This window comes from Oncorhynchus kisutch, linkage group LG5, assembly GCF_002021735.2.
Source record: "Oncorhynchus kisutch isolate 150728-3 linkage group LG5, Okis_V2, whole genome shotgun sequence".
Taxonomy (NCBI): Eukaryota; Metazoa; Chordata; class Actinopteri; order Salmoniformes; family Salmonidae; genus Oncorhynchus; species Oncorhynchus kisutch.
The window spans coordinates 36,798,780-37,375,495 of NC_034178.2; the positions used below are offsets into that span (position 1 = coordinate 36,798,780).

General features: G+C 42.6%; 3 protein-coding genes and 1 long non-coding RNA gene across 5 annotated transcripts in view; 3 read left to right on the forward strand and 1 right to left on the reverse strand.

Annotated features, from left to right (window-relative positions):
- LOC109890190 (chemokine-like protein TAFA-4) overlaps window positions 1-37,759 on the forward strand; it is a 60,712-nt gene extending 22,953 nt beyond the window's left edge. The window contains exons 4-6 of the mRNA XM_020482165.2: window positions 11,398-11,553; window positions 33,689-33,813; window positions 36,537-37,759. Of these exons, the coding sequence (XP_020337754.1) occupies window positions 11,398-11,553; window positions 33,689-33,813; window positions 36,537-36,548 (293 nt within the window). The 3' untranslated portion in view covers window positions 36,549-37,759. The remainder of the gene's footprint in view (window positions 1-11,397; window positions 11,554-33,688; window positions 33,814-36,536) is intronic.
- Window positions 37,760-75,648: 37,889 nt separating this feature from the next.
- LOC109890191 (chemokine-like protein TAFA-1) lies at window positions 75,649-341,769 on the reverse strand. 2 transcript variants are annotated; one of them, XM_031825011.1, is made up of 6 exons: window positions 341,153-341,769; window positions 331,039-331,172; window positions 103,331-103,468; window positions 88,689-88,813; window positions 87,003-87,093; window positions 75,649-77,398 (listed from the first exon to the last, which is right to left on the reverse strand). In XM_031825011.1, the coding sequence occupies exons 2-5, from the start codon at window positions 331,160-331,162 to the stop codon at window positions 87,067-87,069; spliced, it is 414 nt and encodes a 137-aa protein (XP_031680871.1). In that variant the 5' UTR covers window positions 331,163-331,172; window positions 341,153-341,769; the 3' UTR covers window positions 75,649-77,398; window positions 87,003-87,066. The 2 variants fall into 2 exon arrangements, with proteins under 2 accessions (XP_031680871.1, XP_020337756.1); XM_020482167.2 differs by having other exon boundaries at window positions 103,331-103,471; window positions 341,153-341,768.
- Window positions 341,770-480,832: 139,063 nt separating this feature from the next.
- On the forward strand, window positions 480,833-482,920 carry LOC116374094 (uncharacterized). Its single transcript, XR_004209907.1, has 2 exons — window positions 480,833-480,944; window positions 482,525-482,920. It is a non-coding gene; the product is annotated as an uncharacterized LOC116374094 (long non-coding RNA).
- Window positions 482,921-502,059: 19,139 nt separating this feature from the next.
- Window positions 502,060-576,716, forward strand: part of LOC109891006 (succinate--CoA ligase [GDP-forming] subunit beta, mitochondrial) — a 151,476-nt gene continuing 76,819 nt past the window's right edge. Inside the window, exons 1-9 of the mRNA XM_020483239.2 lie at window positions 502,060-502,183; window positions 534,721-534,862; window positions 564,854-564,953; window positions 566,233-566,323; window positions 568,047-568,199; window positions 568,639-568,728; window positions 570,481-570,577; window positions 571,943-572,104; window positions 573,340-573,482. Coding sequence (XP_020338828.1) covers window positions 502,067-502,183; window positions 534,721-534,862; window positions 564,854-564,953; window positions 566,233-566,323; window positions 568,047-568,199; window positions 568,639-568,728; window positions 570,481-570,577; window positions 571,943-572,104; window positions 573,340-573,482 — 1,095 coding nt within the window. The 5' untranslated portion in view covers window positions 502,060-502,066. The remainder of the gene's footprint in view (window positions 502,184-534,720; window positions 534,863-564,853; window positions 564,954-566,232; window positions 566,324-568,046; window positions 568,200-568,638; window positions 568,729-570,480; window positions 570,578-571,942; window positions 572,105-573,339; window positions 573,483-576,716) is intronic.

Sequence of the window (576,716 nt, forward strand, 5' to 3'; positions counted from 1 at the left end):
TAACATTGGCTTGCTTTTTAGCTACTTCCAGACACAAATGTGAGAACACCCCACTCTGACCATTTTACGCTCCCTAGCTGAGCTGGTTAGGCTGTTTTCATGTTATCCACAGCATTAGTGACTGTAACTGTGCTGCTGGCTACATTTTAACACTGGTCATATTCAACGGATGTTGAGCATTCGTAAATTCATCAGTTATTCTGCGCTCTTGCACACTCAGACGAGAGTGCTCAGGAATCAGAGTAGATTGCCAGACTGAATTTACGAATGCACCCGAAATGGTTACTTGCATAGTGGAGTCTTTTGTAATGACATGTAGCTAACTAGCTAGGTAAACAATGAACCATAATCCCAACTCATAATGTTACTATCCTGCATGAATCTGCAGGTAGCTAACCAGCCAGGTTCAATTTTAGCTGGCTAACATTAGGCTGTAACTAGAAAAGCAAATGGCTCTGAGATACAAATAATAAGATCATACACGTAATGGTATCTAGCAAGCCAACAGCTAACGTTACCTAGCTGGATAACAGTGCACTTCAACCTGAAATGAAAATTACTTTCTGTCAAAATTAGAAATGTGTAAGTGTGTCTAGCTAGACTATCTTACCCGTGCTCTGAAATCAGAGTAAATAGCCAGAGCGAATTTACCAGTTATGTCTATCAACAGTTGATGCAGTGACATTCTATTGAAATGGTTACTTGCATAGTGGAGTCTTTTATTAATATTAACTTCTTGCGTCGAGCAATCCCGTATCCGGGAGCGTAATCATAGCCTCAAGCTCATTACCATAACGCAATGTTAACTATTCATGAAAATCTCAAATCAAATCAAATCAAATTTATTTATATAGCTCTTCGTACATCAGCTGATATCTCGAAGTGCTGTACAGAAACCCAGCCTAAAACCCCAAACAGCAAGCAATGCAGGTGTAGAAGCACGGTGGCTAGGAAAAACTCCCTAGAAAGGCCAAAACCTAGGAAGAAACCTAGAGAGGAACCAGGCTATGTGGGGTGGCCAGTCCTCTTCTGGCTGTGCCGGGTGGAGATTATAACAGAACATGGCCAAGATGTTCAAATGTTCATAAATGACCAGCATGTTCGAATAATAAGAAGGCAGAACAGTTGAAACTGGAGCAGCAGCACGGCCAGCTGGACTGGGGACAGCAAGGAGTCATCATGTCAGGTAATCCTGGGGCATGGTCCTAGGGCTCAGGTCCTCCAAGAGAGAGAAAGAAAGAGAGAAGGAGAGAATTAGAGAATGCACACTTAGATTCACACAGGACACCGAATAGGACAGGAGAAGTACTCCAGATATCACAAACTGACCCTAGCCCCCCGACACATAAACTACTGCAGCATAAATACTGGAGGCTGAGACAGGAGGGGTCAGGAGACACTGTGGACCCATCCAAATGAAATGAAATAAATATATTCACTCACAAGTTTAGCCTTTTGTTAACAACACTGTCACCTCAGATTTTCAAAATATGCTTTTCAACCATAGCTACACATGCATTTGTGTAAGAGTATTGATAGCTAGCATAGCATTAAGCCTAGCATTCAGTAGGCAACATTTTCACAAGAAAAGCATTCAAATAAAATAATTTACCTTTGAAGAACTTCGGATGTTTTCAATGAGGAGACTCTCAGTTAGATAGCAAATGTTAATTTTTCCCAAAAAGATTATTTGTGTAGGAGAAATCGCTCCGTTTTGTTCATCACGTTTGGCTAAGAAAAAACCCAGACAATTCAGTCATTACAACGGCAAACTTTTTTCCAAATTAACTCCATAATATCGACAGAAACATGGCAAACGTTATTTAGAATCAAACCTCAAGGTGTTTTTCACATATCTATTCGATGATAAATCATTCATGGCAGTTGGGTTTCTCCTCGGAAGCAAATGGAAAAATACACGCAGCTGGAGATTACGCAATAATTGCGACAGAGGACACCAAATGAGCACATGGTAGATGTAGTGTAAAATGGTCAATCTTCCAATGATATGCCTACAATTACGTCACAATGCTGCAGACACCTTGGGGAAACGACAGAAAGTGTAAGCTCATTCCTGGCGCATTCACAGCCATATAAGGAGACATTGGAACAAAGCGCCTTCAAAATCTGGCGCACTTCCTGTTTGAAATTTCATCTTGGTTTCACCTGTAGCATCAGTTCTGTGGCACTCACAGATAATATCTTTGCAGTTTTGGAAACGTCAGAGTGTTTTCTTTCCAAAGCTGTCAATTATATGCATAGTCGAGCATCTTTTCGTGACAAAATATCTTGTTTAAAACAGGAACGTTTTTTATCCAAAAATTAAAAGAGCGCCCCCTATATCGAAGAAGTTAAGACATATAGTTAGCTAGCTAAACAATGAACCATAACCCAACACATGACGTTACTACCCTGCATGAATCTGCAGATAGCTAACCAGGCAGGTTCAATGTTAGCTAGCTAACATTAGACTATAACTAGCAATGCAAATGGCTCTGATATAATGTTAGCTAGCAAGCCAGCCAGCTAACATTAGCTAGCTAACAGTACACTTCAACTTGAAATGAAATCACTTTCTGTCACAATTTGAAATGTGTAGCTATCTAAAAATCGCATTTTGATTAAACTGCACTCCTGTGTGACCCGCGACTGCTCTCAAACTGCTCTCCTGTGTGACTGCTCTCCTGTGTTTCCAGAAATGAGTCACACTTATCAAAGTGCAGCTGCCTCTGCTCTTAAACACTTGGATGCTGTTTATCATAGCTCCCTTCGTTTTATCAAGGGAGACAATTTTATTACTCATCACTGACTTCTTTACCAAAAGGTTGGCTGGACCTCTTTGAAGTCCCCTAGATCACATTATTACGCTCTTTTTGTTTACAAAGCCCTGCTCCACAAACCTCCGACTTACCTAACCATCACTGTTAAGATTTAAAATGACAAGTTATTAAACCCCTTCACAGGGTTGGACATTCCGGGAGACTCCTTTGGTGTCTAGTTAGGTAAATCAGCCTTTAATTTCCTTGCACCTTACGTGTGGAATGATCTACAATACACCTGGAAATAGGAGGAATTGATGCCTCTAGGGCAGTTGTTCCCAAACATTTATAGTCCTGTACCCTTTCAAACATTCAACCTCCAGCTGTGTACCCATTCTAGCACCAGGGTAAGCGTACTCTCAAATGTTGTTTTTTTGCCATCATTGTAAGCCTACTACACACACACACTATACAATACATTAATTAAACATAAGAAGGAGTGTGAGATTTTGTCACAACCCGGCTCGTGGGGGAAGTGACAAAGAGCTCTTATAGGACCAGGGCACAAATAACAATACAATAATAATCAATCAGTTAGCTCTTTATTTAGCCTTCTTACATATAAAACCTTATTTGTTCAACAAAGATTGTGAATAACTCACCACAGGTTCATGAGAAGGGTGTGCTTGAAGTGATGCACATACCTCTGCAATGTTGGGTTGTATTGGAGAGAGTCTCAGTCTTAAATCATTTTCCACACACAGTCTGTGCCTGTATTTAGTTTTCATGCTAGTGAGGGCCGAGAATCCACTTTCACATAGGTATGTGGTTAAAAAGGGCATCAGTGTCTTAAAGGCGCGATTTGCCAAGGCAAGAAACTCTGAGTGCAGCCCAATCCAGATATCTGTCAGTGGCTTCTGAAAAAATGTAACTTTCACATAAACGCTTGTTGCAATTTGGATGAGGCTCTCTTGTTCAGATATCTGTAAGTGGACTGGAGGCAGGGCATGAAAGGGATAACAAATCCAGTTGTTTGTGTCGTCCGTTTCGGGAAAGTACCTGCGTAATTGCTCACCCAGCTCACTCAGGTGTTTCGCTATATCACATTTGACATGGTCCGTAAGCTTGAGTTCATTTGCACATAAAATATCATGCAATGATGGAAAGACCTGTGTGTTGTCCTTATTAATGCAGACAGAAAAGAGCTCCAACTTCTTAAAAGTGGAACATGAATTGCATCATTCAAGTCATGAGTGAAGTTGTTTGGTTTATTGTTCCCTGGCCACTCTCTGAAAGTCAACCTCAGAGTTTCGTCAGCAACACATTACAACTGTGGTTAGGGATTCACCATTGCAGAATTTTCCAGCTGAAAAATTATCTCAAAATTCCGTAAACAAAGATTAGAGATCCACACCCAGATTTTGAGGCTGAAATGTACATTCCACAGTTGTAGATGTTAGGAATTTAGGAATATTTGCACACAAATCATTCTACATTTGTTTAAATTGCTGATTTATTTGTGAGCTATGTTGAATAAATATACAGCTGAATATATATACAGATCATGTTTTTTTCTTAAATAGATAGACATATTCACAGATCATGGTTTTATTAGTAGAACATTTGAACCTATTCACAGATAATGGTTGTCTTAGTGAAATCTTTTGATATATTCACAGATCACGGTTAACGTGGTAAACGTACACATGGATCGTGGGACATTATACTGATAAAACATTGAGACTATTCTCCCCTCAGACAGTCAGGGCCGAGTCGCCGTCTTTGTTCGCTCACAGTAATGGTCTCTATGCACCAACAACAGTATCTGCTTGTGTGGTACTTTGGCCTTCTGGGTGTTCAATGCACTGAAAATACACAGGTGCACGCAAACACACACACACAAACACAGACACACACAAACTTTTAGTCCTCTATGGCCCATCAAACAAACTCTTGCACTGCACATATAGGTCAGTGCAGGTCTCTCAGGCTGAAAACCAATTTGTGTTGTGTGTGCTGTTTTGGGGTCTTGATCAAGCTAAACATTAAGTTTAAGGACATAGAGAAGCCAAATCATCCACCCACCTGCCGGTGCTCTTAAATGTTTTTTTTTCCTGGGGGTTCACCTTATTAAAACAAAGAACTGAGAACACAGTGGACTTTGTCATCTTCGCTAATCACTTTAAACAGGACATGTAGGGCAGCTACACTGTTCCCTGACATCATTATGGTCCTCCCACTGGGTAAGAGCATCTCTCCTCTCCTCTCCTGAACCTTAGGTTAAGGCCCCACCTTATTAAAGTCCATTAGCCCATAACTGGAGATATACTGTACACCTTTCTGCAAGGTCACTTTCAGCAGACCAGACCCTCACTCCAATAATGTCTGATCCTCTAAGTAAAGATGCATCACAATCACTCTAAACAGATGCTGTTGGAACATACATATTGGTAATAACAGTGACTATCCCCTCGTATAAGCGGGACTAAAATATCACGTGTGTGAACGTAACCGCGTGTGACCATGTGCGTGTACGTGTGTGAGAGGGTGTGTTTTTTCCTCCTTGACAAACACTGATTTGCTGTCACAGTGAGTGGGTTTTATTGGGGATAGATTTGTGTATAAATGAGGTCTCTGCATAGGACCACTCAGCCGTACAAACAACCTGTGAAATTAGAATAAATCTGTGGATGGGGCCTGATCTGGGCCTGTGAAACACAGATAATGTCAGCCTGATTGATGGGCTGTGCAGTATAGGACCGTCACAACTGAGCTGGAGAGAGATTGGAGAGGAAGAGTGGTAATGCAGGATAAGAAGGTAGGGAGTGGGGGAGAGGAAGGTAGGGTGTGGTGGGAGTGGGAGTGGGGGAGAGGAAGGTAGGGTGTGGTGGGAGTGGAGGAGAGGAAGGTAGGGTGTGGTGGGAGTGGGGGAGAGGAAGGTAGGGTGTGGTGGGAGTGGGGGAGAGGAAGGTAGGGTGTGGTGGGAGTGGGGGAGAGGAAGGTAGGGTGTGGTGGGAGTGGGGGAGAGGAAGTGAGAGTAGGGTTGAGAATGGGGATCAATGGGTAGATGGAAAACAGGAGAGATGGTAGAGATGGTTAGAGGTGTGGAAGAGGAGGATGTGGATGTGACGGGGGAATGGGGAAGATAATAGCATTTACTCTAACAGGGTTAGTTCATATGGAAGACAAGGTAAACGTGTGAGGCAGTGGAGCCATGTTGTGATGTTCCTCCATTTTACAGGAGAAAATATATCTAGACCTGTTCTGTTTATCGAAAACAAGATTTGTTTTCGTAGTCATTCTGATTTTATGAATTAAAATCCTTATCATTTCAATTCTGTAATTTTCTTGGATGGAACTGCAGTCTGTGTCTGTCCCTGGAATTGACTGAACTCCCTTAGACAGATATAGCAAATGTCTGGCCTTCCATTGCAGACATGCTTGTCAGTTATTGACAGGGTAAGGACAGGCTTTTTGATAAATTGCACATGGTCTGGGCCACTTCTGTCTGTCAGAATACATCAGTTGACTGGCTGCTCAATCAGTTCAAGTTAGAGCTGCTTAGTTTGCCGCCCAGAAAACGCTTGCTTGGCTGCCACAGGAATAGAACCAAATAGCCATGCTTGAAATGTATTTTTCTTTCAGCCTGAGCTGAGGTTTATTACATTAAGACTGCCATAACACCACTTTGTGTAAAATGGCGCTGGAGAAGAAGGCAGACGTTCAATGTGTCCCCAGCCAATTGTGTTTTTTTGTTTGTTTATTTGCGTTGTTTGTAACTTATTTTTTGACTTATTTTGTACATAATGTTGCTGCTATCATCTCTTCTGTCTGAAAATAACTTCCAGACATCAGGACTGCGATTACTCACCACAGATTAGCAGAATCCTTTTTTTCCTTTCATGACTCTGACAAGTCCGACGAGAAGGATAAACTGCTTACTCGGGAATAGGCCCCGATCCCCGTGATCTTGTTGAAGAGGAGGTGGAAAAAGAGGGGCCGAAGGTTGGGCCGCCTTCTAAGAATTCATAGGCGATCTAATAAATCCCCACTTCCATCCGTTCTGCTAGCAAATGTGCAATCTTTGGAGAATAAAATCAACGAGTTACGCGGAAGATTAAACGACCAACAGGACATTAAAAACTGTAACATCTTATGCTTCACGGAATCATGGCTGAACGACGACAACATCAACATACAGTTGGCTGGTTATACGATGTACTGGCAGTATAGAACAGCGGCGTCTGGAAAGGCAAGGGGCGGTGGTCTATGTATATTTGTAAACAACAGCTGGTGGATGATATCTAAGGAAGTCTCGAGCTATTGCTCGCTTGAGGTAGAGTATAGAATGATAAGCTGTAGACCACACTAGCTACCGAGATAGTTTTCATCTGTATTCTTTGTAGCTGTTTACATACCACTACAGAGAGGCATTACTAAGACAGCATTGAATGAGCTGTATTCTGTCATAAGCAAATAAGAAAACACTCACCCAGAAGAAGCGCTCCTAGTAGCCGGGGACTTTAATGCAGGGAAACTTATATCTGTTTTACCAAATTTCTATCAGCATGTTAAATGTGCAACACGAGGAAAAAGACCTCTGGACCACCTATTCTCCACACACAGAGATGCGTACAAAGCTCTCCCTCGCCCTCCATTTGGAAAATCTGACCATAATTATATCCTCCTGATTCCTGCTTACAAGCAAAAGTTAATACAGGAAGCACAAGTGACTAGATCGATAAAAAAGTGGTCAGATGAAGCAGATGCTAAGCTACAGGACCTTTGCTAGCATAGACTGGAATATGTTCCGGGATTCCTCCGATGGCATTGCAGAGTACACCACAGTCATTGGCTTCATCAATAAGTGCATCAATGAAGTTGTCCCCACAGTGACCATATGTACATAGCCCAACCAGAAGCCATGGATTACAGGCAGCATCTGCACTGAGCTTTAAACCGGAAGCTTATAAGAAATCCCGCTATGCCCTCCGACCATCAAACAGGCAAAGAGTCAATACAGGACTAAGATCGAATCATACTACACTGGCTTTGATGCTAGTCAGATGTGGCAGGGCTTGCAAAACATTACAGACTACAAAAGGAAGCACAGCCAAGAGCTGCCCAGTAACACGAGCCTACCTGACAAACCAAACAACGTCTGTACTCACTTCGAGGCAAATAACACTGAAACATGCATGAGAGCACCAGCTGTTCTGGTGATCACGCTCTCCTCAGCCGATGTGAGCAAGACCTAATGGGCCACCCCCAGGTGGTAAGGGTAGGTAACAACACATCCGCACGCTGATCCTCAACACAGGGGCCCCTCAGGCGTAAGTGCTCAGTCCACTCCTGTACTCCCTGTTCATTTATGACTACACGGCCAGGCACGATTCTAACACCATCATTACGTTTGCCAATGACACAACAGTGGTAGCCCTAATCACCGACAACGATGAGACAGCCTATAGGGAGGAGGTCAGAGACCTGGCCGTGTGGTGCCAGGACAACAACCTCTTCCTCAACGTGATCAAGACACATGAGATGATTGTGGACTGTAGGAAAAAGAGGACCGAGCATACCCCCATTCTCATCTACGGGGTTGCTGTGGAGCAGGTTGAGAGCTTCAAGTTCCTTGGTGTCCACATCACCAACAAACTAACATGGTCCAAGCACACCAGTCGTGAAGAGGGCACGACAAAACCTATTCTCCCTCAGGGGACTGAAAAGATTTGGCATGGGTCCGCAGATCCTCAAAAGGTTCTACAGCCGCACCATCAAGAGCATCTTGATGAGGGTAGTGCGTAGTGCGTACGACCCAGTAGAGAGGGTAGTGCGTATGGCCCAGTACATCACTGGGGCCAAGTTTCCTGCCATCCAGGACCTCTATTCCAGGCGGTGTCAGAGGAAGGCCCTAAAAATGGTCAAAGTCTCCAGTCACCCTAGTCATAGACTGTTCTCTTTGCTGCCGCACGGCAAGAGGTACCGGAGCACCAAGTCTAGGTCCAAGAGCTTCTGCCCCCAAGTCATAAGACTCCTGAACATCTAGTCAACAGGCTACCCAGACTATTTGCATTGCCCCTTTCCCCCTTTACACCATTGCTACTCTCTGTTGGCATCTATGCATAGTCACTTTAATAACTCTACCTACATGTACATATTACTTCAACTAATCGGTGCCCCCGCATATTGACTCTATATCGGTACCTCCCTGTATATATAGTCTCGCTATTGTTATTTTACTGCTGCTCTTTAATAACTTTTTACTTTGATCTCTTACTCTTATCCATAATGTTTTTAAACGGCATTGTTGGTTAGGGGCCCGTAAGTAAGCATTTCACTGTAAGGTCTACACCTGTTGTATTCGGCGCATGTGACTAATACAATTTGATTTGATTTGAACAAGATGGTTGAAGCAGAGTGCTTCAATACTGCTGTGATACTCTGCTGTGATACTGCTGTGATATTGCTGTGATACTGCTGTGATATTGCTGTGATACTGCTGTGATACTGCTGTGATACTGCTGTGATACTGCTGTGATATTGCTGTGATACTGCTGTGATACTGCTGTGATATTGCTGTGATATTGCTGTGATACTGCTGTGATACTCTGCTGTGATACTGCTGTGATATTGCTGTGATACTGCTGTGATATTGCTGTGATACTGCTGTGATACTGCTGTGATACTGCTGTGATACTGCTGTGATATTGCTGTGATACTGCTGTGATATTGCTGTGATACTGCTGTGATACTGCTGTGATATTGCTGTGATACTGCTGTGATACTCTGCTGTGATACTGCTGTGATACTGCTGTGACTTCTCTGACTCAAGCCACTATCCCAGAATCATCCTTATAGATCAGGGACGGTCAAGACAAGAGGTTACTTTACAGTTACCGATCATCAAAAGATATGCATGCATTATGGAATGCTCTACTTTGTCTCTATACACTGGGTAACACTCAGAAATTCAGGTTGACTTGTCGGATGTAGACTCGTCCAGTATAGATTGGTGGATGAGGAAAACACTGTAGAGAGAAAAATGAATGGATTAAAGAAGAGAGACGGAGAGAGATGCTGCTCTGACCCTGTGACCTCATTATGCCACCAGGAGACAGCAGGCTCTTTGTTCTCCTTTCTGCCTATGACAGATCCCCCCGCCCCTGCCTCCCCAGCTCCCTGCATCACACACACACACATGCGCAGACACACACACACACACACATGCACATGTGCATGCACACATGCACACGCACACATGGTCTCCCTCTCTCTCTGTTTCATTTTGCTTGTGGTAGTCTCACACTAACAAGACGCTTGTTTTCTGGATGGGGGCACTAGCTAACCCAGTCTTACCCAGGCATTGGTATGCAGACTGTGGTACAGGATGCCACACTAACAAGAGGATGGTTTTTGAAGGGAATTTTGCTTTTGAGATAGATGGAAGAAATTGGATGGTGTGTGACCGCATTATTAAGTAGATAGTGCATACTGACAAAGATTCTCTCACTGTTGAATAGATCTCTCTGTCTCAGCAGCATTCCTTATTTCTTCAATATCTCCATGCTCCAAGTAGGGTTTCATTTTTTTCTCCCTGCCTCGGATATATGTGTGTGTGCATGTGTAGGGATAATCCACCAGTTCCCTGTGCCCCTGAGGAAATGAAAACAGAGGGATGAGGCCAAGGGGTCATTGAGAGGGTTCTCTGGAGAAGAGAACAAGCAAACTTTAAATCAGTGAGAGGGGCCTCGGCCTGTCGAAGCGCGCTCGCGCGCGTGTGTGTGTGTGTGTTAGGAAGGTTAGCTTACTAAGGTCATTCAACTCGGGGTTGAACTTTTAAACAAATCTGACTAACAGTAAATGTAACATACCGTAAGTGGGTTTCTTTTGAACATTTACAGACAGTTTGTTGTGCATGTTTAAACGTATTGAGTGTGGACTACTGTAAACCCACACAAGGCATCTGTGTCGAAATGAAAACTGCTGAAAGTTACATTCATCAATAAGAAATAGCCCCCAGGAAGTTAAATCTAGAGAGTTAAACAGAAGAGTAAAACTGTTAAGCTTCATTATGTGGAGAGTTTGGGGTATTGTGTTTTGGGTGGAACTCCAGCAGAGAGCAGGACAGAGCTCCAGATGCTTGTTAAATGCTGCCTCACACAATATGGACGCGGTTTCTCTACTGCTATCAGGTGGTTAATAATTTTTACTTAGAGAATTCCACTGAAAACCAACCTTTTGTTTGTTTATTTACTTAATTAAATAATGTTAGTGGGATTTTCTTTACAAGATAACCCTGCACACAATGAAAGGGCAGGTGTTTAATGTTAATGATGCTGTTGAGCTAAGAATGGACCAAAATATTGGCATAAATGCATAGTCTTATATTGAAAGTGAAACTGTCTGCATCTTTAGAATAATTCCTGGTGTTTATACAACTGTAAATAATTCAACAGTTTTTTCTATTGTATAAACTCTGAATACTCAAGGGTGGCTTTTTCCTTTCTTGTATTTCAATAAGATGCTTTTTAAATGTATATGTACTACTGCAACCACATTGAATACTCTCTCTGTCTCCCTCCCTCTCTCTGTCTCCCTCCCTCTCTCTGTCTCCCTCCCTCTCTCTGTCTCTCAGCCTCCTACCAGGTGAAGCAGGGGACCTGTGAGGTGGTGGCCATCCACCGCTGCTGTAATAAGAACAAGATTGAGGAGCGCTCTCAGACCGTCAAGTGCTCCTGTTTCCCAGGCCAGGTCGCTGGCACAACCAGAGCCAGGCCGTCCTGTGTGGAAGGTAAACGTACATTGTGTGTGTGTGACCTGAAGAAGATCCTTGCAGGATTGATATGTTGTTTGTTTATCAATACAGGTACGTGGTGGAGCCTATGAGTGTGCGGGCTCTATTTATTTCATACCGGCCCTACAACCCCCTAAAGGATATGTGTGGGATCACACTTGACTACTGTGTGTGTGTTTGTGTGTGTGTCCATGTGTGCATATGGCACAGGAGGTTGGTGGCACCTTAATTGAGGAAGACGGGCTTGTGGTAACGTCTGGAACAAATATAGTGTAATGATATCGAATACATATAACACATAGTTTCCATTTGCTCTGTTCCAGCCATTATTATGAGCCGTCCTCCCCTCAGCAGCCTCCATTGGTATGTACGTGTCATTTATTTTAATTTGCATATACATGGATGTTAGCAATGTATACCAACGTAGTCTTAGAAGCTGTTCTGACAGTGTAGATCCCATCAGAGCTGTGTTTGAAGGACTTGTTGAAATATTTACCACACAGCCAGACTAAGCCACTTCCTGCATGGACAGGAAGCTGGCACACACACTAATAGTCTCACAAAGTGCTTTAGTTCTCTACTTCATGATAAAGTGGGTGTGGATTTCTCTATGGTGCAGCCTGTCCCCCATCCTGTTTATAGTAGATCATGTAACATTAAAGGCTCGGGCCACAGCAGGCTAATGCAGGTAATGGAAGATCACTCTGCAGTGTCGCCTTCCTTCTCTTATCCTCTAGAGGAATACGAAAGGAGAGGGAAATATAGCACATCTGGCAGCCTCCGAAGGTTTGGCCCAAGGCCTGAAAAAAAAAACACAATTTAAAAGGGCTCATTTAATTTGGGAAAGCATTCCATTTCACATCAATTCAGGCCTTTCGACCATACAGTATGTCAGATGGTAATAGAAAAATAATTTTCTGCTCCCTCGCACCCTGTCATATCTCTAGACTCAATATTGTTGAATCAGGTTTCCACAAATAAAACCCTTAGGAAAATAGATTACATTTCATTATAGAAAAAGATTGCGGGACAAAAGTGTGTGTTTGTGTGTGTGTATGTGAGAGAGACAGAGAGAAAGAGAGAGAGAGAGAATGATGGAGAAATGGAGCAAGAGAGTGCAAGGCGAGGAGTTATGAAGGGAATGGTGTTGTCTTAGCGACGATAGAGAGAGAAAACCCAGGAGTCATTTTGATCGACCTTGCATTGCCTGTCTATGGAGTTGAGGGTTTCCGCTCTTGAGGGAGAGACAGAGCCTCTGAGTGTCAACTGACCCTCATCAGACAGGCCTCCCCTTCTCCCTATCCCCTGGCACATATACACACACACCCTAACTCTGTCGCACAGCCAATCCAGATGAATTACCCCCCCCCTCCAGTGGGAAACAGATAGTTGTCCCATATGTGAACGGAGAGGATGAATCAAACAGAACCGAGACAGACCTGCAGGGACTGGTGAAGTAACCTCAGGCTCTAGCTTTAATGTCTCTGTTTAGCTTCTTCCATGTTTTTTTTCTCTCCAGTTCTAAGAAAGAGGTTGTTCTGCGCTGGTCAGCTCAGTTCCAGTGCAGACTGAACTTCCAGTCACATAGCTGCTTCATGTCTCAGATACAGATGTGGAGACCTTGGATGGGGGCTTTTCCATTGTACTATATATGAATAACAAGCGTATAGTAATGATGGGAGATTTTTATAGTAAAGCATCTTGCAGTAAAGTGCTGTTGTTATTTGGAAATTCTGTATTTTTTTTCTGACAAACTACTGTAACATTGTCAATGTTCAACAATACGAAACTATTGCATAGGGAACACGCTATGTACGGTCATGTGAATGCATTTTCACAGACTTTCTGCTAAAGAGTGACTAAAATGTAAATGTATCCCTTTTCCCTCACCTTAAACATATGAGGTACAGTTCCTATGACTAACCAATAGAGGGCACTGTTCAACAGCCATTTGTCTTATAAGTGCCTGCTGGTACCCAAGGCTAGTTTTCTCATGTATCTTTTTTTTTTTACCCGATGGGAAACATAATAAATATAAATAATATACATATCTTTTTAAGTATCTTAGATATTGGTTTAGAGCCAAAAATGTCATAAATGAGAATTCTGGAGAAAGCTGCAAAACCCTGAAAAAATACAAATACAGTACATTCAATACACAGAAATGCCCTTACCCCTCACTACATCCCACATGTCTAACCCTCCTAATATAAGAAATGCCCTTACCCCTCACTACATCCCACATGTCTAACCCTCCTAATATAAGAAATGCCCTTACCCCTCACTACATCCCACATGTCTAACCCTCCTAATATAAGAAATGCCCTTACCCCTCACTACATCCCACATGTCTAACCCTCCTAATATAAGAAATGCCCTTACCCCTCACTACATCCCACATGTCTAACCCTCCTAATATAAGAAATGCCCTTACCCCTCACTACATCCCACATGTCTAACCCTCCTAATATAAGAAATGCCCTTACCCCTCACTACATCCCAAATGTCTAACCCTCCTAATATAAGAAATGCCCTTACCCCTCACTACATCCCACATGTCTAACCCTCCTAATATAAGAAATGCCCTTACCCCTCACTACATCCCACATGTCTAACCCTCCTAATATAAGAAATGCCCTTACCCCTCACTACATCCCACATGTCTAACCCTCCTAATATAAGAAATGCCCTTACCCCTCACTACATCCCACATGTCTAACCCTCCTAATATAAGAAATGCCCTTACCCCTCACTACATCCCACATGTCTAACCCTCCTAATATAAGAAATGCCCTTACCCCTCACTACATCCCACATGTCTAACCCTCCTAATATAAGAAATGCCCTTACCCCTCACTACATCCCACATGTCTAACCCTCCTAATATAAGAAATGCCCTTACCCCTCACTACATCCCACATGTCTAACCCTCCTAATACACAGAAATGCCCTTACCCCTCACTACATCCCACATGTCTAACCCTCCTAATATAAGAAATGCCCTTACCCCTCACTACATCCCACATGTCTAACCCTCCTAATATAAGAAATGCCCTTACCCCTCACTACATCCCACATGTCTAACCCTCCTAATATAAGAAATGCCCTTACCCCTCACTACATCCCACATGTCTAACCCTCCTAATATAAGAAATGCCCTTACCCCTCACTACATCCCACATGTCTAACCCTCCTAATATAAGAAATGCCCTTACCCCTCACTACATCCCACATGTCTAACCCTCCTAATATAAGAAATGCCCTTACCCCTCACTACATCCCACATGTCTAACCCTCCTAATATAAGAAATGCCCTTACCCCTCACTACATCCCACATGTCTAACCCTCCTAATATAAGAAATGCCCTTACCCCTCACTACATCCCACATGTCTAACCCTCCTAATATAAGAAATGCCCTTACCCCTCACTACATCCCACATGTCTAACCCTCCTACAATAAGAAATGCCCTTACCCCTCACTACATCCCACATGTCTAACCCTCCTAATATAAGAAATGCCCTTACCCCTCACTACATCCCACATGTCTAACCCTCCTAATATAAGAAAATGCCTTAGAGAGCTATTCCACTGCGGACATAGCTATTAAACATCATTAGAGCTGTGCGAGGCACTGTGTCCTCTCAGGCAATGGACAGAGAGAGGCTCTTTCCAGTATCCTCCATTTTGTTCTGGTTTAGTCCCTCTTGGGGTACCTCTCTATATGAGAGAGCTGCCTGGACTGAAGAGGAGCCCTGAGGACTCCACTGTGCTGTTGTGTTTAACGGTGACCCTCGGGAGAGGTCAGGGGTCTCAGAGATATCCCTTTGGAGAGAGCCTTCTGGGGGCCATCTGCCCACTGAATAATGCACTGTTGTGACAATTTATAAACTGAAAAATAGCCATATGCTTTAACAGTACAGTTCTTTTTTTTTTATCCCTCAATCTCATTCCCTCCCTAAATGTATGTAGGCCTATATGGTTAGATAGATAATGACTGTAAATGTGAAAAGCAGTAAAAATATATCTTGTTTACCACAGTCACACTGTCTCCACTGGGCCTAACAGCTCAGAGTTATAAAGTATCCCAGGCAGAATGATGTCCCTACTGTCACCAGCCAGATGGCCGTCCCCTCACCTTTTAATTTAATACCAGTGATGAGTGTGGTAAGGTTTAGATGAGGGACATTATCCATTATCTGTAAAATACTGTACATCAATTTCCAACAGCTCTTCATTGCAAAGACATTCTGAAAAAGCATATTATTGAGACAGGTGTGATGAGTCACAGCACCCAAAAATGGAGCACACCATTCATCACACCTCTCTCGATAAATATGCATTTTGAAAATGTGTGGCTGTACAGAATTTTGGTCAATTTTGATCAAAAGTGTAGTTACGGCGGTTTGCCTTTGTAGGGCAGAATGTTGTGCTCCATTACCGGGTATCATTAAGCCAGCTTGTTAAAGACCAACGGCTGACATTTTCCTGTCTCACTGTATCAGAATCTCACACTTTCTTCATCTCCTCTTTTCTTCTCTTCTTCGGTTCATCTTGAAGCACATTCCCTTCAGGCTTTATATGGGAATTACTGGAGACTGTCTTTAGCTGTGTGTTGGTTAATAAAGGCGGTGTTGGAGTTGGAAGCAGAGAGTGGAACGCCCACTTATGACTTCCTTCTTGCTGGGCAGCTCTTAGATCCAGTCTATGGGGTTGAATTCATAACGACCAATAAGCAGAGGTCAAGAAGATCACTTCCATTTATCAGGACACACCGTGGGGATGTCCACGTGGAGAAATTGGCGGTCGGTGCCAGCACTGGATTATACTGCATTATTATACAACATTAACCCGTGTCAAAGTCAGCTTTACCAGCGTGAGTCAATATGGGTGTAAATCAAGCCATTTCATTCTAACAGAACGGCGTGAATGGATTTAGATTGTTATCGCTGAGTTTGGCTTCCGATGGCGGAGAACTCGTCTTAAGGCGCTGTGTTTTTGAACCCTCCACCGGTGGGGGGTTAATTCACTTGTATTGGCTGTGTGACAGGGTTAGAGTTGTGTGTATGTGTTTGTGTGCGTGTGTGTGCACATATGTGTGTGTGTGTGATAATGTGAATGTAGATTTGAGCAAGTATCTACAGTACCCATCAAGTTTGGACACACCTACTCATTCCAGGGTTTTATTTTTTTTATTTTTTTACTATTTACTTTTCTCTACATTGTAGAATAATAGTGAAGACATCAAAACTATGAACTAACACATATGGAATCATGTAGTAACCAAAAAAGTGTTAAACAAATGTAAAACATATTTTCAATTTGAGGTTCAACAAAGCAGCCAGCCTTTGCGTTGATGACAGCTTTGCACACTCTTGGCATTCTCTCAACCAGCTTCATGAGGTAGTCACCTGGAATGCATTTCAAATAACAGCTGTGCCTTCTTAAAAGTTAATTTGTTGAATTTCTTTCCTTAATGCGTTTGAGACAATCAGTTGAGTTGTGACAAGGTAAGGTTGGTATACAGAAGATAGCCCTATTTGGTAAAAGACCAAGTCCATATTATGGCAAGAACAGCTCAAATAAGCAAAGAGAAACAACAGTCCATCATTACTTTAAGACATGAAGGTCAGTCAATGTGGAAAATGTTAAGAACTTTGCAAGTTTCTTCAAGTGCAGTCACAAAAACCATTAAGCGCTATGATGAACTGGCTCTCATGAGGACCGCCATAGGAAAGGAAGACTCAGAGTTACTTCTGCTGCAGAGGATAAGTTCATTAGAGTTACCAGCCTCAGAAATTTCAGCCCAAATAAATGCTTTACAGGGTTCAAGTAACGGACACATCTCAACATCAACTTTTCAGAGGAGACTGTGTGAATCAGGCCGTAATGGGTGAGATGCGGCAAAGAAACCACTACTAAAGGACACCAAGAAGAAGAAGAGTCACGAGCAATGGCCATTAGACCGGTGGAAATCTGCCCTTTGGTCTGGAGTCCAAATTTGAGATTTTTGCTTTCAACCGCCATGTCTTTGGGAGACGCAGAGTAGGTGAACAGATGATCTTCGCATGTGTGGTTCCCACCGTGAAGCATGGAGGAGGAGGTGTGGTGGTGTGGGGGTACTTTGCTGGTGACACTGTCAGTGATTTATTTAGAATTCAAGGCATACCTAACCTCCATGACTACCACAACATTCTGCAGTGAAATGCCATCCCCTCTGGTTTGCACTTAGTGGGATTGTCATTGTTTTTCAACAGGACAATGACCCAACACACCTCCAGGCTGTGTTAGGGCTATTTGACCAAGAAGGAGAGTGATAGAGTGCTGCATCAGATGACCTGGCCTCCACAATCACCCGACCTCAACCCAATTGAGATGGTCAGGAATGAGATGGGCCGCAGAGTGAAGGAAAAGCAGCCAACAAGTGCTCAGCATATGTGGGAACTCCTTCAAAACTGTTGGAAAAGCATTCCAGGGGAAGCTGGTGAAGAGAATGCCAAGAGTGTGCAAAGAAAGCTGTCATTAAGGCAAAGGGAGGCTACTTTGAAGGATATAAAATATATATATTTTGATTTTTTTTAACACTTTTTTGGTTACGACAGGATTCCATATGTGTTATTTCATAGTTTTGATGTATTCACTATTATTCTACAATGTAGAAATAGTAAAAATAAAGGAAAACCCTTGATTAATAGGTGTGTTCAAACTTTTGACTGATACTATACTTTCTATACCTGTGTGAGGAGTTATCTTTTTCTGTGTTGTGTTTGCTGTTTTTGTTGCTTAAACAGTATGTTAAGTTCATCTTGGTATCTGGCAAGTCTATTGTTCAGGTGTCTGTGTGTGTATGTGTCTGTGTGTGTGTGTGTGTGTGTATTTGTCTGCATGCTTGGTGCGTGTGGGGCACTTGAACACAGATAGGTTTTTACTTAATCATTTCTGAAAGAGATGGATGCCCCTTTTCTGCTATGACTGTACAGAGAGTCCAGTGAATGGAACGACTCGTACGCCACAGGGGCTTCTGCTGCTGAATCCTATTTTGGAAGTCAGCCAGTTGTCTCACCCTTTCTGTCCTCCCCTGTTGAGTGGAGCAAATTAAATCCATGCCCTCCGTGTGTGCGTGCATGTGTGCGTCCGTGTGTGTTTGAGCATGCAGGTTCTCCAGATAGCCTTTAAATGATGTGTAAGGACGTAGAACCATTAGTGTTAAACTTTTACGTCCAACATGTATAGTGCCTCCCACATGCATGCAATGCTGATATACAGTACACATGGGGACTGCTCATATACAGTACACATGGGGACTGCTCATATACAGTACACATGGGGACTGCTGATATACAGTACACATGGGGACTGCTCATATACAGTACACATGGGGACTGCTCATATACAGTACACATGGGGACTGCTCATATACAGCATAGTACACATGGGGACTGCTCACATATAGTACACATGGGGACTGCTCACATACAGTACACATGGGGACTGCTCTATACAGTACACATGGGGACTGCTCATATACAGTACACATGGGGACTGCTCATATACAGTACACATGGGGACTGCTCACATACAGTACACATGGGGACTGCTCATATACAGTACACATGGGGACTGCTCATATACAGTACACATGGGGACTGCTCACATATAGGACACATGGGGACTGCTCACATACAGTACACATGGGGACTGCTCATATACAGTACACATGGGGACTGCTCTATACAGTACACATGGGGACTGCTCATATACAGTACACATGGGGACTGCTCATATACAGTACACATGGGGACTGCTCATATACAGTACACATGGGGACTGCTCATATACAGTACACATGGGGACTGCTCATATACAGTACACATGGGGACTGCTCATATACAGTACACATGGGGACTGCTCATATACAGTACACATGGGGACTGCTCATATACAGTACACATGGGGACTGCTCATATACAGTACACATGGGGACTGCTCATATACAGTACACATGGGGACTGTTCATATACAGTACACATGGGGACTGCTCACATACAGTACACATGGGGACTGCTCATATACAGTACACATGGGGACTGCTCAAATACAGTACACATGGGGACTGCTCATATACAGTACACATGGGGACTGCTCATATACAGTACACATGGGGACTGCTCAAATACAGTACACATGGGGACTGCTCAAATACAGTACACATGGGGACTGCTCATATACAGTACACATGGGGACTGCTCATATACAGCACACATGGGGACTGTTCATATACAGTACACATGGGGACTGCTCACATACAGTACACATGGGGACTGCTCATATACAGCATAGTACACATGGGGACTGCTCATATACAGTACACATGGGGACTGCTCATATACAGCATAGTACACATGGGGACTGCTCACATATAGTACACATGGGGACTGCTCACATACAGTACACATGGGGACTGCTCTATACAGTACACATGGGGACTGCTCATATACAGTACACATGGGGACTGCTCATATACAGTACACATGGGGACTGCTCACATACAGTACACATGGGGACTGCTCATATACAGTACACATGGGGACTGCTCATATACAGTACACATGGGGACTGCTCACATATAGTACACATGGGGACTGCTCACATACAGTACACATGGGGACTGCTCATATACAGTACACATGGGGACTGCTCTATACAGTACACATGGGGACTGCTCATATACAGTACACATGGGGACTGCTCATATACAGTACACATGGGGACTGCTCATATACAGTACACATGGGGACTGCTCATATACAGTACACATGGGGACTGCTCATATACAGTACACATGGGGACTGCTCATATACAGTACACATGGGGACTGCTCATATACAGTACACATGGGGACTGCTCATATACAGTACACATGGGGACTGCTCATATACAGTACACATGGGGACTGCTCATATACAGTACACATGGGGACTGTTCATATACAGTACACATGGGGACTGCTCACATACAGTACACATGGGGACTGCTCATATACAGTACACATGGGGACTGCTCAAATACAGTACACATGGGGACTGCTCATATACAGTACACATGGGGACTGCTCAAATACAGTACACATGGGGACTGCTCAAATACAGTACACATGGGGACTGCTCATATACAGTACACATGGGGACTGCTCATATACAGTACACATGGGGACTGTTCATATACAGTACACATGGGGACTGCTCACATACAGTACACATGGGGACTGCTCATATACAGCATAGTACACATGGGGACTGCTCACATATAGTACACATGGGGACTGCTCACATACAGTACACATGGGACTGCTCTATACAGTACACATGGGGACTGCTCATATACAGTACACATGGGGACTGCTCATATACAGTACACATGGGGACTGCTCATGGGGACTGCTCATATACAGTACACATGGGGACTGCTCATATACAGTACACATGGCACATGGGGACTGCTCATATACAGTACACATGGGGACTGCTCATATACAGTACACATGGGGACTGCTCATATACAGTACACATGGGGACTGCTCTATACAGTACACATGGGGACTGCTCATATACAGTACACATGGGGACTGCTCATATACAGTACACATGGGGACTGCTCACATACAGTACACATGGGGACTGCTCATATACAGTACACATGGGGACTGCTCATATACAGTACACATGGGGACTGCTCAAATACAGTACACATGGGGACTGCTCAAATACAGTACACATGGGGACTGCTCATATACAGTACACATGGGGACTGCTCATATACAGCACACATGGGGACTGTTCATATACAGTACACATGGGGACTGCTCACATACAGTACACATGGGGACTGCTCATATACAGCATAGTACACATGGGGACTGCTCATATACAGTACACATGGGGACTGCTCATATACAGCATAGTACACATGGGGACTGCTCACATATAGTACACATGGGGACTGCTCACATACAGTACACATGGGGACTGCTCTATACAGTACACATGGGGACTGCTCATATACAGTACACATGGGGACTGCTCATATACAGTACACATGGGGACTGCTCACATACAGTACACATGGGGACTGCTCATATACAGTACACATGGGGACTGCTCATATACAGTACACATGGGGACTGCTCACATATAGTACACATGGGGACTGCTCACATACAGTACACATGGGGACTGCTCATATACAGTACACATGGGGACTGCTCATATACAGTACACATGGGGACTGCTCATATACAGTACACATGGGGACTGCTCATATACAGTACACATCGGGACTGCTCATATACAGTACACATCGGGACTGCTCATATACAGTACACATGGGGACTGCTCATATACAGTACACATGGGGACTGCTCATATACAGTACACATGGGGACTGCTCATATACAGTACACATGGGGACTGCTCATATACAGTACACATGGGGACTGCTCATATACAGTACACATGGGGACTGTTCATATACAGTACACATGGGGACTGCTCACATACAGTACACATTGGGACTGCTCATATACAGTACACATGGGGACTGCTCAAATACAGTACACATGGGGACTGCTCATATACAGTACACATGGGGACTGCTCAAATACAGTACACATGGGGACTGCTCAAATACAGTACACATGGGGACTGCTCATATACAGTACACATGGGGACTGCTCATATACAGTACACATGGGGACTGTTCATATACAGTACACATGGGGACTGCTCACATACAGTACACATGGGGACTGCTCATATACAGCATAGTACACATGGGGACTGCTCACATATAGTACACATGGGGACTGCTCACATACAGTACACATGGGACTGCTCTATACAGTACACATGGGGACTGCTCATATACAGTACACATGGGGACTGTTCATATACAGTACACATGGGGACTGCTCATGGGGACTGCTCATATACAGTACACATGGGGACTGCTCATATACAGTACACATGGGGACTGCTCATATACAGTACACATGGGGACTGCTCATATACAGTACACATGGGGACTGCTCATATACAGTACACATGGGGACTGCTCATATACAGTACACATGGGGACTGTTCATATACAGTACACATGGTTACTGCTCACATACAGTACACATGGGGACTGCTCATATACAGTACACATGGGGACTGCTCAAATACAGTACACATGGGGACTGCTCAAATACAGTACACATGGGGACTGCTCATATACAGTACACATGGGGACTGCTCATATACAGTACACATGGGGACTGTTCATATACAGTACACATGGGGACTGCTCACATACAGTACACATGGGGACTGCTCATATACAGCATAGTACACATGGGGACTGCTCACATATAGTACACATGGGGACTGCTCACATACAGTACACATGGGACTGCTCTATACAGTACACATGGGGACTGCTCATATACAGTACACATGGGGACTGCTCATATACAGTACACATGGGGACTGCTCATGGGACTGCTCATATACAGTACACATGGGGACTGCTCATATACAGTACACATGGCACATGGGGACTGCTCATATACAGTACACATGGGGACTGCTCATATACAGTACACATGGGGACTGCTCATATACAGTACACATGGGGACTGCTCATATACAGCATAGTACACATGGGTCTGCTCACATATAGTACACATGGGGACTGCTCACATACAGTACACATGGGGACTGCTAACATACAGTACACATGGGGACTGCTCATATACAGTACACATGGGGACTGTTCATATATAGTACACATGGGGACTGCTCATATACAGTACACATGGGGACTGCTCATATACAGTACACATGGGGACTGCTCATATACAGTACACATGGGGACTGCTCATATTCAGTATAATACACATGGGGACTGCTCATATACAGTACACATGGGGACTGCTCATATACAGTACACATGGGGACTGCTCATATACAGTACACATGGGGACTGCTCATATACAGTACACATGGGGACTGCTCATATACAGTACACATGGGGACTGCTCATATACAGTACACATGGGGACTGCTCATATACAGTACACATGGGACTGCTCTATACAGTACACATGGGGACTGCTCACATACAGTACACATGGGGACTGCTCATATACAGCATAGTACACATGGGGACTGCTCATATACAGTACACATGGGGACTGCTCATGGGGACTGCTCATATACAGTACACATGGCACATGGGGACTGCTCATATACAGTACACATGGGGACTGCTCATATACAGTACACATGGGGACTGCTCATATACAGTACACATGGGGACTGCTCATATACAGCATAGTACACATGGGTCTGCTCACATATAGTACACATGGGGACTGCTCACATACAGTACACATGGGGACTGCTAACATACAGTACACATGGGGACTGCTCATATACAGTACACATGGGGACTGTTCATATATAGTACACATGGGGACTGCTCATATACAGTACACATGGGGACTGCTCATATACAGTACACATGGGGACTGCTCATATACAGTACACATGGGGACTGCTCATATACAGTATAATACACATGGGGACTGCTCATATACAGTACACATGGGGACTGCTCACATACAGTACACATGGGGACTGCTCATATACAGTATAATACACATGGGGACTGCTCATATACAGTACACATGGGGACTGCTCACATACAGTACACATGGGGACTGCTCACATACAGTACACATGGGGACTGCTCATATACAGTACACATGGGGACTGCTAACATACAGTACACATGGGGACTGCTCATATACAGCATAGTACACATGGGGACTGCTCACATATAGTACACATGGGGACTGCTCACATACAGTACACATGGGACTGCTCTATACAGTACACATGGGGACTGCTCATATACAGTACACATGGGGACTGCTCATATACAGTACACATGGGGACTGCTCATGCGGACTGCTCATATACAGTACACATGGGACTGCTCATATACAGTACACATGGGGACTGCTCATATACAGTACACATGGGGACTGCTCATATACAGTACACATGGGGACTGCTCATATACAGTACACATGGGGACTGCTCATATACAGTACACATGGGGACTGTTCATATACAGTACACATGGGGACTGCTCACATACAGTACACATGGGGACTGCTCATATACAGTACACATGGGGACTGCTCAAATACAGTACACATGGGGACTGCTCATATACAGTTCACATGGGGACTGCTCAAATACAGTACACATGGGGACTGCTCAAATACAGTACACATGGGGACTGCTCATATACAGTACACATGGGGACTGCTCATATACAGTACACATGGGGACTGTTCATATACAGTACACATGGGGACTGCTCACATACAGTACACATGGGGACTGCTCATATACAGCATAGTACACATGGGGACTGCTCACATATAGTACACATGGGGACTGCTCACATACAGTACACATGGGACTGCTCTATACAGTACACATGGGGACTGCTCATATACAGTACACATGGGGACTGCTCATATACAGTACACATGGGGACTGCTCATGGGGACTGCTCATATACAGTACACATGGGGACTGCTCATATACAGTACACATGGGGACTGCTCATATACAGTACACATGGGGACTGCTCATATACAGTACACATGGGGACTGCTCATATACAGCATAGTACACATGGGTCTGCTCACATATAGTACACATGGGGACTGCTCACATACAGTACACATGGGGACTGCTAACATACAGTACACATGGGGACTGCTCATATACAGTACACATGGGGACTGTTCATATATAGTACACATGGGGACTGCTCATATACAGTACACATGGGGACTGCTCATATACAGTACACATGGAGACTGCTCATATACAGTACACATGGGGACTGCTCATATTCAGTATAATACACATGGGGACTGCTCATATACAGTACACATGGGGACTGCTCATATACAGTACACATGGGGACTGCTCATATACAGTAACACATGGGGACTGCTCATATACAGTACACATGGGGACTGCTCATATACAGTACACATGGGGACTGCTCATATACAGTACACATGGGGACTGCTCATATACAGTACACATGGGACTGCTCTATACAGTACACATGGGGACTGCTCACATACAGTACACACGGGGACTGCTCATATACAGCATAGTACACATGGGGACTGCTCATATACAGTACACATGGGGACTGCTCATGGGGACTGCTCATATACAGTACACATGGCACATGGGGACTGCTCATATACAGTACACATGGGGACTGCTCATATACAGTACACATGGGGACTGCTCATATACAGTACACATGGGGACTGCTCATATACAGCATAGTACACATGGGTCTGCTCACATATAGTACACATGGGGACTGCTCACATACAGTACACATGGGGACTGCTAACATACAGTACACATGGGGACTGCTCATATACAGTACACATGGGGACTGTTCATATATAGTACACATGGGGACTGCTCATATACAGTACACATGGGGACTGCTCATATACAGTACACATGGGGACTGCTCATATACAGTACACATGGGGACTGCTCATATACAGTATAATACACATGGGGACTGCTCATATACAGTACACATGGGGACTGCTCACATACAGTACACATGGGGACTGCTCATATACAGTATAATACACATGGGGACTGCTCATATACAGTACACATGGGGACTGCTCACATACAGTACACATGGGGACTGCTCACATACAGTACACATGGGGACTGCTCATATACAGTACACATGGGGACTGCTAACATACAGTACACATGGGGACTGCTCATATACAGCATAGTACACATGGGGACTGCTCACATATAGTACACATGGGGACTGCTCACATACAGTACACATGGGACTGCTCTATACAGTACACATGGGGACTGCTCATATACAGTACACATGGGGACTGCTCATATACAGTACACATGGGGACTGCTCATGCGGACTGCTCATATACAGTACACATGGGGACTGCTCATATACAGTACACATGGGGACTGCTCATATACAGTACACATGGGGACTGCTCATATACAGTACACATGGGGACTGCTCATATACAGTACACATGGGGACTGCTCATATACAGTACACATGGGGACTGTTCATATACAGTACACATGGGGACTGCTCACATACAGTACACATGGGGACTGCTCATATACAGTACACATGGGGACTGCTCAAATACAGTACACATGGGGACTGCTCATATACAGTACACATGGGGACTGCTCAAATACAGTACACATGGGGACTGCTCAAATACAGTACACATGGGGACTGCTCATATACAGTACACATGGGGACTGCTCATATACAGTACACATGGGGACTGTTCATATACAGTACACATGGGGACTGCTCACATACAGTACACATGGGGACTGCTCATATACAGCATAGTACACATGGGGACTGCTCACATATAGTACACATGGGGACTGCTCACATACAGTACACATGGGACTGCTCTATACAGTACACATGGGGACTGCTCATATACAGTACACATGGGGACTGCTCATATACAGTACACATGGGGACTGCTCATGGGGACTGCTCATATACAGTACACATGGGGACTGCTCATATACAGTACACATGGGGACTGCTCATATACAGTACACATGGGGACTGCTCATATACAGTACACATGGGGACTGCTCATATACAGCATAGTACACATGGGTCTGCTCACATATAGTACACATGGGGACTGCTCACATACAGTACACATGGGGACTGCTAACATACAGTACACATGGGGACTGCTCATATACAGTACACATGGGGACTGTTCATATATAGTACACATGGGGACTGCTCATATACAGTACACATGGGGACTGCTCATATACAGTACACATGGAGACTGCTCATATACAGTACACATGGGGACTGCTCATATTCAGTATAATACACATGGGGACTGCTCATATACAGTACACATGGGGACTGCTCATATACAGTACACATGGGGACTGCTCATATACAGTACACATGGGGACTGCTCATATACAGTACACATGGGGACTGCTCATATACAGTACACATGGGGACTGCTCATATACAGTACACATGGGGACTGCTCATATACAGTACACATGGGACTGCTCTATACAGTACACATGGGGACTGCTCACATACAGTACACATGGGGACTGCTCATATACAGCATAGTACACATGGGGACTGCTCATATACAGTACACATGGGGACTGCTCATGGGGACTGCTCATATACAGTACACATGGCACATGGGGACTGCTCATATACAGTACACATGGGGACTGCTCATATACAGTACACATGGGGACTGCTCATATACAGTACACATGGGGACTGCTCATATACAGCATAGTACACATGGGTCTGCTCACATATAGTACACATGGGGACTGCTCACATACAGTACACATGGGGACTGCTAACATACAGTACACATGGGGACTGCTCATATACAGTACACATGGGGACTGTTCATATATAGTACACATGGGGACTGCTCATATACAGTACACATGGGGACTGCTCATATACAGTACACATGGGGACTGCTCATATACAGTACACATGGGGACTGCTCATATACAGTATAATACACATGGGGACTGCTCATATACAGTACACATGGGGACTGCTCACATACAGTACACATGGGGACTGCTCATATACAGTATAATACACATGGGGACTGCTCATATACAGTACACATGGGGACTGCTCACATACAGTACACATGGGGACTGCTCACATACAGTACACATGGGGACTGCTCATATACAGTACACATGGGGCTGTTCATATATAATACACATGGGGACTGCTCATATACAGTACACATGGGGACTGCTCACATACCGTACACATGGGGACTGCTCACATACAGTACACATGGGGACTGCTCATATACAGTACACATGGGGACTGCTAACATACAGTACACATGGGGACTGCTCATATACAGTACACATGGGGCTGTTCATAAATAATACACATGGGGACTGCTCATATATAGTACACATGGGGACTGCTCATATACAGTACACATGGGGACTGCTCATATACAGTACACATGGGGACTGCTCATATACAGTACACATGGGGACTGCTGGTATAAATGAGCTGTCAGCTAAATGTGGTGCAACACATCACTTCTCATATTCTGAGATTTATGATTTGTTGTACATTGTTCCTACCAAATAAACATAATAGACAAATAAAACATGTGAACCCCCTGTCCTCCCACAAAAATACACACACACACACACACACGCACCCACACGCACGCGCACCCACCCACCCACCCACCCACCCACACACACACACACACACACACACACACACACACACACACACACACACACACACACACACACACACACACACACACACACACACACACACACACACACACACACACACACACACACACACACACACACACACACACACACACACACACACACACACACATCTACCCCCTGCTGCCACATACTCCCCAGAACCTATGATGATTTATACACATGCATAATATCACATAGTTGTATTCACAGTGAGTTCAACCCCAGCCTTTGTTAAGTACTATTTGATGAACACCCTAAAAGCCTCATGCTTGGTTGCGTTTTGTATTATGCCTTTGTAGTCCAATGGGAGCAAAATTAGTCATTGTAGCCCACAAAAAAATACATACAGTAATCTGACTTGTCTGCTGTTATGTTTACAAGATATGTAGGGAGAGGTTGCATAACTCGAATTGAAGTTGAATTCTTAATTATCTATTGCTATTTGTATTTTTACATTAATCAGGTCACGTAGCCTACATTAGCGTTGAATGTAACAGAATCATAATATATTATGTCATGTTTTGTTTGTGGTGAAAACTAATTATCACGCATTAGACCTGGAACACAGACGGAAACAGACCTGCTAGCAGCAGATGGGCCACTGTTTTTCATCCATTATTTCACCAATAAAGACCTTTTAGCAGCTAGCAGACAGGAATGAGACTATATGAGTGTGTGTGTGTGTGTGTGTGTGTACCTGCAGAGATCAATGTTGTGTGGGACACTCATTTTGTGGCTGTTAACATGTTGTTAGCACAGTATAACACAAACACATATAAGTTAGGATAGTTTACTCTACGTTGCCATGGGTGACCACAGTGCAGGACTTTCCGTAGGAGAACAGAAAAGAGCAGCTGCAGTTTCATCTTTGTCCACATGATGTCAGAAACATTTCAACACCAACGGTGGCAGGATTCATGGAAACAAAAAGGAACAAAGGAAAACTGTGGTACCATCCAGTTCTGGGTGCTAACGTACACACACACACACACACACACACACACACACACACACACACACACACACACACACACACACACACACACACACACACACACACACACACACACACACACACACACACACACACACACACACACACACACACACACTTAACCTGATGTTTAGACAGGCAGTGTATTCAAAGATGGATTGAATCTGCTGTGACCTGTGACGTGTCAGTGCTGTGGTGGATGGACATCATCTCTGTCTAATCCTCTAGCCAGCCTTTAGGCATGGCTCCCATACATACCTTGTTTAGAATCACCCCCTGAGACCAGCAACACAGACAGGGTTTGGGGAAGTCAACACTAATTTGCTCCCTATCATGGCATTAACAGAAGTCTCCATTAACAATATAATTTGATTTACTTAATAACAACTGCTCTCAACAGACATACTGAGACTTCTTGAAAAGGTCTAGACTCATTTCTGAGTGAAGCGTCAGCAGTCAGTTGTTTAAATGACACGTGGAGTATGGCTTCTGGATGGTAACTAGCTATAGTAGTCAGATGCTTAATGGCACATTTAGTATGGCTTCTAAATCAAATCAAATGTCTTTATAAAGCCCTTCTTACATCAGCTGATATCTCAAAGTGCTGTACAGAAACCCAGCCTAAAACCCCAAACAGCAAGCAATGCAGGTGTAGAAGCACAGTGGCTTGGAAAAACTCCCCAGACAGGACAAAACCTAGGAAGAAACCTAGAGAGGAACCAGGCTATGAGGGGTGGCCAGTCCTCTTCTGGCTGTGCCGGGTGGAGATTATAACAGAACATGGCCAAGATGTTCAAATGTTTATAAATTACTAGCATGGTCAAATAATAATAATCACAGTAGTTGTCGAGGGTGCAACAAGTCAGCACCTCAGGAGTAAATGTCAGTTGGCTTTTCATAGCCAATCATTGAGAGTATCTCTACCGCTCTTGCTGTCTCTAGAGAGTTGAAAACAGCAGGTCTGGGACAGGTAGCACATCCTGTGAACAGGTCAGGGTTACATAGCCGCAGGCAGAACAGTTAAAACTGGAGCAGCAGCATGGCCAGGTGGACTGGGGACAGCAAGGAGTCATCATGCCAAGTAGTCCTGAGGCATGGTCCTAGGGCTCAGATCCTCCGAGAGAGAGAAAGAAAAAAAGAGAGAAAGAGAGAATTAGAGAGAGCATACTTAAATTCACACAGGACACTGGATAAGGAGAAATACTCCAGATATAACAGAATAAACCTAGCCCCCTGACACATAAACTACTGCAGCATAAATACTGGAGGCTGAGACAGAAGGGGTCAGGAGACATTCTGGCCCCATTCGATGATACCCCCGGACAGGGCCAAACAGGCAGGATATAACTCCACCCACTTTGCCAAAGTACAGCCCCCACACCACTAGAGGGATATCTTCAACCACCAACTTACCATCTTGAGACAAGGCCGAGTGTAGCCCACAAAGATCTCCGCCACGGCACAACCCAGGGGGGGGGGGGGGGGGGGGCGCCAAACCACTCTAGATGGTAAATAGCTACAGTAGCGACACACTGCTCTGCTCTCTGTGAATTAATGGTGGTAATTCTGTCGATAGACTATCAGACTAATCACTGACTGCTGACGGAGAGAGATGGATCTCAGTTATACCCATCTGTCTCTGGGAGAAGAGATTCTGAGAAACGTGGTTCTTATTTCCAGACATAGATCTCAAACTAAGTTGCTTTTCTGGCATACATCACTGACATGATACATGGATGAGTAAGTGCAGTGCACCTTACATGGTAGCCTATGATGAACCGAAAGGTTATTTGACCCTGCTTGTCATCTACAGTATGAACATTAGAACATCTTGAATAACAATATAGCCTTAATGGCCATGTACTCTTATCATGTCTACTGGGCTCAACCAGAAGAAGACTGGCTCACCCCTCAAAGCCCGATTCCTCTCTAGGTTTCTTCCTAGGTTCCTGTCTTTCTAGGGAGTGTTTTCTATCCACTGTGCTTCTACTTCATCTGCATGGCTTGATCTTCTGGGTTTTAGGCTGTGTTTCTGTATGAGCACTTTGTGACAACTGCTGATGTAAAAACAGGCTATATAAATACTCGACTAGTCCATGTCGGCACCTCTCAGGAATTCCCTTTATTACCGTAGTTCGTCAGCGCTCCTCTAGGTATTCTGTTGTTGCTATCCATCCAACAGCCCTTGGCCATGCCATGACATCATAAGCTATTAGCCACTCCCGTCCATTCTGCAGAATGACAGGCAGGTCTGCGATGTCACAGACTCCCGGCCCACTCCGTAGAACGTGAGATTAAGTCTCTGAGAACTCCAACTCTAATGGCTCTTCTTCAGGCCATGCTCATTAGCTCTAAATAACATGGTGGTAGCGTAAAGCACCACGGCAGACACCATAATGGCAACATTAACGACCATTACACAGTCATTGGTTTTTAGAACCCTTTACTGCCACAGAGCTCGTGCATCATAACAGCATGTTCTCTGGAGTGCCCTGCCAGGCTAAGCGTAATTTATTAAGGGGACTCTTAGTCTTCGTAAATGGTGTCATCCTCTCTCCCTTGTTTATGCTCTCTCTGTTTCTCTTTTTCTCTCTCTCTGCGTCTCTCTCTTCCTCTCTTTCACCCTCAATGTCTCTCTCTCTCACTCACGCTCTCTCTTTTGTTCTCTCTCTTTCTTTCTGTGCATTCATTCACTCCCTCTCTCATTGGAAAGAAGCAGTCTTGGTGAACTCCTCCAGTCATCTCTATCTCTCTCAGTCGGGGGTTCTTACACGACGCTTGAGAGGATTTGCTCGTGTTCTTTTGCATAATTCCATTTAAAACCCATTTTGCTGCAGATTTCACCCCTTCTCTTCCATTTCTGAGGAACAATCGACTGTAAAACAGGACTCGATGGGAGACTCCCTCTAAACCACAATCATTTGCCTCTTTTAATTGATTGGCCTATCAAAGCTGGATACGTACTCGAGAGTACACACCATGACTTCCCCATCCCAGTAGTGAAGAAGGAAGAATAGATGGATAGAGACAGATCTTCCCGCCTGGTTTTGGCCGCCTAGCCGTGGATCACTGACTGTGATGGATCACTGACTGGCCTGGAAGGGTGGACAGTACAAGGCAGAGCAGTATGAGTGGACAATCAGAGTGAGAGGAAAAGGTTCTGTGTCAGTGCCTATTGGGCTGATATTTATTGTTAAAGGAGACGTTCATATTTTTTTTCTACCAAATCCAAATGTTGGTTGATTTCACTTGGTTTTGAGAAACGTACCCGAACCAGCGATAGACTTCCTCATGCTCGTTCTGCAGTACCAGGGTGTGGATAAAACATGAACAAGAGCAACAAAAACACCCAAATATGTCCTTTTGGAAATGGCAACGCTCTCAGTATAGTAATGCAGGTCTTTAGATGTTGTACACATGAAAATGTGTCATTCTGACCTTTATCCGTAATGGTATATTGTATCTTGTTCGATTCGAGCAGTTTCCCCTATATCCATCTGTGATACATCTCAGTGTATACAGTGATACATCTCAGTGCATCTCTCCTCTCTATAGAATCTATTCCCTCCATACTAACCATGGCAGTTTGCTTCTGCACATTGCTCTGCCCTGTACTGTCCACCCTCTCAGTATCAGGTCTCAGGTGCTCTCTCTCTACCCTCTTCTCCAGCCTCCATCGTGATTCAGAAGTGGTGGTGTCAGATGAACCCCTGCATGGAGGGAGAGGAATGTAAGGTGCTCCCTGACCTCACCGGCTGGTCCTGCAACACTGGAAACAAAGTCAAAACCACCAAGGTGAGAGGACAGGGCCCTTTTCCATCCTCTCTGTGTGTGTGTGTTTGTTTGTTTGTTTGTTTGTTTGTTTGTGTGTGTGTGTGTGTGTGTGTGTGTGTGTGTGTGTGTGTGTGTGTGTGTGTGTGTGTGTGTGTGTGTGTGTGTGTGTGTGTGTGTGTGTGTGTGTGTGTGTGTGTGTGTGTGTGTGTGTGTGTGTGTGTGTGTGTGAGAGAGAGAGTAGTGGGAGAGAGAGATGTTCCTTGGCTTGACACAATTTTTTCCTTTGGTGATACTGAAGAATACTTGAGCTTCTATGATTATTAATTAGCAATTAAATCAATACAGTCTTTGATAATGACAAAATATAAATCATGACAAAATAATATTCTTTCATGAATCAATATGCAATCTGAAAACATCAACAAAAGAAAATATCCTATCAGTATTTACAGCAGAATGTGTCCAATGAGGAACCCATGAAGTCCACACAATACTTAGGAAAAGCTTGAGGAACCCATGAAGTCCACACAGTACTTAGGAAAAGCTTGAGGAACCCAAGAGGTCCACACAGTACTTAGGAAAAGCTTGAGGAACCCATGAGGTCCACACAGTACTTAGGAAAAGATTGAGGAACCCAAGAGGTCCACACAGTACTTAGGAAAAGATTGAGGAACCCAAGAGGTCCACACAGTACTTAGGAAAAGCTTGAGGAACCCAAGAGGTCCACACAGTACTTAGGAAAAGCTTGAGGAACCCATGAGGTCCACACAGTACTTAGGAAAAGCTTGAGGAAACCAAGAGGTCCACACAGTACTTAGGAAAAGCTTGAGGAACCCAAGAGGTCCACACAGTACTTAGGAAAAGATTGAGGAACCCAAGAGGTCCACACAGTACTTAGGAAAAGATTGAGGAACCCAAGAGGTCCACACAGTACTTAGGAAAAGCTTGAGGAACCCAAGAGGTCCACACAGTACTTAGGAAAAGCTTGAGGAACCCATGAGGTCCACACAGTACTTAGGAAAAGCTTGAGGAACCCATGAGGTCCACACAGTACTTAGGAAAAGCTTGAGGAACCCATGAGGTCCACACAGTACTTAGGAAAAGCTTGAGGAACCCATGAGGTCCACACAGTACTTAGGAAAAGCTTGAGGAACCCATGAGGTCCACACAGTACTTAGGAAAAGCTTGAGGAACCCATGAGGTCCACACAGTACTTAGGAAAAGCTTGAGGAACCCATGAGGTCCACACAGTACTTAGGAAAAGCCTGCTATTTCCATCACATTCTCCAGCTTGAGTAACGTTTGATGTCAATTCAATTGACAACCTTTCTCCCATACAGCATCTTGTTTCAATTAAAGTCTTGTAAAACACACTTTTAAGATGAGGAAGCTTACACTTGTTTTCATATTTTAAAAGTTTAGATACAGTAGTGTATTAGGATAATCCTCTAAATACAGGATAGTTTGGTCAGAAAGAGCCAATAAAGCCCCAATGTATGTGACATAAATGGGAAGTCCATGGAAGAAAAGAGCCAATTGTCTGTGGAGCCCCAAGTGAGCAATGTTTGCAAAGATCTGGAAAGAGGGATGGAAAATGGATGTCATGGATAAAAACAAAGCTGCACATAATGTATGTACAGACTGTAACAGTAAACCAGACAATCAGTATGCTAATCATTGTTGTTTATATGAGATAAATATATTTTAATGAAAGCCCTTCACATCCGTTCTACAGTAATATTTTGATGTGTGGAAGTTATTCGCAGGACCAACTGATGGACGGGGCTGTGGACGGGGCTGTGGACGGGGCTGTGGGCGGGGCTGTGGCTGGGGCTGTGGGCGGGGCTGTGGGTGTGTGTATTATGGGATGGTGCAGTTGTGGTTTACTCACAGGTGAACTATAAAAAGAAAAACAGTTGTAAGGAGCACACAGGCACTGTAAGAGTAATTATTCAGAGAGACGGAATAACAGCAGAACATCTGTCACATTCATTAGAAAGCATTATGTCTAGGGGATCCATAGAGGCTTTCAATTTAAGTCCTAATTATATTGGTGAGGGGGATATACGGAAGGATGAATGGCCGCTAAGAGATTGCCGTTAGAATGAATAACCCTGGGTCTCTGAACAACTGAAAGACTGATATGTGAAGTCATCACCATCCTCTATCGCTTTTTCTCTCCCTCTTTGACTGTCTAGCTAATCAGCTGTTGAGGGAGGGTGAGGGAGCGAAGGGGGAACCGTGCCTCATCAACGGACATGAATTCTGCATTTGCTCAGTGTGGAACAGGAGCACAGCTATTAGGAGACGTGGTGGCAGATGTCTCAGGAGATTGCTGCAACGAAACCGACTCCACGGCAACTGTTCCTTCCAGCGACTCGTTCCCTCTCCCCATCTCCCTCTATCTGTGACCTTCTTTCTGTCCCTCTCTATCTATCTCCGTGTTCGATGTGAATGTGTCACGCAAACTCTCTTTCTTTGTCTGTCTGTCTGTCTCTCACTCCCACGTTGCAGGGGTATAGATGCCTGATGGCCCTGTAGAATGAAGGTTATCACTAACACAGTGGAAAACACAGGTTCATAGACGTCAGTTCCCTCTACCATCATTGGAGGGGGGCTGCGGGAGGTTTTATTTCGTAGATGTGCACGCTGTGTCATTTGCTAAGTCCCTCAAAGATAAGTGTATGTTTCTGTGTCACTGGTTCAACTCGCTGATCTTCTGTTCTTTGCTTTCTCTTTCGTAGGTCACACGATAGCAAGAGAATCACTGAGCAGCGACCATCACCAAGTCTCTCTACCGTTAACTCCATGTGTAAAGAAAGGACAGCGCTCATATCTGAGACACTTAGACTGCCGACTGACGGAAGACTGTAAGTCATCTCATAATACCAAGCTGTGACAAAAACTACAGAACATATAAAAAAAAACACTCTCTGATGGACCGAGACACCGAGATACAGTGTCAAATGTAATGCCCAAAACTGCTATGGACTATAGACTTCATAGAAACAAAGGGTGCATACTGTTATGGATGATAAAGACTCCGTCTGAATACTTTTGAGGAGCATCTGAAGACATTTGCCTGTTAATAAACAAATAGGGAGAACCAAAGAGGTGGTTTTGACCAGTGGCCGAGGAGGAAGTGTAATCGATAGCTGTTTTGACGAAGCATTTGTGGATGTGTTGGCACCAGAGCCGCATACAGTGTGTCAGTGTGTGTTTCTATGGCTCTTGGACTGGATCCTGAACTACTCTGATTATAGAATGGAGTGTCGCTGCTCTATCAGGAGGACTTTCTATTCATGAGGGGAGGAATACATCACTCGTGAATCGCAAATTATTGTCAAATTACTCATGGGTCAACTCATTACCATGGAGATGTTTCGATTAATTTAACAGTTCTAATTAGTGTTGCTAAGAAGGATCATAACAACATATAAAACATTTAATGTAAGATCTTTGCACTAGTAGAAGACCGTTTTAGGAATGTTTTGTTTTTCTAGTTATTTCTCGTCTTTTGCTGGTGATGTCACATTAAATGAAAGAGAGGAAGATATTTTTGAAGAGTTTTGCCTCTGATGCTGTAGAGATGACACAGCCCTTCTCTCTGGTATAGTTACAGGTTATTACAAGTTATTCCATGGCTCAGACTAAAGGTATAGTTCCCTTTGAACATATTTAACTATATACTCCGATTCATTGATAACAAGCAAGTAACCTGGACATCATGTGGTCGGTCACTGACTCTCTAGATCTACAGGTTACTTTCTAGTTTTCCATAAAATAAGGTAAATGTGTCATTTGTGGGAACTAATCCTTTAAAGAGTATTAAATACTGCTTGTCACTAACTGTGGACTGTCCAGAAAGCTGAAAGTCGATACCTGTGTGACATCTCTTATGTAAACTGTAAAATAGAGCGCCCATAAACCATTAAAACAAGGTTCTGCTTGTGTCGTGTTTCAGTTTGACAAGGAAATAACATGTTTTTACTCTCTAACTAATCCTTCTCTCCATCCATCTTTTTAAACAATATTTTTGGTAATGCTCTATTTTTACAGGCTACTGTTCGCATGCATTTTCATCTAAAATGTTTTCCCTCTCCATCGATCTTCTCATACCCCCCCATCTCTTTCTCTGCATCTCTCCCTCTCTCTCTTTTTGGTCAGACACGGGGCAAGGCCTGTGATGGCTGCCCTTCTCAGAGTGAGAGGAGAGGCCCTTCAGACTGGCTGCTTTGAGAGCTATGATAAATCTATTTGAGCTGTTGCTTTTCCAGTGCTGAGCCATGGGCCAGAGGGAGCTGGGGACAGCAGGGCTAGTGGCAGCTCCACTCTCTCATTACCCAGGCCTGGATCGCACAAGCCCTCTCCCGGGACCACTGACTTGTATTTTTAGGTTCTACTGTATAAGGGGCCTTATTGTCACAATGCCACACTCTGTCCCCCCTCTCTCAACTCCAATGGCACATTTAAATTCCACACGTGTGCCTGCAGACACACACACACACACACACACACACACACACACACACACACACACACACACACACACACACACACACACACACACACACACACACACACACACACACACACACACACAGAAAAACATATTGTATAGTAATATATAGTACTAAAACACAATTTGAAGAGAGTGTAGATTGTTTGTACTCTTAATGTATTGTGTTTGCAGTGCAAAATTAAGCCAGAGAATGCCTCTCTTTCTCTCCCTCCTCCCCCTCATTCTCTCTCTCTTCCTTTCCTCATCTTCGTGCTCTCTGGAGGGATGTTTACTGGGCTGTGGGCTGTAGAAGAGCCAGGTGTCTGGATCCATCCTACACAGCTCTCTGCAGCAAAATCAATATTTGAGGACAATTTGCGCGCCGCTGCAACCTGGTGGCCGGGGCCTGACACTGCAGCTCCAGTCAGACTTGGAGAGGGAGAGGTGAGACCTGTCTGACGACTGTCATAGGCAACCCATCACAGGTCACTATTATTTCACTGGGAAACTGCACAGCGCACCATATATACAATTACCACTGCTGTGGAGCAGAGACATGTCTGCAGCAAATAGAGGAACTGCTTTAGGCAATAGCCAACAGCTGAACACAACCCTGTGCAGGATGCATTGGCCCCATTCAATAACCAGGTGGGTTATTGAGAGTCACCTCTCTTTTACTGAATGATTTTAATACAGTGAGAAACCATGATAAGACATTAAATAGTAGAAAGAAAGAGTGTCTCTCCGTGGGCAGGTGTCTGAACTGAATGTCTGATTGCAGGATAAATGATTGTGATAAGTGATTGGTCCCTTTAATCTCTGTGGGTAGCCTATGAGGCAGGTGACCATGAGGATGGGACTCACAGTAGCAAACACAACATGAAGGAGTTCAACTAGCTACAGATCAACATGCTAATGAGAGAATCAGTGAGAGAGAGAGAAAGAGACAGACAGGAAAATTAGGACAGAGTGATGGAGGGAGAGAGTGGTAGAGAGGGGAGAGATATTGAAGTTAGTGAGAGGGACCGGAGGAGAATCATGAAGTGGGTGAGAAAGAGAGCAAGACTGTGAAGCGTATTTTAAGTATGCTGGGGTTTATGTTCCATGCTCAGTAGATCCCATGAGGCCACTTGCATTGGCAAACCGTGCACCTCCACTGGTCCATCATCACGCTCCACGGCAATCACAACCTGAGGGGGGAAATCAACCTAGGAAGCACAGCTACTTTGGCTTTTCATTCATCTATTGTCAAGTCCAGTTTGTATTAGCTACTCTCCTGCCAAATTCTGGAAATGTGGGGCTTTTTCTGTTCAGTGAGAATGGTAATCTTCTGATGAGCAAGTGATTCTGTCATAAGCACTGACATGTATGTGACTATTCAGCTCTGCTCTCTGTTATTGGAATATCATGGATGGAAACCGCTTGATATCTTTGAAACTACAAACCTATCTCGCATTTTACATGGTATAATGTAGGCCCCAGTATCACAAGGAACTTAACAGTGAGCATGATTACATTCATTGTATGGACAAACAGACTTTGCAGAGTGATGTCCATTTTATTTACACCCACATTCCCAGTACATTCTTCATCTAGAAGAATGAAGAATTCACGTAATGTAATTACATTTCCTTGAGGGATATATGATAGTAGGACATGATCCTATTGGCTAACCACCCTGTTAGCCTTCAGGTGATGCTATGATCATTAATTGCACAAGTCACGCTCTCTTAACCACCACAGAATATATGACAGAAGCACAACAACACAGGATATTTAAATTCAATCAAACGTTGCAAAATGCCAAACAATCAGGAGATTTTATGATGAATTTGCATGGCGGTGGTGGCCGGCGAGGGAATGCTATTAACGCTGGAGTGACTGAGGATTCATTAAGTTCATCTCCCCTCGCTGTCTGCTCCCAGAAACTCTCGCTGCTGCGTCATCAAACTCTGTTATCTCTCCAAACCAAAGCAATTAGCGACTGGAGGCTCCATTGACCTGGGCCATTGTTGGAGCAGGCTGCTACATTAGCATGGCCAGAGCCTGGGAGCCTTGGCGCTGCCAGAAGAGGTGCCAATGTGACCAGCACTGATAAAGCAGAGCCCTGCAGTGGGCGTTTGTGCAGGAGCTATATGAATACTAACTGGGTACTGCCAGCGTGTCCAATAGGATTTAAGCAGTCAGAGAGGAATTTGTTGTTACAGTGTTGTTTGTGTGTGCCAGGGAGGGATACAGAGAATAAAACTAATTTGTAATTCAGATGGGGTATGATCAGGGTGTGTGAAGTGTGCATGGTGTGTGTGTGTGTGTGTGTTTGCATATGTGTCTGCATTCGTGTTCCAGTGTTGCATGTGTACGCTTATGATAGTGACTGTGAAAATGGTACATCTGTAAAATCACATCAATCACAGCACAACCGAGGTCACCACTATTTTCACTCACGACTCTTTCAGGTCCGTGACAAGCGCAGCATGCTGAGTTTTACCAGAGTGACAGCTTCAGAACATCGTAATGAAAACAGACAATGCCTCTTCAAGCCGTAGCAGTATGGGTTATGACAGACACGGTGAATTTAGATTCAAAGATTATGATAAGATCATTCTGCAAAATATTACGTAAAGTATTACGTTCATTTAAATGAGCTGCAAAGCACAGATCTACGCCACACGATAATGAACACAACTTATGTTTGCGTGCCAGTATGTCTGTTTCCACTGTGTATCGTCAGTGAATACAAACGTACTGTACATGACTTGCAGTTCACCACCTGTGAATCTAGCAGGCCTCTAATTTGTGGAAAGAGGATTTCCTGTCATACTACATCATAGTCAAACAGTGTGTCACATGACCTGAGAAAACACAAAAACAGGACAACCCAGGGCAATAATACAGATAAATAGCTAAAGAAACAGGCAGGAAAATGACTGCAGTTTATGCAAAATAGAGGTTTGCAAAGCGTTTTGTTTTTACCGGTGACAACAACGCACAAGTAGCATGCATTATTCATAATTAATACCCAGTATGGCTGATTCCTCTTCCTTACTTACCAAATTAATGATTTTTTTGGCAACGTCTCCACTCTATTGCATGGGGTGCAGAAAAGGCTTGTATATTCAGGCAGTAGGTGAAATAGGCAGAGTGACTAGGTACATTAGGTATTGTACCAACAAGTCAAAACCATTATTTGTTATTTCTTGGGAAACTGTTGGAACATTTCTAGTCAGCAAAACTACAGTACGCATGGCTCATTCTGAGAGCATATTACTATTGTAGAATGCAGTGAACACACATTATTGTAACCCCTGTTGTCTTCTATTCTAATGTAATATAGTGTGGATTGGTATTCTGGTCAGTGTCAGTCACTTAAAACAAATCGAATGATATTTGTCACATGCTTCGTAAACAACAGGTGTAAACTGTAGCGATGTGCGCTGAGAGTCGGGAAGCAAGTTCAGGGAGTGAGTGTTTTAATAAATAAATATAATAATACATAATTATTTAATTATGAATTATTATTAAACATAATACACAACAAGAAACACGAACAACATACAGACAATACTGGAACAGAAACCATAACGCCTGGGGAAGGAACCAAAGGGACAGACATATATAGGGAAGGTAATCAGGGAGGTGATGGAGTCCAGGTGAGTCTGATGACGCGCAGGTCCGTGTAACGATGGTTAAAGGTGTGTGCCATAACGAGCATGTGACATAAACAGTGAAATGCTTACTTATGGGCCCTTCCCAAGAGATAGAAAAAATCGATTATACCAGGAATAAATACACAATGAGTAATGATAGCTTAGCTACAGACACTAGGTAGCAGTACCCAGTTGATGTGCATGAATACGAGTTAATTGAGGTAGATATGTACATATAGGTAGGGAAGAAGTGACTAGGCAACAGGATAGATAATAAACAGTAATAGCAGCGTGTGTGATGAGTCAAAAGAGTTAGTTAAATAGTTAACCAATAGCTACCTGGACTAACTATTTAGCAGTCATATGTCTTGGGTGTAGAAGCTGTTCAGGGTCCTGTTGGTTCCAGACTTGGTGCATCAGTACCGCTTTCCGTAGAGTAGCAGAGAGAACAGTCTATGACTTGGGTGGCTGGAATCTTTTAGGGCTTCCTCTGACACAATCTGGTATAGACGTCCTGGATGGCAGGGAGCCTGTGATGTACTTAGCTGTACGCTCGAACCTCGATGCTCTCGATGGTGCAGCTGTAGAACTTTATGAGTATCTGAGGGCCCATGCCAAATCCTTTCCCACTCCTGAGGTAGAAGACGTGTTGTCGTACCTACTGTACAACTGTGCTGTTGTGCGTGGAACATGATATATCATTAGGGACGTGGACACCAAGGAACTAGAAGTTGCTGACCTGCTCTACTACAGCCTCGTCGATGTGGATGAGGGTGTGCTCGGCCCTCCATTTCCTTTGTCTCGCTCACGGTGAGGGAGAGGTTGTTGTCCTGGCACAACCCTGCCAGGTCTCTGACCTAATCTCTGTAGGATGGCTCATCATCATCGGTGATCAAGCCAACCACCGCTGTTTTGCCAGCAAACTTAATGATGGTGTGGGAGTCACGCAGTCGTCGGTTAATAAGGAGTACAGGAGGGGATTAAGCACGCACCCTTGAGAGGCCCCCATGTTAAGGGTAAGCATGTGTTGTTGCCTAACTTTACCACCTGGGGGTGGCCCGTCAGGAAGTACAGGATCCAGTTGCAGAGGGAGGTGTTCAGTCCCAGAGTGTCAAGTGTCAGTTGTGCAGAGGTGAGGACGGAGTCAGGCTCAGGACACAGAACTGAGTAAAATAACGTACTTTACTCTGAAAAATAAACAGCCAATAAATCCACGCAGGGATAACAAACCCTAACACAAAAGACAAACACAAAACAGGAACAATCACGCGCAAAACATAATGGGAACCACAGGGTTAAATAGGGAAATAATAATAACGTAGTGGGAACCAGGTGTGTACAATCAAGACATAACCAATGGAAACAGAAACGTGGATCGTGGCAGCTAGAAAGCCGGTGACGACGACCGCCGAATGAACAAGGAGAGACACCAACTTCAGCGGAAGTCGTGACACAGAGTCCTGAGCTTATTGATGAGCACCACAGTGTTGAACGCTGAGCTGTAGTCAATGAACACTATTCTCACATACACTCTTAGAAAAAAGGTGCTGTCTAGAACCTTAAAGGGTTATTCGGCTGTCCTCATATGATAATCCTTTGAATAAACCTTGTTGGTTGCAGGAAGAACCCTTTTGGGTTCCATGTAGAACCATTTCTACAGAGGGTTCTCCATGGAACCTGAAAGAGTTCTCCCTGGAACAAAAAATTATTCTACCTGGAACTAAAAACGGTTCTCCTATGGGGACAGCCGAAGAGAACCCTTTTGGCACCTTTTTTTCTAAGAGTGTAGGTGTTCCTCTTGTCCAAGTGGGAGAGGGCAGTGTGGAGTGCAATGAAGATCTTGTCATCTGTGGATCTGTTGCGGGGGTATGCGAATTGGAGTGGGTCCAGGGTGTTTGGGATGATGGTGTTGAAGTGAGCCATGACCTTTCTTTCAAAGCATTTCATGGCTACAGATGTGAGTGCTACGGGGCGGTAGTCATTTAGACAGGGTGTTGTGGCAGGGCCAGTGAGCATGGCAGGCAGATGCAGCCCCCTTGCCCAGGCCCTGACCCCCCTGTCTGGCCCTCTCTCTGGCTCTATGGGCAGTGACTGGCACCCTGAACTTCCATCACCGCGTGCCTGCCCACCTCACTGCCTGACAGATGCCTTGTCAGGTGACCAGTCTGAAGAGGTGTATGTAGGGCAAAACAGGACAGGACATGACAAATAACTGTGTAATTAACAGGGGCAAGGTAGGGAGGATTGATTAGCAAGCAAATAAACATTTACAAATGGCCACACAATCCTTGTAATCAGGAGTGGTTCTACCAAAGAGACAGGCTGAACAATTGACTGGCTGTAAGAGGTTCTGGCTTTTGGGGGATTTTGGAGCATTGATTCTGGCCGGGAGAGGGGGTAGGAGCAAGGTTCTCTCTGTTAGTGTTATCAAATGCTTCCCACCCTCTTTATCTTTCATTTCTGCCTTTATGACTCTCTCCAGCCCTACGTTTTGCTTCACTCACTCCATATCTTTGGGTCCTTTTCTCTACCTCTCTGTCTTCCACTGCTCTTCCTGGTCTCATTTGGTCTGATTTTCTATCTGAAACTGTGTGGTTGCCACTATGCTCCAACTTGCCAGAATGGTAAATAGCAACAGCACACAGGAGAGAAAAACAAAGGAACAGATGGCGGTAGAGAGAGGGAGAGAGAGAGAGAGAGAGAGAGAGAGAGAGAGAGAGAGAGGGATGGAGAGATGAGGAGGGAGGGAGGGAGAGAGAGAGAGGGATGGAGAGATGAGGAGGGAGGGAGAGAGAGAGAGAGAGAGAGAGAGAGAGAGAGGATGGAGAGATGAGGAGGGAGGGAGAGGGAGAGAGAGGGAGGGAGAGAGAGAGAGGGATGGAGAGATGAGGAGGGAGGGAGAGAGAGAGAGAGAGAGGGATGGAGAGATGAGGAGGGAAGGAGAGAGAGAGAGAGGGGGATGGAGAGATGAGGAGGGAAGGAGAGAGAGAGAGAGGGGGATGGAGAGATGAGGAGGGAAGGAGAGAGAGAGAGAGAGAGAGAGAGAGAGAGAGAGAGAGAGAGAGAGAGAGAGAGAGAGAGAGAGAGATGGAGAGATGAGTAGGGAAGGAGAGAGAGAGAGCGAGAGAGAGAGAGAGAGAGAGAGAGAGAGAGAGAGAGAGAGAGAGAGAGAGAGAGAGAGATGAGGAGTGAGGGAGAGAGAGAGAGAGGGGGATGGAGAGATGAGGAGGGAAGGAGAGAGAGAGAGAGAGGGATGGAGAGATGAGGAGGGAAGGAGAGAGAGAGAGAGAGAGAGAGAGAGAGAGAGAGAGAGAGAGAGAGAGAGAGAGAGAGAGGGAAGGCTGGGGGAGACAGAACAGATACAAAGGGAGGGAGACAGACAGTTAAAGCAAACCAACTGGTCACACCACATCATTTCAACGCTGAGAATTGGGTCATATTTGGTAGATACTGTACATTGAGATTCCAACCTATTTTCACCCGCTCAAAACGACAGCCACGCGTTTGTTGAAGTTGGTGGAATGTTCTGCATGACAGTCTCTCCCCACCGGGCACAAACTGGTTAAATCAACGTTGTTTGAACATAATTTGTCAATGTATTGTGACGTGGAATCTATGTGGAAAACACATTGGATTTGAAAAGGTCATCAACATAAGCTGTTTAAATTTGAGGGTCACATTTAAACAACAGAATTATGTCTTCATGGTAACCAATGTTCAACATAGACAAACCTTGTAGAAAATATATACAATTTGTACCTTTGAAACAATGTCAGATATTCAACGTAATATCCACCATAAGCTGGGCAGCACGTCCTACTGGAGAGTTGATCTATCTACAGCTAGCCCTTCGCTCTCCCATTCAGGATTTTAACCTGCTTAGCTTTGATGTTTGTCACTGACACTACCAATGTGCTATCTTTAGAATGCTTATTTAGAAATCTCCAGTTTATAGATTCACTGTTGCTATCGAAGTCATTCCAAAGTGTAGGCTCAACAGAGCAAATTAAATGGAACCATACTTTGTCAATCATATGTCATATAGCATTTGGGAAGTCATCAACAGCTATTGTTTCAATTCAGCCCAGGATTCAATTAAAAATAACAATGAGTATAGGCCAACGGTTTCAAGCTTTGGTTGATTTCAAATGGAATCTACAAGTTAATAATACACATGTTGGATTCACATCTCCATCTCAATCAAAAATTGAAGTTAAAGACTAAGATCAAATCAAAACTGTATTTAAAGGGCATTAAAGTTTGATTTGATTTAGTCCTGACTCCAACGTGTCAATTATTCATTTGTAGACAAACTGGAACTAAAGTCAGACTCAGTTGACATTTGGTTGTGTTGACAACCAAACACAACTCAATATCACTTTTGCAAAACTGCATATAGTCTATTAACTTATCGGCAAGTTAACAAATAATACTGTATGCTGGATACACTTCTCCAACTAAACCCAAAATAAAAGTCAAAGAATAGGATGAGTCAGTGGCTCAGATGGAACTATCCAAGCCGTAGATACATCTCCTTTAAATGTTGATATTTGGTTGTGTTGTCAACCAGGCAACAATAAAAATATATATATACTTTTGTAAGACAGTAAATAGCCTAATAGTTAAGGCTTACAAACAAATGTAACAGTATTTATTCAACCTTAAAATGCATAACACATCCATGGCCATATTTTGAGTTTACTGTAACTATAAATGTCTTCTTATGTAATCATAGAACACGTGCATGTTTAGGGTCGCAGGTCTGTGGAGATTGTCACAATTGCTATAATAATCTGCACAGAATCTCAAACGACATTGATCACTAATCACCATTTACTTTAATAATCTCAATTGCAATCCAAGTCATTTGGTTCTGCTATTAGATGAAGCACAGTGTGAACACATTAAATTGATGTATAAATAAACAAAATGTAAGACATTGTATTCCCATTTGATCAATGGTGTGCTTTTAGATGGCTGAAAACGCAGTGAAAACACATTTAGGTTACAACTGAACCAAAGATCTGACATCTGATTTTCCATATAAATCTTATTGTGCTTTTAGATGATTGAAAGCACAGTGATAACACTTGGAAACTCAACACATTGGTCAACGTATTTACCAAATATTACCCAATTCTCCATGCTGAAATGGCGTGGTGTGGCCAAACTCCTCCACTCAGGAATCGATGCAGTCTCTTCTATCCAGATGTCACAACAAAGCAGCAACCACCTTGAGCATAACTATGGTCTGTTCTATGGACCACCGTATCCCCATTAGCGTAGGTTTCCTGATTATACAGATACACTTGGCATGATGTCCCTGGGAGTCATGTGAAAGCTTTCCCCTGTTTACTGATGCCCTATGCCCAAAAAGGCATTGATACAAACAGACAGCCACTCTGGGCTAAACTTGGCAAACCCTTTTTGCTCTGGTCCATGACTAATCATATGAATTACTCTATTCCAAAAAGTTAACCAATATGGTATCATTTTTATTTATGCGTGATGTTGAACTTTTTAGCTGACAATAACCACTTTTGGGGATTTAGTTAGAAAATCATCAAATTCAGTTGGAAAGACGAGGATTGGCACGGTAGTTCAAGAAGGACCACAGTAGTCACAGAGGCGTGTGCGTAATATGGTTGTATGTGCGTGGGTTACATCATCCACCTAGCCTCATGGCCATCCCTCCCCCGTGTTGACACAAAAACGATGTACAAAGACTCGGAGGAAATGAGCTCAATAACATTGAAATGACTAGCATTCCACTATAGCCACTGGCACAGCTAAATCATTAGATGTTTTCTCTGGGTTGGACCCAATTATTCTCAGCATCCACTTCCAAACCAAATTGCATTATTGCAATTATATCTCCTGTGTGACATAGAGGAGAAGGCTTGTGAAAGAGAGAGAGAGAGAGAGAGAGAGGAGAGAGGAGAGGGGGAGGACATTCTGTAGTAGCAACAAGAGGCAGTAAATGTCTTTATGTTGCCAGGGCCAGTCTTTAAAATGCTTTATTGATGATGTTTTTTTATTGTAATGGATGTTTGCATTTACTCCATAAACGCCTCACTCTCCTTTCTTCTCTCACTTCCTCTAATTGATTAAGGCATTCTAAGTCTGTCTTTATTATACTACATGTCTCTCCAAGGCATGGTCTCGTGCCGTCTCTCTAATTCTGTCCTACCTCGTTACATTTTCATCTTCACCTCATCTTCAGCTGACGCAGGATGTCATCACACCATCACTCTGAATGTGACAGGGCTGGTGATGGTGACTAGTGGAGATCATCGGTCTGGCCTGTGGATATGTGTTCAGCTAAAGAGGCCTACCTTCTACTCTAATTAGAGCTAGACATCATCACACAGCATCCTGTCAATACCACCAGCGTCCATGACCAACAATACTTGCTACACTTAGATCCTAGACCTGTGAGTCACCACGCTGTCACCGTGATGTCACATAATCACTCTAAGGTTTTGCGGGCCAATGCCTGTACCACGATAGTATAAGATCGACTGTATGATTCTGCCCAATCTTACTAAATTGTCCCATTAATAAATTCCAATCACAGTTGGTAATTCATGTAACCGAAACAAATAAGCAAAACTAAAGTTCCCTCTCTGTGTGAGTTGACTGACGTTGGCTTTAATTAAGGGCCGCATCTGTGTGTGTTACCTTGGCTCTGCCCTGTTCCTGACGTCTGGCAGTGGGGTGTGCAGCGAGACCTTGGACCCAGATGTAATTAGACTTGGTAATGACTGTGGCCTGTTTACAGCGTAAGCCTCTGCTAATGATAAATGCAGCTGACTTATGGATTCCGGACTGCACTTCAAACATGACTTATGAAGTTCGGACTGCACTTCAGTCTGTGTGGCTACGGTCCATATCAATTAGCCAACAAACAGTAATATATCATTCACTTACATCCTGGACTCCCTGCACACAAACATTTTCACCTAGAGGCGTTTTCATTTTTAGACATATTACTCCGCAATAATGTTTGGAATCACTGAACTGAAGACCTTGTGGAAAATAGTGTAAATTGAATGCAGCCTCTGTAGAATGCCCTTTCTTCAGCCTGGCCTCAAAGACTAGACATAATATAGTAAATGTGCATTTGTGACCCTCCAATCCAAAGGCTGTGTGTACGAATCTCATCACAAACAAATGAGCATCTTTGCAACTACTTACTACTTTTTTAGCTACTTTGCAACTAACCATAACCTTAACCCCCACCATAACCTTAACCCCCACCATAACTCTTAACCCTTACCTTATCCCCTGTTGGAATCGGTTCAACTTTGAACATTGAGATATTAACACCCCTAACCCCAGTGCTTTATTTGTAAATTGGGAGGTGCCAGAACCCAAAGTGAGTGTGAGAGCAGGGTGACCTGGGTGGCTCTGGGGGGCTTTGAAGTTCAATTCATAACATATCTTACAAAATGGATGACAGACATCCACAACTTAAAACATATCATACAAAATGTGACATAGCATAATAAATGGGTAGATTCAAATGTACGTTTACTGTGTAACGTCTACCCCTGAGTCTAGGTTGCTAGAGCGCTTCACTTTTTCATTTAATAGACTTAACTTTACCAGACCATAAAGTTGTATAAACTTTGGTTTAATGTATTTGTCTGAACTGTAATAAGCACTATATTTTCCTCATGGTTACATAGAAGTGTCCTCGTGACAATGCCCATAAAGAATGTGTATTTCCCTTGGCACTGTGCCTGGGAAGTGACATTCGTAAAAATGGTAGAGCAAGAAATAAGGAGAGAAAGAGACAGATGGATAAAGAGAAAGAGGGAAGAGAGCGAGTGAGGAAAGAGAGACAGACAATGTTTGTGAAAGAGAGAGAGAGAATGAGTAAGAGAGAGGGAGAGAAAGAGAACGAGAGAAAAATATGAAGTAAAAGAGGAAGATGGAGAGGGAGAGATGAAGAGAGGGAGAGATGAAGAGAGAGTAAGAGAGAGAGAGAGGGCATTCTCAGTCCAGCCTCAGCCAGACTTCTGGACACCTGCTCTGCTCTTCAGAATGCCAAGCTGCCTGGCGGGGGCATTCTGGACGGACACACTCAGCAGTCAGTGGACCTATACCAACACACTGTATGCTGAGTCACATGTTTCCCCTCCCTCCTTCCTGTCCTGCACCACACTCTGTCCCCTCATTACCGGCCAGAGTGGACAGAGTGCAGGACGTTAAGGGCAAGCTGCCTGATGATGTGACAGTAGAGGGGCAGCACTGGGCCTGCTGCTCCAGCTCCATCAGTACCTCGCCTTCTGTTCCTCTGCTGTATAACCTTTGACTGTCTTTAGGGCTTACATGGCAAGGGCGTCTGTGCTACGTCACATTACGGTCCCGTCGGACCTGGGGTTACCTTGGCCGTGTGTGAGACATACATGCACGTCCCTGGACAAAGACAAACCCCAAGGCCAAATGTGAAAATGTATGAGGAGCGTTAGATATTTTATGATCCATAGAGAATATTTTTTTACCCTCTGCTGATGGGCTACACCCCGGGTTGGCAACCCTGTTCCTGGAGTGCTGCAGGTACTGCACAATTTATTTCCAACTAGGCTTCACACCTGACCAACTGTCTGAGCTAATTGTTCAGTTCAGTTCACCTAAATTCAACACACCTGGGCCCGGTTTCCCCGAAAGCATCTTAAGGCTAAGTTCATTGTTAGTACCTTGGTAGGAGCATCGTTAAATCTACAAGCTGTTTCCCAAAACCATCGTTACCAAAGTAGCTCTTAAAAACGCTCGTTATTTAATGACTACCTCAGTCCAATCAAGATGTTCATCTGTCTTTCTGGGACTGCAGAGAGCTTCAGAATGAATGTGACCAGCTACAAATACAAAGTTGCCAATTTCTTTGCAATTGTTACTAACAAGCCAATGACATAAATCTGAGATGACTGTATTAAAATGTAAATACAGTATAGGCTACATAGACCTTTATATTTCAATGATATTGAAATCAATTTCATGTTCATTTAATTTAGTTTTATTTAGCTATTTGTACGCTACTGTCTGTAATTTTTGCCTCAATTTATTTCATTTTGTGTAATATGCAAAGTGATGTGCCATGTTGATTTAGTGCATTATTATAGGGTAAATATTAGAATAAGCCACCTCAATTTTTGTAGCCATAGGTGATAATATCTCGTCGTCAGTATTGTGGAATAATTCTAATGTTATCGCTGATCCGATACATAGAGCAGAGCTGCCTTTCTTTCGATCCTATCAGTATCTCTCCGGGACACCGGGCCCAGGTCTTCCAGGTCGATTAAATGAAAATGGTTACACCCTTAACTCAGTGATCCATTTAAAGAAGTTCTCAAATCTGACCCCAATATTCCAGCACAACAGAATGACAGCTCACTAATCGTTGCCTCCCAATAAATGTTCTTATCCACTGTCTCCAATGTAGTAATACAACAAAAAGCTGTCACTTTATTGCCATGGTTTGGGCACAATAACCCAAAGTCAGACAATTCACAGAGGAGAGAGAAAGAAAATTAAGCATCGGTCTCATTTCCCAAACGAGCTTTTTGCCAGACTCATTAAAAACAACTGTGCTACAGCTAATCAGCACGGAGAAACAGACAGTTGTTAAAGGGGCAGTCTGCAGTAGTTACATTCATTTTTAGACTTATAAATCTATCATATGTACCCATTGATTCTTGAGGAATATTACTTATAATTGCCTCATGAGCTTAGTTCGACTGTCACACACCATCAGAATGTAAAATATAAGCGTGTTTTGAAACAATTCAAATGTAAACAAACTGTAAAACCTCAAAACATGGCTCAAACTATCATTTTGATATCATTGATGGTCAGTCCTTGCATCAATAGCTCTGTCTATGAATTTGAGAGTGGTTACATTTTTCCAGCGCTATCCCTCAGCTTTTTTCTAACAGTGGTGGGGAAAACTTTTGTTACTACTTCAACTGCTGATTGTCACTTTAACCCTTGTGTTCTCTTAATAAGGGTCAAAAATGACCCGCCACTATGTTTATCAGCAGAGAAAACCCCCTAAATTAAATGTTCTCAACTTTAAATTTGATGACTTTTCCTAGAGTGACTCCAATATTAGAAAAAGTGAAACATCACTCTGTTCATATTTCCATGAAAGCTGTACACCACCAGGGTGCAAAGATTGTCTTAAGATCATTTTTGACCCGGCAGTTATAAAATAATTTACACACACACACACACACACACACACACACACACACACACACACACACACACACACACACACACACACACACACACACACACACACACACACACACACACACACACACACACAGAAATTGAGAAATGGAGAAATTGAGATTATGTGTGATACTGATTGAACTCAGCCAGCACCTCCTGAAGAGGAAGATCACCATGGTTGGCACAGTTAGAAGGAACAAGCCTGAGCTCCCCCCTGCACTCCTTGCAACAAGGGGCAGAGAGGCCTTCTCATCAAAGTTTGCCTTCACCCCCACCACCACTAGTCTCTTACCTCCCAAAGAGGAACAGGAATGTGATCCTCCTGAGCACACTGCACAAAACTGCTGAGATCAATGATAGTGAGGACAGGAAGCCAGTCATCATCCTGGTCTACAACCACAACAAAGGAGGCGTGGACAACCTGGACAAGATGATTGGAATTTACAGCTGCAGGAGGATGACTGCCGGCTGCCCCCTGGTCATCTTCCATAACATCATTGATGTGTCCTCATACAATGCCTTCGTGATATGGAACAAGATCAACCCTACCTGTATGCCTGATAAGCGTAACAAGAGGAGGGTGTTCCTGGAGCAGCTGGGAAAAGCACTTGTAACTCCACACATTCAAAGAAGGGAGCGCCATCCCCCACACAGCAGCCTCTGCAGCACTTGTGAAAGCTGTTCAGAGGGCTGAATCTTGTCCTGATCCACCTGAGGCTGCAGCTAGGGCAGGCAAGAGGAGGAGATGCCAATTCTTCCCCAAAAGAAGGACTGTAAAACAAATACTTTGTGCTGCACATGTGAGAAATACATCTGCAATGTCCATGCACACACACTTGCATACTGTCCCACATGTGAAAATTAGAGTTGATTGATTTATGTTCTTCATATTTTTGTTTTGTATCTATTATCTTATTTTCTTCGTATTTATTGCTGTTGTTTATACACCTTGTGAGTGGGGGCAATGGTTCTAAAAATGGGAGAAGACTAGTATTTTGTAGTTGAATTCCTCATTGTACAGTATATAAGAATATATCACTATGTTGCCAAAACAAGTTCAAGAATCTTATCGTTTCCCTTCCATAAAATGCATTCAAAACTACCTTCTGCATATTTCTGCTACTTTCTTAGGCTATACAAGTGCTCTTTCTAAAAAAATTATATTTACACCTATACAGTACCTTTAGCAAATATAATAATAATAAACCTCTACGTTAGTAAAGAAAACAATTATGACAGGTGTATTGTAATAAAAATGTTTAAAACATCAACGTTTGTGATGAATGACAGGTTGTTTCTTCATGCAAAATAGATTTGGGGTTCAAAATTAAATTAAGCTGCTTTATTATAGGGGTTTAGTGAATGCAGCCCAATTTTTACCCTTAGGACAAGGGGAGTATACAGAATGTTAAGACTACACAAGTGTTAAATGGGTGGTACTGTGACATGACATGACATGGTACTGAGTATGCATGGCAGGATTACAACAGTGGCCACATCCTGTCAGGAGGCTTGTGTGATGGGAGCAGGCTAGCAGGATTACTAGCTACTGTAGGTCACTATCGGGACTTCCACTGTGACTAACACAATTGGACTGTTTGTGTGCTTGTGTGTGTGTGCCACAGTGGAACTATGACTGCGATGATGGCTAGCCGCTACTACTTACAGACGGAGCAGGACGGAAGGACTGGGTTAAGGACGGAAGGACTGGGTTAAGGACGGAAGGACTGGGTTAAGGACGGAAGGACTGGGTTAAGGACGGAAGGACTGGGTTAAGGACGGAAGGACTGGGGAAACCAAATGCTATAAAAGCTTGCAGATAAAGAGGTTAGAGTGAGTCAGAGGAATCAATTAGCTTTTGGGGAAGGTCTTAAGATTCATTAGTGACAGCTTAATTACAGAGGAACAATGTGCCAATAATTACATTGCCAATAATGAATACACTTAATGTAACAAAGGGAGCATTGAGAACACAGTCATCGGCTAATAGGTTATTACTGAGTTGATATAATCAGCAATTTTGTAATGTAGCACAGTGCCAGAAAACGTAGCTCAGCGTGAATAACGACGGTATCATTTCCATGATTTTTGAATGACACATGAAAGTTATTTGACGGTTTCATTGGTTTGGCAAATAATTCCGTAAAGTCTAAGATGTTGGTGGAGGGGTGCTAAGCGACATATGGACTTAGTTATCTTTGTTTTCTTTATTATTTTGGTTAGGTCAGGGTGTGACATGGGGGATTTATGTGTTTGGTCTAGTCTAGGGTTTTTTATATGTTTATGGGGCTGTTTCCTTTCTAGGTAGTTTGTAGGTCTATGGTTGCCTGGTTCTCAATTAGAGGCAGCTGTCTATCGTTGTCTCTGATTGGGAACCATATTTAGGCAGCCATATTCTGTGGGTACTTTGTGGGTGGTTGTCGTCTTCTGTCTTTGTGTCTATGCACCAGACAGGACTGTTTTTGAGTTTCACATTTGTTGTTTTGTAATTTGAAGTGTTCAGTTTGGATTATTATTAAATAAGATGAACACTAACCACGCTGCGCTTTGGTCCTCTCCTTCAACGGAAGAAAACTGTTACAACAGTACAAAAATAAGGTGTTGAAGTGTCGCAGTACATATGTATATATACATATTTCTTTTTTTTACACTTATTTAACACCTTTTTTGGGGGTAGGCATAAACCTACTTTTATACTTCCATTCGTTTTTTAAATCCGGTACTGGTTACCTTAACACGAGTTCCGTGATAATTGTGGGGGTCATAGAGAAAATAACATTGTGTTCCTGAGACTCTCCCCTTTCCATAGAGGGGTCATAATAGATTTTGGGTCAAACTGTTCGGACGCTATAGCAGTTTTTGTGAGAAGACCGATTTTCGGGATGTCTCATGGTCTGACAAACACCGCTCTAGCTCCCCCACCTTTCACCGCAGATGCGGAAGTCCAACACTAGTGGATGCACTGGATTGACGCAGCCAATGCAAACAAACAAAAACTGTATCTCCAGTTAAATTCAGGATCGGACCCTTTTTTTTCAATTTTCGCATAAAATTACATTCCCAAATCTAGACTGACGTGTTTTGATGGGATTTTGTTACGTAAATTAATCGACTCTAAGGGTTTAAACAAGTGTCCTCTATCACTGTTGATTTTATGTATTTCAGAGAGATAAACAATAGGCTAACTGCTTTCCCCCCCAATTGATTTTAGTCTATTTGAGAGGAAGGCCGCTATCAAGGCACTGCAGCGCTCTCTCGAGTGTAATTTATTCCAAATAGGTAACTGTAATTAATGTTGGCTGTGAATGTTGCCTTTCTATCTGCAAATCTATTCATTTGTTCCAATGGGAAGAGGGCATTTTTTATTGATTGATGTGTGCTTGGCTGGAACCACATGCTGTATGAAACACAGAATCATGAACAAGGGACCAATACAAAGGCCTACTCATTAGGTGTTGTAACAGAAATAGCAGTCCATAGTTTACTATAACTGTACAAACCTCACATCCTGTTATTCACTTTTCAAGGTGTTAGGGGGGTAAAATACTTTTTTAAAAGAGCTGAACCCCCCCCCCCCCCCCCACACACACACACACACACACACACACACACACACACACACACACACACACACACACACACACACACACACACACACAGTTTACAGGTTGTGCGAAAAGAACAGATGCTCAAAAACAAGAGCCAAAACATTTCCTTCTGAAAACATCACCATGGACAGTACAAACCAGAATGTGCATACATTTTTCCTTGTCTATCACCTCATTCTGGGTGATAATTCTGTGAGCCATGCAGTAGATTGAGGCCAGGTCTGCCAAGGATATTTCCTCCCATTCACAGGACATATCTCTGTGTTTGTCCAGAGTAAATGTTAGAGCTATGGCCATGCTTGACTGATGCTGCCAATGTTCCTTCGACTAAAGTACATTTTCCCATGGTGAGCTTACCTGGGCTGTCGACAGGACAGTCACAACTCTATTACACCAAGACCCAGCACAACACAATCCTCACACAGCGCAACACTTCCGTTACACAGCGCAACACAATCCTCACACAGCACAATACTTATTTTCCACCATAATTTGCAAATAAATTCATTAAAAATCCTACAATGTGATTTTCTGGATTTTTTTCACTCATTTTGACTGTCATAGTTGAAGTGTACCTATGATGAAAGTTACAGACCTCTCTCATCTTTTTAAGTGGGAGAACTTACACAATTGGTGGCTGATTAAATACTTTTTTGCCCCACTGTATATATTCTCATCCCATTCCTTTACTAGATTGTGTGAATTAGGTTTTGTGGTGGAATTGTTAGATATTACCTGTTAGATACTGCTGCACTGTCGGATCTAGAAGCAAGAGCATTTCGCTACACTCACAATAACATCTGCTAACCATGCGCATGTGACCAATAACATTTGATTTGAATTGAAAGCATTATAAAGCATACAGTGTCTTCGGAAGGTATTCAGTCCCCTTGACTTTTTCCACATTTTGTTACGTTGCAGCCTTATTTTAAAATGGATTAAAAAATCAATAAAATCTTCCTCAGTCTACATATAGTACCCCATAATGACAAAGCAAAAACAGGTTTCTAGAAATGTTTGCTAATAATAATATAAAAAAACAGAAATTATTATTTCCTTATTTCCATAAGGATTCAGACCCTTTGCTATGAGACTTGAGCTCAGGTGCATCCTGTTTCCATTGATACTCCTTGAGATGTTTCTACAACTTGATTGGAGTCCACCTTTGGTGAATTCAATTGATTGGACAAGATTTGGAAAGGCACACACCTGTCTATATAAGTTCCCACAGTTGACAGTGCATGTTGTGATAAAAAACGTATCAAAACATATAGGCCTATGGGCTAGGCTACATGAGGTGTGCAACTATGATTTTAAAAATGATTGCCTTAAGCTGGGCATCATTCAAAAGTGATAATATAGAAATCACAAATGATAGGCTAATATTGTCACAAATCAGACTATTCTTGATTTAATCTGGTCTTTACATATACTAAATAATATGTGTGAAATTTGTTTAGATTTAGAATGGAACATTATCGTGCACCTGTCTCGAAACAGGGGCAGCGGGGGAAAAATACATGTCATCTCTGTACATAAATAGCGAATGGAGGATGCATTTCCTGTGGTTCATTTTTCATTTCAGCCAGGTAGGCTATACTCCTTTTAGTAAAGAGAAGCAATGTACTTAACATTTGCTTAATATTAGGAAAGTTGAGAAATAAATAATGTAGGGCCAAGCCTATAAAAGCTGATGGGATCCTCTTAGAGGCTATCACTCTGTTTTATCATGCAATTGCCTATAGAAATGTTGTGCAACATGAGCTCATGGGCTCTCATAAAGTGTTTGATTAGATTTTCGATTACATTTGCATTGATGTCAGAGTGATTAGAGGGACAATAGAGTGCTGAGTACCAGGCAGTTAGCAAGTTTGGTAGGCTACTAATGAACATCACCAGCATCGGAGCTTGGAGAAGCCTAATTACGTGACTAAATGGTCACGTAGAATTTGACTGGTTTCATGACTCGTGACTGCCAGTGTGGCGGTTTTATAGTCACCGCAACAGGCCTAAGTTTGAGTGTGTGTGCGGTGTCAGACCTGTTAGTATGTGTGCAGTGCAGCAGAGCCCCTCTCTGAGGGCGTTTATGGAATCTGTGTAGTCTATGTATATGTGCGAGAGCCCGCCGATATAGAGAAATCAATTTGAGGTCACCTCGGGAGGGATTTGTTAATAATGCCAAAGTCTCAGCTTCACCTCTTCCACCATGCCACTGATTTAACACCCCCATAGGGGAGAAGGAAGGACCAGGGGGATTCCACTGGACAGGTCCACCAGACAGATTGTGACAGGGAGGGCCTCTCCCATGAATGGATAAACCTGTTATGCTTAAGCTCTGTGCTTATTTCCAGTGTGAGGCCTGAGTTTGATGACCTTTGCAATTGTGGCTGGTTGTGTGCACCAGAGAGAGGTTAATGGTTAATGACCTCAACTGTGACTCCATGCGGGCAGGCCTGTCACACACTCTACAATCCTGGACTGCTGGGTTGAACTAATCAAATGCTGAGTGCAGAGATTTCTATTCACCTTTTCCATCAGACCTGTGGAATTTTAAATCTAACAACTGATCTTTGTGATATTTGTATTGAGAGGGAATTCACAGTGGGTTGTGTTGTTGCAACCCTTCAAATCAAATCACATTTTATTGGTCACATACACGTTTTTAGCAGATGTGGGTGTAGCGAAATGCTTGTGTTTCTAGCCCTGACAGTGCAGTAATATCTAACAAGTATTGGTGGACTATTTCAGTTTGTTAGTGATGTGTACGCCGAGGAACTTGAAGCTTTCCACCTTCTCCACTGCGGTCCCGTCGATGTGGATAGGGGGGTGCCCCCTCTGCTGTTTCCTTAAGTCCACGATCATGTCTTTTGTTTTGTTGACATTGAGTGAGAGGTTATTTTCCTGGCACCACACTCCCAAAGCCCTCACCTCCTTCCTGTAGGCTGTCTTGTTGTTGTTGGTAATCAAGCCTACTACTGTTGTGTCGTCTGCAAACTTGATGATTCAGTTGGAGGTGTGCGTGGTCACATAGTCATGGGTGAACAGGGAGTACAGGAGGGTGCTGAGCATGCACACATTGTTGAGGATCAGCGAAGTGGAGGTGTTGTTTCCTACCTTCACCACCTGGGGGCGGCCCGTCTGGAAGTCCAGGACCCAGTTGCACAGGGCGGGGTTCAGACCCAGGGCCTCAAGCTTAATGATGAGCTTGGAGGGTACTATGGTGCTGAATGCTGAGCTATAGTCAATAAACAGCATTCTTACATATGTATTCCTCTTGTCCAGATGAGATTGCGCAGTGCGATGGCAATTACATCGTCTGTGGATCTATTGGGGCGGTAAATAAATTGAAGTGGATCTAGGGTGACAGGTAAGGTAGAGGTTATATGATCCTTGACGAGTCTCTTAAAGCACTTGATGACAGAAATGAGTGCTACGGGGCGATAGTCATTTAGTTCAGTTACCTTTGCTTTCTTTGGTACGGGAACAATGGTGGCCATCTTGAAACATGTGGGGACAGCAGACTGGGATAGGGAGAGATTGAATATGTCCGTAAACACACCAGCCAGCTGGTCTGCGCATGCTCTGAGGACGCGACTAGGGATGCAGTCTGGGTCGGCGCTTAAACGTCTTACTCACTTTGGCCACGGAGAAGGAGAGCCCACAGTCCTTGGTAGCGGGCCATGTCGGTGGCACTGTGTTATCCTCAAAACGGGTGAAGAAGGGATTTTAGCTTGTCCAGAAGCAAGGCGTCAGTGTCCGCAACGTGTCTGGTTTTCCTTTTGTAGTCCCGTGATTGTCTGTAGACCCTGTCACATACGTCTCGTGTCTGAGTGTTGGAGGAAATTATAGTTGAAATGATTAATAATGTATACATTTGAATTAGAACCATTTATTCTAATACTATTATGTTATGGTATGAAATGTATGGGTTCTTGGTTAAGCTGTTACTGAAAATGTAAGTAATACGAATTAATTGTCTGTACCTTGCGGGAGAGGGATGATATATATTTTCGGACAGATAAGAATGGTCCTTGATATTCCATTAGTGGAGGAGAAGATATCTTTTAGACAGATAAGAAGTCAGTTAAGAACAAATTCTTATTTTCAATGACGGCCTAGGAACAGTGGGTTAACTGCCTTGTTCAGGGGCAGAACGACAGATTTGTACCTTGTCAGCTCAGGGATATGAACTTGCAACCTTGCGGTTACTAGTCCAATGCTCTAACCACCAGGCTACCCTGCCGCCCCATTAGCTCTGACAAATTGAAAACCCTAGTCATTGGCGACTCCATTACCTGCAGTATTAGACTTAAAACGAATCATCCAGCGATCATACACTGTTTACCAGGGGGCAGGGCTACCGACATTAAGGCTAATCTGAAGATGATGCTGGCTAAAGCTAAAACTGGCGAGTGTAGAGAGTATAGGGATATTGTTATCCACGTCGGCACCAACGATGTTAGGATGAAACAGTCAGAGGTCACCAAGGGCAACATAGTTTCAGCCTGTAAATCAGCTGGAAAGATGTGTCGGCATCGAGTAATTGTCTCTGGCCCCCTCCCAGTTAGGGGGAGTGATGAGCTCTACAGCAGTCTCACAACTCAATCGCTGATTGAAACCTGTTTTCTGCCCCTCCCAAAAGACAGTATTTGTAGATAATTAGCCCTCTTTCTGGGACTCACCCACAAACAGGACCAAGCCTGGCCTGTTGAGGAGTGACGGACTCCATCCTAGCTGGAGGGGTGCTCTCATCTTATCTACGAACATAGACAGGGCTCTAACTCTAGATAGGGTGCAGGCCAGGCAGCAGGCTGTTAGCCAGCCTGCCAGCTTAGTGGAGTCTGCCACTAGCCCAGCCTGTATAGTCAGCTCAGCTATCCCCATTGAGACCGTGTCTGTGCCTCAACCTAGGTTGGGCAAAACTTAACATGGCAGTGTTCGCCTTAGCAATCTCACTGGAATAAGACCTCCTCCATTCCTGCCTTTATTGAAAGAGATTGTGATACCTCACATCTCAAAATAGGGCTACTTAATGTTAGATCCCTCACTTCCAAGGCAGTTATAGTCAATGAACGAATCACTGATCATAATCTTCATGTGATTGGCCTGACTGAAACATGGCTTAAGCCTGATGAATTTACTGTGTTAAATGAGGCCTCACCTTCTGGTTACACTAGTGACCATATCCCCTGCGCATGCCGCAAAGGCAGAGGTGTTGCTAACATTTCTGATAGCAAATTTCAATGAAAAAAAACAACGTTTTCGTCTTTTGAGCTTCTAGTCATGAAATCTATGCAGCCTACTCAATCACTTTTTATTCTGTTTACAGGCCTCCTGGGCCATATACAGTGCCTTGCGAAAGTATTCGCCCCCCTTGAACTTTGCGACCTTTTGCCACATTTCAGGCTTCAAACATAAATATATAAAACTGTATTTTTTGTGAAGAATCAACAACAAGTGGGACACAATCATGAAGTGGAACGACATTTATTGGATATTTCAAACTTTTTTAACAAATCAAAAACAGAAAAATTGGGCGTGCAAAATTATTCAGCCCCCTTAAGTTAATTCTTTGTAGCGCCACCTTTTGCTGCGATTACAGCTGTAAGTCGCTTGGGGTATGTCTCTATCAGTTTTGCACACCGAGAGACTGACATTTTTTCCCATTCCTCCTTGCAAAACAGCTCGAGCTCAGTGAGGTTGGATTTGTGAACAGCAGTTTTCAGTTCTTTCCACAGATTCTCGATTGGATTCAGGTCTGGACTTTGACTTGGCCATTCTAACACCTGGATATGTTTATTTTTGAACCATTCCATTGTAGATTTTGCTTTATGTTTTGGATCATTGTCTTGTTGGAAGACAAATCTCCGTCCCAGTCTCAGGTCTTTTGCAGACTCCATCAGGTTTTCTTCCAGAATGGTCCTGTATTTGGCTCCATCCATCTTCCCATCAATTTTAACCATCTTCCCTGTCCCTGCTGAAGAAAAGCAGGCCCAAACCATGATGCTGCCACCACCATGTTTGACAGTGGGGATGGTGTGTTCAGGGTGATGAGCTGTGTTGCCAAAAAGTTCAATTTTGGTTTCATCTGACCAGAGCACCTTCTTCCACATGTTTGGTGTGTCTCCCAGGTGGCTTTTGGCAAACTTTAAACAACACTTTTTATGGATATCTTTAAGAAATGGCTTTCTTCTTGCCACTCTTCCATAAAGGCCAGATTTGTGCAATATACGACTGATTGTTGTCCTATGGACAGAGTCTCCCACCTCAGCTGTAGATCTCTGCAGTTCATCCAGAGTGATCATGGGCCTCTTGGCTGCATCTCTGATCAGTCTTCTCCTTGTATGAGCTGAAAGTTCAGAGGGACGGCCAGGTCTTGGTAGATTTGCAGTGGTCTGATACTTCTTCCATTTCAATATTATCGCTTGCACAGTGCTCCTTGGGATGTTTAAAGCTTGGGAAATCTTTTTGTATCCAAATCTGGCTTTAAACATCTTCACAACAGTATCTCGGACCTGCCTGGTGTGTTCCTTGTTCTTCATGATGCTCTCTGCGCTTTTAACGGACCTCTGAGACTATCACAGTGCAGGTGCATTTATACGGAGACTTGATTACACACAGGTGGATTGTATTTATCATCATTAGTCATTTAGGTCAACATTGGATCATTCATAGATCCTCACTGAACTTCTGGAGAGAGTTTGCTGCACTGAAAGTAAAGGGGCTGAATAATTTTGCACGCCCAATTTTTCAGTTTTTGATTTGTTAAAAAAGTTTGAAATATCCAATAAATGTCGTTCCACTTCATGATTGTGTCCCACTTGTTGTTGATTCTTCACAAAAAAATACAGTTTTATATCTTTATGTTTGAAGCCTGAAATGTGGCAAAAGGTCGCAAAGTTCAAGGGGGCCGAATACTTTTGCAAGGCACTGTAGTTTTGTCCCATGGAATAAATGTTGTGGATCTTAATGTTTTTCCTCATAATCCTGGACTATCGGACCACCATTTTATTACATTTGTAATCGCAACAAATAATCTGCTCAGACCCCAACCAAGGAGCATCAAAAGTCTTGCTATAAATTCTCAGACAACCCAAAGATTCCTTGATGCCCTTCCAGACTCCCTCTGCCTACCCAGGGACATCAGAGGACAAAAATCAGTTAACCATCTAACTGAAGAACTCAATTTATACCCTAGATGCAGTCGCACCCCTAAAAACTAAAAACATTTGTCATAAGAAACTAGCTCCCTGGTATACAGAAAATACCCGAGCTCTGAAGCAAGCTTCCAGAAAATTGGAACGGAAATGGCGCCACACCAAACTGGAAGTCTTCTGACTAGTTTGGAAAGACAGTACCGTGCAGTATCGAAGAGCCCTCACTGCTGCTCGATCATCCTATTTTTCCAACTTAATTGAGAAAAATAAGAACAATCCAAAATTAATTTTTGATACTGTCGCGAAGCTAACTAAAAAGCAACATTCCCCAAGAGAGGATGGCTTTCACTTCAGCAGTAATAAATTAATGAACTTCTTTGAGGAAAAGATCATGATCATTAGAAAGAAAGTTACGGACTCCTCTTTAAATCTGCGTATTCCTCCAAAGCGCAGTTGTCCTGAGTCTACACAACTCTGCCAGGACCTAGGATCAAGGGAGACACTCAAGTTTTTTAGTACTATAATCTCTTGACACAATGATGAAAATAATCATGGCCTCTAAACCTTCAAACTGCATACTGGACCCTATTCCAACTAAACTACTGAAAGAGCTGCTTCCTGCGCTTGGCCCTCTTATGTTGAACATAATAAACGGCTCTCTATCCACCGGATGTGTACCAAACGCACTAAAAGTGGCAGTAATAAAGCCTCTCTTGAAAAAGCCAAACCTTGACCCAGAAAAAATCTCCCAATTCTTCTCAAAAAATGTTGGAAAAGTTGTTGCCAAGCAACTCACTGCCTTCCTGAAGACAAACAATGTATACAAAATGCTTCAGTCTGGTTTTAGACCCCATCTGAGACTGCACTTGTGGAGGTGGTAAATTACCTTTTAATGGCATCAGACTGAGGCTCTGCTTCTGTCCTCGTGCTCCGAGACCTAGGTGCTGCTTTTGATACCATCGATCACCACATTCTTTTGGAGAGATTGGAAACCCAAATTGGTCTACATGGACAAGTTCTGGCTTGGTTTAGATATTATCTGTCGGAAAGATATCAGTTTGTATCTGTGGATGGTTTGTCCTCTGACAAATCATCTGTAAATGTCGGTGTTCCTCAAGGTTTTGTTTTCATTTATGAACATTTGAACATCTTGGCCATGTTCTGTTATAATCTTCACCTGGCACAGCCAGAAGAGGACTGGCCACCCCTCATAGCCTGGTTCCTCTCTAGGTTTCTTCCTAGGTTTTGGCCTTTCTAGGGAGTTTATCCTAGCCACCGTGCTTCTACATCTACATCTGCATTGCTTGTTGTTTGGAGTTTTAGGCTGGGTTTCTGTACAGCACTTTGATATATCAGCTGATCTAAGAAGGGCTATATAAATACATTTGATTTGATTTGATAGAACTTCGCAGCCTTATTCTCAAAATGTCTTTGTTAAAATCCCCAGCTCCAGTAAATGCGGCCTCAGGATTTGTGGTTTCTAGTTTGCATAAAGTCTAGTGAAGTTCTTTGAGGGCCGTCGTGGTATTGGCTTGAGGGGGATATACACGGCTGTGACTATAACCGAAGAGAATTCTCCTGTGGTATTCTAGGTTGGGTGAATAAAAGGACTTGAGTTCCTGTATGTATTCACAATCACACTATGATTTGTTCATCATGAAACATACACCCCCGCACTTCTTCTTCCCGGAGAGATATTTATTCCTGTCTGTGCGATGAACTGAGAACCCAACTGGCTGGATGGACTCAGACAGTATATCCATGTTTCCATGAAACAGAGTATGTTACAATCCCTGATGTCTCTCTGGAAAGAAATCCTCACCTGAGCTCGTCAACCTTATTATACAGAGACTGAAAATTAGCAAGTAATATACTCGGAAGTGGTCGGTGGTGTGCGCGCCTCCTGAGTCGGCCTAGACGTCCACTCTGAGTACCTCTCCTCTGCTGGCTGTGTTTTGGGTCGGCCTCTGGAATCAGCTCAATTGCCCTGGGGGGTGCAAACAAAGTATCCAATTAGGGAAAGTTGTATTCCTGGTCGTAAAGCTGGTAGTGCTGGTGAGTTTCCGCCGCTCTGATATCCAATAGTTCTTCCCGGCTGTACGTAATTACACAAAATAAATTCTGGGCTAATAATGTATTGTTGGGAACATGGTGTTGGAATGCAGTGCAGACTAGTAGTAGGAACCTGACTCAGATCACACAGTTGGGTCTCAGGTAGGTCTCATGTGTTAAATACACTGTCCTATACAGACTTTACTTTACTGACCTTTAGTCACGGAGGCAATCACACACTTAATCATTGTCTTACCATCTTATCAACCCCAGCTCAAAGTAGAAGGAGACTCACCTCTCTCTCTAAATTTTCTTACTATTCATGTTTTATTAATGTCATATGCTCTTTAGTTGGTCTTTCTTAACTGACAGGTCATCCCGTTCCTTTTCACAAATCAAATTAGCTCAGTCGGCCATTAATCTTGGGCTGGTGCAGCCTCTGCTAGGGAACAGACACCTTATTCATTTTCTTAATTAGATCTCTTATTAGGTGTCTGAATCGTCACCTCTAATTACACGTTCTTTGACTCTTACACTTTCACCTGGCTACGCAAATTATTTGTGCAAAGAGAAGTACTTAAATGGATTTATTTAATGTAAGTGAGTGTGATTAATGTATGAAAGTAAAAGGGGAGGATTCCCCCCCCCCTACTGCATACAAACCAAGATGGATCCCTTAGGCCTGCAGTAAGTCTAGAATGGACTTAAAGGCAGAGTGATGTTAGCAGATAGTAATTATGGCTGTGTTTTAATGCTATGGATGTGTTTTATTTCACATAGGAGGCTCATCTTATACTCTCTCAATTCTCATCCAAAAGGAAATTACTGTAAAAAAGAATCAACACAAAGTACCATGGTTTCGGCCTTGTGTTATTATTCAGTGGTACACACTCCGGATAAAGTGTTGGGCATGTCCAGTAGACTATACTGTTGCTGCCATTGTTTGTGTTTGGATGGCAAATGTGAAGGTGATGAAATGAAAAAGACAGAGTGTATGGCAGAACGCTCACACACCACAGACATATGCATTATAGGCTGATGAAACTGTTAAGAAATGAATTGTTCATAAAGAGTTTAAATGGTTTCATTCTGATCAATTTGAGACAAATGTGATGCCATTGGTAAATTATATGTCTGGTTGTAAGGGCCCTTACCTCCTACGGATATGTCTGGTCTTCCTCCTATGGATATGTCTGGTCTTCCTCCTACAGATATGTCTGGTCTTCCTCCTATGGATATGTCTGGTCTTCCTCCTACAGATATGTCTGGTCTTCCTCCTATGGATATGTCTGGTCTTCCTCCTACAGATATCTCTGGTCTTCCTTCTATGGATATGTCTGGTCTTCCTCCTATGGATATGTCTGATCTTCCTTCTATGGATATGTCTGGTCTTCCTTCTATGGATATGTCTGGTCTTCCTCCTACAGATATCTCTGGTCTTCCTTCTATGGATATGTCTGGTCTTCCTTCTATGGATATGTCTGGTCTTCCTCCTATGGATATGTCTGGTCTTCCTCCTATGGATATGTCTGGTCTTCCTCCTATGGATATGTCTGGTCTTCCTCCTACAGATATGTCTGGTCTTCCTTCTATGGGTAACCTTGGCAAAGAAAGCTAGGTCCAGTCACTGCATATTAGAGCTAGTAGAACATGAGAAGTCCAGTGGATTGTCAACTAGAAGTCAAACTAAAGCTTTGTTTATACCTGGTGTATCCGTCTACACTTATAAGATATCAACACACAATGCGTACATGACTAACTCCAGAGGTGGTATTCAGACCCCTTGACTTTTTTCACATTTGTTACCTTACAGCCTTATTCTAAAATTGATTAAAACTTTTTTTTTGAATTTTGTTATAATTTCAAAAAACTGTTTTTGCTTTGTTATTATGGGCTATTGTGTGTAGATTGATTCAGGGGGAGAAAAAAATTATGAATTAAATCCATTTTAGAGTAAGGCTGTAACGTAACAAAATGTAACAAAATGTAGAGGGGACTGAATACTTTCCGAATGCAATTCCTCAATTTCCTCAACTACCTCGTACCCCTGCACTTTGACTCAGTAGTGGTACTCCTTGTATATAGTCTCGTTATTGTTATTTTATTGTGTTAATATTTCCATTTTCCAAATTGTTGTTACTTTCTATCTCTGCATTGTTGGGAAAGGGCTCGTAAGTAAGGTATTCACGGTAAAGTCTACAGTCACCGCATGTGACAAAAACAATTCGATTTTATTTTATTTGATGAGGGTGAGTATTAAAACAGGCCAGCTAAAAGGATACTCTTTCTGGAGTTGTTGGCAGGGAGCTTGCATGTGTAATATATTACAAATATAATACTCTTTCTAAACCTAAGGTAACACACAGAGATACAATTCAATCATATAGTATATATCCCCCAGCTGTACTTACCTGCTTGCCCGTTGCATTGCGCCTGCAGTGTGACTTTGGATTCGGGACCTTTCCTCAAAATGTCTGATTGGATAATATAGCAGAGAATGTCTTTATGAATGTAACAAAAATAACCTTCATGAGCAAACCGCATTGTGCCTCAGTAAGCATAATAAAACCTGTGTTTCTACAGCCACCCTGTCTGTTTTATTGTCTGTCAGTACAGTGCAGTGTTCCTCGATGTGGCCTGACAAATAGAATCCATTGCTTTGATGGCTCAGGCAACAGCATCTCACATCCAATGTAAATCAATGGGCATCGCCTTGAGACACAGACACCATTCTATTTGGGATGATAGCTTGGGAAAAACAAGGTGAGGAAGGTAATACAAAAAAATAAATACTCTGCACAGTCATACCAGGGAACTGTCATGGGGATACATCTAAATTGATTTTTGCACCCTACCCATGTTGACATTACATTGGTTCTGCCACAGAGGCTATTTTCTACCTGCTATACAGAGCCTGCTGTTTTTTCCTTCAGAATTTCTATCGTTAGGTTAGGGTAATTTGCAAGGCAGATAGCTGGCTTGTACTAGACAGCGCATTATGGGGATTCATAGCAAAATGGATAAGAACTCCATAGTTCCTTTAACGAAACATGCCTGGATGGATGTACATTCTGAAAAGTGTTAATAGTACTTAGATTTCACCTACTTGGACAAATTGATTCTGAATCCAAAATGATGGCTGTCCATCAAAGGGGGCTCCACTCCCACCCTGCCTCAAAACTCTGTCCTTTACCTCTCCCAGCATGCCCTTGTGGTGCTCATTTGCACACTGCCCAGATCCAAACAGCCTATTGGCTGAGGATAGAATTGGAATTGGGCATAATTGTTTTATCCTCCCGCAAAATTAGCCTCACCATTACCATTAATCCAAACAAATCACACTGCTGAGCGCTACTCTGACCATTACTGCAACATAGCAATCTGGAATGAGCTATGCTGCAAGAACATTTACTGTACTGCCACAACTCTTTTATTGACACGCGTCCTGAGAGCATGTGCAGAACAGCTGGCTGGAGTGTTTATGGGCCAGCTGGCTGGAGTGTTTACGGACATATTCAATCTCTCCCTATCCCAGTCTGTTGTCCCCATTTGATTTAACTGAAGTAAATGACTATCACCTCGTAGCACTCACTTAGGTCGTCATGAAGGGCTTTGAGAGTCTAGTTAAGGATCATATCATCTCCACCTTACCCGACACACTAGACCCATTACAATTTGCATACCCCTCACAGATCCACGGGCGACGCAACCGCCACTGCATTAAACTCTTCCCTATCCCACCTGGACAGGAGGAATACCTATGTGAGAATGCTGTTCATTGACTACCGCTCAGCCTTCAACACCACAGTGCCCTCTAGGCTCATCACTAAGCTCAGGGCCCTGGGTCTGAACCCCTCCCTGTGCAACTGGGTTCTAGACTTCTTGAAGGGCCAACCCCAGGTGGTGAAGGTAGGCAACAACACCTTTTACCACGCTGATCCTCAACACGGGGGCCCCACAGGGGTGCATGCTCACCCCCCTCCTGTATTCTCTGTTCACCATGACTGCGCGGCCATGCATGTCTCCAACGCAATCTTGAGCAAGGCACTTAACTGCACTTAACTTAATTGCTCCAGGGTCACTGTTGATAATGGCTGATCCTGGCCGTAACCCCACTTTCCGAGGGTGTCTCAGGGGGAGTTGGAATATGCAAAAAATAAATGTCCAATTCACACAAATTGTGAAATAGGACAAACATTTTTTATTACGGTAGGCCTGATTTCCAACGACGAGGCAGCCTACAGGGAGGAGATGAGAAACCTGCCGGAGTGGTGTTAGGAAAATAACCTCTTCCTCAATGTCAACAAAATGAAGGAACTAATCGTGGAATACAGGAGACAGCAGAGAGTGCACACCCCCATTCACATCGACGGGTCGCAGTGGAAAGGGTCAAAATGAGGCTGAAGAAATTTGTCTTGGCCCCCAAGACCCTGACAAACTTCTACAGTTACACCATTGAGAGCATTCTGTTGGGCTGTATCACCGCCTGCTATGGCAACTGCACCACTCGCAGCCGCAGGGCTCTTCAGAGGGTGGTGCGGTCATCCCAACACATCATTGGAGGAATATTGCCTGTCCTCCATGACATCTACAGCACCCGGTGTCACAGGAAGACCAATAAGATAATCAAGGACCTCATCCACGCTAGCCATGGCCTGTTCACCCCGCTACCATCTAGAAGGCAGAGACAGTACAGGTGCATCAAAGCTGGGACTGGGAGACTGATAAACAGCTTCTATCTCCTGTTAAACAGTCATCACTAGTCGGCCTCCGCCCAGCACCCTGTCCTGAACTTGAGACACTGTCACCAGTTGGCTACAACCTGTGACTCTACCCTGCACCTTAAAGACTGCTGCCTCATGTACATGGTCATTGAACACTGGTCACATTAATAATGTTTACGTACTGTTTTACCTACTTTATATGTATCTACTGTATTCTAGTCATGGCTCATCCTATATAACTACTGCTGTACACCTTTTCTATTCATATACTGTCCATACTGTCCATACACACAATTCACATATACTTATACTTATATTTATATATATATATAAATATATATATATGTATATGTATATATGTATGTATGTATGTATGTATATGTATTTATATTCCAGACTCTGACAATGCTCGTTCTGATATTGCTCGTTCTGATGTCTTAATTTCTTATTATTTGTAAAAAAAAAAAAGTATATTAATTGGGGGGGTATGTGTGTATCGCTAGATATTACTGCATTGTTGGAGCTAGAAACATAAGTATTTCGCTGCACCTGCAATAACATCTGCAACACTCTGCACGTGGCCAATAAACTTTGATTTGCCGGGTAGCTTGGGGATGCTGCAGGGGGGTTAGTGTATTCTGTAACCTAATATTATAGGAATCAACTCACTCTATTGTGACTTACATTTGATGACAAGTGTAAACATAGAAGAGTAAATACCTACAATGTACTCCCTGAAGGCCATTACATTTATGCATGGTCTTTACTATGGAAATTGCACTCACTGTTTCAAAGCCGAGTGAGTCTTTCTTTTGGGATGAAATAGAATTTTGTGTACTTTGTGTCATATTTGCCTTGCAAAAGACATGACATTGAGTTCCTGACAACTATCTGAGCACAGGCAGTCTTTCAGATGAAATACCTTGAATAATGAATGAACAGAGAGTTTAATCCTAAGAAGTTTTATGAAACAAAAAAGCTTAAAATCAGCCTCAAATGGAATTGGGAGTCATTTGATCAAAGTGCTTCCAATAGAAACCATTTGTTAAATATTAAACAAAATCCTGAATATTGTTACTGATCATTTATCTAGATAATTCATTGAGAGCTTGTTGGCCGTGTAAGTCACTCAGATCAATACAAATATAAGTGCACACAGTCGTTGTTGTGATGGAAGAACTCTGAGAAGTTAATTAAGTGCCTATGCTTCATTAAGCCAATTGGAAATATATGACATTGGGTTGTAACCGAGGAGCAAATGGAATGGATGAACTCTCTGAGGATATAAATGAAAGCAATGTGGGAAATCTCAATGGGTCTAGGAACAACAGCTATAGGGTTGATTCAGAAACACATTGAGCTATGAAACACACCAGTGAAATGTACAACACTGGAGAACATTGTAGAACTACTTCTTTGAAAAGGGTGAAAAACAAGTGGAAGATTATGTGATCGTCACATACTAGACGGTTGAGCTGTCCATTACATCCAGTGCTTTTCTCTTGGTTTGATTGCAGGTTGAGCCACTCTGAGTCAGTCACAAGTTGTGGTACACTGTGATTATTAAGGCCACTGTGTGGAGGCCTATGTCCTATTCAGAAAAGTAAATCACTACGACGGAACCAGCTGCAAACATGTATGTTGAAATACACTGCAACTTGTGTACATGTAAGTCTCTCAGGCTCAATGCGCGATATTATCTCTCTCTCTCTCTCTCTCTCTCTCTCTCTCTCTCATTCTCTCTCTCTCTCTCTCTCTCACACACACACACACACACACACACACACACACACACACACACACACACACACACACACACACACACACACACACACACACACACACACACACACACACACACACACACACACACTCCCCCCCGCCCCAGTTTGGAACACAGCTCTGGGTCATTCACTCTCGAGTGGGAAACGATTGAGAGTCACTATGCTGACGTGTGGCTGATTCTGTGGAGACATTGTGATGAAAAATGGTCTCTGTTTAATGGGAAGTGTGAAGTTTGAAATCTCCCAGGAAGCCGAGAGTGCTGTGGCCCCAGCGCCCCTTGTGGAACAAGCCCTGTCATGTACTGCACATAACCATTCATGAGGAACATGATGGATCTCATTGTTGGGCCCGTCTCAGGGTAGTGGCTTTTGGGTTGACTTTGCTTTCTGGGGAGAAAATATGGTTGAGAATTGTCATCCCGGCTTATCATTATCATCGCAGCTGACAGTCATAGACTGGAAAGTCATTTGACTGTAAAGTGTGTTGGCGGTTCGTGGGCATTGTGCAGTGTCAAGGGAGGCAGACAGTGATGTATTGGGTGTCTATTAGAGTGTGCATTCACTTGTCACAAGGAATTGTGTTGGAACAGTGTGGCAATCTGTTTCCAATTGTATTGTGTCGAGTTGTGATTTTGCCAAAAACTTCAGAAACACAAATGTGTGTTACATGTGGAAAAATTAGTTTGGGCTACTTAAAAATATCACTGTCAAACAATCTGTTTATGTTATCTCATACCATATACAGTGAATGTAAAATGACACAGACTGACCAGCTGAATCCAGGTGAAAGCAATGATCCCTTATTGATGTCACTTGTTAAATCCCCTTCCATCAGTGTAGATGAAGGGGAGGAGACAAAAGGATTTTTAAGCCTTGAGATATTTGAGACATGTATTGTGTGTATGTGCCATTCAGAGGGTGAATGGGCAAGACAAAATATTGAAGTTTCCTTTGAATGAGGTATGATAGTGCGTCTTGAGTGCATCAAGAACTTCACAGCTGCTGGGTTTTTCACGCTCAACAGTTTCCCATGTGTATTAGCAATGGTCCCCCACCCAGTTGACACAACTGTGGAAGGCATTGGAGTCAACATGCGCCAGTATCCCTGTGGAACGCTTTTGACACCTGGTAGAGTCCATGCCTGACGAATTGAGGCTGTTCTGAGGGTAAAAGGGGGTGCAACTCAATATTAGGAAGGTCTTCCTAATGTTTTGTACACTCAGTGTATATTTCACCAACAGTATATAAGGGATAATTACGTTTTACAGCAAAACATCAACACACATACTACCAATCATAAACTATTGTTAGGCCTATTATATTTATACCTTCACAATTATTCAAACTATTGGAGACTTAAGATCTTTAATCTACACTACAGCAGCTCACTCCTGACACTCCCACTAGAATGATAATCCCATTCCACTTTGCTTGCACTGTGAAAAAGAACTCAAAAGTCTTTTCCTCAACAAATGGATCTGGGCTAATAACTAGGCATCAAAGTCAGAATCTGCAGCCACTGAACACCTGTCATTAAGAAGACAGTGAATTATTATTAATGATGTTTGGGAGACTTTAGACATCTGGCAGAGATCAGTGGAAAGGTGACATTTGGGATGAGTCATGGTCCCTATTTTTATTTTTTTATATTTTTTTACCTTCATTTAATTAGGCAAGTCAGTTAAGAACAAATTCTTATTTACAATGACGGCCTTACACCGGCCAAACCCGGACGATGCTGTGTCAATTTTGCCCTGCCACATTGGACTCCCAATCACTGCCGGTTTGTGATACAGCCTGAATTTTAACCAGGGTATAATGACGTCTCTAGCACTGAGATGCAGTGCCTTAGACCGCTGTGCCACTCGGGAGCCCTGAGTGAGACTACTTTACAGGTTTTGAAGACATTGAATTCAAGACTACCTTTCACAGATTGAACTCATTGAATTCACAAATTATAGTCTGATAGAAAGTGTATTCACCAGAGTCAACTGTAGTAGTTGTACCTATAGAAAGTTCATGGAAGTTGTGTTGGAAGTTCCAATCAATCCCATTGAACACTTGATCAGTGTAGTGTTCCATCAGTGCATTATACAACGGCTGATTGGTTAAAAGCACATTCCAGTGTCTTTTCCAGAAGTTACCACCAGCTAAATCTAGGATGTTAAAGTGCTTATTTACTCTGTTCCATATGACTGCGCAATCCACTGTCTCGTCAGCCCACGCAGGGAAGTTATAAACTTGATCTCCACGATAAAAAGCATCTAGACATTATCTCACATTTCTTTTAGACTAACAATTAGTTTTCAACAGCGGAGATTTGTATAAACCTTACTGTCTCTCTCCAACATTTGCAACATTCGATCTTCAACTCTCCCATAGTAATGAACGTGTAGGGGTCGGAAGTCGGGACGAGAGAGAGGCAGACAACGTTTCTCAGCCAGTTGAAATCATTAATCAGCTGGCATCATTTTTATGGATATATACACAGAAATGTCAATGGAGAAAAGGTAAAACGAAATGAAGTGCAGCTAGTTTGCAGTCTTTCCAGCTTCAGTTTGAAGTTATTGTGTTAGCTGTGTTATTAGCTCCTCTGAACAACAGTGTCCTAACGAGAGAGAACATGTTTTATGCCAGTCGAAATTGTGCCTCATTAGCTCATTGTTATGGATTTATACAAATAAATGTAACTTGAAAACAGCTTAAACAAATGCTGCTACTGTTGTTATTCTGTCTGCACTGTTTGACGTGACTGTAAGTTATCCTTAGTTGGCTAGCTAGCAGGCAAGGGATAAGAACGTTGCCAGCCAGTATGGCAATAGAACATTTAAAATGGAACGACTGGATATCGTCCATAGATACAGAACAAAAAGACTGAACGACTGGGTCGCGTCTCTGGCAACCGACTTCGTCTCGGGCCTAACAACACCCGTGCCAATATATCCTCCAAACACCAGCTTCTTGGGCGTTATCACTTGTGTTCCATCAGTGTAGTGTTCCATCAGTATTAGTGTTCCATCAGTGAGGTGTTCCATCAGTATTAGTGTTCCATCAGTGAGGTGTTCCATCAGTATTAGTGTTCAATTAGTGTATTGTTCCATCAGTATTAGTGTTCCATCAGTGAGGTGTTCCATCAGTATTAGTGTTCAATTAGTGTAGTGTTCCATCAGTATTAGTGTTGCATCAGTATTAGTGTTCCATCAGTATTAGTGTTCCATCAGTGTAGTGTTCCATCAGTATTAGTGTTCCATCAGTATTAGTGTTCCATCAGTATTAGTGTTCCATCAGTATTAGTGTTCCATCAGTGTAGTGTTCCATCAGTATTAGTGTTCCATCAGTGTAGTGTTCCATCAGCTGCCATGCTGTCGGCTGTAGAATAGCGGTACAGGTTGATGCAGACATGGTTGCTTCTCAGAGGGAGGCTGGGGGGCGTGATTGACGTGTCGCCTGTGACATTGTAATAATAATGTGGAGAGGGAGAGAACCGAGGTCTGTTATCTATGCAGGTTGCATTCAGCACTACTCCGCCTAAAATGGAGCAAGACCTCCCTCCACAGCATGACTCCATCATCTCTGCACAGGAGTGGAGTGCATAAACGAGAACAAAGAACAAACATATCTCTACTTCTCTTCTAGCACTTATCCAAGAGCACCCTTTAAACACAAGCCACTTTATAACCTGCATAAACAAGGAGAGAAAACCCCTATGATGTGTACATCCTCATGCATTTAAGGATAATCTTCACAGTATGTCACAGCATCATATCTCCCCTTTAGAAACATTAGATTCTCCCGCTCCTCTACCTCTCACTGCAATATACACACTCAGTCATGTTGTTCTGTACAGACACAATGACACCACAGGAAGCTCTGAATCCTATTAGATATGAAACAAACAAAGAGGGGAATGGGAACAGCTCATTGAGGAAGAGAAAACACACATTCCATCTCTCTCTCTGCATATCTTCCTGTGTGATTTTGGCAAGACCGCTGGGAGATTGATGTGTCTGTCAGTTTGATACCTTCTGTGACTGCAGTGAGGAACCAAACGGCACAAAAAAGCAGAATTTCCTAATGACTAATATACAAAAGTGTGTCTGTAGGGAGATGAGACAACTCTGCATCAACAGATATAGCTGGGCACGATATTGGAAATCTTTATTGTAATTGCATAAATTCATTGAATATGTTATTTTGATAAATTCTCTTTGGCACCAAGGGAGTTGTGTAAATGAACAATCACACACTAATTTGTGTGTGTGTGTGTGTGTGTGTGTGTGTGTGTGTGTGTGTGTGTGTGTGTGTGTGTGTGTGTTTTTTTGAGCATATCTGTGTGTATGCATATTTTAATACTTGTTAAAAGTGTTGTTGACTGAGTGTTGACTCAGACAAATGGTGTAATATGTATCTGTTCACAATATAGATGGCACTTAGAGGAAATTATGAATGTACGCACCACAAGAAAAAGCACCCACATTAAAACAGTAAACTTTTAGTAAAGGGAGACAGGAAACTCATTATAGAAAACCCCTTTAATTCTGATAAGACTGTATGTATATCTAGTGAAGGTACTGCATGTCTGTTCAATGTGTCCAATACTTTCTCAATGTATTTTTCTAAATATCCACTGGGAAGTCTTTCAGTGTGTCAGTGTGGAATCTACGCACAACAAGCAAAGTCAAGTCCACAACCATTCTCAATAGCAGACACAGGACATAAAATAAGTCTCAGATACTGGACCCAGTTGCACTGTTGTTATCGATAATTTATAACAAAAAAAGAGGACTTGGGTCACTGTTGATGCTTGTTTCTTTTGTGAGGCAGTTCTGTACAGTGGTTTAATAATCTTTACAGAAGCTGCAGGGATTCCTGTTTTCCAAGCACATCACTGAAGGGTGAATGAGACCAATACTTTCTCATTATGGTCCCGCAAAGTCTATTCCAGAGATCCTCAATGAAATCAAACACTGCAAACAGTCCTATACACAGAGAGCATATTCAACCACTACCTTTGACTAGGAATTCACTGTACTTCATAATCAGGGATAGAACTGAAGAATTCCATGGAAGGATCTCCTTGCAGGATATGTTTACTGTATAAGAGAGCCCTCAAACTGCCTTTTTTATCCTGTATTTACAGTATATATACACACAAGTATATTATGTACAAAGAAAAAGCTCCAATGAATTACATAGAATGTGCCAACAAAGAACAGTTCTGAATGACATGTCAATCATGGACAGTGACTATGGGCCCCTGGGTTGACCCCTGTGGCCTCTGAGTGTCTGTTTAATCAGCGCTGTGTTGTTGTTGTTCCTGTGGGTATTGCGTTGCGTAGGCAGAGTCGACAGCAGTCAGGGTCACTGCCCAGGCTCTGCACAGTCACAACAAAGCTGGCATGCTGAGATGTCGCTTCTAAGATGGACGCCGATGACAAGGATTATTGAAAAAGGTTCAATCGATCCCCACATAATGTCCCTCCAACGTGCCACTGATCCTGTAGGATCCCTTGCTCAGTGGCACTGAGGCTCAGTGAGGATAATACAGTTTACCTTTGGGAAGGCGTTAGTGTCTTCAAATAACGTTTTTACAACCTCTAAATAACCCCTGCTAAGCTGTTTTAGTTTCGAAAGGGAGAAAAAAGAGCATGTAGGAAATTGGCCGTGGTTGTTGTGGAGGAGAGTCCCGACGTGAGGCTCATTGATCAAAAAGGGATTAGTCTGGTCTAAAATCCTTGGCACCACCCGAGCGAAGCTGTTTTATCTAGGAGGATATCCTTTTTTTGCAGTCACAGGTAATCCAGTTGATGTAATAGTTTTAGTCCGTTCGGAGGGAGGGGATCCTGGCTCGGAGCCTGCAAGGGAGCTCTTTGTTAGGTCCTGGGGTGAATCTGAAACACACAGGGAAGAGGAGAAGAGAAACACACACACACTTAGACAGAACAAAGGCATACAAGTGCGTGAGGATTACACCCCGAGGAATTTCTCCATTCCACATGTCAAAACAAGAGGTCTTTTGAACTGAGAGGCTCATCTCTCTCACCTCCCCTCTGCTGTTATTGCTAAAAAACAGACAGCTTTTGTGAGAGTGAGCAACATCGAAACTGAGGTACATTCTCATCCATGAGATATCAGAGAGTGTCGTTGCAAAAAACTTGGTGTGTTTCCATGCTGTGTTTGTCTGCTCTGGGTAATATCACTGTGGCATATTTTCTGCTTTATTACTTCACACTTCTGTACCCATGATCAACATCATGGAGAAGCCTGTGCTTCCTCAAACAGAACCAGCCAATCATCTCTCAGTATTACAGCCTGTCTATCTGAGCGCAGTGAAGGGACTTTGGTTCTGCTAAAAGGGACGTAAGCCTGACTGTCTCCCTGTGGCTTAAATTCAACAACTCTTATTTAGTGTCAGTCGTGAATCTGGCTGGATTTCAATGGCACATTGTGCAGCCCTCAGGCAGCTATAGAAGGCTTTTCAGAGTGTTGAATGAGGTGCTCAGTATGTTCATGATGAACCAGACTGCTCCATCTTTACCTGCTGCATCCCCTTTGTCTCGTCTTGGTTACACACACGGTATGTTTTCCAATGTTGACAGTGTTTCTCAATATATAATTTAAAAGTTTTACATCTCCTCAAAAATGTGATATAAAAAAAAAAATGTTAACTAAAAATGCTAATTTACCGAAATCAACAACATTCACGGCAATCAATCTCAAACTTTGACTCTGATAAATCCTGTTTAGGAATCAGAAATTAGGACAGAGAATAGGGGACACACCCTGCACAATGTGGAGCTAATAAAAATGGTAAAAACCGAGTGGCTCTGGTCTCGCCCTCACACTGCTCACAATGACATTTCCATCCACAGGTCTCTGCTGGTGGTGGCAGCCAGGTGTGTGTGTGTGTGTGTGTGATTGAGACAGGGACAGGACCCTGGGGGACCCCTCGGGGCCCTGGGCACAGCTCATACTAATAGGTCTGTGTCGTAATTTGGAAATTGTGGGGGTGGATGGTAGAATGATGTGGAGGCTTATAGCTTTTCTCTCTGACAGGTCAGAATGTTCATGCAGTTTGTTAGTGGCCCTGTGTGCACCACCTCTGTCAACCCAACTCTCCTGTCAGAGAGTCCTATGTTAGCATCGTTTTTTATGGTTCACTATCATGGTATAACATTGTGATGACATTCAACATTTTCAAGATTAAGTGCCACCTTTTTTCAAAGCTGGAGTGATATAGATAGTTTTAGACAACATTCACAACCATAAACACCATATAGAAAAGTCTGACTTAGTGTAGCATGACGACTCAATCATTCCCATTCAAATGTAGTTTGACGCAATTTTCTCTTTACCAGGACACAGCCTTACAGTAGCAGGTACCACGTGTACTCTCCCCCTTCTCTTCTCTCTATACAGAACTAGCCCCTTTGGTCAGAGAGCTAATCCTCAGGGCGAAGCTGTCCAGCATTTGCATCTGTTTTATCTCTATCAACCAATGAATGGCCAAATGTCACAGTTTGTTCCAGCAGAAAGTGACCTCTAATATAACAAGCACAGTTGTCATTACGCCTGCTTCTCCCACAGAGAGACAGACTGAATCCCACAGAGGTTTGTTACATTATATGCACATGCTGTCATTTCAGCTGTCCTCTGTTCTGTCCCCAGCAGCAGGTAGGGATGGATTGGAAAAGGATTCCCAAACTTTTTTTCCTGTTGGAAACGAAGCCCTCTGCATTCTAATTTACAGGCCACATTAAAATGCAATTTGCATAGACATCAATAAGTAAAAAGAGCCAAGGACAATTGCCTTAGCGAAATCATGTAGACATTCTCTTTCCTTCTGTTTCTCGTTAAGTGCTGAACACATCCATTCCATTTGTTGAGGAACTTCTTTGAAAAGCAACGAAACCCCCCCAAGGAACAGAAAACTCCAGACGACAACAACATACATCAAGATCCATTTAATGTGACACTGACAATGGGTATAGAGAAAAAGAGTAGAAGCAAGCAGAACCACTTTACATGAACCTTCCATCATAAAGCCTACATAACACTGTTATGAGAATGATATGACCGAGGACATAAACAGTGAAGGCAGTTGATGTCAGCTTATGACACATTCCTTTATGACACTGCAGGCTCGGCCCTAAACTATGTCTCTCTGTCACCTGGGGCTGCATGGCAAATGGTGCAGCAAAACACAAATGGCAATGCTTTATGGACCAGTACGCCCTTCCCCCCCTCTGAGGGCCAAAATGTATCTCTCTCTCTCTAGAGCAGCGGTCACTAACATTTTCTGAGTCAAAATGCAAGCCGAGATCTAACGCTCAGAAAAAAAATAACATGACTTAAAAAAAAGGATGCCTATGCAACATTAACCAATTAAAAACAGTTCTGCAGCAATTTGGTTTGTGCAGTAGTCTGTAGGCCCAATACATTATCACTGCATACTGGCTAAGCTTGAATTGTCCTGACAATGTTGTTCTTCTAAGACAATTTAGAAATTATATTTCAACATTTAAGGTGTATAACCACACTGGTAATAGATCATTTGTTGTATTAGTTGTGACAAACAGCTGAGTGAGCATAATAATTCACTTTTTTCTTTTCACTGGACTGATGGCCTGCATCTGATAGTCAGTTTGAGGGGAGGGAGCAACGGTGAGGCTGCCTCTTACCCGATTCACCATCCCTCTTCTCTCCTTCCGCTGAGAAAAGGGGACACAGTCTTCCAGCTGCAGTATTTCTGCCTCGTGCATCAATTTATGTTGTTGAAAAACTCCTCGATATTAACAAAGACACGCCTCAAATAACAACAACGCAAGCTTATCGAAAACACTTTGCTGTACTCATTCATTGCAGCTGCAGTGCTGGTTGTAGTGTGAGTGGAATTTGGGAGAACGTGCATTTTATGAACTATTAAACTGTTGAACAAAGTGTTGGCAGTGCTGAATAACAACTTAAACATGAACTTACTCATAAACACAGCAGCTATTTGCTGTATTCGTTGAGTCTCCACTCATTGTTTGAAAACTTTTGAAATCTCACATTATGAACTTTGCTGTGCGTTCGATGCTTCCTATTACATTGTGCAGACACTGTGCAGACACAGTGTTACGAGCTATCTGATTGGTCAGTGGTAGGCCTATAGGTGCACTTGATTTGCTATCTGGGACTGCTGGGTAGGTGGAGTTCTACCTTCAGATACATGTAATGGTTAAAAATGGGAACACTTTGCGTCCCCGGTGCTAGGGGTGCTGAATCAAGTGCACCTAACACCAACAGCACGAAAAAATTAATAAAAAACAAGAACACAAGGCTTTATCGTTGTTGTTTTTTACGGAAATGTTTGATGTATTAGGTGTTGTTGTGGAATTTGTTAGATATTAGGTTTTGTTGTGGAATTGTTAGATATTGCCTCTTAGATACTGCTGCACTGTCGGATCTAGAAGCAAGAGCATTTCGCTACGCTTGCAATAACATCTGCTAACCATGTGTATTGGTATTGTTTGATTGGTCAATGGTGGTAGGTTTCACACCTTCAGATGTTATAAATAAAATGAAGGTCTGTTTTTCTCTCTCTCTTATACTGTATCCTGTCCATTGGCGAAAGTTTGTGTGATATATTCTAATTTCCGAAGCTTCTAGGCCCCTGGTGTAATACGCATCTCTTTGTACTATAACGCTAAATGGAGTCAGATATACTTTCTAATACACTTTGTTAATGTACAAATGACATAGTCTTATCACAGGTCGCGTGTGAGTTATACACAGTATAATATACACATATCAAATATTACCCCACTACAAAGCCAAAGTTTGTCTTCTACTTTGTCTACTTTTGAAGACAGTTAAAGCAGTAATCAGCAGTTGAAACAATTAGAAAGTGGAGGGATGGGGCTGGATAAATGTAACCACTCTCAAATTCATAGACGGAGGTATGTACGCAATGACTGACCATCCATGATATCACAATTCTAGTTCTAACCGTGTTTTGAGGCTACAGTACATGTTTACACTTACTTTGTTTAAAAACATTGGAGTAAAACAAGATAAAATGTTGGGTTCTGATGGGGTATGACAATTGAACTAAGCTCATAAGGCATTTAGAAGTTGCAGTATATTCTTCAACAATCAATGGGTGCATATCATTCATTTATAAGTCCAAACATGTATGTAGCAACTGTAGACTACCCCTTTAAGCTTACATCAGCTGTCATGTCATTATTATGAAAGCAAAATGCGGACGGATGGTTAATGTAAACTGTTACCCCAAAAAATATACACTACCGTTTGTGGGTACGATTACAGGCTCCAAATGGCCAGAAACAAAGAACTTTCTTCTGAAACTCGTCAGTCTATTGACTGTTCTGAGAAATGAAGGCTTCATTCAATAGTACCCGCAAAACACCAGTCTCAACACCAACAGTGAAGAGGCAACTCTGGAATGCTGGCCTTCTAGACAGAGTTCCTCTGTCCAGTGTCTGTGTTCTTTTGCCCATTTGAATCTTTTCTTGTTATTGGCCAGTCTGAGATATGGCTTTTTCTTTGCAACTCTGCCTAGAAGACCAGCATCCCGGAGTCACCTCTTCACTGTTGATGTTGAGACTGGTGTTTTGAAGGATAATATTTAACAAATCTGCCAGTTGAGGACTTGTGAGGTGTCTGTTTCTCAAACTAGACACTCTAATGTACTTGCCCTCTTGCTCAGTTGTGCACCGGGGCCTCCCACTCCTCTTTCTATTCTAGTTAGAGACAGTTTTCACTGTTCTGTGAAGGGAGTAGAACAGTACACAGCGTTGTACGAAATCTTCAGTTTCTTGTCAATTTCTTGCATGGAATAGCCTTCATTTCTCAGAACAAGCCTGTAATCAAACCCGCAAATGTTGAAGCTCCAGATACTCAACTAGTCTAAAGAAGGACAGTTTTATTGCTTCTTTAATCAGAACAACAGTTTTCAGCAGTGCTAAAATAATTGCAAGAGGGTTTTCTAATGATCAATTAGCCTTTTAAAATAACACAACGTGCCATTGGAACACAGGAGTGATGGTTGCTGATAATGGGCCTCTGTACGCCTATGTAGATATTCCATAAAAAAATCTGCCATTTCCAGCTACAATAGTAATTTACAACAACGTCTACACTGTATTTCTGATGGGCTTTTCTTTCAAAAACAAGGACATTTCTAAGTGACTCCAAACTTTTGAACGGTAGTGTATGTTGAAAACATGATTTTACTGTGTGGAGTGGTGACAGTTGTTCATTTGATCAATTGATTTATGATTTATCTCATTCAACACATTTGATGGTGATTGGTCTGTTGCACTTTGCTCTGAACAAGCCTCCCAGATGGGATATATCCTGTTGTGTTTTGTGACTGTCTTGAAAAGGTGCCTTCTGGTACTTCTAATAGACAACATGTGGCTCTTGAAACAGCAAAGCATATACTGAATTTACATACTGAGGCAACAGCTAGGAAACTACCAAAGTATTAGTGAAATGGCTGTTAATCAGTTTCTTCTTCTTCTCTCAGCCATGAATGATCCTGGGCTAACAGTCAATCTGTCTGGTGACATGTACTGTCTGTCTGGTAGGGATTCTTGATTATATTGAAGCCTTCACATAATTAGATCCTTATAACAAAAGGGGCAGGTAAGCAGAATGAAGACAAGATGTTACATTTCAGCTTTTTTTTGTTCTCTCCCTTTTCCATGTAATTGTATGGCGTGAGAAGAAATGGATTGATCTATTTAGCCAATGGAGCGGGTAATGTGGATCTATGCTGGGCGTGTGTTTGGAGGGGTCCCTCCCCAGTTCCCTTCACTGTGACTTCCTCAAACAAAAGGCCTGCCTTGTCTGCTGCTGATAGAGTACAGGCAAGTAGGGCTCCCCCCCTGAAAGACAGCAAGAAAAAATACAGAAAAAAAGGCTGTCAGGCACTCGCTTTGTCAGCTTCTTACGTTCAGGCCAATTTAAAAAACAAGTATTAAAGCTGATGTATTTATGTGTGTTTGTGTGTTTGTGTGTTTGTGTGTGTGTGTGTGGGGGGGGAGTGCCTGATTGCATTTCACTGAGGCTGTTCAGAGCCAAATGAAACCCTGCAGGTGAAATGAAAAGGGGGGAAGAAAGTCCTGTAGGATTTACTGGAGTATAACGAAACAAATACAGATGAGGTTATTTGCCCTCAATGCAGAAAGAATGAAAGATGTTAATTAAAACAGGAATACAGAGAGGGAAATAAAACCCTTTTAAATGGTCTGTTGTCTATGCTGTCCGCTGATAGTTGTCTAAATGCCCCATGTTAGAGGCAGATCAGGACATAAAGCAGCCTCTGAGAACAACCCACACAACAAGAGGGGCAGGAGACAGACATACCCAAGGGTTTCAGACACACACACACACACACACACACATCCGAGATGAGCAATTCATAATGGGATTGGCAGACTGGGACTATGCACAGTAATCTAATTTACACAGTACCCAGTAGCAAAGGACATGAAACAAAGGAGAGAATGGATGAGAGATAGGGACTGATCCTACTATTACACACTGATCTGACCAGAACAGCAAATGGCCAGGGCTGTGTGTGTGTGTGTGTGTGTGTGTGTGTGTGTGTGTGTGTGTGTGTGTGTGTGTGTGTGTGTGTGTGTGTGTGTGTGTGTGTGTGTGTGTGTGTGTGTGTGTGTGTGTGTGTGTGTGTGTGCGTGCGTGTGTTGACAGGCGGCATGCATGTTTGGACACACCTACTCAGTTAAGGGTTTTTCTTATATTTTTTATATTTTCTACATTGTAGAATAATAGTGAAAACATCACTATAACAAATATGGAATCCTGTAGGAACCAAAAAAGTGTTAAAATCAAAATCAATTTTATATTTGAGATTCTTCAAAGTAGCCACCCTTTCCTTGACAACAGCTTTGCACACTCTTGGGCTTCTCCCAATCAGCTTCACTAGGAATGTTGTTCCAGACATCTTGAAGGAGTTCCCACATATGCTGAGCACTTGTTGACTGCTTTTCCTTCATTCTGCCATCCAACTCATCCCAAACCTTCTCAACTGCGTTGAGGTTGAGTGATTGTGGAGGCCAGGTAATCTGATACAGCACTGTCCTTCTTGGTCAAATAGCCTTTACATAGCCTGGAGGTGTGTTGGGTCATTATCCTGTTGAAAAACAAATGATAGTCCCGCTAATCGCAAACCAGATGGGAGGACGAATTGCTGCAGAATACTGTGGTAGCCATGCTGGTCAAGTGTGCCTTGCATTCTAAGTAAATCACAGACAGAGTCACCAGCAAAGCACCCCCACACCATCACACCTCCTCCTCCATGCTTCACGGTGGGAACCACACATGCAGAGATCATCCGTTCACCTACTCTCCTTCTCACAAAGACACGGCAGTTGGAACCAAAGATCTCAGACCAAAGGACAGATTTCCACCAGTCTAATGTCCATTGCTCGTGTTTCTTGGCCCAAGCAAGTCTCTTCTTATTATTGGTGTCCTTTAGTAGTGGTTGCAGAAATTCAACCATGAAGGCCAGATTCACACAGTCTCCTCTGAACATTTGTTGAGATGTGTCTGTTTTTTTATTTCTATATTTGTATTTATCTAACTTTTATTTATACAGGTTTTTCTCATTGAGATAACAATACTTTTCCCAATAGCAGCAGGGGAACAGAGTTTCAGACAAAACAACTTACATATACTAACACAACATAAAAAAAACTATAGACACACATACAAGTACAACAATTACATATTACGTAAAAACAAAACACGAATGTCACGACTAGAAAACAGTTGTCCTAAAGACAATTACACTTGTGATATTTACATCGATCAAGTGTTAAAACTCCACCAATGTGACTAGATCATCAAATTTTAAAATGTTCAGGAGAGAATTCCAAAACCACGGAGCTGAGTACCTAAAACTATTTCTACCATGACCTGTTATATTTCTTGGTACTGTTAAAAGCAATTGAGAATGGGACTGTAATTTATATTTATTTATTGACCTGATTAAAAAAGAACAGAGATAAAGTGGCATTTTACCCAGTATGGCTTTTTAAATCAGTGTATACGAGTGTTTAAGCCTACGCAAGGTCAATGACGACCAGCCAATGACGCTGTAGAGATCACAATGATGTGATCAATGTTTTTGATTGGTAATGAACCTGAGGGCCGCATGATATACTGAATCAAGTGCTCTCAGGGGAGGGGTTGAGGCCTGCATAAATATACTACCGTTCAAAAGTTTGGGGTCACTTAGAAATGTCCTTGTTTTTGAAAGAAAAACAAATTTTTGGTCCATTATAATAACATCAAATCCATCAGAAATACAGTGTAGACTTTGTAAGTATAAGTGATTATTGTAGCTGATTTTTAATGAAATATCTACACACAGGTACAGAGGCCCATTATCAGCAACCATCACTCCTGTGTTCAAGTGGCACGTTGTGTTAGCTAATCCAAGTTTATCATTTTAAAAGGCTAATTGATCATTAGAAAACCCTTTTGTAATTATGTTGGCACAGCTGAAAATTTTGTTCTGATTAAAGAAGCAATAAAACTGGCCTTCTTTAGACTAGTTGAGTATCTGGAGCATCAGCATTTGGGTTTGATTACAGGTTCCAAATGGCCAGAAACAATTACCTTTCTTCTGAAACTCATCAGTCTATTCTTGTTCTGAGAAATGAAGGCTATTCCATGCAAGAAATTGCCAATAAACTGATGATCTCGTACAACGCTGTGTACTACTCGATTCACAGAACAGTGAAACTGGCTCTTACCAGAATAGAAAGAGGAGTGGGAGGCCCCGGTGCACTACTGAGCAAGAAGACAAGTACATTAGAGTGTCTAGTTTGAGAAACTGGCAGATTAATTAAATATTACCCGCAAAACACCAGTCTCAACGTCAACAGCAAAGAGGCGACTCCGGGATGCTGGCCTTCTAGGCAGAGTTCCTCTGTCCAGTATCTGTGTTCTTTTGCCCATCTTAATCTTTTCTTTTTATTGGCCAGTCTGGGATATGGCTTTTCTTTGCAACTCTGCCTAGACGGTCAACATCCCGGAGTCGCCAATGATTCTATGATTCCATGTTTGTTACTTCATAGTTTTGATGTCTTCACTATTCATTATTCTACAATGTAGAAAATAGTAAAAAATTAAGAAAAACCCTGGAATGAGGAGGTGTGTCCAAACTTTTGACTGGTACTGTACATGAGATAGTTTTGAAATTGTTGACGAACATAATTTATATTGCGCGTGTTGCATGTGCTGTGTTTGTTTTACTGTAATCTTCAGTGGAAGGGAGAGCGCGTAGTATTTGTGTCATTTTGCCTAATTATGCACATTCTGTAAACACACACAGTTGAATATTTTTCACTGAGTATTTGAATTAATGAGAAGCCATTGAACATAAGTCAGTCAGTCACACTCCTATAGTTGTTTAATGAAGTGCACATGAAGAAAAGCTGGAGAGAGACTAACCTTTACAGAAGCAAGAATGCAGCTCAGTTTCTGTTGAAGCATCCTCTGCATTTTGCTTCCAGAGCTAAAAAGGTGAGTATGGCGCAGTGTTCTGCAAAGAGAGGGTCAAGAGAAAATGTTGATGTGGATATTTAGGAGTATATCCTTTTGTAGAGCCTTTGCCTCTGACCCTAATGCACACACACAGGAGCCCTTCCTGTTCACTGACTTCAGATCACTTCTAGCACTGCACATAGTAATTGATTCATATGAGGTGTTTTTAGGACAGTGGTTCTCAAACCTTTCCTCGGGGATGGCCAGACATTTCAACATTTTGTTGTGGCCTTGAATTAGCTTGCCTGATTCATGTATTGAACGGGTGCCTGGATAGATCGTTTATTAGGTATCAGCTAACCATATCATATGTTTTAGCAATCTGCTGCCCGACGGCACAGTCGATGACGTGTCACGCAACCATTGGTTGATGCATGCAATGTCTGAGCAGAGCAAGGCGACCAAGGATTTGATGATTAGTTGACAATTTGAATCAGGTGTGCTAGCTCTGGAATAGATCAAACACATAGGACGGTAGGGGGTCCCCAAGGAGAGGTTTGTGAACCACTGTTTTAGGAAATATGCTTGGCAACGAGAGGGTTCGTCCAAGGTTACATCCAACTTATGAAACGCATTTCACGTTGTTGTCCAAAGAATGCATTCTGAGAGGCGTTCTTAAAGTTTGCTTACCTTGACAGGCTGGCAAAATCGTACCATCCGGTCAACTTCTTTTCGCTTTTAGGGCTTGGAATAGCATGCAAGTATAGACTGTGTATTGCATAAGCAAGCGGAACAACCTTGAGAAACCCTGTGTGGTCTAACCTTCCCTGGCTGTTCCTGTCACCATTATCACATTAGTCTCTATTTCTATTCAGTCATGGTCACGAATCACTAAGAGAAGCGGGAGGCTGCACCCATAGAATGAATACAAATCTGCCGATCAACCTGTCACAGAGTGTTAGATGAGCTCACTTTATTCCTTTTATTATTTTCATTTCTTACTGCCGATTCTTCATCTTGTTTTTTTACACACTGCCTGGCAGTGGAAAGGCACTTGCTCTTAAGTTTATCTTCTAAAAGAGTTTACCCCTTAGGCAAAAACACGCTGTTTTTCACTGCCTTGCTTACACTTTTCTGGCGCAGGTCATTGGATATTCTGCTAACAGTTTAAAAAGCCCACCTCACTAGAACAAACACATGCACAATACGTGTCAAGTGTACACTTTATTCCCACTGAACTCTGCTTGAGTTTTAAAAATGTAGGGTTCTTCATATGAAATAACAGGAGACGATTCAGGAGACGATTCAGGAGACGATTACCCAAATGACAGGAATGGGAAAGGAGATGAGCACCTACCACAGTATACCAGTGGATGTACCAAAGCGTTTATATCAGAACTGTCTTGTCTAGCTGTGGTCACTCGGGTTATATTTACAGCCTGATAGGTTGTTGTGGTTGTTGTTGTTGTTGTTTTCTAGTGAGGGCTTCTCACCACGACTCAATTAACCAACAGATTCACATAGCTTATCTGACACATCCATAGCCATTGTGAGAGAGTAGTCTGTGTGTGCTGTGTTGATGTGTATATGTGATGTGTGCGTGCTGTGTTCAGTGTGATGTGTGTGTTGTCTAGTGCCATAGCAGAGTCTCACCCTTGTGGTCTTGATCTTGTTCCCAGAGGAGCACATCCATCCAGAGTTATCAGGCAGAGTCTTACACTCCTCTCCCTCCAGACACGGCTCCATCTCACACCACCACTTCCCAATCACAATGGACGCTGCCAGGGGGAGAGAGAGAGACAGAGAGAGAGGGCTTAGTCCAACCTGTCATTACACACAATATTGGTACACAGGCGTGGGCAACAGACACAAACACATTGAGGATAATTCCAGCTTTTCAGTATGATGAAAAAGTCCTCAAGTGAACAGACTATGGTGATAAGACCCACACACGTTTCTAAATGAATCTTTTCTCATCCTTCCTTGCTCAGAGGAATTTGTACAGTTTGTGAAATGAATCTCGCAGTTGACAATAATGTCTTGCCCAAACAGTGATTAATCATTATTTTGTTTTGATATAGTAGCATTGCATGGAGAAGCAGTAATCTTATTTTTTATCAAAACTAATTGCCTCTCATTAACATCTACAAAATACGTCCTCTAGCTATTAGACAAAACAAATAAGGTTCTTTCCCGTCTTCTCATCGAGATGTTGGTGTGTTTGTGTGTGTGAACGTCTGCCTGTGCGTGTGCACCTATTGCATGTCTGCCACAGGAATTCACAGTGGTTTCTGTGACATTCAGACTAGAAAGTATGTGCTTTGTGTCACCCATGTTTTGTTATGCTTCTGTTTTCAGTGATAGAAATGTCTTGCATTCCCATTGAAGGCAATGAGCCAGTCTGGTGTTTGTCCTGCATGATCTTCTTTCCACCCAGAACTGTACTACTGTACTTATTATTATTTTCTTTTAAATGCACATGTTTAGCATTAGATTAAATGCACCTCTTTGCTTAGCTTACCTTCCTAAAGTTTTCCATTCCCCTTTAACTGGATAGGATTGGAAGTATGAATTTCTGAGTCAAGATAGTCATATTGGGGTTTTCCAACTCACATCCTGTTTCACCTTTCTGGTAATCTGAGTAACCAAGGTTACAGGGTAGCACGTCTTTGTAAGGACCTCCTTCAAAAATGCAGGGCACAGTAAAGCTCCTGTGCATTGTGGTACAAACTGTAGCAACATACGGAGCAAGAACAGGCTGAACTGTAGCCTACTTTTCAAACACTGGACACATACACACTCCGAGAAGAACTGACTCATACAGTCGCTGCATTGGCTTTATAGAAACCACAGAGACTCCTCAGTGAAGTATCAGCAATCCCAGGCTGACGCTTCCCCTCCCCCTAAAGATGGCCTAACTGTGTGCTGAAGCTACCAGAGCTAGCAGAGCCCAGAGCAAAGCGTTATCTTCCTCCGCACACCAACCAAACACACATTAACCATAGGCTCCCCCGTGGCTGTTCACCACATACAGCAATTACCACACACTCATCTGTCATATCTCTTTCTCTCTCTCTCTTTCTCTCTCTCTCCCCGTCTTTCTCACACACTGTGTAGCTTCACTAAATATGCATCCCATCTTAATCACACAGCAATCCCATGTGTGATGGCAGGAAACATTATCTCACCATGAGGTCTTGCTGAGATGCTGCAATGTTTGTTTCCATGCTATTCTAGTTAAGCCAGGGCTGAGCTGGACAAACACCATCAACTGTATAAAGTCTGGTGCTCCAGGCGACGCGTCTGATCATTTTGTGCTGCAATGAGCCTGTTTTCTACTTACCTCCTGATTTTTGTTATGAACAGCAGAACCTGGAAACATTGAGAAGGATTTATATTCAACACTTTCAATGCAGAATCCACTGAATTGAAAATGGTAAAGTAATACCTGCAAAGAAAAAAAAAGAGAGAGACAGTGACGGAGAAAAGAGAAGGAGAGAGAGGGAGAGCTGAGATTAAAATGCTGCTTCACCAGAGGGGTTGAAAGATGACCTGTAATTTGCATGAAAGATGAATGGTATTTACTATACTCCATGAAACATTGATTTCTCCTCACATTGTGTGCTGAGCGTCTACATCTGTGTTAGTCATTTCTATAGGGCCAGTCAATTGTATGTGCCTGTCGTACATGTCTCGGAGACACTAACTCTGCCCTTATTATAAACAGCATAATGGCTTTCTGTGCCAGATATATAAATAGCTCCAAGTCATTTCTACCACCGTTACAGTACCTTAGAGACAAGATGTCTATTGATAAGACAGTGGCAGATAGTGGCAGACTTCTCCATCTCATTCCTAAGGTCATCATCGTAAAAGCTAAACTGATACAATTTGAACCCAACTTAAATAGCAGGCCTTAACTTGGCAGCCCTTCTGTGTGATCCAGTATGTGTAGGGAGTCAGAGAGCCACAGGGGCTAAAGGAGAGGCTCCGGGTTAATATGGAGCTCCAGATCTATTGAATCCAGGCCTGGACATCTCTCTCAGTGACCATGGCAGCTGGAAAAGTTCCATTCTATGGGCTGGGATCCATTCCTCACCACCCAGACGTCCACTCCACCCCTACCTCCCCCTTTCAGCCTTTCCCACTACCAACACTAAAGTCACAACCACAGCGACTTCATGACCCCTCCTGTTTCCCCTCCTCTCCTGACGAGAACTATGGAGGGGATGTGGATTATTAAAGCAGGACGGTGGTCCCTGGGTAAATTACCTACAGTGCAAGGCCTGGTCATCACAAAAATGTCTGTCTGTCTGTCATACTTATTTTTCCTCTATGGCCTATTTATTGCCTTACCTCCCAAATCGTACTACTTTTGCACACAATGTACATTGTGTTTTCTATTGTGTTATTGACTGTACGTTTGTTTATCCCATTGGTAACTCTGTGTTGTTGTTTTTGTCGCACTGCTTTGCTTAATCTTGGCCAGGTCGCAGTTGTAAATGAGAACTTGTTCTCAACTGGCCTACCTGGTTAAATAAAGGTTAAATAAAATAAAATAAAATATCATTGGCACAATCATGATGTATCAAATTCTATATTAGAGGTCTTCATGGGACCAAAACGTTTTCTATGTCACGGGTCTGAGAGTCTGATATGATTGTCATGGGTCTCGGGTATGTGTAATTGTAACTGACTTGTAGTGTCAGTCAATTAACTGACTTAATTGACTGACACTACTCTGAGTAAGTGAGTGAGTGAGTGAGTGAGTGACACGGGGAGCAGGGAGAAGACGCAATAGTAGATAGCTGCCAAATCTAGGTTATTTATCATTCAATATGATTACATTGTACCTGTCTTGACTGCATCAAACCAGGAGGAGCTACTTAAGCTAGCTAGCTAGACTAATTCAGGCTGCACGCACTTTCTCGTCCTACACAGTTACAAACAACAACATCTCAATTCAGAATATTAAGTAGCAGCCTAACATTTTGCTCTTGGTTGTTGTAACGATACCTTAATAGAAATTGACTCAAGTAAAAGTGAAAGCCACCTAGTAAAATAATAATGTAATCCAGTAAAATACTACTTGAGTAAAAGTAGTAAGTATCAAAAGTAAATGTAATTGCTAAAATATACTTAAGTATCCAAAGTTACAGTAAAATAATTAATAATTATGAATAATGAATCATTTAAATTCCTTATATTAAGCAAATCAGACAGCACAATTGTATTTTTTATTTTATTTACAGATAGCCAGAGGCACACTACAACACTCAGAAATAATTTACAACCAAAATATTTGTGTTTACTGATTCTGCCAGATCAGTGGCATTAGGTAAAACCAGGGATGTTCTCTTGAGAAGTGTGTGAATTGGACCATTTTCATTCAAAATGTAACGAGTACTTTTGGCTGTCAGGGAAAATGTTCTTTAGAAATGTTCTTTAGAAATGTAGTGAATTAAAAGTAAAAGTTGTCAAAAATATCGATAGTAAAGTACAGATACCCCCAAAATGAATTAAGTAGTACTTTAAAGTATTTTTACTTAAGTACTTTACACCACTGCCTATCCATCTCCATTAACTTTTAATTCCATAATTTTAATTCCATGTTCCATTGATTATATATCTCCTAACTTTTGCCACACATGGAGGCTCAGTGACTTTGATGACGTATGATTGGCCAACAACAACAACAACCTACACGGGCCATGCGTCACTCTCATGAAAAGCAAGAGCAGCAGAATAAAGTATACAATTTCTCTCTTTCTACTGCTGCAGTCGCGTTTGGATCTGTATGGATCCTTCTGGACAAGTCAGTTAAAACTACACATACCTGAGACCTGTGACAATCATATAAGACTCAGAGCGTGACAATACTTAGAATTCTGGATTCGGACCCCCTTGGTACAAGTGGATCCGTGAAGACCTCTGTTCTACTTGACATCTCTTCTACATCTCTTAAAGCATAATCCAGCGTTACATTGAGGTTAAGTGACGTGCGGTGCAATAAATACATGAACAAAAAAACATTGAAATCATAGGACAAGACAGACATCACAACACAGAAGCACAGGGACATTATGACAAACACAAAGTCAATACAGAACAACATGGGCCAGCATGAGTCAACATGGGCCAGCATCCCTGTGGAACGCTTTCAAGACCTTGTAGAGACCAATTGTGTTAGTCCTTTCATCGAATTGAGGCTGTTCTGAGGGCAAAAGGGGGTGCAGGTCAATATTAGGAAGGTGTTCTTAATGTTTTGTAAACTCAGTTTAGAACGCATATGATGAGAGGTGTAAGGGGAAAACCTGACAGAATGACATAATGATAAAGCATGTCTAGATTCTCAAGGGCTCCCTTGCATGCTGACCTGTAGATGACGTCCCTATAGTCAAGCATCCACACAGGGGTAGTTACAGTGTGTGATAGATTGAACCTAACACATGTCTGACAGGTAACACAATGTTACACAATGTTTGAACACGTTGACAGATGAACGAACATAATTGAATGTTGTCCCAGTTGAGTTTTGAGGGCATGCCTGAAGTTTCAATGGATAGTTAAAGCTGCAATGTGTACATTTTTGGGTGACCTGACCAAATTCACATAGAAAGTTATAGATCTGTCATTCTCAATTAAAGCACGTCTAAGAAGCGGTAGATATGTTCTATCTGCGCTATTTCTATGCTTCGTGTTCTTAAGTTTTGTTTTTGAGTATTTTACTTTAGGTTTTGTACACCTAAAGTAAAATACTGGGTAACGGGGAACTCTCCCTGCCTCCCTCTGCCTCTCTCTAACGCCCCTCTGGCCCTCCAGTGCCCCTCTGTCTGGCACCATGTCCCTCCAGCCTCTAATAGTCAGAAGCACTCTTCTACTCTCCAATCAATATACAGTACCTCAACAATCGGTGTCTGTGTCTCTAACCCATCACTCATTCATTTCCAAATCAATCAGTCATGGGAGTCCTATCTCACCAGACCAGTAACAAACCCCCAAACTGGGTATAATGAGCTGATTGTTTTAATGAAGAGGCCTGATCAGTCCTTACACAGAGAGATGAGCCTGGCTGAAGTCCCAGGGAGACTAGCCATTTTGTAATGGCAGTAATAAGGCTGGGGAAGGTCAACAGAACTGGAATAATGAAGCCGGTGTGTGATTATGGAGGGGCCGAGACAGAGACCCTAGATCTGAGGTCAGTTTCACAAGCCATTATTTTGTATTAATCGCAGCTCTGCACAGTACCAGACTGGCTCTTGATTAGCTATACAGACACTATTGTTTGGCCACTCAATTATTACATGTCCAAGATTTTACACTCATAATGACTACCCAGGGACTACAGCCTGTATTTATGGAATTTGAAAAGTGTATATTTGCGTGTGTGAGTGTATGTGTGTGTGTGTAATGTACAGTGGGGAGAACAAGTATTTGATACACTGCCGATTTTGCAGGTTTTCCTACTTACAAAGCATGTAGAGGTATGTAGTTTTTATCATAGTTACACATCAACTGTGAGAGACGGAATCTAAAACAAAAATCCAGAAAATCACATTGTATGATTTTTAAGTAATTAATTAGCATTTTATTGCATGACATAAGTATTTGATCACCTAATAACAAGTAAGAATTCCGGCTCTCACAGACCTGTTCGTCTTTCTTTAAGAAGCCCTCCTGTTCTTCACTAATTCCCTGTATTAACTGCACCTGTTTGAACTCGTTACCTGTATAAAAGACAACTGTCCACACACTCAATCAAACAGACTCCAACCTCTCCACAATGGCCAAGACCAGAGAGCTGTGTAAGGACATCAGGGATAAAATTGTAGACCTGCACAAGGTTGGGATGGGCTACAGGACAATAGGCAAGCAGGTTGGTGAGAAGGCAACAACTGTTGGCGCAATTATTAGAAAATGGAAGAAGTTCAAGATGACGGTCAATCACCCTCGGTCTGGGACTCCATGCAAGATCTCACCTCGTGGGGCATCAATGATCATGAGGAAGGTGAGGGATCAGCCCAGAACCACACGGCAGGACCTGGTCAATGACCTGAAGAGACCTGGGACCACAGTCTCAAAGAAAACCATTAGTAACACACTACGCCGTCATAGATTAAAATCCTGCAGCGCGCGCAAGGTCCCCCTGCTCAAGCCAGCACATGTCCAGGCCCGTCTGAAGTTTGCCAATGACCATCTGGATGATCCAGAGGAGGAATGGGAGAAGGTCATGTGGTCTGATGAAACACTCACCGTGTTTGGAGGAAGAAGAAGGATGAGTATAACCCCAAGACACCATCCCAACCGTGAAGCATGGAGGTGGAAACATCATTCTTTGGGGATGCTTTTCTGCAAAGGGGACATGACGACTGCACCGTATTGAGGGGAGCATGGATGGGGCCATGTATCGTGAGATCTTGGCCAACAACCTCCTTCCCTCAGTAAGAGCATTGAAGATGGGTCTTCCAGCATTTTTAAAAATTTTTTTTTAACCTTTATTTTACTAGGCAAGTCAGTTAAGAACAAATTCTTATTTTCAATGACGGCCTAGGAACAGTGGGTTAACTGCCTGTTCAAGGGCAGAACGACAGATTTTGTACCTTGTCAGCTCGGGGATTTGAACTTGCAACCTTTCGGTTACTAGTCCAATGCTCTAACCACTAGGCTACACTGCCGCCCATGACAATGACCCGAAACACACAGCCAGGGCAACTAAGGAGTGGCTCTGTAAGAAGCATCTCAAGGTCCTGGAGTGGCCTAGCCAGTCTCCAGACCTGAACCCAATGGAAAATCTTTGGAGGGAACTGAAAGTCCGTATTGCCCAGCGACAGCCCCGAAACCTGAAGGATCTGGAGAAGGTCTGTATGGAGGAGTGGGCCAAAATCCCTGCTGCAGTGTGTGCAAACCTGGTCAAGAACTACAGGAAACTTATGATCTCTGTAATTGCAAACAAAGGTTTCTGTACCATTTATTAAATTCTGCTTATCTGATGTATCAAATAATTATGTCACGCAATAAAATGCAAATTAATTACTTAAAAATCATACAATGTGATATTCTGGATTTTTGTTTTAGAGTCTGTCTCTCACAGTTGAAGTGTACCTATGATAAACAATTACAGACCTCTGCATGCTTTGTAAGTAGGAAAACCTGCAAAATCGGCAGTGTATCAAATACTTGTTCTCCCCACTGTATGTGTATGTGCTTCTGAAAGTGTTTTTTTTTCTTCTTGAAGTGTGCCTGAGTGGTCGTTGTAGAACTGTATCACCTCTGGTGAGAGTTCTTGAAGTTCCCATGACTTGTCAATTGTAACCTGTACAAATTGCTCTTGCAAAAAGAATGTTGACAATGGATGGAACTTTAAAGTGTCCAGACGTGAAGTAGTATATGTGGAACTATGCAGAGCGTGGAACACAAAGAATAGCCCTGGCTGGCTGAATGACTGGCTGAGCACTTCCTGTCTTGTCAGTTGAATTGTCAAGTGTCCAATGATGTCCGCTTTTGTGGAAGAGTTTTGCGGAATGCAACAAAGTTGGAGGACATTAGCTACCTGGTTCCGTTCAATAATACATCAAAAATACATTTAAAAAACTCTGACTCATGCAGCCTTTAGTATTTGTATTTCTACTTTGCTCCTGTCGGCCAGGGTGCAGCGAGAGAGGAGGCACTGTTCTTCTACAGGAGCTACTGCCCTGTTCTGCTGACCTTGTATTGGCACCAGGTTGAGGCCTTGCAGGCTTACTCATCACAAGTGGGTCTATAACTGAGTAAAGCATGTTGGGAAAGACAGAGGTCTTCCAATAAGTGAATTTGATGTTCATTTTGTGTGACTTTGTTTAGATGTCATTGGATTTAGACTTTGCACTGTCAACCGTGAGGCAAGGTAATAGTGGAAAGCCAGGTCTGAAGCATTGTTTTAATGCATCCACACACACACAGCCAGCACAAGTGTGTGTGTGTATAAAGAATACATCTCCTCTGTATAGTCTGAGCAGTGTGTACAGTAGAAGAAAATTATTTTATTCTTGCCTTTCTTGATGATCCTGCTGCATCATATTATGAAATGCACTGAGTATACCAAACATTAAGAACAGCTTTGTAGTATTGAGTTGTACCCCCTTTTGCCCTCAGAACAGCCTCAATTCATCAGGGCATGGACTCTACAAGGTGTCGAAAGCGTTCCACAGGGATGCTGGCCCACTTTGACTCCAATGCTTTCCACAGTTGTGTCAAGATGGCTGGATGTCCTTTGGGTGGTGGAATATTCTTGATACACACGGGAAACTGTTGAGTATGAAAAACCCTGCAGCGTTGCAGTTCTTGACACAAACCATTCAAAGGCACTTAAATATTTAGTCTTGCCCATTCAACCTCTGAATGGCACCCATACACAGTCCATGTCTCAATCGTCTCACGGCTTCTATATCCTTCTTTAACATGTCTCCTCTCCTTCATCTACATGGATTGGAGAGGATTTAACAAGTGACATCAATAAGGTATCATAGCTTTCACATGGATTCACCTGGTCAGCCTATGTCATGGACAGAGCAGGTCTTCTTTAGGTTTTGTATACTCAGTGTATGTAGCATTTCACATCTTCAGATATAATGAAGTAAGTATTGTCTTTGAAACATTGATATCACTAATGATGGTAATGGCCTTGCGTAGGGAAAAGACTGTCTTTTGAAGGGCCTTTTCAAACTATGTAGTTTAGTCCGAGTGCTTTTGATATTCTGCAGCTATTTAGATGGTTCTTTTGATCAGCAGAGTGTGTGGAGGAATCAGGCATCTCTTTCCACCCTTGAAGTAGCTAGCGTCCATGTGTCGTTTTCCCCTGGACGTTGCTCAAATGTACCATGACAACCTGTCATGCTCAGTATTACCCGCCCGCAGCCAAACAGAAGGGTTTATTCTCCATCAGCGGCTAGCACCACACTTAATATGCCCAAGAGGGAAAATAAATGTGTGTCTGTGTGTGTACTGTACAGTATGTGTATGTATGAGAGAAAGTATGTGTGTATTACTTGTGACAAGAGATCATCACTGCTACCGTATAAATAGTATGTGCGCTGTCTGTGGCATGGTGCAAACAGCATTCTGGGCGTGTGTGTGTGTGTGTGTGTGTGTGTGTGTGTGTGTGTGTGTGTGTGTGTGTGTGTGTGTGTGTGTGTGTGTGTGTGTGTGTGTGTGTGTGTGTGTGTGTGTGTGTGTGTGTGTGTGTGTGTAAAAAGTATGTGCACAGTGTTTGTGCGCTTGCGCTTGCGTTTCTCATAGCAGGATTAAGGCAGTGGTGCAGTGACAGGCGCCTAATTTGAGCATATTGCATTGGCCTAGCATGGGCTGTGAGAAATAAGCCTGAGTGTTTGACTTGTTAAAAGGGATGTTCCTCACTAAAAGCCTTGTTGGCCCTGACATAACTGGGACGTAGTTCCACTTGTCAAAGCTAATAATCAATTCCCATGCAGGGATAAGCTTACAGCACTCCCCCATCGAGTATGTGAGGCACCAGCCTCCAACACAACCACCACATTCCCATGCATTAATAAATACCCCAATCATTTACCAATCCCGAAGGAAGAATCACACAAATACACATCTCGCATATCCACAAAGGAGTAAATATTACATATAAAAGAATGTAAGTGGAACTGTTTTATCATAATGCAGTCCCTTTTCTCTGTTCTGTTGAGGGGTTTGCCTGGTTTGATGCTAATGACAGTTAATACACCCAGGATGCTGTCTCAAAGGAGAGTAATCGATCTCTACGTCTTGCCACTCAGTACAGGAGTCCTGGTGCACGTGTTGGGAAGATAGGGTGCTGAGTGTGTGTGTCTGTGTCTATGGGACAAACACAGCAGGTATCCACTGGAGGGTAAGATGAGCCCGGCTGGGTAGCAGCATCGTTACTCATCGTAGATGCAGCATTAATAATAGGAGACCTGGGGATGAGTTCCATCTGGGCCAGCGCACCCCACCATGCCCCACCCCACCACTGAGGGGACAGTCACAGGACATTGACTACACAGGTCTATAATCCCTCACGGAGTTGAACAGGGGCCCGCAGGCTCCAAACAAACAACTTTCAGAGAGAGTTCACACACTAAAGTCTTAACACTTTCATTGATGTTCCTTGATTGCGGACCCCTGCGAATTGTACCAACTGGTTCTATTCCCTGAGCCGACTAGGTAAAAAAATCTGTCTATGTGCCCTTGAGCAAGGCACTTAACCCTAATTGCTCCTGTAAGTCGCTCTGAATAAGAGTGTCTCCTAAATGACAAAAATGTAAATGCAAAGTTATAATCATGAGTACAAAATGGCATCGTTTTTTTTTCTCTGTAGCTTCACCTGAAAGAGGTATATGCACCACTGGCACGCTCCCTCCCTCCTTCTGGGGTGCCGTGGTGCTCACTGCTGGAACAACGCTGCTCAGTGACTTGTCAGTTCCATTTCCATCCCCTCTCTCTATATAACAGGCTGTTAATTAATACAGTAACAGGTACAGGGATTCTTTCCTCACTGCAGGAGCCAGGAGCACCGAGGCATGAAGTGTGAGCATCTCCCAGCCCTCCCTTCCCTCCTCTGCATCCCCCTATCCCCTTCTCCTACCATCTCCATTCATTTTCCCCTCCCCACCACCTCACTCCCCATCATCTCAACTCTCCTCACATCTTGAGCATATCAAACTCTATCACACCAAGGCAATGTAAGGATATCAATCAGTCTAACATGCTACACTATATCCTTTCTTTCAGGTTGTTACGGCTTTCATCCGTTGAAGGAGAGTCGGACCAAAATGCAGCGTGGTTAGTTCGATACATGTTTAATGAAAACGAATACGTACAATACAAAAACAACAAATGGAAAATGTGAAAACCTATACAGCCTGTCTGGTGAATATAAACACACTGAGACAGGAACAATCACCCACAAACACACAGTGAAACCCAGGCTACCTAAATATGGTTCCCAATCAGAGACAACGAGAATGACCTGACTCTGATTGAGAACCGCCTCAGGCAGCCATAGACTATGCTAGACACCCCTACTCAGCCACAATCCCAATACCTACTAAACCCCCAATACAAAAACACAACACAAAATAAACCCATGTCACACCCTGGCCTGACCAAATAAATATATAAACACAAAATACTAAGACCAGGGCGTGACACAGGTGGGTTTTCTCTTGTGAAATGGACTTAATAACATGCTGGGTGCGTTCCTATGCTCAGACATTGTGGATGATTAACAGAGCTTACAACGGCTGGATAGGTATTTGAAGTATCAGCTAAAGCAATATACAGTTGAAGTCGGAAGTTTACATACACTTAGGTTGGAGTCATTAAAACTTGTTTTTCAACCACCACAAATTTCTTGTTAACAAAATATAGTTTTGGCAAGTCGGTTAGGCCATCAACTTTGTGCATGACACAAGTAATGTTTCCAACAATTGTTTGCAGACAGATTATTTCCCTTATAATTCACCTTATCACAATTCCAGTGTTTTAGAAGTTTACATACACTAAGTCGACTGTGCCTTTAAGCAGCTTGGAAAATTCCCAAAAATTATGTCATGGCTTTAGAAACTTCTGATAGGCTAATTGATATAATTTGAGTCAATTGGAGGTGTACCTGTGGATATATTTCAAGGCTTACCTTCAAACTCAGTGTCTCTTTGCTTGACATCATGGGAAAATCAAAAGAAATCATCCAAGACCTCAGAAATAATATTGTAGACCTCCACAGGTCTGGATCATCCTTGGGAGCAATTTCCAAATGCCTGAAGATACCACGTTCATCTGTACAAACAATAGTACTCAAGTATAAACACCATAGGACCACGCAGCCGTCATACCGCTAAGGAAGAAGACGCGTTCTGTCTCTTAGAGATGAACGCACTTTGGTGCAAAAAGTGCAAATTATCCCAGAACAACAGCAAAGGACCTTGTGAAGATGCTGGAGGAAACAACTACAAAAGTATCTATATCCACAGTAAAACGAGTCCTATATCGGCATAACCTGAAAGGACACCCAGAAAGGAAGAAGCAACTGCTCCAAAACTGCCATAAAAAAGCCAGACTACAGTTTGCAACTACACTTGGGAACAAAGATCGTACTTTTTGGAGAAATGTTCTCTGGTCTGATGAAACAAAAATAGAACTGTTTGGCAATATTGACCAGGAGGCCTGCAAGCCGAAGAGCACCATCCCAACTGTGAAGCACGGGAGGTGGCAGCTTCATGTTGTGGGGATGCTTTGCTGCAGGAGGAACTGGTGCACTTCACAAAATAGATGGCGTCATGAGGAAGGAAAATTATGTGGATATATTGAAGCAATATCTCAAGACATCAGTCAGGAAGTTAAAGATTGGTCACAAATGGATCCTCCAAATGGACAATGACCCCAAGCAAACTTCCAAAGTTGTGGCAAAACGGCTTAAGGACAACAAAGTCAAGGTATTGGAGTGGCCATCACAAAGCCCTGACCTCAATCCTATTGACATTTTGTGGGGAGAACTGAAAAAGCGTGTGCGAGCAAGGAGGCCTACAAACCTGACTCAGTTACACCAGCTCTGTCAGGAGGAATGGGACAAAATTTACCCAACTTATTGTGGAAAACTTGTGTAAGGCTACCCAAAATGTTTGACCCAAGTTAAACAATTTAAAGGCAATGCTATCAAATACTAATTGAGTGTATGTAACCTTCTGGGAATGTGATGAAAGAAATTAAAGCTGAAATAAATCATTCTCTCTACTATTATTCTGACATTTCACATTCTTAAAATAAAGTGGTGATCCTAACTGACCTAAAACAGGGAATTTTTACTCTGATAAAACGTCAGGAATTGTGAAAAACTGAGTTTAAATGTAATTGGCTAAGGTGTATGTAGACTCCCGACTTCAACTGTATGTCATAGAAATTTGTCAGTCAATGACACATTTGATGACATGGCACGCAACCAGTAGCTGTGGACCACGCCGGCTTTCTTAAATTTAGTAAGTCAACCAAGTTGAGAGTCCTTAGCCTTAGGAGCTCAGTTCAGAACTTTCAAAAAGTTTACGCCGTTGGTTCCAAGGATGAATTTGCTTATCTTTGTTGGTCTCATGTGTCAGATGTAGTTAAACAAGCCAATGAAATGGGTTGAAGAGGGCAGACATACGCCTCCTCATAGTGCCGTTATTCATGATGAAGACTATGTCGTTCCTTTGTGAGGACAGTTTTTTATTTTTTCATTTATGAACCTAAGATGCCTTGGGCCATGTAATATTCAACATGGGTAATTCTCATGTCCTCAGCTGTGCATCTAAGGTATTGCTTGTCTCCCACAATCATTTGCAGCACTCACCCAGATTCCATTTAGTCTCCAATTTAGAGTGCTTTGATATTATCTTAATTGACTTCATTAGGACAGAAGAGAGTCATGCATAGAGTATATTATTTGACACTTTTGAAGTTTACCAGTAAACTACCAGAATGTTGGCATCTTTCAAGGATCGTAGACTAGTATCGAGTGGCCCTTTTGGGATGCTTCAGATTATCACAGGTGTAATTGTCTCTGTCCCTCTGTGTGGCCTTATCACATGTAAACTATATGAAATATTAATAAATAAATAAATTATAAATTAATAAAATGGGATGACAAAGCTGTAAAACATTATCGTAAATATAAAACATCAACACACTCGGTCGTTTAATATGAGGATTTCAGCATGAAATATCCTTCATATTTTTTTTACACTGATTTATTTCACTATGTCAATATGTAAATGTTGTGGCGTCGAACTGGTGACAGTTGTGAAAAATGTCAATAGTTGGACAAGTTGCAAAGGTAATTGAAAATAGTGCCTTTGTCCTTTCATTAATTAGACTATTTTATCTTGAACAATATGGTGTATCTACATGGACAATATGGACGAGATATGAAAATGAATACTATATATGACTACATTTTTTGAAAGTTATTCAAGTATAAATTACCTACATTTCTGCCATAGATTTTCAGTTAATTACTAAAATTACTGAAAATTCCAGTAACGTGGGAAAAATACCAGTAGCTTTGCAACCCTACTCATGTAAGAATGAGCCGCATTAGGTAGAAAGCTGTTGAAACACCTCAACGTGTGGCAGTCTCATTCAAAAGTATGTAAAAGCCAGCAATATTGTAATTACAATTAGCTATAAATAATTGTAAAAAAAAGTACCTCTTCAATACATTTAGAGAACTACTTCTTTTGAGAATATTAAGCCGTATGTGATATTAAAAAGTGAAAAACATGCTATGAACATGTCCTTACCATCCACACAAGAGGGTTTGTTGCGTGTCGTCCCGGCCACCTTTCCCGGTAGACAGGAGCACTTGACGGTCTGGGAGCGCTCCTCAATACGGTTCTTATTACAGCACCGGTGGGCTGCGATCACCTCACATGTCCCTCCTTCTGAGGACACACACAGAGGGATAGAGACACGTGGTTAGCCGACACATGGAGCTGAGGAGTTTGGTTGGTTAATTACTGTGGAACATATACTACAACGTCAAGAGTAGGGTTGATGTTCGATGATGATTGGTATATGTACAAAATGGTGTTAGAAATGAAATAGATCCCTGATGTGAATTCTATATAGAACAAATGATTGACGGTGTGCTATAAAAATACATTGTACTAAATAGGCCCGTAATGCTTATTTTAATTAGCTTCTATGGTTACTCACTTCATCTTTTTAAATGGCTACATTTATCTGAGGGTAAATACCTTTCTGTTGTTTTTAACAACCTGAACTTAATTAAATCATGAGTTCATATAATCACATAGTACACATTGTAAAAATACTGCTGAAAATAAATGTAAGGCACATAACATGCAATTACTATGTTATCCTCTTCACCACAGCATGCGCTGCAAATTGCCCCTAGAGGCATTTAGATGATTCTAATTTGACTCTCAGGGTGTTTCTCAATCCATTACAAATCTCTCCCTGATGAGGAAATCATGCTCTGCTCTTGCATTAATGTGGCTCTCCTTGCTTCCCTGAGAGCCTGCATATGATAATCATCTGTTCCAGTAGGTTCAGGAGTGAAGGCCTGGAGAAACGGAGCAATTAAATCTCATTATTACAACACACACCAGGCCTTAACCAGGCTGACTGGGTTAAACCAGCCTCCACTAACAATGGCTCTTCTACAGAGGTGACATCATTTACAACAACTGCAGCACAATGGACCTCGTTCTGACAAAAGAGGTTGTCAAAATAATGTGGAGGAGAAATGTGCCACTGATGGGTCAAAGTAAAATAGGGATCACCCTGGGGAGCGAGGGGCTGATGGAGCCTAGGGACGTCCCTCCTCTCCAAAAAATGGAGAGAGGAGAATGGAGAGAGAGGATGGATAGAGAGAGAGAGGGCAGGGGCCTGCCCGCGCACCGACTGGGCCGGTGAGTAATGAGGGAGCCACTGGTAGTGCCCCTTTCACATAGTTATAAAGTGGCGTGCTAATGCAGCCAGCGGAGCTGCAGGAGAGGGGCCCTCCATCACCGTGTGGCCCTCTCCTCACGCCCCAGGAAAAACTCTTCATCTTCCTCTGACAGCCGTCACCACAGACACCATCGTCCAACAATTAAACTGGATCTCACAGAGGAGAGGAGAGAGGGGTGATCAGAGGGAGAATAGGTAAAAGGGAGCCAAATAACCTTTCCTCTTTTTGTAGCAGTGTGATTTTCTTCATGGTGGTATTGCATTTTAAACATGCTGGTAAAATCGTTATATTGTCTTATTGGAGGATGACTGTGTCAAAGTTTGAAGTTGCTGGATCTTGAAAAAAATAGGTTGGTAACACTTTTCTTTTCACATTTTCATCAAGGTCTGCCATGCCCAGACCACAGGCAGAGAAGACTGGGATTAAAAGGAGTACATTTGCAGTTATGTTGGCCACCGCTGTCCTGCAGAATTAATGTCACTCTCCACAAGCTTAGTTTTTGATACAGTATAACGGCCATGAGGCATAACACAAACCATAAAAGTGAGGAAAGAATCCCTTGAGTGCACTATATTTAAACCCCAAAACTCACAATATGTTGGATTTATTCAATATTTTACTGGTAGTTTCCTGCCTGGAGAGATGCTTTCAAGCCTGTTGTAGAGGCAGCCCTCACAAAATGCCCACCTTCAAGTCCTGACTACTTAGGGAATATTTATCATACCCCCTGGCCTTTTGTCGATGTTGGTCAAAAACCACAATGATTCCATCAGACTCCTAAATTCTGAAAATGCATTGCTATGAGGAATCAATTATTCTGTCAATAAGAAATGCAAACCGGTGTGATGAACATGTGCCAGTGTCCCCTCTTCACTTGATCACTCTGTTGTCACAGAGCATTTTCAAGATTTAAAAAGGCTTCTCAAGTTTGTAAATTCCACTTAAATATGTCAGACTTGATTTGCCCTAATGAAAAACGTATCAACTCCTGCAAATATTTCCATTATTTATAATCCATATAATTCACATGTCCTGTTGCTGTAGAATAATTTTTCTGATGTGAGAAACTGGTCAAATTAAGATTGGATATCTGTATGAAATGAATTTCAAAGGACATTCAAAGAATATAGTATCATATCTTCTTCCAAACTCATCTCTTCTATCTCACCTCCATATGGGATATTTTATCAAAACATAGGACTTGCGTGTGTGTGTCTGTTTGTGTGTTTGTGTATGTGTGTGTGTGTGTGTTCTTGCATTTGGGCATGCCTGTGTGTATATGTATCAGAATGCATGCGTGTGTGTGATTGTGTGTGCGTACCTGTGTGTGCACGCATGTGTGTATGTGTACGTGTATGCGCATGCATGTGTGTGTTATTTAGCTCCAGACCCTGGGGTGAGATAAGCAGCTCTATGTCCAGCCATCAGCCAGGTGGACATTAGAGCAGTTAACTCAGTACCATCTGTGCAGACAGAGAATGTGAGCAGTACAATAGACCTGATCGGACACCATGGGGCCAGAGGGGAGTGATATGCAGAGGACAAATGGGCACTTGGACAGTACATTATGCTGTCCACATACAGTACACCTAAGCTCACTTGGACCATGTCAGCATGGGGCTAATACGTGTCTATTCTCTTTGTGTGTGTGTGCTTGCATGCCTGTGTGCTGCATGTCTGTGTGCTGCATGCCTGTGTGCTGCATGCCTGTGTGTGTGCATCTGTTCCTGGCCTGTGTGTGCACATTTGTGTGTGTGTGTCTGTGTATTTGTCTTTGTGTATGTGAATGTAAACAAGGTGCACTGTACATGTATGTGTGCATGCGCGCGTGCATGTGTGTTTGATGGATGGACTGTACACAGGCTGTCACTCAGCTAGAAGGGTTAATTCAAACAGGTAAGATGGGGTAGGTGGTTCTGCTTTCTACCCTTTGGTGGGATGAGGTGAAGGGCATCAATGAGAGCATCGACTGGTCATTTTTCTCCTCGGAGCCCACAGTGACAGCAGTCATTAGGCGACTGGTTTAGGTGATTATGTTTAAGGAAATCAATTCTTCATTGTTTTCAGCTTAGCCCAACGGCCAATTAAAACCCCACTAACGAAGGAGCGCTGGAATATGAAGAGAGAGAAGAGATGAGAAATGGAAGCTTACAGATGAGAGTCATTATTCACAGTAATGAATTAACCGCTCATGATTAAAAAGCAAAGAAACCCAAGTTTGAAAGCAGTAGTAAGGTAGGATTGGATGTGTGCTGCATGGTGTGTATTGTATACACCCACGCATATGCACATTCCAGTATGAATCTCCTATGGCAACATCAGATGAAGAGAAAACTCACTGGAAAGAGAAGGAGCTTTGTGTTTTGACACTTTGGGGGACAGGGGTGTGCGGGCTACCATCTCCCCTGTCACTAAATCTGTCCAGTTCAGACATTGAGACAATAGCACTGTTTTTGTCTATGTCAGTGCAGAGATAACAGAACGCCTCCCCAGAAAACCAAAATTGTGACTTGTTTTAGGAAAGTAGGCGTATGTCGCGTTTCACTACTTCACAGGCGAAATTTTTTTTGGATAAAAATGTGTTTTTGGGCAGAAATGCCTTCTGGAACATGTGAACTTTCATGTTCCTTAATTACAAACATGAATTCCATCTGTAAATACAAATACAATTGTTAAATTATGAGCTTAGTTGGTTTAACCATGGAAAAAGGCTGGAACCTTCACAGTAGCCATGATTGGCTGAAATAATGGATGGGCTGGATATGCCGAGAGATGACTTTGGATTGGTCTGCCATGTAGCATGCTTCAGTCTATAACATGACCTGCTCAGTATGTGTAGGTAATCCTTTCTTTTTGAAAGATTTCACAAAGAACTTCAAAGGTTTTGCTCTCCACTTTCTGCAGGACCAAGTTTTGAAATCAGTGGAACGCCCAGTGGAAGCAGAGTATGACAGCAAAGGAGATGGAAAAAAGATCTACCGTTTGATTGTAAATATGTGGAGTGAGTTAAAAAGAGAACACAAGCTTTTTTATAAAACACCTGTCTCTGGATTACATCTTCAAAATAAGGGCAACCATGGCATCTGTGACAGAGAGGGAGAAGCATTCATCCTTGTAAAAGAGTCTAGCTAGCAACATTTTAAGATATTCTATGTTTCTAGTTTTGTCAGAAAGTCATTTTCATGCAAGTTAAAGCATACTGTTAGCTAGCTAGCTAATGTTAGCAGGCTGGCTCGCTAGCTAACATTACGTGTATGATCTGTGTAGTAATATTATTTGTATCTTAGAGCCATTTGCATTATTACCACCAGGTACAACCCTAAATCTGTAAACAAGGGCACCCTCATAGACGTTATCCTGACCAACTGGCCCTCCAAATACACCTCCACTGTCTTCAATCAGGATCTCAGTGATCACTGCCTCATTGCCTGTATCCGCTACAGGCCCGCAGTCAAACGACCACCCCTCATCACTGTCAAACGCTCCCTAAAACACTTCTGCGAGCAGGCCTTTCTAATCGACCTGGCCCGGGTATCCTGGAAGGATATTGACCTCATCCCGTCAGTTGAGGATGCCTGGTCATTCTTTAAAAGTAACTTCCTCACCATCTTAGATAAGCATGCTCTGTTAAAAAAATGCAGAACTAAGAAAAGATATAGCCCTTGATTCACTCCAGACCTGACTGCCCTCGACCAGCACAAAAACATCCTGTGGCGGACTGCAATAGCATCGAATAGTCCCCGTGATATGAAACTGTTCAGGGAAGTCAGGAACCAATACACGCAGTCAGTCACGAAAGCAAAGGCCAGCTTTTTCAAGCAGAAATTTGCATCCTGTAGCTCTAACTCCCAAAAGTTCTGGGACACTGTAAAGTCCATGGAGAACAAGAGCACCTCCTCCCAGCTGCCCACTGCACTGAGGCTAGGTAACACGGTCACCACTGATAAATCCATGATAATCGAAAACTTTAATAAGCATTTCTCAACGGCTGGCCATGCCTTCCTCCTGGCCACTCCAACCTCGTCCAACAGCTCCGCAGTTACTCGCCCAAGCCTCCCCAGATTCTCCTTTACCCAAATCCAGATAGCAGATGTTCTGAAAGAGCCTGGACCCGTACAAATCAGCTGGTCTTGACAATCTGGACCCTCTATTTCTGAACCTATCTGACGCCATTGTCACTACCCCTATTACCAGCCTGTTCAACCTCTATTTCATATCGTCAGAGATCCCCAAGGATTGGAAAGCTGCCGCAGTCATCCCCCTCTTCAAAGTGGGAGACACCCCGGACCCAAACTGTTACAGATCTATATCCATCCTGCCCTGCCTATCTAAGGTCTTCGAAAGCCTAGTCAACAAACAGATCACTGACCATCTCGAATCCCACCGTACCTTCTCCGCTGTACAATCTGGTTTCCGAGCTGGTCACGAGTGCACCTCAGCCACGCTCAAGGTACTAAACGATATCATAACCGCCATCGATAAAAGACAGTACTGTGCAGCCGTCTTCATCGACCTGGCCAAGGCCTTCGACTCTGTCAATCACCATATTCTTATCGGCAGACTCAGTAGCCTCGGTTTTTCTAATGACTGCATTGCCTGGTTCACCAACTACTTTGCAGACAGAGTTCAGTGTGTCAAATCGGAGGGCATATTGTCCGTTCCTCAGGCAGTCTCTATGGGGGTGCCACAGGGTTAAATTCTCGGGCCGACTCTTTTCTCTGTATATATCAATAATGTTGCTCTGCTGCGGGCGATTCCCTGATTCACCTCTACGCAGACGACACCATTCTGTATACTTCTGGCCCTTCCTTGGACACTGTGCTATCTAACCTCCAAACGAGCTTCAATGCCATACAACACTCCTTCCGTGGCCTCCAACTACTCTTAAATGCTAGTAAAACCAAATGCATGCTTTTCAACCGTTCGTTGCCTGCACCCGCACCTCCGACTAGCATCACCACCCTGGATGGTTCCGACCTAGAATATGTGGACATCTATAAGTACCTAGGAGTCTGGCTAGACTGTAAACTCTCCTTCCAGACTCATATCAAACATCTCCAAACTAAAATCAAATCTAGAGTCGGCTTTCTATTCCGCAACAAAGCCTCCTTCACTCAAGCCACCAAACTTACCCTAGTCAAACTGACTACCCTACCGATCCTCGACTTTGGCGATGTCATCTACAAAATAGCTTCCAAAACTCTACTCAGCAAACTGGATGCAGTTTATCACAGTGCCATCCGTTTTGTTACTAAAGCACCTTATACCACCCACCACTGCGACCTGTATGCTCTAGTCGACTGGTCCTCGCTACATATTCGTCGCCAGACCCACTGGCTCCAGGTCATCTACAAGTCCATGCTAGGTAAAGCTCCGCCTTATCTCAGTTCACTGGTCACGATGGCAACACCCACCCGTAGCACACGCTCCAGCAGGTGTATCTCACTGATCATCCCTAAAGCCAACACCTCATTTGGCCGCCTTTCGTTCCAGTTCTCTGCTGCCTGTGACTGGAACGAATTGCAAAAATTGCTGAAGTTGGAGACTTTTATCTCTCTCACCAACTTTAAACATCTGCTATCTGAGCAGCTAACCAATCGCTGCAGCTGTACATAGTCTATCAGTAAATAGCCCACCCAATTTACCTACCTCATCCCCATACTGTTTTTTATTTATTTACTTTTCTGCTCTTTTGCACACCAGTATATCTTCCTGCACATGACCATCTGATCATTTATCACTCCAGTGTTAATCTGCTAAATTGTAATTATTCGCCTACCTCATGCCTTTTGCACACAATGTATATAGACTCTTTTTTTTCTTTTTTTTCTACTGTGTTATTGACTTGTTTATTGTTTACTCCATGTGTAACTCTGTGTTGTTGTCTGTTCACACTGCTATGCTTTATCTTGGCCAGGTCGCAGTTGTAAATGAGAACTTGTTCTCAACTAGCCTACCTGGTTAAATAAAAGTGAAATAAAAAATTAAATAAATAAACAATTATTAGGTATAGCCTTATGTTAGCTAGCTAGCTAACTTTTTACCCTAGTTGATTAGCAACCTGCAGATTCACACAGGGTAGTAACATTATGAGTTGGGATTATGGTTCATTGTTTAGCTAGCTAGCTACATGTCTAAATAAAAGACTCCACTATGCAAGTAACCATTTTATAGTACCATTTACACCTTCTGTATCCTGTGCATGTGACATACACTACCATTCAAATGTTTGGGGTCACTTAGAAATGTCCTTGTTCTTGAAAGAAAGGCACATTTTTTCTCATTAAAATAACATCAACTTGATCAGAAATATAGTGTAGACTTTGATAATATTGTAAATGACTATTGCATATTTTTATGTAATATCTACAAATGCTTACAGAGACCCATCATCAGCAACCATCACTCCTGTGTTCCAATGGCACGTTGTGTTAGCTAATCCAAGTTTATCATTTTAAAAGCCTAATTGATCATTAGAAAACCTTTTTGCAATTATGTTAGCACTGCTGAAAACTGTTGTTCTGATTAAAGAAGTAATAAAACTGGCCTTCTTTAGACTAGTTGAGTATCTGGAGCATCAGCATTTGTGGGTTTGATTACAGGTTCCAAATGGCCAGAAACAAATACTTTCTTCTGAAACTCGTCAGTCTATTCTTGTTCTGAGAAATGAAGGCTATTCCATGCGAGAAAATGCCAAGAAACTGAAGATCTCGTACAACGCTGTGTACTACTCCCTTCACAGAACAGCGCAAACTGGCTCTAACTAGAATAGAAAGAGGAGTGGGAGGCTGAGCAATTGGACAAGGACATTAGAGTGCCTAGTTTGAGAAACTAGACAGTTTTTGCAGCTTCATCAAATAGTACCCGCAAAACACCAGTCTCAACGTCAACAGTGAAGAAACGACCCCGGGATGCTGGCCTTCTAGGCAGAGTTGCAAAGAAAAAGCCACATCTCAGACTGGCCAATAAAAATAAAAGATTAAGATGGGCAAAAGAACACAGACACTGGACAGATGAACTCTGCCTTTGGATGGTGTATCAATACACAACATCACTAAAAGATAGAGACTTCCTTCCTATGTCAACTTCTCAGGGATTTCACCATGAGGCCATTGGTGACTTTACAACAGTTACAGAGTATAATGTCTGTGACATGAGAAAACTGAGGATGGATGAACAACGTTGTAGTTAATCCCCAATACTAATTGACAGAGTGAAAAGAAGGAAGCCTATGTAGAATACAAATATTCCAAAACTTGCTTCCTGTTTACAACAAAAGGCACTAAAGTAATACAGATATTTTTTTTGTCCTAAATACAAAGTGTTATGTTGGGGGGAAATAGAATTTAACACCTTACTAAATACCAGTCTCCATATTTTCAAGTAATGGGGTGGCTGCATCATGTTATGGGTATGCTTGGAATAATTAAGGATTGGGCAGTTTTTCAGGATAACAAATAAGCTGAATGGATCTAAGCATAGGCAAAACCCCAGAGGAAAACCTGGTGCTTTCCACCAGACACTGGGAGATGAATTCACCTTTTTCAGCAGGACAGTAGCATAAAACAGAAGGCCAAATCTACACTGGAGTTCCTTACCAAGAAGACAGTGAATGTTCCTGAGTGACCTTCACTTAAATCTACTTGGAAATATATGGTAAGACCTGAAAATGGACATCTAGCAATGATCAACAACCAATTTGACAGAGCTTGAATAATTTGGCAAGAATAATGAGCAAACGTAGCATAATTCAGGCTTGGATAGCGTTTAGAGACTTACCCAGAAAACCTCACATTTGTAATAGCTGCCAAAAGTGCTTCTACAAAGTATTGACTCAGGGGTGTAAATGCTCATGTAAATGAGATATTTCAGTATTTCCTTTTTACAAATTAGTAACATTTTCCAAAAAGATGTTTTCACTTTGTCATTATGGAGTATTGTGTGTATATGGGTGAGATAACCCTCCAATTTAATACATTTTGAATTCAGGCTGTAACATAACAACATGTGACCTGTTTCTGTAAACTAAGCGTATGTCGTGGGGTCACTACTTCACACGAGAGCCATTTGGAGGTAAACTTTTTTTTTAAATCAACATTTTTTTGGGGGCAGACAATTCCTTCTCGAACATGTGAACTTTAATGTGCCTTAATAACAAACGTGTATGCCATCTGTAAATACAAAATACAATTGTTAATTTACAAGCCTAGTTGGTTTAGCCACAGAAAAAGACAGCAACCTTCCACTAGCCATGATTGGCTAAGATAATGAGTGGGCTGAACATGCTGAGAGATTAGTTTGGATTGGTCTGCCAAATAGCACGCTTCTGTCTTTTTGAGCTGGTCAGTATGTCTAGGTAATCCTGTCTAACACATTTTTTTATGTATCGCCTAGTAAAACTGCATAAACCTAATGTCAAGTTAAAGTGTACTGTTAGCTAGCTAACGTTCGCTAACTGGCTTGCTGGCCAACGTTACATGAATGCTCTCCACTTTCTGGAGGACCGAGATTTGAAATCAATGGAATTCGAGTATGATAGCTAAGGAGATGGAGAAAACACGTCTCCTGATTACATCTTCAAACTAAGGGCAACATGGCATCCGACAGGAAACACGTCCAACAATGATGTATACATTAAGATAGTCTAGCTAGTTATTTTTTCAGATATTACACATTTCTAATTTTGACAGAATGTGATTTAATTGAAATGTAATGTGTACTTAAAGTGTACATGCAGGGTAGTAACATCATGAGTCAGGATTATGGTTCATTGTTAAGCTAGCTAGCTACATGTCTTAATAAAAGACTCCATAATGCAAATATCCATTTCAATACCCTGTCACTGCAACAATTGTTGATAGACGAACTAGCTGATAAATTCGCTGTGGCTATCTACTCCGTTTTCAGACCATCGGTAAGTTAGTCTAGCTGGCTACATTTTCAGATATTTCACTTTCTAATTTTGACATAAAGTCTTTTCATTTCAAGTTAAAGTGTACTGTTAGCTAGCTAGCTAACATGAGTTTTCTTGCTCACTTACTAATGTTAGGTGTATGATCTTATAATTCGTATCTCAGAGCCACTAGTTATAGCCTAATGTAAGCTAGCTAACATTTAACCTGGTTGGTTAGCTACCTGCAGATTCATGTAGGGCAGTAACGTCATGAGTCGGGATTAAGGTTCATTGTTTACCTAGCTAGTTAGCTAGCTACATGTCTTAATAAAAGACTCATCTTAGTGTGCCAGAGCCCAGAATAACTGATGAATTTACGAAGGCTAAACACCAGTTGAATATGGCAGGTGTCAGTAAATGTCGGCAAAAAAACGCAATTACATTTTAGGCAGCAGCACAGTTACAGTCACGAACACTCTGGATAACATGAAAACAGCCTAACCAGCTCTGCTAGGGCAAGTAAAATGGTTAGAATGGGGTGTTCTCTCATTATGTATCTGGAAGTAGCTAGCATGCTAGCCAATATTAGCCAGTTAGCTTGGGTGCTTGACTGCCGTTGTGAGGTCAGAATGTTCAGATCAACCCTACTCATCGGCCAAAGCGCCCAGTGTGCGCTCTGAACGTGAAAGGTTCTGAGTTTACGAACTGACAATCTGACAGCACAGTTGCAGTCACCAACGCTCTGGATAACATAACAGCCTAACCAGCTCTGCTAGGGTGAGTAATGTTCAGTGAGCTGTTCTCTCTCACTTAGTTGTTTGGAAGTAGCTAGCAAGTTAGCATGGGTGCTTGACTGCTGTTAGTACAGAACGCTCAGATCAACCCTTAAAGAGATGGGTGGGGCTAAAGCTTAAGAAAGGTGTGAACGATGCTGAATGGGTGTAGACAAAGAAGGGCTCTGCAATAGTAGTACCAAAACATTCAAAGGCCATTTTCTCAAAAGTGAGTTTACAAGTTTATCAACTTTCAAAGCAAAATGACTTTCCCATTATTCCTCAACTGTAGTGTATGATATACCATTTTGTAGCTCTGTGTCTCTACCTTTATCCAATGTAAAAAACAGAACACAATTTCAAATGTTGCTACATTAGACTGATTTGAGCCTGTCGATCACAAATGTGGAATAAGACAAGGGGTATGAATACTTTCTGAAGGCACTGTAAGTGGGTGAGTGTGGAGCCAGGAGCAAAGCATAATTATAGCAGACTGGGGAAAAATTGTGTCAGCCTTCCCTCCGATTCCAATTTCGCTCTGGTACTGCTCACCCACAGGCACTGGGCATGCTCTGCCTAGCGTTTTTAGTTTCCTTTATCATTATTCTTTGAATTATGCCTATTCTAGTTTATATTATACTTTCTAACATTTGGATGTGTTGTTTCTATTACGAAGGACATCCAATGTGTTAACATAATTTTTAGGTGGGCAATACATAGGATAATGTCAAATGTATTTTCGTTTGGGGGGGGGGGGGAATAGAAACACCATAATATAAATCAATTTAATTAAGCTACAATTTCATAAATAAATAATAAAGGCCAGTATCAGCTTCTTGTCATGCTTCTGTGCACAAATCATTTGACCGCTGCAGTTTGAGTTGATTACTTCCCGTTTGTTTATGAAATGAAGCTGATACTGGCCTATATTATTTACAATGTAATTCTGCTATTTTAGATTCATTATGGAGTTTCTATTCCTATAAAAACTAAAATACATTGTACAGTAGCCTATGTATTGCCTACCTAAATCAGTTAATACATTGTACAGTAACCTATGTATTGCCTACCTAAATCAGTTAATACATTGTACAGTAGCCTATGTATTGCCTACCTAAATCAGTTAATACATTGTACAGTAGCCTATGTATTGCCTACCTAAATCAGTTAATACATTGTACAGTAGCCTATGTATTGCCTACCTAAATCAGTTAATACATTGTATAGTATGGCCTTCCTAAATCAGTTAATACATTTCAAGTACTTCAAAATAGAAAGCACATATCCTAATGGTAGAAAGTAGAACACACAAACTAGATATAGGATGCTGTGGTTGGGGAAGGCTAACTAATTACAACCGAATAGGCCTAATTAAAGTAAAAGTGATAAAGGAAACAAATAATGCTAGGCGGAGCATGCCCAGAGCTTGTGGCTGCGCAGTACCAGAGCAAAATTTAAGTGGGGGAGAAGGCCGACACCATTTAAAAAAAAAGATCTGCTTGAATTACACTCTGCTACTCGCTCCACACTCACCCATTTAGATGCTTTAGGATATCAATGAACTGTCAATGAATACTCATGAATAATGAATAATCATATCAATGGATGGAATCAGTGAATGAATGGCTACAGCAAGCATTACACGGTCTGACTAGCTGCATAGAAAATGAGGCCTAATTAGACAACAGAACAATCAAAGTCATTCAAACAAGATACTGTCGTTCAAATGAGGTACTAAGTCGTTCAAACGACGTATTAAGTCGTTCAAACAAGATCATTCCAAGAGCCTACTTTTTTTTTTTTGGCTTCAGGACCCCTGTACTGTTCAAATGTCCTATGAATTAAATAATGTGCAGATTGTCAACAGATTAAGTGAATAAAATATGGTTGTTGAATGATTAAATTATGTTTAAATGTCCTATGAATTAAATTAAAATGCCATGTGTCTATATAACCTTCAAGTGGGCCTACAATACAGCCCTCAAATGTGAATTGCCATTAAACCTGGAGAGAAACATAATAGGGATGTTTTCCAATCTGCAGTTTTATGCTTTAAGGAGCTACAAATTAGCATGCGGAGCATTGTGTGGCAGTATCAGGTAAGATTGAAAAATAACATGTTCCAAATGTCCTTAAAATGTTCCGAGGACCTCCAAGACAAATTGTTCCACCAATGGAATATTGTGGACTTATGGACTTATTTATGGACTTATGGACTTATTTCAAAATTGTGGAACATTGTGCAACATTGTGGGAATGTTCTGTGCAACCTATGTGAATATCACAAGAATATTCTTGCAACATCCCAGACAAGTCCCATAACATAATTAAATGTTCTGGCATCTTTTAATGAAAATAGACCAGGTGTTCTGTCAACATTCTTACAGTGTTCTTACATTCTTACAACATTCTTACAGCGAACATCCGGTGCAACCTAACTTAATAAAACATGGTATGAATGTCATCACAACTGACCATATTGTGTTTTGGGAACCTATCTCTTGTAATGGATCCACACTGTGCCCACAACCTAATTAAATGTTCTGTGAACTTTTAAAGAACTCAGAAAGGCTGTTCTGTAAAAATGATTGCAACATCAAAGGAATGTTTTGTGCAACCTGATACAGACATGATCTGAATGTCAGCACAACCGGACCGTTTTGTGGTTTGGGATGTCCCCACAATCTTCTCACTAGACTGTTCCCACAACCTAATGAAACATTCGGAGAACCTTTAAAAAACAGATTAAATGTGTTCTAGGAACATTCATGCAACATCAGATGAATGTATTTTTTTTTGCATCCTAAAAGAAACATTGTAGAATCATCCACACAGCTGGACAGTTTTTGTATTTTGTGAAAATCCTCTTTTGTGATTTCCCAACAATGTTCCCACCAGACTGTACCCACAACCTAATTAAACACTATCCCTTTTGTGGGAAAACTAATTCTGATTGGCTGGACATGGCCCACCAGTGAGTGGGCCTGGCTCCCAAGTGGGTGGGCCTATGCCTTCCTAGTGTAGCGGCCGTTGTTGGTGGAAGAAGGTGAGGACCAATGCGCAGCGTGGTAAGGGTCCATATTGATAATTTATTATCACGAGAACACTAAACAAAATAACAAAGGAGAATGACAGAAACGAAACAGTCCTGTCTGGTGTAGACACAAAACAGAAAACAATCACCCACAACTCAAGGGTGAAAAACAGGCTACCTAAATATGGTTCTCAATCAGGGACAACGATTGACAACTGCCTCTGATTGAGAACCATACCAGGCCAAACACAGAAATACCAAATCATAGAAAAACTAACATAGACAACCCACCCAACTCACGCCCTGACCATACTAAAACAAAGACAAAACAAAAGAACTATGGTCAGAACGTGACACCTAGGCCCACCAGGGCTGCGCCCCTGCTCAGTCATCTGAAATCCATAGATTAGGGCTTACTGAAATTCATATATTTCAATTGACTACTTTCCTTATATGAAACATAACTCAATACAATCGTTGAAATTGTTGAATTTTGTGTTTATATTTTTGCTTAGTATAGAACTTAACGGGAATCTTAGCTAATGTTCTCTGATTATTCCCAGTTTGCTGAGTCTCCATGCCCTCACCTCTTCTAAGAATTAACAGCACTCTAATTTATGCAGAGTGTGCCCTGATTCGTAATCATTGACAGAGACTCTGCCAGGATTCTTCAAGAGCTCTCTGTCTCTCTCTCCCTCAGAGCTGCCATTATACCGTAATGTATCGCTATAACAACAAACACCGAAGACAGAGAGGCCCACTCTAAATAACTCAAAGACTACCTCTCAACCCACAACATCTTAATCACAATTCAATTTCCCTGCATGTTTGAGTGGGTGTTTTGTTTTGGCAGATTAGAGGGCGTCCTTCGTTCTACCTTTTCTCTCTGTGTGAGTTTTTTTTCTTTGGCAGTCTCTCACTAACTGACAGCAAATAGTTTAGTTTTAAATGGCAGACAGACTCAATTTGAAGAGTGTGGTTATAATGATCACATTCAATAAATAGATAAGGGAAAAATACCCCCAAAAAAGAACAGAAAAATGTGTTCATTTTTGTTTCATTTTTGGAACTAACTGGGAGCTGTGTTCATTTGTAGTTTGTTTGAAGCAGCTGATGAATATCAAATTGAGTTCCTTATCCCCTCCAGTGCTCTTTGGCTATGAACCTTAAAACAATCTTTTCTTAATCTTTTCTCAGTGAAAAACATCTCTATTAAAGCACCAACAGCATTTCATTATTTTCAGCATCGAAGTGGATTGTTTTCAATCACACTGGAATATAGTGGAATAAGGCCATGCATTATGGAACAGGCGCTTCTTTTCAGACAACGTATTTACGCTTGAGTGGCAGACATACTTTAGGTGCAGTACATTCATTGTGAAGTACTTTTGATTGCTGACAATTAAGTCTGATATCAAAACAGCTCTATTCTGTTTGGCCAAGTCTGTGTTTTTTATATCAGTTAGCTGGGTCTTTAAAGGGTGGTGTGTTAATCAACTAGCATCAGAAATTAAGAAAGAAAATGGGAGATATTAATGACTTGTTTTAGGAGGCAGAGTCATCAAAGTGGATGAGCCCCAGCTGTCCCTGTGCATGTATCTTTAATGGTGCTGCATCATCAGCCAGGCAAAGGGATTTAGCTCATCATTACTAAAACATCAAGGAGGAACTCCAGGAACAATCCCCTGATTAGTTTAAGAAAATGTTCAAATGCACTACAAAGCAACATAATATGGACTAATGTGACGATATCGGGGCCTCGAGCCTCGCCAGAAAAACTCTTCATGTCGTTCCCCTCTGACTGCACTTAGTGCCTTCCATATTTCATCTGCTTAAATCCACCTTCTGAGTCAGAACTTTATTGAAATTACACAGCCCCATGACTAGCACTGAAGGCCTTGGTGTCTTTCATACGAAAGACCCTACATCCATACAAGCAATGCGTGTTTAAACAGGCAGCAAGTGTTCTGTGTGTGGATTGGTGGAAATGAGCCTGGTGTTGTATTCTGATGGTGGCCTTGGCGCCCAGGCCCCAGTACCTTGTCGGTTCACACACACCCTGACCAGGTCATCTCCCAGGGAAGTGTGCTGCCTAGGCTGTCATACTGCCTCGCTGCCATTAACACTCTTTGACTAACACCTCCCGATGAAGAAAAGGAACGTGTGAAGGAACAGAAGTAGGGAGCGTGTGTTAGTCTGTATGTACAGTGCCTTCAGAAAGTACTGTACCTTTTCCACATTTTGTTGTGTTACAGCCTGATTTGGTAAACTATCAAAATAAAGAAAGTCTCACACTCCATATTTAAACTCCCAGTAAGTTATTTGGGTATTTACCAATGTTTCGGCATCACTGTGCCTTCTTCAGGGTAATGTCATGAATACTCGAACCAGGTTATGTAGACAATTAGTGAAACCAATGACAATAGTGATTAAGTTAATTAGAATGAATTAGTGAAACTGTTAAAAAAAATTGTACATGGCATGTTAAATATATTAGGCTTTTGTTATCATATAGAAACATGTACATCATATAAGCATCAACATACATTATTGTTTAATTCAATTTCAGATATTTAATTGTTTCGTATTTCACTTCATATTTGTTACATGTAATATTTTGGTTGAACCTTAATGTATAATGAGGGTCATCAACAGGGGGAACACATTAGGTGTACGCTAACAAACTGTAGAAAGAATATATCAATTTATAAGACTTGTTCATAAAAGAAAGAGCTGTTCATAAGAAGGGCCTGAGATCTGAGTCAATATTCAGACCACTAGGGGTCAATGTTTTTAGATAGGATATCCAGTAAGCCTCCCTTTGTAGTAGTAGGATCTCGATGTTACCTCCTCTCCTTGGTGGAGCAACATGCTCAATGCCTGTTTATTTGAGGAAGGAGATTGGATGGTTAGCTTCAACAAATTGAGCTGCTACTGGATAGTCAATGTTCTTACATCTCATTAAGCTGCAGTCTTCAGCTATGCGTTGTTTGTTTGTCCTATGTAGGCTTTTCCACATGAACAGGTGATGAGATAGATTACTCCCTTGGTCTTGCATGAGATGATCCCCCTAACAGCGATCTTTTGACCTGTATGTGGGTGTCTCATGAAGGATGTTTTTATGGTGCTATTGCACTGTGTGCATGAGCCACATTTGTAGTTCCCATTTGGGATAGGTGTCAGGAGTGTCTGAGTGGGCTCAGGGGGCATGTCAGATCTCACAAAGCTATCGCCAATATTGTGACAGCCTGATTTTAACCATTAATAAAATAAGATTATTTTGGCACAGGCCTACCCACAATATCCCATAATGTCAAAGTGGTATTATGTTTGTTTTGTGTTTTCCAATGGCTAGCAAAGAAGGGCACCTATTGGTAGAAAAAGCATACATTGAATATCCCTTTGAGCATGGTGAAGTTATTAACTTGACTTTGTTGCCGGAGAGGAAGGAAACCTCTCAGGGATTTCACCATGAGGCCAATGGTGACTTAAAACAGTTACAGAGTTGAATGGCTGTGATAGGAGAATGCAGAGGATGGAGCAACATCATTGTAGTTACTCCACAATACTAACCTATTTGACAGGGTGAAAAGAAGGAAGCCTGTACAGAACAAAAATATTCCAAAACATGCATCCTGTTTTAAACAAGGCACTAAAGTAATACTGCAAAAAAATATAGCAATGCAATTAACGTGTCGTCCTGAATACAAAGTATTATATTTGGGGCAAATCCATTACAATATGCTTGCAATGTTTACGGACCGGTGGGTTTCTCAGGATTAAAAAGAATAGGGATGGAGCTAAACACAGGCAAAATTATAAAGGAAAACCTGGTTGAGTGTGCTTTCCACCAGACACTCTGAGATAAATAACCTAACCTAAAACACAAGGTCAAAATCTACACTGTAGATGCTTACCAAGAAGGCAGTGAATGTTCCTGAGTGGCCGAGTTATAGTTTTGACAAAAATACATTTGAAAATCTATGGCAAAACCTGAAAATATCTGTCTAGCATCGATCAACAACCATTTTGACAATTTGACAAATGTTGCACAGTCCAGTTGAGGAAAGCTCTTAGAGACTTACCCAGAATGACTCACAGCTGAAATTGCTGCCAAAGGCTGATTCTACAAAGTATTGACTCAGGGGTATGAATGCTTGTGTAAATTAGATATTGGCATGTGCGGACCAGCTCAAAGCATGCGCAGACCAAATGTCAAGTGTCTTCACTGACATTTTCATCCTCTCCCTGACAGAGCCTGTAATACCTACATGTTTCAAGCAGACCACCATAGTCTCTGTGCCCAAGGATGCGAAGGTAACCTGCCTAAATGATTACCGCCCCGTGGCACTCACGTCGGTAGCCATGAAGTAATTTGAAAGGTTGGTCATGGCTCACATCAACAGCATCCTCCCGGACACACGAGACCCACTCCAATTCGCATACTACCCCAACAGATCCACAGTTGACGCAATCTCAATCGTACTCCACACTGCCCTTCCTCACCTGGACAAAAGGAACACCTATGTGAGAATGCTGTTCATTGACTACATCTCAGCTTTCAACACCATAGTGCCCACGAAGTTCATCACTAAGCTAAGGACTCTGGGACTAAACACCTCCCTCTGCAACTGGATCCTGGACTTCCTGACGGGCCACCCCCAGGTGGTAAGAGTAGGCAACAACATGTCTGCCACACTGATCCTTAACACTGGGGCCCCTCAGGTGTGTGTACTTAGTCCCCTCCTGTATTCCCTGTTCACAAACGACTGCGTGGCCAAACACGACTCCAACACTATCATTAAGTTTGCTGACGACACAACAGTGGTAGGCCTGATCACCAACAATGATGAGATGGCCTATAGGGAGGAGGACAGAGATCTGGCAGTGTGGTGCCAGGAGAACCTCTATCTCAATGTGAGCAAGACAAAGGAGCTGATCATGGACGACAGGAAAAGGCGGGCCAAATAGGCCCCCATTAACATTGACGGGGCTGTAGTGGAGCAGGTCGAGAGTTTCAAGTTCCTTGGTGTCCACATCACCAATGAACTATCATGGTCCAAACATACTAAGACAGTCGTGAAGAGGGCACAACAAAACGTTTTCCCCCTCTTGAGACTGAAAATATTTGGCATGGTTCCCCTGATCCTCAAAAGGTTCTACAGCTGCACCATCAAGAGCATCCTGACTGGTTGCATCACCACCTAGTATGGCACCTGCTCGGGATCTGACCATGAGGTGCTACAGAGGGTAGTGTGAACGGCCCAGTACATCCCTGGGGCCAAGCTTCCAGCCATCAGAGGAAAGCCCATAAAATTGTCAGAGACTCCAGTCACCCAAGTTATAGACTGTTTTCTCTGCTACCGCACGGCAAGCGGTACCAGAGTGCCAATTCTAGGATCAAAAGGCTCTTCAACAGCTTCTACCCCCAAGCCATTAGACTGCTGAACAATTCATAAAAATCACCACAGGACAATTTACATTGCCACCCCCTCCCTTTTGTACACTGCTGCTACTCGCTGTTTGTTTGTTAGCTATGCATAGTCACTTCACCCCCACCTACATGTACCGATTACCTCAACTAGCCTGTACCCCTGCACACTGACTCTGTACCGGTGCCCCCTGTATATAACCTCGTCTTGTTATTCTTATTGTGTTACTTTTTATTATAACTTTTTATTTTAGCCTACTTGGTAAATATTTTCTTCTTCTTGAACTGCAAGGTTGGTTAAGGGCTTGTAAGTAAGCATTTCACAGGAAAGTCTACACTTGTTGTATTCGGAGCTTGTGGTAAATAAAGTTTGATTTGATTTTTCAGTATTTCATTTTCAATACATTTGCAAAATGTCTAAAAACATGTTTTCACTCTGTCATTATGAGGATAGGACATTGTGTGTATATGGGTGAGAAAAAATGTTTGGGAGGAAGGGCATGACATTATGCCTGTAAAAGCATAAGGAATCGGTTACATCTTGGCTCGACACAAAAGTTCACACTAAAAAGAATCCAAAGTGCCCCGAGCCATGTGAGTGAGTCATCTGGTAGGACGTGATCCCCATCCAGACTTAGACAGCCCTGCTACAGCACTGTGTTCACAACGCTGACGCTAGCCAACATGGCTCAATAAGAAAGGCTACCCTGAGGATGCGGGCACTGACATACGTTCATGCCAATTGTCCCTAAATATATTGAAGTACTCTGGATGGCAGCCAGCGTGTTTTAAAAAAATTGCATCATGAAATGCCTTTCCATTATCTCAGAGAAAGCCTTGAGAAATGAATGTATTGTGTACAGTGTCGATTCAGTTGATATAATGTTATGTAATCTTTACTGAATTGACTTTGACCAATGGCATGCCTTTGCTGCTCTGATGTTGGTGAATTTACCCCTGGTTGTTTCTCAGTGACTCATCTCTGGCCCATATCTCCATCCACACACCCTCAGGGCAACATTACCTACAGTAACTGGAGAAGACAAACAAGTGGACATCCAGTTAGCAGTGCCTGAAGCTAACAGGCTGCTTGCTGTCTGTGAGCTGAGAGTGGGGAACTCTCCTGCTCCGGAGCAGAGCTCAGACAGACAGACAGACTGGCAGGGAGAAACCACTGACCCAGCTACAGTGGATTCACATGAATCAATTGTGGTTTTCCCTCAGCTAGAACAGCTTATCTCAAAAGCCGAAAAAAAACAGCCACTGAATTTTAAACATCATCGCAGAGACACACTCTGACCCACATCTATCGTCCTGGTAACCGGTAGATGAAGAGAGAATGTCTCTGTCTCTATCTTCAATCAACACAATGCCTTTCATCCTGGTTAAATAATTGGTACCCTCTTCCATGTGCATCGAGTGCCCCACAGTGGTTAGTAAGTTGTGAGTTAAAAAGGTAAAAATACTATAAACAAAGAATAGCAGAATATTTATTTTGTTTGTTGTAGTTGTAATGGTGTACTACTGGTAGACTGGTAGTAATGATATGTCTAACTAGTCATTCTACTGAAGTGAACGGGAGGTGGGAGGGGGGTCGCATGGCCTCATTCCTGGTCAATTCTTAATGACCTATATGGAATACCACACCTGGGCCATATGAATCAGATGCCCACATCTTTATGGTTATTAACGTTAACGATTATTGCGTGCCTCATTTACCCGCACTATCAATACCAGTTCAGCACCATGAAATTACCTAGGTCCAGTGGGAGCACTGTGACAAATCTGATTAAGAAATTAGGCTAGAGATTAGAGAGTTTAATAGTCACATGCACAGGGTTGCAGATGTAATTACAAGGTACAGTGAAATACTTGTCTGTAAGGCTCAAGTGTAAAATGGTCAATGTCCAGGAGTGAGCTGGCTTCAAAACGCCCAAATCCCTAGATCCAATGGAGTGGGGGATAGTTGCTAGGGGTTGTTGATGTCCCTAATAGCTTCTATGTATACAGTCGTGGCCAAAAGTTTTGAGAATGACACAAATATAAATTTTCACCAAGTCTGCAGTTTGTATGATGGCAATTTGCATATACTCCAGAATGTTATGAAGAGTGATCAGAGAGTGATTGCAATAGATTTCAAAGTCCCTATTTGCCATGAAAATGAACTGAATCCCCAAAAAACATTTCCACTGCATTTCAGCCCTGCCACAAAAGGACCAGCTGACATCATGTCAGCGCTTGGTGTCCTCCGTCGAAATTATTGCGTAATCTCCAGCTGTGTGCATTTTTCCATTTGCTTCAGAGGAGAAACCCAACTGCCACGAATGATATATCATCGAATAGATATGTGAAAAACACCTTGAGGATTGATTCTAAACAACGTTTGCCATGTTTCAGTCGATATTATGGAGTTAATTTGGAAAAAAGTTTCGGGGGTTTTCTTAGCCAAACGTGATGAACAAAACGGAGCGATTTCTCCTACACAAATAATCTTTTTGGAAAAACTGAACATTTGCTATCTAACTGAGAGTCTCCTCATTGAAAACATCCGAAGTTCTTCAAAGGTAAATTATTTTATTTGAATGCTTTTCTTGTGAAAATGTTGCCTACTGAATGCTAGGCTTAATGCTATGCTAGCTATCAATACTCTTACACAAATGCTTGTGTAGCTATGGTTGAAAAGCATATTTTGAAAATCTGAGATGACAGTGTTGTTAACAAAAGGCTAAGCTTGTGAGCCAATATATTTATTTCATTTCATTTGCGATTTTCATGAATAGTTAACGTTGCGTTATGGTAATGAGCTTGAGGCTATGATTACGCTCCCGGATACGGGATTGCTCGACGCAAGAAGTTAACACAGGTGTGAGTGTTGACGAGGACAAGGCTGGAGATCACTCTGTCATGCTGATTGAGTTCAAATAACAGACTGAAAGCTTCAAGAGGAAGGTGGTGCTTGAAATCATTGTTCTTCCTCTGTCATCCATGGTTACCTGCAAGTGCCGTCATCATTGCATTGCACAAAAAGGGCTTCACAGGCAAGGATATTGCTGCAGAGTAAGATTGCACATAAATCAACCATTTATCGGATCATCAAGAACTTCAAGGAGAGCGGTTCAATTGTTGTGAAGAAGGCTACGGGGTGCCCAAGAAAGTCCAGCAAGCACCAGGACCATCTCCTAAAGTTGATTCAGCTGCGGGATTGGGGCACCACCAGTGCAGAGCTTGCTCAGGAAGGTACAGGGACTGGACTGATGAGGACTGGGGTACAGTCATTTTTTCTTATGAATCCCCTTTCCGATTGTTTGGGGCATCTGGAAAAAAGCTTGTCCGGAGAAGACAAGGTGAGCGCTACCATCAGTCCTGTGTTATGCCAACAGTAAAGCATCCTGAGACCATTCATGTGTGGGGTTGCTTCTCAGCCAAGGGAGTGGGCTCACTCACAATTTTGCCTAAGAACACAGCCATGAATAAAGAATGGTATTAACACATCCTCTGAGAGCAACTTCTCCCAACCATCCAGGAACAGTTTGGTGGCGAACAATGCCTTTTCCAGCATGATGGAGCACCTTGCCATAAGGCAAAAGTGATAACTAAGTGGCTCGGGGAACAAAACATTGATTTTGTGGGGTCCATGGCCAGGAAACTCCCCAGACCTTAATCCCATTGAGAACTTGTGGTCAATCCTCAAGAGGCGGGTGGACAAACAAAAACCCACAAATTCTGACAAACTCCAAGCATTGATTATGCAAGAATGTCCCAGAAGTTAATTGACAGTATGCCAGGGCGGATTGCAGGGTCAACACCGCAAATATTGACTCTTTGCATCAACTTCATGTAATTGTCAATAAAAGCCTTTGACACTAATGAAATGCTTATAATTATACTTCAGTATTCCATAGTAACATCTGACAAAAATATCTAAAGACACTGAAGCAGTAAACTTTGTGGAAATTAATATTTGTGTCATTCTCGAAACATTTGGCCACGACTGTACAGAAAACATATAGCAAGTGTATGAAAACACATGTCGCAGCAACTATACGACTATGCCAGGGGCCTCATTTATTAATATTGCGTAAAAACTATTCTGAAATACTTGCGAACGGAATTTAGAATATTTATAGGCATAGAAAATGTGTGACTTATCAACATTACTACGTCCATCATACAGACACCGTTAGGATATAACCACTGATGAATACCAATTGTTTTCAGCCTCAGTGCTAATGCACAGAATTGGCTATTTGCATTTCGAAATGCCCCTAATTAACCTGATATGGTCAAAATCATCTGTTTATAGCGTGTGGGGAATATTCGAAGTAGTACCATGAAATACAGCTGCACAACCAAAAAATGCTACGAAATAGAATGAAATAGAGGTGCTAATGCCAGAGACTGAGTACAAACAAAAGGTTTTATTTGGCTCGTTCAGTTGTGGCTTGACCAGTAAAAATAAAAACATAGCTACAAAGAGAGGACCATTAAGACAATTCAAGTTGCTTTAACAGTGGCAAATATACTTCAAATAAGTAGGCAACATTCACCAATAAGCCATCCATCCTCAACAGCTCCCTCCTGTAGGCGTATAGGCCAACTTTGCTGTTGTGCGTTCCACCTGGCCACCTTGCCACCACATTCAACAGTGTCTTTTGCGCATCATATAACCTATCACCTGCACATTAAGAGTGGAAGCCAATTCTGTTCACATTTGAACTCGTTTGGGATGGTGCTTTATGGCGATGTGTGTGCCGTCTATTGCTCCGTTCATATTTGGGAACCCTTTGATGGCATCATGGCAAAGAAACCCCTCTCGACTTCAACCTGTTGTGCTATGGTGTATGGAAATGACATGTTACTGTTTTGCTGATGATGACGTGCCTCTAATTGAACAAATTACTCTACTTTAGATTGATTATTATCATAACAAATTCACTGATGTGGTAGAATTATACTATACAGCCTATCAATATATATTGCATGAATTCACAATGGAAATACAATGACATCTAAAAAATTATTGAATTATTTCTATCACAATTTCACACATTTTCAACATATATTTTCCTCATTCTACGCTTGATAAGCAGTTCCGTTATTTCAACACTTGGCACTGCGCGTAAGCATGGTCATGGCTGTGCCTAAATTTAAACACACTCATAAGCAAATGTCCATATTAATACATCTCACGCTTTGCGTGGAAATTATCCTACACATGATTTCCATGCAGATCTGCGATAAATATGATTAATAAATAAGGCACCTGAAAAATAAAAGTTATCAGAACTTTCTCTAAAGAGGAATATGAGAAAGTAAATGACGATGATAAATATATGCATGTAACCTAGTTCTGTGTTTTTAAAGGTACAAGTATTCACCCACATTGCTTTGTTGGATATCATGTCAAAGAAGTGGCAGGTATTTTCTCATGTTGGGCTGAGAGACTTAAAAGTCTGTTCCTAAAATGAAAGAGGAAGAGAAAGCTCTTGTCTTTCCTCTTAAATATCCCGAATGTCCCGTTTCCTTCACAGTGTGTGTGGCTGTGTGATGCACAAACACATTGCCCAACGTCTGACCTCGGTGAATGTCCGTATGATGCATGTCACTGAGCACATTAAATGAGAACAGGCAGCTGAAACTAGCAGCTGAATTGTCCATTCAAAATCATAAAATAGCTTTTTCTGAAGCAATCACAGGACAGCCTTGCTGAAATGGTATTCCTTTGAAGAAAAGTGTTGGTTGAGCCAGGAACAATGGGCTGATCAGAGGATGATGGATATACACAAAACAACAAAAATATAAACGCAACATGCAACAGTTTCAAAGATTTTACTGAGTTACAGTTTTTATAAAGAAATCAGTCAATTTAAATCAATTCATTAGGCCCTAATCTATGGATTTCTGTAATGACCGTCGTCGGTGGAAGAAGGTGAGGACCAAGGTGCAGCGTTGTAGGTGTTCATGATTTTTAATATAATCAAAACTGAACACTAAACAAAATAACAACTAGTAAGAACGAACAAAAGAAACAGTCTTGTCTAGTGAATGACACACAAAACAGAAACATCAACACCCCCGAAACACAGGTGGAAATACGGCTACCTAAGTATGATTCTCAATCAGAGACAACTAACGACACCTGCCGCTGATTGAGAACGTGACAGTACCCCCCCCCCCAAAGGTGCGGACTCTGTCCGGAAAAAAACTGAACCTATAGGGGAGGGTCTGGGTAGGCGTCTGTCCGCGGTGGAGGTTCTGGCACGGGACATGGTGACCTGACATGATGACTCCTTGCTGTCCCCAGTCCACCTGGCCATGCTGCTGCTCCAGTTTCAACTTCCACCTGACTGTGCTGCTGCTCCAGTTTCAACTGTTCTGCCTTATTATTATTCGACCATGCTGGTCATTTATGAACATTTGAACATCCTGGCCATGTTCTGTTATAATCTCCACCCGGCACAGCCAGAAGAGGACTGGCCACCCCACATAGCCTGGTTCCTCTCTAGGTTTCTTCCTAGGTTTTGGCCTTTCTAGGGAGTTTTTCCTAGCCACCGTGCTTCTACACCTGCATTGCTTGCTGTTTGGGGTTTTAGGCTGGGTTTCTGTACAGCACTTTGAGATATCAGCTGATGTACGAAGGGCTATATAAATAAATTTGATTTGATTTGACATGGACCCCACTTCACCATAGTTTTTCTCCACCTCTTTATCCTCCTCCATGGCCTCTTAAAAACGGTGACCCTCGCCGCCGACCTCGGACTGGGGACCCTAGCCCCGGGTCCCGAATGGACGGGAGATTCCGGCAGCACCGGACGGGAGACTCCGGCAGCTCCGGACGGACGGGAGATTCCGGCAGCACCGGACAGGCGGGAGACTCCAGCAGCAGCCGAGTGAAGGGTGATTCTGGCAGCTCCTGGCTGACTGACGTCTCTGGCAGCTCCTGGCTGGCTGACGGCTCAGGCAGCTCAGGACAGACTGGCGGCTCTGGCAGCCCAGGACAGACTGGCGTCTCTGGCAGCTCAGGACAGACGGGAGACTCTGGCAGCGCTGGGCAGGAGGGAGGCTCTGGCAGCGCTGGACAGGGAACACCTGTAGGGAGCACCTGTAGGGAGGAGACGGAGAGACAGCCTGGTGCGGGGGGCTGCCACCGGAGGGCTGGTGCTTGGAGGTGGCACCGGATGCACTGGAGACCAGATGCGCTGAGCCGGCTTCATGGCACCTGGCTCAACCTAGGTTGGTATGCCCAACCTAGCCCGGCCGATACGAGGCACTGCGCTGTAACGCACCGGGCTATGCCTGCACACTGGGGACACCGTGCGCCTTACGGCATACCACGGTGCCTGCCCGGTCCCTCTCTCTCCACGGTAAGCACGGGGAGTTGGCGCAGGTCTCCTACCTGACTTCGCCATGCTCCCCGTGTGCCTCCCCCAAGACATTTTTGCGGCTGCCTCTCGGGCTTCCTTGCCAGCCGTGTTCCCACATACCGCTGGTTCCTCTCTCCTGCTGCCTTTGCTCTCCTAGCTGCCTCCACCTGTTTCCATGGAAGGCGAATCCCTTCCCGCCAGGATCTCCTCCCGTGTGTAGACTCCCTTGCCGTCCAGAACGTCCTCCCATGTCCAGGAGTCCCGAGTTTGCTGCCGTCGTCGGTGGAAAAAGGCTACCTAAGTATGATTCTCAATCAGAGACAACTAACAACATCTGCCTCTGATTGAGAACCATACCAGGCCAAACTCAAAAACCAACATAGAAAAACAAACATAGACTGCCCACCCCAACTCCTGCCCTGACCATACTAAAACAAAGACAAAACAAAGGAACTAAGGTCAGAACGTGACAATTTCACATGATTGAGAATACAGAAATGCATCTGTTGGACAAATACCAAAATGGTAAGGGTGTGGATCAGAAAACCAGACAGTATCTGGTGTGACCACCATTTGCCTCATGCAGCATGACATATCTCCTTCTCATAGAGTTGATCAGCTGTTGCCCTGTGGAAAGTTGTTCCACTCCTCTTCAAAGGCAGTAGGACATGGCTGGATATTGGAAAGAACTGGAACACGCTGTCTTACACGTCGATCCAGAGCAACCCAAACTTGATCAATCGGTGACATGTCTGGTGAGTATGCAGGCCCTGAAAGAACTGGGACATTTTCAGCTTCCAGGAATTGTGTACAGATCCTTGCGACATGGAGCAGTGCATAATCTTGCTGAAATATGAAGTGGTGGCAGTGGATGAATGACACGACAATGGGCCTCAGGATCTCGTCACAATATCTCTGTCTATTCAAATTGCCATCGATAAAATGCTATTGTGTTCATTGTCTGTAGCATATGGCTGCCCATACCATAACCCCACTGCTACAGTACCATGAGGCACTCAGTTCGCAACTTTGACATCAGCAAACCACTCACCCACACAACGCTATGCATGCTATTGTCCATCTGCTTGGTACAGTTGAAAACGGAATTAATCTACATCAGCAGAGAAATAACCGTGGCAACCTTAGACCTTAGGCAGACCGCCGATACACAAGAACAATACCAACTGGTGAGTGAACATGGGAGAGTGACATATAAAGGGGAGGAAATGATGAAGGGTATGATGTCCAGGTGTGAATCAATGATTCACAGGTGCGCATAATGATGAGTTCCAGGTGTGCGTAATAATGAATCTCAGGACCGGTGGTTAGTACTCTGGCGACGTCATACGCCGGAGGGGAGGAGCAGGAGCAGACGTGACAATATTTTTGTTCAGTATAGTATTGGGTCGTTCCATGAAAAGAGTGCCTTTTGATATTTTAAGAAGAAATATGTATATTTTAAAAAGTCTGTTATATTAAATGAAGTATCCTTTAAGTTAAACCACATGGAGAATTCAATAAATCTGATGTGCAAACACGTTCAGCAACTTGTCCCTCTGTGTACCCTCTGTGTCTAGGAAGATTTTAACCCACTTAACTCAAAAATGTCTCCAAGTTCTCAACATTATTGTAAAGCCCTAGTCATTCTGTTGCTTTGACAAAGTAATTTCTAAAGATTGTCATTAGTGATTCATTTATGTTGGTCCATAATCTTAAGGTCAACCCTGTTATATGAACTAAACTGGTTTATTATGGTGAAACTATTTATTTAAAAAAAATGTCAAAAGAAACATTGACCATCTAATATTCAAATCATAGTAAAAAAGCATGTGAAGTGGTTACTCTTTTTGGCAATTTTCTGGTGTTTTGTGGTGGAAAATGGAGCGGGTCGAGCATAACGCGTCAACTCTGTTACCCATACTGCAGATAGACAAGCTAGAAATGTTTTTAACAATTTCAATTTCTTTGTGAAGCTTGCATTCAATTGCCCCTCCCTGTTGCACACATCAAGCTTCCTTTCGCCTGGTCATAAAGTGATTTCGGCTTGATTTAAGATGATTACTTTATTTTGGCACTTAATAGTCACTTACTATAGTAATTTTGAGATGGGAAAACATGTTTTTTTATGTTTTCATATTCTCTTTATGACAGAATGTAACAATTTAAGTTAAATCCCCCAACATTGAGCACGTTATACTTCTCAAAAGGCACCAAATTGGTGGACTGACCCTATTGCACTGCTGTTTTGATAAAGAGAAATACACTGAACCTGGATTGCAGTATGTAAATGCAGTAACTAAAACATAGGGGAGAAAAGCGTAATGTCTGCACTTCATTTTTTTCAATTATTTAAACTAATTATTATTAAGTAACTGGTTCCACGGCCAGTATTACCTGAACAAAAACCAAAATGGCCCAAACTTGGCTCCAACTTGAGAAAACCCTTAAACTTAAAACAAACATGCACAACGTAATCATGTATGTCAATGTGTGTCAAATATGTAAGTTGCAAACATTGTACGTTAAAAGCAGCATGTGTGTTACTAGTATCAAGTTGAATGAACATATGAGACAAGTTGAGCAAACACATCATTTTAAGTTGACTGATTTTTTTCCTTGTTTGTCACGGCCGTTAAAAGAAGAGGACCAAGGTGCAGGGTGGTGAGCGTACATGTTATTTTATTAATTAAAATGACGCCGAACAAAACAATAAACACTTCAAAAACAAACCGTGAAGCTAAAGGCTATGTGCCCTAAACAAAGTCAACTTCCCACAAAGACAGGTGGCTACCTAAGTATGGTTCTCAATCAGAGACAACGATAGACAGCTGTCCCTGATTGATAAACCTACATGGCCAAAACATAGAAATACAAAAAATAGAGTTTAGAATACCCACCCCAACTCACACCCTGACCAAACCAAAATAGAGACATAAACAGGATCTCAAAGGTCAGGGAGTGACATTGTTGGACTTAAGTTTGGGCCCATCTTTTTTTTAGGGAACACTTGGACTGAAAAATGCTGTGGAAACTGTTAATTAATAATAATTAATTGAAACAACTAGACTTTTTTTTACAGTGTGAGTTAGTAATCGAACCAGGGTGAGGAATGCATCACTGCCACTCAGACACATTGCTGTACATGGGTTAATCTAAAACCACCTTCCTGTATAGGTGAGTCATATATCATATATGAATGTGTTGATGAAAATAAATGACGTGTTGAGGTGTTAGGTGGAAACATTCAGAGGTGGCTCTTCCACCATGCAGCGGTCAGTCTGTCTCCTCTCTAAATGACCTGTTCCAGTCAGTTCAATGTGCCCAGATTACATACAATACATTAGCTAATATGCATTATGCATCACAAGCCACTTATCCGCTTCCAATTATAAGTGCATGCAAAAAAATCCCAGTGTTACATATGGAAAAAGGCTCACTCACTCTGCAGCGTGAATAATCTAGCCACTTTCTATTAAACCAGAACATCAGGGACTGGAATGATTTTCCATAACAGGGCCTCATTTGCAATGAAAGTTAATCAGCTCCCCCTCTCTGCCTGCCACACATTTCCATGTTTGAATGTTTTCTTAAAGCATTAAATGCAGCTGGCTATATCCCAGTGTCTGTCTGCTAATTCAGCGCTGCTATTCTGTGCTCTCTCCTCCCTTCTCCGCACAAACACCCCCCAGGGCACCGAGGCCATCGCAGTAACACAGTTGTGAAAAGGAACTCTGCTTTGTCATGCATTGTGTGTAATTGGTAGGGACAGTTACGCTTGTAAACCATTTGTGCTAAGGTGGTCTGGTCTGGCAAGACTGACTGTCGCGTTTCATAACACTGAAGGCCACTGTGCTGTGTGGCTCCCACACTATACACCCACACTACAATATCTATTCAACACTTTCCCTTTAAAAAAGCACAGTTTGTTCATTAACGCACATTGGTCATGTTAAATGACCAATGCAGAGATCAAGGCTGTTTTCTCTACTTACGTTGAATGTCGTTTCTTGATTTTTTTTCAACAGTACTTTCCTGGAAGCTGCTTTTTCAAATAATAATTGGCTTATGAGATCCCATTGTATAAGTCTTTGCTAAATGACAATTGTAAGGAACAACATTGATCCTTCTCTCAGCCAGAGACGTTCAAATGATGATCAGTCTGGGTAACATGAAAAGGGGAGAAAATCAATGTCTTAAGCAGCCAGTTTCAAGGTGACAATGCAGAGCAATAGAGTCAGATGGATTATTTAGTGCCTGGCCTTGCTCTCCCTGCAAGCCAGAGGTGCCATGTATTATGTTGCAAGAAAAGGTTGGTATGGGAAACTGGGGCCGCAATGTGCGACTGGTGTGTTTTCCGTTTGCTCTCACAGTTTTCTTAAAATGTATGTGAATTTTGCAATAAAACCATATTTATTTTCAAATATTATTTCTGAAGTACCGAAGACTACATTACTTTCAAATGTCAGCATGTCGATGATACCAAAGGCCAAAACCAAGACTTTGAGAAAACCTGGCCTACAAGAGCCAGTTTCATCACCTCGCCTGAACCGAGGCCAACGCTGTGCACGGGGATGCAGCTCTACCTGGGGGGGGGGGGGTCTCTGAAATGAACTCTAGAGGGCATCAAATTACTACACTCTGAGATTAAATGAAAAGGAGGTAGTTGCTACGATTGAGGCCCAAATCCAAGCAGATTTAACTAATCTGCGAAATGAGACAGTGCCTGTTATCACATCACTCAAAACAACGACAGAGTTGCACAACACAACGATTTCAGTGCTGGAGACCTCTGCTACCAGTGCCTCCGACCTGACTATCTCTCTGGAGGCCGGCGTGAAAAGCCTGACAATCTCTCTGGAGGCCGGCATAAAAAGCCTAACTATCTCTCTGGAGGCCGGCATAAAAAGCCTGACTATCTCTCTGGAGGCCGGCATGAAAAGCCTGACTATCTCTCTGGAGGCCGGCATGAAAATCCTGACTATCTCTCTGGAGGCCGGCGTGAAAAGCCTGACTACGGATCTGAAAAAGATGTAGGATAGCTTTGTGAGCTTAGAGGGATTTTCTTGCCGCAATAACCTCAGACTGGTATCGATCCCAGAGTCAGCGGAAATGCCTCGAGCCACAGGTTTCGTCTCCTGCTAAAGAATGTTCTCGCCATGGATGAGAAGCGCTGATCAATCTTGCCCACCGGTCACTGCGCCCAAAGCCCTGAGACGGTGTGAAGCCCCGTGACATCATTCTTCGAGTGCACTTTTTCAATAAGAAGATGGAGATTCTCCGACGAATCAAGGACTACTCCCCCACTGTGTCCAAGCAGCAAGCAGCTTTTGGGCAGGCCAACAACCTGCTACAAGACCATCCAGGTGTGAAGTATGAACTGCCAATCCCAGACAGTATTTTACTTGTTCATAGATCAGCAACTGTGACTTGCTGACTTTGGATTGTAAGTAAGTAGCCTACTTGGGTGAAAGTAAGCCAGTCCGGGACAGCTTCCCTGCTAAATAAATAGTGGGGGTATGCTGTACTGGTAAAACATGAACACACCACAATACTTAACACAAAATTATAAGAAAACTATAGGCTATTGCACCATTATTTAACATGGCCACATGTCAGCTGCATGAAAAATTTACGAATTGACTTGAAACCGGGTGGTATATGATCCTAGTTGCATTGTAGTTTGACAACAACACTTACATTTTTACCAAGGCGGAGATAAGTTGCCGAGACCAAGACGCGTGGACAGCAGTGGATGAATCAATGTATGCTGCAATTGCAGGTCTAATGAAAATTGCATCATGTCATAACAATATATGTTTAGCTGTTTTGGAACAGATGTCTCTTTCCATTCATGAAATTGTGGGTGCACAGTGCACTGTTTGGATGCTGGAATTATCTTGTGAGTGGTAAAATGTGTGCAGCTGGCCTACAGTGTCCCAGAGATAAAATGTATAAAATGTAAAATGTATTATAGTTTTATTTGATAAAATCCATTTTTATATCCAAATGTAGGAACTGGGTTCTACAGTTTGAACCCATGCTGTGTCTGGCTCTACACCCTCCCCGCCCAGCCATCTAGATGTGTGAAAGTTAGTGTATAAGCTAATGATGTATGACATTCCTGGGAGTGTGTAAACTTACATTTTTATTATGATATCATTTTTTGTATGTTCTCTATAGTTATGTACTTGAAAATGTACGAATTGACCAATTCGGCACATTTGGAAAGACTATACAAAATATTGTCCAGTATGAAATTTCACAGGATCAATACTTCTGCCATCTAGTGGCCAAAATCTAATTTTCTCTTGCATTTCAAAGATGATAATTATTTTATTTTTTGAACGCCTGTTTTTTGGTTTGTATTATCTTTCACCAGATCAAATGTGCTATATTCTCCTACAAACTTCAAAGTGTTGCCTTTGAAATGGTATCAATGAGATGCATATCCTTGCTTCAGGTCCAGAGCTACAGCCAGTTTGATTTGGGTATGTCATTTTAGGTGAAAATTGAAAAAAGGGTCTGATTATTAAGAGGTTTATGGTAGAGTCTCCAGATGGAAGCAACTCCCCAGTAAAGGCATATGACAGCCGGCTTGAAGTTTGCTTAAAGGCACTTAAAGGACTCTCAGACCATGAGAAAAAAGATTTGCTGGTCTGATGAAACCAAGATTGAACTCTTTGGCCTGAATGCCAAGTGTCACATCTGGAGGAAACCTGGCACCATCCCTACGGTGAAACATGGTGGTGACAGCATCATGCTTTTTGTATGTTTTTCAGAAGCATGGACTGGGAGAATACAGAAAGATCCATGATAAAAAGCCTGCTCCAGAGTGCTCAGGACCTAAGACTGGGTCGAAGGTCCATGTTCCAACAGGACAACGACTCTAAGCACACAGCCAAGACAAGTCTCTGAATGTCCTTGAGTGTCCCAGCCAGAGCCCGGACTTGAACCCAATTGAATATCTCTGGAGAGACCTGAAAATAGCTGTGAAGCGACGCTCCTCATCCAACCTGACAGAGTTTGAGAGGATCTGCAGAGAAGAATGGGAGAAACTCCCCAAATACAGGTGTGCCAAGCTTGTAGCGTCATATCCAAGAAGATTTGAGGCTGTAATTGCTGCCAAAGTACTGAGTAAAGGTTCCATGAGATCTCAATTTGGTCCCATGATGACATAATCCTCTGCATATTCCCACAATGGAGATAAATTTGACCCCAATAACTACCGTGGAATTGGCGTTAACAGCAACCGTGGGAAATTCCTCTGCATTATAATTTAAAGCAGACTCGTATTTCCTCAGTGGAAACAAACAGATCATGTATTCATCCTGCATACACTAACTGACAAACAAACAAACCAAAACAAAGGCAAAGTCTTCTCATGCTTTGTTGATTAAAAAAAAAGTGGCACTGCTATACAAATTGATGGAAAGTGGTGTTGGGGGAAAAAACATATGACATTATAAAATCCATTTACACAAACAACAAGTGTGCAGTTAAAATTGGAATAAAACACAGACATTTCTTTCCACAGGGCCGTTGGTGAGACAGGGAAGCAGCTTAAGCCCCCCCCTTCAACATACACTACTGTTCAAAAGTTTGGGGTCACTTAGAATTTACCTTGTTTAGAAAGAAAGAAAAAGCAACACATTTTTGTCCATTAAAATAACATCAAATTGATAAAATGATACACTGGATTAGCTAACACAATGTGCCATTGCAACACAGGAGTGATGGTTGCTGATAATGGGCCTCTTGTCACAATTTACTAGGAGTGGTGGGTGGAATCAGGCGCAGAGAGCAGGGTTCAGTAGATTGTCAATTTATTCTCCGGCGCACAAAAACGGTCACTCCAACACACAGGGCGCATACAATTGACCAGCCCAAACACAGGACTAAAATAGTCCGGAGAATAACCACACGAAAACCACCATACAACAGAGTAACAAAAACAATCCCGCACAAAACAAGGGCGGGACAACCTACTATATATAAGGACACCAATTAAACTAAAATACACACAGGTGAAACTAATAAAACAAAACCAACAGACAAACGAAAAAGGGATCGGTAGTGGCTAGTAGGACGGTGACGACGACCGCCGAGCACCACCCGAACAGGCAGGGGAGCCAACTTCGGCGGAAGTCGTGACAACTCTGTAGATATTCCATTAAAAATCATCCGTTTCCAGCTACAATAGTCATTTACAACACTGTATTTCTGATAAATTTGATGTTACTTCAATGGACAAATTTTTTGCTTTTTTTCAAAAACAAGGACATTTCTCAGTAACCCCAAAATTTTGAATGATGGTGTATAGATCAACGAATTGGCGAGGGCACCAGAACAGTCTGCAGCACCTGGCCTCACCCTACTAGAATCTGATGTCAAGTGTTTACTGTTCGCTAACGATCTGGTGCTTCTGTCCCAAACCAAGGAGGGCCTACAGCAACACCTAGATCTTCTGCACAGATTCTGTCAGACCTGGGCCCTGACAGTAAATCTCAGTAAAACAAAAATAATGGTGTTCCAAAAAAGGTCCAGTTCTCAGTACCACAAATTTAAATTCCATTTAGACACTGTTGCCTTATAGCACACAAAAACCTATACATACCTTCGCCTAAACATCAGCGCCACAGGTAACTTCCACAAAGCTGTGAACCATCTGAGACACAAGGCAAGAAGGGCCTTCTATGCCGTTAAAATGAACATAAAATTTGACATACCAATTAGGATCTTGCTAAAAATACTTGAATCAGTTATAGAACACATTGCTCCTTATGGTTGTGAGGTCTGGGGTCCGCAAACCAACCAAGAATTCACAAAATGGGACAAACACCAAATTGAGACCGCATGCAGAACTCTGCAAAGATATCCTCAATGTACAAAGTAAATCACCAAATAATGCACGCAGAGCAGAATTAGGCCAATACCCACTAATGATCAAAATCCAGAAAAGATACGTTAAATTCTACAACCACCTAAAAGGAAGCCATTCCCAAAACCTTCCATGACAAAGCCATCACCTACAGAGAAATAAACCTGGAGAAGAGCCCCCTAAGCAAGCTGGTCCTGGGGCTCTGTTCACAAACACAGACCCCACAGAGCTCCAGGACTGCGACACAATAGACCAAACCAAATCATGAGAATACAAAAAGATAATTACTTGTCACATTGGAAATAATTTACAAAAAAACCTGAGAAAACTAGAATGCTTTTTGGCCCTGAACAGAGAGTACACAGTGGCAGAATACCTGACCACTGTGACTGACACAAAATTAAGGAAATCTTTGACTATGTACAGATTCAGTTAGCATAGCTTTTCTATTGAAAAAGGCTGCTGAAGGCAAACATGGCTCTCAAGAGAAGACACACTGCCCTCAAAATGAGGTGGAAACTGTGCAGCACTTCCTAACCTCCTGCCAAATGTATGACCATATTAGAGACACATATTTCCCTCCGATTACACAGACGCACAAAGAATTCGAAAACATATCCAATTTTGATCAACTCTCATATCTATTGGGTGAAATACCACACTGTGCAATCACAGCAGCAATATTTGTGACCTGTTGCCACAAGAAAAGGGCAACCTGTGAAGAAGAAACACCATTGAAAATACAACCTATATTTATGTTTATTTATTTTCCCTTTTATATTTAAACTATTTGCACATCATTACAACACTGTATGTAGACATAATATGACATTTTAAATGTCTTTGTTCTTTTGGAACTTTTGGAAGTGAAATGTTCACTGTTCATTTTTTTATTGTCTATTTCACAAAGTGTTTATTATCTATTTCACTTGCTTTGGCAATGTACACATTTGTTTCCCATGCCAATAAAGCCCTTAAATTGAATAGAATTTGAGAGAGAGAGAGAGAGAGAGAGAGAGAGCGAGAGAGAAAAAATGTGGATGATTTATTCAAAGCCTTATTCAGATGGAAATGGGACTATATAAAACTGAAGCACAATTTTGTGTCAGATTACTGTGAATGATATCAATCAAAAATACAAGCCAGTCACTATGTCCTAATAAACTGGTTGGTAGTATTAAACGACAGATAACATCTTCATATGATCACACAAGGAGAAAACGAGTTAGTTTGAAGCTGCAGTATCCTACAATATCTTGCTCTGTAGAGTTCTAGAATTAGAATTGTTACGAATGGTTGAGCAGAAACTTGACTCTGACTAGTTATCATTTGTTCAGGTCCTGCACTCTGTAAGGTTAATGTGAATTTGATGTTTTTTTTTGCTAGACGTACTGAGAGGGGAATTCCGTCGTCATGGTGTTAAGAGTTTTATGCACTCCCTTCCAAGTGCAGTACCTCACCCGGTGTGCAGATAGCCTCTTCAGAGACGAATGTCTCATTTATAGTTCAATCTCTGAATGTTTCAACCATTCAAAGTTGAATGACACAATCTAATCTTCAAGTGGAAAGATTAGAGTCATCTTTGGGTGACAAGAGAGACCCGGTGTCAATTTCTTAAATGGATGAGGATCACTTTTGATTTGATTTCATTCCCCTGCTGCTATTGAAGGTTGTGGACTCATACAGAAGAGCAGGAGAGAGAAAGGACGAATTGCAAAACACGTAATCGTTTGTGAGATAGATTCAAGTCGGAGGGTGCATTGCAAGGAAGAAGGCACATCTGAATGTTGCCGCTGGATTTCTTAATATGCTACTAACGGGAGATTACACGGAGCTCAGAGCTAAAATGACCGTGGTTACAACAAAAACAACAGCGGAATTAATTAGCAGACCAGCTGATTTGACATTGCTACTAGACAGCGGAAATGGCATGGGACATGCTAACTGTCTGCGTTCCTTACTCCAACCCCAATAAGGTAACATCCTGTCAGGAACAACTAAATCAAAATAGGAAGAAGATACAGAAAAGAATATGACATTCCAACTGAAATGTATTTTTTTTTACTGGAAATGTAATCTATTACAAGGATTTAGTTAAGAGGGTTAATTGCAGACAGTTACTTAGCCAAATTATGCTTACATGGAGGCTACTCTTCTGCCAAAATAAAGTTGTTGTAGACCAACTTTTAAAAAATTAATTATCACATTGTGAATGAAAGTAATATGGTTTGCAGCAACATGTGTGATTATTGCATCTGTTCCTTTGGTTAAGATAACAACTTCCAAATAATAAAACAGCAGTCTCGCTACCTCATTTCTTTCCAATTCAGACATTGTTTCTTCAATACAGTACAATCTGCCACAGTAGGACTACTGGCCTAATTGCTGTAATACTGTAAGGAAATATAAAGGATCACTATTGAGTGTTAAATAAGGGTGGCTTGGAATTCCCGTTGTTAGAGCATATCCTGCCAATGATATACAAATGGTAGACAACATGGCCAGAACATTCATAAAAAGTGCCATTGTTTATGTCGTAACCTAGCAATGCACTGCTACTACTACTACTACTACTACTACTACTACTACTACTTTTACAGATCCACTGCCCAGCCATGCAATTTATAAGCTTGATCTCCACGGTAAAAAGCATCTAGACATTATCTCCAACATTTACAACATTGTTGCAATATTGAAATTTGATCGCCCCTGTGTTCCATAGTAATGAAATCTGTTGGCTTCTACTCATGGCTATGACCACACGGCCTCTGATGTATTATTTGTTAATCATCACATTGATCTACAAATAAATAAATAATCTCTGCTATCCACACAACATTGTAAATGATACTCTTCGCTACCAGCCTAACCACAAGCAGCTCATCTACGCACAGACAATCACGCCAAGCTGTATACTGTTTCTATGTTGTTTTGTTTTTGAAAGTGATTATTTAAAAAACACATCATTATAATATCATGAAAAATAACTACATTTGTGCAACTTTTAAATGATTTCATTAGAATACAATATAATTTGACGAAGAACATAAGATTATCATGATTTAGTGTAGCCCGTCAAATTTGTAGCCCGCAGTTCAGAAACATTTTATTTTCCCCTCTTGATAAGAAATGTCCATAGGCCAAGTAAAAATAATCAATGGATTACATAAATTGGAAATGAAGAATTTATCCTAAACTATGATTTTTCCATTCATAATGTGTAGGATAGGCTAGATTTTCTGTTGGTGAACAAATTAAATACTTTATTTCAGTTGTCCGGAATGATTGTCAAAAAGATGAATTGCTCTTAGTCTCCTCAAATAGCAGGATTAAATTGTTACAATTATAATACCCACCAGACCGCAAAATATTATTGAAAATGGTTGGCAGCGATCAAGACTAAGAGTAAACCACAACATCTGCTTTAGGGAGAGGTAAATCAGTGGCCTATTTGGTTGCAATTGAGATCAACTGTGTGGGTGATTTTTGCACGTATTGATGGTTTACCAAGAGAACAGATGGCGATAATCTAGCAGCCATCAATGGTTGCAATTGGCCCACAGTGCTCAATCCTTCTGGAAAAAAACGACTTTAAATGACAAATTTAAGATTTCCTAATTAACACTTATTTTACCACACAACACATGTTTGCAACAAATTATTATAAGATAGAAAATGCATATAGCAACTTTATAACATAAACTACACTGCTACTGTATGTAGGTGTCTCACCAGAGGCTCTCAGTTGTCTACTGTACGTAGGTGTCTCACCAGAGGCTCTCAGTTGTCTACTGTATGTAGGTGTCTCACCAGAGGCTCTCAGTTGTCTACTGTATGTAGGTGTCTCACCAGAGGCTCTCAGTTGTCTACTGTACGTAGGTGTCTCACCAGAGGCTCTCAGCTGTCTACTGTATGTAGGTGTCTCACCAGAGGCTCTCAGTTGTCTACTGTATGTAGGTGTCTCACCAGAGGCTCTCAGCTGTCTACTGTATGTAGGTGTCTCACCAGAGGCTCTCAGCTGTCTACTGTATGTAGGTGTCTCACCAGAGGCTCTCAGCTGTCTACTGTATGTAGGTGTCTCACCAGAGGCTCTCAGCTGTCTACTGTATGTAGGTGTCTCACCAGAGGCTCTCAGTTGTCTACTGTATGTAGGTGTCTCACCAGAGGCTCTCAGCTGTCTACTGTATGTAGGTGTCTCACCAGAGGCTCTCAGTTGTCTACTGTATGTAGGTGTCTCACCAGAGGCTCTCAGTTGTCTACTGTATGTAGGTGTCTCACCAGAGGCTCTCAGTTGTCTACTGTATGTAGGTGTCTCACCAGAGGCTCTCAGTTGTCTACTGTATGTAGGTGTCTCACCAGAGGCTCTCAGTTGTCTACTGTACGTAGGTGTCTCACCAGAGGCTCTCAGTTGTCTACTGTACGTAGGTGTCTCACCAGAGGCTCTCAGTTGTCTACTGTACGTAGGTGTCTCACCAGAGGCTCTCAGTTGTCTACTGTATGTAGGTGTCTCACCAGAGGCTCTCAGTTGTCTACTGTACGTAGGTGTCTCACCAGAGGCTCTCAGTTGTCTACTGTATGTAGGTGTCTCACCAGAGGCTCTCAGTTGTCTACTGTATGTAGGTGTCTCACCAGAGGCTCTCAGTTGTCTACTGTACGTAGGTGTCTCACCAGAGGCTCTCAGTTGTCTACTGTATGTAGGTGTCTCACCAGAGGCTCTCAGTTGTCTACTGTACGTAGGTGTCTCACCAGAGGCTCTCAGTTGTCTACTGTATGTAGGTGTCTCACCAGAGGCTCTCAGTTGTCTACTGTACGTAGGTGTCTCACCAGAGGCTCTCAGTTGTCTACTGTATGTAGGTGTCTCACCAGAGGCTCTCAGTTGTCTACTGTACGTAGGTGTCTCACCAGAGGCTCTCAGTTGTCTACTGTATGTAGGTGTCTCACCAGAGGCTCTCAGTTGTCTACTGTATGTAGGTGTCTCACCAGAGGCTCTCAGTTGTCTACTGTACGTAGGTGTCTCACCAGAGGCTCTCAGCTGTCTACTGTATGTAGGTGTCTCACCAGAGGCTCTCAGTTGTCTACTGTATGTAGGTGTCTCACCAGAGGCTCTCAGCTGTCTACTGTATGTAGGTGTCTCACCAGAGGCTCTCAGCTGTCTACTGTATGTAGGTGTCTCACCAGAGGCTCTCAGCTGTCTACTGTATGTAGGTGTCTCACCAGAGGCTCTCAGCTGTCTACTGTATGTAGGTGTCTCACCAGAGGCTCTCAGTTGTCTACTGTATGTAGGTGTCTCACCAGAGGCTCTCAGCTGTCTACTGTATGTAGGTGTCTCACCAGAGGCTCTCAGTTGTCTACTGTATGTAGGTGTCTCACCAGAGGCTCTCAGCTGTCTACTGTATGTAGGTGTCTCACCAGAGGCTCTCAGCTGTCTACTGTATGTAGGTGTCTCACCAGAGGCTCTCAGCTGTCTACTGTATGTAGGTGTCTCACCAGAGGCTCTCAGCTGTCTACTGTATGTAGGTGTCTCACCAGAGGCTCTCAGCTGTCTACTGTATGTAGGTGTCTCACCAGAGGCTCTCAGCTGTCTACTGTATGTAGGTGTCTCACCAGAGGCTCTCAGTTGTCTACTGTATGTAGGTGTCTCACCAGAGGCTCTCAGCTGTCTACTGTATGTAGGTGTCTCACCAGAGGCTCTCAGTTGTCTACTGTATGTAGGTGTCTCACCAGAGGCTCTCAGTTGTCTACTGTATGTAGGTGTCTCACCAGAGGCTCTCAGCTGTCTACTGTATGTAGGTGTCTCACCAGAGGCTCTCAGTTGTCTACTGTATGTAGGTGTCTCACCAGAGGCTCTCAGCTGTCTACTGTATGTAGGTGTCTCACCAGAGGCTCTCAGTTGTCTACTGTATGTAGGTGTCTCACCAGAGGCTCTCAGCTGTCTACTGTATGTAGGTGTCTCACCAGAGGCTCTCAGTTGTCTACTGTATGTAGGTGTCTCACCAGAGGCTCTCAGTTGTCTACTGTATGTAGGTGTCTCACCAGAGGCTCTCAGCTGTCTACTGTATGTAGGTGTCTCACCAGAGGCTCTCAGTTGTCTACTGTATGTAGGTGTCTCACCAGAGGCTCTCAGCTGTCTACTGTATGTAGGTGTCTCACCAGAGGCTCTCAGCTGTCTACTGTATGTAGGTGTCTCACCAGAGGCTCTCAGTTGTCTACTGTACGTAGGTGTCTCACCAGAGGCTCTCAGCTGTCTACTGTATGTAGGTGTCTCACCAGAGGCTCTCAGTTGTCTACTGTATGTAGGTGTCTCACCAGAGGCTCTCAGCTGTCTACTGTATGTAGGTGTCTCACCAGAGGCTCTCAGCTGTCTACTGTATGTAGGTGTCTCACCAGAGGCTCTCAGTTGTCTACTGTACGTAGGTGTCTCACCAGAGGCTCTCAGCTGTCTACTGTATGTAGGTGTCTCACCAGAGGCTCTCAGTTGTCTACTGTATGTAGGTGTCTCACCAGAGGCTCTCAGTTGTCTACTGTATGTAGGTGTCTCACCAGAGGCTCTCAGCTGTCTACTGTATGTAGGTGTCTCACCAGAGGCTCTCAGCTGTCTACTGTATGTAGGTGTCTCACCAGAGGCTCTCAGTTGTCTACTGTATGTAGGTGTCTCACCAGAGGCTCTCAGTTGTCTACTGTATGTAGGTGTCTCACCAGAGGCTCTCAGCTGTCTACTGTATGTAGGTGTCTCACCAGAGGCTCTCAGCTGTCTACTGTATGTAGGTGTCTCACCAGAGGCTCTCAGTTGTCTACTGTATGTAGGTGTCTCACCAGAGGCTCTCAGCTGTCTACTGTATGTAGGTGTCTCACCAGAGGCTCTCAGTTGTCTACTGTATGTAGGTGTCTCACCAGAGGCTCTCAGCTGTCTACTGTATGTAGGTGTCTCACCAGAGGCTCTCAGCTGTCTACTGTATGTAGGTGTCTCACCAGAGGCTCTCAGCTGTCTACTGTATGTAGGTGTCTCACCAGAGGCTCTCAGTTGTCTACTGTATGTAGGTGTCTCACCAGAGGCTCTCAGCTGTCTACTGTATGTAGGTGTCTCACCAGAGGCTCTCAGTTGTCTACTGTATGTAGGTGTCTCACCAGAGGCTCTCAGTTGTCTACTGTACGTAGGTGTCTCACCAGAGGCTCTCAGTTGTCTACTGTACGTAGGTGTCTCACCAGAGGCTCTCAGCTGTCTACTGTATGTAGGTGTCTCACCAGAGGCTCTCAGTTGTCTACTGTATGTAGGTGTCTCACCAGAGGCTCTCAGCTGTCTACTGTATGTAGGTGTCTCACCAGAGGCTCTCAGCTGTCTACTGTATGTAGGTGTCTCACCAGAGGCTCTCAGTTGTCTACTGTATGTAGGTGTCTCACCAGAGGCTCTCAGTTGTCTACTGTATGTAGGTGTCTCACCAGAGGCTCTCAGCTGTCTACTGTATGTAGGTGTCTCACCAGAGGCTCACAGCTGTCTACTGTATGTAGGTGTCTCACCAGAGGCTCTCAGCTGTCTACTGTATGTAGGTGTCTCACCAGAGGCTCACAGCTGTCTACTGTATGTAGGTGTCTCACCAGAGGCTCTCAGCTGTCTACTGTACGTAGGTGTCTCACCAGAGGCTCTCAGCTGTCTACTGTACGTAGGTGTCTCACCAGAGGCTCTCAGTTGTCTACTGTACGTAGGTGTCTCACCAGAGGCTCTCAGTTGTCTACTGTATGTAGGTGTCTCACCAGAGGCTCTCAGTTGTCTACTGTATGTAGGTGTCTCACCAGAGGCTCTCAGTTGTCTACTGTACGTAGGTGTCTCACCAGAGGCTCTCAGTTGTCTACTGTATGTAGGTGTCTCACCAGAGGCTCTCAGTTGTCTACTGTACGTAGGTGTCTCACCAGAGGCTCTCAGTTGTCTACTGTATGTAGGTGTCTCACCAGAGGCTCTCAGTTGTCTACTGTACGTAGGTGTCTCACCAGAGGCTCTCAGTTGTCTACTGTATGTAGGTGTCTCACCAGAGGCTCTCAGTTGTCTACTGTATGTAGGTGTCTCACCAGAGGCTCTCAGTTGTCTACTGTACGTAGGTGTCTCACCAGAGGCTCTCAGTTGTCTACTGTACGTAGGTGTCTCACCAGAGGCTCTCAGTTGTCTACTGTATGTAGGTGTCTCACCAGAGGCTCTCAGTTGTCTACTGTACGTAGGTGTCTCACCAGAGGCTCTCAGTTGTCTACTGTACGTAGGTGTCTCACCAGAGGCTCTCAGTTGTCTACTGTATGTAGGTGTCTCACCAGAGGCTCTCAGTTGTCTACTGTATGTAGGTGTCTCACCAGAGGCTCTCAGTTGTCTACTGTATGTAGGTGTCTCACCAGAGGCTCTCAGTTGTCTACTGTATGTAGGTGTCTCACCAGAGGCTCTCAGTTGTCTACTGTATGTAGGTGACTCACCAGAGGCTCTCAGTTGTCTACTGTACGTAGGTGTCTCACCAGAGGCTCTCAGCTGTCTACTGTATGTAGGTGTCTCACCAGAGGCTCTCAGTTGTCTACTGTATGTAGGTGACTCACCAGAGGCTCTCAGTTGTCTACTGTATGTAGGTGTCTCACCAGAGGCTCTCAGTTGTCTACTGTATGTAGGTGACTCACCAGAGGCTCTCAGTTGTCTACTGTATGTAGGTGTCTCACCAGAGGCTCTCAGTTGTCTACTGTACGTAGGTGTCTCACCAGAGGCTCTCAGTTGTCTACTGTATGTAGGTGTCTCACCAGAGGCTCTCAGTTGTCTACTGTATGTAGGTGTCTCACCAGAGGCTCTCAGTTGTCTACTGTATGTAGGTGTCTCACCAGAGGCTCTCAGTTGTCTACTGTACGTAGGTGTCTCACCAGAGGCTCTCAGCTGTCTACTGTATGTAGGTGTCTCACCAGAGGCTCTCAGTTGTCTACTGTATGTAGGTGTCTCACCAGAGGCTCTCAGTTGTCTACTGTACGTAGGTGTCTCACCAGAGGCTCTCAGTTGTCTACTGTATGTAGGTGTCTCACCAGAGGCTCTCAGTTGTCTACTGTATGTAGGTGTCTCACCAGAGGCTCTCAGTTGTCTACTGTACGTAGGTGTCTCACCAGAGGCTCTCAGTTGTCTACTGTATGTAGGTGTCTCACCAGAGGCTCTCAGCTGTCTACTGTATGTAGGTGTCTCACCAGAGGCTCTCAGTTGTCTACTGTATGTAGGTGTCTCACCAGAGGCTCTCAGCTGTCTACTGTATGTAGGTGTCTCACCAGAGGCTCTCAGTTGTCTACTGTACGTAGGTGTCTCACCAGAGGCTCTCAGTTGTCTACTGTATGTAGGTGTCTCACCAGAGGCTCTCAGTTGTCTACTGTATGTAGGTGTCTCACCAGAGGCTCTCAGTTGTCTACTGTATGTAGGTGTCTCACCAGAGGCTCTCAGTTGTCTACTGTATGTAGGTGTCTCACCAGAGGCTCTCAGTTGTCTACTGTATGTAGGTGTCTCACCAGAGGCTCTCAGTTGTCTACTGTATGTAGGTGTCTCACCAGAGGCTCTCAGTTGTCTACTGTATGTAGGTGTCTCACCAGAGGCTCTCAGTTGTCTACTGTATGTAGGTGTCTCACCAGAGGCTCTCAGTTGTCTACTGTACGTAGGTGTCTCACCAGAGGCTCTCAGTTGTCTACTGTACGTAGGTGTCTCACCAGAGGCTCTCAGTTGTCTACTGTATGTAGGTGTCTCACCAGAGACTCTCAGTTGTCTACTGTATGTAGGTGTCTCACCAGAGGCTCTCAGTTGTCTACTGTACGTAGGTGTCTCACCAGAGGCTCTCAGTTGTCTACTGTATGTAGGTGTCTCACCAGAGGCTCTCAGTTGTCTACTGTATGTAGGTGTCTCACCAGAGGCTCTCAGTTGTCTACTGTACGTAGGTGTCTCACCAGAGGCTCTCAGTTGTCTACTGTATGTAGGTGTCTCACCAGAGGCTCTCAGTTGTCTACTGTATGTAGGTGTCTCACCAGAGGCTCTCAGTTGTCTACTGTATGTAGGTGTCTCACCAGAGGCTCTCAGTTGTCTACTGTACGTAGGTGTCTCACCAGAGGCTCTCAGTTGTCTACTGTATGTAGGTGTCTCACCAGAGGCTCTCAGCTGTCTACTGTATGTAGGTGTCTCACCAGAGGCTCTCAGCTGTCTACTGTATGTAGGTGTCTCACCAGAGGCTCTCAGTTGTCTACTGTACGTAGGTGTCTCACCAGAGGCTCTCAGTTGTCTACTGTATGTAGGTGTCTCACCAGAGGCTCTCAGTTGTCTACTGTACGTAGGTGTCTCACCAGAGGCTCTCAGCTGTCTACTGTATGTAGGTGTCTCACCAGAGGCTCTCAGTTGTCTACTGTATGTAGGTGTCTCACCAGAGGCTCTCAGTTGTCTACTGTACGTAGGTGTCTCACCAGAGGCTCTCAGCTGTCTACTGTATGTAGGTGACTCACCAGAGGCTCTCAGTTGTCTACTGTATGTAGGTGTCTCACCAGAGGCTCTCAGTTGTCTACTGTATGTAGGTGTCTCACCAGAGGCTCTCAGCTGTCTACTGTATGTAGGTGACTCACCAGAGGCTCTCAGTTGTCTACTGTATGTAGGTGTCTCACCAGAGGCTCTCAGTTGTCTACTGTATGTAGGTGTCTCACCAGAGGCTCTCAGTTGTCTACTGTATGTAGGTGTCTCACCAGAGGCTCTCAGTTGTCTACTGTACGTAGGTGTCTCACCAGAGGCTCTCAGTTGTCTACTGTATGTAGGTGTCTCACCAGAGGCTCTCAGCTGTCTACTGTATGTAGGTGTCTCACCAGAGGCTCTCAGCTGTCTACTGTATGTAGGTGTCTCACCAGAGGCTCTCAGTTGTCTACTGTACGTAGGTGTCTCACCAGAGGCTCTCAGTTGTCTACTGTATGTAGGTGTCTCACCAGAGGCTCTCAGTTGTCTACTGTACGTAGGTGTCTCACCAGAGGCTCTCAGCTGTCTACTGTATGTAGGTGTCTCACCAGAGGCTCTCAGTTGTCTACTGTATGTAGGTGTCTCACCAGAGGCTCTCAGTTGTCTACTGTACGTAGGTGTCTCACCAGAGGCTCTCAGCTGTCTACTGTATGTAGGTGACTCACCAGAGGCTCTCAGTTGTCTACTGTATGTAGGTGTCTCACCAGAGGCTCTCAGTTGTCTACTGTATGTAGGTGTCTCACCAGAGGCTCTCAGCTGTCTACTGTATGTAGGTGACTCACCAGAGGCTCTCAGCTGTCTACTGTATGTAGGTGTCTCACCAGAGGCTCTCAGCTGTCTACTGTATGTAGGTGTCTCACCAGAGGCTCTCAGCTGTCTACTGTATGTAGGTGACTCACCAGAGGCTCTCAGCTGTCTACTGTATGTAGGTGTCTCACCAGAGGCTCTCAGTTGTCTACTGTATGTAGGTGTCTCACCAGAGGCTCTCAGTTGTCTACTGTATGTAGGTGTCTCACCAGAGGCTCTCAGCTGTCTACTGTATGTAGGTGACTCACCAGAGGCTCTCAGCTGTCTACTGTATGTAGGTGTCTCACCAGAGGCTCTCAGCTGTCTACTGTATGTAGGTGTCTCACCAGAGGCTCTCAGCTGTCTACTGTATGTAGGTGACTCACCAGAGGCTCTCAGTTGTCTACTGTATGTAGGTGTCTCACCAGAGGCTCTCAGTTGTCTACTGTATGTAGGTGTCTCACCAGAGGCTCTCAGTTGTCTACTGTATGTAGGTGTCTCACCAGAGGCTCTCAGTTGTCTACTGTATGTAGGTGTCTCACCAGAGGCTCTCAGCTGTCTACTGTACGTAGGTGTCTCACCAGAGGCTCTCAGTTGTCTACTGTATGTAGGTGTCTCACCAGAGGCTCTCAGTTGTCTACTGTACGTAGGTGTCTCACCAGAGGCTCTCAGTTGTCTACTGTATGTAGGTGTCTCACCAGAGGCTCTCAGCTGTCTACTGTATGTAGGTGTCTCACCAGAGGCTCTCAGTTGTCTACTGTATGTAGGTGTCTCACCAGAGGCTCTCAGTTGTCTACTGTATGTAGGTGTCTCACCAGAGGCTCTCAGTTGTCTACTGTATGTAGGTGTCTCACCAGAGGCTCTCAGTTGTCTACTGTATGTAGGTGTCTCACCAGAGGCTCTCAGTTGTCTACTGTATGTAGGTGTCTCACCAGAGGCTCTCAGTTGTCTACTGTATGTAGGTGTCTCACCAGAGGCTCTCAGTTGTCTACTGTACGTAGGTGTCTCACCAGAGGCTCTCAGTTGTCTACTGTATGTAGGTGTCTCACCAGAGGCTCTCAGTTGTCTACTGTATGTAGGTGTCTCACCAGAGGCTCTCAGTTGTCTACTGTATGTAGGTGTCTCACCAGAGGCTCTCAGTTGTCTACTGTACGTAGGTGTCTCACCAGAGGCTCTCAGTTGTCTACTGTATGTAGGTGACTCACCAGAGGCTCTCAGTTGTCTACTGTACGTAGGTGTCTCACCAGAGGCTCTCAGCTGTCTACTGTATGTAGGTGTCTCACCAGAGGCTCTCAGTTGTCTACTGTACGTAGGTGTCTCACCAGAGGCTCTCAGCTGTCTACTGTACATAGGTGTCTCACCAGAGGCTCTCAGCTGTCTACTGTACGTAGGTGTCTCACCAGAGGCTCACAGCTGTCTACTGTATGTAGGTGTCTCACCAGAGGCTCTCAGTTGTCTACTGTATGTAGGTGTCTCACCAGAGGCTCTCAGTTGTCTACTGTATGTAGGTGTCTCACCAGAGGCTCTCAGTTGTCTACTGTATGTAGGTGTCTCACCAGAGGCTCTCAGTTGTCTACTGTATGTAGGTGTCTCACCAGAGGCTCTCAGCTGTCTACTGTACGTAGGTGTCTCACCAGAGGCTCTCAGCTGTCTACTGTATGTAGGTGTCTCACCAGAGGCTCTCAGTTGTCTACTGTATGTAGGTGTCTCACCAGAGGCTCTCAGTTGTCTACTGTACGTAGGTGTCTCACCAGAGGCTCTCAGCTGTCTACTGTATGTAGGTGACTCACCAGAGGCTCTCAGTTGTCTACTGTATGTAGGTGTCTCACCAGAGGCTCTCAGTTGTCTACTGTATGTAGGTGTCTCACCAGAGGCTCTCAGCTGTCTACTGTATGTAGGTGACTCACCAGAGGCTCTCAGCTGTCTACTGTATGTAGGTGTCTCACCAGAGGCTCTCAGTTGTCTACTGTATGTAGGTGTCTCACCAGAGGCTCTCAGTTGTCTACTGTATGTAGGTGTCTCACCAGAGGCTCTCAGCTGTCTACTGTATGTAGGTGTCTCACCAGAGGCTCTCAGTTGTCTACTGTACGTAGGTGTCTCACCAGAGGCTCTCAGCTGTCTACTGTATGTAGGTGTCTCACCAGAGGCTCTCAGTTGTCTACTGTATGTAGGTGTCTCACCAGAGGCTCTCAGTTGTCTACTGTATGTAGGTGTCTCACCAGAGGCTCTCAGTTGTCTACTGTATGTAGGTGTCTCACCAGAGGCTCTCAGTTGTCTACTGTACGTAGGTGTCTCACCAGAGGCTCTCAGTTGTCTACTGTACGTAGGTGTCTCACCAGAGGCTCTCAGTTGTCTACTGTACGTAGGTGTCTCACCAGAGGCTCTCAGTTGTCTACTGTATGTAGGTGTCTCACCAGAGGCTCTCAGTTGTCTACTGTATGTAGGTGTCTCACCAGAGGCTCTCAGTTGTCTACTGTATGTAGGTGTCTCACCAGAGGCTCTCAGTTGTCTACTGTACGTAGGTGTCTCACCAGAGGCTCTCAGTTGTCTACTGTACGTAGGTGTCTCACCAGAGGCTCTCAGTTGTCTACTGTACGTAGGTGTCTCACCAGAGGCTCTCAGTTGTCTACTGTACGTAGGTGTCTCACCAGAGGCTCTCAGTTGTCTACTGTACGTAGGTGTCTCACCAGAGGCTCTCAGTTGTCTACTGTACGTAGGTGTCTCACCAGAGGCTCACAGCTGTCTACTGTATGTAGGTGTCTCACCAGAGGCTCTCAGTTGTCTACTGTACGTAGGTGTCTCACCAGAGGCTCACAGCTGTCTACTGTACGTAGGTGTCTCACCAGAGGCTCTCAGTTGTCTACTGTACGTAGGTGTCTCACCAGAGGCTCTCAGTTGTCTACTGTACGTAGGTGTCTCACCAGAGGCTCTCAGTTGTCTACTGTACGTAGGTGTCTCACCAGAGGCTCTCAGTTGTCTACTGTATGTAGGTGTCTCACCAGAGGCTCTCAGTTGTCTACTGTATGTAGGTGTCTCACCAGAGGCTCACAGCTGTCTACTGTATGTAGGTGTCTCACCAGAGGCTCTCAGTTGTCTACTGTACGTAGGTGTCTCACCAGAGGCTCTCAGTTGTCTACTGTACGTAGGTGTCTAACCAGAGGCTCACAGCTGTCTACTGTATGTAGGTGTCTCACCAGAGGCTCTCAGTTGTCTACTGTACGTAGGTGTCTCACCAGAGGCTCACAGCTGTCTACTGTATGTAGGTGTCTCACCAGAGGCTCTCAGTTGTCTACTGTACGTAGGTGACTCACCAGAGGCTCTCAGTTGTCTACTGTATGTAGGTGACTCACCAGAGGCTCTCAGCTGTCTACTGTATGTAGGTGTCTCACCAGAGGCTCTCAGTTGTCTACTGTATGTAGGTGTCTCACCAGAGGCTCTCAGTTGTCTACTGTACGTAGGTGTCTCACCAGAGGCTCTCAGTTGTCTACTGTATGTAGGTGTCTCACCAGAGGCTCTCAGTTGTCTACTGTACGTAGGTGTCTCACCAGAGGCTCTCAGTTGTCTACTGTACGTAGGTGTCTCACCAGAGGCTCTCAGTTGTCTACTGTACGTAGGTGTCTCACCAGAGGCTCTCAGTTGTCTACTGTATGTAGGTGTCTCACCAGAGGCTCACAGCTGTCTACTGTATGTAGGTGTCTCACCAGAGGCTCTCAGTTGTCTACTGTACGTAGGTGTCTCACCAGAGGCTCACAGCTGTCTACTGTATGTAGGTGTCTCACCAGAGGCTCTCAGTTGTCTACTGTACGTAGGTGACTCACCAGAGGCTCTCAGTTGTCTACTGTATGTAGGTGACTCACCAGAGGCTCTCAGCTGTCTACTGTATGTAGGTGTCTCACCAGAGGCTCTCAGTTGTCTACTGTATGTAGGTGTCTCACCAGAGGCTCTCAGTTGTCTACTGTACGTAGGTGTCTCACCAGAGGCTCTCAGTTGTCTACTGTATGTAGGTGTCTCACCAGAGGCTCTCAGTTGTCTACTGTACGTAGGTGTCTCACCAGAGGCTCTCAGTTGTCTACTGTACGTAGGTGTCTCACCAGAGGCTCTCAGTTGTCTACTGTATGTAGGTGTCTCACCAGAGGCTCTCAGTTGTCTACTGTACGTAGGTGTCTCACCAGAGGCTCACAGCTGTCTACTGTATGTAGGTGTCTCACCAGAGGCTCTCAGTTGTCTACTGTACGTAGGTGTCTCACCAGAGGCTCACAGCTGTCTACTGTATGTAGGTGTCTCACCAGAGGCTCTCAGTTGTCTACTGTACGTAGGTGTCTCACCAGAGGCTCTCAGTTGTCTACTGTACGTAGGTGTCTCACCAGAGGCTCTCAGTTGTCTACTGTACGTAGGTGTCTCACCAGAGGCTCACAGCTGTCTACTGTATGTAGGTGTCTCACCAGAGGCTCTCAGTTGTCTACTGTATGTAGGTGTCTCACCAGAGGCTCTCAGTTGTCTACTGTATGTAGGTGACTCACCAGAGGCTCTCAGCTGTCTACTGTATGTAGGTGTCTCACCAGAGGCTCTCAGTTGTCTACTGTATGTAGGTGTCTCACCAGAGGCTCTCAGTTGTCTACTGTATGTAGGTGTCTCACCAGAGGCTCTCAGTTGTCTACTGTATGTAGGTGTCTCACCAGAGGCTCTCAGTTGTCTACTGTATGTAGGTGTCTCACCAGAGGCTCTCAGTTGTCTACTGTATGTAGGTGACTCACCAGAGGCTCTCAGCTGTCTACTGTATGTAGGTGTCTCACCAGAGGCTCTCAGTTGTCTACTGTATGTAGGTGTCTCACCAGAGGCTCTCAGCTGTCTCAGCTGTCTACTGTATGTAGGCGTCTCACCAGAGGCACACTGCTTCTTGAGAATAGATTAAATCTGAACCAGTCTTCTCATCAGTCTCGACCGCAGACACCTATAAATGTGATCTTTGTCATCAGGGTGGACTGTGAAATCATGTGGCTGCACATCAAAGTGTGACTGGGTTCGATGTTGCATACTAATGTAGAAACCATGCCTGAGCCTGTGGGGAGACAGAGTTAGAGAGAGAGAGAGAGTGAAGCCTCCAGTATATCTATCGCTCTTCAAAGAAAATCTCTCAAAACAACACATTGACTTGATCTGATCTACTGTTGGCATTCTCAGAATGTGCAATTGGAGAGAAATATACCCAGGCTAGTGTCCCCATCTTTTGAGACTTTGACTATGTTTTACTACTGCTTATATCACTACTAGTGCTTCCATGGCTACTAATACAATATAACATATACTACTACAACAACTATGTAATAGCTAAGTTGGAGCAATAAAGACAATACTAATACATATTTCCTACCATAACTAGTACCACCTCTACTACAATACTACAGCTGACAAAACCACTATCACTGTCCCCATCATCAACCGACCACCCTCTCTTCATCATCATTTCCACTGCTATGAACTCTGTATGGTGTCATTATGGGCTCAGTCTGAGATGTGAGCTGGCAGGTTAGTTATTGTTTCTCTGCAAGCGAGCCGATCAGAGATAGAGCAGAGGAGCAGTAGAGGAGGCTGCCTCTGCAGACAACATCAATAGCTCTCCTATCTTCTGCCATCCATCCTAGGTAGGTCAAAAGAGAGATCCTTTATGGCAGCTCATCCCTCACCGTGATGAAGCCGCTTGTTAGTGGGACTCGTCTCTACACCTCTAAACGTCTCTCCTGTTCCCTCTCTTTCTCCCTATTTCTCTGTTTCTCTTGTTCCTGCCATCTCTCTCTCCTTCCTCTCTCTCTCGCTCTCTCTCTCTCCTTCTCTGACTCTCCATCTCCCACATGTTTCTATCTCTCCCTCTATATATTTCCCCTCTCTCACTCTCTATTCCTCCCATTTATCTCATTAAAATCCTCTCCTGCTGTAGGACGCATGCAGGAGCAAACTGACCGACCTGAACTCTGTCTTGTATGAAGGAGCCAGACCGTACCATGGACGGCTCTCATTACTTAGAGGTCACCCGTATGCAGTGTGAGGGCAGTGGATGCACAGCGGACAGGGTCAGCAGGGCCACAGGTGCTTCTGATGATGCATCAACATGTAACTGAGACAACAGCCAAGGAGCAGATGTGAGATGTGGACCAATAAAAAGCTGCAGTAGCTAGATCTCCATTCTATTGGCGCTAGATTTTCATGCAAACATTCTAAAATCTGCATAGACATTTGAGCATTTTCCCACCAGTGGAGTGTTTCCAACAAACTGACTTGTTGCAGAGAAAAATCAGTGAGTGATGATGTCAAATCTACAGTTGAATGTGTTTCCATGGCATTTTCAACTCTTCCGATGGTTTTGTCACAAAAACTGTTGTGTTAAATAGCAAATGTGCCTACAATGGTTTTGGCACGTGCACTCTAGCCAACAGCTGGCAGGTACAGTGCAAGAAGGCTGTGTGAGTAGGCTAGTCTACATAATGAGATTATTATGGATAAGAGCGAGAATATTTTTAATTTGTAAAACGGCAGCCAAGCATCGATCATCATGTCACCAGAATCATTGGAAAGGAGCATCAAGATCATCATGCACTTTCACCACCCTGTGAAGTTCATCATAAGCTTTTATCTGTAGCCTAATAAACTGCCTGATTTCCCGACTCGTAGTGGGAGGACCACACACGATATCATTGCCTGACTCCAAGTTACCTTCAACATGATGGTTTTTATATAAATATTTGCGCATAAAGGTGTTTTCACCGCCATTTGTCGCATAATACATTTTACAGACATTAAAAGATCCCACCATGTCGAACAAACAAATGATATAGGCATTTGTGCAATTGTACTAAAACTTCCTTTTTCCATCACAGCTGTTGTGATGTTTTTTTTCTTTTCTTCAGTATAACTTTACTTCCATAAAAACTGTGGATGGAAACGAGGTCAGTGTGTCAGACCTGGGTTCAAATATATGTGTATTTGTGTATCTGGCGCTTATATTCTTTTGTTCTGTGTATTTGAGTATTTTCAAATAGATAGCTCAAACCAAGTACTTTCATTTGAGTATTTGAATGGTTATTTGTAAAAAAAAAAAATCTAAAAACTAATTGCATGAGAGAGTATTTTCAAATACTTATTTCAAATACTACTTCCAAAGAACTGGATAAAATGCATGGGAGTGTATTTGAGTCAGTGTTTTTCCTATATTCAAATAATTTCCATGTACACTAAAATATTAAACGACTTGTTTAAAAAATACATATGTATATATATATATATATATGAATACATGAACGTATTGAGATATTTGAAACAGTATTTGAACCCAGGTCTGCAGTGTGTAGTAGGGCTGCATCAGTGCTGGTTACTTCAGCATGTCCTGTAGTGCTGATAGACAGTGTAACTACAGTTTACTGATTTTTGTGAAGCAACACAACAGGAAGCCCCATATTGAATACAGTTCAAGTAAAATGAGCATAAGTGAAAACTAATGGAATTGTATTGGTTCACTTTTTGCTTCGAGTTGAGCAGCAGCATTGCCTGATTAATTTAATCATCGGATAATTTGTACATTAATTTCAACATTATTGCTTTTGGTTTGTCAACACCTATGTGAACTAAATGGAAGAAAATACAATAACTATATTAATTTGCCAGCTGTGTGTGGAACACAAATTAATTTAGAGCGCTCAAGGCTCAGCAACAGATGGCTGTCTGAACTGTATCAGAGTAAATCCCTAGCAGTAACCGTAACACATGCAGCTGAAAAACCACCATATTATCCCTATTTTGAGAGACAATTCAGCTTGCTGACAGTAACATCTGCTGTAAAATAAATAGTGTCTTGGGGTAAAACGTCATTCATAGAAACCACTTTATGTTACCAATTATTTTTTCCAACACTTTCCCTGGTTGCTACTACTCTTGCTCAACTAAACATTTAATCTGTCTCATCTCAACTTTTTATGTCACTCCAACAAAATGATTTTGAGGTAAATTGATCTAAGATTTTGACATAATCTAATGAAGTTATAAAGTGACATAATCTAATAAAGTTATATACCGTTTAAAAATATAATATACAGTATATCAGTAGGGGAGCCTAAAGATAAATAATGAACTTGTTTAAAGAGAAAAATCTGTTTTGAATAAAATAGTCAAACTTAAGGTGAGCATGTTTGGGGCAACCACTCCCCCCCAACTTCATTAAGTTACACAATCAATATTAAGATATACTTTAGGATGATATGGACAGGAAGAGTAAAATGAAAAGAGGGACCACATCAAAACCTCCTCATAATGAGGATATTAATAGTGAAATATGCAATGTCATTTTGTTTCGATGTTTGATTTATTCAATTAAAATAAGATACTTTGACTAGCTTTTAATTGTCAATTACTCAAAATGTCAAAATAAAACATTTCATCAGTGGCTCTTTGCCCCACAGAGGGGGCAGTTTTGGGGAAAAACAACAATCCTCTATTCATTCTGCCCATTTATTTCCCTTTAAAATGTGTTTGCCTAAGGATAGCCAGTATGCAGATATCTAAATCTTACCAGATGCTTTTTTTTGTGTCAGGGGGCATTTCCCCCATCATAACCTACTCTAATTTATATAGCCTGTACAATGACTATTATTGGAATGATTAAAGTTTTCCTATCTTTTTTACTCAGATTATTGTCAACCATGTTGTCGTCATCACAACAACAGACACCTTACTCTTTTCAAACCAAAATGCCTCAAGTCCAGCCTGGTTTCTTTGAAATTGAATTAATCAAATTCCTGTTTTTGGCTGACAGCGTTGAGTATTCTCCAGGGGGTGGCCTAGCTTTTGTTTCTCCCGAATGCTCAGTGCCCCCTCCCCTAAAGCCCACCTACTGTGCCTGATGTCTGGGGGCTGTGGTGAGTGAAGGAGGATGAGAAGGAGATGAGGATGAAGGACCCGCTCATCAGGTTCCATTATCAGCCAGAAAACAGACAGGTTGCCTACGCAGCACTGCCTGTTGGGGTCTACACCCTCCAACCCACCACCAACCCCCATCATCCCCCCTCCACCCCACTGTCAACCCTCTGCCAAACACCAGAGCAGACAAAGCACTTCAGAGCATGACAAAAACAGCTTGGAGGACATAATGTTGAGAAACAACATTGACACTAATATTCTAGGAGAGAGATGTGGGAAGAAGGAAGAGAGAGAGGGAGAGAGAGAGAGAGAAAGAGAGAGAGAGAGAGAGAGAGGGAGAGAAAGTTGACTACCACAGTGTACCAGCTTTTTCAGCTTAAGTTTGTTTCATTACAGCAACTTTTGTCAGCGAGTAATTAACCAATGTAAAATCAACTTTCTCTCCATGAACTGTAAAGAACAGGAAGGTTAACATGACTCCACTTCGTAACAAATGTTCACTCTTTTTAGAAAATACAAAAACACTGACACAGGTCAACCATGTTCAAATACCTGAAGGTTTTTCAATCACAAAACTATTGATGTACACCCAGCCAGCCTTGCAAGGAGGCCAGGGAATGTCTTTAATTAAACGGTTGTCTGGATCCTAACATCAGGAAACCATTAAATACTTGTCTCTGATATAATCAAACAGAAGACAAAGTTTCAGACATCATCTGCTTATCTACTTCTAGAGTTGAAACTCTGCTACTTTGATAAAAAGTTTATGGTCAGAATAGAAGAGAGCAGACAGAGAGGAGAAATTCTTAGAATCCAATTCCCTTCTTACCTTTGTCCTGGTTCCACGAACACTAACAGTATTACAATATTTAAAGTCTAACTCCTTCTATCCTGAAAGCACAACTAAAACGAGAATAGATACAGAAATAAGCAGATAGAAAAACATATGATATTGACCTCGGTTCCACCTCCAGACTATTGCTCTGTCCAGCACCAGAGGATTCACATGACAGTCAGATGTGTCTGTGCTGCGGCAGCTACTGTGTTGCATGTTTAACACTAGTTGAATCACACTGCTTCACTGCACTTCACTGATGTGCTTGGCTCCTCTGTGACTCCAGGCAGTCAGGATGGCATCAGGTGTTGGTGCTCGGGGCCCAGTCTTCCCACCACAGTGAAATAACTCATTTGAGTGGCGTGGGCAGGCATACGTATGTACTCATTAGGATCAGCGTGTTCCCTGCCACAGGGCATCAGCTCCCAGAGACTACATTGACTAGCTAATAAGCTGCAGCAGAGAGCCCTTATATGGCAGGAAGACAGGCCGAGGTTAGCCTGCCTACAGAAGCCTACGCCTTGGAAACGTACAGCAGCGTCTGCACCAGCAGCACCACAGAAAGCACTGTTCACGCAGTGTTAATGAATCAATCAATTTCTCCCAGATAAATCACAATGAATGTGTTGCAATGGCCGACTGTCACAATGATGAATTCCTTCATTTCAAGTAATAAGCTCGCTGGGAAGTGATTTATCCCTCATTCGGAGGAATCTACGCCAGTGGACAGAGTCGAGAGATAGGACTAGGTGTAATATGTCACAGACATATTTATTTTAAATTAGACGGATAAAGGGAAAACCCAAACCCCAAAAATATGTGAGCGAATAAAAAAGGTTTTCATTCAATCAGACCATGTTTAAGAGAAAGTCCCATTACATGGGTTGTCTCTTGCATACATTTTCGCTACACGTTTCAGCTCCATTTCCACGGCACGGGTGAACAAGCTAATGTATTCACACACAGTGCCAGATAGCTGGCATTTGGTTGAATTATGCAGTGCACCTTTTAAGGAGTGCTGTAGTGCTCCAATTCCTGATATCACATAGTGGCTAGAGAGAACAGAGGAGAGGAAGATGTACATTCTAATGCTATTGATTGCCTTGGCCATACTTTGTGTCCAAGATGAAGCTGTTCTGTTTCTAATGCAGACCTTCTTTCCCTAAGCAGGAGACGTTCAGTGGTTAATCAATCCTTGACACCACCTGCCTGCCCCAAATTAGCACAATAAATAATCTTGGCACAGGTTGTACCAAGGGTTTGGGGCCTGTGTTAACTTTTGTCTTAGTTTTGTGGTGATCTGATATCGAAATCAGCCTGTTATTCAACCTATAATCCTTCATATCCATATGAGGATCACTGTATTGTAGATCAAGGCCCAACTTCAAGTAAAATACATCTTGGTTTTACTTTAGAAGAAAACCTCCAACTGTATCTGTCGAGATCCATTGATGATAGACAAAATGAACAATTAACACTATTGAGTCCATGTGACTAAAGAATTACAACACCCATAGGCATTTCATCATATTCGTGATAAGGATTCCGATTTCCTCCATCCCTTCAAATGTCACCCTATCAGCCAAAAGACATGAAAGCAACAATTCAGTTCAATTGAGTTTCCAACACTATCGGCAAAATACAGTATGTTATACAGTTCACATTTCCTGCTGAAAGGTCACTAGCTCTAAGACATATTAATTGTCAGTCTGTAGTAACTAGATTCATCTTTGCCCGCTCACTTTAGAATAGTGGGCATAGTCCTCAATATTAAATACTAATTCAATCTACTTCAATTAAGCACTACTATAGAGAGTATTTGTATCCAGACAAGTTAGAAAAAAATCCCTTTTGGTTATTGAATTACAGTAAGTGAAGTGGATTTACACCTGCTAACATAATTACGGTAACGAAGTACATCATGTGTATCTGAACTGCACTATGCAGAAATGCATAATTATTGATATGAGTGTCATTCTATTCATGGTAATGTATTCTAAATAGGTACACAAAGGTAGAAATATGCAATATTATCCTTTGCAAGTATGGATATTATTCTACAATCTGGCTATTATTCTATGAGCTTCACCTTCAAACAAGACCAAATTTGGTTGGTCTGGACCGGACTAAATCTGAACCAATCATATACATTTATGTTTCACAAGTTTGGACATCACAGTACAGCAAAGTAGAGCACAGTAGAGTACAGCACAGAACAGTAGAGTACAGTACAGTAGAGTGGAGTAAAGTAAAGTTCAGTAAAGTAAAGTATAGTTCAGTAGTGTAGAGCAGAGCAGAGTAAAGTAAAGTATAGTTCAGTAGAGTAAAGTATAGTTCAGTAGAGTAGAGCAGAGTAAAGTAGAGTACAGTAGAGTACAGTACAGAACATTATACAGTACTGTACTCAACTATACTACTGTACCTCACTGTACCCTACTGTGCAGTCCAACTCTGCAGACGTTGAAATCAAGGCCGATCCGGACCAAAAACGGCGTCTGTGGAAGTTGAAATCAAGGCCAGGGAGGACTGACAAAATGTATCCGACTTTTCAAAGTATATGGACATCTGGTGTTGGTTGGTGCTTAGTGGGTTTGGATGCTGGTTATAGTAAATATAAAGATAGGGGGCTCATGGGTAGGTGTCAGTAAGAGCCAGGAGAGGTCAAATTAACTGGAGAGAGCAAGAAGAAAGAGGAAGAGAGAAAGAGAGGGAGGGAGGGGTTGTCTAGCCTGACAACTCACACTAAATTCTTCTGCTGCTATGCCGTTCGCTATATACTTTAGTCTGATCCTGCCATCAATGAAGTCGACTGTGGTGACGAGGGGCACAAGGGATGTTGTACAAGCAATTGGATCATCTCTAACCAATCAGAGTATCAAAGCCAATAACGATTTTTCAAACCACCGGTTTACCCAAGTGTTCTGATTTTGTCCCAAGCTATCGGTTTCTGGACCAACCAGACTGTCCCGAATGTGTAGGGTCATGGAGGTACTCAGATCTCAACTCATTGAGGAAAATAATCAAACATCCGTGGGCGTGGCGTAGCATTTGGCCAGAACAAGGAGTCTGGCTAGACAGACAAGGGGTTGTCCAGACTGTTTTCACTGTCAGGCTTTGACCACCAGACAACAGAAAGAGAAAGAAAAGAGTTGGGCTATGAGCTGAACATAACAGCATGCCAGTGGAAGGGAGGACAGAAGCATGTGACCCAATTGCGTTTTGTGACTTCTATGATTTCCATTGTAGCCAATTCAATTGCAGCAAATCCGTTACAGAGTTCTAATCACTTAATAATTCATGAATAAAAATGAATATCAGTTCAGTCACTGTAACTAGTTGCTAGGTCTACCTCAACTTGTTACTTCTGTGAACTTTCATTATCCTCCCTCCTTATGAGGGAGAGAAATTTGAAAATATCTTAAAGATATGTGGGTTTTTGGAAGTGGTGACCTGTCATTCAGTGCAGGTGGGGCCCCACCTGTTTATCTTCTTAATGCTAAAGGGCACTATTTTCACATCCAGATGAAAAGTGTGCCCAAAGTAAACTGCCTGCTACTCAGGCCCAGAAGCTAGGATATGCATATAACTGGTAGATTTGGATAGAAAACACTCTAAAGTTTCTAAAACTGTTAAATTATGTCTGTGAGTATAACAGAACTTATTTGGCAGGCAAAATCCCGAGGACAAACCATCCAGGAATTTTGAGGTCAATCTCTTTTCAATGGGTTTCTATGTGGATCTGGATTTCTAAGGCACTTGCTTGCAGTTCCTATTGCTTCCACTAGATGTCTTTAGAAATTGGTTGATGTTTTTCCTTTGAGAAATGAAGAAGTAGCCATTTCCTATCTGGGTGGATAGCCAAGTGTACTGTTGTGGTTGGGGCGCGCGACCTGAAAGCTCACTCCACTTCGTTTTCGTCCGGTATTGAACACAGTTTATTCCGTCTTAAATGTTATAGTTTATTTACATTTAAAAATACCTAAAGTTGGATTAGGAACGGTGTTTGAAATGTTTGGTTCAAGTTTACAGGTAACTTATTAGATAGTTTGTAGTCATGTTGCACAAGTTGGAACCGGTGTACTTTCTGAATCAAACCCGCCAAATAAATTGACATTTTGGGGATATAACGACAGAATTTATCGAACAAAAGGACCATTTGTGATGTTTAATGGACATATTGGAGTGCCAACAGAAGAAGATCTTCAAAGGTAAGGCATGAATTATATCGTTATTTCTGACTTTGTGTCGCACCTGGTGGGTTGAATTATGATTTTCATGTGTTTGTTTGATGTCTTCAGATAATAGCATGGTTTGCTTTCGTCGTAAAGCCTTTTTGAAACCTGACACTGTGGCTGGATTAACAAGTAGTTCATCTTTAAACCGATATATAACACTTGTATGATTTATGAATGATTATTATGAGTGTTTCTGTTTTTGAATTTGGCGTGCTGCTATGTCACTGGGTGTTGTCAAATCAATCCTGTTAACGGGATTGGCGTGGGAAGGGATCACTAAGAAGTTATCTAAACAATATATATATATATATATGTACAGTACCAGTCAAAAGTTTGGACACACCTACTCAGTCAAGGGTTTTTATTTATTTTTACTATTTTCTACATTGCAGAATAATAGTGAAAACACCAAACTATGAAATAACACATATGGAATCATGTAGTAACCAAAAAAGTGTTAAAATATATTTAACATTTGAGATTCTTCAAAGTCACCACCTTTTTCCTTGATAACAGCTTTGCACACTCTTGGCATTCTCTCAACCAGCTTCATGAGGAATGCTTTTCCAACAGTCTTGAAGAAGTTCCCACATATGCTGAGCACTTGCTGGCTGCTTTTTCTCCACTCTCTGGTCCAACTCATCCCAAACCATCTCAATTGGGTTGAGGTCGGGTGATTCTGGAGGCCAGGTCATCTGAGCACTTCATCATTCTACTTTTTGGTCAAATAGCCCTTACACAGCCTGGAGATGTGTTGGGTCATTGTGCTGTTGAAAAACAAATGATAGTCCCACTAAGCGCAAACCAGATGAGATGGCATATCGCTGCAGAATGCTGTGGTAGCCATGCTGGTTAAGTGTTCCTTGAATTCTAAATAAATCACAGACAGTGTCAACAGCAAAGAACCCCCACACCATCACACCCCCTCCTCCATGCTTCACAAAGTCCCACACATGCAGAGATCATCTGTTCACCTACCCTGCATCTCACATAGACACAGCGGTTGGAATCAGAAATCGCAAATTGTAATCATCAGACCAGGACAGATTTCCACCTGTCTAACGTCCATTGCTCCTGTTTCTTGGTCCAAGTAAGTCTCTTCTTATTATTGGTGTCCTTTAGTAGTGGTTTCTTTGCAGCAAATCAACCAGGAAGGCCTGATTCACACAGTCTCCACTGAACAGTTGATGTTGAGATGTGTCTGTTACTGAAACTCCGTGAAGCATTTATTTGTGCATTTATTTGGTCTTCATGAGAGCCAGTTTCATCATAGCTCTTGATGTTTTTTGCGACTGCACATGAAAAAGGTTACAAGTTTTTTACATTTTCCAGAATGACTGCCCTTTATGTCTTAAAGTAAAGATGGACAGTCGTTTCTCTTTGCTTATTTGAGCTTTTCTTGCCATAATTTGGACTTGGTCTTTTACCAAATAGGGCTATCTTCTGTATACCCACCCCTACCTTGTCACAAGACAACTGATTGGCTCAAACACATTAAGAAGGAAAGAAATTCAATAAATGTACAATTAGCAAGGCACACCTGTTAATTGAAATGCATCCAGGTGATTACCTCATGAAGCTGGTTGAGAGAATGCCAAGTGTGCTAAGCTGTGAACAAAGCAAAGGGTGGCTACTTTGAAGAATCTCAAATATAAACTATATTTTTATTTGTGTAACAAATATGGTAAATTATTCCATGTGTTATTTCATAGTTTTGATGTCTTCACTATTGTTCTAGAATGTAGAAAATAGTAAAAATAAAGAAAATGTAACGGGTTTCGTCGTCAGATGAAGAGGAATCGGACCAAAGCGCAGCATGGTAAGTGTTCATGACTTTTTATTTAAACTGAACACTAAACAAAAATATCAAAGTGAATGACCGAAACAGTCCTGTCAGGTGCAAAACACTAAACAGAAAACAACTACCCACAAAAACCATGTGGGAAAAAGCTACCTAAGTATGGTTCCCAATCAGAGACAACGATAGACAGCTGTCCCTGATTGAGAACCATACCCGGCCAAAACAAAGAAATACAAAAACATAGAAAAAATAATATAGAATGCCCACCCTAATCACACCCTGACCAAACCAAAATAGAGACATAAAAAAACTCTAAGGTCAGGGCGTGACAGAAAAACCCTTGAATGAGTAGGTGTGTCCAAACTTCTGACTGGTACTGTATATTGTGGCAGACCAGGGGGTTTGGTCAAGACGTTAAACAGATCAGACAGGGAGAGAGTATGATTAGCTCGGTTTCAAGTGTGTTTATTAAATAATTAATTAAAATAAAAAGTGAGGTCTCCCCCATGAGACCCTCTCCGGGATACCGTCTTCTGGGCTCCAGGTCTTGCTGTATCCTGTCGGGCACACAAACGTACCAGTGTTAACTCGGGCACCGTCTCCAACTACACGGAAGTCACCTTACTTCCCCCAGTCCTCTCCTGTGTGCTGCCCTTCTGGCAGCTTTATGGGGCTTGTACAGCTGGTGAGCAATCAGCCCTTGATTGCAACTCCCCAATCAGCCCCAATTAGTCCTGAGCGGAGAGCGCGTCGAGACCTGGCACGTCCAGCAGATGGAGCCATAGCCACCGTGCTTCTACACCTACATGTCTTTTTTTTGTTGCCTGTTTTGCATGTTATTTTGGCATTACTACATGTCACATATCAGTTTGCAAACAATGTAAAAATAATAATATTTTAGTTAATAAAGCAGCAGACAAACATGGTCTCTTTTTTTGCTTTCTTGAGTAAGGCAGCTCCAAAACATAGGTTTTTAAGTTTAGCTCAGTGCTTTTTGTGGTGGTGGGGCAGCCAGCAGAAAATACGGAGCGTAGGGTTTGCTAATGTTCTCTAGTTGCGCTGTGATTGGCTCAGTGTTTTGTCACTCATGGGAACACTACGTCACCGCAAAATCTAAAATCTACTTGAATCTAAATTCAAGCCCCTTGAGTGCTGCCTGTAGATTTACATTAAAAGTGCCCATCCAAGAAGGCTCAAGGTCATTGGCCACAGATACAATTATGTCAATACACATTATGTCTACCGTAGCTTTGATTGGACTGATAATGTCAACATCATACTTTCAAAATCTTAGCTAGCATGCTAGACAAGCAATCATCTTCATGGTTCAAGTGGACAATCTATTAGGAAATCCTTTTCAATCCTTGTCATATAAAGAGAAATTATAGATACAACATATCGGTGCTTATTGGCCATTGGACATAAACATTACACACCAAGTTGGAAATCACAAATTCAACAATGAGTGATTTGGAAGGAATCAGTGGCTAACTGCAAGATTTGCAAAGCAATCACTAGCCTGCTATTCAGTGGAGAGGGTGTGTGGTCCAAGTCTAAACATTCACTCGCAACACACCATGGTCCAGAAAAGGTTGAATACATTGGCCATGCTGTCAATCCAGCGCGACTTCTGCTGCACTCAAAACAACTGGAAATTCGGGAACTGGGAAATCTCAGACTTCAGTGAGTTCAAGACAACTGGGAACTCTGATAAAAACAAGCTCTGTCTGGGAAAATACGTTTTGAACGGTCATCCAACTGGCATCTTTTTAGAGCTCCGACATGAAGATCACTGACGTCATGATTCAACCATAAATCCAGAGAATGACAGACTTTAATGACAAAGTTGGATGACAAAACTCGCCCACAAGAAGGACCGCCGCACCACCTTCCTGTTTAAGTGAGCACAGCACAACAAGGTGAGTCCATAAATGTATTGTATGCTGCTGCATAAATGATGTAATAAGCCAGGGAGATATGTATACTGTAGCTAAGAAAGCAATACTAAGTGGATGTTGTGTAGTAATCTGTTAGTAGCCCATGTGCCTCATCCTAATAATTTAGTCTCTTTCCCCCTCATAACATAGCCTACTGTTTGGAATTGGTAATACACATGTAGCCTATAGCCTGTTTTAGAGGAATGTGATCCTAGAATATTGTACATTTTCATTGCCTGCTCGTACAGTATGCCCCCTTTATTTATCATATGTTTCTGACTTGGTGTACAGGGAGACTACTGTAATAATGGCCCATGTTCTGAATTCTGTCGCTGTACATTTCAAAAGTGCTAAAGAAATAGTTATTTTGACTACATCTATCCTAGCTCGCTCATTAATTAATTAATGTCTGAATGGAAATTACAGATCGCCTCTTATCTGCTCATCGTTCCCTTATGTACATAATTTGTACATCTCAATTGTCAGTAGAAACAACATTTGTTTAAGCAAGTCAACCATATCAGCAATGTTTTTTTAAAAGGCAGTAAATGAGACTGAATGAACTGTTTTGCTGATAGCCAGGTGTTGCAGTTGTAAGAATTCACTCCATGGTGCTGAAAAGAAAGCTCTGCTGTTGGCACACCTTTATTTGGGGGAGTTGCCCCACCAAGATTTACATGCTAAATTCACCACTGGTTTTTGGTAACGGAATTACAAGGCACTAGGCAATGTTTCTTATTTGAACTTACAGAAGGCAAATAATTTCTCTCAAACTAAATATGTGTTGATATTAGTTGTCAGGGTCTTTATTCCAACAGTAGTGAGTTTTGATGTATTTCTAATACCTTAAGACTTTTTCTGAAAGATGTTTTCTTAGACCCCTTTTCCACCTGTTTGACCAGAAATCAAAGCCATTACTTATGCCTAATGGAACGATGGAACATGATGGAACATGGTTGAAACATTTATCTATGCTTTAATTTCCCCAAACCATAGACTCTGAGCTTTCATTTGACACCCAATTTGATGTGCTCCTATGCATTTCCCATTGGGTCCTGTTTCGTGGAAATGACCTTCCATGACTACTAAATGTATGGACTGAAAAACATTCAGGGTAATTGTTTGTCTACATGTACCCAGGATAGTCTGCTTTAATTGGACCCCCCCCCCCATTAGCACAGAGCAATAACTTGCCTAATAATTTTTTACACAGAGCTCAAAGTTCAAGAAGCATTAAAATGAGCTGACGATGGGCTTGGCCCCTCTCTTTATGGCACTTTCAGATAATTAATTAAAAACAAATTAGATATTCCTCCAACTTATGCACAGTGGAAATATGGTGATATGGGAGCCATGCTTTAATGACTTGGGCAGGGCGATAATGAAGGAGATGTCACTGTGTGTTATTAAATTCTCCCACTGAGGTGTGTGAGCTCCTGGTCCTGTCTCACTGTCTCACAGTATCTGCCCGCTCCCCAGACCCTCCCAGCTCTTAATATGCTACTTAAATCTCTGCAGGGTTCAAAGGGCACCATTTAATTATACCGCAGCAAATTCTTAATTTTCAATTATGATGGCACAGGGGAGCTCACCTTGAGGAAGGACAGACGGGCCCAGAGACAGGTTTCCCCTTGAAGAGGAAATGGTTGTTTCTAACCTTTTACTGTCTCTGTTTTATGGCCATACTGCTGCTTCATAGTCATTTGCATCAGACTGCTGTGGTATAATAAGGGTGGCGTTCAGGTGACCCTTGTTAGTAGTGAGCCAGCTGGCTGCATCAGTCAGGGGTCAGGTCTATCAACCTGTCTATGGGGCAATTAGTACATACAGTACACCCTGCCTGGGTGGGATGCTGCTGTTTCATACAGAATCTCTTACACTCAATTTTAAGAAGGCCATTTAAGAACTTGTAATCAAGAGACTGGTACTGTAATAAATGTAAAGTGTTATTGATATAAGTTAGAAATTGTGAATGAGATTTCTTATGTCTTTTAGGATAATGTAACCCAATACAGTAATGGAAAGCTTAGTCATTAAGCCACATAAGCAGGAATTTTGCATAGAAATAGGGGTAGGGTTGCTTTGACCTTGATGGAGACCAGAAGTTCAGAACTCACCTGGTAGAAATTGAATTATGCTAATGTATTTTTTATGTCTCTTAAATCCTCTCAGAATGGTGGCGAATGGTCTGTGTTCAGCATGCCTCTTTCTCCATTGGCACTGCTGTGTGGGAGCAGCAGGACAGTCTCACACACACAATAAAATGGCTCCAGACCGTGCCTCACTCTCAGGTGAAGGAATGGGCACAGAGCATTCCAATTAAAGCCAACAACTTCCTCCTCTCCTCCGGATCCAGGTTAAGCTCCGTCGTCACTTTGGCTATGCCGGATTAAGTGATAGGACCTGCTATTCTATAAAATCCTTTCTCTGTAATTAATATTACCTGATTGAGCTAATCATGTCAATGTAATTAACTAGAAAGTCGGGGCACCACAAAATAATATTTATAGAGCAGTTATCTTCCGATTAACCTTTTAAAGACCTAGTAATATTTTATATCAATAGCAGTCAATATTAATCGTCACCTTATTTCAGTCTCATCTGAAAGTTGTAAATTCTTGGTTATCATCACGAACCCTGGCTAACAAGTTGAATCAGCAATGCAAAATTGGGTTTAATTATTTATTTACTAAATACCTAACTAATCACACAGAATTACATATACACAGAATGAATCATACCTTGATTACAAATTACGTCATAAAGGAAAACGTCCCTAGCGGACAGAACAGATATAACAGCTGGTTACACAAAGAAAAGGGGGCTGGGTTTTAGTGAAAGAGCGGGAAGACTGAAGAACAAAGGGAGAAGCTGTGCTATCGGGCCATAGGCAGCTACTCTATTGTAAATACAGAATCTTATGCGTTCTAAATTACTGCCCATTTGGAAAATGAAAATGCTATAAATATTTACTCTGAGCTACGCTTCAATAGGTTGGTGGTAGATGGAAGGCCGTGTTGCCCAACAGAGTCCTTTGTCCTTTGAAGAGTGTCTCTGGTGGTGAATGGGAAACGTTGTAGTGTCGTCGTTGTGTGGTAGACGGGATACTCTGTCCATCCTTTCCTAGCCCACGTTTACAGCGGCCCCTGCTAACTCAACGGCTAGGAGGTATCACTTCTGTAGCAAATAAGAGTTCATATCATTCGCAACCAAAGCTCACGCTGAGGTTGGCTTCATTCTGTATTTATTATCAGAATCCTTCTGACTGTCACGCCCTGGCCTAGGTCATGGTGTGACATGGGAGATTTATGTGTTTTTCCTGGTCTAGGGGTTTTGTATGTTTATGGGGTGTTACCTAGTCTAGGTGTTTATGTAAGTCTATGGTTGCCTAGATTGGTTCTCAATTAGAGGTTAGAGGCAGGTGTTTATCGTTGTCTCTGATTGGGAACCATATTTAGGCAGCCATGTTCTTTGGGTATTTTGTGGGTGATTGTCTTCTGTCTTTGTGTCATTGCACCAGATAGGACTGTTTTCGGTTTTCACATTTGTTGTTTTGTATTTTGTAGTGTTCTCGTTATTCGTCTATATTAAAGATGTTGAACACTAACCACGCTGCATTTTGGTCCTCCTCTCCTTCAGCGGAAGAAAACCATTACACTGACAGAAGGTTACATTTTCGTCAAGGGCTCATATAGTGGAGGGAGAAGGGTGTGTTTCATAGTTTATAACCCATGTCTCTTCACAGGGGCGGGCCACTGATTGAGCAGAGCTCTAACCTTATGAAAACCCAAATCTCTCATTTGGAAGCTAAAATTAAATTTCATCTTTTAACAAATAATTTTATATTTAAACAATTTTATATTTAAACATTTGAATTGCACAACAATTCCATGTGAATCTGAACTATAATGTGTAGACTTTCCCAGATACAGTTTAGGTTGTCCTGTCATCAGTCATAATGTCTCAGATGACAATCGAACTGACATATTCATTAAGTACCAACGCATATTTTCAACTGGTTGTATTACCAAAATATGGTTCCTTTCCCTCCACTTGTTTGATGTTCCCAGACTCTCTATGTTTAAGAAAGGCTATTCAAGAGTCCCTCTGTAGAGTCAAGAGAGAGGGAAGGGAGAAAGGTATTTATGGGGGGGGGGGGTCATAAACCTTACCCACAGGCCAACTCATGACAGCTCTTTGGAACATTTCTCTTTCTTAAAAAGTTTGTAATGTACAGTACAAGCTATGTTCCTTGAAGGAGTGAGCATCAGTACCAACTCCTCACCTTCTCTTTCATGACATAAGGAAATGGTTAGCCCACCCTCTGTTCAACGACAACTCTATCCTGTTAAACTGTCACTGCCAAAAGAGGAGAGAAGATAGTGGAAGTGGATTGGGGGTGTGACAGACAGAGAGGTAAGGAAGCTGACTAACGTTGCACTGCTGACTCCAATTTCCTCTGCTCTGTTTTCTCAACTCAAACACTGTTCATTTATCAACCTAACTACCTGCCAAACCATAGAAAAAAACACAACTAAATCCCAGAGAGAGAGAGAGAGAGAGAGATGTATATTCGGGTCATTCAACGTTTTGTAATTTGATGCATCAAATAATACTATTTAACACTTCAAATAAGGTTATTGACCAATCAGGACTTGAATATGACTGCATGTCACTTAAAGGAGTCAAAAATGTGACTTCCATGTGTTTTATATACATTCAGTGGCCAGTTTATTAGTTACACCACCCTGTCCATGAAAATGGATTGCTCCTACAGACAGTGTGTGAGTATCTCAGAAATGGCCAGCCTCCTGGGCTTTTCCCGCATGACATTGTCTAGGATTTACTGAGAATGTTGCAGCAAAAAAAAACATCCAGTCACGCCAGTCCTGTGTAACAGGCGAGCCACAAGCAAGCAAATAGTGGTGCAGTACAACAGTGGTGTGTAGAACAGCATCTCGGAACGCACAACTTTGTCGGTCCTGGTCATGGATGGGCTATTGCAGCAGACGACCGCACCGGGGTCTACTCCTATGAGCTAAGCACAAGATGAAGTGGCCACCCGATGACCAACACTGGACAAATGAGGAGTGGAAAAACGTTGTCTGGTCTGACGAATCCTGGTTCCTGTTGCTTCATGCTGATGGCTGAGTCAGGATTTGGCGTATGAGTCCATGGCCCCATCCTGCCTGGTGTCAACAGTACAGGCAGGTTGTGGTGGTGTAATGGTGTGGGGAAAGTTTTCCTGGCACTTGTTAGCTCCCTTGATACCAATTGAGCAACGTGTATAGTGTATGTTTCCACCCTACGAGGTAGGAATACTACTGTTAAATTATGATATTGCCCTTTTAGCTTGTTTAGGTGGGAGGGAGTTTTGGCCTTCCATGTATCTTTCGTCAAAGTTTATGATGAGTATTTCTGTTATATGACGTGGCTCTCTGTAATTACTCCGGATATTTTGGAGGCATTTCTGAACATGGCACCAATGTAAACCGAGATTTGTGGATATAAATATGCATATTATCAAAGAAAATATAAATGTATTGTGTAACATGATGTCCTATGAGTGTCATCTGATGAAGATTATCAAAGGTTAGTGATTCATTTTAGCTCTAATTCGGCTTTTGTGACTATCTTTGGCTGGGGAAAATGGCTGTGAGTTTTTTTTAGATTTGGTGGTGATCTAACATAAATATATGTTGTGTTTTTGCTGTAAAACATTTAAAAAACACGATGGGTAGATTAACAAGATGTTTATCTTTCATTTGCTGTATTGGACTTGATAATGTGTGAAAGTTAAATATTTCCCCAAAATATTTTTGAATTTCCCGCGCTGCCTTTTCAGCGAAATGTTGGGGGGAACATGTGTCCTAGACAGGTTAATAAACCAATACGAAATAAAGATCCATACATCTCTGACAATAACAGCTAGTTTTTCGTTTTCCTCTCCGTACTCAAACCACTCCCTGACAGTCCTAGTTAAATTCTTGCTTGAGAAATTGCTCTTTGCTAAAAAGTTTCTTCTTTTTTTACCGTTTTAATTGAAAACAATCACAGTTAGGTCATTCATGGATACAAATAATTATTTTATATTGAGGAAAAAAACGGCGGCATTGGACCTTTAATAATCTAACACTTACAGTACATACATTTTTCCTTTGTGATTACACTATCACTCATATTTCACATGTCACAGCGATTCCCTGGTAAGGGAGAGTGGGGTATGTTCAGCCATTTTTCATTCAGCATCACTACGTCAAGGGAAATATAGTATTCTTTCTAACAAAGATATCTACATGTATTTCAGGATGTTCTGTATCCCTGGAAATAAGCAGAATTCATTTAAACATAACAGTTTTGAAAACATAGCTTTCTGTCAAGGTGGTCAAATCTGCCATTCAGCAAGGCAGTTAACCCCCAGCAACAACTGCACCCCAGGTATGGTGTAAGTTGAACCACGGGACAGGGTTGAGACACCTTTGGGTAAGTACGGGGGAATAACTAGTGAGTTGCACAACTGAATGCATTCAACTGAAACATGTCTTCCGCATTTAACCCAAACCCTCTGAATCATAAAGGTGTTGGGGACTGCCTTAGTCGATGTTGTCGGCACCCAGGGTGCAGTTGTTTTGGGGGGTTTAACTACCTTGCTCAAGGGCAGAATGGAAGATTTTACCACCTAACCAGCGACATTTTGATTCCCGGTTTAACGCTCTTAACCACTAGACCACCTGCCGTTTCTTGACCATTTGTCTGGAACAGGGATGTTGTTTTGATGTGCCAAATCATTGTCAAGTTCTCTGAATAAGTCTACTAAGCCCATGAGACTGTTCCACGAGATTCTTGATACGTTTAGCAAGCTCATGTCATCAGATAAGACCTTGTGTCTTCCTGCTACTCTACCACAGCCTTTCATTATCAAGCTCAGACTCCATGTCATCAGATAAGACCTTGTGTCTTCCTGCTACTCTACCACAGCCTTTCATTATCAAGCTCAGACTCCATGTCATCAGATAAGACCTTGTGTCTTCCTGCTAGTCTATCACAGCCTTTCATTATCAAGCTCAGACTCCATGTCATCAGATAAGACCTTGTGTCTTCCTGCTACTCTACCACAGCCTTTCATTATCAAGCTCAGACTCCATGTCATCAGATAAGACCTTGTGTCTTCCTGCTAGTCTATCACAGCCTTTCATTATCAAGCTCAGACTCCATGTCATCAGATAAGACCTTGTGTCTTCCTGCTAGTCTATCACAGCCTTTCATTATCAAGCTCAGACTCCATGTCATCAGATAAGACCTTGTGTCTTCCTGCTAGTCTACCACAGCCTTTCATTATCAAGCTCAGACTCCATGTCATCAGATAAGACCTTGTGTCTTCCTGCTAGTCGACCACAGCCTCTCTTTCACACAGGTACATGTTTATTTTATGTTAATGTTCCTCTTCAGTGTCATAAGGCCTATTTTTGAATCCCTTGCTGCTACTCGAATGGACTTCTTCCCTGCTCTGACTTCCTTGGCTGATCTCTCATGAACATCAAAGGGGGCGAGACCCCCGCTTGTTTTATGTTTGTATACATGGGGCATGATGATGTCTGCTCTGTAAAAATGTCAAAATTTAAATATATATTGAGTTCTTTTGCATGACACATTTCTAAAATACTATGCATATTATGCTTTTAACTAACAAAATGTAATTATCATTTGCATGGGGCATAGTGGCACTGGCTCAATTTACCTCAAGGCAAACATTTTGATTATATTAGCCCACACAGCTACAAGAATGCACTTTCATTCTTGGTTTAGGACCTCATAATATTGTAGCTGAGACCGACCTGATGTACAAAACAATCTTAAAAATAACTACTCCGGTTTAGAAACAAGCATCATAGGGGTGCGCACAATTGTCCCAGCGTTGTCCGGGTTAGGCGAGTCAACGTGGAGGCCGTCATTGTAAAATAAGAATTTGTTCTTTAACTGACTTGCCAAGTTAAATAAAGGTAAAAAAGTATATATACAGTTGATGTCAGAAGTTTAAAGACACCTTAGCCAAATACATTTAAACTCAGTTTTTCACAATTCCTGACATTTAATCCAAATCCCTGTCTTAGGTTAGTTAGGATCACCACTTTATTTTAAGAATGTGAAATGTCAGAATAATAGAAGAGCAAATTATGTATTTCAGCTTTTATTTCTGTCATCACATTCCCAGTGGGTCAGAAGTTTACATAAACTCAATTAGTATTTGGTAGCATTGCCTTTAAATTGTTTAACTTGGGTCAACTGTTTCAGCTAGCATTCCACAAGCTTCCCACAATAAGTTGGGTGAATTTTGGCCCATTCCTCCTGACAGAGTTGGAGTAACTAAGTCAGGTTTGTAGGACTCATGCTTGCACACGTTTTTTTTAGTTCTGTCCACAAATTTCCTATGGGATTGAGGTCAGGGCTTTGTGATGGCCACTCAAATACCTTGACTTTGTTGTTCTTAAGCCATTTTGCCACAACTTTGGAAGTATGCTTAGGGTCATTGTTTAGTCGGAAGACCAGTTTGTGACCAAGCTTTAACTTCTTGACTGATGTCTTGAGATGTTGCTTCAATACATCCACATCATTTTCCTCCCTCATCATCTATTTTGTGAACTGCACCAGTCCCTCCTGCAGCAAAGCACCCCCACAACATGATCCTGCAACCCCCGTGCTTCACATTTGGGATGGTGTTCTCCGGCTTGCAAGCCTCCCCCTTTTCCCTCCAAACATAACAATGGTCATTATGGCCAAACAGTTCAATTTTTGTTTCATCAGACCAGAGGACGTTTCTCCAAAAAGTACAACCTTTGTCCCCATGTGCAGTTGCAAACCGTAGTCTGGCTTTTTTATTGCGGTTTTGGAGCAGTGGCTTCTTCCTTGCTGAGCGGTCTTTCATGTTATGTCGATATAGGACTCGTTTTACTGTGGATATAGATACTTTTGTACCTGTTTCCTCCAGCACAATGTCCTTTGCTGTAGTTCTGGGATTTGCACTTTTCGCACCACAGTATATTCATATCTAGGAGATGTACTTTGGCTGCATGAGTGAAGGAGGCTTTATTGAGGAAACCGATTCTAGATTTAATTTTGGATTGGAGATGCCTAATATGAGTCTGGAAGGACAGTTTACAGTTTAGCCAGATACCTAGGTATTTATAGTTGTCCACATATTTTAAGTCAGAACTGTCCAGATTAGTGATGATAGTCAGGCGGACGTTTGCGGGCAGCGATTGGTTGAAGAGCATACGTTTCGTTTTACTTGCATTTAAGAGCAGTTGGAGGCCACGGAAGGAGTGTTATATGGCGTTGAAGCTTGTTTGGAGGTTTGTTAACACAGTGTCCAAAGAAGTTGTCAGATGTATACAGAATGGTGTCATCTGTGTAGAGGTGGATCAGAGAATCCCCAGCAGCAAGAGCAAAATAATTGATATATACAGAGAAAAGAGTCAGCCTGAGAATTTAACCCTGTGGCACCCCCATAGAGACTGCCAGAGGTCCGGACAACAGGCCCTCCAATTTGACACACTGAACTCTATCTGAGAAGTAGTTAGTGAACCAGGCGAGGCAGTCATTAGAGAAACCAAGGCTGTTGAGTCTGCCGATTAGAATACGGTGATTGACTTAGTCGAAAGCCTTGGCCAGGTCGATGAAGACAGCTGCACAGTACTGTCTTTTATCGATGGCGGTTATGATATCATTTAGGACCTTGAGCATGGCTGAGGTGCACCCGTGACCAGCTCGGAAACCGGATTGCATAGCCCCCCCCCCCCCCCCCCTCAATAGGGACCTGGTGACAGTGGAATTCACACCTATGCAGCAAGCAACCTGCAGAGATGTCAATAATGTGGTCAAATAACATAGGTCAATACAAGAGTGTTGAGGCAAGAAAACCTTCATCAACATGTGTTCATCTGTAGTCAAGTAGTTGAAGCTCAGTTACATTGAGTATAGTTATAACAATGTTACACGTGTAATACCAGTATATTGGAATGAGTATGCCTCACTCTTCCAATCACTATAACTGAGACCCTAGGCTTGTCTGCAGGCTTTCTCACTAAATGTTGTGTAAACTGGACAAGATTTGGAGATGATGTTCAGATGTGAGACAGCGAATGTTAATAATGTGTGTGACTGTGCAGACTGTGGTTTAGTTTGGTGGTTTCTCCTGTTTTTTTTTCTCCCAGGGAGGAGACCTTGAGGATTCTGCCTTGGCTCATACACAGGGGAGCCCTGCCGAACCAAACCGCACCTGAGCAGAATGTTAAAACGTCTAGCAGGTGTCTTTAATATTTCACCATCCTTCCTCCTGGAGGGGAAATAGACTCTGACTAGGAAGGCAGGGAGCAACGTAGTGGCGTGGTGATCTGATCTGATGGAGGCCTAATTGGAAGGTGAATCAAATGTGCAGTTTAATATAATTAAAGCTAATGAGAGAGAGAGAGAGAGAGAGAGAGAGAGAGAGAGAGAGAGAGAGAGAGAGAGAGAGAGAGAGAGAGAGAGATGACAGAGATGACAGACAGGAGAAGGAGGCTCCCCACAGTGGTGTATTCCATGGTGGGTAAATGTACCAGGGTGTCTTCACTGTGCCCAGCTAGGGCTTTAATTAAAGAGAGCATGGGAATGTGTGTGCGCGTGTGTGTAGAATAACTCCCTGAACCAATCCACTGAGCTGATTGTGACAAGGGGATGTTTGCACTGTGCTAATCCAGAATTGTTCACAACAGAACAAAAAAAATCATATTTATTTTGCCGACAAGCTCCATGATAACAGCAATAACAACAGCCAATCCACATGGGAGCCTGTTTTCAGCGGGCATTCCTTCAGTAATTACAAGATGCATACCCTATAATTCTGCTTTAATGTGTTTAGATAAATAGAGGATGAAAATATGTTGGGTAACGGAGAAGGCTGGAGTCTGAACATAAACCAGGGGCAAGGAGGACGCTTTAGCGTGTCTTTAGTGTGTCTTTAGCGTGTCTTTAGCGTGTCTTGATGTATTAAATAGATAAAGCAGGAAAGGCAAACATTAATCCCACAGCGATATATTTCTGTGAACATGAAAATCATGTCTGTATTTCCCGTGGTTCCATCCTCTCCCCTCATTCTCTGCCTGAGGTGAGTCCAAATCGCTTCGAGTAGGGCACTCGTTTTATCGCACGCATGGCTTCTCTTCGCCGCCGGGATTGATGCAGGATGCTCGAAGTCAGCCGCTCATTGTTTTAAGACCACAGACCTGACTTATGAATCTTTCATTCAGGGGATTAAATATGAACTTGCAGAGTAAGCCCCTCCCTCAGCGCATACAGGCTGGACCAACCCAACACATGCTAATAACAGCCATACATGAGAGAGAGAGAGAGAGAGAGAGAGAGAGAGAGAGAGAGAGAGAGAATGCGAAGACAACAACATCAGTAGGCAGGGCCCGATTTTTCTATTCTTCCATCTTTCAGCACCATTGTTACTCAAATCTTCTCTCTCTATTTCTATTTATTTCTTTCCCCTTCCTTGTTCCCTCACCATCTCTATCACCATGTACGCCTACGGTATACAGTATGTATAAAAAAATCGCAAAGAACATTTTGACTAAAGGGATGAAAAGAAATCCATCTTGATGACATGTGAGACATGGGGAATAGCTTTGCTGCAATGACATGCTGGCCTGTTTTCTCTGTCTCCAAGAGAGACTTATCAATATATCGTGCTGCAGCGTTGGCTGACAAGCTCTTGGAGTCCCATTGCTATGCCCGCGGTGGTGGGTGCTACAGGGAGAGCATGGTGGTGTCACTGTGATGCACCCGCCAAACCAGCGATCCAGCCACTCTCTGCACCGGTTGGAAAGCAGGGTGGACCCACCAGGTTTACTCTACACCCATCATATCACCACCAGATCAGAACAACAACCTGATTGTAAGATAGAAGCATGACATACTTTACCTGTGGCACTACCTCAAATTCACGGCAATCGGGTATGATAAGTGACACAAGATTTGCAGTTGAACCAATACTGTAGAAATTGAGAGAATTTTGAAGAAGGTCGAAATCAAACCATGCAGGTATCTAGCATTAGTCAAGACACATACAGCACACACACACACACGCCCACACACCCACACGCCTACACACACGCCCACACACACACACGCCCACACACACACACACACACACACACACACACACACACACACACACACACACACACACACACACACACACACACACACACACACACACACACACACACACACACACACAACACACACACACACACACACACACACACACGCACACACGCACACACGCACACAAACACAGAGAGACAAAGGAGATGAAAGGCATGAGTACACCGCCACAGGGGATCCCCACTAGCACTCAAAAGGGCAGATTAGACAACCAAGACTTGACTGATTCATGCAACATTTGACACATCACAGACACTCTCTGTTGCTTTGCCTCTGTAATGGCACAAGGAGAATGGGATTAGGCTCATGTTCCATCCCATTAAGTAGTATCCAACTGGGACAAAACGGGTTGAATCAACGTTGTTTCCACGTAATCTATGTGAGGATGTTGAATCAACATGGAAAACTGAGTGGACTTGCAAAAAGTCATTAACGTAAGGGCATTTCATTTTTTGCCCAACTTTGAACCTAAATCCAAAGACATTATATTGTTTTGTTGATTGTACATTGAATTCACCAATGTAAATCCAAATGAGCCGTTTAACTGACGTCTGTGGCCAGTGCGTAGTGTGGGCTTCAATTCCACACCATACATATTCCTCACAGTACTACACTCTTAGCACACACCAAGAAAGACCATTCAACACCACAATGGGTTCCTAGAGATGAGACCTTTGATGCTGGGGACTGGAGCACGTCCTGAATCTGAGCTGTTTGTGTGTACTGCGTGTGTGTGTGTGTGTGTATACTGACAAAACTGTTTGTGTGTGCGTGTGAGAGAGCTTTGTGCATGTGCGTAGCTCAAATCCCCTACCCCATGTGATGTGGATCAAGGAATTGTTAGCCTGCATACCATGTGGAGTAAAGCTACTGTCTGTCCTACTAAGACTCATGCACTTGTAACCATATGCCTGAGCTCACGGCTGTAACGCTAGAGATCTGAGATATGCTTTTGTTACAGTAGACCGAGAGGCAGGCTGCGGTAATACAAACACAGAACTAAACCTCAAGTCCACCAATCTAGTATGGGGGATTCTAAAAACCCTCTGGACAAGTTTTGAGTAGAGCCTTTGTGTGCACCAGTGGAGGCTGTTGAGGGGAGGACGGCTCATAATAACGGCCAGAATGGTTTGAATGGCATTGGTATCAAACACGTTGTTTTCATGTGTTTGATCCGATTTTATTAACTCCATTCCAGCCATTGCTATGAGCCACCTTCCCCTCAACAGCATCCACTGGTGTGCACAATGCTTCTATGACTGAGAAGAGAGAGACACATTGGAGCATGAGAATGGTTTCAGGTTTGCATCATCATTTCACCATATAAGGGCATTTACAATGATGATGCATTCATCTACTGTTAAAGTAAAGGGACCAGAGTGGAGGTGACCACAGCACACAATGGGGCATAAAGTTATGGATTATTTTAACTGATTCTAACACAAACAAACAGCTTTGTTCATACTTTATGAGTCATGTTCGGATACATGCACTCACAGCACCCGTTATGCAAAACGGAATTGAATAACATCATTACAGATACAGTACAAGCTGAACTGTAATTAGCTAGAGCTCATACAAATTAAACATTCACCTCATGTTTTCATAACAACAGTCGCAATACATATCAGAAATGACAGTGTATGATTTGTCACCCCATATGAATGAAGCATGTGTTGGGTTTTACAGCTAACGAATACCACGTAGCATATGGCTTGTGTTGTAGAATAGCCCATACAAGCAAGCTACTGTGTGTGTGTGTGTGTGTGTGTGTGTGTGTGTGTGTGTGTGTGTGTGTGTGTGTGTGTGTGTGCGTGTACTAGGCTATGTGTGTATGTGTATGTCTCACCCTCCATGTTTGCATGGAGTTGGAGTACTCTGCCATACTATGTAAATGCTCAGTAGAGGGTGAGAGTGCTAGTTAGTGATGAACCCTCTCCTCTCCTGTGTCTGGGGGCTACACAGGTCACCACGGTTACATAGGCACGATGATGCACGATACAAATGAGCCTGGACACACTCTGACGAACATATGTGCTGTTACACATACTGGATATGCCTGTAACACACTCTCTCTGTAGCATATGGACTGCAGCACACTAGAATGTGGGTATTTATAAGGGAGACCTCCCTAGAGGTGGAGGTTTTAGTGAGGAGGCAGACAAATGGACCCAGTGCAGTGACATGGTGAGGACTTTAATGGTGAAATCACGGTGCTGAGCTATGTAGAATCTGTACAGATATGTATAAACAAAATAACAAACATGGTGCTAACAAACAGAAAACATAAACTGGGGGTAAACTGAATTAATCAAATCATCGTAGAGCTCTGGGGCGGCAGGTACCCTGGTGGTTAGAACATTGGGCCAGTAACCGAAAGGTTGCTGGATCAAATCCATGAGCTAACAAGGTCAAAATCTGCCATTTTGCCCCAGAGCAAGGCAATTAACCCACTGATCCCTGGGCGCCCGAAGACGTAGATGTTGATTATGGCAGCCCGCCGCACCTCTCCAATTCAGAGGGGTTGGGTTAAATGCGGAAGACACATTTCAGTTGAATGCATTCAGTTGTACAACTGACTAGGTTTCCTCCTTTCCCTCTCAAATTAAACCAGGCCTCAATAAATGTTTGTGAACTCCGGCAGCAGGTCTTTATTCAACAAACTTCTTATTCGCTGGGGTTTTACGGCAGACTACGTCCAAAAAGTTGTATTGCTGCCACCTACCGTGAGGGATGAAAATAAAATATCACAAAAGATAAAAATTATGTGTATGAAAATACTCACATGGGCCTCTGTTGTTAAGATCAATAATCCATGTCTGATCCCTACACAGGCTCAGGAGCCTGGGAGAGCGGCACATCTTCCATCGCCAATAACCCTTGCAATCCCTTCACCTGTGAATTCCTGAAGCTTCGAATACTTTCCTGCCAGAGCCACAATTATGTCCAATTTTTTTGACTTCCTTGCTACTTGAGCTGTGCAGTTTATCGCAGTTGCAATGGACGCCACAAAATCCACTTTCTTTATAAGCAGCATGTCTGGTTCTCCTGGTTGACAAACATTAACCATGGGCTGTGGTGCATCCACAACCATCTTTTCCACACTAGTGTCACTTTTGCTCTCAATTCTTTTGATTGCTGTGCATAGGACATCCGATGGACCGCCATTATCTAAGACACCTCAACCTCCTCCACCCTTACAGGGCACTCCATGAACTCTGGGTCATGACCCCACCACAATTACAACATGACCATTCTTCAATCCAATCTTTCATATACTCCTTCGGTCTGCACACATTTGAAATAGGACCAGATCCTTCACAGTTTTTTGCATTGTAGTGGTTTTTGGACAGAGGTTCTAACTCCACACAGTACCTCATGTATACTATATTCACTGTCAGAAAACAACAACACTGACAAACCTGCTTCCTTTCCTCCATTCACCATGTGGTCAGGCAACCACACATGGGATTCTCGTCGCAAGGATTTCCTCCCAAGGATTTCCTCCCTTATTCCCACCGACACCCCAGAAATGACTCTATTAAGACGCTTGAGACTCTAGGGGCAGTATTTCATTTTTGGATAAAAAAACGTTCCTGTTTTAAACAAGATATTTTGTCACGAAAAGATGCTCGACTATGCATATAATTGACAGCTTTGGAAAGAAAACACTCTGACGTTTCCAAAACTGCAAAGATATTATCAGTGAGTGCCACAGAACTGATGCTACAGGCGAAACCAAGATGAAACTTCAAACAGGAAGTGAGCAAACTTTTCGAGGCGCTGTTTTCCATTGTCTCCTTATATGGCTGTGAATGCGCCAGGAACGAGCCTACACTTTCTGCCGTTTACCCAAGGTGTCTGCAGCATTGTGATGTATTTGTAGGCATATCATTGGAAGATTGGCCATAAGAGACTACATTTACCAGGTGTCCGCCCGGTGTCCTTTGTCGAAATTGGTGCGTAATCTTCAGCTGCAAGCATTCTTCCATGTGATTCAGAGGAGCAAGCAGACTTCCACGAACTATATATCATCGAAGAGATATGTGAAAAACACCTTGAGGATTGATTCTAAACAACGTTTGCCATGTTTCAGTCGATATTATGGAGTTAATTTGGAAAAAAGTTCGGCGTTTTGATGACTGAATTTTTTTTTTTTTTTTTTTGCCAAATGTGATGAACAAAACGGAGCGATTTCTCATACACAAAGAATCTTTTTGGAAAAACTGAACATTTGCTATCTAACTGAGAGTCTCCTCATTGAAAACATCTGAAGTTCTTCAAAGGTAAATGATTTTATTTGAATGCTTTTCTTGTTTTTGTGAAAATGTTGCCCGCTGAATGCTACGCTAAATGCTACGCTAGCTATCAATACTGTTACACAAATGCTTGTTTTGCTATGGTTGAAAAGCATATTTTGAAAATCTGAGATGACAGTGTTGTTAACAAAAGGCTAAGCTTGAGAGCTAGCATATTTATTTCATTTCATTTGCGATTTTCATGAATAGTTAACGTTGCGTTATGGTAATGAGCTTGAGGCTGTATTCACGATCCCGGATCCGGGCTGGCTAGTATCAAGATTAACAGGTGCCCCACTCCGGAGTTCAAAGGACAACTCATCAGATGTCCAAACTCTTGTGATGCCCAATGCCTTCTTCCTCTGTTCCTCAGACACACAATTAATCAGGACAAGCCCACTCCTGGTCACTCTGATTGATCCCACAAGATTGACCTTCTTCGAGACCCCAAACGGATCTCCTAGATACACATCCTTATAAAATCATACACTTATCATGCCCTTCAGTTTTCAATACTTTCAATTTTTTCTTTCCCTTCTTTGATACTACTGTTCTCCTTTATTCTTCTCCAACTCCACTTCACTCCACTCACTTCTCGTTTCACATCCACTTCCGCCATTGATCCTTCTTAGCTTGTTGCTAGCAGCTGTGAGCGGCCGCCGTCCTCGACTCCTGTCCAACAAAGAATGAAAGGACAGGCTTCTTACAGGACTACCCACAATGCATGAACCAGTAGGAAAAAGCCATTGCACATAATAACAAATAACATGATCAGGTTCAAATAAAGGCATTAAAAGCACAATAACATATTCAGGTAATCAATCAAACATCACCATAAATATACACACTTTCAATAACAGTGCAGACCATACCAAAAGCATATAGTCCTAATAGACCGGGATAATTCAACCACAGAACCAAGTAGCACAGGATAAGTAGCGCTCCTGAACGTAGCTCTGTTTGACAGCCCTCGCCACCCAACATGACAGAGAGGAACAAACCATTCACTTCTTCAACTACGATTCCTAACTTTAACATAGTGACAACATTACAAAAACATGTGCACTCGAATGGTAACATTAATAACGAAAGGCATGATAAGACAAATGGATGCTGCGGCCAAAACCAAATGAATGTCGGCATTTGACTTCAAACTCTAACATGCTTTTCTCTTTTGTTGCAGGCAAACATCGGCAACACCAAAGTGGCCCGATTGGAGGACATGGCTAAACACACATTATACTCAATAAATAATGTGCATTCTCATAAACTCATAAAGCGGTTCAAATGTCAGGTTATTCAATATGTAGGTAGCATATGCACTGAACATGTTTCATGAGCTGAAATAAAAGATCCTAGAAGTGTTCCATGTGCACAAACAGCTTATTTCTCTCAAATTGTGTGGACAAATTTGTCTACATCCCTGTTAGTGAGCATTTTATCCTTTGTCAAGATGATCCATCCACCTGACAGGTGTGGCACATCAAGAAGCTGATTAAACAGCACGATCATTACACAGGTGCACCTTGTCCTGGGGACAATAAAAGGCCACTCCAAAATGTACAGTTTTGTCACACAACACAATGCCACAGATGTCTCAAGTTTTGAGGGGGCATGCAATTGGTATGCTGATTGCAGGAGTGTCCACAAAAGCTCTTGCCAGAGATTTTAATGTTCATCTCTCTACCATAAGCCGCCTCCAATGTCATTTTAGAGAATTTGGCAGTACGTCCAACCGGCCTCAAGGCTGCAGACCACATGTGACCACGAAAGCCTAGGACCTCCACATCTGGTTTCTTCGCCTACGTGATTTTCAGAGAGGGGAGGGGGGTTGCGGAGGAGTTATTCTGTTTGTAATAAAGCCGTTTTGTAGGGAAAAACTCATTCTGATTGGCTGGGCTCCCCAGTGGGTCGGCCTGGCTCCCAAGTGGATGGGCCTACAGTATGCGCTCCCAGGCCCACCCATGGCTACACCCCTGCCTAGTCACGTGGAATCCATACATTAGGGCCCAATTCATTTATTTCAATTGACTGATTTCCTTATATGAACTGTAACTCAGCTAAATGTTTAAAATTGTTGCATGTTGTGTTTATATTTTGTTCAGTCTTAAAGGCACAGACTCCGTGACAGTATTATAACACTGAAAAGCATGAATAAGATCTTAAGAATACAACCTAATCTAAAAGAATGACAACCTATAATAAGGGACATAATATGGGTGTGGAGCACATATTAACACAACATTATATGTAATAAAATAAATAAAAAATGTTACAATGACTTCCTTTTCATCTCAGATGTTCGCAGTTATTAATGCATAATGGGAAATAATCAACCTGCAATTTTAGCCTGTCTACCTCTCCAATTCTGTCCACCTCTCCTGTTACCCTCTCTCCCACTGAACCTTGTCATTCTCCCTCCCACTGAACCTTGTCACTCTCCCTCCCAGTGAACCATGTCACTCTCTCTCCCACTGAATCATGTCATTCTCCCTCCCAGTGAACCATGTCACTCTCCCTCCCAGTGAACCATGTCACTCTCTCTCCCACTGAATCATGTCACTCTCCCTCCCAGTGAACCATGTCACTCTCTCTCCTACTGAATCATGTCACTCTCCCTCCCAGTGAGCCATGTCACTCTCCCTCCCACTGAACCTTGTCACTCTCCCTCCCAGTGAGCCATGTCACTCTCCCTCCCAGTGAACCATGTCACTCTCTCTCCCACTGAATCATGTCATTCTCCCTCCCAGTGAGCCATGTCACTCTCTCTCCCACTGAAAGGTTCTCAGAGACTAAAAGTAGGAGATATGCACCCAATGCACTCATTATTAATCTGTGCCCCTATGCCCCAATGCACAGACACAATGGAGCTGTATCTGTCCAGTGTCCATTAGGTTTGAGGAGACTCAGACTGAGTAAGGTTTGTTATTTCATTTCCTTCCCAATGTTTGTGGAGCTGACAAGGTTCCCGTGTCAAATATTCACTCTTGAAAAAGGTATCTGCTAAATTATTATATTATTATCATTATAAGTAATTTGCATGTGTTGTGTGTTGGAGTTGAATACTAAGCTAATGTCAGAGTCCCAGATTCATCTGTATATTTCTGCACCCTTCAAGCTCCAGGCCGAAGCACAGAGAAGCTCATGGGAATAACTTGACCAGGTTAAGGCCTCCTGGGACTGCTTGAGTGCACAGATAACCCAGTGATTGACAGGCTACATGGGACCTATGCTGCCACTCACTCCTTCACATGCATGCCCCATACACTCGCTTTTATATCTCTCTCCAACTCTCTCCTCAACTCCTCTCTTTCTCTTTCTCCTCTATTGGGTTATGACCATGGGTTTTTCACCAACTCCTTGAGGATGCAGAAAATGAACCGTGTGGAGGGTTTACTCCAACCACTCTGCCTGTGTGAGCTAAAACCATGAGGCTGTGGCCACCAGAGAGTGGTGTGTTTCCCAACATACAGCCTTAGTCAGAGCCTCAGTCCCCACACAGCCTCAGTCAGAGCCTCAGTCTCCACAAAGACTCAGTCAGAGCCTCAGTCTCCACACAGCCTCAGTCAGAGCCTCAGTCTCCACACAGACTCAGTCAGAGCCTCAGTCTCCACACAGCCTCAGTCAGAGCCTCAGTCTCCACACAGCCTCAGTCAGAGCCTCGGTCTCCACACAGACTCAGTCAGAGCCTCAGTCTCCACACATCCTCAGTCAGAGCCTCAGTCTCCACACAGCCTCAGTCAGAGCTTCAGTCTCCACACAGCCTCAGTCAGAGCCTCAGTCTCTGCACAGCCTCAGCCTCCCCTCTTTAAGCTCGGTGTCTGGCCTTCAGAGATACATACAGCTAGTGCTGTAGCTGTCTCTCTGGATCTCCCAGTATCCTTCCAACCCTCCTCCCAAACCTTCCCCAAAACAGAGCAGACGAAACTAACAGGAGAGGAGTATGAGCACCACCAAACCAACTACATACTTTCCCCTACCCCTAACCACCACCCCCTTTAACTTTTGTTGACTCGTTTTACAAACTCCAATCCGGTGCCCTAGGGCAATAAAACTCCTGATTACTAGAACGGGGTCATTACAAAATAACACACAGCAAACATCAATACCTGCCTAGAAGCCTTTTGGTTTAGGTCAATCATCCCAGTCAGTTAATGGTCTCTAAAAAACAGGGCAAATTCATCACCAGCCCTAATCACATTCTCCAAGTCCACATCTCACACAGAACAATAACAGTAATGATATTAGTGAAGGGCTGGTAATGTGATGTGATTCCCTACAGTCAGACAGTGCTGATTGATTGAGGAAATTCAAGGCAGCCCAATGCTGTCATAATGCTGTCAGGGTATCCCATCTCCACACCGTGCTGTGAGCAGCTCCTGCTGTTTGCTGCGGAAGGGAAGGATTGAGATGGCAGATTGGACACATTAGATGCTATTTCATTGGAACAAAGAGAGATTAGTATTTTGTTCTGGAAGTGAGACAAACATGTTTTCCCAAACAGATAAATGCTGTGACTGCTGGGTCAACAGACTCAATTAACCTTTGTGGAGAGTAATGTAAGATTTTGAAGGAAGAATACACACAGGAGCACACACACACACACACATGACAAAGGAATGCAACATCCCTGTTGATGTTTTCCCCACTGAAAATATTCCCTCTCAGGTTCTAAGATGGAGGTGTGAGGCGCTATGACAATATTTGATGGGATTCAGAGGAGCTCAGATCAGCTTTAGAGAGACAAACCCTCAATTTTCTCTACATGAAATAATGCTTTAATAATGGCGCCTAAGATTTCCAGTCTGCAATGCTCACCATATCTGAAGCCATAGTGGCCCAATTGGAGTCCTCATTAAACTGTCAATATGAATTTATCAAATTGAAGGTTGTTCCTAAAATGTCCAATGTATATTTGCAGCTGTTTTTGGATTAATGGACTATGGTTCATTTCTAGTTTGGTATGTATAACAATGTACTGTACAATGTTCTGTAACCTCCAACATACTGGACAATGCACAGTCCAGAGTGTGGTGTGAGATTGTGTGGGGTGAGTTGTCACTAAACAATCACTCACACACTCTCTCTCACTCAATTATCCTTCCATGCACCAACTTTAGAGGTATCGTCTCACATGAGTAGCGTTGCATCAAGTTGCTATTCAACAGTAAAACTGTAGAATGTTTCTCTCCGCTCTATTGTGCTGGAGCTCTGCAGGGCCTGGGCCAGCCAGAACCTCTGAATGGGGAGACCACAGCATAACGTCAGGCTTTCTGCACCACCGTCTCTCTGACAGCCAAGCACTGCCTCCTGGATCCTCCACTCTCCATCTCCCCTCCTCCCCTCCACATCCTACATTCATATTCAGAGCCTCCACTGGTCCCTGTCATTCTCGCCCTACTGAGCCCAGGCACAGTGGCAGTGGGCTGGGCCGTGAAAGCAGGCGAGCAGGGCGAGGCCAGGGCCTGTTTTATCCCCACCCAGAGGAACTGGTGGAAGGTTTACAGACACTCACTTTGAAGATGAGGAGAGAGATAATCCCAGGAGACACACACAAATCCTATGTGTGTGAATGAGACAGGGAACAAGAGAAAGTGAAAAAAGCAAAAACATAAATGACAATGAAAACATAAGAAAAGATGTTTACTTATTTATGCCATTCACAGTCCATCTCCACAATTCACAGCCCTAAACAGTCATCAGATCACATGATTACAGTATACTCATCGTTAACAAACAACGCTCTCTTTCTATCTTGTCTTGTTAATAACCATCTGAAAATATCCCTACTGCATGTACTGACAACGCTGACAAGCCCTTGAAATAAAACATAAAAACAGTGTGTGTGTTTTTCAATCAACAGCGTCATGTCGGGGGTCTGATGTTGGGAACAGCAGGACACACAACCTCCCTGCGTCCTCCCTGCATCCAGTTCCCGGGTTAGACAGCCCTCCATTTGCGACGCCACACCGGCCTGAGCGCGGCACTGGCCTGCCTCCAGCTGAAAGCCATTTGACAGTGTCTGATCAATCATGCCATCTCATTACCCTCAACTCCCTGCTCTGTCATAGCAGGGCCATAGAAGAGAGGACAGGACTGACTGCAGGGAACAGGTAACCGCCTCCCGGTCACCTTGAGCAGAAATATGACCAAAAATAGGAAGAAACAAACCTAGACTCAACCTAACTGTGGTGGAGCCTGCTGCTTGGGATGCAGACTTGGCTGGTGGGCCATCTTTGGATGTGCCTGTGTCTGGGTTCTGTGGGAAGTGAATTATTACATGGGCAACGCTTCACAGGTGGAAGTCTGCTCCTGGATTGACTCAGAGCTGACCTGTGGAGTAATGGTCCTGGCTGGTTCTGGCAGCTGGAGTAGAGAGGCGTGTAGAGAGGAGGGCTGGCAGAGCTCTCCCTCCTAATCTAGACCTGTCTCTGGGCCAAGCAGCTGTCAGAGTTACCCTGTCCTAGCCTGTCCTAGACCTGCACCATGACAGAGGATGGCATAGGGTGCCAGGCTGCTTCACCTGACCACCACGACCCACAGTCATCCATCTCAGCGCTGAGTTCACGTCTGACCCAGAGCCTGTAATGTCTTTAGGGGAGGGGATGTTGATGAAGAATGCCCTGCAGTAGATCACATAGAGCTGCTAGAGAAGCTAAGTCATGGGGAAAGGGGAGGGGCATGCCTGTGTAGTGCTCCTCTATCTGGATGAGATACAAGCCTGTTATCTACATTTCATATTCCTGGCATAATGCACTGCTGTCATTGTGTCTTGTTGCAATTCCATTTGTAACAAGTGGGCATACTGAAAACTACAGAAATGTATTAGAAGCGCCAGTTCACTTTCAGCTAGATTGTTGGCAGACCTCCTGACACTTGTGTATTGAGTGAGTGTGTCCTAGGGTGAGTATGAGATGTGCGTGTGTGTGATAAGTGTGGGTGTATTATGTAAGTGGCCAGTACAGGGTGATTGAGTGTGTTTGCAGGTTAAGGGGTGGTGTTATGTTTTCACAAGGCCCCTTGTCTGTCTGTTAAATGTATGTTTCCCCGACTGCTCGGCCATTTACTAGCATGTTACTTTACTGCTGTTTCTGCAGCTAAGAGGAGGTGCAGATGGCTCCCAGCAGAGAGAGCGAGAGAGAGGGAGAGAGGGGGAGAGGTAGAGAGAGAGATAGGGCAGGGGAGCCGGCCAGCCGGCACTCTCCTGGCCTCCCTTAATAAAGGCCATGCTGCAAGTTAAATTTGCCAATATAAATACAATATATATATGCGTTAGTCACCCACGCCTCCTACATGTGCTAGTAACCCACGCCCCCTCAAGTGCATGACTCAGCCTGGGATTTTACCTTTGACATTCGTTCAGGTGAATACTCCGGAGCTGACAGCGGACAGCACCTGGTGAAGACACCGGTTCTACAAAGAAGTACCTATTAATACTTTGCCTTTTAAATGTGTACATGATTTTTGTTGGTAAAAGGAATGAACTTAGCATTGCTAGCTGGCTTCTGACTTATTCATCCAACTTTACTAGCAACAACTGGCAAGCTGTATGATTGATAAAGTTGATAGCAATGGCATTAGATAGCCAGCTAGCTAGATTGAAACTGCTGGGTTCACCACCTTAGCCAGCTAAGTGGACTCTAGCTAGGTTTCTAGAATTAACAACTATATACTGTACTTGCTTGCTATAATACTGAGTATTGTTTACACTTTTTGTCAAATGACTTAATTCCCCTGCCTGTTTATTGATGCATTGGTGACTGAAACATTGGCAAGAAAAATTCCCCTGCAAATAGGCTGTTCTTTTGGTTTAATTTGGATGAATAGGCATGTGCACATTTACCTTAGTGTTTCATTAGTTAGCAAAGTGCACTTTCACATATCCCCTTATGATCTGGATCGTGGAGCGTTTGGTACCCTGATCTGCGCTATAAAGCATGTGTGAAGTGCAAACAATCCCTGGCTGAAACAAATCCTGAACCTGCATGAGTAGCGGCTCCAAGATCGATGACCAAAGTACCAGGTATTGTGACATGGCATCGCAAGTTAGTGGAACTTGCTCAGCAGTCTTTCACACTGGGCCCTAGCAATAGTACAGGTAATGCTTCTGAACTTAAATATTTGTTTGTGAATTTCCATATCAATAACACTAACAAAAGGGTTGAATTGTTCAGGAACTTGTGCAGTGAACATGGCTTTGGTGATGAAAGGTACACGGCATTCGGTAAGTATTCAGACCCCTTCCCTTTTTCCATATTTTGTTACGTAACAGCCTTATTCTAAAATTGATTGACCTAAATGTTTTCCTCATCAATCTACGCACAATACACCATAATGACAAAGCGAAAGCTCAGGCACATCCTGTTTGTATTGATCATCCTTGATATGTTTCTACAACTTGATTGGAGTCCACCTGTGGTAAATTAAATTGACTGGCCATGATTTGGAAAGGCACAAACATGTATATATAAGGTCCCACAGTTAACAGTGCATGTCAGAGCAAAAAAAAACAAGTCAGGATTGTGTCGAGGCACAGACCTGGGGAAGGGTACCAAAACATTTCTGCAGCATTGAATGTCCCCAAGAACACAGTGGCCTCCATCATTCTTAAATGGAAGAAGATTGAAACCACAAAGCCTCTTTATAGAGCTGGCCGCCTGACCAAACCGAGCAATCCGAGAAGGGCCTTGGACAGGAAGAAGACCAAGAACCCGATGGTCACTCTGACAGAGCTCCAGAGTTCCTTTATAATAGAGTTGCCAGATGGAAGCTACTCCTCAGTAAAAGGCCGATGACAGCCCGCTTAGAGTTTGCCGAAAGGCACCTAAAGTCTCTCAGACCATGAGAAACAGGATTCTCTGGTCTGATGAAACCAAGATTGAACTCTTTGGCCTGAATGCCAAGCATCATATCTGGAGAAAACCTGGCAACATCCCTACGGTGAAGCATTGTGGTGGCAGCATGCTTTGGGGAAGTTTTTCAGTGGCAGGGACTGGGAGACTAGTATGGATCGAGGGAAAGATGAACGGAGCAAAGTACAGAGAGATCCTTGATAAAAAAACACCTCCAGAGCTCTCAGGACCTCAGACTGGGGCGAAGGTTCACCTTTCAACAGGACAATGACCCTAAGGACACAGCCAAGACAGCGCAGGAGGGGCTTCGGGACATGTCTCTGAATGTCCTTGAGTGGCCCAGCCAGAACCCGGACTCCCCATCCAAACTAACAGAGCTTGAGAAGATCTGCAGAGAAGAATGCGAGAAACTCCCCAAATACAGGTGTGTCAAGCTTTTAGTGTCATACCCAATAAGACTTGTAGATGTAATCGCTGCCAACAGTGCTTCAACATAGTACTGGATAAAGGGTCTGAATACTTATGTAGATTTGATATTTCCGTTTTTTATGTTTAATACATTTGCAAACATTTCTAAAAACCTGTTTTTGCATTGTCGTTATAAGGTATTGTGTGTAGATTGATGAGGGATTATATTTTTTAAAATCGATTTTAGAGTAAGGCTGTAACGTAACAAGAATGTGGAAAAAGTCAAGGGGTCTGAATATTTTCTGAATGCACGGCACATGATGCATTTATTGTCATCTCCCTATCAGATCACTGCATGCTGTGACATGGGCTTGGATTGTGACACACATCTTCAAGCTTCCTGACTGAATACTGGGGTCTTCTGTGGTTCCGGAAGCAAGGGCCTTACCTGGGAGTACAGCAACAGTCTCTCTGTCTCACAACCATTCTGTCAACTTGTACTATATCTACCCATTGCACACCATTTTGTGATATCGGTTACTACAAATTAAATGGCGTCCATGTGAATTTATGTAACGGAAGTGAAACGGATGTGAAATGGATGTGAAACGGCTAGCTTAGTTAGCGGTGCACGCTAAATAGCGTTTCAATCGGTGACGTCACTTGCTCTGAGACCTTGAAGTAGTAGTTCCCCTTGCTCTGCAAGTCCCGCTGCTTTTGTGGAGCGATGGGTAACGATGCTTCGTGGGTGACTGTTGTTGATGTGTGCAGAGGGTCCCTGGTTCGCGCCCGGGTATGGGCGAGGGGACGGTCTAAAGTTATACTGTTACATTGATGCTGTTGACCCGGATCACTGGTTGCTGCGGAAATGGAGGATGGTCAAAAGGGGGATGAGTGTAACGGATGTGAAACGGCTAGCTTAGTTAGCGGTGCGCGCTAAATAGCGTTTAAATCGGTGACGTCACTTGCTCTGAGACCTTGAAGTAGTAGTTCCCCTTGCTCTGCAAGGGCCGCGGATTTTGTGGGGCGATGGGTAACGATGCTTCGTGGGTGACTGTTGTTGATGTGTGCAGAGGGTCCCTGGTTCGCGCCCGGGTATGGGCGAGGGGACGGTCTAAAGTTATACTGTTACACTAAGATATTATTTATATTATGGCACCATGTATAATTTCTAACGTGAGCTAGCTAGCCAACATGCATTATTTCTGACATGCCACGATCCAGCTTACTTTACATCTGACAGATATTTAGCTACTGTAGATATCTAGATAATGTTTATGATAATTGCAACTAGTTCATTATCTAGCTTGCTAACTTGATGTGTAAAATGCAGCTAGCTAGCTAACTAGATAAGTGTAAAATGCAGCTAGCTAGCTAACTAGATACGTGCAAAATGCAGCTAGCTAGCTAACTAGATAAGTGTAAAATGCAGCTAGCTAGCTAACTAGATAAGTGTCAAATGTAGCTAGCTAGCTTACTAGATAAGTGTAAAATGCAGCTAGCTAGCTAACCAACTATGCAGTTAAAAAAGACAATCAACTTACCATACTTTTCTGACCAATTAGGCATTACTTCTCACTCCTAGGTTGAAAACAATATGCCGGTGGTCTCTTGTCAAAAGAAACCCACTCTTACACTGCCATCTGATGTAGTCAGGCAGTCAATGGCTCAGCGTTCCAAAAGTATCCACTTTCAGCCCATAAGTACTGTATATAATCAATTATATCTTTAATTTACAATGTCGGATTGAAAAAAAGTGACATATCAAATTCATACATATATGCACTTCTCATTATTGAGACATGGCCTTTAACAGGTGTGCATTGTTATAAGTTAATTTGTGGAATTTCTTTCCTTCTTAATGCATTTGAGCAGCTGTGTTGTGACGAGGTAGGGGTGGTATACAGAAGATAACCCTATTTGGTAAAAGACTAAGTCCATATTATGGCAAGAACAGCTCAAATTAGCAAAGAGAAATGATAGTTCATCATTACTTTAACACATTAAGGTCAGTCAAGAACTTTGAAAGTTTCTTCAACTGCAAATACCATGATGAAACTGTCTCTCATGAGGACCGCCACAGGAAAGCAAGACCCATAGTTACCTCTGCTGCAGAGGACAAATTCATTAGAGTTACCAGCCTCAGAAATTGCAGCCCAAATAAATGCTTTACAGAGTTCAAGTAACAGACACATCTCAACATCAACTCTTCAGAGGAGACTGTGTGGTCAAATTGCTGCAAAGAAATCATTACTAAAGGACACCAATAAGAAGAAGAGACTTGCTTGGGCCTAGAAACATGAACAATGGACATTAGAAATCCCAAATTTGAGGTTTTTGGTTCCAACTACTGTGTCTTTCTGAGATGCAGACTAGGTGAACGGATGATTTCTGCATGTGTGGTTCCCACTGTGAACCATGGAGGCGGAGGTGTGATGGTGTGAGTATGCTTTGCTGATGACACTGCCAGTGATTTATTTAGAATTCAAGGCACACTTAACCAGCGTGGCTACCACAGCATTCTGTAGCGATACGACATTCCATCTGGTTTGTAGTTAGTGTGATTATCATTTCTTTTTCAACAGGACAATGACCCAACACACCTTCGGGCTGTGTAAGGGCTATTTGACCAAGAAGGAGAATGACAGAGTTCTGCATCATCAGATGACCTGGACTCCACAATAAATTGAGATGGTTTGGGATGAGTTGGACCGCAGAGTTGCGGAAAAGCAGCCAACAAGTGCTCAGCATACGTGGGAACTTCTTCAAGACCATTGGAAAAGCATTCCAGGTGAAGCAGGTTGAGAGAATGCCAAGAGTGTGCAAAGCTGTCATCAAGGCAAAGGGTGGCTACATTGAAGAAAATATATTTTGATTGTTTAACACTTTTTTGGTTACTACATGATTTCATATGTTATTTCATAGTTTTGATCTCTTCACTGTTATTCTACAATGTAGAAAACAGTTTAAAAAAAGAAAGAAAAACTGTTGAACGAGTGTGTCCAAACTTTTGACTGTTACTGTAGAAAACACATATGCAATTGACAATTGATACAGTTTTAAGGCCCTCTGATCAGGATGACATCATTTTGAAGGATCTATTTATGTTCTGTTTATGTGTTCATTTGTTTTGTTTGTTTATCTATCTGCCAGGGTACAGAGAAGGTTTTACAGTGTACAGTATGTGTCACTCTCACTCCCCCATACATCCTCCGGCTGTATTGGATGAGTGCAATAACCTCACCAGACCTGCTCGGGGGAAAGAAAAATGCCACATAAATGTTTGCCACTCAGACATTCTGTCCTGAAAAACCTCAGAGGCTGGTATTTTCTTGTTATAGGTCTATCCAGTATGTTCATACCTGGGCAAATTAACAGAGTAAATGGAATGAAAGAGATATGGAATGGATGGACAATGTGAATTCTCTTTTCACTTTACATTCTTCTCCATACATTTTGTTCTCGGAGAAAAGATGCAAAATGCCATTGATTGCAGCATGCACCATTGAGACACACAGGCTGGCTGTAGAAATAGAATTGTGTTTACACACTGTAGTCCCAATTCACCCAGAAGGACATCAATGAAGAAGCTACAAAATGTCTACGCTCCTAGCCTAAGGCTTCTACGGCACGGTAGTGTTTCACACAGAATAGAATGCTCTCATCGGAAATCCAGTCTCCCGTATATAACACTCCATAAGTGAAATAAACTTGGTCAGCTACACGTTTTTCTATGGCTGAATCAAACTCTCAGATAATTTATAAATGAGCATGCTAGGTGTCTGTCTGTATGGTGAGACGTGCCTAACCCACAAGGGCGTACAGTTATATTCTCTTTCTGCCTCTGCTCGAGCTGGCTCGCTCTGCATGAGTAGGATATTATTCCTCAACAAGAGATATTGTGATTATGTAGTGCTCCACTACCACTGATAGATTTCCTCCCAAGTAGCCCCATTTTAATTGTCTGTGCAAGATAAAATGTCAGCAGCACAAAAGGAGTGCTTATGTACACACTCCTTATGCACACTCTGCTCCTCCAGCTGAGAGGTAGAACACATCTTGGTAATCCTGAGAGAAGTTGGGGAAAAAGAGGAAGTCAAAAACACGGCTGCAAGAGTAGGTCAATATAATGACTCTGTGGCTCAATGGAGTCTGGGATTAAGGGAATGTCATTCGGGTGTATGTGTGTAAGGGAGTAAGAGTGTGGGTGGGGGGGCGTATATGTGGGAAATTACATACAGTATGGATGGTATGTGTGTAGGTGGTGACAGGTCAAACCCATGGACTGAAGGGCATCTGTAGGGAGCTGTGGTCTGCTGTTACCCATGCTGCATCCTCTAGGGCTCTCTCTACCCGATGCAATGGCATCTGCTCTGCTCAAACCTACACAAGGACAGCCCTGCTGCAGGAGGGGAGGCTCAGAATATATTGCATGCCCCTGAGAACCACAGGAAATCTGCAAAGGTTTACAGAAAAGCTGCTCATCAGCAATGGTCCAGACGTAGGAAGGGTCAGTGCATGTGAACATGCTGCTCACAGGGGAGAGGCTGGCAGACAGACAGACAGACAGACAGACAGACAGACAGACAGACAGACAGACAGACAGACAGACAGACAGCTGAGGGTGCCAGTGTGAAGGGCACAGATCATTAGAGTGCACCAAGGACCTGCATCTATACATAGGTCAAAAATACTGTTGGATTGCAAACACTCCACTGTTAGGCCTTCAGTAACATTTTTCCCATATTAGGCCTGGAGGCTTTCACTCAGCATCCAGACAGCCTTGTTCAAGATTCCACGGATTTATGTCTTCAGCCTCCATGAGAAGAGTTTATGGTGCATTCAATAATTTCATAGACCACTTACAGATTGGCACAGTCCGTGCTTTCTTTTGTATTGGCTTTAGGAGGCCAAGAAAGCCTTTCAGTCCCGTTATAAAACCATACGTTTGAGAGTGTCTTGTAACAGTTCATTGGACCTTCACTATAGCCCGGACACCTCCATACATTAGTAATGAGTTCCCTGCAGGCTGTAGAGCTGAGTGGTTCTGTGAGGTCCTTGGGCCTCTGCTGTTCTCAGTCTGACATGGCCTGCAGGCTGCCCATGGCCACTGTACAGAATTCACCAGCACCAGCCAACCTAACCCTCATCTCAACCACATACAGTGGCTTGCGAAAGTATTCACCCCCTTTGGCATTTTTCCTATTTTGTTGCCTATACAACATGGAATTAAAATTGATTTTTGGGGGGGTTTGCATCATTTGATTTACACAACATGCCTACCACTTTGAAGATGCAAAATATTTTTTATTGTGAAACAAATAAGACAAAAAACACTGAAAACCTTTTGCAGCAATTACAGTAGCAAGTATTTGGGGGTAGGTCTCTATAGGCTTGGCACATCTAGCCACTGGGATTTTTGCCCATTCTTCAAGGCAAAACTGCTCCAGCTCCTTCAAGTTGGATGGGTTCCCCTGGTGTACAGCAATCTTTAAGTCATACCACAGATTCTCAATTTGATTGAGGTCTGGGCTTTGACTAGGCCATTCCAAGACATTTAAATGTTTTCCCTTAAACCACTTGAGTGTTGCTTTAGCAATATGCTTAGGGTCATTGTCCCAGTCTCAAATCTCTGGAAGACTGAAACAGGTTTCCCTTAATAAGTTCTCTGTATTTACCGCCATCCATCATTCCTTCAATTCTGACCAGTTTCCCAGTCCCTGCTGATGAAAAACATCCCCACAGTGAAGCATGGTGGTGGAAGCATCATGCTGTGGGGACGCTTCCACCACCATGCTTCACTGTGGGGATGGTGTTCTCGGGGTAATGAGAGGTGTTGGGTTTGCGCAAGACGTAGGGTTTTCTTTGATGGCCAAAAAGCTCAATTTTAGTCTCATCTGATCAGATTACCTTTTTCCATATGTTTGGGGAGTCTCCCACATGCCTTTTGGCAAACACCAAACGTGTTTGCTTATTTTTTTCTTTAAGCAATGGCTTTTTTTCTGGACACTCTTCCTTAAAGCCTAGCTTTGTGGAGTGTATGGCTTAAAGTGGTCCTATGGACAGATACTCCAATCTCCGCTGTGGAGCTTTGCAGCTCCTTCAGGGTTATCTTTGGTCTCTTTGTTGCCTCTCTGATTAATGCCCTCCTTGCATGGTCTGTGAGTTTTGGGGGGCGGCCCTCTCTTGGCAGGTTTGTTGTGGTGCCATATTCTTTCAATATTTTAATAATGGATTTAATGGTGCTCCGTGGGATGTTTACAGATATTTTTTTATAACCCAACCCGGATCTGTACTTCTCCACAACTTTGTCCCTGAACTGTTTGGATAGCTCCTTATTCTTCTTGGTGCCGCTTACTTGGTGGTGCCCCTTGCTTAGTGGTGTTGCAGAACAGGTGTATATATACTGAGATCATGTGACAGATCATTTCACACTTAGATTGCACACTGGTGGACTTTATTTAACTAATTATGTTACTTTGAAGGTAATTGGTTGCACCAGATCTTATTTAGGGGCTTCATAGCAAAGGGGGTGAATACATATGCACGCACCACTTTTCCGTTGTTGTTTTTTTGGTAGAAGTTTTTTTTAAACAAGTTGTGTATGTCCATTACATGAAATCCAAATAAAAATCTGTTTAATTACAGGTTATAATGCAACAAAAAAGGAAAAACACCAAGGGGGATGAATACTTTTGTAAGGCACTGTATCCATGAGATACTTACTAAGATTATGCAGCGAGTGGCCTGTCTCTCTAGGGCAGCTGATGACCTTACATCTCAGAGACAAAGACAGCTATTTACACAGACATCCTGGGTTAAGCAATGCCCCACAGGGATACTACCTAAGGTGGACATCCATATACACATGCTTTAAATGCTGTGTGTGTCATCAGAAAGAGGTAATGAATATGCTGCTAATGTGTTGTATCGCTGGTAATATCTGCATAGATATGACGTATTAGGTTATATCTAATACTGTATGCCTTTCACACTAGCTAATGTTCCTCAGCCCATTCATCTTATCTAATATTGATTTATTGCTCTGGTTCTCATCCAGTGTGCTGTATGGTAACCATGTCAGGTGAGTCAGAAAATGTAGTTTATGGTTGTATTTTCCAAGAGGTGGGCAAGTGAATTCACATGTAAAGGAATAATAAAGGATGGTTGATTCAGGGTGGAAAATGTCCTTTTGACTTCTCAGACAATGTCGGGGGCTCTAATTGTCTCCCTACAAATTTTATGAAACCCATTTTTAAATGTCTGCACATGAAATGAATTGGGAATAGTAAATTTCTTCAGTTTGCATGAATTGAACAATGTCTGGGGGTACACATACAGTCAGCTAGTATTATATGAAACCCTGTCGGAGCACACTGTTCCATGGTACATCTGATATCACCTCATCCTCGCTCACTCCTGTGGAGAGGAGAGATGAGGAGCATGGCAGCGACACTGCTGAGAGCAAAGTCATCAAACTTACTTATCAAGGCCACATCTTAAACAGCTATGTAATCCTGCTATCTCCGGCACCATCGCCTCCCCTCCTATCTCCCCACACTGCTTCTGTACTCCGGTATTCCAGTAAGTCACCATGCACGGTATCGGCAGTCACTCCCTTCAGATTGGGTTCAGTCGTTCAGAGGCTCCCACAAACATCAAGCCTTGACAAATGGAAGAGAGAGGGATTGGAAAAACAGCCAGGGGGGATGTGGCACCTGTTACAAAGGAGAGGCTGCATGTGTTTGTGGAAAGAGTGGAGGGGTGTTGTAAACATTGATGGCTCAGGGAAAAGGGCAGGTTGGATAGGAGGACAATATTAAGATGAGGGAATCTGCACAAGGCATCTCTAAAGAGATGGGCAGTCTGCGAGATTTGAAGGGGATGGGAATGAATTGGATGCAGGGAGAGAGATAGCAATAGAGAGACATTCTATTAGAGAGAGAGAGAGAGATATGAGAGGATTTGAGATTCTATTTGCATGTACTGTTTAATGTGCATCATCGTCATAGTCTGCCCCCACACTCTCTTCTGCAGCAGACTGAGCAGGGCAGCAGCAGCCCAGGTTGAGATGAGAGGATCCTGACCCTCCTGTGTTTAATATGATCCGGGCAGATAGCTAGTTTTGTGGGGCAGTGGGGAGCCCCGGCAGCCCCCTCAGGGTAATACATCTGACATCTAGCCATCACTCAACAGGCCTGTACCACAATCAAAATTATATGAGGGTCATAACTGCTTGGAAATCTACCACAGTATCCTACTGAGCAAACCCGCTCTCTGTAATTCTAATAATCAGATAAAATATGTGTGTGTGGAGGGGGGTGGGGTGGGGGGGGGGGGGGGTCAGCCCAGGCATGTTAAACTATGCATAAATGTAATTATATCCCTAGAATGGAACACTGTAAAAACTTGAGGATGCAATTAGGCTCCCATTGAATAACTCATCTTCTCTGGCAACAACAAATTGCATTAAAATGGACTGTGTATAGTTCTCTACCATGCGGCATTAAGATTAACGCTGGGGATGTTAATAGTGTGTCATCTCTTGAGTCTACCCCCATCTCTAATATAAGATTAGAGAGAGGGAGAGAGAGGGAGCAAAGGATGGAGGATAAAAAACATGTTGGTTTTCTCCTCTCAGCATCTGCTCTTCCAGCTGGGACAAGACCTCAGCTATTCATCAGGCTCCAAAGTGCTGCCTGCACATATTCATCTCACTCAAAGGTCACCCCAATAAAACACCAATCTGCAATGCTCTCGCTGTTTTTAAAACCTCCTCATATCCAAATATGTGCAACTTCTAAGCCAACCTCATTTACATACAGCCTGGCCCAGAAATAGGGACCACATGCTATTTGCATCATTCATCCTGTTCTTTATTTCTACTCTTTTGTTGTTCGCCAGACCTCTCGGCGATGTATTTTACCTCAACAAATTAAAACCTCCATTCTACCGGCTTTATGCTATTCAATTGAAGCAACTGATTTCAACTAAGCCACCTCTCATTCCAGACTGCTCCCCTAGCTGGCTGGCTAATGGGTTGTGGAGAAACCACTTACTCATCTCTTCATACGGGCCTCATTGGGCTAAGCTATAAACGGTAGCCTGAGACACTTCTTCACACTCAACCTTACACTGACTCATTCATCAGGGCTCTGTGCAGTATGTGAGCGTGAGTGTGAGGCACGTCTAGTTCACAGAGATGACCCTGGAAAGCATGAGTTGACGTTCCAGTGTAACACTTCTTATCTGTGGGCTAGTAGAGAGTGAGCTGTGCTGCTCTGTGTCGTAGGGCCCTGCCAGCTCCTCGCTGCTCCACAAGGCAGCTAATGCATCAGAGAAACGTTCGCAAGCTCTGCATTATCCCCACAGTCCTTCCTTCCTGTAGAGGATTTAATGTGACACGTAACCACACACCATAATTATTTGCGATTCAGTGGATCGTACTGCTGATAATGAAGTGGTGTTGTCGTAGTAGGAACCCGACAAGTACGGTAATTCCTCACTAATGTCGCAGAGATGTTGTAAAAGAAACACAATTTCTCAGTGAAACGATGTGGAAAATGGCCCGCAGTGAATGTAGCCTCACTTTTTATTCCTCAAAACAAGGCTTCCTGCCAAATCTGTGAACTGAATCAGTCCACGGAGAATGTCTGTCATCAGACGCCAGACACAGAACTGATGCAGAATAAAGAGTCATACCACCTTCTTAGGGACAGCAGCAAGAGCATTATGCTGCCATTACAGCTAGGCTATGCTTTATTAATATACTGCAGAAGTAACAATTGAGCCAGTCTATGTAGTATTCACCTCTGTCACTCAGTCGCGTCACACCATTGTTAGGAATTTTTGCAAGACTCTCTCTGGCATATTGTCGCCCAAGATTTTACTGGTGCCCAGTCATTCTTAAAGGGGGCTAATGATTGCTGCGTCTGAACTACAACTTAAAGTCCTGGAACATGACGACACTGTCAGATTAAGAAAATAACGGTGTCGTTCCACGAAATGGGTGCCATTTGTGTCCCTTTGATATTTTAAGTAGAAGTTATGCATCAATAGTGCCTTTTTTGTAACAGCCTGTTATATTAAATGATGTGCACTTCAATATAGACCACATGGAGAACTCAATTAATCCACATTTATTTATATGAGTAAAGGCTTGCTAACGTGCCAACATTCTGCATTTTGACATGTTCCTCTATCAACCAGTGTCACTTCTAGGAATATTTAAACCTAAAAATGTCTCCAAGTTTCACCATCATTGCAAAGGCCTAGTTATTTTTGCTGCTTTGACAAACTGAAGATGATTATGTATATGTATGTCTGTCCCTCATTTTAAGGCAAACCCTCTTAAGCTCTGACAAATCAACTGTAAATTTCGGTGTTCCTCAAGGTTCCGTTTTAGGACCACTATTGTTTTCACTATATATTTTAACTCTTGGGGATGTCATTCGAAAACATAATGTTTACTTTCACTGCTTTGCGGATGACACACAGCTGTACATTTCAATGAAACATGGTGAAGCCCCAAAATTGCCCTCGCTAGAAGCTTGTGTTTCAGACATAAGGAAGTGGATGGCTGCAAACTTTCTACTTTTAAACTCGGCCAAAACAGAGATGCTTGTTCTAGGTCCCAAGAAACAAAGAGATCTTCTGTTGAATCTGACAATTAATCTTAATGGTTGTAGAGACGTCTCAAATAAAACTGTGAAGGACCTCGGCGTTACTCTGGACCCTGATCTCTCTTTTGAAGAACATATCAAGACTGTTTCAAGGACAGCTTTTTTCCATCTACGTAACATTGCAAAAATCAGAAACTTTCTGTCCAAAAATGATGCAGAAAAATTTGTCCATGCTTTTGTCGCTTCTAGGTTGGACTACTGCAGTGCTCTACTTTCCGGCCACCCGGATAAAGCACTAAATAAACTTCAGTTTGTGCTAAATACGGCTGCTAGAATCCTGACTAGAACCAAAAAATGTGATCATATTACTCCAGTGCTAGCCTCCCTACACTGGCTTCCTGTCAAGGCAAGGGCTGATTTCAAGGTTTTACTGCTAACCAACAAAGCATTACATGGGCTTGCTCCTACCTATCTCTCTGATTTTGTCCTGCCGTACATACCTACACGTACGCTACGGTCACAAGACGCAGGCCTCCTAATTGTCCCTAGAATTTCTAAGCAAACAGCTGGAGGCAGGGCTTTCTCCTAGAGCTAGAGCTACATTTTCATGGAATGGTCTGCCTACCCATGTGAGAGACGGAAACTCGGTCGCCACCTTTAAGTCTTTACTGAAGACTCATCTCTTCAGTGGGTCATATGATTGAGTGTAGTCTGGCCCAGGAGTGTGAAGGTGAACGGAAAGGCTCTGGAGCAAAGAATCGCCCTTGCTGTCTCTGCCTGGCCGGTTCCCCTCTTTCCACTGGGATTCTCTGCCTCTAACCGTATTACAGGGGCTGAGTCACTGGCTTACGAGGGCTCTTTCATACCGTCCCTAGGAGGGGTGCGTCACTTGAGTGGGTTGAGTCACTGATGTGATCTTCCTGTCTGGGTTGGCGCCCCCCCTTGGGTTGTGCCGTGGCGGAGATCTTTGTGGGCTATACTCGGCCTTGTCTCAGGATGGTAAGTTGGTGGTTGATATCCCTCTAGTGGTGTGGGGGCTGTGCTTTGGCAAAGTGGGTGAGGTTATATCCTGCCTGTTTGGCCCTGTCCGTAGGTGTCATCGGATGTGGCCACAGTGTCTCCTGACCCCTCCTGTCTCAGCCACCAGTATTTATGCTGCAGTAGTTTATGTGTCGGGGGGCTAGGATCAGTTTTTTATATCTGGAGTACTTCTCCTGTCCTATCCGGTGTCCTGTGTGAATTTAAGTATGCGTTCTCTAATTCTAACCTTCTCTCTTTCTTTCTCTCTCTCGGAGGACCTGAGCCCTAGGACCATGCCTCAGGACTACCTGGCATGATGACTCCTTGCTGTCCCCAGTCCACCTGGCCGTGCCGCTGCTCCAGTTTCAACTGTTCTGCCTGTGATTATTATTATTTGACCATGCTGGTCTTTCATGAACATTTGAACATCTTGGCCATGTTCTGTTATGATCTCCACCTGGCACAGCCAGAAGAGGACTGGCCACCCCACATAGCATGGTTCCTCTCTAGGTTTCTTCCTAGGTTTTGGCCTTTCTAGGGAGTTTTTCCTAGCCACCGTGCTTCTACACCTGCATTGCTTGCGGTTTGGGGTTTTAGGCTGGGTTTCTGTACAGCACTTTGAGATATCAGCTGATGTAAGAAGGGCTATATAAATACATTTGATTTGATTTGATTTGATTTAAGCAAACAATTTACCCCTATAAAATGACGGACCATTCCACCAAGATAAGTTATTCACTGCAGGTGATATCATTTGGGTCCTCTGAACAGCATGGTGGAAAGGAAGTAAGTATTCTGTTTTTTGGTCTATTCATAATTGTTTCATTATCCTTGACTGAGGTGGTCGAGCTCGACATGTAAACCCTGTTCGCTCAATTGATGTTAGGAAAACTTTCATTTGATGTCACTTTCATCATGTGTGGAACTTATGTATAATTCCTAATTTCATGAACACCAGGTAGTCCCAATGCTCTTCACCACATAAGGTGTAATGTTTTAGCTGATCTATAGCTAAAACCTCAACCTTGTTCTCATTAACCCTTTCAAATGGCCAAACGGTGACATATGGTGTTCATGAAATTAGGAAATGTACACATGTTCCACACATAATGAAAGTTTTCCTAAAATCAATTGAGCAAACAGGGTTGACATATCACTTCACATCCTATAGACATGTACAAATTGCCCAAAATAACCTGTAACTCCGCACACCCACTCGGTACCGGTACCCCCTGTAAATAGCCTCGTTATTGTTACATTTTTTTACTTTAGTTCATTTGATAAATATTTTCTTAACTCTTCTTGAACTGCATTGTTGGTTAAAGGCTTGTAAGTAACCATTTCACGGTAAGGTCTACACTTGTTGTATTCGACGCGTGTGACAAATAAAGTTTGATTTGTTCAGTTTGATATTATACAGTGCCATTGGAAAGTATTGAGACCTCTTGTCTTTTTCTACATTTTGTTATGTTACAGCTTTATTCTAAAATGGATTAAATAAATAAACCATCTCATTAATCTACATACAATACAATGACAATGCAAAAACAGGTTTTTAGACATTTTTGCACATTTATTTCACTTGTTCTTTAAAAAATGTTTTTAACATAAGTATTCAGACTTGAAATTGTGCTCAGGTGCATCCTGTTTCCATTAATCATCCTTGAGATATTTCTTGAACTTGATTGGGGTCCACTTTGTAAATTCAAATGATTGGACATGATTTGGAAAGGCAAACAACTATCCATATAAGGTCACACAGTTGACAGTGCATGTCAAAGCAAAAACCAAGCCATGAGGTCAAAGGAATTGTCCTTAGAGCTTTGAGACAGGATTGAGTCGTAGCACAGATCTGGGGAAGGGTACCAAAAAACGTCTGCAGCATTGAAGGTCCCCAAGAACACAGTGCCTCCATCATTCATCAATGGAAGAAGTTTGGAACCACCAAGACTCTTCATAGAGCTGGCCGCCCGGCCAAACTGAGCAATCGAGGGAGAAGGGGCTTGGTCAGGGAGGTGACCAAGACCCCAATAGTCACTCTGACATCTCCTCTGTGGAGATGGGAGAACCTTCCAGAAGGACAACCATCTCTGCAGCACTCCACCAATCAGGCATTTATGGTAGAGTGGCCAGAACGAAGAAAAAACAGATGACAGCCCACTTGAAGTTTGCCAAAAGGCACCTAAAAACTCCCAGACCATGAGAAACAAGATTTTCTGGTCTGAAGAAACCAAGATTGAGTTCTGTGGCCTGAATGCCAAGCGTCACGTCTGGAGGAAACCTGGCACCACCCCCACGGTGAAGCATGGTGGTGGCAGCACCATGCTGTGGGGATATTTTTCAGTGGCAGGGACTGGGAGACTAGTCAGGATTGAGGCAAAGATGAATGGGGCAAAGTACAGAGAGATCCTTGATGAAAACCTGTTCCAGAACACTCAGGACCTCACACTGGGGCAAAGGTTCACCTTCCAAGAGGACAACGACCATAAGCACACAGCCAAGACAACGCAGGAATGGCTTCGGGACAAGTGTCTGAATGTCCTTGAGTGGCCCAGCCAGAGCCCGGACTTGAATCCAATCGAACATCTCTGGAGAGACCTGAAAAAAAGCTGTACAGCAACGCTCCGCGTCTAACCTGACAGAGCTTGAGAGGATATGCAGAGAAGAATGGGAGAAACTCCCCAAATACAGGTGTGCCAATATTGTAGCGTCATACCATAGAAGACTTGATGCTGTCATCGCTGTCAAAGGTGCTTCAATAGAGTACTGAGTAAAGGGTCTGAATAGTTGTGTGAACGTGTTATTTCAGTTTTTTATTTTTAATAAATTAGCAAAATATCCTAAATCCATGTTTTGCTTTGTCATTGTGGGGTATTGTGTGTAGATTGATGAGGAAAAAATATGTTTTATACATTTTAGAATAAGGCTGTAACGTAACAATATGTGGACAAAGTCATGGCGTCTGAACTTTTTCTGAATGCACTGTATGTGGGTTTATTTGCCCTTGGGATATTTGTACAAGGGATATATTTATCAAAAAAGTATTTTAAATAATAATTAGACAGTTTAATAAGTGTCTGTAACAGGTTTGACAGACAGTGTGGTACAACTTTAAATAAAATGTTCTTAGTTCATAGGATTTTAAGGCCTGAGATGGAAAATATATTTTTCCAGTAGGCTGAACATATCCTCTATGCAAATGAATGTTGAAAGGAGATATTTTGCATGTCAAAAAGCCAACTAGGAAGACACAACCCTGTCATCACTATTATGTCATCACATTTGGACCAGACTAGGGTTGCAAAGGGATGGTACATTACTGGTAAACTACTTGATTTTTGGAAACTTTCAAGGATTTTATGTCATTTATCACAAACCATCTAGTGGCCCTTTTGGGTACTAAAGATTATCACAGGTGTCTGTAATTATCTCTGGCACTCTGTGTGGTCTTATCACACGTTAAAATATATAAAATAATGAAATAAACTTGATTTTTTTAATGACAAGCTGTTAAACATTACCCTAAATATAAACCATCAACGTTGTGAATTCTATTAATGTTTAATATGAGGGTTTCAGCATGAAATGTCCTTTATATATTTTTTACACTTTTATTTATTTAATTATGTCTGTCTTTGTTGTAAATATTTTTCTCAATCCACCACTTTCACCGTTGTTGCCCTTCCACACCTGCGGTGAAAGGTGGCAGAGCTAGAGCGGTGTTCGTCAGACCTTGAGACGTCCTGAAAATTGGTCTTCTCACAAAATGGTATGTAGCATACGAACGGTATGGCCTACAAACTACTGAAAGATCCATCGCTCTATTGAAAAAAAAGAGTGCTATTGTAGATTAGATGCTTTTTTCATTAATTTGTCTATTTTCTCTTGAACCATATTGTCTATCCACTAAACTCACAAACAATATGGTTACTGATGTAAAATATGAAGACTATATATATATATATATATATATATATACATATATATATATATACACTTTTAAAAAATTATTTAAGTATAAATGATCAAAGATACCATAGATTGCCTGTCAATTACCAAAGATTCTGCATCCCTACTCAAGACAGATGGCAATGTTGTAATTAGCTAGCAAAGTTAATAAAAAATACCCAACGTTAAAATCTGTCCTCTCCCCTCACTCTTAGAAAGCTAGCTGACGTTATACTACATCTAAATTAAATCTGGCGACATCACAAAGATAACAAGGTTTTCCCACCAATTATCTGCCTCCTCCAGAAATGTAATTGCGTTTCCAAGTCACCATAACCCACTTTAGACTTCAAGAGAACGCTCAGAACAATATTGTGACAAAATGTGCAACCCATGAGTAGTTTGTACTGTAGACCGAGACATGACAAGCTGGATAAAATGCACAGTGAGGTTGACGTTGCAACGTCCAGTCTGAGCAGTGTACAGAATGCCCTAGGATGAGATTGACTTCTGGCTCTGAGGTGGGAGGACTGAGGAAGCACCCCTCAGACACAATTTTCTTTTTTAAACCTTTTTCTTTAACTAGGCAAGTCAGTTAAGAACAAATTATTATTTTCAATGATGGCCTAGAAACAGTGGGTTAACTGCCTGATCAGGGGCAGAATGACAGATTTGTACTGTGTCAGCTCGGGATTCGAACTTGCAACCTTTCGGTTACTAGTCCAACGCTCTAACCACTGTGAGTCTATAGCACATCACTGGAATCCAGGCTACACTTCCATATCTGGTTAACATCCCCCTCTCCTCTTAATGCACAAGCATTTCGCTACACTCGCATTAACATCTGCTAACCATGTGTATGTGACAAATACAATTTGATTTGATTTGATTTGATTTATTGTTGCTGACAACACAGAGCTCTTTGAAGCGTCAAGGTGTGTTCATCTGTATTTATGAACGTGTGTGTGCTGGGGATTAGAGATGAAGCAATATAATAACATTATCGCTACAGTATACACAGTATAGTGCAACTCTATCAACACCAACTCACATGTGTATCCTACAGACAATAAAAGGGAGAGACAAAATGATAAATCTTTATATTTTTTTTTTATCAAAGTCTAAAACAAAAGCTTACTGCCTACCTGCTGCAGGTTGGTCAATACTTATGCAGAGGTGTACAGTAATGGACTTTTTGTTGAGTTGAATGGATTTAATGTAAAGCTTTTGACAAAAAATGACTATTCAAAGTAAATAAACTAAATATCAGAGATATGACAAAATTAAATAACATATATATGGTACAGTAACTAAAGCATTCTCAATTCCCATTGTAATACCACCTACAAAGTGGTATCTTAGTATTTCAATTGCTTGAAGCTGAGATGTGGTTAGAGCTGGTGGAAATGTTCATGTCAGCACAGTTGAACTAAGGCCAATGTTTAGGAGAGATGGAACGAGCATGGCTGATTGCATCGTATCAAGGACATGTACATTTGTATCACTGTATGGACTTTATATGTGATAATGTGCCGTGGTGGACCAAAAGCTGCACTGTCATATTTTTATCTAAAATAGTATTGTAACTAAATTCAAGTCCATTCAGGCCTAAATAGAATGAATGGCTGTTCAAACATACAGTGGGAGAGAACAAGTATTTGATACACGGCCGATTTTGCAGGTTTTCCTACTTACAAAGCAAGTAGAGGGCTGTACTTTTTATCATAGGTACACTTCAATTGTGAGAGACGGAATTTAAAACAAAAATCCAGAAAATCACATTGTATGATTTTTAAGTAATTAATTTGCATTTTATTGCATGACATAAGTATTTGATCACCTACCAACCAGTAAAAATTCTGGCTCTCACAGACCTGTTAGTTTTTCTTTAAGAAGCCCTCCTGTTCTCCACTCATTAGCCTTATTAACTGCACCTGTTTGAACTCGTTACCTGTATAAAAGACAAATGTCCACACATTCAATCAAACAGACTCGAACAATGGCCAAGACCAGAGAGTTGTGTAAGGACATCAGGATTAAAATTGTAGACCTGCACAAGGCTGGGATGGGCTACAGGACAATAGGCAAGCAGCTTGGTGAGAAGGCAACAACTGTTGGCGCAATTATTAGAAAAAAGTTCAAGATGATGGTCAATCACCCTCGGTCTGGGGCTCCATGCAAGATCTCATCTCGTGGGGCATAAATGATCATGAGGAAGGTGAGGGAGCAGCCCAGAACTACACGGCAGGACCTGGTCAATGACCTGAAGAGAGCTGGGACCACAGTCTCAAAGAAAACCATTAGTAACACACTACGCCGTCATGGATTAAAATCCTGCAGCGCACACAAGGTCCCCCTGCTCAAGCCAGCGCTAGTCCAGGCCTGTCTGAAGTTTGCCAATGACCATCTGGATGATCCAGAGGAGGAATGGGAGCAGGTCATGTGGTCTGATGAGACAAAAATATAGCTTTTTAGTCTAAACTCCACTCACCGTGTTTGGAGGAAGAAGAAGGATGAGTACAACCCCAAGAACACCATCCCAACCATGAAGCATGGAGGTGGAAACATCATTCATTGGGGATGCTTTTCTGCAAAGGGGACAGGACAACTGCACTGTATTGAGGGGAGGATGGATGGGGCCATGTATCGCGAGATCTTGGCCAACAACCTCCTTCCCTCAGTAAGAGCATTGAAGATGGGTCATGGCTGGGTCTTCCAGCATGACAACGACCCGAAACACACAGCCAGGGCAACTAAGGAGTGGCTTTGTAAGAAGTATCTCAAGGTCATGGCGTGGCCTAGCCAGTCTCCAGACCTGAACCCAATAGAAAATCTTTGGAGTGAGCTGAAAGTCCGTATTGCCCAGCGACAGCCCCAAAACCTGAAGGATCTGGAGAAGGTCTGTATGGAGGAGTGGGCCAAAATCTCTGCTGCAGTGTGTGCAAACCTTGTCAAGAACTACAGGAAACATATGATCTCTGTAATTGCAAACAAAGGTTTCTGTACCAAATATAAAGTTCTGCTTTTCTGATGTATCAAATACTTATGTCATGCAATAAAATGCTATTTAATTACTTAAAAATCATACAATGTGATTTTCTGGATTTTTGTTTTAGATTCCGTCTCTCACAGTTGAAGTGTACCTATGATAAAAATTACAGACCTCTACATGCTTTGTAAGTAGGAAAACCTGCAAAATCAGCAGTGTATCAAATACTTGTTCTCCCCACTGTAACACATTCAATGCTATTCCTTGCTGGAAAATATGGATTTACATTTACCACACACTCTATTCCAGAGTGACTTACAGGGGCAATTAAGGTTAAGTGCCTTGCTCAAAGACACATCGACAGACTGTTCACCTAGTTGGCTTGGGAATTCAAACCAGCGACCTTTCGGTTAATGTCGCAACACTCTTAACCGCTAGGCTACCTGGCGCCCTACAACTTGACATTTGCCTTCTACAAGTCATTTTTCTAAAATATTGAAAAGTACCTGACAAATATCCATGGGTCACAGCCTAAGATCAACAGCCGATAGAAAATGTCCAGCCATCCCGCCTATGCAGACAGTCGGAGACAATGTGTGCACTTTGTGGCAACCTCCAGAATGAAGTCAGCATCTCAGAGAAGACGTTCCCAGCCCACAGCGTGTCACTTTAATGTTGCTACCTACTGGGCACAAACGTCTATTCTACATTGGTTCAACATTATTTCATTGAAATTACTCGGTGGGCTCTTACTGCAGCCGTTGTAAGGGGGCAATGAAATTGTCTGTGATTAAAATATCCTGTACCCTTACAGGAAAGGATATGGCATGGATATTGATTTGTTCCTCAGAAGTTGAGACGCTCCTGTCAATTTCTCCTTCTCTACATTAAGGACACCTTGCTGACTGAGGAGGATCAGAGCTGCATGGCTTCCCCTCCAAATGACAGCACAGGGGCTATCCGTTTAACCACACAGGTAATCAAAGCAGAGATTAACATGCCTGCAGAAGAACAACATGGTGTGTGTGTGTGCGTGTTTGTGTGTACCTGTGTGTGCTTATGTCCAACATACTCATCTCTCTCTCTGGGGAGGCTTTGACAAGCCCTGTCAGGTGCTGTGTCCGTATTGACTGATCAGCAGGATGTGTCTGTATTCAGCGTGCGTGCGTGCATGAGCAAGCACCTGTGTGTGTGTGTGTGTGTGTGCGTGTGTGTCTGTGTGTGTGTGTGTGTGTGTGTGTGTGTGTGTGTGTGTGTGTGTGTGTGTGCATGTGTGCGTGTGCGTGTGCGTGTGCGTGTGCGCATGCGCGTGTGTGTGTGTGTCTGTGTGTGTGTGTAGAGCCTGCATCCGTATCGAGCGATAACAGCATGATGCGAGGTAAATCTGACCTGCCCCAGGAATCAGGGATTAATGGAGAGACCTGGCAGACAGTTTCCTCCTGTGCTTCAGTCAACACCCGCAGCCCTAGATTCTTCCTCCGTATTGTCAATATAGTCCTATTAATATGTCTGTGTTGGGGGCATTGTCTAAAGGTGTCAGACTTTATCCAGGGCAGACACAGCCAAGAAGACATGTTTAAAATAAATGATGCAGCAAAAATATGTCTGTTAAAGTCAGCTGCGGATGATTCTAAGAGACGCTGGGTAATTTAAGCATAGTATTTTTAGGAGGGATTGTGACTGGGCCATCCTTCAACTCAGAAATAATTGAAGATTTATTTTTCTCTTCCTCCTTGGCTTTTAATTGGGGATTGGGGAAATGGATCATCTGAGAGGGAGGAGTCAATAATTCAGAAGCCAATGTTTCCTTTGATCTGCACTCATTGAACTTTGATCCCTGTTGTTAATCTGCAACTTGATGGATACCTCCATCCTGAATGCTTACTCTCACACACGCACACACACACACACACACACACACACACACACACACACACACACACGCACACGCGCACACACACACACACACACACACACACACACACACACACACACACACACACACACACACACACACACACACACACACACACACACACACACTCCCCATATTACAGTAGATAAATCTCATAAATCAACACTTCAATCAGTTCAATCAGTGTAGATGAAGGGGAGGAGACAGGATAAATAAGGATGTTTAAGCCTTGAGACATTTGACACATGGATTGTGTATGTGTGCTATTCAGAGGGTGAATGGTAAAGACAAAATATGTACAGTTTTTTACAATCACTTTTGGCACGAATTTCGGACACCTTGATGTAATTTTTCAAAACTCTAGACACAAAACTCACAACCAATGATCAAAATGCACATTTTTCAAAACTCAAACACTTTTTCCAATTGCTTGGATACAATACACATAAAGCTAAGATCATTTGTTCATTAAACTAAAATCACCTGTTCAAAATAACACAACTTAACATCAAAGTATTACCATTTCAAAATTTAATTCACACATTACATCTGAGATGTCTGAATATTAATTTCATTACAATGATCTAGGTATCAATTGATACAACTGCTCAAAATGATAAGTTACTCTTACGTATTGCATAGTTTTTTGGAAACTGACAAACAATATTCCATGTTAATATCATGAAAGTTTCAGAATAACGAGATCCATTGACACCAATTACCGTGGAACATGAACCAATTGGACTACATTATCTATGGATGTAACATTTCATCATCATTCTTTATCAGACACTGTTTCTATGGTCCCATGTACCACTTTTCCGGACCATGTTTTCAGATTTGACATTACTGGACACTCACCAGCCACTTTATTAGGTTCACCTATCTAGTACTGGGTAGGACCAGCATTTGTGGCCTTTCTGTTAGCTTGAATGAGTCTGGACATTCTCCTCGGACCTCTCTCATTAACAAGGTGTTTTTGCCCACAGAAATGCCGCTCACTGAATGTGTTTTGTTTATCGTACCATTCTCTGTAAACTCTAGAGACTGTAGTGCGTAAAAATCCCAGGAAGGCAGCTGTTTCTGAGATGCTGGAATCACCATGTGTAGCATCAACAATCATACCACGGTCAAAGTTGCTTAGATTACGCATCTTGCCCGTTCTAATTTAAGGTCGAACAACAACTAAAGCTCTCTACTCTATAGACTATACAGTGCCTTGCGAAAGTATTCGGCCCCTTTGAACTTTACGACCTTTTGCCACATTTCAGGCTTCAAACATAAAGATATAAAACTGTATTTTTTTGTGAAGAATCAACAACAAGTGGGACACAATCATGAAGTGGAACGACATTTATTGGATATTTCAAACTTCTTTAACAAATCAAAAACTGAAAAATTGGGCGTGCAAAATTATTCAGCCCCTTTACTTTCAGTGCAGCAAACTCTCTCCAGAAGTTCAGTGAGGATCTCTGAATGATCCAATGTTGACCTAAATGACTAATGATGATAAATACAATCCACCTGTGTGTAATCAAGTCTCCGTATAAATGCACCTGCACTGTGATAGTCTCAGAGGTCCGTTAAAAGCGCAGAGAGCATCATGAAGAACAAGGAACACACCAGGCAGGTCCGAGATACTGTTGTGAAGAAGTTTAAAGCCGGATTTGGATACAAAAAGATTTCCCAAGCTTTAAACATCCCAAGGAGCACTGTGCAAGCGATAATATTGAAATGGAAGGAGTATCAGACCACTGCAAATCTACCAAGACCTGGCCGTCCCTCTAAATGTTCAGCTCATACAAGGAGAAGACTGATCAGAGATGCAGCCAAGAGGCCCATGATCACTCTGGATGAACTGCAGAGATCTACAGCTGAGGTGGGAGACTCTGTCCATAGGACAACAATCAGTCGTATATTGCACAAATCTGGCCTTTATGGAAGAGTGGCAAGAAGAAAGCCATTTCTTAATAAAGATATCCATAAAAAGTGTCGTTTAAAGTTTGCCACAAGCCACCTGGGAGACGCACCAAACATGTGGAAGAAGGTGCTCTGGTCAGATGAAACCAAAATTGAACTTTTTGGCAACAATGCAAAACGTTATGTTTGGCGTAAAAGCAACACAGCTCATCACCCTGAACACAACATCCCCACTGTCAAACATGGTGGTGGCAGCATCATGGGGGTTCTGAAATTAGTGCCAAAGGGATTGTAAAAAAAACTGTAAGTGCATTTGAATGGGATATGGTAGTAGGTGCCAAGTGCACCTGTTTGAGTGTTTAAAGAACTGCAATGCTGCTGGGTTTTTCATGCTCAACAGTTTCCTGTTTGTATCAAGAATGGTCCACCACCCAAAGGACATCCAGCCAACCTGACACAACTGTGGGAAGCATTGGAGTCAACATGGGCCAGCATCCCTGTGGAACCCTTTCAACACGTTTTAGAGTTATATCCCCCGACAGATGTAGGCTGTCTTCAGTCCTTTTTGGAGTCACTTTTATTTGGATTATGGATAATCCTGAATGGATTGTGAATAATGATGAGTGATACAGAGGGTCAGAGATCATATTCCCAGGACATGTTAACCTCCCCTGTTATTGGTAATGGTGAGAGCTCAGCATGTCTTGGGGTTATATTTGTTATATAATTTTGGAAAAATTATTTCAATTTAACAGATGCCACACCTCCAGCACCCCTACTTCCTGTGGCTATGGTAAGCACTACACGATCAAAGAGTATTACACTGTGTAGTATAGTATGCTACAGTATACTACACAATTCTATAGTTAGCACTTCACGATCATTAATACATATGTTGAAATATAGGTGAAATTTGATAGTCTGCCTATACCTCCATTACTATTCTATTCAGAGTTTAGAGAAATTAATCAAATTTGAAATGAGCTGGTTAATGCGATGCATGGCTGTTGAATTTGGTCAAATCCACGCGCACTTGGCTCACCCACCAGTCAGAATCCACTACTGTGTTGCGGCTGTGGCATACTGCATACGTTTTACTAAACAATAATTGCAATAATTGCTAAATACTAAGTATGCAACAAATAGCATGCAGTTGAAATCAAATCAAATTACATTTTATTGGTCACATACAGATGGTTAGCAGATGTTATTGCGAGTGTAGAAAAATGCTTGTGCTTCTTTTTCTGACAGTGCAGCAATATCTAACATGTAATCTAACAATTCCACAACAACTACCTAATAAACACAAATCTAAGTAAAGAAATGGAATAAGAATATATACATATAAATATATTGATGAGCAATGACGGAGCGGCATAGGCAAGATAAGTATGTAGTACGCTAGTATAGATATAGGTCCCCAAAGCACACTCATCCTTGGGTCGCTCCTCTTTTCAGTTCGCTGCAGCTAGCGACTGGAACGAGCTGCAACAAACACTTAAACTGGACAGTTTTATCTCAATCGCTTCATTCAAAGACTCAATTATGGACACTCTTACTGACAGTTGTGGCTGCTTATGGGGTTCACCTTGGGGTCATGATAGGGGCTGCACCAAGTGATTGATGTATTATAATAATTGATCATGCTTATGTTGTATTAATAGAAGGGGAAGGGCTATACGACCCCTCCCTCACTACATCTATAGGGTCCTGGACTACAGATTAGCAATACATTTATTATAAGTTTTAAGACTGTTCCACAGTTCTTTTCTAGTCTTTGCCTCTTATAAGAAATGGTCTGAGCAGATGTGTGAGCCATTGCAGTCAAAACAGGGTGTCTGTGAGAAAGCTCCTCAAGGCGAAAAGAGATACATAGACACAGACCCCTACAGGGGAGTAAATAGATAAGAAACAGGTCAGACACACCACTGTAAGCCACACGGTAATGGGAAATTACTGCTGAGCCCTTAGAAAACATTGGACTATTGTTTTCCCCTGCAAGTTTGTATAACTGTATATGCATGGACTTGGTCTCACGAGTAGAAGGTGTTGACGTAGGCAGTTACATCACTAGGGAACGCAAGTATATTAAAGCAACTTTGACCTTTTTTATTTTGCAGAATTTACTCTGAAACATGCGTGCTGTGTTTCCATTGTCACCTTCTGTCTGTAATTGCATTAATAAAGGTTTAATTGATTTAGTTAAAGAAAATATTGTCTGATTGCTGATTTCACCAATAAGCCAATGATTGACATGGAACAAGGAACCTACCCCAACACTGCTTTGTGTGATGTACTGTTGCCTCTACATTCTTGAACTTTGTGCTGTTGACTTTGCCCAATAATGTTTGTACCATGTTTTTGTGCTGCTACCATGTTGTGTTGCTACCATGTTGTTGTCATGTTGTGTTGCTACCATGCTGTGTTGTCATGTGTTGCTGCCTTGTTATGTTGTTGTCTTAGGTCTCTCTTTATGTAGTGTTGTGTCTCTCTTGTTGTGATGTGTATTTTGTCCTTCATTTGTATTGTATTTATTTTAATCCCAGGCCCCGTCCCTGAAGGAGGCCTTTTGCCTTCTGGTAGGCCGTCATTGTCAATAAGAATTTGTTCTTAACTGACTTGCCTAGTTAAATAAAGGTTAAATAAAAAACAAAACAAACTAAAGGTATTCGGACACAGCCAGTGTGAAGTATAGTATCCTACAGTATACTACAAAATGATATAGTAAGTACTACACATGATCGAGGGATACTACAGAGTGTTGTATAGTATTATACAGTTTACTAAATAATACTATATAATTCTATAGTAAACTGTAGTACTTTTTTGTGTGTTGGCTATCTGGTGAGATTCCCGCCGAGCTGTCACTCAAATGATAAATTAATTAGCCCATGGCCGCCTCAGCACTCCTTGTCTTTCCATTAGAGCTATTTCCCCCTACTCAGCTCTGCAAAAGCTTAGGAATATCTCAAACACACACACACAGAGGCCCAAACCACCAGACATACCCCCTGTTGAAATGTGTGTCTACTAAGTGTCTACTAATCAAATCACTTAGTCTTACATTAATGGGCTTATTAAACTGCTGCATCTGCTGGCGTCCTCTGGACCTGAGTACCCGGATGGATTAAAATCAACAACAACAACATAACAAAGTGTGTGTGTGTCTGTGTGTATATGTGTGTGTGTGTGTGTGTGTGTGTCCGCCTAAACAGCACAGTGAGTTGACCATTAATATGCGTGGCAGAGGAGCTTCTCACCAGAGAGCGACAGTATAATAGATTATGATGATGTGGCGAGACGTGGGATAATGTTTTTGATCACGTGGACTGGAAGATATTCCGGGTCGCCTCTGGAGATAACATGAATGAATATGCCGACTCAGTCACCAGATTCATAAAAAAATGCATAGATAACGTGACAGCATTATAGTCTTTCAAAACGTTCCCGAATCAAAAAATTTGGATTGATAGCAACCTTGTAGGAAAACTGAAAGAGAGAGATGCTGTTTATAAACAGAGCAAGGTGACCGGGAACAATAGTTAGGTTAAGCAGTACAAATAAGACCTATACAGTTCGATCAAGATGGCAAAACACAAGTTTAGGGACAAAGTGGAGGAGGAATTCAGCGGGTCGGACACAAGGCATATGTGGCAGGGGCTCCTAACGATCACAGGTTATAAAAAGAAAGCCAGCCACATCGCGGTCACCAATGCCACCCTACCAAAGGAACTAAATACCTTTTCTCACGATTCGAACACAATCAACCTGAGCTGCCGAGGAGAGCCCCCGATGAAAGAATGGGCTACACACTCGGTCTCCACTGAGGACATATGTTAATCTGTGCTACAGACCCGTTCTGGCTCTGTGTGGGGTTAGAAGGGACAAGGATACACAGGTGGGCCTGAAGCAGAGCGGCAGAGGGTGGGCAGGAACCAGAAAGCCAAGCCTCACTGAGAGAACGTGGAGGAAGCACTACTCTAGAAGGTCGATAGTATCCCTAAGAAAGCATGTATAGTACAATGTATAGGAACATGTGTTAGCCATGGTACTATATTAGCTCTATCGGCTGCTGACTATGAGGCAGGTTAGCGTTTTTCATCATGAATCTTGTCCTAGAGGCAAACTCTGCATGGTGGCTGGCTGGCATAGCTGCAAAGTCATAAAATCAGATTTTAAACCTAACCCTAACTTTTTTTATTTTATTTTACCCCCTTTTTCGTGATATCCAATTGCAACCTTGTATCATCTCTGATTCGGGAACATTTTGAAAGACTATATTGCTATCACCTTATCTATGCATTTTTTGATGAATCCAGTGACTGAGTCGGCATATTCATTCATGTTATCTCCAGAGGCGACCCGGAACATATTCCAGTCCACATGATCGAAAACATTATCCCGCTCATTATCCCGTCTCACCGCTCATGACAATAAACGTCAACCTGCAACTGTGGGAGAAGTAGAGCACATATTTTTTTTTACGTGTCTGATGATGTCGCTAAACCAAATAAGTTTTGTTCTCTACTTGTTCTTCATGTGCGTAATCCACAACAGGGTTTTAACGTGAGATGTTATGTATTGACTTTTGTAAATAATGCTCTTTGTAATTATTTCTCTTCCACGAGCAAACCCCCTAAACCATCATATTGATCTCCACATTGTTCCCTTAAGTATGCTTTGTAAATATTCACAGTCACAAACTCTGCCGACTCACACATGGGAATAGTGGCAATAGGGATATTGTGTTCTGTTACATAGAGCTAGTGGACATAGATCAGAAGTTCACCACACATCACAGTTCATTGCAATAGTGCATAGGGAGATCGACCCCCTCCCTTCCCTGATAAGCCCAGAGTTACATGTTTAACCTCATGTTAGATTTGGGGCACACTGTATAATACTCTTTGAGAAGCATCCAAGGATAATCCATGCCTTTAATAAAGAAAGGCTATCATGGCCAAGATGAAAGAATTTTCCAACCCAAAAGTAATTGAAGTTCAACAGAATTGGGAGCACTATAGATAGTGTTAAGGCAAGTTCCCGCTTCTGTCTAGCCGTGGCCAATTGGATTAGTTTAAGAAATGATGAACTAGGAAAGGGAAGGTCTTTCTTCATGGATTATATCCAGCTGGTGGAGATGAAGGCAAAAGTCAAAAAGAGAGAAAAAAACTACAGTATGCTACTTTAGCTGTTCCTTGGGTGGGCAATAAGCCGACACAAACCCACTCAAATCACAATACAAAAGGCTAAGCATACCTTTCCTTAATCATATTGCTATCACTAACACTGAACATACTGTATTAAATACACATCCATACCATTTGAAATGTACAGTGGAAGGGTGAAGTTGAGAGAGAAGAGATGTGTTTATCAGTGTAATACTAAATTCTCCCTCAACAGGCCACACCATCTTGACCAAGGATAAACCTGGCATGATATTGAATGGAAAATGATTAAGAAGGAGGCTTTCAGAGCACAATGTGAGGTCCATTGAAATGAAGTCCATTCATAAATGAATCTTCAGACATTGCTCTGCTATCTCGTTTACAATAGAAGACAGTAAATGCATTTGAATGACATTGTCACAATAATCAGCATCCCTGATTCAATTTAGACCAAAAACGTATTCATACACACACAGAGAGAACACTTCAACGAGCTTTATTGCAATGGCCCTATATCTCAACTCTATAGTGTAATTGTTTGCTGAGTGCAATTGTTTGATCAACAAGCTTCATGAAGCATTAAATATAGGGTAAGAGACAACATTCAAGGCTTGAGTTGATTCAGTCTCCCATAAAAGTCTGGCACACACACACGCACGCACACACGCACGCGCGCACACACACACACGCGCGCACGCACACACACACACACACACACACACACACACACACACACACACACACACACACACACACACACACACACACACACACACACACACACACACACTCGATCAAAACACTGTTTATTCAGTACCGTCTCCAATGTATCTTATTTTCTCCTCTACTGTAATTGCCCCAGCAGACAGAGAAAACCATTCCAGCTCACACTGCCCCAGCACACTTAGAGGCATCCGACTGGACGAAATCTGAAAATTTCATCCAAGTTTTGCCGTGCCAGTTTTGAAAGTGTCACACTCAGAGGGGACAGTCATCTTCTCGCGTAGCCCTCGGGTGTCTTGCATGTCTCTCCCGGATGGCCATCTTGGGGGCATGTTAAAGTTTAACGCTGATAAAAATCTGACTAACATCACGGGAAACGAATGTTACACATCAGCTGGATTGCTCCTGTGTGCGTTAGGAGGAAACTTACTGTGCCTTCGGAAAGTATTCACACCTTGACTTTGTCCACATTTTATTAAGTTACAGCCTTATTCTAAAATGTATCAAAACGTTTTTTCCCTCAAAAATCTACACACACCCATAATTACAAAGCAAAGACAGTTTTTTAGACATTTTAGCTCATAAAAGTTATAAATAAAACTGAAATATCACATTTACATAAGCATCAGACAGTTTACTCAGTACTTTCTTGAAGCACCTTTGGCAGTGATTACAGCATTGAGTTTTCTTTGGTATGACACTACAAGCCTGGCGCACCTGTATTTTGTTAGTTTCTCCCATTCTTCTCTGCAGATCCTCTCAAGCACTGTCAGGTTGGATGGGGAGCATCGCTGCACAGCTATCTTTAGGTCTCTCCAGAGATGTTCGATCGGGTTCAAGTCCAGGCTCTGGCTGGGCCACTCAAGGACATTCAGAAACTTGTCCCGAAGCCACTCCTCTGTTGTCTTGGCTGTGTTCTTATGGTCGTTGTCCTGTTGGAAGGTGAACCTTCACCCCAGTCTTAGGTCCAGCATGCTCTGGAGCAGGTTTTCATCACATATCTCTCTGTACTTTGCTCCATTCATCTTTGCCTCGATCCTGACTAGTTCCCCAGTCCATGATGGTGAAAAATATCCCCACAGCATGATGTTGCCACCACCATGCTTCACCATAGGCATGGTGCCAGTTTTCCTCCAGACGTGAAGCTTGGCATTCAGGCCAAATAACTCAACCTTGGTTTCATCAGACCAGAGAATTTTGTTTCTCATGGTCTGAGAGTCTTTAGGTGAATTTTGGCAAACTTCAAGTGGGCTGTTGTGTGTTTTTTATTGAGGAGTGGGTTCTGTCTGGCCACTCTACCATAAATGCCCGATTGGTGGAGTGCTGGAGAGAAGTCTGTCCTTCTGGAAATTTCTCCACAGAGGAACTCTGGAGCTCTGTCAGAGTGACCATCGGCTTCTTGGTCACCTCCCTGACCAAGTCCCTTCTCACCCGATTGCTCAGTTTGGCCGGACGGCCAGCTCTAGGAATAGTCTTGGTGGTTCCAAACTTCTTCCCATTGAAGAATGATGGAGGCCACTCTGTTCTTGGGGACCTTCAGTGCTGAAGAAATGTTTTTGGTACCCTTCCCCAGATCTGTGCCTCGACACAATCCTGCCTCTGAGCACTACAGACAATCACTTCGCACCCATGGCTTGGTTTTTGCTCTGACATGGACTGTCAACTGCGGGGCCTTATATAGACAGGTGTGAGCCTTTCCAAATCATGTCCAATCACTTGAATTTACCACAGGTGTACTCCAATCAAGTTGTAAAAACACGTCAAGGATGTTCAATGAATACTTTTCGAAAGCACTTTCTATTCGACCACCAAAAGCATGAAGCAGACTGACGTTTTACACTGGGATGTGGAGCCACTGGTGCACTAGTGTGTGGTGCAGCTCTGAGGTGGAGCTCTGAGCTGAGGCTGTGAAGTTCTGCGCTAGGGCTGTGAGGCTCTCTGCATCCTTGAGGAGCTCAGCAGGCCTTGGCTGCAGTGAGAAACCCTGAATATAGATGACATACAGTATCATGGGGCTCTGGAGATCTTCAGGAAAACCAATAGAAATGTAAAAGCAGCACTCATCCTTACAGTGCCTTCGGAAAGTATTCATACCCCTTGACTTATTCCACATTTTGTTGCGTTAGACCCTGAATTCAAAATGGATTAAATCTATTTTTCCCCGCATCTATACACAATATGCCATAATGTTTTTAGATTTTTTTAAAACATGAACGACAGAAATATCTAATTTAAAGAAGTTTTCACACCCCTGAGTCAAAACTTAGAAGTAGAAGTACCTTCGGCAGTGATTTCGGCAGTGATTACAGCTGTGAGTATTTCTTAGTAAGTATCTAGGAACTTTCTACACCTGGATTGTGCAACATTTGCACATTTATTCTTTAAAAAAAATATTCAATCTCTGTCAAGTTGGTTGTTGATAATTGCTCAACAGGCAATTGGATTTTTGAAGCCGATTTAAGTAAAAATTGTAACTCGGTAACATAGGAACATTAATGTCATCTTGGTAAGCAAGTCCAGTGTGTTTTTGGCCTTGTGTTTTAGGTTATTGTCCTGCTGAAAGGTGTAACTACAATGTTGTTGATCTATCCTCAGTTTTCTCCTATCACAGCCATTAAAGTCTGTAACCGTCTCAAATTCACCATTGGCCTCATGGTGAAATCCCTGAGGGGTTTCCTTCCTCTTTGGCAACTGAGATAGGAAGGATGCTTGTATCTTTGTAGTGACTGGGTGTATTGATACACCATCCAAAGTGTAAGTAATAACTTCACCATGCTCTAAAGGATATTCAAATGTCTGCATTTTAAATTTTTTTACCCATTTACCAAAAACCTCCCTCGTGTTTGTGGTTTGTGAAATTCACTGCTCGACTGATGGGACCTTACAGATAATGGTATCTGTGGGTACAGATAAGAGGTATTCATTCAAAAATCATGCTAAACACTAGTATTGAGTCCATGCAACTTATTATATGACATTGTAAGTAAATTTTAAGACATGTTAAGTACATTTCCAGAATTTATTTAGGCTTGCCTTAACAAAGGGGTTGAATATTTATTGACGCAAGACATTTCATCTTTACATCTTTAATACATTTGTAAAAAGTTTGAAAAACATAATTCCACTTTGATGTTATGGGGCATTGTGTGTAGGCTGTAACACAACAACATGGGGAAAAAGTCAAGGGGGTGTGAATACTTTTTCAAGGCATAAGCCAACTGTCTATATTCTGGCCATTTGATGTATTGTGTGCATTTCTCATGTACAGTATATAAATAAGAGTGGTGCATTAGTGGAGAAGTAATTGGTGCCATGACAACCCTCTGATGATTTGTATATATACTGTACAGAGGTGCAGTTTCTCCACCTCCACAGTTAACAGTTGACTTTGTTATTAATACAGTATGTGCTACTTCTATAATTCGTTGCTGGTTCTTTGTTCTTTGCTATTTTCATGTCAGCATTTCCCCCCTTCTACTCACTGTCAATTACCTTTTGTTGTGTATATGTCTGCTCTCACTGAATCTGCACCCAGGTCACTCAATGTACTGCACCAAAGCATGGTACCATCATCCACAACCCGAGGCTAAAAAAAACACCTCACATGGTTCATTCGTAGCTTTGCAGCTAAGATGCTGGGCTCAATTTCAAACAGGCATGTAAGAGGTTATTCTAAGGTGATTTAGATGCTGCAGTTAATTACTGTTATACTAAAGCCCATTGCAGTCAGCAGTCTTTAGGAAGGATCAAAAAGTACACTTCTTTGTTCCCAGGGCTAATTAGCATGAATTTATACAGTGGAAAATGGGAAGCTGTAAAATGCCTGATTAGCAAGAGCATGAACTGTGGGATGCATAATTACCTTGATGGAGTTATACCACTTCCACTGTCTAGTCGGAAATCACACATGGTCACCCATGACTCGAGCACATCTTTATCCCCCCGTCTCTCTCATATCTATCTATCACTGTCTATATCTATTCTTTCTATCTCTCTAAAATCTTCTCTGAGAAGAGAGTATTGTCATCATCTCACTAATTAATGCACTGTTTTTCCTGTGGCAGCAGGATAAAAGAGAAAGAGTCCCTCTATCACTCCTGTTCTGCTTGTATCTGTCTGTGTATTACTACATAATCTGCTGTTTTATGTGTTATCTCCAGCAGGGTGGGTGTTGAAAGCTGGTGGGACAATTTATCATTCTGTTTCTTTATCTGTCAAGTAAAAGCCCAAGACACTTCCTCGTCTTATCCAAAGAGCAGTGATAACAATAGGAAAATTGCAGAGCCATCACAAACATCTGTGTTTCAGAGACAATCCATGGAACAAACCCCTCAGCCCCCAACGCAGCACAACGCAGCTTTCCTTTGAGTGGTTCCCTGTGCTAGCGTCCATGCATCATGCATACTCAATTTAAATGCAGATAAATAGATGAATAGATAAGGAGATGAAAAGTGGAGAAGACTTGTAGATGAGACACCCCCTCTCTCCCCTGCAAAGGCAGAAGGCACACCTGGTTGGTGTTGTCTCTGTCAGGCCGTGGTGTTGTGAAGACGAGCAGTTCGAAATGTGACGAGCGATCAGATGTGATTAAGCCGGAGGACATGGAGGAGAGTGTGTGTTATCCCTGGTGGGACTACAAATAACATGCAGTCAAAATGAACAGAGCCTTCCAGTCAAACGAAAAGAGTCTCTGTTAGCCATCTTCCAAGTGTGGATGACAGGGAATGGGATGAAAAGCACACAACACCACAATGGATTTAGTGCTGTTAAACAAAGTTCCATAAACTTGAAGACTTACAAAGTTGCCTGTAACTTGAAGACCTCCCCTACTTCCAGCGCCGACAGAGATGGCCGCCTCGCTTCGTGTTCCTAGGAAACTATGCATTTTTTAATATTTTTTTTACGTGTTATTTCTTACATTGGTACCCCAGGTCATCTTAGGTTTCATTACATACAGTCGAGAAGAACTACTGAATATAAGAGCAGCGTCAACTCACCATCAGTACGACCAGAATATGACTTTCGCGAAGCGGATCCTGTGTTCTGCCTTTCACCCAGGACAACGGAATGGATCCCAGCCGGCGACCCAAAAAAACGACTTCGTAAAAGGGGAAAACGAAGCGGTCTTCTGGTCAGGCTCCGGAGACGGGCACATCGTGCGCCACTCCCTAGCATTCTACTCGCCAATGTACAGTCTCTTGACAACAAGGTTGATGAAATCCGAGCAAGGGTAGCATTCCAGACGGACATCAGAGACTGTAACGTTCTTTGCTTCACGGAAACATGGCTCACTGGAGAGACGCTATCGGAGTCGGTGCAGCCAGCTGGTTTCTCCACGCATCGCGCCGACAGAAACAAACATCTTTCTGGTAAGAAGAGGGGCGGGGGCGTATGCTTCATGGTTAACGAGACGTGGTGTGGTCACAACAACATACAGGAACTCAAGTCCTTCTGTTCACCTGATTTAGAATTCCTCACAATCAAATGTCGACCGCATTATTTATCAAGGGAATTCTCTTCGATTATAATCACAGCCGTATATATTCCCCCCCAAGCAGACACATCGATGGCTCTGAACAAACTTTATTTGACTCTTTGCAAACTGGAATCCATATATCCTGAGGCTGCATTCATTGTAGCTGGAGATTTTAACAAGGCTAATCTGAAAACAAGACTCCCTAAATTGTATCAGCATATTGATTGAGCAACCAGGGCTGGAAAAACCTTGGATCATTGCTATTCTAACTTCCGCGACGCATATAAGGCCCTGCCCCGCTCTCCTTTCGGAAAAGCTGACCACGACTCCATTTTGTTGATCCCTGCCTACAGACAGAAACTAAAACAAGAAGCTCCCGCGCTGAGGTCTGTTCAATGCTGGTCCGACCAATCTGATTCCACACTCCAAGACTGCTTCCATCACGTGGACTGGGATATGTTTCGTATTGCATCAAACGACAACATTGACGAATACGCTGATTCGGTGAGCGAATACATTAGAACCTGCGTTGAAGATGTCGTTCCTATAGCAACGATTAAAACATTCCCAAACCAGAAACCGTGGATTGATGGCAGCATTCGCGTGAAACTGAAAGTGCGAACCACTGCTTTTAATCAGGGCAAGGTGACCGGAAACATGACCGAATACAAACAGTGTAGCTATTCCCTCCGCAAGGCAATCAAACAAGCTAAGCGTCAGTATAGAGACAAAGTAGAATCTCAATTCAATGGCTCAGACACAAGAGGTATGTGGCAGGGTCTACAGTCAATCATGGATTACAAAAAGAAAACCAGCCCCGTCACGGACCAGGATGCCTTGCTCCCAGGCAGACTAAATGCAACCAAAACATGCGGACTCTCCTTCACTGCAGCCGACGTGAGGAAAACATTTAAACGTGTTAACCCTCGCAAGGCTGCAGGCCCAGACGGCATCCCCAGCCGCGCACTCAGAGCATGCGCAGACCAGCTGGCTGGTGTGTTTACGGACATATTCAATCAATCCCTATCCCAGTCTGTTGTTCCCACATGCTTCAAGAGGGCCACCATTGTTCCTGTTCCCAAGAAAGCACGCACGCCTCCAACTCAATCATCAAGTTTGCGGACGACACAACAGTGGTAGGCTTGATTACCAACAACGACGAGACGGCCTACAGGGAGGAGGTGAGGGCCCTCGGAGTGTGGTGTCAGGGAAATAACCTCACACTCAACGTCAACAAAACTAAGGAGATGATTGTGGACTTCAGGAAACAGCAGAGGGAACACCCCCCTATCCACATCGATGGAACAGTAGTGGAGAGGGTAGTAAGTTTTAAGTTCCTCGGCGTACACATCACAGACAAACTGAATTGGTCCACCCACACAGACAGCATCGTGAAGAAGGCGCAGCAGCGCCTCTTAAACCTCAGGAGGCTGAAGAAATTTGGGTTGTCACCAAAAGCACTCACAAACTTCTACAGATGCACAATCGAGAGCATCCTGTCGGGCTGTATCACCGCCTGGTACGGCAACTGCTCCGCCCACAACCGTAAGGCTCTCCAGAGGGTAGTGAGGTCTGCACAACGCATCACCGGGGGCAAACTACCTGCCCTCCAGAACACCTACACCACCCGATGTCACAGGAAGGCCATAAAGATCATCAAGGACAACAACCACCCGAGCCACTGCCTGTTCACCCCGCTATCATCCAGAAGGCGAGGTCAGTACAGGTGCATCAAAGCTGGGACCGAGAGACTGAAAAACAGCTTCTATCTCAAGGCCATCAGACTGTTAAACAGCCACCACTAACATTGAGTGGCTGCTGCCAACACACTGACTCAACTCCAGCCACTTAAATAATGGTAATGGATGGGAAATGATGTAAAATATATCACTAGCCACTTTAAACAATGCTACCTAATATAATGTTTACATACCCTACATTATTCATCTCATATGTATACGTATATACTGTACTCTATATCATCTACTGCATCTTTATGTAATACATGTATCACTAGCCACTTTAACTATGCCACTTTGTTTACATACTCATCTCATATGTATATACTGTACTCAATACCATCTACTGTATCTTGCCTATGCTGCTCTGTACCATCACTCATTCATACATCTTTATGTACATATTCTTTATCCCCTTACACTTGTGTATATAAGGTAGTAGTTTTGGAATTGTTAGCTAGATTACTTGTTGGTTATTACTGCATTGTCGGAACTAGAAGCACAAGCATTTCGCTACACTCGCATTAACATCTGCTTACCATGTGTATGTGACAAATAAAATTAGATTTGATTTGATTTGATTTACTTGTATCTGTGTGCCTGAGATGTTGTTTTGTATGATTCTGTCCTTATTGTAATACTTGTGTATATCCCTCTTGCTCGGTGAGCATATGCGCCTTTGGTTTCATTGTGTAAACCAGACAATGTTACAGGAATCTTTTCTAGTAGGGCCTGGAATCGCCAGGGACCTCACGAAACAATATTACCATGACATTAACAGTGCATTCAGAAAGTATTCAGATCCCTTGACTTATTCCACATTCTGTTACATTACACCCTTATTCTAAAATGTATCAAATAAATTATTTTCCTCATTAATCTACACACAATACCCCAAAATGACAAAGTAAAAACAGATTTTTTTAAATATTTGCACATTTACACATAAAAAACCCAAAATAAACAGAAATATCTTGACATAAGTATTCAGACCCTTTGCTCTGAGACTCGAAATTGAACTCAGGTGCATCCTGTTTCCATTGATCATCCTTGAGATGTTTCTACACTTGATTGGAGTCCACCTGTGGTAAATTCAATTAAGTGGACATCATTTGGAAAGGCACACACCTGTCCATATAAGGTCCCACAGAGCAAAAACCAAGCCATGAGGTCAAAGGAATTGTCCGTTGAGTTTTGAGACAGGAATGTGTCATGGAACAGATCTTGGTAAGGGTGACACATTTTTTTTTCAGCATTGAAGGTCTCCAAGAACACAATGACCTCAATCATTCTTAAATGGAAGACGTTTGCAACCACCAAGACTCTTCATAGAGCTGGCTGTCTGGCCAAACTGAGCAATTGGGGGAGAAAGGCCTTGGTCAGGGAGGTGACCAAGAACCCACTTGGAGTTTGCCAAAAGACACCTAAAGGGCTCTCAGACCATGACAAACAACATTTTCTGGTCTAATGAAACTTTTTGGCCTGAATGCCAAGCATCACCCGGCAACATACCTACGGTGAAGCATGGTGGTGGCAGCATCATGCTGTGGGGATGTTTTTCAGTGGCAGGGACTGTGAGACTAGTTAGGATCAAGGGAAAGATGAATGGAGCAAAGTACAAAGAGATTCTTGATAAAAACCTGCTCCAGAGCACTCAGGACCTCAGACTCACCTTCCAACAGGACAACGACCATAAGCACACATCCAAGACAATGCAGGACTGACTTCAGGACAAGTCTGTGAATGTCCTTGAGTGGCCTGCCAGAGCCCGGACTTCAACCGGATCGAACATCTCTGGAGAGCCCTGAAAATAGCTGTGCAGTGACACTCCCATACAACCTGAAAGAGCTTGAGAGGATCTGCAGAGAAGAATGAAATACAGGTGTGCCAAGCTTGTAGCGTCATACCCAAGAAGACTCAATGCTGTAATCACTGCCAAAGGTGCTTCAACAAAGTACTGAGTAAAGGGTCTGAATACTTATGTAAATGTCATATTTCAGTTTTTTATTTGTAATCATTTTTTCCTTCGTCATTATTGAGTATTGTGTATATATTTAATCCAATTTAGATTATGGCTGTAACATAACAAAATGCGGAAAACGTCAAGGGGTCTGAATACTTTCCGAATGCACTGTAGGTGCAGATACTATTGCAATACCCACCATTCAATATTTATCGAGACTCAATACTGCGATTTTATTGCGATGCAAGGTTCTAAACATATTGATGCAGAGGGACAAGAGACATGAGAAGAAACGTTTTGATCAGTCATGGAAATGAAAGTGCTGAAAACATGTTGGCTCACCATTTAAAAAGAAGAGAAATACCGGAGTTTTTGCTAACCCTAAATACCAAACAAAAATATAATAAAATAATTGATACTTGGAGTCATAGAATCTATAATATTGTCCATGATAATATTTTGATACTCTACTATATACATTTTTGTCCACCATCACAAGCTCGTATTACTTGTCCTACCTCTGAATTTTAAGTACTTGAAAATGCTGGTTGTCTATGGCAAACTTACCTATGTCAGAATTGCATTTCACTGGCAAAAGTCTCACTTAAGATTTTGATCCAGCTTCTGTCAAACTACAGAATTCTTAGGGGGTAAGTTCAGCAGAAGGAATCGAAATGTAACCCAGTATGTGCCTTCGTGGAATAATACACCATATTCAGTTGCAGGGTGACCTAACAAAATAAACCTTCAAAGCTGTCAGTGTAAAACTGGCTTAATACTGGGTGTTTCTATAATCGTAAAAAAATGTGAAGGTGAAAGCTATGATCCCTTATTGATGAAGAGCACAATTGAGACATGGATTGTGTATGTGTGCCACTGAGGGTGAATGGGCAAGACAAAACATTTAAGTGCCTTTTAACAGGGTATGGTAGTAGGTGGAAGGCACACCCTGCAAAGCTGCTGGCTTTTTCACACTCAACAGTTTCCTGTTTGTATCAAGAGTGGTCCACCATCCAAAGGACATCCAGCCAACTTGACACAACTGTGGGAAGTATTTGAGTCAACATGGGCCAGCATCCCTGTGGAACACTTTTGAAACCTTGTAGTCCATGCCCTGACGAATCGAGGATGTTCTAAGGGCAAAAGGAGGTGCAACTCAATATTAGGAAGGTGTTTCTAAAGTTTTGTACACTCAGTTTATACACTGAACTAAACATTCAAGCAACATGCCACAATTTCAAAGATTTTACTGAGTTACAGTTCATATAAGGATATCGGTCAATTGAAATAAACTCATTAGGCCCTAATCTATGGATTTCACATGCCTGGGAATACAGATACCATATGTTGGTCACAGATACCTTAAAAAAAGTAAGGGCCTGGATCAGAAAACCAGTCAGTATCTTGTGTGACTACTATTTGCCTCATGCAGAGCAAGATGTCTTCTTCACATAGAGTTTTTCAGGCTATTGATTGTGGGATGTAGAATGTTGTCCCACTCTTTTTCAATGGCTGTGCGAAGATGCTGGATATTGGAGGGAACTCCAGTGTACACGTCACTCCAGAGCATCCCAAACATGCTCAATGGGTGACGTGTCTGGTGACAATTTGCAGGCCATGGAAGATCTGGGACATTTTCAGCTTCCAGGAAATGTGTATAGATCCTTGCGACATGGGGCCGTGCATTATCACGCTGAAACATGAGGTAATGGCGGCAGATGAATGACATGGACCTCAGGATCTTGTCAAGCTATCACTGTGCATTCAAATTGGCATTGATAAAATGTAATTGTGTTCTTTATCAGTAGCTTATGCCTGCCCATACCATAACCTCACCGCCACCATGGGGCACTCTGTTCACAACGTTGACATCAGCAAACCACTCGACCACACAACACCATACATGTGGTCTGCGTTTGTGAGGCTAGTTCTAAAATGACATTATCGTAGAGAAATTAACAATGAATTCTCCGGCAACAGCTCAGGTGGACATTCCTGCAGTTAGCATGCCAATTGCACACTCCCTCAAAACTTAAGACATCTGTGATATTGTGTTGTGTGACAAAACTGTACATTGTCCCCAGCATAAGGTGCACCTGTGTAGTGATCATGCTATTTTAATCAGCTTCTTGATATGCCATAAGTGTCAGTTGGATGGATTATCTTGGCAAAGGAGAAATGCTCACTAATGGGGATGTAAACAGAGAAATTGAATATTTCTGGAACCTTTCATTTATCTTGGCCAGGTCGCAATTGTAAATGAGAACTTGTTCTCAACTTGCCTACCTGGTTAAATAAAGGTAAAATAAAAATAAATAAATAAAAAATTTCAGCTCATTAAACATGGGACCAACACTTTATATGTTGCATTCATATTTTTGTTCAATGTATATGCAGCACCAGTCAAAAGCTTTGAACACTCTTGGCATTCTCTCAACCAGCTTCACCTGGAATGCTCAGCATACTTATTGACTGCTATTCCTTCACTCTGCAGTCCAACTCATCCTAAATCATCTCAATTAGGTTGAGGTCGGTTGATTGTGAAGGCCAGCTCATCTAATGCAAGCACTCCATCACTCTCCTTCTTGGTCAAATAGCCCTTACACAGCCTGGATGTGTGTTGGGTCTTTGTCCTGTTGAAAAACAAATGATAGTCCCACTAAACGCAAACCAGAGGGGGTGGCGTATCGCTGCAGAATGCTTTGGTAGCCATGCTGGTTAAGTGTGCCTTGAATTCTAAATAAATCACTGACACTGTCACCAGCAACGCCCCCCCACACCATCTCCTCCATGCTTCACGGTGGGAACCACACATGCAGAGATCATCCGTTCACCTACTCTGCATCTCACAAAGACACGGTGGTTTGAATCAAAAATCTCAAATTTGACTAATCAGACCAAAGGACAGATTTCCACCGGCTAATGTCCATTGCTCGTGTTTCTTGGCCCAACAAGTCTCTTCTTTTCCTTGGTGTCCTTTAATAGTGCTTTTTTTGCAGCAATTTAACAATGAAGGCCTCTGAAAAGTTGATGTTGAGATGTGTCTGCTACTTGAACTCTGTGAAGCATTTATTTCGGCTGCAATTTCTGAGACTGGTAACTCTAATAAACGTATCCTCTGCAGCAGAGGTAACTCTGGGTCTTCCATTCCTGTGGTGGTCCTCATGAGAGACAGTTACATCATACAGGAGCGCTTGATGGTTTTTGCGACTGTAATTGAAGAAACTTTCAAAGTTCTAGAAATGTTCCATATTGACTGACCTTCATGTCTTAAAGTAATAATGGACTGTCGTTTCTATTTGCTTATTTTAGCAGTTTTTGCCATAATTTGGACTTGGTCTTTTAAATAGGGCTATCTTCTGTATACCACCACTACCTTGTCACAACACAAATGATTGGCTCAAACGCATTAAGAAAGAAAGACACAAATGAACTTTTAACAAGGCACACCTGTTAATTGAAATGCATTCCAGGTGACTACCTCATGAAGCTGGTTGAGAGAATGGCAAGAGTGTGCAAAGCTGTCATCAAGGCAAAGGGTGGCTATTTGGTTTGTTTAACACTTTTGGTTGCTACATTATTCCATATATGTTTTTTCATAGCTTTGATTCCTTCACTATTATTCCAAATGTTGAAAATAGTACAAATAAAGAAAAACCCTTGACTGGTTGAGAGAAGCAGGACATGGATACTAAGATGATAACATATGTCATATGATATGGGTACATGATGTAAGATGCGCGCTTATATTGTCAACATGAGTTATTGCATAAACATATCCCAAATAAAAATATAGCCTCGCTCTTTTCCCTTTCAGTGTGTTATTCCCTCTCTTCTATCATTAGAGATAACAGAGTGGATTCCGATAGGACTGTAGAGAAGGAGAACAGAGACGCATTTTGGCAATGCCCTAGATAATGTCCTCGCATTAAAAGCTTCTGCCTTAGAGGGCTGTTTCTAAACTGGCTGTCATGGGCAGTAATGTTATTCTTTCCAAATGATTCAATATGAATTACTTTCATATTGAATATGCCAACCAGAAAAGGCTAAAAGAAAGAAAATAATTCCCCAAGTACTCAGGATGTTAACTGACTACAAATTGTGTCAGCAATACATAGTGTGTGTGTGTGTGTGTGTATGTGCATTCATTCCAGGTGGGATATCCCTAGCCTGCGTTACTTGCTGCGTGTTTCTTTCTTATTGTTCTAAGCTGCAGTGACAGTCCAGGTGCAGTTAGTCACCTAAGTCTTAATCTAGTCCCTAGCCCCCAGGCCCCTGCTTTCTCTATCTCTAAATCTGTACAGAGGACAACAACTTCCCCTTTCCGGCTCCATCTCTGCCTGCCTTTACGTCTATCACTTTATTTTCCCAGGCTCCTGTCTTTCGTTAGCTTTTTAAAAAAACATTTATTCTTTACAGAATCTCCGTAAACACCAAATCATTACTGCAGGCAACTCGGCTGGATAGAGTCTGCCTCTCTCTCATTTTGACAAAAAAATTATATTACAACAGCAGAGCCATGAATTATTTAAACATTAATAAGTAAGTGCATCCCCCTCAAGAAATCATGAGCACCACAGTTAGTTTATTTTGTCCAAAAAACTAATGGATTAGTTCAGGGCATTCGACTCATATACTTTATATAATTGTTAGTTGCACGTTGTTGCTATAGTATTCATACTTTCACTATGAATACATTAAGTCATATGTGCTTTATTTCAGGGAAAACATCTACAATGATTTACCCTGTGTATACAGTACCATCCAGGAACACACTAATCAGCATATCAAGGAACCCAACCAACTTCCAAACTTCCTGCTAAAACTCTTGTTCCCTTGCCAACATCTCTGGCTGTAGTTTTGTTGTACAGTTTCCAGTACAGTATGCTGTTTAAGACAAACAAACAGGCAAAAACCTCTACTCAGCTTGGTGGCAGATGTCCCGTCGAGCAAGGCTACCCTCTCCCTGCCAGCAGACAATCACAGCGTGATCAAATGATGAAGTCCAAACTTTCTGCCAAATTGGATGATGGGAAAATTATATGCTTGGCACAGGCCCCTGTGTTGATGAAAAGAAACTCTAAAAATTGACTTCTATTTTTAGTGGCGGCTTCTGTTAAACAGAGTAATTTGATTTATTTGGTCATCTGCCTCTGCTCTTATCGTTTCCAAACCAGTGAGCAGCACTCGATAAAACAGAGATGTCTAGGGAAATAATGCATAGAACACGCATCCATTGCAGAGACCATACTGGAGACATTTAAATATTACGTAACTTCATGGTGCCATTGTTCTTGGGAGGAGAGGAATGGTATAATATATGTCCCTGTCATGTAGCACTGAACTGGGGTAGCAGAGGGAGAGAGAGAAAGTCCTGTGGTACAATGGACCCACGATTACTGCTCCAACTAGCATCACTGCATTAACTTCCCGTTCCTCATCTCAGCCGTACGCAGCACAGTCTCCCAAACTCTCACCAGGGGAGAAGGCCAGGCAGAGTTGAGAGGCAGACCACTGTGGGTTTGGTGCATGTGTGCATGCATGGGTGTGTATAGAGGTAGACTGCAGCCAGCACTTCTGATTATCACAGTGACTGTGAGGACTGGGTCCTGGATGATGAGGGCAGGTAATGAGAGGTGTGTATCTGGGAAGAAGTGGTACAACAATAGGGGTCTGTGATGTATGGACATGTTTAACTACATTTGTGGGCACTGTAAGTTAGGAACTAGGGTTAGGGTTAAGAGTAATGGCTAGGTTTAGGTTTAAGGTTAGGTTTTGTGGTTAGGGTTAAGTTTTAGGGAAAATAGGATTTTGACTAGGACTGAATTGTGTGTCCCCACAGTATGCACGCATTGTGTGTGTGTGTATGTGTGTGCGCGTGCGTGTGCGTGATATGGAACATAGCCATTGACGCCCTGACCCTGTGTATCCAGGTAAATAGGAATCAGTACTATTCCTACACCACTACCATTGTTTAATTAACACTCAAAAGCAGCAGCCAACAAGCTTTGAGTTAACTAATCATATTCAATGCAAGACACTACTTTATGTCTGTATTTTTACAGGTACCTTTTCACAATGCATTTGTATGGTAATTTTAACACATATTAACACACACATACCTAGTTAAATTCTACTTTTTTTAAATACCTTTTTTTACAACACTCTACCTCTGTTTATAGATTTTCAGAGGAGGAGAGATGATGGAGTGGGTCAAACTTTTAAAAATGTGGTCTCTGTTATGGTTGTGGAAAAGCCATCATCACACAGCTTGGCATTTTCCATTATAGCTTGACAGCTCTTTTATGAAGTTTGAAAATGTCGTCACGCACTTTTCTTTCTGGTCCTTTTACAATTTCACATGGCCAAAGATAATGTCTGAATAGGCAATTAACTTTGTATTATTTCTCTGTGAAGAAGTACATTGCACAATTAGTCATAAAAATGGTCATGCAGGTCTATGACCAGTAAAACATAATACACAATTGCAGATCAGTGATAAAAGTTGATTAAGTACTGCTATTCTTGAGTTCCAATCAACTACAGCAAAAAAACATTACTGGGCGACTAAAGATAGCACCACTGCAATGTTTCCTTCCTTTTGGATGTAGAACGGCAGAAGAAATACTGTATTTCATCATGATGAAAATGTGCTCTTGGGTTATGGGTTTGGAATAGGGATCACTTCACACATGTTCTATGTTTTCCTGACATGAAACATACTGACATGCCACTTCCCATTCCATTTTGGAACACTTCATAGAGTAAGCCACTGTATCTGTATGACCTTGTTCTCTCCTTGGCCTTCTCCTCTCCCAGTTTCACAGCATCACCACTGTATCTGTATGACCTTGTTCTCTCCTTGGCCTTCTCCTCTCCCAGTTTCACAGCATCACCACTGTATCTGTATGACCTTGTTCTCTCCTTGGCCTTCTCCTCTCCCAGTTTCACAGCATCACCACTGTATCTGTATGACCTTGTTCTCTCCTTGGCCTTCTCCTCTCCCAGTTTCACAGCATCACCACTGTATCTGTATGACCTTGTTCTCTCCTTGGCCTTCTCCTCTCCCAGTTTCACAGCATCACCACTGTATCTGTATGACCTTGTTCTCTCCTTGGCCTTCTCCTCTCCCAGTTTCACAGCATCAGCTCTGTCTACGTGGTCGCTCACTACCACCAGCCTGAACCAGGGGATCGATGAGCGACTGGGCCTCTTACTGTAATCACTGACCCATTCCCCAGCCACCATTTGTCCCCTGACCCCTACTCCCCAGCCCTGTGCGGAGAGCTCGATTTCTGCAGAGCCGGGTCCAAGAGATCGTAATGATTTCAGTTCACTCAGGCTCTGGCCCATGAGCCCTCTCAAGCTCACATATGACAGTTTCGAAGACTACACATTTATTCTATAGAAACAGCAGTTATGTGAGCCATGAAGACATTTTCATCAAGAGAACAATGTAGGTTATTATGTACTGTAACAGTTATACTGGTGGGCAGCGCTGTGCATTCTCTACCTTAATGAGTCCATGGAGGCAGGAAGGCAGACCAAGTGTCAAACTGTCTTTATGTGCTAAATGTTTTCCTAATCCATCTCTATCTGAACAGATGTTGTGCTGTCTGTCTGATGATACAGGCACTTAGTTGGCGAGACTCAAGTATCTAAGCTACATACCTGAGGGTTTTTTAAAGTTCCTAACTTATGCAGTCCAGATTGGCGTCTCCATGGCAACCCTCAAACTGCATCACGTGGCCCTGCATGAAGTCTCCACCAGTGTTCTTTGTCTAAGGGCAACAACGTGTTCAACACTTGGCTCAGACATCTGCTGTCTGTTTGACAGGATTGTGATTGATGACCAGGGTGAGCAATCAAACAATGACCGGGATGAACAGATTTTTATCGGTTCGTCCATTCTCTTCCTATCCCACCTTCTCCTTAACTGGTGTTACCGGAACTGGTAGCCATGGGCCCATGGTGGATGCCGTTGCAATGTGAGACATACAGCAGCTGGAGAGCTAGTGGGGCTGTGGGGAAATGTTTTCTTAGGCCCAAGGATCCTCCCATGGAACAAGTCATCTGTGAACAGCTGCCGGAGTCAGATGGAGAGGATGCACACAGCATTCTAATTAATGAAGCTGTTGGCAATGGGGGTGCTCATCGCTCACGTAGCTTTACTTATGGTGGTGCGGTGGGAGACTGTGTAACAACATAATCCACACATGCACACACTGGAGGAACATGCTGTTTGTGTGTAATAGAGGTGGTATGTATTGTGTGACAGTAAAGTCTTGTGAAATAAAGACCTGAAGTATTGTAACTATTGCCTCAGAAACACAGAAGCTGGGATACAATATCATGGGAGCATTCTATAGAACCCCAGCAGGTTTGGTACATGTTACATATGGAAGAGGTTGTTCATCATTCTGACAGTAACACCGACGTTATTTTCATATTACATGCATTGAATCATTGATGCGAGTCAACTCGAGATTACTGGTGAGGGAGACTTTTATCTCCCTCACCAACTTTAAACATCTGCTATCTGAGCAGCTAACCGATTCCTGCAGCTGTACATATTCCATTGGTAAATAGCCCACCCAATTTACCTACCTCATCCCCATACTGTTTTTATTTATTTACTTTTCTGCTCTTTTGCACACCAGTATCTCTACCTGGACATGACCATCTGATCATTTATCACTCCAGTGTTAATCTGCTAAATTGTAATTATTCGCCTACCTCCTCATGCCTTTTGCACACAATGTATATAGACTCTTTTTTTTAAATGTTTTTTTTCTTGTGACCTGTTTATTGTTTACTCCATGTGTAACTCTGTGTTGCTGTCTGTTCACACTGCTATGCTTTATCTTGGCCAGGTCGCAGTTGTAAATGAGAACTTGTTCTCAACTAGCCTACCTGGTTAAATAAAGGTGAAATAAAAAATGAATAAAAAACAATAATAACACGCACATCTCCTGTGTCTTCTCTCGCCTCTTTTTGAATGTGGAGTGTTCACTAATGTCTGGGTCTGACGCAGTGTGAAGATGTGTGAGGCGAGTATGAGGCGAGTGTCTGATCCTTTAATCTGTAAAACAGCTGCTCTTTGGAAGTTGCAAATAACTTAATTCATGTATCAGGCTCTTCAAACAGAATCCACGATGAGCCATTGGGGAGAATGCTGATTGAGTTTAAAAGACCTTACTTAACTCTAAGTCAAAAGCCAAACTTGTCTTCACCTTGGCTAGCAATACATTGCAAAAGCATAACTGCTCCAGTGATGTATAATTTGTCACCATGTCTCAGAGAAGCTCTTGTGCCTCCTAAGAAGAAGTGATGGGTAGGGTCCTTGGTATGAGGTGTGATATGACAGTGTTTTCACTGTAATCCAGCATTAGACAGAGGGTTTACAGAAAGAGCTCACACCCCTTGACATATTCCACATTTAGTTTGTTACAGCTTGTTTTTTAATTGTTTTTTTTAAGCATCTTTGGCAGTGATTAGAGCCTTTCTGGGTAAGTCTATAAGAGCTTTCCACACCTGGATTGTGCAACATTTGCCCATTATTCTCTTCAAAATTCTTCAAGCTCTGTCAAATTGGTTGATGATCATTGCTTGACAACCGTTTTCAGGTCTTGTCATTGATTTTCATGTAGATTTAAGTAAAAACTGTAACTTGGCAAGCATAATATTGGTAAGCAACTTCAGTGTAGATTTCGCCTTGTGCTTTAGGTTATTGTCCTGCTGAAAGCAGTGCTTAATTTGTAAATCGGGGGGTCCCGGAAAACATAGTGAGCGCGAGATGGGGGGGTTCCAGGGGGCTCTGATGTACACATTGAGAAAAAAAGTGACAAACACAACGTAGCAGTGAAGCAGACAGAATAAACATCCAAGTAGCCTAATATCTATGGTGGTGAAACGGACAGTACTCTCCAAGGAGCTGATTAATTCAAAAGCATTTTAGACGTCACTGCAGTATGCCTACATACTTGAGTATACTGTAGCTGTGGGTCTTACACATGTCAGAATTTCTTATAGCCTAATTTTCTAGACATCAATGTATAGCAATGTATAGCAACATATACACACATACTCAGCTGACAAGACCTGAATTTCATACCATTTTCGAGACTTCAATGAAACAGTAAAACACATATCACAAATAGAACTTCAAATAAAATAAATCCATGTAGGCTACAGCAGAACACATATGATAATATATAGGCCTTCTGCCTATGTGATAATATGAGGCACATATTCAGATTAACTTCACAGTAAAGAACAAGTTTGTAAAGGAAAACCATGTTTCTAGCTTAGTTTTCAAAACCTCCCACAGTGGCTTTCTCCATGTCAAGTCCATTTAACTCCTGACAGTTAATTTCTTGCTCAAAGCCATAAGCGGGCATGTGGCTGTGACGTTTAGCCTCCTTCTAAGGCTGTTCTGAAGAGTCAAGCAGTAGTGTTTATTTTTTCATTTTGAGAGTTAACTATAACCTGGGTGTCCTTTTTAGCCTTGTCTGTCATGCTTTCTGCCACCAAAACGTGCCTTGGTTCGGGCATGTTCAAAAACCTTTTTCTGAGTGCTCTTTGTTGTGTTTTTACTAATTGTTCTTGACTAACCAGGGGTTATACATTTGCTTGTTCTTGAACTGCAAATCGCACCTGCTACGAGCACTTCGTTGGTGGAGGTGCCGGTGGGAATGCAGAACTGGTGGTATTAGCAGCGCTGCTAGCTAAGGCATTGCCTTTAGGAACTGTTTGCCCCTCACTCCTCTCATCCGGCACTGAAAGTTATCTGGATTGTTCTGGGTTCGATTCACAATATTTTTCTGGATTTTTGGACTTGAAAAATGTCATCAAACTCGATTGCCTTTTCTTATCCATTTTTTATTTGGCTTTACCACCAATTCAGTAGGGAGACTTCTAGCCTAGGTTATGTGACATGATTACGTTGGGACCGCTTCACCAGCTGACCACCACTACAAAGACCTGTGTCAAGATCAGTAACTTAGCCCACCCCCCATAACATCTACAGTATGCACAAATAAGAGAGCAGGTCTGGAATCAGTGTGGCAGGATAGGATGATTACGCAGAAGGATCTCCTCACTTTTACATGGTCTTTTTGCAGAGCGGGAGAAATAACAAGGAGGCAACTTGATTTAACACAGATCGTTTTTATTAAAATGTCTATAGTGCGAACAGGGAAACAATTAATAAATCATGCCGCGAGAGGTGGATCTGGCTCAAATTAAGCACTGGCTGAAAGGTGAATTCATCTCCCAGTGTCTGGTGGAAAGCAGACTGAACCAAATGTTCCTCTAGGATTTTGACTGGGCTGAATTCCATAAAAAAAATTGTATCCTGAAAACTCCCCTGTCCTTAACGATTACAAGCATACCCAAAACATTATGCAGCCACCACTATGCTTGAACATATGGAAAGTGGTACTCAGTGTCACGTTGGCATGAATGATTCGGGAGACAGGCGCAGGAATGCGTAATTTTTTTATTTATTAAGCCCATATTACGGCATGCTGTGTAAAAGTACGGGGACGAAGACCAAAAGAACATAACAAAAACACAGGGTTGAAATCCAAAACACACAGCACAGGTACTCACACACACCAATGGACATTGTAACAATAATCAACCCCCCAATGGAAACCAAAGGGCACATATATACAAATACTAATCAGTGGGAATAGGGGACAGGTGTGCGTGATGAAAGTTCCGGAGGGATCCGTGACACTCAGGACATAAAGTTAATTGCATTGCCACAATTTTTGCAGTATTACTTTATTGCCTTGTGCAAACAGGATGCATGTTTTATGCATGTTTATGCATGTTTATGCATGTTTTAATATTTTATATGTACAGGCCACCTTCTTTTCACTCTGTCAATTAGGTTCGTTTTGTGGAATAACTACAATGTAGATCCATCCTCAGTTTTCTCCTATCACAGCCATTATACTGTTATAAAGTCACCATTGACTTCATGATAAAATCCCTGAGCGGTTTCATTTCTCTCTGGCAACTGAGTTAGGAAGGAAGCCTGTAACTTTGTAGTGACTGGGTGTATTGATACACCATCCAAAGTGTAATTAATAACTGCACCATTCTCAAAGGGATATTCAATGTCTGTTTTGTTTATTTTTACCAATCTACTAAGAGGTGCTCTTCTTTGCGAGGCATTGGAAAACCTCGCTGATCTTTTTGGTTGAACCTGTGTTTGAAATTCACGTCTCGACTGAGGGAACTTACAGACAATTGTATGTGTGGGGTAGAGATGAGGCAGTCATTCAAAAATCATGTGAAACACTATTATTGCACCCAGAGTGAGTTAATGCAACTTATTATCTGACTTGTTAAGCACATTTTTACTCCTGAACTTATTTAGGCTTCCTTTAACAAAGGTGTTGAATACTTATTGACTCAATACATTTCAGCTTTACATTTTTAATTAATTTGTACAAATTAAAAACAGAATTCCACTTTGATATTATGGGGTATTGTGCGTAGGCCAGTTACAAAAACATCTCGATTTAATACATTTTAAATTCAGGCTGTGTCAGGGATTTCCTCCTCCTCTTCCGAAGAGGAGAGGCGAAAAGGATCAGAGGACCAATATGCGGCGTGGTAAGTGTCCATGGTTCTTTTAATATGTAAACGTACACATGAACAACTGATTACAAAAAAACAAGAAACGTGTGAAACCCTAAACAGCCCTATCTGGTGCAAAACACAGAGACAGGAACAATCACCCACAAACACACAGTGAAACCCAGGCTACCTAAGTATGATTCTCAATCAGAGACAACTAATGACACCTGCCTCTGATTGAGAACCATACTAGGCCGAAACATAGAAATACCCAAATGATAGAAAAACAAACATAGACTGCCCACCCAACTCACGCCCTGACCATACTAAATAAATACAAAACAAAGGAACTAAAGGTCAGAACGTGACAGGCTGTAACACAACAAAATGTGGAAAAAGGGGTGTGAATTATTTCTGAAGGCACAACAGCTCTAGAGATCTGATTTCGTTATTTAATCCAATTAATGCAACATTTGAAAGAGAAGTAAGATATTCTCCAACAGAGACCTGGCCACAAATAACTAGTGTAGCTTTTGAGCTGTATTATCATGCTGTTTAAGGTTCTGCACATGCCAGATTTGAGCTAAGTACATTGTACAAACCTCCTCTGTGTGTGTGTGTGTGTGTGTGTGTGTGTGTGTGTGTGTGTGTGTGTGTGTGTGTGTGTGTGTGTGTGTGTGTGTGTGTGTGTGTGTGTGTGTGTGTGTGTGTGTGTGTGTGTGTGTGTGTGTGTGTGTGTGTGTTTGTGTGTGTGAGAGAGAGAGAGAGAGAGAGAAAGAGAAAGAGAGAGAGAGAGAGAGAGAGAGAGAGAGAGAGAGAGAGAGAGAGAGAGAGAGAGAGAGAGAGAGAGAGAGAGAGAGAGAGAGAGAAGGGTCCTCTGTGACTGTTCACAAGCCCTGCTGGAGGGATGTCCTGCTTAGTCCCCATGAGCAGGCTGACTGGGATGTCACCAGACATTAGCATCAAGCCCAGGGCCGCTAGGTGAGTGAGAGCTGCTGTTTGTTACCATGACGCCAAGGAGCCATCACTTCATCTTTTCACCAGTCTTTTTATGTTACATCTGTATCCCTCTCTTTCTGTCTCTCTCTGTCTCTCCATTGCTCTCTCTCTCTCTGTCACTCTGTTCCTCCCACTTTCTGGTTGTTATGAATAAGTCATATAATTGTGAGCGGCAGACAATGTTCTTTGCCATGTAGCGCGTGTGTTTTTAACATTCGGAGCTCTATGAGCTGGGAGAGTGGTAGGCACAATAGAAGGTGAAGAGAATGGATGTGGAGATGGACAGCTAAAATCCACATTGTTTACTCCCTGAGGAGCCAAGCTTAGAGGCCGGTTAAGGTGTATATAGAAGAGGTACCACATTCGGCTAAAATCCACATTGTTTACTCCCTGAGAAGCTATGCTTAGAGGCCGGTTAAGGTGTATATAGAAGAGGTACCACATTGTTTACGGTTGCTGAGTTGGTAAATAATAAACAGAGAATTAATTGATTTATATCTTGAAGGAGCTTGTGCTTGAACCAAGAGAAGCTTTGAAAACCTATGCCTCTGAGGATTCTGCAGACAGTAGAAAGCTAGCTAATGACCTTTTCAAGGCCTGGCTTTTAGTGAGGTTTTAGTTTAAGACTCTCTAAAGTATTCAAAGGTATCACCTACCTGACATAGTGAGCCTAGTCTTCAAGACCACCATTGTGGGGATTAAACCAATGACTTTTGTCAGCTATGACCTAAACCACTAAATCAATCACATTTAAAGACAAGCACACACAGGAAGCCTTTCTTCTTCCCAAAGGCAATCAGGAAGGTGACATTGTCAATTTACCCAATCATGGGATAGGGAAAGGGTGCATTCCTAATATGGACACGGTTTAATACAATGTAAACAAGGTAATTTATTCAGATTCATCAACAAAAAGAAGAAAACACTGATTTGCACAGCACAAACTCTTATTCTATGACTGTCCTTTCTCATTTTGGTGGAAGCACTGAAAGCTTTTCTTTCACATGCTGAACTGACCTTCGCTCTCTCCCTTTCTCCAACTCTCTCTTCTCTCTCTTTTTACCCTTCCATCCCTCCTCTCCCTCCCTCTCACTAGACAATATTACAAAAGGCAAGGTATAGCTTAATTATCTTCAACATGACTTCTCTTACCATCTAAAAAACAAGATTAACAGTGTGATCTCTTCTTAATCAGTAGCATGGTGGAGTGGCCTTGCCACAGCCACACTGACTCTAATAAAGTGAAGCATTCAGATCCAGTGTACCGTGTCTGGCAGAGAGGCACAGTAGGGTCTGCAACTATTGACACCCTTGATATAAATGTGTAATAATGACTGTATAAAATAAAATAATTCAAATACTATATGGTATAAAATAATGGAAATTATAATACAATTGCTCAAAGAAAGAGACTTTGTTTAACAACTAATACACATTTTTCTCAAAAAGGAAAGGGTCAAATTAATGACACCTCTAAATATTCTTATAAAGAAAGTAATCAAAAGTTTAGTATTTGGTCCCATACAGTGTTGCGTGTCCAAGGGCTGGCCCAGGGTGGCCCTGGGTGGCCCAGGGTGGCCCAGGGTGGCCCAGGGTGGCCCAGGGTGGCCCAGGGTGGCCCAGGGTGGCCCAGGGTGCCCCCCACCCCCCTTAAATATGAGATCTGATAGATCATTAGTGAAGTTGATCAACCTAATGAAGTGGGACCAGCGGCATGTTGTGCAAGTGAGAGCTGATCTGTTAGTATTACACTTTCCTCATGTAGCATTCGTGGCAGGGAAACTGATTCCAGCAGCACTCAGTGGCATCTTCACCCGGACTGGACCACCCCACCCTAGGATATGCCCCTGTCCCGGAGTCAGAAAAAGTAGGTAGTGGCATCAAGTTCCAAACACAACACACAAAACACTCTACGAGGAATGGTCGTACTCGGAACAAGAACACAAAGCAAGTTTGTCGTCATTGTTGGATAGATTGAGTCTGAGAAAATCGGAGGCAGTGAGAAATAAATAAATACTACATACCTAATGAGTATATACTACATACTATATACTATTAGTTAACTGTAGTATACTGTAAACGAACGGTATCCTTTCAGTTGAACGTACTAGTGATTCACCTGTCTACCGGAAGTTGATGCTGTTACTATGCAACCTCTTGCTAGCTTATTAGCATTACACATTACTAGCTAGACATCCTACGATTTCGGGTGTGTTTGTAAATTCAATCTGTAGTGCCATAGTGCGCTCTGGGCGTTCATAAATTCAGAGCGTTGTCAGATTGTCTGTTCGTAAATTCAGAGCGTTTCGTTCTCGGAGCGCTCAGAGCACACATGTCACTGGGAGCTCTGGCTGAGGAGTAGGGTTGATCCACGCGTTCTGACCTCACAATGGCAGTCAAGCACCCTAGCTAACTGGCTAACGTTGCCTAGCTCGCTAGCTACTTCCAGACACATGAGAGAACACCTCACTCTGACCATTTTACTCTCCCTAGTAGAGCTGGTTAGGCTGTTTTCATGTTATCCAGACCGTTGGTGAATGTAACTGTGCTGCACGCAACCAATTTAATTATGTTTTTTTGCCGACATTTACTGACACAGGTTATATTCAATGGGTGTTGAGCGTTCGTAAATTCATCAGTCCTTCTGCACTCTTAGAAGGACTGATAGCCAGAGCGATGAACAATGTCCATTGAGAACACACAACGACTATACCACCTAGCTAAGCTATGAATGACATGAATAATCAAGCCACTTTGTAGGCTTACTCAACTGAGCTGCTAGCTAGCCATCAAACTTTACACACTGTTTAGTTAGCAGAGTGAAATAAATATAAGCAGCTAGCTAATGTCCTATTAGCTAGCTATCTTTATGTAATCATTGTAAATTAAAAACAAATTGCAATTCCAGCTGTCAATAAAGGGAGAGTGTGGGCTACTGGATAGGGCAGGACATTTTGTGGGAGGGAATTATGAAAAGATTTTCAATTTCTAGTCCTTAGAGGGGAAATCTTTGAGGACACAGTGATAATTAGGGTGACCACATGTCCTGGATTCTGCGGGACAGTACCGTATTTTGTCCCTCAACCAAACAATTATACTCCACATTTTAATCAACAAATTCAAACACCAATTATTTAGAAAAAAAGGTTGATTGGTCCCGTATGTCAGTCAAACAGTCCAACCTGTCTATTGGAGTCATGTTGCGCTTATGAAAATATATATAATGAGTTCACAAAACATTAAGATCACCTGCTCTTTCCATGACATAGACTGACCAGGTGAATCCAGGTGAAAGATATGATCCCTTATTGATGTCACTTGTTAAATCCACTTCAATCAGTGTAGATGAAGGGGAGGAGACAGATTAACATCTTCTTATGGCTGCAATCCCGTTAACAGGATCGATATGACAACAGCCAGTGAAAGTGCAGGGCGCCAAATTCAAAACAACGTTGTAAAGGTTATCTTATTGTTAATCCCACCACAGTGTCCGATTTCAAATAGGCTTTACAGCGAAAGCATCACAAACGATTATGTTAGGTCACCACCAACTCACAGAAAAATTCAGCCATTTTCCCAGCCAAAGAGAGGACTCACAAAAGCACAAATAGAGATAAAATGAATCACTAACCTTTGATGATCTTCATCAGATGACACTCATAGGACTTCATGTTACACAATACATGTATGTTTTGTTCAATAAAGTGCATATTGTAGTGCATTGGCTTCTCACTTCTCACAATGGTGCTTGTTTAGTAAAGTTAGATTAAAGCTGAATCTTGTCTTGCAAGTCTTGCAAGATTCCATAATGACTTAATTAACGTAATTTAATTGAAAGGATGTTGAAGCAACATTGATTTAACCAGTGTGTGCTCAGTTGGTTAGTATTTTACATAACATAACCAAATGTGAATGCATAGTATAATTTTACTATTACACCGCAAACATCATCTAATTTCTTTAGATGGTTGAGATTTTAGGATGGTTATGTTATGTAGACGTTTTAAATTTAGGGATGTGCTTCCAAATTATTCACGTAGAAGTCACTACCCGGCTAATGTCCCACAAAATCATCCTGTTGTCTGCCTTTGGGTATTTTAAATGTGGACACCCTAGAGTTAATACCAACATAATATTCAGTGCTATCTAATTTAAGTATAATGAAGCCTGATTGTTAGATGTTTTCTGCCCTTAGATATGGAAAACTGTGAACGGTTGTTTGCAGATGAAGAGAGAGGTCCCAATGAATGTCCCAAGACTGAGACTAACATGCTGACCAGGCCGCACGCGCACATGCGTCTGCCTGCACCATTGTGCACATGTTGATTTTGTGCCCCCACATCAGACGCGATCAGGACACGCAGGTTGAAATATCAAAACTAACTCTGAACCGATGACATTAATTTGGGGACAGGTCGATAAGCAAATTCTTATGGTAATTTAGCTAGCTAGCTTGCTGTTGCTAGCTAATTTGTCCTGGGATTTAAACATTGGTTTGTTAATTTTACCTGAAATGCACAAGTTTCTCTACTCCAACAATTAATCCACAGATAAAATGGTAAACTGAGTTTGTTTCTAATAATCTCTCCTACTTCAAGCTTCTTCTTCTTCTTTGGACTTTATATGGCGGTTGGCAACCAACTTTAAGGGGCGTTACCACTACCAACTAGACTGGAGTGCAGACATCAGTTTATCTTTCAATCCCCCAGGTGGGTACAGTTGAAGTCAGAAGTTTACATACACTTATGTTGGAGTAATTAAAACACATTTTTCAAACCCTCCACAAATTTCTTGTTAACAAACTATAGTTTTGGCAAGTCGGTTTAGGACTACTTTGAGCATGACACAAGTCATTTTTACAACAATTATATATAGACTGACTATTTCATAATTCACTGTATCACAAATCCAGTGGGTCTGAAGTTTACATACACTTAGTTGACTGTGCCTTTAAACAGCTTGGAAAATTCCAGAAAATTATGTAATGGCTTTAGAAGCTTCTGATAGGCTATTGACATCATTTGAGTCAATTGGATGTGTACATGTGGATGTATTTCAAGACCTACCTTCAAACTCAGTGCCTCTTTGCTTTACCTCATAGGAAAATCAAAGGAAATCTGCCAGGACCTCAGAAAACCGATTGTAGACCTCCACAAGTCTGGTTCATTCTTGGGAGTAATTTCCAAATACCTGAGGGTACCAAGTTCATCTGTACAAACAATAGTACGCAAGTATAAACACCATGGGACCACACAGCTGTCATACAGCTCAGGGAGGAGATGTGTTCTGTCTCTTTGAGATGAACATACTTTGGTGTGAAAAGAGCAAATCAATCCCAGAACAACAGCGAAGGACCTTGTGACGATGCTGGAGGAAAAGGTACAAAAGTATCTATATCCACAGTATAATGAGTCCTATATTGACATAACCTGAAAGGCAGCTCAGCAAGGAAGAAGCCACTGCTCCAAAACCACCATAAAATAGACAGACTATGGCTTGGACCTGTACATGGGGACAAAGATTGTCTTTTGGGAGAAATGTACTCTGGTCTGATGAAACAAAAATAACCAAAAATGTTTGGCCATAATTACCATTGTTATGTTTGGAGGAAAAAGAGGGAGGATTGCAAGCCGAAGAACACCATCCCAACTGTGAAGTATGGGGATGGCTGCATCATGTTGTGGGGGTACATTGCTGCAGGAAGTATTGGTGCACTTCACAAAATAGATGACATCATGTGGAAGGAAAATTATGTAGATATATTGAGGCAACATCTCAAGACATCAGTCAGGAAGTTTAAGCTTGGTCGCAAATGGGTCTTCTAAATGGATAATGACCCCAAGCATACTTTCAAAGTTGTGGCAAAATGGCTAAATTATGGCTTAGATCCTGCTAACGGGATCAATATGACAACAGCCAGTGAAAGTGCAGTGCACCAAATTCAAAACAACAGAAATCTCATAATAAAAATTCCTCAAACATACAAGTATTTTACACCATTTCAAAGATAAACTTGTTGTTAATACCACCACAGTGTCCGATTTCAAAAAGGCTTAACGACGAAAGCACACCAAACGATTATGTTAGGTCTGCACCTCGTCACAGAAAAACACTGCCATTTTTCCAGACAAAGAGAGGAGTCACAAAAAGCAGAAATAGAGATACAATTAATCACTAACCTTTGTTGATCTTCATCAGATGACACTCATAGGACTTCATGTTACACAATACATGTATGTTTCATGGATAAAGTTCATATTTATATCCAAACATCTCAGTTTACATTGGCGCGTTACGTTCAGTAATGTGTTGCTTCCAAAACGTCTGGTGATTTTGCAGAGAGCCACATCAATTTACAGAAATACTCAACATAAATGTTGATGAAAATACAAGTGCTATGCATCGATAAACTTCTCCTTAATGCAACTGCTGTGTCAGATTTCAAAAAAGCTTTACCGAAAAAGCACGCCATGCAATAATCTGAGTACAGCGCTCAGACAACAAAACAAGCCATACAGATATCCGCCATGTTGTGGAATCAACAGAAGTCATAAATAGCATTATAAATATTCACTTACCTTTGATGATCTTCATCAGAATGCACTCCCAGGAATCTCAGTTCTACAATAAATGTTTGATTTGTCCAAATTTTTGTTAGCGCGTTTAGTACACAATGCAAAATGACGAGGCGCGGGCATGTCCAGGCGAAGGTTCAGACGAAAAAGTCATATTACAGTTCGTAGAAACATGTCAAACGAAGTATAGATTCAATCTTTAGGAATTTTTTTGCATAAATCTTCAATAATGTTTCAACCGGAGAATTCCTTTGTCTGTAGAAATGCGATAGAACGCATAGAACTTTTTTTTGCATAAATCTTCAATAATGTTTCAACCGGAGAATTCCTTTGTCTGTAGAAATGCGATAGAACGCATAGAACTTAGGAAGTGCAATAGGACCCCATAGACACTGTATAATGGCAATGACTTGAAAAACTACAAACCTCAGATTTCCCATTTCCTGGTTGGATTTTTTCTCAGGTTTTTGCCTGCCATATGAGTTCTGTTATACTCACAGACATCATTCAAACAGTTTTAGAAACTTCAGAGTGTTTTCTATCCAAATCCTAATAACATGCATATATTAGCAACTGGGCCTGAGTAGCAGGCAGTTTACTCTGGGCACCTTATTCATCCAAGCTACTCAATACTGCCCCCAGCCATAAGAAGTTAAGGACAACTAAGTCAAGGTATTTGAGTGGTCATCACAATGCCCTGACCTCAATCCCATATCTTGTGGAAGGCTGCCCAAAACAATTGACCCAAGTTAAACAATTTGAAGGCAATGCTACCAAATACTAATTGTGTGTATGTAAACTTCTGACACACTGGGAATGTGATTAAAGAAAAAGAAGCTGAAATAAATCATTCTCTCTACTATTATTCTGACATTTCACATTCTTAAAATAAAGTTGATCCTAACTGCCTCAAGACAGCAATCAAATACAATTTGGAACAAAAAATCCATCAACACAATGTCAAATAAAATAGAAATACAGTACATAACACAACATTTCTGAAAAACTATTACTTCAGTTTCTTCAGCTACTAGGTGCTTAATTAAAACTTTAAATTGACAGAGTGGCACCAGAACATCCAATTGTAATGAGTTTTGTAAATTGTTCCAGCAGTGAGGTGCATTTAACCTGAAAGCAGATTTACCTAATTTGGTGGAGACTCGAGGGATCTCAAGAGTTAACCAGCCCTGTGAACAGGTTTGGTAACTCGTGTTTTTATACAACAAAGTTAGGTAAGTCGGAAGCTTGTGTAGTAGAGCTTTGTAAACAAAAAGTGAATAGTGAAGTGATAGTGAAGTGACTTTAATGAGGACATTTTGGTAAAGAATGCAGTGATGAGTGTTACAAATGTCACCTGTGATAAAGCGAAGGGCGCTATGATAGACAGCATCCAAAGGTTTAAGAGTAGTGGCTGCTGCATTCTGGTAAATTATGTCACGTTAGTCAAGAACAGGCAGGACATTTGACTATGCAATCTGCTTCCTGCTGTTTAGGGAGAGGCAAGATATATTTCTAAAAAAGAAGGACACTTCAAATCTTAGCTTTTTAACCAGCTCGTCAGTATGTTTTTTAACCTCTTAGAGTTTCTGCGGTCCAGCAGAAGTCTAATAAGCATAATAAAAACATAAAAATTGATACTTCAAGGGTCCTTAAAATTCAAAATCAAATGATCCTTGGTATGACCTTCTTAAAAGGATACATTTTTGCCTAAAATGACATACCCAAATCTATCTGCCTGTAACTCAGGACCTGAAGCAAGGATATAAATATTCTTGATACCATTTGAAAGGAAACACTATGAAGTTTTTGGGAATGTTAAATGAATGTAGAAGAATATTTAAAAAAATTGGTAAAAGATAATCCAAAGAAAAAAATCATCTTTGAAATGCAAGCTAAGACCATAATGTATTTTTCCAGTTTAGTCACAATGTAGATTTTGCCCACTAAATGGCAGCAGTGTATGTGCAAAGTTTTAGACTGATCCAATGAACCATTGCAATTCTGTTCAAAATATTATATAAGTTTGCCCAAATGTGCCTAATTGGTTTATTGATACATATTCAAGTCCATAACCTTGCACTCTCCTTAAACAATAGCATGGTATTCTTTCACTGTAATAGCTACTGTGAATTGGACAGTGAAGTTAGATTAACAAGAATTTAAGCCTTCTGCCCATACATACATCTCATGCTAATCACATTAGCCCACGTTAGCTCAACCATCCCTCCGGGGAGGGGGGGGGGACACCCACACCAATCCCGTAGAGGTTAAGCAGATAGACAATGTTATTTTTGTAAATGGTAAAAGGAACAGGTCCCAATATTGACCCCTTACGGTACACCTTACAGGAATATCCGGCAAACTAGACCTAACACTATCAGAAATCACACATTGTGTCCTGTCTGACAGATAATTCTCCAAACACTTGCCTGATTCAGGCCTTTTTAAAACAATGTTTAACAATCAAAACAATCTAAGCTGTCTAGCAATGATAAACAACCAACTTGACAGAGCTTGAAGAATGTTGAAAAGCATAATTGTACAATCCAGGTGTGCAAAGCTCTTAGAGACTTTGCCATTGATTTATTTACCATGAATTAATTCAAGGAAGCTAACAAGCATTCTTTGACTTTCTCTTGACATTGTAGAACAAGTTTTTTTCTCTGCCACACTGGTAGGAGCCATTGTGAGTAACAGGGTTTTAATGCACAGGCAGCAAGAGTAGGGTACAACCACCAGATGTTCAACTAGTCTATTTTATGCATCAGGTTTAAATATGTGTATTTAAAGACCACAGCACCATTCCCTTCCCTCATAATGATATCTCTCCTGAGGCCTATCTGAAACCACAATAAAAAATCAAAAAAATCATGAAAGGCTGACACCATCCGATACAACTCTGCCTGCATGGCCGTCTCACTCAAAGACCTAGCCTAATTGCTCAGCAAAAGTACCATTATGTGATGGTACTCAGGCTATTGTAACGAGGGATTAATTTGTGCTTCTATGCCTTAAACCTCATGTTAATGAAGAGATGTGCGATTTTAATTCCAGTGTGTTTAATTGCGAGGCCCTGGTTTGAGGAGAGAGAGTCAGTCGTTCAGTTTGTCTCGTGTGCGTTATGTGGGACTTAAAGGCCAGCAGACCATGTCTTATTCACTACCCCTGTCTGGGGCTGGACTGCCTCTGAGCTGAAAGAGACTCCTCACCTCTTCTCTTCATTCTGATTACTCTCAAGCGTGGGATCACCAAACTACCCTTTGTACCGTGGAGAGCCCTTGTTTAATCTATCATTTAAAAGCATTAGCTAGAGAAGGGCCTATTAAAAAAAGGAAACATGACCCGCCATATCTACTTCCTCTTTATTTTTTAATTAAACAGTTAAGAACAAATTCTTATTTACAATGACAGCCTAGGAACAGTGGGTTAGCTGCCTTGTTCAAGGGCAGAACAACAGATTTTTTACCTTGTCAGCTCAGGGATTCGATTTAGCAACCTTTCGGGTACTGGCCCAACACTCTAACTCAGATCAGATTCCTTCTACTAAATGTGCTTACTAAATGTGCTAGCTTACACGGCTAGCTAGCTGTCAGTGTGTTGTACAGCCTATCCGACTGCTTCTTCATGGGCTCTGTGTTTGTTTTCTCCTGTGAAGAGCTGGGCTCATATGTCTCTGGCATGATGGACAGGAACCAAGTGGGTTTCCCAGCGTCCCGTCATATCAGGGTGAAATGTTGATAGTGTGGCGATCGGGAAGTCGAACGCTGTTTGTTTAGCTGCACTCTTTACAGGCAGCTCTACTCATCGATTTAAACTCAGGTTTAAGGGTTTGAGTTTCCTAACGATTCCGATGCTTCCCATCCTGATTTATCAGAAAGACCTTGCCCTTGGGATGGGCTGCGGTATGTACACTATATATACAAAAGTATGTGGACACCCCTTCAAATGAATGAATTTGTCTATTTCAGCCACACCCATTGCTGACAGATGTATAAAATTGAGCACAAATCCATGCAATCTCTATAGATAAACATTGACAGTAGAATGGCCTTACTGAAGGGCTCAGTGACTTTCAACGTGGCACCGTCATAGGACACCATCCAACAAGTCAGTTCATTAAATTTCTGCCCTACTGGAGCTACCCCGGTCATCTGTAAGCGCTGTTACTGTGAAGTGGAAACATTTCAGTGGTAGGCCACACAAGCTCACAAAACGGGACCACTGAGTGCTAAACATAATCTGTCCTCAGCTGCAACACTCACTACCGAGTTCCATGTTGCTTTTGTTCCAAAGCAACATCAGCACAACAACTGTTAGTCTGGAGGTTCATTTCCATGGCCAAGCAGCCGCACACCATGTGCAAAGCCAAGCATCGGCTGGAGAGGTGTAAAGCTCGCTGTCATTGGACTCTTGAGGAGTGGAAATGCGTTCCCTGGAGTGATGAACGCTTCACCATTGCAGTTGAATGGATTCATCTGGGTTTGGCAGATGCCAGGAGAACGCTACCTGCCGAAATAGATAGTGGCAACTGTAAAGTGTGGTGGAGGAGAAATAATGATCTGGATCTGTTTTTCATGGTTCGGGCTAGGCCTCTTAGTTCCAGTGAAGGGAAATCTTAACTTTATAGCATACAATGACATTCTAGAAGATTCTGTGCATCCAACTTTGTGGCAACAGTTTGGGAAAGGAGTTACACAAAAGGAGGTCCATACAGAAATGTTTTGTTGGAATTTGTATGGAAGAATTTTACTGGCCTGCACAGAGCCCAGACCTCAACCCCATCGAACAACTTTTGGATGAATGGAAACACCGACTGCGAGCCAGGCCTAATCGCCCAACATCAGTGCCCGACCTCACTAATGCTCTTGTGGCTGAATGGAAGAAAGTCTCTGCAGCAATGTTCCAACATCTAGTGGAAAGCCTTCCCAGAAGAGTGGAGGATGTTATAGCAGCAAAGGGGGGACCAACTCCATATTAATGCCCATGATTTTGGAATGAGATGTTCAACATGCAGGTGTCCACATACTTTTCATCATGTAGTGTATCTGCCTTGCTCATCTCTGACTAACACAGTGATACTGTTAAGCATTTTCCTATACTGTACATGTACCACTGCCATCTAATGAACAGCTGGGTCAGTTCTGAACAGTGCCGGCTCCAAGCATACGCAACTTAAGAAACTTTTTGTTTTACTCAGTCAGGGTCTCAACTTGCTGTTGAGTGTTCGAATCATAGAATACACAAGGCGCAAGTTCAAAATTGGGTTGTGCATCAGAACTTTTCATCTTGTTTTGTCAGTCACTGACATTCACTCAATTAACCATGTCAGTTAACCTTTTTTATTTATTTATTTATCTATACTTGTAGTAATCATTGCCGAATACCAATCAGGCACACTTGCCCAGGGTCCCTAACCTCCAAGGGTTCCCCAATTCTTTTTTTAAAGGTCCCGAACAGTCATTCTGATTCCCATGTAAAATAGCCTTTTGAGTGACTAAAATATCACCCATCATTTTTGGGGGGAATAGAAATGCTCACAACTTCAGAACAAGTAATTTTTCTTTAATGGCTAACTACCAGGAAGTTGGAAAAGACAGGCCGAGTGGGTGGGTAGCTTATATTCATGAGCTCACCTTGACTGACAGCTCTTTGAAATGCTTATGTCAAGAAACTTGGATGCAGTAAGCAGTGTTGCAGTAAAATCTTCTCAAGCTAATTTGGTGAAACACAAAGCAACTCAAACATCATTGAAATTTCATCAGTGATATCAATTTCTGTGATATGTCTCCCATTTAGCATGCATATTGTGTTGCGATTCAAAGCAGCACTGATGGTATTTTCACATGACAACTGCGTCAACCATTCCCTGCCTTTTGTTCCATGCCAGCTGAAGACCTAGTTAGCCAGTAACTAGCTAACACCAGACACAGAGAAAGAGTGTAAACTTTTTGTTATATTTACTGACACCGTACAGTCAATTTCTGAGACCAGTTTATATCTAGTGATATAAACCACACCCCTCTACAAACATGCCTTCTCCGATGTTGGTTACAAGGAGGCACTTATACAAAATTAAGTAAGAAAACATCTATTAAATGGTCTATTAAAATGACAGAGTGATGTCACCCTACCCCCTTAATAATTCCACCTCCTGAATCCAAGTGTTTGACATGGGGTGAGATGACCAGTAACTTTCAAAAATGCAACAGTCATTTTTTATACTTTGGTAATCACGCTTTGATTTGGTTTCATCAAAAAATAATACAATTTCATGAAAAACATGATTTTGACTGTTCTTGTTCAGCTGCTTAATTCAAAATCAAATCCATTGTGATTTAATTGTAATGTTGCTAGCTACACAACTTCTCCAGTTGTGACCATCTAGTTAGTATCAACAAAAGCTTACTACAAATTCTAGCTAGCTAGCAACCGCATTAGTGCAACTTGATAGTTAACATATATTAGCTACAGTAGGCACAAGCCAAACAAACTACTGCCACCTTGTGACCTGGAGTATTAAAGGAAGCAAATCGGAGGTAAAACTGTTTTCGTGAGAAGACCGATTTTCAGGATCTCATGGTCTGACTAGGGCTGTAGTGGTCATGAACTTTTGTCAGCCAGTAACTGCCGGTCGCATGGTAATTGACCATTAATTAACGTAAACACGTTTAGCATCTCCTGGCTTCCACGCATAGCCACTGATGCAGCTCTTTGTAACATCGACACTTTAAAAAGTCTAATAAATCAATTTAATATAACCTACACCATCACAATAAATCCATTCTTTATTTTAGACAGGTCTAACCACACATGACATGAAGAAAATGTAGTCTATTTTAGAAGAACAGGATAGCATACTCTGAGTTGTCCTTATGTTAGGCCCTGATATGGCTATGCCATATGGCTGTGGGCTACACTAGTTCATTTAGCAGTATTTGCTTAGAATTCAGATGCATTTTTTTTATATTAGCATATAATATGCTAATGCATATAATTGCATCAATCCAGTGGCTATTTGTTTAGCTAATTGCAGTCTTATGAGTGCTACAGAAACATTGCTAACCAAACAACAGTCTCTGGCTGGTGCCACTTGAATTAAAGCGTAACTAGACCCAAAAATAAAGATCTTAGATTTTTTTCAGACCTCTAGAAAAACTAAATGGAAACTTTTATAGGGCCCTAATATTATGTATAGAAAGATACCACTCTGAGAGAGTCTATGACTAGGGTGGCTGGACTCTTTGGTGGCTGGTATAGAGGTCCTGGATGGCAGGATGTACTGGGCCGTACGCACTACCGTCTGCAGTGCCTTGTGGTCGGAGGCCAAGCAGTTAACATACCACGAGGTGATGCAACCAGTCATGCTATCGATGGTGCAGCTGTAGGACTATTTGAGGATCTTAGGACCTATGCCAATTCTCCTGAGGGGGAATAGGCATTGTTATGCCCGCTTCACAAATGCCCTGGTGTGTTTGGACCATGTTAGTTTGTTGGTGATGTGGACACCAAGGAACTTGAAGCTCTCAATCTGCTCCACCACAGCCCTGTCGAGGAGAATGGGGGCATGCTCGGACCTCTTTTTCCTGTAATCCACAATCATCTCCTTTGTCTTGGTTGTTATCCTGGCAGCATACTGCCAGGTCTCTGAACTCCTTTCCATAGGCTGTCTCATCGTTGTCGGAGATCAGGTCTAATGACGACACTGTTGTGTCGTCTGCAAACTTAATGATGGTGTTGGAGTCGTGCTTGGCCATGCAGTCAGGGGTTAACAGGGAGTACAGGCAGGGACTGAGCACACACCCCTGAGGGGCCCCCATGTTGAGGATCAGCGTGGCTGATTTGTTGTTACCTACCCTTACCACCTGGGGGTGGCCCATCAGGAAGTCCAGGATCCAGTTGCAGAGGGAGGTGTTTAGTCCCAGGGTCCTTAGCTTAGTAATGAGATTTGAGGGAACTATGGTGTTTAACACTGAGCTGTAGTTAATGAACAGCATTCTCACGTAGGTGTTCCTTTTGTCCAGGTGGAAAAGGGCAGTGTGGAGTGCAATAGAGATAACATCATTTGTGGATCTGTTGGGGCGGTATGCAAATTAGAGTGGGTCTAAGGTTTCTGCGATAATGGTGTTGATGTGAGTTGGCACTTTGCCTGTTTGATGGTTCGTCAGAGGGGATAGTGGGGTTTCTTATAAGCGTCAGTGTTAGAGTCCCGCTCCTTGAAAGCGGTAGCTCTACCCTTTAGCTCAGTGCAGATGTTGCCTGTAATCCATGTCTTCTGATTGGGGTATGTACAGGTCACTGTGGGGACGACTTCATCGATGCACTTATTGATGAAGCCAGTGACTGATGTGATGTACTCCTCAGTGACATCGGAAGAATCCCGGAATGTGTTCCAGTCTGTGCTAGCAAAACAGTCCTCTAGCTTAGCATCTGCGTCATCTGACTATTTCCGTATTGATCGAGTCACTGGTACTTCCTGCTTTAGTTTTTGCTTGTAAGCAGGAATCAGGAGCACAGAGTTATGGTCAGATTTGTCAAATGGAGGGCGCAAGAGAGCTTTGAACATGTTTCTGTGTGTGGAGTAAAGGTGGTCTAGAGTTTTATTCCCTCTGTTTGCACATGTAACATGCTGGTAGAAATGAGGTAAAATGGATTTTCCTGCATTAAAGTCCTCGGCCACTAGGAGCGCCACCTCTGGATGAGCATTTTCTTGTTTGGTTATGGCCTTATAGAGTTGGTTTAGTGAGGTCTTAGTGCCAGCGATGTGGTGGTAAATAAACAGCTATGAAAAATATAGATGAAAACTATCTTGGTAAATAATGTGGTCTTATCAGCTTATCATGAGATACTCCAGTTACCCCAGTTGAGTAAAACCTCGAGAATTCATTAATATTAGATTTCGTGCACCAGCTGTTATTGACAAATAGACATAGACCGCCACCCCTTGTCTTACCGGAGGCAGCTGTTCTATCTTGCCGATGCACGGAAAACCCAGCCAGCTGTATGTTATCCGTGTCGTCATTCAGCCACGACTCAGTGAAACATAAGCTATTTCAGTTTTTAATGTCCCGTTGGTAGGATAGTGTTGATCGGAGCTCATCCAGTTTATTATCCACTGATTGCACGTTGGCTAATAGGACTGACGGTAGATGCGGTTTACACACTCGCCACTAGGCACCCAGACCTACAAACCCTATATCTTTGTCTCTTCTTCATGCAAATGACGTGGATTTGGGGCTTTGTCTGAAGTAAATCCTTCATGTCCGACTCGTTAAATATTTTTTTTTTGTCCAGTACAAGGAGAGTAATCATTTTTCTGATATCCAGAAGCTATTTTTGGTCATAAGAGATGGTGACAGAAACTTTATGTACAAGTTACAAATAACACAAAAAAACACACATAATAGCACAATTGTTTAGGAGCCTATAAAAACGGCAGCCTTCGAAGTCATTTTCAGCATCATTGCAAAGAGAAAGAGAAAAAAAGTTCATTATATAAGGTTGGATGGTTTGGAATGGTTTGCAGGCAGACACAGAGACATGGGTTTGTTCATTGGAAATCTTAAACAAAGAGCAGGGTCTTTTGGCCCTCTCGGATTTGGGAACGGCAGAGCTGGATTGGCTATTATCTCGGGTGGCCCCTGTTTTGAGTTGCAGTGGGAGACTGTTAGCAGACCCCAGGTGCTCTGTGTTACATGGAGGAAATTGAGCAAACAAGGAGGTAAGTGAGATGGAGGGCTGTCTCTCTATAGACCGCGCCACAGCAACCATTCATTCCTATTAGGTCTCCTCTCTTCTACTCCTCTCTCCTCTACAACAAAATAAAACATCCCGCTAGTGTCTGGCATGCACACACACACACACACACACACACACACACACACACACACACACACACACACACACACACACACACACACACACACACACACACACACACACACACACACACACACACACACACACACACACACAGCCAGAGCTCCCGTGAGGAATGGGCAGCCCAGCTGGCAGTGTTGTAGCATGCCACCCCTGTGCTCCTAACCTGGCGAGAGGGGACAGGGGCCCTGGGGTGGTCGTCACTGCTGCTCATAGGCATGCTGGCTCAGAATGGTGGTGGCAGGCTCCAGATGCGGGGCCTAAGGGCTTGGACGCATGTCTCTACCCATCACAACATAACCCCAGAGTGGGGAAAGGAAGGGACAGCACGGGGGTGGGAGCTGGCTATCCAGATCAGATGGAGGCGGAGGGGATGGAGAGGAGCTCACTCTACCACGCATTCAAACCCCATGACATGGGTTGAGGAGAGGGGAGAGAGATGGGGGCTAGTTACCCGTAACAGCAATCTCCAACTAGTGTGTGTGCGTGGGGAGATGGCATTGTCAGTGATATGATTAGTGGCTACAGGGGAAAGAGTGACAGGACATGAGAGGGGGTGTGGAGGGAGGGGGGAGAGAGAGATATGCCTCGCGAGGGCACGCTTACATAAGGCTATTAAAGTGTCAGTGTGTTATATCATGCAAGCAGGCAAAAAACATTTGGTTTTTTCTTTCCCCTTGCCTTTGCGAGGGAAGACGCCTGCTCGTGTAAGACACATTGTGTGAAGATGAAAGGGTCCGTCTTTGCCCAGAGCTCACGGAGTGTGTGTGTACGACTAACAGGAGCATGTACAGTGTGTCTATCTCACGTGAGTACACATACACTCTTAGAAAAAAAAGGTGCTATCTAAAACCTAAAAGGGTTCGACCTGGAACCAAAAAGGGATCTCCTATGGGGACAGCCGAAGAACACCTTTGGAACCCTTTTTTGTAGTAGCGTGTAGCGATCTTGGAAAGATTGTTTTGTTAGTATTCCCCTCGGGTAGTACAGTTATGATGAAGGGCTATAATTGTGTGCTCTGTACTTGGTGTGCAGTATGTCATTTACCCATCCATCAGAGCTGTTAGCCACCTCTCCTCAGAGCACAAGTGTTGATTTCTCTCTGATGTGGGTGGCTACTGCTATCTTCAGAGAACTCAACAAGGAGGTTCAACCCTGACATGTTATGTGTCTGTGTGATTAGTCTATACTTTGCGAGTGATTTATATGCATTGCATTTGCTAGTTTTTGCAAATGTGTTTGTGTACTGTCATGCCTCAGTGTCTGCATTTCAAAACTCGGACTCCTGAGCCACTCAAGAACCCACAATAAACCGAAGTGACATGCACGAGTCGTCATCGGCAAAACCGACAGACGACCAGAGAGATAAAGTACAGTATGTACTGTATGCAATGTGCAGTTTGTGTGAATATGTCTTCTCCCATGATCTCTCCATCAGTACCTCTCTGTCAGGTCTTTGTTATCCCAGTCTTACATCATGATCGTGCACCACACAGCATCAGCAGCACACCCACACATCCCCATGCCAGCCCCTGGATGACGTGTCTTGATAGTCAGTAGAATAAATGCCCCTGAGAGCTGCTCTCCTCCAACACTACAGCTCTTCATCTCTCTCCCTCTGTCTGTCCCTCTCGCTCTCACTCCATCTCTGTCTCTCCTTCTGTCTATCCCTCTTGCTCCCGCCCCTCCTCTGTCTATCCCTCTCTCTCTCCCTCTCCCCCTCAGTCTATCCCTCTCTCTCTCCCTCTCCCCCTCAGTCTATCCCTCTCTCTCTCCCTCTCCCCTTCTGTCTAGCCCTCTTGTTCCCTTTCTCTCATCTACATCTCTCCTTCTTTCTATTCCTTTCACACTCTCTCTATCAATCTCCATGTCTCTGTATTTCTGTCCCTTTCACTCGCTCCCTCCGTCTTCCCCTCTCCCTCCCTCCTCTCTCTACCTTTTCCCCATCCTCGACAACATCCCTGACAGGATTTATTTCTTCCTGGAAGTTATTGTCCCCATAATATACTGAATCCATCTTCATTAGTCATTGGCCAACGTCGGCTTGGGGAGATAAAAAAGTGCCCCCTGTCACTGGGGGAGATATCTATGGCAGTGCGTGTCGATAGATTCACTAGGGTCTGACCTTTCCTGTAGAGAAGAGCGAGGGAGGGTTATTGAGGAGAAACCAGGTTATTGAGTGCCTCCTCCAAACCTTGTAGTTTATCGTTTTTGTTTTCTCTTTCCACGGTGCGACATCACCGACGAGAATTAACTTTGAAGTAAAGCTAACAATCGATAGAGTGTTGCATGGGGGTGAGTTTAAATGACATGTTTGAAATCCCATGCTATCACATGGGCAATAGGGTCCTTCTGGCATCTGCGTCAAAAATAATGACAGTAATATTCAGTATGGTAGTTAAACAGAGCATCCAGTTATATGATCTAGCACAAATTTGTTAACGACACAGGGTGCCTTTGTAATTGAAATGTCTTTGCCGCTGTGATAATTTTACTGTAGAGAGGAGGCTCAGGTTAGGAGAGTGGCTCAGGTTACTATCTATATAACCTCGTCCCTAGGCTCGAATAGCTGGGGCATAGAACCTGGTAATAGTGTGGGGCTGTTTGAGACTTGAGGATTTACTAAGTGGCACGATAAACAATTCAAATGCTGAGCAAATCACACGACTTTGAGGCGTGGCTCCAAATCGAGGCAGAAAAGTGTTTGCTATGGTGCACCACGGAAATCATTTCCCTGAATCCGAGGTAGTAGGAAAATATTGTGTTCATGCAAATACAGTAGCTAGCCAGCTTAACTCTGTTAACCATCCTATAACGCGATTTACACTGAGGTCACTGAATGCCGTTTACACACTTCAGATATAGCAGACTCTGGAATATCCATGTTGCACGAGCTTAAATGAGTTATCTTTGTTGTGCATTAACACAAAAATAATACTGGCCCCGAATGCAGCACACTTAGGGGAACTTTCTAAGCCTGTAAGTGTTGAGCTAGATGGTGACGTACTGAGAGATCAGCTCACCCATGTCAAAGGCTTACAGTCAAGTCCTGTTCTGAGTCTCTCAGAAGTCCTACCCTGCCTGATATGAGCATGATGTTTGTGTGCGCATTCACATTTGTGTGCCTACTCAATTGATTGTATCCATGTATGCACTGGCCTCTCCCTCTGCAACAGAAGGCTCAGCCCACAACCCGTGTTGGGGAGTAACTGCTACATCTAATTACAAAAAACGGCAACTGTAATCAGTGAAATTACCAGCAAAAATATAGTAACCAGATTACCAGTGGTGTTGTGGCTATAATATACTCACTTCTTTATCCCCGCTGATGCGTATCAAAGTAGTGTAGTGGAGGTATAAGATTTATCAATTTTGTAGTACAATAGAGAAATCCTACACAACTGCCAAGCACGTGAAATATATTCACATGAGCGCTGCACACAGCCTAGTTTCAATGGAATATAATCTTTCAGGCAACAAGAGCGAGCTCTCTCAACTGGTTGTGGCAAGGAGCAGCTCACAGGAGAGGAACTACATCGGTAGCAGATAGGGTCATAGCTGCGGGCAGTACGGGTGCTGAGGGCACTGCAGCACCCCCTCTAAATGTTGAATTAAAATATATATATATTTTTTGAATTATCTCAGCACCCCACAAACATCTTTGTGGGTAGGGTAGGTAGGAAAAGTGTTTTAACGTATGATATGTACCAGTAAATGCTAACTAAAGCAACAATGGGTTATGCAAACCAGGTATTGAAAAAGGTTTGGTCCTAAGTCTTAGTTGAGTCTATGGGATGTCAATTCAGTCATCATGTGCTGTTTGAATGAGCATTTCTGAAAGCTTCCCAAGTAAAGGTTGTCTGCAAAGTAGGCCTACCTGGCAGAAGGATATCATGATGATGATTATCAATGAGGATGGCATTTGTTTTGCAAACTCTGCCATCACATGTCAATTGTAGGCCAATATTGTACAGTACATTAAACATTGCTAGCCAAATTATCTTTTGCTAAGTGCGCAATTGAATTAAAGGGCAACTTCACCCTCCCCAAAATATTAGAAATTATGGTTTAAACATTGTAGTGGAGTCATGAAAAAATATACATAGGAAACTCACACATGGCGCCTTTCCTTCACAGGGTGGGCCCTTTGGGATGTTTTTGGCAACATTAGAGTATACCCACTTCTCCAGGCACCACTACACAACTGGTTACAGATACTTTTGAAAAACTAGATGATTGTTATTGGATTACTTTTACACTCAGAAAGGATGTTCGCGAATAAATACATTATGACACCTTTCTCTTTCCTCAATGATATCCAATTAATTCAGCATTGAAAAAAAAGGCACAAGTTCAAGTCTGTTGCACCGGAGCGAGTCAGAGACCACTATGATGACACACCAAATGTCTTGTTAACCCCTTACGCTCGTGGGAATTGGCCTATATGGATAGGGCTAAATTGAAATGTTTCTTATGTTTCTTATAATGTTTCTTATGTCCCTTATAATTGCTACCATGGTTATGCTTTCCATATTTCTTCTGTAATATGGAAAGCATAACCATGGTAGCAATTATAAGGGAACAGTTTGGACGCGATGGGAAAAGTGTACATAGTTCCTAGAAAATGTCAATGCCCTTCTATGACTCAAAGAAACATCTTCAACTATATTCAACTGTAGTTATTTTGTATGGAACACAGTCCTGCATCCCTGCTTTTGCACACTTAATGTCGTTGTTTATGCAATTCAAAAACGGTCTATTATAAATAGCAATCTGGGTAAGGTGGGCATAATTTGAAAGCTTGTTCTACTGCCAACATGACTGGCTAAATTATAGTGCTAGGCTATCACAAGGCAGTTCAGAGATGGCGTCATGAGTGTATTCAGATGTGCATAGTCCGCAACAAATGTGGTTCCCAATAGAACAAACATAGGCTCAATCTGTTAACGGTAATGATTGCAATTCTGATACAGGTAACTACAATAGTAACTGTAACGGATTACATTTAGGAGGTAACCCTATATTACTGACACTGAGACATACTGGCAATCAACTGCCTAACCTACTGCAGGCCACGCAATTCACTTCATTACTTTCCCTTCACCCACAACCCTATTACTGTTTACTGCTGCTACAACCCAAGATGAATGGTGAGAAAGAGAGAGAGAGAGAGAGAGAGAGAGAGAGAGAGAGAGAGAGAGAGAGAGAGAGAGAGAGACAGAGATAGACAGAGAGAGAGATAGACAGAGAGAGTGACCGAGAGAGAGACAGAGAGGAGAGAGAGAGAGAGGAGGGAGAGAGAGGAATAGAGAGAGGAGAGAGACGAGATTAGCAGAGAGAGAGATGCTTACAGTGTGATGGAGATAACTTATTTTAATCAGCCTGAAACGGTAACTGTGGCCTTCCAATCGATTGTAATCGGGGTATAAACCATCATAATGGAAATGTGTTTATTTTCAACACATTAAACTGGCACAACATATTTCTCTGCAGATCTGAAAATCAAACCACTTTCAACTCACCCCTGATAATGAGAGCTTTAATATTGTTAATAAATCAGTACCTCTTTCCTGATTGCTAGGGCTAATTTTATGTGCGTTGTACTGGGAATTCAGAGCTATTTTCTTCTCTAAACAGACACCGAATTCCACTGGCTCTGTGAAAGCCTTTTTCCTCCATCTTTTTTTAACAAACCAATTATGAAGAGGAGAGAGGTGAGTATCCAAATACAATGTGTGAATCATTAAGAGGAGAGGGGCATTAATATTTAATGGACCTTATACCACCAACAAGTGCATGTGTAACATTTGGAAAAAACACATACGCACATGGCCACACACATATGTGTATATTCCTGGAGTCAATTGACGCATTGGTGCGTAAATCTAAGTTACATAATAAAAACATCCCCATCAAAATCCGTCAGTTTAAGCTAGAGATATTTTGTATTGGATTCGTCTCAATCCACCGGATCTGCCTATGTCGCGCTTCCACATCTGAGGTGAAAGCTAACAGAGCTAGAGAGGTGTTTGTCAGACCAGGAGACATCCCGAAAATCGGTCTTCTCACAAATACGTCTGTAGCATCTGAATGGTTATGACCACTCTGTGGAAAGGGGAGACTCTCATGAACACAATGGTGTTGTCCGTTTCCCTCTACGACCCCCACAAGTGTCATGGGACTCGTCTGAAGGTATGAATGAAAGTATGAAGATAGGTTAAATATGTGTTAAATATTCATAATAATATTTTTCAACAATTATTATAATAATAATACGTATTATTAATAATAATTAGAATAATAATATATATCTCCTGAGCATTCTTATATCTCCTAGATATCGGACAGACACTTCCAAACCTTGTTTCTTCTGATTTATTTGGTGAATATGTTTTTTGACATTTATGGATGTGTTATTCAATAGGTTTCTCTGTGCTATAGCAGTAAAGGCCACATTTAATAGCTAAATAGCTAAATGATCCATAGTATGATCAATCTTAGAACAATTCCCACCCAAAGACTTAGACCTACAGGGTTATACACACATAAATACACACGCATACACGCATGTACATCCTCTGTAGAGAAATTGTAATTGCCGTCTGAGGGGTGACATACTGGGGTGTAAATTGAACTCTTAGCAAAGACCCCCTACCTCTCACCTCTTTCCCCCCTCACCTCTCCTCTCCTCCCATGGCTCCCCCATCCTCCACTCCTCCCCTCCTCTCCTCCCCCATTCCCTAAGCAGAATCTTTCTTCTCCTCTCCTCTTTCTAAATAAAGAGAGCCCTGGTTTCCTCTGACTAAACAGCAGCAGGTTTCTGTTTCCTCCCATTACTCTAACCTTAGCTGGGTCGCCTCTTCTAATCACCCGCTAAGAGCCTGGAACCATATCAAAGGGCTTGGAAGTGTGTGTAAGTTTGTGTGTGTGTGTGTGTGTGTGTGTGTCTGCATGTGTGTGTCTGCGTATGTGTATGTGCGTGCGTGCTCTCAAGTGTGTATTGTGCGTTAGATCAAAGCCCTGGTAAACCCCTCTGGGGCTGACACACTCTTGCAGGGCTCCTGCGTTGTGAGATGAGCTACTGGTAATTCTGCTGATACTGTATGCTGCTATTAAAAGTTGAGGTGGAGTTTGCAGGCCTGGAATTATCCCATTCTTCATTGTTCTGTGGAGGTGGGGAATAGTGGATGTGGGGATGTGATGTAAGGTATACACTGAGTGTAAAAAACATTAGGAACACATTCCTAATATTGAGTTGCACTGCTTTTTGGCCTCAGAACAGCCTCAATGTTTCGGGGCATTGACTCTAGAAGGTGTCAAAAGCGTTCCACAGGGATGCTGGCCCATGTTGACTACAATGCTTCCCACAGTTGTGTCAAGTTGACTGATGTCCTTGGGTGTTGGACCATTCTTAATAGACATGGGAAACTGTTGAGCGTGAAAAACCCTGCAGCTGTGCAGTTCTTTACACACTCAAACCAGTGTGCCTGGCACCTACTACCATACCCTGTTCAAAGGCACTAACCTCTTTTGTATTGCTCATTCACCCTCTGAATGGCACACATACACAATCCATGTCTCAATTGTCTCAAGGCTTAAAAATCCTTCTTTAACCTGTCTCCCCCCCTTCATCTACACTAATTGAAGTTAATTTAACGGGCGACATCAATAAGGGATTATAGCTTTCACCTGGATTCACCTGGTCAGTCTACATAATTGAAAGAGCAGGCGTTCCTAATGTTTTGCACACTCAGTTTAGATTTCCCTCTTTAAGTCTCTCTGGAGATTTCCAGGGGTGATTGGACTTATAAGAAGAGATTTCTGTATGTTTCTATGGTAGCTGGCTAAAAGGGGTTGAGGGTTTACGCAGTGTATGAAATAGGTTGCTATGGGATTTACTAAGCATTTATATCATTGGAGAACCCTGCAATCCTTATCCAGAGGGAACAACTCATGCAAGTTAAAACAAAAAGGTACAATAAGGGCAAGAGAAGGAATATGATATTTAGGCCCATCTAGAACCTTAAAGGGTTCTTTGACTGTCCCCATAGGAGAACCCTTTGAAGAACCCTTTTTTGTTCCAGGTTGAACCCTTTTTAGGTTCAATGGAGACACCTTTCTACATAGTGTTCTATCTGGAACCCAAAAGGCTTACATCTTGAACCAAAAAGGGTTTTACCTTAAACCAAAAAGGTTTATCCTATGGGGACAGCCGAAGAACCCTTTTGGAACCCTTTTTTTCTAAGAGTGTAAATAAACATAGTTTCGTGTTTTCTGTCTTCTCTTCCCATCTGAGAATGCAAAGGTGAAACGTTTGCATTGGGGCAAAGGCTTAGTATCCTAGATCTACAGTAAGCAGAGGAGTAGTGATTGTAGGTTGAGGGTCTCTCCTTCCTGGAGAGGGGGTGTTGATAGAGATAGCTGATAGGGAGGTGTGTTGTGGGCTAGCAGAGCTCAGGGGGGGATATCTGTAGAGATAGAGTGGTCTTTCTCTCTGTTCTCCCTATCCTATCTTCATCTTCCCCAGGGGTAAGGGGTCTCTAACAAGGGCTCTGGTGGCATGGTTGAGGAGACACCTGGAGACAACTGGTAGTGGAGTTGCAGAGAGGATCCCTGAATAAAAAAGGGTTATTTGATGAGGTAGCATGGGGTTGGGGGGACACTGAGGAGAGAGAGGGGTCCGAGTATAGTTGGGGAGAGAGAGGGGGTCTGAGTATAGGTGGGGGGAGAGAGGGGGTCTGAGTAGACGTGGGAGAGAGAGTGGGAGAGAGAGTGGGTCTGAGTATAGGTAGGGAGAGGAGGAGTCTGTGTATAGGTGGGGAGAGAGAGGAGGTTTGAGTAGAGGAGGGGAGAGAGGGGAGGGGGGTCTGTGTGTAGGTGGGGAGAGAGGGGAGGGGGGTCTGAGTAGAAGAAGGGAGAGAGGGGAGGGGGGTCTGAGTAGAGGAAGGGAGAGAGAGGAGGGGGGTCTGAGTAGAGGAAGAGAGAGAGGAGGGGGGTCTGAGTATAGGAAGGGAGAGAGGGGAGGGGGGTCTGAGTAGAGGACCGGAGAGAGGAGGGGGATCTGAGTAAAGGAAGGGAGAGAGAGGAGGGGGGTCTGAGTATAGGAAGGGAGAGAGGAGGGGGGTCTGAGTAGAGGAAGAGAGAGAGGGGAGGGGGTCTGAGTAGAGGAAGAGAGAGAGAGAGGAGGGGGGTCTGAGTATAGGAAGGGAGAGAGAGGAGGGGGGTCTGAGTAGAGGAAGGGAGAGGGGAGGGGGGTCTGAGTAGAGGAAGGGAGCGAGGAGGGGGGTCTTAGTAGAGGAAGAGAGAGAGGAGGGGGGTCTGAGTAGAGGAAGGGAGCGAGGAGGGGGGTCTTAGTAGAGGAAGAGAGAGAGGAGGGGGGTCTGAGTAGAGGAAGGGAGAGAGGAGGGGGGTCTGAGTAGAGGAAGGGAGCGAGGAGGGGGGTCTTAGTAGAGGAAGAGAGAGAGGGGAGGGGGGTCTGAGTAGAGGAAGAGAGCGAGAGGGGGGGGGGTCTGAGTATAGGAAGGGAGAGAGGGGAGGGGGGTCTGAGTAGAGGAAGGGAGAGAGGAGGGGGGTCTGAGTAGAGGAAGGGAGAGAGGAGGGGGGTCTGAGTAAAGGAAGAGAGAGAGGGGAAGGGGGTCTGAGTAGAGGAAGAGAGAGAGAGAGGAGGGGGGTCTGTGTATAGGAAGGGAGAGAGGGGAGGGGGGTCTGAGTAGAGGAAGAGAGGGAGGGGAGGGGGGTCTGAGTAGAGGAAGAGAGAGAGAGGAGGGGGGTCTGAGTAGAGGAAGGGAGAGAGGGGAGGGGGTCTGAGTAGAGGAAGAGAGAGAGGGGAGGGGGGTCTGAGTAGAGGAAGAGAGAGGGGAGGGGGGTCTGAGTAGAGGAAGAGAGAGAGGGGAGGGAGGGGGGTCTGAGTAGAGGAAGGGAGAGAGGAGGGGGGTCTCAGTAGAGGAAGGGAGAGAGGAGGGGGGTCTGAGTAGAGGAAGAGAGAGAGGAGGGGGTCTGACTAGAGGAAGGGAGAGAGGAGGGGGGTCTGAGTAGAGGAAGGGAGAGAGGAGGGGGGTCTGAGTAGAGGAAGGGAGAGAGGAGGTTGCTGTGTCAAGTAATGGTACGGTTCACTACCGGGGCTGAGAGGGGGGGATCCCTGTATGAAGAGTGATTCTCTCTCTCTCTCTCTCTCTCTCTCTCCTTAAGAATCTGCAGCCATAGTACAGGCTCAATGAATAATGGAGTGAGCCGTGACCTTCTCCTGCTGGAGTTCAGGACTGCACTAGATTCTGTGTGATTCTGTGTGATCTGCAGCCTGTTTGATCCAACCCACACCGGAGACTCCAATAGGAACAATGTGATAGGCTGCTGTAACATGATCGCAGCTCTGATCCAGAGATGGTAATATTTACCTGAAAGTGAAAGTAGAAATGCACACTTACTGCTGATGTTATGAGAGAAAAACTACAAAGAGCATTTTAGATGAGTTACAATTGTGCTTGTCAGTGAAGCAGCTGTCTCAAAACGATATGTCAAAGTTCCGCCACTGCTGTAATGTTGTTCACAGAGATACCACAACATCATCACATTTTCTCTATAAGGTGTAATCTTAGCATGAGCGGTTAGAGCTTTGGGCCAGTAACTGAAAGGTCGCTGTTTTGAATACCTGAGCTGACAATGTGAAAAATATGTTGAGGCACTTAACCTTAATTTGCTCCAGGGTGACCCTGTAAAACAACACATTTCACTCTACTTATCTGGTGTATGTCACAATAAAACATCAATTTTTTCTCACATGTATTAAGTTCACATATTAACACCACCTTTTCATGTGAGGGAAAAACATGTTTTCCCCTCACGTGAAATGCAGATGCATGTGAGATTTGTAGTTTCACATGTTAAAAGTTTTCTCATGTGAAAATCTCACGTTCACATGTACAGTGGCTTGTGAACGTATTCACCCCCTTGGCATTTTTCTTATTTTTTTGCCTTACAACCTGGAATTAAAATATTTTTGGGGGGTGTTTGTATCATTTGATTTACACAACATGCCTACCACTTTGAAGATGCAAAATATTTTTGATTGTGAAACAAACAAGAAATAAGACAAAAAGAAACAGAAAACTTGACCATGCACGACTATTCACCCCCCCAAAGTGAAAATGGTTTTAGAGTCACCTTTTGCACCAATTACAGCTGCAAGTCTCTTGGGGTATGTCTCTATAAGCTTGGCACATCTACCACTCTGATTTTTGCCCATTCTTCAAGGCAAAACTGCACAATCTCCTTCAAGTTGGATGGGTTTTAAGTCATACCACAGATCCTCAATTGGATTGAGGTCTGGGCTTTGACTAGGCCATTCCAAGACATTTAAATGCTTTGCTTTATCTTGGCCAGGTCGCAATTGTAAATGAGAACTTGTTCTCAACTTGCCTACCTGGTTAAATAAAGGTGAAATAAAATAAAATAAATTAAATGTTTCCCCTTAAACCAAACGAGCGTTGCTTTGGCAGTATGCTTAGGGTCATTGTCCTGCTGGAAGGAGAACCTCCGTCCCTGTCTCAAATCTCTGGAAGACTGAAATGGGTTTCCCTCAAGAATTTACCTGCATTTAGCGCCATCCATCATTCCTTCAATTCTGACCAGTTTCCCAGTCCCTGCCGATGAAAAACATCCCCACAGCATGATGCTGCCACCACCATGTTTCACTGGGGTGGCAAGGTAGCCTAGTGGTTAGAGCGTTGGACTAGTGACCGTGAGGTTGCAAGTTCAAACCCCCAAACTATTTTTGTGCTGACTTTGCTTCCAGAGGTAGTTCGGAATTCGGAAGTGAGTGTTGCAACTGAGGATAGACGATTGTTACGCATTTCAGCACTCAGCGGTCCCATTCTGTGAGCTTGTGTGGCCTACCACTTCGCAGCTGAGCCGTTGCTCCTTTCCACTTCACAATAACAGCACTTACGGTTGATTGGGGCAGCTCTAGCAGGGCAGAAATATGATGAACTGACAGTGCCATGTTGAAAGTCACTGAGCTTTTCTGTAAGGCCATTCTACTGGCAATGTTTGTCAATGGAAATGGCATGGCTGTGTGGTAGATGTTATAGACCTGTCAGCAACAGGTGTGGCTGAAATAGGCAAATCCACTCATTTGAAGGGGTGTCCACATACTTTTTTATAAATAGTGTATCTGTGCCCAACAGATGGATATCTGGGTTCCCATTCATGTGAATTGTGTAGATTAGCCTAATTTATTTATTTCAGTTGACTGATTTCCATATATGAACTGTAACTCAGTAAAATCTTTGAAATTGTTGCATATTGTGTTTCTATTTTTGTTCAGTGTAGAAAAATGATTATTTGGGTTTCAAGGTATAACCCTTTTTGGTTCCATGTAGAACACTTTGTGGGAAGGGCTTTGTGGAAAGGATTCTACCTGGAACCAAAAAGGGTCCCGCAAAGGGTTTTCCTATGGGGACAGCTGAAGAACCCTTTCAGGTTCAAGATAGCACCTTTTTTCTAAGAGTGTACACTTCATCTTCCCCCAGCCCATCTATCTCCCTGTACTGAGTAAGACTACGACACCAGGATAGGGAGCCTGACATGAGCTAATGCTCCAGCAGCAGCAGCAGCTCAGGGAGCAGACTACCAGGCTCAGAGCTCTCTTGCTCTCTCCGATGACAAGAGATGATACCCTGATTAAAACGAAATGTGAAGCCAGAAAACATTGATCACACAAAATGCATTTCACCTCAACCTGTGTCCTGAGATATGGCTGTGATTAAAAAATCATGAGGGGAAGTTCCCCAGAGCTACGCCTCGACAAGAGAAAGAGAGAGGAAGGGTGAGAGAGAGAAGATAGAGGGATGGAGAGAAGTCTTTAAGAGGCCTGGCTGGTGGAGCGTGAAGGGAGGTGAAGAAAGGAGAGGTTGAGCAGAGGAGACAGGACAGAAGGAGTCCCTCGCTTTAAAGATAAGAGGAAGTCTTGGCCAGTCAGTCAACAGGCAGAACTAGCTGACCGATTTGTGACACCCACCCAGATAAGAGTCAACACAGAATCAACATGCTCGAAAACCTGAGTCCCTTAATGCAAAATATATTTTTTAATTGAGATTACAACTAATGGCAATAGAGCAATTAACCTAAAATGAGAAGTCAAGCATGATGTCTGTGGACATGCATGGTGTATAAATAGGAGCATCTGATGGCATTGAGGTGCATTTAGGTGTGTTGGGGGCTGTAGCTACATGCCTTTGGATCACTATGTCCTCAGAGACTGAAGATGAATCATTGTGGCGCAGATGGAGCCATTCTCTCCCACTCCTCCCTAGCTGAGCTCCAGATGAGAATAGAGAATAGGAGAGTTCATTACCTGTGCTACAGTGCTCTTGAAATAGACATCGAGAGAGCAATGTTCAGAGAGGAGCATCCCAACAAAACAAATAAGTCATAGCTGTGGAAAATTGACAGCAGTTTCATACTGATGGAAAGAGAGGGAGGGAGGGAGGGAGAGAGAGAGAGCAAAAGAGACAGGATGGCGGAAGACGAATGTTGAAATGACCCATGATGGATATCCTAGCTTAAAAATAGTCCCCAACACCCCTCTATGCCTACTATCCCACACATACTCAAACAACCACGCACACACACACAGGCACACACACACAGGCACACACACACACAGGCACACACACACACACAGGCAGACACACACCACCCCCTGTTTTTATGGCAGCCCAGCAGATATGAACACTACCCCCAATATCTACTGCTGTGCCTCAGAGCAAATGAGTGACAATTGACCAGTTGTTGTTGTTGTTTTTGTTGTTGAGCCACATCATGTGCAGCGTGAGTGCCATAGTTCAACCCTGGGAAATGGAGAGAGCAAACAGGCCAGGGGAAAAGGGTTGGCTCTCATATCTCAATCACATCGCTCACCACTGTCTGTGGCCTGTCCGTTGCTCTTAAACACTGCAGAACAGGGCAATAACATCATCAGTAATCTACTGGGATAACACACACGCACAAACACACAAGCTGAGTGTGATAGTTGTTCCGTGTTCAGACTGATGTCTTATTTATTCAACTGTCCATGTTGGTTACTGTTTCAGAGCAGATTCTATACTGTAGACTATGAACTGACCTGTTAGTGCCTGTGCTGTAGTCAATGAAGTGCCTTATGTTGCCCTTTCATTTCTGCTTAGTCCCTCTAGTACTCCAGTTATTATATAAGAGACGATTTCTCTAGTCTATTACTGCTGATAAATTGGATTTAGACCAGTGGACTGGCATGAATCACGGGCTAAATACCGAGCTTGACACATACTGTACCCCTGGCAGAAGAGAAACTGGGTTGGCTCTCCTGACACCCTGCCTGTTGTGAGAACTCATTAGGCCTACCATACCCTGGCCAAGGCTTTATCTGACTCTCCTTCAACACAACACAACATGCCTCCAACACAACTACACACCTCCAACACAGCAAAACTCAACACAGCACACCACACCACAATGCAATTCAATGCAACACAACACGCCTCTAACACAATGCAATGCAACACACGGCATCACAACAGAACGCGCCTCCAACACAACACAACACGACGACAGAACACAGCAGATTCGCTCTGGCCGATCCTGTAACACTTATTCCATGTTCTCAAATCATTCTACAGTATGTCATGATCCGTGTTGTTGTTGTCTTTACCATCATACTGGATAGTACTCTTTTCAAATATCTGCAATGAAAGTGCTATCCTCTGCTATTGTCTCTCCATGGACTCGCTAAAGCTTCTGGTGTATTGACCTGATCCAAGCCTTCTCTACAGAAACCATACTGTATCTCCACATACTGCAGTGACTGTACCAGAGTAATGGCAATCCTTTTGAGATGTTTATTGTGTGCGTTCTCGTGAACATGTAGTGGGGAGAGAGCGAGAGAGAGCGAGAGAGAGCGAGAGAGAGCGAGAGAGAGAGAGAGAGAGAGAGAGAGAGAGAGAGAAACATGCGGCTACAGTAATAGCATAAAGATAATGCATATATCAACTAATTAAGAGATGATAGAACTGCCATGTGAACAAGTTCCTATACCTTCGGAAATTCTCAAAATGTGCCTCTTTATTTGTTTCACTCTTTTTTTCACAGGAGGGATGCGAGAGTACCCATGACTAGGACTAGGCGATATACCATATTTTACTATATACAGGTATTGATGCACGGACAAGTTTGAGTTTTTACTATACCTTGTATAACGGTATTTTAATGTTTAATGTTTGATTTAATGTTTGATTGCCACATGTAATAATGTACGTTTTTATAGTTTACTCTGTTTGCTACTTGAGTCATCTCTCTCCCTCGCTCCTTCCACACACGCCCCGCCCCCCATCACTCAAGGAGAGCAGTTTTTGCGCTACCACGAGTCACAACAACCAGTTGCGCTGACAGTCTGCATGGTCAATGCCGCAGATGTTGGTGATAACGATGTCGATTTCCACTTTGCTTCTTAATATAAATCCACAAGCGTTCTATAATCACACTATTAGTTTGCGTATTTTACTTTCTGCAAACAGCTAGTTTGTCTTTTCTTAGCAAGTTGAGGCTAAAATAAATGATTAACTGCTAATGCTAATCACTAGTTAGCTAGCTAGCTAAATGTACTTAGTCAGAGCAAACTTATATAGTGAGCTAATCCAGCCTGATACCAGTGCTGGTGTAAGCTTAGATAAGCATGATGTTTGTGCAACAATATATTCTAAATCAGAGGGGAATATTAATATTTTAGCTACATCAAATCTACAGAAAGATAAAAAAGATTTAATGTAACACCGACCAACACAAGGAAACACTGACCAACACCTACCCTGTCACAATAACACCTCCCTGGCTTGTTCATTCATTGTCAAGTCAAACAACACTATATTCAAAGTGCCCACTATATTCCAACTTTTGGTTGCTGTTTTACTGAACAGTATAAAACAATTAGAATGGACAAAGTGCCATTAAAAACACTTGGAATGAGCCATGTCACAAACTCTTCAAACGTTGGTGGAAGTTTGCACTGGCGAAGGAAAAACAGGATACTCTTGTTTTTCATCCAATCCATCCTCCCACAACATTTACACATATTCCTGCAGCTCAAATACGCATGCAATCACCAACCAATCAACATGCTGTGGCCAAATGACTCCCTCCTGTGTTTCTTTTATTTAAACTTCAGCATTTGATTCACATAAACCATCAAATTTGAGTGTGACTCAACAGGGAGAAATAGGGCTCTGATTTATTGATAATTTTTTAGATTTAGAGCATTATTTTCCCTCTTCAAATGACGAATCAGTTATTAATGAGGAGTGCAAATGTATTTATAATGTTAAGTACAGTCGTGGCCAAAAGTTTTGAGAATTACATAAATATTAATTTTCACAAAGTTTGCTGCCTCGGTGTCTTTAGATATTTTTGTCAGATGTTACTATGGAATACTGAAGTATAATTACAAGCATTTCATATGTGTCAAAGCCTTCCCCATTTCTCCTTCTCCCAAATCCATTCAGCTGATGTTCTGAAAGAGCTGCAAAATCTGGACCCCTACAAATCAGCCGGGCTAGACAATCTGGACCCTTTCTTTCTAAAATTATCTGCAGAAATTGTTGCCACCCCTATTACTAGCCTGTTCAACCTCTCTTTCGTGTCGTCTGAGATTCCCAAAGATTGGAAAGCAGCTGCGGTCATCCCCCTCTTCAAAGGGGGGGATACTCTTGACCCAAACTGCTACAGACCTATATCTATCCTACCGTGCCTTTCTAAGGTCTTCGAAAGCCAAGTCAACAAACAGATTACCGACCATTTCAAATCTCACCATACCTTCTCTGCTATGCAATCTGGTTTCAGAGCTGGTCATGGGTGCACCTCAGCCACGCTCAAGGTCCTAAACGATATCTTAACCGCCATCGATAAGAAACATTACTGTGCAGCCGTATTCATTGATCTGGCCAAGGCTTTCGACTCTGTCAAATACCACATCCTCATCGGCAGACTCGACAGCCTTGGTTTCTCAAATGATTGCCTCGCCTGGTTCACCAACTACTTCTCTGATAGAGTTCAGTGTGTCAAATCGGAGGGTCTGCTGTCCGGACCTCTGGCAGTCTCTATGGGGGTGCCACAGGGTTCAATTCTTGGACCGACTCTCTTCTCTGTATACATCAATGAGGTCGCTCTTGCTGCTGGTGAGTCTCTGATCCACCTCTACGCAGACGACACCATTCTGTATACTTCCGGCCCTTCTTTGGACACTGTGTTAACAACCCTCCAGGCAAGCTTCAATGCCATACAACTCTCCTTCCGTGGCCTCCAATTGCTCTTAAATACAAGTAAAACTAAATGCATGCTCTTCAACCGATCGCTACCTGCACCTACCCGCCTGTCCAACATCACTACTCTGGACGGCTCTGACTTAGAATACGTGGACAACTACAAATACTTAGGTGTCTGGTTAGACTGTAAACTCTCCTTCCAGACCCATATCAAACATCTCCAATCCAAAGTTAAATCTAGAATTGGCTTCCTATTTCGCAACAAAGCATCCTTCACTCATGCTGCCAAACATACCCTTGTAAAACTGACCATCCTACCAATCCTCGACTTTGGCGATGTCATTTACAAAATAGCCTCCAATACCCTACTCAACAAATTGGATGCAGTCTATCACAGTGCAATCTGTTTTGTCACCAAAGCCCCATATACTACCCACCATTGCGACCTGTACGCTCTCGTTGGCTGGCCCTCGCTTCATACTCGTCGCCAAACCCACTGGCTCCATGTCATCTACAAGACCCTGCTATGCAAAGTCCCCCCTTATCTCAGCTCGCTGGTCACCATAGCATCTCCCACCTGTGGCACACGCTCCAGCAGGTATATCTCTCTAGTCACCCCCAGAACCAATTCTTTCTTTGGCCGCCTCTCCTTCCAGTTCTCTGCTGCCAATGACTGGAACGAACTACAAAAATCTCTGAAACTGGAAACACTTATCTCCCTCCCTAGCTTTAAGCACCAACTGTCAGAGCAGCTCACAGATTACTGCACCTGTACATAGCCCACCTATAATTTAGCCCAAACAACTACCTCTTTCCCAACTGTATTTAATTTTATTTATTTATTTATTTTGCTCCTTTGCACCCCATTATTTTTATTTCTATTTTGCACATTCTTCCATTGCAAAACTACCATTCCAGTGTTTTACTTGCTATATTGTATTTACTTTGCCACCATGGCCTTATTGCCTTTACCTCCCTTCCCACCTCATTTGCTCACATTGTATATAGACTTGTTTATACTGTATTATTGACTGTATGTCTGTTTTACTCCATGTGTAACTCTGTGTCGTTGTATCTGTCGAACTGCTTTGCTTTATCTTGGCCAGGTCGCAATTGTAAATGAGAACTTGTTCTCAACTTGCCTACCTGGTTAAATAAAGGTAAAATAAAAAAATAAAAAAATAATAAGGCTTTTATTGACAATTACATGAAGTTGATGCAAAGAGTCAATATTTGCAGTGTTGACCCTTTTTCAAGACCTATGCAATCCACCCTGGCATGCTGTCAATTAACTTCTGGGCCACATCCTGACTGATGACAGCCCATTCTTGCATAATAAATACTTGGAGTTTGTCAGAATTTGTGGGTTTTTGTTTTTCCACCCGCCTCTTGAGGATTGACCACAAGTTCTCAATGGGATTAAGGTCAGGGGAGTTTAGTGGCCATGGACCCAAAATATCAATGTTTTGTATATCAAGGTTATCAAGGTTATCACTTTTGCCTTATGGCAAGGTGCTCCATCATGCTGGAAAAGGCATTGTTCGTAACCAAACTGTTCCTGGATGGTTGGGAGAAGTTTCTCTCGGAGGATGTGTTGGTACCATCCTTTATTCATGGCTGTGTTCTTAGGCTGTGTTCTTAATTGTGAGTGAGCCCACTCCCTAGGATGAGAAGCAACCCCACACATGAATGGTCTCAGGATGCTTTACTGTTGGCATAACACAGGACTGATGGTATGACACAGGACTGATGGTAGCGCTCACCTTGTCTTCTCCGGACAAGCTTTTTTCCTGATGCCCCAAACAATCGGAAAGGGGATTAATCAGAGAAAATTACTTTACCCCAGTCCTCAGCAGTCCAATCCCTGTACCTTTTGCAGAATATCAGTCTGTCCATGAAGTTTTTCCTCGAGAGAAGTGGCTTCTTTGCTGCCCTTCTTGACACCAGGCCATTCCCCAAAAGACTTCGCCTCACTGTGCATGCAGATGCACTCACACCTGCCTGCTGCCATTCATGAGCATGCTCTGTACTGGTGGTGCCCCGATTCCGCAGCTGAATCAACTTTAGGAGACGGTCCTGGCGCTTGCTGGACTTTCTTGGGCACCCTGAAGCTTTCTTCACAACAATTGAACCTCTCTCCTTGAAGTTCTTGATGAGCCGATAAATGGTTGATTTAGGTGCAATCTTACCGGCAGCAATATCCTTGCTGGGAATCCCTTTTTGTGCAAAGCAATGATGACGGCACGTGTTTCTTTGCAGGTAACCATGATTGACAGAGGAAGAACAATGATTCCAAGCACCACCTTCCTTTTGAAGCTTCCAGTCTGTTATTCGAAATCAATCAGCATGACAGAGTGATCTCCAGCCTTGTCCTCGTCAACACTCACACCTGTGTTAACGAGAAAATCACTGACATGATGTCAGCTGGTCCTTTTGTGGCAGGGCTGAAATGCAATGGAAATGTTTTTGGGGGATTCAGTTCATTTGCATGGCAAAGAGGGACTTTGCAATTAATTGCAATTCATCTGATCACTCTTCATAACATTCTGGAATATATGCAAATTGCCATCATACAAACTGAGGCAGCAGACTTTGTGAAAATTAATATTTGTGTTATTCTCAAAACATTTGGCCAAGACTGTACATTCCCCCCACGCTGCTGAGAGTGTACTTGTTGATCTGAGTGGGATGATAGGTGTCTCAGTGGAGTGAGAAGGTGACGTTGGCTGTTGACATCTTGCTCAGCATGAGAGTGGTGCTACATCAAGTGGCAAAAAACTATTGCCTGTGTACAGTCAGGGGTAGTGTTCAATTATAGGCCTCGCTACAATATCTGTTTATATGTTTAAGCATCATCTCATGTCACGCTTAACTAGACTTAATACTTAAGCTTCCAAAGCACCTGGTGTTAAAATGCCCTTGCTTTAGCTGGCAGGTTGGCTGTTGGCAACAGTTCATTAGGTAAGCTGCCGTGCAATGTTAGATAAACACAGATACAGTGACAGCAAACGTTAAAAAAAAGATATATACTTGTTTTTGCACAGCAATAATGGACACTTCTAATAAAATGTGCACTTTATGTACTCCATACAGTAGAAATGTTGTTGACTGTTGTCGGGTAATAGTTAACCAAAAGCAAGCAAACTAGCCCATGCATTTAGCTCAATTCAAGTAGATGTTAAAACTGTTCTACAATAATTAATGATATTACCTAATAATAATAATAATAATAACACTGTACAACACAGCTTTTGTGGAGGAAGAATCAGAATTAGTTAGGTACAGTAACATAGATAATTAAGATTTCTTATCTGCATAATATGCTTATATGATATGCTTGTTATTAGAATGTATCCCTTCGGACTCTGGTGATGGCAGTTGCACTTCCTCCCTCAGCTGGGGCTCAGTCACCTGGGGCCCAGAGAGGGGAGATGTCAGGCTTGGCTTTCACATGTCTCTGGTGCTACGCAGAATATCAGAAAGAGAAGAGGACAGGAGGGAACATTGTCTTCATATGTGAATGTGTCTTTAACTATTCTAAACCATGTGAAGGGATGGCGTGATTGATGGGGAACCACTTACTTGTCTCCACAATGTCTGTGAGCCAGTCACTCCCTCCTTGGGGGAGATAAGGTCTGAAAAAAAATATGTGAGGTAGTGTCTGGAACAATTGTATGTCATCTATGATGTTGCACCTATCCTGGGGGAGTGAATGACCTAGAGGCTCACTCCCTTCAGTGAGCTTGTCCAGGCATTTGGTCAAGAAGGGGTTTTACTTGAGATGGGAGTATCTGGAGTTGACAACTGATTTATGCATAGAATAAGTTGGTGTTTATGTGCTATGAAGTACCAGGAACGAGATCAGAGCCTCGTCTTAGGGGCCAGACTAAACAATAAGAACAGTCTTCATAGCAAATGCTATCTGACGGGATACTCCTTTCTCATATATCAAGTTTCACCTTGTGACCCATTCCATACGTCTGTTGTTTGTCATGAAGACTAAAAGGACGTATCTTTTCTATAAAATATATTTGTGTTCTTCGTATGTCAGAGCTACTCGCCACAACACTGGGAAGTGTTGAGCCGACCAGCCTCATCATTATAGAAGCAATTACTCTATGCTTTCCTTATTAGTACGTTTTGAATAAAGTAATATCCTGATTGGTGATTGACCTTGTCTCTCCTCATTGTTGATTAAAATTGCCACTACAATCTCCACTTGAGTTTGTACTATGATATCATATTGGAGTCTCATATAGAGCTGGGACAATATTCCTTTTATCGTTAGTGGTGGAAAAACGACCCAATTGTCATACTTAAAAGTAACAATACCTTAATAAAAAATTATTCATGTAAAAGTGAAAATCACCCAGAAAAATACTACTTGAGTTAAAGACTAAAAGCTTTTGGTTTAAATATACTAAGTATCAAAAGTACATTTAATTGCTAAAATATAATTCAGAAACAAATGCAACATTTTACATTTCAAATTCCTTCTATCAAGCAAACCGGATGTAACATTTTCTTATTTTTTTAATTTACGGATAGCCAGGGGCACATGCTCAGACATAATTTACAAACAACACATGTGTGATTAGATACGTTTGCCCACTGACAAAGAAATGATCAGTCTATACTTTTAATGGTAGGTTTATTGAACAGTGAGAGACAGAATAACAACAATAAAATCCAGAAAAACTCATGTCACAAATGTTAGAAACTGATTTGCATTTTAATGAGGGAAATAATTATTTGTCCCCCTCTCAATCAGAAAGATTTCTGGCTCCCAGGTGTCTTTTATACAGGTAACGAACTGAGATTAGGAGCACACTCTTAGAGGGAGTGCTCCTAATCTCAGTTTGTTACCTGTATAACAGACACCTGTTATAAAGAGCTCTCCAAGGATGTCAGGGACAAGATTGTAGACCTACACAAAGCTGGAATGGGCGACAAGGCCATCGCCAAACAGCTTGGTGACAACAGTTGGTGCGATTATTCGCAAATGGAAGAAACACAAAATAACTGTCAATATCTCTCGGCCTGGGGCTCCATGCAAGATCTCACCTCGTGGAGTTGCAATGATCATGAGAACGGTGAGGAATCAGCCCAGAACTACACGGGAGGATCTTGTCAATGATCTCAAGGCAGCTGGGACCATAGTCACCAAGAAAACAATTGGTAACACACTACGCCGTGAAGGACTGAAATCCTGCAGCGCCCGCAAGGTCCCCCTGCTCAAGAAAGCACATATACATTCCCGTCTGAAGTTTGCCAATGAACATCTGAATGATTCAGAGGACAACTAGGTGAAAGTGTTGTGATCAGATGAGACCAAAATGGAGGTCTTTGGCATCAACTCAACTCGCTGTGTTTGGAGGAGGAGGAATGCTGCCCATGACCCCAAGAACACCATCCCCACCATCAAACATGGAGGTGGAAACATTATGCTTTGGGAGTGTTTTTCTGCTCAGGGGACAGGACAACTTCACCGCACGAAAGGGACGATGGATGGGGCCATGTACCTTCAAATCTTGGGTGAGAACCTCCTTCCCTTAGCCAGGCCATTGAAAATGGGTCGTGGCCTGGTCAACTGTATATTGACTGGTTTTCTGATCCACTCCCCTAACTTTTTTTGAAGGTACACTGTACAGTATGTGACCAACAGATCTGTATTCCAGGTCATGTGAAAGCCATAGATTAGGGCCTAATGCATTTCTTAATTTGATTGATTTCCTTGTATGAACTGTAACTCAGTGAATGTACAGATCCCCCAAAAAGTACTTAAGTAATACTTTAAAGTATTTTCACTTCAGTACATTACACCACTGCTTATCACAGGCATTCAGCTGATTATGATAATAGTCTATACTAGAGAAATGTGAAGTTTGAAATGAAATAAGTTTGATTATATGGGTGATTGTTAATGGGACAATTGAATACTATAGTGGTAGTAGTAGTAGTCGTAGTAGTAGTAGTTTAAAGAATAATTTAAAACAAACTGTGGTGCATATTAATGATAGTAACGTATCATTCTATTTAATGTTATCCCATCACTATAGGCAATTTATTGTGATATGGATCTTGGTCCATATCTCCCAACTCTAGTCTCATATGTTTTGTGATATACTGTAAGTGCGTACATTTGTCAGTCCTTGATTTAGACCTAATGGAAATTAATCTCATATGCTAATTGCAATTGTCACATACACAACAAACACACTGAGAATCACACTGGGGGACGTGGCAGGAGATTCGGATTCAAGGAGAAAGTATCTCGCATCTTAGACAAACCAATTGATTATCAAATTAAAGGCAAATCACAGTAGAGATATTGTGCCACAAATGTGTTTAACAGTCCTTCACACATACAGTAGTTTGATATGTTACACAACTCTGATTAAAAGCACTGTCTAGAGTCTCCTATGAAAGTTCTGAGATAAATAGGAGACCAACAGATCATGATATTTGTAGTTACATAATACATACTGTAAGTAAACACTCTGGAGCTCTGTCAGAGTGACCACCGGATTCTTGGTCATCTCCCTTACCAAGCCCCTTCTCCCCCGATTGCTCAGTGGTCCATCACCCACTACCCATCCAGGAGTTGGGCCCATTTCGTAGATTATGGCACTTGAAACACCAGGGTTGTGGATTCGATTACCACATGGGACCAGTACAAAAATGTATGAAAATGTATGTCCTCACAACTGTAAATCGCTCTGTATAAGAGTGTCTGCTAAATGACTAAAATGTCAATGTAAAACATTATGAGAAAGACAGTGGACCATCTGCTCTAAGTGTTGCATGGGTTCACAGTTCACAGTCAGACTGGCTTTCTACTGGCCCATTAAATACCTAATGTCACACATTTTGTACATGCACAACAGATTAGTTTGTCTATTATATTTCTCAGGATGAAATGTGTAATCTTATATCTGTGGGGGGAGGGATGTGGAAGTTCCTGCCATTTAAATCTAACCTTCAAAACATTGATTTGCGAGTGTGACAGGATAAGGATATGATCCTGAAAATGCCTATGTCAGCAGCACAAGAGCACTTCATGAGGAAATCAATACTGATACAACATACTGTATCACCAAAATATTACCATTTGTGTACATATGTGATCTACTTATTCAGGGGGAATTTGAATGGGCACATTTGTCAGGGAAGCTTGTCTAATATGATAAAGTCCATTAAAAATGAAAAAATCCTACACATCTCTGTGCATGAGGATGCTAAACGGAACAGTTGTCTATTCCTGCAAGCAATCGTCCATGAGTAAAAGGTGTTTCTGTCTGGTTAAATAAGATGCCAGAGACAGGTGAGAATTCTGATAATTTTATGGCAGGCCTAGTTTATCTGTGGGCCATTATTTGATCTGATGGTACCACCATTGAGAATGAGGCCAGGCCAGGCTTCCCCTCCCAGGCTGGGCAGATTGCAGGGGAGGAGGATGTTTTTTGGTGGAGAAAGGCAGAGACAGGCAAGGAGGGGCAAGGTGTGCCACAGCGGGCAGGACCAACCAAACACGGGAGTAGTGTCAGGTGACCTGCTCTCCAGCCAGCCATTTTCCAAACACATGTATGCACAAATGTGCACACCCACACATAAATGCGCACACGCGCACACACACACACACAAACACATCTTTCTCATGAGCGAGAGAACATATACACATACCCCAGAGGAGACCAACCAGCTGTTCCTTGGCTATACCAGACTGTGGTATAGATGATTGAAGCTGAGTGAAACCAAATTCACAACCAGCAACCAGTGGCAGCAGTGGGATGGCAGGTTTTTAAAAAGGTCAATGTATTTACTGACAGGCAGGCTGGGAGGACGGCCTGCTCATAAGGACCAATGACAGACAGTCGTTTAGCCACACTCCCTACCGGCCATTACAGTTTCTCCCTGATCAAATGGGTGTTATCTGTCTGGCTGAGACACAGCGACAGCAGCAGAACAGAGCAGGCTGGCCAGCCGACACAGGCAGGCAAGCGGGCAGGGCAGGTGCAAATGTCTGAGCAAAAAGGCATTCTGGGAATGGATGCCATCTAGTTTCTCACAAGAGGCGGCTGGGTAAACAATGATAGATGGCGGTCATCGTACAGAGGAAAGGGATTGATCTGCCAAATCATCCCCCAGCCAAGCCAATGTCTAGCTCATCGCTCCTCGCTCACCTCTCAGCCAGGCCGGGAGACGGAAATCACAAATCCAATTTAGTGCTCTGCAGACACACAGAGAAGCAGGGGAATGGTAAACACTAACATGGACACTGTCTGGTTCACAATGAGGGAGCAACACTAAGTTTCTTAAAGATGTGCTCTGTTGTTTGGTTCATGTACAGTATCTGTCAATGTGTACTCATTTTGCAATCCATCTTGAAATGTTCTTTTTCATTCCAAACCTAACATTTTACATATTTTATCCATCAGTGAACTATAGTTTGATCCACCATTCCATTCCAAACATAAGGCAGAACACTATAATCTTACTTGTATTATAGGGTCATTCAGTATACTATCATATTGTTTCTATAATCAGTACTCCCACCAGAGCAGCTCTGCTGAGTGGCGTCACATAGGAAGTGATGGCTCTGAAAAGGACTTACAATGGCTCATCCTCCTCTGCATCCACTTCTCCCTGGGATGGACTGTTATGTTCACCAGAGCCTTTAAGACCTTAGGAGAGCAAATTTTCTCCATTGAATATCACTACCATTAGCCCACATCACCCAGGAAATGAGAGAGAGCTCTCTGGCTGGATCCCCCCTCCTCGTCTCAGGCAGTGGCCCATTCAGCAGCTAACTGCTGGATAGCATCTGCTGCGTTGGGTGAAGGGCTTTCATCTTCTAAGTTTAATTTAAATCTCATTCATTGATTCAGCACACAAGTGGTGCTCAGGCTAATTCCAGGCCCGCTGTGGGTTTTCTCAACCTCTGCCACGAGGTGGACGTTCAAGCACTGAGCAGGCGGCTCTTAGCTAGAGAACACTTAGAAAATGGTACACAGGAATGTACTTGTTCGTGTTTATACTGGTTTGTTTCCACATCCTCTGTGGAAAAGTATCAGAAAACAGGTTTACTGGATTTTGTGTCTTTCTGTGGTACACATTTAGGAATACCATGGTAGGCGTAATAGAGGAAGCTCTATGTTGCAATTCATGGACTTATTGATAATATATCATGAGATGTTAATGTGAACGAGATGAACACAAAGAGAGCAGCAGATCAATTAGAGGAACGCTAACATGGTGGCACCATCACACACACACACACACACACACACGTCACTCTCTGTGTCAAAGTGTCAGGGCGGGGAAAATGACACGTAAAAAATGTACTGTACAGGTAACAGTCAAAATAAAGGAAACAATTTAAATGAGGGATACAAAGTACAGTATATTGAATAAGTATATTAATCAGGTACTTCCACACAGGTGTGATTCCTGAGTTAATTAAGCAATTAACATCCTGTCATGCTTAGGGTCATGTATAAAAATGCCAAGTTGCCCTATCAATGACTTTGAAAGAAGGTTCTCAAAGTAGTATAGGTTTTTTTAAGGGTGTGTGTGTGTGTGTGTGCATGCGTACGTGTGTGTGTGTGTGTGTGTGTGTGTGTGTGTGTGTGTGTGTGTGTGTGTGTGTGTGTGTGTGTGTGTGTGTGTGTGTGTGTGTGTGTGTGTGTGTGTGTGTGTGTGTGTGTCTCAGTCATCAGATTATCTCAACCCAATTGAACACTTGAACACAGATTCTGGATCAATGCCAGAAACAGCATTTTCCACCACCATAAAAAAAAAAGGAATTTCTGGTGGAAGAATGGTGTAGCATCCCTTCAATAGATTTGCAGACATGTATATAATCTAGGCCAGGGAGGATTGAAGCTGTTCTGGCAGCTCGCAGATACTGTAGATACTCAAACTCCCTCTACTTTCTCCCCTCCTCCTCTTCCTCCTCCTCCTATTCCTACTCCTCCTCCATGTGTCTGGTGGGTACCAGCCAACCAAACTTTAGTGGAACAAACTGTCACACCCTTCTAGTGTACCCCTCCAGCCTGCCTCTGTTTGGGTTCTGGATGACATTTCTCATTTGCTGGGAAAGTTGGAGAGACTGCCGGCTGGCATCAGAGCGTGCCCTCTCATGTGAATCACTGAAACTCTAATTATCTCGCCACGGCAAAGGGGCGGTAGGATGGAAGGACGGAGGCCCGGAGGTGACAGGCTGCTCGTGACGGCAGTGACAGAAAGCCTGCACCTGTTATGCATCTCAAAGAACCTCTGGCGAGTCAATCAAAACACTATAGAACTCATCTCCTCACTTGGAGTGGTTTATCCTCTCACGTATAAAGAACTAATAATATGCTAATTGCATACGAGGAACTCAGCCCTGGAGTCAGAGAGAAAAGGTAGCAAGTGAATGACTTCTGATTGAGAGAGTGATATTAGTCGTGCCAGAGACAGGGCTGTCGTCTTGAGAGAGGTCCTTAACCTGTCTTGCCGTCAGTAAAACGTTCAGCTATAACGATGAGCTACGGAGATCTGTGAGTCACAAATGGATGAAGAAGTCTGCTCACAATATGGGAAAGTCTCCAGAGACTCAGTACCTATTGCATGTGGCCAGAATTCAAAGCCCCTACTTTTACTAATGAGACAAAAAAAATGCTAGAGTACCTTACCTCACCTGTCTGTCTTCTACAGTGACAGTACACCACAGGGGCTACAATAAGATTTAATGTACGCCTCTCTTCGATGTCCAAAACAGTAGACAATGACACAATGTGGTGAGCTGAAGCCAGAGCTGAGAAGTAGAGAACACATAGATCATTGGTCAAATATACATTGTAGGTTGAAGACATCAGTAAACCCTGATTATGTTTAATGTAAGTGCATACTTCCTGTTAGACAAGTCGTGTATTTATTCTAAGCCCTGATGTCTTCAACCTACAATGTCTCCCGTGAACATTTGGGTGTACACTACATTTTAACAACCCCTAAGGTCGATGTCTGCTCCCACGTGGAACTCTAATATGCATAACAAAACAATCCCCATACAAATCTGTCAGTTTAAGATATCTGGTTTGTTTTTGCATTGTATTCGTCTCAATCCACCGCATCTGCCTATGTCGTGCTTCCACATCTGAGGTGAAAGGTGGCAGAGCTAGAGCATTGTTTGTCAGACCATGAGGTAGAGTATCCCGAAAATCGGTCTTCTCACAAAATCGTCTGTAGGGTCTGAACGGTTTGGCCTAGAAACGATTATGACCCCTCTATGGAAAGATGAGACTCGCACAAACACGGTGGCGTTATCAGTTTTGCCCACGACCCCCACAAGCGTCTTGCGACTAGTCTGAGGTCGGTACATCCGATCTGCCAACTTCTGTCTGTAGTGGCCGAACAGTTTGGGCTACACACTAATATGACCCCTCTATGGAAATGTGAGACTCTCGCTAACACTTACATGTTGGTTGGTTTGAAAAAAAAGGAATGGAAGTACAGTATATATAGAAACTGTTCAGTGCCAAAAAGAAGAGGTTAAATACATGTAAAAAATATATATATGTTTCCTGATCTTTCTTATATCTCTATCTGTTGTTCCATGTAGTGACTCTGTTATTCAATGCGTTTGTATGGGCTAATAGCAGTAAGTCTAAATATGTATTTACATGTTGTAGATATTTTTATTAATAATAGTGCCTGCCACGGCCCCCATTGGCCAAATCTGAGGTGGTTTGATATCTAAATATTTTCAGGGTACATACAGTACATCTACCTCCATGTCAAATGTGGTGCTTTTATCACAAAGTCTACTACTGAGCCCACATGTTTGAGTCCAGCACTAGTATACAAAATATGTATTATTTTTTATTCCTCCATAATAACACAGACATCATGGTAAATGTGACCGACCGGCTCGAGGGTCTTATGTAAATTTGAATTTTTTTTATTTTTTATTGAATTGAATAAAAGTAGAGACTCAGTGATAGAAAATGGTATATCATAACCTACAGCTGAGGAACAATGGGAAAGTAATTCTGCTTTGAAAGTTGATAAACTTTTAACCCTACTTTTGAGAAAATTGCCTCATTTTGGTACACCTACTGGAGAGCTCTTCTTTGTCTACACCCATTCAGCATCGTTCACACCCTCTTAAGCCTTAGCCCCACCCATCTCTTTAAAGATTCACATGTGAGGCAATGTGCTAAACAGCGTGAGTACGGCAGTGTACTAAACAATCAAAAACTAAAGCCTGGTTTACACTACATCTATCGACATGTCCGACATCAAACTTCTCGTTATGAAAAAGAATAAACACAAAAATGACAGGCTGCATGACATCATGATGTCATGCAGCCTGGTGCTCCAAAATAGCATAATTGGTGTATGCTAACACCAATAAACCCAACTGTTTCAAAATTAATGAAGTATATGTCAATCTAGCAGACCAGACAACTCAAATAAACTTTCTATTTTGAAAACTCCATGTTCCATAGCCTCGCTTTGCTGGATTTAAAGGGATATGAACCAGATTCCTTTTCCTATCGCTTCCTCAAGGTGTCAACAGTCTAGAGACATAGTTTCAGGCTTTTATTTTGAAAAATGAGCCAGAACGATAACATCGCGTCAAGTGGTCGCATGAGTTTTGCTGGCGCAACAGAATTTGGACAGCTATAAGACATTGCGGTTGATATATTATCGATTATATATTTTAAAAACAACCTGAGGATTGATTATAAATAATGTTTGACATGTTTCTGTGGACATGATGGAAACTATTTGGAATTTTCATCTGCATTGTCGTGACCTCTCTTTCAAATATTAATTTGATTAATATTATGGTGTTTCTATTCCAAGAAAAAACAAAAACAAAACCCTCAGGGTTTCCATTCGGAAAATATGGCGCTGTACAAAGTGACCAGTCGGGAGTAGGCTACAGTACTAAGAGCAAATAATCCTAACATTTCCTCACCCTAATTGTAGTCTAACCAATACACAAACAGAGATTCCGTGAAAATCAAAATATAATTGATTTATCAAAACCAGTCCCCATGCTTGTCTCAGAGCAGCGCTGTCCTGACTTCTGAATGCTGTATTTTCCCCCTTCCACTTGCCTGTTCCATTAATTTTGAAAGACTATTTTCCAGTAAGCATAATCAGTGCTCTAACTCCCCCTTGCGCTGGTCTGGAGCAGTGGCCTTAAAGACAGTTTCAATACATTCAGAGACAATGATAAACATTACAACTCTATTTTTATTCAACACTTTAGAAATCATAAAACACGCTTCTTCACTTCGACTCGCACTCTCTCCCTCCGCTGAAACATGACCATCAGTCCAATGAAATAAAAAATCAGGTCATTTAAATTTATGTTCCTATGTGCCTCACAAGTAATAGGCTACAATAACTGACCGAATACCAGTGTTATCATATAGCCTAGTTTGAGACTCGAGTTTTGAAATATAAGGGACTCTACATTTCTTATAGTAAGGGGTAGGCCTACATGAAGAAAATTGTCCCTCCCATAACAATATTAATTTCCGTTCAATGTCAATAGCCTATCAATTTTAGGAATTCAATTTAATTGGAAATAGAACTTTGCCCTGTGGTTTTCCTTCATGTACTATATTTAGGCCCTATAGGCCATTGATAATTTAATTGGTATCACACAATGCATTGTAGGCACACTTGATCTCCCGCTTCCAGCAGAGAATTGCACTCAGCTTGCATTTTGGCTAAAACAATGATTGACTATGAAAAGGTTGGTGACCACTGTTCTAGTCTTTGATAGGCTATGGCTGCCTATTGTGATTATTACTGTTATATCAGGGCATTATGTTCTACAGTAGTCTCAGTCTATTAATTATAGGTCTAGGGTTTATTATTTTTAGGTCTATGTGAGTCTCATGTTAAATGCAAGAGTCACGGATTTACATAGACCTACAACATTATTTGGTCTGTAATGCAAAATCACATTAGATGGTGTGTTATGTCTAATTGATTACAGTGGGATATAGGATAGTCTACATGTATGCTTTTATGATAATTTAATGATGACTTGAGTTCCCAAATTTAGCCATCAATGAATTTCTGCCTGTATTATTGATTCTGAGCTCTCACTTCTCCCACATGCTGACCTCTGACATCACCTACTAAGGTAATGACCTCGATAACAGCATTTTCGGACAAAACATCTATTTGTATGGTTTTTGAACACTATAATGTGTTTACAAGCCTGATAGCTTTAATTTTAGTTTATGGTTTACCCAGCTAATTGGGGTTTCTCAATGAGTTTAAAGCATGTGAATGCATTCAACTGGTATTTACGACATCACAACTGGTAACTTCCCACATCCCACTTGGTTACGAATGCAGCATTGGAGTATGCACTAATCTCTGAATGAACCACACTTTATGAAACACATAAGTACAGAGTACAGGTCGGAAAGGGTTTTTGTAGGAAATGTATTGCTGTAGTTTAACATTTAAAAAAATCAGGTCTTGGGAGAGGAATAGAAAGTCCTCAATAGCTGCTTGACTTGGGTTCTCATAAATAATGCTGCCTCTAAATATCCAGCTCAGGCTTTGCTAAATTGTCCATGAAAAATATAGTTTTACATGTGTTTTGGCAGCTCTGAGGAGAAGAGTGGAGCCCAGCAACAATGACATACAGATACTGGGTAAAACAAAACGGTTGGCGTTTATTGGGATGAGTCTTGTCCTGCAGGCAGAACTGAGCGATTTCCACTAGATAGGCCAGCTGCAAAGTTGAAATTGGTTATATTGTTAAAAGTCATGAAAACAAAAATTTGCTTTTTGGTCTTCATTTAAGGTTAGGCAATAGGGTTAGCAGTGTATTACGTTTTAAGGTTAGGGTTAGGTTTAAAAACATTGTGGCTGTACCAGCTAGTGGCCAATCTCCAGAACAAGATTCATGACGAGAAACACTAGCCTACGTAAAACAATGGTATGGTAGATGGCCATATAGATGGTCTGGACAGGTAAGGAATAAACAGCCATGATGGAGAGGATGAGGCCCCCGCTGGGTCATTAGACCACACAGTCACACAGTCACACACTCTGACGCCATGACTCATTCGTCAAACACACACAAACTCACACACTAGCCAATGAGAAGCAGACATAGGTTGTAGAAAAAAGCCATGGAGAGATACAATGAAACTGTTTCAGTCAACTATGATTAACCTTTCTAAGGCAGGCGTATGTAGCTTTCACACAATAACAAGTACAATACAGCAAATGAAAGATAAACATCTTGTTAATCTACCCATCGTGTCCAATTTCAAAAATGCTTTACAGCAAAAGCACAACATATGATTATGTTAGGTCATAGCCAAGTCAAAAAAACACAGTCATTTTTCTAGCCAAAGAGAGGAGTCACAAAAAGCAGAAATAGAGATAAAATGAATCACTAACCTTTGATGATCTTCATCAGATGACACTCATAGGACATCATGTCACACAATACATGTATATTTTGTTCGATAATGTGCATATTTATATCCAAAAATCTCAGTTTACATTGGCGCGTTACGTGCAGTAATGTTTTGATTCCAAAACATCTGGTGATTTTGCTCATAATACTCATAATACTCATAATAAACATTGATATAACATTGATATAACATTGTTATTCACAGAATTAAAGATAGACTTCTCCTTAATGCAACCGCTGTGTCAGATTTAAAAAAAACTTTACGGAAAAAGCCTAATCTGAGAACGGCGCTCAGAACCCAAAACAGCCAGAGGAATATCTGACAGAAGTTAGAAATTACACCATAAATATTCACTTACCTTTGATGATCTTCATCAGAAGGCACTCCCAGGTATCCCAGTTCGACAATAAATGACTGATTTGTTCCATAAAGTTCCATAAAGTCCATAATTTATGTCCAAATAGCCACTTGTTGTTAGCGTGTTCAGCCCAGTAATCCATCTTCATGAGGCGCAGGCACTTCGTCCAGACAAAAACTCTAAAAGTTCCATTACAGTCTTTTAGAAACATGTCAAACGATGTATGGAATCAATCTTTAGGATGTTTTTAACATAAAACATCAATAATGTTCCAACTGGAGAATTCCTTTGTCTGAAGAAAAGCACTGGAATGAGAGGTAACTCTGTCGGGAGCGCGCGTCATGAGACCAAGGCACTCTGCCAGACCACTGACTCAAAGAGGTCTCATGAGCCCCTCCTTTATAGTAGAATCCTCATTCAAGTTTCTAAAGACCATTGACATTTTGTGGAAGCCGTAGGACGTGCAACTTTATCCATATCTCAATGTGTATTCGGTAGGCCAAGCTTTGAAAACTACAAACCTCAGATGTCCCACTTCCTGGTTGGATTTTTCTCAGGTTTTCGCCTGAGAAACCTATACTCACAGACATCATTCAAACAGTTTTAGAAACTTTTGAGTGTTTTCTATGTTTTCTATCCAATACTAATAATAATATGCATATATTAGCATCTGGGACAGAGTAGGAGGCAATTCACTCTGGGCACACTATTCGTCCAAAAGTGAAAATGCTGCCCCCTATCCCAAAATAGTTTTAAAGTAAGAAACATCACACATACAGTATGTACTGGTTACAGTCAAACAGATGTTGAGAGGTGGGACAAAAGGGTCTCTCAGATCAAGCCTGTTTTGATTGACTTTAGATCAATGTCCTGTCTATTATTTCTCTGTCATCTGGCTACTGTGTCTAATCTGGCCTGTATCATTTAGCTACAGTCATGTTTGTTGTGAAGATGCTGAGAAGGGGCTTTCCCTTTCCCCTACATCGCTCATTGCATTATCAAGTCCCTCCTTGGCCGATAAGGAGGTGATGAGACAATGTAACGCTGCCTCTGTCTGCAAACTACTACAGATACGGCCCGGCACCAAGCATATCACACAAGATTAATGGACTTATTCTCACCCTGATAGAGCACCCTGAGAGACTATACAGACGCACTTTCAATCACCCCTTGTGACAAACACAGAGCTTTTGAAGAGCAAATAACATCCATATATTTTAACCTTGTAATCCCTGTTCAATACACATCACTGCTAAAATGAAGATATAATAAGACTAACAAAACATGTAACCGTTGCAATATATTACAATTGAAGTCAGAAGTTTACATAAACCTTAGCCAAATACATTTAAACGAAATTTTTCACAATTCCTGACATTTAATCCTAGTAAAAATTCCCTGTCTTAGGTCAGTTAGGATCACCACTTTATTTTAAGAATAATAGCAGAGAGAATTATTTATTTCAGCTTTCATCACATTCCCAGTGGGTCAGAAGTTTACATACACTCAATAAGTATTTGATAGCATTGCCTTTAAATTGTTTAACTTGGGTCCAACATTTCAGCTAGCCTTCCACAAGCTTCCCACAATAAGTTGGGTGAATCTTGGCCCATTCCTCCTGACAGAGCTGGTGTAACTGAGTCACGTTTGTAGGCCTCCTTACTCACACACACTTTTTCAGTTCTGCCCACACATTTTCTATAGGATTAGATCAGGGCTTTGTGATGGCCACTCCAATACATTGAATTTGTTGTCCTTAAGCTATTTTGCCACAACTTTGGAAGTATGCTTGGGGTCCTTGTCCATTTGGAAGACCCATTTCCGACCAAGCTTTAACTTCCTGACTGATGTCTTGAGATTTTGCTTCAATATATCCACATAAATTTCCTCCCTCATGTTCCATCTATTTTGTGAAGTACACCAGTCCCTCCTGCAGCAAAGCACCCCCACAACATGATGCTGTCACCCCCACAACATGATGCTGTCACCCCTGTGATTCATGGTTGGGATGGTGTTCATCGGCTTGCAAGCCTCCCCCTTTTTCCTCTAACGATGGTCATTATGGCCAAACAGTTCTATTTTTGTTTCATCAGACTAGAGGACAGTTCTCCAAAAAGTACGATCTTTGTCCCCATGTCTTTCATGGTTATGTCGATATAGGACCTGTTTAACTGTGGATATAGATACTTTTGTACCTGTTTCCTCCAGCATCTTCACAAGGTCCTTTGCTGTTGTTCTGGGATTGATTTTCACTTTTCACACCGACGTATGTTCATCTGTAGGAGACAGAATGCGTCTCCTTCCTGAGCGGTATGACAGCTGCGTGGTCCCATGGTGTTTATACTTGCATACTATTGTTTGTACAGATGAGTGTGGTACCTTCAGGCATTTGGAAATTGCTCCCAAGGATGAACCAGACTTCTGGAGATCTACAATTATTTTCCTGAGGTCTTGGCTGATTTCTTTTCATTTTCCCATGATGTCAAGCAAAGAGGCAATGAGTTTGAAGTTAGGCCTTGAAATACATCCACAGGTACATCTCCAATTGACTCAAATGATGCAAATTAGCCTATCAGAAGCTTCTAAAGCCATGACATAATTTTCTGGAATTTTCCAACCTGTTTAAAGACACAGTCAGCTTCTGACCCACTGGAATTGTGATACAGTGAATTGTAAGTGAAATAATCTGTCTGTAAACAATTGTTGGAAAAATGACTTGTGTCATGCACAAAGTCGATGTCCTAACCGACTTGCCAAAACTATAGTTTGTTAACAACAAATTTATGGAGTGGTTGAAAAATGAGTTTTAATAACCTGTTAAGGCTGTTGCGAATTTTCGCAGCTTTTTGTTAAAAATCGCGCAACATTTCAGCGCCCTGCTACTCATGCCAGGAATATAGTATATGCATATGATTAGTATGTGTGGATAGAAGACAGACGTTTCTAAAACTGGTTAAATCACGGCTGTGGCTATAACAGAACGTGCGTTACATCGAAAAGTGCAGGAAAATCTGATCACTGAAAATGGAAAAAAATATCCATGCGCTACTTCCAGGAATTGTTCACGGTGAACCGGATTAAATGAGGTCGAGGTTGCAGTACCTACAGCTTCCACACGATGTCTAGAGTCTTGTCATTTGCTTCGGCTTTGTTTTTTGGTCAAACCGAAACTAGGGAGCCGGTACTGGTACCGAGTCAGTGTGTGCGGGGGTACAGGTTAGTTGAGATAATTTGTACATGTAGGTAAGGGTGAAGAGACTATGCAAGTGACTAATGGATAATGATGTGAGAGAGGTCATTTCACTCTAAAATATAGATGCAGTGTTACACAAGCGTTGTTTCCTGACTTTGAGGCGTAGGATGATGAGAACCAAGACAGGGACTTTAAAGCAGCACTACAGATGTTAACTATAAATATTTCAGTGGTACAACAGGAACAGTGAGCAAGGGATGATCAATATAGACCTGAGGCGATAGGTTACCTGAGATTTAATATCAATCATTCCATCTGTGTTTATTTCCACTTGTAAAGTCGGGACTTCAGTGAAGGAGAAAAGCAAAGGGAGTAAAATGTTCTGAACACAAAAAAAAAGATACAAAAAAATTGGAAAACTAGTTCAGATAACAAAGACAATAGAGGTCAAACCGCAACAAAATGAGAGACTAGCACTCCCAGCTCATTGGCTGTCTGTCCTCGTTCCTCAGAAGGAATAGAGTTATTATTACTGCGACGAAAGAACACATTGATCTAACCTTATTTCACCATTTATTTCTATTTCAGTATATTTCCAAACTTTAAAGGGTATGCAAAACTCACAGTGAAGTGAATAGATTGGGAGGTAAATTGCTACAACATTTAAGACAATCAATTTTCACAGTCACTAAGTAAATTAGGTGCCTGAGTGCAGTGAGTCCTCTGCAAACAACATAGCAAATGAGCAACATTCGTCCCGTGCAGTGGTTCTAAATGATGGTGCAAAGTCATCTGCTGCATTACAATTACCTGCCCGTGTCTCTTTACCCCATTAACATAACCAAGCTATTTCAGTCCAGACACACACCAACAAAAAAAGCTGGGGATGGTGGAGGAGCTGAATTAAAACACTGATATTTGCACTGTTCTATATAAACTATTGTGTTCCCTGTATGGGTTTCTATTTGGTAGGCTGCAGTATGCGTTATCGATATGGCATTGATGTGATACACTGTTTTCTAAAACGCCTTGGATGATATCAGATAGTGGTGTTCCAGATAGCGAGGGTTCACATTTTGCTGTCACTTCACATCGACCATGATACAGTTTTTGTTACAATTTTTTATAACTATCTAAATGCAGTTGTTGAAAAACACAAATATACTGGATAGTACCACAGGGTATGTTATGAGGGTGGAAATCCAGGTTAGGCTGATATAGGACGGAGGACAAATCCTTTCCTCTAAACAGTGACTTGGTCTATTAGTTTGAGTTTGTTGTATGACGGGGTAGAGGAGCAAACTTTTGTAATAAACAGGACCTGTTCTCTTTCTGACACAGTTCTCTGACTATAGAGAGAAGATAACGATAGCACAGGATCAAATCCACTACTATCTAATTTCACTCAGGGGAACAAGTCTCTCACTCAAGTCTCTCAAAGTACAAGCAGTGAGACCCCTGTGATAGGAAAGTCTGCTATGTAAATACTAATACTCTTGCAGCTGAATTAAATGTGTTGAATAGGCCTAGGAAGATGTTGAAACAGCAATCTGTCTCAATGTGTACCTCCATTATTCTAGTCAGGGATACTCAAACAAGAGTTATCATTAATATTTCCTTACAAATCAATAAATGAAGACATTTGACATTATAAGGTATTGTGTGACGGACCATGACAAAAAAGTCTCAATTTAATCCAGTTTAAATTCAGGCATCAAAATGTGGAAAAAGTCAAGGGGTGTGATTACTTTCTGAAGGCACTGTATATATGCCAATTTGAGCCATACATATACACTACCGTTCAAAGGTTTGGGGTCACTTAGAGAGATCTTCAGTTGCAATTTATTGCATGGAATAGCCTTCATTTCTCAGAACAAGAATAGACTGACGAGTTTCAGAAGAAAGTTATTTGTTTCTGGCCACTTTGAGCCTGTAATCGAACCCACAAATGCTGATGCACCAGATACTTAACTAGTCTAAAGAAGGATAGTTTTATTTCTTCTTTAATCAGAACAAGAGTTTTCAGCTGTGCTAACATAATTGCAAAAAGGGTTTTCTAATGATCATTTAGCCTTTTAAAATGATAAACTTGGATTAACTAACACAACGTGCCATTGGAACACAGGAGTGATGGTTGCTGATAATGGGCCTCTGTACGCCTATGTAGATATTCCATTAAAAAATCAGCTGTTTCCAGCTACAATAGTCATTTACAACATTAACAATGTCTACACCAAAACTGTTGGTTGATACATTGTAAGGGAAAATCATGTCTTAAATTTCAAAGTGGAAATTAGAAACTTTAGCAACCTTTTTAAAAGTTTGACATTTCCTGTTATTCTTGTTAATTAGGGCTAGTCAGCTGTCAACAATTTACGGTGAAATTGGAGGACGCACAATTCAAATAAATAATCGTAAAAATTATGGATATTAAACAACTAGGTACATACAAGTGTCTTATATCGGTTAAAAGTTTCAATTCTTGTTAATATAACTGCATTGTCCGATTTAAAATAGGCTTTACAGTGAAAGCATGCCATGCGATCGTTTGAGGATGGCGCCTCACATCAAAATATTTTTCAACCAGCACAGGCTTCATAAAATCACAAATAACGACCAAATATTCACTTACTTTTTGAAAATCGTACTCTGATTTGCAATCCTAAGGGTCCCAGCTACAACATGCATGGTCATTTTGTGAGATAAAATCCTTCTTTATATCCCAAAAAGTCTGTTTAGTTGGCTCCATCGATTTGAGTAATCCACTCGTTCAAATGCAGCGAAAGGAATCCATAAAGCTACCACAAAACTTTGTTTAAACCAATTTAAATACGTTTATATTTAATCCTCAGGTACCCTAAAATGTAATTAAAATATAATATTTCATATGGAAATAAGTATGTTCAATAGACAAGCTAAATTAGCAAGTGTGCGTCCTCTTCGTCGCACGTGCACAGACTGATTTCCAACTCTGACTCCCTGTACCAAACTCTAAATTTTTCCTCGTTTGGGAAGAAACAAGCCTGAAACCTTGAACAAAGACTTGACATCTAGTGGAAGCCATAGGAATTGCAATCTGGGAGCTGGAATTGCATAGGACCCATAGCTTTCCATTGAAAGAGCATGGGCTCTCAAAAAAAAAAAAAATCTGGTTGGTTGTTCTTTGGATTTTCTCCTACCATATTAATTGTGTTATAATATCATACATTATTTTAACATGTCTTCAAACTTCAAACTTCTGTTGTCTATCCAATGGCACCAATCATATGCATATCCTGGCTTCAGGGCCTGAGTAACAGGCAGTTTACTTTGTGCACGTCAGTCAGACAGGAAGTGGAGAAAAATAGACCCTAGCCTGAAGTTAATGTCCTCCTGCAACAGGGTGATCAAATTACGATCCTGCAGTACATACAGCATGTATTCACACTACTTTTCCATTCTAGAGCTACTTCAACGAGACCACCTCCTCCAAGTGGACTCCCTTCCAGATGAGTCAGTGCTTCTGTGTCATACAAGAACAAAAACGGTATGAAGCTCATATAAAGTGCCAATTCAACCTCCATCCCTAGTCCCTTCCCCCCGCCAGCCATAAAAAGCATTGTAATAGAATTCCTAAGCTTTTCCAGTGACTGCTTCCACTATCACACAGACATTTAAGTGCACTAATCCATGACAAATTGTCACATCTGATCCATGACAAATCGTCTGAGGGGCAGATAGAGACGAGGAAATGGAGGGAAGGAGGGCAGGATGGGGGAGGGAGGAGGAGAGAGAGAAATGCAAGGGTGAGAGAGAGTGGTGTTCTGTATAGGAATGATCGGGCAGTTATTTATTGATAGAGAGTGAGAGACCTCACCAATGAGCTCTCAAGTAAAGCCTCCAGTTTTCATAGCAATTATAACCCAATGTGGAACCAGATTAAAGGCTTTGGGTGTTCGAGCCGGGAAAAAGACTGCCATGATAGACGGCATGCTCGGAAATGGATGTTTCTAATTAGATTTGTGTCAGTTTATTTTTTGGATTCTCATCGCCAGGCAATTACATTACAGCCACTAAAGAAGTGCTTTTGTTTGATTTTGAAGGGATGTGGAAGTATATTTTTCTTAGCGGGTGAGAATTATATTGACGAACCATGCCTGCTGTAACCTCATAAGGGAAAACCATTCCACTATGGAATGGGTGGGAGGAGCTTGCATTACTATCCTGGAGGGTACTGGAAATCAGCAAAAGTCCCCACAAGGATAGTAAAACCAGGAAAATTATTTCTCATAGGGACATTTTCCAGGTACTATTTTGGATTAGGGGTTAGGGTTACAATTAGGTTTAGGGTTAGGGGTTAGAGTTAGGCTTAAGTTTAGGGTTAGGGTTAAGGTTAGGGTTAGGGAAAATATGTGTGTGTATTTCCGTACAAAAGCCCTGAAGCCCAAGGCTCCCCCCCAAAAAAACAAATGGAATTTTCTCATCCAAACAATTTAGTGTCTTGTTTGAATGAAGGTGTTCAAACGAGATACTATGTTGTTCAAATGAGATAATAAGCTGTTTGAACACCTGAGTGGTGCAGTGGTCTAAGGAACTGCATCTCAGTGCTAGTGGCATCACAACAGACCCTGGTTCAATTCCAGGCTATATCACAACTGGCAGTGATTGGGAGTCCCATAGGGCGCCGCACAATTGGCCCAGCATTGTCCGGGTTAGGGTTTTTAACTGACTTGCCTAGTAAAATAAAATAAAAAATCTTGTTTGAATGACTTACTTGTTCTTTTGTCTAATTAGGCCTCATTTGTTATGCAGCTTGTCAGACCGTGTAATAGTTGCTGCAGCCATTAATTCACTGATTCCATCCATTGACATGATTATTCATTGACAATTCTTTGTTAGCCTAAAGCAGGGCTAATTTTTAATGCCAGAGCATGTAAGTGGGCGAGTGTGGAGCGAGGAGCCGGGTGTAATTCGAGTAGATAAAAAATTGGTGTGAGTCTTCTCTCCTGCTACAATTTGGCTCTGGTACTTGCTAAACCACATGCGCTGGGCTGAGCAGTATTTTTTATTTTCTTTAACACTATTCTTTCAGTTGAACCTTTTCACGGATGAGTTTCAAATATCTCTTACTGTCCCCCAGCATGAGTTTTCTTGTGCGTATGACTTCCGAATTCACAGCAAGGAAGAAGCCACTGCTCCAAAACCGCAATAAAAAGTCAGACTACGGTTTGCAACTGCACATGGGGACGAAGATCGTACTTTTTGGAGAAATGTCCTCTGGTCTGATGAAACAAAAATAGAACTGTTTGGCCATAATGACCATCGTTAGAGGAGGCTTGCAAGCCGAAGAACATCATCCCAACCGTGAAGCACCGGGGTGGCAGCATCATGTTGTGGGGGTGCTTTGCTGCAGGAGGGACTGGTGCACTTCACAAAATAGATGGCATCATGAGGCAAGAAAATGATGTGGATATATTGAAGCAACATCTCAAGACATCAGTCAGGAAATTAAAGCTTGGTCGCAAATGGGTCTTCCAAATGGACATTGACCCCAAGCATACTTCCAAAGTTGTGTCAAAATGGCATAAGGACAAGAAATTCAAGGTATTGGAGTGGCCATCACAAAGCTCTGACCTCAATCCTATACAAATTTTGTCAGCAGAACTGAAAAAAGTGTGTGTGAGCAAGGAGGCCTACAAAACTTGACTCAGTTACACCAGCTCTGTCGGGAGGAATGGGCCAAAATTCACCCAACTTACTGTGGGAAGCTTGTGGAAGGCTACTCAAAACATTTGACCCAAGTTAAACAATTTAAAGACAATGCTACCAAATACTAATTGAGTGGTTGTAAACTTCTGACCCACTGAGAATGTGATGAAAGAAATAAAAGCTGAAATAAATAATTCCCTCTGCTATTATTCTGACATTTCACATTCTTAAAATAAAGTGGTGATCCTAACTGACCTTAAACAGGGAATTCTTACTAGGATTAAATGTCAGGGATTGTGAAAAACTGAGTTTAAATGTATTTTTCTAAAGTGTATGTAAACTTCCAACTTCAACTGTATTGGTCATGGTTCCCGAGTGGCGCAGCAGTCTAAGGCACTGCTTCTCAGAGCAAGAGGCTTTACTACAGTACCTTGTTCAAATTCAGGCTGTATCACATCTGACCGTGATTGGTAGTGACATAGGGTGGCGCACAATTGGCCCAGCGTCATCCGGGTTTGGCCGTGGTATGTCTTCATTGTAAATAAGAATTTGTTCTTACCTGACTTGCCTCGTTAAATATAGGTAAAATGTAAATAACAACTGGCTGCAACCACAGCGCAATCAATAACAGTGGCTGGTGCTGAAAATATAACTAACTTGTTATGCAAGTGTTGCATACCAACAGATTGAGAAAACCTACACCAGTCGAGCAATTCATTTCAACTATAATCTTCATTTTTATTTGACTTTACAAACAACAAGAGGGCTTAATTGGAGTCTTTTTCTTCAGAGTCTTATATAAAATAACTTAACTGGCTGAGGTAGGCCAACAGGATTAACAGCCTAATAGAAGTAGGATTTTTTTATTAGGCCTACATATAATTGCAACCGGTCTCCCTTCCAGACGACACAGGGATTTTTAGCTAAATAGCCCAGTACTGTTCTGCCGACTGTCACGTTGCACAGCGCCATATTTTCCATTCCCTCCTAACAGAAAGCCAGAGGTTTTTCGTTTTTCATGGAATAGAAACACCATCCTTTTAATCAAATTAATTAAGCAAGTCCCAGTCAAAAGTTTGGACACACCACACAAAAAAGTATGAGAAAAAAGACATTAAAATGTGGATGTTTATATTAACTACATTTTAGTCGCACTTCCACCCAGCTCCACGTCCACAGGTAAAACATTGCTGAGATGATCAATGTATTTGTTGCATTGTTGTATCGGCAATTTCTCTAGCCAAAACATCTTGATGGCCTTGACCAGATCATCTTTGCCTGTCGGCTTGGCAGAGTTACGAATTAATGTTTTCAGTTGATGCCAAACAAGTTCGATCAGCTTTAAATCAGGAGACCTACATGTAGAGATGACAATAATATTTTTAGATACACTGTAGGCCTACCGAAGGTGTTGTAGGCCTTTTATTGATGTATTTTTACTTAACCTTTATTTTACTACATAAAGGTCAATTTACTGGTCTACTTGCTGGCGTCTTGACCCAGTTTATGCCTTCATTTGCAATGCAAACCCGGGTGGCAGTGTGTTGTGGGTCATTGTCTGCATTTGGAGAAAAATATATACATTTAGCTAAACAGCCAAAATTAGGTACAATAATATACATGTAAATAGGCCTAAACGTAACAAAATATTGCTATAATCCTACCTTGAAAGAAACAATGTGTACCCAGAAACACCTCTCTGACATAGAGTCCAGCATATCTCTTGATGATTTCTTCCTCAAAGAAATCTCGAGCCATGATACCTGAAAAGGGAGCCAAGAGTGAATTATTGTGGTACATAAAAAAGCCTGTGAGCTAGAATGAGTGAATTATTGTGGTACATAAAACAGTCTGTGAGCTACAATATTTTATTTACCTTTGCTTTGTAAATAGCCAAACTTACCATAAAAAAATCTAATATGGGCCTGGTCCCTGGCAAGAAATTGCCCCCCACACATGGAGTATGAGCGGATGTTTGGGACTCGGCTTGCTTGATCTTCTTCCTTTTTTTCTAAAGCAATTTTGAGCAAATTGCTCAAGGGCCAAGGTTGACTCATCTGTGAAGATGACATTATTGAATGTCTCGCAAGCTTTGATCCATGCCTGGGCCTGCAGGATGCAAAGTTCTTTGTTTGTCAGACAAATCATTGGGTGTAAACTACAGAACAGTAAAAAACAAGCGACACAGATGGTTAATGTTCTGGTAATTTAAAAAATAAATATATATAAATGCAAAAGTATTCATCCCCCTTGGCATTTTTCCTATTTTATTGCATTACAACTTGTAATTTAAATAGATTTTTATTTGGATTTCATGTAATGGATATACACAAAATAGTCAAAATTTGTCAAGTAAAATGAAAAAAAGAACTTGTTTCAAAAAATTCAAAAAAATATAAAATGGAAAAGTGGCGTGTGCATATGTATTCACCCCCTGGTGAAATCTGGTGCAACCAATTACCTTCAGAAGTCACATAATTAGTTAAATAAAATCTAAGTGTCACATGATCTCAGTATATATACAGATGTTATGAAAGGCCCCCGAGTCAGCAACCCCACTAAGCAAAGGGGCACCACCAAGAAAGCGGCACCATGAAGACCAAGGAGCTCTCCAAACAGGTCAGGAGCAAAGTTGTGGAGAAGTACAGATCAGGGTTGGGTTATAAAACAATCCCCGAAACGTTGAACATCCCACGGAGCACCAAAATAATATGGCACCACAACAAACCACCACACCCACCAAAACTCATGGACCAGGCAAGGAGGGAATTAATTAGAGAGGCAACAAAGAGACCAGAGATGCTGCAAAGCTCCACAGAGGAGATTGGAGTATCTGTCCATAGGACCACTTTAAGCTGTACACTCCACAGAGCTGGACTTTAGGGAAGAGTGGCCAGAAAAAAAGCTGTTACTTAATGAAAAAAACAAGCAAACATGTTTGGTGTTCACCAAAAGGCATGTGGAAGAATCCCCAAACATATGGACAAAGGTACTTTGGTCAGATGAGATTAAAATGTAGCTTTTTGGCCATCAAGGAATACACTATGTCAGGCGCAAACACAAAACATCCCATCACAGCATCCTGCTGTGAGGATGTTTTTCATTGGCAGGGACTGGGATACTGGTCATTGAAGGAATGATGGATGGCGCTAAATACAGAGAAATTCTTGAGGGAAACCGGTTTCATTCTTTCAGAGATTTGAGACTGGGACAGAGGTTCACCTTCCAGCAGGACAATGACCTTAAGCATACTGCTATAGCAACACTTGAGTGTTTTAAGGGGAAACATTTAAATGTCTTGGAATGGCCTAGTCAAAGCCCAGACCTCAATCCAATTGAGAATCTGTGGTAGATTGCTGTACTCCAGCAGAACCCATTCAACTTGAAGGAACTGGAGAAGTTTTGCCTTGAAGATTGGGCAAAAATCCCAGTGGCTAGATGTGTCAAGCTTATAGAGACATACCCCAAGAGACTTGCAGCTGTAATTGCTGCTAAAGGTAACTCTACGAAGTATTGACTTTGGGGGGTGAATAGTTATGCTCAAGTTCAGTTTTTTTTGTGTTATTTCATGTTTGTTTCACAAGAGAAAATATTTTGCATGTTCAAAGTAGTAGGCATGTTGTGTAAATCAAATGTTACAAACCCCCCAAAATCAATTTTAATTCCAGGTTGTAAGGCAACAAAATAGGTAATATGCCAAGGGGGATGAATATTTCGCAAGCCACTGTATATATAAAACATTTCTTACCGAGCCTTTCCAAAAGTCCACGCAAGTTTCTTCAACTGTCTTTCAAGTGTCTTGACTGTAATTAGAGTGATGTTGATGTCGTGCTGTGATGTGAGCAGATTACAGATTGCCTTTGCCGATTGCTCATCATCTTCATGAATTATAAGCAAGTGATGTCAGCTAAATAATAAAGTTAGGGTTTTACCAGAAATAAATCATTCTAAATAACAAACTGGCTTTTTTCACACACCATTTTCAAGAATTGCCTTTTTATAGCTCACTCTAGGTTAAATGAAAACGAAATTTCCAAAATAGTTTATTTTAAACAAATCAATTATAATTATTAATTCATTTAGAATTTATAAAAGCCCCTTAGATATTCTCAGATATTCTCACAGATCCTAGCGGAAAATGCCCCAGAGTTTTTAATTTAAGTCCTCCAATCCTCTAAATATAATTATTGGCGGGGAGTCACATCATTGAAAAATATGTTTTTTGATATACTGTAGGCCTACCATAGGGAAAAAGAGTCTCACTAGTGTTGCGTAATATGCTGTTAAAAATGGTGTAGGTCTTATTTATTTAAAAAGCATACTGAAGTTAGAAGCAAAAGCCTGCAACTATTTTAGCACAGTTTCGTGCTGCTCTGAGGCAAGCATGGGGACTGGTCTTGATAAATCAAAGATTTTTATTTTAGTTTGGGTATTGGTTAGACAAGAATTAGACAATTAAGGTGAAGAAATGTTAAACTATTAGTGTAACCTTTATTTAACTAGGCAAGTCAGTTAAGAACAAATTCTTATTTACAAGGACAACCTACTCCTTCCTCCCGTTGCACAGTGCCATATTTTCCGTTCCATCCTAACGGAAACCCTGAGGGTTTCGTTTTTAGTTTTTCTCTGAATAGAAACACCATAATATTAATCTAATTAATTAAGCCAAATTTCTTCAACTCAATCCCATATACTATGTTTTTAAACTCAGGATATAAAAAAACTTCCTCTCACTGTCAACTGCATTTATTTTCAGCAAACTTAACATGTGCAAATATTTGTATGAACATAACAAGATTCAACAACTGAGACATAAATTGAACATGTTCCACAGTCATGTGACTAACAGAAATGGAAAAATGTGTCCCTGAACAAAGGGGGGTCAAAATCAAAGGGAATAGTCAGTATCTGGTGTGGCCACCAGCTGTATTAAGTACTGCAGTGCATTTCCTCCTAATGGACTTTGCCAGATCTTGCTTTGAGATGATACCCAACTCTTCCACCAAGGGATTGTGCTTTCCTGGTGTAACTCGGGCAGTTGTTGTTGCCATCCAGTACCTGTCCCGCAGGTGTGATGTTCGGATGTACCAATCCTGTGCAGGTTTTGTTACACGTGGTCTGCCACTGCGAGGATGATCAGCTGCCCATCCGGTCTCCCTGTAGTGCTGTCTTAGGCATCTCACAGTACGGACATTGCAATTTATTGCCCTGGCCATATCTGCAGTCCTCATGCTTCCTTGCAGCATGCCTAAGGCACGTTCACACAGATGAGCAGGGACCCTGGGCATCTTTCTTTTGGTGTTTTTCAGAGTCAGTAGAAAGGCCTCTTTAGTATTCTAAGTTTTCATAACTGTGACCTTGATTGCCTACAGTCTGTAAACTGTTCGTGTCTTAACTACCGTTCCACAGGTGCATGTTGATGAATTGTTTATGGTTCATTGATCAAGCATGGGAAACAGTGTTTAAACCCTTTACAATGAAGGTCTGTGAAGTTATTTGGATTTTTACGAATTATTGTTGAAATACAGGGACATTTCTTTTTTTGCTGTGTTTATAAAAAAATTATAATAATTCTCTGCTAATGCCAATACAGAACACTATCAAATGCTTCTCAAAGATGCCCTCTGGTGGTCAAATTAGCAATAACTTGCATTAATAGAAAGAATGGCTGCCAAATAGATAACGTGCCTCAAAATGCTGCAGCAGCCCGCAAGGTGTGCCACAGTATGACGCAACTTTTAAAGGAAGAGCCACTGTAGCAACATACTATTTGGGGAGGGAGCAGGGAAGATGAGAGAGTGGAGAGGATGATGAGGGAAGGTGGTTGAGATATTGTCAATATAATTGCATAATGGAACTGCATTTGATTTGTATGTTGAACTGTGCGTCCAATTATTTACAAAAACCTTGTTCAGATCTCAGTGGTTAGCTGGTGATGAACTATGTGGCCATTGAGGACAACAGTGTCAATCAGATTGAAAAATAACTTCTTATACCACTTGGTGTTTTCCCGAGCGCCTGCCACAAAGTTGTTTATCATGTCCGCCATATCCACCGCACCCATTTGGCGATTATAGTCAAGTACACAGCCTGGTTTGATCTTTCTCTCTCCCGTCAGGGGGTCTACTTTCCCTGAGGCTCTCTCTTTTCCTGTAGATCCAAGGCATAGCGATAGGTCTCCTCCACTATGTCTCCCACCAGCTCCTCTGTCAGAAACAGCTTGAAGCACTCTGACTCGGAGGGAGGTGGCAAGGGGCTTTGCGCTCCAGACGGACTCATCAAAGCCAACAGCAGGGCCAGGAGGGGTGAAATGGCTGGAGGCCTTCCAGCTACCGCAGACCATCAGGTACTTCACCCGCTGTTGGTGTGCCTCCATCACCACCAGCATCTTCAGAGTGACCTGGGACTTCGTCGGTGGGCAAGGGGTCCTCAGACTCAAGGTTCTCAATGTCCACAAAGTTGGGGGACAGAGCCCCACTGTCAGAATCTTATTCCTCATTGTTATACTTAAAATCATTGTCAGAATTTACAAAAATCTCAAAATGTTCTGCATTTGTGAGCTGTGTCAAGACATTTCTAATGGACACAGCTTAAATCACTAGCTACATACAGTATCTTCAGAAAGTTTTCCCACTCCTTGACATCTTCCACATTTTGTTACAAAGAAGAATTATTTTTGTAAAACATTTATTAAAAATAAAACACAAATATACATTAATATACATGTTCAAAAGTATTTGGACACAACTTCAAATGAGTGGATATGGCTATTTCAGCCACACCCGCTGCTGACAGGTGTATAAATTCGAGCACACAGCCATGCAATCTCCATAGACTAACATTGGCAATAGATTGGCCTGTACTGAAGAGCTCAGTGACTTTCAACATGGCAACATCAGTTTGTCAAATTTCTGCCCTGCAAGAGGTGCCCTGGTCAACTTTAAGTGATGTTACAGTGACGTGGAAATGTCTAGGAGCAACAACGACTCGGCCGAGAAGTGGTAGGCGACACAAGTACACAGATGGGACCACGTAGCGCATAAAGATCGTCTGTCCTCGGTTTCAACAGTCACTAACGAGTTCCAAACTGCCTCTGGAAGCAACATCAGCACAGTAACTGTTTGTCAGGAGCTTCATGAAATGTGTTTCCAAAGCCTAACAGCCTAAGCTCACCATGCGCAATGCCACGCATCGGCTAAAGTGGTGTAAAGCTCACTGCCATTGGACTCTGGTGCAGTGGAAACGTGTTTTCTGGAGTGATGAATCACGCTTCACCATGCTTCATCATGCTTTACCATCTGACAATCTGACGAATGAATCTTGGATTGGCGGATGCCAGGAGAATGCATAGTGCTAACTGTAAAGTTGGGTGGAGTTGGAATAATGGTCTGGGGATGTTTTTCATGGTTCGAGCTAGGCCCCTTAGTTCCAGTAAAGGGAAATCTTAACGCTACAGCATACAATGACATTCAGACAATTCTGTACTTCCAACTTTGTGGCAACAGTTTGGGAAAGGCCCTTTCCTGTTTCAGCATGACAATTCCCCCCATGCACAAAGCGAGGTTCATACAGAAATGGTTTGTTGAGATCGGTGTCGATGAACTTTACTGGCCTGCACAGAGCCCTACCTCAGCCCCATCGAACACCTTTGGGATGAATTGGAACGCCGACTGAGAGCCAGGCCTAATCGCCCAACGTCACTGCTCGACCTCACTAATGCTCTTGTGGCTGAATGGAAGCAAATCCCCACAGCAATGTTCCAACATCTAGTGGAATGCCTTCCCAGAAGATTGGAGGCTGTTATAGCAGCAAAGGGGGGACCAACTAGGGATGTTGAGGTGACAGTATTACTGCCACACCGGCAGTCATTGAGACATGACCGCAGTAAAATTGCACATGTAATTTTCTCTATAATCTCCTCTAATGCACTGAGGACATGTGTTGGTAGTAACCTAATGAACAAAATCGACAGTGCTTTCTAAGGATATGATAAACATAAAACAACCATATGCATATTAGAGGTTATGCATAGGCTTATGAGCCCAAGCCCGAAAAAAAACCCGGAAAAAAATGATTGTGCTGTTATACAATACATAACCTACCGCATGTTACACATGGCCAAACAAACATAAAACAGAACTGATTTAAGATGTTTTTGGTACATAATTGGTCTAGCCTTATAGGCCTAATCCAAAATTAAACAAATTTGAGTAATTTGACTGTATTGTTATGCATACTGGATGGACTTGGTTACCTTATGCTACGCTCCGAAATGTCTATACACTAGTCTGAGAGAGAATGTATAGGCCTCGGCAATGCTGCTGGTTCATTGATTGTTCAGGGTGGCTTACAGTTAGCTTACAATTCTAGTGAATTTGTATATGATCTTGAATAGCAAAGTAATATCAAATGTTTTATATTTTCATAATTAATAGACTCACACATTACCTTTAGCTATACAGAATATCTCACCACTGTGCATTTCCTCCTCTCTCTCCTTTATTCATTTCTCAAGCATGCAGAGGTGGTGTCAACAGTTTAGTGAAATACAGAAACATGTTACTATCGATGTTCCAAAAACAGATTTCACTTGGTTTCCCAAATGAAGCACTGGGTATCTGCAGGAACAGGGTTGGAGCCCATGGCATACAGAGCTTGGGCATAATATCACCTGTCGCATAGCAAGAGCATGCTCCTCAAAGAGCTACTGGTGTGTGGGGTGAAATACGTTTTCTTTTATTTATTTCTCAGCTGCTCACATTAAGCACTGATTCCCTATAAAACCGAAGTAGCCTATCCGGCATCATTGCTATTTCAGTGTGGATTACGTATTCCCCCCCCCCTAACATGTCATAATATTAGTGAAGACAAAATTAAATTGAGAATAGTCTGATGAGTGAAGATATGATCACTTGATGGGAGAACAGCTGTGCAGACTGAGGCAAGGAACAGAGAGCAAGCTTTCTCAAATCATCAATAGCCTATAGTCGCATCATACACCACATACATGTTTTGATTTCTAAGACATTCTAAGGTTTGTATCACTCATAACTAAAGTTGCCAAGTAACTAAAAATATAGCATATAGGACCTGTTTCAAATGATCACTTTTACACTCAACATACCCACTTGCACTTTTTACCACTTTTTCTCCCCAATTTTGTCATATCTAATTGGTAGTTACAGTCTTGTCCCATCGCTGCAACTCCCCTACGGACTCAAAACACAGCCAAGCAGCATTGCTTCTTGACACAACGCTCGCTTAGCCCGAAGCCAGCCGCACCAAAGTGTCGGAGGAAACACCGTACATGTCAGCGTTCATGCGCCCGGTCCTCCACAGGAGTCACTAGAGCGCGATGGGACAAGGACATCCCGGCTGGCCAAACTCTCCCCTAACCCAGATGACCCTGGGCCAATTGTGTGCCGCCCCGTGGGTGTCCCGGTCAGCTAATTATATTCTTCTCACTATAAAATCTTATAATATAAAGTAACTGCATGGGACTTATAAGCATATCTTCTCAGCTAAATGAACAAGCCTACAGACTATGGCATGGAGCAAAGCTAGATAACATACAGTAGGTCAACTCATATTCTGTCCTTCTAAAATGATTCACATCAATGTTTCTTTAGACCTGACAAAAATAAATAATGGATTTACTGTGATGCTGAATATTAAATAGATTTTTATAGACTTTTGAAATGTAGATGTTCCAAAGTCCCACATCAGCGGCTTGAATGCAGCTTGTATGTGTGGAGGCCTGGAGATGCTAAACGTGTTTATGTTAACTCTCCTGTTGTGTTCGTTTCATGTTAATTAATTCTGTGTTCCCGATCCAAAATGACCGCCTCATTATGGCTGATTATAAATCCATATTAATACATATATTATCACCTAATGTTGTGTTAGATCTTTTTATGAACTTAAGTTCTTGTGAACATTACACATTTTGAGCTTCTATTTGCTATTTATGGCCTGTAGCCCTCATTGATCTGTATGGAATATTTTGACTATAACAAATACTCAGATGAAACATATTCTTATTTATCACAGACTACTTTATGTCAAAGATATGATCAAGACCCTCACATTTAAAGCCCCATATACTACCCACCACTGCGACCTGTACGCTCTTGTTGGCTGGCCCTCGCTTCATACTCGTTGCCAAACCCACTGGCTCCAAGTCATCTACAAGACCCTGCTAGGTAAAGTCCCCCCTTATCTCAGCTCGCTGGTCACCATAGCAGCACCCACCTGTAGCACTCACTCCAGCAGGTATATATCTCTGATCACCCCCAAAACCAATTCTTCCTTTGGCCACCTCTCCCTCCAGTTCTCTGCTGCCAATGACTAGAACGAACTACAAAAATCTCTGAAACTGGAAACACTTATCTCCCTCACTAGCTTTAAGCACCAGCTGTCAGAGCAGCTCACAGATTACTGCACCTGTACATAGCCCAGCTATAATTTAGCCCAAACAACTAGCTCTTCCCCTACTGTATTATTTATTTATTTTGCTCCTTTGCACCCCATTATTTTTATTTCTACTTTGCACATTCTTCCACTGCATATCTACCATTCCAGTGCTATATTATGTTTACTTCGCCACCATGGCCTTTTTTTTTGCCTTTACCTCCCTTATCTCACCTCATTTGCTCACATCGTATATAGACTTATTTTTTCTACTGTATTGTTGACTCTATGTTTGTTTTACTCCATGTGTAACTCTGTGTTGTTGTATGTGTCAAACTGCTTTGCTTTATCTTGGCCAGGTCGCAATTGTAAATGAGTACTTGTTCTCAACTTGCCTACCTGGTTAAGGTAAAGGTGAAATAAATAAAAATATATTTAAAAAAATACAGTATATCGTTTGGTCATTGTGCTGCCACAGAATGAATTGTGAGCAAGGCTTTAAGAAAGCTTTATATACCAGAGCTGCAAGACAAGTTTGATATATTATTGAAACAATGTTGCCATTGTTTGTGAGAATGCCAACAGGTGTGGTTCCCGTGGGGGAAAGATTCAATTGGGGAAAGGTTCCCGTGGGCGTTGCCATGGAAGCCAATGGCATGTGTGTGTGTGTGTGTGTGTGTGTGTGTGTGTGTGTGTGTGTGTGTGTGTGTGTGTGTGTGTGTGTGTGTGTGTGTGTGTGTGTGTGTGTGTGGGGTCCGGGAGAGGAAGTGTGTCCATCTGATGAATGGGCATGTGCCTGAACTCAATTTTATACACTAATTGTAGTCTCACCCATTAATTTCTAATGACCAGTCATTTTTGACCAGGAACACCACAGGTGTAAAAAAGTTAAATAAAACACCCAGAATTTTATGAAAATCATCAAAATGTATTTTGTGTGTTCAGATGCCCTATGTGGACAAGGTAATGGAACCTTATGACAATCAGATTAAATTAACTACATTTTTTCAGAGAGAGAACTTGTAAATCGGTCCAATTCGACCGGAACACAGCAGGAGGATTAATTAATGGTCAATTACCATGAGACCGGCAGTTTTTTGCATGACAATAACCGTCTGACAACATTTCATGACCGCCACAGCCCTAGGACCAACTCCATATTAATGCCCATGATTTTGGAATGAGATGTTCAATAACCAAGTGTCCACATACTTCTATTTATCTTGATTAGATACAGTAAGTATTCAACCCGCTGGGTCAATACATGTTAGAATCACCTTTGGAAGCGAGTACACCTGTCTTTCTGGGTAAGTCTCTAAGAAGATTAGACACCTGGATTGTGCAACATTTGCACATTTCTTGTTTTCAAAGTTCTTCAAGGTCTGTCAAATTGGTTGTTAATCATTGCTAGTCAATCATTTTTTAGGTCTTGACATAGATTGTCAAGCAGATTTGGGCGTGTTCACTGTCTTCTTGGTAAGCAACTCCAGTGTAGATTTGGCCTCGTGTTATAGGTTATTGTCCTGCTGAAAGATGAATTAATTTCCCAGTGTCTGATGGAAAGCAGACTGAACCAGGTTTTGCATGTGCTAAGCTCCATTCCATTTCTTTTTAACCTGAAAAACTCCCCAATGGCGTCATGGTAAAATCCCTGAACAGTTTTCTTCCTCTCCGTCAACTGAGTTAGGAAGGACACCTGTATCTTTGTACTGACTGGGTGTATTGATACACCATCCAAAGTGTAATTAATAACTCCACCATGCTCAAAGGGACACTCAAAACTTGTTTTATTTACAGTATAACAATCTACCCATAGGTGCCCTTTTTTGTGAGAATTGGAAAACCTCCCTGGTCTTTGTGGTTTTGTGAATCTGTGTTTGAAATTCACTGCTTAACTGTGGGACCTTACAGATAATTGTATGTTGGGGGCACAGTGATGATGTAGTCATTCAAAAATCATGTTAACCTCTTAAATGTAACTAAATGTAATCGAAAATGTAATCCACGTAATCCTGAAAAGTAATTATTTATCTTGAGAGGGCCATAAACAATAACTAGTAATGCTGCATACTCTAAGAACTATATAAATATCACCTTTCTGGTATAAATAGTTTAAGGTGTACTCATACACAGTACATGATAAAAAAATGAAAAAATGAAATATTTTATATGATGTATTTCCTATTCAACAAAACTGTATGAAAACGTTTTGGAATGAGTTACATTTCTTTTTAAATATAGTAGAATCACTTCATAAAACGACTTAACTATAAGATTTCACCCTCCTTATAACTGTAAAATGCATATTTGTATATTTAGTGTTGGAGAAAATGTGCATACTAAGGTGACTTGATCAAAACGTCTGCACCGAATGAAGTAGACCAAAGCGTCATGCGTTGTGAGCGTACATATTCCTTTTATTTAGACGGCAACGGCAACAATAAACACTACAAACGTGCCGCTTAAGGGCAATGTGCCACAAACAAAGTTAACTTCCCACACTGAAAGGAGGGAAAGGGATACCTAAGTATGGTTCCCAATCAGAGACAATGATAGACAGTTGTCCCTGATTGAGAACCATACCCGGCCAAAACATAGAAATACAAAATCATAGAAAACAAAAATATAGAATGCCCACCGCAAATCACACCCTGACCAAACCAAATAGAGACATAAAAAGGCTTTCTAAGGTCCGGGCGTGACAACCATCACTGTGAACGTCTCACAGAGCTCTAACATAGCTTTCTGAACTCGGTAGGAACATGCCTTTCATCTTAGTAATTTTGTCTGTCTATCACAAACATAATTTTTTATTTATTTCAGATCTATGAATTATTTTAGGTTACTGGCTATAAATTGATCTCTGAATGTGCTACAGCAACTAAACCACTCTCCTGCTGGGTTACGATGTCTGAATTCCAGGCATATGTGTTAGTGGCTGTGACATACAGTGTAGGGTTCAGCCAAGAGTTGATGGACAGTCAGAAGAGTGAATGAAATGGTAGGAGTGAAATTCCAGCTTCAAGTGGTGTTTGTAAAGACTGTTTGTGCAAGAAAAAAACAACAGTGTGGCCGGTTCAAATGCTGACAGCTGTGTCAATCATAACTAGATGTTCTAATGTTCTAATCACACCAGTTTGAGCGTACGCTGCAGGGACCGCTGTAGGACCCTACAGTTCTCAACAACAGAAAAAATCTATTTAATCACCGAAATCACCGGGCTCAACTGGTGTGGCAGTTTTATAGCCTCATGCAGTATTAGCAATAATAATAATAATAATAATACACGATTACTAACTTACTATTCTGTGTAGGTTTACAAATACCTACTAGGTTATTTCAGTCTTGAGTCAAAAGCCACCTACTGGGCAAAACATTTCTGAGGTGCGCATGGATTATTTGGGCAATAATGCTGTGTGGAGTGTAATATTCATATGTGTAAACATACTGAATTGTAATTGGATGCATTTTACTGTGCTATGATTGGTTAAGACCACCCAGGTGATGAGGTCATCTTCACTTGATCATGGTATGAGACACGTGAACAGGCCAGTATGATTTTCAATATGATTTTCGCTAGGGACAAATTCCTTGACAAAGTACAGGGAGCTAGCGACAAATTCCATGAGAAAGTACAGGGAGCTAGCGAATCGTTTGAACAGTTTGTGACTGAGCTCCATCTGCTTGTGAAAGACTGTGATTATGCAAACAAGGATGAGATGGTCAGGGACCGTTTGTATTTTGAATACACTCACCGCGAGTGAGAGAGAAACTTTTGAATGTTGGGTCTGAGTTAACGCTGGACAAAGCTATCGTCATAGCCAGATCTCACGAGCTAGCACAGGTTCAGATGAAAACCATTTCCGGCGACAGCACGAGCGCATCACGTGAAAAAGCAGTGCACGCAGTCAGGCAGACATCAATGCTCCGGTGCCCAGAGAGCGCGCTTCAGAGCAAAGAGTGACAGAACTCAACAAAACAGAATGACACAGACTCAAAACACCCCAAAACATGTGGATATTGTAGATACAAAGATACAAACAGGGAAGGCAAACAGTGTACTAAATGTGGAAAATGGAATCACTTTGCAAAAGTGTGCAGAGCTTACAGTGAAAAAACAGTACACACAGTGAGTGAAGATTAAATGTCAATCAAAGAGTCAAATGCTGATGAACTGTTTATTGATTCAGTGACACAGAAAAATCTAATATCAGAGACAGAGCAAGCCTTTGCTGACATTGAGATAGGAACACAAGGCACAGAGCTTAAGTTCAAACTAGACACTGGTGCACAAGTAAACATTATTCCTCAGAATAAGTACCGCAGCTTGACATCTGAGTAGGAGCTACAGCCCACCACGTGCAGACTGACTGGTTATGGTGGTGAACAGCTCCCAGTAAAAGGCACATGCACTTTCAAATGCAAATACAAGGAAAGTGACATGATGTTGGACTTTTACATTGTTGACACTAGAAAACCTGCAGTGCTAGGTCTTAAAGCATGTTTAGACATGGACCTCATCAAGCTAGTTTTATCAGTGACAGCACCAGTAGAGACAGACAATGTACTGGACGAGTTTTCTGATGTTTTTACAGGAATAGGACTATTCCCAGGAGAATGTACCATTCACCTTGACCCTGACGAAACCCTTGTGGTCTACCCACCGAGAAAGATTCCCCTTGCTTTCCGCACCCATCTGAAGAAAGAGTTGGAGAGCATGGAGCAATCTTACATTACCACCAAGGTTACAGAACTGACAGATTGGGTAAACGTGTTAGTGGTGGTGGAGAAACTACGCACAGGCAAGCTCAGAGTATGTCTCGACCCAAGAAAAACAAGGCTATCAAATGCCCCCATTACCCGTTACCGACGTTAGATGGCATCACACACAAGCTAGCGGGAGCAAGCTACTTCAGTGTCATGGACGCCAGATCAGGCTACTGGGCTATCAAGCTCACATAAGAGTCATCTAAGCTTACAACGCTCAACACACCATTTGGATGCTACAGGTTTCGTCGCCTGCCTTTTGGGATTATCTCAGCCCAAGACGAGTTTCAGCAAAAGATGGAAGAAGTGTACGAAGGCATCGATGGAGTTGGGGCAATTGTGGACGACATCCTTGTCTATGGTCGAACCAAAGAGAAACACAACAGAAACCTTTGAACGATGCTGCAAAGTCGGCGAAGAGAAGAGAAGAGAAGTCGGTGCTACAGAGGTCAACTACTTCGGACATCTTCTCACAGCTAATGGAATCAAGCCAGATCCAAAGAAGATCTCAGCCATAAAAGAAATGGAGCCACCAAAGAACCGTGCAGAGCTGAAAACAGTGCATGGCATGGTCAACTACTTAGCCAAGTTTGCACCCAGCCTCTCCAATGCTATTGCACCTCTGCGTCAGCTGCTGAAGCAGTCCAGTGAGTTCCTCTGGGACAAGCAACACAGCATTGCTTTCCAGAGAGTGAAATAACTGATCACGAGAGAACAAGGAACAATCCTTGCCTACTACGACCCCAACAAAAAGCTTAGACTCCAAGTGGATGAGTCGAAGTATGGACTAGGTGCAGTGCTACTGCAAGAAGGAAATCCCATCGGCAATGCTTCCAAATCTCTCATGGAGTCTGATATCAACTACGCTCAAATCGAAAAGGAGCTGCATGCCATTCTGTTCGGATGTTTGGTTTCCATCAGTACGTATATGGACGACAAGTCATTGTGAAATCCGACCACAAGCCCCTCATGTCAATCATGAGGAAACCGCTATCCGCAGCCTCTCCAAGGCTACAGAGAATGATCCTTCAACTACAAAAATATGACTTCACAATCACTCACCATCCAGGCAAACAAAGACATCCCTGTCGCAGACATACTCTCCAGGAAGTTTCTTACCTACAAGGACAGCAGCCTCAGTGAAGGCATGGACATGCAAGTGCACACTGTGTACAGGAACTTACCAGTTAGTGACATAAAACTGAAGGAGATCTGAGCAGGAACAGGAAAGCTATTGCACCTCTGCAAGGACAGTCAGGAAAGCTGTCATACAGGATGGATGGCCTGAGGAGAGAAGAAAATGCCCTCTGAGTGTCTCAGAGTTCTGGAACCATCGTGATGAACTATCACAGAACAACGGAATGATTTTCTATGGAGAGAAAATCATCATACCTACCAGTCTCAGAGAAGAGATTTTGACAAAGATCCATGCTGGACACATGGACATGGAAAAGTGCAAACAGAGAGCATGGGACATTTTGTTTTGGCCCGGAATGTGCAAACAAGTAGAGGACATTGTTGGTAAATGTCCCACCTGTCTTGAACAAGGCCCCTCAAACACCAAAGAGCCAATGTTACCTCACTGAATCCCAGACCGACCCTGGCAAGTTGTGGCAACCGATCTGTTCACCTAGAACAACGAGGACTACATCGTAACAGTGGACTACTACAGCAGATACTTCGAACTTGACAAACTTCACAGCACCACATCTGCAGCTGTGATACACAAGCTGAAAGCAATCTTTGCCAGGAATGGCATTGAAGAGACTTTAATATCTGACAATGGCCTCTGTTACAAATCAAATGAGTTTGAATCCTTCACAAAAGCATGGGAGTTCACACGTCACCATAAGCCCACATTACCCTCAAAGTAATGGCCTTGCTGGAAAATCTGTGCAGATCGCTAAATCTCCATGAATCCCGCAACACTCCAGTTGACAACAGCCCAGCTGTTGATGAGCCCAGCTGTTGATCTGCCGCAGACTTCGCTCGAACCTTCCCAGCACCAACGAGCAGCTGCAACCGGAGGTTGTCAGATACAAGGAAATGCATAAAAAAACGTGCACAGAGACATCAACAACAAAAGCGATACTACGACAGGTCAGCGAGACCACTGCCACCACTGAACGACGGAGAGTCAGTTACAATCCAGGAGCATTGCCACTGAAAGCCAGCAGTCGTCATACAGCCAGCTGACACTGAATGTTCATATCGCGTCCGCACTGCAGAAGGAGCAGTGTACTGCCGCAATCGTCGTCACCTACTGAACACAAAAGAACAACACACTGAAGAGATGAACTGTTCCCCTGAAAGAGAATGTGGCCTTTAACACACACACAGCACAACATATCCCATACTTACCTGCAACACCACAAGAACTGTTGACTGACACAGAAGCATGCTCAGCATCATATCACACAAGGTCAGGAAGAGAGGTCAAGCCCAGAGCTGTCCTAGACCTGTGAAATGTCAAAGGGTGTAGGCAGATCACTGCCCTAAAAGAGTTCCAGAATGTAAACCTGTTATCGAAAAGTTGACTTGAAGTGCTTTGGTTTTGTATTTGTTTGAAATGTTAAGATGTCTTTGCTACAGTGAAAGCTGAGTTGCTGAGAATCTTTCGTTCAAAAGTATGCTGAATCATTGTTTCAGAGTATGTTATGTTGATTCAGTTGGTGCAGTATAAATTGTTACTTACCTTGAGTTCAAACTACAGAGCATGTATTCAAAAGAAATGCTAGAATATGTTGAACATTTTTATTTTTGTTTTTAAAGAAGGGGGATGTAATATTCATATCTGTAAACATACTGAATTGTAATTGGATGCACTTTACCGTCATAGCATATATTACTGCGCCCTGATTGGTTAAGACCACCCAGGTGATAAGGTCATCTTCCGTTGATCATGGTATGAGACACATGAACATGCCAATTATAGATCGCTAATAAAGAGCTACATTTAGAAATATCCTGTCCCACTGCATTTTATTGTTTTGTACAAAGTGTGCAAATCGAGACATGGAGTCGTTTTTATTAGAGGGGAGACGTTTAACTATTGTCTAAATTGTGGGGTCTTTGGTAAACAAAAGTGTCATAATACATAGGGGCATATTTATCAATCAGGGCATTTGAAGCCGATCAGAGATCTTCATGCCTTCTTCCAAACCTGGTCTGATATCACAAAGAAGTTTGTCCTGTCCCTATGGGGATTTATCTAATTAAACAGTATTTTAGGGAATGGAGATTACCTGTGTGGAGCTGTTTTTACACACCAATAATCAGTGTTCTCTTTAGGTGATATCACCATTATGCATGCCCTTGGTGACAGTCTGTTCGATTACAGCCAAAAGCTGCTCTGTTGGAATGTAGTCAGTCTCTTATAGAACCTCTGATCATTCAGTTCCCTGAGTACTTCAGTCTTATACAAGGCGTAGTCTTGTACAACTCCTCCCTTGTCCGCTGTGTGGATGGCTATAGAGGTGTCATTCTGGACATTTAAAGGCTTCCCACTGGGCACAGGCATCAATTCATTGTCTATTCCATGCTGGTTCAACGCAATTTAATTAAAATTAAGTGTAAACAACATTGATTCAATGAGTGTGTGCCCAGTGGGTCCGAGCGGGTAATGTTATTCTTTACATAAGGGATAGAGGCCACTAGCTTGGATATGTCTTTACGCACCAGTCTGCAGTACATACAGTAGAATGGGAAAGTATTCAAACCCCTTCCCTTTTTTCACATTTTGTTACATCACAGCCTTATTCTAAAATGGATTAATCTACACACCAATCTACACACAATACCCCATAATGACAAAGTGAAAATATTTGTTTAGAATTTTTAGGAAATGTATTAAAAAAAACTGAAATAACTTATTTACATAAGTATTCAGACCCTTTCCTATGAGACTTGAAATTGATTTCCATTGATCATCCTTGAGATGTTTCTACAAGTTGATTAGAGTCCATTCAATTGATTGGGCATGATTTGGCACACCTGTCTATATAAGGTCCCACAGTTGACAGTGCATGTCAGAGCAAAAACCAAGCCATAAGTTCGAAGGAATTGTACGTAGAGATCTGAGGCAGGATTGTGTCAAGGCACAGATCTGGGGAAGGGTACCAAAACAATTCTGAAGCATTGAAGGTCCTTAAGAACACAGTGGCCTCAATCATTCTTAAATGGAAGAAGTTTGCAACCACCAAGACATGTCTTAAAGCTGGCTGCCAGGCCACACTGAGCAATCAGGGGAGAAAGGCCTTGGTCAAGGAGGTGACCAAGAACCCAATTGTCACTCTGACAGAGATCCAGAGTTCCTATGTGGAGATTGGAGAACATTCCAGAAGGACAACCATTTTTGCAGCACTCCACCTATCAGGCCTTTATGGTAAAATGGCCAGACGGAAGCCACTACTCAGTAAAAAGCACATGAAAGCGTGCTTGGAGTTTGCCAAAAGGCATCTAAAGTACTCAGACTAAGATTATCTGGTCTGATGAAACGAAGATTGAACTCTTAGGCCTGAATGCCAAGCATCACGTCTGAAGGAAACCTGGCACCAGTAAAGCATGGTGGTGGCAGCATCAGGCTGTGGGGATGTTTTTCAGTGGCAGGGATTAGGAGACTAGTTAGGATTGAGTTAAAGATGAACGGAGAAAAGTACAGAGAGAGCCTTGATGAAAACCTGCTCCAGAGCGCTCAGGACCTCAGACTGGGGCTAAGGTTCACCTTCCAACAGGACAACAACCCTAAGCACACAGCCAAGACAATAACAGGAGTGGTTTCGGGACAAGTGTCTGAATGTCCTTGAGTGGCCCAGCCAGAGCCCGGACTTGAACCCGATCGAACATCTCTGGAGAGACCTGAAAATAGCTCTGCAGTGACGCTCCCCATCCAACCTGACAGAGCTTGAGAGGATCTGCAGAGAACAATGGGAGAAACTCCCCAAATACAGGTGTGCCAAACGTGTCTTACCCAAGAAGAATTGAGGCTGTAATCGCTGCTTTGTCATTATGGGATATCGTGTGTAGATTGATGAAAGACACAAAAAACTATTGAATAGATTAAGGCTGTAAGGTAATAAAATGTGGAAAAAGTCAGGGGGTCTGAATACTTTCTGAATCCACAGCTGGGTCAATAGGCCCAGGTGGAATGAATGCAGATGGAGCCCTAAGCAGAACAGGTGAATGTACTGGCAGGTTAGCAAGTTGTTTTCCACATTGTACATGAAGATACAAGCAGCCATTTGGTGTGACTGTGAAATAATAATGTGATTAGGAATCCATTTTAATAGTGTAATTTAGCTATGTGGTTATTTCTATGTCATGATGGATAATCATATTAATTTCATGTTTTTTTTATGCCTGAAGAGTTTTCCCAGACTGAGGGAGTATTGCATATCACATGGTACATTGAACATGAATCTCATTAAAGCACCTTCCAATCATCTGTGAATAGGTTAATCATTTTAACCATTTTATAAATGCTATGGGTAAGCCATGTTTGCCGCAGTAAAATCTCGGTTAACCCAGAACTAAAGTATCACATAATTGGTTGGCTGCCTGAGTAAGTTCTGGGTCGATACATGTTAAGAGAAGAGATCAAGAAATGCTAGAACAAGGAGCGGAATCGGAGTGAGGAGCTCCCACCCTCTCTCTTTGCAAGTTACGGGTCAATTGTCCCCTCCTCTTCCAAAATTCGAAATCATGATTTGACCAAGTAACAAGTGAAGAAAAACCCAAACACTGGAACTACTGCTAGCCTTATCTGATGCATCCTGTTCGGTCCTGACAGATTCTCTCGCTTTACACACATAATCTTTCTATGGGAGACTAGCTTCAATGTGGAATTCATGACCTATTCACCTTATGCTATAAACCATAAAAAAATCTGCATTAATTGCTCCAAAAGTCCTCAGCCTCCCACTTCGTGAAGCAGCCTATATCTCACAATTTCCCTCTGAATATATTTTTTGATTCCTCATCACATCATCACATCAAGTGATTCTTAATCACATCATTAGTTCACAGTCACACATAGTGGCTGCTTGCATCTTCATGTACAATGTGGAAAACAACTGGCTAACCTGTCTGTCACCAATTCTGCTGATTTAATCAACAATGAGAGACAGTTTAGCACCGACACTGCAACAAACAATTGACTTCTAATTGTGTCTGATAACACCATATTTGTTTTGTCAAAATGACAGCTGAAGACATCTCCATCAGAACTAATAATGGTGTATGATACTGTAAATCTTAATATTGTAGCCTACATTGGAATGGGAATCAGCTAGTGCCCTCAGAGATCTAAGTGCGCCTTAAACACTTCTGCCACTGTCATTAACCGACTGTCTCGCCATTGTATTCAATATCCTCCCTGTGGGCATTGATAGGAGACACAATGACAATGCACTTCTATTTGGAAGGGAAACAATTAAATATTCAGTGGCATTTGAACATAAAACTGACTGTAAAGAAACGTTTGATTCCAATCTGACTCCTGCAAACAAAAACTATCCATATACCTTTGGATGTTACAGTTTGACCCTTCTATTGGGCTGCAGAGTGTCCAGTAAAATCCACAGCAGCAGCCTGCTTTCTTCAGGAATGTTCCTGGCACTACTGTGCTGGTTGGCAGGTGAGGAGAGAGCTGAGCTGGGCTTGTATGTCATGTCACATTCCCCTCATCTGTCAATGTAGTGGATTATTTCTTGAGAGACTAGAATTGGCTGCCCAGAATCAGGGCGCCATCAATCTTCCTGGCGCGGGGGGACGCAGGGGAGGCCACAGAGCAGAGGCTCATGGGAAGGCAGCGGCGCCACTTCCTGAGTAGGTGATGGAGCAGTCAGGCAACTCGTTACTCAATCCCAGCGTCAACTTTGACCAGCATATTTGTCACTGAAATATTCAAATAAAGAAAGAAATGGAGGTTGAAAACCCCTATCTCTCTCATATATTTTCGGTATGCATGTACTTGCACAGTGGCATTCTGTCACCTGGCTGTTGCAGGAGGGGATAAGCCATTTGCTCAAACATTGTTAGATGCTTGAACAGGCTTGAGGATTACATTTGTACCTTGCTCAACATGACCTTCACTTCCCCTGTGCAGAGATATGTCCACACCCTCATCTGAACACAGAGAGCTCCTGCACCATTCACTCACTCAGCCAGAGAGCTCAGGTAGCCAGTGTGAAAATCAGCCTTCATATCGAGATCCACACTACCTTCATTCAAGGCTTCTTTTTGGCACAGAACACATGCCTGTCAATCAAACAATTTGTTAGAAAATAATGCATATAGACTAGGCGATATTGCAATATTCTGAATATGTGATAGACATGGATGCTTTCAAAATAAGACGTGTGTACAAGGCCAGAAGTTGTGTAAACAGGAATACTGCGTCAAAGGCAAGTTTGACTGAGTCCAGCCCACAAGGCAGAAGCACAACCACTCACACGCAGAGCTATTTGTTTTGTGTAAAACGCTTTGAGCCGTAACCTATGAAGCGTAACATGTAAAGTTCCTTTAAAAAAAAAAGATTTTTACAATGTTCTCAGCATCAAAACCATGTATGTAACCAGATGAAAGCATCTTACAGAGTAATGCATTATGTCAGGTAAATATGATGCATCCCGGTTGAATTCTGTTTAACGTTTCTCCTATTCAATTATGACTATCCATTCAATTGTATTTGATTCCAGAAAACAGCCAAGCATAAAACCAAAGTGTTCATCAATCTGAGATCTCACTCTCGTCTGTCTCCACACACTGTATACAGTATATTTATATCACATAGTCTGGTCGCTGAAACCAGAGAGCATCCTAAGATTATAAAATCAATTCTAATACAAATATTCATCATAGCATTTCAATTCCGAGAAAGCAGTTCTCGTTAGATCGGTTAACGCCAGTGTGTGTGCACATGAGTAAGATTGATGAGCACTTAAAAGGCCTTGAAAGTACAGTAAAACAACAACAACAAAAAGTGTCCATCACCCGGCCAACATAAAGGCAACATAAATGTGGAGTGGTTTTTGATTATGATAGTGAATGTCAACACATCCAATAGTGATTATACTGCATGTATTGTAACGTGTCATTGCCAATTATTGTAATGCTTTATTACTGTTAGTTGTAGATAGCCTGAGCTTAACTTAGACTTTCTATCATTCTAGAATTTGAAAATAAGCCAGTGACAATACTCACTGAGTACATGCTGCTGATTGACCATCCGAATCTTCTCCATAGCACACTGAGCAATAAATGCATCCGTTGCTCTTCTGTGCCAAAAATCATCCACTTTCACAGTACAGAACACTCCTGCTCTCAGACAAAACACTCTTACCCTCAGACTGAACACTCCTACTCTCAGACTGAACAGTCCTGCTCTCAGACTAAACACTCTTACCCTCAGACTGAACACTCCTACTCTCAGACTGAACAGTCCTGCTCTCAGACAAAACACTCTTACTCTCAGACTGAACAGTCCTGCTCTCAGACAAAACACTCTTACCCTCAGACTGAACACTCCTGCTCTCAGACAAAACACTCTTACTCTCAGACTGAACAGTCCTGCTCTCAGACAAAACACTCTTACCCTCAGACTGAACAGTCCTGCTCTCAGACTGAACAGTCCTGCTCTCAGACAAAACACTCTTACCCTCAGACTGAACAGTCCTGCTCTCAGACAAAACACTCTTACCCTCAGACTGAACAGTCCTGCTCTCAGAATGGAAATTACTTGTAGTTTCCCACAAGGATAGAATAAGTGTGTGTGTGTGTGTGTGTGTGTGTGTGTGTGTGTGTGTGTGTGTGTGTGTGTGTGTGTGTGTGTGTGTGTGTGTGTGTGTGTGTGTGTGTGTGTGTGTGTGTGAGCTGATCTCGCTGACCTCGCTGACCATAACTTTCACAAAACTAGAACAGGAGGATATTTTTCTCACCCTTAACTTAGCTGACCTCTCTAGGTGCAGGCGGTTCTCATGTTAAAAAGCTAATTCATTATCACGTTATCAACATACTTGCCTTGACATCACATTGGAGAAATAAATGCCTTTTTTGGGCCTTGTGCTTCAATTACTGGTGTTTCACTCTATGGTGCAGCATGGCTCGGAGAATGAGACAAGCACAGATAGATAGCATCAATGTTTAGCAGGTGTTGGGATTTGGTTTCCTGGTGAAAGGGGTTTGGAATACTGTTGTTGTCAGCAGCTGGTTTCCTGGTGAAAGGAGTTTGGAATACTGTTGTTGTCAGCAGCTGGTTTCCTGGTGAAAGGAGTTTGGAATACTGTTGTTGTCAGCAGCTGGTTTCCTGGTGAAAGGAGTTTGGAATACTGTTGTTGTCAGCAGCTGGTTTCCTGGTGAAAGGAGTTTGGAATACTGTTGTTGTCAGCAGCTGGTTTCCTGGTGAAAGGGGTTTGGAATACTGTTGTTGTCAGCAGCTGGTTTCCTGGTGAAAGGGGTTTGGAATACTGTTGTTGTCAGCAGCTGGTTTCCTGGTGAAAGGGGTTTGAAATACTGTTGTTGTCAGCAGCTGCGGGGAGCGAGTCATTGTTAAAAGCTTAAAGCAGCCTGTTTCTGCCAAAGACAAATGGCTGGGGAGAGAATGAACGCCACAACGCTACTCCCACTGGTGTAAAGTACGCCAGTAAAATACTTTAAAGTACTACTTAAGTAGTTCTTGGGGTGTATCTGTACTTTAATATTTATATTTGTGATAACTTTTACTTCACTACATTCCTGAAGAAAATAATTAACTTTTCACTGCAAACATTTTCCCTGACACCCAAAAGTACTTGTTACATTTCTAATGCTAGGCAATACAGGAAAATGGTCAAGTTCACACACTTATCAAGAAAACATCCCTGGTCATCCTTACTGTCTGTGATCTGGCGGACTGGCGGACTAAACACAAATGCTTTGTTTGCAGATTATGTGTTGGAGTGTTTTTAAATGGTGCCATCTGATTTGCTTAATGTAAGGAATTTGAAATGAGTTATACTTTTACTGTTACTTTTGATACTTAAGTATATTATATCAATTATATTCCCTTTTGATCCTTAAGTATATTTTAAAACAAATACCTTTAGAGTTTTACTCAAGTAGTATTTTACTGGGTGACGCACTTTTACTTGAGTCATTTCGTATTAAGGAATCTTTACTTTTACTCAATAATGACAATTGGGTACTTTTTCCACCACTGTCTAAACGGGGAAAATCAGACCCACCTCACTGGCACCCTCCCCTTTTGCCCCCACAGTCAACAAGGAACTGGATTTAATTATTGAATGTTTCCAGAGAGGGAGAAAGAAACATAATTGTAATTTCCATGTGAGCCACTGTGATCAAAGCAGCCTGCATTCATAGCATACTGATGGGGAGTTTAGCCTAGAGCTTGTCCTACGTATCAACCAAACAGCTCGTCTGATAGATTCAGGATGCTGCAGTCACTCTTTCCCCACACTGAGAATCCTCTCCCGTTAAAAAGTGCTCTTTGTCTATCTGGGGCTGAGGGGGGAGTTTCAACCTCTGATCAAAACAGCAGCTGCAGCTGAGCTTAAACATTTACAATCAACTCCAAGCAACAAAATATTTACTCCAAAGAATGTATGAGAATGTCAATAAAAACAACTTTGAAGATAAAGTAGTTATACAGTTACCAGTCAAAAGATTAGACACACCTACTCATTCAAGGGTTTTTCTTTATTTTTACTATTTTCTACATTGTAGAATAATAGTGAAGACATCAAAACTATGAAATAACACATATGGAATAATGTAGTAACCAAAAAAGTGTTTAATCAAATCAAAATTTTCAAATCAAAATTTGAGATTCTTCCAAGTAGCCACCCTTTGCCTTGATGACAGCTTTGCATACTCGTGGTATTCTCTCAACCAGCTTCAAGAGGTAGTCACCTGCAATGCGTTTCAATTAACAGGTGTGCCTTCTTAAAAGTTAATTTGTGGAATGTCTTTCTTTCTTAATGCGTTTGATCCAATCAGTTGTGTTGTGACAAGGTAGGAGGGTATACATAAGATAGCCCTATTTGGTAAAAGACCAAGTGCATATTACGGCAAGAACAGCTCAAGACCCAGAGTTACCTCTGCTGCAGAGGATAAGTTCATTAGAGTAAACTGCACCTCAGATTGCAGCCCAAATAAATGCTTCACAGAGTTCAAGTAACAGACACATCTGTACATCAACTCTTCAGATTAGACTGCGTGAATCAGGCCTTCACGGTTAAATTGCTGCAAAGAAACCACTACTAAAGGACACTAATAAAAATAAGAGACTTGATTGGGCCAAGAAACACGAGCAATGGACATTAGACAGGTGGAAATCTGTCCTTTGGTCTGATGAGTCCAAATTTTAGATTTTTGGTTCCTTTGTGAGATGCAGAGTAGGTGAACGGTTGATCTCCGCATGTGTGGTTCCCACCATGAAGCATGGAGGAGGTGTGATGGTGTGGGGGTGCTTTGCTGGTGACACTGTTGGTGATTTATTTAGAATTCAAGGCACACTTAAACAGCATGGCTACCACAGCATTCTGCAGCGATACACCATCCCATCTGGTTTGCGCTTAGTGGGACTATCATTTGTTTTTCAACAGGACAATGACCCAAAACACACCTACTGGCTGAAGGAGACTGATAGTGCTGCATCAGATGACATGGCCTCCACAATCTCCCGACCTCAACCAAATTGAGATGGTTTGGGATGTAGTGGACCACAGAGTGAGGGAAAAGCAGCCAACAAGTGCTCAGCAAATGTGGGAACTCTGTGCAAAAGCTGTCTCATGGCAAAGGGTGGCTACTTGGATGAATCTCAAATATAAAATATATATATAACACTTTTTTGGTTACTACATGATTCTATAAGTGTTATTTATGTGTTATTTCATAGTTGTGACGTCTTCACTATTAGTCTACAATGTAGAAAATAGTAAAAATAAAGAAAAAGCCTTGAATGAGTAGTGTGTCCAAACTTTTGACTGGTGCTGTATGTAGAGCTGGAGCCATAAGCAATGAACCCTTAGAAACAAACCATCAATTATACCATACTAGCATCTATAGAAACAAACAATCCATTATATCATGCTAGCATCTATAGAAACAAACCATCCATTATACCATACTAGCATCTATAGAAACAAACAATCCATTATACCATACTAGCATCTATAGAAACAAACCATCCATTATACCATACTAGCATCTATAGAAACAAACAATCCATTATACCATGCTAGCATCTATAGAAACAAACCATCCATTATACCATACTAGCATCTATAGAAACAAACAATCCATTATACCATGCTAGCATCTATAGAAACAAACAATCCATTATACCATGCTAGCATCTATAGAAACAAACAATCCATTATATCATGCTAGCATCTATAGAAACAAACCATCCATTATACCATGGTAGCATCTATAGAAACAAACAATCCATTATACCATGCTAGCATCTATAGAAACAAACAAGCACAAAAACGAATGCAACCACAGGGCACTATTCTTCTTCTCACAGTAGCTACCATAGTGGTTTCAAACCACCAACAAAAACCATCGCTATTACAAAAAGACAGAAGACTGTTTCTCACTGTATCCACCAGGGACACAGTGAATGGTAACATAGCATTATTATACCCTGACATTTCTCAGAGAACTCCCCTGAGAGACTGGCTGGGTACTGGGTAGCATGTGATGTGGCAGACAGAACAGAGACAGGGGCTCACCCAGGATCTGTATGGCATTGCGTCCGGGTCGCGGAACGTGGTGCTGCTGGATAGTCTCGTACAGTGTGGCCTGGCACAGCAGCAGGAAGCCTAGGCTAATCCACAGGCCCAGGAACCAGGACATGGCAGAGCGGCTGCAGAAAGAGTGCAAAGAGAAGGTTAAAGCTACATGGCAGGACAGGGCAGGGTGGCAGAGTGGCTACAGGAGGAGGGCAGAGAGAGGGTTAAAGAGACAGGGCAGGGTGCCAGAGTGGCTACAGGAGGAGGGCAGAGAGAGGGTTAAAGAGACAGGGCAGGGTGGCAGAGTGGCTACAGGAGGAGGGCAGAGAGAGGGTTAAAGAGACAGGGCAGGGTGGCAGAGTGGCTACAGGAGGAGGGCAGAGAGAGGGTTAAAGAGACAGGGCAGGGTGGCAGAGTGGCTACAGGAGGAGGGCAGAGAGAGGGTTAAAGAGACCGGGCAGGGTGGCAGAGTGGCTACAGGAGGAGGGCAGAGAGAGGGTTAAAGAGACATGGCAGGGGCAGCTACAGGAGGAACTGAGAGGGGGTTAAAGAGACATGGCAGGGGAAGCTATAGGAGGAACTGAGAGGGGGTTAAAGAGACATGGCAGGGGCAACTATAGAAGGAACTGAGCGGGGTTAATGAGACATGGCAATGGCAGCTACAGGAGGAACTGAGAGGGGGTTAAAGAGACATGGCAGGGGCAACTATAGGAGGAACTGAGGGGGTTAAAGAGACATGGCAGGGGCAGCTACAGGAGGAACTGAGAGGGGTTAAAGAGACATGGCAGGGGCAACTACAGCAGGAACTGAGAGGGGTTAAAGAGACATGGCAGGAGAAGCTACAGGAGGAACTGAGAGGGGGTTAAAGAGACATGGCAGGGGAAGCTACAGGAGGAACTGAGAGGGGGTTAAAGAGACATGGCAGGGGCAACTATAGGAGGAACTGAGGGGGTTAAAGAGACATGGCAGGGGAAGCTACAGGAGGAACTGAGAGGGGTTAAAGAGACATGGCAGGGGAAGCTACAGGAGGAACTGAGAGGGGTTAAAGAGACATGGCAGGGGAAGCTACAGGAGGAACTGAGAGGGGGTTAAAGAGACATGGCAGGGGAAGCTACAGGAGGAACTGAGAGGGGGTTAAAGAGACATGGCAGGGGCAACTATAGGAGGAACTGAGAGGGGTTAAAGAGACATGGCAGGGGCAGCTACAGGAGGAAATCAGAGAGAGGGTTTAAGAGACATGGCAGAGGGTGTATAATGGAGGAGATAGAAAAGACTGAGGGGGTGATGGAGGGTGACCCACAAAATACATGGAAGGAATATTGAAAAGAAACACAAACCAAATGAGAGAGGTTAGGAGAGGTGAAGTCAGGGACAGTGGCTCTTAGAAGAAAAAACTGGTATAAACATTGATCGGCGTGGCCAACATGGGGAGGGCTATCCCAGGACAATCAAAACAACTCTATCTGAAGAGAAAGGGACAAGGTCAAACATGTCAAAAATCACCATACTACATGAGAACAGAAAATGATTGTGACATGACTCAGAGACAAAAAAATATCCCAGACTTGTGTATGGGGTAGCTACAGAGAAAACAGGACCATTAAATCCCTAGTGTTGCATGTGTTGCAAAGATATTACCCGCAACACAGTCACCTCTCCAACAATGGACATATTTTACGAGTTCCAAACAACACTGTGCAATTGGAAAATAGACACTACTTAAACCAAAGATCACAAATCAACCAATTTTGATCATCATCTTCACACCATGTACACACTGTAGCCTACCAACTCAAAATATAAAGGCCCAAAATGTATGCTTCCATTCCACACATAAAGGCATGATGAGACGCCTTGGCCATTCATTTAACGATCGCCTAACGGATGCTGAAGGCCGACATATGGACCCACGCCTCGTTCGCCCTTCCTCACAGTGAATAATAACTCCGCCTCTCCAGGTGTTACTACCTCCTCTCCTCATCATTCCATTGTGAAACATGCTCGGTCCTGAATTCACTACAGCCTTCCAAAACTGCATCCCAGTCATTCAGTAGATTTTCCACATCCTCATTTGTAAAAGTGACCTGGTCCCATACTGATAAACAATCTCAGAGTGTTTGTAAATTATATAGTTTGGAAGGATAGAATTATGTCTTTCATGGCGTTATCAGAGTTATGGCAAGGTCCGCTCAATCCAAGATTACAGCCAATTAATTGCAGCATTACCCCCAAAAAAGTATACCAGTTTAATTTGAACACCAGAATTTTGAAAGCTGTGCTATACAGATTGCAAAATAGCTTGGAAAAGATTTTTTTATGTACCGATTTTATGGCACCGGGGGAATGAGTGATATAAAATGACACAAGGTTTAAGACTTCGTGCTTTTCAGCTAAAACTATTGTTGCCACCATCAAAATGTAGAATATTTAGAGTATACAATCATCGCAGCTCTGCAGATTTTGTTGTGAGGATACAGAAAGAATATACCCTTTCTTCTGGTATAGCCCTCAGGTAACCAATTTCCGGTCTCAGGTTCGGGAATGGCTGAAAAAGCACAACATTAATCAAAAATTGTTGGGAGATCTGGAGAAACCTGGTCGGTCAGGTGATAATATACTAATACTCTTAGTAAACGTCTTTATCTTCAACTCTCAATCTGTGGATTATATTTGATCAAATAGATTCAAATTGTATATTAAACACAGCATAGCTGAAAGATACCGTGGTTCTTCCTTTAAAAGTTGTGGCATACTGCAGCACTGCTTGCTGGGTGCCACAGAATTCTATGGCATGTTATTTGAGTGTTAGCCATTGTTGCCAGAATGATGCAATTTACCACAATCTGCCAAAATCTACCACAAACAGCAATCCATGCTTTGGTTTAGTTTATTTGGCACTGTTTCCAAATGCTAACGTTTCAGCATTTGTGGTACAAATCCTATTCAAGTCATGGTACTGATATTAGCATTTTTTGCACAGTATGTTCAAATCATCTATATGTGACTTTGTTGAGCTTCACAATAACAGTTCTCTGCTGCCAATGACTGGAACGATTTGCAAAAATCACTGAAGCTGGAGACCCATATCTCCCTCACTAACTTTAAACTCCAGCTGTTAGAGCAGCTCACAGATCACTGTACATAGCCCATCTGTGAATATCCCATCCAACTACCTCATCCCCATACTGTTATTTGTTTTTTGCTTCTTTGCACCCCAGTATCTCTACTTGCACATTCATCTTCTGCACATCTATCACTCCAGTGTTTAATTGCTAAATTGTATTTATTTCCCCACTATGGCCTATTTATTGCCGTATCTCCCTTATCTTACCTAATTTGCACACAATGTATATAGAAATTTTTTCTCTATTGTGTTATTGACTGTATGTTTGTTTATTCCATGTGTAACTCTGTGTTGTTGTTTGTGTCACACTGCTTTGCTTTATCTCTGCCAGGTCGCAATTGTAAATGAGAACTTGTTCTCAACTAGCCTACCTGGTGAAATAAAAAATAAAAAATATTGACACCTTTTATATTCAAGTCGACTGCTGAACACTGATCAATTGCAGTAGAATAAAATACCTGACGTCAACTGAAAGAATGATGTCCAGTGCCATCTCCCTTGTTCGTGAAACACGTTTGGACCGTAGTATGGCACAGAATGCCATTGTGTTGTCCTCTTGGTAGTTTTTTTTGTTATAGTATTGATAAATGGAAAAGAATCAGCAGACCTAAAGAGACCTCCCAATAAGCAAAACTAAGTTGAAAAGACATTGCAATTGGCTCAATTTAGGTTCTGAAATATAGGTGAAAAAAATGTTTTTATCTGACATTTTAAATACATACTGTATTTTTCAGATGTTGAAAATACATATTTTTCGGACATTGAAATCAGGTTAATTTTCAGATCTGAATGAAAGATGAAAGGACTTATTTTCCGGACATTGAAATCAGGTACCTTTTCAGTTCTGAATAAAAATTGAAAATATGCCATTTACGGATGTTGAAAATGCATATTTTGGGATTTGTGATTCTATGACCAGCATTATCACAATAATATTACTTTTTTTAAATGTAATTTAGGATAGAGGAGCCAAATGAAGATTACAACATAGAATATTTATTATTGTTCCCATCTGTCACATTCACTGTCACGACTTCCGCCGAAGTCTTCCAGCACCTCCACCAGCACAACCGAGGTCTCTCCTGAGCGCCCCTTTCCCGCCTGAGCCCAGTGGGATCCGTCTCTCCTTGCCACAGGAGTACGACGGGAGTGCTGACAACTGCCAGGGGTTCCTAATTCAACTTAACCTCTATCTGGCCACGGTCCACCCAGCTCCATCGGACCATGAGAGGGTGTCTGCCCTCGTCTCGTGCCTCACCAGGAAAGCCCTGGAGTGGGCCAACGCGTGTGGAGAGAGGGAGATGCGGCATTGGACCATCGCGGACGTCCTCCCGCAGCCCCTCTTCTATACCCATGGAGCTGGGAGGGGCGGTGCGCAGGGAGACAGGAGGGGGTTTCCGCTCGTGCACCATCTGTGGCCACAGAGGTCACACTGCTGGTCGGTGCCGGGTTGGTTCCTCTGGGAATCGAGGCAGCAGGCATGGCGCTCTGGCGTCACCCCAGGTGAGCTGGCACCATTCTCACCCAGAGTCCTCTGTTGCACATATGTTTGGGTCTGTCACTTTTCCTGAGTTTTCCCCGCTTTCCCAGCATAAAGCGCTCGTAGATTCAGGCGCAGCTGGGAATTTCATTGATAGAGCGTTAGCTCATAGTTTAGGGATCCCCATTGTTCCCATGGATGTACCCTTCCCCGTTCACGCCTTAGATAGTCGAACATTAGGGTCAGGGTTAATTAGGGAGGTCACCCCTCCTTTGGGCATGGTGACGCATTTCCCGTGGTGCTGCAAGCGCACCGAGCATGTGTCCCTGGTGGGCAAAGTGCTTGGTCGCCTGTTGGAGCATGACCTGTACGTCAAGGCTGAGAAATGCCTGTTCTTCCAACAGTCCGTCTCCTTCCTAGGGTATCGCATTTCCACGTCAGGGGTGACCGCATTGAAGCCGTGTGTAATTGGCCGACTCCCAACACGGTAAAGGAGGTGCAGCGATTCTTAGGGTTTACCAACTACTACCGGAGGCTTATCCGGGGTTTTGGTCAGGTAGCGGCTCCCGTCACTTCACTGCTGAAGGGGGGCCTGGTGCATTTGCAGTGGACAGCTGAGGCGGACAGGGCTTTCAGTCACCTGGGGGCTTTGTTTACCTCGGCTCCTGTGTTGGCTCATCCGTATCCCTCTTTGGCGTTCATAGGTGGATGCATCCGAGGCTGGGATAGGAGCTGTGCTCTCTCAGCGCTCGGGTACGCCACCAAAGCTCCGCCCTTGTGCCTTCTTCTCGAAGAGGCTCAGCCCGGCGGAGCGAAACTATGACGCGGGGGACCGGGAGTTGTTGGCTGTCGTCAAGGCCCTGAAGGTGTAGAGACATTGACTTGAGGGGGCTAGGCACCCTTTTCTCATCTGGACTGACTACCACAATCTGGAGTACATCCGGGCGGCGAGGGGACTGAACCCTCACCAGGCAAGGTGGGCCATGTTTTTCACCCGTTTTGTGTTTACCCTTTCTGACAGACCAGGCTCCCAGAACGTTAAGGCAGATGTATTGTCCCGGCTGTATGACACAGAGGGGCAGCCCATGGATCCTGGGTCTGGCTCTCGACCCGAAACCTGCCCCTCCGCCTGCCCTGTCGGAAGCTGGGTCCGTGGTTTGTGGGGCCATTTAAAGTCCTGAGGAGAGTGAATGAGGTATGTCCCCCCAATTACCGCATTAACTCCTCGTTCCGAGTGTCTCTCCTCAGGCCGGTGGAGGCTGGTCCGCTCCAGCAGTCTGGATATATTTCCAATAAACATAGTCCATGGGTTCTGGTTGGGAGATGTACATATGGTCACTGTGGGGACGACGTCATCGATGCACTTATTGATGAAGCCAGTGAATGATGTGGTGAACATATTCCAGTCTGTGCTAGCAAAACAGTCCTGTAGCTTAGCATCTGCGGCATCTGACCATTTCCATTGTCGTCCCCACGGTGAACACATTTGATTTTGTTTTGATTGTTCAGGTTCAGCATGAGCAATAGTTCTGGTAGTTTTGCTTTAAACAATCAGTGTATATGGTCATTTTTAGATATACAGGGTAAAGTTGATAATTCCATAACTAGGACAGCAATCACTTTCGTGAGCCGCACTGCATGGTCAATGCGGGAGGAAAAGAGAATCTCACTCCAGTAAAAATGTGTAAATGGTCAAAACCATTTGATTTGTTCTATCAATTCATTTGCTATGTCATAGCAACTTTCTTAAGATAAATATTGATACATTACCAGCTCAATTACTTTTAACCTGCAAAAGTTCATTAGCGGGTGATGGTGATTTCAAATCAAAAGTGGACAAAAAGTAGCCTATACATTGCTCCCCCTAATCTGATAGTGGGGTTGTAGATGCCCAGTCAACCTTATGGCTCATCTCAGGTGCTTGCAAACACCATAGACATTTAAATAATTTACACACACAGACACACACACACACACAAAGACACACACACACACACACGCACACACACACACACACACACACACACACACACACACACACACACACACACACACACACACACACACACATGCACGCACACACATGTGTTTATGCAACAAATGTTAGTGTGTCGGATCATATCACATCGAACCAAATCACATCGATTCATTCCTCAAATCAAACCGAATTGCACTGAATCGTTTCAAACAAAAGCATATCATTCCTGTATTGAATCGGAGCCCGTGTACAGTATCTAGATACACATCTAATCGTCTTCAAGGGGAAAGATGCACAGTAGAGCACAGTAGAGTACAGTACGGGTTCTTTACTTTACTGTAATCTACTGTGCTCTACTGTATTGTACTGTACTCTACAGTACTGTACTCTGTTTCTTTACTATACGTTACTGTAATGTAGTGTACTCTGCTGTGCTCTACTGCACTGTGCTGTTCAAACTTGTGAAACATAGATGTCTTGGATCAGATTTGGTCAGGTCCAGACCGAACCAATCTGAATCAGTTATAGACGTATATGTTTGGGCCAAATCAAAGCTGGTATGGACAGGACCAAATCTGAAACAATGACAGACTTCCCTGTTTTGGCCAAATACAGGCCGGTCCGGACAGTATGTCTGTGGATGTTGAAATCAAGGCAGAACAGGATGAAATCTGAACCAAAGATATACAGTATCAGTCAACAGTTTGGACACACCTATTCAGACACACCTATACACCTACTCATTCAATGGTTTTTCTTTCTTTTTACTATTTTCTACATTGTGGAATTGTATTGAAGACATCAAAACTATGAAATAACACATATGGAATCATGTAGTAACCAAGAAAGTGTTAAACAAATCAAATATAGATTTTTATTTGATATTCTTCAAAGTAGCTTCAAAGTGCCACCCTTTGCCTCGATGACAGCATTGAACACTATTGACATTCTCTCAACCAGCTACAAAAAAAAACACTACTAAAGGACACCAAAAATAAGAAGAGACGTGCTTGGGCCAAGATTCATGAGCAATGTACATTAGACCGGTGAAACTCTGTCCTTTTGTCTGATGAGTCCAAAATTGAGATTTTTGTTTCCAACCGCCTTGTCTTTGTGAGACACAGAGTAGGTGAACGGATGATCTCTGCATGTGTAGTTCCCACCGTGAAGCACGGAGGGAGAGGTGTGATGGTGTGGGGGTGATTTTCTTGTGACACTGTCAGTGATTTATTTATAATTCTAGGCACACTAAACCAGCATGGCTACCACAGCATTCTGCAGCGATATGCCATCCCATCTGGTTTGCGCTTAGTGGGACTATCATTTGTTTTTCAACAGTGGAGTTGCGGCATTAGATGACTTGGCCTACACAATCACCCGACCTCAACCCAATTGAGATGGTTTGGGATGAGTTGGACCGCACAGTGAAGGAAAAGCAGCCAAGAACTGCTCAGCATATGTTGGAACTCCTTGAAGACTGTTGGAAAAGCATTCCAGGTGAAGCTGGTTGAGAGAATACCAAGAGTGTGCAAAACTGTCATCAAGGCAAATGGGTGGCTACTTTGAAGAATATCAAATATCTTTTAATTTTTTTAACACTTTTTTGGTTACTACATTATTCTGTGTTATTTCATAGTTTTGATGTCTTCACTATTATTCTACAATGTAGAAAATATTTAAAAATAAAGGAAAAACCCTTGAATGAGTAGGTGTTTGCAAACTTTTTAATGGTACTTTAGATCTATGATTAGTTCAGATTGGTTGTGAAATCAAGGCCCGTCCAGACTGCATCAAAAGACCCCCACAAAACATCTGGTCCAGACACCACCAAAAAGTCGGTCAGTGCTTAGTCGGCTTTAATGCCTGTTTTACACCACTTCTGAGTTATTACTGAATAATAGTTTCACATTTAGAAATTGTGAAAACAATTGCTTCAAAGACTATTTGAAGTGTGGAATCATTTACACATGTAGTCTATTTAGGCTATTCTGTTGCTATCACATACTCTGGCTGTGTAGCTGCCTATCTAGATTCTTTTCTCTCCAAATTATAGGCTAGAAACTTGGTATGTGCATGTCGGTTTGAGAAAAAGTAGACCTTCCTCTACTCTGAAATGACATTGAGACTAGCCTACTGAATATTCAACAAGCAGAAATTAATCATATAATTATTAACGGCATATTGTAATCCCCTCTCCTGCAATAAATCCGCTGTAATCCGCAGTTTTGTGGAAATGTGTACTGTTCCCCAGGGAATGCTTTTTACAGCGCTGTTTCTCTCTGGCAAACTGCCTTGTTCCTGAAAAAAAACTGAATCTTTAGCCTGATCAACGGCATGAAGAGAAGAAGCTGCTCTTTCGTCCTCCCCTCCTTTCGTTTCAGCTTTGAGCAACTCTCGGACTGTCAGCATGCATTCATGTCAAATAAGGAATGTTGTCTTGACCGACAGCGCGAGAGAATATGGATGGAGAGGAGACCCAGAAAGATATTTGGACCACACAGGCTTAGGCCTATGAATTTCAATGTAAACTTTCACAAGTTAATGGTAGCCACATGAAAGGATAAAAAATCACCATGTCAGTGCTATGTAAAGCAATTAATTTACACATGACTTTTAGTTTGAATCCCTACCTCTATGTTTTTTTATGAAGAAAAAAAACAATACGCACTTCATGCAGGATTGGCCATTTGCGCCTGTTTAACGAGCCATTTGGTTGTCTCTTTGGGTCTAATTAGACTATTGATTTATATTGGCCTTGATGGTTGTGGAATAGATGTTACATTGCCTTTCTTACAAGCATCCAATGTTCGGTCAATTTAGACGAAACACGTAGTGCAATGGCCCCTGCTTGGACACACCTGCGCACTGTCTGCACAAGATAGGCTTCCTGCTGATGTGTAGCTTTCCCTACAACATGGTTGTAAAGGGGCAATTTTACATGGTAAGTAAATGCCTTTGACACGGTTCAGCTTAGGATAGCCTGTAGAAAAATGTTAATGGAATAGACTTGATATGGATTTCATGTGTCAAGTTAAGATCTCAATTAAGACTAATAACTGTTTGTAATATAGCCTTGTATTAAAATGAATAAAGAAGAGTCTGGGCTAGAACATTTGCATGTTACAGCCTTGCCTATTGTGTTCCATAAGTAGCAGCATAAGACTGACATCTCTGCCCTACTTAGAACTGCATGGCACTTTCAGCATATCAGACAACAGGAAATGTCCAAAAACACGCCATATCTGGAATATGCATAGCCTACACTCCTCATTAAACCATACAGCAGTTCAATCCAACACATGTATGCTGGTCATGTCACATGCTCTGCCTGTCTGTTGCTCACAGCCCATACCTGTCATCTTAATACAGTGGCTCCTGGAGCCCTTCCACTTCTTACAAACATGACAGCTAAACCTTATCTTGAAAGAGCTCCATAATCCGATTGTTTTAAATGAAAGTATATTTTCAAAAGGAACAGAATATAATCACAAAGCACTAACAGAGTCCCAAAGAATAGCCCCAAACCCTTTACCTGAGTGTTCTGTCTGGTCAGAAGAAAAAGAGCCCGGCTGTCGGTATCACCGTCTGTCCAACAGACTCACAACACTGTCTTAAATCCATCCATAGTCTGAGGCCAGGGTTTCCCAACAACGATCCAGGTGTAAATGAGCACAGCGCTGCAGGATAAGAGGGTGAGGAGCTCTGTTGTTTCGGCTCCCTCCTCTCACTGTCCGTCTGAAATCCTGAGAGTGCAGTCACCAGAAACCTCCTCAGCTCACAGCCACGACACTCTGTCACAAACTAGCCAGGGTTTACAGGATGGAAAGCTGCTCAGGTCACCTTTATATCAGCGCAGACAGCAGCTCCTTTCTCTCCTTCTTTCTCCCTCTCCCTTTTCTCTCTCTTCTTACTCCTGTGAGGATGAAAGCCCTCTCGTGACGACAGGGAGTTAATTTGCCTCCTCACTTCTCAGACACGGACGGAGATTGGCTCCAGCGGAACGATAGTTCTGTCTCCTCTTGGCTCCGTCCCCCCATTGAGAAGCTGCTCTGGTTGTGTGTGTGAGGCTCAACCCTCTTTCCAAAGCACTAAGTAGTGTCTATATGTGTATTACAATACAGCCCAGCCAGAGAGCGAAAGGGAGAGCGAGGGAATGTCCATAGAGAGAGAGAGAGACCAAGAGAGAGAGGGTGAGAAAGAGAGGGAGAGAGGGAGAGCGGGAGAGAGAGTGAGAGAGCTGGATCACATGTCTTAAAGCAAGACTGCCCACTTCTGCATCGAGACTATCATCTAATGAAGCATGCCTATTAACCCCCCTCCACTCGAGACATGATGCTCTGTGCTTTACAGCTGGAATGCTTGTCACTGGGTGTGTGTCCCTTTGTGTGTGTGTGTGTGTCCCTTTGTGTGTGTGTGTGTGTGTGTGTGTGTGTGTGTGTGTGTGTGTGTGTGTGTGTGTGTGTGTGTGTGTGTGTGTGTGTGTGTGTGTGTGTGTGTGTGTGTGTTGAGAGGGATTGAGAGGGTGTGGAGGAGGGGTGAGGGGTTTTACTCATTGCCATCCAGCGTTTAAACGGAGATTGAAATATGCTCAGAGCATGATGCTTTTAATAGAAGGGAGTTTGCCTCATCCAAGCTCTGTAATCACCACATTATCCAGCGCTGGCTGCTTTGCTGGCTTGCCTGTTTTTGTGGTGGCATTGAGGCTTTGTTTAGCACCCAGATCCTCTTGCCGTTTCACACCTCCCAAACAAAGTTGCATCTGCCACAGCTGGCGTAATGAGAGAGCATTCACGCAATGTTCAGTGACAAACTGAATCTGCTGGCTCAGTGGCATAGATGTCCATTGGTTTTCGTGTTGTTGTTGCTAGTCCACAGTCAGGCAGAAGGAAACCAACCAACAGTGTTTATAGGAGGAAATTGAGTGTGTAAAATAGGGGATAGACCACCTAACCCCCTCTATGTAGGAGTTCACCTTTAGCTAGAATTACTGTGAACCGGCCAATCAGCCACAGCTGCCAAAGCTCTCTCCAAGACTGTAACGCCCAACACAGGAGATGAGAAGCAGGTACAGGGAGTGAACCATTTAATATAGACGGACATGCAACGGAACAAGAACAGCATCTGGACATAAACACAACACGACAAACAATGCTGTTTGGAACAACACAGAGGAGCAGACATATTTTCAGGGACAATCAACAAAGTGAGGGAGTCCAGGTCCAGAGTCCAATGAGCGCATCTGCACGTAATAATGGTAAAAGGTGCGTATAATGATGGGTAGCCTGGGGGAGCGGGAGCAGTCGTGACAGTACCCCCCCTCTAGGGGTGCCACTCGGCATCCCACCTGGGCGAGCCGGATGGGTCGGCCGAAGCATGTACGCTGGACAAACCGGCTAAGGCATAGAAGCCTGACGATCCGGCTGAGGTGTAACAGCCTGACGATCCTGCTGTGGCGTAGAAGCCCCATGGGCCAGCTAAAGCATGACGTGGGATGGGAACCTGTCGAGCCAACCAGGGCAAGGAAACCTCTCGAGCCAGCTAGGGTGTGACAGCCCGACGAGCCAGCTAGGGCGTGACAGCCCGACGAGCCAGCTTAGGTACCCCTGGTTCCATCTGCGGCGGAATCCAAGCCCAACATACCAACAAAACAAAAAAACGTATGGACCGGCTGAGGCATAGGAGCCCGACGAGCCAGCTGAAGCATGATGTGGGATGGGAACCTGCCGAGTCAACCGGGGCAAGGAAACCTCTCGAGCCAGTTAGGACATGACAGCCCGACGATCCATCTTAGGCATCCTCAGTTCCATCGGCGGCGGCCCCCGGGTCCGACTTCACTAACAAAACAAACCCCCCCCCAAATACTCTCTGATTCTTCTTGTAATGGTAGTAGCATTCTGTAAGGCCCAACACAGGAGATAAGAAGCAGGTACAGGGAGTGAACCATTTAATATAGACGGACATGCAACGGAACAAGAACAGCATCAGGACATAAACACAACACGACAAACAATGCTGTTTGGAACAACACAGAGGAGCAGACATATATGCAGGGACAATCAACAAAGTGAGGGAGTCCAGGTGAGTCCAATGAGCGCAGCTGTGTGTAATGATGGTAACAGGTGTGTATAATGATGGGTAGCCTGGCGCCCTTGAGCGCCAGGGAGGGGAAGCGGGGGCAGGCGTGACACAGACTGACATTTCACAGAAAATTAAACCAACTTATTAGTGATGTGCATCATTCCCTTTCAACACAATTTTATACGTATCTAGATACACAGGCTCCGATACGATACATGAATGATAAACACAACAAAAACTGGAGTAACTGGGGACATTAGGTTAGGGTTAGATTTATGGTTAGGGAAAATAGGATTTTGAATGAGACTGAATTGTGTCTCCACAAGGTTAGCTGTACAAGACTGTGTGTGTGTGTGTGTGTTTGTGTGTGTGTGTATGTGTTTCCGTGTGTGTGTGTGTGTGTGTGTGTGTGTGTGTGTGTGTGTGTGTGTGTGTGTGTGTGTGTGTGTGTGTGTGTGTGTGTGTGTGTGTGTGTGTGTGTGTGTGTGTGTGTGTAAATGATGTATGTTTATGGTGTATGTACTATGTAGCACCTGATCTGAGCCATAAGGGACACTAGGAATCTACCACCCCACTGATAAGGGGGGACAGGCAATGTTTTGTGTCCTCCCACTTTGGTTCTGAAATCCCCATCACCAACTAATTAACTTGTCATTTTTGCAGATTAAGGGTTTGAGCTAGTAATGTATCAATATTTATTCTTTACAAATTAGCTATGACATAGCCAATAAATATACAGCACAATTTAGCACAACTTCGGATTTCACCCACATTTCAAAGTCTAATAGTTTTGACCGTTTGGAAGTTGTAACTTCTTTTCTCTTCCTCTTTGTCAATGCGGTGTGCCTCACAATATGATTGCTGCTCCTTACGAAATAGTCAACTTTAGCCTCTAAAATGACCAAATACACTGATTGTTTAATTAAAGCAAAACTACCAAACATATTTCTAATGGTGAACCTGAACAATAAAATCAAAGTATATTCTATGCCCCGTTCAGCAGTTAGCCTACAGTGCACTGTATATAACCAGCAGGGTTAACTGTTTTTCCATGTATGAATCTGTTATTCAATGCGTATCATTTGCTAATAGCAGTAATGACAAATTCAATGTTTCATCAAATGTTTTTTTTAAATAGATATTATTTTCACCTACAGGTGTCCTTAAATTCAAAATCAAATAGCTAAATTTTCCTTGGTATGACCATCTGAAAACAATTATATATGATAGCTTAGTAGTAGTCCCACGTTGCTGAACCTCCAAAGTCACGTCGCTGTCACGCCTCCCTTGGAGGTCTGGAGAATTTTGTATTGTAAAAATGTTTTGAATGGTCCACTGGCTCCCAGCGGCAAGATTTTGATTCAATGTTACATTTCAAGAATCCTTCTCCCACATGATTGTGTTATGTTAGTCAATGTTTTCAGACCGTGAAAGACACATTTTCTCAGTAGAAGGCTCTATACACAAAATCGACATTCATCAACACACTTTGATGGGGTTTTAATCAGTGATATCCCGGCCATCCTCAACATAGACTGTAAAAAGAATCATTCTGCACTGTTGCACCTACGACACTAATCTAGTGAGCGCTATTGGAGATCCGCCCAAGCAAGGCATTTGATTGGTTTGATGTGTAGCGAGGCGTCACCGATTTACACTGGGTCTCCACCCCTATTTAGCTATTTTTCTGCCATGAACTTCCCCAGGTTTATCTGTATTAGGGAAGCCTGGTGCTAAATGTGGCTAGCTTAGTAGAAACCCGGCCCCGGTTCCTTAGACTCTAGGGGGATAAAATATGCATTATTATGTTATAAAAAGACAGGTGCTGCTGATAATAAAATAAAATGTTATTTGTCACATGCTCCTTACAGTGAAATGCTTACTTACAAGCCCTAAAACAACAATGCAGTTTAAAGAAAAATACCAAAAATACCAAAAATAAAAGTAACAAATCATTTAAAAGCAGCAGTAAAATAACAATAGCGAGACTAGAGTATATACAGGGGGTACCGGTACAGAGTCAATATGCGGGGGCACAGTCGAGGTAATTTAGGTAATATGTACATGTAGGTAGAGTGACTAAAGTGACTATGCATAGATAATAACAGAGAGTAGCAGCAGCGTAAAAGAGAGGGACAATGCAAATAGTCTGGGTGGCCATTTGATTAGACGTTCAGGAGTCTTATGGCTTGGGGGTAGAAGCTGTTTAGAAGCCTCTTGGACCTAGACTTGGCGCTCCGGTACCGCTTGCCGTGTGGTAGCAGAGAGAACAGTCTATGACTCGGGAGTCTGGAGTCTTTGACAATTTTTAGGGTCTTCCTCTGACACCACCTGGTATAGAGGTCCTGGATGGCAGGAAGCTTGGCCCCAGTGATGTACTGGTAGTGCTTTGTGGTCGGAGGCCGAGCAGCTGCCATACCAGGCAGTGATGTAACCCGTCAGGATGCTCTCAATGGTGCAGCTGTAGAACCATTTGAGGATCTGGGGACCCATGCCAAATCTTTTCAGTCTCCTGAGGGGGAATAGGTTTTCTTGTGCCCTCTTCACGACTGTCTTGGTGTGCTTGGACCATGTTAGTTTGTTGGTGGTGTGGATACCAAGGAACTTGAGGCTCTCAACCTGCACCACTACAGCCCCGTCGATGAGAATGGGGGCGTGCTCGGTCCTCCTTTTCCTGTAGTCCACAATCATCTCCTTTGCCTAGATTACATTGAGGGAAAGGTTGTCGTCCTGGCACCACACAGCCAGGTCTCTAACCTCTCCTCATTGCTGTCAGTGATCAGGTCTACCACTGTTGTGTCGTCAGCAAACATAATGATGTTATTGGAGTAGTGCTTGGCCACACAGTTGTGGGTGAACAGGGAGTACAGGAGGTGACTAAGCAAGCACCCCTGAGGGTCCCCAGTGGTGAGGATCAGCGTGGTGGATGTGTTGTTACCTACCCTTAACACTCTGGGCGACACGTCAGGAAGTCCAGGATCCAGTTGCAAAGGGAAGTGTTTCGTCCCAGGGTCCTTACCTTAGTGATGAGCTTTGAGGGCACTATGGTGTTGAACGCTGAGCTGTAGTCAATTAATAGCGTTCTCACATAGGTGTTACCTTTGTGCAGGTGTGAAAGGGCAGTGTGGAGTGCAATAGAGATTCATAATTTGTGAATCTGTTGGGGCGGTATGTGGGTCGGGGGTTTCTGGGATAATTGTGTTGATGTTAAACATGAAGAGCCTTTCAAAGCATTTTATGGCTTCAGATATGAGTGCCTCGGGTCGGTAGTCATTCAGACAGGTTACCTTAGGTTCTTGGGCACAGGGACTGTGGTGGTCTGCTTGAAATGTGTTTGTATTACAGACTCAGACTGGGAGAGGTCAAAATTCTGGTTGGGGTATGTACGTACAGTCACTGTGGGGACGACGTCCTCGATGCACTTATTGATAAAGTCAGTGACTGATGTGGTGTACTCCTCAATACCATTGGAATAATCCTGGAACATATTCCAGTCTGTGCTTGCAAAACTGTCCTGTAGCTTAGCATCTGCTTCATCTGACCACTTTTTTTATTGGCAGAGTCACTGGTGCTTCCTGCTTTAATTTTAGCTTGTAAGCAGGAATCAGGAGGATATAATTATAGTCATATTTGCCAAATGGAGGGAGAGGGAGAGCTTTGTACGCGTCTCTGTGTGTGAAGTAAAGGTGGTCTAGAGTTTTTTTTCCCTCTGGTTGCACATTTAACATGCTGGTAGAAATGAGGTAAAACGGATTTAAGTTTCCCTGCATTAAAGTCCCCGGCCACTAGGAGTGCCGCCTATGGATGAGCATTTTCCTGTTTGCTTATGTACGTATACAGCTCATTGAATGTGGTCATAGTGCCAGCATCGGTTCGTGGTGGTAAATAGACAGCTACGAAGCATACAGATGAAAACTCTCTAGGTAGATGGTGTGGTCCACAGTTATCATGAGATTCTTTACCTCAGGTGAGCAAAACCTCGAGATTTCCTTAGAATTGTGCACCAGCTGTTGTTTACAAATATACATAGACCGCCACCTCTTGTCTTACCAGAGGCTGCTGTTCTATCCTGCCGATATGGTGTATAACCCAGCCAGCTGTATGTTATTCATGTCGTCTTTCAGCCACGGCTCTGTGAAATATAAGATATTACAGTTTTTAATGTCCCGTTGGTAGGATACACGTGCTTGTAGTTCGTCAACTTTATTATTCAGCGATTGTACGTTTGCCAATAGTACCGATGGCAAAGACAGATTAGCCACTCATCGCAGGATCCTCACAAGGCACCCCGATCTCCCACGTCTCTTTCTCCTGCAAATGACGGGATGAGGGCCTGTTCGAGTGTCTGGAGTAAATCCCTCTCGTTCGACTCATTAAATAAAAATGATGTATAAGTTACAAATCATGCGAATAAACAAACAAAATAGCACAGTTGGTTAAGAACCCATAAATAAGCAGACATCCCCTTCGGCGCCATGTTCCCACGTATGTTCCCACGACGATGACAATGCTGCCATGTATGTGGTGCTGTCTGGTCTAAAAGAGTATGGCATGGCATCAGATACATGGGCTACAAATAGTAAAACTGCCTGGGGCCTCCAAAATCACAAAGTTTGCACCTGTGTGGGTGTGTGTGTGTCAATGTGTGGTTGTGCATATGTATTTATGTACATGCATGTGTGCATAAGTGTATATTAGGGAGATAGCTGTGACGCTGTGAAGCCGTGAGCAGATGTAGCAAGTTTAAATTCTTAGCTCCCTGACAACTGGTTCCTGGTGTGTTTGAGATGGTAATGCTCCGTTCACCTTAGCAGTGGTGGTCATCCAAGCCAGAGGGCATAGAAGACCCTCTGTGTCCTCCACTCCTCTGTTTGTTCCTCCCGCTGCTTGAGTGTGCCAGGCAGATGCACACAGCCAGCCCAGAGTTACGAGCAGTAGGGGAGGTGCGGCGGGGGGCTGAGCAGGAAAATTAGAGTGCAGCAAAATGGAGGAGGAGAAAGAGAATTATATTTATTATTCTCTCTGTTGGGTAACACAAAGGGAAGGTGCCTTGGGTACCAGCAGTGGGAAATTGGCACCTTAAAATAGTGGTCGTTAACAAGGCCTTTCATGGTAGGACGACACCAAGAGTAATGGTAGAGAAGTTACTGCCATACAGTACATGTCTCTTTATTTAAATCTATGTTTTGTAACATTGCTCTTTGTAAAGGGATAACTCTATAGTGATATAATAGAGAAGATGCAGTGAATGTTGAAGCTGCCATATGGGCTTATGTTAGGTAATACAACAAAGCAAACTCAATGTGACAAGCAATAACCATAATGATTTGTGTTGCCGTATTTTAAATATTGATACAAAGGATCAAATATATTTTAGAAAGCCCATAAATTAGTACATTACGAGAACATTGAGATTCATTAATATTATTCAAGCTGAATCATGGCTGGTACCTTCTTTAAAACTTCACAATCCCTTTATGAAAATAATAATCACTATGGTCCATCAGGTTGGACCGTAATGAAACTCCTGAAATATGTCTCAAAGGAAGAATTGATGGGATAATCCACCCCAAAACCCTAATTCCTATTATTAACAGTGTTAAATATTGTTAAATAACACTAATATATTTGAAACCATCCTTTTTGTGAACAAAAGTCTACTACATAACCCACAATGCAAAGCTCTCTCTCTTTGGACTGGCTGGCTAAGTAGCTTGCTAGAACACATAGCTAATATCAAAGTTGATATTAGCATGTGAAGTAGATATCTAGCTGTAAAATCGGCTAAACAAACTACACTATCAACTTCTCACAGAGTTCAACTTTCAGTTTGTCTCTGCCCAGAGTGAGAGCAGCATACGTTTCTTTCCCACAGGGATACTTTTGAGGAGATGGGAAACTCCATTAGAATCATATTAACGCCCATTGTGTACGTTGCCCATGTGTCGTCAATGGGAATTCTCCTTCAAGGAGTGAATGGGAATCAATTGGGCACTAGCTCAAAAGCCAAACATTAGCATGCATTTTGTGGAGTGGTATAAAGTACCACTGTAGTTTTTGGGGGGTATCTGTACTTTACTATTTACATTTTTGACAACTTTTACTTTTACTATTTTCGTAAAGAAAATTTAACATTTTCCCTGACAGACAAAATTTGTCATGACATTTCGAATGCTTAGCAGGATAGGAAAAAGGTCCAATTCACACACTTGTCAAGAGAACATCCCTGGTCATCCCTACTGGTCATCTGATCTAGCGGAATCACTTAACACAAATGCCTCCTTTGTAAATGATCTCTGAGTGTTGGACTGTGCCCCTGGCTATCCGTAAATGTAACAAAAAAACAAGAAAATGGTGCCGTCTGGTTTGCTTAATGTAAGGAATGTGGAATGTTTGTACTTTTATTTTGAGTATTTGAGTATAAGTATTCAGACCCATTCCCTTTTTCCACATTTTGTTATGTTACAGCCTTATTCTAAAATTAAAAACGTGTCATCAATCTACACACAATACCCCATAATGACACAGGAAAACAGTTTGTAGAAATGTTTGCAAATGTGTAAAAAAAACAAAAAACAGAAATACCTTATTTCCAAAAGTATTCAGACCCTTTGCTATGAGACTCGAAATTGAGCTTAGGTGCTTCCTGTTTCCGTTGATCGTTCTTGAGGTGTTTCTACAACTTGATTGGAGTCCACCTGTAATAAATTCAATTGATGTACAAGATTTGGAAAGGCACACCAATCACACACACATATAAGATCCCACACTTGACAGTGCATATCAGAGCAAAAACCAAGCCATGAGGTCGAAGGAATTTTCCGTAGAGCTCAGAGACAGAATTGTGTCGAGGCACAGATCTGGAGAAGGGTACAAATACATTTTGCAGCATTGAAGGTCACCAAGAACACATTGGCCTCCATCATACTTAAATGTTGGGAGCAACCAATACTCTTCCTAGAGTTGGCCGACCAGTCAAACTGAGCAATCGGGGGAGAAGAGCCTTGCTCAGGGAGCTAACAAAGAACCTGATGGTCACTCTGACAGAGCTCCAGAGCTCTTCTGGAGAGATGGGAAAAACTTTCAGAAGGACAAGCATCTCTGCAAACTCCACCAATCAGGCATTTATGGTAGAGTGGCCAGATGGAAGGCACTCCTCAGTAAAAGGAACATGACAGACCACTTGGAGTTTGCCAAAAAGCACCTTCTCTGGTCTAATGAAACCAAAATTTAACTATTTGGCCTGAATGCCAAGCGTCACGTCTGGAGGAAAACTGGCACCATCTCTACGGTAAAGCATGGTAGTGGCAGCATCATACTATGGGGAATTTTTCAGCAGCAGGGAGTGGGAAACTAGTCAGGATTGAGGGAAAGATGAATGGAGCAGTACAGAAAGATCCTTGATGAAAACTTGTTCCAGAGCGCCCAGGACCTCAGACTGGGGGTGAAAGTTCACCCTTAGCACACAACCAAGTCAACGCAGGAGAGGCTTTGGGACAAGTCTCAGAATATCCTTGAGTGGCCTAGCCAGAGCCCGGACTTGAACCCGATCAAACATCTCAAGGCTGTAATCACTGCCGAAGGTGATTCAACAAAGTACTGAGTAAAGGGTCTGAATACTTAGGTAAACGTCGTATTTCAGTTTATTCATTATTAACATATTTGGGACAAAAAATTTAAAAACAGTTTTTGCTTTGTCATTACGAGGTATTGTTCTTAGATTGATGAGGGGGGAAAAACTATTTAATCCATTTTAGAATAAGGCTGTAATGTGACAAAATGTGAAAAAGTGAAGGGGTCTGAATACTTTCCAAATGCACTGTATTTAAAACCAAATACTTTTAGACTTTTACTCAAGTAGTATTTTACTGGGTGACTTTTACTTGAGTTGTTTTCTATTTTGGTATCTTTACTTTTACTCAAGTATGAAATTGGAATATTTTTACAATCACCGATTTCTTGAACAAGAAGTACAACATTGCAAATCTTTTGCATAGCTTTGGAGTCGTGACATAACGTACCTTCGAGGAAAATAGGCAGGTTTCTCGATTCATAACCTGACTTTGAGAATGGATTGCGTGATGATTAGCTTAGCAGCACGTGACACAGCATGACAGCATGAATGCAATTGACCGACAGTCAGTTTGGTGGGGCGTTTATCCAGTCATTGCCCAATGGGATTCCTATCTCCTAATTTCTGTAATATCTCTGTTTCCCACAGACAAAGGGGGCATTGCAACATAGAACATGAAGGAGAACAATTTGGTACACTGTTTAGATTGAGCACATCTAAGCAAAATATACATTTTGTCATGACGATACAAGCAAATTCGCTACACCCGTAATAACATCTGCTACGTATGTGTATGTGACCAATCAAATTTGATTTGATATAAACGGACGGATGTGTTCTAGACAAGTAATCCCATACAATATATTTGCTGATTTGGCCATCTGGAGTGAAGGTAATTGTTTTCAGATTCAGATCAACATTAAATGATCTTTAAAAGTGTTATGAAATGTAAAAGTGTGTTACACCCTATCTCAACTGAAAATAATTATGTAGCTATGACATGTTCCTGCACAATTTCCTGGTTTTCACAGATGGACGACTCAGAAGTTAAATCTTGGCTAAACATGTTTATTTTACCCACTGATAGTATATACAGTACCAGTCAACAGTTTGGACACACCTACTCATTCCAGGGATATTCTTTATTTTTAGACAGGAGTGTGCAAAGCTGTCATCAAGGCAAAGGTTGGCTACTTTGAAGAATATCATATATAAAATATATTTCGATTTATTTAAACAATTTTTTGGTTAGTACATGATTCCATATGTGTTAGTTCATAGTTGTGATGTCTTCACTATTATTCACAATGTAGAATATAGTAAAAAATGAAGAAAAATCCTGGAATGAATAGATGTGTCCAAACTTTTGCCTTCTAATGTAGGCTTTCGCAAAATTGACAGGACTTTCATGATTTTTATTTTTTAGGGTGGATTATCCCTTTAAGATAAAAGGTGTCCAATTACAACATGTTCCTTACAGTGATTATGTACTTAGAAACAGTATCCTCCCCATAATACCTTTTTTTCTATGTTGATTTGGCTGAGCCGCATATTTCTTACTCTGCATGTGTTGGAAACTGTGTAGGGAGAACAGGGCAACAGAATTTCACAGTAATTTGTGCATGTTGTTTTGCTCCCACTCTTCCCCGTCTCACATCTCAGGGGCTCCCTCTATTTCCAGACAGCTGTCACAGCAGCCCATGCCAAGACAGATCCAAACCCACCAATGCCAGTCAGCCAGCCCAGAACTGTGCTGTGTTTGTGGCTGAGCAGCCCTGTTCAAAAGCAGCCTGAGCCAGCTCTGTCTCCTGCCTGGCTGGGGAACAATTGTCCCCTCCACTACCCCAACTATCTTTAATGTGCCCCCCAAACCTTGGACAAACGTACCAGTTTAACACCCCCCCCCCCCCCCCCAGCAGTCCTCTCTGCCTCTCTCCAAATGGACCCCCTCCCTTCCAGCATCCTCTCTCCCTTCTATCTTCCCTCCCTCCCTGACTCACGGGTAAGCCACCATTTCCCTGGCTGATGACTGGAATTATCACAGCAGTAAACCGCTCACTGTAGGGGAGAGCCGGGATGAAAGTAACACCCATTTTCTCAGATAAGACAGAATCTAGAATGACTAGTGAAGTCAGCATGTTCCTAATGCAGAGGACGAGCTCCCTGCAAAAAAACATACCAGTCCGACCATGTTTCTACGAGACATCAACAAAAAGTGGTTTTGAGCGCCGTAACTAAAAAATGGATACGGGAGTGTTTTTTGGTTGTAGAGTTGTTTAGTTGTTTAAGGTTCCAAACATATGTCATTTTCTTTCCCCATATAGTGAATAACTGACAGCATAGGTATCAAGCATCATGCTAGCTAGTCTTGGGACTTAGCCTGGGAGATGTTACAGTAGAGACGTATGGGACGAAAGTAACACAATGTTAACTGTTGACCTGGAATAAAATAAAATAAAAGTTTAAGCACAGGTCATTGTCTCCTCTCGTTAATATGTTTTTTATAACGTTAGCAAAATATGATAAATCACATCATTAGAATTGTGCCTTAATCAATTGACATGATGGATCAGCGTCTCACATAAGCTTTTATCAACATGTTAGTGGTTAAAATATATATTTTTTTAATTACCTTGTGTCAAGCCATGAAAATATGATAAGCCCGAGGAGTTTGCCGTTTGTGAAGAGAATAAAAACATGTATTCTATCAATTCACGAGGAGCGCACAGGACAAGGACCGCTGGAGGGCACCAGATGGGTAGGGCTAAGCACTAAGGTCATTGAAAAGGGTGAGAAACATATCCTACTACATTCTCATTGAGGTGAGATGAGAAAATTATGGTTAAAATAGCCATTATATGATCCATTTCAGTCTGATGAATATTGTAAGGCAAAATATTGTGGTTGCACAACAATGCGATGTTGACGCATGGTTCATTTTCATAAATTCCGAACCTATGGCATTAATTATTCAAATTGATACAAACTTAAAATGATGGCTGATAGTACATTTAATCAAAAATAATGAGCATTACAAACCAGAAACATGGAGATAAGACAGACATTGTGCACTTCTCGCCAGATGTTACTTCCATCCCAAGGCTGTGTTACTCCCACCCGCCAGCAGGTACAAAAGTAAAGTTACTTTCGTTCTGGTTCTCCCCTATCAGCAATGGACACTCACTTTATAAGACATCATACTAGAGAGAGAGAGAGAGAGAGAGAGAGAGAGCACATGGCCTACAGCAGAGCCTGGACCTGCTAGCCTTTTGTGACTAGGGGGCAGTATTTTCATTTTTGGAAAAATAACGTTCCCATAGGAAACGGGATATTTTGTCAGGACAAGATGCTAGAATATGCATATAATTGACAGCTTAGCATAGAAAACACTCTAAAGTTTCCAAAACTGTAAAAATATTGTCTGTGAGTATAACAGAACTGATATTGCAGGCGAAAGCCTGAGAAAAATCCAATCCGGAAGTGACTCATCTTTTGAAAGCTCTGCGTTCCAATGCGTCCCTATTGAGCAGTGAATGGGCTATCAACCAGATTACTTTTTCTCCGTATTCCCCAAGGTGTCTACAGCATTGTGACGTAGTTTTACACATTTATGTTGAAGAATACCTGTAAGCGGCTACATTGCGCAAGTGGTCACTTGATGGCTCTCAGAGTGATTCTCGAGTAAAATACAGAGGTAGCCATTATTCCAATCGGTCCTACTGAAAAACCAATTGTCCCGGTGGATATATTATCAAATAGATATTTGAAAAACACCTTGAGGATTAATTATAAACAACGTTTGCCATGTTTCTGTCGATATTATGGAGCTAATTTGGAATATTTTTAGGCGTTTTCGTGACTGAAATTTCCGGTCGATTTCTCAGCCAAACGTGAAGAACAAATGGAGCTATTTCGCTCTTTCACTCAAAAAGGAACATTGGCTATCTAACTGGGAGTCTCATGAGTGAAAACATCCGAAGCTCATCAAAGGTAAACAATTTAATTTGATTGCTTTTCTGATATCCGTGACCAAGTTACCTGCTGCTAGCTGGACAAAATGCTATGCTAGGCTATCGATAAACTTACACAAATGCTTGTCTAGCTTTGGCTGTAAAGCATATTTAGAAAATCTGAGATGACAGGGTGATTAACAAAAGGCTAAGCTGTGTCTCAATATATTTCACTTGTGATTTTCACGAATAGGAATATTTTCTAGGAATATTTATGTCCGTTGCGTTTTGCTAATTAGTGTCAGTCGATGATTACGCTCCCGGACCCGGGATGGGGAGTTACTAGAGGCTAGAGCAGCACTGCCAGCTCTGGCAGTAAACCCCAAAAAGACTAAAAGAAGGATTTTCCAGAAAAGATCCAGATCTCAGGGAATTAGACCAAAGTTCTCAATTGGTACAAAATATATAGAGTACTGCACACACTACAATTACTTAAAAATAAGCACAACTGGACACCTTAATGAGGCAGTGAATGAACTGAGAGAGAAAGCACGCAGGGCATTCTACGCCATTAAAAAACCAATTCTAATTGAATTACCTATAAATATTTGGCTAAAACGAATTGATTGTGTCATTGAACCAATTGCATTTGATGTGAGGTCCACTGGCAAAACAAGATTTCATCAAATGGGACAAACACCCCATTGAAACCCTACATGCAGAGTTCTGTATGATTCTCCTCCATGTCCTGAGGAAAACTACAAACAATGCAATGCATGGCAGAATTAGGCCAATATCCACTATTAATAAAAACAAAAAAGAGCAATTAAGTTTTGGAAACATCTAAAATACAGTGACACCCTCTCATATCACTACCAAGCCCTGCAATGCCAAGAGCTGAGCCAAGAAAAGAGTCCCCTCATCCAGCTGGTCCTGGGGCTGAGTTCACAAACGTGTTCTACTAACACACTGAATGAAGCCTTAGGACCAGAACATCCAACCAATCAGAATAAACCAAATTACAACACAGTGTCATGACGTTGGCCTGGGGTAGGTTTATGACAGTCATAAATACCTCTTCCCCCCCTTTTCCTCTCTCTACCCTACTGATGTTACATTTGCAAAACCCTTGGTTAACATAGAGATTCTGGGAACATCAGAAGGTGGAGGGAAATTAACTATATTCTGGTAATCCGACTAATTGAACATGCGGTGGTACTGCGGTACATGCGGTGGTACTTAATGAATATGATGTCAGTTCGGTTGTCATCTGAGACATTCTCATCAATGATAAGATGACATAAACTCGACAGTGGAAAGTCTACACATGAGAGTTATCGGATGAACATGGAATTGTTGTTCAATTTAAATGTTTGAATATGAAATTATTTGTGATCTGATGAAATGTGATTTTAGCTTTTAAAATGTGAGATTTGGGTTTTCATCTCAGCTCAATCAGTGGCCCGCCCCTGTGAAGGGACATGGGCTATAAAACTTTTCGAACACCCTCCTCTCCCTTCCTATATAAAGCCTTGACGACAATGTAACCTCCTGTTCCGAGGATGTAAGGATGACGGTCCGATGTCAGAAAGGTTCAGATAAAACTACAGAACGAAGCCAACATCAGCGTGAGCTTTGGTTGCGAATGGTATGAACTTTTAACTCTTATTCACTACAGAAGTGATACATCCTAGCCGTTGAGTTAGCAACAGCAGCTGCAAATTTGGGCTAGGAAGGAACAGACAGAGTATCCCGTCTATCACACAACGACGTTACTACAACGTATTCAATTTACCAGCAGAGACATTCTTCAAAGGACAAAGGATTTGGTTGGGCAACACGGCCTTCCATCTACTACCAACCTACCGAAGCCCAGTTCAGAGTAAATATTTATTGCATTTTCCTTTTCCAAATGGGCGGTACTTTAGAATGAATAAGATACTGTATTTACGATAGCACAGCTTCGCCCTTTGTTCCTCAGTCTTTCCACTCTTTCACTCAAACCCAGCCCTTTTCTTTTGTGTAACCAGCTGTCATATCTGTTCCGCCCTCTAGGGACGTTTTCCTTTATGACGTCATTTGTAATCAAGTTATGATTTAAATATGCGTATGTGTAATTCTGTGTGTTTAGTTAGGTATTTAATAAATAAATAATTAAACACAATTTTGCATTGCTGATTCAACTTGTTAGCCAGGGTTCGTTCAGATAACCAAGAATTTACAACTTTCAGATGAGACTGAATTAAGATGACGATTAATATTGACTGCTATTGATGTAAAATATTACTAGGTCTTTAAGAGTTTATTCGGAAGATAACAGCTCTATAAATATTATTTAGTGGTGCCCGACTCTCTAGTTAATTACATTTACATGATTAGCTCAATAAGGTAATATTAATTACGGATAAATTATTTTATAGAATAGCATGTCCTATCACTTAATCTGGCATAGCCAAAGACATGACAACAGTCAAAACAAAACTACATTGCTTATTGGGAAACACAAGCACAAAGCAAATGCAGTGCTATCTGGCCTTAAATCGACAGTACACCACTATTTGACCATGGTTACTGATCAAAACCTTGACAAAGTACAGGCTCAGTGAGCACAGCCTTGCCATTGAGAAGGGTAAACACAGGAAAACCTGGCTCCCTGTAGAGGAAAGGCTGTTCAACCACTGCACAACAGCAGAACCTGAGACAGAGCTGCATTTCCCCAAATTTGAAACCCTTATTCAAGGTTTCAAAGACCTCTCTGATGAGAGTAGGTACCCGTTCTGTTGGGGGAGGACGCAGAGAGCTGTGGGTTGGCAGCGCACTACATTGCTGCCTGTCATAAGATGAGGGACCATGTCTGACTGACCAATCAACCTGCACATGTCCTCTACTGTATGCTTATTGTTATTGTTCAATGTATGGTTATTTTAACCCTTGATTATTGTTGTTACTGTTGTCCCATTGACAATTTTGATTCTTATTATTTTCATATCGTAAATATCCGAAGTAAGCTTTGGAAATGTGTACATTGTTACGTCATGCCAGTAAAGCAGAGAGAGAGAGAGAGAGAGAGAGAGAGAGAGAGAGAGAGAGAGAGAGAGACTCTCAATGAAGACCAGGGGGAGCAAGGGACTAGAACAGCAGTGGTTTAAAGCACTTACGTAAAAAATACTTATAATTTTACTTCACTACATTCCTAAAGAAAATGAAAAAAAGAAAATTATCCATACATTTTCCCTGACACCCAAAAGTACTCGTTAAATTTTTTATACTTAAAAGGACAGGAAAATGGTCTAATTAACACACCTATCAAGAGGACATACCTGTATTGGAGTGTGCCCTTGGCTATCTGTAAAAATATATATATAAAAAAAATATCCAATGGTGCCGTCTGGTTTGCTTAATATAAGGAATATGAAATTATTTATACTTTTACTTAGATTTTTGGGATTTACATATATTTAAAAACCTGATACTTTTAGACTTTTACTCAAGTAGGATTTTACTAGGTGACTTTCCCATTTACTTGAGGTATCTTTACTTTTACTCAAGTATGTCAATTGAGTACTTTTTCCATCTCTGTAGAGCAGTTGGTTATATATGTTTATTGGGGTCTCTGGAAACATTGGATTTTATTTCAGACTCTTTTAGCTCACAGATTTCCAAGATTACAATGTTCTGAATGATTTAACAGTGGAACGTGAGGAGGTTTAACCCTTTACACTCGTGGGAATGGGCCTATATGGATAGGGCTAAATTGAAATATTCTTACAGAAGAATTTTAAAAGCATATGAATTACTATGGTAGCAATTTAATGGGAAAATGATTAGTCCTTATTTGAGTACACTATGGATCACCTGACACAAGACTGAATCCAAACATTACACTGTTGATTTTATGTGCATTTTACATTTGCTGTACAGGGTTTGCGTGAGGGGACTAAATGGTGTCTCCAAATGGCCACACATCATTCCAAAGTTCAATGCACTTTTATGACTCAAAGAACTACAAGGTACTCTTTTTGTTGGTAAAAAGCAAACACACTTGTAGTTTCAATTGGAACTCAGCCCTGCATCCCCGCCATCACACAATTACTGTCGTTGTTTACGTAATCAAAAAATGGTCCAACAACTGATCTTCATTTTGGTGGGCATTCTTAATTTTTTGATATGTTCAGGTGTGTGTGCCCCAGAACATGTCCTCCACAATAAATAAACATGGGGTCATTCTGTTCAGAACAACCCAGGGTATGACGACATGTCATCTTGTAACTGTACATCAAACATAGTGATCATAAACATTGACGCTGTGTATGAAATTAGTTTATGATATGGAAATGTAAAGTGCAAATGTGGACTATATTTATGACATCAAAGTGGTATTTATTATAATCGTCAATGTCTCATTGTTCAAAATACATAGAGTCATCTTAATTTACAGTATTTCCCTCACTCGGACAACAAAAAATTGTGATGAGGGGCAACTTCTCATCGCACGGTGCTCCAGTTCAGAACGGTTGTCAGTCAAAACCCATACATAGCTTTGACGTCATGTATAGCATGTTACCGTAGAGCCACTACGTTCCAATTCAGCCGCTTATTAGTGCCGAAGTCTGTCATTTTCTACCCGCGTGTGAGTACGAGTGTAACAGGCTACACACACTATAAGATATTTTGGTAAACATTCAGGCAGCTTTGTGCTTTCCCAAATAGTACAGATGCATGGAGCTCCTCCACTTGTAACCTCTCAGCTAACTCCCTAACTTTGAATTCATATCTAACCCTGCCCTCAATTCCCTCCCATCTCTCCCACTAACACATTAGACTAGACAGGGTGCATCCTGCCATGCCTAGTCTTCAAATGACATTGTCTCTCAGTCCCCACACCTCTGATTTCTCAACTAATGAGGCTGCAATTACGGATTAATGTTGGGTTGAAGGAAATGTTTGCATAAAGTCTAATACCGTACCATAATGTATCTCGTGTGCCTCTGCTCTGCATGTGTAATTCCTCTAATAAAAATACATATTTATGCTAGCTTCAGGTGCTTGCTAATTGGAGTATATGACTGGGGGTGATGTGAAACATTTATTGAGGGGTTGGATGTGATGATGGCTTCTGCTAATTATGTGCTCATGGCTGAGAGGGCCTTGTTCACGCCTCTCTGCTTTAATTGACGCACTATGGAACAGTCCCCCGTGTATTCAGCCAGGCGCCAATAATACTATATGGGTGAAGGAGTGAGGGTGTGTTTAGGGAAGAGTGTGTGGAGGGGTATACTGTACAGTATGTACAGAATAGCCATATATTTGTCTTTAAGGGCTGAGGGCTCAGCTCTATATGAGGGGCTCTCTGCTGCTCAGACTCCCAGGAATAATCTTGCTACACATTCGATCACGGCCGAGAGGTAGCTGAGGAAAATAAGAAGGCTTTTTTGTGTTTGAAGTAGATCAGAAATACTGTGCTGGTAATGCGTTGGGACTCGAAAGGTCTCGATGGGAGCAGATGCCATTCCGCCTGGGAAAGTAATTGAGCAGTAGAGGCATCTACTCGTGGAGACGACAAGGCAGCCCATGGAAATGTGATGTCCCCAAGTAGACCAATAAAAATGTCCTATCCTGAGTGAGGTAATTGGACCGGGGAGGGTGAGGTTCCTGGCCCGGGGAAGCCACCTGTGGAAGCTCAATGCTCAAAATGTTACTAATAACAGTGTGAGGAGACAGGGGAAGGCCCTGGAGACTGGCAGCCACAGAACTGAGCAACAATATCCATCAGCACCACTGCTGTACATTTCCCACCATACTGAGACTAACATTGAGTGACAGGTGGTGAGGTCTGCTGTGATAAACAAGCACACCCCTGTTAGAGGCATTTGATCAGGAGTCAGAGTGAGAACTATATGGTAAGTTATTTAATTGGCTCTTTGGCATTGCATGATGGTGGAGGGCATGGCTCTTAGCAGGGGATAGAGGTGATTCTGCAGGTGTCGTGGTACTCACACATTGGCACTAACAACAGCAACCAGGCATTTCAATTGAACAAGATGCCTCGTGAAGGCTCATGAGCTAGAGAGAAAGGTTTTATGATTGTACCAATAGTCCCCAATGTATTCAACAATGTTCCTTGCATCCCTCCTCAGTTGTAGTTCTGAACATAGTGTTGATTGTTTTATATTGTAGTTTGGTCACACCTCTTCACGTTTTTGTGATGTTATCCAATGGAGTTTAATTGTTTAAATCTCTAGCCTCACAAAACCATGGAAACTTAACTATCTCTTAATGACAATGAATGGAGCAGATTCATTGTCATTGACATTGGTTGCTACTGTTGGTATTGGTTTTACAGGTGATAGGTACTGTGTTGTATGTACCTATGTATGTATGAACAAAACCCAGATAACCAACTTCCAAATTCACTCATTGTTCACCTGGACACACACAATGTGAGCTGAACAAGATTTGTTCCCTACCTTGGTATATACAAAAGGCCATGATCCCTTTCAGTGAGACCCACTCTTCATTCGGGTCATCTTTAAAAGACATTGAGCATAGTGAACTGATTCAATTCCCAGAACTGAGGGAAGAGTGTGAGGGAGATTAAGAGAGAGTGGGGGGATGGAGAGAGTGAGGATGTGGAAGGAGAAACTTAGAGAGAGAGAGAGAGAGAGAGAGAGGGAGAGGGAGAGAGAGAGAGAGAGAGAGAGAGAGAGAGAGAGAGAGAGTCAGAGAGATAGAAATTGATAGAGAGAAGGCATTCAGACTCAGCTCCATTCAAGCATTCATCCACTCCTTCTCTTGCATTCATGGTGTCTAGCCAATTCCAGTGCGATAAGCTGAATGTGTGCTTCTCAAGGTAAGACTGTGAATAGAGGAGCTCAATCTGTGGCTGGCGGTATGAAGGGAACAGGGCCTACACTCTGTGACACGGCTGACCTTCCTGAGGCCAGCTCTACTTCAGAAGGGAGGGAGTTCATAAAGGGATTATACATCTCTCTGAACCCCCACCCCCCCACCCCCCTTGTAAAAGGGAGAGCTGATGCTGCATGTCTGTCACTTCAACAGGAGCAGAGATAAGAAAACCGATTGATTCAACCTGTGGCGGGAGCTTAGATACTACTGTTGCAAGAGAGGACAAGGGCTTAGACAACTGTTACGGGGGTGTAGTGTTTGTACTGTCCACTAAATGAAAGGAATATAATGTTTTTGTTTCAATTTTTTTGTAGAAAAAGGCCTTGAGTTCCATTCACAGCATGATTCATCCAAAGTACTGGAAAAACTCTGAGACAATGCAGGGACTGAATGTCAAGCACCAAGATTTATAGTTGGAAGAAAATGACTTTTCCCTGTACAGTCCATGATTTTCAAACTTTTATAGTTTGAAGAGTGAGATAGCGTGAGGAGTCTGCGGGGAAGAAATAGAGATGAGTCAGAGGAACGGAGGTAACACAACACATAACAGATCCAGCACAGTGACTCACTCAACAGCCAGGCACTGAACCCCGTTCAACAGACAGGCACTGAATGTTCACTCAGTGGACTGTTAGGTGAATGGCTACATTTACCATATCTATTCAGTGATGTACATTCTTTCACATTTGTAGTGGATGTATGAGTAGTGTACATGTTGGCAACATTATTGTTGCCAACATTATTGCCAATAATAATGTTGCCTTATTAGTCAATATAGGGCAATCTTAGTTTTCCTGTGTATGGAGGAGCTACACATATCAAATCAAATCCATTTTTTATTGGTCACATACACATGGTTAGCAGATGTTATTGCGAGTGTAGCGAAATGCTTGTAATTCTAGTTCCGACAGTGCAGCAATATCTAACATGTAATCTAACAATTCCACAACTACCTAATACACACAAATCTAAATAAACGGCTGGAATAACAATATATACATATAAATATATGGATAAGCAATGACAAGAGTGGCATAGGTAAGATGCAATAGATGGTATAAAATACAGTATACACATATGAGATGAGTAATGCAAGATATGTAAACGTTGTTAAAGTGGCGTTATTAAAGTGACTTGTGATCCATTTATTAAAGTGACCAATGATTTCAAGTCTTTTCATAGGCAGCAGCCTCTCTGTGTTAGTGATGGCTGTTTAACAGTCTGATGGCCTTGAGATAAAAGCTGTTTTTCAGTCTCTCTGGCAGATGTGTGTTTACATCGTGTCAGTATTTTGAACCATAAAGGGCTGTATGATGATGATGTGTTGGGACCAGAATGAAGGTCTGAGCTGTAACAACTCTCTCCTGCAAAACAAATCTCCTTGTGTCTCAAAGGAAGGCTCAAAGGAGGAGGCATCCAATTCCACATTCCTTTCAGCAATTTTCACTGAAGAAAGAAAGAGGGGGATTGAGAAGGCAAGAAAGCAAAGCGAGATTGAGACGTGTACAGAGGTGAGAACAGTAGAGGGTAAGGACAGACAAAAAAATGAATGGATGAAAGAGTGCAAGAGAGAGAGAGAGAGGAGAGAGTACTGATGAGATGCTCCTGTCTTTCTCTCCCCCTCTGGCTATCTGCTGGTTATTTAATGGGCCCTCTCCTCCTCTCCCCACGGACCCTGAGGAAATGGGCTCTTAGCTAGGTTTCCATACATCACACACTGACACTGATGGTCCGAGTTTTGGATCCGTACATCTGATGTTTCTTTTTTAAATCAATTATTTACAATGTATCCGAGAGCCAGACAATTCATCATGCCTAATTGCAAAGCATCAGCCAGCCATTGATCAGAGCAGCACTACCGCCTCTCTCAACACTCCAAACAGTGGAGGAAAGGGAGAGAAGTACTTTCTTAAAAGAAGTGGGCTGTTAATCAATGGGATGTCAATATCTTTTAGAAAATGTTTTTTACAAGTTACCAACACACTGAACTGAATTATTCAATCTGGCGTAGCCAACACTTTTTAACTTCTGACACAGCAAACCCACTGAGTACAGATGTCAGTTCAATGTCTAGTGATTTGAATGCATTTTTACCAGCATGTCACCTGTGCAACTAGAGGCAAAAAAACTCTTCATCACCTCTACTCCATACTCAGTAACACATATAAAGCTCTCTGTCACCCTCTATTTAAATCTAACCAGAACGCTATCCTCCTGATTCCTGCTTAGAAGCAAAAACTCAAACAGCAAGTACCAGTGATGGGCTCAATATGGAAGTGGCCTGTTGAAGCAAATGCTAAGCTACAGGAATGTTTCGCTAGCACAGATAGGAATATGTTCTAGGATTCATCAGATAACATTGAGGAATTTACCACATAAGTCATCAGCTTAATTTATAAATGCATCGACGATGTCGTCCCCACAGTGACTGTATGAACTAATCCCAACCAGAAGGCATTGATTTTCAGGCAACATCCGCACTGGGCTAAAGGCTAGAGCTGCTGCTTACAAGGAGCAGGACACTAATCCGGACACTTACAAGAAATCCTGTTGCAACCACTGACGAGCCATCAAACAGTCAAAACGTCAATACAGGACTAAGATCAAATCCTACTACGCCCGCTCTGACACTCATCGGATGTGGGAGGGCTTGCAAACTATCACAGATTATAAAGGAAAACCCAGCTGCGAGCTGCCCAGTGAAGCAAGCCTTCATCAGATTAGCTAAATTCCTTCTATACTCGCTTTTAGGCAAGCAACACTGAACCATGCATGAGACCGCAAGCTGTTCAAAACGACTGTGTGATCTCGATCTCTGTAGACAATGTGAATAAGACCTTTTAATTAACATGTTAATATTCAGACAGATTACCAGGACATATACTCAGAGCATGCGCTGACCAGCTCAACACGGTGGACCCTCGAGGGTGCATGCTTAGTCCCCTCCTGTACTCCTTATTCACCCACGACTGCTTGGCCATGCACGACTCAAGCAAAATCATGACATTTGCTGATGACATGGCATTGGTTGAGAGGGAGGAGGTCAGTAACCCGGCAGCGTGGTGTTAGCACAAAAACCTCTTCCTTAATGTCAGCAAGACAAAGGAGCTAATCATGGACTGCAGGAAATGGAGAGCTGAGCACACCCTCATCCACATCAATGGGGCTGTAGTGAAGCGGGTCGAGAGCTCCAAGTTTCTCGGGGTCCACATCACCAAGGAATTAAGATGGTCCACACACACCAACACAGTGGTGGAGAAGGCACTATAACACCTCTTCCCCCCCCCCCCCCCCCCAGAAAGCTGGTAAGATTTGGCATGGGCCCTCAGATCCTCAAAAAGTTCTACAGCTACACCATTGAGAGCATCTTGACTGGCTGCATCACCGCTTGGTATGGCAACTGCTTGGCATCCAACCGCAAGGCGCTACAGAGGGTAGTACGTACAGCCCAGTACATCACCGGGGCAGAGACTCCCTGCCATCCAAGACCTCTATACCAGGCAGTGTCAGAGGAAAGCCCTATAAATTGTCAAAGACTCCAGGCACCCAAGTCATAGACTGTTCTCTCTGCTATCACATGATGAGTGGTACCGATGCACAAAGTCTGGAACCAATTGGGTGCTGAACAGCTTCCTGCCATAAGACAGAAATCAAACGTATATTCAATATGTATATCAGATAATCTCCCTGCAGTGAACGGGCATACTCTTGTACTAATACATTACAATTGTCACCAATAACAATTATGATAATCAGCAAGCACGTTTCTATGTGTCCTTTGGCTTGAGTAGTCTTTTCTCTCAGTGGATATGAATTGGGGCACATCTGTAGACCAGAGGGTGGATGTGGGCATGTGCTTGTCTGAAAATGGTTTGAATGTCCCTCCTGTTGTGTGCACCTCAGCCAAATAATCTACAAAATCAACAGCTTTGATAATACCAAGAAACAAGCAGAAGTATGATTGTTTGCATTATGAGACAAACCAATAAATATATTAACCTTTCCAAAACAGAACATGTTGGCATCTCCAAGTTGTTGTGTTACATTTATATTAAATAGCAAAAACATTTATTTGGTTTGGAGCTGGCCATGCTGTGTTTGTAATGTCAGTGGACGTGTTGATGGAAGAAACAGACGTGTGCCTATGTAAATTTATGCTCTGTTTATCTTGCCAATTCTATAGAGACATTACTTTGACCTTTAATAAAAAAGCAATTCAGCATAAATAGCACTTGTAGCATCCAGACTCTAGGAGATGGGAAGGCATGCATTTGACACGTATGACCTCTTCACTGGCATTTTTGTATGTTTGTGACTTCATGTTCTCACTCATATAATTGTGTTGAGGTGAATTGAAGGATATTGGGTGCTTTCACCAGTGGATGCCTTGACTATAGGTACTCAGGCTAAGAGAGAGAGAGAGAGAAGGAAAGAAAGAAAGTGAAAAAAGACAGAACACGAGTTGGACAGAGACAGAAAAAAAATTGCAATGAAGAGAAGGGAAATCATAGAGAGATGAATAGGGGAGGCGAAGTGAGGACAGGGAGAAGAGGGGAAAGGATAGGGAGGCAGGGAGGAAGAGAGAGGCTGATTGACAATTTGCATCGTCTTCAGAGAGTATCACCGGGACATGATTGAATCCAGTGAGGCTGAACCCATTAGGGGAGTGCGGCTGCTGTCGGAGGCCGAGCAGAAACCATTCACTCGCACCCCAGTCCCTGCACCTCACCCTCACCATTAATATTCATGCTAAACCAAAGTTACTGAGGGGAAAGAGAAGGACGGGTTTATCCATGCATCCATCCGTCCACACGCTGTTTGTTTGGTGGTTAAATTCTCACAAAGCAGTGACAGGACATTTACCTGGGCGTAAAAGATTGTGTTTGCATGTTGTTATCATGGGTCAGTCTGGAAATGTGGGGCTACAAATAATAATTACGTAAAATCTCTCAGAGGAATTAAAAGCTGGGCCCGAGGCAGAGGATATCATTTGTATTTTCAATGGTTGATTTTAGAAAGATGTGGCTCTCTGTACCTCCTCACTGTAAAATGACCCAGTAGAATCTTGCAGAGGAGCTAAAATCTGCCCACATAGATCCAGGCCAGTCGTTTAGCCCCAGGCCTTCAGCCATATTCCTGAACTTGACACAAGACCACCAGAGATAGATGTTGGCTCCAGGACCAGATCTGCCCAGACCCTGAGGGGTATGAGGCGGCTTTTAAGACTTACCCCCACTCCCAACCACCCATTCACCCATCTCTCCTTTCGTTCTCCACAGCCCACAGGATGCCACAGAGAAACTTGTATATTTGAATCAGTGACAAAGGGGTGTGAGGAGAAGAGATCCTTCTCCATGTCCATATCTGAGACGCCAAACATGCCCACAGCTACCGATGCACTGAGTACAGGCCTGTGTAGGAAGGCAATGTTTCAGACTGTGGAAGATGGAACCAGGGAGAGGGTGCTCTAGTTGGGATCAAAACTCTGGAGTGTTGCTGTTAGAATAAGGTGTCAATCTATCTCTTGGTCACAGCACGAGGTGTTAACAGAATGTGTTTGAACTGTTGACAGTAAAATAAATAGATCTGCAGATGCTGAAATATGTATCGAGTGACTGTCATGTATTTCCTTCAAATTATTCAGTAGAAGTTAACACATACAAATTTGTATTTTCTCTCTCTATGTCAATCTTTCACAAATAGATTGATTTTCTTTGATGAATCAATATAAACGCAACATGTAATGTGTTGGTCCCATGTTTCATGAGCTGAAAAAAATGATACCAGAAATGTTCCATACGCACAAAAATGTATTTCTTTCAAATTTTCTGCACAAATGTAATTACATACCTGTTAATGAGCATTTCTCCTTTGCCAAGATAATCCATCCACCTGACAGGTGTGCCATATCAAGAAGATGATTAAACAGCATGATCATTACACAGGTGCAACTTTTGCTGGGGACAATAAAAGACCAATCTAAAATTAGCAGTTTTGTCACACAACACAATGCCATAGATGTCTCAAGTTTTGAGGCAAGGTGCAATTGGCATGCTGACTGAAGGAATGTCTACCAGAACTGTTGGCAGAAAATGTAATGTTAATTTCTCTACCATAAGCCGCCACCAACATTGTTTTAGAGAATTTGGCAGTACATCCAACCGGACTCACAACCGCAGACGTGTAACCACGCCAGTCCAGGACCTCCACATCTGGCTTCTTCACCTCCGGAATCGTTTGAGACCAGCCACCCGGACAGCTGATGAAACTGAGGAGTATTTCTGTCTGTAATAAAGCCCTTTTAGGGGGAAAAACTCATTCTGATTGGCTGGGCTTTGCCTCCAGTGGGTGGACCTGGCTCCCAAGTGGGTGGGCCTTTGACCTCCCAGGCCCACTCATGGCTGTGCCCCTTCCCAGTCATGTAAAATCCATAGACTGATTTCCTTATATCAACTGTAACTCAGTAAAACCATTGAAATTGTTGCATGTTGCGTTTATATATTTGTTCAGTATAATATCACAATTGCACAACACTCATGTTAATTCAATTGAATGGGTTTAAATGTATACCTGCTTTGATAAATGCATGTAATCATTTCTGTTAGATAAATATCTTAATTTACTGCTGTCACTCAGAGATGGGAAAATTTGTTAAACATGATTTAACAGAGAAATAAAAGGCTTTTAAATACTACATCGACATTAAAAATGTGTAGTTTTCTATCAGGAACACAGGAGATCATTGCTTCTATATTGAGTGTAAATCCAATAACCAAAACCAACATGACTCCAAGTGTACTTAACCCTTATTTCACAATACCATGGCGCCACAAATACACTTCAAATCCAGTCCTACAAGTTTCAAGTTTTATTGTCAAGTGCACAAGTTCAGTGAAGCTCCTTTCTTGCAAACGCCTTTCTTTGCAAACAATGCAGTAATCAATATCAGTTTACTATTTTGAAAAAAGTAAAGTAGAACAAAAACACAGGAGAAATAGAAATAAGAAAAACACAACTATGTAAGGAACCTATATACATGGTCAGTGCCAATACCATATTTACAATGTGCGGGGATACTGGAGTGATAGAGGTAGTTATGTAAAGGAGTAAGGTGACTAGGCGTCCGGATATATTAGAAACAGAGTAGAAGCAGCGTATAATTGCGGACTCCTCTTTAAATCTGCGTATTTCTCCAATGCTCTGCTGTCCTGAGTCTGCACAACACTGCCAGAATCTAGGACCAAGGGAGACGCTCAAGTTTTTTAATACTATATCTCTTGACACATTGATGAAAATATTCTTGGCCTCTAAACCTTCAAACTGCATACTGGACCCTATTCCAACTAAACTACTGAAAGAGCTGCTTCCTGTGCTTGGCCCTCCTATGTTAAATATACATAGGAGGGCCAAGCACAGGAAGCAGTCTCCCTATCCACCGGATGTGTACCAAACTCACTAAAAGTGGCAGTAATAAAGCTTCTCTTGTAAAAGCCAAACCTTGACCCCAAAAATATAAAAAACTATCGACCTAAATCGACTCTCCCATTCCTCTCAAAAATGATAGAAAAGGCTGTTGAGCAGCAACTCACTGCCTTCCTGAAGACAAACAATGTCTACGAAATGCTTCAGTCTGGTTTTAGACCCCATCATAGCACTTAGACTGCACTTGTGAAGGTGGTAAATAACCTTTTAATGGTGTCAGACCAAGGCTCTGCATCTGTCTTCGTGCTCCTAGACCTTAGTGCTGCTTTTGATACCAACGATCACCATGTTCTGTTGGAGAGATTGGAAACCCAAATTTGTATACACAGACAAGTTCTGGCCTGGTTGTGATCTTATCTGTCGGAAAGATACCAGTTTGTTTCTGACAAATCAACTGTAAATCTCGGTGTTCCTCAAGGTTCCGTTTTACGACAACTATTGTTTTCACTAGATATTTTACCTCTTGGTGATGTCATTCGGAAACATAATGTTAACTTTCACTGCTATGCGGACTACACACAGCTGTACATGTTGATGAAACATGGTGAAGCCCCAAAATTGCCCTCCCTGGAAGCCTGTGTTTCAGACATAAGGAAGTTTATGGCGGTTTATGTTTTACTTTTAAACTCGGACAAACACAGATGCTAGTTCTAGATCTCAAGAAACAAAGAGATCTTCTGTTGGATATGACAATTAATCTTGATGGTTGTACAGTCATCTCAAATAAAACTGTGAAGGACCTCAGCTTTACTCTGGACCCTGATCTCTCTTTTGACGAACATATCAAGTATATTTCAAGGACAGCTTTTTTCGTCACAGTGCAAAAATCAGAAACCTTCTGTACAAAAATTATGCAGAATATTTCATCCATGATTTTCTCATTTCTAGATTAGACTACTACAATGCTCTATTTTCTTGCTCCCCAGATAAAGTACTAAATAAACTTCAGTTAGTGCTAAACACAGATGCTAGAATCTTGACTAGAACCAAAAAATGTGATCATATTACTCCAGTGTTAACCTGCCTTCCTGTTAAGGCTATGGCTGATTTCAAGTTTTTACCTCTAACCTACAAAGAATTACATGGGCTTGCTCTTACTTATCTTTCCAATTTGGTCCTTCCGTACATAGCTACACATACAGTATGGTCACAAGACGCAGGCCTCCATACTGTCCCTATAATTTCTAAGCAAACAGCTGGAGGCAGGGCTTTCTCCTATAGAGCTCCATTTTTATGGAATGGTCTGCCTATCCATGTGAGAGACGCAGACTCAGTCTCGACCTTTAAGTCTTTATTGAAGACTAATCTCTTCAGTAGGTTCTATGATTGAGTGGAATCTGGCACAGGGGTGTGAAGGTGAACGAAAAGGCACTGGAGCGACGAACCGCCCTTGCTGTCTCTGCCCTGCCGGTTCCCCTCTCTCCACTGGGATTCTCTGCCTCTAACCCTACTACGGGGGCTGAGTCACTGGCTTACTAGTGCTCTTCCATGCCGTCCCTAGGTGGGGTGCGTCACTTGAGAGGGTTGAGTCACTGACGTGATCTTCCTGTACGGGTAGGCGCCCCCATCGGGTTAGTGCCGTGGGGGAGGTCGTTGTGGGCTATACTCGGCCTTGTCTAAGGGTAGTAGGTTGGCGGTTGAAGATATCCCTCTAGTGGTGTGGGGGCTGTACCTTGGCAAAGTGTGTAGGCCTGTTTGGCCTTCTCCGGGGGTATCGTCGGACAGGGCCACAGTGTCTCCCGACCCCTCCATTCTCAGCCTCCAGTATTTACGCTGCAGTTGTTTATATGTCGGGGGGATAGGGTCAGTCTGTAATATCTGGAGTATTTCTCATGACTCCTTGCTGTCCCCAGTCCACCGGGTCATGCTGCTGCTCCAGTTTCAAATGTTCTGCTTGCGGCTATGGAACCCTGACCTGTTCACCGTATGTGCTATCTGGTCCCGGACCTGCTGTTTTGGACTCTCTCTCTACTGAACCTGCTGTCTCTAACTCTGAATGATCGACTATGAAAAGCCAACTGACATTTACTCCTGAGGTGCTGACCTGTTGCACTCTCTACAACCACTGTTGTAGAGAGTGCAACATCTTGTCCATGTACTGTTATAATCTCCACCCGGCACAGCCAGAAGAGGACTGGCCACCCCTCAGAGCCTGGTTCCTCTCTAGGTTTTTTCTGGCCTTTCTAGGGAGTTTTTCCAAGCCACCGTGCTTCTACATCTGCATTGCTTGCTGTTTGCTGTTTTAGGCTGGGTTTCTTTGTGACTTTGTGACATTGGCTGATGTAAAAAGGGCTTTATATATACATTTGATTGATTGATATGATGATTGTGTGTGTGTGTATATGTGTCCCTAATGTTACTGCATCTCCCTCTCTCTCCCTCTGCTAACGTTCTTGATTTTTCAGACTTGATGTAGAGTAACTTTGGGATCATGTTAGAGGGGACTACGACGATCAAGTTATGAACATACTAATTAGGGAGGTGTGGCCAGAAATAGGAGCTGAAATGACTACTCTGCATCTGCCAAGACAAGAAAAAGGCTTTATTTAAGTGGGCTTAATGTAGCCTAGTGACTACTCATAAGGACTGGGATTAGGTCAAATATACTTCACTCACTAATGCACACTTAATGGTTCAACTATACACTGAGTGTTCAACACATTAGGAACACCTACTCTTTCCATGACATGGACTGACCAAGTGAATCCAGGTGAAAGCTATGATCCCTTATTGATGTCACTTCTTAAATCCACCTCAATCAGTGTAGATGAAGGGGAGGAGACAGGTTAAAGAAGGATTTTTAAGCCTTGAGGCAATTGAGATATGGATTGTGTGTGTGCCATTCAGAGGGTGAACGGGGAAGACACAAGATTTAAGTGCCTTTGAGCGGGGTATGGTAGTAGGTGGCAGGCGCACCGGTTTGAGTGTCAAGAACTGCAACGCTGCTGGGGTTTTCATGTTCAATAGTTCCCAATGTGTATCAAGAATTGTTCACCACCCAAAGGAAATTCAGCCAACTTAACAAATTGAGGCTGCTCTGAGAGCAAAAGGGAGTGCAACTCAATATTAGGAAGGTGTTCTTCATGTTTTGTACACTCTGTGTTGATCGGTTACAAACGCAGGTAGACATACATATTGCAATATTTAAACATGAACTCAAGGTTACTTAAGTAACCCCGGTTCTATTTCAAATACTTGTTTCGATGTCTCACTATGGGAGACACCTGGGCGTGTCCACAACCTCGAAGTAACCAATCACACAGCATCTGTTGGAGACAGACAGGTCGAGTGGCGAATAAGGTGAGCCTTTTCCTCCATAAAGTGAGCCACTCATGAGGGTGAGACATCTCACTCATATTCTCATCGAAGAATTGAGGTTACGTAAGTTACCTTGAGTTCTATTTCAAATACAAGTGTCCATGTCTCTCTGAGATATGGCCAACTCCTGGAACGCAAACATGCTTTCCTGAAGCCAGGGTAGTTCCAACAGCATCACCCCTCAGAGGCTCGCAAATGAGGACTGTATGCCCCAATGAAGGTGCAGTTACGTTCAGTCGGTTAAACCTCATAAAGATCTTAGGGGCGCGAGGCAGCCCAACATGCTGCCTCGCAAATCTCTTGTAAACAGTGCCCAAGAGGTAGCCAAACCTCTGATTAAATGAGCCCTCAGGCCCTCCGGTGGCTTGCAATTATAATCAAATATAATAGCCTCCACTATCCAATGGGATAGCCGTTTACGAGAGAGGGGCACTTCTTTACAGGGTAGGCGCCCAGGACACAAAGAGTTGGTAACTCTTGCTCATGCTCTCATTCTATCCTAGTAGATGCGCAACTTGCGTACTGGACATAAACCCTGGAGACTCCGAGTTGAACGGCAGCGAGTGGAAAGCCTTAAGCTCTAAGGCGAGACAATTGTAATTGCTGCTGACCTTAGGCATAACAATGTTACCTTGGAAAACCTGGGGGAAACTGTAGGCACAAATTGTGGACTGATAGTGTGTGTAGCTCACTCACTTCCTTTGCGGATGTAAGGGCAATCAGCAAAGCAGTTTTGAAAGATATATATTTCAACTTCACGCTTCCCAGCAAAAGGTTGCTCAGAAATCACCTCAAGCACAGTAGACAGGTCCCAAGATGTCACGCCCCACGCCCCCTTCATGAAACAATACAACAACGGGTGTTTCCCAACTGTGTTGTTTTCTAAGCCTTTATGACTGGCAGAGATAGCGGCTAAATGGATCTTAACTGTGGGAAAATGGTATAAAATCTTAGATACAGAGCATTGGTAGCAGGCGTTGAAAGCGGTTCAGGGAACAGAACCGAAAACCCACAAAATAATGCAATTTTTGGAGGAACAAAAACAGAACTGGAAATGAAAGGGATCTCTAGTGTTCCAGAAAATAACCTTAATTTTCAAATCTTGAGAACTGGTTGATAATGTATTTTTTTCCCAAAACATAGTCTTTATGTATATAAAAGTTATAATGATAGTAATAGTCTAAACACGTAAAACGTTCACGTCATGTCATAATGTTCATAATTTTAAGCCAAGCCCCCTCCATGTCCACCCCTCTCTTTCCTTCTCTCCCCACCGGTGAAATTTCAGTGTAAATTAATAAGCTATTTTGTAAAAACAACGTTGATTTCACAGGTTAAAAAATATATAAAAAATGTAATATATTAACCTTTTTTTGGTTCTAACCAGTTCAGGACTTAATTATCTGGTAAAAAAATTATAAATAGGGGTTCTGTTCAGAACGGAATGATTGGAAAATAATTTTGGTTCAAACCACTGATTAGTAAAGAATGATCAGTTTTCGGTCACATCACTTCTCAAAAACGCACCACTTGTTTTCATACAGTGAGGGTGTAGAAGGGGCTCTTGTGCTCTGGATAGTCTCAATGACTCCGAGATGCAAGCCTGTCACCTTCAGATGTATCCCTTTACGGGCTTGGGCCAGGGGGCCATGGTTTCCAGGTGAGGGTGGAAAAGCTCTCTGTTCACCTGGGTCAACAGACCACTGTGTAAAGAAAGTTACAAGGGCTCATCATAAAGCAGCCAAATGATCTCCCCTAACCAGAGTCTGCCTAACCACCATGGGGCTACCAAGACGAGGGATAATCCTTGTTCCGCACTCTGTTCAGATTGGGGAGAAACAAGCATAAAGAAGGAAAAGCATAGAGCATCAGCCAGTTCATCCAGCCCCATTGGTGTGTATCCAGCTATTGTGTACGATGGCCAGACTATATTTCACAACCTAGGTGTGCTCTGCTCCACAGAATAATCACCACCTTCCTCAATGACACTACTCATGGGGGGAGAGCCAGAGGAGAAGATCGAGGGGCCCCTCCAGTGACGAAGTGCCCGAAACTGGGTCACCGATATCTGTTGATTGCGGTGTTGTAATAAACACAAGCGAAGGGCAGTCACCTGACGGGGGAAAGTCTGTCATTCTCAGTAGTCCCAGTGGTACTGCTGAGATGGTGGACGCCATCAACCCTAGCACTCGGAGACACGTTCTGAGTGTGACCGACCGCCCCCTTTTGAACAGGGAGAAGCATTGTCAGAACGACACAATGCAGTCCTCCAATAGTGTAGCCCGATAAGACAGAGAATCCAGCTTAATGCCTAGATATTCTATTCTCTGTGTGGGCATCAGACCGCACAGAGTATGATTGTTGTATTTTGCCAGTATTCTCTGCACCGCTCACTGCATCAAGGCTGCATTGTCTGCTCTATATGACACTTTGTAAATCTTTCATTTTGAACCACTCAATCACTTATCCCTTCTTCCTATGGTAGTAGCAGTGAGTATCTATAGTATTATTGATAATGATATAATTATATATATATATATATTACATTTATTATTATCTGAAAGAGGCTTTGGTATTAGTCTGTCTGAGGGGCTGCACGTGTGAAACCTGTGGTACTAAGTCTGGTATGTTTGATATAATAGTGGCGAACAAACAAATTGAGAGCGAGGTATGAGCCAATATTACATGTGCCGACCATGGCTAAGGGAAACGCTGGCATCCTGAATACTTTTTGTAAATATTTTTAATTCATTTCATTTATTCTCCCCTGGAAAAACTAGACTAATCGTTGGCTACATTTCATAATCATGCCAATGTAGTATCACCACTGGACCCGTAGCCTAAAGACGCCTGCCTCGTCGCTAAACAAGGAAGATATTTCACATTCATCAAATGCGGTGAGTATTATGGCTTGGATAGTTTCTAGCCTGGTCGGGGCGGAGGAGTGAGAGCAGAGTGGATCAAGTCACGTAAGCAACAAAGTGAGGTATTTTGTGTGGGTGATCAGATTGAATGGTGTGTGTGTGTGTGTGTGTGTGTGTGTAATCAGCTGTATTGTATGTGGAGACCGTGACATGCGTGAGGCGAGGTTGCAGATACAGTGGGGAGAACAAGTATTTGATACACTGCCGATTTTGCAGGTTTTCCTACTTACAAAGCATGTAGAGGTCTGTACTTTCTATCATAGGTACACTTCAACTGTGAGAGATTAAATCTAAAACAAAAATCCAGAAAATCACATTGTATGATTTTTAAATAATTCATTTGCAGTTTATTGCATGACATAGTAGTAGCCTCTGTTTTTCTGATGACTGCCTTGCCTGGTTCACCAACTACTTTGCAGACAGAGTTCAGTGTGTCAAATCGGAGGGCATGCTGTCCGGTCCTCTGGCAGTCTCTATGGGGGTGCCACAGGGTTCAATTCTCGGGCCGACTCTTTTCTCTGTATATATCAATGATGTTGCTCTTGCTGCGGGCAATTCCCTGATCCACCTCTACGCAGACGACACCATTCTATATACTTCCGGCCCGTCCTTGGACACTGTGCTATCTAACCTCCAAACGAGCTTCAATGCCATACAACACTCCTTCCGTGGCCTCCAACTGCTCTTAAACGCTAGTAAAACCAAATGCATGCTTTTCAACCGTTCGCTGCCTGCACCCGCACGCCTGACTAGCATCACCACCCTGGATGGTTCCGACTTTGAATATGTGGACATCTATAAGTACCTAGGTGTCTGGCTAGACTGTAAACTCTCCTTCCAGACTCATATCAAACAATTCCAATCCAAAATCAAATCTAGAATCGGCTTTCTATTCCGCAACAAAGCCTCCTTCACTCACACCGCCAAACTTACCCTAGTAAAACTGACTATCCTACCGATCCTCGACTTCGGCGATGTCATCTACAAAATTGCTTCCAACACTCTACTCAGCAAACTGGATGCAGTTTATCACAGTGCCATCCGTTTTGTCACTAAAGCACCTTATACCACCCACCACTGCGACCTGTATGCTCTAGTCGGCTGGCCCTCGCTACATATTCGTCGCCAGACCCACTGGCTCCAGGTCATCTACAAGTCCATGCTAGGTAAAGCTCCGCCTTATCTCAGTTCACTGGTCACGATGGCAACACCCACCCGTAGCACGCGCTCCAGCAGGTGTATCTCACTGATCATCCCTAAAGCCAACACCTCATTTGGCCACCTTTCGTTCCAGTTCTCTGCTGCCTGTGACTGGAACGAATTGCAAATATCACTAAAGTTGGAGACTTTTATCTCCCTCACCAACTTCAAACATCTGCTATCTGAGCAGCTAACCGATCGCTGCAGCTGTACATAGTCTATCGGTAAATAGCCCACCCATTTTTACCTACCTCATCCCCATACTGTTTTTATTTATTTACTTTTCTGCTCTTTTGCACACCAATATCTCTACCTGTACATGACCATCTGATCATTTATCACTCCAGCGTTAATCTGCAAAATTTTAATTATTCGCCTACCTCCTCATGCCTTTTGCACACAATGTATATAGACTCTCTTTTTTTCTACTGTGTTATTGACTTGTTAATTGTTTACTCCATGTGTAACTCTGTGTTGTCTGTTCACACTGCTATGCTTTATCTTGGCCAGGTCGCAGTTGCAAATGAGAACTTGTTCTCAACTAGCCTACCTGGTTAAATAAAGGTGAAATAAAAAAATAAAAAATAAAATAAGTATTTGATTAATCAGAAACGCAGAACTTAATATTTGGTACAGAAACCTTTTGTTTTCAATTACAGAGATCATACGTTTCCTGTAGTTCTTGACCAGGTTTGCACACACTGCAGCATGGATTTTGGCCCACTCCTCCATACAGACCTTCTCCAGATCCTTGAGGTTTCGGGGCTGTCGCAGGGCAATACGGACTTTCAGCTCCCTTCAAAGATTTTCTATTGGGTTCAGGTCTGGAGACTGGCCAGGCCACTCCAGGACCTTGAGATGCTTCTAACGCAGCCACTCCTCAGTTGCCCTGGCTGTGTGTTTTGGGTCATTGTCATGCTGGAAGACCCAGCCACGACCCATCTTCAATGCTAGTTACTGAGGGAAGGAGGTTGTTGGCAAAGATCTCACGATACATGGCCCTATCCATCCTCCCCTCAATACGGTGCAGTCGTCCTGTCCCCTTTGCAGAAAAGCATCCCCAAAGAATGATGTTTCCACCTCCATGCTTCACGGTTGGGATGGTGTTCTTGGGGTTGTACTCATCCTTCTTCTTCCTCCAAACACGGCGAGTGGAGTTTAGACCAAAAAGCTCTATTTTTGTCCCATCAGACCACATGACCTTCTCCCATACCTCCTCTGGATCATCCAGATGGTCATTGGCAAACTTCAGACGGGCCTGGACATGCGCTGGCTTGAGCAGGGGGACCTTGCGTGCTCTGCAGGATTTTAATCCATGACGGCATAGTGTGTTACTAATGGTTTTCTTTGAGACTGTGGTCCCAGCTCTCTTCAGGTCATTGACCAGGTCCTGCCGTGTTATTCTGGGCTGATCCCTCACCTTCCTCATGATCATTGATGCCCCACGAGGTGAGATCTTGCATGGAGCCCCAGACCGAGGGTGATTGATCATCTTGAACTTCTTCCATTTTCGAATAATTGCGCCAACAGTCGTTGCCTTCTCACCAAGCTGATTGCCTATTGTCCTGTAGCCCATCCCAGCCTTGTGCAGGTCTACAATTTTACCCCTGATGTCCTTACACAGCTCTTTGGTCTTGGCCATTGTGGAGAGGTTGGAGTCTGTTTGATTGAGTGTGTGGACAGGTGTCTTTTATACAGGTAACAAGTTCAAACAGGTGCAGTTAATACAGGGAGTGAATACAGTGGAGAACAGGAGGGCTTCTTAAAGAAAAACTAACAGGTCTGTGAGAGACGGAATTCTTACTGGTTGGTAGGTGATCAAATACTTATGTCATGCAATAAAATGCTAATTAATTATTTAAAAATTATACAATGTGATTTTCTGGATTTTTGTTTTAGATTCCGTCTCTCACCGTTGAAGTGTACCTATGATAAAAATTACAGACCTCTAAAAACCTTCAAAATCGGCAGTGTATCAAATCCTTGTTCTCCCCACTGTATAATGGGTTATTGTAAACTATGGAGCTAAACAGGATTATCGAGGTTTATGCTTTGGTGCTATTTATGGGCTGAATGTATGTTGGTGAACCAGTTATCGCTCTCCTTCCAAATCGTGGTTACATTTGTATGAGTATTACTAACAATACAGTATATTCCTAGGAAAAGTCGATGTAATATAATAACTCAAATTGTGTTCTTTAGTCTATAATAGTAGCCAGCTGATGAAACAGATGAGGCTAAAGTTTTTGGCTAGGCAAATATGATCCCCCTTCACCCACCACGCATCAAACACCTTAAGTCATGCATTTCAATACATTTTACAATTCAATTTCTTCAAAATATCAGCAAAAAGGGACAATTGCCCCCTGTCCTACTTTCCACTCAGAAGTGCTTGAGGGTGTGGTACTTGCCAAAGCAAGGGACTGTGTTTCAAGGCTCACACATATACTTGGCCATCTTTCTTTGTTGATGTTAGACAGACCATGCAATGCCTCCCTGTGCTTGTCCCTTGCACGGTGGTCTGGGGGACATCGCTTGGGAAGTGGCATCCACTGAGGCATAGAGGATTGTCAGAGGCAGGCCGGCCCCCAGTGGTGGTCCTCAAGGAGCTGACGCATCAGGTTTATCCTGTAGTGCTGGTACGAGCTCCCTGTGACCTGCTGGTGGACAATGTGGACGTTGAGGAGAGCTATGTCAATTAGGTGGAAAAAATAGCTTCTTGAACCATTTGAGGGACTTTCTGGCGCACTCAACAAAACTGTTTTGCATGTCCACTTTGTCAATTTCTCCCATCTCCTAGTTGTACTCCAACACACAGTTGGCTTAATTTTACTCTCTCCAGTGACATAGTCCAGTTTTCCTTTGTCAAACATTTTGGAGGTGTGCACGGTGGACAGAACATGGACATTGCTTTCGTCATGCCATTTCACTGCCATTATCTCCCCATTGGTTTGGAACTCCACCTCCCTCTTGCTCATTTTATTTTTGAATATTGGCATGCCCTTCCTGTTGGATCTCACTGAGCCACGGGCCCCAGTGTTCTCCCTCAAAAGGTACTGGAAAATGGTTGGGCTACTGTACCACAAATACAGTGTGCCTCTTTCTGAGGTAAGACTGCATCATGGTGATCACCACTGACTCAGATATGCCAAGACCCTCAATATGCCTTATTTCTGTGGTGGCTCCGGTGTATGTGATCAGGTCCTGTATATATCCTGTCAGACAGTCACATAAAACAAAGAACTTGATCTGTGGCTCTTTGATGGGATGTATTGATGGAATGCAAGCCTCCCTTTCCAAGGCATGAGAGACTCATCAATGCACAAACACTCTTCCAAATGTCTTGGTAAAGCTGCCTAGAATATTACTAATTCTGTGAAGGTGGTCAGTGAGGTTGGCAGTGGCATTGCTCACATAGTTGAGTGCTCTCAGCAAGACAAGGAAGTGGTCCTAGGCGAGAGCTTCCCTTTTACGTCAGGGTGTCTTCTCTTTCAGTCCACTAGAATACCTGCAAACAAATATGCATATTTACTAGGCTAAAGGCATTCAGAATTATGATACATTGGAAGTGAGCCCTGTGTTTTCCTTTAATATGATAATGGTTATACTTATTGGTTTCCTGCACCACATTCCTCATCAAGGAACAGTTTAAAACATGCCAGACAGGGTGTCATTGAAGTCTATCTCTGATGCTGTGAAGTGACTGGATCTCCAGCAGGGACCATCCTCCTCAACTTCAACCGCTTCTCCCTCACAGCCTCCAAGATTGGCAGCAGCACCACATATTCTGAAGGTGAGGGCTGCTCATTGCCTTCAAGATGGGGTGGGCACCATTGTCCTCTGACATCTCACAGTCCAGAAGGTTGGGGGGCAGATTTCATCATGACTATCTGATTAATCCGACTCACTCTCAAACACAGATTCTTCATCAGAAGTTCAAAATATTTCTTGTATCTCCTCACCAGTGAGGCGTTTCCTTTAGAAACTGGACATTATCTCTATATTCAATGGTGATCGGAGTCTGTCAAGAGTTACGTTTTTCTGTGAGGATTTACTAGATTGTAACTATGGTTACTCAGGGTTGCCAGCTCAGAACCCCCTTTCCAGGGTTTTTATTATTATTTAGCTTATAAACTTCTCCTGTGTTTCCCCCCTCTTTATTGACAAATCCCCCCATCATAGTAATATTTCCTCCAATATCCCCCCACGATACCTTCCCCCAATTCTACCCCCCGTGGACTTGAAATGTTAGCTTAGTTGGCACATTTCTAAACAATATTACATGTCTCCCTCGTGCTCACCTGTCACGCCTTGGTATTTTGTATTTTGTATTTTCTTTAATTATTTGTTCAGGCCAGGGTGTGACATGGGTTTGTGTGTTGTGTTTCGTATTGGGGTTTGTAGTATTTGGGATCGCGGCTGATTAGGGGTGTTGTATAGGCTTGGCTGCCTGAGGCGGTTCTCAATCAGCAGTCAGGTGCTTCTCGTTGCCTCTGATTGGGAACCGTATTTAGGTAGCCTGAGTTCGCTTTGTATTTCGTGGGTGATTGTTCCTGTCTCTGTGTAGTGTTCACCAGATAGGCTGTATTAGGTTTCACGTTCCGTTTGTTGTTTTCGTATTTATTTAGTTATTTCATGTATCGCCGTTTTCTTTATTAAAGATCATGATTAACCACCACGCTGCATTTCGGTCCGACTATCTCTCAACAAACGAAGAACGCCGTTACATCACCAGAGATGTGGTACATTGTAAGCAAGTCTAGCTGTTAGGTTACTAACTTACAGTGGCTTGCGAAAGTATTTATTTATATATTTATTTTTTATTTCACCTTTATTTAACCAGGTAAGCTAGTTGAGAACAAGTTCTCATTTACAACTGTGATCTGGCCAAGATAAAGCACAGCAGTGTGACAGAAACAACACAGAGTTACATGGAATAAACAAGTGTACAGTCAACACAACAGAAAAAAAAGAAAGTCTATATACAGTGTGTGCAAATGGCATGAGGAGGTATGGCAATAAATAGGCCATAGTAGTAAAGTAATTACAATTTAGCAGATTAACACTGGAGTGATAGATGAGCAGACGATGAGCAGATGATGGTGTGTAAGTAGTGATACTGGTGTGCAAAAGAGCAGCAAAGTAAATATAAACAATATGGGGATGAGGTAGGTAGGTTGGGTGGGCTATTTACAGATGGCCTATGTACAGCTGCAGCGGTCGGTTAGCTGCTCAGATAGCTGATGTTTAAAGTTAGTGAGGGAAATGTAAGTCTCCAGCTTCAGCGATTTTTGCAATTCGTTCCAGTCACTGGCAGCAGAGAACTGGATGGAAAGGCGGCCAAAGGGGGTGTTGGCTTTGGGGATGACCAGTGACATATACCTGCTGAAGCGCATGCTACGGGTGGGTGTTGTTATCGTGACCAGTGAGCTGAGATAAGGCAGAGCTTTACCTAGCATAGACTTGTAGATGACCTGGAGCCAGTGGGTCTGGCAACGAATATGTAGCGAGGGCCAGCCGACTATAGCATACAGGTGCTATGGTAAGAAAACGGATGGTACTGTGACAGACTGCATCCATTTTCCTGAGTAGAGTATTGGAAGCTATTTTGTAGATGACATCGCCAAAGTCGAGGATCGGTAGGATAGTCAGTTTAACCAGGGTAAGTTTGGCGGCGTGAGTGAAGGAGGCTTTGTTGCGAAATAGAAAGCCGATTCTAGATTTGATTTTGGATTGGAATTGTTTGATATGAGTCTGGAAGGAGAAATTACAGTCTAGCCAGATACCTAGGTATTTGTAGTTGTCCACGTATTCTAGGTTAGAACCGTCCAGAGTAGTGATGCCAGGGCGGGCGGGTGCGGGCGGTGAACAGTTGAAAAGCATGCATTTGGTTTTGCTAGCGTTTAAGAGCAGTTGGAGACATTGAAGCTCGTTTGGAGGTTAGTTAACACAGTGTCCAAGGAAGGGCCAGATGTATACAGAATGGTGTCGTCTGCGTAGAGGTGGATCAGGAAATCAAGAGCGACATCGTTGATATATACAGAGAAAAGAGTCTTCCTGAGAATTGAACTCAGTGCACCCCCATAGAGACTGCCAGAGGTCTGGATAACAGGTGCTCCGATTTTACACACTGTACTCTATCTGCAATGTAGTTGGTGAACCAGGCGAGGCAGTCATTTGAGAAACCAAGGCTATTGAGTCTGCCAATAAGAATACGGTGATTGACAGAGTCGAAAGCCTTGGCCAGGTCGATGAAGACTGCTGCACAGTACTGTCTTTTATCGATGGCGGTTATGATATCGTTTAGTAACTTGAACGTGGCTGAGGTGCACGCGTTTCCAGTTCGGAAACCGGATTGCACATCGGAGAAGGTATGGTGGGATTCGAAACGGTCAGTGATCTGTTTATTAACTTGGCTTTCAAATACTTTAGAAAGGCTGGGCAGGATGGATATAGGTCAGTAACAGTTTGGGTCTAGAGTGTCACCCCCTTTGAAGAGGGGGATGACCACGGCAGCTTTCCAATCTTTAGGGATCTCAGATGAAATGAGAGGTTGAACAGACTGGTAATAGGGGTTGCAACAATGGTGGTGGATCATTTTAGAAAGAGAGGGTCCAGATTGTCTAGCCCAGCTGATTTGTACGGGTCCAGGTTTTGCAGCTCTTTCAGAACATCTGCGATCTGGATTTGGGTGAAGGAGAAGCTGGGGAGGCTCGGGCAAGTAGCTGCGAGGGGTTGGCGGAGCTGTTGGCCGGGGTTGGGGTTGCCAGGAAGAAAGCATGGCCAACCGTAGAGAAATGCTTATTGAAATGTTCGATTATCATGGATTTATCGGTGGTGACCGTGTCACCTAGCCTCAGTGCAGTAGGCAGCTGGGAGGAGGTGCTCTTGTTCTCCATGGACTTTAGTGTCCCAAACCTTTTTGGAGTTAGAAGAATGCAGAATGCAAATTTCTGTTTGAAAAAGCTAGCCTTTGCTTTCCTGACTGACTGTGTGTATTGGTTCCTGACTTCCCTGAACAGTTGCATATCGCGGGGACTATTCGATACTATTGCAGTCCACCACAGGATGTTTTCGTGCTGGTCAAGTGCAGTCAGGTCTAGAGTGAACCAAGGGCTATATCTGTTCTTAGTTCTACATTTTTTGAAAGGGGCATGCTTATTTAAGATGGTGAGTAAATTACTTTTAAAGAACGACCAGGCATCCTCGACTGACAGGATGAAGTCAATATCCTTCCAGGATACCTGGGCCAAGTGTTTTAGGGAGCGTTTGACAGTGATGAGGGCTGGTCGTTTGACCGCCGACCCATAGCGCATGCAATAAGGCAGATCCTGATTGAAAACAGCAGAGGTGTATTTGGAGGGCAAGTTGGTCAGGATAATATAAATGAGGGTGTCCATGTTTACGGATTTAAGGTTGTACCTGGTGGTTACCTTGATAATTTGTGTGAGATTGAGGGCATCAAGCATAGATTGTAGGACTGCTGGGGTGTTAAGCACATCCCAGTTTAGGTCACCTAACAGAACGAACTCTGAAGATAGATGGGGGGAAATCAATTCACATATGGTGTCCAGGGCACAGCTGGGAGCTGGGGGGGGGGGGGTCTATAACAGGTGGCAACAGTGAGAGACTTATTTCTGGAGAGATTCATTTTAAAAATTTGAAGCTCGAACTGTTTGGGCATAGACCTGGAAAGTATGACTGAACTTTGCAGTAGATTGCAACTCCTCCCCCTTTGGCAGTTCTATCTTGACGGAAAATGTTGTAGTTGGCTATGGAAATCTGGCCTTCCTAAGCCAGGATTCAGACACGGCAAGGACATCGGGGTTGGCGGAGTGTGCTAAAGCAGTGAGTAAAACAAACTTAGGGAGGAGGCTTCTGATGTTAACATGCATGAAACCAAGGCTTTTTTGATTACAGAAGTCAACAAATGAGAGGGCCTGGGGACACGCAGGGCCTGGGTTAGCCTCCACATCACCCGAGGAACAGAGGAGGAGTAGGATGAGGGTACGGCTAAAGGATAGCAAAACTGGTTGTCTGGTGCGTTGGGGACAGAGAATAAAGGGAGCAGATTTCTGGGTGTGGTAGAATAGATTCAGGGCATAATGTGCAGACAAGTGTATGGTGGGGTGTGGGTACAGTGGAGGTAAACCCAGGCCCTGAGTGATTATAAGAGAGGTTGCATCTCTGGACATGCTGTTTATACTGGGTGAGGTCACCGCATGTGTGGGAGGTGGGACAAAGGAGGTATCTAAGGCATGTACAGTGGGACTAGGGGCTCCTCAGTTTACTGAAACAATAATTATCCTAAACAACAGTGTACAAGGCATATTGACATTTGAGAGAGACAAAGCGAGGCATAAAGCAATCACACGTGTTGATTGGGAGAGCTAGCTTAGTCAACAACGTGTAAGACAACAACAGCTAATCAGCTAACAGGTAAAATGGTGATGAATGGGCAGAGAGAGTCGGTTAACTACACATAGGGCCTGAGTTCGGGGCTAGGGCCGACAGATAAAGAAAGGTAAACAAAGTGGAGTACAGTGATAAATTAACAGTCCAGCAGGCATCAGCTATGTAGCCAAGTGATCATAGGGTCCAGTGTACAGCAATAGACGAAATAGGGAAGCAGCTAGGTAGTCGTTACTACGCTAGCACGCGGGAGACACGGTGTTTAAAGTTAGCAGTCCGGGGTAAGAAGAAGCGTCTGCTCTGTCATCCGACAAAGGCCGGTTGAAGGCACAGCTGATGGAATTACGTCTGCTGACCAGTCGTGGTGGTATGGCGGGACGCCGTGTCGAGGAAGGGACCGGGCCAGATGGCAAAAGAGGTATCGTAGTTGTGGGAATTTCGTTTGCTAGCCGGCTCAGGTCTAGCTTCGGGGTTGGGTCACTCAGTTGAAGATAGCTAGCTGTGATGATCAATGGTCAGCAGGAATCTGGCGTTGTAGTGGAGAAAAACAGTCTCAGGCTGGCAGGTATTATCCAGGCAAAAAAAACGTCTGGTGCCTGAGCAGAGGGTAAAAGCCGCTAGCAGTGGCTAACAATGACTAAATGGCTAGTAACTTAGCTAAATTAGCTGGCTACCTTCTGACGGACGTTTTGGCTATAGGGTCTAAAGAAAAATAGCGGATCCGTGTCATATTGAGTGAGGCGGGTTACCGGAAGGCATATTTAATTTAAAATGGAAAAAGAGATTGAAGAAATAATTGAAATATATACAAAAAAAATATGAAAAATACAAAAAGTAAACGAGAGGACAACAAACCACGTCTGCACTGCTACGCCATCTTGAATGAATAGTTATACATGCCCCTTGGCAATTTTCCAATATTGTTGCCTTACAACCTGGAAAGAAATGTGATTTTTTTTGGGGGGGGGGGGTATATCATTTGATTTACACAACATGGCTCCCACTTTGAAGATGCAAAATATTTTCTCTTGTGAAACAAACAAGAAACAAACTTGAGCGTGCATAACTATTCATCCCCCCCCCCAAAGTCAATACTTTGTAGAGCCACTGTTAGGAATATTATGAATAAATGACTGAACAATATTCTAATTTTAAATGGAATTGTAACTAAGTAAACTCATACTCTGTTTTATTATATCTGATTAACAATATGAGTTCATAAGAAGGGATTGTGTGACACGGACAAGGAGTAATTAAATATAACGAACACCATTCCAAAACTAGTCTGGAGATGAGTGGGTTAAGTAAGCAGATAGGGTCGTTAACCTATGGTTGAACCGACGAAACTGAGCTCTGGGGTGTTTTAGATAAGGCAGTGAGTGCATTCCTAGGTTTTCTGTTAATTAGAACTACCAGCTAAGTGGTGATCGATAATGGTGAGGGGTCAAAAGTTAACTTAGTTGTGTCCTGTGTCCTGTGTCCTGTGTATGTGCTAGTGGGTCAGAATGAACTTTTATAGTTCCTTTGTCTCAGTCGAGAGGAGGAGATTCATTCTAGAAACAAAGAAAGGACGTCATGTTATTGTATATAAACTGTTGCTCGTGGTAGCGTGGCAGCGCGCTCCGAGAATAAATTCTGTTACCTATTATTGATAAGACTGGTCTCCGTCTATTTTATGCAAACAAGTATCTTACAAATTCTCATAAATTCTCATGCGGTTGCAGCAAAGGACCATTTCCCCCCACTGTTGGGCTCTGTTACGAGACCCTAACTGTGGGTTTGCAGCCTGCTGAGTCACTGGAGGTTTTGTATTGCCCTCCCTTGAAGCCTTCGCTTGTGGAAGGGGAGACTGTGTTGACATGTTTTCCCGTCCTCCGGGGCAAAACGAAGTTGAAGGCTTCACCTACCTTCTTGCAAAGTTCGCACTTCTGCCGCATGGTGGTGACAGAAGGCCCAGACAGATTCTTCGGCACGAAATGAGAGTCGAGGAAATCTGCTATTTCCCTTGTCCGAGAGGCTGGATAAGTTGAGCCATATGGGCTCTCTCCCCAACCACCACAAGGCCTTGGATGGCGTCCCTAGAGGCTCAGAGGATAAGATCTGCAAAGACACAGATCTCGTCCCATTGGTCTTGGCTGGCTGTGCGTTTGACTAAGAGAGTTCTCATCTCTTGTTGCAAATAGTAACGTTCAACACCCGTACAATGTAGACCTATTGGAATATAGAGGCTGTAAAGCGATCCGTCTTCCTTAGCAGAGTAATGATGTTGTGGTAGAATGTGTTCCCAGGTTTGTGAAGCTGAGACGAACCCTGACAATCCTGTCGGCTCCTCAGACACAACACTGTGCCTCTGTGTCTGGGACATGCTGGGAACCAGAGCCAGTTACACCTGTCACCTGTTCATCGGTCACCTTTAACTCTGTGCTGCAGGCGACCAGGCTGCTCAGCTCCACATGAAACCTGACAGGTACTCATGCTGCTCAGGATCAAATTAGTCCTGTCCCCTCTATTCCCTTAACATGGAGAGTGAACAGAAAACTACATGGCTGCTATGCATTCACAAAGTACCATACAGGCTGTTATTTTTTGCTTAGAATGAACAATAGTCTTATACATATGCTTTTGTTTCCATTTTAATGCATTTTAATGCATTTAATGCAACTGAACATGTGTAACATGATGCATCTGTTTACATGATACCCTCTGGGAATCAGTGTTTATCACATTTTCTCTCCATCTCGGCTCTAGTTAATATTTTCAATATTTGTCACTGAACAAACGGAGTAAAAACTCAAACGGACGACTAGAAAAAGCTCAAACTAAGTTTATTCACCCCCTGGGTCATACAGCTGCAAAGACAAGGTATGATTAGGGCTGTTACGGTGACCGTATTACCGCCACACTTGCGGTTACGAGTCGTGATGGCAGTAGAATTCCATGTGACCGTTTAGTCACGGTAATTAGGCTTCTCCAAACTGATGCTGCTGATGGTCATTATTAGCCTATCAAACCTGGTACTCCACACTCTATTGTCCCTCTAATCACTCTGACATCAATGCACATGTAATCATAAATCTAATCAAACACTTCATGAGAGCCCATGATGTCATGTTGCGCAACATTCCTATAGGCTTTGCAATTGTGTGAGAAAACAGAGTGATGGTGTAACGGCATTCGTCTGTTGAAGGAGAGTCGGACCGAAATGCAGCGTGGTGGTTACTCATGTTCTTTAATGAAGAATAGCGATACATGAAGTAACTATATATAAACAAAACAACAAACGGAACGCGAAAACCTATTACAGCCTATCTGGTGAAACTACACAGAGACAGGAACAATCACCCACAAACACACAGTGAAACCCAGGCTACCTAAATATGGTTCCCAATCAGAGACAACGAGAATCACCTGACTCTGATTGAGAACCGCCTCAGGCAGCCAAGCCTATGCTAGACACACCCCTAATCAGCCACAATCCCAATGCCTACAAAAACCCCAATACGACAACACAATAAACCCATGTCACACCCTGGCCTGAACAAATAATTAAAGAAAACACAAAATACTAAGACCAAGGCGTGACAGATGGCCTCTATTAAAAAGAGGAGGATCCCATCAGCTTTCTAAAGGCTAGGCCTACTATATTTATTTCTCATCTTGCCTAATATTAAGCACATTGCTTCTCTTTAAAACAGGAGTATAGCCTACTTGGCTGGCATGAAAATGAACAACAAGAAAAACATCCTCCATTTGTTATTTAAGTGCATAGATGATGTATTTTTTCCCCCGCTGCCCCAGTTTTGAGACAGGTGCATGATAATGGTCCATTCTAAATCAAAACAAATTGCACAGATATATTATTTAGTATATGTAAAGACAACATTAAATCAAGAACAGTGTGATGGGTGACAATATTAGTCTATCACTTGTGAATGATCTATTATCACTTGTGAATGATGCCCAGCTTAATGCACCTCATGCAGCCTAGCCCATAGGCCTATATTTTATATATATATATTTGTTTTTATTTAACCTTTATTTAACTAGGCAAGTCAGTTAAGAACAAATTCTTATTTACAGTACAATGATGGCCTACCCCGGCCCTGGGCCAATTTTGTGCTGCCCTATGGACCTCCCAATCACAGCCAGTTGTGATACAGCCATCATTACAGCCGAACCACGGTCTGTAATGATGCCTCTAGCACAGAGATTCAGTGCCACTCAGGAGATCTTTTGATAAGGTTTGAATCACAACTAAAGTGGCCAAATAACTTCTTAAAATTAAGCCAATTAATCCGCTTTACAATGGGTGTAGAGCCTAACTGGCATACATACGCAACGTGTGAGTTTCAAGTTTGGTAAGGAACATTTTCACCATAAAAATGCACCTTTATAATAAAAGCATTACATATATAATCGCATGTGTGGTCTCTTTTGAAAATGGTGTTTTCCTGCATGGAACATTTGTGCTTATAGTTTACTGCCGTGTGCACGTAGCTACACTTATAATGTGAAGAAATAGCCTAATAGTTTATCAACATTACATGCTAAAAGTTCTCATCTGTTGCGTCAGGCCCATTGCTTAAAATAGTTTTTTATGCTAGTGGTTGTATTCATTTGTGATTTATCGCATCCCATAACTGTGTCAGGCTATGTTTGGAATATTTATTTCTCGCACAGAATAGGTCAACTTTTTGTACTATGGGGGGTAGTAGATTGACATAGGCTAGTGCTTTTGCTTTTTGTTAGGATTACTCATCTTGTTTGCTGACCAAAAGTAAATGTGGACAGTTCTTCCAATATCTTTAAAATGCGCCTTGAATTGGATAAGGACGCTTGCGTCCTCGATGTGATTGTGTTCACTTGTAGCCTGTGAGAAAGACCCGATCAGGTGACTGAGAGCCATATGAGTGAGGTGTGCTTTTCGCAGGCAGCGGGGATAAGGGAATTATAATTATTATATTCAGCTCAAGGGTATATTGGCCACTGGCTGTTAAAGGAATGGATTTATTTAGGGGGATTATGGCTACACAAATGGGATGCAGCCAACGGGAAATTTGAGGCATTATCAAGTGCTTGTCAAATTGTGAATGAGAGACTGATGAAGTGTGTACAGCCTGCTCAAAAAACAAAGCAGAGCTCATGCCTTTCGTTCAACTTTTTTCAAATCATCATTAGAGTCATATCACGGAGCCTTAGAATGTATTATAAATCAAAACATATAGCCCAACATTTTTATCATAACTAGAGTTACATAAATAGCTCTAAATTAAAAACTCTGCAGGATTGGTGGGTCCCCATCGGGATGGTTGAGCTAACGTAGGCTAATGCGATAAGCATGAGGTTGTAAGTAACAAGAACATTTCCCAGGACATAGACATATCTGATATTGGCAGAAAGCTTAAATTATTCTTAATCTAACTGCATTGCTCAATTTAAAATAGTTATTACAGTGAAAGAATGCCATGCTATTGTTTGAGGAGAGTGCACAGTTATGAACTTGACATTTGGGCAGTCTTGATACACTATTTTGAACATAAATGCAATGATTAATTGGATCAGTCTAAAACTTTGCACATACACTGCTGTCATCTAGCGGCCTATCTAAAATAAATAATGGATTTATTGTGATTTGAAGGCTATTTTACATGGATTTATTAGACTTTTTAAAAACGTAGATGTTCCAAAGGCATGTATCAATGGCTTGTAGGCTATGCTTTGAAGACAGGAGATGCTAAATGTGTTCATGTTAATTAATGGTCAATTACTGAGACCGGCAGCTTTTTGCTTGAAATTCACCGGCTTGACATTATGACCGCCACAGCCCTAGGTTTGATTACATACAAACATATATTTATAAACTTCTAATAGGTGGGGTCAACTCCTTACACATCTAGACAGCCAATACATCTCTGTTGCTAGGCAGGAACTTAATTGGTTCCTCTCACTGGTGTAGTCATAGCCCGGCCTGATACTAGAACCTTCGTTGGCGTGGAAGTGTATGTGTAAGACAGGACTGTAGTAGGAGGGTCGTTGTTGTGGGCCTCTGCCCCCCCCTCTTCCAGAGGTTACTTCTCACTTCTGCTGTTGACTTGACCCCCAGATGCATTCCTCGCTCCTCCCTAGTTCCGCAGCTGGCCTGCCTTATCAGAGACTAACTATTGACCTTTGCCTCATTCCTTAGAAACATGGTACAGAATATGAACTTTCTGCACTTAGCAACTTTCCATATACCCAGTTCCTATCCACCTTTTATTGACCCTATCATATACATTCCTTATATAAGCAATCAATAAATTCTAGTATGATAACATGAATAAGTATATTTCAAGCTATAATCCAACAGCCCAACTTTTTGTATAGTAATTCCATACTGTTCTACATTATATAAACTTTGAAATTAAAATAAATGAACAGAAGAGAAAACATGATTAATATTATCAGTTGATTTGTATGTGTACACCTCCGAGACTGACAGCCCCTGACTATGTAGCCCTGGCCTCAAACTTATAATCACACTATGCACCCTCTTACTCCCACCCTATCTGCCATTATCCCTCCTGTTGTACAACTGATGACATTGAATGACATTGAATGACATTTCAGCTGGAGCTTTTGACTTTCTCATCCTCCTTCGGGTTCAAAAGAAAAGAAAACACAAAATATGACAAGTATTAGTAATGTGTTAAGCTATTTATAATCACATATGGCAAAAACCGAAGTTTGATAACGTGACAATTCCCACCTCCCTTAGCCTGACTCTAAACCTTGGGGATACTGTTCTGCTGGTGTCCACAAAAATGAAGGCTCTAAAAACACATAATTATGTTTTCACCCTGTTTTCACCCCGTCAGGCAGCAGGTTTTACGAAATGTGTTGGAAAACAGAAAGGAATACGCAGCACACTGCTGCTCATGCTCCAAGGTGATATTTATTTACAATGTTTCGACCTTGAGGTCTTCATCAGGCATCCATTTCCCAAGTGGGGGTGGAAGGTCCTATATATAGGGGCAGTACTCAGTAACATCACTTCCTGAAACAGGGGGTAAAAATGTACAACATTGTTTCACAATATTAACATTCAATGTATCAAAATATATGATCATACACAAAGAATGTGATCAATATTTACCGTAATATATATACACATACAATATTCAATTAGGATTTTTTAAAAACGTTTAGAATTATTGCAACTTATTGAAACGGTTTCATAGAGAAAACCCATAGAAGCCTCAAACAGCTTGGAAAATTCCAGAAAATTATGTCATGGCTTTAGAAGCTTCTGATAGACTAATTGTCATATTTTTAGTCAATTGGAGGTGTACCTCAAATCAAATCAAATTTGTACATCAGCTGATATCTCAAAGTGCTGTACAGAAAACCAGCCTAAAACCCCAAACAGCAAGCAATGCAGGTGTTGAAGCATGATGGCTAGGAAAAACTCCCTAGAAAGGCCAAAACCTAGGAAGAAACCTAGAGAGGAACCAAGCTATGAAGGGTGGCCAGTCCTCTTCTGGCTGTGCCGGGTAGAGATTATAACAGAACATGGCCAAGATGTTCAAATGTTCATAAATGACCAGCATGGTCAAATAATAATAATCACAGTAGTTGTCGAGGGTGCAGCAAGTCAGCAAGTTAGCCGATCATTAAAAGTATTTCTACCACTCCTGCTATCTCTAGAGAATTGACAACAGCAGGTCTGGGACAAGTAGAACGTCCGGTGAACAGGTCAGGATTCCATAGCCACAGGCAGAACAGTTGAAACTGTAGGAGCAGCATGGCCAGGTGGACTGGGAACAGCAAGGAGTCATCATGCCAGGTCGTCCTGAGGCATGGTCCTAGGGCTCAGGTCCTCCGAGAGAGAGAAAGAAAGAGAGAAAGAAAGAGAGAATTAGAGAGAGCACAGGACACCGGATAAGACAGGAGAAGTACTCCAGATATAACAAACTGACCCTAGCCCCCTGACACATAAACTACTGCAGCATAAATACTGGAGGCTGAGACAGGAGGGGTCAGGAGACACTGTGGCCCCATCCGATGATACCCCCGGACAGGGCCAAACAGGAAGGATATAACCCCACCCACTTTGCTAAAGCACAGCCCCCACACCACTAGAGGGATATCTTCAACCACCAACTTACCATCCTGAGATAAGGCTCCCGAGTATAGCCCACAAAGATCTGCACGGCACAACCCAAAGGGGGGCGCCAACCCAGACAGGAAGATCACATCAGTGACTCGACCCACTCAAGTGACGCACCCCTCCTAGGGACGGCATGAAATAGCACCAGTAAGCCAGTGACTCAGCCCCTGTAATAGGGTTAGAGGCAGAGAATCCCAGTGGAAAGATCGGAACCGGCCCGGCAGAGACAGCAAGGGCGGTTTGTTGCACCAGAGCCTTTCCGTTCACCTTCACACTCCTGGGCCAGACTACACTCAATCAGATGACCCACTGAAGAGATGAGTCTTCAGTAAAGACTTAAAGGTTGAGACTGAGTTTGCGTCTCTCACATGGGTAGGCAGACCATTCCATAAAAATGGAGCTCTATAGGAGAAAGCCCTGCCTCTAGCTGTTTGCTTAGAAATTCTAGGGACAATTAGGAGGCCTGCGTCTTTTGACCGTCGCGTACTTGTAGGTATGTACGGCAGGACCAAATCATAGAGATAGGTGGGAGCAAGCCCATGTAATGCTTTGTAGGTTAGCAGTAAAACCTTGAAATCAGCCCTTAGCTTGACAGGAAGCCAGTGTAGGGAGGCTAGCACTGGAGTAATATGCTCAAATTTTTGGTTCTAGTCAGGATTCTAGCAGCCGTATTTAGCACTAACTGAAGTTCATTTAGTGCTTTATCCGGGTAGCTGGAAAGTAGAGCATTGCAGTAGTCTAACCTAGAAGTAACAAAAGCATGGATACATTTTTCTGCATCATTTTTGGACAGAAATGTTCTGATTTTTGCAATGTTACGTAGATGGAAAAAAGCTGTCCTTGAAACAGTCTTGATATGTTCGTCAAAAGAGAGATCAGGGTCCTGAGTAACGCCGAGGTCCTTCACAGTTTTATGTGAGATGACTGTACAACCATTAAGATGAATTGTCAGATTCAACAGAAGATCTCTTTGTTTCTTGGGACCTAGAACAAGCATCTCTGTTTTGCCCGAGTTTAAAAGTAAAAAGGTTGCAGCCATCCACTTCCTTATGTCTGAAACACAGGGTTCTAGCGAGGGCAATTGAAATGTACACCTGTGTGTCATCCGCATAGCAGTGAGAGTTAACATTATGTTTTTGCATGACATCCCTAAGAGTTAAAATATATAGTGAAAAATAGTGGTCCTTAAAACGGAACATTGAGGAACACCGAAATGGATGTACAGTGTGGAGAACAAGTATTTGATAACCTGCTAAATTGGCAGTGTTTCCTATTTACAAAGCATGTAGAGGTCTGTAATTTTTATCATAGGTACACTTCAACTGCGAGAGACGGAATCTAAAACAAAAATCCAGAAAATCACATTGTATGATTTTTAAGTAATTAATTTGCATTTTATTGCATGAAATAAGTATTTGATCACCTACCAACCAGTAAGAATTCTGGCTCTCACAGACCTTTTCTTTAAGAAGCCCTCCTCTTCTCCAATCATTACCTGTATTAAATGTATTAACTATAAAAGACACCTGTCCACACACTCAATCAAACAGACTCCAACCTCTCCACATTGGCCAAGACCAGAGAGCTGTGTAAAGACATCAGGTTTAAAATTGTAGACCTGCACAAGGCTGGGATGGGCTACAGGACAATAGGCAAGCAAGCTTAGTGAGAAGGCAACAACTGTTGCCGCAATTATTAGAAAATGGAAGAAGTTCAAGATGACGGTCAATCACCCTCGGTCTGGGGCTCCATGCAAGATCTCACCTCGTGGGGCATCAATGATCATGAGGAAAGTGAGGGATCAGCCCAGAACTACACGGCAGGACCTGGTCAATGACCTGAAGAGAGCTGGGACCACAGTCTCAAAGAAAACCATTAGTAACACACTATGCCGTCATGGATTAAAATCCTGCAGCGCACGCAAGGTCCCCCTGCTCAAGCCAGCGCATGTCCAGGCCCGTCTGAAGTTTGCCAATGACCATCTGGATGATCCAGAGGAGGAATGGGAGAAGGTCATGTGGTCTGATGAGACAAAAATAGAGCTTTTTGGTCTAAACTCCACTCGCCGTGTTTGGAGGAAGAAGAAGGATGAGTACAACCCCAAGAACACCATCCCAACCGTGAAGCATGGAGGTGGAAACATCATTCTTTGGGGATGCTTTTCTGCAAAGGTGACATGACGACTGCACCGTATTGAGGGGAGCATGGATGGGGCCATGTATCGCGAGTTCTTGGCCAACAACCTCCTTCCCTCAGTAAGAGCATTGAAGACTGGTCGTGGCTGGGTCTTCCAGCATGACAACAACCCAAAACACACAGCCAGGGCAACTGAGGAGTGGCTCCGTAAGAAGCATCTCTGCTGTAGTGTGTGCAAACCTGGTCAAGAACTACAGGAAAAGTATGATCTCTGTAATTGCAAACAAAGGTTTCTGTACCAAATATTAAGATCTGCTTTTCTGATGTTTCAATACTTAAGTCATGCAATAAAATGCAAATGAATTACATAAAAACCATACAATGTGATTTTCTGGATTTTTGTTTTAGATTCCGTCTCTCACAGTTGAAGTGTTGCCACTTTATGATAGAAATTACAGACCTCTACATGCTTTGTAAGTAGGAAAACATGCAAAATCGGCAGTGTATCAAATACTTGTTCTCCCCACTGTACCTGTGGATGTATTTCAAGGCCTACCTTCAAACTCAGTGCCTCTGTTTGACATAAAGGGAATATCAAAATAAATCAGCCAAGACGTCAGAAAAAAATTGTAGACCTCCACAAGTCTGGTTCATCCTTGAGAGCAATTTCCAAAAGCCTGAAGGTACCACATTCATCTGTACAAACAATAGTACGCAAGTATAAACACCATGGGACCACACAGCCATCATACCGCTTAGGAAGGAGAAGCGTTCTTTCTCCTAGAGATGAATGTGCTTTGGTGCAAAAAGTGCAAATCAATCCTAGAACAACAGCAAAGGACTTTGTGAAGATGCTGGATGTAACAGGTACAAATGTATCTATATCCACAGTAAAATTACTCCTAATATCGACATAACCTGAAAGGCCGCTCAGCAAGGAAGAAGCCACTACTCCAAAACCGCCATAAAATGGCGGAAAATTATAAAACGAGGAAGGAAAAGTACGAGGACATTTTGAAACAACATCTCAAAACATCAGTCAGGAAGTTAAAACTTGGTTGCAAATGGGTCTTCCAAATTGACAATGACCCCAAGCATACTTCCAAAGTTGTGGCAAAATGGCTTAAGGACAACAAAGTCAAGCTATTGGAGTGGCCATCACAAAACCCTGACCTCAACCCTATATTTGTGGACAGAACTGAAAAAGCATGTGCGAGCAAGGAGGCCTACTTACCCGATTCAGTTACACCAGCTCTGTCAGAAGGAATGGGCCAAAATGTACCCAACTTATTGTGGAAAGCTTGTGGAAGGTTACCTGAAACGTTTAACCCAAGTTAAACAATTTAAAGGCAATGCTACCAAATACTAATTGAGTGTATGTAAACTTCTGACCCACTGGGAATGTGATGAAGGACAGAACAGCTGAAATAAATAATTCTCTACTATTATTCTGACATTTCACATTCTTAAAATAAAGTGGTGATCCTAACAGACCTAAAACAGGGAATTTTTACTAGGATTAAATGTGAGGAATTGTGAAAAACTGAGTTTAAATGTATTTGGCTGAGGTGTATGTAAACTCCCGACTTCAACTGTATATTACTTTACAGACTGATCACAATCTCTGTATGATCATATATTTTTATACATTGAATGTTAATATTGTGAAACTATCTTATACATTTTTACTTCCTGTTTCAGTGATGTCACTGAGTACTGCCCTTATATATAGGACCTTCCACCACCACTTGGGATATGGATGCCTGATGAAGACCTAAGGGTCAAAACATTGTAAATAAATATCACCTGGGAGCATGAACAGCAGTGTGCGGCGTTTTCCTTTCTGTTTTCCATGAGTTTGCCTACAACTCCAGCACCTGCGGAAAGTACCCGGATGTGCATATGTTCTTCAGCTTTTGTTTACGAAAGGAGTTCCCACGCCATATCACCCTCACTTCATCCTCTATTTGCATGCTATGTGCAGTCAACTAGTATAATTATTACAGTCCTTCCCCCTCCTGAGTCTTGGACAATGAATATCTGTGGCTATGCAGGTGGTTTTATTGTCCCAGGCCAAGTTCAGAAACGTTGTCCTCCTCCACACATCTCCCGGACTTCTTATCATTCAGGAGAAGCGTTGAGATTAGGAAGTGCACATTCGTGCAGCCTGTCCCAGTCCACTAGTTTCAAAAACAGACCCCCTTTGTACTTTGCCTCCAGGCCACACATTCATTTCCAAATAAATCATGCCATCTAACCCATAACACATTAATTACTACTGCTAGACCACTTCTATAGTTATAAACATACTAAAACCTGCTCAAGTGAATTATTCCGTTTCCAACAGTCCCTCATCTGGAACAAATTATCATGTTCCACCCCACCTAGAAAACATATTGACTTTAACAGGGAAGAGAGAGAATACATGTTTAATAATTTCACACCACCCTTGATGAGAATGAGATTGAGGCAAGGACAACAAAGCCCCTACTATCAATGTCCAAAATATGGTTAGCCCAAGCTACAATCTAGTGGGTTTTCTGATAACCTCTCTCTCAAAATACAAAGATAAGGTTTCCCTGGGAGGAACCCTCCCTAGACTTATTTTGAATTAATTTCAGAAATGACCTGCAGGATGAGCAGTGCCCACTCCCCTCACTTTGTGCTCTCCTCACAACTTAAGGGCAGCACTCTGTCTCTCCTTCTCGCCTTTCCGAATCATAATTAGAACTATTGATAAATTATCCAACCCAAATTTAGAATGACAGTCCCTAGTCCTTCACATTGAGTCTATCACTCGAATTTAAGACATTCAACTTAGGACACACCGACACTGCCAGAATGTACATTTACCTACGGGAAATACATATGTAGTATGTACTACAAAACATTGACATACATTATATTCATCTTATATTTCTAGCATTAACTCTTCTCAACACGGCCCTCGTTTATCCCCGTCTTACACTTTTGCAAGTGGCATGTTTATGACAGATCGGTATCTCAATGTCACTTTTGCGAGTGGCATGTTTAAGACAGATCGGTATCTCAATGTCACATCCACTCCAGCTCCCCCTCTCCGGTGCCCGACATCTGTCTACTAACCACCGGTCATGGCAACCTATCCTTATACAAACCTGGCAACCTTCATTATGCACAAATGCGCCTCATTAGGTGCACCTGTGCTTCATCACCTCACTGATTACTTCCCCTTTATATAGCAATCCGTTGTTATCACCCACCAGGCAATATTGTTTGTTTCAATGTTTAGACACTTTTCTTATTGTGTATCGTTCAATGTTCTTCGTCATTAAATTCACTAACTGCACTTGCTTCCTGACACCCTGCGTCTACGTTACACTCAATGCATTTTTTGTCTAAATTACTATGCATTTCACAGTGTGCAGACCCCCACAATCAACCTGATAGCCCAATTACAGGCATGGCTGACCACCCCCTCCCTCCTGGCACTCATTCTTCTGGTGTTTCTTTATTTTCTTCTTCAGATAGCTTTACAGTCCATCCTCCCAATGGCACACATGTAACTCATGCATGTCAAAGTGGAGAGCCCTTGATAATGTCCTGATTTCAATATCTGGGGAATAATCTGATTTTCCCAAGCAAACTAATCTCTCATGCCGTCACCACCGTCCTCTACCGTCCATTCTGTCTTGTCTATTTTTTGACCAGTGCACCAGCAGCATGAGAGAAGTTTGAATGTGATCTCTCTCCATGCTCACTCCATGTGGACAGTCTCAGGACTCATGCCGCACTCCTGAGAGAAAAGGAATTTGATAGTTTCGACTGAATGCTGTACACCAGTTTCTGGCATGGACTCAGGTCTCAGGTAGAAGTGGTGAAGGACAGGGCCATTGTCGCCTTTACTTCAGCCAGTTAGAGGGGGTAAGGCTCACACTGTTCTCAGTTGAATTATTCCTTCCATGCATCTACCACGCATCTACCACGCTATCATATTGGTGACCTCACCGCAGAGTTACAGGGTCAGGGAGTAAGAGGACTAACACTTAGGGAGACATCCCGACCATACAGCAGACCCAATCTGTTGAGATTTATAATGAAGTAAGACAAAAACAGCAATACACTTCTTCATACCTACCAGTATTTACACTACCGTTCAAAAGTTTGGGGTCACTTATAAATGTCCTTGTTTTTGAAAGAAAAGCTAATTTTTTGTACATTAAAATAACATAAAATTAATCAGAAATACAGTGTAGACATTGTCAATGTTGTAAATGACTATTGAATCTGGAAACAGCTGATTTTTTGGGGAATATCTGCATAGGCGTACAGAGGCCCATTATCAGCAACCATCACTCCTGTGTTCCAATGGCATGTTGTGTTAGCTAATCCAAGTGTATCATTTATAACGATAATGAATCATTAGAAAACCCCTTTTCAATTAAGTTAGCACAGCTGAAAACTGTTCTGATTAAAGAACCAATAAAACTGGACTTCTTTAGATGAGTTGAGTATCTGGAGCATCAGCATTTGTGGGTTCAATTACAAGCTCAAAATGGCCAGAAACAAAAACCTTTCTCCTGAAACTCGTCAGCCTATTCTTGTCTGAGAAATTAAGGCTATTCCCTGTGAGAAATTGTCAAGAAACTGAAGATCTTGTACAACACACTGTACTACTCCCTTCACAGAACAGTGCAAAATGTTAACAAACATGGAGCCACACATAGCTGGCAAATAGCTTAGCTCATTATAATCAGTACAACCTTCAAAAAAGTATTTTACACACATCATAGTTGTTCATTACAATATATGCAATAATCGGAATGCATTATTCGTCACCAGTAATTGAAAATGTGAATAAAACTGTAAATTCATTATGCTCCACACATACATACACAGTTTAAGTCTGAAGTTTACATTCACTAATGATGGAGTCATTAAATCTCGTTTTTCAACCACTCCACATGTCACGACTTCTACCGAAGGTAACTCCTCTCCCTGTTCGGGTGGCGCTCGGTGGTCGGTGTCGCCGGTTTAGTAGCCGCCACCGATCCACACAACGGTGGAGAGTCCAGACCAATTCTCCACCGTGTGCATTGCCTCAGAATATGCCGATTTGGCTATCGCCTTCTGCAACCCAATTACCACCTCATCGACGAGGGGATTGTGCGATAAATCTCGTGGTAGGCGCTACACTTCCCAGGAGTCACGTGTATCGCCTGTCCCAGGAGGAGACGGTGGCTATGGAGACATACATATCTGAATCTCTGGGGCAGGGGTACATTCGGCCCTCCATCTCACCTGCCTCCTCAAGTTTCTTTTTTGTGAAGAAAAAGGAGGGATGGCTGCGTCCGTGCATTGACTATAGAGGTCTAAATTCTATCACGGTGGGGTATAGTTACATGGCTACCTCTAATTGCCACTGCGATTGAGTCATTTCATGGAGCACGTTTTTTTCACAAAACTGGATCTCAGGAGTGCATATAACTTGGTGCATATCCGGAAGGGAGATGAGTGGAAGACAGCTTTTAGTACCACATCCGGCCATTATGAGTACTTCGTCATGCTGTACGGGTTGAAGAATGCTCCAGCAGTCTTCCAATCATTTGCCGATGAGATTCTCAGGGACCTGCATGGGCAGGGTGTGGTGGTTTACATCGATGATATTCTGGTCTATTCCGCTACACGCGCTGAGCATGTGTCTCTGGTGCGCAAGGTACTGGGGCGACTGTTGGAGCATGACCTGTATGTCAAGGCTGAGAAATGCTTGTTCTTCCAACAGGCCATCTCCTTCCTTGGGTATCACATTTCCACATCGAGGTTGGTGATGGAGTGTGACCGCATTGCAGCCGTGCGTAATTGGCCGACTGCGGTTCTTAGGGTTTACAAATTACTACTGGAGGTTTACCCGGGGTTTTGGGCAGGTGGCTGCTCCCATTACGTCACTGCTGTAGGGGGGGGGGGCGGTGCGTCAGGAAAGGTCGGCTGAGGCAGACAGAGATTTTGTTCGCCTGAAGGCTCTTTTTACCTCGGCCCCCGTGCTGGCACATCTGAACCCCTCTTTGGCATTCATAGTGGAGGTGGACGCGTCCGAGGCTGGGGTTGGAGCCGTGCTCTCCCAGTGCTCAGGTATGCCACCGAAGCTCCGCCCCTGTGCTTTCTTTTCTCAGAAGCTCAGCCTGGCGGAGCGAAACTATGACATGGGGTATCGGGAGCTGCTGGCTGTTGTCAGAGCCCTGAAGGTGTGGATTCATTGGCTTGAGGGGGTTCAACACCCTTTTCTCATCTGGACTGACCACCGTAATCTAGAGTACATTCGGGTAGCGCGGAGACTGAACCCTCGTCAGGCAAGGTGGGCCATGTTTTTCACCCGATTTAGGTTTACCATCTCCTATAGACCAGGCTCCCAGAACACTAAGGCAGACGCACTGTCCCGACTATATGATACGGAGGAGCGGGCCATCGATTCTGCTCCAATCCTCCCGGCTTCTTGTCTAGTGGCATCTGTGAGGTGGGAGGTGGACGCAGACATCGAGCGAGCATCGCGTGTTGAACCTACTCCACCACAGTGTCCAGCTGGACGGGTGTAAGTTCCGCTGGAGGTTATAAACAGGCTAATATGGTGTGCTCACACGTCCTTAGTGGGAAGTACTGGTGGTCCACTTTAGCCAAGGACGTGAGGGTTTATGTGGCCTCCTGCTCGGTGTGCGCTCAGTGCAAGGCTCCTAGGCACCTGTCCAGAGGGAAGTTACAACCCCTTCCCGTTCCACAGCGGCCTTGGTCACACCTGTCGGTTGACTTCTTGACCGATCTGCCACCGTCACAGGGCAACACCACGATCCTGGTCGATGTGGATCGGTTTTCTAAGTCCTGTCGTCTCCTCCCTTTGCTCAGTCTCCCTACGGCCCTAAAGACTGTGGAGGCCCTGTTTACTCACGTCTTCTGGCACTACGTGGTGCCTGAAGACATTGTTTCTGATCGGGGTCCCTAGTTCACGTCCAGGGTGTGGAAGGCGTTCATGGAACGTTTGGGGGTCTCGGTCAGCCTTACCTCGGGTTTTCACCCCGAGAGTAATGGGCAGGTGTAGAGAGTGAACCAGGATGTGGGTGAACCAATGTGTGTTGGGCTATCAGCCGGTCCTGGTACCACGGCATCAGAGCCAGACCGAGGCTCCTGTGGTGGACGATTGGGTGAGACGCTCAAGGGAGACCTGGGAGGCCGCCCACGGGTACCTTAAACGTCCGGTGGCTGGTCCGCTTCAAGAAGATGAGGTGCGGGAGGTCCCTCCGCCCCCCACAGGGGGGGGGCGCCGGTGTATGCAGTTCGGTCCATACTGGACTCGAGGCGTCGGGTGGGGGGCCTTCAGTACCTCGTGGATTGGGAGGGGTACGGTCCGGAGGAGAGATGATGGGTGCCGGTGGAGGACGTACTGGATCCACCTATGCTAAGGGAGTTTCACCACCTCCATCCGGATCGCCCTGCGCCTCGTCCTCCGGGTCGTCCTCGAGGCGTCGGCGCGCTGCAGGAGCCGCGCGTCAGGGGGGGGGGGGGGGTACTGTCATGACTTCTACCGAAGGTAACTCTTTTCCCTGTTCGGGCGGGGCTCAGCGCTCGGCGGTCGGCGTCACCAGTTTACTAGCCGCCACCGATCCCTTTTTCCTTTGCTGTTTGTTTTGTCTGTGATTCTTTTCACACCTGGTTTCATTTGCATTTATTTCTGTGTGTCTATAGGGTACCTGTTGCCTGCCTTAGTTCGTGCGGGATTAGACTTGTGTGTATTGCGCTCGATTGTATTTGATGTTTGTTGTTTTCACTATTACGTACGTGTATGTAAAGTGTCGGAACTGTGTTTGTTCCTCCGTGCGTTTGCACGGGTTTCTGAGTATTCGAGAGCGTAGTTTTGGGATTTTCGTCTGTGCCAATTTTGTATTGGTGGACTATATTATTAAACACGCTTCTCAGACATCCCTGCTCTCCTGCGCTTGACTCCTACACCTCTCAACGAGACGCAAGTTATCACACTACAAACTATAGTTTTGGCAAGTTGGTTAGGACATCTACTTTGTGCATGACACAAGTAATTTTTCCAACAATTGTTTACAGACAGATTATTTCAAGGCTTTAGAAGCTTCTTATAAGCTAATCATTTTGTCACGCCCTGACCTTAGTTACCTTTGTTTTCTTTATTATTTTGGTTAGGCCAGGGTGTGACAAGGGTGGTTGGTTTAGTTTTTGTATTGTCTAGGTGTTTTTGACCTGTCTAGGGTTTTTGTATATCTATGGGGTTTTAGTATGTCTAGGTATATGTAGGTCTATGGTGGCCTGGATTGGTTCCCAATCAGAGACAGCTGTTTATCGTTGTCTCTGATTGGGGATCCTATTTAGGTTGCCATTTTCCATTTTGGTTTTGTGGGTTATATTCTATGTTTAGTTGTCTGTTCGCACTAGTCATATTGCTTGACGGTTTGTTTTGTTATTTTGTATAGTTTTGTTCAGTGTTGCATTCGTTTAATAAAATAGAATGTACGCTTATCACACCGTGCCTTGATCTCCTCCTTATGACGAACGTAATACATTTGAGTCAATTGGAGGTGTACCTGTGGATGTATTTCAAGGCTAACCTTCAAACTCATTGATTCTTTGCTGGAAATCATGGGAAAATCTAAATAAATCAGCCAAGACCTCAGAAAAGAAATGTGGACCTCCACAAGTCTGGTTCCTTGGGAGCAATTTCCAAACGCCTGAAGGTACCACGTTCATTTGTACAAACAATCGTACACAAGTATAAAGACCATGGGACCACGCAGCCGTCATACCGCTCAGGAAGGAGATGTGTTCTGTCTCCTACAGATGAATGTACTTTGGTGCGAAAAGTGCGAATCAATCCCAGAACAACAGCAAAGGACCTTGTGAAGATGCTGGAGGAAACAGGTACAAAAGTAGCTATCTGCACAGTAAAATGAGTCCTATATCGACATAACCTGAAAGGCTCCTTAGCAAGGAAGAAGCCACTGCTCCAAAACCGCCGTAAAAAAGACAGATTACAGTTTGCAAATGCACACTGTACTTTTTGTTAAAATGTCCTCTGGTCTGATGAAACAAAAATAGAACTGTTTGGCCATAATGACCATCGTTATGTTTGGAGGAAAAAGGGGTAGGCTTGCAACCCGAAGAACACCATCCCAACCGTGAATCACGGGGGTGGCAGCATCATGTTGTGGGAGAGCTTTGCTGCAGGAGGGACTGGTGCACTTCACAAAATAGATGGCATCATGAGGTAGGAAAATTATGTTGATATATTGAAGCAACATTTCAAGACATCAGTCAGGAAGTTAAAGCTTGCTCGCAAATGGGTCTTCCAAATGGACAATGACCTCAAACATACTTCCAAAGTTGTGGCATAATGACTTAAGGACAACAAAGTCAAGCTATTGGAGTGGCCATCACAAAACCCTGACCTCATTCCTATAGAAAATGTGTGGGCAGAACTGAAAACAAACCTGACTCAGTTCCACCAGCTCTGTCAGGAGGAATGGGCCACAATTCACCCAACTTATTGTGGGAAGCTTGTGGAAGGTTACCCAAAAACTTTGACCCAAGTTAAAAGGCAATGCTACCAAATGCTAATTGAGTGTATGTAAACTTCTGACCCACTGGGAATGTGATGAAAGAAATAAAAGCTGAAATAAATCATTCTCTCTACTATTTTTCTGAGATTTCACATTCTTAAAATAAAGTGGTGTTCCTAACTGACCTAAGACAGGGAATTTTTCCTCAGATTAAATGTCAGGAAAAACCGAGTTTAAATGTATTTGGGTTGAGATCTGGAGATCTGGAGACTGGCTAGGCCACTCCAGGACCTTGAAATGCTTCTTACGAAGCCACTCCTTCGTTGCCCGGGCAGTTTGTTTGGGATCATTGTCATGCTGAAAGACCCAGCCACGTTTCATTTTCAATGCCCTGCTGATGGAAGTAGGTTTTCACTCAAAATCTCACGATACATGGCCCCATTCATTCTTTCCTTTACACGGATCAGTCGTCCTGGTCCCTTTGCAGAAAAACAGCCCCAAAACATGATGTTTCCACCCCCATGCTTCACAGTAGGTATGGTGTCCTTTGGATGCAACTCAGCATTCTTTGTCCTCCAAACACGACGAGTTGAGTTTTTACCAAAAAGTTATATTTTGTTTCATCTAACCATATGACATTCTCCCAATCTTCTTCTGGATCATCCAAATGCTCTCTAGCAAACTTCAGATGGGCCTGGACATGTACTGGCTTAAGCAGGGGGACACGTCTGGCACTGCAGGATTTGAGTCCCTGGCGGCGTAGTGTGTTACTGATGGTAGGCTTTGTTACTTTGGTCCCAGCTCTCTGCAGGTCATTCACTAGGTCCCCCTGTGTGGTTCTGGGATTTTTGCTCACCGTTCTTGTGATCATTTTGACCCCACGGGGTGAGATCTTGCGTGGAGCCCCAGATCGAGGGAGATTATCAGTGGTCTTGTATGTCTTCCATTTCCTAATAATTGCTCCCACAGTCGATTTCTTCAAACCAATCTGCTTACCCACTGCAGATTCAGTCTTGCCAGCCTGGTGCAGGTCTACAATTGTGTTTCTGGTGTCCTTTGACAGCTTTTTGGTCTTGGCCATAGTGGAGTTTGGAGTGTGACTGTTTGAGGTTGTGGACAGGTGTCTTTTATACTGATAACAAGTTCAAACAGGTGCCATTAATACAGGTAACGAGTGGAGGACAGAGAAGCCTCTTCAAGAAGAAGTTACAGGTCTGTGAGAGCCAGAAATCTTGCTTGTTTGTAGGTGACCAAATACTTATTTTCCACCGTAATTTGCAAATAAATTCATAAAAATCCTACAATGTGATTTTCTGGATTTTTTTTCTTCTCATTTTGTCTGTCATAGTTGAACTGCACCTATGATGAAAATTACAGGCCTCTTTCATCTTTTTAAGTGGGAGAACTTCACAATTGGTGGCTGACTAAATACTTTTTTGCCCCACTGTAATATACAGAAAATGAGGACTTACTTTGACAGGAACGCACACATGTCCAAAGTTATTATGTGTAAGGAAAACAACAAGGAAGGCAAACCGAGCGCCAGCAAGAAAACATTCAAATTCTTGCAAGACTGCGCAAATACATGCATAATTGGTCTGGGGTGGGTTCTCCTGGAAGAGAGAAGTTTATCCGACTCAGTAAAGCCTCAAACATAAATTGTCCGCAAAGCTGAAATGGACTACTTCTATTTGAATAATGAGGATGCATTCTGACATCACGTGTATGAAACATCTCACGCTGGGGAGACCATTGGAGATATTTTGAACTATTGATATTGATATTTTGAACTATTTTGAACTAGTGGTGTTAATACCGTGTCTGATTTATTATGGCGGGTCTTTTTATTTGGTTTTAGTGGGTTCTTCAGGTGTTAAGGTTAAGATGCATCCTTTCTAACATATGAAGAACCCACTAAAACCAAATAAAATGACCCGCCATAATAAATCAGACATGGTATTAACACCACTAACAATATTCGTAACAGGTAGGTTGTGTGTGTGTGTGTGTGTGTGTGTGTGTGTGTGTGTGTGTGTGTGTGTGTGTGTGTGTGTGTGTGTGTGTGTGTGTGTGTGTGTGTGTGTGTGTGTGTGTGTGTGTGTGTGTGTGTGTGTGTGTGCGTGCGTGTGTGTGTGTGTGTGGTAAAACGTAGGGCAAAAACAAACAAATGGCCAGGCCTCACTTAATTGGGAGCTCCCTTTACGGTTGGGTCTGGGTACCTTTATACTTACTAGAACTGCAGAATTTCCTTGCTCTCCCAAGGCAACGGCCTCTGGAAACATTTTTAAAGGGAGAGATAGGGACAACCCATCCTCTCCTAAAAGAGAAAATAACAATTTAATTAGTTTTCACTATGCTAAATCTTAATCAGCAAGAAAAAGGCAAAACAAACATAATAACTTCTGTTCACAGGGAGACCACTAACCCCCCCCCCCCCCACACACACACACCACTCTTTAATTGTGTTAATCCATCCCAACGTTTACTGTATATCCTATTACCAATCACCGTTGGATATTCACTATTTGCTACACACTCATTAATGTCTACTATTTTAAAATTAAGATAAAAATCAATTGAGACAGATCTCATTTTTGGCCCATTGTAATCGAAGCAGTGTTATTCAAAACCATTTCTGTCACCTATGCTACCCTCCTACACGGCGGCATTCCTCTCTTTCCCCATGATTTTGTGTAACCACCACACTACAATGTCCTTACTCATGAACAACATTTTTTACTGTAATTTTATGTTTGGTAACCCCAACGCTGGCTCTTGACAGAATTGCTTTTGTAAATTCTACAATTACAATTGTTTCTTTAACTCTACAAACAATTAGTCACAGTATTAACTCCTCTAAATTCCCTTTCGTCAATTCTATAAAGCTATTTCAGAATAAAGTGTCTCCCGAGATTAAAAACCAAAAGGTTTTCTGAGCTTGCAAGGAGCGTCTGGCATATAACAAAGATTGTCCAAACACAAAATTGGTACTACCCCAGCAACCATAAAGAATGATCCCGGTATTGTTACTGGATCCATTGGAACAGCGTGGGTAGTAATTGTATTGGTTTAGATTCTGTCCCTGTTACTCCACTCCATATTCCGTCATAAATTTTAACAATTTGGCAACCGCACAGAGGCCAAATACCCATGTGTTACTCTCAACTAGCTGTCACAAATTAGTTCAATTTGTTTCTGCGAGGTTGCGGGGTCACATGTCTCACAAGCAGATGACCAGGTGGGAGTACGATACGTTCAGACTAATTGTGCCAACATTGCTTTTGACAATAGGGAACGGACAACATGATCATAATCACCAGCGTGGAATAAAACATTTGGCCCTGTTTACTCAGGAAATTGATAAATTATCCGGATCAGGCATTTCTTTTATTATGCTATGGAGTCGTGTTATCATTTGGCCACCTGGCATTATGGGGATCCCTCCCTCTTGGAGTATCTTCCAGAGATAATAAGCTCCCGACATAGTTACTTCTCGTTCCAGGGCTTTTCTGAAGACAAAGGAATTCTCCGGTTGGAACATTATTGATGTTTTATGTTAAAAATATCCTAAAGATTGATTCCATACATCGTTTGACATGTTTGTAAAGGACTGTAACAGAATTTTTCAAGTTTTTGTCTGGACAAAATGCTCGCGCCTCATGAAGATGTATTACTGGGCTGAACACGCTAACAACAAGTGGCTATTTGGACATAAATAAATCAGTCATTTATTGTCGAACTGGGATTCCTGGGAGTGCCTTCTGATGAAGATCATCAAAGGTAAGTGAATATTTATGGTGTTGTTTCTAACTTTGTTGATTCCAAAATGGCGGATATTCCTCTGACTGTTTTGGGTTCTGAGCTCCATTCTCAGATTGTGCTTTTTCCGTAAAGTTTTTTTGAAATATGACACAGCGGTTGCATTAATGCCACGGTTCTTCTACAGGCGCCGGTCTATTACCGCACACATTTCCACCTACTGACTGTCTCATCCTTGACAAACACTACTACCAGAAATCGCCTATACACCACTCCGGGTTTTAATATATCAGGTATTACCAAAAGGCTACTTTTATTCAACGAAACACACTAGTATATGGATGTGCCAACTTCTCCATATACCATATAGACTACGGACACTTAAACAGACTCCAATCCCTAATCTAACCTATTAGGGGGGCTAAACCCTCCAGAACATGCTGTGCCCGCAGTGCTCCAGTTTAACCTATTAGGGGGCTAAACCCTCCTAGGCACGCAGTGCCCGCAGTGCCAAGTCTAATAACCTTCTGGTGGCTAAACCCCCCCATAGGGGCCCCAGCTCCTAGGTCCACCGATACAGTGCCTTGCGAAAGTATTCGGCCCCCTTGAACTTTGCGACCTTTTGCCACATTTCAGGCTTCAAACATAAAGATATAAAACTGTATTTTTTTGTGAAGAATCAACAACAAGTGGGACGCAATCATAAAGTGATTTATGTTTGAAGCCTGAAATGTGGCAAAAGGTCGCAAAGTTCAAGGGGTCCGAATACTTTCGCAAGGCACTGTAGATTATACAGTGGGCCTGCTGAATAAACAGGCTTTCCAGATACGTATCCTTTAATTTGTATTCAGTCTCGACTCTCGTCTCCCCAAGATGTCATAATGAGTAGTAACAGGTGTAGAAACATTGCCTACCTTTTATGTGCCGGCTCCTGTCACACGGATTCGGACTCTCCAGTTCAACTATAGATTGTGGTGAATCCTGCCGACAATGCCAGCTGTTAGGTTCTGAACAAATGGAGAAAATGTATGATTACATAAACAAATATATTTAGAACCTTCTAATAGGTGGGGTCAACTCCTTACACATCTAGAAAGCCAATACATTTCGGTTCCTCACACTGGTTTAGTCATAGCCCTGCCTAATACTTGAACCTTCGTGGGTGTGGAAGTGTATGTGTGAGATAGGACTGTATTAGGAGAGTCATCATTGTAGGCCTCTCTGCTGCCCCCCCCCCCAGAGTTTCCTTCTCACTTCATCTGTTGACTTGACCTCGAGATGCATTCCTCGCTCCTCCCAAGTTCTGCAGCTGGCCTAACTCTTGACCTTTGCCTCCCTTCTTAGAATATTAACTTTCTGCACTTAGTAACTTTTCATATACCCAGTCACTGTCAACCATTCATTGACCTCATCATAAACATTGCTTAAATAAGTAATCAATAAGTACTAGGATGGTAACATGAATAAGTAGGTTTTAAGCTAGAATCCAACATCACTGATATCATATGAAGAACATGTTATTACGAACATCAACACCCCCCCCCCTCCCTCTCTTTCTGACACGCACATTAATCTGCACACACACAAACAGTTTGTTTTGCCCTGGAATGCTCCTTTGTCCCCCACTGAGTGTTGGATCAGGGAGGGGTTGCAGCAGACAGTGTGTGTCCAATGGATCCCTGTTCAGGAGTCAATTAAGGGAGGTCTGTGCAAATGAACAGAACAAACCTGTAATCAGTTCCAATTTACCTCTAAATCCTGCCTCCTGACTCATCCATTAAACCACGCTGGGAAATTGACTTCTCTGGCCTTTAATGGAATGAATCTTAAGCAGTTTGAGTTTGAAGCAGTGGAGAAACATGCAGGAGTGAGTGTGTATATAAAGGAAATGGAGACCCTGGCAGACAGTGGAGTAGAGAGATGCTCCAGAAGATGCTGTGTTCAGATTATACCTCATTCGGCATGCCATATCACTGTTGCCATTATGATCGGAATGTGGGCGCATTACAAGCATTTTAATTAATTACATTGCCACAAACACAGCCTCGCTCTCCACACGCCACCACCTCTGACTTAATCCAGGAAATGCATGCTGACAATCCTCTCAAGTCTGTCCTCCTTCCTTTAGGCTAATATTCCTCTGAGTTTGTACAAACTGATATGCAGATTTGGAGTCATGTGAGGTCCAAACACATATCCAGAAGTATGAATGTACTAAAATCCTTCTCAAATTATTGACTTCACACCACCAACAAAATGATTGGTAACACAGTAGATATGTAAATAGTGAACATATACATGCTCCACAAAACAGCTCCCGATACTCCACCTCTATCCTCCATGCATTTATTTTGTATTTTTTTTCAATTTCACCTTCATTTAACCAGGTAGGCCAGTTGAGAACAAGGTCTCATTTACAACTGTGACCTGGCCAAGATTAAGCAAAGCAGTGGGACAAAAACAACAACACAGAGTTACACATAGGATTAAAAAAAACGTACAGTCAATAACACAATAGAAAAATCTGTATACAGTGTGTGCAAATGAAGTAAGGAGGTAAGGAGATAAATAGGCCATAGTGGCGAAGTAATTACAAATCAGCAATTAACACGGGAGTGTTAGATGTGCAGATGAGGATGTGCAAGTAGAAATACTGGTGTGCAAAAGAGCAGAAAAACAAATATGGGATGAGGTAGGTAGTTGGTTGGATGGGCTATTTACAGATGGGCTGTGTACAGCTGCTGCGATTGGTAAGCTGCTCTGACAGCTGATGCTTAAAGTTAGTGAGGGAGACATAAATCTCCAACTTCAGTGATTTTTGCAATTCGTTCCAGTCATTGGCAGCAGAAAACTGGAAGGAAAGGCGGCCAAAGTAGGTGTTGGCATTGGGGATGACCAGTGAAATATACCTGCTGGAGTGCGTTCTACGGGTGGGTGTTGCTATGGTGATCAGTGAGCTGAGATAAGGCGGAGCTTCACCTAGCATAGACTTATAGATTAGCTGGAGCCTGTGGGTTTGGCGGCGAATATGTAGCGAGGACCAGCCAACGAGAGCATACAGGTCGCAGTGGTGGGTAGTATATGGGGCTTTGGTGGCAAAACAGATGGCACTGTCATAGACTGCATCCAGTTTGCTGAGTAGAGTGTTGGAGGCTATTTTGTAAATGACCGCCGAAGTCGAGGATCGGTAGGATAGTCAGTTTTACGAGGGTATGTTTGGCAGCCTGAGTGAAGGAGGCTTAGTTGCGAAATAGGAAGCCAATTCTAGATTTAATTTTGGATTGGAGATGCTTAATATGATTCTGGAAGGAGAGTTTACAGTCTAGCCAGATGCCTAGGTATTTATAGTTGTCCACATATTCTAAGTCAAAACCATCCAGAGTAGTGATGCTAGTCGGGTGGGCAGGTGCGGGCAGCAATCGGTTGAAGAGCATGCGTTTTGTTTTATTAGCATTTAAGAGCGGTTGGAGGCCACGTTAGGAGTGTTGTATGGCATTAATGCTTGTTTGGAGGTTTGTTAACACCGTGTCGGTGTTGGGGTTGTCTGCGTAGAGGTGGATCAAAGAATCACCCGCGACATCATTGAAATATACAGAGAAAAGAGTCGGCCCGAGAATTGAACCCTGTGGCACCCCGATAGAGACTGCCAGAGGTCCGGACAACAGGCGCTCCGATTTGACACACTGAACTCTATCTGAGAAGTAGTTAGTGAACCAGGCGAGGCAGTCATTAGAGAAACCAAGGCTGTTGAGTCTGCCAATAAGAATATGGTGATTGACCGAGTCGAAAGCCTTGGCCAGGTCGATGAAGACGGCTGCACAGTACTGTCTTTTATCGGTGGCGGTTATGATATCGTTTAGGACCTTGAGCGTGGCTGAGCTGTACCCGTGACTAGCTCGGAAACCGGATTGCATAGCGGAGAAGGTACGATAGAATTCAAAATGGTCGGTGATCCGTTTGTTCACTTGGCTTTCAAAAACTTTAGGAAGGCAGGGCAGGATGAATATAGGTCTGTAACATTCTGGGTCTAGAGTGTCTCCCCCTTTGAAGAGGGGTTTTCCAATCTTTAGGAATCAAGACGATACGAAAGAGAGGTTGACTAGTAATAGGGGTTGCAATAATGGCGGCGGAGAATTTTAGGAAGAGAGGGTCCAGATTGTCTAGCCCAGCTGATTTGTAGGGATTCAGATTTTGGCCGGTGTCACGTGACGACGCTGGAGAATTGAAGCAGGTACGGGGAGTTAAACATTGAATAAATTATGGACATGGCTCGAGACAGGAACAGTGTCAGCAAACTAATACTAAAGACAAAAACCAATCAATGCCACAGCGAGGAACAGAGTAAGGTAACTGACAAAATATAGGGGAGAAAATAAACAGATGATGAGTGACTCCAGGTGAGTCCAATATCGCTGATGCGCGTGACAAGAGAAGGCAGGTGTGTGTAATAGATGACAGGAGTGAGTGATGCTGGGCTGCCTGGCGCCCTCAAGCGCCAGGGGGGAAGAGTGGGAGCAGACGTAACAGTACCCCCCTCTTCTAGGGGTGCCACCTGGCATCCCACCTGGGCGAACCGGCCGGGATATGGGCGCTGGGCAAACCGTTTGGGGAGTGAAAGAGAGGTTGAGAAAATAAACAGATGATGAGTGACTCCAGGTGAGTCCAATATCGCTGATGCGTGTGACGAGGGAAGGCAGGTGTGCATAATAGATGATAGGAGTGAGTGATGCAGGGCAGCCTGGCGCCCTCAAGTGCCAGGGGGGGGAGGGCGGGAGCAGAGGTGACAGCTGGGGTTGGGGTAGCCAGGTGGAAAGCATGGCCAGCCGTAGAGAAATGATTATTGAAATTCTCGATAATAGTGGATTTATTGGTGGTGACATTGTTTTCTAGCCTCAGTGCAGTGGGCAGCTGGAAGGATGTGCTCTTATTCTCCATGGACTTTACAGTGTCCCAAAACTTGCAGGATGCAAATTTCTGTTTGATAAAGCCAGCCTTTGCTTTCCTAACTGACTGTGTATATTGGTTCCTGACTTCCCTGAAAAGTTGCATATCGCAAGGACTATTCAATGCTAGTGCAGTTATTCATCATGCATTACTGTGTTCTGAATATATAATGCAGTTATTTGTGACAAGCTGCATTTCTGTCTCTGCAGAATGAATCACCATCTTAACAAAGTACAGTGTTTGTTTCATGCACTTCATAGTCCTCCTCCCCATAGGCTCCTGAGCAATGTAGCCAACTGAGAATTTGCATCCCCAATTTTTACCAGTCAGGATCTGGTGTGACCACCATTTGCCTCATGCAGTTCGACATCTCCACATACAGTTGATCAGGCTGTTGATTGTGGGCTGTGGAATGTTGTCCCACTCCTCTTGACTGACTGTGCAAAGTTGCTAGAAATGGAACATGTTGTAAAAACCAAGATCCAGAGCATCCCAAACATGCTCAATGGGTAACATGTCTGGTGAGTATGCTAGTAATGGATGAACTGGACACTTTCAGCTTCCAGGAATGGTGTGCAGATCCTTGGGACATGGGGCTGTACATTATCATGCTGTATCATGAGGTGATGGCGGCGGATGAATGGCACAACTATGGGCCTCAGTATCAGGGTATATCTGTGCATTCAAATGACCATTGATAAAATGCAATTGTACTCGTTGTCTGTAGCGTATGCCTGCCCATACCATAACCCCACCGCCACCATGGGGCACTCTGTTCACAATGTTGACATTTTTCCCATTCTGGAGTGAGCAGGCATATGAAGCTTAAACGTGATAATTTGAAACAGGTCTTAAATGCTAGATTTAGAGTTATTTGGCAACTTTAGTTATGAATGATACAATCCTTAGAATACCTTAGAAAAAAAAAAAAATTAAATGGGATGCATGATGCGACTATAGGCTTTGATGATTTGAGAATGTCGCAAAAAAAGCATGCGCTCTGTTCCTTGACTCGTCAATTGATCTTATTTTCCCCCATCAGACTATTATCAATTTAATCTTGTCTTTACCAAAATGTCAAATTAATTTTGATTTAAAATGGCCCATTATCAAATGGATGCTGCTTGCCATGGGCTCTTCAACCCTGTTCCTGCAGCTAGTGCTTAATTTGGTTAACCAAGTAAAATTTGTTTGGGAACAATGATAGTATCATGTTTTCTCAAATAAACATATTTCATTAAATAGTTTTACAGCCCCTATCTCTGCGGGCTTGACAAAGGAATAAAGAAGAGAGAGGAGGAGATGGAAACACATGGGGCTTGAGATATTCTGTAGCTGAAGGTAATGCGTCAGCCTATTCATTATGAAAATATAAAGAATGCCCTCCTAGGCTATTCAAAATCAAATACAAATTCACCAAAATTGTAAGCTAAGTCTGTAAGTCGCCCTGCACAATCAATGAGCCAATAGCATAACCTAGGGCTATAGGTTCTCTCCCAGGAGGAACGCCCGAGTGGCGCAGCGGTCCAAGGCACTGCATCGCAGTGCTAGAAGCGTCACCACAGACCTGGGATCAATCCCGGGCTGTATTAGAACTGGCCGTGATCGGGTGTCCCATAGGGCGGCGCACAATTGGCCCAGCATCGTCCTGGTTAGGGGAGTGTTTGGCTGGGGTAGGCCGTCATTGCAAATAAGAATTTGTTCTTAAGTGACTTGCAAGTAAGTAAACTAAGTAAAGGTTTAAAAAAATGTATAGAAAGTTTGTAGCATAGCTTAAGGTAACCAGTCCATACAATATATTTAATAATACAGTCCACACTCAGAAAATTTTTAATCATTATATGAATTTTAAAAAATTATCATTTGGCTCTGCCCTCATGTACAGTTGAAGTCAGAAGTTTACATACACCTTAGCCAAATACATTTAAACACAGTTTTTCACAATTCCTGACATTTAATCCTAGTAAAAATGTCCTGTCTTAGGTCTGTTAGGATCACCACCTTATTTTAAGAATGTGACATGTCAGAATAATAGTAGAGAGAATGATTTATTTCAGATTTTATTTCTTTCATCACATTCCCAGTGGGTCAGAAGTTTACAAACACTCAATTAGTATTTGGTAGCATTGCCTTTAAATTGATTAACTTGGGACAAGTGTTTCAGGTAGCCCTTCCACAAGCTTCAATAAGTTGGGTGAATTTTTGCCAATTCCTCCTGACAGAGCTGGTGTAACTGAGTCAGGTTTGTAAGCCCCCTTGCTCGCACACACTTTTTCAGTTCTGCCCACAAATTGTCTATGGGATTGAGGTTTCTTTCTTGTCCTTAAGCCATTTTGCCACAACTTTGGAAGTATGCTGGGGATCATTGTCCATTTGGAAGACCATTTGCGAGCAAGTTTCAACTTCCTGACTAATGTCTTGAGATGTTGCTTCAATATATCCACATAATTTTCCTGCCTCATGATGCCGTCTATTTTGTGAAGTGCACCAGTCCCTCCTGCAGCAAAGCACCCCTACAACATGATGCTGCCACCCCGTGCTTCACGGTTGGGATAGTGTTCTTCGGCTTGCAAGCCTCCCCCTTTTTCCTCCACATATAACGATGGTCATTATTGCCAAACAGTTCTATTTTTGTTTCTTCAGACCAGAGGACATTTCTACAAGAAGTATGATATTTTTCCCCATGTGCAATTTCAAACCGTAGTCTGGATTTTTTATGCCGGTTTTGGAGCAGTGGCTTCTTCCTTGCTGAGCAGCCTTTCAGGTAATGTCGATATAGGAGTCATTTTACTGTGGTATAAATAATTTATATAGATATAGATACTTTTGTACCTGTTTCCTCCAGTATCTTCACAAGGTCCTTTGCTGTTGTTCTGGGATTGTTTTGCACTTTTCGCACCAAAGTGCGTTCATCTGTAGGAGACAGAATGCGTCTCCTTCATGAGCGGTATGACGGCTGCATGCTCCCATGGTGTTTATACTTGCATACTATTGTTTGTACAGATGAATGTGGTACCTTCAGGCATTTGGAAATTGCTCCCAAGGATGAACCAGACTTGTGGAGGTCTACAATTTTTCTTCTGAGGTCTTGGCTGATTTCTTTTGATTTTCCCATGATGTCAAGCAAAGAGACACTGAGTTTGAAGGTAGGCCTTGAAATACATCCACAGGTACACCTCCAATTGACTCAAAATGTGTCAATTAGAAGCCATGATATCATTTTCTGGAATTTTCCAAGCTGTTTAAAGGCACAGTCAACTTAGTGTTTGTAAACTTCTGATCCACTGGAACAGTGAATTATAAGTGAAATAATCTGTCTGTAAAAATTGTTGGAAAAATTACTTGTCATGCACAAAGTAGATGTCCTAACCATTTCTTGTTAACAAGAAATTTGTGGTTGAAACACGAGTTTTAATGACTCCAACTTAAGTGTATGTAAACTTCTGACTTCAACTGTATATATGTGTATGTATAAGCATATGAGTGTTTTGAATAAATCATCACCTCAGAAAAGCTCTGTCCATTTCGTGGTGTTAGGTTTTAAACAAAATCCACAATGGCGATGTTTTCCACTCAGTTCCAACCTGTTGTTGACAACTTCCATCTTCAAAAAGATTAATCACAGTGAGGTGAGTTTTAAAAGCATGATACTGTTTTGATGATAAGTGTTTGATGTGATTTTCAATTGAATTTACGTTGATGTCAGAGTGGTTAATGAGACAGTAGAGCCCTGAGTACCAGGCCATTATCTAGTTGTGTACTACCAATATATGTCCAGGTTGAATGAAATGAGATTACCGTGACTCAATGGTCACGTGGAATTTGACTGCGGTCATGACTCCTGACTGTCGTTGTGGCAGTAATACGGTCACTAGTCCTGGATTTGCATTTACCATGTTACGTCTAATCTGAGACCAGGCTGCACTTACGTCTGTCTTCGTGGTTATGTGACATTTTTCATTTCTTCTCCAATATTACTATTGATGGGAAAGCAGCTTGGTAAGTCTTGGGTCTATTGAGGGTAATCATGTTCGGCTGCTGTATCCACATCCCATAGGAACTATACATCTCTTATTCTGCGGTACGTTCTGTAACCCAATAACACACTCCAGCCTCCTAACAGCCAAATAGCTCTGTGCTACGCATACCCGGAACAGAGAGAGCTACAGCCATTCTAATGGCCACATCTCATTGCATTATATCTCACACAGTAAATATAGCATCAAATTGTTTCAATTTAGGACATGAAGCAAGCAGCAAATGTATTCTCATAGTGGTAGCTTCAGTAAGATTCTGAACATGAAACCAGGACAAAGTCCTAGATTTATATTCACCTTGTACAGGATATTCGAGCAGGGCCTAGCCTTTTGAATTCTACACATTTCCCCATGGGGTGGAGAGACAGCCAAAAGTGTGTTCAATTTCCAATATGTTATCACTATGCTTTCAACCATCTAAAAGCACAAGAAAATTCCAATGCAAAAACCATTTTTGGTTTAGTTGTGATCTAATTGTGTTATCACTGCACTTTCACCTATTTACAAGAGCACAACAAAGTTGAAATGGGAATACAATGTCAGATAGGTTGTATCTATACAACAACTTAATGTTCTCACTGTGCTTCATCTAATAGCACAAGCAAATTACCTGGATTGCAGTTGAGATTACATTAACGTTTTACTGCAGTGGGCCAAATCACCGAGAGTGATTCTTGGTAGTCTTAAACCAATCTATTTTGAAACAAAAGTATACATACACCTCACACACACAGTTACAGGCTTAAAGAAAAGGTGACACCTGTAACATGTCAGCTATAGAGTTGAAATGTATTCATTATTAATTATGAAAAATATGAATAACATTCCACCCATGAAGCCAAAGAGGGCGCTTTTGGTCACTGACTGCAGGAAAGGGCTACAAGAACATAATGCAGGTGACCTTACTGAAGACATGAAGACATAAACTTGCACGACCTTCAGTCTCTTGACCATCCATCTACTCATGATTATTAATGATGTTGTTCATTTTTATTTGCTTGTTTTTTGTTGTTGTGTTGCTGTACAACACTTTGAAATGTATTTATGTTATGAATACCGCTATATATTTTTTTTAAATGATTGTTAAATAATAAATTATTGTTATTATTTGTTTTATCTGAGTTACAGGCTCAATCCTATCCTTTACCTTTTATTTTTGGTTTAGTTGGAGATGTGAATCCAACATATAATTGGTTAACTTATCGACAAGATAATAGGCTATTTACTGTATTGCAATAGTGATATAGATGTTTTTTTGTCAACGCAACCAAATATCAACATTTGTATATTTTGTACCACCAACTTATTTTGGCTTTAATTCTAGTCTGTCTACAAATTAATAATTGATAACCCCCCAAAAATGTAAATAAAAGTTAAAGAATAGGATTTAAGCCCTTAGTCTCAGTGAAGGAAAATCTTAACGCTAAAGCAATGACAATGACATTCTGGACGATTCTGTACTTCCAACTTTGTGGCAACAGTTTGGGGAAGACCTTTTCCTGTTTTATCATTACAATGCCCTGTGCACAAAGCGAGGTGCATACAGAAACGGTTTGTCAAGATCGGTGTGAAAGAACTTGACTGGCCTGCAAAGAGGCCTGACCTCAACCCCATCGACCAAATTCAGGGGGAATTGGAACGTCGACTGCGAGCCAGGCCTAATCGCCCAACATCAGTGTCCGACCTCACTAATGCTCTTGTGGCTGAATGGAAGTAAGTCCCCGCAGCAATGTTCCAACATCTAGTGGAAAGACTTCCCAGAAGAGTGGAGGCTGTTATAGCAGCAAAGGAGGACCAACTCCATATTAATGCCAAAGATTTTGGAATGAGATGTTCGATGAGCAGGTGTCAACATACTTTTGGTCATGTTGTGTAGCTGCACATGAAACACATGAAACAATTTGTTGTAAATTGCATTAATCATCGTTAAATCTTTCTCTTCAGACCTGGCAGGATTTGAATGAATGAGCTTTCAAGACAAGGGCACCTACACACTTGAAGCCATGTCATATGTTAGTGTTTAGTCGTAGTTTTTCTCTCGATCAGTTGACAGCTACTGTTTTACATAGTAGCTTAGAGGCAACCTGAAACGCTTTACGGTCTTATGTCTTTCAGTACATTATCTTCAACCTTGGCATATATGCCTGTTCCATGAGTGTTTTCACTCCCCTTATTTGCCATATCATCAGTCTTGCTTGTTTTCTTCATCTTCACTGAGTGTCTAGCAGTGGCGGCCGGTGCCGTTTAAGATGAGAGAGAACAATCTTTTTTTAATGAGTTTGGCCTTATTTCTATTAAAGCATATTGGATGACTGTCATTCATATTCCATTCACCCAGTTCAATGTAACATCGATAGGCTTAGGCTACTACGTGATACTCAAATTTTCCCTATACCCTATCATGAGGTTGCTACAACCTAGCTTATGCATGAAAGTTTACAACATAGGTGCACACATGTTGAGAGAAAGATTTGAGGTGACAGACAGTGACACATTCAATATCGCCTTGCGCTCTCTTGCCTGCATGTACAGTAGCTGATCTAGGGTGTAATCATTAGTCCAACAGTTTAAAAGTAGAGTTTGAGAAAAAAGTTTGAGAAAAATGCAGGTATGTTTAACCCTGTTTCATTCCATTTGCTTCTGTTTAAGTAAACATTTTTCAACAGAATTGGCAGAATGAATACATCCCTGATCACAAAAAAAAACAGTTCACTTTCATAGCGACATACAAACAGCTTGTTGTATTCCTTCTCACATCTGTTGTCTGTGACGAGGTGAAAAAACTTTTCCAAGACAAACCTTGATATCATAACCGCTACACACAGCTAGTAGCGGTGCATGGGTAAAATCATTGGGGAAGCCAAGTCTTGTGTTTTGTGATAATTGCATTGTTTGGTAAATAACCTGTTAATTCATATGTCTTGCGACCATGATATATAGGCTTAAAGGCTGATACAATAAGAAGACACAGTGGCAGAATAAATTCAACCACACATGGACAGCAACCTCTGTCTAGTCAAGTCCACAAAGCATATTGCATGTACAGTAACAGACAGTTACATGACCTACAAGCAAGTTAATGTTTTCAACATTTTCAGACCACTACTAAACAACTATTGATTTAGAGCCACAGAGAGTTACAGCAAGTCACAAAGAAAACAGGCACCATTTCAACATCATCAAATCAACTCTGCTTGATCTAATACAGTGACAAAAAAAAAAACCCAACATAAGCAACAAACAACATAAGCTAAATATGATGTGGCTGTCCAATGTTCTGATTTCTGTGTGCGTTTGTGCAGGTAGAAAACATGTTGACTCACCCTACTTGTAGAGAAATGCCAATGCCATTCTTTTCTCTTTCAGTAGACGCTTTTACCTGGCTAAAATGCTTGCTCGCTAGCCTAACTTCCATTAATTGGCAAAGTTAGCTAGTTAACATTAGCCGACTACATCTAGCTACATATTGAACTTCTATCCTCTCAGGCCAGGGACACAAAAATGTATGAATTAATGGTTGGATCAGAATCACTGTTTTAATCATTGGACAGTACGGAGAATTAAGTAAAACTACTTAAAGTCCAAATCCCTATCTCCATCCATGGTTAATTTAGGAAATGGACAAGATGCATAATCGTAATGGGATTTGATAGGAGTGATGCCAAAATCAAAGCTGGCTTCCCTTGACACTTTTTTTTTGGTTCGCCAGGACCATTCACATTTGAGCTCGCTCAGTTTAGCTCAATGCTGCTTGGATTTTTTTTATACTTCTTTAATCAAGGGAGGCCAAATGCTCGCTGGCTTCCTTTACCTTCAATGCTACGGACGGCAACAATGTCATACTTGTTTGGACCAGACAGCATCAGATAGAAGGCCTACACGTAAAGAGACAGATGGGTGCTGTTTAGCTTGCTCAGATGCTTTCTCCTGTGAGATATATTCAGCCTCTTGCAAACTGAAGGAAATGTATGAATCACAGGGAGATGAAAGATAAATATTTTTTATTTTTTATTGGTCACATCCATGAATACACGTCACTGCACACAGCCTTCATCGTTGTCACTATATTAGCTAAAGTAACATCATAGTCAACATAGTTAATAGAACTAACGTGTTCATGCAGTACCGTGTACAGTCAGTAAGCAGTTTGCCAGTTACACCAGCGGGCCCTGGTGGCAATAAATTAGTAAAACCAAAAGCCCTGACTTACCTTGACTTGGAAGAGTTCCAGTGTTGGATAGTCATAGCCAGTTGGCTAACATAGCATCCCTCTATTTGAGCCAGGTGTTTGAGTAGGATAAACTAGTAAGTAAGTGAAAGTGAAAAACAAATATATATAGCTAGCTTTATATAGCTAGCTTTCTCTTGTTCCTCCTTAATTTTTAAATAAATGTATGTGTTCAAAACTGTTCAACTATTGTCTTTCTCTCTCTTTGAGTCTACTATTCCCCACATGTTATGCACTGCACTGCTAGCTAGCTGTAGCATATACCTTCAGTACTAGATTCATTCTCTGATCCTTTGACTGGGTGGAAAACATGCTGCAAGAGCTCTGATAGGTTTGAGGATATCCTCCACAAGTTGTCATAATTACTGTGAAAGTCTATGGAATGGGGTGAGAACCATAAGCCTCCTAGGTGTTTGTATTGAAGGCAATGTACCCAGAGGAGGATGGAAGGTAGCTGTCATACGGCCACACCATGGTGCTACACTAAAGAGTTTTGTTTTTTTGTTTTTTTAAATAAAAATGTATCCTTTATTTAGCTAGGCAAGTCAGTTAAGAAGAAATTATTATTTACAATGACAGCCTACCCTGGCCAAACCTGGAAGACGCTGGGCCAATTGTGCGCCGCCCTATGGGACTCCCAACCACGGCCGGATGTGATACAGCCTGGAATCAAACAAGGGACTGTAGTAGTGTCTCTTGCACTGAGATGCAGTGCATTAGACCGCTGCGCCACTCGGGTGCCTCCTGAGGCTACTGTAGACCTTCATTGCAAAATAGTGTGTTTTAATCAATTATTTGGTGACGTGAATATGTTTTGTATAGTTTTATCTAAAACTATAATGCTTCACATATTTTATGACATTCACTGAGGAGGATGGTCCTCCCCTTCCTCCACTGTTGTCTAGTGATATCAGGGACATTAGTAGATACTACAGATCCCATTTCAAGCTCCATTCTGGTGATATAACTGACAAGATGTTGAATTGTCTTCGACAAAAGTATTCCTGAAAAAGTTGACTGCCACTGAAGCCTTCTGGCCACAGATTGTGGTGTTACTGGAGTTCATTCAACAGTCAGAACTGCTCTCAGAAAAAAAGTCTGTTTAATATCCAACTTCAGGTCTATGTGGGCCCAGTACAGCAATGCTTTAACCATTTCAATCCTCCTTAAAGAAAGATAATGGCCCCCTGATGAGATATTTACCCTCTTGTCAAGGTAAACTGACTAAGAACCAGTTAGGACTAATAATTTATGTAGAACAGGTCTAGAGGTACATACTGTTGTACATTCAATGTGAAATTAATCCTATACTCAAACTGCGGTGAATAAGAATTATATATTTTTTTCAGAGGTTTACAAAGCCAAGAGGGAAACCAGCCCCTTATGAGGTAGTTGAACTGGGTAATCGAGGATTACATATTCACTCAGGTATGCCTGTGTGAGAGCCTGGTAGTTAACGTTTTAAAGGTTAGAAGTGCTGCTTTAAGAGCACTGAAAAGCATTGAAAGATACTGAAATGGATTAAATGTGCTTCCATGTGGTTTTTCAGGGCCTGGTCTCAACCTACAAATCAAGGGTTTTAGTAGAATGGGTAGACATGAGCAATCAAAATCATTTTGCAGCAGGTTTATTGGAAGATGTGTGGAGAAACTCAAAAATTAATTACATTTCTTGACCCCATCACCGGCCTGGCTCGGCAGTTAGACCCTGACGTACGTTATAAGATTGTAAAAATGTCCAACCATAACAAAATATGATGGTCATGCAGCAGAGCAAGTAACACAGAACCCAAAGTGATTTCATAACCCACAGAGATGATATGACAAGCCCAGGAAATGCCAGTTCAGGGGTCCCGCGGGTGTCCCAGTCCGCTTCCACGCACCCTGCACTCTTAATGAATTTTTTCACCTTTATTTAACCAGGTAGGCTAGTTGAGAACAAGTTCTCATTTGCAACTGCGACCTGGCCAAGATAAAGCATAGCAGTGTGAACAGACAACACAGAGTTACACATGGAGTAAACAATTAACAAGTCAATAACACAGTAGAAAAAAAAGGGGCAGTCTATATACAATGTGTGCAAAAGGCATGAGGAGGTAGGCGAATAATTACAATTTTGCAGATTAACACTGGAGTGATAAATGATCAGATGGTCATGTACAGGTAGAGATATTGGTGTGCAGAAAAGTAAATAAAAACAGTATAAAAACAGTATGGGAATGAGGTAGGTGAAAATGGGTGGGCTATTTACTAATAGACTATGTACAGCTGCAGCGATTGGTTAGCTGCTCAGATAGCTGATGTTTGAAGTTGGTGAGGGAGATAAAAGTCTCCAACTTCAGCGATTTTTGCAGTTCGTTCCAGTCACAGGCAGCAGAGTACTGGAACGAAAGGCGGCCAAATGAGGTGTTGGCTTTAGGGATGATCAGTGAGATACACCTGCTGGAGCGCGTGCTACGGATGGGTGTTGCCATCGTGACCAGTGAACTGAGATAAGGCGGAGCTTTACCTAGCATGGACTTGTAGATGACCTGGAGCCAGTGGGTCTGGCGACGAATATGTAGCGAGGGCCAGCCGACTAGAGCATACAAGTCGCAGTGGTGGGTGGTATAAGGTGCTTTAGTGACAAAACGGATGGCACTGTGATAGACTGCATCCAGTTTGCTGAGTAGAGTGTTGGAAGCCATTTTGTAGATGACATCGCCGAAGTCGAGGATCGGTAGGATAGTCAGTTTTACTAGGGTAAGCTTGGCGGCGTGAGTGAAGGAGGCTTTGTTTGCGGAATAGAAAGCCGACTCTTGATTTGATTTTCGATTGGAGATGTTTGATATGAGTCTGGAAGGAGAGTTTACAGTCTAGCCAGACACCTAGGTACTTATAGATGTCCACATATTCAAGGTCGGAACCATCCAGGGTGGTGATGCTAGTCGGGCATGCGGGTGCAGGCAGCGATCGGTTGAAAAGCATGCATTTGGTTTTACTAGCGTTTAAGAGCAGTTGGAGGCCACGGAAGGAGTGCTGTATGGCATTGAAGCTCGTTTGGAGGTTAGATAGCACAGTGTCCAATGACGGGCCGAAAGTATATAGAATGGTGTCGTCTGTGTAGAGGTGGATCAGGGAATCGCCCGCAGCAAGAGCAACATCATTGATATATACAGAGAAAAGAGTCGGCCCGAGAATTGAACCCTGTGGCACCCCCATAGAGACTGCCAGAGGACCGGACAGCATGCCCTCCGATTTGACACACTGAACTCTGTCTGCAAAGTAATTGGTGAACCAGGCAAGGCAGTCATCCGAAAAACCGAGGCTACTGAGTCTGCCGATAAGAATATGGTGATTGACAGAGTCGAAAGCCTTGGCAAGGTCGATGAAGATGGCTGCACAGTACTGTCTTTTATCGATGGCGGTTATGATATCGTTTAGTACCTTGAGTGTGGCTGAGGTGCACCCGTGACCGGCTCGGAAACCAGATTGCACAGCGGAGAAGGTACGGTGGGATTCGAGATGGTCAGTGACCTGTTTGTTGACTTGGCTTTCGAAGACCTTAGATAGGCAGGGCAGGAGGAATATAGGTCTATAACAGTTTGGGTCCAAGGTGTCTCCCCCTTTGAAGAGGGAGATGACTGCGGCAGCTTTCCAATCCTTGGGGATCTCAGACGATATGAGAGGTTGAACAGGCTGGTAATAGGGGTTGCGATTGTCAAGATTGTCAAGCCCAGCTGATTTGTACGGGTCCAGGTTTTGCAGCTCTTTCAGAACATCTGCTATCTGGATTTGGGTAAAGGAGAACTTGGAGAGGCTTGGGCGAGGAGCTGCGGGGGGGGCGGAGCTGTTGGCCGAGGTTGGAGTAGCCAGGCGGAAGGCATGGCCAGCCGTTGAGAAATGCTTATTGAAGTTTTCGATAATCATGGATTTATCAGTGGAGACCGTGTTACCTAGCCTCAGTGCAGTGGGCAGCTGGGAGGAGGTGCTCTTGTTCTCCATGGACTTCACAGTGTCCCAGAACTTTTTGGAGTTGGAGCTACAGGATGCAAACTTCTGCCTGAAGAAGCTGGCCTTAGCTTTCCTGACTGACTGCGTGTATTGGTTCCTGACTTCCCTGAACAGTTGCATATCACGGGGACTATTCGATGCTATTGCAGTCCGCCACAGGATGTTTTTGTGCTGGTCGAGGGCAGTCAGGTCTGGAATGAACCAAGGGCTGTATCTGTTCTTGGTTCTGCATTTTTTGAACAGAGCATGCTTATCTAAAATGGTGAGGGAATTTACTTTTAAAGAATGACCAGGCATCCTCAACTGACGGGATGAGGTCAATGTCCTTCCAGGATACCCGGGCAAGGTCGATTAGAAAGGCCTGCTCACAGAAGTGTTTTAGGGAGCGTTTGACAGTGATGAAGGGTGGTCGTTTGACTGCGGCTCCGTGGCGGATACAGGCAATGAGGCAGTGATCGCTGAGATCCTGGTTGAAGACAGCGGAGGTGTATTTGGAGGGCCAGTTGGTCAGGATGACTTCTATGAGGGTGCCCTTGTTTACAGAGTTAGGGTTGTACCTGGTGGGTTCCTTGATGATTTGAGTGGGATTGAGGGCATCTAGCTTAGATTGTAGGACTGCCGGGGTGTTAAGCATATCCCAGTTTAGGTCACCTAACAGAAAAAACTCTGAAGCTAGATGGGGGGCGATCAATTCACAAATGGTGTCCAGGGCACAGCTGGGAGCTGAGGGTGGTCGGTAGCAGGCGGCAACAGTGAGAGACTTATTTCTGGAGAGAGTAATTTTCAAAATTAGTAGTTCGAACTGTTTGGGTATGGACCTGGAAAGTATGACATTACTTTGCAGGCTATCTCTGCAGTAGACTGCAACTCCTCCCCCTTTGGCAGTTCTATCTTGACGGAAGATGTTATAGTTGGGTATGGAAATCTCTGAATTTTTGGTGGCCTTCCTGAGCCAGGATTCAGACACGGCAAGGACATCAGGGTTAGCAGAGTGTGCTAAAGCAGTGAGTAAAACAAACTTAGGGAGGAGGCTTCTGATGTTGACATGCATGAAACCAAGGCTTTTTCGATCACAGAAGTCAACAAATGAGGGTGCCTGGGGACATGCAGGGCCTGGGTTTACCTCCACATCACCCGCGGAACAGAGAAGGAGTAGTATGAGGGTGCGGCTAAAGGCTATCAAAACTGGTCGTCTAGAGCGTTGGGGGCAGAGAATAAGAGGAGCAGGTTTCTGGGCATGGTAGAATATATTCAGGGCATAATGCACAGACAGGGGTATGGTGGGGTGCGGGTACAGCGGAGGTAAGCCCAGGCACTGTGTGATGATGAGAGAGGTTGTATCTCTGGACATGCTGGTTGTAATGGGTGAGGTCACCGCATGTGTGGGAGGTGGGACAAAGGAGGTAACAGGGGTATGAAGAGTGGAACTAGGGGCTCCATTGTGAACTAAAACAATGATAACTAACCTGAACAACAGTATACAAGGCATATTGACATTTGAGAGAGACATACAGCGAGGCATACAGTAATCACAGGTGTTGAATTGGGAAAGCTAGCTAAAACAGTAGGCGAGGCTAATCAGCTAGCACAACAAACAGCAGGTAAAGTGGCGTTGACTAGGCAACGGGGCCGACAGATAAAACAAACAAGCAGAATGGAGTACCGTGATTAATGGACAGTCCAGCGTGCGTCAGCTATGTAGCCAAGAGATCAGTGTCCAGGGGGCAGCGGTGGATGGGCAGGGAAGCTGGACTGGCGAGTGTTATCCAGGTAAAAAAAACTAACAATGACTAAATAGCTTGTAGCTAGTTAGCTGGTTAGCGTCTGGAGGTTCTTGAGAGTGTTCTAAAAATAAATAAAAAATACAAAAAAGTAATTCCGATTCCGTATCACAATGGGTGAGGCAGGTTTCCAGAAGGTATAAACAAATTAAAAATCAAAAAGAGATAGAAAGTAAATGGGTCCAGAGAGCGTTTGGGACGCGGTGATTCAGACGGTTAGCAGGCCTGTGCTAACAAGCTAACAGTTCGTAGGCCCGGGCTAGACAAGGTAGCAGTTAGCGGACCGGAGCTAGACAAGCTAGCAGTTAGCAGGCCGAATTAGCAAGCAGGGAGATAGCGAGGGCTAGAGAGTTAGCCTTTGGGGGACGTCGCGATGGGGTGAGTCTGTTTATTCCTCTTCATGCGGTGACATCGACAGACCGGTCGTGGGCCCGGGTATTGTAGCCCAGGAGTATGCTACAGGTGCTCTGTCCGGGCTAGCTTCAGGCTAAGTGGGTGGAAACGCTAGCCAGGGGTAATCATCCGGGGTTGCAGTTTAGCTAGATAGCTAGTTGTGAAGATCCAGCTGAAAAATGTTCCGTTTGCGGTGAGAATCCGGGGATGAAAAATAAATAGGTCCGTTGTGCTCTGGTTAGAGTCGCGTTGTTCGAACTGGCGAGAGCTTTCTGGGCTAAAGGTTAGCTGATGACCGGTTAGCTGAAGACCGCTAGCATAGCTGGTAGTTAGCTGGCTAGCTTCAGTTGAGGGGTTCCGGTTCTGAAGTAAATATAAATACTTTAGGAAAAATAGCTACATTGGGTGAGGCGGGTTGCAGGAGAGTATTTGGAAGCTTAGGTTTAGCAAAATGTTTTTAAAGAGGTATGCGAAGAAAAATATGTTAAAAAAAACGAAAAAGAAGCGATATATACAGGGACGGGACGACAGGACGACTTACTGCTACGCCATCTTGGGCTAGTTGTTTCTGCATCAATGTAGCTGAAATGTTATAGGAGTAATATGACCATTCCATCCAGACACCTTTGACTTAATTACAGATCACCACTGCATCTCACATAGGGAGAGAAGAGAGGGAAATTCTCAGATGTTTTTTTGTGTGTTTTTGACACAGTGTTGGTGTTGTTGTTGTCCTTGCTGTCTGGGAAACACGTTTTTATTAGTCGCATGTACAGGATACACATGGTATACACTGTCCAACGAAATGCTTAATTGCAGGTTCCTTCTCGACAACACAACAATAAATAATAAAATATAAGAATTCAAACAAAGTAAATGGCTCAGTAGTAGATGTGTGTGTGCGCTTGCATATGTGTGTGTACGTGAGCTAAGGTGCGGAGAGTCAGTGCAGGTGGTCTTTTCAGTTCATGTTTTCAGTAGTCTGATGCCTTGTAGATAGAAGCTGTCTCTAAGCTTGTTAATTTTAGACCTTACTGAATGCTTCCCAGTCAAAACAGTTTTTGCATAATGTATACTAGGAAAATAAATATAGAGGTTTGTGTTTGTTTTGGTGTTCGGGAGTTTTTTTTTCAGTTGTTTGAGCACACACATGTTTTTCTTGAGGCTAGTCGAAGTTCAGAACCCAAAGTCTACGCTCCTTCATCATTGATTGGTCAACAGTAGGGATTCTTCAATGTCATGTAAATGCAGGGAGTCAGGAAAATGCAGGGAGTCAATGATGATGCAAGGCAGATGAACAAAACGGGGGTAGCGTATTGAATGTGAAAACAAACCAATACTGCCTGATGACTGAGGCTACTGGGAGCTAAATAAAGGGACATTTGTGCACATATGGATCAGGAGTTGACATAGCGGTCGACGTCCTGCATCATGGTGGGCCACCAGTACTTGTTGGAGAGGGATTGGATGGTGCGGGTGATTACTGGGTATCCAACAGTGAGGGATGTGTGCCCAGGTCAACAGCCAATCTCTTACCCCTGTGTGGACGTAGATGCGCTCTGGAGGGCAGGTAGCCAGAGCGGGTACCCTCTCCAGAGCCTGGCGGATGTCCACATCTACATCCCAAGTCACAGGGCCAATGATATGGGAGGACAGATTGATGGGCTCTAGGTCCCCAGGCAATGATTTACATTCCCGACCAGGAGATGGTGGGGTTATGACATTGGAGCCATGGGAGGCAGAGAATAACTTTGTGTATGGGTGCGGTGATGATGAGGAAGGGAAGGCTTTCCTGGTGCATGGGTCCCAGAAATGGTTTGACAGAAAAAGATGATGGAATATTCACGTCTACCCTGGAAGAAGGAAGATCACGGGGCCGCCCCTCTGCTCAAGTGCCCCAGGGTTGGGACGCACCACTGAAGCTGGTGCCCCTCCTCTGCCACAGAGAGGTGTGTGGCCCAACTACCTCCATGGGTTCAGGCTCTGCCTCAGGATAGCCAAAGGAGGAGGGGGAGGAGAGAGCTATCGAAGAAGGTTATCCAGACGGATGGCCATCGTGATGAGTGCATCCAAGGATAGGTTGTCATCCCGTACTCCAGTCTGGGCACCCTGCTGAAGTTGGAGAAGTCACTTTACCTCTCTCTCTGCCCTCTGGAATATGGTTGAAGACCGCCCTGAATAAAGTCATGAACCTCTAATAGGAACCCATGCTCCTCGTCTCCTCTCTCCCAGACGGCCGTAGCCCACTCCAACGCCTGCCTGGTCAGCAGGGAAATGACCGTGGCAACCTTGAACCTATCGGTGGTGGAGGCTTCCGTCTGATGGGCGAAATAGAGGGAGCACTGGAGTAGGAAGCTATGGCATTTCGATGGAGTAACGTCATACTTCTCCAGAAGGGACAGTCAGGCATCGCTGACCAGGGTGGACGGCTGGGTAGGCTGGGGGACTGATAGGGGTATGAGAGCCTCGCTGATGGTGTCGAGGCGGTGGAGAACGTAGAGGGCCTCCTCCATGGCCCAGTTGCGCCAGCTGGTCATGGTGTTGGTGGAATAGATGACCCTGTTCTTTGACCATCTGGAAGATGGTTTTAGCCTCTGCTGCTTCCAATGCAGCTGCTTCTCTGCTGTCATCTGATGCAGCACTCCATCACTCTCCTCCTTGGTCAAATAGCCCTTACACAGCCTGGAGATGTGTTGGGTCATTGTCCTGTTGAAAAACAATTGATAGTTCCACTAAGAGCAAACCAGTTGGCATGGCATACTGTTTCAGAATGCTGTGGTAGCCATGCTGGTTAGGTATGCCTTGAATTCTAAATAAATCACAGACTGTGTCACCAGCAAAGCCCCCCCCCCCCCCCTCCATGCTTCACTGTGGGAACCACACATGCGTAGATCATCCGTACACCTTCTCTGTGTCTCACAAAGACACTGCGGTTGGAACCAAAAATCTCAGAACAGATTTCCCCCGGTCTAATGTCCATTGCTCATATTGCTTGGCCCAAGCAAGTCTCTTCTTCTTATCAGTTTTATTAGTATTTTCTTTGCAGCAATTCAACCGTGAAGGCCTGATTCACATAGTTTTTCTCTGAACAGTTGATGTTGAGATGTGTCTGTTACTCTGTGAAGCGTTTATTTGGGTTGCAATGTGAGGTGCAGTTAACTCTAATGAATGTATCCTCTGCAGCAGAGGTAACTCTGGGTCTTCCTTTCCTGTGGCGGTCCTCATGATAGTCAGTTTCATCGTAGCGCTTGAAGGATTTTGCTACTGTACTTGAAGAAATGTTCAAAGTTCTTGAAATGTTCCGGGTTGACTGACCTCCATGTCTTAAAGTAATGAGGGACTCGTTGTTTCTCTTTGCTTATTTGACCTGTCTTGCCATAAAATGGACTTGGTACTTTACCAAATAAGGCTATCTTCTGTATACCCCCCACCTACTTTGTCACAACACAACTGACTGGCTCAAACGCATTAAGAAGGAAAGAAATTCCACAGTCGATTTTGATTTTGCTCAACAAGTAAGCAACATTTCCTCCTTTATACTGCTTAAGGACATAGATAGATATACAGTACACACAAGAAAAAAGATATACACTACCGTTCAAAAGTTTGGGGTCACTTAGAAATGTCCTTGTTTTTTAAATAAAAGCATTAAAATAACATATAATTGACCAGAAATAATGTGTAGACATTGTTAGTGTTATAAACTACTATTGTAGCTGGAAATGGCTGAATGTTAATGGAATATCTACATAGGTTTACAGAGGCCCATTATCAGCCACCATCACTCCTATGTTCCAATGTCACGTTGTGTAATCTAATCCAAGTTTATAATTTTAAAAGGCAAATTGATCATTAGAAAACCCTTTTGCAAATATGTTAGCACAGCTGAAAACTGTTGTTCTGATTAAAGAATCAATAAAACTGGCCTTCATTAGACAGGTTGAGTATCCGGAGCATCAGCATTTGTGGGTTCGATTACAGTCTCAAAATGGCCAGAAACAAAGACTTTCTTCTGAAGCTCAGTCTATTCTTGTTCTGAGAAATTAAGGCTATTTCGCTGTACCGTTTACACCTTCTGTAGAGACCCATCCACTTAGCAAGATGTGGCTGAGGGTTATAGCATTTCTTTCACATGACCTATCAGTTTACATGTGTTTCTTGGTAAGCATCATCTAACATTTGTAACATATTTTTATCTGGACAGGTTACTAAATTTAGACTTAAAATTTACTACTGTTTAGCACATGACCTCATGTGAATCCTTAAAGAGATGGGTGGGGCTGGCTTAAGATAGTGTGATCAATGCTGAATGGGTGTAGGAGAGCTCTCCAGTAGGTACCAAAACATTGGGCGCCATTCACGGCGCAACTAGAGAACATTACCAACCCCTACACTCCGTATTTTCCAATGGCTGCCCAACCACAATGGTTGCCCAACCAAGAGTTGTGCTAGAATGAAACACCTGCATTTTGGACCTGCCTTACTCAAGAAAGCAAAAAAGAGACCATGTTTGTATGCGGCTTTATTGACTTAATGATTATATATATATATTTTTTACATTGTGTGTGCAAACTGATATGTGACACATGTTGGGTTCTGAGAATATGAAATATACATTATATACAATATACAATATATATTGAAGGTCCCCTAGAACACAGTGGCCTCCATCAATCTTATTAAATGGAAGAAGTTTGGAAACACCAAGACTCTTCCTAGAGCTGCCCACCTGGCCGAACTGAGCAATCTGGGGAGAAGGGCCTTGGTCCGGGAGGTGCCCAAGAACCCGATGGTCTCTCTGACAGAGATCTAAAGTTCTTCTGTGGAGATGGGAGAATCTTCCAGAAGGACAACCATCTCTGAAGCACTCCACCAATCAGTCCTTTATGGTAGATTGGCCAGATGGAAGCCACTCCTCAGTAAAAGACACATGACAGCCCGCTTGGAATTTGCCAAAAGGCACCTAAAGACTCTCAGACCATGAGAAACAGATTCTCTGGTCTGATGAAACCAAGATTGAACTCTTTGGCCTGAATGCCAAGCGTCACGCCTGGTTAAATAATGGTGAAATTTAAAAAAACTCTTGTCTGTGTTGGTGGCTCCCTCGAGTTGCTGCTTGTAGATGGTGAGTAGGAACAGAGCAATGTGATCTGATTGGCCGAAGTGGAGGCGGGGGATGGCTTTGTATGTGTCACAGATGTTTGTGTACACACGTTCCAGCACATTGTTTCCTCTCAGGATACATGTTGCTGATAGACTGCTTCTGGGTGAGAGGATTCTTGCTGTCTAATGTTATTGTACAGTTCACTGAGTGCCACCTTGATGTTTGCTTGTTGCAGTATATATTGTGCATAGCTGTGATAATAATATGTTAATTTCCTCGGCATATAGTGGAGTAGGCATTTGGGCATCAGAAATTCCAGGTTGGGTGAACAGGAGCTCGAGAGGTTTTCAACTTTGGTACACCAGGAGTTGTTGATGAGGATGCATACACCTTCCCCTTATTAAGGTAGAAGGTGCTGTTTGAGAATGGAAAAGCCTTGTGGTTGGAATGTATGCATGCCTCTTTTAAAAGCTGTTAAACATTACTTGATTGTGTCCTCTGATATGTTTAGATTGCAATGATGGCACATGTGGTTGTCCAAATCGTTAATCAATTTGTATAAGTACATGTAGTAATTTGTCAATTGAAACACAATGAGTAAAAATTCTCAATGAGCAAATTAATGCTGGAATGTAAGAAAGACCTAAACATACAGTAACTTACACATCTCATACCTACAATTTCCCCGCACTATGGCACTGACTATGGCACTGAGGAAACTAACTGGTTTTCCTCCTAGGGCTGTTGTGGTGACCGGATTACTGCCGGTAAGTCATGACCAGAGTAAAATGATACGTGAGTCACGGTAACTCCTCTTATGCACTTTGGACATGTGTTAGTAGTACCCAAATCGCTAACAACAGTCAGGTTGCTGATGGCCTGTTACTCAGGGCTCTATTGTCCCTCAAACCACTCTGACATCAATGCAAATGCATCGAAAATCTATTTGAAGAAAGAATTTCAGCAACAGGTTGAAATTGAGTGGAAAACATGCTCGTTGTGGATGTTGTTTCAAAGCCTAACACAATGAAACGGACAGTGCTTTCTGAAGATGATAATTTATTCAAAACACCAGTATGGACATTAGAGTTTATGCATATGCATAAACCTACAGTTGAAGTCGGACGTTTACATACACCTTAGCCAAATACATTTAAACTTAGTTTTTCACAATAACCTGACATTTAATCCTAGTAAAAATTCCCTGTTTTAGGTCCGTTAGGATCACCACTTTATTTTAAGAATGTGAAATGTTAGCATAATAGTAAATAATTATTTATTTCAGATTTTATTTCTTTCATCACATTCCCAGTGGGTCAGAAGTTTAAATGCACTCAATTAGTATTTGGAGGCATTGCCTTTAAATTATTTAACTTGGGTCAAATGTTTCGTGTAGCCTTCCACAAGCTTCCCACAATAAGTTGGGTGAATTTTAGCCCATTCCTCCTGACAGAGCTGGTGTAACGGAGTCAGGTTTGTAGGCCTCCTTGCTCGCACACACTTTTACAGTTCTGCCCACACATTTTCTATAGGATTGAGGTCAGGGCTTTGTGTTGGCCACTCCAATACCTTGACTTTGTTGTCCTTAAGCCATTTTGGCACAACTTTGGAAGTAAACTTGGGGTCATTGTCCATTTGGGAGACCCATTTGCGAGCAAGTTTTAACTTCCTGACTGATGTCTTGAGATGTTACTTCAATGTATCCAAATATTTTGTGAAGTGCACCAGTCCCTCCTGCAGCAAATCACCTCCACAAAACGATGCTGCCACCCCCATCCTTCACGGTTGGGATAGTGTTCTTTGGGTTGCAAACCTCCCCTTTTTCCTCCAAACATGGCCAAACAGTTACATTTTTGTTTCATCAGACCAGAGGACATTTCTCCAAAAAGTACGATCTTTGTCCCTATGTGCAGTTACAAACCGTAGTCTGGCTTTAAAAAAATAAAAATAATTTACGTGGTATCCAATTGTTGTAGTAGCTACTATCTTGTCTCATCACTACAACTCCCGTATGGGCTCGGGAGAGACGAAGGTTGAAAGTCATGCGTCCTCTGACACAACCCAACCAAACTGCTTCTTAACACAGCGCACATCCAACCCGGAAGCCAGCCACACCAATGTGTCGGAGGAAACACCGTACACCTGGCCACCTTGGTTAGCGCACACTGCGCCCGGCCTGCCACAGGAGTCACTGGTGCATGATGAGACAAGGACACCCCTACCTAACCCGGACAACGCTAGGCCAATTGTGCGTCGCCCCACGGACCTCCCGGTCGCGGCCGGTTATGACAGAGCCTGGTCGCGAACCCAGGGACTCTGATGGCACGGCTGGCGCTGCAGTACAGCGCCCTTAACCACTGCGCCACCCGGGAGGCCCCAGTCTGGATTTTTTTAATGCCAGTTTTGGAGCAGTGGCTTCTTCCTTGCTGAGAGGCCTTTCATGGTTATGTCGATATAGGACTCGTTTTACTGTGGTATAAATAATGTTGTACCTGTTTCCTCCAGCATCTTCACAAGGTCCTTTGCTATTGTTCTGGGATTGATTTGCACTTTTCGCACCAATGTACGTTCATCTCTAGGAGATGCGTCTCCTTCCTGAGCGGTATGACGGCTGCGTGATCCCATGGTGTTTATACTTGCGTACTATTGTTTGTACAGATGAATGTGGTCCTTCAGGCATTTGCTTCCAAGGGTGAACCAGACTTGTGGGGGTCTGAAAAAAAAATCTGAGGCCTTGGCTGATTTCTTTTAATTTTCTCATGATGTCAAGCAAAAATGCACTGAGTTTGAAGGTTGGCCTTGAAATACACCCACAGTTGCAATTAGCCTATCAGAAGATTCTAAAGCCATGACATAATTTTCTGGAAATTTCCAAGCTGTTTAAAGGCACAGTCAACTTAATGTATGTAAACTTCTGACCCACTGGAATTGTGATATAGTCAATTATAAGTGAAATATTCTGTCTGTAAACAATTGTCGGAATAATTACTTGCCATTCACAATGTAGATGTCCTAACGGACTTGCCAAAACTATAGTTTGTTAACAAGAAATTTGTGGAGTGGTTGAAAAGTGAGTTTTAATGACTCAAACCTAAGTATATGTAAACTTCTGACTTCAACTGTATATATGAGCCCACCGCATATTACACACAGTATAATATTTTTTTAAAGATATGTTAGATATCTTTGGTACATGTCAAACAATTTCAGAGTTACGCTATAATTATAGTGAATTTGATTTTGAATAGCCTAGTAATATACTTTTTTATCTTTCCAATATACTTTTTTTTCATTCCAATATACTTTTTTTTTCTTTCCATTTATCTTTCCATAATTAATAGGCTGAAACATTACCTTTAGCTACAGAATCTCTCACCACCGTGTGTTTTCTCCTCCCCTCTGTCCTTCATTCCTTTCTCCAGGGGAGAAACTTGTCAACTTTTTAATTAAATGTGTTTTGTTATCAATGTTCCCAAACATATTTCAGTTGGTTTCCCAAATTAAGCACCGGGTGGCTGCAGGAACAGGGTTGGTGAACCCATGGCATACAGAGTTTGGGCAGGATATCAAATCAAAGCAAATCAAATGTATTTATAATGCCCTTTGTACATCAGCTGATATCTCAAAGTGCTGTACAGAAACCCAGCCTAAAACCCCAAACAGCAAGCAATGCAGGTGTAGAAGCACGGTTGCTAGGAAAAACTCCCTAGAAAGGCCAAAACCTAGGAAGAAACCTAGAGAGGAACCAGGTTATGAGGGGTGGCCAGTCCTCTTCTGGCAGTGCCGGGAGGAGATTATAACAGAACACGGCCAAGATGTTCAAATGTTCATAAGTGACCAGCATGGTCAAATAATAATAATCACAGGCAGAACAGTTGAAACTGGAGCAGCAGCACAGCCAGGTGGACTGGGGACAGCAAGGAGTCATCATGCCAGGTAGTCCTGATGCATGGTCCTAGGGCTCAGGTCCTCGAAGAGAGAGAAAGAAAGAGAGAATTAGAGAGAGCATACTTAAATTCACACAGGACACCGGATAAGATGGATGAAGTACTCCAGATAAAACTGACCCTAGCCCCCCGACACATAAACTACTGCATCATAAATACTGGAGGCTGAGACAGGAGGTGTCAGGAGACACTGTGGCCCCATCCGATGATACCCCCGGACAGGGCCAAACAAGAAGGATATAACCCCACCCACTTTGCCAAAGCACAGCCCTCACACCACTAGAGGGATATCTTCAACCACCAACTTACCATCCTGAGACAAGGCCGAGTATAGCCTACAGGATATCACCTGTAGTATGACTGTGTGATCACGCTCTCCACAGCCAACAGGAATAAGAACTTTAAACAGGTAACATTCAGATGAATTACCAGGATGTGTACCCTGAGCATGCGCTAACCAACTGGCAAGTGTCTTCACTCACATGTTCAACCTTTCCCTGTCTGAGTTTGTAATACCAACATGTTTCAAGCAGACCACCATAATCCCTGTGCCCAAGAACACCAAGGGAACCTGCTGTCGTGTCTTTACTATGGATTAAATGATATGACATGCTATTTTATAGAATCAATTCTCTGTAATTAATATTACCTGATTAAACTAATCATGTAAATGTAATTAACTAGGAAGTCGGCGCACCACTGAAGAATTTTTATAGATCTGTTGTCTTCCGAATAAACTATTAAAGACCTGGTAATCTTTTATATTAATCGTCACCTTATTCAGTCTCATCTGAACATTGTAAAATGATTGGTCTTCACAAACCCTGGCTAACAAAATTTAGTTTAATTATTTATTTACTAAATACATAAATAATGACACAGAATTACATATACACAGGATGTATACACATACATTGATTACTAATTATGTCATAAAATAAAACGTCCCTAGCGGGCGAAACAGATATGATGGCTGGTTACACAAAGAAAGGGGGCTGGTTTTGAATGAAAGTGCGGGAAGACTGAGGAACAAAAGGATTGGGTCTCTATCAGACCTTATGAACCTAAGATATCGTAAATACAGAATCTTATGCATTCTAAATAACCGCCCATTCAGAAAAGGAAAATGCAAGAAATATTTTTACTCTGAGCTGCACTTCGATAGATTGGTCGAAGATGGAAGGCTGGGTTTCCCAGCAGAGATCTCCCTTGTCCTTTGAAGAATATGGTAGAACGGAGTGCCCTGTCGTCTGGTGGTAGAATGGATACATTGTAGTACCCTGTTGTCTGGTGGTAGAATGGATCAGATGTAGCACGCTGTCGTTCCGAAGAGATTCTCCTTCACTTCCCAGGCCACGCACGTCCACAGCTGCTGCTGATAACTCGATGCCCAGGCTGTATCACTTCTTTAGTGAATAAGTTCAAAGTTCATACCAAGTTGCCATGCTATAAGTTCATGCCATATTCTGGCTGGTTATAGTCGAAATTCATCCTTCCAGCGTGTCGATCATCACCTCCACATTGAAATTCACCCTTTTAAACGTATGGACATCAGTCCTCACGTCATCGGGAAAGCAATGTTAATTTCATTAGGTTGTAGTCATTCAACCATTCTCAACCAGAGCTCACGCTGAGGTTGGCTTAGTTCTGTAGTTGATATTAGCCCTTTTAAATGTATGGACAGCAGTCCTCGCATCATCGGGATCACAAGAGGTTGACTTTCGTCAATGGACTTTTGTAGTCGGGGAGAGAAGGGCGCTTTTCATGGTTCACAACCAATGCCTGTTCACTTGGGCAGGGCCACTGAGTGAGCATAGTTCACTTATGAAAACAATTCTCTCATTTAGAAGCTAAAATCACATTTAATCTTTTTACAAATAGTTTCACATTTAAACATTTAAATTGTACAACAATTCCATGTGATCTGATAACTAGAATGTGGAGATTTCCAAGACACAGTTTATGTCATCCTAACATCAGTAATAATGTCTCAGACGACAACTGATCTGACAACATATTCTTTAAGTACCAACGGATACTTTCAACTGGTTGGATTACATAAAGATTGTTATTTTCTCCAAACCTTTGATGTTACAATACTCTCTCTATGTTGACAAAAGGGCTTTCTAAGAGTCCACTCTGAAGAGTGGAGACAAAAAGGGAGAAAGATATTTATGGGGGGGTCATGAACCTCCCCCAACAGGGCAACGTCATGGCACTGCCTAAAATACTACCGACCAGTAACACTTGCATCTGTAGCCATGAAGTGTTTTGAAAGGCTGGCCATTGCTCACATCAACACCATTATCCCAGAAACCCTAGACCCACTCCAATTTGCATACCGCCCTAACAGGTCCACAGATGCTTAGGAGTCTTATGGCTTGGGGGTAGAAGCTGTTTAGAAGCCCCTTGGACCTAGACTTGGCCCTCCGGTACCGCTTACCGTGCAGTAGCAGAGAGAACAGTCTATGACTAGGATGTCTGGAGTCTTTGACAATTTTTAGGGCCTTTTAAGGCATTTCACTGTAAGATCTACCTGTTGTATTCGGCGCATGTGACAAATACAATTTGATTTGATATACACAATCCATTTCTCAGTTGTCTCAAGGCTTAAAAATCATTCTTTAAACTGTCTCTTCCCCTTCATCTACACTGATGGAAGTGGATTGAACAAGTGACATCAATAAGGGATCATAGCTTTCACCTGTATTCACCTGGTCAGTCTATATCATGGAAAGAGCAGGCGTTCCTAATGTTTTGTACACTCTGTGAATATGCCTCCAGCTCAATGGTAATAAATATTTGGTTAAAGAAACAAAACATTTTCAATGGGTTCATAACTGTTCGTATTAAGTTAATCTTTTGAAAGAAACTAAAAAAACATTGTTTACAGAAATAAATACATGTTTTTGTTGTACTAGTAGTACTTTTTTTGAAACATCTGCAACTGAACTTCCATCTCTTTCAGTTAAGACAGCAATCTTCAAACAGTGCATGATGAATAGAACAGGGTGTGATCCCTCTCTCTGTTGTGTGGGCTCAGTTTCATCGGCCCAGACCCAGTCTAGGAGATACTGGCTGCTGGAATTTGGCTTTGACCAGGCAGAAAGCAAAAGGAGGTTTGTATATCCGCAGTGCCAGCTGGTTCATTTGCAGCTAGATTGATATTCTGCCACCAGCCTCTGCAAGTGTGTTAGAGCACCTCTTATGGCGGAAGACCAGAAATAGTTTTGACCTAGTTGGAGCTCTACAGTTCACCATCAACTTCAATTTCACTTGAGATTCAGGGTTCTCGATGCGAGACAGTGGAGCTAAGCATTCTTACAAACTTTACACCGTAAATCTTACTGTCATCCCTAACAAGCGCTCATTTTTCATGTGCTGTAGATGTCTCTTAAAGTTAGTGGAGTCACAGTTATATTTCACACTTTTGCAACACACTTTAATTTAAGATATAAACCTAATTATCACATTTGGTTAATCTACAATGGTTAATTTTAGAATGACTCCTAAAAAAAAAGTTAAATAGGTGCAACACAACAGAAGCAAATCTACAGGTGATCAATCTTTTGCACTGTTATCTTCCCTCTAAGTAGGCTAACACCTTCTGTAATAATGAGACAGACACAGGAGAGAGTTCACCTTTCAAACAAGCCTGGATTTAAGTTCAGAATATGGTTCAGGAGTGTAGCCCTAGAGAATGCCAGGGCAGCTGTTGATCAAAATGTTGGAGAGATTTTAGATGTAAAGCCAACTAGCCTAGTCATTGAGAGGTCTTATTTCAGTCTGAACAAAGTGAAACTAGTTCTCTCATGCATTACATTAATTCAGTTTCAACACCACACACTTCAATTATTATCAACACTTTTTATTTATTTAAAACAATTGTTTATGTGGATTGAAGAATCTCAGCTGCAGTTATGTGTATTGATTGACAGGCCAGGGGTTCTGAGAGCTTTGGACAACAGATATAGGAGGTAACAATCTATTTTTGCCCCATTGCGAATCTTGTCCATATACATAAAGGTCACTCAATCAATAGTCAGGATTTAAACAGGCTACACAAGGTTATGCTTGTAAGATTGATATGTTAAAGGTCCAATGCAGCCGTTTTTATCTAAAATATCAAATGATTTCAGATTAACAATTAAGTACCTTTTTATGTGTAATGGTGCCGGACGAGATGGCTGTCATTTTAAGGTGCTCCTGACCAATTGTGCTATTTTGTGTTTTTTTTTCACGTTGTTTGTAACTTACTTAATACATAATGTTTATGCCACAGTCTCTTATGAAAAGAGCTTTTGGATATCAGAATAGCGATTACTCACCTCGAACTGGACGAATTATAAACATATTATTTTACAAGTTGGACGCGATTGATTTACTGCTGATACCGGACCAGGCCCAAATCCCCGTCATTCGCATGAAGAAGAGATGCCGAAACAGGGGACGCAGGTCCGGGTGCCTTGTGAGAATTCCTTGGCAAGTGGGTAACCCACCTCCACCATCCGTGCTATTGGCCAACGTGCAATCGTTGGAGAATAAACTGGATGAGCTCCGTTAAAGTTTACCCTACCAACAGTATATTAAAAACAGTAATATCTTATGTTTCACATAGTTGTGGCTAAATGACGACATGGATAATATATAGCTGGCTGGGTTTGCCATGCATCAGCAAGACAGAACAACTGCCTCCGGTAAGACAAGGGGTGATGGTCTGAATCTATTTGTCAATAGCAGCTGGTGTGCACAATCTAATAGTAAGGAAGTCTCTAATTTTTGCTCGCCTGAGGTAGAGTACAGTATCTCATGATAAGCTGTAGACCACACCATTTACCAAGATAGTTTTCATCTATATTTTTCGTAGCTCTCTATTTCCTACCACAAACTGATGCTGGCACTAAGACCACACTCAACAGGCTGTATGAGGCCAAAATCAAACAAGAAAATACTCATCCAGAGGCGGCGCTCCTAGTGGCAGGGGACTTTAATGCAGGGAAATTTAAATCTGTTTTACCTCATTTCAACCAGCATGTCACATGTGCAACCAGAGGGGGAAAAAAATTCAAGACCACCTTTACTCTACACAGAGAGATGCGTACAAAGCTCTCCTTCGCCCTCCTTCGCCATCTATTTGGCAAATCTGACCATAATTATAGCCTCCTGATTCCTGCTTACCAGTAAAAACCAAAGGAGAAAGTACCAGTGACTCTCTCAATACAGAAGTGGTCAGATGAAGCAGATGCTAAACTACAAGACTGTTTTGTTAGCACAAACTGGGATATGTTCCCGGGATTTATCCGATGGCATTGAGGAACAATAAGTGCATCAATGACATCATCCCCACTGTGACTGTACGTACATACCCCAACCAGAAGCCATGGATTACATGCAACATCTGCACTGAGCTAAAGGGTAGAGCTGCGCTTTCAGTGAGCGGGACTCTAACCCGGACGTTTATAAGAAATCCCGCAATGCCCTCAGACGAAGCATCAATACAGGACTAAGATTCAATCTTACTACACCGGCTCCAACACTCGCATCAACATCATCATCCCAGAAACCCTAGACCCACTCCAATTTGCATACTGCCCTAACAGATCCACTGATGATGCAAACTCTATTGCACTCCACACTGCCCTTTCCCACCTGGACAAAAGGAACACCTACGAGAGAATGCTGTTCATTGACTACAGCTCAGCGTTCAACACCATAGTGCTCACAAAGCTCATCACTAAGCTAAGCTCCTGGACTTCCTGACGGGCCGCCCCAACGCAGTAAGGGTAGGCAACAACACATCTGCCACGCTGATACTCAACACGGGGGCCCCTCAGGGATGCGTGCTTAGTCCCTTCCTGTACTCCCTGTTCACCCACAACTGCGTGCCCAAGAACGACTCCAACACCATCATTAAGTTTGCCGACGACACAATGGTGGTAGGACAGCCTATAAGGAGGAAGTCAGACCTGGAAATTTGGTGCCAGGTTACAACCTCTCCCTCAACATGATCAAGACAAAGGAGATGATCATGGACTACAGGAAAAGGAGGGCCGAGCACACCCCCATTCTCATCGACGGGGCTGTAGTGGAGAAGGTTGAGAGTTTCAAGTTCCTTGATGTCCACATCACCAACAAACTATCATGGTCCAAACACACCATAGACAGTCATGAAAAGGGCACAACAACACCTATTCTCCCTCAGGAGACTGAAAATATTTAGCATGGGTCCTCAGATCCTCAAGACGTTCTACAGCTGCACCATCGACAGCATCCTGGTTGCATCACCACCTGGTATGGCAACTGCTCGGCCTCCGACCGTAAGGTGCTACATAGGGTTGTGCATACTGCCCAGTACATCACTGGGGCCAAGCTTCCTGCCATCCAGGACCTGTCCAAAGACTCCAGCCACCCTAGTCATAGGCTGTTCTCTCTGCTATCGCATGGCAAGCTGTACTGGAGCACCAAGATTAGGTCCAAAAGGCTTCTTAACAGCTTCTACCCCAAGCCATAAGACTGCTGAACAGCTAATCAAATGGCTACCCAGACTGTTTGCATTGCCCCCCCCCCCTTTTTTTAAACTTTGAGTTTGAGTTTATTTTTATTTTTACAGGGACAGTGCACATTAATCAACATTTCAGTAAAAGTGCCGGTTTTAGCCAACCGGCTAATTTTCAACCGCAGTCCCTGGGCAGGTTATTAAAAACAATTACAATATAGACAATAGCAACATAGAACAAGCAAGACATAGCAACATATGACAAGCAAGACATAGCATACAGACAGAGCAACATAGGACAAGCAAGACGTAGCATACAGACAGAGCAGCATAAAACAAAAAGCAGCAAGACAAGGGCACTTTGCTGTACCGGTACCCCCTGTACATAGTCTTGTTATAGTTATTTTATTGTTGCTCTTTTACTTTTTTTACTAGTTTATTTAGTAAATATTTTCCTCACTTATTTTTCTTAAAACGACATTGTTGTTTAAGGTCCTGTAAGTAAGTAGGCTAAAGGAATTGTTCGTAGAGCTCCGAAACAGGATTGTGTCGAGGCACAGATCTGGGGAAGGGTACCAAAAAATGATTGCAACATTGAATGTCCCAAAGAACACAGTGGTCTCCATCATTCTTAAATGGAAGAAGTTTGGACTCACAAAGACTCTTCCTAGAGCTGGTGTCCCGGCCAAACTGAGCAATCGGTGGAGAAGGGCCTTGGTCAGGGAGGTGACCAAGAACCCGATGGTCACTCTGACAGTGATCTAGAGTTCCACTGTGGAGATGGGAGAAACTTCCAGAAGGACAACCATCTCTGAAGCACTCCACCAATCAGGCCTTTATGGTAGATTGGCCAGGGAAGCCACTCCTCAGCAAAATGCACATGACAGCCAGCTTGGAGTTTGCCAAAAGGCACCTTAAGACTTTCAAACCATGAGAAACAAGATTCTCTGGTCTGATGAAACCAAGATTGAACACTTTGGCCTGATTGCCAAGCATCATGTCTAGAAGAAACCTGCCGCCATCCCTATGGTGAAACGTAGTGGGGCCAGCATCATGCTGTGGCAGGAACTGGGTGACGAGTCAGGATCGAGGCAAAGGTGAACGGAGTAAAGTACAGTGATCCTTGATTAAAACCTCCTCCAGAGTACTCAGGACCTCAGACTGGGGCGAAGGTTCACCTTCCAAGAGGACAACGACACTAAGCACACAGGCAAGACAATGCAAGAGTGGCTTCGGGACAGGTCTCTGAATGTCACTCCCCAGTGGGGGGGCCTATACCTTCCCAGGCACTCCCATAGCTGCACCCTTGCCCAGTCATGTGAAATCCATATATTTGGGCCCAATAAATGTATTTCAATTGACTGATTTCCTTATTTGAACTGTAACTCAGTAAAATCGGAGAAATTGTTGCATCTTGCATTTATATTCTTGTTCAGTATATATACCATCGAGTCAAAACCAACTAATAGGGCTGGTTTCAGTACCGCAGACAGGTACAGCTGCAGCTTGCAGGGCTGGCTTTAGAATGATACTTCCAGTTGCTTATTCAGCACCATGGACAGCAGGCTCAGTGCCCTTCTGACTCAGTGCTCAAGATTAGCCATGCATTATCTGCAATGCATTCTTGTTTAGTAATGTTCTATAAATTAAAGACACAATACAAACTGTAGCCTCACATATTAACATCCTGCATCAATGGACATTATTTAATTATCTTAATTCACAGATGCAAAATGGCAATATGATTTAAGTCAACATCTTCATGAGTTAACTCTACGTTTGATAGAATAGATGGAATATAATCCATATGCTAAATGAGAAACATGAGAATTTCATGACAAAGGACATGATTGTTATGTCTCCCTCTCTGTCCTTTGAGAATCACAGTCACCCCTATAGTGTTGAAGTCTCATCTGCCAATTACAAAGCGTATGAAGACCTCAAAGACTTTCAGGATGTTCTATCTAGACCTCAAGACCGGTGTCCAATGCCATTTTCAATTGTGTAAGACTTCAATTGTGTAAGACTTCAATGTAAAGCTGAACCAAGCATTGTTCGCTTCTGACCACGCTCTCTAGACAATTCTACCAGGGCCAGTAGATTCTCAAACAAATCCAATACTATCCAAGTCTGTATTGCCTGTCTGACGTTAATGCCGAATAAGACTATAAAGTCAAAAGGGGACTTAAGGTTGATGTAATCCTCTTGTGTAATGGTTAGAGGAGTGATAAGGATCTGTGTTTGTTTTTCCCTCCCTACAGCGTAGGCTAGGAATTGACTGACACTATCTAAGCCTCTGGCAATTATCTGACATGCCAGAAGGGTTAACACTCTGAAGACTAATTAGTTTCATTAACCTGCGTCAAAGATAAAAAACAATTGCTTTAATTTAATTGAAATACTGGTACCTCATCCCTCTGCTCTCTCGTTGCTTTCCCGTCTCCCTTATCTTTCTCCGTCTTTCTCTTTCTCTCTACACTCTTAGAATTTATTTTTGCTATCTACAACCTAAAAGTGTTCTTCGGCTGTCCCCATAGGAGAATCCTTTGAAGAACCCCTTTGGTTCCAGATAGAACCCTATTTGGTTCCAGGTTAAAAAAAACTTTCCCCAGAGGGTTCTACATTAAACCTAAAAGAGTTCTAACTAGAACCAAAAAGGGTTCTCCTATGGGGACAGTCAAATAACCTTTATGGAACCCTTTTTTTTAAGAGTGTACCATTGCCTCATTCCGTTCGTTCTATCTCTCCCTCATTCTTCTCTCTCTCTGTTTCTCACCCCCTTTCTCTGTTTCTCACCCCCTTTGATAATACATTTCCAAATGCAGAGCAACACTTCACTGGTTTGCTGAGCTTCTGCACAACCTGTACCAATATGTGAACACTTATTTTCAGTGTCATATTCCATTAGGCTTCTTAAATGTCTTTGTCAACTCTCTCCTTCCCCTTACTGTATTTCCAGGCCCTGTCATCTGCATTATGTTGCCTTTTTTAACTTATATCATATCTGTTCTCAGTGTAGACTGACAGGTTAAGAGCAAGTCTTATTAGTAAACTGATAACTAATACATGGCCTGTCTAATTAACACATGGAAATCATCTGAAAGCCCGAAAATACACCGTGACACTCTGGAGAGGTAGTGTGAATTCAATACAACTTCATGATTATCTAGATATACTTTCAAAGTTTAATATCTTGCATTTCAGATATGGTGATTATTTACTTTAAGAAATGTGTCCATTTGGCTTTGTGTTTCAGCTGAGATTGTGTGTCGTTCATGCTGCTGACACAGGGAATGAACAGCAACAGAGAGTACCTTTAGATGTGAAGATTTCATACATAATTCAGGGAATATTTAGGTTCTTGGATTTAAAAAATTATAATTTGATTAGAGAGGAAAAGTAAACACGGTTTCATCTTAAATCTTGGTCACCAACCTCATCAACATCCACCACTCTAGCAGAGTCTTCGTCCTGACGGGACAGCAGTGAATAAACAGCTAACATCCTGCTGGTTCTCCAATAGCATGTCACATAATGTGTGTCCGGGGTCTTAGATACACAACGACACATAATGAGCTTGGTATTGATGAAGCGAGAAATATAAAACACACACAGAAGAGACCAAATGATCCCACTCATCCTTCCTTGATCCTCCTCTCCCTCATCCTTCTATATCCCCCTTTGTCTAATTCTGACTGTGTAACCATGCTGTTCCTCTGTGCTGTATATAAGCATTTGGTCCATGTACACTGGAACGCCTGGATGAGAGATGACATCCATTGGCTTGTTTGGTCTTGCGTGCAAAGTGACACAAACAGGATTGCACAGCGGGAATTGTCCAGGCCTGCCCCCCTATGAAGATGTATTGGTGTTTCGACAAGAGAGTCAGCGCCTACCACTAATGAATGACCTTTTAGAACTGTGAGTGAATGAATCGCATTGAAACCCCACTGTCGATGCTTTGGCTATTCATGGACTCCCTATCTTCTTAAAGGAATTCAGCTGAAAATATCAGAGCTTCATCTTGACCTCTAACAAACAAAAGAAAGACAGGACAGTGCAGTTCAATTGAAATCTCCTGGGGTATTGAAGTACCAATCTGAGGTTTGTACATTTCGCTCTGTTGCAGCAATTATTGATAAAGTTACAGGAATAAAATTACTCTTATTGTGTAGAATTAGTCAATTTGTTTGATACTGGGCAGATATCAACTAGAGGTATACCACCCTGCATACCACTGCTGGGTGGTAATACAATTTAATTTGTCACGTGCGCCGAACATAACAGGTGTAGACCCTACCGAGAAATGCTTACTTCGAAGAGATTAAGAGCTTAAGATTTTTTTAATATTTTTTAAACGATTTAAAAAATAAAAGAGCAACAATGAAATAACAATAACATACAGTGGGTACCGATGCCGAGTCAATGTGTGGGTGTACAGGTAAGTCGAGGTAATATGTACAGTTGAAGTCGGAAGTTTACATACACCTTAGCCAAATACATTTAAACTCAGTTTTTCACAATTCCTAACATTTAATCAGGATAAAAATTCCCTGTCTAAGATCAGTTAGGATCACCACTTCATTTTAAGAATATGAAATGTCAGAATAATAGCAGAGACTGTAACGGCTGTTGGAAGGAGTGGAGGACCAAGGTGCAGCGTCGTACGTGTTCATCTTTATTATTTGAACTGAACACTGATTAACACAAATAACAAAGAGAATGAAAGAAAACCGAAACAGTTCTGTCTGGTGCAGAAAGACACAAAACAGAAAACTACCCAGAAAAACCCTGTGGGGAAAAGCTACCTAAGTATGGATCTCAATCAGAGACAATGATTGACAGGTGTCCCTGATTGAGAAGCATACCAAGCCAAAACAAAGAAATACAAACGCATAGAAAAAGAACATAGAATGCCCACCCAAATCACACCCTGACCAACCCAAAAATAGAGACATAAAAAGCTCTCTACGGTCAGGGCGTGACAGAGACATTGATTTATTTCAGCTTTTATTTCTTTCATCACATTCCCAGTGGGTCAGAAGTTTACATACACTCAATTAGTATTTGGTGGCATTGCCTTTACATTGTTTAACTTGGGTCAAACATTTCAGCTAGCCTTCCACAATCTTCCAACAAAAAGTTGGGCGAATTTTGGCCCATTCCTCCTGACAGAGCTGGTGTAACTGAGTCGGTGTAACTGAGTCAGGTTTGTAGGCCTCTTTGCTCAAACACGCATTGTAAGTTCTGCCCACAAATGTTCTATACGATTGTGGTCAGGGCTTTGTGATGGCCACTCCAATACCTTGGCTTTGTTGTCCTTAAGCCATTATGCCACAACTTTGGAAGTATGCCTGGGGTCATTGTCCATTTGGAAGAACCATTTGCGACCAAGCTTTAACTTCCTGACTGATGTCTTGAGATGTTGCTTCAATATATCCACATAGTTTTTCTACCTCATGATGCCATCTATTTTGTGAACTGCACCAGTCCCTCCTGCAGCAAAGCAACCCCACAACATGATGCTGCCACCTCCGTGCTCCATGGTTGGGATGGTGTTTTTCGGCTTGCAAGCCTCCCCCTTTTTCCTCCAAACATAACGATGGTAATTATGGCCAAACAGTTCTATTTTTGTTTCATCATACCAGAGGACATTTCTCCAAAAAGTACGATCTTTGTCCCCATGTGCAGTTGCAAACCGTAGTCTCTTTTTTTATGACGGTTTTGGAAAGGTGGCTTCTTCCTTGCTGAGTGGCCTCAGGTTATGTCAATGTAGGACTCGTTTTACTGTCGATGTAAATACTTTTGTACCTGTTTCCTACAGCATCTTCACAAGGTCCTTTGCTGTTGTTCTGTGATTGATTTGCACTTTTCGCACCAAAGTACGTTCATCTCTAGGAGACAGAACTCATCTCCTTCCTGAGCGGTATGATGGCTGTGTTGTCCCATGGTGTTTATACGTGTGTACTATTGTTTGTACAGATGAACGTGGTACCTTCAGGCATTTGGAAATTGCTCCCAAGTATGAACCAGACTTGTGGAGGTCTACAATTTTTCTTCTGAGGTCTTGGCTGATTTCTTTTGATTTTCCCATGATGTCAAACAAAGAGGCACTGAGTTTGAAGGTAGGCCTTGAAAAACATCCACAGGTACACCTCCAATTGACTCAAATGATGTCAATTAGCCTATCAGAAGCTTCTAAAGCCATGACATCCTTTTCTGGAATTTCCAAGCTGTTTAGAGGCACAATCAACTTGGTGTAAGTAAACTTCTGACCCACTGGAATTGTGATACAGTCAATTATGAGTGAAATAATCTGTCTGTAAACAATTGTTGGAAAAATTACTTGTCATGCACAAAGTAGATGTCCTTACCGTCTTGCCAAAACTATAGTTTGTTAACAAGAAATTTGTGGCGTGGTTGAAAAATGAGTTTTAATGACTCCAACTTAAGTGTATGTAAATGTATGACTTCAACTGTAGGTAGGGGCAAAATGACAGTGCAAATAGCCCAGGTAGCCATTTGATTAGCTATTCAGCAGTCGTATGGCTTGGGGGTAGAAGCTAAGCATGGTCGGTCCCTGGATGCGAAACCAGATGCTGCTGGAAGTGGTGTTGGAGGACCAGTAGGGGGCATTCTCAATGGTAATTTTAAATCCCATGGCACTTATCGTAAGAGTAGGGGTGTCATCAATTCCAAACCTGTCCCCATTCCATCCTGGCCACCTAATCCTCCCCTTCATTCTTAATTGGCATACAGTATATCCCTCCTCACCTCTCCACCATGCTAGCTGATGTATGGTGAATGTTCTTGCTCAAAAATGGTTGCTGTGCATTACCCAGGTGGGTGCCACACATTAGTGGTGGATGAGGTGAGTTTCCCTCCTACTAGGTAAAGCACTTTAAACACCTCAGTTCGTAGAAAAGTGCTCAATAAATTCAATTGATTATTAGTTTTTAAGAGTGGCTGGCATTCTCCTTTCACGTTGTCTTTAAAACATGGGCTCCCAAGTGGCGCATCTCTGCATCTCAGTGCTAGAGGCGTCACTACAGACCCTGGTTTGATTCCAGGCTGTTTCACAACCGACCGTGATTGGGAGTCCCATAGGGTGGCGTACAATTGGCCCAGTGTAGTCCAGGTTAAGGTATGGCCGGGATAGGCAGTCATTGTAAATAATAATTTGTTCTTAACTGACTTGCCTAGTTAAATACATTTAAAAAATAAATTTTATCAATGATTTAACAGTATGTAGTAAACATTTATAGGCTTGTATTTAAGGAACAACTAATAGATAACTATAGGAATTAGTTAAGATAATTATATTAGGTAAACAGTATTTAAGGTTATTATTGTGGCCATTAAAATAACTCCTATCTCTCAATGAAGGTTCAAACGAAAATTGAAATGTGAAAAAGTGTTGGTTGAATTATTGATTCTAATATACATTTTTTGAAGGAAACACATGAACCTTAAATGTGTAAAACCAAAATGTCTGCTGTAAACTGAATCTCTATGGTGTTAGACCAGTTTTAAGGGATAATTGCTATCTGCCAGGTTCACGGGGCATAAGATGCTATGATTGATGGTGGCACTGCCGGATGATGCTGGTTGGGAATAGGATGTTAATAAGCTGCCATTGAATAAACAGACAGCTACTGCTTACTTCCTCGCTAAAGCCATTTCAATCACTTCCTTCTGAGTGGGACGGGACACAACCCACTACAGTACAAGACTCAGGAGCCACAGAGTGGGATGAGCCACGCTCCCCTGGTTGACAACCCTGGTTAGAGTCTACTGCCACACACTGACGTATCTAGGCTCCTCATCATCCTTTGTTCTCTGATTCTTCCTCTGTGATTTGTGAGTCAGATAGTGCAGTTTTCAATCTTAATGATTCAATTGGCTTTCTGTCTATATAAACATTCTTTATTTCAGATCAAACCAAACTTCCTACAATCAATGCTTTTGCTTGGTGTCTTCCTACGATCATATGAATTAACTCTGCCACCAATATCCTGATCCCTTTGTGAGAGTCATTGACCCCAATCGACATACTAGTCACTCTAGTTTCCTGTGGCATGGGTCATTTAGAACATATTTAGGGTAATCTACTCTGAATCTGAGTTAAGGAGAGGCAAGAGTCCTCTCTTAAAGAAAAGGGTTCCAAAATGGTTATTCGGCTATCCCCATAGAATAACCGTTTTTTGAACCAGTTAGAACTCTTTTGGGTTCCATGTAGAACCCTATGTGGAAAGGGTTCTACATGGAGGGTTCTACCTGGACCCAAAAGTGTTCCACCTGCAAACAAAAAAGGTTCTTCAAAGGGTTATTTTATGGGGACAGCAAAGGAACACTTTTAAGTTCTAGTTAGCACCTTTTTTTCTAAGTGTATAGACCTGTCGTTTCTAATATGCAGTGTGCATTGTATCATTGCCTCCAAATATAGGGCTCTGTTGAGGGTTTGATGCAGCTCTCAGCCTGTAAGTAGGATGCACTAATGCACACTGACATAAATAGGTCCCACATATTTGGCAAAGCATCGCTGGGATATATTTGGATGTGTTGCAATAAAACATCTATTTGCTCTCTCTCCTTTTCTCTCTTGCTCTCTCTCTCATCTTCAATGTCTTTGTCTGCCAAGTGAAATGTTTGTTTTTCCCTTCACCTCCAAAGGAACACTGTTAACACTAGAAAAACCATGGTTTATTTTCACTGGTGCTCTCAAGGCAACATTCACACATGATGTCCCAATGAACACGGCTCTCTAGGAGAAGTATGTATGTAATGTGAATAAAGTGATCATGAATAAGCCTGCTTGTCATATTGTGAAGGGGGGATGTTTGAATGGGGCAGCTGTAGCTCGGCCAAGATGCTGTCTCTGTTGTCAATTCTGTAAGTAAGATGAAAGAGCTGCTTAGCTGAAATACAATAAAGACATTTCTGCTCCGGAAGTGTGAAATGATTGGTCTGCAGGCATGTTTTCCTGTACTGTACATACTTAGATAACACTACAGATAGCAGCAGTTAATCACAAGGAATTGTCTGCCCATGTTATATGGTTCATTGATGTGTGACATGCACATTGTCTGAGATGATGATGTAATCAGTTGCAACTAGAGAAGCATTGCAATCACAGTGTATCAATGGTCAGGTTAAAGACTATTTGTGATACATCTCTGAATTGCTCAATGAAATCAAACCCCCATTACAGTACTACATTTGTCTGCATGAAGATATACGGTATTGATTATGACAAGTGTGATTGAATCTGGCGCACAGTCTCGGTGGTCAGGTAAAGGCTTAACAGGACTCGGAAAATAAGCAACCAAGTGAACATTCTGTGAGCCTCCAAATTGCTGAATTGTTTCAACATGGTCAATAGTTACCATATGCTGTATGCACTGCCAAAATGTGTCTCTGGCTTGAAATGAATAGATTGCTTTAACGCTTTTGTCATACCATAATCTCAGTGGATGATATGGACACTCAATGTGAAATGTACCAACGTAAGACTAAGACTAAGAGAAATACCGTCACCCTTAATTTGTTACGATTTCACATGATCTCCACCAGAGGAATCCCTATTGTATTCTATTCAGTGTCTCATGAACCAAATGGTTTGGAGCTACGTCTACCAGGGAGCAATGAATAAGGCCTCAGTAAGAGTTGAGTTTGAGTTTATTTTTATTTTTACAGGGACAGTGCACATTAATCAACGTTTCAGTAAAAGTGCCGGTTTTAGCCAGCCGGCTAATTTTCAACCGCAGTCCCTGGCAGGTTATTAAAAACAATTACAATATAGACAATAGCAACATAGAACAAGCAAGACATAGCAACATAGGACAAGCAAGACAGCATACAGACAGAGCAACATAGGACAAGCAAGACGTAGCATACAGACAGAGCAACATAGGACAAGCAAGACGTAGCATACAGACAGAGCAACATAAAACAAAAAGCAGCAAGACAAAATTCATAAAAGCAACAAAGTATTTCCACACCTCACAAGCTACAGACAACAGACAACATGGAGAGCGGCAACACACAGCTAGGGACCATGTTCACAAATCTGATTGACCTTTAGCCATGTCTTCAAGCATTTTGTGAAAGTGTGATATGTGGTGCAGTTATGTGTGTCTGATGGCAGTGTATTCCAGACATGGGAAGCTCTCACAGAGAATGCAGATTTACTAAAGGTGCTTTTCCTTAGGGGAACTATACAGTCACCTCTCATGGCAGACCTTGTGGATCTGCTGCCATATGTCTGATTTTTCTGTTTAACAAAAATATTGAGTGGAGGGGGAGCCAGGCCATTGAGGATCTTGAATACAAGACATGCGTCGGTGTATTGCACAAGATTTTCCCAACTCAAGAGCTCATGCTTTCTAAGGATGTGACAATGATGATGGCTATTGGGCTTCCTATCAAGCACTTTGAGAGCCTGTTTGTAGACAGACTGAATAGGTTTTAATGTTGTACAGCAAGCTTGGGCCCAACTAGTCAAGCAGTATGTGAAGTGGGGGAGTATCATAGATTTGAAGTACAGTTTTGCTACCTCTGTAGTCAAACAATTTTGTATAAATCGGAAATTATCTAGGTTGAATTTGGTTATTTGAATTACCTTTTTCACATGCTTTTTAAAAGAGAGGTTGGAATCAAGTATGATGTCAAGGTACTTAAAATCGGATACCACCTGGAGCTTCTCCCCTGACACATAGACATCTGGTGAAGGCTGTGCAGTGACTATTTAGATGGACTCTGAACATTCATTAACAACTCATAGCCCTTTCCTGCAGTCAATGACTTAAAGTACCCTCTTTGGCCTCATGGGTGGAATGTAACTAATATTTTTAATAAAGATGATTCATTTTAAAAACTATGGAAAAAACTATGGAAATCCGATGTTTCTATATCAAACAGTTATCTTTCATTCGTCTGTGATGTATTTAAAGTGTAATATTGGGATGCAAACTTAAAATTGAATAGATTTCAATTCTACATCTGACATGGGTACAGGTGTCTTCTTTTTTTTGTTGCCCATAACCATGTGTGTGAGGTGTATGTATACTTTTGTTTCAAAGTAGATTTGTTTAAGGCTACCAAGAATCACTCTGTGTGACCCTGATTTAGCCCACTGCAGTAATTAAGGGGGAGATCTGTCTAGAGTACGGAGCACTGAGCAGTATCCGTTGTGTCAATACAAACCGCTGAGAGAAAATAGATAAGGAATTATATTTGACTTGATGTGTATGAAATTGTTTGGTGAAATATGCATAAAAGGAGAGTATTTTGCCATAATTATGCACCTTTGGATAGATAGGCGTACTTCCCATTTTGATCATAATGATTTAGTGACTGCAAACATCAGTTTTCTCCCACACTTTGCACTGGCCACACAACATATTTCAACGTGGAGAATTGGGTAATATTTAGTTGATACTGTACGTTGCTCAATAAGCATACAACATATTTTCACCCACTCAAAATGTCAGACAGAAATGTGTTGAATTCCCAATGTGTTATCAAATTCCAATGGAAAATCATGGAAAAGTTGTCACCTAAATGTGTTATCAATGCGCTTTCAACCATTTAAAAGCACAACAAAGTTTCAAATGGGATATTTTGTTTATTCATACAAGGAGGAGTATGGAGGCGGATTGCTCAGGTTGGGGTGTAGGGTTTGAGCATAGCCTGAAGGTAAAGAGGAGCAGTTTCTCTTGCCGCTCCGTAGGAAAGTACATGGTACATGGTGCTGGTAAGTGACACTTGAGATTCTGCACAGATTATTATAGCAATTGTGAAGCTCTCCACAGACCTGCGACCTTTGCATGCTGTCTTGAACATGCACACTTTCTATGATTACATAAGAAGTCATTTAAAGTTACATGAGGCTAACCTCAAAATGTGGCCATCGATGTGCTACTCATTTTAAAGCTGAATAAATACTGTTAAATCAGTTTGTAAGATAGTCTTAACTTTAGGCTATTTACTGTAGGAGAAAAGTATTATTGAATTGTGTTTGATTGACAATCCAAGTGTTGTATGAGTGTTGATGAGCTTTTTCTGTTGGTGAGACATATAACGGCTACAGTTTGAGAGGCTCTATGTAAATACAATGATATCAGCCTCTCTGCAGCTGTCTGTCAAACGGTTACCTCATCATCACCTCTGCTTCTTCATCCTGCTCTTCTGTGTGGCTTTTGCATCGTTTTATTGTCTTTGTTGCAACACGGATGTGTTGCCTGGGGCATAATAAGTGTGTCTTTGTTTAAACGGTTATTCTGTTAGAAGCATGCCGTTTCAGAAGAATTACGAGCTGAGCAGCCTGAACATTTAGTTTAAATCTTTTCAATAGCAGCACGGTCATGTCTAGCCTACTACTGAATACAATACTGAACCTTGAACAGATTTACAGTGTTCATAGCATTAGTCATACAGTAAAAATTGCATGAATTATTTGTGTAACTTGCTCAGTTTCCCCAGGTCTAATGGAAAGCCATCCATTTGTTTGGGTATGGTACCCATATTTCTCAGACATAGAAGTAAACTCTGACACCATCAATAGTCTTTACTCTTCTTCATGTGAAATATGCTAATCTAAAGTGTAGTCTTTTTTTTAAAGAGCAGTGCGTGGAACACTGGCAGACATACATGGCACAGAAATCAGCCCAAAAATGACTTTGATCTATGATGCATTGGAACCGAATAAGTCAAACAGTTGCTGGCTGGGGGAATGGATGTTTGTGTAACCACTCCATGCAGCTCTCTCTCTGGTATAAGGGTCTACTGTGCGTCCCTAAATCTCTGATCGAAGCCTCAGATTTGTAGAAAAGAAACCAGCTGCTCATTATACTGGAGCCACTGTGTGTGTGTGTGTGTGTGTGTGTGTGTGTGTGTGTGTGTGTGTGTGTGTGTGTGTGTGTGTGTGTGTGTGTGTGTGTGTGTGTGTGTGTGTGTGTGTGTGTGTGTGTGTGTGTGTGTGTGTGTCCATCAGCAGACAGAAGCGTTAAACAACCACTAAACCACTGTCAATCATACAAGATCCACACAAACAGACAGAAAACTTGTTTATTCTGTATTGATTTACATACTGTAGGCATTGTGCTTGGATAATTAGCGTAATTGTGTACAGTACACACTTTGATCTGCTCTGCAAACGTATACGGAGTGTCTTCTTAATCAACAAAGACACAAAGACACATGATATGACTGATTCTGATTTGTGTGTGGGTAAAGGATGCATGTGCACAGGTATGGGACTGTTTGCTTGAGGTAAAGCTGTGCTTACTCTACGGGCACTTCAAAAGATATCCCTTCTCGACTCTCCTCTTCTTTGTTATGTTGCCTAAAGAAGAGTTGCCTAAAAATCGCCCTATCTCTGGAACTCTGGCACACTAATAAACATACAGTATCTCTCTATCTCTGGAACTCTGGCACACTAATAAACATACAGTATCTATCTATCTCTGGAACTCTGGTACACTAATAAACATACAGTATCTCTCTATCTCTGGAACTCTGGCACACTAATAAACATACAGTATCTGGCACACTAATAAACATACAGTATCTCTCTAGCTCTGGAACTCTGGCACACTAATAAATATACAGTATCTCTCTATCTCTGGAACTCTGATATACTAATAAACATACAGTATCTCTCTAGCTCTGGAACTCTGGCACACTAATAAACATACAGTATCTCTCTATCTCTGGAACTCTGATATACTAATAAACATACAGTATCTCTCTCTCTGGAACTCTGATATACTAATAAACATACAGTATCTCTCTATCTCTGGAACTCTGATATACTAATAAACATACAGTATCTCTCTATCTCTGGAACTCTGATATACTAATAAACATACAGTAAATGTTGTTCTTCACATTAACTTTTTGTTTGTTTGTTTACCAGGCCAGGTAACTCCAAATGAGTATAGCCTCCATATCAAATAGGATGAAAACCATCTAAAGCTACTACAATATTTGAAGAAATAATACGTTTGCTTGTAAATTAATAAATTGCCTCTCGCATACTACTACTGCCATCTCAGTTTTGTTTACTTCGCCACCTAAAACATTTGTTCCTTTCATTTGTGGCTTTTATGAGAACAAAATATCCCAGAGATGTTTAGCCTTTCAACGTCTGATGTTGCCACACGCTCATTAAAAATGCATGATCTAATTCTAGGCTTTGGGGTCTCTGAAAACTGCTATACTCTATTTCATCAGATGGAATTAAAAAGTGGCTGCTATTAATATGAGTAAGCTTCCCTCAAACCGGATTTACATATGCATACAGTAGGATGCCAGCACTTTGTACAAACAAATTACAAGTCACTATTTATTTATGTTAACAGTAATCTAACCACTTTTGAATTGGCAAACCAATCCCCATATCCAAAATGGGTGTTAAACAAATTGTTGAATATAATGTGCAACGCAAAACAATGAAAATATGATACATGCAGTACCAGTCAAAAGTTTGGACACACCTACTCATTCAAAGGTTTTTCTTTATTTTTAATATTTTGTACATTGAAGGATAATTGTGAAGACATCAAAATGATGAAATAACACATATGGAATCATGTAGAAACCAAACAAGCGTTAAACAAATGTATTTTATATTTGAGATTCTTCAAACAGTCTTGAAGGAGTTCCCGCATATGCTGAGCATTTGTTGGCTGCGTTAACTTCACTCTGCGGTCCAACTCATCACAAACCATCTCAATTGGGTTGAGGTCGGGTGATTGTGGAGGCCAGGTCATCTGATGCAGCACTCCATCACTCTCCTTCTTAGTCAAATAGCCCTTACACAGCCTGGAGGTGTGTTGTGTTATTGTCTGTTGAAAAAGAAATTATAGTCCCTCTAAGAGCAAACCAGATGGGATGGCGTATCGCTGCAGAATGCTGTTGTAGGCATGCTGGTTAAGTGTGCCTTGAATTCTAAATTAATCTCTGACAGTATCACCAGCAATGCACCATCACACCTCCTCCTCCATGCTTCACGGTGGGAACCACACATGCAGAGATCATCCGTTCACCTACTCTGCATCTCACACAGCGGTTGGACCCAAAACACTCAGATTTGGACTCATCAGACCAAAGGAACTAATGTCCATTGCTTGTGTTTCTTGGCCGAAGCAAGATTCTTCTTCGTATTTGTGTCCTTTAGTAGTGGTTTCTTTGCAGCAATTTGACCATGAAGGCCTGATTCACGCAGTCTCCTCTGAACAGTTGATGTTGAGATGTGGCTGTTACTTGAGCTCTGTGAAGAATTTATTTGGGCTACAATTTCTGAGGCTGGTAACTCTAATGAACTTATCCTCTGCAGCAGAGGTAACTCTGGGTCTTCTTTTCCTGTGGAGGTCCTCATGAGAGACAGTTTCATCATAGCACATGATGGTTTTTGCTTGAAGAAACTTTAAAAGTTCTTGACATTTTCCGTATTGACTGACGTTCATGTCTTAAAGTAATGATGGACTGTCAATTATCTTTGCTTATTTGTGCTGTTCTTGCCATAATATGGACTTATTTGACCAAATAGGGCTATCTTCTGTATACCAACCCTATCTTGGGGTGGCAGGTAGCCTAGTGGTTAGAGCGATGGACTAGTAACCGAAAGGTAAAAATCTGTTATTCTGCCCCTGAACAAGGCAGTTAACCCACTTTTCCTAGGCGATCATTAACCTCTTGAACCTCTGGGGGCAGTATTTCATTTTTGGATGAAAAACGTTCCCATTTTAAATATTTTGTCACGAAAAGATGCTCGACTATGCATATAATTGACAGCTTTGGAATGAAAACACTCTGACGTTTCCAAAACTGCAAAGATATTGTCTGTGAGTGCCACAGAACTAATGCTACAGGCGAAACCAAGATTACATTTCATACAGGAAGTGAGACAGATTTTGAATTCGCTGTGTTCCAATGTCTCCTCATATGGCTGTGAATGCGCAAGGAATGAGCCTACACTTTCTGTCGTTTCCCCAAGGTGTTTGCAGCATTGTGACGTATTTGTAGGCTTATCATTGGACAATTGACCATAAGAGACTACATTTACCAGGTGTCCGCTCGGTGTCCTCCGTCGAAACTATTGCATAATCTCCAGGTGCGTGCATTTTTCCATTTTGAACAGAGGAGAGACCAAACTGCCAGGAGTGATTTATCATCGAATAGATATGTGAAAAACACCTTGAGGATTGATTCTAAACAACGTTTGCCATGTTTCTGTCGATATTATGGAGTTAATTTGGAAAAAGGTTTGCGTTGTAATGACTGAATTTTCTGGGTTTTTTCTTAGCCAAACGTGATGAACAAAACGGAGCGATTTCTCCTACACAAATAATATTTTTGGAAAAACTGAACATTTGCAATCTAACTGAGAGTCTCCTCATTGAAAACATCCGAAGTTCTTCAAAAGGTAAATGATTTTATTTGAATGCTTTTCTTGTTTTTGTGAAAATGTTGCCTGCTGAATGCTAGGCTTAATGCAATGCTAGCTATCAACACTCTTACACAAATGCTTGTGTAGCTATGGTTGAAAAGCATTTTTTGAAAATCTGAGATGACAGTGTTGTTAACAAAAGGCTAAGCTTGTGAGCCAATATATTTATTTCATTTCATTTGCGATTTTCATGAATAGTTAACGTTGCGTTATGGTAATGAGCTTGAGGCTATAATTACGCTCCCGGATACGGGATTGCTCGTCGCAACAGGTTAAAAATAAGAATTTGTTCTTAACTGACTTGCCTAGTTAAATAAATATATCTTGTCACAGCACAACTGATTGGCTCAAATGCATTATGAAGGAAAGAAATTCCACACCTGTTAATTGAAATGCATTCCAGGTGACCACCTCATGATGCTGGTTGAGAGAATGGTAAGAGTGTGCAAAGCTGTCATCAAGTCAAAGGGTGGCTACTTTGAATAATCTCAAATATAAAATATATTTTGTTTTGTTTAACACTTTTTTGGTTACTACATAATTCCATATGTGTTATTTCAAGGTTTTGATGTCTTCACTCTTATTCTACAATGTAAAAAAATAGTCAAAATATATAAAAATCCTTGAATGAGTAGGTGTGTCCAAACTTTTGACTGGTACTGTATATGAATCAGATTTCATGTATACTACTGTACATATTTTACATGATTACAACATTGAGCACCATGCTCACAAAGAGAGCCTCTCCTTTAGTCTTGGTGAATTATGTAGCAGGAAGGAGTTGTTGGTGGATTTGGAGGGGGCACTCACACTCTCTGATTTCACTATTGATATCTCAGGGATTCACTCCTGGCACCAAAATGTCTGAACACTTTAAGAACAGCCCCTTCGCATTAATTAAGCCTCTGACTAACACCAACACAGAGTCACTCCCAATCAATGCCTCTGGGCCCTAATTGTTTAAATTGCTTTGCTGCAGCACTTCTGTGTTCAAAGCTATTGCCTCTGATACCATCTGGATACAGATATGTCCCCCTACGTGCTGGTACATCCCTCATCAGCCAATTACATACCTCAGACTGCAAACCAGACCATAAATAGACACCTGGCCATGGGTCCAAAACCAAACGTTGGAGAATTAATCAAATAACAAATAGAATAGCACCCTGTCTTCTTCTTGTGTTCCATCCTTCATAATGCATGACCCACAATAAAGGCCTGCTACGGTCGAGAGGGACAGGCAGGGAGGCAGGCAGGAACACTGGTCGTTTCAGGACGTGATCTGGTAATCCAGAGTTTTTTTGCAATAGTGCAGACTTCTGTTCTGTATGATGAGATCTGAGGGATTATTTTTGTTTTTCTGCTACTTTTTTAATCTAAGTTTTAAGTGCCTTATCAATCTTTGATGTGGACGGTCCTCCTGTCATTGTGTGATGGCTTTGATGTCTCCCTGCACTTCCACTACCTGAATCCCATGTATTTTTCATACTCTCTTTACCCTGGAAATCCTCCGGAACTTTGCATCACCTTTGCATTTTAGAGTGTAATGGAGTGTGGTAGAACGTTAATATGCACACAGCATTAGTTATGTAAAATACATATCCATGTAGTTTGCATGCAAATAAGCATGATGGTCTCCCTGTTAAAATAATGCCAAATAACACAAGAGAGGGCTTATCGGAAAAGAATGGACAGAAAATGCACAGAAAACATGATATGGTAATACATGTATTTTTGCTCTAGTTTAGTTAGGGCCGAGGGAAGATAATCTGACTACATACATCCCTCTAGGCTTTCTCCTGTTTACCCTCAGCTCTACGGCTTTGCAAGGTAGGCTACTGAAAGGACGGATTGCACAGCGTGCACATTGCTGGGTGTCAAACATTAAAACCAGTGGTGTAAAAAATACTTTAAAGTACTACTTAAGCAGTTTTTTGGGGTATTTGTACTTTACTTTACTATTTATATTTTTGCCAAATTTTACTCCACTACATTCCTAAAGAAAATAATGTACTTTTTACTCTATACATTTTCACTGACACCCAAAAGTACTCATTACATCTTGACAGGAAAATGGGCCAATTCACACACTTATCAAGAGAACATCCCTGGTCATCCCTACTGCCTCTGATCTGGCGGACTCACCAAACACAAATGCTTTGTTTGGAGTTTGGAGTGTTAGAGTGTGCCCCTGGCTATCCGTCAATTTTTTTTTTTAAAGAGAGACAATTGTGCCGTCTGGTTTGCTTAATATAAGGAATTTGAAAACGTTTATACTTTTACTTTTGATACTTAAGTACATTTTAGCAATTCCATTTACTTTTGATACTTTTACTCAAGTAGTATTTTACTGGGTGACTTTCACTTTTACTTAAGTCATTTTCTATTAAGGTATCTTTTACTTTTACTTGAGTATGTCAATTGAGTACTTTTTCCACCACTGATTAAAACCATGTGCTTTGTAGAAGTGCTGCTCTGCCATGTAATAAAACAAGTTTATAGCGCTACACTCCTGCCCACACTCCTTTTTCTCTCTTTCATCTGTATGACAAAATGCACTCTCCCCAGTCAGAGCATAACTCTCCCCTCCAGACAGCTCCAGGATTATGGGTGTGAGGAGGAGGTGAGACTGGGAGGATGGAGGCAATGACTCTGTTCTTCAAAGTCATCATGGCAGACATCGGTTACATAGATGTCTCTCGCCGGCTCCTCTTGACAATCTGCTGGTGTGCGTGATCAGGCCAGGGAAATGGGCCTGATGAGATGGGATTGGATGGCCCAGGCCTAGGATGAAGCCACCTGATCCCTGGGCCTCTGGTGAAGCCAAGGTATCTATCTTTCTCCCATTCAATAAGAGGAGGCAGATAGGGTTTAAAGGCTGGAACTAGGTGATCACCATATGACTAGAGAGCTCTCCGCTCACTCTGTCTGTCTCTCTCTCCCTCTCTCTGTCTCACTCCTTCTATCCTCTTTGTGCCATTTCCTATCATTCTCTTCACTTAATATCCTTGTCTGTCGTTCCTGCCATACCTGACTCTCCTTTTAAACCCCTTCTAAGGGATTAACATACATTACACATTACACAGTGGTTCTGTAATAAAATACAATTTCCAGGTCTATGTTTCAGTAGAGACGGAACCTGGGACTCCCCAAGGTCACTAAAGACCTGAATACCCCTCCTTAATTCCTTTTGGTGGCATGCCAGCGCTCTGGCACTGCATCTATTTGCATCACAGAGCAGCCCAGGTGTTGCTTTTAGATTACACTGTGTGCTCACACGAGCGGGGAAATAGCTGTAATCAGGTTAGCTAGCCTAATAAAGAGACATGGCTCTTCCCTCTTCATGAAATTACAACCATTGTAGACACTCAGAGCCACTTATCCCTGAGTCAGTCTGACAACTACTGTCTCTCTCTTCTGATTGGACCGGCTGGGGCTATAGGCAGACTGAGAGCAGACTGGCCGCAGTGGAGAGGAGAATGGCTAGCTGAATTACCCTGCTCCCCAACAAAACACATGCCACCCAGTCCCAATGCCAGTCTCTCCGAACACATTTGGCACACAGAGTGGAGCATCTGCCATTGACTCCAAAGTCAGTTATGAATCCCAGTGTCCCTGTCACTGCTGTGGCTCTGTGGCTGTCTGGGTTATAGGCTCATTGACATAACCCACAGCACAGTGCATGTACTTACAGCTCACAACCCTCTCTATTAGGGAAATCATAACGGCAAACCACCAGACCAGTAATAGGTTACATGCTGACCTGAACTCCATGACTTGCGGTAATAATTGACAGTGTGTGTTGGACTAAAGGAAGGTCCAGGCCAAATATTAATCGCAAATAAAAACCAGCCCAGAGGACAATCATTAGGAAGCACACATCTCTCATTATCTATGCTCTCAGAGCTATTGAATATAAATTATTGATATTTGGCATAAGCTCACGTTTGTCATTCACAAATACATTGAGTTGGGATCAAAGATAATGAGAAGCCTGCTATGAATAAGTTATCCTGCACATGTATGGGAGAGGTATCAGGCATCTGCTCCTGGCTACATGGATGTTGGGTCAGTGCATGGGGAGGGAAATCCTTGTGCCATTACAAGTCACTGTAAACACCTTGAGTGGGAGGAACTCAATATACTGTAGCACTAAATAGAGGAAGCTAATTAGCCATTAAGGCACTGTTAGTCATTGTGGGTAACCATGTCTAAACAAATAATCAATATCTGGCTACCAAGGACAGGCGGGCGGAAACATGTTGAAATCTTTGCTTCGTACATTACAGCATTAACAACAAAATAACATGTCTGTTATTATAATTATTACTAATGTTTTTTTTCTGTTGTATTAATGATATTCATCTTAGCAGATTGGATTTAGGATTTTCTGCAAATCTCTCTTCTCCTTTTAGCTAATCCCTATGCAGAGAGAGACACCGGCGTGTGTGGAGTATCACGCAACAGAAGACACAAATCTGCCACATTAAGCCTCTGTGATTCTCCTGGACGCTCTCTGCATGCCATGTAACCCTCATGCCTTCACTCGTCTCCTCTGACATCACTGTGCACAAACGAGCATACTCCAAGGAGTTGATTGTGGAGTTGCCTATGGAAACAAAGATGGTTTAAAGAGTTGTCAAGATGCACCTGTGTACAGTTCATGTAGTAAAGAATTGATCATGCATTGGAGATTTTAATTGTGTTAATCACCTTTTAAGAAATTGTGAAGGAAATGTATTGCAATGATGCATAAACAATGGTTTTAATTGTATAAGACATGCCTTAAAATTCTATGTTTGAACATTTAAATGACTTTGTCCAGACAAGGATCCGTATATCATGCAAATTCACCAGCAACTGCAAAGGTTCTATTGTGGCATTTGTCCTGACTTGAGCTAAGGTTTAAGAAAACATCAAATGTATTTTCTTTATCAAGAAACAACAAGAAAACGACACTTGCTGTAACGGCACATTTCCTCCTCTTCGTCTGAAGAAGCAGGGATCGGACCAAAACGCAGCGTGATAAGTGTACATATCGTTTATTATAAAACATAAACTGACCACTAAGAACTACAAAACAATAAATGTGAACATGAACGAAAACCAAACCGAAACAGTCCCGTGTGGTAACAAACACTCACACGGAAACAAACACCCACAAACCAACAGTGGGGGTCCCGGGTCCCAAATGGATGATAGCCTTCAGCAGCGCCGGACAGGCGGGAGACTCCGACAGCTCCGGAGTGAAGGGCGGCTCTGGCCGCTCCTGGCTGGCTGACGGCTCTGGCCGCTCCTGGCTGGTTGACGGCTCTGGCAGCTCCTGGCTGGCTGATGGCTCTGGCAGCTCCTGGCTGGTTGACGGCTCTGGCAGCTCCTGGCTGACTGACGACTCAGGACAGACTGGCGGCTCTTGCAGCTCAGGACAGACGGGAGACTCTAGCAGCTCAGGACAGACGGGAGACTCTAGCAACTCTGGGACAGACGCGAGACTCTAGCAGCTCTGGACAGACGGGAGTCTCTAGCAGCTCTGGACAGACGGGAGACTCTCGCAGCTCTGGACAGACGGGAGACTCTAGCAGCTCTGGACAGATGGGAGACTCTAGCAGCTCTGGACAGATGGGAGACTCTGGCAGCGCTGGAGAGGAGGAAGGCTCTGGCAGCGCTGGACAGGCGGGAGACCCTGTAGGCAGAAGACGGAGAGACAGCCTGGTGCAGGGACTGCCACCGGAGGGCTGGTGCATGGAGGTGGCATTGGATAGACCGGACCGTGCAGGCGCACTGGAGCTCTTGAGCACAGAGCCTGCCCAACCTTACATCCCCTATAGGTTCAGGTTTTGCGGCCGGAGTCCGCACCTTTGGGGGGGGGGGGGGGGTACTGTCACGTTCTGACCTTTATTTTCCTTTGTTTTGTCTTTATTTAGTATGGTCAGGGCGTGAGTTGGGGTGGGCAGTCTATGTTTTGTGTTTCTATGTTTAGGTTTCTGTTTCGGCGTAATATGGTTCTCAATCGGAGGCAGGTGTCGTTAGTTGTCTCTGATTGAGAATCATACTTAGGTAGCCTTGGTTTCACTGTTGGTTTGTGGGTGTTTGTTTCGGTGTCTGTGTTTGTCACCACACGGTACTGTTTCGGTTTTGTTATTTCACGTATTTGTTTATTGTTTTTGTATTTCATAGTGTTCAGTGCTTTTGTTATTAAAATCGTCATGAACACTTACCACGCCGCATCTTGGTCCTCCTCTCTATCTACAGATGACAGCCGTGACACTTGCATTAATCAGGGCTTTAAGATGAATCAAATAAATCAGCCTACTCACGAATACAAAAAGGTTTGTGTATAGACGAGCATGGTCAGCATTTCTCAAGTAGCAGGAAAATAAAGCTACATTGACACTGTGAATTATGCTTCAGTTCATTTGGAAAAATGGCTTTGTTGGATTTAATACATTGGATCATTGCCTTTAGCAGGCTTCTTAGGGACTGCACTTCTCCACAGTCTGTACATTTCCAATGCAATGCTCCAACTGTGCCTTTTTCAACTATACACTCATATGTGTAAGAACTCAGGAGACTGTAAAACATCCATTATCTTAGTGGAAACATCACCTGATCTTATAGAAAGCTTTCTGAAACAACTGATGGACTGAGTGACCGGTTACAGGAAACCATCAACAGGCCTATTCATACAGAAGCTCATATCTAAATGTTCCATATGTTATATTCGTATGCAACATATGGTGTCAAATAAATGCAGGATCAAAATATTCCATGTGTCATGGCTTTAAAGTGTGCTGCTTAGATGAGTTTAAATTGTGGTCAAGATGTTGAGGGAATACGAGATGTGAAAACATCATCGGGCCTGTGTGACTCATAGACAGAAAAGAAATAGACTGCCTTCTTTGTTCCATTAAAGTCAAATAAATCCATGCTCTGAACTCTATCAGAAACCCTGTCAGTTAAAACTAAACAAGACATTGATTTTTAGCGAAGACAGTCTCAACCTCAAAAGCGAGCTGGGAAAATGAAGGTCTTCAACAAGATCACGACTGTGTCTTCAAATGAAATAAGAACTCTGATAAGACAAATATGGCTGCTCATTGTCTGATCCGCACTGCTCTGTTGTGCCATATCTAGCATCCTGTAGCTGTAATAACAACAGGCTTTTGTACTTTTTGTTGTGCTTTGATTTCATGTGTTTTCATTGCAGTGAATTTCCCTTGTTCCTTTGGGTTTAATGTTAGATTGGTAACTTTTCTCTGTACTCAAATTCTGAGTCACTGTGATAGTCACCTCTCTGACAGCCACAACCTAACTCAGGTACACAGAGCATTAGTGGTGATAGAGCACCTGCCCTTTTATACTAATTCTAGTTATTTTTTTGTGTGTCTCTTTTATATCTTGCAACTTTAGTAAATGCAATGGACTGTCTATCAAACTAGATCATTTCTCATGAACTCATGAATCTTGAAAGAAAGTCCCCTCCCATCCCTTTGCCACTGCGAGCGATGCAGTGCACCAAGTAGAGAAATGAATACCACCAATAGTAGGTTACTCTGGAGCTGCCAGCATGTTGTCTCACCATCAGGGACAGGGAAGGGGGCAACTGCAGTTCAACTGTCAGTAGCGGAATACATTCAAATCTAGTAAAGACTAGCTTGTTTTGACAGCATAGCGTAGCTAATTAGCTGGTTAATCCAGCCTACACATTAGCGATGATCAGCTGATATAGCCCACCGCAGATAGCCAACTTAACTAACTCCCTTTCATCTTTGGTTCTAGCTGGCTTGGAGTAGCAATGTGTGATGAGTCCATGTGTTTCAACAGAAAATAAAGGTTTAAACAAATCATGGCTACAGGAGCAGCAGAAACGTATGAATGGAGTGAAGGTCAAGTTTTCACTTTGAGCACCTGCTCCACCAATGGTCTGTGCAAGGCCTTGACCTAACCCCAACCATGACATGAGAGCTGTGAGGGGATGTGTTGCTTACTTTCAAGAGTCAAGAGTCAAATCAAAGTATGATGTGTCCGATCTGACTTAGTCTCCCCTGTAGCACGCTCTAGCCATCACTTAGGATTCCCTACAGTTGTGTTCACTGGTAGTGCCAAGCAAGTGCATCTCAGTCCACAGGAGGTTGTTTTGGAGGTGAGGCTCTTGCTTTGTTTGCCTGGTGAGTAGTCTACTGTGCCGTGTCGGTTGTATGAGAGTATAGTACTCTGACCTCATCTCTCCTCTGCACCACATTAAAAGTTGAATTTAGTGGAGCAGGTGGCCAACAAGTGTCATGGAAGGGGAAAAGAAATACAACAGCTGCAGGTGTAAATGTGTTGTAATTATAAATGATTAAACATAGAGAGTATTTCTCGTATTAAAGATGAAATGGATCCAGTTCTGATTCAGGCTCCCCCTCAAACTCCCCCTTCTGTCGGAAAAGAGAGAATGCCAATTACACACCTGGATAATTCTCCGCCACCAATCAGTAAATATCATTAAAACACTGATTAAATGCCAGGTGACTCACAAAGAATCTCAATGAGGAAAGTGCTATTTTACAAAAGTGTAGGTCGTATAATAAAGTGATATTAAAATTCACAAATGGGATTTTTTTATGACACATCATCATTCTTACCATATTCTTACCTTGTTGCCCACTTGGTCTTAGTCAATGAAAATAAGCAATAAGGAGTATGTTAAACTTTAATATACAGTGTCAAGAAAAAGTGTGTGAACCCTTTGGAAATACCTGGATTTCTGCATAAATTGGTCATAAAATTTGACCTGATCTTCATCTAAGTCACAACAATAGACAAACACAGTCTGCTTAAACTAATAACACACAAACAATTTGATCTGATCTTCATCTTAGTCACAACAATAGACAAACACAGTCTGCTTAAACTAATAACACACAAACAATTATACATTTCCATGTCTTTATTGAAGACACTGTGTAAACATTGTTGGAAAAAGTATGTGAACCCTTGGATTTAATAACTGGTTGACCCTCCTTTGGCAGCAATAACCTCAACCAAACGTTTTCTGTATGTCTGGTGTTTGGTGTGAACTGCTCTCTTGAGGTTATGCCACAGCATCACAATCGGGATGAGGTCAGGACTCTGACACTCCAGAAGGTCTATTTTCTTCTGTTGAGGCCATTCTGCTGTTGATTTACGTCTGTGTTTTGGGTCGTTGTCCTGTTGAATCACCCTACTTCTGTTGAGCTTCAATTGGTGGACAGATAGCCTAACATTCTCCTGCAAAATGTCTTGCTAAAATTGGGAATTCATTTTTCCGTCGTGATAGCAAGCTGTCCAGGTCCTGAGGCAGCAAAGCAGCCCCAAACCATGATGCTCCATCCACCATATTTTACAGTTGGGATGAGGTTTTGATGTTGGTGTGCTGTGCCTTCTTTTATCCACACATAGTGTTGTGTTCCTTCCAAACAACTCAACTGTAGTTTCATCTTTCCACAGAATATTTTGCCAGTAGTGCTGTGCACTTTTACAAACTCCCATGACCACCATTCTTGTTTTTGTAGACTCGTCAACAGAGATATTAGCATGTTCCAGAGATTTCTGTAAGTCTTTAGCTAACACTCTAGGATTCTTCTTAACCTCATTGAGAGTTCTGCGCTGTGCTCTTGCAGTCATCTTTCCAGGATGGCCACTCCTAGGGAGAGTAGCAACAGTGCTAAACTTTCTCAATTTCTAGACAATTTGTCCTACCATGGATTGATGAACATCAAGGCTTTTAGAGATACTTATGGAACCCTTTCCAGCATTATGCTAGTCAACAAATCTTAATCGTAGTTCTTGTCTATTGTTGTGACTTAGAAGAAGATCAGATCAAATTTGATGACCAATTTATGCAGAAATCCAGGTAATTCCAAAGGATTCACATACGTGTTCTTGCCCCTGTATATAGAACAACACTGATGGGCCGTTTTAAGAAAGACATTCAGGTTTTCATACAATTCCTAGAAGATCTGAAACCCTGAATGGCCTGGCTGCGACGCCATCCCATGCCCTCTTTCTTTTCCTTTTCCAACGCGTCATGTTGAGTTTGTGCGGCACTGACGCGTGTGTGTTTGGGGTGTCCGGTGTGAGGGACATATGATGTTCCACATGAGAGGAAGGTGGAGGACGAGCAAGGGTTGTATGACAGTATGCTTGGCTTGTCCTGCTGGTGACCCCCACACTAGCCGTGCTCTGCCCACTCATCACCCACCTCCAGGCTCTTGCTCCTCTTTAACAAAATCTTTCACCAAGCTGCAGGCTGACTACTCCACACATGCTTTTGAAAACAGTTGTCCTATTTCATGCGAGGAAATATTGTTTTACCACTTGACACTCATACAAATGGTTTTGGATTAGTTGAATTCACAAACTGTTTGAATTAAATTGTTTAGAAGGTTTTATTTCACATGTAACTTTGTTTATTATGCTGCATTATGCTTTCCATGCATGTTATTTTTGAGAATGAATGCCACATGTATAGTAATTACCTTACAGATACAATCCCAGTGTTTTATGTTTGATTACTCTGCATTCGTATGTATTCACCATATACAGTGCCTTCAGAAAGTATGCAGACCCCTTGACTTTTTTCACATTTTGTCACATGACAGCCTTATTCTAAAATGTATTAAATCGTTTTTTTTCCCTCATCAATCTACACACAATACTTCATATTTTTTGCTAATATATATATTTTTTTAAACATGGAAATATCACATTTACATAAGTATTCAGATCCTTTACTCAGTACTTTGTTGAAGTACCTTTGGCAGCATAGAGTCTTCAAGCTTGCCACACCTGTATTTGGGGAGTTTCTCCTATTTTTCTTTTCAGATCCTCTCAAGCTCTGTCAGGTTGGATGGGCAGCGTTGCTACACGGCTATTTAGAGGTCTCTCCAGAGATGTTGGATTGGTTTCAAGTCCAGGCTCTGGTTGGGCCACTCAAAGACATTCAGAGACCTGTCCCAAAGCCACTCATGCGTTGTCTTGGCTGTGTGCTTAGAGTCGTTGTCCTGTTGGAAGGTGAACCTTCACCCCAGACTGAGGTCCTGAGCGCTCTACAGCAGGTTCTGATCAAGGATCTCTTTGTACTTTGCTCCATTCAACTTTACCTCAATCCTGACTAGTCTCCCAGTCCCTGCTACTGAAAATGATGTTGCCACCACCATGCTTCATCAAAGGAATGGGGCCAGGCTTCCTCCAGATGTGACGCTTAGCATTCAGGTCAAATAGTTTAATCTTGGTTTCATCAGACCAGACAATCTTGTTTATCATGGTCTGTGAGCCTTTAGGTGCCTTCTGGCAAACTCCAAGCGGGCTGTCATGGGCCTTTTACTAAAGTCCTGCTTGGCAGAGTGCTGCAGAGATGGTTGTCCTTCTGGAAGGTTCTCCCATCTCCACTGAGGGACTCTAGAGCTCTGTCAGAGAGACCATTGGGTTCTTGATCACCTCCCGGACCAAGGCCATTCTCCCCAGATTGCTCAGTTTTGCTGTGTAGCCAGCTCTAGGAAAGTCTTGGTGGTTAAAAACATCTTCCATTGAAGAACAATGGAGGCCACTGTGTTTTTGGGGACCTTCAATGCTGCAGAATTTTACCCTTCCCCAGATCTGTGCCTCAACACAATCCTGTCTCAGAGCACTATGGACAATTCCTTCAACCTCATGGCTTGGTTTTTACTGTGAAATCCGCTGTGAACTGTCTACTGTGGGACCTTATATAGACAGGTGTGTGCCTTTCCAAATCATGACATTCAATTGAATTTACCACAGGTTGTGTTACCTGGGGTGGATCAGGTGAACCCAAATGCAGACTCAAACAAGGAGACGGGGATAAGGTAACCAAGGAATTTATTGAAAAGCAGGGGAGAGATGGTGTGCAGGCCAGTGGGAGCTCGGGTGGGAAGCAAGGAACCAGGAACTGAGGCTGTGGCCGGGACAAAAGGCAGGGTAAGCAGGTCCGGAGCGGAATCCAAGGAAGCAGTAGAGTGGGAGTCCAGGGCTGGGAAGGAGGACTGACGAGATGAGGGACTGGAGACAGGGACCAGAGTCAGAGAGGATGGAACTGTAGCGGGGAGAAAAGCATCGTCGGGATAGGGAAACCAGGCACCACAGGATAACAAGATCTATGCAGGAACAAACAGCTTGAAATGCAGACTGGCTGAGCAGAGGCTACGATCTGGCAGCGTGGAAGTGGCAGGGCTGAGTATTTGTAGAGGTCTTGATTATGGAACAGGTTGCAGCTGCTCTGACTCCAGCACACCTGTCTCCACCCACACAATCAGATACACCCACACAGAGAGAGAGGGAGAGAGCACTGGGGGAGTGGTGGCAGGTTAGGGAGACACAGGATGAGAAGTAGAGAGCGTGGCAGGGGCAGATGTAACAGGTTGACTCCAATCAAGTTGTAGAAACATCTCAAGGATGATCAATGGAAACATGATGCACCTGAGCTCAATTTTGATTCTCATAGCAAAGGGTCTGAATAGTTATGAAAATACGTATATATATACAGTGGGGAGAACAAGTATTTGATGCACTGCCAATTTTGCAGGTTTTCCTACTTACAAAGCAAGTATAAACACCATGGGACCACGCAGCCGTCATACCGCTCAGGAAGGAGATGCGTTCTGTCTCCTACTTGGATGGGAAGTTTACATACACCTTAGCCAAATACATTTAAACTCAGTTTTTCACAATTCCTGACATTTAATCCTAATAAAAATTCACTGTCTAAGCTTAGTTAGGATCACCACATTGTTTTAAGAATGTGAAATGTCAGAATAATTGTAGAGAGATTTAGTTCAGCTTTTATGTCTTTCACCATATTCCCAGTGTGTAAGAAGTTTACATACACTCAATTAGTATTTGGTATTGTCGTGTCTTTGACTATGCCAGATTAAGTGATATGACATGCTATTCTATAAAATCCTTTCTCTGTAATTAATATTACCTGATTGAGCTAATCATGTAAATGTAATTAACTAGAAAGTCGGGGCACCACAAAATAATATTTATAGAGCAGTTATCTTCCGAATAAACTCTTAAAGACCTAGTAATATTTTACATCAATAGCAGTCAATATTAATCGTCATCTTATTTCAGTTTCATCTGAAAGTTGTAAATTCTTGGTTATCTTCACAAACCCTGGCTAACAAGCTGAATCAGCAATACAAAATTGGGTTTAATGATTTATTTACTAAATACCTAACTAATCGCACAGAATTACATATACACAGAATGAATCATACCTTGATTACAAATTACGTCATAAAGGAAAACATCCCTAGCGGACAGAACAAATATGACAGCTGGTTACACAAAGAAAAGGGGCTGGGTTTGAGAGAAAGAGTGGGAAGACAGAGGAACAAAGGGAGAAGCGATGTCTCTATCGTAAATACAGTATCTTATGCATTCTAAATTACCGCCCATTTGGAAAAGGAATATGCAATAAATATTTACTCTGAGCTGCGCTTTGGTAGGTTGGTGGCAGATGGAAGGCCATTTGAGTCCTTCGTCATTTTAAGAATGTCTCTGGATGTAAATTGGATACGTTGTAGTAACGTCGTTGTGTGGTAGACGGGATACTCTGTCTGTTCTTTCCAAGCCCACGTTTGCAGCTGCTGTTGCTAACTCAACGGCTAGGAGGTATCACTTCTATAGTGAATAAGAGTTCAAAGTTCATACCATTCGCAACCAAAGCTCACGCTGAGGCTGGCATCGTTCTGTGGTTTTACCTAATTTTACCTCATTGACCTGGCCAAGATAAAGCAAAGCAGTTCGACACATACAACAACACAGAGTTACACATGGAATAAACAAACATTAATACAGTAGAAAAAGTATATATACAGTGTGTGCAAATGAGGTAGGATAAAGGAGGTAAGGCAATGAATAGGCCATGGTGGCGAAGTAATTACAATATAGCAATTAAACACTGGAATGGTGGATGTGCAAGTAGAGATACTGGGGTGCAAATGAGCAAGATAAATAAATAAATACGGTATGGGTATGAGGATGAGGTACTTGGATGGGCTATTTACAGATGAGCTATGTACAGGTGCAGTGATCTGTGAGCTGCTCTGACAGCTGGTGCTTAAAGCTAGAGAGGGAGATATGAGTCTCCAGTTTCAGTGATTTTTGCAGTTCGTTTCAGCCACTGGCAGCAGAGAACTGGAAGGAAAGGCGGCCAAAGAGGAATTGGCTTTGGGGGTGACCAGTGAAATATACCTGCTGGAGCGCATGCTACGGGTGGCCAGTTAGCTGAGATAAGGCGGGGCTTTACCTAGCAGAGACTTGTAGATGACCTTGAGCTAGTGGGTTTGGTGGCGAATATGAAGTGAGGGCCAGCCAACGAGAGCGTACAGGCCGCAGTGGTGGGAAGTATATGGGGCTTTGGTGACAAAACGGATGGCACTGTGATAGACTGCATCCAATTTGTTGAGTAGATTGTTGGATTGTTTATTTTGTAAATTACATCGGTAAAGTCGAGGATCGGTAGGATGGTCAGTTTTACGAGTGTATGTTTGGCAGCATGAGTGAAGGATGTTTTGTTGCGAAATAGGAAGCCAATTCTAGATTTCATTTTGGATTGGAGATGCTTGTGTGTATGGAAGGAGAGTTTACAGTCTAACCAGACACCTAGGTATTTGTAGTTGTCCACATATTCTAAGTCAGAACTGTCTAGAGTAGTGAAGCTGGACGGGCGGGCACATGCGGGCAGCGATCGGTTGAATAGCTTGGATTTAGTTTTACTTGTATTTATGAGCAGTTGGTGTCCACTGAAGGAGAGTTTTATGGCATTGAAGCTTGTCTGGAGGTTAGTTAACACTGTGTCCAAAGAAGGACAATAGGTATACAGAATGGTGTCGTCTGCGTAGAGGTGGATCAGAGAATCCCCAGCAGCAAGAGCGACATCATTGATGTATACAGAGAAGAGAGTCGGCCCGAGAATTTAACCCTGTGGCACCCCCATAGAGACTGCCAGAGGTCTGGACAACAGGCTCACCGATTTGACACACTGAACTCTATCAGGGAAGTAGTTGGTGAACCAGGCGAGTCAATCATTTGAGAAACCAAGGCTGTTGAGTCTGCCGATAAGAATGTGGTGATTGACAGAGTCGAAAGCCTTGGCCAGGTCGATGAATACGGCTGCACAGCAATGTCTCTAATCGATGGCGGTTATGATATCGTTTAGGACCTTGAGTGTGGCTGAGTTGCACCCATTACCAGCTCGGAAACCAGATTGCATAGCGGAGAAGGTACAGTGGGATTCAAAATGGTCATTAATCCATTTGTTAACCTTTCTTTTGAAGACCTTAGAAAGGCAGGGTAGGATGGATATATGTCTATAGCAGTTTAGGTCTAGAATGTCTCCCCCTTTGAAGAGGGGGAGGACCGGGGCAGCTTTCCAATCTTTGGGAATCTCAGATGATACGAAAGAGAGGTTGAACAGGTTAGTAATAGGGGTTGCAACTATTTCGGCAGAACATTTTAGAAAGAGAGGGTCCATGATTGTCTAGCCCGGCTGATTTGTAGGGGTCCAGATTTTGCAGCTCTTTCAGAACATCAGCTATCTGGATGTGGGTGAAGGAGAAATGGGGAGGTTTCGGCGAGTTACTGGGGGGGGTACAGAGTTGCTGATCGGGGTAGGGGTAAGGGTAGCCAGGTGGAAAGCATGGCCAGCTGTAGAAAAATGTTTATTGAAATTCTCAATTATAGTGGATTTATCGGTGGTGACAGTGTTTCCTAGCCTTAGTGCAGTGGGCAGCTGGGAGGAGGTGCTCTTATTCTTATTCTTATTTTACAGTGTCCCAGAACTTTTTTGAGTTTGTTGTATAGGATGAAAATTTCTGCTTGAAAATGCTAGCCTTAGCTTTCCTAACTGCCAGTTTACAGTGGGGAGAACAAGTATTTGATGCACTGCTGATTTTTCAGGTTTTCCCACTTACAAAGCATGTAGATTCTTATCAACTGTGAGAGACGGAATCTAAAACAAAAATCCAGAAAAATGGAGGGCAAGTTGGTTAGGATGATATCTATGAGGGTGCCCGTGTTTACAGATTTGGGGTTGTACCTGGTGGGTTCATTGATAATTTGTGTGAGATTGAGGGCATTGAGCTCAGATTGTAGGATGTCCGGGGTGTTAAGCATGTCCCAGTTTAGGTCACCTAGCAGCATGAGCTCTGAAGATAGATGGGGGGGCAATCAATTCAAATATGGTGTCCAGGGCACAGCTGGGGGCAGAGGGTGGTCTATAGCAAGCGACAATGGTGAGAGACTTGTTTCTGGAAAGGTGGATTTTTAAAAGTAGAAGCTCTAATTGTTTGGGTACAGCCCGGGATAGTAAGACAGAACTCTGCAGGCTATCTCTGCAGTAGATTGTAACACCGCCCCCTTTGGAAGTTCTATCTTGTCGGAAGATGTTGTAGTTAGGGATGGACATTTCAGGGTTTTTGGTGGTCTTCCTAAGCCAGGATTCAGACACAGCTAGGACATCCGGGTTGGCAGAGTATGCTAAAGCAGTGAATAAAACAAACTTAGGGAGGAGGCTTCTGATGTTAACATGCATGACACCAAGACTTTTACGGCTATAGAAGTCAACAAATGAGAGCACCTGAATATCTAAATATTTTCCTAAGGCACTGTATGTACAGTGTTTATACACGCACTAGAGCTGCATAGCCTGCCATTGACATTGATGAGATAAATTCATCAGCACAGACAAATATGTACAGCACTCCAAGTTGTTTCCTATACAAGCTAAATAATGGTTGAGAAATCCAATGTAGCAGTTTTCAGCATAAAATGTCTAGGTATTTAAATAGCTACATTGTGCAGCCTTGAGTTGTAGTCAGGTTTTATTTGGTTTCAGACAGACCCAAGCATTCATCAGATCTGAGATCTTCAAAAACATGAAGAAATGTATTGTAAGCAGATAGGGCTTTCAAGAATATGTAGATAATTTTTAAAGGTGTAGACAGTGGTATGGCTGAATGGAGATAGTAGACGATCAATTCAATTTTCGATCTCCCATAACATGTACAACCAGAGGGAACCAGTGATGTATATAAACAATTATAGCTGAATATCCCCAGCAAGCTTGTATTTTAAGGACTGAATAGAAAAGTCGAACAGGGATTCACTAGTTCACCAAGTGAACTGTGCAGTTCCGGAAAATTATTTATATTGTCTTGTCAACTAAACTGTATTTAATAGCATGGTCTGAGAATGGGGAGCCTGGTAGAATGTCAGTCCTATGCAGCACGAACGCAGGTCTTGCATGAAAGACAACAGATTGAACTAACCTGGGATCCAATTTCGAGAGTTAATCAGGACTACGCTAAAGCCGAGAGAAGCCGAGGTGAAGTGGAACAGTGTCTGATAAGATTTCTGTGAGCACACATGAGAACCATTCTGCACGTTCCGTGGAAAAGAGTGAGATTGTATGCCCCAGTGTGGAAATCTCAGAGAATGGAGAGTCTTATGTGTTTATTTACTACAAAGAGATTAATGATAGGAATTGGGGATTGAATTTCACATATTTTTCCTACTTTTTATGTTGTCTCTTGTGACCATCGGCCTTGCTCGCGTTGCAACTCAGGTCACTGGCGCCATGTTGGCCATGGGACTAATCTTAGTATCAGTGACGTGCAACGGCAGCCCTAACATTCTCTCGGTGGCCTATTCCTGAAATTTCTGTTAATGGCTCAACTAATACTCCCCAAGCCAGGTCATATTTCATGTTTTATTGGAAAGAGTGCACATTTGAGTTCATAATCGTCTCTGTATTGCACCAGGGGCTCGTTACTCTCTCACTACTGTGATTTATGTTTAACTAATCTCCACAGAGAACGCTCTTTATAGCGTGTTCATGTACAGTAATGCATGACCAGGATAGCAGAGTACATTATAAAACACTGCAGGGACTGCTCTGTTTTGAACCAGCTCGGGTGAGGGGTGGTTGAGGACGTGTGGGTGGGTGTAAAGAGTGCACCTTTATTCTTTAATGCCCCTCTGCCCTGGGGGAAACCTAGAGGGGCACCAATGGGCATCCCTTGTCTATTATCCCCCCACCTCAACATCTCTAACATTTAAAATGCAGTGCTACCCAGAGTGTGGTAACAGAACGGTTTGGTTTGAATTCCTCCATTTTGGTAACTGTGCTGCGGGGGAGGGTGGATGTTTGCGTTTTAAATTGTTGATGTTAAGTTGGTCACAATCTCTCTTGGTTGAGTTGTTCCTACTTATGTTTTCCAACTTCAATTTTAAGATGGCCCATTTTGGATTCTGATTAGGCTATGGTTGTGCCCTTTTTAGACCTGGCCAGGCTGTTTCTGTGCAATGCTACTCAATAGGTTACGTATGATCTACTTCCTCATACTGTATCTCAAGTCTAATCTGGTTAGCTGTCTTTCCATTTAGGTGTTCTGAATCCAGCAACATTTTGGGTGAGTTTCTCCATTGAGATGGTCCTTCTATGTTTTGGTTCTGGTTTCTTGTTTTTCTGCTTGTAATTTGCACATCAGGGGGAGGACCCCAGCTGCGATGAAAGGGAAGTGATTCATGATTCATGGGGTCGTAAATGTAGACACCCAGGCTAATGGGCTACATGGCGTTATGTAATGAAATAGAGCAGAATGATATTTAAGAATATTTTATCACCCTTTATTAGGAGCCAAGGCTTTCTAATGAATTCAGAATGTATTGCTATACATAGCAAGTTAATGTCATTATTATTTGCATGAAAACCCTGCTCTGTATCAAAACCATGTTCAGTAACTAACCAACCTCTAGAGACCAGAATAGAAATGATTGGGCACACTAGGTTGAGTTAATCATTTATTTGTAAAACGTTATTTGTACCGGGGACATGCACTCTGATGATATCATTGTCTAGCGTTATTTTTCATGTGTGTTGTTCTATAAAATGACCCTTGAGATGAGAGGAGGCAACTGTTTAAGCATTGCATTGTTTCATAGATGAATGTATAAATTAGTCCCTTAGAGAGAGAGAGAGAGAGAGAGTGGGGGGGGGGAGGGGCATGGGCAGGAACAGCACCCTGGGGAGGAGATATTCCTTTGTTCTTCTGCCACACTGAAAAGGCTACATCAATGAAGTTGACTGTTTCCCCCAAAAAAGAAAGACGGAAGAGTGAGGGTGATTCGTTTGGGATTCTGGAAGGGTCTCACCCCTCTACTCCACTCAGCCATCTCTTCCAGAGAATGCAAAGAGCATTATGCATGAGGCCCAGAAGGTCTCTGAGCACACTCCATGTTGTCACCCTGCATACAATGTCACCCAGCCACCCTGCACGGGAACTACATAACACATGTACGAATCAATGAGGGGTTATGAGGTGATCATCCCTCCACACTGTTTGTATTGAGGTGCGATTAACAGCCAATTTCCGCCGAGATAGGACAGTGTCCTTTCTCTCAATAGAGTTTTAAAAACTATGAAGAGAGACACAAAGGAAGCCAGAGGTACTGTGTTGATTTCTTGTGAAGTGACCCTTGAATTTTTCATTCAGATTTCAGATTTTTTTCATGTCGCCAATGTGAAACTTTCTTACTGTGAAATGCAGAGTAAGGATGTAAAGATAAGAATGGTCCAAGTTCCACATATCAACCAGGTGTGCTTTTCAGATAAAGTCAGAATAATGCGGAGAGGAAGGGGTCCTATTCTCTTTGATAAAGGTTGAACCACAGCCTGCTGAGACGGAACTCTGATGGCATATTCAGATAAACTATTGAAAAGAAAAAACAAGAGGCACATTCAGTGTTCTCATATTACAATAACAGAACATTCACACGCATTAAACCACGAATCAGAGATAAGACAAGTCATACATTTCACCTTTGTACTTTGTTTTGTTGTTTGTTTGTAGACCAGCTATATCTGTATGTTCCAATGAAGTAAATGGATTGTATCCATTTTCCTCCCTCACTGCACCAGGATTGCTGAATAAGTCACTAGTGCATGACAATGATTTTACATAAGAGTTGGCGATATTGCTTGCGTTCTATGACTGTCGACTGCAAGAAGACTGTAAGCCTGATCCAGCCTGCTCTAAGCTAGTTCCTCCCGTAAAGAGCTTACATTTTTCCACCGATACTCAATAAACATCATGTACTGTATCTTGGTAATATACACACTCGATACAGATATCCAATAAAGATCATGAATCCTAGTAATACAGCTGTATGATATATGAAGTTTCAGAGGGTGAAAACACAAGTGTCACTTAGAATTCTGCCAGGCCATGCAGAGGAGTACCGGGAGTTCAGACAAATATTGGTTTTGTGTCAAAAAGCCACTTAAAAATTGGATGTGTTAATCTTCTTGCTAATGGCCCTCTGAACATCTCCTTAATATTCTCCCCCCAGTCTCCTGCTACAGAGGGTGTCTCCACAAGGTTAATTAGTAGTGGGTCCCCTGTGGTTACCAAAGCGATGAGGGCTTCAGATAGTGGAGGATACCTCCACACAACACTGGAAAACAAGGTTAATGGGCCTCCAATCTCACTCTCTCACCCACAGTCATCTACATACAGTGTGTTACTTCCCACAGTGTGTTACTTCCCACAGTGTGTTACTTCCCATAGAATGTTACTTCCCATAGAATGTTACTTCCCATAGAATGTTACTTCCCATAGAATGTTACTTCCCACAGTGTGTTACTTCCCACAGCAAATTACTTCCCACAGCAAATTACTTCCCACAGCAAATTACTTCCCACAATGTGTTACTTCCCATAGAATGTTACTTCCCACAGTGTGTTACTTCCCACAGTGTGTTACTTCCCACAGTGTGTTACTTCCCACAGTGTGTTACTTCCCACAGTGTGTTACTTCCCACAGCAAGTTACTTCCCACAGCAAGTTACTTCCCACAGTGTGTCTATTTTTGATTTGCATTGGTTGAGTTGTGAATTCAAATCAACATAAAATGTCACCATGCCATTGGATTTAGGTTAAAATTTGGGTGAAGGCCTCCCGGGTGGCGCAGTGGTTAAGGGCACTGTACTGCAGCGCCAGCTGTGCCACCAGAGACTCTGGGTTCGCGCCCAGGCTCTGTCGTAACCGGCGGGGAGAAAAAGGGGTAAAAAGTTCAACAACAAAAAAGTTGGCTGAAAATGTTGATTCAACGTCATCACATTTAATTGTTTTGTTGAAATGACGTGGAAACAATGTTGATGGGTTATGGGTTATTACCAGTGTTGGTCACTATTAAGATGGAGGTGTGTCTTGGGCAATTCTAGCCGTTGAAATTATTTGCCATTCAGTCAAGACACAACGGTCATTACGACAGTATGGAAATCTTGCAAATTATAGTTTTTTTCTGGTTTCCACTACATTGGTGAATTACTAATTGACTTGCACGTTTTATTAATTTACCAAAATGATATACAGCACTATATATATGTATATTTTTTTTACATATACATGTATACAGCACTATTGGGTCACATATTAAAATTAATCAGCATTGCTGTTGTCACACACAAAAAAGCATGCCTCTGAATTATTTTTCTAATCATACCTAATGCATACCTAACTCAGCCCATGTTTTTTGATGTAACTGATTCTCAAGTAGCTGTTGTATTTGTCAAACATCCCCTTAAGAGAAATAGTAGCAGTGCATAAGCCCCAGCGTAAGCATAAACACAGAGACGTGTTTGCATCAAGTCACACTTGAAATCTCACCCTTGAATAAAGCGTGTTTGTTTCCCAAGAGTATACAGGATCACAACGCGGAGTATCATGTGACCTCATGCCTCCTCACCCCTCCCCTCCCTCCACTGTGATCTCTGTAGGCACAGCATGAGTTATCACTCCCCCCCCCCCCCCCCCACCACCACCGCCCTGATTGCTTTGATAGCTTTATTGACATTTCCTCTGAGCATGGAACTCTTAGGTACCATGCATTTTTTATGGCTGTCTGGAGACTACATGGATCCCGAATAATAATCACCATAATAAAGAAAAAATCTACCACAAGCATGTGCCTCTATCATGTTGACTATTTATGTATTAAGCACAGTGGCCCACCTCCAGTATCTCTTTCTTCTCTCCTCCCTCCCAGCTCCTCATTCTTCATGCTATCCCCTGCAGAGAGGGGGATAACAAGAATCCAGCTGCTTCTCTGAGGTCACAAGCAGAACTGCAGCTGATGTGGCAGAGGTTTGTAAGGAAATGAAAAGGAGAAGAAGAGCAGCTAAGAGTTTTAAAGTTTGACCCAGCCCCCTTTTGGAGATGAATGTAGCACGGCGTGCAGCAAGGAGCTTGAGAGGGAGTTTGGCTTTCTGACTCTCATATGCACATCTAAGCTCTTTTCAGTCTCTGTCAGCCTGGCAGTCAGTGCATACAGCAGGTGCTGTGTTTAGTATTAGTTATGAGATTCCAGCTCCCCAGTGCAGTGAAGCATGCAGTGTCTGATATTCAAGACTGAAATAAAACGGGGGTTGCCTTTGAAGCAGAACTTCAGTTGTCGCCTTTTTATTGTAGTGGTGTTTGGTCTGTTTATTTATTTTTGTATTTTGTGTGTGTGTGTGTGTGTGTGTGTGTGTGTGTGTGTGTGTGTGTGTGTGTGTGTGTGTGTGTGTGTGTGTGTGTGTGTGTGTGTGTGTGACTAAAGCAGGCCAGGTTGACAGATTTAACATTAGTACTTGTTAGCTACCTCTATTTCAACAATATGATGTCAACCTAAGGTTTGTGAAATGTTGCAGAATACATATATTCTTTAAATACCTACAGCTGTGAACGTTTTCAAGCACATCCTCTCACCGGCAAACTTAATCTACTAGACAGATCACCTAAATACAGACTCTTCTGGTGATATCAAGTATTCCATTTCAACCATGTCTCACCATCTTTGTTCACATAAGGATTGTCTGAGGATCCCTACAGTTACAACACACATGAAAATCAAGCATCTGTCTGATGCCTCCGTTCCATTTCCAACCATGGCCTACAGCACATATTATTCGTCTCGTAAAAGGAACTCCTCCAGCTGAGTGAACCTGATAGTTATTTGGACTTTGCGGCTCTGGGAAGGATGTGCAGGTTCTGTAGGCTATTCGTATGGACTCAATCCTCACTCTTAAATTCACTCCAAATACAACATGTAGGCACATACATGTACTTGCTATTTACATCACATAGTAATTATACTGTAGGTAGGCCTACAGTGGGGCAACAAAGTATTTAGTCAGCCACCAATTGTGCAAGTTCTCCCACTTAAAAAGATGAGAGAGGCCTGTAATATTCATCATAGGTACACTTCAACGATGACAGACAAAAAGAGATTTTTTTTCCCAGAAAATCACATTGTAGGATTTTTAATGAATTTATTTGCAAATTATGGTGGAAAATAAGTATTTGGTCAATAACAAAAGTTTATCTCAATACTTTGTTATATACCCTTTATTGGCAATGACAGAGGTCAAACGTTTTCTGTAAGTCTTCCCAAGGTTTTCACACACTGTTTCTGGTATTTTGGCCCATTCCTCCATGCAGATCTCCTCTAGAGCAGTGATGTTTTGGGGCTGTTGCTGGGCAACACGGACTTTCAACTCCCTCCAAAGATTTTCTATGGGGTTGAGATCTGGAGACTGTCTAGGCCACTCCAGGACCTTGAAATGCTTCTTACGAAGCCACTCCTTCGTTGCCCGGGCGGTGTGTTTGGGATCATTGTCATGCTGAAAGATCCAGCCACGTTTCATCTTCAATGCCCTTGCTGATGGAAGGAGGTTTTCACTCAAAATCTCACGATACATGGCCCCATTCATTCTTTCCTTTACACGGATCAGTCGTCCTGGTCCCTTTGCAGAAAAACAGCCCCAAAGCGTGATGTTTCCACCCCCATGCTTCACAGTAGGTATGGTGTTCTTTGGCTGCAACTCAGCATTCTTTGTCCTCCAAACACGACAAGTTGAATTTTTACCAAAAAGTTATATTTTGGTTTCATCTGACCATATGACATTCTCCCAATCTTCTTCTGGATCCTCCAAATGCTCTCTAGCAAACTTCAGATGGGCCTGGACATGTACTGTCTTAAGCAGGGGGACACGTCTGGCACAGCAGGATTTGAGTCCCTGGCGGCGTAGTGTGTTACGGATGGTAGGCTTTGTTACTTTGGTCCCAGCTCTCTGCAGGTCATTCACTAGGTCCCCCCGTGTGGTTCTGGAATTTTTGCTCACCGATCTTATGATCATTTTGACCCCACGGGGTGAGATCTTGCGTGGAGCCCCAGATCGAGGGAGATTATCAGTGGTCTTGTATGTCTTCCATTTCCTAATAATTGCTCCAAAGGTTGATTTCTTCAAACCAAGCTGCTTACCTATTGCAGATTCATTCTTCCCAAACCGGTGCAGGTCTACAATTTTGTTTCTGGTGTCCTTTGACAGCTCTTTGGTCTTGGCCATAGTGGAGTTTGGAGTGTGACTGTTTGAGGTTGTGGACAAGTGTCTTTTATACTGATAACAAGTTCAAACAGGTGCCATTAATACAGGTCACGAGTGCAGGACAGAGGAGCCTCTTAAAGAAGAAGTTACAGGTCTGTGAGAGCCAGAAATTTTGCTTGTTTGTAGGTGACCAAATATTTAATTTTCCACCATAGTTTGCAAATAAATTCATAAAAGATTCTACAATGTGATTTTCTGGATATTTTTTTTTCTCGTTTTGTCTGTCATAGTTGAAGTGTACCTATGATGAAAATTACAGGCCTCTCTCATCTTTTTAAGTGGGATAACTTGCACAATTGGTGGCTGACTAAATACTTTTTTGCCCCACTGTATATGTCCAAAACAAGCAAACTGAAAGTACTTGCAGGCAATTTCTACACTCAGGAAAGAAAATGGGAAAAAGCTGGACTGCTTGAATATGCAGTTTCCGCAGGTCTCAATAAGTTATTTCTGCAGGTCTCAAAAAGCTCAATTAGCATGACACGAGCTGAATTAAATGTAAAAGACTGAAAATAAAAATCTTGGGATATGCTCCGTGCTCTGTTGACATTTCACAGAGATACGCTTGTTTTTTTGAGAAATCACAGGAATTTCGAATTAATATGAAAAGTGTATACTAAAATATGAAAACACTACATGTCATGTCTCAAAATCGATATCCATCTTACCTCTATATTGTTTTATGTCCTGTGGATTCGCAATAGCCTCAATGAGTTTTTGACCAATTATCTACACATCTGGGGAGGAGAACTCATACATACATATGTGATACTGGGAGCACGACAGTGGGACAAAACAGATGACTAATTATGTTTGCATTCTGTCATATGAAAAGATGTGCTGAGCACAGAAGACCATGCACTCTGATCTCTATCAAGAGTCTTAATGGTGTCTCTCTCTCATTTCATTTCCCCTTTAGGCAGCAGGTTTACTTTCTCTGTGACTAAGCTTCTAGATTCCCTGCCTGTTGACTCAGCAGTTAAGTGCATTCATTCCCATCTCTCTGACTCATTTTGTTTTCGGGGCGGATAGAAAACAAGGCCTTCCTGTGGCTGCCTAATGCCTCATAAAGCTGTATGAAAACATACAATAAAGTGTGAATGCTGGGCTTTGACGGGGATAAGAGCACAATAACAAGACTGGCAGCCATTTTGAAACTCGTATGCAGTACACTCTAAAAAGTAGGGATTTAACAAGAGTTCTTCTAATATCCTCAAAGTTCTTTGAAGAGCTTTAGGGTCCTTGGCACTGTAAAAGCCCCCCAAAAGGTTCTTCCAAGAACCCTATAGGATGTGGGGTTCATCGAGGAACCTCCTTAGTTGGTGAGGGTTCTTGCAGTAACCTAACTACCCAACTGAAACACTTGGATTTAAATTTGGAATGACAGCAGGTGTAGGCACTCAACTGAAAAATGTAAAAACCTCCTCTAAATTGATATTGTTTTATGATGATACCATCTCTTTTCATATTTGTGCAAATCTTTCTAAAACAGAAAATGGACACAATTCAATGGAAATCAATCAACAAAGAGGTAAGAATATGTAGGATATGAGAATATGTTGAAGGCTAGCTGTATTGGGTGCAGATAATTGAACTGCTCACTTTTGTGTCTGTGTCTGCAGGATACAGACAAGGAGTCATGCAAAGGTATGTAAATTGGTATTGGTATGTTATGCAGATCACATTTACCATCCTCCTCTCTAACCGCTTCAATGAATATCCCATAGGCCTCTTCATTATGGACAAGGTATGTGTATGAAAACCATTATCAAAACAACTTTTTTCATTCACATTTACCACAAAAACCAAGGAATGACTACTGTTGTCTGCATATTTTGTTAATCATCTGTATAATTACTATTTTTTGGATTCACCCTCCCTAAACCTCTGATGAATATTAAAGGAAACCTGTTTGATCACCATGAACAGCAAATCATTCTGGGTATGGATACGGAGAACATGAACACATTAACATCAACCCGACCAGAGGATATACTCATTGGACTTGGGGCTTACCTCGTAATTCGATTTTTTGTATTCTGCTTTTGTCACGCCCTGGCCATAGAGAGGCTTTTATTGTCTATTTTGGTTAGGCCAGGGTGTGACTAGGGTGGGCATTCTAGTTTCTTTGTTTCTATGTTTTCTATTTCTTTGTGTTTGGCCGGGTGTGGTTCTCAATCAGAGGCAGCTGTCTATCGTTGTCTCTGATTGAGAATCATACTTAGGCAGCCTTTCCCATCTGTGTTTTGTGGGTAGTTGTTTTTTGTTTTGTGTCTGCACCAGACAGAACTGTTTTGTTTTGTTCCTCGGTGTTATTTTAGTTCAGTGTTCAGTTTTAATAAATATCATGAACATGTACGATGCTGCGCTATGGTCCACTCCTTCTTCATCAGATGAGCATTACAGCTTTGCCACTAAAATAATTATAAAAACACAGAGAACTAAAATATTGTGTTATTGTTGTTTATGTGATATGTATTATTATTAGATTAATAATAACAACGGGGGAGTGGGAGGGTTGTTAAAAAATCTACCCCAAAAGGTTTTTCGATTATCCATTAAAAGGGGTTCCTTTAAGAACTTATAGGGGTTCCCCCACAGTTTAAATTTGAAGAACCCCTAAAGGATTCTCCAGGAACCTTTTCTTTTTAGAGTGTATGTGGTGCCTGAGTGCATCATATATAATGCATTCAAAGAGGCACCGTTGCACATCCAAATCACTGAGAGTGTCTCTCTTTTTCAGACGGAGAATGAGAGCAGGCATAGAAGTGGGAGTGAATAAAATGAAATGGGCCTATTTGCATTGAGCCAGAGGAGAGTGGCTGGGTCCTTTAATGTGGGCAAGGTGAATCTAAAGAGAAGGAGAAGAGACTCTCTCAGAATGGAGGAGCTTTGTCAGGGATACCCAGAGGGCCCATGGCTGTTCAGGCGGATACTTAGCCTGCGAGGAGAGGGATGGATGGAGGATTATTCAGCAGCTTTTCTACTCGGTGCAACACAACGCCGACCAGACCAGTTAATGAAACGGGCACCGCCTTGCTGTCAATGTCTCATTGACTTCTTAAGAGGGCATCATTAGCACCACACCGAACTGGGTTCAAACTCACTGACGGAAAATGGGGTTAACATACTGATCAGAGAGAGCAAGAGAACGTGTGTAAGAGAGTGAGAGAAAGACAGAGACAGAAGCAGAAACAGAGACAGAAACATCAAGACAAACAAAGGCAATGGAGTCCAGACTCCACTGGGCAGGGCCTGAGGTCTCAGCCACATGCGGTGAGTCCTGTGGGTCGTTAGTGAAGCCCCCTGCTGTTACATAAGTTTAAGGGAAGGTAGAGCAGACAACCTTCTGGGATCTGTGGCTCTCCTCTCCAGCGATCTCCATGCCTACAGCCTGCTGAGTGGAAATTGACAATGGATTATGGAGGGAAGCCACAAAACACTTGACTGCCTCCCTCTACCCTCTATGCAAATGGAGGTGGGGGGCAAATGAGATCAGATGTGTGACATCATTATTTCCCTCTTCGAGTAGTGCTGAACATTGTAGAAGAGACCCAAGCTGTAGAGGACATAAACAGGAGCTGCATAGACGTTTTAGTTCCGTTTCTAATGACAATAACCCTGGAGGAACATTATACTTAGCAAACAAATTGAAGCTGTCCGCAACTCTCATCATTATCTACATTGTTGGAATTCATATGTTTTGGAGCCTAAGTCAAAAATGCCAATTCACTGCTCAAAACACATATAATGAGCTTTTCCACTAAGAGTGTACATTCAAAGGCTACTGGATGGAATCACTGCTTTTAATTTGAGCGATTCAGTCCTATTGTTCTAAGCCCACACATTCCCTCACTTCCCCTTTCCGCCCATCCTTCTTTCCTTTCCTTTCCTCCTCCCTTCCTCCAATCTTCATTTGATGCTAAGTAAAATGTTCTGTAGTTAATCTCAATGGCAATATCGTACCTGTAGCATCTCGTCTCTCAAGGGGAAGTATACATGTCATTACCATCCAACAAAGAATAATCAAATTTATGTTGGAATAAAAGCACAATGGGATGACATTGAGGAAGGTATCACACTGACACGTTGCATTGTCCATATTTGCATGTTCTCTTTTTACACCCCAGGAACCATGCTATGATGAGGGCAGAAAGCCTGTGTTACAGAAAGAGTTACACTCTGCTACGAATAATGGTAACAGATTTGGCACCCATACTAATTCCAAAGTAATTGCTAAAGTATTATTAAAATCAGGAATACAGCAAGCCATGTTTCTTTCCTTAGGGACAAAACACACCTTTGCTTGCTCTGTGAGAGAGAAATTAGAAAGTTGAATTGCATGAATCAGACACATTCATATTCTGAAAGGCATGGCCAACCGGGTGGAAATGTGTAAGTGAATCACCTGTCAATCACTCTGGTTAATTTTAACTACCATTAAATGTTATAGTCTACCAAGTTGATGACTCCAATTGTATGACAACAATGCATTTTCATACATCAGGTACGTTTTGTTGACAGAATCAAATATTGTCCAGAGCCAGCATCTTTACTTCATTTTTGCTCTTGCCCTTGTTATAAAGTAGAGAAAGGACAGAACACAGAGAATATTTTACTTTATGGAATATGGATCACTGACTATCAAAAGCTCCCCTCAAAACGAGAGAGGTTGACAGTGCAAAGAATAGAATAAACATGAAGCAAATTCACCTCATTTGCCATTATAAAATGTCCCACATTTGCACATGTCAAAAGAGAAATTCATTTTCACCGCCGAACAGATTTGTTTATTTGACTGAAACGGGGCTGAAGAAAACACACCCATCTTTTTTTCGAGAAGTGGTTCATCACCTCCTCCCCTCTGCCTGCACTCTCCCTCATCTGCTGACACTGATCATTTCTAAGTGAGTGTCTCTCTCACTCTCTGTCATAATCACTGCTCTTTATGGTCCCTTTGCCCTCTTTTGCCCTTTAAAGATGTCAGGGTAATGAGTGTTCTGGAGGACTGGGTGAGTGGGTTATTTAGCTATTCAGTCGGGCTCCCACAGCCCACGCCTGCTCTCCTCTGCTCCTACCTCCAAAAACCCTGTCTACTGAGGAGAGTGGCAGGCTGGTACAGGACTAAAAACACAACGTCACAAAAGTGAAATAGAGCTGGAGAGGTTCAGAGCAGAAGAGATATGCCTTTGATAATGTGCATGTTCTCTTTTAGCTTCAGTCGTCTTTCTGCCCCTGCAATTTATTGTACAGAAATATGTCTAAATGCAGATTTAAAATGAATAACCTCAGCGAGGGCGGACTAGCACTTACAGTATTTGACTGATAGGGCATGGCATATAACCTGTAGATGATAGATCATTCTCTTAATCCCACTCTCTTTGAACAAATTAAAAGTTCTACCTCGATTGTACTCTGAAGGTAGAGAATATTTGAACAGTAGGCTATTATAGCTTTATACCTTTCAGCAACTTGATGTCATTGTAACCTATGGACTGAATCAGGAATAATGGTTAAATGAATCAGGGTTGTCTTTTTAGAAAAAATTTAATAAAACCAATGTTCAATAAGAAAAGATTTAATATTAGGGAACCAGAGTAGGCACAACTTGACCTATAACATAGAGGTATCTCTCCAATGTTATTTTTTTGTATTACATTTGTAAAAACTTTTTAGCCCTTTTTTCTCCCCAATTCCATCATATCCAATTGGTAGGTACAGTCTCGTCCCATCGCTGCAACTCCCATACGGACTCGGGTGAGGCGAAGGTCGAGAGACATGCGTCCTCCGAAACACGACACGCCAAGCCTCACTGCTTCTTGACACACTGCTCGCTTAACCCAGAAGCCAGCCGCACCAATATGTCGGAGGAAACAATGCACAGCTTTGGACCTGAAGTCAACATGCATGTGTCAGACCGCCACAAGGAGTCGCTAGAACGTGATGGGACAAGGACATCCCAGTTGGCCGAACCCTCCCCAAAACCAGACGATGCTGGGACAATTTTGCCCTGCCTCATGGGTCTTCCATCGCGGCTGGCAGTGACACAGCCCGGGATCAAATGACTCGGGAGGCCCCTCTATGAAAAATGTTTGATAGGTCCAGTAATACTAGTCGATTGAGGCCATTTCCTTACATTTAAGCAAACTAGCAATTATGTTTGAATTCAGTTAAATGTGAAAATGTTGTCAGACTATTTCTAACCCACTACATTGGTTGCGTTGACAACCAAACAATTCAATATCCAATTTGTCTACAAATGTATAATTGATATGTTGGATTCACGTCTCCATCTCAACCAAAAATGTTATTTAAAGATTAGGACTAAATCAAATCACACTTTAAATGCACTTAAAATCAAGTTTGTTTTGATTTAGTCCTATTCTTTAAATTACATTTTTGGTTGAGATGGAGATGTGAATCCAAAATTTTAATTATTAAGTTGTAGATTACATTTGAAATCAAGCAAATCTTGAAACCTTAGGCCTGTATGTATTGTTTATTTTTAGTTGATCCCTGGGTTAAATTGAAACAATAGATAATAAAAGAATGGACGACTTGACCAGAGGTCCAGGACCTGAAGAACAGTTTGCAGTTCTCCCAGGGTCAGCTTGATGAGTTGAAAAAGGAGAACGGCAAAGATGACAGCGATCTGTAAGACATTGAGAGAGGACATCAGTTCTGTGTGTGAATCCATGATAACAATGACGGATAAATCAGACTCGAGGGACAATCAAGGCAGAACAACATGGTTGTGGACGGAATTGCGGAATCTCCACATGAGACCTGGATGGAGTCTGAGGACAAAGTGAGGTAAATGATCTCTGAGAAATTAAAAATGGACCCACAGGAATATTGAGGTGGTGCGTGCCCACAGGACTGGAAAACCCACCACCAGCACAGGTGATTCACTTGGCACATCTTAAGCCTTTTCTTTTGGGTTTTGCCATAGACAACTAAGTGCTAACAGTCAGTATCTAAATAATATGTGTGAAATGCTTGATAGTGTATGTGATGTAAACAGATGTCTACTTTCTTGGGGACCTGAATATTGACTGTTTTTTATCAAGCTGTCCGTTTAAGAGGAAGCTTCTTACTGTAAACAGTGCCTGTACTCTGGTTCAGGTTATTAATCAACCTACCAGGATGTTTACAACACTACAGGAAAATGTAGCGATCACATTTTTACTAATACTGTAGAACTTTGTTCTGAAGCTGTATCCGTACCCATTGGATGCAGTGATCACAATATAGTGGCTATATCCAGGAAAGCCAAAGTTCCAACAGCTGGGCCTAAAATAGTGTATAATAGATCATACAAAAGATTTTGCTTGTGGATGATCTTGGATGATGTTAAAAATGTTTGTTGGTCTGATGTGATTAATGAGGAGCATCCAGATGCTGCACTTGATGAATTTATGACATTGCCTCTTCCAATTATTTATTAACATGAACCCGTTATGAAACTGACTGTTAGAACTGTTAAGGAGGAATTGAAAAACTGTATGGTTGAAAGAGAGTGGCTAATAAGTCTGGCTGCACATCTGACTGACAGAATTACTGCAAATTGATTAATTCTGTGACTTAGCTCAACAAAAATATGAAAATGTGTTATGAAGCCAAGATCAAGGATACAAAGTTGATAACTGTAAATGAAATTAGGGTCAGAAAGACAAATTCAACTCCATCTTTTATCGAATCAGATGGCTTTTTCATTACAAAACCATTTGATGTTGCCAATTATAAAATAAATTATCCAACCACAACTCCATTTTGCTCCTACATGATGTACCTGTGACAAGAACCATTCAATGCTGGTCTGACCAATCGGAATCCAAGCTTCAAGATTGTTTTGATCACATGGACTGGGAAATATTCCGGGCAGCCTCAGAGAATAACATCGAGTTATATGCTGATTTGGTGAGTGAGTTTATCAGGAAGTGCATTGGAGATGTTGTACCCACTGTGACTATTAAAACCTACCCTAACCAGAAACCGTGGATAGATGGCAGTATTTGCACAAAACTGAAAGAGCAAACCACTGCATTTAACCATGGAAAGATGACTGGGAATATGGCCTAGTATAAACAGTATAGTTATTCCCACCGCAAGGCAATCAAACAAGCGAAATATCGGTATAGGGACAAAGTGGGGTCGCAATTCAATGGGATACACATGAGACGCATGTGGCAGGGTCTACAGGCAATTACGACTACAAAAAGAAAACCAGCCACATCACGGACTACGACGTCTTGCTTCCAGACAAACTAAACCCATTCTTTGCCCGCTTTGAGGATAATACAGTGCCACCGTTGCGGCCCGCTACCAAGGACTTCGGGCTCCCCTCTCCTTATCAAGGCACAAGTTGAGACCCAAATGCAGACACAGGAGGCAGATGGTTGGAGTCTTACAATGCTTACAATGACTGACAGTTAGATTGGGGTTGGAATCCGGATGACAGGCTGGCTGATGACCCAATAAGGGTGCAGAATGCCTTCCAGAACTGAGACGGGAACCCCGATCGGAGACCATGTCTACCGGGAGTCCATGGATCTGGAAGACATGCTGCACCATAAGCTGGGCCTACTCCTTGGCAGAAGGTAGTTTGGGGAAAGGGATGAAATGGGCAGCCTTGTAGAACCGATTGACTACCGTCAGAATTACTGTGTTTCCATCAGACGGAGGGAGCCCAGTGACAAAGTTCAGAGATATATGAGACCAGGGACGAAGAGGGACCGGTGGTGGCTGAAGGAGGCCAGAAGGAGCTTGCCATGGAGTCTTGTTCTGAGAACACACAGTACGTGCAGTGACGAAGGCAGAGACGTCAGGGACCATTGTGTGCCACCAGAAATGTTGTCGGAGGAAGGCTAGTGTACGACGGGACCCTTGATGACAGGTCAGCCTGGAGGAATGAGCCCATTCCAGGACCCGGGACCGGACTGGGTTAGGGACAAACAACCGGTTTGACGGGCCCCTTCAGGTCCAGGTTGGGAGCGTTGCGCCTCGCGAACCGGGTTCTCAATACCCCAATCCACAGTGACAACAAGGCATGAGGTAGCGAGAATAGTTTCAGAAGTCGAGGGTGTGGCAGAGGAACTTTATAGGCTGGTGAGAGCATCAGGCTTCACATCTTTAGACCCAGGATGGTAGGAAATGGTAAAGTTGAATCTGACGATGAACTTGCACAGAGAGACAGGAAACACAGGGATAAATACTCAGTGGAAAATAAGCGACACCTGGAGGGGGTGGAGACAATCACAAGGACAGGTGAAACAGATCAGGGTGTGACACTCCTTCCCCGTGGCTAATGTGATTAAGACATTTAAATGTGTTAACCCTAGCAAGGCTGCTGTGCCAGATGACATCCCTAGCTGTGTCATCAGAGCATGTGCAGACTAGCTGGGTGGTGTGTTTATGTACATATTCAATCGCTCCCTATCCCAGTCTGTTGTCCCAACATGCATCAAGATTGCCACCATTGTTCCTGTACCCAAGAAGGCAAAGATAACAGAACTAAATGACTATCACCCCCGTAGCACTCACTTCTGTCATCATGAAGTTCATCGAGAGACTAGTCAAGGATCATATCACCTCCACCTTACCTGCACTTCTAGACCAATTTCAGTTTGCATACCGCCCCAACAGGTCCACAGACGATGCAATCGCATACTGGCCTATCCCATCTAAACAAGAGGAATACCTATTTAAGAATGGTGTTCATTGAATACAGCTCAGCATTCAACACCATAGAACCCTCCAAGCTCATCATTAAGCTTGAGGCACCGGGTCTCAACCCCTCCCTGTGCAATTGGGTCCTGGACTTTCTGACTAGCCGCCCCCAGGTGGTGAAGGTAGGAAGCAACATCTCCACTTCGCTGATCCTCAACACTGGGGCCCCACCTCCTGTACACCCTGTTCACCCATGACTGCGTGGCTATGCACACCTCCAACACAATCATCATGTTTGCAGACGACACAACAGTAGTGGGCTTGATTACCAACAAAGACGAGACAGCCTACAGGGAGGAGGTGAGGCCACTAGGAGTGTGGAGTCAGGAAAACAACCTCTCACTCACCGTCAACAAAACAATGGAGCTCACACCCCCCCAAAACATTGACATTTACAAAATAACACTTTCCATATTTGGAAGACCCTCAGTCCTCTCCACATAATTATGCTGCTGATGCCAGGTGCCATAGCATATCCATGCCTGCAGAAATACATTTGGGTAGATGAACACCACTTGTGGGGGATGGACACCTTGGCACTGGGGGCTCATATTCGGAGTCAGTGTCACTGTGAAAGAAAATGTTCAGTTAGAATAGTTTCACATATGAGCCCTGTATCAACAGGTATAATAAACATATATATATATATATAGAGTACAGGGAACATAAGGTTGAATATATTATTATAGACCTGCTAGATCTACTGTCTCTATTATATTATGACAGACCAGCTAGATCTACTGTCTTTTTTATACTACAACAGACCAGCTTTATCTACTGTCTCCATTTCACTTTGGCCATTGTTGTGGGCCTGCCCTCCCCTCAACAGCCTCAAATAGGCTATTTCATTTCACAAATAATATTTTAAATTATTAATTTCAAACAACAGCATTAGCATGAGAAGAACTTACCAGTCCAAAACGATGTCCTCTCCGTTCAAAAAATATTCCTCAATTTGGAAATCGCTAAATAAATCATCCTCGATCAATTTCTTCTAAAATTGTGTGTACATCTGTATATCTAGACTTAGATTTAGCTTTTCCTGACTTAGTCGCCATACTGATTGATATGTAAACAGCTGAATATGCTGTTTATATAAACCTTGTGAAGACTTACAGAAAACGTTTGACCTCTGTCATTGCCAACAAAGGGTATATAAGAAAGTAGTGAGATAAACTTTTGTTATTGACCAAATACTTATTTTCCACCATAATTTGCAAATAAATTCATTAAAAATCCTACAATGTGATTTTCAGGATTAGTTAGTTGTGTGGTCCAGTGCTGCAAGGAAAGACCTAGTTAAGTTGTAGCTGGCCCAGATCAGAGCGGCATGTTTTGCTCCACATTGTAATCAGAGGGCTGATATACTATGCATGCCAGTCTCTCTTGGCTAAGAGTTGAGGAGAGACTGACTACATCACTTCTTCTTTTTATAAGAATAATTAATGTGTTGTAAATCCCAAATGGTTTGCATTGTCAATTTACGCACAGCTCTGACACACACACTTACACCACCAGACATGCCACCAGAGGTCTTTTCACAGTCCCCAAATCCAGAACAAATTCAAGAAAGTGTACAGTATTATATAGATCCCTTATTGCATGGAACTTCTTTCCATCTCTTATTGCTCAAATAAACAGCAAACCTGGTTTCAAAAAAACTGATTAAACAACACCTCATGGCACAACGACTCTCCCCTATTTGACCTAGAAAGTTTGTGTGTATGCATTGATACGTAAGCTACGTGTGCCTTTAAAAAAAAAGTATGTAGTTCTGTCCTTGAGCTGTTCTTGTCTATTAATGTTCTGTATTAATTATGTCATGTTTCATGTTTTGTGTGGACCCCAGGAAGAATAGCTGCTGCTTTTGCAACAGCTAATGCGGATCCTAATAAAATACAAAATACCAATACCAAATGACTGCGTATGCTATATAGGCATAGTATCGTTGATGATATACTGTATGACTTAAAGTATGTGTAATTTGCTCTGTTAAACCTACTCTTAGGAATGACTTTGATTGCAATAGTAAATATATTCAGTTATTAAGTGGAGATCTTTAAATAATAATTCTAATTATAGCACATTGGTAGTAGTCAGTGACAAATATCTAAGCAGGGTTGGATTTGGTTAAGACTCTGGATGGGAGACGAGAAGGATAGCTGTAGATGGATCAACTCTCCAGCCTGTAGTTTTTTCCCCCAGCCTGTTTCAAAGGTACAAATTCTGCTTATTTTTTACAAGGTTTGTCTTTGTTGAAAATGTGTTACCATGATGACATAGTCCTGTGGTTGAACTTTCACCATCAAAATAAGAGTTGATGTATTTTTTCAAATCCTATGTCACATAGATTCCGTGTCACAATATGTTGACAAATGATACTGAAACAACATTAATTCAACCAATACTTTTCAATAGCTCATGTTCGAAGGACAACGGCACTGAGCCTTTTATTGTATTTATTATGAGATTGGAGAACACATTGGGAGGGATCTTAGAACGAACAGAATCTTTACAGATCCTTGATATCCTTCATCTGCACGTATGGATTGCCCTCTTCAATTCAAACCACACGTGTTTAATGGGTTTCCGGTCTGAAAACTGAGATGACCATTGCAAAATTTAGATTTTGTGGCCAATTAACAATTTCTTTGTGGATTTTGAGGTGTGCTTTGGGTTATTGTCTTGCTGGAAGAGCCACTGGCAGCCATGTTTCAACCTCCTTGTAGAGGCAACCAGGTTTTTGGCAAAAATAACCTGGTTCTGTGTAAAGTTGACCTTAATCAAATCAAATCAAATGTATTTATATAGCCTATCTTACATCAGCTGATATCTCAAAGTGCTGTACAGAAACACAGCCTAAAACCCCAAACAGCAAGCAATGCAGGTGTAGAAGCACGGTGTCTAGGAAAAACTCCCTAGGAAGGCCAAAACCTAGGAAGAAACCTAGAGAGGAACCAGGCTATGAGGGGTGGCCAGTCCTCTTCTGGCTGTGCCGGGTGGAGATTATAACAGAACATGGCCAGGATGTTCAAATGTTCATAAATGACCAGCATGGTCAAATAATAATAATCACAGTAGTTGTCAAGGTTGCAACAAGTCAACACCTCAGGAGTAAATGTCAGTTGGCTTTTCATAGCCGATCATTAAGAGTATCTCTACCGCTCCTGCTGTCTCTAGAGAGTTGAAAACAGCAGGTCTGGGACAGGTAGCACGTCCGGTGAACAGGTCAGGGTTCCATAGTCGCAGGCAGAACAGTTGAAACTGGAGAAGCAGCACGGCCAGGTGGACCGGTTGACAGCAGGGAATAGAGAGCATACTTAAATTCACACAGGACACTGGATAAGACAGGAGAAGTACTCCAGATATCACAAACTGAGCCTAGCCCCCCGACACATAAACTACTGCAGCATAAATACTGGAGGCTGAGACAAGAGGGGCCAGGAGACACTGTGGCCCCAACCGATGATACCCCCGGACAGGGCCTATTTTCTCTGAAAAATAGCATTGTTTTTGGTCAAACACAATTCTCTCCATTAGTTTACTAAAAAACAGGCAGCAAACTGATTGGGAGGCTGTTAGAAATTGTAGGAAGTGAAATTACTTCAGCTTCCTCCCACACTACCCTGAATTTGGTCAGGTTAGTGTGGGAGAGGTGCATTTTTAAAAATGATAAGCCACCAGGTATAGACAACCTTGATTGGAAAGAATTGAGAATTGTAGCATCTAAAGGAGTATGTGTGAACACAGGTGTGGAAGGGTTTTGCCAGCCCCACATGAGAGGTATGTGGCAGAGTCTACAGTCAATCACGGACTACAAAAGAAAAACCAGCCCCGTCGCGGATCACGATGCCTTGCTCCCAGACAGACTAAACAACTTTTTGACTCGCTTTGAGGACAATACAGTGCCACTGACACAACCCGCTACCAAAACCTGCGGGCTCTCCTTCACTGTAGCCAACGTGAGTAAAACATTTAAACGTGTTAACCCTCGCAAGGCTGCAGGCCCAGACGGCATCCCAGCTTGCTGGTGTGTTTACAGACATATTCAATCCATACTTATCCCAGTCTGCTGTTCCCACATGCTTCAAGGGGGCCACCATTGTTCCTGTTCCCAAGAAAGCTAAGGTAACTGAGATAAATGACTACTGCCCTGTAGCACTCACTTCTGTCATCATGAAGTGCTTTGAAAGACTAGTCAAGGACCATATCACCTCCACACTACCTGACACCCTAGACCCACTCCAATTTGCTTACTGCCCCAATAGGTCCACAGACGACGCAATCGCCATCACACTGCACATTGCCCTATCCCATCTGGACACGAGGAATACCTATGTAAGAATGCTGTTCATCGATTATAGCTCAGCATTTAACACCATAGTACCCTCTAAACTCGTCATTAAACTCGAGACCCTGGGTCTCGACCCTGCCCCTCGACCCTGCCCTGTGCAACTGGGTCCTGGACTTCCTGACGGGCCGCCCCCAGGTGGTGAGGGTAGGTAACAACATCTCCACCCTGCTGATCCTCAACACTGGGTCCCCACAAGGGTGCGTTCTCAGCCCTCTCCTGTACTCCCTGTTCACCCACGACTGCGTGGCCATGCACGCCTCCAACTCAATCATCAAGTTTGCAGACGACACTACAGTGGTGGGCTTGAATACCAACAACGACGACGAGACGGCCTTCAGGGAGTAGGTGAGGGCCCTCGGAGTGTGGTGTCAGAAAAATAACCTCACACTCAATGTCAACAAAACAAAGGAGATGATCGTGGACTTCAGGAAACAGCAGAGGGTGCAGCCCCCTATCTACATTGACGGGACAGTAGTGGAGAGGGTGGAGAGTTTTAAGTTCCTATGCGTACAAATCACGGACAAACTGAAATGGTCCAGCCACACAGACAGCGTGGTGAAGAAGGCGTAGCAGTGCCTCTTCAACCTCTGGAGGCTGAAGAAATTTGGCTTGTCACCAAAAACACTCACAAACTTTTACAGATGCACAATTGAGATCATCCTGTCAGACTGTATCACAGCCTGGTACGACAGCTGCTCCGCCCATAACCAGAAGGCTCTCCAGAGGGTAGTGAGGTCTGCACAACGCATCACCGGGTGCAAACTACCTGCCCTCCAGGACACCTACATCACCCGATATTACATGAAGGCCAAAAAGATCATCAAGGACAACAACTACCCGAGCCACTGCCTGTTCACCCAACTATCATCCAGAAGGCGAGGTCAGTACAGGTGCATCAAAGCGGGGACGGAGAGACTGAAAAACAGCTTCTATCTCAAGGCCATCAGACTGTTAAACAGCCATCACTAACATTGAGTGGCTGCTGCCAACATACTGACTCAATAATGGAAAAATTTATGTAATCAATTTATCACTAGCCACTTTATATTATATAATGTTTACTTAACCTACATTACTCATCTCATCTGTATATACTGTACGCTATACCATTTACTGCATCTTGCCATCTTGATGTAATGTATCACTAGCCACTTTAAACAATGCCACTTCATATAATGTTTTCATACCCTACATTACTCATCTCATATGTATATACTGTACCATCTACTGCATTTTGCCTATGCTGTTCGGCCATCACTCATTTATATATTTGTATGTACAGTACATATTCGTATTCATTCCTTTACACTTGTGTGTATAAGGTAGTTGTTGTGAAATTGTTAGGTTATATTACTTGTTAGATATTACTGCATGGTCGGAACTAGAAGCACAAGCATTTCGCTACACTCGCATTAACATCTGCTAACCATGTGTATGTGACAAATACATTTGATTTGATTTTGATTTGATTTACCAGGGATCTCTTCACAGTTCCCAAGTCCAAACCGAATTTACACCAATACATAGTATTATACAAGGCCATGATCGCATGGAACTCCCATCTCCAATTACTCAAGCAAACAGCACAATTACCTTCAAACGTTTTATAAAACAACGTCACGGGAAAATAGGGACTGAAAAAAGGCCCACACACACAAACACAGACACACTCTCAAACTCTCACACACAGAGGACACTACACACTCACACACACTCACACTCTAACAAACATAATAACACACTATCATTTTCTCACACACATATAATATGCACTTGCATTCACACCCACTCACAAACAATCATCATATATGCGGCTGCTACTCTGTTTATCATACACCTTTATTCATACATTTTCTACCTTTATCACTCCAGTATCCCTGCACATTGTACATACGCTACTGGAACTGACTGACACTGTTATAATTGGCTTTCTTACTTTCACTTGTTTTTCTCGTTTTAGTTTTTGTGCTGCATTATGTTGTATGTAGTATTACATTGACATTAATTATTGTATTGTTTGGTTTACAGCTTGCAAGAAAGGCATTTCACTGTACTTGTGCATGTGACATTAAAACTTGAACTCTAAACACACATTATTCTTTAGTTGTTTTGTTTGTATATAGAGTACTAGTCAAAAGTTTGGACACACCTACTCATTCAAAGGTTTTTCTTTATTTTTTACTATTTTCCACATTGTAGAATAATAGTGAAGACATCAAACTATTAAATAGCACATATGGAATCATGTAGTAACCGTTTGCCTTGATGACAGCTTTGCACATTCTTGCCATTCTCTCAACCAGCTTCATGACGTAGTCACCTGGAAATAATTTTAATTAACAGGTGTGCCTTGGTAGGATAAAATGTAAGCTTCCCCAAATTGAAACTCACGAGCTGCCTATGGTCTTCACTATAACACCCATAAAAAGTGTTTGCTCTCATGGATGCTGCTGAGGGGAGGACAGCAAATGGAATAGAGCAAATGAAATGGCATCAAACACATGGAAACCATGCATTTGACACCATTCCAGCTATTCCGCTCCAGCCATTACCATGAGGCCGTCCTCCCCAATTAAGGAGCCACCATCCTCCTATGGCGTGCAAACATAAGAGGTCCCATGAAAAAAATGTGCTGCCTATGAAAATCAAAGGCCAATCCAAGTGATTTGTTTGGGCGCCTGCTAAAGACATGACTCAAACAAGAACCAATTTGCCATTCATACAGTACAAATGTTTGAGGCTCTCTCCCACTAGATTGTAGCCTACAATGTACACACATGATATCAGTTTGTGAGTGATATGGGGATTGGAGATATGTTTATTTAAACATTATAAAGCGAAACTTTTATAAACAATGGCAACCGTGGTCATGTTGATCTGAGCCTTGCTGTTGGAAAACCACATTAGTGTCCGATTTTCGGATGTTGCACTTTCACCTCCCCGACTAAACTCCTCAACTTTCCTCTATGGTCGGTTGCTTTAGCCTTACCACTCTAATGCGCCCAGACCCTTCTCCGTTGAATATTTTTGCAACGCCCACTTCCGCCAGCCTCCCTATCACCGGTCAGATTGCGCGCACATGGTCCTTCACAGTGATCTTTTCCGCGTCAACATGGCGGCATCCATCGTATCCCAGACTGTAGCGAGAGGACTACGTGGAGCAAGCGCCAAGCACTTGTTTCTTGACAAATTCAAGGTACCGACATAATTTATAAATGTTCACAATATGCTTCTGATGTTATAATGGCTGGTTCCAGTGTAGTGCATTCGCTGTCATTGTCACCGACAGGTCTCGAGCTTGCCAGCCTGGCAGCTGTAGCCAGAAACGGACAGCTCAAAGTTGAGAAACAGCTCGCTGATGAGCGTGTCCAGTCCATTATCTTACCAACGGCGAGATAAATGTAATGACATTTCATAAAACACTTTCAAAAGAAGACAACTATTATTCGAACACGACATCAGCACTGTCATATTTGATTTCCTTCACAAGATCTGCATGCGTTTTTGTCTTAACTGTCCTTGTGTAGTGCAACGTTAGAGCCACTAGATTAAGTACATTTATCCAATCAGTTTGGTAATTTTTTAAATGCCGATTTGAATAGATACTATATATTGTGTCATTGTGCTGTATCGCTATTGTTGCAGTGGTAAAACTGTAGTGCTGAATTGGGTATTAAGTGTCATTGACAACAGAATAGCTGCTAATTAATTAGGTATATTTGTGTGGAAACATTTTGAGCTAGTTGTTTTGCAAGGCTGATCATGTAAAAACAATGTCACAGAGGTGCATCGAGTATAAAACCAAAATGTGATATTGATTGACCTCTGTTTTTCCTGTGATAATTCACTATGCAACCTTTGACCCTAGTTGACTGACTAAAATGCTGACATAAATGTTTAATAGTAATGTCAGCTTTCAAGATGTGGTAATAGTTCAAAGGTCAGTGCTATTTGCACTTTAAGCTTTATAATTAATGTAGATAACGTTTTAATGTTGCTAAATAGATTCTATGAATTTGCACTTTGTGCACCATGGCAGATGTTTTGGGGTTTGCACAGTTGTAGCAGTTTGTCAGTGACACCTGACAAACTGGGGATAAAGATTAACTTGGGAGTGGATGTGGCTGGATGTCTTTGTTTAATCTTTCCAAACCTCCATGAAATATACTGACACAATTAGAGTAGCTAATGTCCTCTGTACTACAGCAGTTTTATGTAGTTGTGAAGAACATGTTTTTGAAAGAAGTATGAGTGATTCCTCACGAAACCCAGACAAAAAGAGATTTTCACACTGGATGGTTGACATATTTGACATTTGTATCTAAAAGCATAATTGAGAAATAATTCATAAAAGTTAGCATATTTATTAAAATGTTTGGTCTTACACAGGACTACATTAACTCCAGTGTTTAATATGTAGGTGCTACAAAGAAAACATTGGTATCATATGAAGCTTTACCGCTTGCTCAAATATAAATCATGTTTTGATTTGAATAACTTATTATTATTTTTTACATTAAAGCTAGACGTGGCCACAAGCAACACCGGAGATATTATGATGAGTGAGATGCAACACTTCACTCTCACACAGTCACAGCACATGTGCACGGGCGCTTAACTGTTCACAGCGTGGTAGCCAGGGCATCAAAACAGCGGAGATGTTGAGCCTCTAAGTTGTTTTGCAGAAATTGACCCACTATGCAGTCTACTTCATATCGCTGAGTAAACCTTTTAATTCATGAATATTGAAAAATAGAAACATGATTATTGAAAACATAAAAAAAACTATTTGTCTAATTAAAAACCCTTTAACTGGCACACAGAAGTACATAGACATTTTGTTTGGGCTGAAACGTTTGTATTTAGCCCTAATATAGGCCAAAAATAAATAAATACATAAATACATACATTTGCATGACTTAAAATTGGATAAAACATCTCAAACAGCCGGTTGAGTTGCCCAGTTAGGGTAAACTAATTTTGTATTGAAATTTGCAAAGACTTTTTAAATAATAATAAAAAAGTATGCATTTTAATGAACATTGTCTGCTTCCTTTATAATGATGACTGATATCAAATATCAATAAAATGATAGTTTTTTTGTCAATATTAATATGTAAATTAACGTGTTTACTGTTTATATGCTCATAATTATGGCTGACCCGATAATTATGGGCATATATATACACACACACACACACAGTGCATTCAAAGTATTCAGACCCCTTTACTTTTTCCACATGTTACGTTACAGCCTCATTCTAAAATGTATTAAATCGTTTTTTTCCTCATCCAGCTACACACAATACCCCATAATGTCACAGCAAAAACAGTTTAGATTTTTTTGCAAATGTATAATTACATTTTTATTTTTTAAATATCACATTTACATAAGTATTCAGACCCTTTACTCAGTACTTTGTTGAAACACATTTTGGAAGCGATTACAGCCTCGAGTCTTCTTGGCTGTGACACTACAAACTTGGCACACCTGTATTTGGGGAGTTTCTCCCAATCTCTGCAGATTCTCTCAAGCTCTGTTTGGTTGGATGGGCAGCGACGCTGCACAGTTATTTTCAGGTCTCTCCAGAGTTGTTCGATAGGTTTCAAGTCCGGGCTCTGGCTGGTCCACTCAAGGACATTCGGAGACTTGTCCTGAAGCCATTCCCGCCTTGTCTTGGCTGTGTGCTTTGGGTTGTTGTCCTGATGGAAGGTGAACCTTCGCCCCAGTCTGATGTCCTGAACGCTGGTTTTCATCAATAATCTCAATGTACTTTGCTCTGTTCCTCTTTGTGTCAATCCTGACTAGTCTCCCAGTACCTGCTGCTGAAAAACATCAACACAGCATGATGCTGCCACCGCCATGCTTCACCGTAGGAATGGTGCCAGGTTTCCTCCTGACGTGACGCTTGGCATTCAGGCCAAAGCGTTCAATCTTGTTTCTGAGAGTCCTTTACGTTCCATTTGGCAAACTTCAAGCGGGCTTGGATGGATGCATCTGTGGAACGGTCGTTAAGACACTAACAGCTTACAGACTGTAGGCAATTTCTAGAGAGGACTTTCTACTGACTCTGAAAAACACCAAAAGAAAGATGTCCAGGGTCCCTGCTCATCTGTGTGACGTGCCTTAGGCATGCTGCAAAGAGGTATGAGGACTGCAGATGTGGCCAGGGCAATAAATTGCAATGTCCGTACTGTGAGACGCCTAAGACAGCCCTACAAGGGACAGGACGGGCAGCTGATCGTCTCCTCGCAGTGACAGACCACGTGTAACAACACCTGCACAGGATTGGTACATCCGAATATCACACCTGCGGGACAGGTACAGGATGGCAACAACAACTGCTCGAGTTACACCAGGAAGGCACAATCCCTCCGTCAGTGCTCAGACTGTATGCAATAGGCTGAGAGAGGCTGGACTGAGGGCTTGTAGGGCTGTTGTAAGGCAGGTCCTCACCAGACATCACCGGCAACAACGTAGCCTATGGTCACAAACCCACCGTCGCTTGACCAGACAGGACTGGCAAAAAGTGCTCTTCACTGACGAGTCGCGGTTTTGTCTCACCAGGGGTGATTTTATCGTCGAAGCAATGAGCGTTACACCAAGGCCTGTACTCTGGAGCGGGATCGATTTGGAGGTGGAGGGTCACAGCATCATCAGACTGTGCTTGTTGTCATTGCAGGCAATCTCAACGCTTTGCGTTACATGGAAGACATCCTCCTCCCTCATGTGGTACACTTTCTGCAGGCTCATCCTGACATGACCTTCCAGCATGACAATGCCACCAGCCATACTGCTCATTCTGTGCGTGATTTCCTGCAAGACCGGAATGTCAGTTTCTGCCATGGCCAGCGAAGAACCCGGATCTCAATCACATTGAACACGTCTGGGACCTGTTGGATCGGAGGGTGAGGGCTAGAGCCATTCACCCCAGAAATGTCAGTGAACTTGCAGGTGCCTTGGTGGAAGAGTGGGGTGACATCTCACAGCAAGAATGGGCAAATCTGTTGCAGTCCATGAGGAGGAGATGCACTGCAGTACTTACTGACTGTTACTTTTGATTTTGACCCCCCTTTGTTCAGGGACACATTATTAAATTTCTGTTAGTCACATGTCTGTGGAACTTGTTCAGTTTATGTTTCAGTTGTTGAATCTTATGTTCATACAAATATTTACACATGTTAAGTTTGCTGAAAATAAACTCAGTTGACAGTGAGAGGACATTTCTTTTTTTGCTGAGTTTATGTTCAACAATATATTGAAACATCTAAATTGTTGTTTTCAATATTCATAAATTATTGTACAAAATGTTATAAATCAAATACTACTCATATTACAGAGCAGTAAAGCTTCATGTGAAACCGATGAAACATATTGGAGTCTTAAACGAGGCCTGGGTAAAGCCAAAATGTCATAAATATGCCAACTTTTATGAATTATTTCTCAATTATGCTTTTGGATACAAATGTTTACAGATGTGTCAACACTTCCTCCAAAGGACTATTCTATGGATACATTTGTTTTGTCTGGGTTTTACGAGAAATTACTCGTATGGGCTATTTGGGGTCACAGTTTGAAGGTCGCTGAGTGCTTTATTGGACTATTCGTATTGGCCACAATGTCTATACTGAAAGTTATATTGCTGTTTATACTGAAAGTTATATTGCTGTTGCTAAAGTAGACTAAATATATAGTGAGCTTCACAAATATTGGGGCAGTGAAAATTGGTGTTTTGGATCTGTACTCCAGCACTTTGGTCCCATATTCTTAGCACACAATGACTACATCAACCTTATGACTCTACAAACTTGTTGGATGCATTTGTTTTTTGTTTGTATTTCAGATTATATTGTGCCCACAGGGTGTCTGGGATGATGTGAGCCATGACCAGCCTTTCAAAGCATTTCATGTCTGTGGGCATCATTGCTATTATCAATGTAATCAGCATTATTTCCCTTTATTCAGAGGTGATATGCACGGAGTGCACAGTTTTTTCTCTGGTACCTACTTCTACCCACATATTATCTGCCTGAAGCCCTGGACACAGTTACTGTATAACTCTCCCTCCCACGACTAGGCTAACTCGAACAACACTCTTAGCAAGAGCAGAAGACCATCCCCCCTACTCACACATGGGTACTTGCTGCTTGAAAATCTAGTTTGGTATTCTGTGTATGGTGCTAAGTAAGCATATATTTTCATCTCGTTGGTATAATGAGACAGTCCCTAGCTACTACAGCTATCTGGAAGAAGGCTTCAGATAATGAAAAAGCACACACTGCCAAGTTGTATTACATTGCACATCTTTATATTGAAAAAAACGTTCCGTTTTGAAGATGATGCTAGTAACCAGAGTTTCCAGTGTGCATGTGATAAAGGAAGTAACTAGATTCAATTGGATAGCATTAGATAGATGATATATTGTAGTATTTTCTCTTACCCTTGTGTTATTGAGATATCAAGATAGGCTGTGTTGTTGAGCTCAGCAATTTTGCCTCCAGATTCTAGCCTAGATGGGTGTGTTAATTTCCCTCAGCTTCAGAGGTTAAAGCACCCCCACCTTCCTTTCAGCCTCTCCTTGTGTTCACACTTCATCTACATGCGAGCCTCAGCGCAATCTGCAGGGCCCTGGATGTCTGCCAGCAATCCAAACAACTCCAAACAATTAATATTTTTACTCAGTGACGGCACACGCGCACTGACTTCAGCACCGCTATTCTACCCCAATGGTAAATTTATGCAGAACTTCTAATCTAAGTTTCCTGGCTGTAGCACCTGGTTTTGATACCCTCTCTCTCTTATGGGCCCGCTGCCGACGTGATAAGAGTAACGATCCAGGAGGCTGTTGTCTGTGGCACAGTATCAGAGCCCGTTCAAGATGACTGACTGACTGGCAGGTAGAGTCACAATGGAGTCTCATCGGCTATGACAGTCATCTGCTCCACAGGGAATTCAATTTCCAATGATTTGTCAATAACAATGCACAGGAGATCACAATATTTCAGATGGGGAATGTGGGGGAGAGAAAGTTATGGGTGTTTTTTTCTCCTCATAAATCAATCTCCTAAATTCTTGTCTGCACAGCGAGATAATCCTCTGGCTTTTAAATTATTATTTTTTACTGTTGCCACACTGTGCTGAATTTGAACATTTGCAACAACAAAAAAAGGTGTCACAGCTCTTGCCCCGTAGTACTAACCAGCCTCAGCCCAACGTCAGCGTTGTGAGTGGGATTCTGGAGCGAAAGAGGCGCTCAATGAGACTCTGTCCTGAATATTTTAGCGAGGGGGTGGGGGCTGCGACGACTCTGGTTGCTGGAACTTCAAAAGTCAGGCGGTTTTCCCATCTGTCTACAGCAAGAGCACATTTACATTTCCTTCCCGTGGGGGATACAGTAGACCAAGTTAGCTATAACTGGATTTGAATATAATTTCGCCAAGGTTAATAGCCATTTCTGTAGCTCATAAGAGGTGTTTAGGCCTTTTCAATAATTTAGAAGGGCTGCGATCATTCTGAATTTGGCAGCCTCCAAAGCAAGAATGTAATGAAGGAATGCACTCATACCAATCCAGTCAATTCAGTTCTTCTTTACTGATGATAATTAGGAAACGGCAGCAGTTGAAATGGAAGAATAAAGAGCAATATTGTAAAAAATAAAATCATGATATAGGCTACTGTAGGGCATTGACCTTCACTAGGCCTATATCTATTCCTCTTGCAACAATGGTCAAATGTTCACACTTCCGTAGCTCCCACGTCCTGCACAAGTCATCCCAGTATGAGAGGAGTGCACTTTAAGACTGAGCATCCAAACATCTTTCCTCAGTCTTATCTTCCCTCATGACCTGACACCTGCAATTACGTCTCCCTATGACGTCTCTTAATAACTATGCTAATTGCTAAACGTCCTATCTGGACACCCAGAGTCTTGAGTTTGTTCTCCCGCTAAGCCTGTCTGCAGCAGATTAGGCCCTCCTGTTCCTCACATTGCCGATTTGATGCAAATCTCTGTGATCTAAATCCTGTAGCCATGCTCCACTACTCCTGCCTCACCTTTGTTCCCCCTCTCTACCACAACACTGCTCCCATCCCAAACAGGCAGACGTCATGGTTCACCCCTTCCACCATGGTTTAATGGAGCCTCCTCCAGATCTCCTCTAATTCCTGTCATGGCCGGGACATGACCTTGGCTTGCACAGGCCAAGGACTTAAACTACATGTCTTTAGAATGGCAAGGACGAGATCAACTGAGAAAGGACAGTGGTGATTAGTGATGGGGGGGAAAAGTAGTTGCATATCGGGATATTATTTTTGACATATCGTATAGTTTTGGCAATATTGTAATATTTTTGTGTAGTTGGCTGCACCTGCACCAAAACCCCATTATTTTTCCTTCATAGCTTGTTCTCTGTCTTTTTTAAATAGGGAGCCAATTAGTTTTCAGCACTTATTTCCATGACTGATCAAAACAACATGTTTTCTCATTGCTTTTGTGTGTCCATCTGCTGCAGACATATCGTGAGCAATGTGTTTGGAACATCGAATCTCAATAAAATCACAGTATTGTATCGCAATACATATAGAATCGTGAGAATCGCAATATATATCGTATCAGCACGTAAGTATCGTGATAATATTGTATTGGGAGCTCCCTGGAAATTCCCAGCCCTATTGAGGATGTAGAAGAAACAAGGAAGTAACTACAGTACAGAGAGAGTAAGAGGTTCTGTTGGGTCCATTCCGTTCAAACAGAGTTTGACTCTTATTTTATTTAACAAGGGAAAGCCCATTGAGACCCAGAGTCTCTTTCAAGGGAGACCTGGCCAAGTAATCAGCAACAATCAGTACATTACATAGTTAAAACATACAACATGATCCAGCCTAAAAAAAAAAGCATTTACTCTGAACAGTCTCCCATCAATATTTTAAATTCATTCACTAGCACTAACATATCTAGATGAAGCATGGATTGTAGACTATTCCATGCGTCTGGTGCACAAGAAGAGAAGGCAGTCTTGCCTAATACTGTAAATGTCCTGGGGACTTAGTAGCAACCACCTAGCAGACTGGGTATGGTAACTGCTGGTGGTGAAAGAGACCAGACTACAGAGGTAAATAGGGAGGTTACCCAAAATGGCTTTGTAGATGAACGCATACATTTGTGTCTTTCTGCTCACAAAGTGATGTCCAACCTACCATTTGGTACAATGTGCAATGACAGGAAAACTGTGGGTGTTCTGTCATCAACATTTAATTAGTCCATTCGTTTGAAGGGACTATACATCTGTTTTTTCAGAATAAATGCTGATCTGAATTAAGCTACTAGGCCTAATGCTTCATCGTGCGTGATATCACTACATGGTTGGTTTATATGTGAGGATTTACAGATGATTCACATTGGCCTGTTTACGCTGCCTTTCTGCCCCTTATATCAGGGTCGCCTCCATCACTGCTAACTAGTATGCAGTGGCTGTCTAATTACAATACAGCCCATCTTTATGAGTCAGAACTAATAGCAAACTACCCCCTCATTAGCTGGAAAACATTTAACTGCAATCAGGACAAGCAATGATTTTTATAACAAATCTAAGTGCAGTGTCTGTCCATATTCCGGGTTCTGGTCTTGGTAAGTGAATCAGGATTCCAAATCCCTTTAAACTCAACCGGATGGTTCGCTAAACAGGCAAACGGCATGAGTTCAAAACCTGAATAGGAACAAATCAATTCGGTACAATTGGCAAACTGGCAATTTGTTAATTTCTTAAACATTTGATAAAGCCCCTTAAGGAGCATTCTGGTTAATTAACTGGGAGGCCATCCATTGGTGCTAATTAGCCAGAGTCTTTTCAAAGGGTTAGGGCCTGGCCATGACTACTAATGAGAATTTTAACCCCAGGAGACATCTAGGGACGCCACTGTATTAGAAAAGATTCAGAACTGTCGACACATCCTCTAGAAGCTGTCTGGCTGGCTCTATCAGATTCAGAGCACAGAGGAGGGAGAGACTAAACACATGCATATATAGGATCACTTTTGTGGTGTTTAACAAAGACATAAAAACAACAAGAGTATGCACTTTTCTTGTGAAGCTTGTAGGCCTACATGCATTCGGAAAGTATTCAAACCCCTTGACTTTTTGCACCTTTTGTTACGTTGCAGCCTTATTCTAAAATGGATTATAAAATATATATATTCATCAATCTACACACAATACCCAATAATGACAAAGTAAAAACAGATTTTTGCAAATTTATATCTAAAAAAATAGGTAATAAGGGATCTGTTTTATTTGAGTATTCAGACCCTTTGCTATGAGACTTGAAATTGAGCTCAGGTGCATCCTTGTTTCCATTGATCATCCTTGATGTTTCTACAACTTGATTGGAGTCCACCGGTGGTAAATTCAATTGATTGGACGTGATTTGGAAAGGTGATGTCTATGTAAGGTCCTACACTTGATAGCGCATGTCAGAGCAAAAACCAAGCCATGAGGTCGAAGGAATTATCCGTAGCTCTCCGAGACATGATTGATTTGTCGAGGCACAGATCTGGGGAAGGGTACCAAAACATTTCTGCAGCATTGAAGGTCCCCAAGAATACAGTGGCCTCAATCATTCTTAAATGGAAGAAGTTTGGAACCAGAAAGACTCTTCATAGAGCTGGCCACCTGGTCAAACCGAGCCATCGGAGAAGGGCCTTGGACAGGGAGGTTTCCAAGAACCCAATGGCCACTCTGACAGAGCTCCAGAGTTGCTCTGTGGAGATGGTAGAACCTTCCAGAAGGACAACCATCTCTGCAGCATTCCACCAATCAGGCCTTTATGGTACAGTGGCTAGACGGAAGCCACTCCTCAGTAAAAGGCAAATGACAGTCTGCTTGGAGTTTTTCAGTGGCAGGGACTGGGAGGTCTAGCCCGGGTCGAGGGAAAGATGAGCAAATTACAGAGATCCTTTCTGAAAGCCTGCTCCAGAGCGCTCAGGACCTCAGACTGGGGCGAAGGTTCACCTTTCAACAGGACAACGACCCTAAGCACACAGCCAAGACAATGGAGCAGTGGCTTCGGGACAAGTCAAATGCCTTGAGTGGCCCTGCCAGAGCCCGAACTTGAACCCGACCGAACATCTTTGGAGTAGAGGTCGACCGATTATGATTTTTCAACGCCGATACCGATTATTGGAGGACCAAAACAGTCAACACCGTTTAATTGGCCAATTTAAAAATGTATTATTATTATTTATAAATAAAAAAAAGAATTGTACAAAATTTGTAATAATGACAATTAAAACAATACTGAAATAACACTTATTTTAACTTAATATAAAACAAATTAAATTAGCCTCAAATAATTAAACATGTTAAATTTGGTTTAAATAATGCAAAAACAAAGTGTTGAATTTGTGCCATGGAAAAAAGCTAACGTTTAACCTCTCTGAACCACCCATACCGAATCCGGGATAATTGTCATCAGCAACGCTGAATAGCATAGCGCCACAGTCAAATAATATTACTAGAAAATATTCATGAAATCACAAGTGCAATATTGCAAAACACAGCTTAGCCTTTTGTTAATCCACCTGTCGTCTCAGATTTTGAAATTATGCTTTACAGCGAAAGCAATACAAGCGTTTGTAAATTTATCGATCTCTCGACAAAACAATAAGTACACTTAGCATCAGGTAACTTGGTCACGAAAATCAGAAAAGCAATCAAATTAATTGTTTACCTTTTGATCTTCGGATGTTTTCACTCACGAGACTCTGTTAGACAACAAATGTTCCTTTTGTTCCATAAAGATATTTTTTATATCCAAATACCTCCGTTAGTTTGGTGCGTTATGCCCAGGAATCCACCGGAAAGAGCGGTCACGATAACGCAGACAAATTCCAAATTATATCCATAATTTCCACAGAAACATGTCAGACGTTTTTTATAATCAATCCTCAGGGTGTTTTTCAAATATCTATTCGATAATATATCAACCGGGAAAGCTGGCTTTTTCACTAGAACCGGGAGTAACAATGGCCGCCTTTCTCTTTTTGCGCACAATTCACTCTGAGAGCCCCCACCTATCCGCTTACGCAATATGGTCGTTCACGCTCATTCTTCAAAATAAAAGCCTGAAACTATGTCTGAAGACTGACACCTTGGGGAAGCGATAGGAAAAGGAATCTGGTTGATATCCCTTTAAATGGAGCAATGGGACGCTATGGAACATGGAGTTTTCAAAATAGAAGCCACTTCCTGGTTTGATTTTTCTCAGGGTTTCGCCTGCAATATCAGTTCTGTTATACTCACAGACAATAATTTGACAGTTTTGGAAACTAGAGTTTTCTATCCTAATCTGTCAATTATATGCATATTGTAGCATCTGGTCCTGAGAAATAGGCCGTTTACTTTGGGAACGTTATTTTCCCAAACATAAAAATAGTGCCCCCTAGCTCCAAGAAGTTAAGTTCCTTGCTCAGAACATGAGAACATATGAAAGTTGGTGGTTCCTTTTAGCATGAGACTTCAATATACCAAGGTAAGAGGTTTTAGGTTGTAGTTAATGTAGTATTTATAGGACTATTTCTCTCTATACCATTTGCATTTCATATACCTTTGACTATTGGATGTTCTTATAGGCACTATAATATTAATCATATTCATATGATCGAATCCGGAAACTATAATTTCGAAAACAAAACGTTTATTTCAGTGAAATACGGAACCGTTCGGTATTTTAGCTAACGGGTGGCATCCCTAAGTCTAAATATTCTTGTTACATTGCATAACCTTCAATGTATGTCATAATTACGTAAAATTATGGCAAATTAGTTCGCAATGAGCCAGGCAGCCCAAACCGTTGCATATACCCTGACTCTGCGTGCAATAAATGCAAGAGAAATGACACAATTTCACCTGCTTAATATTGCCTGCTAAACTGGATTAGTAGTTATAACTAGTGATTAGGATTGATTCTTTTTTTATAAGATAAGTTTAATGCTAGCTAGTTATTACCTTGGCTTCTACTGCATTCGTGTAACAGGCAGGCTACTCGTGGAGTGCAATGGTTAGAGCGTTGGACTAGTTAACTGTGCGGTTGCAAGATTGGAACCCCTGAGCTGACAAGGTGAAAATCTGTTCTGCCGCTGAACAAGGCAGTTTGCCTAGGAACTGTGGGTTGTCATTGAAAATAAGAATGTGTTCTTAACTGACTTGCCTAGTTAAATAAAAGGTAACAATTCTTTTAAATTCTTCTTTTTTTTAAATAATCAGAAATCGGCACCCAAAAATACAGATTTCCGATTGTTATGAAAACTTTAAATCGGACCTAATTAATCGGCCATTCCGATTAATCGGTCGATCTCTACTCTGGAGAGACCTGAAAGTAGCTGTGCAGTGACTCTTCCCATCCGACCTGGCAGAGCTTGAGGATATGCTAAGAAGAAGGGGAGAAACACTCGAGGCTGTAATCGCTGCAAAAGGTGCTAAAACAAAGTGCTGAGTAATGGGTCTGAATACTTATGTAAATGTGATATTTTATTTTTAATACATTTGTAGAACTTTTTGCTTTGTCATTATGGAGTATTGTGTGTAGATTTCTGGAAAAAATGATTTAATCAATTTTAGAATAAGGCTATAACAAAATGTGACTCGATTTAGGAAACTAGGCGTATGTCTCAAGTCACAACTTCACAGGAGAGCCGTTTGAACTGCTTTTTTTTGGGGCAGAAATCCCTTCTCGAATATGTGAGCTTTCATGTGCCTTAATAAGAAACTTTTATGCCATCTGTAAATATGAATAAAGTTGATAAATGACGAGCCTAGTTGGTTTAGCCAAAGAAAAAGTGGGTAACCTTACCGCTAGCCATGATTGGCTGAGATAATGAGTGGGCTGGACATGCCGAGAGATGAGTTTCAGATTGGTCTGCGGTGTAGCATCTTGTGTCTATAAAATGAGCTGCTCGTTATGTGTAGATAATCCTTTCTACTGAAGTTTTTTCGAAAGATATTACATTAGCCATGGAGAACTGCAAATATGTTGTTGCTGTTCTCAACGTTGCTGCCCTGAATTTATCAGGCGCTATCGACTAAGGTCAGTGGGGGAAAAGTTGTGATGGACTTCATTCTGGAGGATGATCATTCCATGCTGACTCTCTGACTCTGAAAATGAATCAGACGATGAGGAAATCCCTGATTCAGGTAACATTTTCATTGAAGAAGACATTGTAGAGTTATCTGATGACTGTGATGGGGAAGAAACGTCAATTAACAGTGATGTTGTCACGGAGTTTTGAAATCAGTGGAACACAACTGGCCAAACAAGTTGTGCAAACTAAACAGAAATGACACATGACGTCTTATTTAATAAAAGGGGTTGCAGTCTGCCGTGACGCTTTCATCCATGTATACATACGAGTAAGAATCTAGCTACAGTTTCAGATATTATACGTTTCTAATTTAGTCAAAGTTGTTTTCATTACAAGTTCAAGCTTGCTGTTAGCTAGCCAGCTGGAGTTTGATGGCTGGCTTGCTAGCTAACATTGAACCTATTTGGTTGACTTTAGCTAGCTATGACATTTGGTTTGTATTGTTAATCGTAATGTTACTCCTCTGGATTGGGATTATAGTACTTTTTTTTAGCTAACAAACATTAATGTGACATGTCTAAACCAAAGACTCCAAGTTAAAGCTTGCTGTCTAACATTAACTTACGTGTATGAAGTGTGTAATGTTAGTGATGTTTTCTCAGAATGCCATTTTGCATGGTTATAGCCTAATGTTAGTTAGCTAGCTAACATTGAACCGATTTGGTTAACTTAACTTTAGCTAGCTATGACAAGCGGTTTGTATTGCTAGTTAATGCTTGCTGTTAGCTAGCCAGCTGACGTTAGATGGCTGGCTAGCTAGCTAACATTACGTGTCTGAATTTTTCTCAGAATGCCATTTCACATCTATTGTATAATAATGCTGAAATATTTGTCTGGAGTTTCTTTCAGCATCAGTAGAACACGCCTGACTCTCCACCAGTCATACAAGGAGAATGGCCTAATAACTCTCATCAGAAAGAGAGCTGGCCCAAGCAAGCAAAGGCAGCAGTGTAGTCATCAACTACATGCACTATTTCTTCACCAACTACAGAGTTGGGGAAACACGTGTGGACCTGAATTGTGATAATTGCAATGGCCAAAACCTTCCTCCCATAGATGGTCTGCCTCTACAAGCACCACCTGTACAAGACACAGCTAGACAAACTTGTCTTTTTTTTAGAAGATCAGGGAGTTTTGCAACAAAGAGGCTACGGACATCACATGCCCTGCACCGAAGTCAAGAGCAGGACAGAAACAGGCTCTCTCTTAAAACACACCATACATTGCTGCTACAATTTTTTTAAATGTTTTAAAATCCTGCTACTCAGCCACTTTGCCCCTGTTTGTATGCATATAACTACCTCGTCTATCAATGATATCATTATTGATATTGTTCTTGTACATACAGTCGTGGCCAAAAGTTGAGAATGACACAAATATTCATTTTCACAGTCTGCTGTGTTAGTTTGTATGATTGCAATTTGCATATACTCCAGAATGTTATGAAGAGTGATCAGATGAATTGCAATTAATTGCTATGTCCCTCTTTGCCATGCAAATTAACTGAATCTCCAAAAAACATTTCTACTGCATTTCAGCCCTGCCACAAAAGGACCAGCTGACATGTCAGTGATTCTCTCGTTAGCACAGGTGTGAGTGTTGACGAGGACCAGGCTGGAGATCACTCTGTCATGCTGATTGAGTTTGAATAACAGACTGGAAAGCTTCAAAAGGAGGGTGGTGCTTGGAATCATTGTTCTTCCTCTGTCAACCATGGTCACATGCAAGGAAATGTGCTGTCATCATTGCTTTGCACAAAAAGGGCTTCACAGGCAAGATTGCACCTAAATCAACCATTTATTGGATCATCAAGAACTTCAAGGAGAGTGGTTCAATTGTTGTGAAGAAGGCTTCAGGGCGCCCAAGAAAGTCCAGCAAGCGCCACGACCGTCTCCTAAAGTTGATTCAGCAGCGGGATCGGGGCACCACCAGTACAGAGCTTGCTCAGGAATGGCAGCAGGCAGGTGTGATTGCATCTGCACGCACGGTGAGGTGAAGACTTTTGGAGGATGTCAAGAAGGGCAACAAAGAAGCCTCTTCTCTCCAGGAAAAACATCAGGGACAGACTGATATTCTGCAAAAGGTACAGAGATTGGACTGCTGAGGACTGGGGTAAAGTAATTTTCTCTGAATCCCCTTTCCGGAAAAAAGCTTGTCCAGAGAAGACGAGGTGAGCGCTACCATCAGTCCTGTGTCATGCCAACAGTAAAGCATCCTGAGACCATTCATGTGTGGGGTTACTTCTCAGTCAAGGGAGTGGGCTCACTCACCACAATTTTGCCTAAGAATATAGCAATTAATAAAAAATGGTATCAACACATCCTCCGAGAGCAACTTCTCCCAACCATCCAGGAACAGTTTGGTGAAGAACAATGCCTTTTCCAGCATGATGGAGCACCTTACCATAAGGCAAAAGTGATAACTAAGTGTTTCGGGGACAAAACATCAATATTTTGGGTCCATGACCAGGAAACTCCCCGGACCTTAATCCCATTGAGAACTTGTGGTCAACCCACAAACAAAACCCCACAAATTCTGACAAACTCCAAGCATTGATTATGCGAGAATGGGCTGCCATCAGCCAGGATGTGGCCCAGAAGTTAATTGACAGCATGCCAGGGAGGATTGCAGAGGTCTTGAAAAAGAAGGGTCAACACTGCAAATATTGACTCTTTGCATCAACTTCATGTAATTGTCAATAAAAGCCTTTGACACTTATGAAATGCTTGTAATTATACTTCAGTATTCCATAGTAACATCTGACAAAAATATCTAAAGACACCGAGGCAGCAAACTTTGTGAAAAATATTATTTGTGTCATTCTCAACCTTTGGCCACGACTACTGTATATTATTTTATTTATATTGACACTATTTCTGATATTGCTACTATGCAGGTAACCATTTGGCTGTACCGTTTACACCTTCTGTAGTGACCCATCCACATAGCAACACTTAGCAAAGTATTGAAATGTCGTCGTAACATGATTTTGTGACGTATCACAACAATATCATGTGACCGTATCAAGTGTCCACCACACAAATATATGGCGCATGCATCTTTGTGTACTGTACATGTGCACCTCACTCTGGTTTCAACTCAGGTTGGATGGCCTTACCTTAGTATTCCATACATATGTGATACATGCATGTGTAAGAGTATATAAAGTATTCTAATGTACTGGTGTGAAGGCATTTGGGCAGTGGTCTAAAAATACTTTAATGTACTACTTAAGTATTTTTGGGGGGTGTCTGTACATTACTTTACTATTTATATTTTTGGCTACTTCTACTTCACTACATTCTGAAATAAAATAATGTACTTTTTACTCCATTTTCCCTGACGCCCACAAAATCTAAATTCTGTTGCCTAAAGATAATCTAGTAGTTGCAATATGTCCTACTCATTCCTCTCATTAGGTGTTATTGTTAGTCTACTGTACAACTAGGCCATCTTGTCATTTAGGAGACCTTGAAATTTCAAAGCGTCTTCTGCAGAAAATAAACAACTTGACTGGACTCCCATAAGCTCCTCTTCCTATTCCCAAAGCTAGGCCGGGTCAATAGACTTGCTCATGAATGAGCTTGTTAAAAATATACACGTATTCCCTTGTGGTGGAAAGCAGCTGCATTTTTTGTTTTTTTGCAAGGACTCTTTTAGGAATCAATCCCGTATCGATGTATTGAGTTATACTGTCTCTGTGCTTCTAATGGAGGGAGCACTATGTCCTCTGAGACATGTTAATGATGATGGCCATCCCTGAGAGGGGTAGATCACTGGGCCATTGAAGGGCCATATCCATTCTTCTCTAATGCTTTAATGCAACTGCTGGCCCTTTATGGAGCCGGCCAGAGGCTCTTTTATTCATACATCAAAAAAAAGTTAAACTAAGCACTCCAGATTTTGAATTTGAAGAGTGAATGAGTGATGTTGGCCTCTGTCCACGTGTCCTACAATGTAGTGATTTCGCTCTCTGCCGTTTTTGTATGGGCTCTTCATCCCATATCTGTTCTAGAAATGTCCTGCTATGTTATTGTGTGGGTGCGTTCCTTTGGTTCTGTGTTCTATTGGTTCATATAGGATTTCCCTCCCCTTAATGCATGGCCTAAAATAGGGAAATGGTTAAGGCCTAGCCTACTTCACGAGATGTACCAGCCCATCTTGACAAGGCGTTAAGGCCATTTTGTGGAATAGCAGAGATTTGTCCATAGAGGCCCGAGACAGGATTGTGTCGAGGCACAGATCTGGGGGAAAGCTACCAAAAAATGTCACGGTGGCCTCCATCATTCTTACATGGTACAAGTTTGGAACCACCAAGACTCTTCCTAGAGCTGTCCACCTGGCCAAACTGAGCAATCAGTGGAGAAGGGCCAAGGTCAGGGAGGTGACCAAGAACCCAATGGGCACTCTGACAGAGCTCCAGAGTTCCTCTGTGGAGATGGGAGAACCTTCCAGAAGAACAACCATCTCTGTAGCACTCTCACAAAAACCTGTGTTTGCTGCACTACTGCCAATTAGTTTCTTTTGAAAGTAAGAGCTGAGTGTGCTTCGGGGTCTGCTGAATGCCATATAGGGAAAGGAATTCTGATATATGAGCAATTTGCTACCACCCTTGATACCCTGGCATTGTCCTTCCACGCCACTCAGTCTTTGGCGGTGCAGCTGCACAATTTGATGCAGTTTGCCACAGCACTGTCCTCTGTCTGCCTTTTTGTATGAGTACAGACGGTCACCTTGAGTGCTCCACAGCAGTGGTTCTCAACCAGGGGTACTTGGCCTATCCAAATAAAATTTTATTGATCACATACACATGGTTAGCAGATGTTAATGCGAGTGTGGCGAAATGCTTGTTCTTCTAGTTCCGTGCAGTAATATCTAACAAACAACAAACAAGTGTAAAGGGATGAATAAGAATATGTACTTATAAATATATGGAGGAGCGATGGCCATGCTGCATAGGCAAGATTCGGTAGATGGTATAGAGTACAGTATATACATATGAGATGAGTAATGTAGGGTATGTAATCATTATATAAAGTGGTTAGAGATTTAATAGTACCTGTTTTTCAGTCTCTCTGTCCCAGCTTTGATGCACCTGTACTGACCTCGCCTTCTGGATGATAGCGGGGTGAACAGGCAGTGGCTTGGGTGGTGGTTGTCCTTGATGATCTTTTTGGCCTTCATGTGACATCGGGTGATGGAGATGACCTGGAGGGCAGGTAGTTTGCCCCCGGTGATGCGTTGTGCAGACCTTATGGTTGTGGGCGGAGCAGTTGCCGTACCAGGCGGCGATACAGCCCGACAGGATGCTCTCGATTGTGCATCTGTAGAAGTTTGAGTGTTTTTGGTGTTGAGGCAAATTTCTTCAGCCTCCTGAGGTAGAAGAGGCGCTATTGCGCCTTCTTCACCACACATTTCAGTTTGTCTGTGATGTGTATGCTGAAGAACTTAAAACGTTCCACCTTCTCCACTACTGTCCCGTTGATGTGGATAGGGGAGTGCTCCCTCTGCTGTTTCCTGATGTCCACGATCATCTCCTTTGTTTTGTTGACATTGAGTGTGAGGTTATTTTCCTGACACCACACTCCGAGGGCCGTCACCACCTCCCTCACCACCGTCGTGTAGTTGTTGGTAATCAAGCCTACCACTGTCGTCTGCAAACTTGATGATTGAGTTGGAGGCATGCATGGCCACGCAGTCATGGGTTAAGAGGGAGTACAGGAGAGGGCTGAGAAGGCACCCTTGAGGATTAGCGGGGTGGAGATGTTTCCTACCCTCACCTCCTGGGGGCGGCCCATTAAAGTCCAGGACCCAGTTGCAGATTGCGGTGTCGAGACCCAGGGTCTCGAGCTCAATCCCGAGTTTGAAGGGTACTATGGTGTTAAATGCTGTGCTATAGTAAATTAACTTCATTCTTAAATAGGTATTCCTCTTGTCCAGGTGGGTTAGGGCAGTGTGCATTGTGATTGCGTCGTCTGTGGACCTATTGGAGTGGGTCTAGGGTATCAGATAGGGTGGAGGTGATATGATCCTTGACTAGTCTCTCAAAGCACTTCATGATGACAGAAGTGAGTGCTGCGGGGCGATAGTCGTTTAGCTCAGTTACCGTAGCTTTCTTGGGGACAGGAACAATGGTGGCCCTCTTGAAGCATGTGGGCACAGCAGACTGGGATAGATTATGTCCATAAACACCAGCCAACTGGTCTGCGCATGCTCTGAGGACGCGGCTAGGGATGCCGCCTGGACCAGCAGCCTTGTGAGGGTTTACACGTTGGCCACGGTGAAGGAGAGCCCACAGGTTTTGGTAGCGGGCCGTGTCAGTGGTACTGTATTGTCCTCAAAGCAAGCAAAGAAGTTGTTTAATTTGTCTGGGAGCAAGACGTCAGTGTCTGCGACGTGGCTGGTTTTTTCTTTTTGTAATCCGTGATTGACTGTAGATCCTGCCACATACGTCTCGTGTTTGAGCCGTTGAATTGCGACTCTACTTTGTCTCTCTTTTTATTTTTTTATTTTTTTATTTATTTCACCTTTATTTAACCAGGTAGGCTAGTTGAGAACAAGTTCTCATTTGCAACTGCGACCTGGCCAAGATAAAGCATAGCAGTGTGAGCAGACAACAAAGAGTTACACATGGAGTAAACAATTAACAAGTCAATAACACAGTAGAAACCAAAGGGGGAGTCTATATACAATGTGTGCAAAAGGCATGAGGAGGTAGGCAAATAATTACAATTTTGCAGATTAACACTGGAGTGATGAATGATCAGATGGTCATGTACAGGTAGAGATATTGGTGTGCAAAAGAGCAGAAAAGTAAATAAATAAAAACAGTATGGGGATGAGGTAGGTGAAAAGGGTGGGCTATTTACCAATAGACTATGTACAGCTGCAGCGATCGGTTAGCTGCTCAGATAGCTGATGTTTGAAGTTGGTGAGGGAGATAAAAGTCTCCAACTTCAGCGATTTTTGCAATTCGTTCCAGTCACAGGCAGCAGAGTACTGGAACGAAAGGCGGCCAAATGAGGTGTTGGCTTTAGGGATGATCAGTGAGATACACCTGCTGGAGCGCGTGCTACGGATGGGTGTTGCCATCGTGACCAGTGAGCTGAGATAAGGCGGAGCTTTACCTAGCATGGACTTGTAGATGACCTGGAGCCAGTGGGTCTGGCGACGAATATGTAGCGAGGGCCAGCCGACTAGAGCATACAAGTCGCAGTGGTGGGTGGTATAAGGTGCTTTAGTGACGAAACGGATGGCACTGTGATAGACTGCATCCAGTTTGCTGAGTAGAGTGTTGGAAGCCATTTTGTAGATGACATCACCGAAGTCGAGGATCGGTAGGATAGTCAGTTTTACTAGGGTAAGCTTGGCGGCGTGAGTGAAGGAGGCTTTGTTGCGGAATAGAAAGCCGACTCTTGATTTGATTTTCGATTGGAGATGTTTGATATGAGTCTGGAAGGAGAGTTTGCAGTCTAGCCAGACACCTAGGTACTTATAGACGTCCACATATTCTAGGTCGGAACCATCCAGGGTGGTGATGCTAGTCGGGCATGCGGGTGCAGGCAGCGACCGGTTGAAAAGCATGCATTTGGTTTTACTAGCGTTTAAGAGCAGTTGGAGGCCACGGAAGGAGTGTTGTATGGCATTGAAGCTTGTTTGGAGGTTAGATAGCACAGTGTCCAAAGACGGGCCGAAGGTATATAGAATGGTGTCGTCTGCGTAGAGGTGGATCAGGGAATCGCCCGCAGCAAGAGCAACATCATTGATATACACAGAGAAAAGAGTCGGCCCGAGAATTGAACCCTGTGGCACCCCCATAGAGACTGCCAGAGGACCAGACAGCATGCCCTCCGATTTGACGCACTGAACTCTGTCTGCAAAGTAATTGGTGAACCAGGCAAGGCAGTCATCCGAAAAACCGAGGCTACTGAGTCTGCCGATAAGAATATGGTGATTGACGGAGTCGAAAGCCTTGGCAAGGTCGATGAAGACGGCTGCACAGTACTGTCTTTTATCGATGGCGGTTATGATATCGTTGAGTACCTTGAGTGTGGCTGAGGTGCACCCATGACCGGCTCGGAAACCAGATTGCACAGCGGAGAAGGTGCGGTGGGATTCGAGATGGTCAGTGACCTGTTTGTTGACTTGGCTTTCGAAGACCTTAGATAGGCTGGGCAGGATGGATATAGGTCTGTAACAGTTTGGGTCCAGGGTGTCTCCCCCTTTGAAGAGGGGGATGACTGCGGCAGCTTTCCAATCCTTGGGGATCTCAGACGATATGAAAGAGAGGTTGAACAGGCTGGTAATAGGGGTTGCGACAATGGTGGCAGATAGTTTCAGAAATAGAGGGTCCAGATTGTCAAGCCCAGCTGATTTGTACGGGTCCAGGTTTTGCAGCTCTTTCAGAACATCTGCTATCTGGATTTGGTTAAAGGAGAACCTGGAGAGGCTTGGGCGAGGAGCTGCGGGGGGGGCGGAGCTGTTGGCCGAGGTTGAAGTAGCCAGGCGGAAGGCATGGCCAGCCGTTGAGAAATGCTTATTGAAGTTTTCGATAATCATGGATTTATCAGTGGTGACCGTGTTACCTAGCCTCAGTGCAGTGGGCAGCTGGGAGGAGGTGCTCTTGTTCTCCATGGACTTCACGGTGTCCCAGAACTTTTTGGAGTTGGAGCTACAGGATGCAAACTTCTGCCTGAAGAAGCTGGCCTTAGCTTTCCTGACTGACTGCGTGTATTGGTTCCGGACTTCCCTGAACAGTTGCATATCACGGGGACTATTCGATGCTATTGCAGTCCGCCACAGGATGTTTTTGTGCTGGTCGAGGGCAGTCAGGTCTGGGGTGAACCAAGGGCTGTATCTGTTCTTAGTTCTGCATTTTTTTGAACGGAGTTCGCACTTTTTGTGCAAATGCTACTGATGCTTAACTTGTTTGATTGCCTTGCGGAGGGAGTAGCTACACTGTTTTTATTCATCATGTTTCCAGTCGCCTTGCCAGGATTTAAAAGCAGTGGTTCGCACTTTTTGTGCAAATGCTACTATCAATCTGCGGTTTCTGGTTAGGAAAGGTTTTTTATAGTCACCGTGGATACAACATCACCGATGCACTTGCTAATAAACTTGCTCACCGAGTCAGCGTAGCCTCAGACAACAACATTGATGTATATCTGGAACATATCCCAGTCCACGTGATCGAAGCAATCTTGAAGCGTGGAATCTGATTGGTCGGACCAGCGTTGAACAGACCTGAGCGCGGGAGCTTCTTGTTTTAGTTTCTGTCTATAGGCTGGGAGCAACAATATGGAGTCGTGGTCAGCTTTTCCGAAGGGAGGGTGGGGGAGGGCCTTATATGCGTCGCGGAAGTTAGAATAACAGTTGTCTAGGGTTTTGCCAGCCCTGGTAGCACAATCGATATGCTGATAGAATTTGGGGAGCCATGTTTTCAGATTAGCCTTGTTAAAATCCCCGGCTACAGTAAATGCAGCCTCAGGATATGAGGTTTCCAGTTTACATAGAGTGCAATGAAGTTCTTTCAGGGCCGTCGATGTGTCTGCTTGGGGGGAATATACACGACAGTGATTATGATCGAAGAGAATTCTCTTGGTAGATAATGCGGTCGGCATTTGATTGTGAGGAATTCTAAGTCAGGTGACCAAAAGGACTTGAGTTCCTGTATGTTGTTATGATCACACCACGTCTCGTTACCCTTCTTCTTACCAGAGAGATGCTTTGTTTCTGTCGGCGAGATGCGTGAAGAAACCAGGTGGCTGTACCGACTCACATAGCGTGTCTCGAGTGAGCCATGTTTCCGTTAAACAAAGAACGTTACAGTCTCGGATGTCTCTCTAGAATTCTACCCTTGCATCGAATTTCGTCTACCTTGTTGTCAAGAGACTAGACATTGGCGAGTAGTATACTCTGACCAGAAGACTGCTCTGTCTGCCCCTTCTTTGGCATTGTTTTGTGTCGCTTACTGGGTTCAGATCCATTGTCCTGGGTGGTGGTCCGAACAGAGGATCTTCTTCGGGAAAGTCGAGGTGGAGGGTCCGGGGCGGTGTGTCACAGCATCATTGCACTGTGTCTGCAATGACAACAAGCTATCTCAATGCTGTGCGTCACAGGGAAGACATCCTCCTCCCTCACGTGGTACCCTTCCTGCAGGCTCATCCTAACATGACCCTCCAGCATGACAATGCCACCACACACAGAACGAGCAGTTATGGCTGATTTCCTGCAAAACAGGAATGTCAGTGTTCTGCCATGGCCAACGAAAGCCCAGATCTCAATCCCATTGAGCACGCCTGGGACCTGTTGGGTTGGAGTCCATGAGGTGTCCATGAGGTGTCCATGAGGAGGAGATGCACTGCAGTACTTAATGCAGCTGGTGGCCACACCAGATACTGACTGTTACTTTTGACCCCCACTGTTGTTCAGGGACACATTATTCCATTTCTGTTAGTCACATAGAACAGTTTGTTTCAGTTGTTGAATCTTATGTTCATACAAATATTTACACATGTTAAGTTTGCTGAAAATCAACGCAGTTGACAGTGAGAGGACGTTTCTTTTTGTGCTGAGTTTATGATGGTAAATGTTTATCTTCATGTATAACAGTATGATCAATAATTATGTTCTGAACTGCTAATAAGTTATGTGTTTCAAGGCTGCTAGTTGTTTGCTAGTAGGTGTAAGCCAGCAGTGGTGTAAAGGGGTCTATGCTAATGTTCTGCACTCTGAATGTGATACTTATTTGTGACTCACCACCTGGATTTGGTCTTATGTATCAACATTTGAAATAGTGTAGAGACTCAGAGCTACAAAATCGTATATCATACACTGCATTTGAGGAACAATGGGAAAGTCATTCTGCTTTGACAGTTTTTGTAAACTGACTTTTGAGGAAATTACTTTTGAGGAAATGGCTTTTTGAATGTTTTGGTATCTTGTGTAGAGCTCTCTTTGTCTACACCCATTCAGCATCGTTCACACCCTCTTAAGCTTTAGCCCCACCCATCTTGTTTCGCTCTCGGACTGCACACTTGCTCTGGCCGATTATTTGTTTACCTCTGGATAACATGATAACAACCTAACCAGCTCTGCTGGCAACAAAAAAGAAATGCTCACTAACAGGGATGTAAACAAATTTGTTCACAACATTTGAAAAAAAAGAAGCTTTTTGTGAGTATGGAACATTTCTGGAATATGTTTGTTCAGCTCATGAAACATGGGACCAGTGCTTTACGTTTTTTATTTATATTTTTGTTCCATTCTGCATTTTAAGAAAAGTATAACATGTCTAAAGATCACTTTTCAACATTGCCTGGTACTGAGCGTTCTCACTACATGGAAAAACGTAATATTATAGGTCTTCCCTCATGCCCCTTTTCATGACGGTGCTAGCAGCCACCTGAGTTAGTGATAGCTAGCTAACGTTACCGACTGGAACATTTAGCTAGCCAAGACCAACAACGCAAACAGACTATACCACTACATATAGTGAGTGGAGTTACAAACGGACTATACTAAACAAGTAAAATGTTTTCCCTCTGGTGAAATGTTTTCTACACACACACACATGTGTAGCCTACTTGGACACCGAGCCCCCACATTTCCCTCTCTCCCACACTGAATAGCCTGAAGCTATAGCGCTCTTCTCGCATGCTCTATTTCCTATGTGGGATTATTGTGAACCGTAGGTCAGGATCTTTGGTTCCATGTACATTGAACAACAAAGCAGCTTTTCGTCATGTTTTGTTATTTCTGTATAACAAATAATTGACAATGAAGTTGGCTCTTTTACAATGGGCATCAGTGGGGAAGAATGTTTGTTTTCCCCAATTTGTGGGTGTGGTCAATTCCCCTCGACCAATAAAATTGCAGTACAATTTTTGCTCATACTTTGTGACGAAGACCAATGTTGATGGTCAGACAGGGAATAAGATGCCAGCAATGTGGAATTGTTTTCTTTGAAACAAAACCCTACATTTCCAAATTCAAGTTTCTCAATTCTGATTATCCTGAACTTAAATGATCCAATACTGTCTTCCAGTATAAAAAAACATAAGAAGCCCTAGTCACCGCTATATGGTTTTGTGTCAATGTTTAGACATGTGAAGTTCCTCATCACTGCCTGGGTATATCATATTGAGTAAAAACAGAGGCAAGAGAGCTACATGTGCTCACATGCATACCCTTTCAGGTTAAGTCTCTCCAGCTTTAATTTCCAGAGTTATGGCCTTTCATGTTTTATGACTTCACCACTCAGTAACATTGGCTTTATTTCATTTTCACAATGACAATGAATGAGACCTGGCTCCCGTAGTGCATTTTTTCTCCTTTTCTTCTTCTGTTTCTAAGGCCTATTCATAAAAAAATTGTCTGTGTAGGCCTACTTTCTCTTTTTCTACCTCAGTGGATGTGTGTGTGTGTGCATTTTGATCTATGGGGAGTAGTGTATGCATGTGATGTGTTTGTGCCCTAAGTGTGATTTTTCTTTTGCCTCTCACTTAAACCCGTGTCATTTTTGTCTTATGTTGCACCTACCCCATATTTTCAAGGAATATTCTTAACATGTTACTAAATATATCCTGAGTATTTTCAGATGTCATTATCAACAAAGTTCAGTAAATGTAAAGCACATGAAATCAACCCTGTAATGTTTGGATTCAGTCTTCTCAGGTTAACTGTTGTGTCCTCAACTTTAGTCAAATGTTCCCATTATCTCCAAACTGTTCCCTTTTCAATTGCTACCATGCTTATGCATTTCATATTTCTTCTGTAAAATGCTTTTCAATTTAGCCCGTTCCATATAGGCCAATTCCCATGAGTGTAGGGTTAATAGCACTGGGTAGGTAGTCTCCAGAGCGCTAATGAAGATAATTACTGTAGAACGAGTGTCTCTGGGGAGGGCAGCCTCCTGCCAGCCACTCCTCACTGCTATCTCTCTCCTGGTGCCGGCCTGCAGCGCATGCACGACTCACTACCCTAGCCACGCTAGCTTCTCCGTCATGTGTGTACTTAGCAAGCTAGGTATCAACAGCCAATCCTGTACGGTCTGGAAGCTATAGTGAGCTTTGATTAGTGCACAGCGATATCGCAGAGTATGTATAAAGTTAAGCTTTTCACAAAGTAGGTCCCACACTGTCCCCGCTCCCTCGCCGCTGCTCGCATCAGCCAATGGTCCTCCCGCACGTCCCAATGTGCTCTGTGGATCTTGGCCGTTAATCTTGAGTTAGTAATGACTTAACCTTGACTCAGCAGTGACTTGACTTCGCGGTGACTTTTCCATGACTTACAGCACTTTACTGCAAAAAGAGTCGAACAGGAAATTAAATAAAATGAAAGAGAATCCTGTGAAAGTACATACTGTATGTGCCGGAAAATACTTTCAAAAAAGAATGGGAATGGCAAGCAAACTATGGAAATGCAATTTAAACGACAATCACCATGTTTTCTCTCTCGCTGGGGCTTCAAGAGTTCAAATGTTGGCACTGTAGTACTTCCTATGACAAATCACAAGCTAATCATGTGTCCCTGCATGTTGTCCCTTTTGTGGTGAAAGAAAAGCACAGAAATAACTGCATTTATCAGAGAGAAGAGGCAATGGGATAAAAGGGCTATTTGTGAGAGTGCCCGGGTAAAGCGTGGCTTTAGACTTTCCTTGGTATAACCGTGGTTATACAGACCGGTATGTGGATGTTAGTGTACTGGGGAATAAAGTGCTGTGGGGGTGTCTCACGCCTCTATTGTTTGGTGCAAGCTAACTGTCAGCGCCTGGAGGGACTCCGCCAGCCTCACTTCCTATTCAGTAGCTGTTATTTTGGGATCTTTTTCTCCCTCTTTGGTGGGAGAGACTAGCCATCCCTAATCGCTCTGAAGTGTGTTTTCTGCTCCCCCTCTCCAACTGTTCGCCAGGTACACGACAGCTGCTTTAATTATGCTGGTGTTTTTCAGGGTGCCTGGAATTAAAAGGAGTAACAAAGTAACTTTTCTCTCCTCGGCAGACGTTGTCAGAGCTCGTCAGGTCAGATTTAATATTGAGCTCCACTGGTTTTATTACCCCAAACTCATGCTAGCCTGTTAATGATCTACTCACAGATGTGAGAGCTCTCAAGGCGATGTTGGATCTGAAATGTAACCCATTCCATCCTAAAGATGTCTCCTTTCTGTTGAGTCCTCAGAGACCCAACACCACTTCTCCATTTACAATGTTATTATTTTAAGAGGCAGGTGTTATTATGCTGAAACACTGTAGACTAGTTCTTTCTGCGGACTTCATAACACTCAGCGTGGGCTGTGAATTACTAGGGACCTCACAATATGATATCACAATACTTAGACAAGGTGCTGATACAATATGTATTGGGATTCTCACGATTCCATACTGTATGTATTGCAATTTGATACTGTGATTTAAAAAAAATATATATATATATTTCTATTTATTACGATTCGATGTTCCAAACATATTGCTCACGACATGCTGCAGAGAGACGAGAGGGAATGAGAAAACGAGTTCTGATCGGTCATGGAAATTAAAGTGCTGGAAAATAAATGTTCTCCTTACTTAAAATTAAGATGGAGAACAAGCTATAAAAAACAAATACTGGCGTTTTGGTGCAGGCACAGCTGACTAGCTCAAAAATATATTGTGGTATTGTCAAAAATAATATTGCGATATCGTGTAAAAAAAAATATCCCGAATATGTTGCCTAACTGTATACATTATTTTTCTCCAACACGAGTGTGCACTTGTTATAAAATATGTGTATGTATTGAAGTACAGGTGAGATATTATTTAAAATGCCACTCTCACATCTGAACTTCAACACACGCACTTACCACACACACATAGCCAGTATTCAGAGTTTAGACTACAAGGTGACTAAGAGGAGGGAAGTCCATGGAGTCCCAGAGAGAAACTCACACTTTGTGCCAATAAGTAAATGACAGGGAACTTGTTTCTGTTTGCCTCATGGAGCTTTGGAACATGTTCCTCTAAAGTGAAGTCGACATGAGAGCGAGAATGCAGTGTGTTAGCTTTTTAAACAAGGACATAGGCCAGACAGTCACAACACACAACTCACCCACTAACACGCAACACTGCCTCCACTCACTTATAACATGCAACACCTAACACTACTAGATGAGGAACAAACCATCAGACTGAATACTGGTTGTTACTGTGTTTCTAAAAAAGACCCCAGAGAAGTTTCACGAGAGGGTCAGCTCTGAGCTCAGTCTGTGGCTTTGAATAACTTAAGCGTGGGTAAATGCGTTGCCCAAAGTAGGACAACAGAAGGGTTTTGAATGGAAGCAGTGGACGCGAAAAGCAATTCATATTATATCTGGTGCCCTGCCATTGAACTGTTCTACTCCAGTGAGACAGACAGTCTGGCCATTATGACTGTAGGATGGCGCAAGTGTGCCACTGCCATGGGGACTGATGTAATTTTGTTTCACCCTAGAACTTCTCAGACACCCCCTTCAAAGAAAGAAAACAGGCCTACTTGTGGAAGACGATTCCTTCCAGGCAGAGCCACAGGACCCGCATATGCCCCTCATTATTCAGTGATGTAAGGGAGACTAATCAGCATACTGTAGTAGGCCTAGACCGCTTCCTATGGACGCTGGGCGTTTCTGCTCTAATGAAGTCTCCACTGCGCCTTACCTGGAAGGGGGTAGGAGTGAACAATGTATGCAATACAATACCCCCCCTGTGGTTTATATATCTTTCCACACTAAAAAGTTGGAATAATACTGTGAAATTCTGAATAAGATAATAATGCTATTTTAGTTTAAGAGCTGTTTGAAAAGACGGCCTGAAATATCAGCCTTGGTGGGATGAAGTTTTGGCCTTCCATGGTAACATCACCATGCGGTAAATTAGTTAATAGATCAATAACAAAGAGTTTCAAACCTCTCTGCCAATAACAGCACATTTTCAGTTTCCCCCCCTGACCACCCAGACAGTCCTAGCAAAATTCTTGCTTTAGAAATTGCCCTTTTGCTAAGAAGCTATTTTTGTTTATTTCTGACCATTTTAATTGAGTAAGGTACTTAAGTACAGTAAGGTACTTAATTGTTACGCAGAAATGCTTTGATAAAGAGATAAAAATGGATGCATTGGACCTTTTTTTAAACACGATTCATTCTTTAGAAAGTCGTTTGGTCTATGCACAATGTACTTCTTATGAATGCACATACTATTTTCTTCATAAACTACTTAACTAATTGAATGGATGACTAGAAAGGTAGATTTGAACACATTGATTTAAATAAGTCTTACTGTGGGCTATTGTTGCACATTTTGGAGAATATTCAGAGGTGGAAACTTTCCATGGGAATTAACGGGAATATGTGCAAATTAATATTAATACCATTTAAATGTGATGTTTTTTTGCATTGGATATATTTACCATATCATCCAGGAGGATCCTCTTGATGGGGATGTACATATCGGCAGACTGTGATATGGCCAATTCTCGGAGAGACTCCTTCCCCTCCAGGAGGGGAACAACATGATGACAATACCTCCCAACTGGTGTTGCTGGGCAGCTTCAATGTGGTGCTCTTATTCTTCTCACTTTGCTTGGTGAGGTAGATTGCGGCTGTAACTTGATGACTCTTCACATGCCTAACCATTTCCTTGGCTCGCTTGTAGAGTGTATCAATTGTTTTCAGTTCCATGATGTCCTTGAGAAGCAGATTCAATGCATGAGCAGCACAGCCAATGGGTGTGATGTGAGGGTAGGACTCCTCCACTTTAGACCAAGCAGCCTTCATGTTCGCAGAATTGTCTGTCACTAGTGCAAATACCTTCTGTGGTCCAATGTCATTAATGAATGCCTTCAGCTCATCTGCAATGTAGAGACCGGTGTGTGACCGCTGTTGTCCCTTGTGTCTGTGCTCTTGTAGAATACTGGTTGAGGGGTGGAGATGATGTAGTTAATTATTCCTTGCACGCAAACAATCGACCACCCATCAGAGATGATTGCAATACAGTCTGCTTTCTCTATGCTTTGCTTGACCTTCACTTGAACTCTGTTGAACTCTGCATCCAGCAAATGAGTAGATAAAGCCTGTCTGGTTGGAGGGGTGTATGCTGGGCGAAGAACATTCAGAAATCTCTTCCAATACACATTGCCTGTGAGCATCAGAGGTGAACCAGTTGCATAAACAGCTCGAGCAAGACATTCATCAGCATTTCTCTGACTACGTTCCTCCATTGAGTCAAAAAACTTCTGATTCCAGAAGGACCATGAGTTGTTGCTATCGATAAGGTGTCTGATTCTTAATTTTAACCTTGAATAGAAGTAGAGGTACTTTTGTCAGAGGTTGCTTGTTGTGAGGGAACTTTATGCACTTGGTCAGATTCTGTATCTTTGTTGCATTCTTCTCATATGATTTGGCATAGTATTTGCAAATGTACACAGCTTTTCCTTCTACATTAGCTGCAGTGAAATGTCTCCACCCATCAGATAGTGTCCTTGACATTTTCCTGTAAAGATTAGAGAAAAATGAGTAAAGAAACAACAAATACAATTCCATGTACAGATAAATAGTTAAGCAGTTAGATTAAACAACTCCTTTTTGTAAACTAAATGTTTTAAAATGAAGCATGTATGGAAACAGGTGAATTAACACTCCTCAGTTAGCAGGCTCAAACAAGCTAAAACCCACATGGTAGCAAAAACTAACTAGCAGAAATTGTTAACAAGTTAGAAATGATTTAAACAGATTTTGCTGTAGGCTACTATTTACTAGTTAACCCCACCCAGTATTGTAAGTTCACACTTACCAGAAAGCATGTAGTCCTTGGCTCAGACGGTGTAGCTGGGTGGGCTCAATACCATATCATTACTGTGCAAGAGCTTGAGAATCAGCTGTACATGTGATGGAAGAGTGCACTGTGTATGCAGCGGGTTGCAATTCCATTGAATTGGGGATAGTTTAACCAAAATTTGCCACAGACCTAGAATTGCCTTATGTTTATCCCACAAAAAGGTTCACCGTTAGTTTATAACTTTGAAGAATTTAAGCAAAATTCCCGGGCTTAATTTCCCTTGGTAAATTTCCATGAATTTCCTGGAAAGTTTACGACCCTTTGCAACCCTACTGTGGGCTAAGTTATTGATGTTCACACTGTCATGCAGCCTACTGTAGATATGTGTTATAGGAAGTGTGGGTTTGACCTTGTTGCCTTGCTTCCCCTGTGAGTTTAAGCAGGGTCAGAGTTCCTCCCTTCAGTTGGTCGTGGATGCCGTCGAGATGGCCTAGTGCTCTCAGCCCGTCTCCTCTCTTCTCATGAATGATGGAGAGGCTCCCAGGCAGCTCTGTTTGGGAGTTAGTGCTTCGGCTTGGCCTTGTCAGACCCCTCGCACCACTAAGTCAGATGGCAGCAGCCCCGCCCTTCCACTCCTCATCTGCATCAGCCTTCAGTCAACCCTTCCTTGTCAGGATTCTTTTTTTAAAGGATGTCTGAAATATGGCTTGTTTGATCAGCCCCTCAGACTTTGTTACACTTGAGGAGGCCTTCATTATTCATCAGCGGGGCTTGTAGTGGATCACGACGGGATTACGCCTGCTGGAGTCACACACACGTTCTTAAGCAGGGATGGAATAAGAAAAGAGAAATTAAATATCATTTGCAAAATGCATTATCATGTGGCAAGTGACACTTTTTGCTTCTTGAAAGTACAATATCTTGACTGCTGACAAGCAAAACATTTTGGGACTATCACCAGTGGACTAATGGGACTTTTTTGTTGTGCAAAATATAGTTTAAGTAGATTTGACTTTTAAGTCTTGGAAATTCGGCAAAGTTTAATATATATATATATATTAGCATTCTAAATTTCTATTACGGCAATGGCTTTGTTTTCCTTAACAATGTTAGACTGACTGCAGTCGGGGTAATGTGCCCATCTGACAACACTGAGGGCGTTTAACCTTAACACAGGTGTCTCACAGTAAAACCTGTCTGTTTAATAGTGTCAACAGCTGGAGCTGACAGCCTAGCTGCATCTGCTGACTGAGCAAACAGTTTGAACACATCCTAGGCCTGTCTACCGGTCTCATTATGGGGGATGGAGAGGCAGGGAAAAGGGAGGCAGAAAGGGTGGAGAGATGGGAATGAATGCACTCTGGAGAACTTAACATAAGTAAGGCTTAATCAGACACACCTGCACTTCCGGTATGGTTATTCCTCTAACCGAGAGTCAGTCAAACCTTGATCAACGTTTGGGCATATTTATAATTCCTGAACATCACCAGATGTTGAATCAGCGGCTTGTGCAGTGCAAAGTAATCTTTGCATGTAGGCCTAATTTGAAACAGAAACAGAAATCTTAAGCTGTCACTAAGGATACTCCTCACAGAAAACCTGTGCCTGTTTAGCCGTATTCTTAGTAGTAGTAGTAGTTTCAGGGGAATAGAAAACCAAGGTTAATCTCTCATGGCCTCAACTGCTCCCTCATGGTGGAATCCTTCTAGCTTCCTAGTGTTTAGCTAATTACGTCTTCCGTTAAATATTTGGTTACTTTTAACAAAACATTTCAGCAATTCTCTCTCCCTCTTTGCCGCTGTCTCCCTCTCTGCAGTGTGCACAGGTGAGTTCCAGGCGATGGCTGAACCTGCAGGAGTATCAGAGCAAGAAGCTGATGCAGGAGAGTGGGGTTACAGTCCAACGCTTCTACGTGGCTGACAATGCCCCCGACGCCCTGCAGGCTGCCAAGAGACTCGGTGAGTGGACATCACACACTTAGGCCTAGCCTGCACTAAAACTGCAGTCTACTGCAACACTGGGTGTCATTCAGACTTAAACCATGACAATATGCTCTAGGGCTACACAGGGCCAAGGTTGCAGGAGTGGCATTAATCAAACATGGTATATTGTGTAAAGCAAACAAAATCTTTGTAGATTCCGGTGTCTCTATACTGCGGTTTGTTTGAGGAGTATCCTGACACTGTCGTCGCTCTGTTACAGCTCTGTTTACGTAGCAATCCCCAGACAGCCAGCCCTCTTCCAGACGTGCAAACTGCTGTGGTTAATCTTGGCTGAAGTGTTATCAAGTTTAATTGTGTGTGTGAGGTTTGTTTGGGAGCAGGGCCCATGTTCCTTGCGCTCAGTGATCATACAGGCTCAATTCTCGTCACCCCACTCAACCATACTAATTATTTTCACGCACGCACTCTCTCTTCAGATTCACTTTCACTTCTTCTCGCTCTCTCTGTCTGCCTTTCTGTATTAATAAGATTTTATTACACACACACACACACACACACACACACACACACACACACACACATTATTCTATCCTCATGGGGACCTGAAATTAATTTCCATTCAAAATCCTATTTTCCCTAACCCTTACCATAGACCTAACCTTATCTGAAACCCTAAACCTTACTCCTAAACGCCTAGAAGAACCAACACACACACACACATACATACACACACACACTCATATTTTTAATTCAGTGTCCATGTTGTGGACAGCCATCTCTAGCACATTGTTGTTGGCCAGTGAGATGTTGGGCACTAAGGGCCTGCCTGGGGGAGTTCTCAGTGTCTTGGCGGTGATGCGAGCCAAGATAAACGGAGGAGGAGGAGGTGTAATATCTCTGACAGTCCCCGTTGTGCTCTCTTTCACTCAGCGTTGAGAGAAGGGGACATGCAGTTGGACGGGGCCCAGATATTGAGCCCTCAGCAGACCTCTACTCTGCCCAGACCCTTTGGCTGCTGTAATCTCTGCTTATCTCAACCAACACAATGGGCTTTGCTGCTGTCCTGTAGTGTCCATGTTCACTGCTCTACACTGTAGCTCTCTCTCTCTGTGTCTCTCTGTGTGTCTCTGTGTGTGTGTGTGTGTGTGTGTGTGTCGTCTCTCTCTCTGGTCTGTCTGTCCTTAACTTCTTGGTGACAGGGGGCAGTGTTTTCACGTTCGGATGAAATGCATGCCCAAATTCAACTGCTTGCTACTCATCCCCAGAAGATAAGATATGCATATCATTCTTATATTTGGATAGTAAACACTCTGAAGTTTCTAAAACTGTTTGAATCATGTCTGTGAGTATAACAGAACTTATTTAGCAGGTGAAACCCCGAGGACAAACCATTCAGATTTTTTTTGTTGGGGTCACTCTCTTTTCAATGGGTTTTCATTGGGAATCGAAGGGACCTTCTTGCAGTTCCTATTGCTTCCACTGGATGTCACCAGTCTTTAGAAATTGGTTGAGGTTTTTCCTTTGTGTAATGAAGAAGTACGGCCATCTTGAACGAGGGTCACTTGAAGTGTACTGTTAGATAGAGGCGCGCGACCAGAAAGCATGCTACAGTTTGTATTCCTCCTGTATTGAACACCTAGTCTTCAATTTTATCGATTATTTACGTAAAAAAATACCTAAAGTTGTATTACAGAAGTAGTTTTGTCAAAACATTTCAAAGTTTACAGGTAACTTTTGAGATATTTTCACGTTGGAACCGGTGTTTTTCTGGATCAAACGCGCCACATAAATGGACATTTTGGATATATATCGACGGAAATAATCGAACAAAAGGACCATTTGTGATGTTGATGGGACATATTGGAGTGCCAACAAAAGAAGCTCGTCAAAGGTAAGGCATGAATTATATTTTTATTTCTGCGTTTTGTGTCGCGCCTGCAGAGTTGAAATATGCTTTTCTCTCTTTGTTTACTATGGTGCTATCCTCAGATAATAGCATCCTTTGCTTTCGCCGAAAAGCCTTTTTGAAATCTGACAGGTTGGCTGGATTCACAACATGTGTAGCTTTAATTTGCATGTGTGATTTAATTAAAGTTTGACTTTTATAGTAATTTATTTGAATTTGGCGCTCTGCATTTTCCCAGGCTTTTGGCCAGGTGGGACGCCGTCCCACATATCCCAGAGAAGTTACCTTCTCGGGGCAACCATCCCGTTAGCGGGATCATTTTCATCAACATCTGCTGAATTGCAGAGCGCAAAATTAAAATTTAATTACTAAAAATATTAAATTTTCATGAAATCACAAGTGCAATATAGCAAAACACAGCTTAGCTTGTTGTTAATCCACCTGGCGTGTCAGATTAAAAAAAAGAAGCTTTACAGCGAAAGCAAACCAAGTGTTTATGTGAGGACATCTGTCTCAGCAGACAAAACATTACAAACACCTAGCAGCAAAGTAGATTTGTCACGAAAGTCAGAAAAGCAACAAAATGAATCACTTACCTTTTGATCTTTGGATCATTTGCACTCACAAGACACCCAGTTACACAATAAATGTTCCTTTTTGTTTGATAAAGATTCCTTTTTATATCCAAAAACCTCCATTTGGTTGGCGTGTTTTGTTCAGAAATCCACAGGCTCGTGCAGGTCATGACGGGCAGATGAAAATTCCAAATAGTATCCGTAAAGTTCGTAGAAACATGTCAAACTTTTTTTATATTCAATCCTCAGGTTGTTTTTACAATAAATAGTCGATAATATTTCAACCGGACCGTAGCTTTTTCAATAGGAGAGTGAGAGAAAATGTCTGCTCCAAGATGTTGCGCATGCAAAACTCTGGGTACACACAGCCATCCATTGACGCAATGTAATAGTTCTCGCTCATTTTTCAGAATACAAGGCTGAAACTATGTCTAAAGACTGTTCACACCATGTGGAAGCCATAGGGAAAGGAATCTGGTTGATACCCCTTTAAATGGAGGGAAGGCATGCAATAGAACAGGGAGCTTGCAAAATAAGAGGCACTTCCGGGTTGGATTTTCCTCAGGTTTTCACATGCAATATCAGTTCTCTTAAACTCACAGACAATATTTAGACAGTTTTGGAAACTTTAGAGTGTTTACTATCCTAACCTGACAATTATATGCATATTCTAGCTTCTAGGCCTGAGAAATAGGCCGTTTTATTTGGGTGCGTTTTTCATCAAATACTTCCCCCTACCTTTTATTTTAACCAGGCAAGTCAGTTAAGAACAAATTCTTATTTTCAATGACGGCCTAGGAACAGTGGGATAAGTGCCTGTTCAGGGGCAGAACGACAGATTTGTACCTTGTCAGCTCAGGGGTTTGAACTTGCAACCTTTCGGTTACAAGTCCAATGCTCTAACCACTAGGCTACCCTACACTCAACAGGTTAAGGCGTCAGCATGCTTCAGATCGCATACTCCCTTTAAAAGACCTTCAATTGAAAAACAAGAAAAAAGCGTCAATAGTACTGTTTAGTACTATTTTTTGCTGAAGAGTCTTAGTCGTGCAATTATACATTCAATTAAGATGTTTGGTGCAGTATTATTCAATGAAAAAATGTGCAAATTAGTCTCTCATTGAATGACAACAAAGACCAATCCCTGGTAAAAGGGCATAGATTTTGGCTCCGAACTTCGGCTTACCGCCAGAACATTTTTTCCGTGGCTCGAACCGCAGAAAAACCCCTCACCGAACTCCATAAGGAAAAATGTCATCATAATATATGCACAAACTCTACCGAACTGTTTCGGGTGGGAAACATGCGGACGCCTTTTGTGTATTTGTGTCCATCGTCTGCTCTTGGCTTAGTTTTAAAAGGGAGTGACTGGCTATTGATGCCTCGTTAGTGCAGATGACAACGTTTGTCCACTGTGTGTTACACTTCCCAGCCACCTAAGGTCATATGAGTGGATATGTGTGAGAGAAGCTCTCTCTTTAATTTGCTTATTTTAGTTGGAATATGTACTGAGCTGCCGTGCTCCCGGTAGACAGAGAGCCAGTCCGTCTCCACCCCCAGACTCTGAGCCCAGTATCAGGGTCCCTCTGGAGAGAGGGGGGGGGGGGTACAGCAGCATCACTGGGAGTGGACGTGACCATGCGAAACTCAAATGCATTTCTCTCTCATGCGCACACACACACTCTTTCTCACTCCCCAATATACTCCCCTCTGTCGGGCTCACTTACCCATAAAGCAGTGGACCTGACAGCTCAATTGGAGCTGTGGTATCTGGAGGTCCACTCCTGTACAGTAGAGCTGTGCTCTCGGAGGTGGATGGTGATTGATTTAGCCATTACCACTTAGGAGAAATAACGTAGGGGCTTTTCCGCTTAGATCTTCAGCAGCAACTGCTTTTAAAAGATTCAAGCAGCGGTTATGGCTTTCTGACGTCGTGTCATAACGATTGCCACATCCATGTTTTTGAGCGAGGTGGCCAAACATTTAGTAACACAAACACAGATGGGCCAACCATAACTAGCCAATCGGTCACGCAAAGTAGACACATTTATTGGGCAACTCACTGAGACTGCTGAGTACTGGGTGACTATAGCACCTCTCTCTCGTTTTCCAGAGGGCCACTCTGTGGGCCACTCTGTGTGACTGACTGACACTGACTCCTGCCTGCCTGCTCAGAGCTAATGACCCAGCAGTACCTGTCCCAAACACAATCCCCCTGCACCGTTCAGTAATCTTTCACTCAGTGTATGTTTACAGTCACACACACACACACACACACACACACACACACACACACACACACACACACACACACACACACACCATGCCTCTCAACCACATCAACAATAAGATGGTGGCATTAGAGTATGCAGCAGTCGTGCGCTGATTAGGAAATGGAGTCTCGATAAATCAACGCCAGAGGGGTTTTTGACACTTCATCTAGCAATGCAGTGCCTCACAATGTGCTGTCGAAATATCCCTCTTTTGAAAACCTATACGATTTTTGTGAATTTGAGAAGGGGCTGCCTATTTTTTTTGACATTTCTCAAACACACACACACACACACACACACACACACACACACACACACACACACACACACACACACACACACACACACACACACACACACACACACACACACACACACGTCCCCAGCAGCCAATGAGCGCATGATTATTTGAGCTACTTTGGATATCACAACCCTGTTGACAGATGCATCTGCTGTGTAAATCTTGATGTATTTTCACTCTAAATTCACTATAATACTGTATTTGTCTTGCCCTGCGTGTCCGGGAGCCTTAATGCCTGCCAAGCTTTCTGTCCTCTGAGCAGTGATCAATGAACCAGAGATTTGAAGTATTGTTGTAATTTTTGTCTTCTCCACATGTTGAGTTTGTTTGATGAATGAGAGCAATGTATTTTTTACACGCATGCACACACAGATGGCCACATTATTTTTCTCACCGCAAATCACGTTTTGCTCCAGTTTCCATTCCATTCAATGTGCAGTATAAGGATTTGTTTTCACATTCATGAAGGGTGCCTTCCTGTATATATTGTCCCACACAGCATACTGTATCATGAATCCAAAATGATTGGGACCCAATTTCTTAGAAGGCAAACATGAATGTGGCATACTGTCTGTCTGTTATCCTGCAGTCTTTATCATGCTGTCTTGATTGGCCCAGGTTGAGTTGGCTTGTGCGATCCTATAGGCTTTGTTTTCCTTATTATCTCAAATTAGCTCAGCATACAGCCATCTGTCATATCAGCACTACAGTCATATTTTCTTCATCCTGCCACCTGAAGTCTAGCCCCCAGGTGTTTGCTCTTTCTCTCTCTCTCTCTCTCTCCTCCTGTTCCTTCTCCTCCCCATCTCTTCTTCTTTCTCTCCCTTTGTCTCTTTTCCTCACTGGTTTCAGCTTCTCTCATTCTCTTTCGCCAATTTGACCCTTTTCTCCCTCCCCTGCTTCTTGGGTCATGTTGAACTTATTCAGAATAGATGAACCCGGTAGAATCTCAATTAGAAGAGGCAGGGATGTATTAATACATTTCTCACAGATATGAATATTCAGTGTAAACAGTGCAGCTTTATGCACGGCAGTCATCTCTTGTTAGAGAGTTTTGATATGTCAGTGCACAGCGTAATATTGAGATGGCCTGACATTAGACTCACCCTTTGAGGCAGGTATGCCAACACTCCTCCAATGATCTAACAAGAACCTCTTCTACTGTTTGCTTAATAGATTCCATGAAACATGTTTTTATTTCTACCTCACCTGTGTAAAGGCTTTCAGAAAGCTGTGGTGAAGAACAGCACATGCATCAACCATTCATTGTACAGTGATCCATCCCTGATAGGCCTAATTCTTCTGCTCTTCAAACTTGACTCAGACAGGCACTTGATTTGGTCCCAGGCAGTGTGAAAGACTGAAATGTCTGAAATTATATAGAAAGAGTGTAGTGTCCCCTTAAGCCTTTGTTTTCAATCAGGGGGAAAGTGTGGCCATGATATTGTCTCTGCTGTAGAATCCGTTATGGCTCACATCACACATGCCTTGGGCCTACAACCTGTAAATTGAGTGAAGACTAATTTTATACCATGACCCATGATCTTCCCAGAAAAATAGCTGCTTACTGTATCGCTTTCAGTGTTCTGAGGTAACGCTATTTAGAGGAGTGGAAGGGGACAATAATGCAATCCTTTATACTTTATATGACAACTTACTAGTACAGCAGTCTGTGTAATAGTTAGAGGTATAAGAAACAATGCCCTCTAAGTGAATGTTTTTTCTGTAACTAATGCATTCCATGACTTGAAGTGCTTCATGACTACTGTACCAAACGACAGCCATGCTCTCTACGACCAGGGTTTCACAATCAAATTGTATTTGTCACATGCACTGAATACAACGGTGTAGACCTTTACAGTGAAATGCTTACTTAACCAACAATGTAGTTTTAAGAAAAAAAAGTACGAGTCAATGTGCGGGAGCACCGGTGTCGAGGTAATATGTACATGTAGGTAGAGTTATTAAAGTGACTGCATAGATGATGAGAGTAGCAGCAGCATAGAAGAGGGGGGGCTATTCAAATAGTCTGGGTAGCCATTTGATTAGCTGTTCAAGAGTCTTATGGCTTGGGGGTAGGAACTGTTTAGAAGCATGTTGGACCTAGACATGGCGCTCCGGTACCGCTTGCCGTTGGAGAACAGTTTATGACTAGGGTGGCTGGAGTCTTTGATACTTTTTATGGCCTTCATCTGACACCGCCAGGTATAGAGGTCCTGGATGGCAGGAAGCTTGGCCCCGGCGATGTACTGGGCCGTACGCGCTACCCTCTGTAGTATGTTGCGGTCGGAGGCCGAGCAGTTGCTATACCAGGCAGTGATGCAACCCGTCAGGAAGCTCTCGATGGTGCAGCTGTAAAACCTTTTGAGGATCTGAGGAACCATGCTAAATATTTTCTCCTGAGGGGGAATAGGTTTTTTCATGCCCTCATCATTATTGTCTTGGTGTGTTAGTTTGTTGTTGATGTGGATGCCAAGGAACTTGACGCTCTCAACCTGCTACAGCCCTGTCGATGATAATGGGGGCGTGCTCGGTCCTCCTTTTCCTGTAGTCCACAATCATCTCCTTTGTCTTGATCATGTTGAGGGAGAGGTTGTTGTCCTTGCACCACACGGTCAGGTCTCTGACCTCCTCCCTATAGGCTGTCTCATCGTTTTCGTTGTGTCATCAGCAAACTTAATGATGGTGTTGGAGTCGTGCCTGGCTTTTCAGTCATGAGTGAACATGGAGTACCAGAGGGGACTGAGCATGCACCCCTGAGGGGCCCCCGTGTTGAGGATCAGTGTGGTGGATGTGTTGTTACCTAGCCTTTCCACCTGGGGGTGGCCTGTCAGGAAGTCCAGGATCCAGTTGCAGAGGGAGGTTTGAGGGCACTAGGGTGTTGAACGCTGAGCTGTAGTAAATTAATAGCATTCTTACATAGGTGTTCCTCACATAGGTGGGAAAGGGCAGTGTGGAGTGCAATAGAGACTGCATAATCTGTGGATTTGTTGGTGCGTTATGCAAATTGGAGTGAGTCTAGGGATTCTGGGATACTGGTGTTGATGTGAGCCATGACCAGCCTTTCAAAGCATTTCATGGCTACAGACATGAGTGCTACGGGTTGATAGTAATTTAGGCAGGTTACCTTAATGTTCTAGGGCACAAGGACTATGGTGGTCTGCTTGAAACATGTTGGTATTACAGACTCAGACAGGGGGAGGTTTAAAATGTCAGTGAAGACAGTACACATCCTGGTAATCTGTCTGGCCCAGCTGTCCAGAACAGCTGATGCTCTCATGCATGTTTCAGTTTTACTTTCCTCGACGCGAGCATAAAGTTATTTAGTCAATCTGGTAAGCTTGTGTCACTAGGCAGCTCTCAGTTGTGCTTCCCTTTGTAGTCTGTAATAGTTTGCAAGTCCTGCCACATCCGACAAGCGTTGGAGTCGGTGTAGTATGATTCGATCTTAGTCCTGTATTGGAGCTTTGCCTGTTGATGGTTCATCAGAGGGCATGGAGGGATTTCTTACAAGCTCCCGGGTCTTACAAGAGTCCCACTCCTTGAAAGCGGCAGATCCACCCTTTAGCTCAGTGCAAATGTTGCCAGTAATCATGGCTTCTGGTTGGGGTATGTACTAGAGGTCGGCCGATTTCAAGTTTTCATAACAATCGGAAATCGGTATTTTTGGGCGCCGATTTTATTTTTTTAAATGTAAATTAAATGTAAAAAAATTATACCTTTTATTTAACTATGCAAGTCAGTTAAGAACACATTCTTAATGACGGCCTAGGAACGGTGGGTTAACTGCCTTGTTCAGGGGCAGAACAACCGATTTTCACCTTGTCAGCTCGGGGGATCCAATCTTGCAACCTTACAGTTAACGAGTCCAGCTCAATAACGACCTGCCTCTCTTGTTGCACTCCACAAGGAGACTGCCTGTTACGAGAATGCAGTAAGCCAAGGTAAGTTGCTAGCTAGCATTAAACTTATCTTATTAAAAAAACAATCAATCAATCATAATCACTAGTTAACTACACATGGTTGATGATATTACTAGATATTATCTTGCGTGTCCTGCGTTGCATATAATCTGACTAAGCGTACAAGTATCTAAGTATCTGACTGAGCGGTGGTAGGCAGAAGCAGGCGCGTAAACATTCATTCAAACAGCACTTTCGTGCGTTTTGCCAGCAGCTCTTCGTTGTGCGTCAAGCATTGCTCTGTTTATGATTTCAAGCCTATCAACTCCCGAGATGGGGCTGGTGTAACCGAAGTGAAATGGCTAGCTAGTTAGCGCGCGCTAAGAGCATTTCAAACGTCACTTGCTCTGAGCCTTCTAGTAGTTGTTCCCCTTGCTCTGCATGGGTAACGCTGCTTCGATGGTGGCTGTTGTCGTTGTGTTGCTGGTTCGAGCCCAGGGAGGAGCGAGGAGAGGGACGGAAGCTATATTGTTACGCTGGTAATACTAAAGTGCCTACAAGAACATCCAATAGTCAAAGGTTAATGAAATACAAATGGTATAGAGGGAAATAGTCCTATAATTCCTATAATAACTAGAACCTAAAACTTCTTACCTGGGATTATTGAAGACTCATGTTAAAAGGAACCACCAGCTTTCATATGTTCTCATGTTCTGAGCAAGGAACTGAAACGTTCGTTTTCTTACATAGCACATATTGCACTTTTACTTTCTTCTCCAACACTTTGTTTTTGCATTATTTAAACCAAATTGAACATGTTTCATTATTTACTTGAGGCTAAATTTATTTTATTGATGTATTATATTCAAGTTAAAATAAGTGTTCATTCAGTATTGTTGTAATTGTCATTATTACAAATACATTTTAAAAAATCGACCGATTTAATCGTAATTGGCTTTTTTGGTCCTCCAATTATCGGTATCGCTGTTGAAAAATCATAATCGGTCGACCTCGGTCATACCTCTGTACGTAGTATGTACGTATGTACGTACAGTCACTGTGGGGACGACGTCCTCAATGCACTTTTTGATAAAGCCAGTAACTGAGGTGGGTCAGAAGTTTACATGCACTCAATTAGTTTTTGATAGGATTGCCTTTAAATTGTTTAACTTGGGTCAAACATTTCGGGTAGCCTTCCACAAGCTTCCCACATAAGTGTTGTAACTGAGTCCGGTTTTTAGGCCTCCTTACTCGCACACACCTTTTCAGTTCTGCCCAACAAATTTCTATAGGAATGAGGTCAGGGCTTTGTGATGGCCACTCCAATACCTTGACGTTGTTGTCCTTAGGCCATTTTGAAACAACTTTGGAAGTATGCTTGGGGTCATTGTCCATTTGGTAGACGCATTTGCTACCAAGCTGATGTCGTGAGATGTTGCTTCAATATATCCACATAATTTTCCCTTCTCATGAGACCATCGATTTTGTGAAGTGCACCAGTCCCTCCTGCAGCAAAGCACCCCCGCACCATGATGCTGCCACCCCCATGCTTCACGGTTGGAATGGTGTTCTTTGACTTGCAAGCCTCCCCCTTTCCTCCAAACATAACGATGGTCATTATGGCCTAACAGTTCTATATTTGTTTCATCAGACCAGAGGACATTTCTTCAAAAAGTACGATCTTTGTCCCCATGTGCAGTTGCAAACCATAGTCTGGCTTTTTTATGGCGGTTTTGGAGCAGTACCTTCTTCCTTGATGAGCAGCCTTTCAGGTTATGTAGGTATAGGGCTTGTTTTACTGTGGATGTTGATACTTTTGTACCTGGAGGAAATCCAGCATCTTCACAAGGTCATTTGCTGTTGTTCTGGGATTTTTTTGCACTTTTCACACCAAAGTACGTTCATCTCTAGGAGACAGAACGCGTCTCCTTCCTGAGTGGTATGACGGCTTCGTGGTCCCATGGTGTTTATACTTGCGTACTATTGTTTGTACAGATCAACGTGGTACCTTCAGGCGTTTGGAAATTGCTCCCAAGGATGCTCCCAAGGATGTGGAGGTCTACCATTTTTTTTCCTGAGGTCTTGGCTGATTTCTTTAGATTTTCCCATGATGTCAAGTAAAGAGGCACTGTAGGCCTGTAGGTCAAGCAAAGAGTTTGAAGGTAGGCCTTGAGAAACACCTCCAATTGACTCATATGATGTCAATTAGCCTATCAGAAGCTTCTAAAGCCATGACATAATTTTCTGGAATTTTCCAAGCTGTTTAACGGCACAGTCAACTTAGTGTATGTAAACTTCTGACCCACTGGAATTGTGATACAGTCAATTATAAGTTAAATAATCTGTCTGCAAAAATTGTTTGAAAGTACTTATCATACACAAAGTAGATGTCCTTACTAACTTGCCAAAACTAGTTTGTTGACAAGAAATTTGTGAAGTGGTTGAAAAATGAGTTTTAATGACTCCAACCTAAGTGTAGGTAAACCTCCGTCTGTCTGTCTGTCTGTCTGTCTGAACGGACACCTCCCAAATAAATATATATATTTTTTTACATTTACAGCTGTGTAATGGTGATAAATGTCCATTGGGAGGTGTCGGCAGGGTAATGTTTGTTGGGGGTAGAACATCCTTAAGGGGATCCTCAAGGATGGGGCAGTGGTAGGATGTCCGGGAGAGAGGGAGGAGGTTACTGCCTTTTGGCTATTCAGACTCCTGATGGTCTGGGGGTAGAAGCTATTGGCCAGTCTGACTGTTTTTAATAGTCCTATGATACTCCTATACTGCCCCTGTCTGAGTGATGGCCGTGGAACAGCCGTGGCTCGGGTGGCTGAGGTCCTTGATGGTCTTCCTGCAGCAGCTGGTGTTGTAGATCTTTTGGAGGACAGGCAGTGTGCATCCAATGGTGTGTTCGGCTGAGTGTACCACGCTCTGTAGAGCTTTGCGGTCAGCTGCGGAGGAGTTACTATACCAGGCTGTGTTGCAGCCTGACTATTCTCTCAATGGTGCTTCTGTAGAATACTATTTGGGCCTTCAGGGAGAGGCCAAATGTCTTCAGCCTGCTGAGGTTTGTGAGGTTTGACTATTTCAGCTCATCGTAGATATGTATGTCGAGGAACTTGAAGATTTTGACTGTCTTCACGACGGCCCAGTTGAGGATGGGGGTGCTCCCAACCTAGTTCCTCCTGAAGTCCACGATCAGCTCCTTTGTTTTTCTGATGTTGGGGTAGAGTTTTTACCTGGCACCATGCCATCCGGGTGCCTATGTCCTCTGTGTAGGCAGTTTCATCGTTGTTGGTAATCCGGCCTACTACTGTCGTGTCGTCAGCGAACTTGATGAGGGAGTTGGAACTGTGTGAGGCCACGCAGTCATGGTTATAAAGGGAGTACAGGAGGGGACTGAGGGCACCCTTGTGGGGCCCCCATGTTGAGGTTCAGTTTGGAGGAGATCATGCTGTCTACCTTCACTACCTGGGGGCGGCCGCCAGGAAGTCCAGGACCCAGTTGCATAGGGAGGAGTTCAGTCCCAGGGTTGTGAGCTTTGATGAATTTACAGGGCACTATGGTATTGCAGGCCGAGCTGAAGTCGATGAATGGCATCCTCACATATATGCATTCCTTTTGTCCATGTGGGTAAGGGCATTCGCAATTGCGTCATCCGTGGACCTGTCAGGGTGGTAGGTGAATTGGAGAGGGTTGAGTGTGTCGGGAAGGGAGGTGATGTGGTCTTTGACTTGCCTCTCTAACCACTTTGTGATGACTGAAGTGGGTGATAATGTAGATGTATGCCCCAGGAAGACCCCATTGTGTGAGATTATATGAGTATGTTTATGCCCAGTGTGTGCAGTGTTCCTGTGTTTGTATAACACCCACTTTCTTTCATAAAGGTGCAGCTGCAGCCAGCTACAATAACCTGCTCAGGCCCCAATCACTAATAGAATGTGTGCGCTGTGAAGGAAAGCAAAACAAAAAGCCACCGCTGCTGTTACGGAAATCTTTGAGTTTGGATCATAAATAGACATAATTACATATCTGATTTGTGTGTCTGTGGTAAAACAATTGGAATGCCTCTCAAATTATTTTGTAAATACAATATGAGGAATTTGAGCTGCGTTTCAGGGACCTCACAAATCAAAATGTAATTTTGGACTCATGACGGCTGATATTGCGGGAGGAACATTACCGTTGCTCACACTTTAGGCCCTGATGCGTCGCCTCGCCAACGCTCCCAACACTTGTTCAGGCAGGAGGTATGGCGCCATTATTTTGGTAATGTTGCCTCTAAATTGCTTGTTTTATTAGGGCTATTCCGTGCTCCATTGAGCAGTAAATTTGTAATAAGAAATACAATGACTTTTTCTTCTTCTCGGTCTCGGCTGTGCATTCGTTCCAGTTTTTAAAATTCCTTTGTCTGGACTGCGGCATACATTGGGACCCATTCTCATTCCATTCTATTACGCTGCACGCTGTTTGATAATGATGCTTTTCCCACCAATGACTGGAAATTACTTGGGATGAGGCCTGCATTCTAGCCATGCTAAAACACACAGGACTAGGACTAGATGTAGTCCTACCTAGGGCTGTTGCAGTGACCGTATTACCGGCACTCATAAGTCATGACTGCAGTAAAATTCCACTTGACCGTTCAGTCACGGTAATCTGCTTTTATGCACTCTGGACATGCTTTGGTGGTACCCAACTTTCTAGCGGCCATGTGGTCCTAATGGCCTGGTACTCAGGGCTCTATTGTCCCTCTAACCACTGACATAAATGCAATCGAAAATCACATCAAACATTTATCATCTCAACAGTGTCCTGCTTTTAAAACACCACTGTGATGATCAATTTAAAGAGAGAGAGGTTCAGTAGCAGGTTGAAATTGTAAAACATGGTTGTTGTGGATGTAGTTTAAAAGCCTGACATAACAAAATGTATAGTGCTTTCTAAGGTGATGATTAATTAAAAACACCAAAATGCATATTAGAGCTTATACATTGGCTTATGAGCCCAAGCCCGAAAAGAAACCTGAATTAAAATAGATTGTGCCGTTATGCAATACATAGCCTACCGCATATTATGCATGGCAGAAAAACATAACAAAATATAAAAAATAAAACATAACATAACTGGTCTAGCCTATATTCTAAAATTAAACACATTTGAGTAATCTCCTTTGAGTGTGGACCATATTATTATGCATACTGGATGGACTGGTTACTTTATGCTACCTCAAATGTCTGGGAGAGAACCCATAGCCCTAGGCCAGGGCTGCCCAACCCTCTTCCTGGAGATCTACTGTCCTGTAGGTTTTCGGTCCAACCCTAATTTAGCGTATCTGTTTCAGCTAGTTAAGGTCTTGTTGCGCAGCTAATTAGTAGAATCAGGTGTGTTAAATTAGGGTTGGACTGAAAACCCACAGGACGGTAGATCTCTAGGAAGAGGGTTGAGCAGCCCTGCCCTAGGTGATTCTGTTGGTTCATCGATTGTGCAGGGTGGATTACAGTTAGCCTAGAGTTGTAGTGAATTTGTATTTGTAATAGCCTAGTAAAAGGGATTTTTTTTCATAATTCTTTGGATGATATTACCTTTAGCTATACAGGATCTCACCACGATGCATTTCCGTCTTCTCGCTTCTCGCTTCTTTATTCCTTTCTCGAGTGCCCAGATAGAGGAGCTGTCAACAGATTAGTGAAATATGTTTAGTTGTGAAAACATGTTATTATCGATGTTCCCGAACAGATTTCACTCGATTTCCCAAATTAAGCACCGGGTAGCTGCAGGAACCAGGTTCGAGAGCCCATGGTATTCAAAGTTTGGGCGGAATATCACCTGTCGCACAGTGAAAGCATGCTCCTTAAACAGTAGTTGATGCTTGGAGTGAAATAAGGGTTCTTCTATTTATTTCTCAGCTGCTCATATGCTCATCTAAAAAACTGAAGTAGCCTACCTGGAATCATTGAAAACGGACCGGCTGGAAAGCGCATGGCCTCCATTCACTATTCGAGTGCATCTAGATGACAGGTCGGCTACTTTGCCCTGCCCCTGTTCCTGTCCATTGGATAATGGGCCATTCTAATCTGAACTCATTTTACATATTAGTAAAGACGAGATTAAATTGAGAATAGTCTGATGGGTGAAAATATGATCACTTGATGAGGAGGACAGCTGTACATACTTCTTAAGTCACCAATAGCCTTTAGTTGCATGTTGCATATGTTCCGATTTTTAAGACATTCTAAGGTTTGTGTCATTCACAACTAAAGTTGCCAAAACTCTAAATCTAGTGTGTCGGACTTGTTTCAAATGATCACTTTACTCTCAACATAGCCACTTCATATGCGGAATGGGAAAAATCCTTTATTTATTCAATTATATTATTCTTACTATCGTATCATATAAAAAAGCCTATCTTGTCTGCTAAATGAACTAGCCTACAGTTTATGGCATGCCACATAGCCAGATAACATACAGTAAGCCAACTCATATTCTGTTTTTCTGAAATACATTTTCTTCACATAATGTTTCTGTAGACCAGCCTAAAATAAATAAAGGATTCATTGTGATGGTGTCTAATTGATTTATTATTTATTTATTTATTTATTTATTCTACATTTAAAATGTAGATGTTCCAAAGGCGTACATCAGCGGCTTGTATGTGTGGAGGTCTGGAGATGCTGAATGTGTTTGTTAATTAACGGTCAATTACCGGTAGTAGCCTTGTTAATTGATTAACATCAAACAGTATGATATTGTCTTGAGTATCCAATGAGCCGTCAGATTCCGTGCAACCCCTGTCTCTGCTGAGTGAGGGATTTGGAGAAGACTGGAGTCTAAGCATTGTAAAGCTGGCCAACATGGATGGACTCTCCTAGTCTCTGTCCACACCTCCCTCCTTAGCCAGCCAACACTGCCTCACACACACTTCAAGCACTGTTAAGCCCACTGTTATCTCCCCCTCTAGAAAACAAGCCTGTCGTTTGAGGAGTGCAAGCACTCGCAAATACAACGAGAGCTGTATGAGTGTTGTCTCCAGCAAGATCACTCCTGTCTTGTGTTTATCAGAAGTTCCGGCACTGCTGGACCTAATACATCCTTTTATACTAGCCAAGTGGAGAGGACAGCACTATTGTACTGTCTGATACCTGATGCTTTCACCTATGGGGCATTTCCACTTGAGACTTACCCCATTGTTTTACCAAAAAGGATCAGACTTTTGTGTTTCCAGCCTCTTCGGAACGGCTCAGTGTCTCACCGTGCCATGGCCTCGGTGGACCTGCTCTGACTTGGGGCAAAGGCCAGTCCACTGGTACTGTTCAGCCTGCATTGACTTAACAAATGCGAACTGAGCTAGGGCTGCACAATTAATCGATTGCACATTGAAATCGCAATATTGACATGTGCAGTATCTATATTGCAATAGTCCTCTTTAAAATAACCAATTTTCAAATAAAATAGGTTTATTTGTCACGTGAGCCGAATACAACAGGTGTAGACCTTACAGTGAAAAGCTTACGTACAGGCTCTAACCAATAGTGCGAAAAAAAGGTCTGTGTGTGTGTAGGTAAGTAAAGAAATAAAACAACAGTTAAAAGACATTTGAAAATAACAGCAGTAAGGCTATATACAGAAACCGGTTAGTCAGGCTGATTGAGGTAGTATGTACATGTAGGTATGGTACGCTAGCGTCTCACCTTGTCAACAGCCAGTGAAACTGCAGGGCGCCAAATTCAAAACAGAAAATCCATAATTAAAATTCCTCAAACATACATGTATTTTACACCATTTTAAAGATACACTTGTTGTAAATCCAGCCACAGTGTCTGATTTCAAAAAGGCTTTACGACGAAAGCAAACCAAACGATTATGTTAGGTCAGAGCCAAGTCACAGAAAAACACAGCCATTTTTCCAGCCAAAGATAGGAGTCACAAAAAGCAGAAATAGAGAATTAATCACTAACCTTTGATGATCTTCATCAGATGACACTCAAAGGACTTCATGTTACACAATACATGTATGTTTTGTTCAGTAAAGTTCATATTTATATCCAAAACTCTGAGTTTACATTGGCGCGTTATGTTCAGTAGTTCCAAAACATCAATTTAATCAATCTTTAGGATGTTTTTAACATATCTTCAATAATGTTCCTACCAGAGAATTCCTTTGTCTTCAGAATTGCAATGGAATGCAAGCTAACTCTCATGTGAACGAGGGTGGCCAGCTCGTGCCTCTCTGGCAGACCTCTGACTCATTCCCCTCTCATTCGCCCCCACTTCACAGTAATCAAACAAGGTTCTTAAGACAGTTGACATCTAGTGGAACCCTTAGGAAGTGCAATATGACCCCATAGACACTGTGTATTCGAGAGGCCAAGAGTTGAAAACTACAAACCTCAGATTTCCCACTTCCTGGTTGGATTTTTTATCAGGTTTTTGCCTGCCATATGAGTTATGTTATACTCACATACATCATTCAAACAGTTTTAGAAACGTCTGAGTGTTTTCTATCCAAATCTACAAATTATAATTATTTTCATCCAAAATTCCCAAGGCTGCCCCCTACCCTAGAGAAGTTAAAGTGACTATGCATATATGATAAACAGAGAGTAGTAGTCATCTTTAAAGTGAACATAGTTCTCTTTGTATTCACACTGCTCTTGCCTTTGAATGAGGACTCAACTTTTTTTGCCAGTTCACTTCACCTATTTTGGGGTCTGAGTCCTCTTTGCACACATTCTATGTTTCGAGAAAAAAAAACGATATTTTTCCAACATTCACTTGATGCACTCGGGATGCACTCTGGAGTTTTTACAAAGTGCAGGACATGCCATTCCATCAGAATGTTATTGGACAGCTACTGTAGATGTAGCTAATGGTTTGCATTTAGTTAAAAGATGAGATATAATTGTAATCAGAAGATACTGCTTGTAAATATCTGTGAATGTTAATGTAAATATTATTGGTAACATAATAAACAGCAGAAGAATAACTGCAGATTAAATAATGCTGCAATTGAAAATCGTACACCCAATGTACACTACTGCCCCTTTAAGAGCTAGAATAGATTTTGTACCTTTTTACACTATTCAAATCCCACAATCGAATAAACAGCTTATAAAGCTCTCTTAGCTGAACTAAAAACTTGACAATCGCTAATCACTATCCCAAAAACAGTTTTTTTCCCCCACAAACCTGGGGTGTGATCATTATCCAAACATTCAACTAAAATGAGTTTGTTGGGCAAATTCAGGTAGGTTCCTCCCTGTTTTGTTCCGTCTGCTTCTGTTAAAGAAACGTTTTGCAACAGAATCGGCATAATGAATATGCCCCTGCGCATCATCTTCTCTCTTTTGTGGCACCAATGTGAGGTGTTATGGCAGGGAAAACACTGTTGCAGTAGTCTAGTGTGAGGGGTTATGACAGGGGAAATATTGCAGTAGTCTGGTGTGAGGGGTTATGACAGTGGAAATGTTGCAGTAGTCTGGTGTGAGGGGTTATGACAGGGGAAATATTGCAGTAGTCTGGTGTGAGGGGTTATGATGGGAAATGTTGCTGCAGTCGTCTGGTGGGAGGGGTTGACAGGGGAAATGTCGTTGCAGTTGTCCGGTGTGAGAGGTTATGATGGGAAATGTTGCTGCAGTCGTCTAGTGTGAGGGTTTATGACAGGGGAAATATTGCAGTAGTCTGGTGTGAGGGGTTATGACCGGGGAAATATTGCAGTAGTCTGTTGTGAGGGGTTATGACAGGGGAAATGTTGCTGCAGTTGTCTGGTGTGAGGGGTTATGATGGGAAATGTTGTTGCAGTAGTCTGGTGTGAGGGGTTATGACAATGTTGCTGCAGTCATCTGGTGTGAGGGGTTGACGGGAAATGTTGTTGCAGTAGTCTGGTGTGAGGGGTTATGACGGGAAATGTTGTTGCAGTAGTCTGGTGTGAGGGGTTATGATGGGAAATGTTGTTGCAGTAGTCTAGTGTGAGGGGTTATGACGGGAAATGTTGTTGCAGTAGTCTGGTGTGAGGGGTTATGATGGGACATGTTGTTGCAGTAGTCTGGTGTGAGGGGTTATGACGGGAAATGTTGTTGCAGTAGTCTGGTATGAGGGGTTATGACGGGAAATGTTGTTGCAGTTGTCTGGTGTGAGGGGTTATGACGGGAAATGTTGCAGTTGTCTGGTGTGAGGGGTTATGACGGGAAATGTTGTTGCAGTTGTCTGGTGTCAGGGGTTATGACAGGGGAAATGTTGTTGCAGTTGTCTGGTGTGAGGGGTTATGACGGGAAATGTTGCTGCAGTTGTCTGGTGTGAGGGGTTATGACGGGAAATGTTGTTGCAGTAGTCTGGTGTGAGGGGTTATGACAATGTTGCTGCAGTCATCTGGTGTGAGGGGTTGACGGGAAATGTTGTTGCAGTAGTCTGGTGTGAGGGGTTATGATGGGAAATGTTGTTGCAGTAGTCTAGTGTGAGGGGTTATGACGGGAAATGTTGTTGCAGTTGTCTGGTGTGAGGGGTTATGACAGGGGAAATGTTGCAGTTGTCTGGTGTGAGGGGTTATGACAGGGGAAATGTTGTTGCAGTTGTCTGGTGTGAGGGGTTATGACAGGGGAAATGTTGTCTGGTGTGAGGGGTTATGACAGGGGAAATGTTGTTGCAGTTGTCTGGTGTGAGGGGTTATGACAGGGGAAATGTTGCAGGAGTCTGGTGTTTGGTGTGGGAATAAGTGAACCTGGGGAGCATTGTGTTCACATTGCCCTATAAAAAGGTAACCGCACCGTGGAATTCAAGTGAACAGAACTTAGACCACCTCTCGAGATGGTCTGTTCGCTTCGGAGGCTCTTTTGAGGGGTCAGAGTTCCTTTGGAGTGTTCACACTGCACAAAACAATTAAACGAACCACATTGAGTAAAAAAAAATGTCTGAAAGGGATCAAGTGTGTGAACCCCCTAAGATGGCATGCTGTTCTGTTGCAGTCACACTGTCAAATGCAGTCAACAGATTGTTACAAACAATAATGATGCTGCTTTCCACTTTGCAACAGTTCACCCTATGGTTTTGATCTATATCGCAAGTCAAATCGCAATCACAATACTTGCTAAAAGAAATCGCAACTCCAATTTTTTTTCTCTCCAGTAAACGTGGGCTGAAACCCTGCATGGTTAACACCTTATCACAAAGCAAATGTTTTAATGCAGAAGTTGTTGATTCTGCTCTTCACAAGTCTTTAGTGTCACACTCCTGATGGAAACACGAACACTAGAGCTGACATTACCATAAACATTGATGACACTGGTGTCTCAGGGGGAAATGCCCCTGTGTGTATGATGGGAATGGTTTGATAAAGGTGCATCTTCTCTAAATGGAAATGGAATCACAGGCATGCTCGATGATGCTAGACATGAGTCTCTCTTAATGGAATGTGTGCAGTATCAGATTGGGGAGTTGCATAATGTAATCACTGGGTTGGTCCAAAACTTCAGATATGTTGTGCTGGTTCTGAGAGGCTTGGGGAGAGGAAGATGTGGATAAACAGGCAAACAGCATTGGGAAGTGAGAATAGACATATACTTTAGACATGAATATTGTCAGCTAGCAGAGTACTCTCTAGAGGGCAGATGGAGATGGCAGCAATAGTTTTGGGTCACAAACAGCAAGCACCCAATCCTCTGGCTGGCATAGACTCAATCAGGGCTTCCCTGCCCTACGATGTGTGTGTATATGACAAAATGGAGTCAGCAAGTGGATTGCATGAGGATTTGTAATGCTATTAGGGCTGGGCCGATGTTAGTATCATGGAAAGGAAACAAAACACACAAAAATATGGTGATCCTGGAATGGTCCCAGCCCTGCTATTATGTGAAATAAGGAGTTTTCCATTATACAACATTATCTTTACACTCTTAGAGAGAACTGAGGAATTATTCTGCATGGAGAACATTTTATTTTTTCAATGATGTTTTTGCAGAGAAAATATTTTTTCTCTCTAAACAAGTGTGTGGATTCCCTCCCTGAGCACCATGGTGTTTGAATGGAGTATTATGCAAATGTTTATCAGGTAGCCAAGTGCATTTCCATAGCTATTAGTGTAACTGTTAATGTCAAATCAAAACAGCCATGCTCTCTGCTGCTCTCTCCTGATTCCAACTACCAAGTACGAACTGAAGTGCCGCAGCCAGGAAAACATCAGCGTTCTCGTTTACTAGAGGATCAGACGGGGGGCAGAATGAGTGTGGAGCTGCAGGTAGGCCTATCTCCGCAACACTGCCCTTTTCCCAGCATGCCTCTTGGTGACAGACAGAATGGCTTAGGCCCCCTAGAACAGGAAGACGGATGGTGTGAGGAGTTTTCCTTGTGTCGTTCCCTGCCAAGAGGACATGTTCCTGGGGAGAGGTGACACGGGAGAGGAGGAGGAGGAGGAGCTGGTTTCAGCACAAGTTTTTTAACGCAGACTGGACAAGACCGGACTGGCACTGACGGCCTACACATGCTCGGCCTACTGTATGCCCGTATGCGCAGTTTGTTGCAGTATGGAGTAGGCAGAGCAATGTATGTGATGCTTGTAGTATCTTAAAGCCATGTTGTAGACTTCTGCTTTCCCTGTATAGGCTTAGTCTGTTCATAGCATCATAGCTGGCAGAAGTCTTGAAATGGGAGAAAAATAAATGCTCACTGAAATTCCCTTAATAGCTGTAAATAGGCTTTGGAAAGTAAGGCTGTCTTGAAAGAGCAGATTTCTATAAGCAGCTTATGGTATTTCCTCCTCATTATGTTGCTTAACCTGCTCATTGTATGTGGAGATACTGTGGAATTATTTCAGACATATTCCGTATGGTGTATGGATGGCGCTAATAATGTGGTATTATGATTACCAAGAGCTGGCAAGTGTCTTCGCTGACATTTTCAACCTCTCCCTGTCTGTAATACCTGCATGTTTCAAGCAGACCACCATAGTCCCTGTGCCCAAGAATGCCAAGGTAACCTGTCTAAATGACTATCGCCTCGTAGTCCCCTCCTGTACAACCTGTTAACTGTTTATTATCTATCCTGTTTCCTAGTCACTTTATTCCTAGTTATATGTACATATCTACCTCAGCTATCTCGTACCCCTGCCGATCGACTCAGTACTGTTACCCCATGTACAGTGTAATAGGCAAGTTATTGTTATTTATTAGTGTTATTACTTGTAATTTCCCTATTTTCTTTCTCTCTGCATTGATGTGAAGGACATCTAAGTAAGCATTTCACTGTTAGTCTATACCTGTTGTGACGCATGTGACAAATACAATTTGATTTAATGCTTGAAGCTTAGGGCACATCACTGTGGTCCTAGAGCTGCAGGGTTAAAGTGATATGAATCACTCCAGAGCAGTGTAAGTCACACCGTTCACTGCAGGAACTCTTCTCACCAAGTCACCGCGAAACCCAGAAGGCGGCTGCGTACGTGCCGCGTTCATCTCCAATATGCTCATCATAATGACCTCTGCTCTTTCCCTCGTTGCTATTCCTATAGAATGCCACTATTGGTTTGGATGACAGTATGCTAGCCTTTATCGAGACATTGGTCTTGAAAACGTATGACCATACATCTGGGTATTGTCTCCCTCCAGAGTGACTAACATTCTCCACACTGGTCTAAGGATTTGAACTCTGCCTCTCTGTCGTAGTGTGGCACGAAGTCCAGCTCTGGACTCGTTAGTTCTGGCACTCTGTGGACCCAGGTGGACGAGGCTAACGAGGAGTCAGCTGTCATGAGGGCAGTGACAGGAGGATGTGATACTGTAGCAGTCAGCAGAGGTCTAGGCTGAGGATGAACCCCTGTAGAGCTCCACAGAGACGGCATCATTAGATTCAGCCTTAGAGTGGGACGCAGCAGGATGGAGGGTGCAGCAGCATTGCACAGCTCAAAGAGGTCATATACTCTGTTTTTGGGTGGCTTATCATTAGCCTCATAGTAGTCATAAAGAAATGAAGGCTTACAAGTTTGTATGCCGCATGAAACCTTCGTCTTCATTGCAGAGCAGAGTGATGTGTTCTCGATACAACAAGTCATTATGTAGATTCTAAATGGTTGAAAGTGACTTGGTGAAGTAGCTTTTCAAATTATCCCAGAATGTTATTCAATTCTGTTATTTCTTGAATTGAGAGTTTGATTAAGGTTTTATCATAGAAAATATGATACCCGCTCGAAGCAGATTCTATTCCTTAAGATTCAGTATTTTTGCAACGGAGGAGGAGTCTTGTTAGTTGCCGTACTTCTGAGAACACAAACGTAAGGTGTCTTTCATAGGGGGTTAGCGAGGGACGGAGAGAGAGAGGGGATGGGCACAGTAGAATTGTGCACTAGGCCTATCTATCACCAATCAAAAGCTGTGTCGCAATGGAATGCTGTATTTTGCAATTTCCTGACTTGCAATGTCTCATCATTGAATAGGCTAGGATATTCTGCACGCAACAGATCAAAGACTGAACACACACTCTTGCGTCATTAGCAAAGAGAAAGATCACAGAAGCAAGGTGATTACAATTTTTTTGCGGGAGGGGAAAAAAATATTTAATTAATGTTAAGGTTCCCAATTTCATTTAATGTTTAAACTTTCACACCCCTAATAGACAATGTTGCAAATGTCCTTTTACTTTCTACTAATAGTGTTTGAATCCCATAGGAGACACTGAATCTTTGATTGTCCCTGTGTGTTTTCTGTCTCCCCAGAGTTTTGATTAGTCTTCTACGTGTAGCTGCCACATTACTTGCAATAGACCGAAACACACACTGGGAAGCACACACACTCAGTCTGACTTCACCTATCCTCTCCATGGTGTGGCATGCAGACAGACCGTTACCGAGTGCATCTCATTTTGAGGGCAAATACTGGACCCGCTGCAGTTTACCTACCGCTTTAACAGATCCATCGGAATTCACACGGCCATAACACATCTGGACAAGACCTATGTGAGAATGCTATTCATTGACAGTTCAGCATAAAACACTATTGTTCCCTCTAAGCTCGACACCAAGCTCAGAGCCCTGAGTCTGGACGCCGCTCTCTGCAACTAGATCCTGGACTTCCAGTCGAGCAGACAACAGGCTGTGAGGATTGGCAGAAACACCTCCTTTGTACTGACACATAACACCGGGGCCCCCCAGGCGTGTATCCTCAGCCCTCTGCTGTTCACCCAGGACTGTGGCTTTGCACGACACCATCTCCATCACGTTTTTGGACAACACCACGGTTGTAGGCCTGATAACCAAGAAAGATGAGTCGGCCTATAGGGAGGAGGCAAGTGAAGTGGCATTGTGGTGCCTGGACAACAACCTCTCCCTCAATGTCAGCAAAACAAAAGAGTAGATTGTTGACGTCAGGAAGTAGAGGTGGGAACATGTCCTGATCCACATCAATGGGACTGCAGTAGAGAGAGTCTGCAGTTTTAAGTTCCTCTGTGTTCACATTACCGAGGACTTGACATGGACCAACACGACCACCACTCTTGTCAAAGAGGGAGCAACAGCATATCTAGGCGGCTGAAGAAATTCAGCATGCCACCCCGGGTCCTTTCCAAATACTATTGCTGCCCCATCGATAGCATCCTGACCGGTTGTATCGCGGCCTGGTACGGGAATTTCTACGTCCACAAACGCAAGGCCCTCCAGCATGTGGTGAAGATGGCCCAATACATCACTGGGACCGTGCTACCACCCATCCAGGACATCTACTCGAAACGGACCCTGAGGAAGGCCCGTAGCATCATCAAGGACCCCAGCCATGAACTGTTCTCTGAGCCTGTTGGTATGTACAAGCCATCAGAATGCTGAACACTTGAACTGGACTGACCACCTGCTCTAATTCTCTGCACTTTAGCACATGCACTCACGTACGCTACACAACTGCTGCTACCAGACTCTTATTAGCTAAATACTGCACAATTTAAACACTTGCGTCACTTTTGTGTCACTGGCATAAACTCAATACCCCATAATGTCAAAGTGGAATTATATTTTTAGAAATGTTTAGAAATGTATTAAAAATACAAATCTGAAATGTCTTGATCAGTAAGTATTCAACCCCTTTATGACAAGCCTAAATAAATTCAGGAGTAAAAATGTGCTTAACAAATAAGTTTCATGGACTTAATAAGTGAGTCACTAAGCAATAAGTGTTTAACATGATTTATTTTAATGACTTCATCTCTATTTATTTTTTACATTTTATTTCACCTTTATTTAACCAGGTAGGCAAGTTTAAAACAAGTTCTCATTTACAATTGCGACCTGGCCAAGATAAAGCAAAGCAGTTCGCCACATACAACAACACAGAGTTACACATGGAGTAAAACAAACACAGTCAATAATACAGTAGAAACAAGTCTATATACGATGTGAGCAAATGAGGTGAGATAAGGGAGGTAAAGGCAAAAAAAATGCCATGATGCGAAGTAAACACAATATAACAAGTAAAACACTGGAATGGATGATTAGCAGTGGAAGAATGTGCAAAGTAGAGAGAAATAATAGGGTGCAAATTAGCTAAATAAATAAATAAATACAGTAGGGGGAGAGGTAGTTGTTTGGGCTAAATTATAGCTGGGCTATGTACAAGTGCAGTAATCTGTGAGCTGCTCTGACAGCTGGTGCTTTAAGCTAGTGAGGGAGATAAGCGTTTCCAGTTTCAGAGATTTTTGTAGTTTGTTCCAGTCATTGGCAGCAGAGAACTGGAAGGAGAGGTGGCCAAAGGAAGAATTGGTTTTGGGGGTGGCCAGAGAGATATACCTGCTGGAGCGCGTGCTACAGGTGGGTGCTGCTATGGTGACCAGCGAGCTGAGATAAGGGGGGACTTTACCTAGCAGGGTCTTGTAGATGACCTGGAGATAGTGGGTTTGGCGACGAGTATGAAGTGAGGGCCAGCCAACCAGAGCGTACATGTCGCAGTGGTGGGTAGTATATGGGCTTTGGTGACAAAACGGATGGCACTGTGATAGACTGCATCCAATTGATTGAGTAGGGTATGGAGGCTATTTTGTAAATGACATCGCCGAAGTTGAGGATCGGTAGGATGGTCAGTTTTACAAGGGTATGTTTGGCAGCATGAGTGAAGGATGCTTTGTTTTGCGAAATAGGAAGCCAATTCTAGATTTAACTTTGGATTGGAGATGTTTGATGTGAGTCTGGAAGGAGAGTTTACAGTCTAACCGGACACCTAGGTATTTGTAGTTGTCCACATATTCTATGTCAGAACCGTCCAGAGTAGCGATGTTGGATGGGCAGGCAGGTGTGGGCAGCGATTGTTTGAAGAGCATGCATTTAGTTTTACTTGTATTTAAGAGCAATTGGAGGCCGCGGAAGGAGAGTTGTATAGCATTGAAGCTTGTCTGGAGGGTTGTTAACAGTGTCCAAAGAGGGGCCAGAAGTATACAGAATGGTGTTTTCTGTGTAGAGGTGGATCAGACACCCACCAGCAGCAAGAGCGACATCATTGATGTATACAGAGAAGAGAGTCATTCCCTCAGTCGAGCAGTGGATTTCAAAAACCGATTCAACCACAAAGACCAGAGAGCTTTTCCATTGCCTTGCAAAGGACACCTATTGGTAGATGGGTAAAGAAAAAGCAGACAGTGAACATCCCTTTGAGCATGGTGAAGTTATTAATTACACTTTGGATGGTTTATCAATATACCCAGTCACTACAAAGATGCATGCGTCCTTCCTAACTCCGTGGCGGGAGAGGGAGGAAACCGCTCAGGGATTTCACCATGAGGCCAATGGAGACAGTTAGTTAGTTTAATGGCTGTGAGCAACAACATTGTAGTTACTCCACAACACTAACCTGAATGACAAACTGTATGCTAAAATGTTTATTCTATTCTACTGAGATATTTACTTTGTTTATATATTTCTTTATTGTTGCATTGTCGAGAAGGAACCTGAAAATAAGCATGGGACGGGATACCATGAGTACGACGACTAATAAAACTTGAATTCTCTCCAGATTGGTCTCTGTGGTTATACAGTCCCCCAGTGCACAGGCTTTTACAGCTTAATGAAATATCAGACTCTGCTGTCCCCTAACCCCTGGGCTACATCCTTCCAGAGAGAGAGATGAGCAGGGCAGAACGTTTGAAATACAAAAAGATGGGGATAACGTTGTCGAGGCAGAAGTAACAGCCTCGATGCCGACTGCTGTCATCAGTAAATAAGCTGGGAGTTAATTTGCGTTCATTACTGGGAAACGAGTCCGGGAACGGCTGTATAACTTCGATTACAGCTGATGCGATTGGAGATGTACTTCTCTGTCTGTCCCAAAGAAAAACGAAATGGAGGAGAAAATATCCCTTTTCAGATCCGTCATGCCCTTAAATGGTGCCAATGAAATAGATAGCTGGTTATCCAATACTGCTGGCTTGTCCCTTCCTTCACTTTTAAAGTAGGGATTCCCTATTCTCCTCAACTTTTACTGCTTATATGCACAACTTCTGAGAATGTATTATTGTATTAATATTAGTGTCACAGGTAAAATAAATAACTGTTGTAAACATGTCCTGGTTGTGCATGTTTTTGCATATTAAATGTTAGTGCTGTGTCATGGCCAAACTGCACTTACAGTGTGTCTGATTTCATCACTCTACATGCAATAAACAAAGTGCTGGCTCTGTTTGGCTCCTTGAGTTCTTTTGTTGTTTTTGTGCTACCTGCTGTTAGAAAGATATATCTCTTTCATCTCCCAAAATGTAACGACCGTACCTCACATCAATACTATCAGCAATTGCTCATGGTGGCAGCACACAATGTCTTTGTTTTGTATTTGGCTGTAACAGAGAACACATTTTTCTCTACAAATCTGTTGCTTTCAATGGCTGCCGTTGATAAAGGAAAAACCATAAATATCCCTTAAGATGTAGGCCTACTTTATGATGAGCAAATACCAGACACATTGAATCCAATGTAGTCTATGTGTGCGAGTCCGTAAGAGATCCGCACCGATCCATAAATGCTATTCAGTACCGAGTGACATCTTCACACAAGGTGTTGTAGACGTGTGACCTTGTTTCCCCTTGTCTAGGGACAGAGTGTGTGTTTAACGCAGGTATACTGCTCCTCTGGTACTGCATGCCTATGTCAATACTCTCATCCACTCACTGTCATTAGTCTACAGTCCTGCCTGTGTTGGGTGATGTTTCATGTCTGGAGCATTAATGGGTAATGTCTCCTCTGCTCTCTCCAAGTGCCATTTTCACTGGGGTCTTTCGAGGGCGTCATTACTTCCCCATGCATTTTAAAGGACAGAGTTTTTTTTGCCTTGGTGGCAGCAATGATGACAGTGGAACCTACAACGATGACAGTGTTGGAGAAAAGTGGAAACACATGAACAGGCTGAGTGAAGTGTTTGGCGTTCTTTAGATGCCACTGTTAAGGTTTGGTGTGTGTTTTTTGTATGTGTATTTGAGGCCAATTTTCCAAGCGATTGATTTGGTGAGATAACGGTCCATTCATTAAAGGGTTTATCTCTTCTTCCGATAAGTAAGCTTCATATGCTCCAATGGTGTCCGTTAAGTCTATCTAGCTACTCTCTTTCCTGTGTGATAAATCATAAGTCATTATTTGGGCTTTGGTGTGTTATCAGGGCTCCTTGATGTGATCCTAGTGTGAGATCGACTACTGTCCAGAACCATGCTCTGGAGCACAGTCTCTCAATAACCAATCATCTGTCTGGCTATATAGTCTACACATTTCCCTCCACTCTATTTTCCCTCATTATTTTTTGTAGTACTTTCTGTCCATTTCCTATCCATGTTGCGCCTTAATCCTCCTGATCCCTTACTCCTCTTCTCCTTTCAGAGAGGTCCCTGTCGTGGTCCTATTCTCACCTTGCACCAGGCCTCTTGTCAGTGCTAAGAAAGAACACCTTCCTCATTTGCGTCCTTATTTGCTTTTTTTACAAAAGTAATTTCCTCTGTTCAGTCCCTCTCTGCTGCACACACAGGACACTCCAAATTTTGCGAGGTAGCATTTTTTTAATTTTTTTATTAACATATTTATTCAATGATGATGCCTTACAGTCCCTGCATGTGTTCACCTTTTATTCTCTCCTCCTCCTCCTCCTCCTCTTCCCAGGGGAGAGAGCGCTCAATAATGCAATATTGGTTTAATCCCTGCCACCTTGTCAGAGGCTACTTTGTCTGGGTTTTGTTCCTACTGTAGCAGCCTGAGCTTTTAGCCTCGTCTGTAGAGCACGTCTGGAGACACTCCACTCTGCTTGAGGAGCCTCGCTAGTGAGGGAGCCATGTTCCAGGCCCAAGGTCAACGTGCCTTTCTAGGCATGTTCTGGTTGGCCCATGGCGGAACTCCCTGCCAGGATAATGATTGCTCAAGACCATATGTATCCCATCAAGTGCCCTTGTTGCACCATTTTGAGTAGAGAGGGAGGGTGTTCAGGGGGCAGCTGGATAGACAGCTGAACGCTCTACCTGAAGTGCTCTCTCCTGGTGTGGAAAGAGGACTTGGAGGGCAAGTAGGGCATATGGTGTCGTTCGCATCTTTAAAATGGCATGAAATTGGGACATGGCACAAATTAGGTCTAAAGGTCTAAAAAATAATAATCCCAGTTGCATTACATGTTTAGATTCATGTTTGTGTGTGGGCCTATGTCTTTGGAATCATGTCTGTTGATGGGTGCGTGAGAGCCTGGTATGGGTGTGTTCACCTGCTGTCTATAATGGGCCTGTTCTTTTGACTGTCCTCTCCTGGGTACCCTCTATCCTGTCTTCTTACTCTGTAATTAGCAGGGCTGGAGGGGAATGTCGTACTTGAGCTGGAGTACCCTTCTTCATGTACCTCCCCTGCTAGCCTCATCTCTCCCTTTGTCCCCTCCTCCTCCTCCCCCTCCTCTCCTCTGGAGGGGCACAGGATCTAATAGAGAACAGGGCGATGGGTGAGATGACATCTGACTCAGAGACGGGGGGGGGGATGTGTACTGGGCATCTGTGGTGATGTACTGATTGGAGAGGTCTAACGCTCCTGGTTCTCTATCCTGCTATCTATCCTGCTGACGGTGCCCTTCTCTCCTCTTTTCAGGTGCCAAGGAGATAGTCCTGAAGGCCCAGATTCTGGCTGGGGGACGAGGGAAGGGCGTGTTCGACAGTGGCCTTAAAGGTGGAGTGCACTTAACTAAAGAGTGAGTACCCCACAGGAGGTTGGTGGCACATTAATTGGGGAGGACAGGCTCGTGGTAATGGCTGGAGCGGAATAAGTGGAATGGTATCAAATACATCAAACACATGGTCTCCCTCAGCAGCCTCCACTGGAGTACCCTCAACAACTTCCGCCTACACTCACTTGGATGTGTGGACAATTCAGAGTGTTTCTGTTTTGTTTTCTCGGTATCTACTGCTTCAGAGAGATGTCCTCCTGTAGTCATAGTTTTTACAAGATCCCTCCTAGATGCAATGTTGCGTTCCCTGTGCTGCAGTTACCTAATACGCCAAGTTTGATAGTGTAGGGCAGGGTTTCCCAAATGTCCCAGTCAGTTTTTTGCCCTAGCACTACACAGCTGACTCAAATAATAAAATCATCATCAAGCTTCGATTTGAAAATAATAATAATAATCAGCTGTGTAGTATTAGGGCAAACATCTAAATGGGGACCCTTGCGGTCCCCAGCACCGAGTTTGGGAAACACTGGTTTAGGGACAACTGCCCCCATTTAAACTTTGAAATAGTAAATGTATCATTGCGAAATTGTACTGTGCACGCATCACTGAACTCTACTGTGGTAGTTTACTGGAATTGTGCTCTTCTGTTGGAGCACAAACATATTGTTCTCCTGGCTCGCACATTGTTACAAAATCCTTATCACATACTCTGGCCAGTTACTAGAGATGTTCTTGATGCTAAAATGACAAATGTAACAAAGGTAGCAGCCATGTTAAGGACTGAACTGTGAATTACGACAAATGGCTACCAAGTGTGTCATTGTCACCCTATTTCGGTATTTGGGATAGCCGGAAACTTTTCTACGTGAGCCATCTGAAGTTGAGCCTCCCCAGACAGTGATGTGAGCGCACCCGCTCGACTACCATCTATCAAAGCAGAGCACAACCTCAGGCTTCATTTGTATTCTATAACCAGAGAGCAAAGCGAGAGCTGGAATGAGACGCGCACACTGCCTTTAAAGAGGAGCTGAAATCAGGAGAGCCGTATTCAAAGAGATGTGTAGACATATTGAAGATTCTCCTAAAACAGTGCTTTGTCAGAACATGTTACAGTCATGTTACAAATGTGCTGAACCATGTCTTTGTTGAAATGAAAACAGCTCGCAGGAGCTGCAAATAACTACTTTGTCTATTCTCTGCCACGGTGGTAGTCCTCTATTTTTGAAAGATGTTTGTCCTTGTTTAGCCTTGATTCAATGGAGTGGTTGTAATTGGGCCAATCCTGTCTCTTCTTTGACTTTAGCCCCTCGGTGGTGGGTGAGCTGGCCAATAGGATGCTAGGTTACAGCCTGACCACCAAGCAGACTCCAAAGGAGGGAGTGAAAGTAAAAATGGTGAGTCACAGCTGGATGTAAAAGGTCATTCTGTTTTTTTCTAATTTCCGGTTTATTTCAATTCAGTAATACAGTTCCATGAAATGAATGACTGCACAAAGCATCAGGGAAATAACACATTAGTCTATATATTCTGTTGTTCCCCTAGTTCTGGGGATAGGTCTCTAGTGGAGACATGCCATTTGAAGCTGATGTCATTTGTTGTGTTTTTGTGCTATTTGCTGTCATGGTTCATTGCAACAAATAATGCATGCAAGTCAGGGCCTCTTGGAGACCAAAGTGTTAGTCACGTAAACAACCATTTCCAAGTGTCACTAACAAGCAGGAATATAATTTTCCTCACTCACACTCTGCAGCCACTCCAAAAACACACATTTGCAGATAATGAAGCCTTCCTGTCTTGCAGCTTGTGTTTCTCCTCACTCTTTCTTTCTCTTTCCCCTTCTAGTGAAATATGGCCTAGAGCTCCCCATTAACGCTTGCTTTCATTCCTGCCAGCTAGGAACGCACCTCGCTCTGCACCTGCCCCTGCTGCAAAGTTTAGGAGAAGTATCAAATGAGTGACACATTTGCCATTTTTTTGTAGTAAGTGCTGGCGGGGGTGGAAGTTCACTACAACAACAGCCGGGCTGAGGGGAAAGTAGGGAAAGAGAAAAATGTCAACACAAATCCTAACTGCAGAAGCAATGTTGTGAGATGTAATTTCATATTGAAAAATGTGCTGCATTATCTATCCATGGCACGTCAGTTGACTGACATAACACAATACCTGATAGTGTTTTATTTTATAAACTAAGCACAGAAAATGTATTTCTTGCACAAGTGTAACATGATAAATCCTCCCAGAGGGACCTATGGTATGATACGCAGGCGTGTGTCATGTGTTACACATTAAAACAGGTACACACAAGATTAATTTCAGAAAAATGAAGACATTCACAAACATGGGAGATATGATGCTATCTGGCTGTAGTCACAGGCCTCCCTCAAAGCCTGTTTCGGATTAGATTAGGCATGGGATCAAAGTAATAAAGTAGCCCGAGAGAGCTGCAGTGATTGAACAGGATCCAGGCCTTGGTATGCGCCCTCTTAACAGGCTGTAATTCTGTTGTCAGGCTGTTTCTCTGAATGAGAACCAGGGGCGGCTGTCAGCTTGCCCTTGTAACACGTCTCTTCACTTCACCGTACTGCAGCCAGCCTCTCCAGACATGACACAGAGCATGGTTCTACTGCCAGTACGGACCAGGGCTGGGGAGAGGGGGAGAAAGCCCTAGAAGACAGAGGAGAGAGTAGCAGAGGGAGAGAGGGGCACAGAAAGGCAGTGAGATTGAGAGAAAGACCGGGAGAGGGTGGTAGTGGTAGATCAAAACGTTAATCTGGGAGAGGGAGAGAAAGAGGGCTGCACTGCTCCTGTTTGCAGAACGAGCGTCGTCAATAAGTCCAAATTAACACGGTCCAGTTAGACTGCAGGAAACTGATAACAAACAACCAACTTATCTCTATCCCTCTGTCTTTCCATGAATCTCTCTCTATTTTCTCTTTCTTCTTTTGCCATCTCCCAGCGCGTTGCTTCATTTTCACTAGAGCGTAGAAGTAGAACCCCCAGTTTCTCTGAGTTGTAATGGTTCAGTGTCTCTCCATCCCTGCCTGTCTGTCTGTGGACAGTCTGTGATGGGAAGGCAGTAGCCTGACTCTGTAGACCGACTCTCTCCCTACTGACCAGGTGATGGTGGCTGAAGCCCTGGACATCACCAGGGAAACCTACTTTGCCATCCTGATGGACCGGGCCTGCAACGGGCCTGTCATGGTGGGCAGTCCTCAGGGTGGGATGGACATAGAGGAGGTGGCCGACAAAACCCCAGAGCTCATATTTAAGGTACAGTTCTGTGAGCTCTGAAGCAGCATATGTTACAAATGATTACAGATGTGAACATGGAACCTCTCACCTTTCACTGGCGGTGTTATCTCGCCTCTCTCCCTCCCCTGATTGGTACAATAAATCCCTTGATCCCTTCTCCATGTTAGAATCTCATCTCTACAAGTGCCTGATAATTATAATGCCATCGTTACAGTATCAGGTTTCCTTTCCTCACATCTGGCAGGTTGCCACCACTTAATTGCAGCTTCCGTAATTTAATATGAATATCCACTTTTTGTCATATTACCATGCAGTGTTTTTGAGTCTCCATTCGCTCTCTGTTTTTCTCTTGCTCTTCCTCTTGCTCTCTTGGTCTCTCACTTGCTTTTTCTCTCTCTCTCGGTCTCTCTCTGACCCGCTCTGTCCCTCTCTCATTCTCTTCCTCTCTCTTCCACAGGAAGTCATAGATATATTCGAGGGGGTGCGAGACGACCAGGCGCTCCGCATGGCAGCTAATTTGGGTTTCAAAGGACCTCTGGAGAGACAGGTGATGGGCCCGGCGAAGCTCTCTGAGCCGCAGTGCAGAGAAGCAGAATAGTGTACACACACTGAAGACCCACAGTACACAACTCAAGAGCTGTTGAAACTGGATAGGACACTGCCAGTCTACTGGGCTCTCTGCTGGTTTATAGAAGTCCATACGTCCTTATACAACAGACAAAGCTTTATAGGTTCACCATTATAGCGCATAACAAAAATGAAGTCACTGAAGTACATTACATTTTTTGGAGTCCTCTCAAAATCATGAACAGACATTGCTGCTGTAGCCAGTCCTGGCCAGTATAAACTCCACAATTCACATTTGATATTAAAAGTTATTATCTGGTTCATTTTAGAGCCAATTGTCTTGTAGCATTATATTGCTAATTTGTATTCCTATCTGTGAGCAGAGCAGCATAAAGGATTGGATTAGTTCAATGTTACAATGGGGAAAACATATAAATCAACTTAATGAATGTTTTATTTCAAATGAAATGAACATACACAGTTGTCTGAGAGGTACACCCTGTGTAATACCAGCCTGTTTTGGTATTGAATGGCCATTGATTTTAACAGGAAAATGATTCGCTAAGTGTCTGGCTTGTCAGTTTAGTTCTGAAACTCTGTCTTCTAAAACGCAGGTGTGGAATGGAACCTTCTTTGAAGTAACTTTGCTTCTTTGAAAACTTTGAGATTACAAAAAGTGTGTGTGTGTGCGTGTTTGCAGATGTGGGTCTGTGAGTGTGTGGCAGAGAGTAGTGCTTACATCATTTTCTGTCAGGCTTTTTCTCGTAATCAAAAGAGCAGCTCGGTGCCAGGGACAGACAGAGACATCCGCTGAACGCTGTATTCTTTAAAAGAGGATTTATTACAATGACAGTCACTCCAATAGCAATACTGCGCCTGTTAGGATAATGTGGCACAAAAGACGCATTGTAATCTCACTCATAGCTAATGCATTAATATGCCACACAATGGCTGTATTATAGTGGTTTAATTACTGTTTTATTAGGGTATATAGGTGAAAGCTATGATCCCTTATTGATGTCACTCAGTGCAAATGAAGGTGAGGAGACAGGTTAAAGAAGGATTTTTAGCCTTGAGACAAATGAGACATGGATTGTGTGTATGTGTGCCATTCAGAGGGTGAATGGGAAAGACAAAAGATTGAAATGCCTTTGAATGGAGTATGGTGGTAGGTGCCAGGCGCACCGGTTTGTGTCAAGAACTGCAACACTGCTGGGTTTTTCACGCCCACCAGTTTCCTGTGTATATCAAGAATAGTCCACCACCCAAAGGACATCCAGTCAACTTGCACAGCTGTGGGAAACATTGTCAACATGGGCCAGCATCCCTGTGGAACGCTTTTGACAACTTCTAGAGTCCATGCCCTGACAAATGGAGGCTATTCTGAGGGCAAAAGGGGGCCCAACTTCATATCAGGAAGGTGTTCCTAATGTTTTGTCCGCTGTGTAGCCTATATTTTGTACAGTATGAGCTAAAGGCTGAGTCATGTTAGTTAGAAAATAGTAGGTTGTCAGAAACTCCTGAGAAAGGTGGTATTTTTTTATTTTATTTTTCAACACCTGCACACACATGTGCACACACGCACAAAAACACACGCACACACACATGCTCTGTGTGTATAAGGGGATTTGCCGTGTTTTATTTAGCGTGTGCGTGGTGCTGAGTGGCCCTGGCTGGCCTGCTGCTCAGAGGCACCTTGTTGGGTAATAACTGTCCTCTGTGGAACTCACAGGCTGCAGATCAGATTAAGAGGCTCTATGATCTGTTCCTGAAAGTCGACGCCACTCAGGTTGAAGTCAATCCTCTCGGAGAGACTCCCGAAGGACAAGGTACGACTCTTTCTCATTCTCTTTTTGGTGTCTACATGTTAGGTCTGTTTATCTGGATCTGTCTCTTGTCCTCGCTCTCTCTCGTACATCATGGGAGTGTCCTTGGTGGGATTTTAGGTATATGTTTGAGCATATCCATCACTAATTACCTCTTGAGGAACAATCATACAGATAAACTCATTGTTATGAAACAAGATCTTGTTATAGGTCTGGTTCATCAAAGAAAATACAGTTTTGTAGCCTAGTCTAATCACTGCTTATGAATATTGATGAGAGGTCTGTTATTTTGTTGTGTACAACCAAGCTGTACTGAGAGGTGCAACTCTGCCATCCAACAAGCAAGGCAGAAACTTGTGTTTCTGTAGACTCCCATTGAAAGTAGATCAACTTGTTATTTAATTTGTACATATACGACAAGGGAAGATAATGAACTACCGAGCACATCTTTTCAGTAGAGTTTAAACAGCACGCCACATGGTACTGAAGAACATCACTGCAGGCAGAATAGTTACGGCATGTTTTTTTCCCTCACTTTAGTCTCTTACTTTGACTTGCATTTCAGCGTAACTGAACCCTCATCACCAAAGGGACGGTAAGACTAAATGACTGTTAAACTCTGAAAATGAATGTAATTGTACTACAGTTGGTCACATACAGCAGCTCCAGGAGACAGCCAACACTCCACTTAGCTGCAATAGAAGTGACTTCCCATACATTTTTGTTCTGCCTAGTTGTGTGTGTGTGTGTGTGTGTGTCATGTTACCTTTATTACGCTTGGGAGCTTCAGCCCAGGTAGTATGTCACAGAGACGAGCCATTACATAGTGAATTTACAGTTGGTTCCATGGGGATCCCGTGTACCACTTGTCATTTGTCCTCCAGGCTGTTATAGAGTATTGATAGATGAAGGCTCCAATCACCCCTTTGTAAATGGTTGTGGTATGTAGTGGGCCTTACAAAGTACAAATCCATAAGGAGCAGACCTCAGCATTTCAGCCCTGCAGTAAATACTTTGCCTGCAGGTAACATTCAACTCGCAGTTTCTTTGAACTGCACCTTGTGAAGTGTAAAAGTATTGTCCATTATGCATAATATATTCCCCCTTTGAGGCACTGTCGATGCATAAACATGAGGTGCACCATTACAAATACTGAATTAATTACATCTAATAGGGTGAGATCACTTGCCACATTTTATTTAACATATTTCATTGAGTTTATAAATTATTACATTTCCATTTCACTTCCTCCTTTTTTTTCTCTACATCTCTTCCTCTTTCCTTTTCTACTTTGTCTATTTCATTCTTCCTCTCTTTATTATTCTGTCCCTCTTCTCTTCATATCTCTCTCTCTCTCGCTTCTTTCAGTGGTGTGCTTTGATGCCAAGATCAATTTTGACGATAACGCAGAGTTCCGTCAGAAAGCCGTCTTTGCCCTGGACGACATGTCAGAGAGCGATCCCACCGAGACGGAGGCAGCCAAATGGGACCTCAAGTACATCGGCTTGGATGGAAACATCGCCTGCTTTGGTGAGTTCTGATTATGGCTGTCCACGCACATGCATGTTCTATTAATTCAGCCATGGGTAACTGCCAACTGGAATAGAGTTGTTATTTTCCTTATGAGATAATTGAAGGCTGGGAGACGACGTTCAAACTTTGTCAAACTACAGTAAAGCTGACTGGGCTCCTCTCCAGTCCAAATTGACAACCAGCTTTCTAACGACTCCAGAAGGAGGCTGCCATAACCAATGCTTTCTAATTAGCCATAATCCGCCCAAAAAGTCTCCAGTGAGCTGGATTGTTAGTCTTCTCATTATGGTCCTCCCCTGTCATAAATCAAAGCTTTACAGTGTAATTCTGGGCTGCTGGGGAGTCTCTTCTGGCTGCCCTGAAGCCTCATAAACATTGTGGCAGTAAGAGAACAGGTTAGTGGCCCTTTCCCCTGCGCAGCCTCTCCTGCAGAACAACAGCTCAGAGCTGATGGGCTCCTTTAAAAGCTTTGTAACCCACCAAAGTGACAGCTGTTAAAACCAGTTTCCTTTTATTGAGACTTCTGTCAGGGCACTTGCCAGGACGTAGGCTCAGTGCCGCTAAACCAAATGAGGTAAGACGTTTGTAGAGAAGCGTGTTGGCTTTGGCAGGAAGTGACTGAATCGCTTGGCTCCCTTGCAGCAAAGCACCAAGAAGCCCACAGGATAGGGATGCGCTCACTAGGCTGCCTGATAATACGGCACAACACTAGTGCCACAGAAATTTGTTTAATCAATGCTCGCTTTCTGAAGTCAAGAGCATTGCCGTAATCACATTTCCCTCCACTTTTCAACTTCTTCAAGTGTTAAATATCCCAATTATAAGTTTTAACAGTACCTCTTAAAGATTTAAATCCTCAAAGAATGTTGTTATTCCCTCTTCATTAGATAATTTATTCATTGATTTCACAGTGAGCCCTTTCATGTTTGTGTTGTTTTAATGCTGGTGTTAGGTCATGTTTAATTGAATTAAATCCCAACTACTTGTCACTGTTTTCTCTCAAGGGTTTTCGTTTCAATTCTCATCTTCATTTGGACTCTAATGGGGGGAAATCTAACTTCATCAGAGAATCGGCAAGAAACCATTATCAGCATTCCAGAATCATAATTTGTCATCAAAATTGTGATGAGCACAGTAACTCTTTTTTTAGAGGCCCTTCTCTGTTTTATGAGACCAGTAACAGTTCTCAACTTTCTCTGTGGTTTAGTTTCACCTTTGATCTGTCATTACAGTGAATGGGGCTGGTCTGGCCATGGCCACGTGTGATATCATCGACCTCCATGGAGGGAAGCCGGCCAACTTCCTGGACCTAGGAGGAGGGGTGAAGGAGAAGCAGGTGTACGAGGCATTCAAACTGCTCACCGCTGACCCGAAGGTAGGAGCCCACTTTATCCAACACCACAGGGTGTGTGTGTGCTGTGGAGAGGAGTTGTACCACTTAAAGATAGAGAACAAAGCTGATTCACTATGCTATAGTAGCTAGTTCCATGTCAAACTGTCAGTTGGTCTCAAAGAGCCAACACACTGTTCCAACCACCTGTTGAATTCCCTATTTAACCAACCCAGCTGCTCAACACTTTATCCTAGCGATTCTGTAAATATTTGTTGCTGCTACTTTGTGTGACTGTTTAACCAGGAGTCATGTTAAAGCTTCTCTTTAAGGCCTTGTCTGGTCGGTTAGGCACCAGTCCGTCCACCTCCTAACAAAGACACAACAGTTTAGTGGGTTTGGCACTGACAGCTATGTTTCTCCCAGAGATGTGGTATTAGAGATCTCCTAATTATAATGCCATGGTTTTATTGACAGTTTTGTAATGAATTACAGCCCCGCAGCCACAATAAAGCCAGCCTTTTAATGGCTTGTCCCTGCCGTCACAGTCTTCTCCCAATGCACAACGCAAACTCGTTACTGTACTTTCCTGGTGCAATTAAAGGTCCAGAACCTCAGAGGAGAGGATGTGGCAGCTTGGCTCTCTTTACGACAGTTGAATACTAAATGTTCAGATTGCCAATAACTCAGCAGCGAACAGTTGGAGGCTGGTAACAATGCCGCAGTGCTAGTTTGTTGACACTCATCAGAGCACTAATTCCCTGTTTGCTTTCACTTCAAATTATGTCTATTTGACAATGGTTGGTGTCTTCGTATGTGTCATAGAACAGTGTTAAATACTGGTGCCTTCTATCCACTGTTGAACAGGCCAGTTTACCACACATTTCTGATACATCAAAGATGAAGGACATTGAGAACGAAGGACATTGAGAACAAAGGACAGAGGCATGATGTGGAATGTTCTATGCACAAATATGGCATGATACTCATTGCAATACACAAGTCACTCGAATGCCATTCCTTTGCTTCACTTCAGTTTCATGTAGTCACTTTAATAGTTGACCAGAGTTATAATCGAATTTTGTAAAGAAAAGAGAGAAAAAGGAAACAGTAACACAACAGGAATAAAATATGCAAGAATAAGCTGTTATTCCAGTACCAGATCAATGTGCAAGTTATTTGAGGTAGATATGTATATAAAGGCAGGGCTAAGTGACTCGGCATCAGGATATATTATAATAAAGTAAAGTAAAGAGTAAAGAACACCATAGCAGCAGCATATGAGTGTGTTTATGTATGTGTTCGTATGCATGTGCATGTCGCGTGTGTGCATATGTAGTGTATGTGAATATGTGTTGGTTTTGTTTGAGTGTCAGTGTAGTGTGTGTGTGTGTGTGTGTGTGTGTACAGTCGTGGCCAAAAGTTGAGAATGACACACATATACATTTCCACAAAGTTTGCTGCTTCAGTGTCTAGATATTTTTGTCAGATGTTACTATGGAATACTGAAGTATAATTACAAGCATTTCATAAGTGTCAAAGGCTTTTATTAAGTTGATGCAAAGAGTCAATATTTGCGGTGTTGACCCTGCAATCCGCCCTGGCATACTGTCAATTAACTTCTGGGCCACATCCTGGCTGATGGCAGCCCATTCTCGCATAATCAATGCTTGGAGTTTGTCAGAATTTGTGGGGTTTTGTTTGTCCACCCGCATCTTGAGGATTGACCACAAGTTCTTAATGGAATTGAGGTCTGGGGAGTTTCCTGGCCATGGACCCCAAATATCAATGTTTTGTTCCCTGAGCCACTTAGTTGTTACTTTTGCCTTATGGCAAGGTGCTCCATCATGCTGGAAAAGGCATTGTTCATCACCAAACTGTTCCTGGATGGTTGGGAGAAGTTGCTCTCGGAGGATGTGTGTGTACTATTCTTTATTCATGGCTGTGTTCTTAGGCAAAATTGTGAGTGAGCCCACTCCCTTGGCTGAGAAGCAACCCCACACATGAATGGTGTCAGGATGCTTTAATGTTGGCATGACACAGGACTGATGGTATGACACAGGACTGATGGTATGACACAGGACTGATGGTATGACACAGGACTGATGGTATGCTCCCCTTGTCTTCTCCGGACAAGCTTTTTGCCCGATGCCCAAACAATCGGAAAGGGGATTCATCAGAGAAAATGACTTTACCCCAGTCCTCAGCAGTCCAATCCCTGGACCTTTTTCAGAATATCAGTCTGTCCCTGATGTTTTTCCTGGAGAGAAGAGGCTTCTTTGTTGCCCTTCTTGACATCAGGCCATTCTCCAAAAATCTTTTCCTCACTGTGCGTGCAGGTGCACTCACACCTGCCTGCTACCATTCCTGAGATAGCTCTGTACTGGTGGTTCCCCGATCCCGCAGCTGAATCAACTTTAGGAGACGGTCCTGGCGCTTGCTGGACTTTCTTGGGCACCCTGAAGCCTTCTTCACAACAATTGAACCGCTCTCCTTGAAGTTCTTGATGATATGATAAAAGGTTGATTTAGGTGCAATCTTACTGGCAGCAATATCCTTGCCTGTGAAGCCCTTTTTCTGCAAAGCAATGATGACGGCACGTGTTTCCTTGCAGGTAACCATGGTTGGCAGAGGAAGAACAATGATTCTAAGCACCACCCTCCTTTTGAAGCTTCCAGTCTGTTATTCGAACTCAATCAGCATGACAGAGTGATCTCCAGCCTTGTCCTCGTCAACACTCACACCTGTGTTAACGAGAGAATCACTGACATGATGTCAGCTGGTCCTATTGTGGCAGGGATGAAATGCAGTGGAAATGATTTTTGGCGATTCAGTTCATTTGCATGGCAAAGAGGGACTTTGCTCTCCCCTCTTTCTCCTGTAGTCCACGATCATATCCTTGGTCTTACTGTGGTTGGGGGAGAAGCTGTTGTCCTGGCACCACACTGCCAAGTCTCTGACCTACCTGTAGGCTGTATAATCGCTGTCGGTGATCAGGTGTACCACTGTCGTGTCATCTGCCAACTTGATGATGGTTTTGGAGTCATGCGTGTCGATGCAGTCATAGGTGAACAGGGAGTACAGGAGGGGACTAAGCACCCAACCCTGAGGGGCCCCCGTGTTGTTGCCTACCCTTGCCACCTAGGGCCGCCCCGTCAGGAAGTCCAGGATCCAGTTACAGAGGGAGGTGTTCAGTCCCAGGGTCCCCAGTTTGGTGATGAGCTTGGAGGGGACTATGGTGTTGAACGCTGAGCTGTAGTCCCCTCTTGTTCAGGTGGG

Bases quoted from the DNA above. Each gene is read 5' to 3' on its own strand.
- LOC109890191 (XM_020482167.2), bottom strand. From the start codon at position 331,162: ATGTCCTGGTTCCTGGGCCTGTGGATTAGCCTAGGCTTCCTGCTGCTG. The intron at 103,472-331,038 runs GTGAGCCCCTGT...GTGTGTCCTCAG, and splicing joins CAATGCCATACAGATCCTGG to AAGGAGGGACATGTGAGGTG. The intron at 88,814-103,330 runs GTAAGGACATGT...TCCCCCTGGCAG, and splicing joins CAAACCCTCTTGTGTGGATG to CGTCCATTGTGATTGGGAAG.